The sequence below is a fragment of the Pseudophryne corroboree genome, chromosome 4 (genome assembly GCF_028390025.1).
Source record: "Pseudophryne corroboree isolate aPseCor3 chromosome 4, aPseCor3.hap2, whole genome shotgun sequence".
Lineage (NCBI taxonomy): Eukaryota > Metazoa > Chordata > Amphibia > Anura > Myobatrachidae > Pseudophryne > Pseudophryne corroboree.
The window spans coordinates 123,597,775-124,086,067 of record NC_086447.1 but is presented as its reverse complement, the minus strand read 5'-3'; the positions used below and the strand labels follow the sequence as shown (position 1 = coordinate 124,086,067).

General features: G+C 46.4%; 1 protein-coding gene across 7 annotated transcripts; it reads left to right on the top strand.

Moving 5' to 3' along the window:
* The first annotated feature begins 106,223 nt into the window (after positions 1–106,223).
* On the top strand, positions 106,224–480,902 carry LPIN1 (lipin 1). Of its 7 annotated transcripts, XM_063915394.1 has the most exons (22): positions 106,444–106,471; positions 210,812–210,872; positions 223,435–223,490; positions 348,892–349,092; positions 351,742–351,837; positions 354,275–354,600; positions 365,362–365,454; positions 382,439–382,568; positions 384,638–384,947; positions 395,729–395,822; positions 396,600–396,790; positions 412,514–412,607; positions 416,997–417,066; positions 433,913–434,005; positions 437,601–437,680; positions 441,163–441,304; positions 456,470–456,618; positions 458,634–458,720; positions 459,652–459,804; positions 470,141–470,255; positions 471,982–472,085; positions 475,852–480,902. In XM_063915394.1, exons 4-22 carry the CDS (start codon positions 348,901–348,903, stop codon positions 476,009–476,011), a joined length of 2,679 nt encoding a protein of 892 aa, XP_063771464.1. In that variant the 5' UTR covers positions 106,444–106,471; positions 210,812–210,872; positions 223,435–223,490; positions 348,892–348,900; the 3' UTR covers positions 476,012–480,902. The 7 variants fall into 7 exon arrangements, with proteins under 7 accessions (XP_063771462.1, XP_063771461.1, XP_063771464.1 ...); XM_063915395.1 differs by lacking the exons at positions 106,444–106,471; positions 210,812–210,872 and adding an exon at positions 218,869–219,049; XM_063915391.1 differs by lacking the exons at positions 210,812–210,872; positions 223,435–223,490 and having other exon boundaries at positions 106,225–106,471.
* The last annotated feature ends 7,391 nt before the right edge of the window (positions 480,903–488,293 follow it).

Below are 488,293 nucleotides of genomic sequence, written 5' to 3'. Positions count from 1 at the left end.
GAATAGTAATAATAAGTGAATACATGCATGGTATTAATGAAAAGTAATCACTCTGCCCTTCTCCACAACGATGTCTGCAGGTGCCTAAGCAACTGTATATAGCGAGAACTCCAATATACTCTACTGAGTACCTGACCCGCAGCTCCTGTATTATCAATATAAATGTATTATAAACTGGGCAATTTCAGCTAATTATTTTCCTTGAAGTGCAAATGAATCGCCATGCATAAAGACTGATGTATTTTATGTGGGAGCAATAGAATTCTCCAGCTAATTACAATACATGGATAATCAGCTTTATACTGTATGGCAGGAGAGTGGTAGAGTTATTGTGTAATGGGCATTCGGCTGAGAATTACTGCTGCAGCCCACTTCTTAGCAACGTGTGGTGACCCCTTTTTATTCCATGGGAAATTGCACATTAATAATTCATGGGTAGCTTCTTCATGCTCATTTACACCTGTATAAAAATATGAAGAATAAATAGCATTTCGTTGTTGTGGATCCTGTACGCGATGTTCGCACTAAAGTGAGTCATCTGGGAATTACAGAATACATTTGGGATTAAAGGCAATTAAATTGCCAGTGTGGACACAACCTTTCTCAGATGCTGTTTTATCCATGTCCGATCAGTTTCCATCCAATATCGGAGGTTGCAGTAATGTAACTAATGTAACAGCAACTATGGGCAGAGTCATGGAAACGTGCCCTGTTATACTGTAGTAAATGCGGCATCAGTGTTTCCCTATTAGTGCAATTCAAATAATAAAAAGATTTTTTTTTTAAAACCTGTAAAGTATCAAATTAATATATATATATATATATATATATATATATATATAAATAACATTAATATCAGTGTTAGAAGTGTACAAGGGAGGAACCTGGTCTGGTCATTGAGGTGTAAAACACAACTGGCTGCAAAGAGTTAACCAAAACACCACATCCATATAATATTGTAAATAACATTTTACATGGACCCCATCATATTGAACTGCAAGGGCTGAATGGAGCAGGAAGGAGCTCAGATTGGTCTTTCCAGGATCACAGATTGGTCACCCTGCCCCTGAGTGTAACATAAAGACAACGTCAGTAGAAGCAGTTGAGCAGATTATCTGCCTCCTCACCCACATCATCTGCAGCCCCAGCGCAGACCCCTCCTCCTCCTGGTCACCGCACCGCTCTCCTCACTCAGGGTCTCACCCCTTCCTGCTATACTGATTCCCCTTCACTCTGAGTGCTGCAGGACAGTCTTGTGGTTCCTACATCCGTTTCCTGGTTACTGCTGCTACTTACCTGGTTACTGTTTATGAGTTCTGGAATGGCAAGTTACCTGGGGTTGCAGCATAGTATATGGAGGAGCGGGTGCAGAGTATGCGGCATATGGTGGAAGCAGTATATGGAGGAGGGATGTGCCCTGTACATAGGGGGCACTATATGGAGGGGTATGAGTGTGCAGTGTGTATTATTTATTTATTTATTACCAGTTATTTATATAGCGCACACATATTCCGCAGTGCTGTACAGAGAATATTTGCCCATTCACATCAGTCCCTGCCCCAGTGGAGCTTACAATCTATATTCCCTACCACATGTACACACACACACATTCACACTAGGGTTAATTTTGTTGGGAGCCAATTAACCTACCAGTATATTTTTGGATTGTGGGAGGAAACCGGAGTACCCGGAGGAAACCCACGCAAGTACGGGGAGAATATACAAACTCCACACAGTTAGAGCCATGGTGGGAATCGAACCCATGACCTCAGTGCTGTGAGGCAGTAATGCTAACCATTACACCATCCGCACTGCCCTACATGTATATAGGGGCAGTATATGGTGAGGGGTGCAGTTTACATAGGAGGTGTGTGTGTGTCCTTGTCCCTCCAGTGGCTGCCGGCGGCACCACAGAGGTGAGGAGCAGCGTTAGATTAATGAAACCGTAAGTGGAAATCAAAGAAAGGATAGAAAATCCAGTCAATTTTGAATATGAAAGGTTGTTATAAATGGCAACTGCCACACCAAAAACCTGCCCCTACCCCCACTCTCTCCCCAGCACCCTCTCTCCATATTCAGCAAGTGTGAAACAGTCAGATCAGTGTTTTTATGTAATTATCAGCAGGCTGTAACAACTTCCTGCATGACCACTTTCATTTTCATTTGGTCTGTGTGGCGGCCTCCAGTGGAAACAGGTGGGGTGGCCTCCCACTATGTTTCTAATGTTTCCACCTGGATTCTGGGACCATTCTATGAAGGTGTGATTCCTAAGTGGTACAGAAGAGCAATTTTGGAGATCCATGTAGACATGGAGGTGGATTCATATTTAGTTGGGGGCCCCTCCCCTATTGAAAAAAAAATTATATTGTTTTCTGGTATTGCACCATTGTGCATTTAAATGGTTATGGTAGATTATGGTCCTGTTGACCAACCATTTTGGATACCTTCTAAATATAGATTCGGAAGATTGGAAAGTGTCATCAGATACACATCTTATTGAAGGACTACAATAATGTACATACTACACTATGAGCGGGATGCGGTCATTAGGTCGACACCACTTAGGTCAACAGTCATTAGGTCGACCACTATTGGTCGACATGCATTAGGTTGACAGGGTCACTAGGTCAACAGGTTCATGAGTTCGACATTTACTAGGTCGACAGGTCAAAAGGTCGACATGAGTTTTTATATTTTTTTTCACATTTTCGGACTTTTTCATACTTTACTATCCACGTGGATTACGATTGGGAATAGTAACCTGGCCTTGCCCAAAGCAGAGGGGGGACACGGGGCACTAATTGGGGTTCCCCGTCACTTTACAAAGAAAACGACACAAAAAAACCCCTCATGTCGATCTTTTGACCTGTCGACCTAGTACTTGTCGACCTAATGACCCTGTCAACCTAATGAACATGTTGACAAAATGCATGTCGACCAATAGTGGTCGACCTAATGACTGTCGACCTAAGTTGTGTCTATCCAACGACCCATACCCCTATGAGCACCCTCCCCCTCGTAATTTAGAGATTGCTAGACTTTTATAGATATATCAAAATATTAGATATAGGGCACAGAGATAGGGCATAGCCATAGCACACAGAGATAGGGCAGAAAGATAGGGCACAGAGATAGGGCACAGCCATAGCACATAGAGATAGGGCATAGAGATAGAACATAGAGATAGGACATAAAGAGAAAACACAGAGATAGAGCACAGATATAGTGAATAGAGAGATAGGAAACACAGATAGAACATAGATATAGGGCACAGAGATAGGGTATAGAGACAGGGCATAGAGATAGGGCATATATATATATATATATATATGCATAGAAATAGAGCATAGAAACAGTGCTTGGAGATGGGGCATAAAGATAGGGCACAGAGATATAGTGAATAGAGATGAGGCATAGAGATAGGGCACAGAGATATAGTGAATAGAGATTGGGCATAGAGATAGGGCACAGAGATATAGTGAATAGAGTTTGGGCATAGAGATAGGGCACAGAGATATAGTGAATAGAGATGAGGCATAGAGATAGGGCACAGAGATATAGTGAATAGAGATGGGGCATAGAGATAGGGCACAGAGATATAGTGAATAGAGATGAGGCATAGAGATAGGGCACAGAGATATAGTGAATAGAGATGGGGCATAGAGATAGGGCACAGAGATATAGTGAATAGAGATTGGGCATAGAGATAGGGCACAGAGATATAGTGAATAGAGATGGGGCATAGAGATAGGGCACAGAGATATAGTGAATAGAGATGAGGCATAGAGATAGGGCACAGAGATATAGTGAATAGAGATTGGGCATAAAGATAGGGCACAGAGATATAGTGAATAGAGATGAGGCATAGAGATAGGGCACAGAGATATAGTGAATAGAGATGGGGCATAGAGATAGGGCACAGAGATATAGTGAATAGAGATGAGGCATAGAGATAGGGCACAGAGATATAGTGAATAGAGATGGGGCATAGAGATAGGGCACAGAGATATAGTGAATAGAGATGAGGCATAGAGATAGGGCACAGAGATATAGTGAATAGAGATGGGGCATAGAGATAGGGCACAGAGATATAGTGAATAGAGATGAGGCATAGAGATAGGGCACAGAGATATAGTGAATAGAGATGGGGCATAGAGATAGGGCACAGAGATATAGTGAATAGAGATGAGGCATAGAGATAGGGCACAGAGATAAAGTGAATAGAGATTGGGCATAGAGATAGGGCACAGAGATATAGTGAATAGAGATGAGGCATAGAGATAGGGCACAGAGATATCGTGAATAGAGATGGGGCATAGAGATAGGGCACAGATATATAGTGAATAGAGATGGGGCACAGAGATAGGGCACAGAGATATAGTGAATAGAGATTGGGCATAGAGATAGGGCACAGAGATATAGTGAATAGAGATGAGGCATAGAGATAGGGCACAGAGATATAGTGAATAGAGATGGGGCATAGAGATAGGGCACAGAGATATAGTGAATAGAGATGAGGCATAGAGATAGGGCACAGAGATATAGTGAATAGAGATAGGTCATAGTGATGGGGCATAGATATAGGGCACAGAGATATAGTGAATAGAGACGGGGCATAGAGATAGGGCACAGAGATATAGTGAATAGAGATTGGGCATAGAGATAGGGCACAGAGATATAGTGAATAGAGATGGGGCATAGAGATAGGGCACAGAGATATAGTGAATAGAGATGAGGCATAGAGATAGGGCACAGAGATATAGTGAATGGAGATGAGGCATAGAGATAGGGCACAGAGATATAGTGAATAGAGATGGGGCATAGAGATAGGGCACAGAGATATAGTGAATAGAGATGAGGCATAGAGATAGGGCACAGAGATATAGTGAATAGAGATGGGGCATAGAGATAGGGCACATAGATATAGTGAATAGAGATGAGGCATAGAGATAGGGCACAGAGATATAGTGAATAGAGATTGGGCATAGAGATAGGGCACAGATATATAGTGAATAGAGATGAGGCATAGAGATAGGGCACAGAGATATAGTGAATAGAGATGGGGCATAGAGATAGGGCACAGAGATATAGTGAATAGAGATGAGGCATAGAGATAGGGCACAGAGATATAGTGAATAGAGATTGGGCATAGAGATAGGGCACAGAGATATAGTGAATAGAGATGAGGCATAGAGATAGTGAATGGAGATGAGGCATAGAGATAGGGCACAGAGATATAGTGAATAGAGATGAGGCATAGAGATAGGGCACAGAGATATAGTGAATAGAGATTGGGCATAGAGATAGGGCACAGAGATATAGTGAATAGAGATGGGGCATAGAGATAGGGCACAGAGATATAGTGAATAGAGATGGGGCATAGAGATAGGGCACAGAGATATAGTGAATAGAGATGAGGCATAGAGATAGGGCACAGAGATATAGTGAATAGAGATGAGGCATAGAGATAGGGCACAGAAATATAGTGAATAGAGATTGGGCATAGAGATAGGGCACAGAGATATAGTGAATAGAGTTTGGGCATAGAGATAGGGCACAGAGATATAGTGAATAGAGATGGGGCATAGAGATAGGGCACAGATATATAGTGAATAGAGATAGGTCATAGTGATGGGGCACAGAGATATAGTGAATAGAGATGAGGCATAGAGATAGGGCACAGAGATATAGTGAATAGAGATAGGTCATAGTGATGGGGCATAGATATAGGGCACAGAGATATAGTGAATAGAGATGGGGCATAGAGATAGGGCACAGAGATATAGTGAATAGAGATTGGGCATAGAGATAGGGCACAGAGATATAGTGAATAGAGATGGGGCATAGAGATAGGGCACAGAGATATAGTGAATAGAGATGGGGCATAGAGATAGGGCACAGAGATATAGTGAATAGAGACGGGGCATAGAGATAGGGCACAGAGATATAGTGAATAGAGATTGGGCATAGAGATAGGGCACAGAGATATAGTGAATAGAGATGGGGCATAGAGATAGGGCACAGAGATATAGTGAATAGAGATGAGGCATAGAGATAGGGCACAGAGATATAGTGAATGGAGATGAGGCATAGAGATAGGGCACAGAGATATAGTGAATAGAGATGGGGCATAGAGATAGGGCACAGAGATATAGTGAATAGAGATGAGGCATAGAGATAGGGCACAGAGATATAGTGAATAGAGATGGGGCATAGAGATAGGGCACATAGATATAGTGAATAGAGATGAGGCATAGAGATAGGGCACAGAGATATAGTGAATAGAGATTGGGCATAGAGATAGGGCACAGATATATAGTGAATAGAGATGAGGCATAGAGATAGGGCACAGAGATATAGTGAATAGAGATGGGGCATAGAGATAGGGCACAGAGATATAGTGAATAGAGATGAGGCATAGAGATAGGGCACAGAGATATAGTGAATAGAGATTGGGCATAGAGATAGGGCACAGAGATATAGTGAATAGAGATGAGGCATAGAGATAGTGAATGGAGATGAGGCATAGAGATAGGGCACAGAGATATAGTGAATAGAGATGAGGCATAGAGATAGGGCACAGAGATATAGTGAATAGAGATTGGGCATAGAGATAGGGCACAGAGATATAGTGAATAGAGATGGGGCATAGAGATAGGGCACAGAGATATAGTGAATAGAGATGGGGCATAGAGATAGGGCACAGAGATATAGTGAATAGAGATGAGGCATAGAGATAGGGCACAGAGATATAGTGAATAGAGATGAGGCATAGAGATAGGGCACAGAAATATAGTGAATAGAGATTGGGCATAGAGATAGGGCACAGAGATATAGTGAATAGAGTTTGGGCATAGAGATAGGGCACAGAGATATAGTGAATAGAGATGGGGCATAGAGATAGGGCACAGATATATAGTGAATAGAGATAGGTCATAGTGATGGGGCACAGAGATATAGTGAATAGAGATGAGGCATAGAGATAGGGCACAGAGATATAGTGAATAGAGATAGGTCATAGTGATGGGGCATAGATATAGGGCACAGAGATATAGTGAATAGAGATGGGGCATAGAGATAGGGCACAGAGATATAGTGAATAGAGATTGGGCATAGAGATAGGGCACAGAGATATAGTGAATAGAGATGGGGCATAGAGATAGGGCACAGAGATATAGTGAATAGAGATGGGGCATAGAGATAGGGCACAGAGATATAGTGAATAGAGATGGGGCATAGAGATAGGGCACAGAGATATAGTGAATAGAGATTGGGCATAGAGATAGGGCACAGAGATATAGTGAATAGAGATTGGGCATAGAGATAGGGCACAGAGATATAGTGAATAGAGTTTGGGCATAGAGATAGGGCACAGAGATATAGTGAATAGAGATGGGGCATAGAGATAGGGCACAGATATATAGTGAATAGAGATAGGTCATAGTGATGGGGCACAGAGATATAGTGAATAGAGATGAGGCATAGAGATAGGGCACAGAGATATAGTGAATAGAGATAGGTCATAGTGATGGGGCATAGATATAGGGCACAGAGATATAGTGAATAGAGATTGGGCACAGAGATATAGTGAATAGAGATGGGGCATAGAGATAGGGCACAGAGATATAGTGAATAGAGATGGGGCATAGAGATAGGGCACAGAGATATAGTGAATAGAGATGGGGCATAGAGATAGGGCACAGAGATATAGTGAATAGAGATTGGGCATAGAGATAGGGCACAGAGATATAGTGAATAGAGAAGAGGCATAGAGATAGGGCACAGAGATATAGTGAATAGAGATTGGGCATAGAGATAGGGCACAGAGATATAGTGAATAGAGTTTGGGCATAGAGATAGGGCACAGAGATATAGTGAATAGAGATGGGGCATAGAGATAGGGCACAGATATATAGTGAATAGAGATAGGTCATAGTGATGGGGCATAGATATAGGGCACAGAAATATAGTGAATAGAGATTGGGCATAGAGATAGGGCACAGAGATATAGTGAATAGAGATGAGGCATAGAGATAGGGCACAGAGATATAGTGAATAGAGATAGGTCATAGTGATGGGGCATAGATATAGGGCACAGAAATATAGTGAATAGAGATTGGGCATAGAGATAGGGCACAGAGATATAGTGAATAGAGATGGGGCATAGAGATAGGGCACAGAGATATAGTGAATAGTGATGGGGCATAGAGATAGGGCACAGAGATATAGTGAATAGAGATGAGGCATAGAGATAGGGCACAGAGATATAGTGAATAGAGATGAGGCATAGAGATAGGGCACAGATATATCGTGAATAGAGATTGGGCATAGAGATAGGGCACAGAGATATAGTGAATAGAGATGGGGCATAGAGATAGGGCACAGATATATAGTGAATAGAGATAGGTCATAGTGATGGGGCATAGATATAGGGCACATAAATATAGTGAATAGAGATAGGGTATAGAGATGGTCATAGAGATAGAACAAAGAGATAGGGCATAGAGATGGGCATAGAGATAGAACACTGAGATATAACACAGAGGTAGGGCACTTCCTTTTATCCCCAGTGAAGAATGCTGTAGCATGTAGGTTTTGTGGCCCCTTTATCACAAGTTACTTATCTCTGTGGAGGGTTACTAGTAAGCTCAAATTTTCATTGAGTATAAATATGGTTCTTAGTACATGTTTGGCCAAAAATCCGGGCTCATCTACCACATCAAGGTGAACATTTTCAGATGGGTTCCTAACATCCCTTATACTGACACATTATAGAAATGTATTCAGGACTTACATATAACAGTGACCATTCTAATATGTAGACAGCAATGCAAAGACCTGTACTGGTTATAATCATCTAAGGGCATGTGTGTGTGTGTGTGTGTGTGTGTGTGTGTGTGTGTGTGTGTGTGTGTGTGTGTGTGTGTGTGTGTGGGTGGGTGGGTGTGTGTGTGTGTGTGTGGGGGGGTTGTAGTACCAGGCTGAAGGGATCTCTACCTTCAAGTGTACTTTATATACACAAATACAGAGGAAAGGGGAGTGGGGACTAGAGTGCACATCATGTCTTTAAACATAATAAAAGGTGATACCATGCTGAGATTTGTAGTGCCATGCAGTAACAAAAAATAGAATTGCACACTCTAAGCACTAAGAATACTCATAATCAAAACAATTAAGATTAACACATAAAAATGCTTGCCCATCTACCACGTCAAGGTGAACCTAATCACGTGGGTCCCTAACATCACTAAAGCTAATGTTCTGTAATGCATGCAAAGACTGGTAAAAGTTGCCTGAAATACACACAATAAATATAGCTTATATTTCCTGTTTATGGAACTATTTTACATTGTCAAGTAGTCATTTCCTTCTAAACGTTTGCTTAGAAATTCAGTGTGTGCCTCCCGCTGTCTATACAACATGCCCAGTTATTGTATTATGTTAACCATTCATCAGAGTGTAATCACTCAGGCAACAGCGGCTACAAATAAGAACATTGATAACACGTGAAATTCATTATTTCATTAGTAGAAGATTGCATGTGTGACATTATATACTGCCCAAAGACACCTGCTACCGAATTTTTTTATGTTTTATTTTTGGCATCAGCATTTATATGTCAACAAAAAGTACAGTTCTCAATACAGTTTTTGTAACATAATATTAAGAACAGAACAAATTGTTTGCACTTTTAAGGTAGTCCATTTGTCTATAATAAGCAGCTACTGAATATTAACTATACAAAAAAACCAAAACAAATTATAATAACAACCCTGGCAGTGCTTGATATGGTTATGTTGAGGATTGGAAAGGGGTATGATGTGAGGAGGGAGCGGGGGTGTAAGCATGAAGAGCGAAGTGTGCATACTCAATTTCTAGAGGAGTTGTGCTGATGATAATGATCCAAAGTGATAGAACATTAGGCCAATATTGTGCATAAGTTCCAGACAGCAGCGGCTGCAGTTCCCCAGCCGGAACACACTGACATCACTAGGTCTCCATCTCCATCAAAAAAAGAAATCAGATGAGATATATCCATTCACATGGGATCATCAGTGCCATTTCTCTGCATTGGTTATAAGGCAATATTCCCTATGATAATGATCCCTATTGCTTGCTACATGCATTTTCAAATAATGTTTCTTGTGGCAACAACATAATACATGAACAAGACAAAAAAAAGAAAAGTATCAGTGTGTTTGTATAAACAAGTAAATATTTCTGAGCAATAGTGCAAAAATTCTCAGGCGGAACCGTATACGCCCACTCTAACACCGCGCTCATAGGGGCTGCTCTCATAATCTCCCGAAATTCTAGACAAGTGTGGTTTGTCCACATGTAATGCCAGGCAACCACCAACAATAGTTCTGCCTATTACACTGACCATAAATAAGCATCATAGTAACATAGTAACATAGTAACATAGTATCTAAGGTTGAAAAAAGACAATTTGTCCATCGAGCTCTGTGTATTGTCCCCTTATATATTTGTAGATGTTGATCATGTCTCCTCTTAGTCTCCTCTTTTCCAGTGTAAACATGCCTAGCCTTACAAGCCTTTCCTCATATTCCAGCGTCTCTATTCCCTTAATTAGTTTGGTTGCCGCCTCTGAACCTTTTCAAGCTCCAGGATATGTTTTTGTATTATGGTGCCCAAAATTGTACACAGTATTCTAGATGTGGTCTCACTAGTGATTTATATAATGGGAGTATAACACTCTCATCCCTTGCATCAATTCCCCATTTTATGCATGCTAATATCTAATTAGCCTTCTTTGCTGCAATCCTACTTTGGGTACTGCTGCTTAGTTTGCTATCTATGTGAACACCCAAGTCTTTTTCCAGTACAGTATCCCCTAATATTACTCCATTTAGTAGGTAGGTTTTGTTTTTGTTCTTGCTACCACAATGCCTTACCTTACACTTGTCGGTATTGAATCTCATTCTCCATTTAGCTGCCCATGTGCCTAGATTCACTAAGTCGTTCTGAAGAGACTCGGCATCCCCCTCCGTATTTATAACCTTACACAATTTTGTATCATCTGCAAAGATTGACACCATGCTCTCTAGACCTACTGTTAGGTCGTTAATGAAAATGTTAAACAATAGTGGTCCAAGTACAGACCCTTGTGGCACACCACTTAGCACTTCAGTCCAATTTGAAAATGATCCATTAACCACAACGCGCTACTCCCTATTATCTAACCAATTTCTGACTCAAGTGCATATTGTGCTCCCTAGCCCTATTTCTTGTAGCTTATAGATAAGTCGCATGTGCGGTACTGTGTCGAAAGCTTTGGCAAAGTCTAAAAAGATTATATCCACCTCTTTACCCTGATCAAGGTTCGCACTTACTGTTACATAAAAGCCAAGTAAGTTGGTTTGACATGATCTATCCTTGACAAATCCATGTTGGTTCCTTTTAATGACCTTATTGGCTTCAAGGAACTCCTGAATACTATCCCTTAGAATACCTTCCAATGCTTTCCCCAATATAGATGTAAGACTAACTGGTCTATAGTTACCGGTTCGGCTTTGCTTCCCTTTTTTAATACTGGCACCACCTCTGCTATATGCCAGTCCTTGGGAACCATACCTGATATAACTGAATCTTTGAAAATCAAAACTAGTGGTCTTGCTAGTTCAGAATGAAGCTCCATAAGAACCCTTGGGTGAATTCCATCGGGACCAGGTGACTTATTACTCTTTAAATGTTTTAATCGGTCACAGATAAATAAGCATTTAGCAGTGGGACATGATCTTTGTTGAGATTGTGTGTTAGACCCTGCATTTAGTCTTCTCTGGTAAATACAAATGAAAAAAACTCATTTAGTTTGTTCGCTATGTCATTATAATTTTTGATTAAGACTCCCAACTCGTCTTTTAAAGGGCCTACAGTATATTCTCCTTCTTTAATCTCTTGCTGTTGATGTATTCACATTTTTGGGGGGGATTTGCTTTGCTTTCCTTTGCTGCTAGTTTTTCAGTTTCTACCTTAGCCGCTCTAATTTATTTTTTGCATATTTTGTTACAATCCTTATAATGCTGAAATGACTCCTCATTCCCTTCAGATTTGTATTTTTTGAATGCTCGACTTTTTTGCCCATTAGTTCCTTTATCTTTTTGTTAAACCGCATTGGTTTGGGATTTTTATTCCTTTTTTTGCTGCTTGTGGGAATAAATTTGCGAGTATTTTTAACTAGCAGTGATTTTAATACATCCCATTTCTCTGTAGTATTTTTTTCTTGAAACAGAATCTCCCTTTCAATGTCCCTTAAAGCTTCCCTCATCATGGCAAAGTTGGCTTTGCTAAAGTTTAGAGTCCTAGTTGAGTCAGTATAGGGCTGCTTATGAAAACTGATATTGAATGTGACCATATTGTGGTCGCTGTTTCCTATGGGCTCCCCTACTATAATATTTGATATCAATTCCCCATTGTTTGTTAATACCAGGTCTAGGATTGCATTGTACCTATTTGGTTCCTTTTATGTGCAGCCATAAAAAATTTTTGTGCTTGGGTACTTAGGGGTGGGGTGGGCATGACCAAGAGTGTGGGTGCATGACCAAGAGTGTGGGGGCATAGCCATGCCATGCTACAGTGGCATCACAAGGCGGGTGAGGAGGTGCGGCCCGCACCCGGGTGTGACGCCTGGAAGGGGTGACACCAAAATGTAGGCTCCTCCGCAGTGACAGGAGTCAGGTGCTGCAGTGTGAAAGTCTGCTACAGCACCCGGCTCCTGTCATAGAAGAGGAGCCGACAGCGCTGGTAGACATATCCGGAGATGCTGGGCACGCCTCTGAAGTGACGATCCCGTGAGGCCACACCCCTTTATTTATGACCATGCCTCTTTTGCAGCGAGCACACCTCCGGCGCGGGTGCACACCGGGTGTCTGCCAAGCTGTGAATATGGGACCTTGCTGTGTTGCTGAAAAGTAGCAGTTTGATTGAAGTAGCAAGTGATTCAAAGCAGTTATCCTATAGGTGCACGTGCAATTCATGTTCTAGTCGCTCAGTAACAGAAGAACGTGCTTTGCGCTAGCACAATATGCTTTACAGAATGAACAAGTTTAATGATTCATTTTATATGATAATCATGTAATTTTGTATTGTGATGATTATAACACCAGGTTATTAAAAACTGTATCAAAGGCCTCTAAGCCATCCATATCAGATAATCTTCATAGCTCATGTAGCTCATAATGTAATTACTTTTATCTCTCGCTGTACAAATCTCACTGTTGGAAAAAGCTTGAATAATAAATGACATACACGCTAATAATAAAGATGGGTGTTTCATGTAGCCTATATAAATGACACATGCAGATGGTGTAATGGTTAGCATTACTGTGAGTCACAGTACTAAGGTCATATGTTCAATTTTCACCATGGTCCTACCCAGTGGCGGAACTAGCGAGCGGTGGGCCCAGGTGCGACAAAATGCTTCCCCCCCCCCCATCCCATCCAAGTCCACCCCCTTACCCCTGGAGAGGATCTGGTGAGGGGGGACCTGCTCAGGGATACCTAGCAACAGTGCCGTAACTAGACATTTTAGCACTGTGTGCAAGAAACGGCATCGGAGCCCCACCCCTGCATGCAAAACAGGGGCAGTGCGCGCCGTAGGAGCGCACAAAAATACATAGGGGCGTGGCTTCGTGGGGAAGGGGTGGGGCCACAAAATAATACCAATTCATAAAACGGTGCACAGTAGTCTCCATTATTCAAATTACGCCGCACATTAGCACCACTACACCAGGTAGAGACCCTTTTACACCTTATGGCGGACAGAGTCCCCTTTTTACACATTACAGCAGACAGCGTCCCCTTTTTACACATTACAGCAGACAGCGTCCCCCTTTTTACACATAACGGCAGACAGCGTGCCCTTTTTACACATAACGGCAGACAGCGTCCCTTTTTATACATAACGGCAGACAGCGTCCCCTCTTTACACATAACGGCAGACAGCGTGCCCTTTTTACACATAGCGGCAGACAGCGTGCACTTTTTACACATAACGGCAGACAGCGTCCCCTTTTTACACATAACGGCAGACAGCGTGCCCTTTTTATACATAACGGCAGACAGCGTCCCCTTTTTACACATAATGGCAGACAGCGTCCCCTTTTTACACATAACGGCAGACAGCGTGCCCTTTTTACACATAGCGACAGACAGCGTGCACTTTTTACACATAATGGCAGACAGCGTCCCCTTTTTACACATAACGGCAGACAGCGTCCCCTTTGTACACATAACGGCAGACAGCGTGCCCTTGTTACACATAGCGGCAGACAGCGTACACTTTTTACACATAACGGCAGACAGCGTCCCCTTTTTACACATAACGGCAGACAGCATGCCCCTTTTTACACATGACGTCAGGCAGATTCCCCCTTTTTACACATAATGGCAGACAGCATCCCCTTTTTACACATTGCGGCAGGCAGATTCCCCCTTTTTACACATTCCGTCAGGCAGATTCCCCCTTTTTTACACATTACGGCAAACAGTCCCCCTTTTTTCACATGAAGAAAGAGAAAGAAAGAAAGAAAGAAAGAAAGAAAGAAAGAAAGAAAGAAAGAATTAGACTTACCCTCTCCGCTGGCTCAAGCTCCTCGGTGCAGCTTCTCCAGAGATCCCGGGCAGGAGAGAAGGAGGAGGGAGGTGGAGGAGGATGCCGCAGCAGCGCTGTGTTATTGGTGGAGGCGCTGCTGCTGCTGTCCCTCTGCTTCACTATAGGCTGTTCTCCGCCGCTGTGAATGCTGGGATGCACTTCACAGCGGCGGAAGACAGCCTATAGTGAAGCAGAGGGACAGCAGCAGCAGTGCATCAACCAGTAACAAAGCGCTGCTGCGTCTCCCTCCTCCACCTCTTTCCTCCTCCTTCCCCCGTACCGCTGCGCTCCTCTCTCTCCGGGCGGCTGTGTGCTGTGGGCAGCGGTTGCCCGCAGCACACAGCGGCATGTAATGAGTCAGTTTGACTCATTACATGCTTTGGGCCCCTGGACAGTGTCGGACCCCAGTGCAACGCACTGGTTGAACTGGCGGTAGTTCCGCCTCTGGTCCTACCATGCTGGCATGGGTTTCCCTTGCAAAGGGCCGTAACTAGGGTGGTGCATCATGTGCCACTGCATGACAGAGGGCGCTATTCAGCAGAACCTGTCAAATGACTTTCTAATTGTGTAATTACTTCGCTCCAGTGGCGTAACAATGGGGGTGCTTGTGGGGCACTTTACCCTGGGCACCATGGCAAAGGAAGGGGAGGGAGCCAGTCCTACCCAGGTGTAGTGCGTTTGGTGCCTACGGGCCCACGCTGCACCCAGTTTTGTAATACTCTCTGAAGTTCCGCGTTGGCTGCAGCAGTGCTGCAGAAACCACTGGGAAAATGGTGCAGCGCCCATTTTCCCGGAGTTTTGGATCCCTCCCAGCACCCCACAAACCCAGAAGTCCCGGCATCGCACAGGGCAGCTCTTATCAGAAGAGCTGTCCTTTGCGATACTTATCGCATATGTTAGTACATATGCGATTAGTATTAATGCAATGTTTGGCAGAATGTAGCGGAGATAGTACATCCCGTCTCAGGTGTGACAATGGAATAAACAGATACAGGTCTGGGCAAGGCTAGGTGCAGGTTGAATATCCAAGACATAAACAAGGAGCTGGAAACTGATGGCTCTGGCAGGGTTTCCATTGAATAACAGTAGCAGGACCAGTCACTAGATGCAGAGCAAAAGCTATAACCGGCACAGAGGCTAAACCTTCCCTGCCTTTTACTATCCAATCAGATGCCTCATCAGAGACAAGCCCCCTTAATGATTACAATGTGTACCTGTGCGCCGGCCACGTTCTAGCGGGGAAGTGTCCTGGCTCCTTAGTAACAGCCGGGACCATTAGGTAGTGCGGCCAGTTTGGACTGTCATGGGGAAGGCTGAGACCATAATCCACAGCAGCTGACATGAAGCTGCGTCCCAGTCGCCTAGTAACGGTCGGTACCCACTGAAAATGTGAGCTGCTGCAGCTAATGGGGAGATTTACTAAACCTTCTTAGGAGGACAAGCTGATTGGTTACCCATAGTAACCAAGCAGATTCAAGCTATTATTCTATACAGTGTACTAGATAAATGATAGCTAGAATCTGGTTGGTTGCTATGGGCAACAATTACTCTTGTCCTCTATAGAAGGTTTGATAAAGATCCTCTTAAACACTAAGGGGTCTATTCATGAAGCAGTGAAAAGAATGGAAAAGTGAGCCTGTGGAGAAGTTGCCCATGGCAACCAATCAGCTGCTCCGTACAATTGTATAGTATGCTAGTTATAAATATTACTTCAATGCTAATTGGTTGCCATGGGCAACTTCTCCACTGGCTCACTCCTCCACTCGTATCACTGCTTCATGAATAGACCCCTGATACACTGTCCCGCCATTAGGAATGAGGCGCATGAGGTAATTCTCTAGTGGGCATTATGGTACCAGTATAATTGTGCATCGCACTGAGTAGTTCAGAGGTTGGGGCACCTAATGAACACCACTCTATGGGCTCCATCCTATTTCAATCTGGCTCTGATCCCAAACTATAGTTTAAGAAACCCTGATTTACAGTGACTGCAATCATATGTGTATCAGGCTATGCTGGTCTGCGGAGTCACTAATAGGTCCCTGTGGGCGCTGACGGATATGTATGTTTTTTCTGTAGGTCAGTATTTATTGGTCTGAAAAGTCATCCGTTTGCTTTTTTCTTGCTCATTTCATTTATTTCCCCCCAAACTCACTATTTCATAGGTCAACGAGTCACGTACCTCTGGCTTCCAGCAGTATTTTTGTTCTGTCCCAGAAGATAATAATCAATGGACCTTTCTGACACCATATTGTGTAAACCAGGGTAAGCTGTATTAGATTTGTTCCATTGTATACTTATATTGCTGTACAGAAATTATTATGCTCTATACTCAGAGGGCTTAGCTGTAGATCACACTGTGAAAGGTCAATGCATCAGTGCTGGAATTAATACACTTTACGCTCGATTCTGCCACAAATGAGTGTTTATTGCATATTACGCATTACATTGTTTTAATAAAAATATTTAGAAAAAGACTTTATGGTACTGAAGTATTTACATTGCATCAATAATATAAAAAAATACAGAATTTCACTCCTCATCTAAATGCCATTAAGTACAGTGCCAACAGGGCGTAGGCTTGCGTGCCGCAAAAAAGGTGGCGTGGTCTCAAAAAGGGGCGTGGTCATCCAAGAGTATCCCCAATTCAAATTAAGATGCACAGTAGCACAATCTTATTTACATTACACCACATAGTAATGTCCCCACAGTAGTAGCACCCCTTATACAAAGCCCACAGTAGTAGCATCCCTAATACACATAATGCCCACAGTAGTAGTACCCCTAATACACATAATGCCCAGAGAAGTAGCACCTCTTAAACACATAATGACCACAGCAGTAGCATACCTTATACAATGCCCACAATAGTAGTGCCCCTTATGTAGAGCCCATCGTATTGGTGTCCCTTATACAGTGCCCCCAATAGTAGTACCCCTTATGTCCTTAGGAGTGATGCACCTTATTAAGTGACCCCTATGCAATGCCCTCATTAGTAATGCCCCCAGTGGTAATGCCCCATGTAGTATTGCCCCCAGTAGAAATGGCCCGTAGTTATGCCCCCATAGTGATGCCCCCTGTAGTTATTCCCCCAGTACAGATGCCGCCTGTAGAGCTGCCCTCAGTACAGATGCCCCCTGTAGAGCTGCCCCACTGTCAGTACAGATGCCCCAGTTAGAGATACCCCCTAGTAGCGCCGCTTCACACACACACAAAAAAACCCAATACTCACTAGCCCCGCTCCTGCTTCCGGACCGCTGACCTCCACCTGGCCACCCACTCCTCGAATCTATGGGAAAGACGTGATGACGTCTCTCCCATAGCGCCGCACACAGCCGGAGCTGAGGAGTGAGCTCCGGCTGCCACTGAGGGGAAGGTGTCGGCGCCCACTGGAAACACAAGCTCAACGGGCGCCCGGCATCCCCATGCGGCTCACATTCTGGATTAGGTGAGCCGGAGGAGGCGGAACTGTGTTCCGTCTTCAATTGGAACTGATGGAACACAGTTCATCCCCGTTCTGGCTCGCTTTAACCTCTGATTAAATATGATGTAAGCTCTCACGAGCAGGGCCCTCTTCTCTCATATGACTTTCCTTCTCTTAATTGAACTAATTTCTACTCCATACTCCCTTCAAATCCCTTGGTTTTCTGCCACCCTAATGCTTATTCAGTGCCGTCTGCTGATGCAACTATGTTTATATGGGTTTGAATGAACGCCGGACGGGATGCTGGTGGTCAAAATACCGACACTGGCATCTCAAAGTATGAAATCCCGAGAGGGGTGAGTTTACTATGCTAACCCTGTCCCCTACCCACTAACCCTCCCTTCCTGCAGCCTAACCCTAACCTTCACCCGTAGTACCTAACCCTAACCTCCCCCTGGTGGTGCCTAACCCTAACCTCCCCCTGTCTGCAGCCTACTGTAAAAACCCAACCCCACCCCTCAACCCCCAGCACGAATTGGAGCTCAGCAGCTATACTAACAATGGTCGGGATCCCGGCTGTTCTGGCGTCAGTATCCTGACCCTGTTGGGATTCCGATGTCGAGATTTTGTCAGGTGTCGGGATTCTAGCATTGGTATTTCGTCAGCCAGGATTCCGACAGCTGGGATCTTAACTGCATCCCGTTTATATACCGTGTACTTGTCCTATATTGTGTTGAACTGTAAGTCACTGTTTTTTTGTTTTGCTTATTTCTTTATGTACTCTGTAATTGGGCGCTGCAGATCCCATGTGGCGCTATATAAATAAAGGATGATGATAATAATAATAATAATAATAATAATAATAATAATAATAATAATATAACAAGTAGAGATGAGCGGGTTCGGTTCCTCGGAATCCGAACCCCCCCGAACTTCACCCATTTTACACGGTTCCGAGGCAGACTCGGATCCTCCCGCCTTGCTCGGTTAACCCGAGCGCGCCCGAACGTCATCATCCCGCTGTCGTATTCTCACGAGATTCGTATTCTATATAAGGAGCCACGCGTTGCCGCCATTTTCACTCGTGCATTGGAGATGATAGGGAGAGGACGTGTGCAGCGTTCTCTCAGTTGTGTTCAGCGTGCTGCAAATATCTGTGCTCAGTGTGCTGCAAATATCTGTGCTCAATGTGCTGAAAATATCTACGTTCTCTGCCTGAAAAACGCTCCATGGCCCTCATTCCGAGTTGATCGGTCGCAAGGCGAATTTAGCAGAGTTACACACGCTAAGCCGCCGCCTACTGGGAGTGAATCTTAGCTTCTTAAAATTGCGACCGATGTATTCGCAATATTGCGATTACTAACTACTTAGCAGTTTCAGAGTAGCTTCAGACTTACTCTGCCTGTGCGATCATTTCAGTGCTTGTCGTTCCTGGTTGACGTCACAAACACACCCAGCGTTCGCCCAGGCACTCCCACCGTTTCTCCGGCCACTCCTGCGTTTTTTCCGGAAACGGTAGCGTTTTCAGCCACACGCCCCTGAAACGCCGTGTTTCCGCCCAGTAACACCCATTTCCTGTCAATCACATTACGATCGCCGGAGCGAAGAAAAAGCCGTGAGTAAAAATACTTTCTTCATAGTAAAGTTACTTGGCGCAGTCGCAGTGCGAACATTGCGCATGCGTACTAAGCGGATTTTCACTGCGATGCGATGAAAAATACCGAGCGAACAACTCGGAATGAGGGCCCATATCTGTGCTCAGTGTGCTGTAAATATCTGTGCTCAGTGTGCTTTATTGTGGGGACTGGGGACCACCAGTATTATATAGTAGGTGGACAGTGCAGAGTTTTGCTGACCAGTGACCACCAGTATTATACGTTCTCTGCCTGAAAAATGCTCCATATCTGTGCTGCATTGTAGTATATAGTAGGAGGACAGTGCAGAATTTTGCTGACCAGTGACCACCAGTATTATATCAGTACGGTACAGTAGTCCACTGCTCTACCTACCTCTGTGTCGTCAAGTATACTATCCATCCATACCCGTGGTGCATTTTAGTTGTTGTGTGCAGTAGTAGGAGGACAGTGCATAATTTTGCTGACCACCAGTATATAATATATAGCAGTACGGTACAGTAGTCCACTGCTCTACCTACCTCTGTGTCGTCAAGTATACTATCCATCCATACCCGTGGTGCATTTTAGTTGTTGTGCGCGGTAGTAGGAGGACAGTGCATAATTTTGCTGACCACCAGTATATAATATATAGCAGTACGGTACAGTAGTCCACTGCTCTACCCACCTTTGTGTCATCAAGTATACTATCCATCCATACCTGTGGTGCATTTTAGTTGTTGTGCGCAGTAGTTGGAGGACAGTGCATAATTTTGTGGACCACCAGTATATAATATATAGCAGTACGGTACAGTAGGCCACTGCTCTACCTACCTCTGTGTCGTCAAGTATACTATCCATCCATACCTGTGGTGCATTTTAGTTGTTGTGCGCAGTAGTAGGAGGACAGTGCATAATTTTGCTGACCACCAGTATATAATATATAGCAGTACGGTACAGTAGTCCACTGCTCTACCTACCTCTGTGTCGTCAAGTATACTATCCATCCATACCTGTGGTGCATTTTAGTTGTTGTGCGCAGTAGTAGGACAGTGCATAATTTTGCTGACCACCAGTATATAATATATAGCAGTACGGTACAGTAGTCCACTGCTCTACCTACCTCTGTGTTGTCAAGTATACTATCCATCCATACCTGTGGTGCATTTTAGTTGTTGTGTGCAGTAGTAGGAGGACAGTGCATAATTTTGCTGACCACCAGTATATAATATATAGCAGTACGGTACAGTAGGCCACTGCTCTACCTACCTCTGTGTCAGCAAGTATACTATCCATCCATACCTGTGGTGCATTTTAGTTGTTGTGCGCAGTAGTAGTAGGACAGTGCATAATTTTGCTGACCACCAGTATATAATATATAGCAGTACGGTACAGTAGTCCACTGCTCTACCTACCTCTGTGTCGTCAAGTATACTATCCATCCATTCCTGTGGTGCATTTTAGTTGTTGTGCGCAGTAGTAGGAGGACAGTGCATAATTTTGCTGACCACCAGTATATAATATATAGCAGTACGGTACAGTAGTCCACTGCTCTACCTACCTCTGTGTCGTCAAGTATACTATCCATCCATACCTGTGGTGCATTTTAGTTGTTGTGCGCAGTAGTAGGAGGACAGTGCATAATTTTGCTGACCACCAGTATATAATATATAGCAGTATTGTACAGTAGTCCACTGCTCTACCTACCTCTGTGTCGTCAAGTATACTATCCATCCATACCTGTGGTGCATTTTAGTTATTGTGCGCAGTAGTAGGAGGACAGTGCATAATTTTGCTGACCACCAGTATATAATATCTAGCAGTACGGTACAGTAGTCCACTGCTCTACCTACCTCTGTGTTGTCAAGTATACTATCCATCCATAACTGTGGTGCATTTTAGTTGTTGTGCGCAGTAGTAGGAGGACAGTGCATAATTTTGCTGACCACCAGTATATAATATATAGCAGTACGGAACAGTAGGCCACTGCTCTACCTACCTCTGTGTCAGCAAGTATACTATCCATCCATACCTGTGGTGCATTTTAGTTGTTGTGCGCAGTAGTAGGAGGACAGTGCATAATTTTGCTGACCACCAGTATATAATATATAGCAGTACGGTACAGTAGTCCACTGCTCTACCTACCTCTGTGTCGTCAAGTATACTATCCATCCATATCTGTGGTGCATTTTAGTGGTTGTGCGCAGCAGTAGGAGGATAGTGCATAATTTTGCTGACCACCAGTATATAATATATAGCAGTACGGTACAGTAATCCACTGCTCTACCTACCTCTGTGTCGTCAAGTATACTATCCATCCATAACTGTGGTGCATTTTAGTTGTTGTGCGCAGTAGTAGGAGTACAGTGCATAATTTTGCTGACCACCAGTATATAATATATAGCAGTACGGTACAGTAGGCCATTGCTATTGATATATTACTGGCATATAATTCCACACATTAAAAAATGGAGAACAAAAATGTGGAGGGTAAAATAGGGAAAGATCAAGATCCACTTCCACCTCGTGCTGAAGCTGCTGCCACTAGTCATGGCCGAGACGATAAAATGCCATCAACGTCGTCTGCCAAGGCCGATGCCCAATGTCATAGTAGAGAGCATGTAAAATCCAAAAAACAAAAGTTCAGTAAAATGACCCAAAAATCTAAATTAAAAGCGTCTGAGAAGCGTAAACTTGCCAATATGCCATTTACGACATGGAGTGGCAAGGAACGGCTGAGGCCCTCTCCTATGTTCCTCATGACTAGTGGGTCAGCTTCACATGAGGATGGAAGCACTCATCCTCCCACTAGAAAAATGAAAAGACTTAAGCTGGCAAAAGCACAGCAAAGAACTGTGCGTTCTTCTAAATCACAAATCCCCAAGGAGAGTCCAATTGTGTCGGTTGCGATGCCTGACCTTCCCAACACTGAACGGGAAGAGGTGGCACCTTCCACCATTTGCACGCCCCCTGCAAGTGCTGGAAGGAGCACCCGCAGTCCAGTTCCTGATAGTCAAATTGAAGATGTCACTGTTGAAGTACACCAGGATGAGGATATGGGTGTTGCTAGCGCTGAGGAGGAAATTGACAAGGAGGATTCTGATGGTGCGGTGGTTTGTTTAAGTCAGGCACCCGGGGAGACACCTGTTGTCCGTGGGACGAATATGGCCATTGACATGCCTGGTCAAATTACAAAAAAAATCACCTCGTCGGTGTGGAATTATTTTAACAGAAATGGGGACAACATTTGTCAAGCCGTGTGTTGCCTTTGTCAAGCTGTAATAAGTAGGGGTAAGGACGTTAACCACCTAGGAACATCCTCCCTTATACGTCACCTGGAGCGCATTCATCAGAAGTCATTGACAAGTTCAAAAACTTTGGGTGACAGCGGAAGCAGTCCACTAACATCTAAATCCCTTCCTCTTGTAACCAAGCTCCTGCAAACCACACCACCAACTCCCTCAGTGTCAATTTCCTCCTTAGACAGGAACGCCAATAGTCCTGCAGGCCATGTCACTGTCAAGTCTGATGAGTCCTCTCCTGCCTGGGATTCCTCCGATGCATCCTTGAGTGTAACGCTTACTGCTGCTGGCGCTGCTGTTGTTGCTGCTGGGAGTCGATCGTCATCCCAGAGGGGAAGTCGGAAGACCACTTGTACTACTTCCAATAAGCAATTGACTGTCCAACAGTCCTTTGCGAGGAAGATGAAATATCACAGCAGTCATCATGCTGCAAAGCGGATAACTCAGTCCTTGGCAGCCTGGGTGGTGTTAAACGTGTTTCCGGTATCCATCGTTAATTCAGAGGAAACTAGAGATTTGCTTGAGGTACTGTGTCCCCGGTACCAAATACCATCTAGGTTCCATTTCTCTAGGCAGGCGATACCGAGAATGTACACAGACCTCAGAAAAAGAGTCACCAGTGTCCTAAAAAATGCAGTTGTACCCAATGTCCACTTAACCACGGACATGTGGACAAGTGGAGCAGGGCAGACTAAGGACTTTATGACTGTGACAGCCCACTGGGTAGATGTATTGCCTCCCGCAGCAAGAACAGCAGTGGCGGCACCAGTAGCAGCATCTCGCAAACGCCAACTCATTCCTAGGCAGGCTACGCTTTGTATCACCGCTTTCCAGAAAAGGCACACAGCTGACAACCTCCTACGGAAACTGAGGAACATCATCGCAGAATGGCTTACCCCAATTGGACTCTCCTGGGGTTTTGTGACATCGGACAACGCCACCAATATTATGCGTGCATTACATGTGGGCAAATTCCAGCGCGTCCCATGTTTTGCACATACATTTGAATTATTTAAAAAACGACAGGGGCATGCAAGAGATGCTGTCGGTGGCCCGAAGAATTGCGGGCCACTTTCGGCATTCAGCCACCGCGTGCCGAAGACTGTAGCACCACTCCTGAACCTGCCCCGCCATCATCTGAAGCAAGAGGTGGTAACGAGGTGGAATTCAACCCTCTATATGCTTCAGAGGATGGAGGAGCAGCAAAAGGCCATTCAAGCCTATACAGCTACCTACGATATAGGCAAAGGAGGGGGAATGCACCTGACTCAAGCGCAGTGGAGAATGATTTCAACGTTGTGCAAGGTTCTGCAACCCTTTGAACTTGCCAATCGTGAAGTCAGTTCAGACACTGCCAGCCTGAGTCAGGTCATTCCTCTCATCAGGCTTTTGCAGAAGAAGCTGGAGAGATTGAAGGAGGAGCTAAAACAGAGCGATTCCGCTAGGCATGTGGGACTTGTGGATGGAGCCCTTAATTCGCTTAACCAGGATTCACGGGCGGTCAATCTGTTGAAATCAGAGCACTACATTTTGGCCACCGTGCTCGATCCTAGATTTAAAACCTACGTTGGATCTCTCTTTCCGGTAGACACAAGCCTGCAGAGGTTCAAAGACCTGCTGGTGAGAAAATTGTCAAGTCAAGCGGAACGGGACCCGTCAACAGCTCCTCCTTCACATTCTCCCGCAACTGGGGCTGCGAGGAAAAGGCTAAGAATTCCGAGCCCACCCGCTGGAGGTGATACAGGGCAGTCTGGAGCGAGTGCTGACATCTGGTCCGGACTGAAGGACCTGCCAACGATTACTGACATGTCGTCTACTGTCACTGCATATGATTCTGTCACCATTGAAAGAATGGTGGAGGATTATATGAGTGACCGCATTCAAGTAGGCACGTCAGACAGTCCGTACGTATGCTGGCAGGAAAAAGAGGCAATTTGGAGGCCCTTGCAGAAACTGGCTTTATTTTACCTAAGTTGCCCCCCCTCCAGTGTGTACTCCGAAAGAGTGTTTAGTGCAGCCGCTCACCTTGTCAGCAATCGGCGTACGAGGTTACTTCCAGAAAATGTGGAGAAGATGGTGTTCATCAAAATGAATTATAATCAATTCCTCCGGCGAGACATTCACCAGCAATTGCCTCCAGAAAGTACACAGGGACCCGAGATGGTGGATTCCAGTGGGGACGAATTAATAATCTGTGAGGAGGGGGATGTACACAGTGAAAGGGGTGAGGAATCGGACGATGAGGAGGAGGTAGACACCTTGCCTCTGTAGAGCCAGTTTGTGCAAGGAGAGATTGATTGCTTCTTTTTTGGTGGGGGCCCAAACCAACCAGTCATTTCAGTCACAGTCATGTGGCAGACCCTGTCGCTGAAATTATGGGTTTGTTAAAGTGTGCATGTCCTGTTTATACAACATAAGGGTGGGTGGAAGGGTCCAAGGACAATTCCATCTTGCACCTCTTTTTTTCTTTAATTTATCTTTGCATCATGTGCTGTTTGGGGACTATTTTTTAAATCTGACATCCTGTCTGACACTGCAGTGCCACTCCTAGATGGGCCATTTGTTTGTGTCGGCCACTTGGGTCGCTTAGCTTAACCATCCAGCGACCTTGGTGCACCTCTTTTTTTCTTTGCATCATTTGCTGTTTGGGGACTATTTTTTAAATCTGCCATCCTGTTTGACACTGCAGTGCCACTCCTAGATGGGCCAGGTGTTTGTGTCGGCCACTTGGGTCGCTTAGTTTAACCATCCAGCGACCTTGGTGCACCTCTTTTTTTCTTTGCATCATGTGCTGTTTGGGGACTATTTTTTAAATCTGCCATCCTGTCTGACACTGCAGTGCCACTCCTAGATGGGCCAGGTGTTTGTGTCGGCCACTTGGGTCGCTTAGCTTAGCCACACAGCTACCTCATTGCACCTCTTTTTTTCTTTGCATCATGTGCTGTTTGGGGACTATTTTTTACATCTGCCATCCTGTCTGACACTGCAGTGCCACTCCTAGATGGGCCAGGTGTTTGTGTCGGCCACTTGGGTCGCTTAGCTTAGCCACACAGCTACCTCATTGCACCTCTTTTTTTCTTTGCATCATGTGCTGTTTGGGGACTATTTTTTCAATCTGCCATCCTGTCTGACAATGCAGTGACACTCCTAGATGGGCCAGGCGTTTGTGTCGGCCACTTGGGTCACTTAGCTTAGTCACACAGCGACCTTGGTGCACCTCTTTTTTTCTTTGCATCATGTGCTGTTTGGAGACTATTTTTTGAAGTGCCATCCTGTCTAACACTGCAGTGCCACTCCTAGATGGGCCAGGTGTTTGTGTCGGCCACTTGGGTCGCTTAGCTTAGTCACACAGCGACCTTGGTGCACCTCTTTTTTTCTTTGCATCATATGCTGTTTGGGGACTATTTTTTGAAGTGCCATCCTGTCTGACACTGCAGTGCCACTCCTAGATGGGCCAGGTGTTTGTGTCGGCCACTTGGGTCGCTTAGCTTAGTCATCCAGCGACCTCGGTGCAAATTTTAGGACTAAAAATAATATTGTAAGGTGTGAGGTGTTCAGAATAGACTGGAAATGAGTGGAAATTATGGTTATTGAGGTTAATAATAGCATGGGATCAAAATGACCCCCATATTCTATGATTTAAGCTGTTTTTTAGGGTTTTTTGTAAAAAAACACCCGAATCCAAAACACACCTGAATCCGACAATAAATTTTCAGGGAGGTTTTGCCAAAACGCGTCCGAATCCAAAACATTGGCGCGGAACCGAATCCAAAACCAAAACACAAAACCCGAAAAATGTCCGGTGCACATCACTAATAACAAGCACTAGAAAATGGGTGCTTTGGTTTAAAAAAAATATATTTAAAAAACAAATGACCCAGGAATAGACTTTGTGTACAGTTTTCACAAAATACACTAAAATGTAAAACTGACAATAAAACGATAGTCTGCTTCCTTTTACAGGGAAAGACGATTTCTCTTTGTTTTCAATCCTTAGAATGTAATTCTACTTATGTGTCTGATTATGATCTGACAACAGTACACCCCCCCCCCCCCCTCCCCATCACAGAGGATTTTTCAAGTACCCTGAAAATGGGAGGTCTTCAGTTTGTCAGCTGTCGGGGTCCCGGCGCACAGTATACCCGGCCTGGGATCCCGTCAGCTGGCATACCGACACCGTTTCTCCCTCTTGGGGGTCCACGAACCCCCTGGAGGGAGAATAGATAGCGTAGCGCGCCACCGTGGCCGCAGTGTGGCGAGCGCAGCATGGTGAGCACAGCGAGCCCACAAGGGCTCACCACGCCCACCACGCTGTCGGTATGCCGGCGGTCGGGATTCCGGTGCCGGTATGCTGTGCACCGGGACCCCGACAGCCGGCATACCATACTTCACCCCCTGAAAATTACAGTGAGTATCCTGCATTTGGGTGTTAGCACCCCAGGTTGGGAGCCACTTGTCTATGGGCCTACTGTAATTCAGATCTGATCGTAGCAGCAAATTTGTTAGCAGATGGGCAAAACCATGGGGGCAATTCTGAGTTGATCGCAGCAGGAATTTTGTTAGCAGTTGGGCAGAACCATGGGGGTCATTCCGAGTTGTTCGCTCGGTAAATTTCTTCGCATCGCAGTGTTTTTCCGCTTAGTGCGCATGCGCAATGTTCGCACTGCGACTGCGCCAAGTAAATTTGCTATGCAGTTAGGAATTTTACTCACGGTTTTTTCTTTGTTCTGGTAATCGTAATGTGATTGACAGGAAGTGGGTGTTTCTGGGCGGAAACTGGCCGTTTTATGGGTGTGTGTGAAAAAACGCTACCGTTTCTGGGAAAAACGCGGGAGTGGCTGGAGAAACGGAGGAGTGTCTGGGCGAACGCTGGGTGTGTTTGTGACGTCAAACCAGGAACGACAAGCACTGAACTGATCGCAGATGCCGAGTAAGTTTCGAGTTACTCAGAAACTGCACAGAGATGTCTTATCGCAACATTGCGAATCTTTCGTTCGCAATTTTAAGAAGCTAAGATTCACTCCCAGTAGGCGGCGGCTTAGCGTGTGCAAAGCTGCTAAAAGCAGCTTGCGAGCGAACAACTCGGAATGACCCCCCATGTGCACTGCAGGGGAGGAAGATATAACATGTGCAGAGAGAGTTAGATTTGGGTGTGGTGTGTTCAATCTGCAATCTAAATTGCAGTGTAAAAATAAAGCAGCCGGTGTTTACCCTGCACAGAAACAAAATAACCCACCCAAACCTAACTCTCTCTGCACGTTATATCTGCCTCCCCTGCAGTGCACATGGTTTTGCTCAACTGCTAACAAAAATCCTGCTGCGATCAACTCAGAATTACCCCCATGTGCATTGCAGGGGGGGGGGGGGGGGGGGGCAGATGTAACATGTGCAGAGAGAGTTAGATTTGGGTGGTTTGTGTTCAAACCGAAATCTAAATTGCAGTGTAAAAATAAAGCAGCCAGTATTTACACTGCACAGAAACAATATACCCCACCCAAATCTAACTCTCTCTGCACATGTTACATCTGCTCCCCCCTGCAGTGCACATTGGCCCTCATTCCGAGTTGGTCGCTCGCTAGCTGCTTTTAGCAGCCGTGCAAACGCATAGTAGCCGCCCACGGGGGAGTGTATTTTCGCTTTGCAAGTGTGCGAACGCCTGTGCAGTCGAGCTCTGCAAAAACGTTTTGTGCAGTTTCAGAGTAGGTCTGAACTTACTCAGCCCTTGCGATCACTTCAGTCTTTTTGGTGCCGGAATTGACGTCACACACCCGCCCTCCAAATGCCCGGACACGCCTGCGTTTTCCATACCACTCCCAGAAAACGATCAGTTGACACCCATAAACGCCCTCTTTCTGTCAATTTTCTTGCGATCGGCTGTGCATATGGATTCTTCGTTAAATCCTTAGCTCAGCAACGATCCGCATTGTACCCGTACGACGCGCGTGCGCATTGCGGTGCATACGCATGTGCAGTAGAGACCTGATCGCAGCGCAGCGAAAATCAGCAGCGTGCGATCCACTCGGAATGATCCCCATTGTTTTGCCCAACTGCAAACAAATTTGCTGCTACGATCAGGTCTGAATTAGGCCCTTTATAATAAAATCTAAATACAGCAAAATGATCCAATCAACCTAATGTTGTGGGTAAAACGTACTCAGCTGGGATCAACAAGGCACAGAACACGGAAGCCGTATAATATACGCGCTAAGCTGTAGGTCAGGACTGTGGCTCCCTGATGAGTAATGTTCTGTGCAATTTACTCTGCAGTCAGATGTATGTGATTAAACCCCTGCAATGTATATCACGGCCAATGAGCAATCAGTCGCCAGCTGTACACTTTAGTCATGTTCAGGATCAATACAATCTAGTGATGAGCGAGGTTCGGTTTTACTCGGTTTTACTCGGTTTTACTCGGTTCTCAAAACGGCATCTTATTGGCTATCCAAAACACGTGACATCCGTGAGCCAATAAGATGCCGTTTTGAGAACCGAGTAAAACCGAGTAAAACCGAGTAAAACCGAATCCGCTACAATCACAATTTGTCAATTTATTCAGATTTATCACATTTTATTCAGAAGACGAAGTGGCTTCAATAGAAGGTCATCATACCATAGACGTTTTACTTTCCTTGTGATAAATCATTTTGATCCCACTGGAGTTTTATTTACTAACAGCATCAAACTTCCATATACTTGGGGAGAGTACTCCCAGGCCACCACTTCAGCAACGCTAGGTATCATTTTCTTGCTGTAGGATGGGAATGTCAGTGAGGTGATCAAAACAGTTGTAAAAAACGTAATGTTCAGATGCGTTTTTTCACTCAGTGGGGTAAATTTACTAACATTCGTAATTTTCCGTTTGAGGTCAAAGTTCAATCACGAATGACATCGAAAGTGTAAATATGCAACTTTTTGAATTTATTACGACTAATTTACTAAGCTGCCGTATTCTGCATTTTCGGTTTTTCCGATGTCGATGTCATTCGTTTTTTTAGGCAGTGTTTTACGTGAGTGACTTGTAAAACACTGCTGACTTTAATACAATGAATCTCGGCCGGATCTGAGAGATCCGTGCTGGGCTTCATTGTGCACCTTGTAAAAAAAAAAAAAAAAAAATGTTTAAACTTAAAAAAAAAATTGCGTGGGGTCCCCCCTCCTAAGCAAAACCAGCCTCGGGCTCTTTGAGCCGGTCCTGGTTGCAAAAATATGGGATAAAAATTGACAGGGGTTCCCCCATATTTAAACAACCAGCACCGGTCCTGGTTCCAAAAATACGGGGGACAAAAAGCGTAGGGGTCCCCCGTATTTTTGAAACCAGCACCGGGCTCCACTAGCTGGACAGATAATGCCACAGCCGGGGGTCACTTTTATACAGCGCCCTGCGGCCGTGGCATTAAATACCCAACTAGTCACCCCTGGCCGGGGTACCCTGGAGGAGTGGGAACCCCTTCAATCAAGGGGTCCCCCCCTCCAGCCACCCAAGGGCCAGGGGTGAAGCCCGAGGCTGTCCCCCCCATCCATGGGCTGCGGATGGGAGGCTGATAGCCTTTGTTGAAAGTGTTGAATATTGTTTTTAGTAGCAGTACTACAAGTCCCAGCAAGCCTCCCCCGCACTTTGTGGTCAGCGGTGAGGTTACTTTCGGTCACCCGCTGACCACAAAGTTCCCACCATTGGTTATAATGGAGCGCATAGGCGCTACAATGTAACACTGCCGTGTGCCGCCTGTCAGACAGTACAGGAGCACACAGCCAATCAGGAGGGTGCCACAACGTGGCGCTCCCTGATTGGCTGAAGAAACCCACTTAGACATAAGTCAGAGGGGGTTTCTGGCATTCGGGAAAAGGGGTCCCATGTGAAAACATGGGGCCCCTTTCATTTTGAGGTCGGGTGTCCGTTTTTTTATTTTGACAAGTACGTGGATTACAAATGGATTACAAGAAGAAGAGGCTTCTACACTGGAGTATGTGAGTATAATTTTTTCAACAGGTACACCATGGATTCTACATGGAGAAGAGGACCGACCCTCGTGTGAACATAAGGTAAGTATGTGTATATGGTGGTGTGGATGTATGTATTAAAGTTATACTTTCAAGGTGTGTGTCTTATGTTTTTATTGGGGTATTTTTTTAGTAGTAGTACTACAGGTACCAGCGGGCCCGGTTTTACGCCGCATGCTGGTACTTGTGGTTCTCCAAGTACCAGCTTGCGGGGGAGGCTTGCTGGGACTTGTAGTACTGCTACTAAAAACAATATTCAACACTTTCAAAAAAGGCTATCAGCCTCCCATCCGCAGCCCATGGATGGGGGGACAGCCTCGGGCTTCACCCCTGGCCCTTGGGTGGCTGGAGGGGGGGGACCCCTTGATTGAAGGGGTTCCCACTCCTCCAGGGTACCCCGGCCAGGGGTGACTAGTTGGGTATTTAATGCCACGGCCGCAGGGCTCTGTATAAAAGTGACCCCCGGCTGTGGCATTATCTGTCCAGCTAGTGGAGCCCGGTGCTGGTTTCAAAAATACGGGGGACCCCTACGCTTTTTGTCCCCCGTATTTTTGGAACCAGGACCAGGCGCAGAGCCCAGTGCTGGTTGTTTAAATATGGGGGAACCCCTGTCAATTTCCCCCCCATATTTTTGTAACCAGGACCGGCTCAAAGAGCCCGAGGCTGGTTTTGCTTAGGATGGGGGACCCCACGCAATTTTTTTTCTAAAAATGAACACTTTCCCATCCCCTTCCCACTGATAAACATGCACGGATCTCATGGATCCCTGCATGCCTATCCAAACACGGGATAAAAAAGCAGGTCTGGTTTTTTTTAGCACTTTTTTACGAATTGTATTTCTGCACGGCAGTGTTTGGCTATTGTCGGCAGTGTTTGTGATTTGCACTTTTTAGTAAATTCCCGATATCTACCAAATTGCAGGCGTATTTGACCGATGGTGTATTGATTCGTGATTTTTTCCTAGGACTTCCAAAATATTACGAATGCCCTCATCACTGCCATGATTTTTGCTTAGTAAATTACCGAGATGACACTTTGAAGAAAAAACGGCATCTCGGTCAAAATCGGGACCTTATGCACCGGAAATTTTTCGGGTTTTGTGTTTTGGTTTTGGATTCGGTTCCGCGGCCGTGTTTTGGATTCGGACGCGTTTTGCCAAAACCTCCCTAAAAATTTTTTTTGTCGGATTCAGGTGTGTTTTGGATTCGGGTGTTTTTTTACAAAAAACCCTAAAAAACAGTTTAAATCATAGAATTTGGGGGTCATTTTGATCCCATAGTATTATTAACCTCAATAACCATAATTTCCACTCATTTTCAGTCTATTCTGAACACCTCACACCTCACAATATTATTTTTAGTCCTAAAATTTGCACCGAGGTCGCTGGATGGCTAAGCTAAGCGACCCAAGTGGCCGACACAAACACCTGGCCCATCTAGGAGTGGCACTGCAGTGTCAGGCAGGATGGCACTTCAAAAAAATAGTCCCCAAACAGCACATGATGCAAAGAAAAAAAGAGGCGCACCAAGGTCGCTGTGTGACTAAGCTAAGCGACACAAGTGGCAGACACAAACACCTGGCCCATCTAGGAGTGGCACTGCAGTGTCAGGCAGGATGGCACTTCAAAAAAATAGTCCCCAAACAGCACATGATGCAAAGAAAAATGAAAGAAAAAAGAGGTGCAAGATGGAATTGTCCTTGGGCCCTCCCACCCACCCTTATGTTGTATAAACAGGACATGCACACTTTAACGAACCCATCATTTCAGCGACAGGGTCTGCCACACGACTGTGACTGAAATGACTGGTTGGTTTGGGCCCCCACCAAAAAAGAAGCAATCAATCTCTCCTTGCACAAACTGGCTCTACAGAGGCAAGATGTCCATCTCATCCTCCTCCTCCGATTCCTCACCCCTTTCACTGTGTACATCCCCCTCCTCACAGATTATTAATTCGTCCCCACTGAAATCCACCATCTCAGATCCCTGTGTACTTTCTGGAGGCAATTGCTGCTGGTGAATGTCTCCACGGAGGAATTGATTATAATTCATTTTTATGAACATCATCTTCTCCACATTTTCTGGAAGTAACCTCGTACGCCGATTGCTGACAAGGTGAGCGGCTGCACTAAACACTCTTTCGGAGTACACACTGGAGGGAGGGCAACTTAGGTAGAATAAAACCAGTTTGTGCAAGGGCCTCCAAATTGCCTCTTTTTCCTGCCAGTATACGTATGGACTGTCTGACGTGCCTACTTGGATGCGGTCACTCATATAATCCTCCACCGTTCTTTCAATGGTGAGAGTATCATATGCAGTGACAGTAGACAACATGTCAGTAATCGTTGGCAGGTCCTTCAGTCCGGACCAGATGTCAGCACTCGCTCCAGACTGCTCTGCATCACCACCAGCGGGTGGGCTCGGAATTCTTAGCCTTTTCCTCGCACCCCCAGTTGCGGGAGAATGTGAAGGAGGAGCTGTTGACGGGTCACGTTCCGCTTGACTTGACAATTTTCTCACCAGCAGGTCTTTAAACCTCTGCAGACTTGTGTCTGCTGGAAAGAGAGATACAACGTAGGTTTTAAATCTAGGATCGAGCACGGTGGCCAAAATGTAGTGCTCTGATTTCAACAGATTGACCACCCGTGAATCCTGGTTAAGCGAATTAAGGGCTCCATCCACAAGTCCCACATGCCTAGCGGAATCGCTCTGTTTTAGCTCCTCCTTCAATGTCTCCAGCTTCTTCTGCAAAAGCCTGATGAGGGGAATGACCTGACTCAGGCTGGCAGTGTCTGAACTGACTTCACGTGTGGCAAGTTCAAAGGGTTGCAGAACCTTGCACAACGTTGAAATCATTCTCCACTGCGCTTGAGTCAGGTGCATTCCCCCTCCTTTGCCTATATCATGGGCAGATGTATACGCTTGAATTGCCTTTTGCTGCTCCTCCATCCTCTGAAGCATATAGAGGGTTGAATTCCACCTCGTTACCACCTCTTGCTTCAGATGATGGCGGGGCAGGTTCAGGACTGTTTGCTGGTGCTCCAGTCTTCGGCACGCGGTGGCTGAATACCGAAAGTGGCCCGCAATTCTTCGGGCCACCGACAGCATCTCTTGCACGCCCCTGTCATTTTTTAAATAATTCTGCACCACCAAATTCAATGTATGTGCAAAACATGGGACGTGCTGGAATTTGCCCACATGTAATGCACGCACAATATTGCTGGCGTTGTCCGATGTCACAAATCCCCAGGAGAGTCCAATTGGGGTAAGCCATTCTGCGATGATGTTCCTCAGTTTCCGTAAGAGGTTGTCAGATGTGTGCCTCTTATGGAAAGCGGTGATACAAAGCGTAGCCTGCCTAGGAATGAGTTGGCGTTTGCGAGATGCTGCTACTGGTGCCGCCGCTGCTGTTCTTGCTGCGGGAGGCAATACATCTACCCAGTGGGCTGTCACAGTCATATAGTCCTGAGTCTGCCCTGCTCCACTTGTCCACATGTCCGTGGTTAAGTAGACATTGGGTACAACTGCATTTTTTAGGACACTGGTGACTCTTTTTCTGAGGTCTGTGTACATTTTCGGTATCGCCTGCCTAGAGAAATGGAACCTAGATGGTATTTGGTACCGGGGACACAGTGCCTCAATCAAGTCTCTAGTTGCCTGTGAATTAACGGTGGATACCGGACACACGTTTCTCACCACCCAGGCTGACAAGACCTGAGTTATCCGCTTTGCAGCAGGATGACTGCTGTGATATTTCATCTTCCTCGCAAAGGACTGTTCATCTTCCTCGCAAAGGACTGTTGGACAGTCAATTGCTTACTGGAAGTAGTACAAGTGGTCTTCCGACTTCCCATCTGGGATGACGATCGACTCCCAGCAGCAACAACAGCAGCGCCAGCAGCAGTAGGCGACACACTAAAGGATGCATCGGAGGAATCCCAGGCAGGAGAGGACTCGTCATACTTGCCAGTGACATGGCCTGCAGGACTATTGGCTTTCCTGTGTAAGGTGGAAATTGACACTGAGGGAGTTGGTGGTGTGGTTTGCAGGAGCTTGGTTACAAGAGAAAGGATTGAGTGGTCAGTGGACTGCTTCCGCTGTCATCCAAAGTTTTTGAACTTGTCACTGACTTCTGATGAATGCGGTCCATGTGACGTATAAGGGAGGATGTTCCTAGGTGGTTAGCGTCCTTACCCCTACTTATTACAGCTTGACAAAGGCAACACACGGCTTGACACCTGTTGTCCTCATTTGTGTTGAAATAATTCCACACCGAAGAGGTGATTTTTTTTGTATTTTGACCAGGCATGTCAATGGCCATATTCTTCCCATGGACAACAGGTGTCTCCCCGGGTGCCTGACTTAAACAAACCACCTCACCATCAGAATCCTCCTTGTCAATTTCCTCCCCAGCGCCAGCAACACCCATATCCTCATCCTGGTGTACTTCAACACTGACATCTTCAATTTGACTATCAGGAACAGGACTGCGGGTGCTCCTTCCAGCACTTGCAGGGGGCGTGCAAATGGTGGAAGGTGCAAGCTCTTCCCGTCCAGTGTTGGGAAGGTCAGGCATCGCAACCGACACAATTGGTCTCTCCTTGGGGATTTGTGATTTAGAAGAACGCACAGTTCTTTGCTGTGCTTTTGCCAGCTTAAGTCTTTTCATTTTTCTAGCGAGAGGATGAGTGCTTCCATCCTCATGTGAAGCTGAACCACTAGCCATGAATATAGACCAGGGCCTCAGCCGTTCCTTGCCACTCCGTGTCGTAAATGGCATATTGGCAAGTTTACGCTTCTCGTCAGACGCTTTTAATTTTGATTTTTGGGTCATTTTACTGAACTTTTTTGGATTTTACATGCTCTCTACTATGACATTGGGCATCGGCCTTGGCAGACGACGTTGATGGCATTTCATCATCTCGGCCATGACTAGTGGCAGCAGCTTCAGCACAAGGTGGAAGTAGATCTTGATCTTTCCCTATTTTAACCTCCACATTTTTGTTCTCCATTTTTTAATGTGTGGAATTATATGCTAGTATCAATAGCAATGGCCTACTACTATATATACTGCGCACAACTGAAATGCACCACAGGTATGGATGGATAGTATACTTGACGACACAGAGGTAGGTAGAGCAGTGGCCTTCCGTACCGTACTGCTATATATACTGGTGGTCACTGTCAGCAAACTGCAAAACTAAAATGCACCACAGGTATAGAATCTAGATGGATAGTATACTTGACGACACAGAGGTAGGTAGAGCAGTGGCCTTCCGTACCGTACTGCTATATATACTGGTGGTCACTGTCAGCAAACTGCAAAACTGAAATGCACCACAGGTATAGAATCTAGATGGATAGTATACTTGACAACACAGAGGTAGGCAGAGCAGTGGCCTTCCGTACCGTACTGCTATATATACTGGTGGTCACTGTCAGCAAACTGCAAAACTAAAATGCACCACAGGTATAGAATCTAGATGGATAGTATACTTGACGACACAGAGGTAGGTAGAGCAGTGGCCTTCCGTACCGTACTGCTATATATACTGGTGGTCACTGGTCAGCAAAACTCTGCACTGTACTCCTCCTATATAATATACTGGTGGTCCCCAGTACCCACAATAAAGCAGTGTGAGCACAGATATATGCAGCACACTGAGCACAGATATGGAGCGTTTTTCAGGCAGACAACGTATACTAGTGGTCACTGGTCAGCAAAACTCTGCACTGTACTCCTCCTATATAATACTGCTGGTCCCCAGTCCCCACAATAAAGCAGTGTGAGCACAGATATATGCAGCACACTGAGCACAGAAATGGAGCGTTTTTCAGGCAGAGAACGGATAAAACTGGTGGTCACTGATCAGCAAAACTCTGCACTGCACTCCTCCTATATAATACAGCTGCTCCCCAGTCCCCACAATTAAGCAATAAGCACAAACGGAGAGGACGCCAGCCACGTCCTCTCCCTAACATTTCCAATGCACGAGTGAAAATGGCGGCGACACGCGGCTCCTTATATAGAATCCGAATCTCGTGAGAATCAGACAGCGGGATGATGACGTTCGGGTGCGCTCGGGTTAACCGAGCCATACGGGAGATCCGAGTATGCCTCGGACCCGTGTAAAATGGGTGAAGTTCGGGGGGGTTCGGTTTCCGAGGAACCGAACCCGCTCATCACTAATAACACAGGTACTGTATGTGACAGTTGTCCGGGTACTATAGCCCCTGCCATACACCTTATAGATACACTTGTCATATAAGTAAGGCTTATATATTTATTTATATTTGTGTGATAATAAACAAAGTTACATTTATTTTGAATTGTGAGTTGCCGCCTTTGAGGTGGTACTGACCACACAGGTGTTCTGCATACGGAGACTTACAGGAAAGGTCATTTATTCATATATCTGTCATGGCCGAGCAGGTTATATGAATAGAGTTCAGTTGGTTGGGTGCCATGGATATTACTTGGATTTTACAGTTAATGTTCTGGTTTTACGCTGATAGCTAGTAGTATAATGCCTTGGGCCACTAACATACATGTAACACACCTTCAGCCTCATTCAGAGTTAGGTGCACGTCCAGCTTCTGCCTGTAGCTCACAAATACTGGGCAGCTTTATTTGTACACTGAGATCGGATGCGCTCGCTCAGAACTCTTACCGGCATATTTATCAATATTATTTTTACTAAATTCATGTATAAAGGGTGTTCTATTATAGAGACTGCAGGTACCAGGCAGTAACACTAAACCTAGGCTCCTAGGAAAAGGAGGAAGGCTTTTACATCTGTGCCTTACAGGACCTAAGCCTCTTTGTCGGTGGGACGCCCCCATCGGCCGATTGTAGGCTTAAGAGACAGGCCACTAAGAGATCCTTGGACAGACCCAGGGACAGTGGGAGGAGCAAGAAGAAGAAAGATGAGGAGCATTGCAACAGTGCAGACGAGGGATCCAGCGTGCCCATCACTACCATCACAGAGGTGTCAGGACGGAGGGGCATAAAGAGATCCCACACAGGGGAGGAAACAGGTGACAAAAAGAGGAGATCAGCAGGTGTAAGTGAGACCCCCCCAGACAGCCCCCCAGAGACATCAGCTGCCTCTTACCTGGCAAGTCTGACATTCCATAGAGTGATTGGAAACGGCAGCTCCGGGAAGGTGCTGCTCGCATCCCACTCCATCAGCAGACAGCAGCTGGCTGTAAAAGGGGACAGCTTAAATGACTCCATATGTGTAGAGAGAGAGATCCTGCAAAGAACTGGAGACGTGTGCGTTCCTCACACACGTTCCTCACACACGGCTATTCCACGGTCGAGACACCGGACCATATGTTCTTTGCTATGGAGTACATGAGTGGGGGAGACCTGGACCAATTAATACAGAGCAGAGCCCCATTTGATATTAATACTTCCAGATTTTTAGCAGACTTTGTCCCTGAGATTCTCTGGGACATGCCATACAACACCACGGTAGACTTCTTCTCATTTGGGGTAGTACTATTCTAGATGGCTACTGGATCACCTCCCTTCTATGCTGGTGACAATTCCATTGAGGTTACACTATTTGTTGCATATAATGATCCATCCTATCCGAGCAACCTCCACCCAGAGATCCGGGACGTGCTGGAGTGACTCTTACACAAAAGCCCAGAGGAGAGGCAGAAACACTGTCAGAACCTAAAAAGCCATCCGTTCTTCAGGCCCATCAACTGGGAGCAGCTAGAATCCAGCAGGACAACTCCCACATTTATCATACCTCCAACTGAAGACACAATGGGTGACTCTATAGCCCTGGAAGACCTGCTCTCACCACCAAAATCCTCAATATCATCATCATCATCATCATCATCATCAGAGGTGGAAGACAGCCTACAGTGTATACTGGATTCTCTTTTACCAGCGACCTGTGAAGAACAATGCCTTGAAAATAGAACATCATCTTCTATCAAGCTCCTCTCCTGCTCCATATACCACCTTGAATGTGGTCTTTTAACATCAGCCCTGGAGCAGCCCCAATACCATCTCGGTGACGGGGATACTAGTGGAACAGAAAGAGGAATGGGAATCCGCACTAACCTGATCCATGTATGCAGAACTGTGAAATAAATATCAGTATCCCCGAATCTCTCCAATTTGCCATTATTTATCATTCTTGTTTATATTTGTACAATATTGCTTATTGTGTCTTTCTCTGCTATCACCACACATGCCTTTGAACTATAATCATTAAATCCAGCCAGTAGATCCAGTGATTAACAGGATAAATACTGAAAGTCACTCAGCACACTGGCTGACACATCTACAGTATTCCTTGGTATACCTGTTTTGAAATGTGCAGCTTTGATTATTACTAATATACCTATTTATGTATTGTTTTTATACATAGCATGGTAGGGGGGGGGGGGAGAGGGTATGTGCTGTGGCCAACTTAGTTGCCCTGGGCTCCCAAAAGCCTTAATCTAGCTCTGTCTGAGAGGCAAAAATAACCCTAACCCATTTGTATGTGGTTTTTTTTAATGGCAAATAGAGCGGTTAAAGGGCCTACAACAATATGTTGTCTAGGGGCCAATGGATTCTTAATCTGTCTCTACATACAGTCAGCGGTGCAAGTATGCGGGTATGCTCGGGTACGGAGTAACCTTAAGAATTTGGCAGCGGGTACGCAGTACCACCTGCCACACACTTTGCCATTAGCACAATTATAATGTGCCACAAAGCAACAAGACCATGGTGCTTGGCAGCATGACAGCTCCTCCCACTTTGTCAGGGTTACTGGGAGTGCGACAGTGGCTGTATTTTCCTGTTATAATGGAGGCATTACTATATATTGTTATTAAATTGGGGGAATTACTATATATTTCTATTATACTGGAGGTATATCACTATATATTTCTATTATACTGGAGTCGTTACTATATATTTCTATTATACTGGAGGTATCACTATATATTTCTATTATACTGGAGGTATCACTATATATTTCTATTATACTGGAGGTATCACTATATATTTTTAGCCTTGCCTCCAGTTTCCCCCCCAAAAAGGGGCTGTCATGTGGCCACGCCGCTAGTGTCATGCAGCCACTCCTACTAGCAGCATGTGGTCACGCCCCCTCACAACACATGACCACGCCCATTTTTCAGCACTCAGTACCACTAAAAAATATTTCTACTTGCACCACTGCATACAGTACATACAGTATTATGGGGTGGTCTTCTGGTTGCTGAATGTCGGGATCCCGGCGCACAGTATACCGGCGCGGAATCCCAACACCCGGCATATCGACACATATTCTCCCTTGTGGAGGTCCATGACCCCCCTGGAGGGAGAACGCGCCACCGTGCCCGCAGCGTGGCGAGCGCAGCGAGGCCGCAAGTGGCTCATTTGCGCTTGCCACACTGTCGGAATGCCAGCAGTCGGCCTCCCGGTGCCGGTATGCTGATCGCCGGGAGCCCGGCCGCCGGCATACCATACTACACCCAGTATTATGAGCAGTCCAAAAAAATTTCAATGTTTATAAAACTTGTGACATTAGAGATTTTAATGGAAACCTCTACAAAGCTGGAAAATGTTGGACACTCTAAGCCATTGAAATTCACACTGAACACATGATTATGGGTTATTTGGAAGTTGATGTTTCATTAAATAATGGTTATGTTGTACTTTGGGAAATTATATTGTTTATTCTTTCTCAGTGCTGTAATAAATTATATCATACAATGTCAGCACTGCAGGATATTATTGGAATACGGATTGACACAGAAGTCCTGTTATTTGAATATACTGTATACTGCAACAAAACCATTCCAGTAAAAGAAGTAGAACTAAAAACTACAAGTGCATAAGTGTATTTAGGGAAATGGTATTTACATTATGACATTGGGGGTCATTACAACCCGATCGCAGGGTGCTTTCACTCGCACAGCTGCGGCCGGGTCACTACTGCGCATGCATGGCGGCTGTAATGCGTACGGACGTCGCCGGGCAACGACGAAAGGAACGAAGAAAGTGATCACAGCGGCGATCGCTTGAATATTGACAGGCGGTGGGCGTTCCTGGGTGGCAACACAGTGTTCGGAGCCATTTTCTGGGAGTGGTAAGAAAAACGCAGGCGTGTCCAGGGCGGGTGTTTGACGTCAGAGCCAGGACCGAACAGGCTGAAAACGTTGCAGCTGGTAAGTATGTCTAGACCTACTTAGAAACTGCACAAATATTTTTCCTATAGTAGGGCTGCACAAGCGATCGCAGCCTTGCTATGGGAAAAAACCCACCCCCATAGGCGAGTATAGTTGATTGCACGGGCTGCAAAAAGCAGCTTCGTGCGATCAACTCGTAATCACGCCCATTATTTGCAGTGATAATGAAAGCAAGGAAACTTTTTTTAATATTCAGACAATTAAATCCTTTTACTCTCCATGGAGATGTTTTGCGTATAGTTCTTAAGAAAAAAATATTTGTAGTTGTTATTTAGTCATTATTAAAAAAGTTAGTAATAATTATTTTCCCTGGTTTGAGACATTCAAAGTTGCTTCAAAATCAGTGAAATGAATGGTCCATTATCCAGTGGTATCAAATGATTTATCACAAGAAAAGTAAAACGTCTATGGTACAGTATGATGACCTTCTAGTCAATTTGATTCCACTGGATAATCAGAACAGTGCCACTAACAAAATACATACCATCCTTTGGATACTAATGGGGAAATGTACCAGTTATTCAGTTATTTGGGCAATTTAGAAACTGCCTCACATTACCAGTGATTTTAACATCCAAAATGCATAATTTAATATCAATTAATAGAATAATAGTATGACACAGATCACAAATGCAGACATGCGTTTCAATGGCATGCTTTATCAATGCAAGAAACTTTTAATGTAATGTGTAATCAGGGAGAGTAGAAAATAATTGCAATGATACAAAGACATAACCTTTGTAAATAGGCTTTCATAAATAGCTTCTATACAGTGGCGTAACTACCGAGGGTGCAGCTGCTCTGGGGCTCTGGCTGCTTCCAGGGCCCACAGCTTCTCCTGCACCCTGCCCCTGGGTACCTCTGAGGCCCGCCGCTCCCCTTTCACCCCCGGTCACAAAGAAGAACAGCCATGGGCAATGTAGCAGGGCCCACACAATGGCAAGCATCGTCCCAGCCTATACAGTCTGCTCTGCTCCATCCCCTACCTGGCCATCAGCAGGGAGTGCAGTCCGCAATTTGCGAGTATTTAGGGGATGGGCCTAATGCTGTGAAGTGACTCCCCTCCCTCTATGTGTCTCCCCCTTTCTCACGCCTGCTTACTCCCACTCCTTCTCTCTCCCCCTATCTCTCTCCTGGTCACTCCCCCTCCCTCTCCTCCCTGTTCTGCTCACACCCCTTCCCTCTCTCTCCCCTTTCTCTCTACTGCTCACTCCCCCTCCCTCTCTCCTGCTCACTCCCCCTTCCTCTCTCCTGCTCACTTCCCCTCCTCTCCTCTCACTATCCCCCCTCTCTTTCATGCTCACTCCCACTTCCTCTCTCTCTCCTGCTCACTCACACTCTCTCCTGCTCACTCCACCTCCCTCTCTCCTTTTTCTCTCATGCTCAGCCCCTGCCCTCCTTCTCTCTCTTCTGCTCACTCCCCCTCCCGCTCTCACCTGCTCATTCCACCTCCCGCTCTCCTTTGTCTTTCTCGTGTTCAGCCCCACTATTTCTCTCCCCACCTGTCACGGACCTGCCGGTCGCTTCGCCAATCTGAGAAGCACCGCCTGTGACGTGGGGGTCACTTTGGACACACGGGGTTATACAAACACATTTGCCTTCACCAGCAAAAGACTAATTTATCCCACTGCAGCCACCAAATGTCACGGACCTGCTGGTCGCTTCTCCAGATATGCCAATCTGAGAAGCACCACCTGTGACATAGGGGCACTTTGGACACTCGGGGTTATGCAAACACATTTGCCACCAGCAGCAAAAGACTAATTCAGTGCTGTGCACAAGGTACGCTTTTGCTTTTACCTGCAAACACACTGCAATACCAAAATAGGTAGATGTGGGTCACACAAGGCCTTGGGTTTAAGAAGCATAGAATCAGGAACTAGAAATTAGATTTTAATTCCAAGAATACTTCAGAGCTTTAGTTACAAAAAGTGTTACAAAGATTATTAAGAATATTTTTTAAAATACACACAGAGTACGGTATAATCTCAAACAAAAATAATAGGAGATAATTTAGAATCCTAGACTTACACACAAATCTAGGATGGCTGTGGGGATGACACTTCTAGCTACAGCTACATCCCGTGACAATGAACACATTGTACAGTGGACGAGAGAGTTATACCCTTCGGCTACACTCACTTCCCCCCACCCTTGGGATTTGTAACCAGCTCAATGCTGGATTGCTGGACACTAGCCTTAAGGCATCATACACCCTCTTCACCTAGTTGTCTTGCAAGAGTTAAGGGAGGGGTATTAGCTCACATGGACACGGAAACTCCAGGCTGTTTGCTTTATGACCTAAGTGACCAGTTTGTTTGAAGATGAGAACTGAATGATGCAGTCTTCCACTCCCAACATTTATGATAGGATGAGAGTCCAGAAACTCGAAAAAAAATGTCTTCTCTTACTTTATTACTGGGTTTTGATCTTGTCACTACTAAACACATTTATGGCCTGAGGACATAGTGGCCTGGTAAAATGCACTCAGTGATAACCACCTAGTACTGGGGATATGTCCACAATATTTATAACCTAGCAGAGGGGAATGGCAGGCAGACCTCTTAGCCCCCCTGGGGTTATGTCCACAGGCAGCTCACAGGAAATAACCTTTTATATGACACACAATAGGAGAAATATCATATTCTGGGATCCAATCATGTGATGGATTGTGACACCCTCTCTCACTCCTGCCCACTTCCTCTCTCACTCCCTCACTCTCACTTCCTCCTCTCTATGTTCTGCTCACTCCCCCTCCCTTTCTCCCCCTCTCTCTCCTGCTCACACTCTTTCTCCCTGACAACTCACCTCTCTCTACCTCTCTGTCTCTTCCTGACACTCTCTCTCTCCCGCTCACTCCCCGCCCTCTCTCTCTCTTGCTCCTCCATCACTCTATTTCCCCCGACACTGTCTCTCTGTCTCTCTCTACCTGACACTGGGCCTAATTCTAATCTGATCGTAGCAGCAAATTTGTTAGCAGATGGGCAAAACCATGTGCACTACGGGGGGTAAAAGATATAACATGTGCAGAGAGAGTTAGATTTTGGTAGGTGTGTTCAAACTGAAATCTAAATTGCAGTGTAAAAATAAAGCAGCCAGGAACTTCCGGTTCCGGGTTGATGGCGTGAGGCAGCAGATCTCGGAGCTCCGCCACAACCCGTCTACAAATACCTTCTAAAGGCCGCTGCCGGCCTCCATTTGCCCTGCACGGCACCCCCCCGCACCCGCGACCCTTATGGACTGCTTTGTGATGCCCACAGCCGCGGCTGGCGCACAGCCACAGCGCCAAGAAAAACTCCGCGTGGCGGGGACTATGGCCCCTGAGTTGGCCCGGACCCGGTTTCCCCAGCTCCAAAGAAGGTGGCTGCAGTAACGGTGCCTCTGTCGGAGCGTGCCGCCGATTCTCCGGTCTCATATGCTGACGTGGTGGACGCCATCAGGTCCACCATGACCCCCCTCCTCACTCAGGCTGTGGCTGATATCACACTGCAGCTGCAGCAGCTACAGAATCGTGTGTCCCGCACTGAAAATCAACTGGGAGCTGCCATGCATAATATGGATGAATTACAGCAGGCTGTGAAATCGCTGACTTCAGACAATTATCACATATGGAACAAACTCGATGATATCGAAAACAGATCGAGGAGAAATAATATCAGGCTTGTGGGCCTACCTGAATCAGTAAAAGGACCAGCCCTTGCCCATTTTGTCCGTACCACGCTTCCCACCCTTCTAGGAATTGAAGACGACTGTCGAGACCTGGTGATTGAGAGGGTACACCGTGTGGGCCCTGCCCCCACCACGAATAAGCCCCGTCCGAGGGTCACGTTGTTCCACTGCCTGAACTTTCTACATAAGTCTGCTTTTTGGTCTGCATCACGACGTATCAAGGACCTGCAATGGGAGGGTCACAAACTTTTTATTTTCCAGGACTACTCTGTGGAATTGACGAGGGCCCGGAAAGCATTCTCACCAATTTGCTCCCAACTCGTTGCAGAGGGCCGCAAGTTTGGCTTGCTCTATCCAGCCCGTTTACGCATCTATGAAGGCTCCTCCTATAAGGACTTCCTCTCCCCAGCAGATGCCCATGCTTTCCTAAAAGAACTCCCTCGACCCCTGGATACTGATATCAGCGATCCACCAGCTACCTCATCCACCTGAAGGTTTTTCCTAGCATGCCTGTGTGATATTGTTTCCCAATGTTATATTGTCTCATGAGCCTTCGTTATGTCTTGTTATGTTCTGTTGTGATACGGTAATCCTCCTCTGAAAGTTCATGCTGTATCTTCATACCTCATGTTTCATGTTATTATTCATCACCATTATTAACGTGTTTAGTTATGGTATGTAGCTCCCAAGCACCTGTTACTGGTGAACCTAGCATATTATGATGCGGACACTATCCAGACTACTGGAGACACTGGTTCTCTTATTATTGCGGAGCATTAGGTTAATTATGTCTTATTCTCTGCTTCCGCATAAGACAGGGCCACCACCATCACCCCCTGCTTATCATTCATGTTTTATGTTTCATTTTTGGGCAGGGCAAAGCCACCTTTTTTCTTTTACTCCTAGTGGATGTGGTTGGGCGGGCGGAACTCCTCCCTCACACTCCACTACTGGCTGTTATGTCACTATGGCTTAAATCTTTTCTTATGCTAATTTGTTTTACGGGAAGTCCTGAGTCCTCCTGGCGTGTAGATTCCTCGCTGCCCACACCACTGATTCTTTGGTCTCGCTATTTACGACTGTCATGTTGTGTTTTTCGTCTGTCTTCCCCCCTCCTTCCCTCCCCCTCTTTCCTTACATCCCCCCCCCCCCATGCATCATTAGCCCATGATCTATTGTACTATTTTGATGTTGAAAGTTGTGATAGCACTTTGGCCCCCTTCCCCGTGCCATGCCTACTTTGACGCTTGGCTCGTGGAATGTAGGCGGGTTCAACTCACCAGCAAAACGCAGGAAAATCCTAATTTATCTCAATAAACAAAATGTTGACATAGCCTTCCTGCAAGAGTCCCATCTAGTCCCCGCTGAAGTAGTAAAATTAAACACCTTAGGCTGGTCTGTTCTAGGTTCTAGTTCTTATAACTCAAAAGCTAGAGGTGTTATCATCCTAATCAAAAAGCATATTCCCTATGAAGAGTTAACAACTCGTTCTGATGCAACAGGTAGGACGGTGCTACTGAACCTTAAGATTTACGGACAACCTCTGACACTTTGCAATGTGTACGCACCATCTACCTATACCAAGAGTTTTCTCCAATCACTCAGAGTTTTCTGACCCCACGCCTTGTCTGCCCTTTTTCGTTGGGCTGCCGACTGGCTGACGGATGGTCATGCTTTCACGGACCCCGCTTTAGACGAGGCCGTGTTTTCTCCCTATTCTCCCAGTGCACTCCTTCATTCTACCCCGAAATCTATCCCTCCTCGCATTCTTGACTCCCCACTATTCCATGATATCTACTATGCATGGATTAAAATAAACAAATTGTTTCACAGGAACCACATGTTCACACGGCGGGTTCCTCTCTGGGGTAATCCTGCGTTCCCTCCATCTCTCACAAACTCTAACTTTAAACTCTGGAGGGCAAAAGGACTGTCATGTTCCTCCAAGGTCTATGACCCGGGGGGAAATTTTGTTTTATTCTCTCACCTCCAAGATAAATATGACATCCCACAATCACATTTTTATATGTACTTACAGGCTCGACACTATCTCACCTCCATTCTTCATCCCATGGGTCACTCCTCACTCCCCTCTGGTCCCCCAGATCCAATACAATCAGTGATATCCTTGTGTGAAAGGGTTCCTTTCCGCACTAGGATGCTGTACAACCTCCTCACAGACATAACCTCTCCCCCCAGATGGTCCATGTTACTGTCACAATGGCAGAAAGATATTCCCTCCCTTATTGACTCTACAGCTCTAAGCACTTTTTATTGCTCCACTATGAAAACTCTGTCTTCTGCTTACTTACAGGAAGTCCATCTCCGAACCTTACAAAGGGCCTATGTCCCTCAAATCCACCATGCCCGATACAACTCCCTGATATCAGGGGAATGCCCTAAATGCGGCTATTACTCGGCAACTTTTTTTCACAATTTCTGGGAATGTGGTCACATTAGGAAATTCTGGGGTAAAGTACTTTCTTATATCAATAATCTGCTCCACATTCGAGTCACACCTGATCCTCTAGCTTGTTTATGTGCCAATTTCTCTCACTGGGACTTGGGTACTCCAGAAAAAAGGCATATACCGTTGCTGACCATACTGGTCACAGTGTCTAAAAAGATCATTCTCACCCACTGGGTCTCCAGGTCTAAACCTTCATTATCGGAAGTACACAGGAAAATGTTACAAATATTATATTTTGACCGTAGATCTGCACTGGTAAACATAGAAACTGATGTTGTTAAATTCTATGCTAGATGGGAAAAATATATCGACTCGCTCCCTCTTTCCACGCAAGCTCACATATCTACGGTTTTTGAGTCGACTGAATGGTACCTGCTCCGACAGCTCTCGCTACAGTCTCCATCGTCATAGCTGAACATCTACACTATCTTTCCCCCCCCCCCCCTCCTTACCCCTTATGTGTGACCCATCCCCCCAGGTTTCGTTTAGCTTAATTGATACATCAGGCTTATTATTAAACAGAATTGTACTATCTGTTTTGTCAAAGGCAAATATGGCAGGCCTCACTCTCGGAGTCTTAAAATATGACTGGTTGTTTAGCTATGTTTTCTGACCTGGAGCCTGTTATGGTCACCACTACACTGTATGCCACTTTATTGCTTGTCATTACTGTTTCTGTTACTCATTTCGTTTGCAAGTCACCTGCATTTCATGCCTATTGTACCCTTTACACCTGATATCTTATTGCTTTGTTAATCTGAAAAATCTCAATAAAACAGATTTATAAAAAAAAAAAAAATAAAGCAGCCAGTATTTACCCTGCACAGAAACAAAAGAACCCACCCAAATCTAACTCTCTCTGCACGTTATATCTGCCCCCCCCCCCCCCCCCCCTGCAGTGCACATGGTTTTGCCCAACTGCTAACAAATTTGCTGCTACGATCAGGTCTGAATAAGGCTCACTATCTCTCCGTCTCTCTCTTCCTGACACTGTCTCACAACCTCTCTCTCCCTGATGCCCTGTTTCTCCCCTGTCATCCCTTTCTTTCTCTTTCTCCTGACAACCTCTATCTTGCTTCTCTCTTTCTCTCATTCTCTCTTTTCCATGAAACCTTCCTCTCTTTCTCACTCCTCTATCTCTTTCTTCCCTGGACACCCTCTTTGTCTCTCTCTGACTCCCCTTGCACTCTTTCTCTTTCTCCCCTAAGCGGCATTGTAGTAAAAATGGGAGGGGGTGGGGGCTTTCAAGATTTTGCCATGGGGCCCACACAGTTCTAGTTAGGCCTCTGCTTCTATATTAATACTTTATTGATAGAGTTTCAATGGCTATAAGTTAATCACTATCTTATAACACGGAAGTAGTCTAGCCACTAGTATCAGGAGCTATAAGTAATGGATAACATGTAGGGGTACAGGACATTACAAACAGCGAGTCTGCCTACTAAATCATAAATCATGTGTATTATTATCACATATCACTGAAGGATGCGGCAACTACAGTACATTAGGCATTAGTTATACCTCTTTCAGATTCACATAGCCGGGTCGCACTCGGGAATATGTACACGGGTGCTTCCCAGGTGCGACCCGGCTTGAGACCACTTTCAGACTTGCGGACCGACCAGCATATTGCCGGGTTGGTGACATCACCGCTGACGCTACCGGAGGCAGTGCTTGGAGATAATCATCTCCAAGCACCGCCTCCTTTCCTATGCGGAGAACGGGTGCCGGGTCGCCTTGACCCGGCTTACCCGTTCACACTGCACGCATCGCGGGTCGATTCCGGCTTCAACCCAGGCCACAACCTGGGATGAAATGCCGGGACGCTCGACCCGGGATATTCTTACAGGACCCTTTCACACTGAGCAAATTTCCGGGTTGATGTGCGTTCATGTGCAATAACCCGGGAAATATTTGTCAGTCTGAAAGGGGTATAATAGAGCGATGAGACTATAATTGAATAATTATCAAATACCGCTATAGTGAATTATTCATACCCATACACATAAATGAAACTGGAGGTGCAATAAGTCTGTTAGGATACAGAGAAGTATATTTATTATGAAAGACATTGTGCTCACTTCAATTCCTCGCGCATTGAATAGCGCCGGGAATTAGCATACGAGGATATTCAATTCTGCACGCTGTCATGTCGGGGTAGGCCGGTTCTCGAGGACTAAACAGTGTGCTTAGGTGCAAGAATGGGCATTCTCCGTATTAAGTGCGCGCCGCAATGCTGTTTTGTAAACGCACAAAACAGCATTCCGGACCTCAAGTTTTGTTGGATTTCGGCTCATACCCACGGAGGGGTGCGAGAATAGACCCTCTAGTCAGGGATGAAAGCACACTGAATTGAATAGCTCTGGGAGCTCCCTCCCAGCGCTATTCGATCTGCGCTGAATTGAATCGAGCCCATTGTTCCTCAAAATGAAGATTGCTTAACACTACAAATCACGTCAATAAGGGATCTTTCTTTGACCCTCATTCCGAGTTGATCGCTTGCTAGCTACTTTTAGCAGCCATGCAAACGCATAGTCGCCACCCACGGGGGAGTGTATTTTCACTTTGCAAGTGTGCGAACGCTCTTGCAGCCGAGTGGGACAAAAAAGTTTTTTGCAATTTCTGAGTAGCTCTGGACTTACTCAGCCCTTGCGATCACTTCAGTCTTTTTGGTCCCGGAATTGACGTCAGACACCCGCCCTGCAGACGCTTGGACACGCCTGTGTTTTTCCAAACACTCCCTGAAAATGCTCAGTTGCCACCCACAAACGTCCTCTTCCTGTCAATCTCCTTACGATCGGCTGTGCGAATGGATTCTTCGTTAAATCCATCACCCAGCAATGATCCGCTTTGTACCCGTACGACGCGCCTGCACATTGCGGTGCATACGCATGCGCAGTAGTGACCTGATCGCTGCACTGCGAAAAATGGCAGCTAATGATCAACTCAGAATGACCCCCTTTGTCTGAAGAAATGAAGTACACTTGCTCCCATCGATCAGTAAGAAGTAAAGTGATCACTTATGAGACCACTTTCCTTTTAGGTTCGGACCCTGGGGGTCATTCCAAGTTGTTCGTTCGCAAGCGGATTTTAGCAGATTTGCTCATGCTAAGCCGCCGCCTACTGGGAGTGTATCTTAGCTTCTTAAAATTGCGAACGATGTATTCGCAATATTGCGATTACTAACTACTTAGCAGTTTCTGAGTAGCTCCAGACTTACTCGGCATCTGCGATCAGTTCAGTGCTTGTCGTTCCTGGTTTGACGTCACAAACACTCCCAGCGTTCGGCCAGACACTCCCCCGTTTCTTCGGCCACTCCTGCGTTTTTTCCGGAAACGGTAGCGTTTTTTCCCACACGCCCATAAAACGGCCTGTTTCCGCCCAGTAACACCCATTTCCTGTCAATCACATTACGATCGCCAGAACGAAGAAAAAGCCGTGAGTAAAAATCCTAACTGCATAGCAAATTTACTTGGCGCAGTCGCAGTGCGGACATTGCGCATGCGCATTAAGCGGAAAATCGCTGCGATGCGAAGATTTTTACCGAGCGAACAACTCGGAATGACCCCCCCTGGCACAGCAACTGCACATGTGTGGTCAGCAGATCATGCATGAGAAAGTGGACATTACCAGGGACTGATCTTTTGGGTTCCCGTTCCAAAAGAGTTTTGAAATGCAGCCCACAGCCTACACTGGCTAACGCCATCTAAAGAGGCATTTTCTATCAGGGTTAAGTTCCATAAAGCTTATTCAGTGCTTGCTAAATTTATCTGCCCTGTAGAAAATGGGGTTTGATTTGCAAAATAAAATGGGGGGGGGGGGGGGGCTTGCTGCGGCCACCCCTTCATATATCCTGTGGATACTTCGTCATTGCCTGTATTGTATACCCCGATAATGTGTGTTTTTTAGAAAATGCCTTTGATAAATATAACCCATGGGGGTAAATTCACTAAGGTAGGAGGTTTTTTTTTAGAACTGGTGATGTTGCCCATAGCAACCAATCAGATTCTATCTATTATCTTCTAGAAGCAGCTAGATAAATGTTAAGTAGAATGTGATTGGTTGCTATGAACAACATCACCAGTTCTAAAAAAACTCCCACCTTAGTAAATTTAGTATCCGGACTCCAGATCGACAGCAAAAAGGTCGACAAACCTTAGGTCGACGCCAATTGGTCGACAAACCTTAGGTCGACATGGACAAAAGGTCGACAGGAACAAGGTCGACATGGAAAAAGGTCGACATGAGTTTTTCACGATTTTTTTCTTTTTTGGAACCTTTTCATACTTAACGATCCACGTGGACTACGATTGGAACGGTAATCTGTGCAGAGCGAAGCGGTAGCGGAGCGAAGGCACCATGCCCGAAGCATGGTGAGCGAAGCGAGCCATGCGAGGGGACAGGGTGCACTAATTGGGGTTCCCGGTCACTCTACGAAGAAAACGACACAAAAAACAAACAAAACCTCATGTCGACCTTTTTCCATGTCGACCTTGTTCCTGTCGACCTTTTGTCCATGTCGACCTAAGGTGTGTCCACCAATTGGCGTCGACCTAAGGTTTGTCGACCTTTTTGCTGTCTATCCTGAGTCCCAGACCCAGTAAATTTACCCCATAGTATTAACCAAGCTTTTCTACTCTGTTGCAGAGGCAGTTTCCAAGCGTATCATTTTATTCACTAATGAATAAACGCACTGAGGTGAAAGTAAGAGTCTGAATGACTATAAGGACAGAATGTTTTTCTGGCGGCATTAAATAATTGGCACCAAAATCACAAAGAATATCAGCTACTATGCCTCACTATGTGTACGAATATATATATTATATATACATACATATATAGTGACCAAAAATGATTAAACAACATAGGCCCTCATTCCGAGTCGTTCGCTCGGTATTTTTCATCGCATCGCAGTGAAATTCCGCTTAGTGCGCATGCGCAATATTCGCACTGCGACTGCGCCAAGTATCTTTGCTATGAAGATAGTATTTTTACTCACGGCTTTTTCATCGCTCCGGCGATTGTAATGTGATTGACAGGAAATGGGTGTTACTGGGCGGAAACAGGCCGTTTTATGGGAGTGTGGCCGAAAACGCTACCGTTTCCGGGAAAAACGCAGGAGTGGCCGGAGAAACGGGGGAGTGGTTGGGCGAACGCTGGGTGTGTTTGTGACGTCAAACCAGGAACGACAAGCACTGAACTGATCGCACAGGCAGAGTAAGTCTGGAGCTACTCTAAAACTGCTAAGTAGTTTGTGAGCGCAATATTGCGAATACATCGGTCGCAATTTTAAGATGCTAAGATACACTCCCAGCAGGCGGCGGCTTAGCGTGTGTAACTCTGCTAAATTCGCCTTGCGACCGATCAACTCGGAATGAGGGCCATAGATTTTGATAAGTATGTTCAAGAGGATCTTCAATTAATACCCCTTTTCCATCTAATTACGTGGGTCGCAGCCGGTAGCCTGACACGGGTGCTACCCGGCTGCGACCCTCGTCAGCCCCCTTTCCATCTGCCGTTTCCAACCTGGCACATTGCCGGGTTGGTGACGTTGCCGGTGATGCAGCGGGGGCGGCGCTGGGAGATCACATGATCTCCCAGCGCTGCCCTCCCTTACAGTGTGAACGGGAGCCGTGTCGCTTCCGTTTACACTGCACAGCTTACCGGGTTGAACCTGTGTTCAACTCTGCAAGCTACCCGAGTTGGAATACCAGGTCAATTGACCCAGATTATTCCAACTCAGCCCTTTTACACCAGCCGGCAACACGGGTTATGCGCGTTCATGTGATAGTGATGTGCACCGGAAATTTTTCGGCTTTAGTGTTTTGGTTTTGGATTCGGTTCCGCGGCCGTGTTTTGGATTCGGACGCGTTTTGGCAAAACCTCCCTGAAATTTTTTTGTCGGATTCGAGTGTGTTTTGGATTAGGGTGCTTTTTTACAAAGAATTTGGGGGTCATTTTGATCCCATAGTATTATTAACCCCAATAACCATAATTTCCACTCATTTCCAGTCTATTCTGAACACCTCACACCTCACAATACTATTTTTAGTCCTAATATTTGCACCGAGGTCGCTGGATGGCTAAGCTAAGCGACCCAAGTGGCCGACACAAACACCTGGCCCATCTAGGAGTGGCACTGCAGTGTCAGACAGAATGGCACTTCAAAAAAATAGTCCCCAAACAGCACATGATGCAAAGAAAAAAAGAGGTGCACCAAGGTCGCTGTGTGACTAAGCTAAGCGACCCAAGTGGCCGACACAAACACCTGGCCCATCTAGAAGTGGCACTGCAGTGTCAGACAGGATGGCACTTAAAAAATAGTCCCCAAACAGCACATGATGCAAAGAAAAAAATAGGTGCACCAAGGTCGCTGGATGGCTAAGCTAAGCGACCCAAGTGGCCGACACAAACACCTGGCTCATCTAGGAGTGGCACTGCAGTGTCAAACAGGATGGCACTTAAAAAAATAGTCCCCAAACAGCACATGATGCAAAGAAAAAAAATTCTGCACTGTCCTCCTACTATATACTACAATGCAGCACAGATATGGAGCGTTTTTCAGGCAGAGAATGCAGATATTTGCAGCACACTAAGCACAGATATTTGCAGCACACTGAGCACAGATATTTGCAGCACACTGAACACAGAAACTGAGATAACGCAGCTACGTCCTCTCGCTATCATCTCCAATGCACGAGTGAAAATGGCGGCGACGCCCGGCTCCTTATATAGAATACGAATCTTGCGAGAATCCGACAGCAGGATGATGACGTTCGGACGCGCTCGGGTTAGCCGAGCAAGGCGGGAAGATCCGAGGCTGCCTCGGAACCGTGTAAAATAGGTGAAGTTCGGGGGGTTCGTATCTGGACGAACCGAACCCGCTCACCTCTAGCAATAACCCGTGTTGTATGCTGGCTGGTGGTAAAGGGGTATTAGTAATGTCCCACATAAGAGGGTGAATAGAGAGGTTACCAAAATACAGATGTATAAAGTAAACAGCTCTGGAATGACACTCAGGTGCAAATCCACATTAGGGCATACATTTATTAAAGATCCATGTTGATCTATATAATACTGATCAACATCGAGTTTCAGGGGAAAAATACAATATTTACTGAAAAGTAGATTTTTGTTCTATTTTAAACCCAATGTTGATCTTTTTTTTTTTTTTTGTCCAAAGTAAGTCAGTTTTTTGTCAGTTCCATTCAAAATCGACTGCAAATAGACATAAAAATCTATAAAAAAGTAAAATAAAAAAAAACGGTCGAAAATCGACTACCACTATCTGCTGATTTCCTATTGGACAAAACATACCACATGCAAGAAGCTGCTATGGTTCCTCTAATTCTGGTATGTGTACATTTCCGATAGTGGGGTGCCAGTGACGGTTGTATACATCTCAAATAGTAGGGTGCCTGTGATGGTTTGCAGAACTCTCCAATGATGGGGTGCCTGTGATGGTTTGCGAACATCTCTGATGGTGGGATGCCTGTGATGGTTCGCATACATCTCCGATGGTGGATTGCCTGCGATGGTTTGCATTCATCTCAAATGGTGGGGTGCCTGTGATGGTTTGCATATATCTCCGATGGTGGGGTGTCTGTGATTGTTTGCGTACATCTCTGATGGCGGGGCGTCTGTGATGGTGTGCGTACATCTCTGATGGTGGGGTGCCTGCAATAGGTTGCATACATCTCCAGTGGTGGGGTGCTGGAGATGGTGTCTGTACATCTCTGATGGTGGGCTGCCTGAGATGGTGTCTGTACATCTCCGATGGTGGGGTGCCTGAGATGGTGTCTGTACATCTCTGATGGTAGGGTGCCTGAGATGGTGTCCATACATCTCCGATAGTGGGCTGCCTGAGATGGTGTCCGTACATCTCCGATGGTGGGCTACCTGAGATGGTGTCCATACATCTCCGATGGTGGGCTGCCTGAGATGGTGTCTGTACATGTCCGATGGTGGGCTGCCTGAGATGGTGTCCATACATCTCCGATAGTGGGCTGCCTGAGATGGTGTCCGTATATCTCCGATGGTGGGCTGCCTGAGATGGTGTCCATACATCTCCGATGGTGGGCTGCCTGAGATGGTGTCCATACATCTCCGATGGTGGGCTGCCTGAGATGGTGTCTGTACATCTCCGATGGTGGGCTGCCTGAGATGGTGTCTGTACATCTCCGATGGTGAGCTGCCTGAGATGGTGTCCGTACATCTCTCTGATGGTGGGCAGCCTGAGATGGTGTCGTATATCTCCGATGGTGGGCTGCCTGAGATGGTGTCTGTACATCTCCGATGGTGGTGCGCCTGAGATGGTGTCTGTACATCCCCGATGGTGGGCTGCCTAAGATGGAGTCTGTACATCTCCGATGGTGGGGTGCCTGAGATGGTGTCTGTGTATCTCCGATGGTGGGCTGCCTGAGATGGTGTCCGTACATCTCTCTGATGGTGGGCTGCCTGAGATGGTGTCCGTATATCTCCGATGGTGGGCTGCCTGAGATGGTGTCCGTACATCTCCGATGGTGGGCTGCCTGAGATGGAGTCTGTACATCTCCGATGGTGGGCTGCCTGAGATGGTGTCCGTACATCTCTCTGATGGTGGGCTGCCTGAGATGGTGTCTGTACATCTCCGATGGTGGGCTGCCTGAGATGGTGTCTGTACATCTCCGATGGTGGGCTGCCTGAGATGGTGTCTGTACATCTCCGATGGTGAGCTGCCTGAGATGGTGTCCGTACATCTCTCTGATGGTGGGCAGCCTGAGATGGTGTCCGTATATCTCCGATGGTGGGCTGCCTGAGATGGTGTCTGTACATCTCCGATGGTGGTGCGCCTGAGATGGTGTCTGTACATCCCCGATGGTGGGCTGCCTAAGATGGAGTCTGTACATCTCCGATGGTGGGGTGCCTGAGATGGTGTCTGTGTATCTCCGATGGTGGGCTGCCTGAGATGGTGTCCGTACATCTCTCTGATGGTGGGCTGCCTGAGATGGTGTCCGTATATCTCCGATGGTGGGCTGCCTGAGATGGTGTCCGTACATCTCCGATGGTGGGCTGCCTGAGATGGAGTCTGTACATCTCCGATGGTGGGCTGCCTGAGATGGTGTCCGTACATCTCTCTGATGGTGGGCTGCCTGAGATGGTGTCTGTACATCTCCGATGGTGGGCTGCCTGAGATGGTGTCTGTATATCTCCGATGGTGGGCTGCCTGAGATGGTGTCTGTACATCTCCGATGGTGGGCTGCCTGAGATGGTGTCTGTATATCTCCGATGGTGGGCTGCCTGAGATGGTGTCTGTACATCTCCGATGGTGGGCTGCCTGAGATGGTGTCTGTACATCTCCGATGGTGGGCTGCCTGAGATGGTGTCTGTACATCTCCGATGGTGGGGTGTCTGCACACTGGTCCTGATCTGTTTGCTTCCTTTTATGGACACTATAGCGATTACAGCTGTGATTGTGTAAGCTGAGGATGTGCGAAATAATGCAATAAACCCAGCAGCCCTGAAAAGTACAGAGACGCCCACCGGAGCCATCGCAAAGGCACAGCAGCTGCGTACACATTCCCCGTGCACACGCACATCCTTCCATAATTATCAGCTGGAGTAAATCAGTGACCATGCAGTATAGCAGCCTGAACAGAGATGCCCAAACACGGCCGCATGAGACCTTCATTCAATACCCACAAATGGTGCCTGTCATCATTCAGCGTGATGGTAAGCACTGCGTCGACATCGCTATTAGACTTTGGGGTACGCGCAGTGTGAAGCATATGCATGCATATTTATTTCTAATAATCACTCAGTTGCAAAAACATCGGCATAGTGTCTGTCATCCCTACTTTCAGAACAATCATAATAAAGGTTTAGACAATAGAATGTGTTATAGAAGAGAAAAACTTTACAACTTTTGCATTGAACCCGTCTTTAAAACATCAATGTTTTCCCAAAGTTCAATCTTGATAGGTTGGGCGTTTGTTTGTTTTTTGCGATGATTTTTACCTTTAGTAATTCTGTGATTTGGAAATTCTGCCAAAATATCGGTGGAAAATACAAATTGATAAAAATTGACCTTTAGTAAATATGCCCCTAGTAATCTGTTTAATCACCACTAGAGGGCATAAGACCTATCACAGGATGAAACTATAACAACAGCTGATGTAATACAAGATTAACCACTTAACTGATGATTTATTTTGCCAAAAAACACTCCAAAATTGTCAGGTTTTTTAATGAGTGAACTAGGTGAAGAACATGAATTTAACCCTATCCAAAATGATTTTAGTTAAAAAAAAAAAATATATATATATTATATTTTGCAAATAAATTTAAAAAATAACCCCAAACATCGAAACATCGATCGGGAACATTGTGAACATCGGTACATTGGAAACATCGTGACCATCGTGGCTTTCATTTTGAAAGCCAGGACAGCCTCCAGGTATTCAGGGGGGTGGCTTGGAAGGATTAATTTACACTTCCCAGCGGCTGCCATTGTCTACAGTCGCTGGAGGGGGGGATCCTGCCGTGCTGACCAATCAGCAGTGATCGGCAGTACGGCAATCAGTACGGGAGAGTGCAAGGAGCAGTTTCCCTGGCGCTGGTAACACTGTTTATCTGACTGGTCGCATCCTGTGCGACTAAGTCAGATAAAGCACTTGCAGGCATGGTCGCATCTGGTCTATTCAATTGTGGTCGGAATTTCCGACCAGGCGAAAAACGGGTGTTTTCGTCCGTTTTTCAGGTGAATTCGCATTCGCCATATTCAATTGAAGCCCAATTTTCCCGACTTGTCGAAATTTTCAACTTGTCAGAAAACAGGTGGATCGGTGGATTAGCCGCAGATCCACGTGTATTCTTTGGAAAATGTGCCATTTATAGGACCGAAACTTGTTAGAGAATACACTGGCTACTGCCTTTGATTGTCATGGACCATTCACCAGTCCTACAATTCACCTGGGACGCAAGATTATTGAGGGAACGGAGTCAGCTTGGTTACAGAGATTGAGCCAGGAGCTGCAGCCGGACGCCCTCACCGTGCACAGTGGTGATCTCTGTGTGCCTGATCACCAGGAGAGCTGGAGAGTGCAAATCTATCACTCTGCTAGCATACCTCCCAACATGACCCTCTCCAGGAGGGACACAATGCTCTGCTTCTGGACTTTTCTCTTAATGTATGATTGTCTGCACCTGTTTTGAACAGTTTAATGGATAAGAAAGGTGTTTCATCACATGTGATGGCAATCATAAATTAAGAGGTAAGTCCAGGAGCAGAGCATTGTGTCCCTCCTGGAGAGGGTCATGTTGGGAGGTATGTGCTAGAGCGGTAAAGTATGTGAATGCTGCAGGATTGAGGAGAACTGCTACATACTGCTGTGATAATACAAGTCCTTCTACCTGAACAGCTACATACAGAGATGAACTCAAAGCATAGAGAGAGAGAGATATATGTGCTTTTAAAAATGCATGTGTACACTGGTTCTTGTGGGAAAAAAAGCTTATTTTTTTAGCTATCATTTACTCAGCATATAAATGAAAGAAAGTGTGTGCACCAGAACTGTGCAAAATGAAACAGTCACCTGCTGGGATAACCACTTGTTCATCAACTCTATAAAGCAAATGCACCAGGACATTGTGATTTAACCAGTCATTTTCTGAAAGTTTGTCAACACAAGGACTGTGCATGATTATGTGGAAGTGTCTTATAAGAGCCAATGGGGGTCATTCCAAGTTGATCGCTCGCTAGCAACTTTTTGCAGTGCTGCGATCAGATAGTCGCCGCCTATGGGGGAGTGTATTTTAGCTTTGCAAGTGTGCGAACGCTTTTGCAGCCGACGGCACCATTTTTTTTTTAAAGTTTCTGAGTAGCTCTGGACTTACTCAGCCGCTGCGATCACTTCAGTCTTTTTGGTTGCCGGAATTGACGTCAGACACCCACCCTGCAAACGCTTGGACACGCCTAAATTTTTTCCAAACACTCCAAGAAAACGGTCAGTTGACACCCATAAGGCCCTCTTCCTGTCAATCTCCTTGCGATCGGCTGTGCGAATGGATTCTTCGTTAAATCCATCACCCAGCACGATCCTCTTTGTACCCGTACGACGCACCTGCACATTGCGGTGCATATGCATGCGCAGTTTTGCCGAGATTTAAGTTGCTAGCGAGTGATCAACTCGGAATGACCTCCAATATACAAAATCCACTTTTAGTAGGGAAGATCATTTAGGACCATGGTTCAATATTCTATATATGTGTGTTGTTGTTTTTTTAACATCTGTTTTTATAACTTGGTATTGTGAATAACGGGTTGTTCATGCAATAGTCTCATACTGAATATTCATGCCATTGAAAAATAAAAAAAGTATTTGGTATAACCTCTAGACCAGAGATTTTCAATCTTTTACAACTCGCGGCACACTGAACAAGATCTCAATATTGCCAAGGCACACTCAAACATAATGGTAATGCATGGTGCAGTTGCGTGTCCTAGGATGTTATGTCGCAGCTTCTCCATAGGTAACGCCTGAGCCACGTCTGAGAAAGCCAGAAGAGCCCAACACTGCCCGGGCCCAAAATTAGAACTGGCTCTGCAACCACTAAACCCACCAGTGTTGATTGTTCCAGGGCATCAGTAGCGGCAAAACACTGACAGGCCTGGCTGTGCTTCTATGGCAGCACAGCTGGAGACTGCTCAGGGCACACTAGTGTGCCACTGCACAGTGGTTGAAAAACACTGCTCCAGAGTGTATGGTTTATTCAGATCAGACTCCAGAGTGTTTTTTAGTAATAGCGCAAAATGCTCAAAATTCTGTTTTAGTTTGTTATATACAGGCTGAATAGCCAGTATATAAAGTATATGTTCACCAGCATATAGGAGGGTAATATTTTGCTGCTTGATCTATTGTTATATTATATTATTGGCTAATTATTGTAGCTAATAGCACCCGGGCATATCTTTTTTTTTTTTTTTTTTCCTTGGATGAGACCTTAGGGGGCAACAAAATGAGCAAAATATTTTTTCTTTTGCAGATGTGTCCATTGGGTAATAATGCCGAATAATGCAATGTTTGTGCCTATACATTATGGGCCTGATTCTGGATCACCCACAGGGTCGAATGCGGCCGCACCTAGCAAGTTTCAGCAAACTACATATATACCATAGCAAATATACACATCTTTCCGTTTTTCTGGGTGATTCTGGCTTGAACGCATCTCAGACATGTCTGAAATGGGTGTTTCTGGGTGTCGAGTGTGCAGATCAGACCCGCCATCAGGGGGGTGCTGCGTGCACAGTAGTCCCGTGCCCGGCCTCTCTAACAGAGAGGAGAGGGCCCGGGACGCTCATGCCGCCGTCCGCCCGCCGCTCTGCCTTCTTTTCGTGCATCTGACTCTCTCACAGGAGGGGTAGAGGACGCTGTAAGCATCATTTGTAAGCATCCGTCCCAAAATGGCTGCCGCCTCATAGGAAACAGTTATTAAAGATTCTAGAGGAGGCTCCTCTAGTATCTTTAATAACTGCCTCCTCTGAGGCGCCGGCCATTTTTGGAGGGGCGTTTGTAATTAAAGCTTGCAGTGTCCTCTCCCCCCCTCCTGTGATAGTGTCAGAACTCGGGTATGAAAAGGGGCAGAGCTACTGGAATGGAGGGGGCGGGGCTACATGAGACCAGGCTGGCTGCTACCAGAGGGGAATAATCTGCAACAGCTCCTGTCAGCCTGTGATAGGTAAGTTGTGGGAGAGTGTGTGTGTGTGTGTGTGTGTGTGTGTGTGTGCGCATGTGCGTGTGTGGTCATTATGTGTAAGTAGGGCTAATATTGGAGGCATGTATAAGTGGCATCGCTACAGGGGACAGTTTATGTTTAAGCTCTACCGCGCTGGGAGCCGTTTGTGTGTAAGCGGCACCACTATTGGGGGGCATTATGTGTATAAGCAGTACCATTACTGAGGGGCTTTAATATGGTGCAAGGGGCATTAATATAGTGTTGCTCCGTATGTGCACAGGATTTATTTATCAGCCCTGATGCAGATGCTTGAGAGAGAACCATATTTGCGGGCGTGTCATTGGCATGCAGCCAGAATTACCCCATATTATGAGTCGTGCGTATGGTGATGGGAGGCCTATTTCAGTCATGTCTCTTGCACCTGACAGGGGGTAAGGTGTAAGTGCCAGTGATTTTGCTGCTCTCGCGTATGGGAGAAGTGGGCTGATGTGAACGCATTAGGAAGTGTGTGTAGTTACATTAGCATTACAATCCATTCGCATTCAGTATATGCACACATTGGGAGCTGTGATTACTCAGAATCGGGTCCTGTTATAACAATACTGCTAAAGTTTACACTGATTGAAAAGAATGTGGCTGATTCCATCTATGCCACTCAAAACAGCAGACAAACACAGCAGAAGATGGAATCAGCATTGGAGGGCATGCTGGTTTCTGTAGTGCTATTTGGAGATCCCAGGTAAGAGGCATAACCACATTTTATAACATAAACCACCCCTTTGGAGGTATTCAATTGTAGTCGGAACTGCCACCTTGTCGGAAAGAAGTCAGTTTCCGACTTTTTTAGGTCACAAACATTTCCGACCTATTCAATTTGCCTGCCGTTTTTCCGACAAGTCTGACAAGTTTTGTCGGAAGTGCGGCCAAATCCGAAAGGTTTTAGCCCCGTTTCCGACAATGTCAATCCGACTTTAAAAAAACCCTTGGATCGGCATTGTCGTGAACGGCCAAAACTGTCTGATTTGTCCACTAATTCAATACTCAAATGTCGGATCCTTTCCATCAGCCACTTACAAGGCAGACCATGCCTTTTAGGTGATTGCCCCTTTAATAAAATGTCTGATTTCATCCGGCATCCCGCACTACCGCTGGACTAAGTCGGCATTACATCCCGCTGTGGGTGTAGTGGTGCTTGAAGTTTTCCTGAATTTTAGGTTTTTGGCAATTTTTAGTTGTTCCAAATCATCAAACTTGTTTTCAAAGCTTAATTTCATTTTTTAAATACTTTCTTACTAATTAAAATTTTTATTGAAGCTTTCATTTTAATATGATTGGGGATCCTTACACATGATTGAGAAATGTGAACCGTTAATGGCTAATGTGAAGGAACCACAAATTGAAATTAGGGTCTCCTGCCAATTGGACAGTAAACATGCATGTGGCCAGTGTAATTACTTACATCACTAACAGAAGGAGGACGACTCCCTGCAAAATGTAGATCAGCCTTCCCGAATACAGTACACTGCAATTATCATACCGGTATCAAGAGAATTGAACATTCAATGGCAGCATGGAGGAACACAGACTCAGCGAGGGCTAGTAACACTACTGAGTCTTTATTCCAGCTGTTCGTGTTCGGCATCCTAGCATGTGACTGACGCCGGAATCCTGACACCCCTCAAGACACCGGCACCTAAACACAAACAGCTGACATCCTGAAGTCAAGTATCGGGCACTGGTAAGGGCGGGGGGTAGGGTCTAGGCACTGGGTGGAGGGTTAGGGTTAGGCAATGGGGGCTGGGGGGGTGCGGGTTAGCCATAGCCGACACCCCCCGAGGGTTTCGGGATCATCAGCGTGACCACTGCCATCCCGACCGCCGGTATTAAATAACGAACCTATTCCAGTATGGCTCCCATGAGTACGGATTTCTCTTATTACTGGACCTGTTCCTCGACTTTTCATAACCTGCTAGGTATCTGTTTGTGTAGTGTGCATTCCTTCCTTTTATTACAGTTATATTTTTAGCACTGGCATTAATAAAAAGAAAAAACAAACACCTTATTGCCGCTGTAGGAAAACACACATGCAACATGATAGACAGACAGACAGACAGACAGACAGACAGACAGATAGATAGATAGATAGATAGATAGACAGACACAGGCTTGGACTGGTCCACAGGGGTACAGGGGAAACAACCGGTGGGCCCCACTGCCTGGGGGCCCACCTCCTGCTCTAAGGATCAAGTTCCAGACTGTGCACTTGGATTATACATTATACATATGTCACCTTATACTGGACTATGGTGTATTTTCTACAGTGCATTGCGGTTATTAATCTGGTACATTATCATGCAAGCAGCAGCTGAAATTACTGTATATATTTATGAAGGGCCACAGACGTTGCACTCTCTAATGGTTAGTCAAACCAATGAGGTGGCAGGCCACACCCCCTCTGCAGACTGGTCACACCTCTAACATGGGCCCCTACCACTGAATTTCCCCAGCGGGCCCTACATGCCCCAGTCCGACACTGGATAGATAGATAGATAGATAGATAGATAGATAGATAGATAGATAGATAGATAGATAGATAGATAGATAGATGTGACTGGTTGAGACGCTGTAATAAGAAAGCTGTTGTGTCTTTAAGCAGTCAATGGGCTTTTTAAGTCGCGAGAACTATAGACTTTCTAAACGCTTTATTTACAATAGTATAGGATAAAGCATTTTCGCTGTAATTAAATCATTTCTACAAATGACTAGGAAACCAATTATAAGAATATGTTGTGTACGTTGCAGCATACTGTTAGGGAAGGGAGAAAGCAAAGTAATTAAGGTCTTTAATCCGCACAGTTCATAGGCGCTATAATAAAGCCAATTAATGTCTATTACAATGATCTTGTAACAGGACTGAGAAGCCGAGGGCATCACACAGGGCTTAATGACCTTATAATCTGTTTAAAATGATGTTCATTATACAATAGTAAAGTGTAGGCAAATTATTCAATGGAAACGTACTATTCTGTATTCTATAAACCTCATATAGTCTGAGAATTGTCCGTAACATAAACCATAACATCTTAACACTTAATTATAATAAATAAAGACACGGAGACTTGAATTTGGCAGAAAATGTTAGCTATTTATTTAAGTGAACCATTAACTGTGAATAATTAAACTAAAGTATGGTGGCCAGAAAGAACGGCTAAACAACCCTATCCCATAAACAAACTATCTTATAAAAACTGACGTAAACCTTCCAACAAACAATAGGTATCCGCTCAACCTCCATCCTGACTACCCACCCGTGAAGGTGATGAGGCTGCCACCCGAGAAGGCGGTCTAGCAGATGTAAAACCAGTCAGCGAAGGAGAGCGCACCTAAAAATCAACCACCAAACGACCTCCAATCCACTCTTTAATACAACAAATGTTAACTTGCCGTTCTTTCCCGCCAACAGCGAAGTTCTGTTCCACAGAAACTACGCACCGCCACCATACCCCTAACCTACCGAACCAACCACCGAAAACAGATCCTCCAAAAATATAGATAGTCCCTGTCCGGTCAAGTGCACCCCATCAGGTCTAAACAAGTAGAAATACCGAAACTTGATCCGCTGGTGCCAAACCACAGCACCGCCATGGGCCACCACAAACTTAGCCACCGCGGCATTCACCTTCCGGCGAGCCACATCGATTGCCCGACAATCCACCACTCCACGCCAACACAACCGCGGCACTATACAAGACCAGATAAGCCTACAGCCTGGCCAAGCGCCCATAATCACTTGCAAATCCTGAATAATGGCCAATCAAAGATTCACCGCCTTCCTCTTACCTAGGTCGTTCCCTCCTAAGTGAATTACCAAAAGTTTGGGGATGCCAAACCGCCGAACCTGCTCCATAAGCCTCGCTTTCAGGTCATGCCAAAGCATACCCCGAACACCTATCCACCGTACGCCATCCGATCCAACAAAGCAAGGAGCCCCTTCCGTAGCCAAAAATTTGGCGGCCCAATAAACATAGGAATGGCCAATCACCCACACACCACACACATCCTCCCGCCAACCTATAAGGGGAAAAACAGATAAACAAATGTGAATATGTGAGATAAAACCAAACCCAGCCCAGAACAGGAACCAACTACCAGAACGAGGATCTGCCAAAAAAAAAAATTGAATAGAGGACTATAACTTTCCTCTTGGACAAGCTTCGGGCCAAACGAAGCAACAGAAAGAAACAATAGTAAAAACAAAATAACAAAAGGGGGGGGGGGAGTTAGAGCTGGGTGGGGGGGAGGGGGTGTAGGGACACACAGAATAACTCGGCTGGAGGTGAAACGTAAAAACCTGCTGAGGAACTTGTAATTAGATGCCAATTAGCCGAATTGAATGAATTAAGCCAAATCAGTTCGTCAGTTCAGGCAAAAAATCGCGAAGCACTCCAGACCCCCACTGCCAGCAGTGGCGAGTAGCTAGCCATCCGAGTAGGGAGGACAGGGGAGACAAACAATACAGCACAAACACACTGAACTGAAACACACAACGCAGTAAACGAACAACATGTTAGTAGAAACAAACTCGCTTACGCAACAACGGGCCGAATGTAACGCTTATAAGCCGCCGACTTCCAGCGGCCCAAAGCCTTAATTTCGTCAACAGCGCGCCATGCAGATGCTGCGGAAGTGGCGGCCCCGATTCTAAAGGAATGGGAACCAAAGTCCCTAGGCGAGAGGCCCAAACTGGACAGGCAGCGCCGCATCATCCATGTAAATTGGTACTTCGTCAATGGAGACCCATCGTAATGCAGGAGCCAAGACCCCTCAGACGAGGGCCTGACCTCCGCATACCGACCAGCCAATGCCACCGGACAACAGTCCCCACCACCCGATGGTGTCAAAGTGATCCAATGACCTCTACCCATCTGATCAGTTTTGGAGCGGCGCAACCTGCACAGCACGGACCCCCCACCCATGACAACATCCGCGCGCCGCATAATGGCCTCGGATTTCTTAGAAGCCGCAACCCGCTCAGAAACCCTAAAGGCGCCATGGAAAGCCATGGAAAAAGCCAGCTGAAACAGGAGCGTTTCAAAACGGGAGTCTGCCACCCCCGCCACCGCCCCTAAGAGGGAAGAAAGCAGGGACGCATCAATAGGGCGCCGGCCATCGGTAGGCACCGGTGCCGAGCGCGCCCAACCCCTAAGCGCCCTTGCCAGCAGGAAACCCTTTGTAAAATCCGGCATACCCTTCAATTTAGAATAAAAGGATATCCCGGCGAGGTACCGAGACACTACTGCCCTTGATCTCCCCGTTACGAAGAGTTGCCAAATGAAGTCTAGAAACAAGCTCTGACCCCTCTTACCTCTAGGCCCTTGGTCACGGGAAAAGTCTTCCCACTCCTTCCAGGCCCGACGGTATCCAGCGAGAGTGGACGGAGCCAAAGACAGCTCTGCTAGCCCTTCCAATCTGCCATGATGACCTGCCAAACATAAGAAGGGCAGGGCAAACCTGCCGAATCAGCCTCCGGGGCCAACAAACGGAACCTATCCCACTGTCCCCTGGACAATGCATCGGCGATCCCATTATTGACCCCGGGGACGTGTTGTGCCCGAAACAGAATATTGCAGCGCAGACAGGTTAGCACGAGCCGTGACAACACTCGGAGGACCCGGAGGGCCTTAGCCCTTTGGTTGTTTACCGCATGCACGACCCCTAAGTTATCGCAGCGGAAGAGAATGCTGCGATCGCGCAGTCGCTCCCCCCAAACCTCCAAGGCCACCATGATGGGAAAAAGCTCCAGCAACAACAGGTCGCCGGTCAGCCCCTCCCTCGACCAAGACTCCGGCCAAGAGGCCGCGCACCAAGCCCCGTCTAGATAACAACTAAACCCCGATGAGCCCGCCGCATCCGTAAACAACTGCAGTTCGAAACTGTCAACGAGCGGGGCCATCCAGATCAGCACACCATTGAAATCCGCCAGGAGCGAAACCCACATAGCGAGGTCCCGCCTAATCTCCGCCGAGAAACGGACAAAATGGTGCGGCCTGGACACCCCGGCCGTGCACCGTTCTAACTTCCGGCAAAAAACCCCGCCCATGGGAATCACCGGACAGGCAAAGTTCAACCGACCTAAGAGGGATTGAGCCTCCCGCAACGTCACCTTACGTCGTTCCGAGCACTGCGCAATGGACTCCCGAAGCTTCACAACCTTGTCCTGAGGCAGCCGCACCGCACCTGCGACCGTATCGATCTCGATACCTAGAAAGGACAAGCAGGAGAGGGGCTCCTCCGTCTTATCCTCGGCCACCGGGACGCCAAAATGCCCCAACAGGGCACGCAGCGAGAACAGCAGGAAACCGCAGCGAGGAGAATGCGCGGGCCCCATGCACAAAAAATCATCCAGGTAATGTGCAATCCCGCTACCTCCGCAAGAAAACTCCACACACCAATGTAAAAAGGTGCTGAACTTTTCGAAAAAGGCACACGAAACGGAACACCCCATAGGCAGACACTTGTCTACAAAGTATTCCTCCCCGACGCGGAAACCCATGAATCGAAACTACTCCGGGTGCAAAGGGAGCAAGCGAAAAGCCGATTCAACATCCAGCTTAGCCATGAGGGCCCCGGGGCCACACCCCCGGACCAAGCCCAGAGCATCCTCAAAGGACTGATACACCACCGAACAATATTCCGGCGAAATTGCATCGTTCACCGAGGACCCAGATGGATAAGACAAATGCTGAATGAGCCGAAACTTACCCGGAGCCTTTTTGGGCACAACCCCCACCGGGGAACTAATCAAATCCTCGATAGGCGGCAGCGCAAAGAGGCCCGCCATTCTCCCCAGGCGAACCTCCTGTTCCACTTTTTCTCGAAGCACGTCGGGGAAATGCAGGTTCCTGACGGCCCGAACTAAAACTTCCCCCACCACAGGCAAACGAAAACCCGACGCAAAACCCTCCCGCAAAAATCTTGCGTCGTCTGTGTTTGGGTACCATCCCAACCATTTTAGCATGGCCCCCAAACGAACCGGGGACGGCGCCCTAACTAGCGGCAATCCCCCCCCGTTGCTTTACCGGCTGGGCCCGCGGCCGCCCTGGCACCCGGTCGCCCCGCGCGGAAGCAATTGGAAGCAGGGTGGGATCCGTTACATCGTAAGCAAAGGTGTCGAAAATGACACCGTTGCCCAAGGGGGCACGTGGCATTGTTGAACGCGAAACACTTCCCCTTCGCCGGCGTCTGCTGCGGAGAACGGGCCACGTTCCAAGGGCGGCGCGGCGGAGCCTCAACCGCTGGCCGAAACTGACTTGCCGTTGCGGCCTGCGCCACCGACGCCCCCTTAGCCACCATCTTCACATCCTGCGCTCGCGTGACCTGAAGCCATACCTCCACATCTTTGCATCCGAAGTCAATGATGTGCAGGCAATCGTGCTTCTGACGGAACTGCTTGTCGTAATGCAGCCACGAATCGTCCTTAGACTGACGCTGCATGTCATGCACGAGGTGAATATACCTGATGACGTTCATGTGTTCATCAGGGCGATCCTCCAAGCAGCACGCCGCGAAAACACAGAAACCCGCCAACCAGTTGTCATACGAGCGAAAGGCCTCCGTCCCAATACCGCCCTTCGCGAGCGCTTCCTTACCTTCCCTCTTGGTGTCCTCCTTCAACGTAAAGAGGTCGACGTATTCCCCCCATCTAATCTTCCTCCTGCAACTCTCCCGCAATCCTCGCAAGACTGCCGTGTACTCGCAGCGAACCACGCCCGGCAAATTACGCCTCCTCCTTTCCCGGCGAGAACTACTACTACTCTTCCGAGACCGCTTATCCCGGTGCCGCTCCTCACGCCGCGCGTACTTGATAGCCCTCTTCCTAGCCGTTGCGGTGCTACTAACCGCAGACTGGCACGACGAAGAAGAGGAAGATCTACTCGACGTACTGCCGTACGAGGAAGAAGAGGACCCCAGCGGCATAGCAACAGTATCGGCGTCCCACTCACCGGCGGGCCCGCTTCCGGAAGGCGATACGTCGGCCACGACTGGCTCCTCGTCCCGATCGCTATCCGGATCCGCACCTGAAAAAGAAGGGACAGCCGCCCCTGGAGCCGAAGCCCCCCTGGCGGGAATGAAAGCAGACGCCCCCACGGGCGATGGGGTAGCGCTACCCAGCAACGCAGCGGCGGAGCCCAGACTGCGACACGCCTGTAGAAACTGTGCCATGGCTGGGTCAGAAGCACCCGGGAGAACGGCCGCGTCGACCGAAACGGGAACCAAGGAAACGCCACACGGGGACAAAGTCGACAATAACGGTGCAAACGCTGCCGTCATGGCCGACAGCGCCATCGCAACGGCAGAGGGATCCGGAGCCGCAGCCGTAGCTCCAGAGGTCCCCCGGGTCCAAAGCAGGGATGGGTCCAACCGCGCCGGCACGCCGCCCAGGTCGGCCCCGCCGGGGACCGGCACTAGCCGCCCCAATCACCCCCGTTCCCTCCTGCGGTGCATCTCGAGCCACAGAGCCGCTCCGGCCCCCACTGGCCCTGCCCACCGGGAGAACCCGCTGCCCTCCGCCACCAGATATCACCCCCTCCGGCCGCCCGCCGTCACCACCAGAGGCCCCCGGGAGCCCCCCCCCCCGCCAGAGCGGAGAGAGCGCCCAGGGAGTCCAGCTGCCCCACGGGCACAGAACACAGCACTCTGTCACAGCAGCAGCACTCCAAAATTCAGATGGCAGCAGCACAGCAAGAGACAAAGGGGGGAAAGCACTCACCCTCAAGACGACAAAAGCAGAAGAGGCTGACCCAGCCCCTTTCCCAGGCTTAAGAACCCATTCCACCTACCCCCAACATTCATTCCTATTGGCTAACCATAAAACTCCCATAATGCCTTACAGTCCTGCCCCCAGACTAGCTGAGGTTTAACCCACTCCTCTCCTATTCTGTCAATTCGTTCTCCTTTTGTAAATAAGGATTATTTTTTCACGTTTACATAAATGTTGATCAAACCTCGTCACACAAATAAATCTATGTTTTCATAATATTTTCATTCATTAATATGCATTAATGTGAGCTATTAATTCTGCTAAGGTATTAGGTAATAGAATATGACGGCTCCAGTAGAACAGCGCATCTACCTTGAAAGCATTTCAATTGTTTAATGAATGAAGCTAACGAAGAATGACTTTTTATCCACTACAAACCAACTAAAATACATTGCTTTACTAACAGTTTACGCCACTTGCTTTCAGTAATACTGGGGCTCAGTCAGAGTTGCACACAATTCCGAGTCTGCTTACGCAACTTTGAGAAACTATGGTCTACTCAAAGTATTATTATTATTACATTTTATTTATAAGATGCCACAAGTGTTTCGCAGCGCCGTACATACAGCAGGCATTAGAACAATACAGGGTACAAAGAACTTAACATTACAGTAACAGAAAAACTAAAGCAGAGCACAGGTAACAATTAGCAACACAATTCTCAGTACACACTACAGCTGAGATGTAAGGAAGCAAAGGAGTAATTGGCATACAACTAGGGGAGGGCAGTCATTGGAAGAGATGAACGGTCACAAGCGAGAGGAGACGGTCGCCGAGTAGGAGAGAGCTGTTATTGAAGTGTGAGAGAAGAGGGATGTGAGAACAGCAGGGAAGAGGGCCCTGCTCCAAGGAGCTCACAATCTATGTGTGGGGGAAGACAGAAAGGTGACATAAGGTGCAAGCAACCGGAAGGTGGCCTGATGGCAGGAACTAAGCGAGGCAGAGATGGCCAATGCATAAGCCAGGGTGTTGGGAGAGTTCCCTTGACATGATGAACCGGTGTATTTTCAGTGCCCATTTAAAGCTTTGCAAGGTTGGGGAGAGTCTAATAGGATGAGGGAGCTCATTCCAGTGAAGGGGGGGGGGGGGGGGGGGGGCAGCGCGTGCAAAATCTTGGATTCGCGCATGGTATGCAGTGACCAGGGTAGAGCAGAGGCCGCGGTCATTGGCTGACCGGAAATGGTGGGAGGGAGTATGTAGGGAGATGAGTTTGGAGATATAGGGAGCAGTGGAGTTAGAGATGTGAGGAGTTTGAAGAGGATTCGGTAGGGGAATGGAAGCCAGTGCAGGTTTTGTTGAAGGGGAGTGGCAGATGTGGAGCGGCTGGAGAGGAAGATAAGTCTAGCTGCGGAGTTTAAAACAGATCGGAGTGGAGCGAGATGGGAGTGTGGGAGGCCATCACTGCCATATGTTTACTTGTGGCTAAATGGGTGTAGCTTGGTGTGTACAGGGCGTTTGCACACAGGATAAGTGTTCCACGGGCATGTTGTAAGCATGAAGATGGAATTGCACCAAGGATAGAGGACCAGTGGAACTGTTCATGATAGCACCTTTCATAAGATGATGGGGATGGCGTGGCTACATACATATGGCCAGCTTTGAATACAGAGTGAGATCCACGTATTTTTATTGACCACACAAGGAGGCCACAATGTGACCCCAATGTGTACTGGTCTTCTACTGTACTTCCAAGAAACACAAATTAATAATTTAGTTTGTGAAGGTAGTGACTCCAGTTCAGGGAGGTTGCATTATTCGAGACTGAATAAGTAACAAAATCAACACTTTACCGACATTCCTATGAAGTGTACATTTTAGCCCCCAATTTATCAAACAATGCAATCACAATCTAATTTAGCAAAATTGCTTTAAGCCAAGCAATTCTCCAAATATAATATGGGATGGGTTTGTCGTGATGCCGGCGGTCATGTGACTGATGCCGGAATCCCGACACCACTCAGGAGACCGGCACCTGGACGCCGACAGCTGACATCCCGAAGATAAATATCTCTGTGGGTATTAGGGTTAGGGCCCTGTGAGGGGAAGGGGGTAGGGTTAGGGTTATGCATTAGGTGGGGGGTTAGCGTTAGGCACTAGTGGGGTGGTTAGCCGTAGCCACCATCCCCCTCCTGAAATGTAGCCCTAGCCACACCACCTATATTTAGCCCTAGACGCCACCAGAGGAGGGTTGGGGTTACAGTAGAGGTGGGGATGGATAGCCTATTTACCCCCCAAATGTGTCGGCATTCTCTCATTCAGGATGCCAGGGTTGGTCATGTGACTGCCGGCATTCCCAAATGCCGTGATACTGTATCACACCCATAGAATATAGTATTAAAAAAACCCACCAGTTGACACTTGAATTCTTTGAAAAGACCCCACTAGCGCGTTTCTCCACTAAAGGAACGTGATCACTTTAATACTTTCCCAAAGGCATAACTAATTTATCAGTTCCACTTATACTACTGCAGGAAATAAAACTCTCATTTCATTTAAAAAAAAAAATCAAGTGTATATTTAATTATTTATTACTAATACTGTCAAGACATTCTTCCCATTAGTGTTGAATACATTATATTGCGTACGAATAGGGCAATGTGATTCTCACACTTATTTGTACTCATGGAGTAAGAGCTGATCAATAATCTAACACATCTGAGATTTTGTTTAAGTACATTAGTTATATCTCTCTACATTACATTCCTTAAACAGATAGCAGGAAACAAACATATTCCTGGACCTTATACAATGCTAGTGTTACATTATAAAAATACTTTTAGAGAAGCTGTAGAAGTCAAGTGTTAAGATCAGTCTGTCATCATATCATACATTGCACACACCTGTCATTATATCTATTAGCAGCTTGATTTAAACATTCCCTCGATTATTATGGAGATGGGTTGTGGGATCGTACACTGGAAGGACAGTGGGATGCACTCTATCTATAATAGCTAAAACTATAGGGTGCATGTAAAACCACGGGGCAAGAAGAACAGAGGTGCTGTCACACATAGTAAGTAACTAGTCAGATATGGCTACGCTAGGGTGATTGGACTCTGTAGTGTATAGCACATTAGCATACCTCCCAACTGTCCTGATTTTCGCGGGACAGTCACATTTTTTTGGGACTATCCCACAAAAGTTGTGAGGCTCCTGATCACTCGCTGCTCTGCTCAGAGCAGAGCAGCGGTGAATAGACACTGTGCGCAGTGTTGGACTGGGGCATAAAGGCCCACCGGGGAAATGCAGTGGTAGGGGCCCATGTTTAGAGTCTTGGCAAACTATTAATGCATGGTCTGGACCCCTTGATAAATATTTATAGTAAATAGTGCTAGCACATGCATTATAATGTACCAGGTTAATAACAGCAATACACTGTATAAAATACACCATAGTCCTGTGCAATATAATATGCATAATGTATAATTCAAATGTACAATCCGGAACCTGGTCCTAGAGGAGGGAGTGGGGGCATAGGGCAGTGGGGCCTACCAGGGGTTTCCCCTGTGGGCCAGTCTGACATTGGCTGTGCACATGCGCACATCGTCTATTCCAGTGAGGCATAGGGACTGGGGGCACGGGCAGCAGCTCACAGAGCGCTGGTCATGCCCCGACTGTGCCAGAAATGGGAGGCGTGGCTCGCGATCGCTTCATTCACGTGAAGCCACGCCCGTTTCCCATTAGACCACGCCCCTTTGGTGCAACGCAGATTCGCCGTGCATAGGGTCCCTCTCTCAAGTCTCCAGATGTTGGGAGGTATGCATTAGTGCATTGTGTATAAGGCATCGGGCATAGTGCATCGGGCATAGTGCATCGGGCATAGTGCATCGGGCCATTTTTGGGGTTTTGGTTTTGGATCTGTATCTCCATAGTGTTTTGGATCTGTATTGGTTTTGACAGAACCACCCTTGCGGGTTTTGGTTTTGGATCTGTATTTCTTTAGAAAAAATTATCAAAACAGCTAAAACAACAGAATTTGGGTGTTGTTTATGTCCCTGCAGTATTATTATCCTCAATAGCATTCATTTCCACTCATTTCCAGTCAATTTTGACCACTTCACAGCTCACAATTTTGTTTTCATCGAGTCTAAGCCAAAAGGTTGCACAGAGGGAGCTGGATGACTAAGCTAATCACAGAAGTGTGCGGCACAAACACCTGGCACACCTAGAAGTGGCACTGCAGTAGCAGTTTTATAAACTACAGTATGCCAAACAAATGCCCCAAAGAGCACAAAATGCAAAGAAAAGAGCTGCAACATGGAATTGTCCCCTCCCACCCACCCTTATGTTATATATTAAACAAGACATGCAAAGTTTAACAAACCAATCATTTCAGCGACAGGGACTGTCACTTGTGGCTGAAATTATTGGTTTGTTTGGACCCCCACAAAACTAGCTGACAATGGGCAGTGCACAAATTGGCTTTAGTACTTTAAATAGGCACCATGTTGTCATCAACATCCGATTCCTCGCTCAGAGTGTACATCCTCTTCTTTAAAGACTATTACTTCATCCCCACTTGAATCCACCATCACAGGTCTCTCTGTACCTTGTGGAGGTAAGTGCTGGTAAAGGTCTTCCTTGTGGAATTTGTAATTCATTTTGATGAAGATCATCTTTTTCCCATTTTGGGGAAGTAACCTCCTATGCTGATCTCTGACAAGGTTCCCAACTGTGCTAAATACGCTTTCTGAGTACACACTGGAGGCTGGGAAACTTAAGTAAAACAAAGTCAGTTTGTACAAGGGCCTACAAATTACCTTTTTCCTGCCAGTATTGAAATGGACTGCCTGATATGCCTATTTGGATGCTATCACTGAAATAATCATCAACCATTCTATCAATGGTGACAGCATCATATGCAGTTACAGTGTCGCACAGATGAGTCAGAAATATAAATATTATTTTATATATCATACACTGCGGTTACAGTGTCACACAAATGAGTCAGAAATATGTATTATTTTTTATATCACACACTGGCAGTTATGGAGTCGCACAAATGAGTACGAAATATATAAATATATATATATATATATATATACATATATATATATATAATTACACACTGTGGTTGACCATCACCGTCAGCATCGCACAAATTAGTCAGAAATATGTAGAAGTATTTTTATATCACACACCGGCAGTAACGGTGTCACACAAATGAGTCAGAAATATATACAATTACACACTGTGGTTGATATTCACCGACACAATTAAGTCAGAAATATGAAGAAGTATTTTTTATAATACACACCAGCAATTACAGTGTCACACAAATGAGTCAGGAATATGTAGAAGTATGTTTTATATCACACACCGGCGGTTACGGTGTCACACAAATGAGTCAGAAATATATATAATTAAACACTGCAGTTGACCTTCACTGACAGCGTCATACAATATGTGTATGAGTGGGAAATAATATACTGCAGTTTGACCGCCAGTGTCACAGTACTTATGAAAATAAAATAAAAATTGTATAGTACACTGGGGTACAGCACAAACCAAAAAATATATATATATTTTAATTTTAGACTTTTTGTTTTTAGCTTTTATTATTTTAATTTTACACTGGGGTGGAGCCCCTGGATGGGTGGACAGATCACCCCTTTCAGATACAGCAGACAGAGAGGGCACCCCTTTTTCAAATACTGCCGACAGACTGAGCACCCCTTTTTCAGATACAGCAGACAGAGAGAGCACCCCTTTTTCAGATACAGCAGGCAGAGAGCGCACCCCTTTTGAAGATGCAGCATAAAGAGCACCCCTTTCAGATACAGCAGACAGAGCACCCCTTTCTGATACAGCAGACAGAGCAACAGCCTCATGCCACGTCAGACAACACAGTACTGGAGACGGAAACATCCGTCCAGTATACTCTCCACAGCCGTAATGAAGAAGGCGTCGATGAACAGGGACTTATATAGAATCCAAAACCCGTGAGAATCTGACAGTGGAAGATGACGTTGGGCCTCGCTTTGGGATCTGAGTAAGGCCGGAAGTCCTTAGACGGGCTCGGATCCTGCATCGGATCGCAATGTTCGGTGGGTTCGGTTCCCGGGGAACCGAAATTGCTCATCCCTAATTGTGTATCATGTTAGTACGTTGTTGCAATTGCTTTCTGTTCACATAGTGATCCTATGTTGTGTTGGCTTTGATCCTATGTTTATTATTTAAGCCTTTATTGCAAAGCCTCTGATTGGTTGTCAGCCATTAACCAACTGGACAACCTTTTTCTAACTCATTGCAGTACCGGGGCTTCTTGAAGTTAGTTGTAGTTGGGTCATCTCCTTTTTATTTATTTTTTAAAACTGGCATTTTTATTCTCAATACAAAGGATGGCAGTAATCAATATATTACAATATATGGAGGCAATTTTATTTCTATATTGTAATAAGGGGGTACATTGATATTATTTATTTTATACATTCTTTAAAGACTTTGAAAGTAGTACAGGCATGTCACAGGGTACAGTAAGTAAACCCAAACATAAAACAGCAAATGTGATGTTTGAAACTATAGCAACAAACCATGTCATGTCTTATGATCCAAAATAGAACATAAAAGAGTAAAAAACAAAGAAAATAAAGGAAAAACGAAGAATAAATGGAGGAGGGAGAGGTATGGGATGAAGGGAAGGAAGGAATGGGAAACCCAGGAAGGTGTTCCCCCACAGATTAGTCAGTTTATGTGAACAGAAAACAAGATCAGAGCAGAAGGTAGATGGTACATGATGCCTTCAATGAAACCTAGAATTTAAAACTTGGTTCAGGAGATTAGGGCCACTGGCCCGTGTACTGACCACCTCCTCCTCCCAAAAAAAGAGACCCGGGCTCCACCAATAAGCCTAGTCCCGAGTAATTAGCACCTGATCCCCCCTCCTCTTGTGGGCCTTGCAGGAGATAATTAAGGGATGAGGAGTGAGGCATATGCGCTGGAATCCTTGAAATCCAGCTAACTGAGCCAGATGGACATGAACTCAGCATGCTTATCCACAGAGCAGAGCAAGATGTCATCCATGAATATGTAGAAGTCTATCCTCTGACACCATTCACTAATGGACGAGGGAAGGCGGAAACATCAGTGAGCACCGCCTTCGCTGTGTTATCAATATGTTTAACAGAGTTGTTTTATATGAAGACTAGTTACCAGTCCGTCAAAATGACGGAACAATATAATAGTAATGTCAGCACCGGCGGCTGTGCATACCCAAATGGAGCAAAACTTGAACTGCTCCATCGGGCGCCATCTAGTGGCTGCCAGGGGTGCAAAACAATTGAATCCCCCAGAGGTGAGGAGCAGTGTTAGTCTTTTATTTTATAGGTTAGGGGAAAAAAAATGGTGGCAGCAGCATGCGACTCGTAATCAGGTCCATTAAATGTATACCTCTTGCATCATGGGAATTTCTTGAGGCAAGCCCAAATTAGTGGATGAGTACATATGCGCCCCTTGCAGATTTCGTTATGCAAGTGTGCGGGGGCATTCTGGCACAGCCTGAGTGCTGTAAGGGTGAGTTCACAAATGTGAACAGATGCTGACTGGAAAAGAAATAATATACGCCCGAGAAAGCTGTATGTGCGGATTGGCAAGGAGCAAACAGCAGATGACAGTTGATGATTATGGCAGTTGTCCTCCTCACTATCAAACCACTTGTGATTGGCTGCTTGGGAATGCTCTACCGGCTCTGATTGCTGTTTTTCTCATCGCTTGAGCATTAAGGGGGGTATTTATCGAAGCTCAGGTCGCGATAAAATTGTGAGAAAAAAAAGTACTAGCTAATCGGCTTCTACCTTACATTTTACGGGCTGTGCTTGAAAAATGACAATAAGAAGCTGATTGGTTGGTACCAATCTCATCTCAATCTTTATCTCATAATTTCATCTCTCTCCAATCTTTGATAAATAGCCCCCTTAATATGCTTCTCTCTGCTTGTCTAATTACAAAAAAACAAAAACAAAACTTTCTTTAGAAATGAAGCTGCAGATGTTTCTGATGTATGTTTTAGGTTTTGTTGTATTGATAACGTATATCAAATGTATTAGTTGCACATATAATAAATTATTCAGAACATCCTGACATAGCATCATATAGCCTCACATGCATACATATAGGGGGTCATTCCGAGTTGTTCGCTCGCAAGCTGCTTTTAGCAGCTTTGCACACGCTAAGCCGCTGCCTACTGGGAGTGAATCTTAGCTTATCAAAATTGCGAACAAAAGATTAGCAGAATTGCGAATAGACACTTCTTAGCAGTTTCTGAGTAGCTCCAGACTTACTCGGCATCTGCGATCAGTTCAGTCAGTTTCGTTCCTGGTTTGACGTCACAAACACACCCAGCATTCACCCAGACACTCCCCCGTTTCTCCAGCCACTCCCGCGTTTTTCCCAGAAACGGTAGCGTTTTTTCACACACTCCCATAAAACGGCCAGTTTCCGCCCAGAAACACCCACTTCCTGTCAATCACATTACGATTACCAGAACGAAGAAAAAACCTTGTAATGCCGTGAGTAAAATACCAAACTGCATAGCAAATTTACTTGGCGCAGTCGCACTGTGGACATTGCGCATTAGCGACTAATCGCTCCGTTGCGAGAAAAAAATAACGAGCGAACAACTCGGAATGACCCCCATAGCCTCACATGGCCTCATATAGCCTCACACACATTCATATAGCTTCACATGCATTCATATAGCCTCACATGGCCTCATATAGCCTCATGTGCCATGGTATGACCTCACATGATATCATGTAACGGCATGTTGCCCTTCCCCGGTGTCAGAGGCTCCGTCCTCTCAGCACGACATTATGCGCTTAGGGGGTGAGGCTGACCCAGGGTGCACCGGGGTTCTGCTATGGCGCTGCATGCCTCGGATGCCAATAGTAAATTGCCATTAAACAGATGGAGCCTAATTTCCAGGCAGAAGCAAAAACTGCAGGATGATTCGCTGCAAAGTGACCCATTGCTGTCATTGTACTTTTTACTTTAATGCTTCATTTACAGTAAAGCTGTTAAAAGTGACAGTTTCTGTAAATGTCTGTTTTTATATCAATGTTAGGTCATATAGTTTAAGACCATGGACAGGACAATGTTGAAAGGAAAGGGGATGAATGACAGAGGACAGCATGACATGAGAGAACGGTGAGTAGAATTGTTCTGCAGATAGCAATTTTCCCCATTAGTGATTCTTTGTTTCTGTAAAATACCTTGTATGCTTCAGCCTTGTCATTCTGCAATTCATTGTGTCTGCAGCTGCGGGTCTCTCAGAGACGTGGTGCTGTAACAGGAAGTGGCCAACTAAGACAATGCTGTACAATGCGTGAGTCAGACGCTGTCTCTGGGTATGAAACACACTGTTATTTACTACCAGTTTATAATTATATACAATATACTCAGAACAAGGTTTTAGCTGGGTTTACTTGCTTAAAGGGTAAAATATCAATCGCCTGTGTTCACACAGATCCTACTGCTGCAGGGTATATCATTCTGCCACACGCGTGCCAGTTATGCCAGATATGCTTCAGGTCCTTGTGTGCCTTATCTTCCATGGTGTAACCTCCGTAGTGCACCCAACATGGATGCCTCACCTGGTACACTCGTGGATGAGATGAAAAATACGTGGACCTGATGGTTATGGTTGGACCCCACTCCAAGCGTTAGTGTGATGCCCAGCATCTGCCCCCTTATCCCTGCTAACCGCAACTGCCGCTGTCCCCGCAGGGGTTAATAGACTGCCTGGGTTGCTAGGCGACCACAGTGGGCTGGACAGTGACCTGGAGGGCACCAGGACCCGGTGGTTAAGAGGCAGGAGACTGGGGTGATTGGCTGCCCACCGAGCGGGAGAAGACGGAGGAGGAGTCAGGGGTGCACGCCAAGGGAGGACCGGAGGGAGCCGCGAAAAGGAAGGGACGGAGCCCAGCGCCGCTGACCGCCGCAGCAGCGAGTGAGGAGAGCCACCGGCGGGCGGCAGGACCTGGTGCTGCGCACCGCCGCGCTGACAGTTGCCTGAGAAGGAGAGCCGGGCAGCGTGTAAAGGTAGCAGGCGCTGCTGCGGCTGATAGAAGGGGACAGGCCTGCGCCGGGCTGGGGAGAGCCACCAGACACAGCCGCCCAGAGAGGGGTGATCCTGCCACCAGAGACAGCGCTGCCTGTAGGAGATGGTCGCACTACTAACAGCCCCAGGAGACGCGTGAGGGACCCTGCAGCAACCAGGTACCCACTCCTTCCGCATTGTGCCCCCCTGCAGTACTGGGATCCCACCAAGGACAGCCCCAACGTGAACACCCTCAATTCATGTAGTACCTGGCAGCCAGTTTAAGGTTTATACTGCACACCACAGATACACCAGTCCAGGACACATATTGATCAAAAGGGGACAGCATCACCAACCGGCCTCCCCTGTCGTTGTAGCCACCACTGCACCTCAGCTGTGTACCGCCCTCCAGCCAATGCTTGACCCAGGTAGCGTTCGTTGTGAATTGCACTCATTTATGTTGGAACTTCTCCGGATTATGTATTGAGTCTGAGACTCTCGTTGCTGGAACCACAGCGCCACCTAGCGACTCTTTATTACACTGTTTGAACTTTTCCGAAATCAACCATTCTAGAAGTGATAGTGTAAGCATACTCTGGGAAGCATTCACGTTTATGTTGTAGAATGTGTATCTTGTAATGGCTAGGTGTTGTGAGATAATGTGCCTTACCTAAATGTGCCAGGTTATTAATCAGCAACTCAAGTTACTTGAAAGCAGTGACCACCTTGTTACAATAAATCTTGTTGTTACCGTATCCCACTGTAGTGAACCTTGTGTACCTTGGGGTGTTGTCACTACTGGGATATCTCCGTCCTTCTGCCCAAATTCCGTACAGGTGTCCTACGCAGATCCCGGCAGGTACCGCGACGAGTGAGAATTGGACGACCAGACAAGACGCACCAGGACGGACAGGAAACTTCAGGTACGCTGACATATTACATTTGGCGTCTGCGAACAGGATAAGAACAAGATGACGGATCCATGGGTTCCTGCCACTCCCACATTAGCATCTGGCAGGAGGATGCTACCAGCGTCACCTGGGCAAAGAAACACGACCACCATGGCGGCATCACCGTTGACTATGCCATACTATTTTGGAGCATCATGGTTACCGACATATGCAGGAAAACAAGTTCCAGGTTCGAGTACATTCAAAGAATTTAAAGACAAGATGTATTCCATGTTCTGCCTGTACCCACTAACCGAAGAACAGAAAATAGAGATCGTGATGGGTCAATTGATGGATTCCGCACTACGGGAAGTGAAGGCATGGGAAAACAGTGAAAAGAAGACCGTCGAATGCATCTTCAAGAAGCTGGTGACCATATACGACTGTCAGACCATAGCGAAATTAAAGAGCCGCCTTTATGCAAGGAAACAAAGACCCGACGAATCACTGCGAGACTTCGCACTGGCCCTACAAGAAGCTGCAAAGGCTATACGGGCCCTGGATGAACGAGAAGTCGAAGGGATAGACAGAACGTTAACAGACCTGTTTGTGGAAGGGGCTAGAGGAGAGACTATTCGCTCTCAAATGCGCATGGAGAGACGACAGCAACCAGAGAGCTCCTTCTCCGAATTCAAAGAGACGATGCTGCAGATCCTTGGGAAAAATCGGAGCAATAATGTTGAGAAAGATGCGTCTTCGGAGTGGAGCGAAGAGGACAGCTACAGAGAAACCGCGCCGCTCAGGAAGCCAGACAGACTATCCCAAGTAGGAACAGTCCTCCAGCAAGCGCAAGCCTCACCGGGACCAGATTCTATGGAAACACTCAATCAGAAGCTGGCGGAGGTTACAATGAATCTCTCCCGAATGAACCGAAGGATGGATGAGTTCGACAGGGACCAAGATAGGAATAGACGCAGAGAATGGCTTCAAGAACGAGGTGGACTGAGTCGTCCCCGCTGGGATATGGTAAGAGAATCTGGCAAAAGACCCACCGACCAGTTCGACTCTCAGGGGAGCCCGATATGCAGAGGGTGTCAACAGAGTGGCCATATCGAAAGGAACTGCCCTGCGGCTGCTTTAAACGAGGAACTCCTGAGGCAACGGACCGACCTTCGGGAGAGGAACCAGTACTGGGATGAAGCCGCCATTGTGTCCCCACCAACCACCTGGCTCCATCTGCTGGCCAGCAACGGGCAACCCATAACGTATCAGGGTTACTGGGAAGCGGACACAAAAATTGGAAATGCGACATTACCCCGGCAAGGGTATCTCGTCACCACTGCTCCTAGCACTCATCTAGCTCCCGTCATCCTGGGCATGAATGTCTTGAAGAACTGCCCTGATGAGCTAGTGGAAGCCCTGCGGCAGGAGATGCAGATAGCAGCCCCGGTGGAGCGGAGAGCCTTGCAACAGACTGTGCATCTGTTAGAGAGGGAGAAGAAATTCACCAACCATCGAGGAGAGGTTGGGAAGGCCAGAATCGCCGACCACCGGTCTATCCTCTTGAGGCCGAACTCTGAACACGTAATTTGGTGTAGGGCGAGAATCAGTCCAGGAGGACGAGATTATGAAGCCTTGGTGGAACCCTGTGACTCGGAGGGCCAACAACCCTTCGCGGTGGCGAGAACGCTAGCAAAGGTGGAACACGGGAGAGTGCCGGTGCACATATTGATACAGCATCCCTACGCTATCAGACTACACAAGTGCTGCCTGGTGGCGAAAATAAGCTCAGTTGACTTCCAAGACATTGTGGGCCAGGATGTGACCACAGCTGCCCAAGAGACGGCTACCGAGGGGCCATCAACAACGGGTCAAGAATCCCCATGGTGGGCTGATATTCAGGTCGGCAACGCAGACACCCCCAACGAACAGAAAGCGGGAGTATTACGAGTGGTGCGGCGGAATGCAGCAGCTTTTAGCCAATACCCTTCTGATTTCGGAAGATCCGACAAAGTGTACCATTATATTCCAACAGGGACGACCCCTCCTATCAAGGAGAGACACCGATCCCTTCCCCTAGCCTTGTACCAACCTGTGAGGAAAATGATAGCAGAGATGAAAGACGCAGGAGTTATCAAGGAAAGTCACAGCCCATGGGCAGCTCCGCTAGTGATCGTTAAGAAGAAGGACGGCAGCCTTCGCTTCTGCGTTGCTGCATTGCAAGCTCAATGCGGCTACCCATAAAGACGCCTACCCGCTTCCTCGGATCGAAGAGTCCTTGACGGCCCTGAAGACTGCCGCATACTTCTCGACCCTTGACCTCACCAATGGATACTGGCAGATCCAGATGGCCCCCGAGGACATGGAAAAAACAGCCTTCACGACGCCGATGGGTCTGTTTGAGTTCGAAAGGATGCCTTTCGGGCTTTGTAATGCGCCCGCCACATTCCAACGCGTCATGGAACACTGTCTTGGACAGCACAACTTCGAGATGGTCCTGCTATACCTCGATTACGTAATAATTTTCTCAAAGAGTTACGAGGACCACTTGCAACATCTAGAAGAAGTGTTCCAACAACTGACGAAAAGTGGTCTGAAACTTAAGCCAACGAAATGTCACCTGCTCAAACCCGAGGTCCAGTACTTAGGGCACGTCGTCAGCGCGGAAGGCATGATGCCCTACCCTAAGAAGATCCGAGTTGTTCGGGACTGGCCAGTGCCGAAGACCGTCAGAGATGTCCGAAGCTACCTCAGGTTCGTGGGCTACTACAGGCGTTTTGTGGAACACCTTGCCAAAGTGGCAGCCCCGTTGCATGAATTGCTGAGAGGTCAGTCTGGCCGCGAAAGGAGGGGATCGTCACCGGTGCAGTGGGGCGAAGAACAGCAACAGGCCTTCCACCAGTTAAAGACCTCCTTGACGGAAGCCCCGCTATTGGCTTATTCCGATTACGAGCAGCCGTTCCAAGTCTGCACAGATGCCAGCCATCGTGGATTGGGAGCTGTATTGTCCCAGGTGCAGAATGGGCGCGAGAGAGTAATCGCATATGCCAGCAGAGGATTACGCAAAACAGAACGGAACTGCGAGGATTACAGTGCTTTCAAATTGGAGCTGCTCGCCCTAGTCTGGGCCGTCACAGAAAAATTTAAACACTATCTCGCTGCTACACCATTTATCATCATGACGGACAACAATCCATTGGCGCACCTGTCCACCGCCCGGCTCGGCGCCCTTGAACAGCGATGGGTATCACGGCTCACCAATTTCCAATACACTGTGTCCTACAGGAGTGGGAAGTACAATGGCAACGCCCTGTCTCGGTTGCCCACCACCGATGTGGCGGAGGAAAGAAAAGATGTTGAGGAAGAAATAGAAGCCCCAGTCTTCAAGGCCTCGAGGAAAAGATGGACGGTCACCTCAGATCTATTTGCCGTCATAGACCGACAGCGATCAGATTTGTCTGAAGCCCCTGCTGTAGACTGGGAAGCGATCCAGCGACAGAATCCAGTGCTGAAGGAGCTCACAGCACTCCTCCGACGAAACCACCAGCTAACCCGGACACAACGTGCCGAAGCGGATCCGGAGCTGGTGAAGTTACTGCAACATCGGAGACAACTTCACCTGAAACAAGGCATCCTAGTACGTACCAGCATTGACCCCGGTACTCACCAGACAGTGGACCAAGTGGTTGTTCCCAGGAAACAAGCAAACTTTCTACTTACCGCTTACCACGACAAGTCAGGGCATTTTGGTACACAAAAAACGGAAGCCATCTTGCGTACACGGTACTTCTGGATAGGTCTGCATGATGACGTAGAGCGATGGTGTCGGGACTGTATCCCCTGCAACTTGAAGAGGCACCCAGACGCACATCAGAAGGACCATTTGCACCCCATCAAGAGTCACCGTCCGCTACAAATCGTCACTCTCGACCACGTAAAACTAGAGCCCAGCACCAGCGGACACAACTATGCCTTAACCATGACCGACCACTATAGCAAGCTCTTAGTGGCGGTCCCTGCAAAAGACTTGACTGCTAAGACTACGGCTGAACTATTCCTGAAACATTTCGCTAGGCCCTACGGGTATCCCGAATGTATACTAACTGACCAAGGGCCTGCCTTTGAGTCGCAGCTGTTCTATGAACTGTGCTCCTACTATGGCTGCCAGAAAGCGAGAATGACAGCGTACCACCCACAGGGGAATGGTTTGTGCGAGAGAGCTAACCAGACTCTCATTGGGATGCTCAGAAGCCTACCAACTGGGGACCGTGCTCGTTGGCCGACCTTGTTGCCCGAACTCGTCTACCTCTACAATAATGCGGAACATTCCTCTACCGGTTTCACACCATACTACCTTATGATTGGTCGACAAGGTAAACTGCCTCAAGACCTAGATCTTGCCCCCGCGCTAACGGTTCCTGCCACTCCACAAACCGACTGGGTCCGCGAGCATCAGCGGAGGATTGAAGCTGCCAGACAGCTGGTGTAGATGCGGATGGGAACCGTCCGACACCGCCAAGAGAAGAATTACAATGCAACCATCCGTCCTACGCCTCTATACGTGGGTGACCTTGTTTGGAGGAACTGGAATCACCGCACCAGTAAGTTGGACAACATGTGGGAAAACGCACCCTATGTCGTCGTCAGCGTCCCGGAGGGAGAACGGTTCACCTATGAGATCCGCCGAGGTCAAGATGGGCCCATCAGTGTTGTGTCCAGAGAGCAACTCAAGCCTTACACCTCCGAAGTATCACCAGAAACAGCAAACTCACCTGCGGCAGAAGGGCGGGGATCCTCGGGGGCATACCCTTACTCGACCCCATGAAGCTCTTACTCTTTATGTGCGGTCCACCCGCATTGAGCTCAGCATCTCATGACGCCCTCGCTCCCGTGATTAATGTGCCCTTAAAGGGTCAGAGTCGGCCCAATCCGGTGTCAAAGTCAAAAAATATTGTTATACATATCCATTGTACTAACCCCTCTATGCACATGCACGCTGCTCGTGCACCCGGTCCCCCGTGCGTACACATACCCGCAAGTTGCGTAAGAGACGCTCCAGTGACTCGTGCGCATGATATGTGTATTTACGGCGGAGTTTGTGAGCGTGTAGCGTGCGACTCGGACGTAGCATATTTAACCCAAATAGTGCATTTTGTAGATATAGTTCCCTTAGATCATGTCAGCGAGTAATGTTAGTTTAAACAGTTCCTGGACAGAGAGATTCGTCTTTGCATGATAGGAAGGGTCAGACAAAGGTTGGTAGGTGATGTCTGGTATCCAGCTGTAGGGTATTTTTAGGGTAACATTCCAGTGTTGGCTAGGAAAAGATCGCTTGCTCCTGCGTATAGTTATGTACAAAAGTAGATTATGAACATTAACTGTGTTTGCTGTAAATTACACATGCGGCGGGAATCCAGAGGATACCTCCCACCAGAGCAGTTGGGGAAGGACATCGCCTACCTGTTCAAATCCACCTATGACCTTTGCTGTAATGTAGAGACACATCCCTGTGTCCAATGAACAATGAGATTACAGTGACCATTGTATTGTGAATATATGTTGTGTATAAAAAGACCACTGTTGCCTGGCCAGCTCAAAGACTCTGAAGGCTTTCTACCTGATAGCTGAGGACTGGTCCAGGACGCGCTTGCGAACGATTCTCCACGTATGTATATTCTCTGTAGCCATTATTCTCTATTATTCTATTTAGATTTCCCTGTTAGCCTGTAGTGTATAACTTGTATCTGTTTACCCCTTTTTCTCTGAATAATCCACTGCGGTGTTAGAGCCCAGTGGTTTACCACAAACCGGTGTTGTGTTTTCACTTTCATGCAAAGGTCTTTCATAGCGTATTAATCGGTATAAGGTGTATAAGCATTGTTAAGGTGTAAGCACTGTGGGTACTTCATACTGCCAGCGCTACTTAAGGTTTTAAAGGTATTACATCGTTGCAGTACTAGGCTGCTAAGGTTTAAAGTATAAGCATATCCTTACATTGTTTCATTACTTAAGGTTTACTGTATATCACTCTGTGTGCGTCCGCACCGCGTGTACGTTGTACCCCCGGCACGGCGTCTGATACGCTAATAGCGTATCAATATGGTACTCAGTACGCAAATAGCGTACTTAGTACGTAGTGTGTGTAATAGTGAGTCTAGCGGTATAGCTTTATGTTTTAAGATAATATTTGACATTATCACCGGTCACTACCCATAGTGAGAACAGAGTCCCCATGGTTGAAATTAGAAGGTCGGGACGTAGCAGAAAGGGCGTCCCGCCCTCCAGGTACAGGGAATAAGCTAACACTTGATTTGTAAATACGTTGTTCAGGGATGTATATGTATGTTGGTACCCAACTTGATTATGTCCACCTGTTTACTACTGTTCGCATCTTGAAAGATTATAGCATTGACTTTTGCCATGTTGCCTAATGCATGAGGACACGCAATCTTTCAGAGGGGGAATATGTGATGCCCAGCATCTGCCCCCTTATCCCTGCTAATCGCAACTGCCGCTGTCCCTGCAGGGGTTAATAGACTGCCCGGGTAGCTAGGCGACCACAGCGGGCCGGACAGTGACCTGGAGGGCACCAGGACCCGGTGGTTAAGAGGCAGGAGACTGGGGTGATTGGCTGCCCACCGAGCGGGAGAAGATGGAGGAGGAGTCAGGGGTGCGCGCCAAGGGAGGACCGGAGGGAGCCGCGAAGAGCAAGGGACGGAGCCCAGCGCCGCTGACCGCCACAGCAGCGAGTGAGGAGAGCCGCCGGCGGGCGGCAGGACCTGATGCTGTGCACCGCCGCGCTGACAGCGGCCTGAGAAGGAGAGCCAGGCAGCGTGTAAAGGTAGCAGGCGCTGCTGCGGCTGATAGAAGGGGACAGGCCTGCGCCGCGCTGGGGAGAGCCGCCAGACACAGCCGCCCAGAGAGGGGTGATCCTGCCACCAGAGACAGCGCTGCCTGTAGGAGATGGTCGCTCTACTAACAGCCCAGGAGACGCGTGAGGGAACCCTGCAGCAACCAGGTACCCACTCCTTCCGCATTGTGCCCCCCTGCAGTACTGGGATCCCACCAAGGACAGCCCCAATGTGAACACCCTTAATTCATGTAGTACCTGGCAGCCAGTTTAAGGTTTATACTGCACACCACAGATACACCAGTCCAGGACACATATTGATCAAAAGGGGACAGCATCACCAACCGGCCTCCCCTGTCGCTGTAGCCACCACCGCACCTCAGCTGTGTACCGCCCTCCAGCCAATGCTTGACCCAGGTAGCGTTCGTTGTGAATTGCACTCATTTATGTTGGAACTTCTCCGGATTATGTATTGAGTCTGAGACTCTCGTTGCTGGAACCACAGCGCCACCTAGCGACTCTTTATTACACTGTTTGAACTTTTCCGAAATCAACCATTCTAGAAGTGATAGTGTAAGCATACTCTGGGAAGCATTCACGTTTATGTTGTAGAATGTGTATCTTGTAATGGCTAGGTGTTGTGAGATAATGTGCCTTACCTAAATGTGCCAGGTTATTAATCAGCAACTCAAGTTACTTGAAAGCAGTGACCACCTTGTTACAATAAATCTTGTTGTTACCGTATCCCACTGTAGTGAACCTTGTGTACCTTGGGGTGTTGTCACTACTGGGATATCTCCGTCCTTCTGCCCAAATTTCATACAGGTGTCCTACGCAGATCCTGGCAGGTACCGCGACGAGTGAGAATTGGACGACCAGACAAGACACACCAGGACGGACAGGAAACTTCAGGTACGCTGACATATTACATTAGGATGCTGCGACCACCCAGTTCGTGTCATCTCTTCTAGGGGGCAACAGATTCCACCCAAGGTAATCTTACGTAGTGCACCCACCATGGCTATCTCGTCTGGTACCTTTCGTGGGTGAAATATTTGACCTGTGAAAGCCATTGCCCGAAATGTCTACAACAGGGGTGGCCAGACTTTTTGAGTCGGTGATCTACTTAGAAAGCTGAAAAGCTTTTGTGATAATTGCGCGCGCCCAAAAAAAGGGCGTGGCATAACAAAAAGGGAGCGTGTTATAACAAAAAAGGGGTGCAGCCTTACTGCACAGTGCCATGTGCCACAGAGCTAGTTATGCCCCGCAGTGCCAGATATGCCCCCACAGTGCTAGATATGCCCCCACAGTGCCATGTGCCCACACTAACATTAATTTATCTTACGCTGGCTGGCTTGAGTGCGTACCCTCTGGCTGGATCCCCGCTGGCTGGCTGGATTCCCTGCTGGCTGGCTGGATTCCCTGCTGGCTGTCTCCCCGCTGGCTGGCTGGATCCCAGCTGCTGCTGTCCTGCTGCCGCAGACGCTGACTGGATCAAACCAGATCCACCAGGCGCACAGGCTCCTCACATCGCGTTTCCAACCGTGCATTGCGCGGATGTGTGGCTGTCATGATGTCACCCGCGCAATGCATCATTGGGAACGCTCCGGACTCAGAAAGGTGGCAAGTCACACTTGGATTGCGATCTACCGGCGAGAGCTCCGCAAGCTACCGGTAGATCGCGGTCAACCTTTTGGCCGCATCTGGTCTACACCAACCCTGCAATAAACTTACTCTTGTTTCTAGGTTTCGGTTGTTTTTAATTATTTCTGTGTGGTTTTCTATTTTCTGTAATACCAAATCCTTGTACAATGTAGCATGTTTCTGATGTCTGTAAGCGACTTTGAATCCTATGGGAGAAAAGTGCTATATAAATAAAAGTACTATTATTATTTATCATTACTCGCATGTTCAGTGCAATCTGCCCTTGATATTAGCACCCAAGATCTCATTTCAACATGCAATTAAATCAACTGGATGTATTAAGAAATACCCGCAGGGACACATGTTCCGAAAGTAGCCTGTCCCTGCGTGTGCTCAGTGAGCTGCCAGGGGTGCTGTGTGCGAGCTGCCGGGGGTGCTGTGCGTGCACGGTCCCGCTGACTGCAGATACACAGCGGCCATCTCTGTGGAGGGTTCTGGGGGAACCCACCGGAACTACATATGCATTGATGGTATTCAGATGCTGTTAGCTGCGGGGGTCAATCTCAGATTGATAAATCTGACAGCATTGCATCCCCCATAGAAATCTATGGAGAATGCAGCTGCCGGCAGGAATGGAGGGATCACAGCATGTATTGGAGATATCTGAGGTGATACTAAATACATTGAGGGGATACTAAATATTCTGCTGAAAATCTTTCTTGGTAAATGGACCCCTAAGTCTAAAAACGTCCCGGGTTGTTTTAGACTAGATGTTCCGAATGCAGCCTGCAGCTTAAGGTATGGTTAGAGTCCATGCTAGTGTTTCCCCCAGCAGCAAAGAGTTCAGCATCAAGTCTGAAACTACCTGGGATGTTGGGATGGCCGTAGCTGTGGGGACAATATTGGGAATGCTGTGCATTCTGGAAATGAGCAAATCTGGGAGCATCGCATCCCACATACAAAGCTATGGGGGCTGCTGTTGCCAGCAGGAATGGAGGGATCACAGCAGGTAGCATAGATATTTGCTGCTGCGGTCCCTGTCATACATTACTGAGCGGTACCTGTGATTTAACTTTAACTGTGATTGAAAAACTGGAGTTTTTGCAATTTTCCCCGATGCTTCACCTACATTTTTTTTATGAGATATCCAATAAGATCTCCTGTAAAAAAAAAAATACTTTTTTTCAGGCGAAAACACACAGGTTCAGTGAAACCTGTATATTTTCACCACAGCAGCCCCAAAAAGCCAGCGCTTATCAGGGATTTTTCTTCGCTTGTCTTAGGCAATGACTGCAGGTAATTGGATACCCCCCTTAATATTTGTGGTTAACCCTTCAGGAATTTAGCCACAAGTATGCAATGATAAATGGGCCCCTATGAGAGGAGAGCTGATGGGTCTGCACGTTCACCTGTGATTACTGAAGGCGGAGAGCACCGGTCAGGGTGGTTGCTGCAGTACCGCATACAGAGCAAAGATACCTTTATGTGAACGGTTTCCCTTTGAAAGCCGAGAGACTCTGACAAGACCGTCATGGTGCTTGCAGTATGGGCTTAACCAGAAGCTAAAGCATTGCTTAGATACATAATTAGGAGACATGAGGCTAAGGGCCTTAAGGGCCGATTCAGACCCTGACTATGAAGCGTTTTCTGCACATCTGCGCATGTGTGTATGCTGCCGGTATGTGCATGTGCAAGGTCCTAAACTGTGTTTTCTTCAGAACACAATTTAAGACCTGGAGGTGGGCAGGAACGGAGCGCTGACGCAGCGTTTTGTGGGTGTTGAGGCACCGTTTTAGGGGCTGGGTCCGGACAATGCAGATGTCTCCAGACCGTTTGCGGGGTGGGCCGTGGCAGGTGCGTGACGTCACATGCAGCCACTGCAACCCTTAACATGGCAGGTAGCCGTCTGCAGCTACCACCATCTGAATACCATCACCGCATGCAGGGCTGGCTCCAGCATGCGTGGCGGACTTGCCCTGTGCTGGGCGTCCCCTTGCATGTTAAAGAAATTGATTATAGATGTGGTTTTCTCGCACATCTACGATCAAGTCTGAATTAGGCCCTTATTTGGGTTTGTTAGCAATTTAAAAAAGCAAACTAATGGGCAAAACCATGTTGCAGTGCAGGTGGGGCAGATATAACACGTGCAGAGAGAGTTAGATTTGGGTGGGATGTGTTCAAATTTAAATCTAAATTAATTGGCAAAAATAAAGCAACCAATATTTACCTTGCACAGAAACAATATAACCCACCTAAATCTGTGCTTTTTTGGTTTGCTAACAAACCTGAATAACCCCCTAAATGTAATAGCCTCTGGACTTTTCTGCGAGTCTGCCCATTTTTTTAAAGCAGCAATCGTTTACAGTACAAAGCAAAACCAGGTTTGTTTTGCCTTGTAAATGATTGCTGCCTTAAATAAAATGACTGGGGAGCAGATTAGAAGTGGGCAGGAGATTTAGAAGGTGTTTGGCCTGGAGCTTGGACATGGGACTGCAGTAGCGCACACAGGGAGGATTTCTGGGTAACCAGAAACCCCCCTCGATGACTGAATTCCTGTTTTTCAGAGACTGAGGCACAGTTGTCTCTGTCTCAAGTAAAATGTGTAATATATATATTTTGAGATAAGTCAACATTACATTACAGGTGTCATTTCAGATGGTCTGACCTAAGCAGAACACTGAGAACTAAGTTAAAGCAGCAGCAGGAGCTGGTAAGCGGTCCAGTGGCGGGATCATCCCTTAGTCCTAGAGATTGACTCCTCAGGATAAATCTATGTTGGGGTCTATTGAAGAGCAGTTACTGGCAGGTGGGCCTCCATAGAAACCCTGCACGCTGGGAGGGTAAATATTTTTAGACATATAAAATCTGTGTCACTGATATTATACAACTAATCATTTTTCTTTTGTTTCAGATGACACTCAGACCTCTCCAGGGGGGCACTTGGAGCAGGGCTGGATTAAGGTTTGTGGGGGCCCAGGGCACCAAACTTGTAGGGGGAAACCATACCAACTAGAACATCTGCCCACCACCACCCAAGGCCTCCAGATACATTTACTGGTTGCAGGGCCAGACAAAGGTCCACATGGGTCTGATGATTAAATTTATGAAGGGTCTAATGTGTGCCGTAGGGGGTGTGCCCAGCAGTGATGGGGATGCTACTAGTGATGTGGGAGGTGAGCTATACAGAAGGAGTATATTAATAGGGTAATGTGAGAGTCTGTGAACAAAGGGAAACACCCCTTTTATTGTGATATGACTATGGGGGGGATGAGGGACTTAGCGATAGGGATGGACAGAAGGGTGGCGGGGGCAGACTGATATGACCCTCCAAAGGTACCGACCCAAGATGGGGGCCTGATGGAGCAACAGGCGGACTGAGGTGACCGCATATGACCTGACCAGAGGATTCTCCAATCCCATTACAGGAGTGGGGTCTCCTACAGAACTGAAGCACACACAGATCCATGTATATGTGCCAGGCCACCCACTATCACCGCCGGTCATTAGCACTAACATTTCTCTGTCCGTCTCTGTGTCCTCCAGCATTTATCACACAAGTCAGGTAGGGGGAACACATTCCTTCCCACTAATAAGGAGATCACAGCAATAACGAGAAGCAAGGTGTGGAGTGACCCAGCACCCCATGACACTAGTGACTGGTAATACCACACCACACATAGTCCCCCTGTGATAGGCACACTCCCAGAGGTACAGTGATCCCCCCACCCCCTCCAGGCACATTGGTCTTTTCCATAGTACTAGTAAACGTTACATGTAAATTTCCATTATTTGCTGCTGGTGGGCCTTCCACTGTGCACCATACTAACAATAATCCTTAAAAAACACAGCGCTTACTAAACCACCAAACAAACCATATAATTGTCAAATGATGACCACTATTAATTAATATCCGGTTTTTGCAGCTCCTAGTGGTGGTACTGTTCCACCAAGGTAAAACTGACAATATATACTAAACAAAACAAGGAGCGCTAAAACCAGATATATAAAAAATATTTTTGTACAGCTTTATTAAAATATAATCCACATATATGACCACATTTAAAATAAACATATAAAGTTGCTTAAATCCTGTGCCTCTGGCTCAATATAAATGTCCGTTTAGACTTTTGTGTAAATCCATCCATATATAAAGTGAAGTAAGTCTAGATCAACTTCTCATGGGGATATAATGTGCATCCAAATTTATACAGTCTCTGTAAATTCAGTTTCTTGTATAACACATATGCATGTGTAACCACGGGGGAGAGCGCTGTGATGATTAAATGTCTCCAGCGGTATGCTACGACCCCGGAATAGTACAACCGCAGTGTGAGCTGATGGATACTCACGGCCGCCGCGGCTTGTGATGGACGGGGAGCGTGCCTCTTTAGCCAGGTCACGCTTCAGCAGTATCCCCAATTAGCGGCTCGCCGGCCAATCCCCTGGACCGTTAATACTTCAATACTTCCTCCATGTTGATGAACTACATGTCTTGAGAGGCTATGTTTGAGGTTCTTCTTCATTACGTTCCTTCTATGTTCAAGGAACCTGGTGTTCAAAGTCCTTGTGGTCCTGCCCACATACTGCTTACCACATCTACAGCTCACTAGATAAATAACATAAGTTTGTTGACAGTTGATAATGGTCTTTATATCAAATGAGAGACCCAAACTACAAGATTTGAAGTATGTGCTTCTATTAATCATAAAGGGACATGTGAGACAATTCTTTCTTCCACACTTATAGCAACCACTCAAGGTTGTTAACCAATTCTTAGTTTGAGATTTAGATATTTTTCTCTTTATAATTTAACTCTATTGTAGATGATATGTTTTTTAGTCTCTTGGTCAGTTCTAGCAATGATAAAATGATTGGATTCGAACCCGGTACTCTGGGTGCTGTGTGCACTAGATGTATCCACTGAGCTATTAAAGCTATGTAACTCTCTCTATACGATGTAATCCTATTGTAGATAATATATATTTCAGTCTCCTGGTCAATTCTACTAATGATTAAATGATTAAATGATAAAACGATTAACTAAATATATTAAACTATTCATAGTGTATTAGCAACTTTAAAACCACCAAATAAACTATTGTAGACCACTTAGTATGATATATTGAAGTATTATCTAATCATTTTACAGCTGTGGGTAACACTAGGGATTTCATGTGCTGAGTAATGATAGCAGCATGCCACGTATATAGGTCTGAACAACTGTATATGATTAAGTTAATTAAGAAGTTGATTGGTCGATCCTAGTTTAAAAAGGATCTAGCAACACTGCTATGACAAACCTCTGACGAAACCGCTTGCCCTACTGGCGGAGAAACGCGTAAGGAGGGCACTCATCACTTGAATCCTGTTGTCTGACGACTCTTTACCTTTCTCTGTGGCCGCACGATCGGCCGGCGAGCCGCTAATTGGGGATACTGCTGAAGCGTGACCTGGCTAAAGAGGCACGCTCCCCGTCCATCACAAGCCGCGGCGGCCGTGAGTATCCATCAGCTCACACTGCGGTTGTACTATTCCGGGGTCGTAGCATACCGCTGGAGACATTTAATCATCACAGCGCTCTCCCCCGTGGTTACACATGCATATGTGTTATACAAGAAACTGAATTTACAGAGACTGTATAAATTTGGATGCACATTATATCCCCATGAGAAGTTGATCTAGACTTACTTCACTTTATATATGGATGGATTTACACATAAGTCTAAACGGACATTTATATTGAGCCAGAGGCACAGGATTTAAGCAACTTTATATGTTTATTTTAAATGTGGTCATATATGTGGATTATATTTTAATAAAGCTGTACAAAAATATTTTTTATATATCTGGTTTTAGCGCTCCTTGTTTTGTTTAGTATATATTGTCACTGTGCACCATGTCTGTGTGAGCCAGTGTGACTGTATCAAGTCACCAGTGTTTGAAGAACTGTTCGGCCAAGGATGGTGGTGGTAGTGCGGGGGAGTTTAGTGGCTGATACGTTGGTCGGAAACTTGAATTAGTCACCTTTGTGCTGACTCCAAGCAGCAGACATTCCCATGTAAGTGCCCTGATTGACAGCTCCGACCCCACCTCTCAACAGCAGCTGTACCCATTGTTGCCTAGTAACTGTTAAACTAGGGGAGGCTGAAGCTGGAAGTGCTGAGTGTAGTAATCCAGGGCAGGGTGCACAGAGCATATTGCTGGGTTGGGTTAGAGGAGTGTGTGCCTTTGCCGTCTACCCCATCCACTCCACCCTTAGGAGGACATTTACTAAGCAGTGATAAGAGCGGAGAAGTGAGCCAGTGGAGAAGTTGCCCGTGGCAACCAATCAGCACTGAAGTAACATCTATAATTTGCATACTATAAAATAACACAGAGCTGCTGATTGGTTGATGGGGCCACTTCTCCACTGGCTCACTTCTCCGCTCTTATCACTGCTTAGTAAATGTCCCCCTTAATCCGACACTGGTCCAGACCCAAAGGCATATCTTGCTCCATGGACAGCTTTTCCCCGCTGACCCCAGTGGCGCACCCAGGGGGGGGGGGGTTTCCGAGCACCCAGAAACCCCCCTCCACTAAAAAAAAAAAATTTTTTTTTTTTTTTTTTTTTTTTTTTTAAGCTGCATGAGTATTATTAATGGCTGTCTAGCATCCTCTGCAGCCTGCTGTCTTCCTGGTGGCACTTGTAAGTGCAATAAAAGTTTACTTTATTTTAATTATAGTACATATATATCCATGTGCATACATATATACACATGTATATACATACATACATACATATAAACACACACAAACACACATATGATAGATATATATATATATACATATATATATACACACACACATGTGTATATATATGTGTACTGTATGTGTGTGTACATATATATATATATATATATATGTATGCATGTTTAATATGCTATGCATATGTGTATATGTATGTGTGTGTGTATGTTTATATATATATATATATATATATATATATGTGTAGATAGAGATATAGATATATAGATATATATATACACATACATACATACACACACACTAGTTTTACGGACCCAGCATATACTGGGTCACCTCAGTCCCCACCCCCGTGATTGGCTCCGCCCAGTTCTGGAAACCCCCCCATGCAAATCCTGCGTTTGCCACTGGACCCCCAGGCTGTAGATACTGACCTGAGGGTGCATGGCCAGATGGGTGCCCCATTTCTCAGCCGGAGACACAGATTATGCCCTCTGAGCATCCCAGTGATGTCTGCTGTGCAGTGCTCTTCTGGGAACGGAGCCTCATGGGGGTGTTTAGGTTGCCTTCCAGGAATTCTGCCACTGCCTGACGTGGGGGAATGGAGACACGGCCAAATTCTGTGCTGGATTTGGACTTGACTTGAACCCTCCTAGAAGCTCCCAACTCTACCCAAACTCCCTCTAGACCACTAAACTAAACCTGAACTCCCTCCGGACCTCTAAACTGTACCTGAAATCCCTCTAGACCTTAGTCTAAACTGGACATGAACTCACTCTAGACTTCTAAACTGAGATCCGGACTATAGAGCTACAATGTCTATGCCGACAGTCAATAGGTTGACACTATATGGTTGACATGCATTAGGTTGACATTGACAAAAGGTCGACATGAACGAAATGTTGAGCTATGAAAGGTCGACACTGGAAAAGGTCAACATGTACAAAAGGTCGACAGGTACAAATGGATGATACGGCAATGGTCAACACATGCTTTTGGACTTTTTCAATCGTTGACTATCCATGTCACAAATCATAACCTTTAGTAACCCGAAGCGTGGTGAGCAAAAAACTAACCAAAGAATGGGGAGAAAAAAATGTGTCGACCATTTTTTTTAATCGACCTTTTGACCCTGTTGACCTTTTCCAGCGTCGACCATTTGCCCATGTCAACCTTTTGTCAATGTCGACCTAATGCATGTCGACCATATGGGGTCAACCTAATGGCTGCCGACCTAGACATTGTATATCTTCTAGAACACACCTTTCTAAGCAGGACCTGAACTACATCTTGTACTGCTTGTACTGAATCCCTCAGACAATGACAGATCATCCTCTGGCATGAAAAGTTCCCTCTGTGGGAGAACAGCTCTTCTGCAGGAAGACTGGCAGCTTTGTTGGTGAGGTTGGGTGCTTGCTCACTCTATCAAACATGTAGCTTTCTACGTGAGACTTATAGTTATCTTTAAGGGAATGAAAGCCATTGTTATCTAATATATTCCCACTGTTCTCTGTAGTTTCTCTCTTCCGTATGCCTTGGCCTTTCTCTGCATCATTTGTCCCCACTGTATTCACCCTTATGTTGAGTTCTCCCTTCGTTTGCAGAGTTGATGTGGCTGCGCTCTTCTCTAAGTTCTGCTTAGAATAGCAGCATCCTAGCAATAGGAAATTCCCCCTCCTCTCTCATCGCTGCTACTCCAACCTTACTTTTTACCACGTGGTCACTGGCGTATCTATAATGGGTGCAAGGTGTGCTGTCCAGGGGTGCCCACAACCCTGCACCCATGTAATTACACTCACGTCTCCAATGGCCCGGCGCTGGTTGCAGAGCGGCAACTATCACTCGGAAAAAGGCCACAGCGGCTATTTTCCGGTGGTTCGCGCATGCACAATAGAGATGTCCCCGGGAACGCAGTGCGGGCACCATGTTCCCGGAGACAGGCGCATGCTCAGCAGACTCAGCTACTGCACCACCAGAGAGGTGGGGGCCCAATCGGAGACTGCACACAAGCCCCTCTTCTCTTAAAGCACCTCTGCACATGATACATCACATTTTGGGTGTACTACGTTTTACCGACGCTCGGGATCCTGGCGCCCAGCATACCGGTGCCTGGATCCCAACTGTTGGGATGCCGGCAGCGGGGCGAGTGCAAAAGAGCCCCTTGCGGGCTTGCCACGCTGCGGGCAAGGTGGCTCGCTACACACGCCACGCTATTTATTCTCCCTCTAGGAGTGCCATGGACACCCCAAGAGAGAGAATAATTGTCAGTATGCCGGCTGTCAGGATCCTGGCGCCGGTACGCTGAGCATCGGGATCCCGACAGCTGGCATATCGAATGCCTCCCCACATTTTTATAGATGCATGTCATACAATGTTTTTAAAAAAAACTTTATTTTATTTTTTTTAAATACTACTATTGTTGTTTGGACAGTATTTCAGGGGTTGGGGAATTAAGTTATAAGAGCATACCTCCCAGCTTCTGATTTTTGTAAAGAGGGACACACGCGCGGCGAAGCAGTGCACGCTCCCAAAAAAGGGTGTGACCTGAGAAAAGGGGGCATGGCTTCATGGGAGGGCCCGCGATCACAAGCCACGCCCCCGGTTTCATCACTGAGCTGTGAGCTGCTGCCATGCCCCCTCTCCCTCTGACTCCAGTGAATAATTCACCGCTGCTCTGCTAAGCAGGGCAGCGAGTGAATGAGTCTCCCAACTGCCCCCCCCCCCACCGCAGGACACTGCGGCCTGCGGGTGGGACAGCCCCAAAAAAACGGGACTGTCCCGTGAAAATCGGGACAGTTGGGAGGTATGTAAGAGGAGGGTATGCATGGCACCTAGCGGCTGATTCTGAGTGAAACGCTGCTGCTTTATTACAGTGGGGACGGGGCTACGTGGCATCCTAGCCCCGCCCCCAGCTGTTCAAAGCACAATTTGCAGCATTTTACAATGGGGGAGGGGCGGCAAGGCTTGGATGACGTGATTCAGTGCGAATCATGTAATTTAACCTTCTTGCCCCCCAAGTCAGTTGGAAAGTGAATAGATCTGAACTGAATAGATCTGACAAACTGAATATATCTGAACTCACTTTTTTTTTTAAATTTTTTTATTGTAAGGCTTTCACTTTCAGTTTTAACTTTTGCAGCATGTGGAACTATTAATGCTTAGAAAAATACAGTTTTATGGGAACACTTATTAAGTACAGTACATACTGTATAAAGTTGAATGAACACACAACACTCCATGCGGTAAACTTTAAGTAATGTATTTTTTTAATACCCATGTGTATAACTATAAATCATACTTGCCTACTTTTGTGAAAGTAACAGCTATCAGCGCGGACGTGTACTGCTACATCTGAGAGGAGTGTCGTAAAAATGACTTACAGCCAAATGTAAATGAGCTCCAAAGTTAGTAAGATCTACTTGTTGAAGAAAAGACACTGATATTTTGCAGGATTTGCTTGGGTAAAGTGTTTTACAAGAGGTTCCATATACTGTAAGTGGCCACAAGAAACCTTATTTAAAACACATGTAGCCATAGGGATTATTGTGCCATTTAACCAATGCAGGGATATGGCACTGATGATCCCATTTGACTGTATGTATCTCTTGATTTCTTTTTCCCCCCAAGAATGTAATAGCTACATAATGGGGGTAAGGTGCAATCAGGGAGATTGCTGGTCTATTCAGGGAGTGAGGGAGATCGCTGCTATTTCAGGGAGTCTCCTGCAGAATGAGGGAGGGTAGGCAACTATGGTATAAATTCTACATTATAAGATTAGCTGGGATGTAGTTACAAGACCAGCATTCAGGATCGGCATTCTGGCAGTCGGGATTCCGACGTCGGTATGCTGACCGCGCTGGGATCCCGAACGTCAGTCTCGCATACCCAACGTGATTAGACCCTTGATTTATACATCCCAGCATTTTTCCCCAGTCAGGCAGTACAGTATATCTAGCGGTCTATTTATAAAGCAGAAAAAAACCCTGTTTTGTGTAAAACAGGGCTTTTCTCTGCCTAGTGCTATTCACAAAGCAAGTTACCATGGAGAATGTCCTGACTTCTCCAGCGGCATCCCTGCTCTGTGTCTGAATCGCATCACCGTACTTTTGCACATTCATGAAAGAACGGAAAGCTCTGCTTTTTTCCGTTCCACAGCTGTATAGAGATTCGCCATCTCAGTATTGCGTAATCAATACCAAAAACGTGAACCGGCAGGGAAGCTAAATGCTTTCCTGCTCTCTGCCTTGCACCCATGATGGCTCCGCCCCTGAACTCCTAGCAGCCCCTGCAGCCTCCAGGGACCTCAGCCATAGGTGCATGTGCATAAGGGACTCGCTGGCTGACTGCAAGCACCGCAATCAGGGCCAGTTCTTGCTCTTTTGGCGCCCCGGGCAGGAAATATGGGAGTGGCTTCATACAGGGGGCGTGGTCAGTTATGCCCTCTGTACAGTAGAGCAGCACCGCTGAAAAAGAAAAAAAAATGAATACTTACTATCCTCACTCCCGACCGCTGCATACCTCCGCCGGTGCCGCTCCTCTCCTCGGATCTGCCATAGACAGACACTAGAGGTCAATTATGACCCCTAGCGTCTGTCAGTCCCACAATGCTGTGCGGTGCGTGATGACGTCATCGTGCACCGCACAGCAAAGGTACTCTGCACAAAGGGAAACTAGACGCGTAGCGTCTAGTTCCCTTCACAGCGGGGAACCAGCGGGGCGGCGGGGGAAACACAGCAGGCAGTGGGAGAAACAGCAGTAGCGGATCTTGCCATGGAGCGGCGCAATCCGGATGGTGCCGGTGCCCTCCGGAAGGCGGCGCCCTGGGCAAAAGTCCTGCTTGCCCGTGGCAAGATCCACTACTGACCGCAATGGGGATTGCAAGAAAAGACTGCAACTCTAGAGCCCAGGATACCGGATCACATCGACGGAAAGGTGAGTATACATGAATTGCTACTTATAAAAGCTGAACATCGCATTGAACTGTATGTATAGTGAAAAATAACAATTCATTTTTCATTATGTACATGAATTGACCCCCATATCTAGTGCACCTCCTCTGAGAAGGCTAGACACTGTAAGTAACTCAATCTTGGTTGATGCTGAGTCCGACACAAAGCGGCTGCATGTGCTGATGTCCGTAGCAGCCCAATTTACTACCTTATGCTACTGGGATTATCAGCCATTTATGCGAGTATCCAAGTGTCTTCATGCACATGGTCACACCACCCACTATATTTTCCATCTCAGCTGCCATCGGTTGTTTGGGCACTTGCACCCACATCATGCCGGGTACAAAATGTCACATGTCCCATCTCCGTTAACACACCTCAAACAATCACAGAAGTTAATCTACAAGACCACAACTAAACAAATCTGTTCCATGCATCTACACGGTAATCAACCAGTTGCCACCTAAGCTGCCCATTTCATGCACTCAGCGAACCGACCCCTGCCATATCATCTTTTAGGGTGCATGTGCGGAGCATGCACGTCACTATTGCTTTATCTGCCACATGCGCAGTCTGCTGAAAATGTTTCCGCCTCTGGACTTGTGTCTGACCTAGGATCTGGCCCTAAATCTAGCACATTAGCCTGTTACACATAAACCCTCTCTGCGATCGCCATCACATGACCATCGCGGCTATGGTGGCCAATCCCGGGATCGGTGGGATCCCCGGGATTTAGGGCCAAAAACGGCCGGGATTCAATCCCGGGATTTGTCTAATTCGTTGATTACAGTTACCGTGCTATTGCAAGCAAATAGTCAAGATTCAAATTTCATAAAATAAGTAATTAAATTTATTGGTATACAGATCACCTTAGTTACAGAGGTCAGTCCTCTGTGATCAAGTTTGAATATCAGAATGCCCCCGATCAGGGCGTTACATGTCAATATATTCATTGTACATTTCATTATTCACGCCTACTGTAATGACACTTGTTTTCTAATAAAATGGACATATATGGACATTGGCATAATCAAACCAAAAATATGTAACTGCGTCAGAATCACAAGTTTCTTTTGGACTATACTAAAATATCCAATTCCTATTTTTCCATTGTCTACAATATGTTTGTGTGGGGGGTAATTCATTCTTGGAAATAGACTGGACTTCGGAAATGCGTACGTGCAATTAGAACTGGCAAACAATTTGTTTTTGACTTTCTGTTCTTTCTGAGTATAAAGTTCATATAAAATACAAAAGAATATGTGCTGTATCATTTAGAGAGAAACAAAATGGATTCTCTGCTGCTTATATCCTATACTAGAGAATATGGCTTTCTGGATACATTCTGACTATATGTATGCATGCATATTACAAGTACTAACCAGTAGTACTTATGGAAGGCTTTTAGGCCTTCAGCAGTTTGTCTCTGTCACAGTATTCGACAGCTTGGAGGCTCCAATCCCAGGGGATTGTGGGATCAGCGTTGAACGTTCACAGGATGCTCAGACTCTGGCCGGCTTCCTTCTTCCGGCTCCCCAGCGCAGCATGAGAGGTCACGCTGCGCCGTCACACGCCGCTGGGAGCCACCAGCAGAGAGCGGAGGATGTTCCCCACCCGTCCGCCCGCCCCCCCGGTATATGGTGAGTTATGTGTGTGGAGTGGGCGGCCACATAGTTAAAAGCCAATCCTGGGTATCCCAGGAATCCCGGGATTGGCCATTTTTCAATCCCGATACCCAGGATTGAAAATAAGGTATCCGGACTCCAGGTCGACAGCACAAAGGTCGACACACCTTAGGTCGACGTCAATTGGTCGACAAACCTTAGGTCGACATGGACAAAAGGCCGACATGGACAAAAGGTCGACAGGAACAAGGTCGACATGGAAAAGGTCGACATAAGTTTTTCACGATTTTTTTCTTTTTTTGAACCTTTTCATACTTAACGATCCACGTGGACTACGATTGGAACGGTAAAGTGTGCCGAGCGAAGCGGTAGCGGAGCGAAGGCACCATGCCCGAAGCATGGCGAGCGAAGCGAGCCATGCGAGGGGACGCGGTGCACTAATTGGGGTTCCCGGTTACTCTACGAAGAAAACGACACCAAAAAAACATAAAAAACTCATGTCGACGTTTTCTATGTCGACCTTGTTACTGTCGACCTTTTGGCCATGTCGACCTTTGGTCCATGTCGACCTAAGGTGTGTCGACCAATTGGCGTCGACCTACGGTGTGTCGACCTTTGTGCTGTCGACCCTCAGTCCCAGACCCGAAAATAATGGCTCGGTTTGTCTTCCCTAATCGCGGCCTATGCTAGAGAGTTTATTCACAAACTGATTGACACTGAGAATGCATGCGCGGACCCCTGATACTCGCTCAACTGCAATAAAATCAGATTTTGCGTACAGCTCTGAAGCAGGCCCACAATTTGCACTTGTACTTCCCTCTTAATACCACTAGAGAGTGTAATGTTTTATTAATGTAAAAATAAGATGTCAGAAGGTCATCGCAATGAAACCTGAATATAGCATGTACCCAGCAAGGTGCCAGAAGCATGACACTGGGTGATACAGTAAACTCTGGTGCACGTTTACCTCATAGGAATGGAAATACATTCTTTGGGTCAAACTAAGCATTATCATTTAGAAACACAGTACAGTACGGCCAGACATTTTTGTCATTCAGCTCCATATGCATAATTACTTCATTCTCTCGAAATCGCACAGCGGCCGATTATCAAAAGACTGCACATGCGTATGCACCACAATGCGCTCGCACGAGCCCAAACAGTGAGAGGATGGTGCGAAAATTTAGATCGCTAGGCGTACGCAAGGTGCTTTACAGGAAGAGGACGTTTGTAGGTGGTAACTGCCCGTTTTCTGGGAGTGTCAGGAAAAACGCAGGCATTTCTAAGCGTTTTCAGGGCAGATGTGTGACGTCAGCTCTGGTCCCGATTAGCCTGTTTCTTTCGCACTGTAGGAGTAAGTCCTGGGCTTATGGAATGGAAAAATCATTCGATGGTGAGTGAGCTGCAAACGGATTTGCAGATGTCTACTGTCTGGTGAAGTTTTCACATGGCGTACGCATGCATTCGCACTCTTGCAGGGGGCGGGTTTTCACTCTCTATGGGAGGAGGCTATCTGATCACAGACCTCTGCAAAAGGAGGAGCGATCAGGTCTGAATTAGGCCCTATATATCCATAAGATAATATTTGTAAAACAATTCTGTGTGGTTGTTGTAGAATGCTTACCTTTATTAGGCTGTCTCGATTCCATTTTGCTACAGTAGTTGCACCCCTCCCCAAATGTCATTACCTTGTAGCTGTGTAGGAGGCCATACAGTTGTCAGTGGATACCGTGTGCTAAATGCTGCACCTGATTGGATGGGTGGGTGTGGTATGTTAGGTAGATTAGACTTAGGTCAACAATGTCTAGGTCGACCATTATTAGTCAACATGTTTTCTATGTCGACAGGGACTCTAGGTTGACATGAGAAAGGTCGACATGAGAAAAGGTCGACATTAGTTTTTTGTAACTTTTTTGGGTGTCATTTTCTCCGTACAGTGACCGGGAACCCGAATTAATGCACCGTGTCCCCTCTTGCGAGCTTCGTGCAAGGTACATCGATTCGCTGCCACTGCCCATTTTCCTGGTGATTTTCCTACTGCGCATGCACAAAGCACAGGGAAAATGGCCGCAGTGCCATTTTCCCGGTGATTTGTGCTGCATTGCTGCCATCGATGTGGGACACCCACTGTCAGTTTCTGCAGATGCTCAGAACCACTTGGTGCATCTATAGGCAGTGGCAAACGCAGGATTTGCATGGGGGGGTTTCCAGAACTGGGCGGAGCCAATCACGGGGGTGGGGACTGAGGTGACCCAGTATATGCTGGGTCCGTAAAACTAGTGTGTCTGTCTGTGTGTGTGTGTGTGTGTATATATATATATATATATATATATCTACACATATATATGCTTGTGCCATTATGCCACAGTTTACACTGCACCACTGGCTGTTGGAGTGATGCAGGTCGTTGATTAAGTGGATGCATTAAAATCATTTATACTAAAGTCCTGGAGTGCCATGTCCTGTCTTGGACATTTGTTTGTTCTGACTCTTCTACATATATATATATATATATATATACATATATCTACACACACATATATATATATACACGGGAGGTCTTCAGTATGCCGGCGGTTGGGCTCCCGGCGACCAGCATACCGGCGCCGGGAGCCTGACCACCGGCATACCGACACTTATTCTCCCTCGTGGGGGTCAACGACCCCCCTGGAGGGAGAATAGAATAGTGTGGTGCGCGTAGCGTGGCGAGCCCGCAAGGGGCTCATTTGCGCTCGCCACACTGTTGGTAAGCCGGTGGCCGGCCTCCCGGCGCCGGTATGCTGGTCGCCGGGAGGCCGGCCGCCGGGAGATCGTAGTGAACCCATATACACATATACATAGCATATTAAACATGCATACATATATATATATATATATATATATATATACACACACATACAGTACACATATATATACACATGTATATATATATATATCATATGTGTGTGTGTGTGTTTATATATATGTATGTATGTATATACATGTGTATATATGTAGGCACATGGATATATATGTACTATAATTAAAATAAAGTAAACTTTTATTGCACTTGCAAGTGCCAACAGGAAGACAGCAGGCTGCAGAGGACGCTAGACAGTCATTAATAATACTCATGCAGCTAAAAAAAAGTGGAGGGGGTTTCTGGGTACTCGGAAACCCCCCCTGGGTGCGCCACTGATAGGGCACCACAGAGACTTGCATCAGCCCTATGGCAGCTGCAATTTCTCCATCTCAGTTTGGCCTCCCTGTCAGTGGTTGAGCATCTGTATATGTTCATGTCAGCCCCTAAGTTTCAAAGGTGTTTCTCAATAGCGGAGGGTAGGTGCCCTGGGCGGACCATCTAGGCCCTCTGTGCTAGAACTCACCGTGATGCGCTTCATTAAAGTGATGCGCGCAGCTCAACTCTACACATGTCAGACAACTCTTATCTCATTGTAGGTATTAGCAGAAGACAGTGAAACAAGTTCACTCAGCGCTATTTTGTACTTTGGAGATGAGGCTTTGTGTACGAACATGAGCTGGTTACTGAACTGAAATACTTCAGGAGTCAGTTGTAAGGAAAGAGTGTGCTTAGCTGTCTGTCTCAGATTTCCGTGTTAGCTGCCATTCCAAGAACTTGTGCAGGTAAAATTAGCAAGCAGACACGATGAGTGTAAATGCGTTTACCCGGAGTCTTCATTGTCCAAGGCAATTTCCTCAGTGCAGAATGTTGCATCCCGGCGAAAACTTGAGATTTTAGCTCACTCAGGCCACTCACTTCCCTCTCAGTAATGGATGTTAATCCTGCACAGCATCTCTCAAAAGACCATCCAGAGAAAGAAAAACAGGAGCAACTCCCTGAATACCACTTGCAAGAGAGAAAACTGACACTAGCTGGAATACCTCTGGCTCTGGAGTACAACTGGTCTTGGGTAACGTATCTTTATTTCCCATGCCATGCTGTTGCAGAGTTTTGATTAGTGCAAAGTAAATGTTCAGTTTAATTAAACAGCTTGATTGCAACTATTGGTTAATGTCAGCTATTTACAGTCACTGTGGCTGCCGGCCGAGCAAAGGCTTCTGGGAATTTGTTTATCTCTGTCTGGGAATAGTATTTCATGTTTGCAGGCGGAAAAACACTGACAAATGGCCTGATCCACAGATGTACTATATTGATGCAGATGATGCGTCATTGTAGGCAGACACTGTGCAAGAATATGCAAATGTACTGGCTGCCAGGATTTGTATTGAAAAGCCCATCGGCAGATTTTATGGAAAACCTAGCGTTAGTATTTGCTGTATTGTTTGTTATTTTATCTGAGAGGTATAAACAACCGTATCTGTTTTATAATTATGTTTGGCTATTCTGCTATCGTTTAGGGGGTTTCTAGAAGATCCTGCATATTCTTTGCATCCAAACTCTCCTGAGGTGTTTGTCTTCTCTTTCCTTTTGTCTCATGTACATTGTTGTTAGTATACTGTTTGTTTGTTTGTTTGTTTGTTTGTTTGTTTGTTTTTTGTGGGATGAGAATTCATACTGTAGGTGCCAAATCATGAAATCCCTGCTTACTGGCGCTGTTTATAGGAATTGTGCTGAGTAGTTTCCTGTTTTGTCTTTCTTTAAAAAGAAATCTAAACATTAATTGTATGTATCACTGATTGTTCAGTGTGCCGGGTTGAATTGTCAGTACCTGATGTTATGTGTATACGGAATGGATGACTGCACAGCACAACTTCACTATGCATACTGAACGGAATTCTTATTTTTGTTTATTCTCTATTGAGGAGATGTAACAAATTTGGAGAGAGATACAGCACCAACCAATCAGCTTCTGTAATACCACTTTCAGATAGAAATGTCTGAAAGTCCCGGCTTTTACCCAGCATTTCAATGCGGGGAGTTTTGCCGGTCCTTGCCTGTCCCCCCTTTCACACAGAAAAGCAAATTACTGGGTCAAGAATTTCTACCTGGTAATTTGTGGATCAACACGGGTATTTCGTCTGTTTGAAAGGATCAACCCGCATTGAAATTCTCAAGTCTCCGACCCTGATAAATTCCAGGGTTGAAGTCCTGGGAATTTCAAACCGGGTTGACCCTTTCACACAGAAAAAGGACCCGTGTTAATCAACAAATTACCGGGTAGAACTACTTCACCTGGAATTTCTCATTCTGTGTGAAAGGGATATGATTTTTTCAAATACAGCCTGTAACTTGGCAGTTAGGAGCTGATTGGTTGGTACTTTATCTCTCTCCACTTGATCTTTCTCCAAGGTTTGATACCTATTCCACTATATACTGTATGAAAATAATTGTGCAGCAACTCTTTCTTGCGTCTGCTTTGGATGAATTTCTCAGTATATGCTATTATTTAAAGTGCGGGTTTTCAGAAGTGGAGATGTTTCCCATAGCAACCAATCAGATTCTACTTATTTATCTAGCACCTGCTAGAAGATAATGGGGGTCATTCCGAGTTGATCGTAGCTGTGCTAAATTTAGCACAGCGACGATCGTAAACTCAGACATGTGGGGGGACGCCCAGCGCAGGGCATGTCAATGACGGCCCCCCCACACAAATACAAAAGCATCGCCGCCTTTGTATCTGTGGAGTAACTCCCGGCCAGCACAGCTCCTGCGGCTGGCCGGGAGTTGTGTCTCGCTGCCGCTGGCTGCAACGGCTGCGTGATACGTCGCATAGCCGCCGCGCCACGCCCCCCCAACAGTCCGGCCACGCCTGCGTTGGGCGGACCACGCCTACTAAACGGCGGCTTAATGCCGCCGTTCAGCCCCCTCCCGCCCAACGACAGCCTCTGTCTCAGAGGCGATCGCTGGGCACGGACGACTGCCATGCGCTGGCGCACTGCGGTGCCGGCGCATGCACAGTTCCGACCCGATCACTGCGTTGCGACAAACTGCAGCGAGCGATCGGGTCGGAATGACCCCCAATAGCTAGAATATGATTGGTTGCTATGGGCAACATCTTCACTTCTAAAAACCAGCGCTTTAGGAAATATATCCCTGCAACTTCTAAACTCTTGTTCTGTATGCTGTATGGCATTTCCATTGTCGGCTTCTATCTATTTAAGCAGTGTATAGAAGTGTTGAGAGAAACTGTATTTAAATGTTGGCAGATGGCACTTGAGGATGGACAGAGGACAAAACCGGGACATGAATAGGAAATGTTTCTTTAAAAATAAAATAAAAAAATCTTCTACAAACTTTCCTGTTTGTGTCAATTATAGACTGTCACTTGGTAAGCTGGTGATGGGCAGTAATTGTTGTTCTGTAATAACCTGCAAATTGCATGTATTCAGCACACTGAAGCATTTTAAATCTCATATATACTATTCCTTATTCCGGTGTTTATACTTGGGTAATTCAGCTTTAGTGCTGTCATTACAGTGGCGTCTGCTTTTAGAATGAACAGTCATTTGCTGACGATTTTTACTCATAGGCTGCAATTTAAACAGTGTCAATCACATTACATTAGATAAGAGCGGATCTAATTCTGCACGGCTGGAAATAAAGAGTAATATGCAGCACAGCGGAGAGGAGTCTGAGATTCTCAGAAACCACTTGTCTGACTTGTTCTGAGAATGTACTGTCCCACATCACACACAGTACAGTAGGCTTACACACATGTGCAGATTACAGCTGGGAATATGCCACATTTCCTTTCTAGAGAGCTCTCCGGCAAGATGGCTCAATGACGTCTTTAGTTTCAGAGGGGCAGATGTATTAAGCCTAGAGAAGGGACAAAAAAGTGATAAAGCAGTGATAAGTGCACGTCATTTTTTGTTCTATATATCGTCAATGCAGCCACTTGGCCACGCCCACCCATTGATCACCCCTCCCTCATTATCAGGGCCCAGCAAAGCTGTTGGCTCCCATGGACGGGTGGTATTCATGTGACCGGCGGTCGGGAGACCGACAGTCACATGACCTCCTCCAGCATCCCGACCCCTCACTATCCCGATGGTCGACATGCCGACCATCAGGGACTATTTCCACTCGTGGGTGTCCATGACACCCACAGAGTGGGAATAGAACCCGTGGCGACCGCAGGTCGCCACCGAGCCTGCAATGGGCTTGCTGCACTCGCCCCTCCCCGCCGGGATCCCGGCGTCGGTATGCTGCCGGGCACCCCGGCGTCGGTATGCTGACCGGCGGTCTCCTGACCACCGGTCAGCCATACTACACCCACCTGGACATATCTTCCCGCATTGTCTCTGCTTTGACGTTAAAGACATTTGATACCGTGAGCAATAACTTTGGGGTTTCGCTGTCCTTTACATTATTCTTTACATATGTAGTAACAAGTGTGAAATATGTGGAACGCAACGAGCTAGTGATGCATGGAAAGCGTGCGTCACACAGCGGTGTCAGAGTGTATTTCTACCTAGGAAAGAAGAGTCTTACACAGGGGCACTTCATCTTGTTACCAGCGGAGCAAGTATGCGGGTATGCTCGGGTACGAAGTACCCTTAAGAATTTGGCTGTGGGTACTCAGTACCACCTGCCACACACTTTGCCATTACCACAATTATAATGTGCCACAAAGCAACAAGACCATGGTGCTTGGCAGCATGATGGCTCCTCCCACTTTGTCAGGATTACTGGGAGTGCGACAGTGGCTGTATTTTCCTGTTATAATGGAGGCATTACTATATATTGTTATTAAATTGGGGGCATTACTATATATTTCTATCATACTGGAGGTATCACTATATATTTCTATTATAGTGGAGGCATTACTATATATTTTTAGCCTTGCCTCCAGATTCCCCCCAAAAAGGGGCTGTCATGTGGCCACTCCCACTAGCAGCATGTGCCCACGCCCCCTCACAATACGTGACCACGTCACTCAGTACCACTAAGAAAATATTTCTACTTGCACCACTGCTTGTTACATACTGTGTGCAGTGTGGGACTGGGGCATAAAGGGCCCATTGGGAGAATTCAGTGGTAGGGGCCCATGCTTAAGACGTGGCCAGCCTCCAGTGGGGGTGTGGTCAGCCAACACAGAGGCTTGGCTAATCATTGAGCATACATGGTCTGGGCCCTTGATAAATACAGTGCATGCATGATAATGAACCAGATTATTATCAACACTGCACTGTAGAAAATACACCACGTGTCCTTTGCAGTATAATGTTACATATGAATAATTAATGTATAATTCAAGTGCACAGTCTGGAACCTGATCCACAGAGGAGACGGTGGGCTCTCAAGAAATAGGGTCCACCGGGCGTTCCCCTGTACCCCTATGGGTCAGACCAACCCTGACTGTGTGCATTCAGACAGCCGTAACAGGGCTGATGAGGCTCCCCGCACAAGTGACATTGTGACGTCAAAGAAGTGAGTGGCCGAGAGCTCTGAACTATGCGCCAGGCAGGGCCAGCGAGTCCATTGGTCAGGCCTGGGTACTGGGGACAGGGCCACTTGAAGGGGCATGGGGTCTATGCCCAGTCCTGATGTACATTTCTGTGGTGCGTGATTGGTGGCACGCACATGGGAGGCATTGGGTACCAACTTCTCACCCCTCAGTCCCCTGGTGGCTCTCCAAGTAATGGGGAACTCTAGAAGCCTGAGGCAGGAGCCACTGGGGCAGTGATAAGGCTGCCGCTTCCACCTTGCTCTTTGGTCAGTGGCACTGGCCACTCTCCCTAGTTACTTAAAAGCCCCTTCACTCATGTGTGTTATTAATTTATCAGGATGTTTCAGCTCTTTTGAACCTCTGCTCAAATACTACCATCACCCCCAGCACCTGAGACATGTACATCACTGTATACGAGTTTCATTACCACAAACATTATTATTCAGCCCTGTTATTTGCAAACTCTGCCGGTAAAGCATACACAAGAATAAATTAGCCCAACATTTACACAGCTAAAAGTAATCCCATGATATAAAATTCCAGATTTTCTTTTATGTGTGTTATGTAATGTGTTACATTATTATTTACAGTTTGCTGTGTCATAGCATAATATAATTGAAGCCGCGCTAATCCTGCATCACTTTTATCTGTATTGCAGAGAATAAACTCTCTACCCACGATTGTGTACACATCAATTACAGAACATGTGAAAGAGAAAACATCACTTGTGATGTCTCAGTACATTGTGCAATCATCATTAGCCAGCCACCAGTAACCATGGCAATTATCCGTAGATATGTACTTTATCCAATCACCAGAGCTAGTTATTAGTTTTGTTAGCTTGTTTAATGTAAACAAATATCAACAGTATATAAAATGTATACAAGCCCCTATAATTTATTCACTTTATACAATCACCACTATCCAGACATTACAGGCTAATATTTACCCTATCATCACCATTCAGTATGTATTTATTATGACAACCTCCCTTGGTGATAAATTCCACATCGTGAAATGCAAACAAAAACAAGATCTTCTGCCATATGCAATCTCACAATTCCACAGCAACAGAATATGTGCTTAATTAGTAATTGTTCCATTCTTCTGCTTGTATATTCAGTGCCGACTCCCCAATTACACAAACAATAGGTGGTTAGAAACGGCCGAGCATAAAAAAAAATGATAAAAAGAAACAAAAAAACACCTAATATTACATGGTATTGTTGCAGTATTATTTTTTTTTTTTTAAATTAAACATAGTTGCAACCTTCACTTTTTATTCATTACAAAAAAGTATTGCACAACTGAAACACATCAAACAGATGGGGGATGTATTAATCATTCTATAACGGACAAGAGGAGAAGTTGCCATGAGAACCAGCTTCTATCATTTACAGTATCACACATTCTACACATTGCTAGCTAGAAGATGACCTCTTCTCTACCTCTTCTCTTTACAAAGTTTAATACATCTCCCCATAGCCACTGTTGTCCAATATGGTATCTGGGCTCTGGGTCAACCTTAATTAGGTCGACAGTCAATAGGTCGAACGCTAATGGTCGACATGGGAAAAGCTGACTTTGTCAAAAGGTTGACATGGACATTTGGTCGACATGTAAAAGGTAGACAGCGCAAAAGGTCATCAGGTACATAAGGTCATCAGTTTCAAATGGTCGACAGACATACGGTCGACACACCTAGAACGCGAGCGCAGCAAGCCATGCAAGGGGATGCGGTACTCTAATCGGGGTTCCCTGTACTCCTCCGAAGAAAACAACATAACCCCCCCCCCCCACCCCACCCCAAATACTGTGTGGGCCTTTTCAAGCATCGGCCCTTTGTACCTGTCGACTTTTCCCATATCGACCTAATGTTGACAGCTGCCATGCAATCGACCTAACGACTCTAGACCTAATTAGGGTTGACCCAGTGATCCATACCCATCCAATATCACCATCTTCTTCTTGTATAAATCACAAACTTCTGATTGCCAAGCTGTGCTGCTGTTTACATTTAATTAAATTGGTTTTATCGCTAGAACTTACATCTCTGTTAGTTTACTTGCCAGCGTTTGAACGCTCAGAAACCAGTACGCACCATCCACTTCCAAGTATTAGCGATGCTGCTTTGGTACATCACTTCTGAAGTGCTGCTGTTATTGATTCTGCAGTCTATTGTTTATGGAAGCATGGAGTCACATTTTGTTTATATCATATGTGGTACAGAGCAAAGAGAGGAATAAAACACCCTGGGCGTTGAACTAGAATATGAATTTTCAACTGGAGTGAACCAGGGCCCTAGGCTGATAGCTGAGGGTCCCCTTTTTCCAGGAGAACCAGATTTTGGAAAATCGGCCCTGAGGAACTATAAAAATCCGACTTCAAAGAAGTGATCCCCATCTGATCCTCTTAATTGAGAGACATGAGACCGAACAATGCAGAAGAGCTGAAGGCCGCTATTGAAGCATCCTGGTCTTCCATAAAGGGGGGTACTCACGGAGCGATCCCAGCCTAAAATCTAAGCAATCTGACTAGATTGCTTTGATTTGAAGAATGATCTCTCCGTGTGTACACCCCACAGCGATAGCGATGCGCAGCCCCGCGCATCGCTATCGCTGGTACTAGATTGGCCTGCATGCAGGCTTAATCTAGAAGGTCGCTCACTTCACCTGCTGGGTGAAATGAGCGGTTCCCCCCGTCCACCCCTGCACGCTCAGCACACATTGCGCTGTGCTGAGCGGGGGGAGAGATGTGTGCTGAGTGGTTCGCTCAGCACACTTCTCTCCCCACATCTGCCCGTGAATATGGGCCTTAACACCTCAGCAGTGACACAGGCTGATAGAATCCGGGATCCGGTCTGAAGATCGACACTGTCTAGGTCGACAATGTTTAGGTCGACCACTATAGGTCGAAAGTCACTATGTCGACAGGGTTGGAAGGTCGACAGGGTTTTTAGGCTGACATGTGCTAGGTCGACAGGTCAAAACGTCGGCATGAGTTTTTAAAAAAAAAAATTTTTTGAACTTTTTCATACTTAACAATCCACGTGGACTACGACTGGAACAGTAATCGGTGCCGAGCGAAGCGTTAGCAGAGTGAGGCACCTTGCCCGAAGCATGGCGAGCGAAGCGAGCCATGCGAGGGGACACGGTGCACTAATTGGGGTTCCTGGTCACTCTACGAAGAAAACGACACAAAAAAACCAACAAAAACCTTTTGACCTGTCGACCTAGCACATGTCGACCTAGAAACCCTGTCGACCTTCCAACCCTGTCGACCTAGTGACTGTCGACCTATAGTGGTCGACCTAAACATTGTCGACCTAGACACTGTCGATCTAATGATCCACACTCATAGAATCCATGCCACGCCGCATTGAGGCAGTAATTCATGTAAAAGGGGCCCAAACCAAGTACTGAGTACATATGCATGATTATACTTTTCAGAGGGCCGACATTTCTGTATTTAAAATCCTTTTTTTATTGATTTTATGTAATATTCTAATTTTCTGAGATTTTGGATTAAGCTGTAAACCACAGTCATCAATATTATAACAAATAAAGGCTTGAAATATCTCACTTTACATGTAATGAGTCCATATAATATATTAGTTTTACCTTTCAAGTTGAATTATTGAAATAAATGAACTTTTGCACGATATTCTAATTTTCAGCGTTTCACCTGTAGAACCGGTCCAGGTATTCTGCAAACAACCAATCAGCAAAACCTACAATGTCCGGCTGACAGTCACTGCCTTCCTTGCATATTTCTGCACATGCACTCCCTTTTCTTTAAAGGAATACGCCCACGCAGTGCCATAACTAGGCAATTTAGAGCTGTGTGCAAGAAACGACATTGCCCCCCCCCCCCCCCCCATGGAAGATAGGGGTGTGGCTTCATGGGGAAGGTGCGTGGACACAAGGACACAAAGTAATAGCAATTCATACTACGGTGCACAGTAGTCTCCATTATTCAAATTACGCTGCACAGTAGCACCACTACACCAGGTAGAGCCCCTTTTATACATTACAGCAGACAGTCCCCCTTTTTACACATAACAGCAGACAGTCCCCCTTTTTACACATTACGGCAGACAGCGTCCCCTTTTTTACACATTACGGCAGACAGCGTCCATTTTTTTTACACCTAACGGCAGACATTGTCCCCTTTTTTACACATTACGGCAGACAGCGTCCCCCTTTTTTACACATTACGGCAGACAGCGTCCCCTTTTTTACACATTACGGCAGACAGCGTCCCCTTTTTTTACACATTACGGCAGATAGCGTCCCCTTTTTTACACATTACGGCAGACAGCGTTCCCCTTTTTACACATTACGGCAGACAGCGTCCCCTTTTTACACATTACGGCAGACAGCGTCCCCATTTTTACACAGTACGGCAGACAGCGTCCCCGTTTTTACACATTACGGCAGCCAGTCCCCCGTTTTACACATTATGGCAGATGGTGTCCCCCTTTATACACATTGCAGCAGCCAGCGTCCCCCTTTTTACACATTACGGCAGACGGTGTCCCCCTTTTTACACATTGCGGCAGGCAGGCCCCCTTTTTACACATTGCGGCAGACAGGCCGCTTTTTACATATTACGGCAGACGGTGTCCCCCTTTCTACACATTGCAGCAGACGGTGTCCCCCTGAGAGAGAGAGAGATAGAGAGAGAGATACTTACCATCTCCCCGCTGACCGGCTCCTCATGCTGGCAGCTCCCTCGGTGCAGGCATGGTTGAAGCTAGATCCAATTGGGATAAGGGACCTTTTCCATCAGGGTGAGGAGTCATGACACAAGGGGGAGGAGCTAGGCCAGCGGGATAGTTCCTCTACTACTATCCCCGCCACCAACTATTATGTTTAGTAATTAGGTGGTGAGTGAAGCGAGCCCGCAAGGGTATTTTTGGGGTACCCTGTTCGGCTGTAGCTCCTCCCCCTGGTGACGTGCCTCCTCCCCTAGGTACGTCAGAAGGTCCCTTCTCCCACTCCGATATAGAACCAACCTTGCATGCATCAGACAAGGAGGAGGAGGGAGGGGGACTGGAGCCGCAGCAGTGCTATGTCATTGGTAGTAAGCGCCGCTGCAGCAGTCCCCTCTCCTTCCGTATAGGCTGCACGGCGCCGCTGTGAATGCTGGGATGGAGGCGCTTACTACCAATGACATAGCGCTGCTGCGGCTCCAGTCCCCCTCCCTTCTCCTCCTTCTCCGTTGCCCGGTGCTGCTCACTCCGCCACAGCGTGGTTAGCGGCGCACACAGTAGAGGCGGCATGTAATGAGTCAATTTGACTCATTACATGCCGCTGGCCGTGCGCCCTCAGGGCAACTGCGCAGTGTTCCAGGCACACCTGGCACACACGTAGTTACGGCCCTGCGCCCACGTGCATATTTGTGTACCTGTTTAATAGAGACACAATCATGCTTTCACCCCCTAGCTGTACTGCACATGTAAGTAACCATAAAAAGAAGATATGCTAAACACTTGATAAGGACGTATGTGTTTTCTTTGTGCGCATGCACAATACAAAAATCTGTATTTTTCGCTAAGAAACAAAAACACAACAAATTCCAAATAGAGAGAAATAAAGCATCAGCCAATCAGCTCCTAACTGCCATTTACAGGCTGTGTTTGAAAAATGGCAGTTAGGAGCTGATTGGTTGGTAGTTTAGATCTCTCCACTTTTTCACTCTTCAGGGATTAGTACATCTGCCCCTAAGGGAGGAGATAAATATTAGAGTGGATATCTAAGGGAAAAGGAAGCATTTCCACGAAAGTACAGTATGCTTGACCCAATAATGGTTCTTGACTCAGGGCACACCAGGAAGAAAAAATAAGGCAAAAATTGAACATTGTTAAATATAGAAGCTAAGTGGATACTTACTAAGCACTCGAGAAATCCTTACACATTGGTCTTCGCAAGGTCAGGAAACGCAGTGTTACTGCACGTGGTGGGAAAAAAGCTCTGTGCAGGCTGTAATGTGCTAATGTGCTACCTGGACTGTAAGACAAATCATCAGAGAGTACATGTAGTATTTGTACAGTCATTTACTAAGCTCGTATTCACTCAGTCATACGTGTACGTTACCAAATTACACATGTGGATAATTAGACAAATCTAGGCTACTCTATAATCACTTTTATATTATTATTTTGTTATGATTTCCTCTTGTTTATTATTTTGTAAGACTTCTTTTTATCACATGAAGGTGTTATAGGGGGTCATTCCGACCTAATTGCATGCTAGCTATTTTTTGCAGCGCTGCGATCAGGTCAAAACTCGGCAAAACCGCGCATGCATATGCACCGCAATTAGCAGGCGCGTCGTACGGGTACAAAGCAGATCGTTGCTGGGCGATGGATTTAACGAAGAATCCATTCGCACAGCCGATCACAAGGAGATTGACAGGAAGAGGGCGTTTGTGGGTGTCAACTGACCGTTTTCAGGGAGTGGTTGGAAAAACACAGGCGTGTCCAAGCGTTTGCAGGGCGGGTGTCTGACGTCAATTCCGGGACCGGACAGGCTGAAGTGATCGCAGCAGCTGAGTAAGTAATCTATAAACAGAATGATGAGTTGTACAATGTTCCCCTGTTCTGTTGGAGATGCTGTAGCTAGAACAATTACCAGAATGATGTGAGAACTGATTTGAAACAGTCCTCAACAAAAGCGTGTTATGTGAATAGTCACCAAAGCAGTCCTCCCGAGTGGACAATCGGGTGCATTCGTCTGGTCACTGGAATACAGTCTATCTCCTACCGGAACAGAGTGGTCCAAGGTGCAGTCGGCGCGTTTCGACCCAAAATGCTATGGGTCTCAAGGCAGTGTATGGAAACTTTCCCTTCTGAGCTTCCTTATAAACCCCCATCCTCCAATCAGGGATCTCTCCCCAAAACACTATACTCTACAACCAATCCTAGCCCTCCTCTATGTTATCCTATGCTGGCTACAGCTGTCACTCAAAAGTCCGGGATCATCTGACTCCAGAAGTCCCACCTCTTTCTCGTCCATCTATTGTAAATCAAAGTGCCATTCGTGCATAGAGGGCTCGACCTGCCGGAAGTGCGTCCACGTACTTCCGCCCCGTCTGGCCGGCTTCCTGTGTGTACAGGAGTGTGAGTAAGTTCAGACCTACTCAAAAACTGCACAAAACTTTTTTGGACCGCTCGGCTGCACATGCGATCGCACACTTGCAAAGCGAAAATACACTCCCAGCGCTGCAAAAAATAGCGAGCAATCAGGTTGGAATGACCCCCATAGTATCAAATTTAGGGTATATACACAGAAGTGCTTAAACGAGGCCCGTGGAATGTCCCATTGAAGCTGCTGTTACTATAGCTTGGGCAGCTACAGAAATAGGCACACAGCTTGAAAATTTGCAGCTGGAACTAACTTCATGTTCGTTACACTAATCCAAGATCAGTTTGTATATTCTCTGTCCCAAAGGGATTAGTACAATCCACATACAAAGTCGCAGATTCATTATAACGGAACATGGAGGGAGGAATAGCCACAGCTGCTCCAATCGTAACCCTTTGGGCCCAATTCAGGTTGGATCGCAATACGTGATCCAACTGCAAAAAATGCTAAAAGGATGCGGACGCATGTGCAGGGCCCATTCTGCCCATGCGCCCGCATTTTCTGCAAAGCACCGCAAAAAATATGATCGCCTCTGCCTGTTAATCAGGCATCAATGCTCCATTCTCAAGGCGGAGACTGAGCGTTGTGGGGGCGTGGCATCAAAACGGGGGCGTGGTGACACGAACAGTGCACGAGCGCGACATCTATTCAGAGATCACTCGGGTGATCAAAGGATCCCCCGACTGACCACACCCGCCCGCCCGCCGGACACTGCTGCCCATGGGAAAAATAGTGGGACAATGTCAGAATAGCGGGACTATCCTGCTGGAATTGGGACAGTTGGAAGGTATGGTCTATGGGGGTAATTCCAAGTTGATCGCAGCAGGATTTTTGATAGCAATTGGGCAAAACCATGTGCACTGCAGGGGGGGCAGATATAACATGTGCAGAAAGAGTTAGATTTGGGTGGGTTATTTTGTTTCTGTGCAGGGTAAATACTGGCTGCTTTATTTTTACACTGCAAATTAGATTGCAGATTTAACACACCACACCCAAATCTAACTCTCTCTGCACATGTTATATCTGCCTCCCCTGCAGTGCACATGGTTTTGCCCAATTGCTAACAAAAATCCTGCTGCGATCAACTTGGAATTACCCCCTATGTACTAAGCCTTGGAGAGAGATTAAGTGGATGGAGATAAAGGTGGTCATTCCGAGTTGTTCGCTCGTTGCCGATTTTCGCTATGCTGCGATTTGTTGCTAAATGCGCATGCATGCGCTAAGTTATTTAACTAAAAACTTAGCAGTTTTGCTGTTGTTCGTGCGGCGCTTTTCAGTCGCACTGCTGATCTGTAAATGATTGACAGGAAAGGGGCGTTTCCGGGTGGTAACTGAGCGTTTTCCGGGAGTGTGCTAAAAAACGCAGGTGTGTCAGGGGAAAACGTGGAAGTGTCTGGAGAAATGGGGGAGTGGCTGGCCGAACGCAGGGCGTGTTTGTGACGTCAAACCAGGAACTAAACGGACTGAGCTGATCGCAATCTGTGAGTAAGTCTGGAGCTACTCAGAAACTGCAAGGAATTATTTAGTAGCAGTTCTGCTAATCTTTCGTTCGCTATTCTGCTAAGCTAAGATACACTCCCAGAGGGCGGCGGCCTAGCGTTTGCAATGCTGCTAAAAGCAGCTAGCGAGCGAACAACTCGGAATGATCACCAAAGTACCAGCCAATCAGCTCCTAACTGTAATGTTACAGGCAGTGTTTGAAAAATGGCAGTTAGGAGCTGGTTGGTTGGTTGGTACTTTAGCTCCGTCCACTTTACCTCTCTCCAAGTCTTAGTAAATAGACCCCTAAATGATCCCCAGCACATGAGGAAAAATGTTTACTAAAGCATACCTCCCAACATTTTGACTTTTAAAGGAGGGACTCCTGGCATGGCAGAGCCGGGCAATGCCAAAAGGGGCGTGGTCTATTGAAAAGGGAGCGTGGTTTTGTGGGGATGACTCGTTTGCGAGCCACTCCTCCAATTTTCGTCACAGTGGGGGCACGGCCAGCGCTGTGTGAGCTGCTGGCCATGCCCCCAGTCCCTCTGCCTCACTGGAATAGACACTGTGCGCATGCTCTGAACTGGGCAGAGCAGCGAGTGATAGGGAACCTCCCAACTGCCCCCGCCCCCCACTGCGGGACACTGCGGCCCGCGGGAGGGACAGCGGGACAGACCCAAAAAACCGGGACTGCCCCGCAAAAATCTGGACAGTTGGGAGGTATGATTAAAGCAATAAAACTAGGAACAAGTGATGCAGCATTTGAATAATAAATTAAGTTCTTTTCATGCTCATTTTAGTTTCAAATTAACACAAATGTACTTGTTTATCCTGGTATTATACACTCACGTGTAATTACTGTACCGTACCTACAGAATTTTCATTTGCAACGATTGTTTAATTGTAAAGAAACAGTGACACCTTGTGGTAGACTCAAGTATCATGAAACCAGCAGGACAGATCACCTTCTGCAAAACTGCTAGCAAACACAGGGCCTAATTCAGTAAGGATTGCACATTCTGCTAATTAGCAGAATGTGCAATCCTTCTGAATTCATGATGGGATCGCAATTTGTGCTTCATCGTAGAAATTAGGGTTGCCTCCTGCCAGCTCAGCTTTGCTGTATCCGCAGGAGGACCGCTGCATTATGAGTTGGGAGAGAAGCAACAAAAGCAAGTCACTTTGCACATGAACAAGCGAGCGCAACAAAGCCTCTTGCGGGCTCGGTGGCTCGCTGCGGTCACCACAGGTTGTATTCCTGCTCTACGGGTGTACACCCACGAGTGAGAATAGCCGGCTGTCAGCATTGTCAGTGGTCGGGATCTCAACTGCCTGCAATGTAACTCCATCCCACAGCAGTCTTCCTATGCCTGCAGGGGGTGGGGGGAAATGTTGCGATCACACTAATCACTACCCCTCCCCCCCCACCCCCCCTTTTATTCAATTCTCCTTCTTTTGGATAGGTTGTTTCTGCGTCTCCTTTAACAACTCTGGCTTTTGCTATGGGTAACACTTTCTTACCTTTGATAGTTTGATCCCCTAATTTGATTTCTATGTCACTTTGCTTGTGACTTTTTTTTTATTGTGTTTCTGATAGAGCTTGCTGCATAGGCTTTACTACTTGCAGATTTCAGTACAATTTAAATGGTAGAGTATTTCTCAATCAAAATGCTTCTTGCTGAATGGTGTCTTGATGAAGAGTAAAATATCCATTTTGGCGGCTGTCTACCAAAGTTCCTTCCTTTGCATGATCTTCCACTTGGTACACTTTTCTTTTGGAACATGTGTGTAAGCCTTGCTTCTTCTAAGTCTCCTCAGACCTCTGTATTTTGTTCCACTGTTTGTAAAGAGTTTTGCCTGCCTTTGCCTTATTGGGTAGATGATAGCAGGCTGTCATAATTGCTTCACTCACTATGTCTCCGGTATATCTGCATCCTAGAGTATACTTTGTGTAGCCTTTGCATAGAGGGACCGATACAGAACTGATCGCCTGCTGTGCGATTTCCCACAGCAGGCGATCAGACACAAACTGCGCATGCATATGCACCGCAATGCGTAGGTGCATGGCACGGCTACAAAGCGGATCGCCGCTCAGCAATGGGTTTGTGCGAATGATCCATTCGCACGGGTGATCGCAAGGAGACTGACAGGAAGATGGCGTTTGTGGGTGGCAACTGACCGTTTTCAGGCAGTGTTTGGAAAAACGCAGGCGTGTCCATGCGTTTGCAGGGAGGGTGTCTGAGGAAATAACAGACAAGAAAAAATTACCACAAATTACCACACCAATTCACGGGCGCTTCCTAAGGCTTTTCAAAAGACTGACTCACGTCAAAAGGAGATATTGTCTTAAATCTTAAATAATGAGAGAAAACATATCCATAGTGTAACACTATGCAGACATATATGCAATTGTTCGGTATTATTTCCCAATATGGACTCGTACCAAATGAGATGGCCTACATATAGTAGACTTAATTCGCTATGTCAACAACAAGCCACCGACTCACGGGACGCTCATCCTCCAGTCCTAGTGTAGTCTCTCTCCCAATCGGTTCATATAAAATTCACATGTGGATAAAAAAAGGTCTCAATAGTGTAATACCATTAAAAGACTTTTTAATAAAACAATAAACGAAATACAGGAACAGGTGGACTCTCACCGATCTTACTGGTCTGCAAGTGAAAGTAGACAAATGCACGTTTTAATAAATATCAGCCAGGCGTCCCCAGGAGTAGTTACCAACGGCAGATGAGTCCTCCACGTGTCCCCAGAATACCCTTCACCAACGCGTTTCGATAACTCTTGGTTATCTTTTTCAAGGTGTATTGGTATCCTCAACACCAGGGTATTTATACCCCACTAATTAAAAAACAATCTAGTCCTATTACCAGACTATTCTAGGACTAGATTGTTTTTTAATTTCCATCATATTCATCTGTAGTCCACATGAAATAAGGAACGGACACATTATATCAGTAGCCCACTTTCTGGTGATTCTGGCTGTTGTATATTTTAATGCATTTTAACCATTTCTTCGAATCAATACTTGTATGTAATTTTTATTAAATAACCTTTTTCCCACCTTCAGTCCATTCATCTCCATGTGTTTCAATCAATTCTATTGTTTCAGTTTACTTATATTCAATTTATTGATTGTTTAGCGCTGCTAATCCATGTGGTGTATGTTGTTTTCAGCTTTATAGGACTGACTAGACCTGTTTCTTTAGCAGCTGCTCAAATTAGCACCCCAGCCCTCTTTGCGCCTGATTTTAACCTTGGTTAAACCCCCCCTTTTTTCTGGTCCTGAACAGCCTGAAGTGATCGCAGCGGCTGAGTAAGTCCTGGGCTGCGCAGAGACTGCACAAAATCAGTTTGTGCAGCTCTGCTACACATGCGATCGCACACTTGCACAGCTAAAAAACACTCCCCCCGTAGGTGGCGACTATCCGATTGCAGGGCTGCAAAAATCTGAATTACCCCCCAGAGTTCTGACTGCAACACAATTCCATTTTTTTTCAGCGTGACTTTTACCACTTGTGTATTCAGTCCCAATATTTGCACATAGTATCTTTGGGCTCACACCATACTTGCTGCTAGTTTCAGCAAGATACTCATCAAGTTTTTCTGGTACTTCATCCCAGCTGTAAAGCAGGTATTCTACTAACCATAAATGTATGTTAAAAAAATACTTTGTCCTTCTAGCGGTCAAGACATGGGCCCTCATTCCGAGTCGTTCGCTCGGTAATTTTCTTCGCATCGCAGCGTTTTTCTGCTTAGTACGCATGTGCAATGTTCGCACTGCGACTGCGCCAAGTAATTTTGCTATGAAGATAGTTTTTTTACTCACGGCTTTTTCTTCGCTCCGGCGATCGTATTGTGATTGACAGGAAGTGGGTGTTTCTGGGCGGAAACTGGACGTTTTATGGGAGTGTGTGAAAAAACGCTACCGTTTCTGGGAAAAACGCGGGAGTGGCTGGAGAAACGGAGGAGTGTCTGGGCGAACGCTGGGTGTGTTTATGACGTCAAACCAGGAACGACAAGCACTGAACTGATCGCAGATGCCGAGTAAGTCTGAAGCTACTCAGAAACTGCTAAGTAGTTTGTAATCGCAATATTGCGAATACATCGTTCGCAATTTTAAGAAGCTAAGATTCACTCCCAGTAGGCGGCGGCTTAGCGTGTGTAACTCTGCTAAAATCGCCTTGCGAGCGAACAACTCGGAATGAGGGCCATGGACATGTGTGTCAAATCAGGAGTCCTTCAACTCTGATACTCCTGTGCAAAAAACATAATGTAGTTGGCATTGTCCCTTCCAAGCAGATGGTGCCGTTCATTATCTGGCTGAACTGGTCAGCTTTGGACAGTTAGCTCACTTATTGATCGAAGTTCCTACAGTATGTCTTAGACATTGGTGCTACATGTAGATGTATTTCATATGTTGTTTCCGCTTGGTAGGGGCATAACTAGAATTTTGTGGGCCCCAAAGGAAAATCTTGAAAGGGCCCTACCGCTGTCACTACAATGCCCCTAAAGCAAGGTACACACTAGGCGATATTTTAAACCATATCACTAATCTTGGCCCTTCTGGGAGAAATTGTTTGTAATATTGTCCAGTGTGTACGGTCAGTATCGTTAACGATGTACGCTCCCGGTGTTCATTAACGAGGTCTTCTGTCATCTGTACATGCAGCTAAATGTTGACTATATCGTCAACGACTGCATGTTCAGAGCGGTAACAGGATGATGTCACTGAACGATATCATTCGGTGTGTTTGCACTATATCGTTTGTCAGGGAGTTACCAGGCAGTTCAAGGAAAATCGTTAACGATATAATTTATAGACAATATAATCTAATGTGTACCCAGCTTTAGGGGGGGGGGGGGGGGGAATGGTGAGCGGAGTGAGAGATAAAGAGGGTGTCGGAGGGAAAAGAGAGAGGAGCGAGAGGGAGAGAGGGGTGGTCAGGGAGAAAGAGAGGGCTTCATGGAAAAGAGAGAATGAGAAAGAGAGGAGTGAGAGAGAGGGTGTCAGAGAGAGAGAGGGGGAGTAGCAACAGAGAGAGGGAGGTGTGCAAGTGAGAGTGAGAGAGAGAACGCAAGGGAGGGAGAGAAAGAAAGAAAGAAAGAAGAGAAAGAAAGAAAGAAAGAAAGAAAGAAAGAAAGAAAGAAAGAAAGAAAGAGGGAAGCAAGAGAGTGAGAGAGTGTCAAGGAGATAAAGAGTAAAATACAAGGATAGACAGGGTGTCAGGGAGAGAGAGAGAGAGAGAGAGAGAGAGAGAGAGAGAGAGAGAGAGAGAGAGAGAGAAGGGATGTCAGGGAGAGACAGGGAAAGAGAGAGGGTGTCAGATACAGTGCCAGGTAGAGAAATAGTGAGAGATGAAGAAACTGTCAGAGAGAGAGAGTCAGTCAGTCAGTCAGTCAGTCAGAGAGGGGGAGAGAGACGTGTCAGTGGGAGGGATAGAGAGACCATCTCAGAGGGACAAAGAGGGAAGGAGAGATTTTCAGGGAGAGAGAGACAAAGATGGAGGGAGAGAGAAAGAGTGTCAGGGAGAGAGAAAAAGAGAGTCAGAGAGATAGAGAGAGAGTGTCAATGAGAGGGAGGGAGAGAGAGACTGTGTCAGGGGAGAGAGTGACAGGGAGAGAGAGACAGTGTCAGCGAGAGAAAGAGAGAGACTTTGTTAGGGAGAGAAAGGGCGGGAGAGACAGTGTCAGGGAGGGAGAAAGAGAGAGACAGTGTAAGGGAGAGAGAGTGTCAGAGAGAGAGAGAGCGTCATGGAGAGAGAGGGGGATTGAACGAGAGGGAGGGGAAGCGAGCTCAAGAGACACAACCTGATTAAAGCACAGAACGGGGGGGGGGGCATAGAAGGACAGACGAGGGAGGGCATGGGTGAAAGGGGGACAAGTACGGACAGACAGACAGATGGACAGGGTAACAAAGACGGACAGAACACCATATGGGGGCATAGATGGAAAGACAGATGGGGGGCGTGCATAGATGGACAGAGGGACGTATGGGGCATAGACAGATGGGGCATAGACAGGCGGGGACAGAGTACCATACGGGGGCACAGACTGACAGATGGACAGATGAGGGCATAAATGGATGGACAGAGCACCATATCAGGGCACAGACTGACATACGGACAGGGGGCAGCAAATACGGATGGACGTGAGAGGGGCATAGACCAACTGACAAACAGATGAGGGGGGTTGCTTACCGTCACCGGTTCTGTAGTTTCCAACAAGCCGCTCCATCTTCCTCTTCTCCACTGAGCGGCTCCAGGCAGCAGCAGCAGTGGCTACTCCTCCCTCCATGGAGCGGCTCTGGACGGGCAGCGGCTCCTCCTCCCACCCCTCCTTGGAGCAGCTCCGGGCAGCGGTTCCACCTCCCTCCCCTCCAAGTTCACTTCACTCACTGGCGGTTTCCGCTTTCCTCCCTCCCTCCCTTCCAAGTAGTAAACTTGCGTGCCCCTAACCACCGCAGCACAAAAATTCAAAAGGGTGCAGGGGATTGCCTGCTGGGTCATGAGGCCCCCAAGCGACCGGCCCCATAACAGTTGAATCCCCTGCACCCTCTATAGTTACGCCACTTGGTCATATTTGTAGATGTATGCTGTATGTAGATGGTTGAAGTTAAATCAGTGCCAGCCATTGTTATATGTAAAGTGTTTGTTATAAAGGAAGTGTCTCTGCAGCCATTGTTCATCAGCTTGACTGCAGCTAGTAAAGATACACTTCTGCAGTGCTCCAGAATCCTGTGGCGATTTGCACACAGACCACATTACAGTGCTGACTGTTCCTTTCAGTTTCACTACACAAACATTCGCTGTAGAACCTGGGAAGTTTCTTTGCTTTTGTCTATTGCAGGAAAACACATAACTACTATGATAGGTAACTGTGCACTTGTTGGTACCTCAGTAGACCATGGCGTTAGTCAGGATGTGCAGGATATCGTGGCACCACAGAATATTCACTGTCTCATATCATACCCTTAGCCTTCCTGATTAAATAGTTAATTCCCTGACTTATGTGCTACAGTACTTCAGGCCACTGCTAATACTTGGAGTAAAAGTCTCTGCATAGACCAATCCACATCTCAGGAAGTGGAAAGGGACTTCGGGAGTGAATGGCTGCACTTTAATCAACAATAAACATTTCCAACATTAATTTGCTGACAGAAAATGGCTATTATTAGTTACACCGTTTGGCAGAATGTCAGGAAAAACAAGCCGGCTGATAGGTCATGTGCTCTGGGACTTATGTAGCAAACAGGTCTCAGATGAATCTCCTGCCACATCACTATCAGATAATGATTAAAAGGTAAAATTAATAGTAAATTCCTCAGTAGCTATGTGTATACATCACTGCATTGTATATATTTTATGCATGTAATGGCAGCATGTATCTACAGTGTCTGTAACATGTTACTGAGACTAAAATAAAAGAGGTTTGGGGATCCGGTCTTTAGTTCGACATTAAGTAGGTCGACACTGTCTACGTCGACCACTAGTGGTCGACAGTAAGTAGGTCGATATGGTTTCTAGGTCGACATGTTCTAGGTCGACTTGACAAAAGGTCGACCTGAGTTTAAAAAAAATGTTTTTTTTATACTTTACGATCCACGTGGACTACAATTGGGAATGGTAACCTGTGCCGAGCGCAGCGGGCACCTTGCCCGAAGCGAGGGGTCACAGTATACTAATTGGGGTTCCCGGTCACTCTACGGAGAAAACAACACCAAAAAAAGTAAAAGAAAAACCTCACGTCGACCTTTTCTCATGTCAACCTAGTACATGTAGACCTAGAGTCCCTGTCGACCTAGAAACCATGTCGACCTACTTACTGTCGACCAATAGTGGTCGACCTAGGTTTGCCATGTCGAGCAGATTACAGGTCATGGTAAACACATTTGTGACCAAGCCCCCCCTCCCCACGGCATCATTGTGGGATCCCAGACTAGAGTCCTCACATTCACAGAGCTTATTGAGACCCAGGTGGCAGCCAGTGCTTATATGTACTATAGCATTACCGTGATCTGCATAGGAGAAGTTCTCATGGTGGAATCCCAGGGCAACACCGCACAGCAACATGAATGTGAAATTGTCCCATGTAGACCATATAATGGGGGCATTTATGACTGGAGTATAAAATGGAGTCACTAGAGAAGTCCTTGTTTGTGACTATGGGACTCTCAAGTCGCTGCACTTCTGTTCTCGTAGTCACATTTGATACATTTCTGATAATAGTAATAAAAACAAGAGGAGCAGAATGTATAAGGAGAGTTATGTCCACCATTTCTCTTATATAATGGCTGTCACGTTCTTCCAGAATCAGGGGAATCCCACACTACAGGCATAGCTACAAAGCTGTATGTACTGCTTACTGCTGGCATCAGTACTTTGTGCTGGACATACTGTGTTGCAGATGTTGAGATTGCAGAGTTATATAGATACACACCAGTGGATATGAGCAGCCCAGTAACTTACCCAGTGGGGTTGGTTTATTGATAGATAGCAGCAGGGTTGGACTGGCCCACATGGGTACAGGGGAAATCACCGGTGGGCCCTACTGGCTGGAGACACACCCCCTCCTATAGGGATCAGGTTCCAGACTATGTTGTTACTAATTTAGTACATTATCATGCATGCACTACAGTATTTACTGTATATATTTATCTAGGGGACCAACTCATGCAAAATGGTTAGGCAAACCAATGTGGCAGCTGGCACCACCCCCTCTAGAGACTGGCCACACCCCTAATCATGGGCCCCTACTACTGCACCTTCCCGATGGGCCCTACATGCCCCAGTCCGATACTGGATAGCAAGTACAGCCATACTCACTGTCACATGCACACTGGTTCTCACGGACCGGAGCTTCAGCGTAGCAGGGTGTCTTACTGCTTACCAGCTGATGAGTGTATGTAGGCACTGGGTAGTGGTGCAGGAACACTGAAAAACATGGTGTACTGCAGGTAATTGCAGGTCTTTCTGGAGCTAAGCAGGAGACTTGTATCTCCCACTATATCCCACTACACAGTCTCACACAGTAAAGGACAAGATGGCCCCTGCACTGTCCTGCTCAGTAGAGATCTCAGCGGCAATCTTGGGATAGGGCATGAAGCCTCCCTGGAGAACTGGAAGACTGGAGTCTGTGCAGTAGCGCATTTTTCTTTCAACACTATATGAGAAAATTCATATACAAGGTTATTATGTTACCTATTTCACGTGAATGGAATGTTATACAAGGGGTTTGCCTACAGGAGTTCTCACTGGTGATCCATAAGGTGCCTTGGATTAAATAACTGCATGCAAAAAAAAAAAAACCAACAGACTATTTGCACACTGGTCAAGAACTAAGGCGATTGGCAGTATACATCCAGTGCACGGCTCATGATGTCCAAGTCATCCTGTGTGACAGTTACACTTTCAACGGGCAGTGGGTATGCGCTATGCAGTAGTCCTATATACATTTCCTGCATAAAGTATAGGCATACAACAAGTATGTAAGGAAGAAGTAAAAGCTGTGCGCTGTTCCCTTAACAGTTGAACATGATCCCATAGAATGTTTCTCAGCTCTCTCATGAATGACGCAGAATTCCTGCAAGAATGCCAATCAGGCCAGGCAGTAAATGAGGTGCCAGATAACTCCCCGTGCTGTAGGGTTTTATGTGCCCAAAAATATTTACTGTGCTATTCAGCCCTCACATCTAGGTTGTCACTTGATAGGCGACACTGTATTAATGCAGATATACGTTTACAGAACAGTTGGTTATTCCAATACATCATGTGATTATCACCGGCATGAAAAGTCTGTTACAACATTTCCTCATGGACACACAGGGGTATATTTACTAGTAAAATAAATTAAATATAGAAAACACAGCGCTTATGCTAAACCACCAAAAAAATCTGTTAATTATTAACAATTTTAAAACACATCAAATTCCTGCTGCTCCCATTGGTGGTACTGTTCCACCAATTAATAGAAAGCACAAATGGATTTAATCAAGGGAACGCTCCCTTGATAAATCCATTTGTGCTGTATATTTACTAGACTGCTGGTTTTCAGAAGTGGAGATGTTGCCCATAGCCACCAATCAGATTCTATTATCTTTTAGAAGGTGTTAGATAAATGATAAGTAGAAACTGATTGGTTGCTATGGGCAATACCTCTACTTCTGAAAACCCGCACTTTAGTAAATATACCCCACAGCCACAGTTCTACCATTCTATATTTTATATTCATTTCATGTTCAACAGAACACAAATCTATATGATTTTTTGTTTCATTTGTACATCATTTTTATGTTTGTTATATGTTGGGTCCAACATATAATAATAATAATAATAATAATTATTATTATTATTCATACTTACCTACTCTTCTGTGGCGAGTCCCCCAGACAGCTGGAAGAGTATGCGGCCCTCTCACATATTGGGAGGGAAGCTGTGATTCATTGGTCCAGGTGGAGGGACTTGAGCCAATAAGTATGTTATTATAATTATGGTCTCACCCCCACTTCATAGACCCATTATTTGCGGCATTATGCCAGAGAGGGGGCCTGTTGATGAGTTGCTCCCCACTCTCATCAGCGATCAGCTGCATCTTCGGTGGCATGAAACCATAGACAGGAAACCATTGATGGTTTGACCCATGAATGGACACCCTTGCACTGCGACACAGTGAGTGGCGAGCCAATCAGGGAAAGAAAGAGGTGGGGCTGAGCAGCACTATAGGGTGAAGGGCTCAGGTATACTTATAAAAGTGAAAGGGTATTTTACAGATGTCCTGTAGACCTACGTTACTATTTAAAACATAAAGGAAAACTGTTTATGTAAATGTATCATACTTTCAAACAGGTTGTGTTTGTGAGACCAGGCTTTGAGGTGGCTGGCTTAAGCGCAACGAAGCCCCTTGTGGGCTCGGTGGCTCGCTGCGCTTGCCACAGGATCTATTCCCGCTCTATGGGTCTCATGGACACCCACGAGTGGGAATAGTCCCTGTTGGTCGGCATGCCGACCGTCGGGCTGTTGAGTGTGCGGGATCCTGGCGTCAGTATTGTGACTGGTGGTCTCCCGACCGCCGGTCACATAACCGCATCCATTCCAAAAATGTTAAAAATAAATAAAACATAACTAGTCTAAAATAAGTCTCACAATGATCAACCAAAACCATTCCTCGCACCTTTACCCAGTTTTGCTCAGCCATGTCCTCATTTTCACAAAGCCACATCATAGGCCATGCGAATAATTGGGGACACCCAAGAGTGGGAATAGCCGTGGTGCCACTGCCAGCATTCTGACTGCGGTATTCTGACTGCCAGTATTGTAACTACATCCCGTTGAGATATATGATGCATTGCTCTTGCCAGCGTTGGGTATACTATAGCATACATACCTCCCAACTGTCCCAATTCCATTTGGGAATAATTTATAAGGGGCATTTTTGTTTGTGGGACATAAAATGGTGTTAGTGGCATAATTGTGTGTGGCATAATATGTAATAGGCATTACAGTGTGTGATATAATATGTAAGGTATTACAGTGTTTGGCATAATGTGTAATGAGCATTACAGTGGGTGGCATAATGTGTAATGGGTGTTACGGTGTCTGGCATAATGTGTAATGGGCATTACTGTGTGTGGCATAATGTGTAATAAGCATTGTGGTGTGTGGCATAATGTTTAATAAGCATTCCGGTGTGGGGCATAATGTGTAATGGGTATTACGGTGTGTGGCATAATGTGTAATGGGCATAACGGCGTTTGGCATACTGTGTAATGAGCATTACGGTGTGTGTCATAATGTTTAATAAGCATTACAGTGTGTGGCATAATGTGTAATGGGCATTACGGTATTTGGCATAATGTGTAAGGAGCATTACTGTGTGTGGCATAATGTGGCTATGCCCCTATTGTCATGTAGCCACTCCCCTAGTGTTGTGTGACCACGCCCCCTCATGACACATGACCACACCTATTTTTACTATCAGTACCACTAAGAAAAGAATTTCTACTTGCACCACTGGACATAATATAGAATGTGGGGTGCATTTTTATACGGGTGTTTTACAGTAGAGTTTTGTGGTCTTAATTCAATTTGTTTATTTTACATGTGGTCATTTCTTAGTGTAAGGTTATTAAGAGTATATTGCATGTACACTGTATGTTGTATTGCTATATTTAGTGCAAAATATGTTTATTGAAAAACTGTAGCAGTGGCAAACGGTTAACATGTAGACAATTGCAATAATGGCTCTCATTCCGAGTTGTTCGCTCGCTAGCTGCTTTTAGCAGCATTGCACACGCTAAGCCGCCGCCCTCTGGGAGTGTATCTTAGCTTAGCAGAATTGCGAACGAAAGATTAGCAGAATTGCGAATAGAAATTTCTTAGCAGTTTCTGAGTAGCTCAAGACTTACTCCTACACTGCGATCAGTTCAGTCAGTTTCGTTCCTGGTTTGACGTCACAAACACACCCCGCGTTTTTCCCAGAAACGCCAGCGTTTTTTCGCACACGCCCAGAAAATGGCCAGTTTCCGCCCAGAAACACCCACTTCCTGTCAATCACAGTACGATCACCAGAACGATGAAAAATCCTCGTTATGCCATGAGTAAAATACCTAACTTTTGTGTAAAATAACCTTGCGCATGCGCAGTAAGCGACTAATCGCAATATAGCGAAAATCGGCAACGAGCGAACAACTCGGAATGACCCCCAAAGAGTAGTATCGTAATATAACTGCGGGCCTGTCTAGCTCCTAAAGCTAATAACAAGAGAGCATGTAAACAACGTTTTATAACAGCTCAAACACGTGGAAAATAATAATTAGATTGTCAAACATGTCTTGTTAACCCTATAAGCACAAACCAGAAACAGAAGAAAGGAGAAGAGGAAAGGAAAGATACGGAAAGAGGCAGAGGAGGAAAGGAAAGGGGAAAGGGTAAGAATAAGAGTCAGAATCAGAATCACCTGGTCCAAATCGAGAGTCTCTTACCTACCACACGACGGGAAGCAATACGTTGAGGTGGAGGAACGTCTAAGAGGACGTGGAAGAGCTGGAGGTGAGGACGGACCTAAAGGTTGGGGAATCTTTAAAAAGTAGCCATCTAACCCACGTGTCCCTGAAGGATGAATAATCCCCACCAGCAGATGTCATTATATCATCCAAATCCATATAAAGATCTACTCTATTCAATCAATCCCTAACGGTTGGAGGGGAGGAGGATCGCCAGCGGACAGGAATCACCGCTTTGGCGACATTGTTGAGATGGCATAATAAGGAATGTTTATAGCTCGAGATGGGTTTAGACGAGTAATGAAACAGCCAAAACAGGGGATCCGTTGGTACCTCTTCTCCCATAATTTCAGCAGAAAGTGAAAGTATCTCCTTCCAGTAGGGTTGGAGTAAGGGGCACGACCACCATATATGGAGCGGGTCCCCTGGGCCGGAAGAGCAGCGCCAACAGGTATTAGGGATTCCAAGACCCATCTTAGAAAGAATATCAGGACAGCTATACCACCGAGAGATTAGTTTATACTGAGTCTCCACTACTAGTGTACTAGGGGAGCACGCATGAGCTCCCGGCCAAGATTTCTATCCCACGTCTCAGTGAATGGTGGGAGAGTTGAGCTGGAGTCTGCCAACAGAAGGTTGTATATCAAGGAGATAGAATGGGGCGGAGGCAACGGGCTATCGCAAAGACGTTCGAATGGCGTGAGGGTTGGGGGTCTCCTCCCGGGATAGCCCTGAGACACCAAAAAGTGGCGAACTTGCAGATAACGCCAAAAATCTCTTGGTGGTAGATGCCATTTCTCTTGTAGGTCCGAAAAAGAGACGATCCCACCCCCACTCACCAGCTGTCCGACCCTCCATAGTCCCAGTTCATACCAAGGCTGGAAGGCCCGCGTGGTCATACCAGGGGGAAATCGCTCATTAAATAAAAAGTACAAGTAGGGGGAAGCCGGTGAGGAAACAGAGGGGGATTTTCTAATCGCCTTCCAACACGCCAAAGTGTGGCCTACAGTGGGATGGGAAATGGCAGGAAGGGTATGCAACCACGGAGCGACGGCAATAGGCGACGGGAGCACCTGGCTCTCTATCTGCACCCATTGTTTCGTTGGTTCAGTTCTGGACCACCAAAGGATCCTTTGGAGGTGGCAGGCTCGGTAATAACCTTGAATGTCTGGCAAGCGGTATTGCTATATTTAGATGTTGTAGTGTTGTAACTAAACATTAAAAGATGTTAAGATATAGCTGTAACATATTGGAATGCTCTCTATGCACCAGGACATTATCTTGTCCTGGTGGGAATTCACGGACTGAGAGTAGTTTGGGACAGAACATGTTGTCCCATCTAGGTGCTGTTTTATAGAAAACTGTGGTCTCATGGGGATAATTTCTCTTTCAAAATGTATCTACCTGGGGTGGGGTGGGGGCACACGCTCTTGTGTCAGCCTTGAGATTCAAGAACAGAATCAAGCAGTGTTCCATAATGTAAGGAGATCATACCTCTCCACATTGGGAGGGAACACAGAGTTTTCCAAAGTCTGTGAGGTTTCTCTGTAGCTCATCTGAGCAGCGCTGCAAGTAAGGCGGTACGGGGCGGTACGGCATACCGGTAAGAAATTCCCAGCCTGTACGCCGTACCACCGGGCCGTCCACCATACTTGCATCCCGCTGTCTGCTGTGTGAGGGGAGGAGAGCGCAGCGCAGTACCTCTCCTGCCCCTCAATTCTCTATGATGTCCGGTCTCCAGTGACGGTGGGGTGAATTTTAATAAGGCACCGGGTTTGCTAGCCAATCAGAGATCGCGGACTGGCAGCCACGGCTCCTGATTGGCTGCCGGTCCGTGAGTTCTGATTGGCTAACGAACCGGCACCTCATTTGAGATACCCGCTGCCGGAGACCAGACTTCATGAGCATTGAGGGTCAGGAGAGGCGCAGCGCTACGCTCTCCTCGCCTCACATAGCAGCAACAGACTTAGGCAGCGGTGGGGGGGGGGGCACTGTGGGGCAATGAATATCTGGCACTGTGGGGGCATTTGTGTATTTGGCATTGTGTGGGCATTTGTGTATCTGGCACTGTGGGGCAATGTATATCTGGCACTATGGGGGCATTTGTGTATCTGGCACTGTGGGGCAATGTATGTCTAGCACTGTGGGGGCATTTGTGTATCTGGCATTGTGGGGCAATGTGTATCTGGCACTGTGGGAGCAATGTGTGTCTGGCACTCTGGGGGCATTTGTTTATCTGGCAATGTGGGGAAATGTATATCTGGCACTGTGGGGGCATGTGTGTATCTGGCACTGTGCGCAATGTATATCGGGCACTGTGGGGGCAATGTGTATCTGGCACTCTGGGGCAATGTATATCTGGCACTGTGGGGGCATTTGTGTATCTGGCACTGTGGAGCATTGTATATCTGGCACTGTGGGGGCATTTGTGTATCTGGCACTGTGGGGCAATGTGTATCTGGCACTGTGGGGGCAATGTGTATCTGGCACTCTGGGGCAATGTATATCTGGCACTGTGGGGGCATTTGTGTATCTGGCAATGTGGGCAATGTATGTCTGGCGCTGTGGGGGCATTTGTGTATCTGGCACTGTGGGGGCATTTATGTATCTGGCAATGTGGGGCAATGTATGTCTGGCACTGTGGGGGCATTTGTGTATCTGACACTGTGTAAGCATTTGTGTATCTGGCATTGTGGGGCAATGTATGTCTGGCGCTGTGGGGGCATTTGTGTATCTGGCACTGTGGGACAATGTGTATCTGGAACTGTGGGGGTATTTGTGTATCTGGCACTGTGGGGCAATGTGTATCTGAAACTGTGGGGCAATGTGTATATGGCACTGTGGGGACATTTGAGTATCTGGCACTGTGGGGCAATGTGTATCTGGAACTGTGGGGCAATGTGTATCTGGCACTGTGGGGGCATTGTGTATCTGGCACTGTGGGGCAATGTATATCTCTCACTGTGGGGGCATTTGTGTATCTGGTACTGTGGGGCAATGTGTATCTGGCACTGTGGGGCAATGTATATCTGGCACTATTGGGGTCATATGTGTATCTGTCCCCCTCATATGTGTATCACGCCCCTTTTTTCATTGGCCACGCCCCATGTGGCATTTGGACACACTCATTTTTCGCGCGCACACACACTACCTATAAGATATTTTTTCTACTTGCACCACTGCATCTGAGCTTTATTTATTGGCAAGGTGACTGTGTGTATCTTTTTAACCACTTAACTGACGATTTATTTCGCAAAAAAATGCTCCAAAATTGTCGGGGGGTTTTTATGAGTGAATTAGGTGAAGAACATGAATTTAACCCTATCCCAAATGATTTTAGTTTAAAAAAAAGGAAAAAAAATATTTTTTTTGAATTTTTTTTAAAAATATTTTCCCCCAAACATCCAAACATCAATCGGGAACATCGCGACCATCGGGAACATCGCGACCATCGTGGCTTTCATTTTGAAAGCCGAGACAGCCTTGAGGTATGCAGGGGGGAAGGGGTCTGGGGGCAGCTAGGGAGGGTTTATTTACACTCCCCAGCGGCTGCCATTGTCTGCAGCCGCTGGAGGGGACAGATCCTGCCGTGCTGACCGATCAGCAGTGATCAGCAGTGATCGGCAGCACGGCAGAAACAGGGAGAGTGCAGGGAGGCAGAGGTAACCTTCCGGTCCCTCTGACAGCAGCAGCGGAGGGAAGTTTCTCTTCCCTGCCGATGCTAACACTCCCTATCTGACTGGTCGCATCCCGTGCGACCAGGTCAGATAGAGCACTTGCAGGCATGGTCGCATCTGATGTGACCATGTCAGGCAAGTGGTTAATACATATAATTTCCACCAACTGGCTTTTCTCAAACATTATTTTGGATAATAACTTCCTAAATATCATGATTCTTTTGTTTGCTAGACTACAAATTTTCCCATTTCTTTTCTCATTTCTTTTTGAATGTGCTCATAACTGTAGCAAAGGCTATTATAAGGAAGTAGACCTCACCGAGCCATCCTTCCTTGTGAGCTGTCAAGTATAAGATACTTGATGATATTAAATTCTTTCAGAGACAAGTAGTTTTACTTGATATCACATGGGGATTAAGTTACTGTATTTTTTTAAAAAAAAGGGCTTTACTACATTGAAACGCACTCTGAGTCTACACAGTCTAACCTAACGAAAGGGTTGGTATCTGGATCCCGCTGGCTGTCAAGATACCGACATCGTCATCCCGATGTTTAAAATACCGAAATACACTATTTAACTAAGCTAACCCTGATCCCTAAACCCCCTAGCCCTAACCCACCTTTCCTGCAGCCAAACCCTAACCCTTCCCTGTGGTGCCTAACCCAAACCTACCCTCCCGGCAGCCTAAACTTTACCCTCCCTCGCACGCAGCCTAACTCTAACCCTCTCTGGGGTATCTAACCCTAACCCTCCCCAGGGGTGCCTAACCCTAAACTTCCCTCCCTGCACCCTAAACGTAACCCTCCCCCCTCACAACCTAAATGTAACCCTCCCTTCCCCGCAGCCTAACCCTAACCCTCCTTGTGGGTGTATAACCCTAACCGCCCCCCTCCACGGGGAAAACCCTAACCTTCGGTGTTGGTATTTCGACTGCTGGGATCCAGACCGTCAGGATTGTGACCGGATCCCTAACAAAAGTATTTGAATCTACAGAGTGGGTTCTAGTGTGATAGCTTGAGTCCAATGACCTTACAGTTGGAGAATCCTACCCTGTTTTACTTCTTTGTCAAATAGGTTGTCCTCCGGTCCCTTCGCTCATTTGCTATTGTTGCTGCAGTGAAAAAGGATGTCTTAGTACGTATCTGCATTAACCCAGTGGAAGGCCATTATTAGATTGCATCACCATCTAAAAATCGTGGACCAATTAATTGCTGAGATACCCAATGCAAAAATATTCTGACCTCTGGATGCCATATGTGTATTCTGGCTGATTACTTTCAACTAGGAATCATCGATGCTCACAACGCTTATGATACCTGTGGATAAATATGCTTTCCTCAGGTTGCCCCACAGTATATACTGTACACTGGCAGTGACGAGTTCCAGTGCTCTATGGAGAATGTCTTATCCTGTGAGATAACATCGTGGATTGGGGCAGCACAAAGGAGGTGTTGAAATGATGTGTGTGCAGATGTTGCTGTTGCAGAGTTATATAGGCACACACCAGCGGATGACTCAAACTATAAACAGCCCAGTTACTTAACCAGTGTTGTTGCTATATTGATAAATAACTAGTAGCCATACTCACTGTTACACACATGCTCAGTATATATCTCAGTGGTCATCTTGGTATAGGGTATGAAGCCTCCATGGAGAACAGGAAGACTGGAGTAAGCGCAGCACTCCTCTTTAACACCCCCCCCCCCCCTCCATCGCTACAAGCATCTACATGTTACACAAACATCAAACATTTACTGTCAGCTTCTCTGTAATGACCTATGAAAAAAATGGGTTCAACACATGAAAAGGCACCAACATACAGTATCATATGACTTTAGCTTGGCCTTTTTGGAAGACACTCTAATAAAAGTTAATTTACAGAGAAAATGGGCTATGACAACACTCTCTCGACTCATGAATTTGGGACCGCTGTCACTATCACTATTCTTGATGCCTTTTCACATTTGTGGTTTTTACATTTTCTAAAAGTCTCTTTGCTGATCTTGGATTTTCATTAACACCAACCAGAACTTGTCTTTGGCATCTGGATGTCCCGTGGCCCACTGAATGCAGTGTTTGCAATTTATCATACCTCTTAGGAAGACCTTTTCTGTGGCTGAACTTCCACGCTAGTAGTCTCTGACTCAATATATCTCAGCTACTGGCATGTCCAGTGACACATACTGTACTTACTCCACGTATCAATTTTCAGTATTTCTATAACTTGCACTGTTTCATGACTTGACTAGCTTTTTGAAAAATGAATTACGTAATCTCTAGCCTTCGCTTTCATGGCAATGGAAATGCATGATGCACTTTACTGCTCTTTAATCCAGTTTGTGCTTGCTCTCCCTTGGTACATGGACATAGGCAATACTTCCAAAAACTGCTGTGGACACGGCTTTCCCCCAAAATTACTTGTCTAGACCTGCATCCTTTAGCGTGCTTTATGCTCTCCACTAGTGTATGGTTTGTTTGTTTGTTTGTTTGTTCACATACAGTTTTGCTCAGTATAGACAATGGTCATTTGATGCTCTATTCCATATTTTTTAAGAATTATTCCATCTCTCTGTTAAGATATTCCATCATTATGAGATATCAGGGACATATTTGATTTTCTATACGTCTCTTGTATTCAATATTTTCGCCACTTCATATTTCTCTCTGATGAAGTCCACATGTGTCAACCTTTTTGGGTACTTTTCCCTCCATTTTGCGTCTAAATTTAATAATAGTGTACTAAGTACTTGAGATTATTTTTTTTCTACTTGAGCCCTCTACATCCAACACCATATTACTGACCCCTCTATACCATACACTACAATAAGGACCCCCTATACCCTATACTACCGAACTCTCTATATTCTACATTACATTACTGACCCTTCTATACCCTACACTACAATAAGGACCCCCTGTACCCTATACTACTGAACTCTCTATACCCTACATTACATTACTGACCCCTCTATACCGTACACTACATTACTGACCCGTTTATACCCTACTCTACTGACCCAACTATACCCTACACTACATCACTTACCCTCTATACCCACCACTATATCACTGACCCCTCCAAACCCTACACTGCTCTACTGACCCCTCTATATCCTACACTAGAGGAATTACCCTTCTATCCCCTACACTACATCACTGCTTCGCTAAGAGCTACACTACTGAACAATCTATACCTTACACTACTGAATTCTGTATACCCTACACTACATTACTGACCCTTCTATACCCTACACTACATTTCCATCCCCTCTATTAGCTACATTACTGAACTCTCTACACTGCATACTACATCACTGACCAATCTATACCATACACTACATCACTGACCCCTCTATACCCTACACTACCATCACTGACCGCTCTATACACTTCACTACATTACTCAACCCACTGTACCCTACACTACATTACTGATCCCTCTATACCTTACACTACATTACTGACCCCTCTATGCCATACACTACATTACTGACCCCTCTATACCCTACACAACATTACTGACCCATCTATACCCTACACTACATCACTGACCACTCTATACCCTACACTACATTACTGACCCCTCTATGCCCTACACTACATTTCTGACCCTTATATACCCTACACTACATTTCCCTCCCCTCTATTAGCTACATTACTGAACTCTCTACACCGCACACTACATCACTGTCCAATCTATACCCTACACTACATCACTGACCCCTCTATACCCTACACTACATCACTGACCCCTCTATACACTTCACTACATTACTGACCCCTCTGTACCCTACACTACATTACTGATCCCTCTATACCTTACACTATATTACTGACACCTCTATGCCATACACTACATTACTAACCCCTCTATACCCTGCACTACATCACTGACCACTCTATACCCTACACTACATTACTGACCCATCTATACCCTACACAACATCACTGACCACTCTATACCCTACACTACATTACTGACCCATCTATACCCTACTCTACATCACTGACCACTCTATAACCAACACTACACTCCCTACACTACATCACTAACCACTCTATACCCTACACTACATCACTGACCACTCTATACCCTATACTATATTACTGACCCATCTATACCCTATACTGCATTACTGACCCCTCTATACCCTACACTACATTACTGACCCCTCTATACCCTACACTACATCACTGACCACTCTATACCCTATACTACATTACTGACTCATCTAAACTCTACAATACATCACTGACCACTCTATACTCTACACTACTGACCACTCTATACCCTACACTGCATCACTGACCAATCTATACCCTACACTACATTACTGACCACTCTATACCCTACACTACATTACATTACTGACCCATCTATACCCTACAATACTGAACTCTCTAGACCCTAAATTACATCACTGATCCCTCTGTACCCTAGAGTACATTAATGACCTCTATATGCCCTACACTACAACACTGCTTTGCTATAAGCTACACTACTGAACTATCTATACCCTACATTACATCACTGACTGCTCTATACCATACACTAAATGACTGACCCCTCTGTACCCTACACTACATATTACTGACCCATCTATACCCTACACTACATCACTGACCACTCTATACCCTACACTACATTACTGACCCATCTATACCCTGCACTACATCACTGACCACTCTATGCCCTACACTACATTACTGACCCATCTATACCCTACACTACATCACTGACCACTCTATACCCTACACTACATTACTGACCCATCTATATCCTACACTACATCACTGACCACTCTATACCCTACACTACATTACTGACCCATCGAAACCCTACACTACATCACTGACCACTCTATGCCCTACACTACATTACTGACCCATCTATACCCTACACTACGTCACTGACCACTCTATACCCAACACTACATCACTGCTTTGCTACAAGCTACACTACTGAACTCTCTATACCCTACACTACATCACTGACTGCTCTATGCACTACACTAAATGACTGGCCCCTCTATACCCTACACTACATCACTGACCCCTCCATACCCTACACTACATTACTGATCCCTCCATAAGCTACACTACTGATATCTACTGTGGATTCATTTGAAGGCATTTGGGGATCTTTACGTATTGTGGAAGTGGAAGTGATCCAGCCACAGGTTTATTTATACTTTACGTGCTTTATTACACTGCTACACATACAGTATACATAGCAGGGCATGACTGCTTCTATTATTCACACATTTTATGACCCCTCTCTCACCACAATAAAGCCAGCCACGTGTTATAACGTGGCTGGTTGTATCTGGTGCGGGGAGGGGTGGGGGGGGGGGGAGTCTTTTTTTTCTTTTAGGCCAAAGACCCCTATAGAATTCCACCCAATGCTGACAAGGCTAGGGCTAGTGGACATTAGGGCAGGCGGACCCTACACTGTGGTCTGCCTGCTATAGTGTTCCATTCAGCCTGCTATAGTGTTCCATTCAATATTCCATCTAATATTGGAAGCAGCTTTGTCACTGAACCCCACGCTGTCATGCCCCTCGATTTTGCCCCTACCATCCTAGCACCTGTACTGGTTATACATTTTTTTTTTAACATTCTAACAGCCACAGCAAATGTACAAGCTGTGAGATCACCAGCAGCACACATATGTGCATCAACCTCAGGGACCCACAACAGGTACTGTAAACCTACTGACAGGTACTGTATGTCACCAGGTTTCTGCAGGCCAGGCCTGCATCGGGCGGACCGCATTTGCATGCGGACCGCAAAGACATGTCTTTAAATGATCAGGCAGCATTGATTTTTTTCCCTCTTGTATATTCAAGCTATCTACTCAGCATGATAATAGTTTAAAATAACAAAGCACATTGACTGTTCTGAATAATACACTTGTGAAAGGTATGCACAACACACTGTGTTCCAAATACTTGCTGGCGGGATGTGCTATTCCCACAAGAAACCAGTGTTACACTATAGTAGAGGCTTGGCTGACCATGTGATGTTTAGTCTTGTACAGCGACTGTGGATTGGACAGCAAGGAACACAGCCACTCTGTATGCAGAACATCTTGAGGACAGCCAGCGTTTTCCAGGAAATAGTTGTGAGAAACTTTCACCCTCGTTCATAGAAACACTGAAAACATATTGTGGTATTGTAAACTAGGAAATCTATGCAGATTTACTTTCCTTATCTCTAAATTGTGACATTCTGTTTGCACAAGATATATACTGGATCACATTGTGGCTGTATATAGACATACTATGCAGTTAATTTTGTACAATGGGGGTCATTCCGAGATGATCGCTCGCTAGCAGTTTTTAGCAGCCGTGCAAACGCTATGCCGCCGCCCACTATTTTAGCTTAGCAGAAGTGCGAACGGTTGCATCGTAGAGCGCCTGCAAAAAAAATTTTGTGTAATTTCAGAGTAGCTCAAAACCTACTCAGCGCTTGCGATCACTTTAGACTATTCAGTTCCGGATTTGACGTCACACACCCGCCCATTGTTTGCCCAGCCACGCCTGCGTTTTCCCTGGCACGCCTGCGTTTTTCCAAACACCCCCTGAAAACGGTCAGTTGACACCCAGAAACGCCCACTTCATATCAATCACTCTGCGGCAACCAGTGCGACTGAAATGCATCGCTAGAGCCTGTGCGAAACTACATAATTCGTTGTGTCCGTACGTCGCGCGTGCGTATTTCCCCGCATACGCATAACTGCCATCTATCTATAAGTAGCTTTTCCTGCAGGATGAGGCTGAGGATTCTGATACTCCCATAGTTCTTGAATCAGGTGCAACATTTACTGTATATCTCATTTCAAATATTTACAAGATGCCCCCCATTCCCAATAACTTTCAATGCATGCCCCAAAAACACCCTCTGCCTAGGGCACCACAGGGTTTGGTGGTGGTAGAGAGGGACACAGGGGTTACTGTAAGGGGCACCGCTAAATTCTTGCCTAGGACACCAAACTGTGAGGTAATAATAAGTCAGCATGTGACAGACAGGGATTCTGAATGGGCCCTAAAATACTTACTGTCTCTTATTTTGAAAACTTTTGATTGGTCCTGAATCACATTCAAGCATTTGACTTTGGGATCCCACATCAGAGAATTCCTTGGGCTGATGAACTAGTCAAATTGGCCCATCATATTTAAACCAAGCCAAGTCTATGGGGGGGGATTTCATTTAGGGTAGGAAATTCAAAGAACTTTGCAGCCGCAGGATTTTGCCATTCAATTATAGGACATAAAATAAGACACTGTGATTTCTATAGAAATGACTGTGCCTTTTTTCACGCATCCCCCAGAGCAAGTCTGGTTTATCCTAAAAATTTCTATATTTAGGAAAAATTACAAGTAATTCCTGCACACTAACCCCCTGTGAATAGTTTCTGCAGGCCCGTGGCACTCCACCTATATGTGACATCACGACGTGTGATGGAGTGGAGCACCAAGGCACGGCGCTACCTATTTTGTCAGTCCCGGGCACCACAATTTCTGATGGCAGCCCTGCACATAACCATGTGTGTATGGCAGTGGTTCTCAAACTTTTTTGAATCACGGCACACTAGAGCATCACCATTTTTATCACGTCACCCCTAGGCCACAAGTTTTTTTTATTGAGAAATTTAGAAAGAAATATTAAATTAAGTCAATTGACATTAAATTGTGTTTATATGTCATCCTTATGTTTAATTGTGTAGTGAGGAACAGAATTTGCTTCTGTTTGTCCACATATTTTATGATTGACAGCCACTAGCATTGGTTTTGCTTATTACATTGACCAGAAATCATTTTAATTGGTCCTGGACCACCAACCCAGGGCACCCCCGCAAGTGTCCTGAGGTAACCCATGGTGTATGGCATACCTTGCATCTTTCTGTAGGTCTGTAGGCGGACATCTGCGTGGCGTTGCTGAAAATGTCTCCAGTCCCTCTATCCAATGATTGGATGTTGCATGCATGCAGCAGGTAAGGGGGGGCCTACCAACTCCCCCCCCCCCACACACTCCATTACCACCACGGGACAGTGTCCAAAAAGAGGGACTGACCCCACAAAAGAAGTATGAGTAAGATCCAGTGCCGTAACTAGACATTTTAGTGCTGTGTGCAAGAAACATCATTGGCGTTCCCTCTTCCCATACAAAACAGGGCCAGTGCGTGCCGTAGGCGTGCACCAAAAATATAGGGGCATGGCTTCATGGGGAAGGTGCGTGGCCACAAAATAATATCAATTCATATTACGGAGTACAGAAGTCTTCATTATTCAAATCACGCCGCACAGTAGCGCCACTTACATACATTACATCAGGTAGCGCCCCTTTTTACATTACGCCAGGTAGAGCCTTTTTGTATACATTACGCCAGGTAGAGCCCCATTTTACACATTACTCCAGGTAGAGCACCTATCACACAGTACGGCAGGGAGAGTCCCCCTATTTACAGTTTACGGCACCGGAGTCCCCTTTTTTTTACACATTATGGCAGCAGAGTCCCCCTTTTTTTACACATTAAAGCAGAAGGCAGCAGAGTCTCCCTTTTTTGCACATTACGGCAGCAGAGTCCCCCTTTTTTAAACATTACAGCAGCAGAGTTCCCCTTTTTTACACATTGCAGCAGCAGGCAGCAGAGTGCCCCTTTTTACACATTACAGCAGCAGTGTCTCCTTTTTACACATTACGACAGCAGAGTCCCCCTTGATTCCTTTATTTTGGCTGTAGTTTAAAAGCACTTAGGGGAAGATGTACCAAGCCTTGACTAGAGAGAGAGAGAGAGAGAGAGAGAGAGAGAGAGAAAGTATTACACATACCTTGACCAGCCAAAAGGCCTCTCCTCCTTCCCGACCTATGCTGCGCTCTTCGCAGCGCGGGGCATTGTGGGTGGGCTGGGAGAGACATCATCTCTCCCAGCACACGCGGGGTAGGGGGCGGAGGGGGAGCTGCAGCGCTAGCATCATTGTAGCCCCAGGGGCTGGACTATGACAACGCGATTCAGTGCGAATAGCGTCACCTGCCTTCTCAGACCTCCCACTTTCAAGGACAGGAGTCTCCTGGCCAATCCAGGTGGTAGGCAAGTAGGAAGTGACATAACCCTCCCACAATGACTGTCTATATAAGCAACAGATGCTACACAGAAAGCCATAATAATGACATTATTAATGATGGCTGCACATTAAATAAGGCAACCTTGCATTCTGTAACTTCTCTTCATGACGTTAGTACATACTGTACTTTTTCCTAACTCTGCTCTGGATAATTACCATCAGCAGCTGTTTTGGGCACTGTGATCAGTTCTGAGGCATGAAGCTGCCAAGAGCAGACACTGCAAAACCTTTACATGAGCGTAGTTGTTTCCACCACAGCAGAGGCATTATCTGCTGCACATAATAGGCAGGTTTAGACCTAGGGTTGACGCTGATGAATTTGCTGTTTTCCAGGGAAGTTTTGCTCCATGCAAGCAGAGCTTTTTCTAGAAAGTCGCTGCATGAGAGTAGATCTGTTTATTGGGCCAAATTCAGACCTGATCGCAGCAGTAAACTTTCTCTCTAGTGGGCAAAACCATGTGCAGTGCAGGTGGGGCAGATATAACATGTGCAGAGAGAGTTAGATTTGGGCGGGCTGTGTTCAAACTGAAATCTTAATTGCAGTGTAAAACTAAAGCAGTCAGTATTTGCCCTGCACAGAAACAATATAAGCCACCCAAATCTAACTCTCTCTGCACATGTTACATCTGCCCCACCTGTACTGTACATGGTTTTTGCCCATTAGAAAAAAATGTTGCTGCTGCGATCAGGTCTCTGAATTAGGCCCATTTACTTCTTCTCATCCTGCGTAAAGCATTTGTAACAGTTACACCAGCGGTTCTCAAACTGAGTGCCTCAGGATGGATACTTGCAGGGATACCCTGGACTGGTGGTCTAGGACCAATTCAAATTATTTATGGTCAATGTAATAGGCAAGACCAGTGCAATCATAATATATATATATATATATATATATATATATATATATTATATGTGTGTATATAAATTATATATATATATATATATATATATATATATATAGTAGCATCAGAACAACTGAATGTTCAGAACAAGACACGGCACTACAGGACTGTAAATAAATGCTAGTAGTTTAATGAATCATGATCTGCATCAATGCATTGTCTGGGTGAGCACAACCACAGACAGCCATAGTGCAGAATACATCTTACATGTCACAGGCATACAAGACACGATGCAGCATTTCGGGACACAGCAGGTCCCTTCCTCAGGTGATGCTAGTGACCAACGAAAAACAAACATAAAACATTACACTTACCTATTATATGTATGTGACTCATATACTCTATCACATAAACTTTCACATAGATTTTTTAGGGACCTGTCCAGAACCGGTGCTAGGGTGTTCGGCGCCCCATTTCAAACTATAAATTTGCGCCCTCCCATACTTCACGGCACTCGTCAATAAAAGGATGTCGTTTCACAAGGAAGGGACGTCGCCACACAACAGTACCCCCATTTAAAACACCCCCGGTAGTGGCGCCAGTGCCGTAACTAGACATTTAAGTGCTGTGTGCAAGAAACAGCACCGGTGCCCCCCACCCCCTATACATAAACAAGGGTCAGTGCGTTAAAAATAGGGGCTTGGCTTCATGGGGAAGTAGCGTGACCACTGAGCTCCCTTTTACACATTATGACAGGCAGAGCTCACTTTTACACGTAACGGCAGGCAGAGTCCCCCCTTTTTTTTTTTTTACACATTATTTAGTTGAACAGACAAGTTGGATGGTTGGAAGTTTGGAGTGTTGGAGAAAAGTTGGTCTGATGTATGGCTAGCTTAAGAAGGCAGAGTCCCCCTTTTTTACACATTAGGTAGGCAGTAGGGAGGCCAATCCCGGGATCGGGATTGGCGGGATCCCGGAATTTGGGCCCAAAAATGCCGGGATTAGAGTGCGCATGCGCAGTGTTTGCCGGACAGCGCTGAGCACTATAGCTCAGCGCTGCCCGGCTGTCAGTGAGGTAGTTCCACATACACACTGACCGCGCTGGCTGCATTTCAAATGTAGCGCCGTCTGCCAGCCAATCAGAGCCGGCAGACCGGCAGCCAATCAGGGACGCGGCAGCGGCCGCGGCTCCTGATTGGCTGCCGGACTGCCAGTTCTGACTGGCTGGCGGCCAGCGCTACATTTGAAATGCGGCTAGCGCGGTCAGTTTGTGTGTGTGTGTGTGTGTCCATGGCTGCTGCCCGCGGCCCGCCCAATTAGAAAGTACTATCGCTACCTACAGCCACACTCCCTCACTGCTCCAGACATCCTCCCTCTCTCTCTCTACTCCTGACATCCTCCCTGCTCGCTACACCCACCTTCCCTTCCTGCTCCTCACATGCTCCCTACACACCCACTGTCCCGCTGCTCCCTACACCCACCCTCACTTCCTGCTCCTTACATTCTCCCTACATCCACCCTCCCTCCCTCCCTCGCTGCCTTCCACCCCTCGCTGCCCTCCACATATACTCTCTCTGCTCCCTACACTGATCCCTACTGCAATCCCGGGATCCTGGGATTGAGCATTTTTCAATCCCGAATCCCGGGATTGAAAAAATGCCCCGGGATTGGCCTCCCTAGTAGGCAGAGTCCCCTTTTTTACACATTGGGAAGGCACAGTACCCTTTTTTACACATTAGGCAGGCAGAATCCCCTATTTTACACATTATGGCAATCAGTCCCCCTTTTTACACATTATGGCAGGCAGTACCCATTTTTTTTATTTAAACAACATGGCAGGCAGTCCCCCTATTTACATATTATGGCAGGTAGTCCCCATTTAAAAAAAAAAAACATTATGACAGGCGGTACCCCTTTTATGGGAGGGAGGGAGAGAGAGAGAGAGAGAGAGAGAGAGAGAGAGAGAGAGAGAGAGAGAGAGAGAGAGAGATACTCCCCTGTGACCTGTGATCCGGCATCCATCTGCTGTGTAAATTCGTCAAACATAAGGACAGGCAGGCTGAGTTTCATGGCAGACTGCAGAGAGAGGCAGGGATCCCGGAGCTGGATGGAGCGCTCCTGAGTCCCCTGCAGAAGCGGCGGGAGACAGGTGCCAGTGGGAGACCTGAGATTGCGGCACTGTGGGGGGAATGTGGTGCTCAGAGTCCCTTCAGATGGCAGGCGGCGGGAGACAGGCGGTAGCGCTGGACTCTACAGTAGTAGGTACTGGCAGTGGCTGCGGCCATGCAGGTGGGGGGGGGTGCGCCTTCAATTACAAATAACGCCCCAGTTGTAACAAAGCTTACACATAATGCCCCAGTAGTGGCTCCGCTTACACATAACGACCCCAGTAGTGGCGCCGCTTACACATAACGCCCCCAGTAGTATCGCAGCTTACACGTAATGCCCCAGTAGAAGCGCAGCTTACACATAACGCCCCAGTAGTAGCGCAGCTTACACGTAACGCCCTAGTAGTAGCGCAGCTTACACATAACACTCCAGTAGTATCGCAGCTTACACGTAATGCCCCAGTAGAAGCGCAGCTTACACATAATGCCCCAGTAGTAGCGCAGCTTACACGTGACGCCCCAGTAGTAGCGCAGCTTACACATAACACTCCAGTAGTAGCGCAGCTTACATGTAACGCCCCAGTAGTAGCGCAGCTTACACGTAACGCCCCAGTAGTAGCGCAGCTTACACATAACACTCCAGTAGTAGCGCAACTTACATGTAACGCCCCAGTAGTAGTGCCGCTTACAAATAACGCCCACAGAAGTGCAGTTTATTCACATTCCCCCCGCACACATACAGTACATAAACAAACACACACAAACACACACACACACACACACACACACACACACACACACACACACACACACACACACACACACTTTCTCACTCACTCTCCCTCCACTTACTTATCACAGTCTGGCTGGCAGGATCTGGAGCAGCATGCCATGTCCTCCTCTATGGCAATGCAGTCTGCTGGTCTCGTGTAGCTTCGTGTAGCATCGCCCCCTCCGTCTGTGTAGCTCCGCCCCATTTTCTGCCGATCAGTCAGTCACTGCCACTGCCACAGTAGTGGGAGAGGAGAGGAGGCTTTAATCTGTCAGCTCAGCTGCCTGTCATACAGTGACAGGCACAGCAGCCAGCAGCAGCAGGGAGACCAGGCGCAGTAGCGGGGATGCAGAGCAGGGAAAGCGCCTCTCCACCCTGGCGCCTACCTGCACTGCATCCCTTTGCTGAGTGGCTAGCGCCGGGCCTGGGCCTGGCTGCTGCTGTCTCATAGGGGAGAATGTGCTTACCTGGTTTAAAGCTTACCTGCCACACTTATGGCGTCTATTCACCGCTGAGCAGAGCAGTGAGTGCAGGAGCCTCCGAACTGCCCACCCCACTGCAGGACACTGCGGCCCGCAGGTGGGACAGCGGGACAGTCCCAGAAAAACGTGACTGTCCTGCGAAAATTGGGACAGTTGGGATGTATGGTATTGATGTTGTTAATCTGGCATATTATCATAAATGCATTAGCAGTATTTACTACAGTATGTATATTTATAAAGGGGACCAGACCATATACTCTCTAATGGTTAACAACAGCTATATACTGTAGAAAATGCACCATAGTCCTGTGCACTATAAAGCCTTTGTGGTAGCTAGCCACACCCCCACTGGATGCTGGCCACACCCATGTGCATGAGCCCCTACCACAGCATTCCCCCAGTGAGCCCTTCATGCCCCAGTCCGACACTGCCTGTCACTTATGTATGGTAAGGCAGCTATTTTGTAGGTGCAACCAATCAGATGAGTTCATTAGGAGTTTTTAACAATAGCAAGATGTGTGTCAATGTGTGAGGAATTCATTTGTAATTGGCTAAATGAATTACAGTAAGTCTTCTCATATTCAGAAAATGTCACTGTATTGGCTTGTACATGTCCTTATGCATCTGTCTTATAAATGCATTCCTTTATTTTTAAAGTCTGTGCTTTAAAGCCATGTATTTATATTATCAGGAAGGACTGAGCACAGCTCTCACACAAATACTTTTGAAAAATCATGTCAGGGAGATTAATGGGCCTAGTTACCAATTATTATACTTAAGGGTTCTGTTTATTATTATTTATATCCCCCCCCCCCCCCCCCCCTGTAAATGGGTGTTTACGGGGTACATAATAAGTATCACTCAAATGTATTTACGGGGGACTACTACAAATATGCAGTATCTGCTGCGATCCCCTGGTTTCATTTGCAAAAGCAGCCTCAATAGAGACCTATGGGGGGGTTGCTTTCCTGCCGAGTTTACCAAGCTCCAAAATGATGCCGTTAGCCATTGTAGCCTCAATCAAAATACTGTATATGGTTTATTAAAACTTATAACTGCGCCCTGAAATATTAAATTTTGAAGCAGCAAAAGCAGCAAACATTTACAAAGGTTGCTTTTGCCTTGTAAATGTTTGGTGCTTTAAAAAAACGTACGAGTTCGGACGGAATCTCGGAACTCGGCCGTCTCGCACTCCTTACATCCGTCCCTACATGTCATCCAGATACCCAATGATAGTTACAGGTATAGGACAGAACCCAGGTAATGGTTGGCTTATTACTATTATGTAGGCTCTAACAGCTGACAGTAATCTATATACAGTATATATAAATGTAAAAGCCCTCACTCACCGACTGACTGATCACTAATTACTTCCTGATATGTTAGGAAGCTGAAATGTAACATACAGTAGGTATTCTTCAGGTGGTAAAATAGCAAAACTACGTAATTAGAATTTTAATAAACATTCCTGAAGGGGATGAAAAGGGGGTTGACACAATGGCATCATTACCGATGCGTGGCTTGCGTTGCGTGAATGATAACGTCCAAACAATCGGATCAAAATTTGGACTGCACCTCCACTGTGTAGAATTTAATAAACTACAAAAATGGTCCTGTCACTTTGTACAGTATCTGCTGTGGGTGCTCCTCGGGTAACGTCAAGAACCATGGATTAATATTTACCTACATTTAGGCATCTCAAATGTACATCTCTATAGATTTACCAAATTTTTAACACTCATTTATATTTATAACCGTGAAAATCAGAAACTCCCGTGCAAAGAACGAGTAGAACAGCTAGTGGTAAAATAATAAATGTTCAGTGATATTAACTACAGCAAGTAAGACTTGAACTACCAACTATGCCATGACTCTGCAAGGTGGGTCTAGTTCAATAAGAACAGGAAAGATAATAGTTCCTTCGCCGTGCATAGTTAAATGTAACAATACTTCCTGTACAGTGGCGACTAATAATTACTACTAATAATGCCTTTTATATTCCTGGTACAGTGGCACCTTCTGCCATATATGCTCCCTGTACAGTGGCCACTAATAATGCATTGTATATTCCTGGTACAGTGGCACCTCCTGCCAGATATACTCCCTGTATAGTGGCCACTAATAATGCCTTGTATATTCTCGGTACAGTGGCACCTCCTGCCATATATACCCCCGGTACTGTGGCCACTGATAATGCCTTATATGTTCTCTATACAGTGGTACCTCCTGCCATATATACTTCCTGTACAGTGGCCACTAATATTGCCTTGTACGTTCCCTGTACAGTGGCACCTCATGCCATATATACTCCCTGTACAGTGGCCAATAATGCCTTGTACATTGCCTGTACAGTGGCACCTCCTGCCATATATACCCCCGGTACAGTGGCCACTGATAATGCCTTATATGTTCTCTATACAGTGGTACCTCCTGCCATATATACTTCCTGTACAGTCAGGGCCGGTTCGAATGCCCTCGGCGCCCCGGGCAGGGAATGGGGGCGTGGCTTACTACAGGGGGCGTGGTCAGTCACGCCCCCTGTACAGCAGAAGCGCCGCTTAAATGCTGAGCGGTGCGCGATGACGTCATCGCGCACCGCACAGCAAAAGGTCCTCTCCGCGAAGGGAAACTAGACGCGTAGTGTCTAGTTCCCTTCGCGGAGAGGACCTTTGCTGTGCGGTGCGTGATGACGTCATCGCGCACCGCTCAGTAATGGTCCTCTTTGCGAAGGGAAACTAGACGCTACGCGTCTAGTTCCCTTCACGGGACCAGAGCCGCAGGAGCCGGGGGGACACAGCGGGCAGCGGAGGGCACAGCAGTGGCGGATCTTGCCATGGTGCGGCGCCCTCCGGATGGCGCCAGCGCCCTCCGGAAGGCGGCGCCCCGGGCAAAAGTACTGCTTGCCCGTGGCAAGATCCGCTACTGTGTACAGTGGCCACTAATATTGCCTTGTACGTTCCCTGTACAGTGGCATCTCATGCCATATATGCTCCCTGTACAGTGGCCAATAATGCCTTGTACATTGCCTGTACAGTGGCACCTCCTGCCATATATACACCCTGTTCAGTTGCCAATAATACCTTGTACGTTCCCTGTACAGTGGCACCTCATGCCATGTATACTCACTGTACAGTGGCCCCTAATAATGCCTTGTACGTTCCCTGTACACTGGCACCTCCTGCCATATATGCCCCCTGTGCAGTGGACACTAATAATGTCTTGTACGTTTCCTGTACAGTGGCTCCTCCCACCATATGTACTCCCTGTAAATGGCCACTAATAATGCTCTGTACATTCCCTGTACAGTGGCACCTCCTGCCATATATACCCCGGTACAGTGGCCACTAATAATAGAATTTTACTTTTGATGGCAGATAAGAACCACTTGGCCCATCTAGTCTGCCTCCTTTTTTTTTTTTTTTTACCATATTTTTTATCTCAAACCTTACTTGATTCCTCATTTCTTTTTAAGGATATCCTTATGTCTATCCCATGCATGTTTAAATTGCTGTACTGTCTTAGCCTTTACCACCTCTGATGGGAGGCCATTCCACTTATCCACTACCCTTTATGTGAAGTCATTTTTCCTTAAATTTCCCCTGAACCTCCTCCCCTCCAGTCTCAGTGCATGTCTTCATGTCCTATTGCTTCTCTTCATGTTTCCCTCCTGGACTTTGTTAAAACCCTTGATATATTTGAAAGTTTCTATCATGTCCCCCCTTTCCCTTCTCTGCTCCAAACTATACATATTGAGATTTTTTAGTCTTTCTGGGTATGTTTTGTGATGTAGGCTATGCACCATTTTAGTTGCCCTTCTTTGTACAGTTTCTAATGTATTAATATCCTTTTGAAGATAAGGCCTCCAGAATTGAACACAGTATTCTAGACGAGGCCGTACCAATGACCTATACAGTGGCATTATTACTTCTTTCTTTCTGCTGCTGATTCCTCTCCCAATGCAGCCAAGCATCTGACTAGCCTTCCTCATTGCTTTGTTACATTGCTTACCTGCCTTTAAGTCACCTGAAATAGTGACACCTAGATCCTTTTCCTCCTCAGTATGTTTCCAGTATAGCATACCTCCCAACTGTCCCGATTTTTGCGGGACAGTCCCGTTTTTTGGGGACTGTCCCGCTGTCCCACCCGCGGGCCGCAGTGTCCCGCGGTGGGGGGGTTGGGGTGGGGAGTTGGGAGGCTCCTGCACTCACTGCCAGCAATGAATAGATGCTGTGCGCATGCGCACAGCGTCTATTCAGTGCAGACAGAGGGAGAGAGGGCATGCCAGCGGCTCACGGAGCGCTGGGCAAGCCCCTCAGTGACGAAATCAGGGCGTGGCTCGCGATCGCGGGTCCTCCTGTGAAGCCACGCCCCCTTTACCATAGACCACGCCCCTTTTTCGGGAGGGCGCGTGGCTTCGGACAAAGTTGGGAGGTATGGAAGTGTAACGTGGATGAATGAAGGCATACGCACCTAGGGGGTCATTCCGAGTTGTTCGTCCGTTATATTTTCCTCGCAACGGAGCGATTAGTCGCTAATGCGCATGCGCAATGTCCGCAGTGCGACTGCGCCAAGTAAATTTGCTATGCAGTTAGGAATTTTACTCACGGCATTACGAGGTTTTTTCTTCGTTCTGGTGATCGTAATGTGATTGACAGGAAGTGGGTGTTTCTGGGCGGAAACTGGCCGTTTTATGGGTGTGTGCGAAAAAACGCTACCGTTTCTGGGAAAAACGCGGGAGTGGCTGAAGAAACGGAGGAGTGTCTGGCCGAACGCTGGGAGTGTTTGTGACGTCAAACCAGGAACGAAACTGACTGAACTGATCGCAGTTGCCGAGTAAGTGTGGAGCTACTCAGAAACTGTTAAGAAGTGTCTATTCGCAATTTTGCTAATCTTTCGTTCGCAATTTTGATAAACTAAGATTCACTCCCAGTAGGCGCGGCTTAGCGTGTGCAAAGCTGCTAAAAGCAGCTTGCGAGCGACCAACTCGGAATGAGGGCCCAAGGCTACAGTATTACTACTTACTGTACACACTAAGGGGATAACAACTGGGGACAACTGAGAGAAATATCCTTATGAATACCAGATGAGAGAGAGCTGGGTAGCTCACAGTGCCAGGCAGTGGGTACAAAAGCAGAGAAACCTGTGAGATGCATGAAAACAGTGATAAATGCACGTAAACAAAGATATTGTAGTATTACACAGACCACACTTTAAACAATGGTTATAGGGCCTAATTCAGACCTGATCGCAGCAGCAAAATTTTTCTCTTATGAGCAAAACCATGTGCACTGCAGGGGAGCAGATAGAACATGTGCAGAGTTAGATTTGGGTGGGGTGTGTTCAAACTGAAATCTAAATCATACCTCCCAACTGTCCCGATTTTCGCGGGACAGTCCCGTTTTTTGGGGACTGTCCCGCTGTCCCACCCGCGGGCCGCAGTGTCCCGCTGTGTGGGGGGGCAGTTGGGAATCTCTGACTCTCGCACAGCGTCTATTCACTTGAGTCAGAGGGAGAAGGGGCATGCCAGCGGCTCACAGAGCGTTGGGCATGCCCCCTCAGTGACGAAAGCGGGGGTGTGGCTCGCGATAGCGGGTCCTCCCGTGAAGCCACGCCCCCTTTTCTTAGGCCACGTCCCTTTTCGGGAGCACGCATGTGTCCCTCTATCAGCGAAGGAAAAGTTGGGAGGTATGAGTATAGTGCCATCAATACTATATTTTCCCTTTGGATTTTTGTACATTCCCTGTACAGTGGCACCTCCTACCATATACAGTATACTCCCTGTACAGTGGTCACTAATAATGCCTTGTACGTTCCCTCTACAGTGGTACCGCCTGCCATATATACTCCCTGTACAGTGGCCACTAATAATGCCCAGTACATTCCCTGTAGAGGGGCACCTCCTGCCATATACTGTATACTAGTGCCTTGTACATTTCTGCACAATGAGAGAAAGACTCCATAGATAGCATAAATCCAGATATGGGAGCACCCTACGTTCAATCAACAGGTCAAGGAGTTTAAAGTGCTAAAAAAATGCTACAGAATGTTTGTTGCGTGGCGGTGTTTAATAAGATGTAATGGATAGTAGTAAAGCGATCACCGCTCTGGCCATAAGCCAGGAAATACTGAGATTGAGGCAATAAGGAGGTCATTGAGTTTGTTACCATGAGAACTCAGGGAAAGTGAATGATTTCTATAGAGGAGGGGGCAGGGCCGAAACTTGGATTTTCGTCACCCGGGGCAAGGCAGTAATTTTGCATGCGCCCACCCCCCACATTCCCCAGATAAAAAATAAAAAAAAGAATAAATAAAACAGACAAAAAAACAAACAAACAAACCCTGTCAGACTATAATAATCATATTATCAAAATTTCTGAAAAAAAGCGGGATACTATTGGACAATAGTCCCCTATGTGCCCCAAATGCCCTAAGCGTCACATGCTCCCCCAGCAGCGTGTTCCACTACATGCCCCCATACATTGCACTGTATCACTGCACTTAAGGGGGTCATTCCGACCTGGCCGCACGCAGGCGGATTTTTGCACTGCTGCGACCAGGTAATCGCCGCCTACAGGGGAGGGGGTAATCGCTGTGCAGGGGAGCGATCGCTTGTGCAGAGAGCTGGTCCTCTGCACAGCTCAGGACTTACTCAGCCCCTGCAACGATCCGGCCTGGAGGTGACGTCAGGATCCCTCCCTGGAAACAGCCGGGCACGCCTGCGTTCGGCCGGACACTCCCAGGAAACGGTGAGTTGACTCCCCCAGCCGGCCTCTTTTTGTCAATCTTCTTGTGTTCGCCGCTGTGAATGCTTTCTTCATTTTTCTCGTCGCTGCCAGGTGACAGCCATCGCCAGCAGTGACGCGCCTGCGCATTGTGGCCCGCACGCATGCGCTGTTGAGACCTGGTCGCACGGCTGCAAAAAACTGCAGTGTGCAATCGGGTTGGAATGACCCCCTATATCATAACACTTCATCACTGCACTACATTCCCCCATCCACTGCACTACATCACTATACTACATCCCCTACACGCTGAACTACATCACTACACTATAGTACATGCCCCTATACACTGCACTACAAACCCTAAATGCTACACTACATCCCCTTATATGCTACATCAGTGCACTACATCACTATACTACATCCCCTACACGCTGAACTACATCACTACACTACAGTGCATGCCCCTATACACTGCACTACAAACCCTAAATGCTACACTACATCCCCTTATATGCTACATCAGTGCACTACATCACTATACTACATCCCCTACACGCTGAACTACATCACTACACTACAGTGCATGCCCCTATACACTGCACTACAAACCCTAAATGCTACACTACATCCCCTTATATGCTACATCAGTGCACTACATCACTATACTACACCCCCTACACGCTGACCTACATCACTACACTACAGTACATGCCCCTATACACTGCACTACATACCCTATATGCTACACTACATCACTACACTACATCCCCTTATATGCTACATCAGTGCACTACATGCCCCTATATACTGCAATACATACCCTATATGTTACACTACATCACTACACTACTGTACATCCCCCTAAAAGCTACACCAAATCCCCCCCTTCTGGAAAGCAAAGCGGAGGTTGACACTGCCAACTGGGAGCACAGTGCCGATAATAAAGTCTGTTTTTAAACTCACCACAAAGCTGCTGTAGTGATACTCGGTGAGAGTTGGAGGTTGTGCAGGCTCTAAGTATCCACTGCCAGGTGGATAGCTAGCAAAGTGAGGCTTTTATTTCTGTAACATCGGTGACTGCACCTGTTAACAAGCAAAAGCTTGGGGCAGCATGTCCTCTCACTGGTGTGTAGCCGGCAGCTTGTTATTGGTTGGTGCTGGGAAGGCAGCCGGGATCATAGCCTGCTGAAAAAAACAGTACCTTGCTTCTATAGCTTGCACGGTGCACCGCTCTCTAGTCGCAGCACTGCATGGCAAATAGATTTTAATACAGGACCTGGCATAGGAGATATCCCAGGTACTGGAGCTCAACCGCACAGCGTCGGAGCCAGCTGTGGGCAGACAGGTGGGTCAGAGGCACTGCCCCGGGTGCTGTCTGCTGTCTCACTGGAGCAGCAGAGCACTGCCGGTAAAAAAAACCCCAGCTCCTCTATAACTCCTCAGCGCCCCATGAAATCCTACACCCGGGGCGCATGCCCCCTTAGCCGCCCCTAGTTACGGCCCTGGGAGGGGGTTCTGCATACTTGATTTAGGAACAGAGAAAACCTGCCTGTAATAAGCCTAAATCTAACACTTTGTAGTAGAATTGTTATACAGGCATATGGTTGTGTCCCAAACTTGTAACTTATTCACACAGTCTTATCTAGTGATATCAGGTGTAAACTGCAGCCACAGGTATCTTGCTCTGGTGCCTTCCACGTGGATAGAACACCCCAAGTGGATATAAGGAAGAAGGCGGCACTCAGAGACTCCAAATAAGGTTGGACAATTAGTGTTTAATGTGTCTACGTTTCGGGGTCTGGAGCCCCTTACTCAGGACAATAAACAGAACAAGTGTACAGTGAGAAATAATTATAGTTACATACAGGTCTCTCCAGTTCCCTCCCGTTGTGGACGTGTGTTGCTTGCACAGTCCACGCCGGCGGGATGTACCCACATGACATCACTTCTGGGTTAGTGTCATTGCCGCAACCAGAAGTGAGTCATAGAATGTTGGGACGCCGTGGCAGGTGCGAATTGGAAAGACCTGTAACGATGATGCACCTGATGAAGATTGAAACTTTCTGAACAAGACCGGACAAGACCGGAGAAGTGCGGCCCTTTACTGATCTTTGAGGATGCCTGCATTTTATATATATATATATATATATATATATATATATAAATTTCTGTGAACATACTCTGAGCAACACTATACTATGCACCACAAAGTAATGCCCCTAGCACAATAATAAGCCTCCGCTGTAATTCCCCTGACACCATTTTAAGTCCCCACAGCATACCTCCCAACTGTCCCGATTTTCGCGGGACAGTCCCGGTTTTTGGGGACTGTCCCGCTGTCCCACCCGCGGGCCGCAGTGTCCCGTGGTGGGGGGGCAGTTGGGAGGCCCTGTCACCCGCTGCCCTGCTTAGCAGAGCAGCGGTGAATAGACGCTGTGCGCATGCGCACAGCATCTATTCAGTGCAGACAGAGGGAGAGAGGGCATGCCAGCGGCTCACAGAGCACTGGGCATGCCCCCTCAGTGATGAAAATGGGGGCGTGGCTCGCGATCGCGGTCCTCCCGCGAAGCCACGCCCCTTTTCCATAGGCCACACACCCTTTTTCGGGAGCGCACGCGCGTGTGTCCCTCTTGTCAACGGGACAAAGTTGGGAGGTATGCCACAGTAATGCCCATATCACCATATCATGCCCCACACAGTGATGGCCCTGACACCATATTATGCCCCCACAGTAATGCTCTTATCACCATGTTATGCCCCACACAGTAATTCCCCTGACACCATATTAAGTCCCCCCCAGTGATGCCCTTATCACCATATTATGCCCCACACAGTAATGCCCCTGACAGCATATTATGCCCCCACAGTAATGCTCCTGTCACCATCTGGCAGAGCGTCCGGGCCCGCCCTTATGGCGGCCCTGACCACCACAACCATCTTTAGCTATTTTTGTTCCGCTATGTACCTGGAGCAAGACTTTGTGATGAAAGGGCGACCCCATAGACAGCATAAATCCAGATATGGGAGCACCCTAGGTTCAAGCAACAAGTCAACGAGTTTAAAGTGATAAAAAGCTGCAATGAATAGAACTCTGCTCTAAGCTACAGTATACTGGCCCTGAGCCAGAAAATATCTGAGTGTTGAGTTTCAGGGAATGAGGAGGTCAGTGAGTTTGTTTACAATGAGAAAAATGCAAGATTTCTACCACGGGTCGGGATCCAAATACTTGAATGAGGTACAAAGAAAACAGTAACTGCCATAATATGCCTATAACTGATACAGTTGTGTAGTTATGCAAAAAAAACATATTTGTATCAATTGCTTGATACAAGTTCTGGCGCTATGATTGTGCTGGTTCTCTAAGCTGCTGTTAAGGTGAGAGACAGTCAATCTCTCATATACTGCAAATACAACGTGTAGAACATAAAAACAGCGCTAATAAAGAATCTAAAAAACAGGTGTTTCCTTGAAATAAATTACATACGTTTTAATATTATTCAACATATATATAAAAGAGAAAACTCTCACAGATATGAACCATAAAAATATAGAGCCTCTATAGCCAGTCTCTGACCACCGACATTTTGATGTGAATGTGCACACCTCTTGGTATTAATAATGTCCCTGTGACCGGTCACAATATCAACAGGATCCTTAGTTTTAAATATGCAGATGTATCCAATCTTGTGGTATAGTTACCAAAATTGCAGTGGATTGGCCGGGTATCCCACCTAGCGAGGGTCCAGAGGCTGTCTCCGATCCGACGCAGATGTTTTTGGTGGTTTTCCCTCTGTTAATTTTCCACGTCCATAGATTGAAATGTCCAAGATGGTAATAACTGCAATGGTATCCTGAAGGTGGCTTTAGGGTGTCTGGGACAGGGCTGGTTCCCTTACGCGTTTCGCTGGCGTTTGGCAGCTTTATCAAAGGTGCTCTTACTGGGCTCATATGGCTCTTATATAGGAATAACAATTAGCAACCTGGAAACACCTGTTCCTATTTAATTAGGTTTATAGACACAAAATCATATTAACTATACATATATAGCAGCAGAAAGACAGACATCTTCTAATGTAGATAAATTAATAAAAAAACGAGATGTATAAATGTATTAAAAACATTGTTTTAGTTAAGTGTCAGAATGGGTCCGATCACATGACCTCTATCATGTGATGTGGGTTTGTCCTTGTCGTATATCCCTATTGGTCAGCAACATAAACTACTGGGTAACCATGGTAACCACCCCTACTATTCCCCGGTCACATGATGTACAACATGTAAACATGTAATGAATCGAACAAAAACTGTGATTATAGATAGTGATGGGAACACATCCGATATAAAAAGCTTTATTAATTGTGATACAAGCTGGGTTATTTACTTATTGCAATGTGGATGCAACCTAAGATATATAGGCAGGACAACACGTAATTTGAAGACTAGATTCATGGAACATCGTCGCAATATTATTAACAAGAAGATGGACCATAGCGTACCAAGACACTTCCTGGACTGTCACCAGGGAGATCCAAGTACGCTAAAATTACTCGGTCTTGAACATATCACACAGACTGAAAGAGGTGGGGACAGATATAGTAAGCTATGTAAACAGGAGATTTTTTGGACCTTTAAATTAAACTCACTCTATCCTCAGGGTCTGAACGAGGCTTTGGAGCTAAATTCAGTACTATGATCCAAGAATGACATGCCACGTTCTGTTTTCCTTTTCCCCAATCTTTCCCTCATTCCCTTTTCCCCTCCCTCTCCTATTCCCCAAACAACAACTCCCCCCCCCCCCCTCCCCTAGTCCCTCTCACTTTTCAAAATGATTCAGGAAATATGGGCTTATGCGGTTCTTCCTACGCATCATCCCTCTTATATTAGATGTCCATAATGGTTATTCTATTTACATTTATTTTTAATATACATCAGATATGTCCATATACATATGTGGGCACTTACTTTTGATAATTGCTCAGTTTATAAATAGCTAGGGTGGGTTTCTTTATCCCACTATGTCCTTTGAATCCCCCTATTCTAACTTTAATCCTAATTTTAATTTAATGTGTTTTATTTTATAAAAAAAGTTGAAATCCAACCTATAGAGATATCCACTGCCGCACGGATATCTGGAATGAAAAGGGATATGTAGAATTGTATAGGAGTAGAAAAAATGTGTTTATTCTATATCTCTCTCTTTTTAGAAAGAGGTCCCTGTTCTTTTAAGAAAAGGTAAACAATATTATGTCACCTAGTACTGATCACGTGTTCGCGCGGCTGCATTGTTAGGAACTCCTATACTGTGAAGTAATCCAGCGGCGATCACATGACGGAATGTTATCATGTGACTATACGTTCTGCGCCGCCGCAGTGTAGGGTACCTTCACACTGCCCAGGAAACCCGACGATCACGTGATCGGGCCTCAGGATACGTCATTATGACGGGCGGTCGAGCCACGGTCACATGACGATATGACGTGGCCGATCCGGAAGTCCTTATAAGGAAATAATACCGGACGTATGATGAGGGACCGTCCGATTGAATACAATGATTGGGTGATAAAATCATGTGACCGGCGAATAGTAGGGGTGGTTACCATGGTTACCCAGTAGTTTATGTTGCTGACCAATAGGGATATACGACAAGGACAAACCCACATCACATGATAGAGGTCATGTGATCGGACCCATTCTGACACTTAACTAAAACAATGTTTTTAATACATTTATACATCTCGTTTTTTTATTAATTTATCTACATTAGAAGATGTCTGTCTTTCTGCTGCTATATATGTATAGTTAATATGATTTTGTGTCTATAAACCTAATTAAATAGGAACAGGTGTTTCCAGGTTGCTAATTGTTATTCCTATATAAGAGCCATATGAGCCCAGTAAGAGCACCTTTGATAAAGCTGCCAAACGCCAGCGAAACGCGTAAGGGAACCAGCCCTGACCCAGACACCCTAAAGCCACCTTCAGGATACCATTGCAGTTATTACCATCTTGGACATTTCAATCTATGGACGTGGAAAATTAACAGAGGGAAAACCACCAAAAACATCTGCGTCGGATCGGAGACAGCCTCTGGACCCTCGCTAGGTGGGATACCCGGCCAATCCACTGCAATTTTGGTAACTATACCACAAGATTGGATACATCTGCATATTTAAAACTAAGGATCCTGTTGATATTGTGACCGGTCACAGGGACATTATTAATACCAAGAGGTGTGCACATTCACATCAAAATGTCGGTGGTCAGAGACTGGCTATAGAGGCTCTATATTTTTATGGTTCATATCTGTGAGAGTTTTCTCTTTTATATATATGTTGAATAATATTAAAACGTATGTAATTTATTTCAAGGAAACACCTGTTTTTTAGATTCTTTATTAGCGCTGTTTTTATGTTCTACACGTTGTATTTGCAGTATATGAGAGATTGACTGTCTCTCACCTTAACAGCAGCTTAGAGAACCAGCACAATCATAGCGCCAGAACTTGTATCAAGCAATTGATACAAATATATTTTTTTGCATAGCACATAGTCCATTGTTCAGGCGGCTGATATGAGCTGTTTCTCTAATTACGACAACAGGACCAGCAGAAGACAGACATATTTGTCTAAATGGGAGACAACAGGCAGTAATGATAGAAAGGAAGAAGATGTACAATTAAGAGATGATTTTTATAAATTAGAAGAATTATTAAGAGCAGAAACAAAAAATTGGCTAGACGGGACCAATCTACAAAAGTATCTGGACAAAAAAATGGTCCAAAGAGGCTTACGCCTAATAAAACCCTCCATTTTTGAAGAAGGGAGTGAGTATCAAAAGGAATGGGAAGCCATTTTGGAAAAATGTTCCCTACACCTTATAGAAGTTGTGGTTAAATTTAGGAATGAGAAAGTTAGGATGATAGAGAGGGAGATCGATGTATTGAAAAAGAAATTAGAGACATACAGTAATGAGCCTGAATTTAAAGAGAGGGACCTTAGGGTAACAGAAAAGGTTCTTAAGTTTGAACAATTAATTACTGAAACAAAATGTAAAAAATTCCAAAGAGATTTGGAGGACTACAGGAAGGGAGAAATATATACTTATAATAAACGGAGGTTTAACAATAGGAATCAAGGGAATGGTAGATCTAGGATTACATCAGTAAAAGATGGTAAAAAGAAATATGATAACTATTCTAGATCCCCCGTTACCACACGACGGCCGACAGGACGGGGTTATGACTCCGACCGCCTGCCGCGTACAGAGGGAGATGCTAAGGGTAATTCGAACTGGACAAATAGAGCTCCCAAATTTGCAGAAGAAGAACAGTTGGGAGCAAGGCCAAAGAATCTCAATCGATATGACGATAAAAGAGGGGAAAATAGAGAGTTTTTTTTAGATCAGAGAATAGCCAGACAGAAAGAACGAATTCCCAGCAGAGAAAGATTGCCACCAACACCAAAAAGAGGACGCAATTTAAGTGCAGAGGAAAGAGAGGGGGGAAAAAGGAGAAACGTAAGAGATTGAAAATACAAACCAAAAAGTCAAAGAACAATGTAATTTTCAACCTCTCATCCAGATCCCTATCACAAAGCGAACTGTCTCTTCTGAATAAGGGTCTGAAATTTTCTCCCAATACAGATCCAAATATTTTTGATCTCTTTGTGGAGCTTAACAGATACATTAGGGCCCTATGCAGAAAACGATACTTCGCTAAAAAAACACTAGATAGGAACAATGATCCTGCAACACCCATCCTCCTAGACTCTACCGATGACCCAGCTATACAAACCTTATTAGAATTACAAAATGAGAGTACTAATCCTTCGGAGTTAATAACTAAAAAGATATTTGATGTGGATAAATCCTCATTCAAACGTAGGTCTGAATTTTTCACAATAAAACATAAAAGTAGTTGCATTGAAAGTTTTTATAAAACTACCCTGGAGGATTTTAAAACTATTTGCAGTAAAATAAGAATTTACTTACCGATAATTCTATTTCTCATAGTCCGCAGTGGATGCTGGGGACTCCGAAAGGACCATGGGGAATAGCGGCTCCGCAGGAGACTGGGCACAAAGTAAAAGCTTTAGGACTAGCTGGTGTGCACTGGCTCCTCCCCCTATGACCCTCCTCCAAGCCTCAGTTAGGATACTGTGCCCGGACGAGCGTACACAATAAGGAAGGATTTTGAATCCCGGGTAAGACTCATACCAGCCACACCAATCACACCGTACAACTTGTGATCTGAACCCAGTTAACAGCATGATAACAGAAGGAGCCTCTGAAAAGATGACTCACAACAACAATAATCCGATTTTTGTAACAATAACTATGTACAAGTAATGCAGACAATCCGCACTTGGGATGGGCACCCAGCATCCACTACGGACTATGAGAAATAGAATTATCGGTAAGTAAATTCTTATTTTCTCTAACGTCCTAGTGGATGCTGGGGACTCCGAAAGGACCATGGGGATTATACCAAAGCTCCCAAACGGGCGGGAGAGTGCGGATTACTCTGCAGCACCGAATGAGAGAACTCCAGGTCCTCCTCAGCCAGGGTATCAAATTTGTAGAATTTAGCAAACGTGTTTGCCCCTGACCAAGTAGCTGCTCGGCAAAGTTGTAAAGCCGAGACCCCTCGGGCAGCCGCCCAAGATGAGCCCACTTTCCGTGTGGAATGGGCTTTTACAGATTTTGGCTGTGGCAGGCCTGCCACAGAATGTGCAAGCTGAATTGTACTACAAATCCAACGAGCAATCGTCTGCTTAGAAGCAGGAGCACCCAGCTTGTTGGGTGCATACAGGATAAACAGCGAGTCAGATTTTCTGACTCCAGCCGTCCTGGAAACATATATTTTCAGGGCCCTGACTACGTCCAGCAACTTGGAATCCTCCAAGTCCCTAGTAGCCGCAGGCACCACAATAGGTTGGTTTAAGTGAAATGCTGAAACCACCTTAGGGAGAAATTGAGGACGAGTCCTCAATTCTGCCCTGTCCGTATGAAAAATTAGGTAAGGGCTTTTATAGGATAAAGCCGCCTATAGTCTTTACTCCTCTCCTTCTTATGATTCTCAGTACTTTTGGTATGAGAGGAAGAGGAGGGAACACATACACTGACCGGTACACCCACGGTGTTACCAGAGCGTCCACAGCTATTGCCTGAGGGTCCCTTGACCTGGAGCAATATCTGTACAGTTTTTTGTTGAGGCGAGACGCCATCATGTCCACCTTTGGTTTTTCCCAACGGTTTACAATCATGTGGAAGACTTCTGGGTGAAGTCCCCACTCCCCCGGGTGAAGATCGTGTCTGCTGAGGAAGTCTGCTTCCCAGTTGTCCACTCCCGGAATGAACACTGCTGACAGTGCTATCACATGATTTTCCGCCCAGCGAAGAATCCTTGCCACTTCCGTCATTGGCCTCCTGCTTCTTGTGCCGCCCTGTCTGTTTACGTGGGCGACTGCCGTGATGTTGTCCGACTGGATCAATACTGGCTGACCCTGAAGCAGAGGCCTTGCCTGACTTAGGGCATTGTAAATGGCCCTTAGTTCCAGGATATTTATGTGAAGTGACGTTTCCATGCTTGACCACAAGCCCTGGAAATTTTTTCCCTGTGTGACTGCTCCCCAGCCTCTCAGGCTGGCATCCGTGGTCACCAGGACCCAATCCTGAATGCCGAATCTGCGGCCCTCTAGGAGATGAGCACTCTGTAACCACCACAGGAGAGACACCCTTGTCCTTGGAGACAGGGTTATCCGCTGATGCATTTGAAGATGCGATTCGGACCATTTGTCTAGCAGATCCAACTGAAAAGTTCTTGCGTGGAATCTGCCGAATGGAATCGCTTCGTAAGAAGCCACCATCTTTCCCAGGACCCTTGTGCACTGATACCTGGCCTGGTCTTAGGAGTTTCCTGACTAGGTCGGATAACTCCCTGGCTTTCTCTTCCGGGAGAAACACCTTTTTCTGTACTGTGTCCAGAATCATCCCTAGGAACAGCAGACGTGTCGTCGGAATCAGCTGCGATTTTGGAATATTTAGAATCCATCCGTGCTGTCGTAGTACTATTTGAGATAGTGCTACTCCGACCTCTAACTGTTCTCTGGACCGTGCCCTTATCAGGAGATCGTCCAAGTAAGGGATAATTAAGACGCCTTTTCTTCGAAGAAGAATCATCATTTCGGCCATTACCTTGGTAAAGACCCGGGGTGCCGTGGACAATCCAAACGGCAGCGTCTGAAACTGATAGTGACAGTTCTGTACCACAAACCTGAGGTACCCTTGGTGAGAAGGGCAAATTGGGACATGGAGGTAAGCATCCTTGATGTCCAGAGACACCATGTAGTCCCCTTCTTCCAGGTTCGCTATCACTGCTCTGAGTGACTCCATCTTGAACTTGAACCTTTTTATGTAAGTGTTCAAGGCTTTCAGATTTAAAATGGGTCTCACCGAGCCGTCCGGCTTCGGTACCACAAACAGCGTGGAGTAATACCCCTTTCCCTGTTGTAGGAGGGGTACCTTGATTATCACTTGCTGGGAATACAGCTTGTGAATGGCTTCCAATACCGCCTCCCTGTCGGGGGTAGACGTTGGTAAAGCAGACTTCAGGAACCGGCGAGGGGGAGACGTCTCGAATTCCAATTTGTACCCCTGAGATACTACCTGCAGGATCCAGGGGTCCACTTGCGAGTGAGCCCACTGCGCGCTGAAAATCTTGAGACGGGCCCCCACCGTGCCTGAGTTCGCTTGTAAGGCCCCAGCGTCATGCTGAGGACTTGGCAGAAGCGGGGGAGGGCTTCTGTTCGTGGGAAGAAGCTGTCTGTTGCAGTCTTTTTCCCCTTCCTCTGCCCCGGGGCAGATGAGTGGCCTTTTGCCCGCTTGCCCTTATGGGGACGAAAGGACTGAGCCTGAAAAGACGGTATCTTTTTCTGCTGCGAGGTGACTTGGGGTAAAAAGGTGGATTTCCCAGCCGTTGCCGTGGCCACCAGGTCCGATAGACCGCCCCCAAATAACTCCTCCCCTTTATACGGCAATACTTCCATATGCCGTTTGGAATCCGCATCCCCTGACCACTGTCGCGTCCATAATCCTCTTCTGGCAGAAATGGACATCGTACTTACTCTTGATGCCAGAGTGCAAATGTCTCTCTGTGCATCTCGCATATATAGGAATGCATCCTTTAAATGCTCTATAGTCAATAATATATTGTCCCTGTCCAGGGTATCAATATTTTCAGTCAGGGAATCCGACCAAGCCACCCCAGCACTGCACATCCAGGCTGAGGCGATTGCTGGTCGCAGTATAACACCAGTATGTGTGTATATACTTTTAAGGATATTTTCCAGCCTCCTATCTGCTGGCTCCTTAAGGGCGGCCGTTTCTGGAGACGGTAACGCCACTTGTTTTGATAAGCGTGTGAGCGCCTTATCTACCCTAGGGGGTGTTTCCCAACGAGCCCTAACCTCTGGTGGGAAGGGATATAGTGCCAATAATTTTTTAGAAATTAGCAGTTTTTTGTCGGGGGTAACCCACGCTTCATCACACACTTCATTCAATTCATCTGATTCAGGAAAAACTACGGGTAGTTTTTTCACACCCCACATAATACCCCTTTTCGTGGTACTTGCAGTATCAGAGATGTGCAAAACCTCCTTCATTGCCGTGATCATGTAACGTGTGGCCCTACTGGAAAATACGTTTGTTTCTTCACCGTCGACACTGGAGTCAGTGTCTGTGTCTGGGTCCGTGTCGACCCACTGAGGTAACGGGCGTTTTATAGCCCCTGACGGTGTTTGAGACGCCTGGACAGGCACTAACTGAGCTGCCGGCTGTCTCATGTCGTCAACAGTTTTCTGTAACGTGCCGACACTGTCACGTAATTCCTTAATTACGGCCATCCATTCAGGTGTCGACTCCCTAGGGGGTGACATCACCATTATAGGCAATTGCTCCGCCTCCACATCATTTTCCTCCTCATACATGTCGACACACACGTACCGACACCCAGCACACACACAGGGAATGCTCTGATAGAGGACAGGACCCCACTTAGCCCCTTGGGGAGACAGAGGGAGAGTTTGCCAGCACACACCAGAGCGCTATATATGTATAGGGACAACCTTACAATAAGTGTCTATCCCTTATAGCTGCTTATATCTGTTATTTTGCCAAATAAGTGCCCCCCTCTCTTTTTTTACCCTGTTTCTGTAGTGCAGGATGCAGGGGAGATTCTGGGAGCCTTCCTACCAGCGGAGCTGTGTGGGAAAAATGGCGCTGTGTGCTGAGGAGATAGGCCCCGCCCCCTTCACGGCGGGCTCTTCTCCCGCTTTTTTTCTGGAAAACTGGCAGGGGTTAAATACATCCATATAGCCCAGGAGCTATATGTGATGTATTTTTTGCCAAATAAGGTAAATTCATTGCTTCCCAGGGCGCCCCCCCCCAGCGCCCTGCACCCTCAGTGACCGAAGTGTGAAGTGTGCTGAGAGCAATGGCGCACAGCTGCAGTGCTGTGCGCTACCTTATGAAGACAGGAAAGTCTTCTGCCGCCGATTTATGGACCTCTTCTTGCTTCAGCATCTGTAAGGGGGCCGGCGGCGCGGCTCAGGGACCCATCCATGGCTGGGCCTGTGATCGTCCCTCTGGAGCTAATGTCCAGTAGCCAAGAAGCCCAATCCACTCTGCACGCAGGTGAGTTCGCTTCTTCTCCCCTTAGTCCCACGCTGCAGTGAGCCTGTTGCCAGCAGGACTCACTGAAAATAAAAAAACCTAAGTATACTTTTACTTCTAAGCAGCTCAGGAGAGCCACCTAGATTGCACCCTTCTCGGCCGGGCACAAAGATCTAACTGAGGCTTGGAGGAGGGTCATAGGGGGAGGAGCCAGTGCACACCAGCTAGTCCTAAAGCTTTTACTTTGTGCCCAGTCTCCTGCGGAGCCGCTATTCCCCATGGTCCTTTCGGAGTCCCCAGCATCCACTAGGACGTTAGAGAAAAAAGAGAAAGAGGCAAAGAAGAATCAAAATCTTAATAAATGGGAGAAAAAGGCCCTAAACAGTTTATTAAAGGATACATCCCTTGTAATAAAACAAGCCGACAAAGGCGGTAGCCTAGTCATACAAGACAGGGATGATTATATAAAAGAAGCTTTACGTCAACTAGAAGATAAAAAATTCTATGAAAAGTTATCTAGGGATCCCACGAATAGATTCAAATCAGAGCTACAATCATTACTAGAAAGGGCACAACTAGAAGATATCATCTCTAAGGAGGAATTTTTGTTTTTATTTTCTCACCACCCGATCACACCTGTTTATTATCACTTACCAAAAATCCACAAATCCCTCACAGCACCCCCAGGTCGTCCCATAATTTCAGGTATAGATTCCCTCACATCCAATTTATCTTTTTATGTTGACAGTCACTTACAACCACGTGTGCCTCTGTTGAGGTCCCATATCAGGGATACAACTCATTTTTTGAAACTCATTCAGTCAATAGTTTGGAAACCAACATTTGCATTTCTCACTTTGGACGTCCAGAGTTTATACACTAATATCCCACATACATTGGGAATAGAGGAAATTCGCCAACAATTAACAACAGATGGGGACCTAACAGAGGCGCACAGGAATTTCATATTAGATTCCATCACTTTCATTCTTAAGCACAATTATTTTTTGTTTCTGGATAATTATTATTTGCAGGTGATGGGAACGGCCATGGGGACCAGGTTCGCGCCGAGTTATGCCAACCTCTATATGGGCCAGGTCGAGGACCAGCTCATCTGGGGGGGGGACCTCGGCGCGCACCTGGTCTTCTATGGCCGTTATATTGACGATTTATTCTTTATTTGGGATGGGGATTTTCACACTGCCTCACAATTCGTCACTTCACTGAACACAAACACTTTTAATTTATCCTTCACTCATACTTTTGATAGGTTTAAAATTAATTACCTGGATCTCACATTGGAGATTGTTGACAATAAGATTCAAACTACGAATTATATAAAAGAAACAAGCAGTAATGCATATCTGCACTTTAGTAGTGCACATCATGTTCCCTGGAAGGAGAATATCCCTAGGGGACAGTTGTTGCGTATCAAACGCAACTGCTCTAAGGAAGAATTGTTTTTTGATCAAGCACAATCTATGATCGAATCATTTCATTCCCGAGGTTACCCTAAGAAATTATTATCGAAAGCTTTTGATGAAGTCATAAGGGTAGATAGAGATTCTCTAATTAATGGGAGGGAAAAGAAGCCCACTACGTTTCCGAGTGATTTGGCATTCATCTCTAAGTTTAATAACAAATCAGGAGAAATCAAACGGGCATTTAACCATAATTATACCATTCTTAAACAAGACCCTCTGTTAAAAAATGAACTTCCCGCTCAACCAAGAGTCATTTTTAAAAAGAATAGATCTCTTAAAACAATATTAGCACCTAGTATGCTGAAAAGTAAACGAAAATTGGCAGAGAAAACGTTAGAAGGAGACTGTCCACAAAGCCTAATGGATTTTATAAATGTGGCAAATCTCGATGTACAACATGTAAACATGTAATGAATCGAACAAAAACTGTGATTATAGATAGTGATGGGAACACATCCGATATAAAAAGCTTTATTAATTGTGATACAAGCTGGGTTATTTACTTTATGCAATGTGGATGCAACCTAAGATATATATAGGCAGGACAACACGTAATTTGAAGACTAGATTCATGGAACATCGTCGCAATATTATTAACAAGAAGATGGACCATAGCGTACCAAGACACTTCCTGGACTGTCACCAGGGAGATCCAAGTACGCTAAAATTACTCGGTCTTGAACATATCACACAGACTGAAAGAGGTGGGGACAGATATAGTAAGCTATGTAAACAGGAGATTTTTTGGACCTTTAAATTAAACTCACTCCATCCTCAGGGTCTGAACGAGGCTTTGGAGCTAAATTCAGTACTATGATCCAAGAATGACATGCCACGTTCTGTTTTCCTTTTCCCCAATCTCTCCCTCATTCCCTTTTCCCCTCCCTCTCCTATTCCCCAAACAACAACTCCCCCCCCCCCCTCCCCTAGTCCCTCTCACTTTTCAAAATGATTCAGGAAATATGGGCTTATGCGGTTCTTCCTACGCATCATCCCTCTTATATTAGATGTCCATAATGGTTATTCTATTTACATTTATTTTTAATATACATCAGATATGTCCATATACATATGTGGGCACTTACTTTTGATAATTGCTCAGTTTATAAATAGCTAGGGTGGGTTTCTTTATCCCACTATGTCCTTTGAATCCCCCTATTCTAACTTTAATCCTAATTTTAATTTAATGTGTTTTATTTTATAAAAAAAGTTGAAATCCAACCTATAGAGATATCCACTGCCGCACGGATATCTGGAATGAAAAGGGATATGTAGAATTGTATAGGAGTAGAGAAAATGTGTTTATTCTATATCTCTCTCTTTTTAGAAAGAGGTCCCTGTTCTTTTAAGAAAAGGTAAACAATATTATGTCACCTAGTACTGATCACGTGTTCGCGCGGCTGCATTGTTAGGAACTCCTATACTGTGAAGTAATCCAGCGGCGATCACATGACGGAATGTTATCATGTGACTATACGTTCTGCGCCGCCGCAGTGTAGGGTACCTTCACACTGCCCAGGAAACCCGACGATCACGTGATCGGGCCTCAGGATACGTCATTATGACGGGCGGTCGAGCCACGGTCACATGACGATATGACGTGGCCGATCCGGAAGTCCTTATAAGGAAATACCGGACGTATGATGAGGGACCGTCCGATTGAATACAATGATTGGGTGATAAAATCATGTGACCGGGGAATAGTAGGGGTGGTTACCATGGTTACCCAGTAGTTTATGTTGCTGACCAATAGGGATATACGACAAGGACAAACCCACATCACATGATAGAGGTCATGTGATCGGACCCATTCTGACACTTAACTAAAACAATGTTTTTAATACATTTATACATCTCGTTTTTTTATTAATTTATCTACATTAGAAGATGTCTGTCTTTCTGCTGCTATATATGTATAGTTAATATGATTTTGTGTCTATAAACCTAATTAAATAGGAACAGGTGTTTCCAGGTTGCTAATTGTTATTCCTATATAAGAGCCATATGAGCCCAGTAAGAGCACCTTTGATAAAGCTGCCAAACGCCAGCGAAACGCGTAAGGGAACCAGCCCTGACCCAGACACCCTAAAGCCACCTTCAGGATACCATTGCAGTTATTACCATCTTGGACATTTCAATCTATGGACGTGGAAAATTAACAGAGGGAAAACCACCAAAAACATCTGCGTCGGATCGGAGACAGCCTCTGGACCCTCGCTAGGTGGGATACCCGGCCAATCCACTGCAATTTTGGTAACTATACCACAAGATTGGATACATCTGCATATTTAAAACTAAGGATCCTGTTGATATTGTGACCGGTCACAGGGACATTATTAATACCAAGAGGTGTGCACATTCACATCAAAATGTCGGTGGTCAGAGACTGGCTATAGAGGCTCTATATTTTTATGGTTCATATCTGTGAGAGTTTTCTCTTTTATATATATGTTGAATAATATTAAAACGTATGTAATTTATTTCAAGGAAACACCTGTTTTTTAGATTCTTTATTAGCGCTGTTTTTATGTTCTACAGTTGTGTAGTTAAATTGTTTCATATACAGATTATAAAATAACATGTTACCTGCAGTGAAGTTAGTTGCATCCACCACACAGTGGGCAGGATGCATGACGCATCGCATTGTAAATGCAATACATCCACCAGTCATTGCATGAATATCAGTATATGCTAACAGCGTATGCATGAAGATTTTTGCAAAGGTCCCCACAACTTAGCGGTGTGGGAAAATCTGGGTTTATGTCACAGCAGAAAAGACAACTTCAAGAAAATAAAAAATAGAGATAAACCCACCGATCCTAGCACGCATGCAGAGTAGAGCGATGAGGTGAAGTGAAGCCGCTTCGGATATCGGAACATTACAGAGTCAGAATATTCTCCTGACTCGCTTCTTTGAAAATGTGCTGCACCACTTCTCTGGAATTCCCTACCTCTCCCCCTCAGGCTCTCCACCTCTCTACAAAACTTCAAACGGGCTCTCAAGACCCACTTCTTCACCAAACCCAGCCATATCTCATCCTAACCCTCTGTTCCACATTCTCTATGTACCCCATCTGTGTCACCCCTGTCTGTCTACCCCTCCCCTTTAGATTGTAAACTCTCATGAGCAGGGCCCTCTTCCCTCATGTGCTTATCCTTTATCTTACTTTAATAATCTTCAACTGTACCACATCCAGCAGTCTTCTGCCACCTGATACTTATTCTAGTGTCATCTGCTGATGTAACTGTTTATTTACCCATGGCCGGATTAACAATGGGGCGGATGGAGCTGCAGCTCCAAGCCCCCCATTGAAAATAGGCCCACAGACCTCCCTGCAGTGCAGGCAGTAGCCAGTGCTGCCAGGAAAAAAAACATTTCCTGTCAGCACATACATCAGCTCACTCACCTCTGGCTGCCCATTCACCGGCCCCACCCCAAACTGGTCAGCCTGTGTCCTGACCGCTTTGTGTTGCAAGGGACGGGGCTTCGGACGGGCAATGGGGCGGGACTTCGGACGGGCAAGGGGGCGGAGCCACGTAAATAGTTACGAGACAGCAGCCTCCTGTATTGATTTATGGAATCATATTTATGAATATTAATATTTAATATATCATATATGGTATTTAATATATGGATATATTTCAATTAATATGCATTTATCATATATATCTGCAAATATATTATGTCAGGCTTACAAACTAATTGGCTGATACATATATGCAGTCCTTATACATATGACTTATGAAGTTATTAAGTTAAGATTCCTTAAAGAGAGTTCAAGCTTGAATATTACCGCTCTTTTTATATGATTCTTTATTTACAGGCAGATCAAATCGTACAGAATAAGATATACACAGTAGTGATATATATACTAATTATAATTATATATGCTTCCTTCGTTACATAACATAAAACAACATGACATAAGTTTCACAAACAGTTTCAATTGCTAACATAAAATGTATACTTGCAAGTTAAAGATTGCCATCCCAAGAATCATTCCTTCTGCATGTTCTCCATGACTTCTCCTCCTGACTGACTTCCTTCCTTCTCCTTCTTCTTCTCCCTCTCCCTCTTCCTTCTAACTCCTAACTACAAGTCTGGTCCTTTTATCTCATATTTTACCAATTCAAACTATCATATTCTCATAGTTTCCAATGGAATAGGTAATTATAGGTTTGTCAGATTCCAAGGTGTAATAAAACAAACATTGAACTGGGCTGTCGTGTCCTGTTCACGGAGGCATGGTGTCATAAAAGTGTGGTGTCCACACTGCCTTAAGCAAGTATAGTATTGTAAAATCTGGAATGTCTTTTCATCCAAAGTTCTGTTGTATTGACAAGTTTTCCTGGGGTCGGTTACACAATGTTTTATCAATGGATGTGATCTCTTTTCATAGTAGTTAATTTATACTCCCTAGCTTTTAACCTTCACTGGACAATAGACAAACCAGTAGATTCTGATCTACTGTAAGCACACCTGTGAATTCCAATGACCAACAGAGCTCTGTCACATACCTATTATCATTTATGGCCTAATACCTTTTCTCTACAATGACTCTTGATCTTACTGTAACCTCTCTGGCCTTATTTATGACTAGAGCAGAATAAACCTGTTCCCTACACTATTTTTTACCATCTTGCTGTAAAACACAAATATACAGTATATCTATATAAACACATACACAAACCTAATCTCTTAAATCAGCTAAACATTACCTCATACATTCAAACTTATTTCATATCTATTCCTTACTATATATATCCAGTATACTGTCCACTATGGTAACATCGCCTATTTATAATGAATTATATTTTGATTCAGACAATATCCATTGCCCTAATATTATACTAAGTGCAGACAATTACCTATAAGGCAACAGTCGCCCCCTTGTGGCCATGAGAAATTCTTTTGATTGGCCACACATTAAACTAGCGTAATTGCTTCCAAATACATTTCAAAATATTCCTTCAAACATAACTTTCGTTGTAACCATAATATATACCATAAGTGTAATAATAATAACCATTATGATTTTAAAAATCTCTAAAAATTCTTAGCTTACCTAACCTTATTCTACTTTTTAACTAAAGCAGACAAAACTGAGGTTTTTATTCAGTATTCATGAGGAAAACTAATTTCTACAGACATTTGGAATACCATAGCCCAATTGTAGACCTTTTTTCTGTATCTGGATCAGTACGTTTGGACATTTTTGCTGTTCTTGTATGTAGCAATTTACTGGGATAAGACTGTCATCTGCGTGGTTTGCTTGCAATTGGAGATGCCTTGCGTTTGCATTATGGCCTTGCGTTTGCAACATTTGCACCATTACTAGAAGTAGAATTCTTCGTAGCAGCTGCTCCTTTGCTTGCCATTTCGCTGTTTGAGGCAGAGGGCTGTGTACGTCGAGTGCTGTGTCTTGAACATTCAGTACTTGTGACGACCCTCAGTAATAGTAATAGTCTTTATACAGTCTTTAGCAGTTCTGTTTCCTTTGCGTTTATCCAATGCCGCAGTTGTGACCAGTGTCCATATTGCTTTTGCACAAACAGGTTGTGATTTTGAATAGAACAGGCATATATGAAACAGTCTTTTTTTTTTTTTTCTTTCTTTCTTTCTTTCCTTGCTTGTTAATAGTAGGTCTTAATTGTCTTCGGGCAATAGTACCACAAATGGCTGTGAGTAGTACACCTACTCTGTTCTGTATTTCCTCACTGAATAAATTACCATGCAGTCTTAAATCTCCTTATTCTACCTTGTACCTATTTATACATCTCAATCTTACATAAACTTATACCAGTTTAACCCATATAAAGGCGTTTTCTATCCTACCTATATTTTGACTAATAATTATTTAAAATGCTTTTGATGTGTATATAGTAACATCCTATCAATACAATAAATGAATATAATTTTGCTTCAAACAGATATTAAATATCATTTAGGAATGGCTTTAAATATATCTAATTCCATCCAATATTATTTTATATGCAGCCATGTGCATATACAGTGACCCTGTTATGCTACAAATAATTATCTTAGACTTGTGACAGTCTTTATTAAGAGAATTATTCATCCCACTTAATAATCTCGGCCCAATTTGTTATAACGTGGTATACCATCCTGTATTAGATATTTAATTACTTTTGAAGCTTTTACGAAGGAAGCATAGGTAGTATCTATTGTGTAATATATAAAAAAAACATAAAATATTTACAAGGTATATATGCAATGATATAAAATATATCTCAGACAAATGTTTACATATATGTGATTAAGGTATATGAAGGGATGAGACAGTTCTGTATAATCACAGTGATGAGATGTGCTGTACACTGTTGTGGGAGTGTACATGTAGTTTGAAAGACAAGTAATGATTACTTGTGATGAAAGGGTTAATGAAAACCTTCCCCTTTCTTGTGAAACTGGAAAACTCCTTGAGGATTTGTCCATATATCAGTCTTTAGGGATGCTATGTAGATTTTGCTGGATAGCAGCGATGAAAGGGTTAATGAAGACCTTTTCCCTTGTAAATTGGAGTCTTTTTGGAGTCTTGCACCATTCTGTATACAGGTTGCCAGGATTACTATGAATCAAACAAAAATACATACAATGACTATCACAGATATTTATACAGTGATTTAACATAGCTTGCTATGCATTCTGTCCTATCTGCTGCATGTTATCAGGTACAGAATTTACAAATGTGTCTTTAAAGATTGAAGAACAAACAAACAATTGTTTCTGGCCTGTGCCAATCTTTCCTGTCACATTGTGTGTCAATGACAGCACAATTGTCGCTGCAGATATGATGCTGGTTTAATTTGGAAACTGTGGCTGTTTGAACATCAAAGCAAACAATGGCTACATTGGATCTAACAAGTAAAGGAATGATACTACCGTATTCACTTGTGACCATACTCCCTTGTGACGTAGCCTGGGCCCAGACTGTCTTCAACCATAGCGTTTGCTGCTTGGCATGGCTCCTTAGTCTGGAAGAATCTTGGAGCTTCTGAAAAAACCTACTTTTGTGGGGAGAGAAACTTGTTAGACTTTGCCAAATATGTATTGCAGGTCCCAGGGCTTTCTGTCTTTCCACACCTGTAATAAAATGGTTATGGCACCAGGGCATAAAAACATTTTCATCCTGGTGATCCTTTTTGTCATTGTTAATTGGTGTGTGGTTTGCAGAATGACACTCTGCATGTGGTCTCTCTGAGAGCATGCAAACATTTGCACCATCACTAGATGTTTCTGAGTGTTGTGTGGGGGTTACAAAAGTTTGGGAACCTTGTTTGTAAACATGCATTCCTGAATTAATTTTATGGATTTCCCCTTTAAACATGTTTCCAGGTGAATACATTTCAAGGTTTGCAACTCTGGTTGCCATGGGAGTTTTCACCATGGGGAACTTCTTCACCCCTGTGTGCACTGTACTGCTGCTATCAGTGTTTAAATCTGCTGACAATTCACCTTTGCCTAAGGGCATAACAAATTCTTCATTTACATTGGGAACTCTGAGAGTGTATTCAGCAGAATACTCATAATCTGAATTACAATGATCTTCCCCCTTACTAGACACAGTATAGGGGACATCTCCTATTGCTGCTACCTCCTTTACATTAATGTGCTGTCTGATGATAGACACATCCGGCACATTGCTACTTTCTTCCTTTACCACAGAGGCTGTTCTGCTGGTGGTCTGTGTGACCATAGCAGACTCCATGCGCTGCACATTGATGCAGTCCTGCAACATGTAACTTTCCTTAATTTTAGGATCTTGACTGATTAAGTCATTTCTGACTCCTGTAGACTCTGTGTACAGAGTTTCACATACCTCAACACTATTCCTGTTTGGTGTTTCTATCTCAGCTTGCTTGCTGGATGTTATCTCTTCATCAGAGATCTTGACAATTTGATTACAAACTGTCAGGCTTTTCGCTTCTGCCCCAAACTTTTTCTGTTTATTTTTCTGTTTAAGGGACTTAAATAACGAATGCATTTTTGCATTAATGGTCAGGCACGCCTTACGAAGACGTGAACCTGATTCTTCTTTACATTTCTGTTTGGCTTCTAGAGCCGCAGTTCTGCGCATTTTTCTAAATGCTACAGAAAACTTTTGCATTTTTAACATTTCAATGCTAAATTTATATATTCTTTGTTTTTAGTACTGAAGGTATCCTCTCCTTAAGATTGACCGGTGTCTTAAGGTTAAACTCTAATACCTGGTACATTTATACATTTATTTGGAAATACTCTTTTCCACTGTGCACATTTTCTATTCTAGGCCTTTAAATTCTTTATTCTCATTTGTAACCTATTCCACTGTGATCTTGTATTTTGCCAGCAGGCTTATAGCCTTTGGTGCTGCTTCCTAATAGATATTATGTTAGTTAAAATAACGTATATTGCACTAACACATTTATCCTAGGTTATACAGAATACAAAATTGACATTACACAATGGTAATAAATTTTCATAGATACATCCCCACCGTGATTCTGCAGATTTGGTAGCCAGCTTATAGCATTTGCTACTCCTCATAAATATTATAAATCAGATAATCAGATTCAGTAATAACAAGTCCCTTCGTGGTCGCCAATATTGATTTATGGAATCATATTTATGAATATTAATATTTAATATATCATATATGGTATTTAATATATGGATATATTTCAATTAATATGCATTTATCATATATATCTGCAAATATATTATGTCAGGCTTACAAACTAATTGGCTGATACATATATGCAGTCCTTATACATATGACTTATGAAGTTATTAAGTTAAGATTCCTTAAAGAGAGTTCAAGCTTGAATATTACCGCTCTTTTTATATGATTCTTTATTTACAGGCAGATCAAATCGTACAGAATAAGATATACACAGTAGTGATATATATACTAATTATAATTATATATGCTTCCTTCGTTACATAACATAAAACAACATGACATAAGTTTCACAAACAGTTTCAATTGCTAACATAAAATGTATACTTGCAAGTTAAAGATTGCCATCCCAAGAATCATTCCTTCTGCATGTTCTCCATGACTTCTCCTCCTGACTGACTTCCTTCCTTCTCCTTCTTCTTCTCCCTCTCCCTCTTCCTTCTAACTCCTAACTACAAGTCTGGTCCTTTTATCTCATATTTTACCAATTCAAACTATCATATTCTCATAGTTTCCAATGGAATAGGTAATTATAGGTTTGTCAGATTCCAAGGTGTAATAAAACAAACATTGAACTGGGCTGTCGTGTCCTGTTCACGGAGGCATGGTGTCATAAAAGTGTGGTGTCCACACTGCCTTAAGCAAGTATAGTATTGTAAAATCTGGAATGTCTTTTCATCCAAAGTTCTGTTGTATTGACAAGTTTTCCTGGGGTCGGTTACACAATGTTTTATCAATGGATGTGATCTCTTTTCATAGTAGTTAATTTATACTCCCTAGCTTTTAACCTTCACTGGACAATAGACAAACCAGTAGATTCTGATCTACTGTAAGCACACCTGTGAATTCCAATGACCAACAGAGCTCTGTCACATACCTATTATCATTTATGGCCTAATACCTTTTCTCTACAATGACTCTTGATCTTACTGTAACCTCTCTGGCCTTATTTATGACTAGAGCAGAATAAACCTGTTCCCTACACTATTTTTTACCATCTTGCTGTAAAACACAAATATACAGTATATCTATATAAACACATACACAAACCTAATCTCTTAAATCAGCTAAACATTACCTCATACATTCAAACTTATTTCATATCTATTCCTTACTATATATATCCAGTATACTGTCCACTATGGTAACATCGCCTATTTATAATGAATTATATTTTGATTCAGACAATATCCATTGCCCTAATATTATACTAAGTGCAGACAATTACCTATAAGGCAACACCTGTCAAGACCCTGCCCCTCTTTCTCTGACGTCCTAAGTGGATGCTGGGGACTCCGTCAGGACCATGGGGATTAGCGGCTCCGCAGGAGACAGGGCACAAAACTAAAGCTTTAGGATCAGGTGCTGTGTACTGGCTCCTCCCCCTATGACCCTCCTCCAAGCCTCAGTTAGGTTTTTGTGCCCGTCCGAGCAGGGTGCAATCTAGGTGGCTCTCTTAAGGAGCTGCTTAGAAAAAGTTTTTAGGTTTCTTATTTTCAGTGAGTCCTGCTGGCAACAGGCTCACTGCATCGAGGGACTTAGGGGAGAGAAGTTCAACTCACCTGCGTGCAGGATGGATTGGCTTCTTAGGCTACTGGACACCATTAGCTCCAGAGGGAGTCGGAACACAGGTCTCACCCTGGGGTTCGTCCCGGAGCCGCGCCGCCGACCCCCCTTGCAGATGCTGAAGATTGAAGGTCCAGAAACCGGCGGCAGAAGGCTTTTCAGTCTTCATGAAGGTAGCGCACAGCACTGCAGCTGTGCGCCATTGTTGTCACACACTTCACACCAACGGTCACGGAGGGTGCAGGGCGTTGCTGGGGGCGCCCTGGGCAGCAATGTATAATACCTTATTCTGGCTAAAAATACATCACATATAGCCCCTGGAGGCTATATGGATGTATTTAACCCCTGCCAGGTCTCAGAAAAACGGGAGAAGAAGCCCGCCGAAAAGGGGGCGGGGCCTATTCTCCTCAGCACACAGCGCCATTTTCCCTCACAGAAAGGCTGGTGGGAAGGCTCCCAGGCTCTCCCCTGCACTGCACTACAGAAACAGGGTTAAAACAGAGAGGGGGGGCACTTATTTGGCGATATGTATATATATATTAAAATGCTATAAGGGAAAAACACTTATATAAAGGTTGTCCCTGTATAATATAGCGTTTTTGGTGTGTGCTGGCAAACTCTCCCTCTGTCTCCCCAAAGGGCTAGTGGGGTCCTGTCCTCTATCAGAGCATTCCCTGTGTGTGTGCTGTGTGTCGGTACTTGTGTGTCGACATGTATGAGGACGATGTTGGTGAGGAGGCGGAGCAATTGCCGGTAATGGTGATGTCACTCTCTAGGGAGTCGACACCGGAATGGATGGCTTATTTAAGGAATTACGTGATAATGTCAACACGCTGCAAGGTCGGTTGACGACATGAGACGGCCGGCAAACCAATTAGTACCTGTCCAGGCGTCTAAAACACCGTCAGGGGCGTTAAAACTAGAGATGAGCGGGTTCGGTTTCTCTGAATCCGAACCCGCCAGAACTTCATGGTTTTTTTCACGGGTCCGAGCAGACTCGGATCTTCCCGCCTTGCTCGGTTAACCCGAGCGCGCCCGAACGTCATCATGACGCTGTCGGATTCTCGCGAGGCTCGGATTCTATCGCGAGACTCGGATTCTATATAAGGAGCCGCGCGTCGCCGCCATTTTCACACGTGCATTGAGATTGATAGGGAGAGGACGTGGCTGGCGTCCTCTCCATTTAGATTATAAGAGACTGAGAGAGATTTACTGGAGCTGACTAGGAGGAGTACTGTTACTGTAGAAGTGTAGAGACTGAGTGGAGAGAGTTTACTAGTGAGGACAGTGCAGTTTACTTTATAATCCGTTCTCTGCCTGAAAAAAGCGATACACAGCACACAGTGACTCAGTCACATACCATATCTGTGTGCACTGCTCAGGCTCAGGCCAGTGTGCTGCATCATCTATTATCTATATATAATATTATATATATCTGTCTGACTGCTCAGCTCACACAGCTTATAATTGTGGGGGAGACTGGGGAGCACTACTGCAGTGCCAGTTATAGGTTATAGCAGGAGCCAGGAGTACATAATATATTATATAGTGAGTGACCACCAGACACACAGTGCAGTTTATTTAATATATCCGTTCTCTGCCTGAAAAAAGCGATACACACAGTGACTCAGTCAGTCACATACCATATCTGTGTGCACTGCTCAGGCTCGTGTGCTGCATCATCTATTATCTATATATAATATTATATATATCTGTCTGACTGCTCAGCTCACACAGCTTATAATTGTGGGGGAGACTGGGGAGCACTACTGCAGTGCCAGTTATAGGTTATAGCAGGAGCCAGGAGTACATAATATATTATATAGTGAGTGACCACCAGACACACAGTGCAGTTTATTTAATATATCCGTTCTCTGCCTGAAAAAAGCGATACACACAGTGACTCAGTCAGTCACATACCATATCTGTGTGCACTGCTCAGGCTCAGGCCAGTGTGCTGCATCATCTATATATATTATATATCTGTCTGACTGCTCAGCTCACACAGCTTATAATTGTGGGGGAGACTGGGGAGCACTACTGCAGTGCCAGTTATAGGTTATAGCAGGAGCCAGGAGTACATATTATATTAAAATTAAACAGTGCACACTTTTGCTGCAGGAGTGCCACTGCCAGTGTGACTGACCAGTGACCTGACCACACTGACCACCAGTATAGTTAGTAGTATACTTATATTGTGATTGCCTGAAAAAGTTAAACACTCGTCGTGTGACTTCACTTGTGTGTTTTTTTTTTTTTTATTCTATAAAAATAAAACTCATTCTGCTGACAGACAGTGTCCAGCAGGTCCGTCATTATATAATATATAATATATACCTGTCCGGCTGCAGTAGTGATATATATATATTTTTTATATCATTTATCATCCAGTCGCAGCAGACACAGTACGGTAGTTCACGGCTGTGGCTACCTCTGTGTCTCTGCACTCGGCAGGCAGTCCGTCCATAATTGTAATACCACCTAACCGTGGATTTTTTTCATTCTTCTTTATACATACATAGTTACATAGACATCTTCTCTTTATCAACCAGTCTATATTAGCTGCAGACACAGTACAGTACGGTAGTTCACGGCTGTGGCTACCTCTGTGTCTGCACTCGGCAGGCAGTCCGTCCATAATTGTATACCACCTAACCGTGGTTTTTTTTCATTCTTCTTTATACATACATAGTTACATAGACATCTTCTCTTTATCAACCAGTCTATATTAGCTGCAGACACAGTACAGTACGGTAGTTCACGGCTGTGGCTACCTCTGTGTCTGCACTCGGCAGGCAGTCCGTCCATAATTGTATACCACCTAACCGTGGATTTTTTTCAGTCTTCTTTATACATACATAGTTACATAGACATCTTCTCTTTATCAACCAGTCTATATTAGCTGCAGACACAGTACAGTACGGTAGTTCACGGCTGTGGCTACCTCTGTGTCTGCAGTCGGCAGGCAGTCCATAATTGTATACTAGTATCCATCTCCATTGTTTACCTGAGGTGCCTTTTAGTTGTGCCTATTAAAATATGGAGAACAAAAATGTTGAGGTTCCAAAATTAGGGAAAGATCAAGATCCACTTCCACCTCGTGCTGAAGCTGCTGCCACTAGTCATGGCCGAGACGATGAAATGCCAGCAACGTCGTCTGCCAAGGCCGATGCCCAATGTCATAGTACAGAGCATGTCAAATCCAAAACACCAAATATCAGAAAAAAAAGGACTCCAAAACCTAAAATAAAATTGTCGGAGGAGAAGCGTAAACTTGCCAATATGCCATTTACCACACGGAGTGGCAAGGAACGGCTGAGGCCCTGGCCTATGTTCATGGCTAGTGGTTCAGCTTCACATGAGGATGGAAGCACTCAGCCTCTCGCTAGAAAAATGAAAAGACTCAAGCTGGCAAAAGCAGCACAGCAAAGAACTGTGCATTCTTCGAAATCCCAAATCCACAAGGAGAGTCCAATTGTGTCGGTTGCGATGCCTGACCTTCCCAACACTGGACGTGAAGAGCATGCGCCTTCCACCATTTGCACGCCCCCTGCAAGTGCTGGAAGGAGCACCCGCAGTCCAGTTCCTGATAGTCAGATTGAAGATGTCAGTGTTGAAGTACACCAGGATGAGGAGGATATGGGTGTTGCTGGCGCTGGGGAGGAAATTGACCAGGAGGATTCTGATGGTGAGGTGGTTTGTTTAAGTCAGGCACCCGGGGAGACACCTGTTGTCCGTGGGAGGAATATGGCCGTTGACATGCCAGGTGAAAATACCAAAAAAATCAGCTCTTCGGTGTGGAGGTATTTCACCAGAAATGCGGACAACAGGTGTCAAGCCGTGTGTTCCCTTTGTCAAGCTGTAATAAGTAGGGGTAAGGACGTTAACCACCTCGGAACATCCTCCCTTATACGTCACCTGCAGCGCATTCATAATAAGTCAGTGACAAGTTCAAAAACTTTGGGTGACAGCGGAAGCAGTCCACTGACCAGTAAATCCCTTCCTCTTGTAACCAAGCTCACGCAAACCACCCCACCAACTCCCTCAGTGTCAATTTCCTCCTTCCCCAGGAATGCCAATAGTCCTGCAGGCCATGTCACTGGCAATTCAGACGAGTCCTCTCCTGCCTGGGATTCCTCCGATGCATCCTTGCGTGTAACGCCTACTGCTGCTGGCGCTGCTGTTGTTGCCGCTGGGAGTCGATGGTCATCCCAGAGGGGAAGTCGTAAGCCCACTTGTACTATTTCCAGTAAGCAATTGACTGTTCAACAGTCCTTTGCGAGGAAGATGAAATATCACAGCAGTCATCCTACTGCAAAGCGGATAACTGAGGCCTTGACAACTATGTTGGTGTTAGACGTGCGTCCGGTATCCGCCGTTAGTTCACAGGGAACTAGACAATTTATTGAGGCAGTGTGCCCCCGTTACCAAATACCATCTAGGTTCCACTTCTCTAGGCAGGCGATACCGAGAATGTACACGGACGTCAGAAAAAGACTCACCAGTGTCCTAAAAAATGCAGTTGTACCCAATGTCCACTTAACCACGGACATGTGGACAAGTGGAGCAGGGCAGGGTCAGGACTATATGACTGTGACAGCCCACTGGGTAGATGTATGGACTCCCGCCGCAAGAACAGCAGCGGCGGCACCAGTAGCAGCATCTCGCAAACGCCAACTCTTTCCTAGGCAGGCTACGCTTTGTATCACCGCTTTCCAGAATACGCACACAGCTGAAAACCTCTTACGGCAACTGAGGAAGATCATCGCGGAATGGCTTACCCCAATTGGACTCTCCTGTGGATTTGTGGCATCGGACAACGCCAGCAATATTGTGTGTGCATTAAATATGGGCAAATTCCAGCACGTCCCATGTTTTGCACATACCTTGAATTTGGTGGTGCAGAATTTTTTAAAAAACGACAGGGGCGTGCAAGAGATGCTGTCGGTGGCCAGAAGAATTGCGGGACACTTTCGGCGTACAGGCACCACGTACAGAAGACTGGAGCACCACCAAAAACTACTGAACCTGCCCTGCCATCATCTGAAGCAAGAAGTGGTAACGAGGTGGAATTCAACCCTCTATATGCTTCAGAGGTTGGAGGAGCAGCAAAAGGCCATTCAAGCCTATACAATTGAGCACGATATAGGAGGTGGAATGCACCTGTCTCAAGTGCAGTGGAGAATGATTTCAACGTTGTGCAAGGTTCTGATGCCCTTTGAACTTGCCACACGTGAAGTCAGTTCAGACACTGCCAGCCTGAGTCAGGTCATTCCCCTCATCAGGCTTTTGCAGAAGAAGCTGGAGGCATTGAAGAAGGAGCTAAAAGGGAGCGATTCCGCTAGGCATGTGGGACTTGTGGATGCAGCCCTTAATTCGCTTAACAAGGATTCACGGGTGGTCAATCTGTTGAAATCAGAGCACTACATTTTGGCCACCGTGCTCGATCCTAGATTTAAAGCCTACCTTGGATCTCTCTTTCCGGCAGACACAAGTCTGCTGGGGTTGAAAGACCTGCTGGTGACAAAATTGTCAAGTCAAGCGGAACGCGACCTGTCAACATCTCCTCCTTCACATTCTCCCGCAACTGGGGGTGCGAGGAAAAGGCTCAGAATTCCGAGCCCACCCGCTGGCGGTGATGCAGGGCAGTCTGGAGCGACTGCTGATGCTGACATCTGGTCCGGACTGAAGGACCTGACAACGATTACGGACATGTCGTCTACTGTCACTGCATATGATTCTCTCAACATTGATAGAATGGTGGAGGATTATATGAGTGACCGCATCCAAGTAGGCACGTCACACAGTCCGTACTTATACTGGCAGGAAAAAGAGGCAATTTGGAGGCCCTTGCACAAACTGGCTTTATTCTACCTAAGTTGCCCTCCCACAAGTGTGTACTCCGAAAGAGTGTTTAGTGCCGCCGCTCACCTTGTCAGCAATCGGCGTACGAGGTTACATCCAGAAAATGTGGAGAAGATGATGTTCATTAAAATGAATTATAATCAATTCCTCCGCGGAGACATTGACCAGCAGCAATTGCCTCCACAAAGTACACAGGGAGCTGAGATGGTGGATTCCAGTGGGGACGAATTGATAATCTGTGAGGAGGGGGATGTACACGGTGATATATCGGAGGGTGAAGATGAGGTGGACATCTTGCCTCTGTAGAGCCAGTTTGTGCAAGGAGAGATTAATTGCTTCTTTTTTGGGGGGGGTCCAAACCAACCCGTCATATCAGTCACAGTCGTGTGGCAGACCCTGTCACTGAAATGATGGGTTGGTTAAAGTGTGCATGTCCTGTTTTGTTTATACAACATAAGGGTGGGTGGGAGGGCCCAAGGACAATTCCATCTTGCACCTCTTTTTTCTTTTCTTTTTCTTTGCATCATGTGCTGATTGGGGAGGGTTTTTTGGAAGGGCCATCCTGCGTGACACTGCAGTGCCACTCCTAGATGGGCCCGGTGTTTGTGTCGGCCACTAGGGTCGCTAATCTTACTCACACAGCTACCTCATTGCGCCTCTTTTTTTCTTTGCGTCATGTGCTGTTTGGGGAGGGTTTTTTGGAAGGGACATCCTGCGTGACACTGCAGTGCCACTCCTAGATGGGCCCGGTGTTTGTGTCGGCCACTAGGGTCGCTTATCTTACTCACACAGCGACCTCGGTGCAAATTTTAGGACTAAAAATAATATTGTGAGGTGTGAGGTATTCAGAATAGACTGAAAATGAGTGTAAATTATGGTTTTTGAGGTTAATAATACTTTGGGATCAAAATGACCCCCAAATTCTATGATTTAAGCTGTTTTTTAGTGTTTTTTTGAAAAAAACACCCGAATCCAAAACACACCCGAATCCGACAAAAAAAATTCGGTGAGGTTTTGCCAAAACGCGTTCGAACCCAAAACACGGCCGCGGAACCGAACCCAAAACCAAAACACAAAACCCGAAAAATTTCAGGCGCTCATCTCTAGTTAAAACGTCCTTTTACCTCAGTCGGTCGACACAGACACAGACACGGACACTGACTCCAGTGTCGACGGTGAAGAAACAAACGTATTTTCCTTTAGGGCCACACGTTACTTGTTAAGGGCAATGATGGAGATGTTACATATTTCTGATACTACAAGTACCACAAAAAAGGGTATTATGTGGAGTGTGAAAAAACTACATGTGGTTTTTCCTGAATCAGATAAATTAAATGAAGTGTGTGATGATGCGTGGGTTCCCCCGATAGAAAATTATTGGCGGTATACCTTTTCCCGCCAGAAGTTATGGCGCGTTGGGAAACACACCTTAGGGTGGATAAGGCGCTCACACGCTTATAAAAACAAGTGGCGTTACCGTCTCCAGATACGGACGCCCTCAAGGAGCCAACTGATAGGAGGTTGGAAAATATCCTAAAAAGTATATACACACATACTGGTGTTATACTGCGACCAGTGATCGCCTCAGCCTGGATGGGCAGCGCTGGGGTGGCTTGGTCGGATTCCCTGACTGGAAATATTGATACCCTTGACAGGGACAGTATTTTATTGACTATAGAGCATTTAAAAGATGCATTTCTATATATGCGAAACTCTGGCATCAAGAGTAAGTGCGATGTCCATATCTGCCAGACGATGTTTCTGGACACGACAGTGGTCAGGTGATGCAGATTCCAAACGGCACATGGAAGTATTGCCGTATAAAGGGGAGGAGTTATTTGGGGTCGGTCCATCGGACCTGGTGGCCACGGCAACAGCTAGAAAATCCACCTTTTTTACCCCAAGTCACATCTCAGCAGAAAAAGACATAGTCTTTTCAGCCTCAGTCCTTTCGTCCCCATAATATCTGCCCAGGGATAGAGGTAAGGGAAGAAGACTGCAGCAGGCAGCCCATTCCCAGGAACAGAAGCCTTCCACCGCTTCTGCCAAGTCCTCAGCATGACGCTGGGGCCGTACAAACAGGTGCGGTGGGGGGTCGTCTCAAGAGTTTCAGCACGCAGTGGGCTCACTCGCAAGTGGACCCCTGGATCCTACAAGTAGTATCCCAGGGGTGCAGATTGGAAATTCGAGACGTCTCCCCCTCGCAGGTTCCTGAAGTTTGCTTTACCAACGTCTACCTCCGACAGGGAGGCAGTATTGGAAACAATTCACAAGCTGTATTCCCAGCAGGTGATAATCAAAGTACCCCTCCTACAACAAGTAAAGGGGTATTATTCCACACTATATTGTGGTACTGAAGCCAGACGGCTCAGTGAGACCTATTCTAAATGGAGTCACTCAGAGCAGTGATAGCGAACCAGGAAGAAGGGGACTATATGGTGTCCCTGGACATCAAGGATGCTTACCTCCATGTCCAAATTTGCCCTTCTCACAAAGGGTACCTCAGGTTCGTGGTACAAAACTGTCACTATCAGTTTCAGACGCTGCCGTTTGGATTGTCCACGGCACCCCGGGTCTTTACCAAGGTAATGGCCGAAATGATGATTCTTCTTCAAAGAAAAGGCGTCTTAATTATCCCTTACTTGGACGATCTCCTGATAAGGGCAAGGTCCAGAGAACAGTTGGAGGTCGGAGTAGCACTATCTCAAGTAGTTCTACGACAGCACGGGTGGATTCTAAATATTCCAAAATCGCAGCTGTCTCCGACGACATGTCTGCTGTCCCTAGGGATGATTCTGGACACAGTCCAGAAAAAGGTGTTTCTCCCGGAGGAGAAAGCCAGGGAGTTATCCGAGCTAGTCAGGAACCTCCAAAAACCAGGAAAAGTGTCAGTGCATCATTGCACAAGGGTCCTGGGAAAAATGGTGGCTTTTTACGAAGCGATTCCATTCGGCAGATTTCACGCAAGAACTTTTCAGTGGGATCTGCTGGACAAATGGTCCGGATCGCATCTTCAGATGCATCAGCGGATAACCCTGTCTCCAAGGACAAGGGTGTCTCTTCTGTGGTGGCTGCAGAGTGCTCATCTACTAAAGTGCCACAGTTATGCATTCAGGACTGGGTCCTGGTGACCACGGATTCCAGCTTGAAAGGCTGGGGAGCAGTCACACAGGGAAAAAATTTCCAGGGAGTGTGATCAAGTCTGGGGACTTCTCTCCGCATAAATATACTGGAGCTAAGAGCAATTTACAATGCTCTAAGCTTAGCAAGACCTCTGCTTCAAGGTCAGCCGGTATTGATCCAGTGGGACAACATCACGGCAGTCGCCCACGTAAACAGACAGGGCGGCACAAGAAGCAGGAGGACAATGGCAGAAACTGCAAGGATTCTTCGCTGGGCGGAAAATCATGTGATAGCACTGTCAGCAGTTTTCATTCCGGGAGTGGACAACTGGGAAGCAGACTTCCTCAGCACGACCTCCACCCGGGAGAGTGGGGACTTCATCGAGAAGTTGTTTCCACATGATTGTGCACCGTTGGGAAAGACCAAAGGTGGACATGATGGCGTCCCGCCTGAACAAAAAACTGGACAGGTATTGCGCCAGGTCAAGAGACCCTCAGGAAATAGCTGTGGACGTTCTGGTAACACCATGGGTGTACCAGTCGGTGTATGTGTTCCCTCCTCTGCTTCTCATACCAAAGGTACTGAGAATTATAAGACGTAGAGGAGTAAGAACTATACTCGTGGCTCCGGATGGGCCAAGAAGGACTTGGTACCCGGAACTTCATGAGATGCTCACAGAGGACTCAGGGCCTCTGCCGATAAGAAGGGACTTGCTTCAGCAAGTACCATGTCTGTTCCAAGACTTACCGCGGGTGCGTTTGACGGCATGGCGGTTGAACGCCGGATCCTAAGGGAAAAAAGGCATTCCGGAAGAGGTCATTCCTACCCTGGTCAAAGCCAGGAAGGAGGTGACCGCACAACATTATCACCACATGTGGCGAAAATATGTTGCGTGGTGTGAGGCCAGGAAGGCCCCACGAAGAAATTTCAACTCGGTCGATTCCTGCATTTCCTGCAAACAGGAGTGTCTATGGGCCTCAAATTGGGGTCCATTAAGGTTAAAATTTCGGCCCTGTCGATTTTCTTCCAGAAAGAATTGGCTTCAGTTCCTGAAGTCCAGAAATTTGACAAGGGAGTACTGCATATACAACCCCCTTTTGTGCCTCCAGTGGCACTGTGGGATCTCAACGTAGTCCTGGGATTCCTCAAATCACGTTGGTTTAAACCGCTCAAATCTGTGGATTTGAAATATCTCACATGGAAAGTGACCATGATGTTGGCCCTGGCCTCGGCCAGGCGAGTGTCAGAATTGGCGGCTTTGTCTCACAAAAGCCCATATCTGATTGTCCATTCGGACAGGGCAGAGCTGCGGACTCGTCCCCAGTTTCTCCCTAAGGTGGTGTCAGCGTTTCATCTGAACCAGCTTATTGTGGTACCTGCGGCTACTAGAGACTTGGAGGACTCCAAGTTGCTAGATGTTGTCAGGGCCCTGAAAATATAGATTTCCAGGACGGCTGGAGTCAGGAAAACTGACTTGCTGTTATCCTGTATGCACCCAAAAAACTGGGTGCTCTTGCTTCTAAGCAGACGATTGCTAGTTGAATGTGTAGTACAATTCAGCTTGCACATTCTGTGGCAGGACTGCCACAGCCAAAATATATAAATGCCCATTCCACAAGGAAGGTGGGCTCATCTTGGGCGACTGCCCGAGGGGTCTCGGCTTTACAACTTTGCCGAGCTGCTACTTGGTCAGGGGCACACCCTGGCTGAGGAGGACCTGGAGTTCTCTCACTCGGTGCTGCAGAGTCATCCGCACTCTCCCGCCCGTTTGGGAGCTTTGGTATAATCCCCATGGTCCTGACGGAGTCCCCAGCATCCACTTAGGACGTCAGAGAAAATAAGATTTTACTTACCGATAAATCTATTTCTCGTAGTCCGTAGTGGATGCTGGGCGCCCATCCCAAGTGCGGATTGTCTGCAATACTTGTACATAGTTATTGTTACAAAAAAATCGGGTTGTTATTGTTGTGAGCCGTCTGTTCAGAGGCTCCTACGTTTGTCATACTGTTAACTGGGTTTAGATCACAAGTTATACGGTGTGATTGGTGTGGCTGGTATGAGTCTTACCCGGGATTCAATATCCTTCCTTATTGTGTACGCTCGTCCGGGCACAGTATCCTAACTGAGGCTTGGAGGAGGGTCATAGGGGGAGGAGCCAGTACACAGCACCTGATCCTAAAGCTTTAGTTTTGTGCCCTGTCTCCTGCGGAGCCGCTAATCCCCATGGTCCTGACGGAGTCCCCAGCATCCACTACGGACTACGAGAAATAGATTTATCGGTAAGTAAAATCTTATTTTCATGAGGCATGTTATTGTTGGAAAGCTGCAGCAGGAAAGGTATGCCGCAGCAAAAGCAATTATGTTTTGATGGGCGAGGCTTCGGACAGGCAAGGGGGCGGGGCTTCGGATGGGCAAGGGGGCAGAGCCACGTAAATAGTTACGGGACAGCAGCCTCCTGTCAAGACCCTGCCCCTCTTTCATGAGGCATGTTATTGTTGGAAAGCTGCAGCAGGAAAGGTATGCTGCAGCAAAAGCAATTATGTTTTGATGGGCGAGGGGGCGGGGCTTCGGATGGGCATGGGGGCGGAGCCTCGGAGATATCTCCGAGGCTCTGCCCCCGAACCCATCAGAAGCCGCGGCCCCTTGTCCATCAAAACCTAAATGTTTTTGCTGCAGCATACCTTTCCTGCTGCAGCTTCCCAACAATAACATTGAAAGAGGGGAAGGGTCTTGACAGGAGGCTGCTGTCTTTTAGGAGAGCTGGGTCCCTGGATGTCAGAGCAGTCTGGATCCCGGCGCCGGTATGCTGGCCGCCGGGGACCCGGCCGCCGGCAACTCATACTACACCCCGGTGAGTAACTCTAATGGTCGGGACCCCTCCCCACAAGTACAATGAGGCGGCACTACCAAGTTTTGCCGGTGCAGTAAGATTTATTGATCCAGAATCTTACTAAATTAATCTTACTGCACCAGCAAGACTCGGGAGTGGTGCCTCATTGTACTCTGTCCACAGCTTGAAAAACCGAAGGAGGGCACTGGAGCAAATATTCACATCATAACAGGATGATTGCTGGGTACACATCTTATATATAATATTTTTTATTCTATAACAAGTGTCACATCCTGCTGTCCTTGTCTCTGTAGTCCGCAGGGACAGGGGGTGTCTGTGCCATGGATTCACATAATATATAACCACTTCACCTAGTGTCACATGGTTACATCCCTTAATGACATGGGACCACGCCCACGGCACGCAGGTACAGTACCACTAAGAAAAAAATGCTGTGTGCACCACAGGTGTCAGTAAGAAGTGTCTGTCAGTAAGTAGTGTTTGTGTCAGTACATTTTGCATGGTGTCTGTGTCAGTAAGTTTTGTGTGTGTCAGTAAGTAGTGTTTGTCAGTAGGTTTTGTAGTGTGTGTGTGTGTGTGTGTGTGTGTGTGTCAGTAAGTAGTGTCTGTCAGTAAGTGGTGGGTGTCTGTGTCTGTAATACCCCTTTCACACCGCAAAAATAACCTGGTATAGACTGGGTATATTGCTGGGTCGACACGTTCCGATGTGTGTTGTGAAAGGGGTCATGGGCGAATTCTGGATTGCCTGACCCAGTAGTTCAACCCGGGAATAAAGAAGGGCTATTCTCGGGTTAAATACCAGGTCCGGTGCAGTGTGAACGGGTCACCCAGGCCGATGCAACCCGGGACCCGTTCACTGCATAGGGATGATCTCATCTCCCAGCACCGCCTCTGCACCTGATGCCGACTCCATCTCCGCCCACAGATGGCAACCTGAACCGGCAAATTGCCGGGTCGGGTTGGCGGTGTGTAGGGTCAAATGCCGGGTCCCACCCAGGAATGGACCCATTTCCAATTCCCAGGTGGGACCCGGCATTGTGATGTGAGAGCGGTAGAAGTATTGTGTTGTGTGTGTGTCAGTAAGTAATGTCTGTGTCAGTAAGTTTATCTGTGTTGTGCGTGTGTGTCAGTCAGTAATATCTATCAGTAAGTGTCTGTGTCGGTAAGTTTTGTGTTGTGAGTGTGTGTGTTAGTAAATAGTGTCTGTCAGTAAGTGGTGATTGTGTCAGTAAGCTTTGTGTTGTTTGTGTGTGTGTGTGTCAGTAAGTGGTGACTGTGTCACTCACATGGCATAGGCCACACACCCTATTTAGACCACACCCACACCACACTGGTCACACCCCCACATCACTAGTCACACCACCGCAGCGCTTGTCACACCTCCTGCCGAGGCACACAATAGGCCCTTCCTAAATTTCAGCTCCAGGCCCATATGGACCTTAATCTGGCACTGTATTTACCCTGTACTTGTCCTATACTGTCATCAACTGTAAGTCGATGTTTTCCTGTTTGATTATATGTACTCTATAATTGGGTGCTGCAGAACCCTTGTGGTGCCATATAAATAAAGGATAATAATAAATAATAATAAATATAGAGTTAGTATATGGTGAGTGGTGCAGTGTACATAGGGTGTGTGTGTGTGTCCTTAATGGGCGCCCTATAGAGGGTTGAGGAGCAGCGGCACTCACGACAGCCCACCTGGATAGATAGATAGATAGATAGAATACTATAATATAAAAATCTGCAACTCTCTCGCCCCTCCATCCCTATCTGCCCCACCCCCCTCTCTACCCAGTCCCTATTTGCCCCAACCCTCTCGCCCTCTCTCTTTCCTCCCCCAGTCCCTATCTGCTCCTACCCCCACTCTCTCCCCAGCCCCCTCTCTCCGTTTGCAGCAAGTGTAAAAAAGTCAGATTAGTATTGATAATATTAGCAGCAGCAGGTTAGGAGGCTGTAACATCTCCCTGCAGCATCACTTTCATTTTCGGTTGTGAGTCTTTTGATCCATGTGGTGGCTTCTATTGGTCACCAGTGCACAAAACAGAAGTGAGGAGCAGCCTTAGCCTTTTATTATATAGGATAGGAGGCATTATCGGCCCAGGTTACAGTTACTCCATACTTGCCTACCTGACCCTCTCCATGAGGGAGAAAATGCTCTGTTCCTGGACTTTCCTGGTAATGTATGATTGCCATCACCTGTGGTGAAACACCTTTCTTATCAATTAACTAGCTCACCACAGGTGTTGGCAATCATACATTACCAGGAAAGTCCATTAACAGAGCATTTTCTCCCTCATGGAGAGGGTCAGGTAGGCAAGTATGGGTTACTTTGCACTTGCACCAGGTAAATCTGTGATGATGTGGTAGAGAGACCTCTCCCAGTATTGCGCTAAATCGTGACAATGCCAACATTCCTATGGAAGCACTGACTGTAGTGCTACTGCTGCTCCTGAGTCTGGTGGTGGATCTTTCTGGTGGTGGATCTTCCTGTCAGTCTATGCTGGGCGATGTGGGCACAGGCCTCCGTGTCTCTTGGATCCCCCCTGGCAGGGACGGATTGGCCTATGAGGTTACCGGGAAGGATCCCGGGAGGCCGCCCGTGCTGCGGGGCCGATTGCCGCACGTGGCTCCGCCCCCCGCATAGCGCGTCCCTCAGCACTATATCTGGCAGCCGCCAGAACCTATCAGAGGCCGCAGCTTGGAGGAGCTTTGTCAGTGGATAGTCTGTCATCTCACGTGACAGAGCTCCTCCAGTCACCAATAACAGTTCCCGGCAGCCTCACAGCAGTGCACACAGGGTGAGTCTGTCTCCTCTCCTGCTACACTCCTCACCCCTTCTCACACACACTCCACCCCCATCTGTTCCCTCCCCCACCCGCGGCACCCCCATCCCCCACTCGCAGCACCCCCCATCTCCCACCCGCGGCACTCCTCCCCCACTCGTGGCACCCCCCTCCCCCACCCTCGGCACCTCCCACTCGCGGCACCCCCTCCTGCAGTATAATATGAGTAACGTATGTCGATATGCACTGTAATGTGTCGCCGCTATGTGCTGTAATGTGAGTAACGGTTGTCGCTGTGCGCTGTAACGTGATGCTGCTGTGCACTGTAATGTGACCCCACTGTGCGCTGTAATGTGAGCCCACTGTGCGCTGTAATGTGAGCCCACTGTGCGCTGTAATGTGACCCCACTGTGCGCTGTAATGTGAGTAACGGTTGTCGCTGTGCGCTGTAACGTGACGCTGCTGTGCGTTGTAATGTGACCCCACTGTGCGCTGTAATGTGACCCCACTGTGCGCTGTAATGTGACCCCACTGTGCGCTGTAATGTGCCGCCACTGTGCGCTGTAATGTGAGTAACGGTTGTCGTTGTGCGCTGTAACGTGACGCCACTGTGCGCTGTAATGTGACGCCACTGTGCGCTGTAATGTGAGTAACGGTTGTCGCTGTGCGCTGTAACGTGACGCTGCTGTGCGCTGTAATATGACACCGCTGTGTGCTGTAATGTGACGCCACTGTGCGCTGTAATGTGAGTAACGGATGTCGCTGTGCGCTGTAATGTGACGCCACTGTGCGCTGTAATATGACACCGCTGTGTGCTGTAATGTGATGCAGCTGTGCGCTGTAATGTGAGTAATGGTTGTCGCACTGTAATGTGATGCCGCTGTGCGCTGTAATGTGACGCCACTGTGCGCTGTAATGTGAGTAACGGTTGTTGCTGTGCACTGTAATGTGAAGCCTGCTGTGCGCTGTAATGTGAGTAACGTTTGTCGCTGTGCGCTTTAATGTGACGCCCGCTGTGCGCTGTTATGTGAGTAACGGTTGTCGCTGTGCGCTTTAATGTGATGCACTGTGTTCTGTAATGTGAACAACAGACATCGCTGTGTGCTGTAATGTGACGCCCGCTGTGCGCTGTAATGTGAGTAACGGTTGTCGCTGTGCGCTTTAATGTGATGCACTGTGTTCTGTAATGTCAACAACAGTCATCGCTGTGTGCTGTAATGTGACGCCCGCTGTGCGCTGTAATGTGAGTAACGTTTGTCGCTGTGCGCTTTAATGTGATGCGCTATGCGCTTTAATGTGACGCCCGCTGTGCGCTGTAATGTGAGTAACAGTTGTCGCTGTGCGCTTTAATGTGATGCACTGTGTTCTGTAATGTGAACAACAGACATCGCTGTGTGCTGTAATGTGATGCCACTGTGCGCTGTAATGTGAGTAACAGACGTCGCTGGGTGTTGTAATGTGATGCCGCTGTGTGCTGTAATGTGATGCCGCTGTGTGCTGTAATGTGATGCCGCTGTGCGCTGTAATGTGAGTAACAGACGTCGCTGGGTGTTGTAATGTGATGCCGCTGTGTGCTGTAATGTGATGCCGCTGTGCGCTGTAATGTGAGTAATGGACGACGCAGTGTGCTGTAATGTGACGCTACTGTGCGCTGTAATGTGACACCGCTGTGCGCTATAATGTGCTGCCACTGTGCACTGTAATGTGACGCCACTGTGCACTGTAATATGAGTAATGGACGTCGCTGGGCGTTTTAATGTGAGTAACGGATGCTGCTGGGCGGTGTAATGTGATGCCGCTGTACGCTGTAATGTGAATAACAGAAGCTGCTGTGCGGTGTATTGTGAATTGGAACTATTCTATGGCCACAACCCCATATTTTTTGCCACACACCTTTGGTGCGCCCTGTCAATATTTTGGTTATGTGGTGGTTACCCTGAGGCTGCAACATATGCGTTACTGGATAGAATATCCTATTCATTACAGCACAGTGAATTACAGGTCATCGGTGCAGAGGAATGCTGGCCATACACTAGGTACGAATACACAATATTGACGCGTGGATCGACCCATTGCATGTTTTGGGTGCGATTACGATGCGATGCAATGCGTGTCCCCGTGGGTCACACGTCGCATCAACTGATCATGTATGCTGCACTTATGATCAGTCGATCTGGGTTGGGGCATACTTGCCTACCTGACCCTCTCCATGAGGGAGAAAATGCTCTGTTCCTGGACTTTCCTGGTAATGTATGATTGCCATCACCTGTGGTTAAACACCTTTCGATCAATGAACTAGTTCACCACAGGTGATGGCAATCATACATTACCAGGAAAGTCCAGGAACAGAGCATTTTCTCCCTCATGGAGAGGGTCAGGTAGGCAAGTATGGGTTGGGGTCAATTGCGGATCATACGATAGATCGTAAGGTGCATAAACAACTTACGATCTATCGTACGTCAGGGAGCTTGGCGGGGGAGGTTGTCGGACAACACACATCTAATGCGAGTCGTACTAATATATGGCCAGCAGAAGAGTATTTTAGTATAAACTTAATGGGATTCACAAATGAGTACACAATTTGAATTTCCTGCATAGGATCTTAGATTTTATAATACATACACTTACAGGTATAATACATACACTTACAGGTATAATACATACACTTACAGGTGCAGGTCTGGAGGCACATGAAAAAAAAAGTTTAAATTCTAAGGCACAGTAGCAGTGCTGCCCCCAGTGCCCTTTCGTGATGGCACTGCTCGCAACCCATATTTATGGTCCTGTGTACTGATCCCGCCTACTTTAGTGTTGGTTCCACCTACCATTGATTTGGTGTCGCCCACATGGGGCCACTTCTATACATTTTTCGAGGGCCACTTTTAGTTCCCAATCCGCCCCTACCCCCTGGAGTAGTAGTGTCCTCTACACTTGTTTATATAGACTACTGTATGCCCAGTATCCGGTCTCTAGGTCGACCACACTAAGGTTGACAATGTCTAGGTCGACAACTATTGGTCGACAGTATGTATGTTGACAGGGTTTCTAGGTCGACATGGTCTGTAGGTCGACATGACAGAAGTTTGACATGAGTTTTTCACTTTTTTTTATTTTTTGAACTTTTTCATGCTTCACGATCCACGTGGACTACAATTGGGAATGGTAACCTGTGCCGAACGCAGCGGTAGCGGAGCGAGGCACCTTGCCCGAAGCATGGCGAGCGAAGTGAACCATGCAAGGGGATACGGTGCACTAATTGGTATTCCTCGTCATTCTATGGAGAAAACGACACACACAAAAACCTCATGCCGACCTTTTGTCCTGTCGACCTTGTACATGTCACCCTACAGACCATGTTGACCTAGAAACCCTGTCAACCTACTTACTGTCGACCAATAGTTGTCGACCTAAACACTGTCGACCTAAGTGTGGTCGACCCTATGCACCCAGGAGATATTCACCAGTGTCTATGCCACGGCCGAAACTAACATTTTTGTTACCTGGGGTAAGGCAGTATATGGAATGCGGTAACGTGGCCGGCGCGCGGAATCCCGGCGGTCACCATACCGATGCAGGAATCCCAAAGACTGACAATGCCGCCAGCCAGAATACCAGCTAACAGGGGCTATTCCCACACATGGGTGTCCACAACACCCATAGAGTGGGAATAGAACCTCTGGTGAGTGCAGCAAGACACTGAGCTCACAAGGGACTTTACTGCGCTCATCCCCCACTTGTAACTGTGTGTGTGTGTATGTGTATATATATATATATATATATATATATATATATATATATATATATATATATAGCCCCAACACACACACACACACACACACACATTTATATATATATATCAAATCACAGAAAATACTGCGCCACAAATGAAAATAAAGACTGCAACCCCACATATATGGCTATTTCTGTTTTGACACTCCCGATATATAGGGCGTCTGCTGATCCCCAAATAATACTGGGATGGTAAATCCCTGAATTAATTGAATTTAAGAAAGAAAGGGATGGGGGGTAGCGACCACTGGTGTCTAAAAATGAATTAAACAATACTTAAAGCAATTAAAACACTTATTAAGAATTCACAAAGCTTTTTCTAAAAATGGGATAAAAGGTAATTACACATGCATATAAAAAAGGACATAAAGTGCAAAAAAGTCAAAGTGCTTATGTGAGTCAGAGGTCAAATGATGTCCAACGCGTTTTGTCACACAGACTTCATCAAGACCCCTATATATATATATATATATATATACTTCATAAGAGCAAAGGGCTGGTAGATGCTGTAAAGCTTCTTATCTAGACATTTAGCTGGACTTAGCTAGACATTTGTTCTACAGATAAAGTGAAAAAGAAAATAATGCTCCATCCATTAATACACACATAAAATCACACACCTATACACATACATACTGTCACACATCTACACACACGCATATATTCACTCACACACATTCATAGTCACACATATATACATACAGTCACTGGCGTATCTATAATGGGTGCAGTGTGTGCGGTGCAGAGGGGGCCCACACCGCACACACTGTACCCATTTCTCCTATACTTACCTGTCCGGCGTCCATCGGTGACTGTGTGTGGCCCCCTCCTCTCCCATAGCCGTCACCGCCGCTACTAGCGCACTGAGCGCTAGAGACTCTGGCACAGTGCCAGAGTCTACAGCGCATGCGCAGGACTCCGAAAAAAATGGCGCGGTAGCACTAACAGCGGCGGTGACTGCTACAGGAGAGGAGGGGGCCCACACGCGGAGTCTGCACACAGGTCCCCTCCTCTCTAGAAACGCTACTGCATACAGTGATACCCAAGCACACATACACATATGTAGTCTCACACCTATTCACATACAGTCACACACATGCTGCACATATTCATACACACATATTCACTGTACCACACTCACTTTTTAGGCTGTGCCTCTTCTCCCCTCCCCTCTCCGATGCTGCTGGCTGGCCTGGCACTGTGTACAGTACAGTGCCGTGTAGTTTTGCCCCCATTTTAGGTCCTCCGGCTGCCGCTTCCTTTCCAGCTCAGCAGCGCGCTGTGGTGATTAAAGACAGCAGGGGGGAGGCTGGGGCATACTTACCGCATTTTTGGCTGCTCTCTCCGGGAGAGAGCAGCCAGGTCGGCTCAGCAGGGGGCGGGGAAGGGTAGTGACAAGCAGAGGGGGCTGTGTAATGCCACAGGGGGCATGGCTATGATGATGCGATTCAACAAGAATAGCGCCATTGACTGCCCGGACCGCCCACTTTACTCACAAAGTGGGCGGCCGGGCAGGGGGGAACACAGTAATCGGGAGACTTGCCTGCTTTTCCGGGGGCCGGGAGGGTCACCCAATTTTCAGGAGCCTCCCTGCCATTCCAGGAGAGTAGGCAAGTATGAGCTGGAGTAACTTGTTCCGTGTGCCCCCTCTTAGGACACAACACATGAGCACATAGAAGAAACTGAGGGCCTAATTCAGACCTGATCGCAGCAGCAAATTTGTTCTCTAATGGGCAAAACCATGGGGCTAACTCTGCAGAGATCGCATTCCTGCGTGGGTGCACTGCGCGTGCACACCCCGGGTGCCCAGTGAGATGCTAAAAGCATCTCTGGGCTGCGATCGCCTTATTGACAGGCAGAGGCGGTCGCGGTGTAGAAAGGGGCGTGCCAACATCGTTAGAACTCCATTGGTGGGGCACGATCCGGAGAACGTAGGCGTGTCCAGACTGCTGCGGGGCGGGCCGCGGCAACTGCATGACGTCACATGCAGCCGCTGCGACCCGCAACGCGTGGGTAGCCCCCTGTGCGTCCCCCTCATGTCTCAGTAAATGATCGTAGATGTGCTAAATTTAGCACATCTATGATCAGATCTGAATTAGGCCCAATGTGCACTGCAGGGGAGGCAGATGTTACATGTGCAGAGAGAGTTAGATTTGGGTGGGTTATATTGTTCCTGTGCAGGGTAAATACTGGCTGCTTTATTTTTACACTGCAATTTAGATTTCCGTTTGAACACATCACCCAAATATAACTCTCTCTGCACATGTTATATCTGCGCCCCCTGCACTGCACATGGTTTTGCCCATTAGAGAACAAATTTGCTGCTGCAATCAGGTCTGAATTAGGTCTTGAAAGTAAACTACAGGTCCTGCAGCAAGGGCTTCTGGGTGCTGTAGTTTATTTTCAGTTTCATCACAGCAATGCAGTACGTCCGGCTCATTAGACGGCAGCTAGTAGAGCCTGGACTCGCTTTTGCTCCGACGGCTCTAAGGGACAACTGCGCATAGGGAGAGGGTGTTAGGTGTAATAAAGTGACCGTTACGGTGCCCCCACCAATTCGATGCCCAGGTCACATGCCCCCTAGCCCCCCCCCAGTTGCAACCATGCCTATGCGGTGCTCACACAGTAGGCAGCAAAGACTCTGGTACCGACACACATGGGTCCACTATCTCTTTAAACACTCCAGCTTGGGGGAAGTAGATTATGCTGGATCTTAAATAAAATATGTGAAAAACCATGAGCCAAATACTTTAGTGGAAAAGTTCTCCAAGTGACAAATGGGCATATAGTTGAAAAGCCCTATTGTCATTTTTGCATTTTCTTCAGCTCACAAAACTTATAAAACAGTCTTGCCTGCTTTCTGTGTTTTTTTTATTTTTATTTTATTTTATGGGGAACTCTTTATATCAAGTATTGTGGCTATACTTGTATCACAGCGATGCCTGTTATTTTATCACTATCCTGAGTAAAAAAGTTATATTAGAGAATACATTTTTTTTTACACTTTCTTAAAAGAAATTTGATCTTCTTTTAAACTTTATTTTACAAAATGGAACCAAAAGCTCAAATCCTGAAAGCTGGTCCACCACAAGTGGTGATACTAGTCTGGCCCTGCGAGAAGCTGACTCTGGCTGGCCTGGAGTGTGTCAGGATTCGGATGGACGGGATGCCGGCGGTCAGAATACCAACAGCGGCATCCGGAGTCCAATATCATATGGAGTCCCTCCACTGAAGGTGGAGATATCCTCTTAGAAGGGTGAGAAAAATAAAAATAAAAAGTGAATAAAAAACACAATGAAAAGGGTATCTGAAAAACATAATAATTAGATCAATAAAGCTTCAAATCTTTACAGATTTTTAAATAAAGAAATAAGTAAGACAAATAGACTCAACAACTTAAGCACGTAGCATTTTCATGTACTGTTTGTAGAACTTGTTCTCGGCCTGGTACACAGATTTGCTGAGGACAGACTGTTTGCATTGGCAGAGAATTCGCAATGCACTCATTGACCTGCAGCTGAGTGTTGCAGATTCCCATACATTTATAGATCGTCTCGTGGCCTTTACCTGTAATAAATGAAGTGATAATGATGTATTTATGGAACCAGACACAGAAAGCAAGATGCAATATCAATCATTACAAATAACTTGATTGATCCCTTTCCACATTCTTGTCCTGTTTTCCAAACAAGTTTTTCAGTTGGAAAATGCTTTAAATAAATAATATATATATTTAAGGTTTAATAGCTGCTGACGAGCTCATAGTGTTATCGTCCATAGACCCAAATTCAGATTAGCATTAGAAACATGCAGTTCACATTGAATTCGCATTTACCATCCGCAGTTCACGTTTGCATTTGAGATTTGCTTTCAACATTTTCAGTTTTTTTTTTATTTAAAAAAAAGTATTTAATGATCAGTTCTAATTAATAAAAAAAAAATACTTTTTTTTCTTCAGTCAAACTTTGAACACTACTATGTTCAAAGATCATCTATCGCATACATTATAACTACTGAACCTTGTGTGAATGTAATTGATCCAGAATGGTTGAACATGTTTGACTTTCTAGAATTCAGCTCAATTTTTATGAGAATGTTTGAACTTGAGAATTGCTTGGTGAAATACATGGTCGAGTCACATTATGGCCACCTCCTACATTTGATGTCGGCAGGGCGTAACCCATGAAGTAGGTCATGTGTCGTGCGCCGGCTTGGTGGGTATATAAGGTGTGCGATAGGCCGCAGTGACGTGTGGTGGGGAGAGGCAGGTGAGGCAGAGCATTTCCTGTCATACTATTGTTTGAACCAGAGTTTTGACTGTATAAAGTATATGAAAAATATATATAATATGTTAGATATGTCTTCTTTGTATTACTCTAATCATTTTTATAGTAAAAACTCCGGAGTAAAAAGTCTATGGTAGGTGAGGCAGTGCCTCACCTGCTTATCTTTTCCGCACATCTCTGATCAAAACCCACCAAATTTTCAGGAGTTTATACTGCTGTACCTGTGTATAATGCCCACATGAATCATTTGTCTCATATATTGTTTGTAAATCTGGCTCTGGTATTAACCAGTGCCTCCTGAGAAATTTACCTCACCGCACGTCCCTGATAGGCCGTCTGCACATATATCACTTGTTGCTGTCATGGGGAAAAGGGATGATTTATCCGAGTTGCAAAAAGGGATGATTATCGGTTTTCGGACCAAGGGTGGCAGTATTTCTAAAACAGCGCAGTTTGCGAACTGTCCGTGTGCTGCTGTGGTGAAAGTGTATCGTGACTGGACAAATGGTACCGTTGCGAATAACAGGCGTGGAAACTGCGGAGCACCACTTGCTATTGATGTGAGAGGTGAACGTCGGCTTTAAATCTGCCAGAGTCATGCTGCTGCTGAAACCTCTATTACATACCCGTTTCACTGTATTATAACTTGTCCTAAACACAAAACTGAACTTTTAAATCTCCAGAGGTGCGCTGTTTAACAATGTTAATGTCACATCACAGTCCACCCACCTGCCCCTCATTAAATGACACATTTCCATATTTCTCCTGATACTTCATAGTATAGACTCCTGCATGCATTAAATTTATCCCAAAGGCCCTCATGCATCAGTCATGGTTTGGAGCAATGGCTCGTTCCTCCCGACTGTCGCGTCGGGGTAACTGGATTTTTAAACGTGTTAAAATCCAGATTCCCCGATCCCAATCAGAAACAGTCGTGACAGGGAGATTGGCTATTTTTAACAAGGCTCTTTTCCCTGATTCCCCCACGGATCACCAATCATTGATGGCCACTGATCGGCGTATCCTGTCAGCGGATTGGTTTTACCGGCAGGGTCGGGGAATCTGGGAATCGCCTCATAGATGAATGGAGGCCAAAAGAGTGAGGGGACATTGTATCGGTCTGTATTACCTGCACCCATTTTCTGTGTAAAGTTTCTATGTCTAGAAATGTCTGCACAATTTAATGGAAATAGCCGCCATGTTGCTCTTACACCATACTACTGTGCTCATGCTACACTCAGCTCCTCCGCAGGTTCTGTGCAGACTATCCGCCGTCTCCATAATACCACAAGCTCTGGCAACAATCTGGGCGCACTTGTGCAGATCGACCAAGGGCCTAATTCAGCGTTCGCATGCTGAAGCCCTGTGAAGTGTGCGCACGCACAGTAGCAGCATTGTGCGTGCGGACACAGTGAGATGCGATGGCATCTCACTCGTGTGATTGCCTCTCCCTGATTGACATTCAGAACCGCTCGCAGGGCAGGAGGGGGTGTCAACTCAGCGTCTTGGGGCTTCGTAGGGGCAGTGTGTTACGATCCTGATGCTCAGGACAGGGGAGATCTTATGTAGTGAGTCCTGAGCACCAAGACGGAATGCTGGGATTGGGAAATGGGAAGAAAATAGCCCCTAGCACCCTACCTCCGTTGTCTTACCCGTGTTATCAATTCACGCCTGAACGACTATGGTTTCTTGGGCCCATGGCAGCCGCGTTTGAAGGGCGGATTAGGTCTGCCCAACTCCGATGCCCCCTCAGGTCTTAAAGAGAGACAAGGCGTGAACTGAGACAGGGTAATAACAAGGGGACCTCTAACTGAAACAACCACGCTAGGGGCTATAAACTACCTAAAAACTAAACGTATGTGCGGCATGCCGCCAAAGGAAAAAGAACTACAAAGAAACCACTGTCCACTCCCCTACACGGCACCGCCGAGTTCCGGGGAGGACAGTGAAAGCGGAAACCTCCGCAAATGCACCAATTCACAGTAAAGTAAACACTAAGCGGCAACCCCAGATGACAAACAGGTTCGCAAGTACTAGAAGGATTCCCAGGACCGGCTTCGGACCTCCAAAGTACCAAAGGGCAGGGAGCAAGATCCACCAAACACGGCTGACAGGAATAGAGTTCTGCAAGGCAGGAACAGCATACAAGAAGCTATCACCGGCGGGGCTGCAGTGTGCTGGCTCACATAAAAAGGCCCTGCTGGCCAATAACAGGAGGGCCAGCAGGACCAGCCCCCAGACCCTAATTACTAGTTGCCGTGCAGCTGCCCTGCTGCACGAGCAACCTAATTAACTATTCTTAGCAACGGGGAACGCAGTCCACCTGTGGCGTCCCCGTTGCTATGCACCCGGCGGCCCTGCACGCATGGCGTCCTGCGTTGCCAGGGACCCGGCGGCTATCGTGCGCACGACGTCCTGGCGTTGCTAGGCACCGTGCGGGGGACAGGGAAGGAGAGAGGCGCGGCGGCCGTGACCGCTGCTCGGTCAGGGCACGGCCGAAGACCGCCGCGCCTAACACAGTGGAGGTGCGGTCCGGACAACGCAGACTTATCCGTACAATTTGCGAGGCTGCAGCTGCTTGATGTCACACACAGCTGCTGTGAGCCAAAAAATGGCGGGTGCAGAGGGCTACCCTAAACATGCAAAAGCATCTCCATTGTGCAATGCTTTCTCATGTGTGCGGGGTTTTTGCGCGGGGGAGGGGGGGGGCAGAGCAGGGCAGGGCCCGGCATGTGAGGCGGACTTGTCTTGTGCTGGGCGTCCCCCCGCAAGTCAGTGTACTGGATCGTAGATGTGTGATTTTTCGCACATCTATGATCCATGCTGAATTAGGCCCCAAAGCTGATATTGCCTTGTACTGCACATCAGACATTTTCTGGTGTTTTCAGGTTTAGTAGCTACTGTATTAATATAACAATAGGCTCCAATTTTCATGTTGGATAATGCTGCTTGTAATAAGTAATACATGCTACATGTCCAATACAGATTATCTGAATCCCACATGACACCATTTTCTATGTTTATTGTATTAAGGGGCCGATTCAGAGGTAAATGCTGAAATACAGATATCGTCATTTGGCGAATTCCGCACTTCTGCGCTTTCGTGATTACTATGTTGCCAAGCGGTAAACCCGCATCTGATTCAGATGCATTCCTTTCCCCAAAGTTAGGCTGAGGAAACAAGCAAATGGATAGAGGCCCTCATTCCGAGTTGATCGCACCAAGCAAGTTTTTGCTGCTAGTGCGATCAACTAATCTCTGCCTATGGGGAAGTGTATTTTAGCATAGCAGGGCTGCGATCGCTTGTGCAGCCTTGCTATGCTAAAAAAGTTTCACACAAAACAAGACCAGCCCTGGACATACTTACCCTGTGCGACGGGTTCAGCGATGATGGTCACGGCTTTGACGTCAGACATCCGCCCTCCTTTCGCCTGGACACGCCTGCGTTCTTCTTACCACTCCCCGAAAACGGTCAGTTGACGCCCCCCGGAACGCCTTCTTGCTGTCAATCTTCTTGCGGTCGACCGCTTTCTTCGCTGTCAGTGTCGTTGCCAGGCGCATTCCAGACCCGATCGCACTGCTGCGAAGAAGTGCAGCGTGCGATCGGGTCGGAATGCGGGCCAGAGTCCACATGGTTACATAGATCTACACTTGAATCCATGCATGTAATGACAGTTTAATTACGTCTGATTGTGTTCAACTCTGTATCAAATCTATTATGTTTATAAACATGTTGAAACAGGGATAACATAATTACATTTATTTGTTCCATATAGATAGGATGCCATGTAATATTCGGACAATGAGGGTTGCTACAGTCAGGGGCAGTGATGCTGAGAGGGGGAGGCAGGTAGCCACGCCCCCACACATCTAACCCCACCCCCAGGAATATGTAACTATGCCCTTTAATGGCGCACTCATGGGCCAGTATTTACTAAAAATCCGAGTTTTGCCGATTTGTGTTTTTTTTTCTAAGTCCCAATCCGGGAATTCACTAAGCAGAAAACTCTGCAGTGTCTGGTCTATTTGTAATGGTTTGATTGGCAAAGTTCTGAAATACGAATGAATAGACCATCGGTCAAACGCGGCTGTTATTTCATACAATACGGGTATTCACTATTCATTCGTATTTGGGTGTTAGTCTCTGAGTGCTCAAGTGCGGGTCTATTTTTTTTCGATTCGTTAAAAAAAGCAGGAAAAAAATAGACCTGCTTTTTCCAGTCGAGTTTGGATAACCATGCACGGATCAGTGAGATCTGTGCATGGTTATCTATGGGAAAGGGTGTGTTTAGTGTCAAAAGTGAAAAAAAAATTGCGTGGGGTCCCCCCTCCTAAGCACAACCAGCCTCAGGCTCTTTGAGCCGGTCCTGGTTGACAAAATATGGGGGAAAAAATGACAGGGGTTCCCCCATATTTCATCAACCAGCACCGGGCTCTGCACCTGGTCCTGGTTCCAGAAATACGGGGGACAAAAAGCGTAGGGGTCCCCCGTATTTTTAAAACCAGCACCGGGCTCCACTAGCCAGGTACATAATGCCACATAATGCCAGTGTAGATTCTGTCCTTTGTATAATCCACGTACTTGGCTAAACAAAAAAACGGAAACCAGACCACGCACTGAAAGGGGTCCCATATTTACACATGGGACCCCTTTCCCCGACTGCCAGGACCCCACCTGATTCCTGTCAAAGAGGGTCCCTTCAGCCAATCAGGGAGCGCCACGTCGTGGCACTCTTCTGATTGGCTGTGTGCTCCTGTAGTGTCTGTGAGGCAGCACACGGCAGAGATACAATGTAGCGCCTGTTCGCTCCATTGTATCCAATGGTGGGAACTTTGCGGTCAGCGGTGAGGTTACTCTCGGTCAACCGCTGACCGCAAAGTTCCCACCATTGGATACAATGGAGCGCATAGGCAGTCGGGGAAAGGGGTCCCATGTGTAAACATGGGACCCCTTTCAGTGCGTGGTCGGGTTTCCGTTTTTTTGTTTTGCCATGTACGTGGATTATACAAAGGACAGAATCTACACTGGATTATGTGAGTATAATTTTTTTCACAGGTCCCCCAAGGATTCTACATGGAGAAGAGGACCGAGCCTCGTGGGAACATAGGTAAGTATGTATGTATGTATGGAGGTGTGCATGTATGTAATAAACCTATACTTTCACGGTGTGTGTGTGTCCTGTTTTTTTGGGGGTATTTTTTTAGTAGTAGTACTACAGGTACCAGCGGCCCAGGTTTTCCACCGCATGCTGGTACTTGTGGTTCTCCAAGTACCAGCTTGCGGGGGAGGCTTGCTGGGACTTGTAGTACTGCTACTTAAAACAATATTCACATTTTTTACACTTGGCTATCAGCCCCCCATCCGCCGCCCTTGGATGGGGGGACAGCCTCGGGCTTCACCCCTGGCCCTTGGGTGGCTGGACGGGGGGACCCCTTGATTTAAGGGGTTCCCACTCCTCCAGGGTACCCCGGCCAAGGGTGACTAGTTGGGTATGTAATGCCAGGGCCGCAGGGACCACTATAAAAGTGTCCCCCGGCTGTGGCATTATGTACCTGGCTAGTGGAGCCCGGTGCTGGTTTTAAAAATACGGGGGACCCCTACGCTTTTTGTCCCCCGTATTTTTGGAACCAGGACCAGGCGCAGAGCCCGGTGCTGGTTGATGAACTATGGGGGAACCCCTGTCATTTCCCCCCCCATATTTTGTCAACCAGGACCGGCTCAAAGAGCCCGAGGCTGGTTGTGCTTAGGAGGGGGGACCCCACGCATTTTTTTTCAGAATTTTAAAGACTTTAAACACCTTTTTAAGGTACACAATGAAGCCCTGCACGGATCTCACAGATCCGGCCGGGATTCCTTGTGTTTTGTCAGGCAGTGTTTTACTCATCACTCCCGTAAAACACTGCCTGACATTACGAATCACATGGACATCGGAAAATACGAATTGTGAAAAGTCGGCAGCTTAGTGAATGACCGTATCAGGATTCAAAAAGTTGCAGTAAAATGCACCCGATACCATTCGAGATCAAACACCCTTCAAAACGGCAAAAACACAAATCTTTGTAAATATACCCCAGGGAGAACAAAAAATCTGGTTGAAGTACACAAACATTCCATGGTTGCTGTTTAGTGAGTTTAATTATTTTACTGGCCCACACATACTTCTCCACAGTCCAGATTTTGATGGGACACTCCCAATTTTTGGCCCTTGTCAAGCTCACAAGAAGTTCGGAGTTATGTTACCGCTAAACATGATGAGCAGGAGACTTTGGTGTGTGCAACAATTCAAACAGGTTTTTACTTTTTAGAGGAGGGGAATGTGCTCCCTAGTAGCGTTGACTCCCTAATGTGACATGTTTTCACCTCTCACATAGGAGATTGAGATTGCATAATTGCTGTTGTTCCTGTCGCAGAGATCTCAGAACTCTTATAGGACATAGTAATACTCACAAGCTGAATAGTGGTGGGTTAAATTCTGCAGTGATGGGCTCCGGCGTCCCAGCGGTATCCGGACTCCAGGTCGACAACAAAAAGGTCGACACACCTTAGGTCGATGCCAATTGGTCGACACACCTAAGGTCGACAGGAACAAGGTCGACATGGAAAAAGGTCGACATGAGTTTTTCACAATTTTTTTCTTTTTTGGAACCTACTTACTTAACGATCCACGTGGACTACGATTGGAACGGTAATCTGTGCCCAGCGAAGCGGAGCGAAGGCACCATGCCCGAAGCATGGCAAGCGAAGCGAGCCATGCAAGGGGACGCGGTGGAGCGAAGGCACCATGCCCGAAGCATGGCAAGCGAAGCGAGCCATGCAAGGGGACGCGGTGCACTAATTGGGGTTCCCGGTGACTCTACGAAGAAAACGACACCAAAAAAACATTAACTCATGTCGACCTTTATCCATGTCGACCTTTTGTCCATGTCGACCTAAGGTGTGTCAACCAATTGGCGTCGACCTAAGGTGTGTCGACCTTTTTGTTGTCGATCTGGAGTCCCAGACCCGTCCCAGCGATAGATGTTATTACTGATTGCTGCAGCTTAGCAAGCAGACGGTACTGGGCCAAAGCAGAACAGTAACCGAGCTCTGCAATAACACACTGTGTCCCGGCTAATTGTGCTGACATTTCATTTTACAAGCTGTAAGGAGGTGTTTTCTGTAATACAGTAGCCTTTCCATGCAGTTTTGTAACAGAACGCTTTAATGTGCTTTTGAAAAATTGGAAACAGTGTAGTTTTTGCTGGCGTTAATTCACTAGAGATTCAATTCTAGGAATCCTGAATGTGTACTATTTGCATAACATTACAATCCTTTGGGTGATCTATATTATTGTACTCTGCATTCACATATCTTGCCACCTCCGTCACAGTTACGTTTCACAACTCTTTTTTTTCTCTTCTATTTATGATAATATAGCACGAGATCTTGTGTACTCAGATCACTGGAACACTTCCCAGAACTACATGTGACTGTAAAGGTAATTTTGTTAGCTCGGGACATTGCATACAGGAACAATGAACGATTCAAAACATGATAAGAACTATAACTGAAAACCTTGCCTATGGTTTTGTTTGTATTGTTTCTTTGTTAGGCCAGATCTGCGTCCCGTTTATCCTTTAGATTAACACTAACCATTGATATGCCATTGCCACCCAAGCTGAAGTCCTGGTGGCATCTAAGTACTGATTAGAGTAACTGGATTCAGTATGACTTCCCGATTGTCGGGATCCCGGTGGTTTGGAGACCAATGCTGGAATCCTGACAGTCGAAATCCCGACTTCGGGAGGGGACACACTGCGCTCGCCATGCTTCCGGCTCGGTAGCGAGCTTCCACACTATTCTATTCCCCCTCGGGTGGTGGCATGGACCATCACCCTAGAGGGAATACTGGCCATTTGTCGGGATTTCTACCATTGGCATTGTTTGCGCTGTCGGGATTCCGGCATCGGGATCCCGACAGTTGGGATATTAATTGCATACCAAATAACTGGCTTCATTGTTAGAACTCTGGGCCTGATTCAGAGATGTATGGTACGCAGTGCTATTTTCCTAGAAAAATAGATTCAGGACTCCTGGGGTGGGCAGAGGTGGGCGGAGCTGTGAGTAATGTGGGAGGAGCTTTAGTGGGGGTGGTGTATTAAAAAATGGTCAATGTTTGGCTGTGTGGGTAGGTGTTATTATAATATATTACACTATAGAAATAGAAAAACATAGGAGAGAAAATTTCTGAAATTTCATTCACACATCCACAGAAAACTAGAATCCATAATAAAATAAGATTTTACTTACCGATAAATCTATTTCTCGGAGTCCGTAGTGGATGCTGGGGTTCCTGAAAGGACCATGGGGAATAGCGGCTCCGCAGGAGACAGGGCACAAAAAGTAAAGCTTTTCCAGATCAGGTGGTGTGCACTGGCTCCTCCCCCTATGACCCTCCTCCAGACTCCAGTTAGGTACTGTGCCCGGACGAGCGTACACAATAAGGGAGGATTTTGAATCCCGGGTAAGACTCATACCAGCCACACCAATCACACCGTACAACTTGTGATCTAAACCCAGTTAACAGTATGATAACAGCGGAGCCTCTGAAAGATGGCTTCCTTCAACAATAACCCGAATTAGTTAACAATAACTATGTACAATTATTGCAGATAATCCGCACTTGGGATGGGCGCCCAGCATCCACTACGGACTCCGAGAAATAGATTTATCGGTAAGTAAAATCTTATTTTCTCTATCGTCCTAGTGGATGCTGGGGTTCCTGAAAGGACCATGGGGATTATACCAAAGCTCCCAAACGGGCGGGAGAGTGCGGATGACTCTGCAGCACCGAATGAGAGAACTCCAGGTCCTCCTTAGCCAGAGTATCAAATTTGTAAAATTTTACAAACGTGTTCTCCCCTGACCACGTAGCTGCTCGGCAAAGTTGTAATGCCGAGACCCCTCGGGCAGCCGCCCAAGATGAGCCCACCTTCCTTGTGGAGTGGGCATTTACAGATTTAGGCTGTGGCAGGCCTGCCACAGAATGTGCAAGTTGGATTGTGCTACAGATCCAACGAGCAATCGTCTGCTTAGACGCAGGAGCACCCATCTTGTTGGGTGCATACAATATAAACAACGAGTCAGATTTTCTGACTCCAGCTGTCCTTGCAATATATATTTTTAATGCTCTGACAACGTCCAGTAACTTGGAGTCCTCCAAGTCACTTGTAGCCGCAGGCACTACAATAGGCTGGTTCAGATGAAATGCTGACACCACCTTAGGGAGAAAATGCGGACGAGTCCGCAGTTCTGCCCTGTCCGAATGGAAAATCAGATATGGGCTTTTGTAAGATAAAGCTGCCAGTTCTGACACTCTCCTGGCCGAAGCCAGGGCTAGAAGCATGGTCACTTTCCATGTGAGATATTTCAAATCCACCTTCTTTAGTGGTTCAAACCAATGAGATTTTAGAAAGTCCAAAACCACATTGAGATCCCACGGTGCCACTGGAGGCACCACAGGAGGCTGTATATGTAGCACTCCCTTAACAAAGGTCTGGACTTCAGGGACTGAAGCCAATTCTTTTTGAAAGAAAATCGACAGGGCCGAAATTTGAACCTTAATAGATCCCAATTTGAGACCCATAGACAATCCTGATTGCAGGAAATGTAGGAATCGACCCAGTTGAAATTCCTCCGTCGGAGCACTCCGATCTTCGCACCACGCAACATATTTTCGCCAAATTCGGTGATAATGTTGCACGGTTACTTCCTTCCTTGCTTTAATCAAAGTAGGAATGACTTCTTCCGGCATGCCTTTTTCCTTTAGGATCCGGCGTTCAACCGCCATGCCGTCAAACGCAGCCGCGGTAAGTCTTGAAACAGACAGGGACCCTGCTGAAGCAAGTCCCTCCTTAGAGGTAGAGGCCACGGATCTTCCGTGATCATCTCTTGAAGTTCCGGGTACCAAGTCCTTCTTGGCCAATCCGGAACCACTAGTATCGTCCTTACGCCTCTTTGCCGTATAATTCTCAATACTTTTGGTATGAGAGGCAGAGGAGGAAACACATACACCGACTGGTACACCCAAGGCGTTACCAGCGCGTCCACAGCTATTGCCTGCGGATCTCTTGACCTGGCGCAATACCTGTCCAGTTTTTTGTTGAGGCGAGACGCCATCATGTCCACCATTGGTCTTTCCCAACGGGTTACCAGCAAGTGGAAGACTTCTGGATGAAGTCCCCACTCTCCCGGGTGAAGATCGTGTCTGCTGAGGAAGTCTGCTTCCCAGTTGTCCACTCCCAGGATGAACACTGCTGACAGTGCTATCACATGATTCTCTGCCCAGCGAAGAATCCTTGCAGCTTCTGCCATTGCACTCCTGCTTCTTGTGCCGCCCTGTCTGTTCACATGGGCGACTGCCGTGATGTTGTCCGACTGGATCAACACCGGTTTTCCCTGAAGCAGAGGTTCTGCCTGGCTTAGAGCATTGTATATTGCTCTTAGTTCCAGAATGTTTATGTGAAGAGACGTTTCCAGGCTCGTCCATACTCCCTGGAAGTTTCTTCCTTGTGTGACTGCTCCCCAGCCTCTCAGGCTGGCGTCCGTGGTCACCAGGATCCAATCCTGTATGCCGAATCTGCGGCCCTCCAATAGATGAGCACTCTGCAACCACCACAGAAGAGACACCCTTGTCCTTGGAGACAGGGTTATCCGCAGGTGCATCTGAAGATGCGACCCTGACCATTTGTCCAACAGATCCCTTTGGAAAATTCTTGCGTGGAATCTGCCGAATGGAATTGCTTCGTAAGAAGCCACCATTTTTCCCAGGACTCTTGTGCATTGATGTACAGACACTTTTCCTGGTTTTAGGAGGTTCCTGACAAGCTCGGATAACTCCTTGGCTTTTTCCTCCGGGAGAAAAACCTTTTTCTGAACCGTGTCCAGAATCATCCCTAGGAACAGCAGACGAGTTGTCGGCATTAACTGGGATTTTGGAATATTCAGAATCCACCCGCGCTGTTTTAGCACTTCTTGAGACAGTGCTAATCCCATCTCTAGCTGTTCTCTGGACCTTGCCCTTATTAGGAGATCGTCCAAGTATGGGATAATTAATATGCCTTTTCTTCGAAGCAGAATCATCATCTCGGCCATTACCTTTGTAAAGACCCGAGGTGCCGTGGACAATCCGAACGGCAGCGTCTGAAACTGATAGTGACAGTTTTGTACAACGAACCTGAGGTACCCCTGGTGTGAGGGGTAAATTGGAACGTGGAGATACGCATCCTTGATGTCCAAGGATACCATAAAGTCCCCCTCTTCCAGGTTCGCTATCACTGCTCTGAGTGACTCCATCTTGAACTTGAACATCTTTATGTACAGGTTCAAGGACTTCAGATTTAGAATAGGCCTTACTGAGCCATCCGGCTTCGGTACCACAAAAAGAGTGGAATAATACCCCTTCCCTTGTTGTAGAAGAGGTACCTTGACTATCACCTGCTGAGAGTACAGCTTGTGAATGGCTTCCAAAACCGTCTCCCTTTCGGAGGGGGACGTTGGTAAAGCAGACTTCAGGAAACGGCGAGGTGGATCTGTCTCTAATTCCAACCTGTACCCCTGAGATATTATCTGCAGGATCCAGGGATCTACCTGCGAGTGAGCCCACTGCGCGCTGTAATTTTTGAGACGACCACCCACCGTCCCCGAGTCCGCTTGAGAAGCCCCAGCGTCATGCTGAGGCTTTTGTAGAAGCCGGGGAAGGCTTCTGTTCCTGGGAAGGAGCTGCCTGTTGCTGTCTCTTCCCTCGACCTCTGCCTCGTGGCAGATATGAATAGCCCTTTGCTCTCTTATTTTTAAAGGAACGAAAGGGCTGCGGTTGAAAAGTCGGTGCCTTTTTCTGTTGGGGAGTGACTTGAGGTAGAAAGGTGGATTTCCCGGCTGTAGCCGTGGCCACCAAATCTGATAGACCGACTCCAAATAACTCCTCCCCTTTATACGGCAAAACTTCCATATGTCGTTTTGAATCCGCATCGCCTGTCCACTGTCGCGTCCATAAAGCTCTTCTGGCCGAAATGGACATAGCACTTACCCGTGATGCCAGTGTGCAGATATCCCTCTGTGCATCACGCATATAAAGAAATGCATCCTTTATTTGTTCTAACGACAGTAAAATATTGTCCCTGTCCAGGGTATCAATATTTTCAATCAGGGACTCTGACCAAACTACCCCAGCACTGCACATCCAGGCAGTCGCTATAGCTGGTCGTAGTATAACACCTGCATGTGTGTATATACTTTTTTGGATATTTTCCATCCTCCTATCTGATGGATCTTTAAGTGCGGCCGTCTCAGGAGAGGGTAACGCCACTTGTTTAGATAAGCGTGTTAGCGCCTTGTCCACCCTAGGAGGTGTTTCCCAGCTCTCCCTAACCTCTGGCGGGAAAGGGTATAATGCCAATAATTTCTTTGAAATTATCAGCTTTTTATCAGGGGCAACCCACGCTTCATTACACACGTCATTTAATTCTTCTGATTCAGGAAAAACTATAGGTAGTTTTTTCACTCCCCACATAATACCCTGTTTAGTGGTACCTGTAGTATCAGCTAAATGTAACGCCTCCTTCATTGCCAAAATCATATAACGTGTGGCCCTACTGGAAAATACGGTTGATTCGTCACCGTCACCACTGGAGTCAGTGCCTGTGTCTGGGTCTGTGTCGACCGACTGAGGCAAAGGGCGTTTCACAGCCCCTGACGGTGTTTGAGTCGCCTGGACAGGCACTAATTGATTGTCCGGCCGTCTCATGTCGTCAAACGACTGCTTTAGCGTGTTGACACTATCCCGTAGTTCCATAAATAAAGGCATCCATTCTGGTGTCGACTCCCTAGGGGGTGACATCCTCATATTTGGCAATTGCTCCGCCTCCACACCAATATCGTCCTCATACATGTCGACACACACGTACCGACACACAGCAGACACACAGGGAATGCTCCTAACGAAGACAGGACCCACTAGCCCTTTGGGGAGACAGAGGGAGAGTTTGCCAGCACACACCAAAAGCGCTATATATAACAGGGATAGCCTTATAATAAGTGCTCCCTTATAGCTGCTTTATATATATCAAAATATCGCCATAAATTTGCCCCCCCTCTCTGTTTTACCCTGTTTCTGTAGTGCAGTGCAGGGGAGAGACCTGGGAGCCGTCCTGACCAGCGGAGCTGTGAGAGGAAATGGCGCCGTGTGCTGAGGAGATAGGCCCCGCCCCTTTTCCGGCGGGCTCGTCTCCCGCTATTTAGTGAATCCAGGCAGGGGTTAAATATCTCCATATAGCCTCTGGGGGCTATGTGTGAGGTATTTTTAGCCTTTATATAGGTTACATTTGCCTCCCAGGGCGCCCCCCCCAGCGCCCTGCACCCTCAGTGACTGCGTGTGAAGTGTGCTGAGAGGAAAATGGCGCACAGCTGCAGTGCTGTGCGCTACCTTTAGAAGACTGCAGGAGTCTTCAGCCGCCGATTCTGGACCTCTTCTGACTTCAGCATCTGCAAGGGGGCCGGCGGCGCGGCTCCGGTGACCATCCAGGCTGTACCTGTGATCGTCCCTCTGGAGCTGATGTCCAGTAGCCAAGAAGCCAATCCATCCTGCACGCAGGTGAGTTCACTTCTTCTCCCCTCAGTCCCTCGTTGCAGTGATCCTGTTGCCAGCAGGACTCACTGTAAAATAAAAAACCTAAGCTAAACTTTTTCTAAGCAGCTCTTTAGGAGAGCCACCTAGATTGCACCCTTCTCGGCCGGGCACAAAAATCTAACTGGAGTCTGGAGGAGGGTCATAGGGGGAGGAGCCAGTGCACACCACCTGATCTGGAAAAGCTTTACTTTTTGTGCCCTGTCTCCTGCGGAGCCGCTATTCCCCATGGTCCTTTCAGGAACCCCAGCATCCACTAGGACGATAGAGAAATATAAATACATTGAAAAATCCAGATCCACATACAATGCAATGAAAAAAATCCAGATCCACATACAATGCAATGAAAAAAATCCAGATCCACATACAATGCAATGAAAAAAAGCCAGATCCACATACAATGCAATGAAAAAAAGCCAGATCCACATACAATGCAATGAAAAAAAGCCAGATCCACATACAATGCAATGAAAAAAAGCCAGATCCACATACAATGCAATGAAAAAAAGCCAGATCCACATACAATGCACCAAACAAAAGCCGGATCCACATATAATGCACCAAACAAAAGCCGGATCCACATATAATGCACCAAACAAAAGCCGGATCCACATATAATGCACCAAACAAAAGCCGGATCCACATATAATGCACCAAACAAAAGCCGGATCCACATATAATGCACCAAACAAAAGCCAGATCCACATACAATGCACTGAAAAAAAGCCAGATCCACATACAATGCACGTATAAAAGCCATATCTACATACAATGCATGGATAAAAGCCATATCTACATACAATGCATGGATAAAAGCCATATCTACATACAATGCATGGATAAAAGCAGATCCACATACAATTTACTGAAAAAAAGCCAGATCCACATACAATTCAATGAAAAAACTCCAGATCCACATACAATGCACGGATAAAAGCCATATCTACATACAATGCTTGGATAAAAGCCATATCTTTCTACATACAATGCATGGATAAAAGCCATATCTACATACAATGCATGGATAAAAGCAGATCCACATACAATTTACTGAAAAAAAGCCAGATCCACATACAATGCACTGAAGAAGAAAAAAGCCAGATCCACATACAATGCATTTAAAAAGCCATATGATACAAACAAAGACTGGGGCAATGGGGGACATGGAGACATACACACTGGTGATTAGGGGGAGGGTGACTTGGAAATATATACAGTGGTGACTGGAGGGGAGAGCGGCAGGCGGCAGCAGGGACATAGAGACAGAGAGAGAAAGCAGAGACATAGAGATGGAGAGAGGCAGCAGGGACAGAGAGACTGAAAGAGGCAGCAGGGACAGAGATAGGCAGCAGGGGCAGAGAGACAGAGAGAAGCAGCAGGGGCAGAGAGACAGAGAAGCAGCAGGGACAGAGAGACTGAGAGAGAAAAAAGCAGGGATCTGCAGTCAGGGGAGGCAGGGTAGGCAGTGCCTCCCCTGTCATTAATGATTAAAATAATACAAAGAAGATACTTATGACACATAAGTATCTTCTTTATATTATGTTAATCTTTTTAATACTTTCAATTATTTTGGGAGGCACCGATAGCAGTGCCTACCGTTAATGGGAACGGGATAAAGCATGGGGCGGGGCCAAGCACTTGGGATGTAAAAGCCCATTATAAAAAGTGGTGAAAGCGGCACTTATACAAGTACCTCACCAACAGGGACACCACTGTCCTGTTAGCGCGGCAGATGTGATTGGACAGCGGATCCAGTGCTGGATCCGCTGTCCAATCACCCATACGCGGTTGCCGGAAGTGGCAGTAGGACCTGGTGGTTACTGATGTTGGAGCTGTCCTGACTACAGCAGCGGTGGCCTTGGAGGTGGTGAGAAGCCCAGAGCTGTAATGCTTACAGAGGCCAGCGTTCTTCCCTCTCCCTTCTCCTCCTCCGTCCTTCCAGCCAGCAGCAGTGGCACAATCACAGGCCTTGTCTGCCCACGACCACCCAGGTGAGAGAGGGGGCAGCTGGATGGGTTATTGCATTGAAAGTAGGGACATAAGGGCATGTTCATCATGGAAAAATTGAGAATTTTTAGTTTTCAATTCTCGTATTCACCCACAGTTTTGTCACTATTCATTGTGCCCCGATGAAAAAATTATTACCCCGCACACCCCCCGATGGCATGTGTGTTGTTGGCTTCCCCTGCACTGTGAGGAGGAGCCAACAGTGAGGAAGAAAGGGCCATGCGCTGTGTGCTGTGGCCATACAGCCTTTGCTGCTGCATGGCCCAATCACCGGGAAGTATCCCAGGCCTGTGCTTCCACTGCCGCTTGTCCTTTTGACATAATAATGGCGGTATCTATGCTGAAAACATGCGTGACAATATGGAGCATAGCAAGACCTGTGTGGTGGGATACACCGGGAGATCATTAAGCAGCAGAGGCAGGCCATCGCCATCTTCCTGCCAATCCACAGTGTCACCGCTCCGCATTGCTCCACTCACTGGGAGCCACCAGCCATTGCAGATGCAGCAGTCCAGCGGGGTCGCTACAGCAGCAAGCTGGAGAGAGAACTGCAGTGTGAGCACTGTCAGTCAGGCCGGGAGAAGGTGATGGTCAAATGACTCTAGTGTCTCAGGCAGAGTATCCGCACACCCCAAAAAATCCCCTCCGCCGGAACCCGCAGTTGGAGGCAAATAATTACTAATAAAGAAAACCTTTGAGGGCACCGGTGGCACGCTCACAGAAGGTCCTGGAATGCTGTTCCTGATTACGTAAATTTTCAAAAGACCTTCAGAGCGGCATTTCATTGCTTTCCGGCACAAAATAGTCCTAACTGTATGTAAATACGATGTTTACATATGTGTCCGACGTTTGTGGCAAGTGCAGAAGAAGTCCTGAAAGATTGCAAGCAGTGCTCTAAGCTGCAGCATGATTGCCATGCTGCAGTCATTTGGGGACAGGGAATGGTGTCTGCCATGTTTTCCGGGAGAGATGAGGACAGTGTCTGCATCTTCCCATGCAGATTTACTTGCCTTGCAAGTGGTCAGGAGGTGGCCATTATAAGTAAGCTTTGGCTTTGGACTCAGCAATAGGATATGCAATGCTGGCATCTTTTTCCTTCAGACCTAAGCAAATTTATGCACAGCAGCTGTGTCCGAAGACGCAGATGCTGTGTAAAACCATACATACCTGAATCAGGCCCTCTGTACTGATATGATTCCCTGCAGTATGTTTCCCTGCCACCAGGATTCGCCAGACCTCTTGTTTTATGAGCTGCAGTTCTGAAAGTTGCAAGAGGTGCTGCTCTTCTGAGCTAATTCTCCAGTCAGGTGCCAGATAATGGCTTAATCCAGAGGTTCTCAAGCGCGTTCCTCAAGGTACCCCAATGGTCCGGGTTTTAAGTTTATCCATGCTAGGCCACAGGTGACTTAATTTAGGCTGACCATATTATCCCTTTAACCTGGGACACTCATAAATTACACAGGTTCTGTGGATGGCTGACTACAAGCCTGCATTTCACCTGGTTTTAAGCAGCCACAGAACCTGTATAATTCATGAGTGTCCCAGGTTAAAGGGATAATATGGTCAGCCTACTTAATTAGCACCTCAGTCTAATTGATTTACCCATTTGTACTGAGCCATGGGTATACCTAAAACCTGGACCATTGTGATGCCTTGAGAACCGCGTTTGACAACCTCTGGTCTAATCATCACTAGAATTAATTTCACCTTTCACTTGGCTATTTAAGTCTGCCTGGTCCCAGCATTAATTTTTGTGTCATCAATGTTTCTGAATTTATATTCTCGAGAGCTGTTGTGTTTTGTGCCTGCCAAGCTAAGGAACTTCTGCTATTCAGCAGGTTATACCCCTTTTACACTCGCAGCCTCGGGTCATTCCTGGGAATGTGTCCCGGTATATTTACCGGGACACATTCCCAGGAATGACCCTTTTAGTGCTGAAACACACTACCCGGCTTTTGCCGGCCGGGAAAAAGTCGGACGGCTTTTTCCCGTGCCGGCATTGTAGTTAACAGTGTGAGGGCTAGGGTCCCTTCACACTGCACGGCCCCGGCCCGGCTGCCGGGTTGCAGCCGGGTCTCACCACTGGAAGGTCCGGCGGCCGGGCGGCCACCGGGCCGTCTTTGGAGCCAGTATACCATGTGTGTGAAGGGGAGCTTTCACACACAACGGTTTTTTGTGAAGCTGTGTCTGATGCTGCGCATGCGCACAGCATCACCCACGGCTCAAAGCCGTCCTGTGTGAGCGACTCTGACGGTTTCTCCCGGATGGCAAAAAGCCGGACAAAGTTTGTCCGGCTTTTTGCCATCCGGGAAAAACCGGAGTGTGTGTTACAGCCCTTACATTAGCTGCCCGATCCGGCATATTGCCGGGTCGGTGACGTCACCGCTGACTCTAGCGGAGGCGGTGCTTGGAGATAATCTTCTCCAAAGCACCGCCTCCTCCTATGCAGAGAACGGGTGCCGGGTCGCCTTGACCCGATATACCCGTTCACACTGCACAGCTTCCCGGGACGGTCCCGGATTCAACCTAGGTCGAACCCTGGGTTGAAATCCCGGGATGCTCATCCCAGGAAATTGTCCCTGTACCCATTCACACTGACAAAAATCCCGGGATGATGCGTGTTCACGTGCAAAATCCCAGGATAAAATTGTCAGTGTAAAAGGGGTATTACTTTCCATCTGTTTATGTTCAGTTAGAAAGGACTTTGGGGGACATTTACTAAGCAGTGATAAGAGCGGAGAAGTGAGCCAATGGAGAAGTTGCCCATGGCAACCAATCAGCACTGAAGTAACATCTATAATTTGCATACTATAAAAAGATACAGAGCTGCTGATTGGTTTATGGGGCCACTTCTCCACTGGCTCACTTCTCCGCTCTTTTCACTGCTTAGTAAATGTCCCCCAAAATTTGTTTCTGCCTTATACCCTCTCTGATCTCTGATCTGCATCACCAAATATATCTGAATTCTTAGGTATTTCTGTATTACCAAGTCTTTCTGCATTTCCTAAGCGAACTACACGATTTCTGCAGTATATAAGAATATATATCATCTTGCACACTTATAACAAAACTGTGACTTCTTGTTCAACTGCACTCAGAGGGTTTGTGACATTCATATTATAAAGATGAGTATAGGCTTGCGGCATTCATAACCAAGCCAAATATGGCAAAATGTGCATCAGATGCACACAGGGTGCCGGTCTGTGCATGTAGCAATCTACATGCTATTGTTAGATATTATATAGACAGACAGACGCAATAGCATGCTGCACTGTTATTCCCCTTCTGATTAGAATTAGATACCATTTAGCAACAGTATCGCTGTGACTCAAAACATAACCATTTATTTTAGTTTTTGGTCGTTTTCTTCTTTACCTTTCTCACTTATTTATATCAGGAGGACTCACATTGTGATAAGGAGTAATCAAGCCTTGCACTGGGATTCCCTAACAGGGCTCTTTTCTTCGACCATATCCAACACTCAGTACCACTCTCTTTCCTTATTAAGAATCAGGGATCGATTCCCTTGTGCTCTCATCCCCTGTTCACTGCTACATATCACACAGAGAGGCAGTAGAAACAACTGTGTGTCCACCTGATCTTTATTCCATCTGTCTCTTTTTTTTCCTTTTTAGGAAGACCGATATTATGTTATTTCTCATCGCTAACAAATACTGTTTCAACAATTAGTGATTCTATACAAGCTTCTATTCTTTATTTGATGCTGCAAATGCTAATAAAAATTGAGTCTGGGTTGTGCTATGTTGCTGCTAATTGAGCCCCCCGGAGATATTCAATTGTCGGGGATTTTGTTTCGTAAAAGCAAAATCCCCAAAACAGCTCTATCAGCCCTGTTTTTGGGAATTGATCCCTTAACTCATATATGTTTTGTTTGTCAATTATTCCTTGGGCGCGCAGCAGAGGCATCACTAGGGGGGATGCGGAAAGTGGGTTCCAAAATATAGATAGTGTCTAGATAGACAGTCAGTAAGTTGACACCATATGGTCGACAGTCAAAAGTTCGACAGAGTCAAAAGATTGACAGGGTCAAAAATTAGACAGTCAAAAGTTAGACAGTATTAAAAGGTCATCAGGGTCAAAAGGTCTACAGGGTCAAAGGTTTGACATAAAAAAGAACGACACATATGGTTGACACATGTTTTTTTAGGGTTATTTCAACTTTTGGTGCATCTACTGGGTATGGATTGTTAGAGCTACCCTAAAAAGGTCTACAGTCAATAGGTTTACCATAAGTGATAGACCATTGACCGTAGACCTTTTTAGTGGAGACCTATAGTCCGAATACCGCATTTACTATCCATGTCACAAACTATTCCCTTTAGTAACACTCCGTTATCTCCCCAACCAGCCTCTTCCTGTCAATCACTCTGCGACTGATTCCTCACCGCAAGCAGCATAGCAAAGGTACCTTGGCGAATGGGCACTGTGACCACAACGCATGCGCAGTCTGCTGATAATCACGCAGTTGCGACACCATTGAAGTTGTGACCGCATCTGAATGAAGCCTATAGAGCAGTAATTATGTACCCATCATTGTCATGTTCGTTAACCTGTACTATACAGTATTTACCGCATTCACCACTGTGTTTATCATATTCACCTATTCACCTTTTCATACTGTACCTTGTTGTTGTTTATAAAACCTGCTTTTCCTGAAATGTCCCATCCACTGTCAGCGTGTCACTGGGTCACACCACTGTTCGCATGATAATGCAAGACGTAATTATCACCTTTACTACATTACAATAGATGTGTGTTATTCTTTTATGACTTTACAATACTCACCTTGTAATGATCACCGTGCCTTGTGTCACCTTGCATTTAAAATTGTCTGTTGTAACACCCATAGCTGCTAAAAAGTCAAGCGATGTAAACAAACTCATTAAGGGTCATTTGTAACCTGCAAATGTACAAACTTCAGCTGAAATGCGCTTTTGTGTTTTGTGCCAACTTATGGTAAATTGCGCCCAGTTTGCAGGAGACTTTGCCTGAAAATAAAACTGTTAAAGTATTGTAGCTGGAAGCAACGGAATCTGACTCCAATACGGTGGTTTCCATGGAAGTGACAAAATGTGTAACAGGATGGACGACTTTTGTACAAACCTGCAAAAACTAGATTTAATTTTTCTGGACAAGATAACTTCAAATAAGATAAAGCAGCAGAGAAGTTACAATTGCAGTGTTATCTCCTACAGCAGGACTTTACAGCAATAAAACACATGGCTCAATTTAACATCTGTGAGCCAATACGTCTCTCGTGTAGTTGCTAGGCAACGACGGCCGTCGGCTGACTGGCATACGCCGGCGCACTGCGGTGCATGCGCAATTCTGACCCGATCGCACCGCTGCAAAAAATTGCAGCGTGCAATTGGGTCTGAATGACCCCCTAAACACGGATCCCCAAAACAGCCCTATCAGCCCTGTTTTCGGGAATTGATCCCTTAACTCATATATGTTTTGTTTGTCAATTATTCTTTGGGTGTGCAGCAGAGGCATCACTAGGGGGGATGCGGAAAGTGGGTTCCAATATATAGATAGACAGTGTCTAGATAGACAGTCAGTAAGTCAAAAGTGTGTATAAATATACCACTAAAGCATATTGATAAATATACCACTAAAGCAAAGCCAAGGAGGTCTCAGAAATCTAATATATGGCTATTTTATACCTGTGCTGCCTCCAGGAGAGCTGGAGCTAAATCAGCAAGTTGTTTATGCTAAGACTGAGCACAAATGTATATCAGTCAAACTAAACAACCAATGTTCATCGGGATGTAATTACATACAGTAGTTGACAGTATTGTTGATGGCAGGACAGCAGTTTCGGGTGTGGTATAGCTCATAAACAGTTAAAAGATAGACAGTCATTAGTTAGACCAGAGGTTCCCAAACTGTGTGCCGTGGCTCCCTGGGGTGCCTCGGGACACTTGCAGGGGGTGCCCTGGGTTGGTGGTCCAGGACCAATTCAAATTATTCATGGTCAATATAATAGGCAAAACCAATGCTGGTGGCTGCCAGTCATAAAATATGTGGCCAAACAGAAGCAAATCTTGTCCCTCACCACACAACTGACCCTAAGGATGACATATAAGCGAGATCTACTTAATGTAATTTTTCTTTCTAAATTTCTCAATAAGAAATTTTTGGCCTAGGGGTGCCGTGAAAAAAATTCTGATATTCTAGGGTGCCGTGATTCAAAAAAGTTTGGAAATCACTGAGTTAGACACTATATGGTCGACAGTCAAAAGTCAGACAGGGTCAAATGTCAGACAGTCAAAAGTCAGACAGGGTCATAAGTTAGACTAAAAAAAATGTAGTTTCTCTAACGTCCTAAGTGGATGCTGGGGACTCCGTAAGGACCATGGGGAATAGCGGCTCCGCAGGAGACTGGGCACATCTAAAGAAAGCTTTAGGACTAACTGGTGTGCACTGGCTCCTCCCCCTATGACCCTCCTCCAAGCCTCAGTTAGTTAGATTTCTGTGCCCGACGAGAAGGGTGCACACTAGGGGCTCTCCTGAGCTTCTTAGTGAAAGTTTTAGTTTAGGTTTTTTATTTTCAGTGAGACCTGCTGGCAACAGGCTCACTGCATCGAGGGACTAAGGGGAGAAGAAGCGAACTCACCTGACTGCAGAGTGGATTGGGCTTCTTGGCTACTGGACATTAGCTCCAGAGGGACGATCACAGGTTTAGCCTGGATGGGTCCCGGAGCCGCGCCGCCGGCCCCCTTACAGAGCCAGAAGAGCGAAGAGGTCCGGAAAAAGCGGCGGCAGAAGACGTTCCTGTCTTCAATAAGGTAGCGCACAGCACTGCAGCTGTGCGCCATTGCTCTCAGCACACTTCATACTCCGGTCACTGAGGGTGCAGGGCGCTGGGGGGGGCGCCCTGAGACGCAATAAAACACGATTAAAAAAAAAAAATACATCACATATAGCTCCTGGGCTATATGGATGCATTTAACCCCTGCCAGAATGTACAAAAAACCGGGAGATAAGGCCGCCGAAAAGGGGGCGGAGCCTATCTCCTCAGCACACTGGCGCCATTTTCCCTCACAGCTCAGTTGGAGGGAAGCTCCCCTGGCTCTCCCCTGCAGTCACTACACTACAGAAAGGGTTAAAAAAGAGAGGGGGGCACTAATTAGGCGCAGTATTAACAATACAGCAGCTATAAGGGGAAAAACACTTATATAAGGTTATCCCTGTATATATATAGCGCTCTGGTGTGTGCTGGCAAACTCTCCCTCTGTCTCCCCAAAGGGCTAGTGGGGTCCTGTCCTCTATCAGAGCATTCCCTGTGTGTGTGCTGTGTGTCGGTACGTTTGTGTCGACATGTATGAGGAGAAAAATGATGTGGAGACGGAACAGAGTGTCTGTAACAGTGATGTCACCCCCTAGGGGGTCGACACCTGAGTGGATGTACTGTTGAAAATTACGTGACAGTGTCAGCTCTGTATAAAAAAACAGTGGTTGACATGAGACAGCCGGCTACTCAGCTTGTGCCTGTCCAGACGTCTCATAGGCCGTCAGGGGCTCTAAAGCGCCCGTTACCTCAGATGGCAGATACAGACGCCGACACGGATACTGACTCCTGTGTCGACGGTGAAGAGACAACCGTGATTTCCAGTAGGGCCACACGTTACATGATTGTGACAATGGAAAATGTGTTATACATTTCTGATAATACGAGTACCACCAAAAAGGGGTATTATGTTCGGTGAGGGAAAAACTACCTGTAGTTTTCCTGAATCTGAGAAATAAAATGAGGTGTGTGATGATGCGTGGGTTTCCCCCCGATAACAATTGATAATTTCTTAAAAAGTATTGGCTGTATTCCCTTTCCCGCCAGAGGTTAGGGTGTGTTGGGAAACACCCCCTAGGGGGGATAAGGCGCTCACACGCTTGTAAGAACAAGGGCTCTACCCTCTCATGAGATGGCCGCCCTTAAGGATCCTGCTGATAGAAAGCAGGAGGGTATCCAAAAATGTATTTCCACACATACTGGTGTTATACTGCGACCAGCAATCGCCTCAGCCTGGAGGTGCAGTGCTGGGTTGGCATGGTCGGATTCCCTGACTGGAAATATTGATATCCTAGATAAGGATAGTATATTATTGCCGATAGAGCATTTAAAAGATGCATTTCTATATAGGCATGATGCACAGCGGAATATTTGCCGACTGGCATCAAGTATAAGTGCGTTGTCCAATTCTACCAGTAAAATGGTCAGGTGATGCGGATTCCAAACGGCATTTGGAAGTATTGCCTTTAAAAGGGGACATTTGGGGTCGGTCTTTTAGACCTGGTGGCCACGGCAACAACTGGGAAATCCACGTTTGTACCCCAGGTCGCCTCTCAAAATAAGACGCCGTATTATCAGGCGCAGTCCTTTGTTGGCAAGCGGACAAAAGGTTCCTCTTTTCTGCTCGTGACAGAGGGAGAGGAAAAAGGCTGCAGAGATTAGCCAGTTCCCAGGAACAGAAATCCTTTCCCGCCTCTGCCAAGCCCTCAGTATGACGCTAGGGCTTTACAAGCTCAGGCACGGTGGGGACCCGTTCTCAATGAATTTCAGTGCGCAGTGGGCTCACTCGCAAGTAGACCCCTGGATCCTTCAGGTAATATCTCAGGGGTACATATTGGGATTCGAGACGTCTCCCCCTCGCCGTTTCCAAAAGTCGGCTTTACCGACGTCTCCCTCTGACAGGGAGGCAGTTTTGGAAGCCATTCACAAGCTGTATTCCCAGCAGGTGATAATCAAGGTACCCCTCCTGCAACAGGGAACGGGGTATTATTCCACACTATTGTGGTACCGAAGCCAGACGGATCGGTGAGACCGATTCTAAATCTAAAATCTAAAATCTTTGAACACTTACATACAGAGGTTCAAATTCAAGATTGAGTCACTCAGAGCAGTGATTGCGAACCTGGAAGAAGGGGACTACATGATGTCTCGGGACATCAAGGATGCTTACCTTCATGTCAAAATTTACCCTTCTCACCAAGGGTACCTCAGGTTATGGTACAGAACTGTCACTATCAGTTCAGACGCTGCCGTAGGGATGGTCCACGGCAACCCCGGTCTTTACCAAGGTAATGGCCGAAATGATATCCCTTCGAAGGAAGGGAATTTTAGTTATCTCTTACTTGGACGATTCCCTGATAAGGGTAAGATCCAGGGAACAGTTGAAAGTCGTTGTAGCACTATCTCAGGTAGTGTTGCGGCAGCACGATTGGATTCTCAATATTCCAAAATCGCAGCTGGTTCCGACGACTTGTCTTCTTTTTCCTAGGGATGATCCTGGACACAGTCCAGAAAAAAGGTGTTTCTCCCGGAAGAGAGAGCCTGGGAGTTATCCGAGCTAGTCAGGAACCTCCTAAAACCGAACCAAGTCTCAGTGCATCAATGCACAAGGGTTCTGGGTAAAAATGGTGGCTTCCTACGAAGCAATCCCATTCGTTAGATTCCACGCAAGAACTTTCCAGTGGAACCTACTGGACAAATGGTCTGGGTCGCATTTTCAGATGCATCAGCGGAAAATCCTGTCACCAAGGACAAGGGTATCCATCCTGTGGTGGTTGCAGAGTGCTCATCTTCTAGAGGGCCGCAGATTCGGCATTCAGGACTGGGTCCTGGTGACCACGGATGCCAGCCTGCGAGGCTGGGGAGCAGTCACACAGGGAAGGAATATCCAGGGCTTAGGGTCAAGCCTGGATACATCACTTCACATAAATATCCTGAAGCTAAGGGCCATTTACAATGCTCTAAGCTTAGCAAGACCTCTGCTTCAAGGTCAGCCGGTGTTGATCCAGTCGGACAACATCATGGCAGTCACCCACGTAAACAGACAGGGTGGCACAAGAAGCAGGAGGGCAATGGCAGAAGCTGCAAGGATTCTTCGCTGGGCGGAAAATCATGTGATAGCACTGTCAACAGTATTCATTCCGGGAGTGGACAACTGGGAAGCAGACTTCCTCAGCACGACCTCCACCCAGGAGAGTGGGGACTTCACCCAGAAGTCGTCCACATGATTAAAAAACTCGACAGGTATTGCGCCAGGTCAAGAGACCCTCAGGCAATAGTTGTAGACGCTCTGGTAACACCGTGGGTGTACCGGTCAGTGTATGTGTTCCCTCCTCTGCCTCTCATACCCAAGGTACTGAGATTGATAAGATGGAGAGGAGAAAGCACTATATTCGTGGCTCCGGATTGGCCAAGAAGGACTTGGTAACCGGAACTTCAAGAGATGCTCACGGAGGATCCGTGGCCTCTACCTCTAAGAAGGGACCTGCTCCAGCAAGGACCCTGTCTGTTCCAAGAGTAACCGCAACAACATTATCACCGCAATTGGCGAAAATATGTTGCGTAGTGCGAGGCCAGTAAGGCCCGACGGAGGAAATTCAACTGGGTCGATTCCTACATTTCCTGAAAACAGGAGTGTCTATGGGCCTGAAATTGGGGTCCATTAAGGTTCAGATTTCGGCCCTGTCAATTTTCTTCCAAAAAAGAACTAGCTTCAGTCCCTGAAGTTTAGACATTTGTAAAAGGGGTACTGCATATACAGCCTCCTTTTGTGCCTCCAGTGGCAATTTGGGATCTCAATGTAGTTTGGGTTCAAAACGTCACTTTGGTCTGAACCACTTAAATCTGTGGAGTTAAAATATCTCACATGGAAAGTGGTCATGCTGTTGGCCCTGGCCTGGGCCAGGCGCGTGTCAGAATTGGCGGCTTTATCCTGTAAAAGCCCTTATCTGATTTTCCATTCGGACAGGGCGGGATTGAGGACTCGTCCTCAGTTTCTCCCTAAGGTGGTTCCAGCGTTTTCACCTGAACCAACTTATTGTGGTGCCTGCGGCTACTAGGGACTTGGAGGAATCCAAGTTGCTGGATGTTGTCAGGGCCCTGAAAATATGTTCCAGGACGGCTGGAGTCAGGAAATCTGACTCGCTGTTTATCCTGTATGCACCCAACAAGCTGGGTGCTCCTGCTTCTAAGCAGACTATTGCTCGTTGGATTTGTAGTACAATTCAGCTTGCACATTCTGTGGCAGGCCTGCCACAGCTAAAATCTGTAAAAGCCCGTTCCACAAGGAAAGGGGCTCATCTTGGGCGGCTGCCCGAGGGGTCTCGGCTTTACAACTTTGCCGAGCAGCTACTTGGTCAGGGGCAAACACGTTTGCTAAATTCTACAAATTTGATACCCTGGCTGAGGAGGACCTGGAGTTCTCTCATTCGGTGCTGCAGAGTCATCCGCACTCTCCCGCCCGTTTGGGAGCTTTGGTATAATCCCCATGGTCCTTACGGAGTCCCCAGCATCCACTTAGGACGTTAGAGAAAATAAGAATTTACTTACCGATAATTCTATTTCTCATAGTCCGTAGTGGATGCTGGGCGCCCATCCCAAGTGCGGATTGTCTGCAATACTTGTACGTAGTTATTGTTACAAAAATCGGGTTATTATTGTTGGGAGCCATCTTTTCAGAGGCTCCTCTGTTATCATACTGTTAACTGGGTTCAGATCACAAGTTATACGGTGTGATTGGTGTGGCTGGTATGAGTCTTACCCGGGATTCAAAATCCTTCCTTATTATGTACGCTCGTCCGGGCACAGTATCTTAACTGAGGCTTGGAGGAGGGTCATAGGGGGAGGAGCCAGTGCACACCAGTTAGTCCTAAAGCTTTCTTTAGATGTGCCCAGTCTCCTGCGGAGCCGCTATTCCCCATGGTCCTTACGGAGTCCCCAGCATCCACTACGGACTATGAGAAATAGAATTATCGGTAAGTAAATTCTTATTTTTTTTTTTTGTGTGTTTTGAAACATTTTTAATCCAAATTTGGTGAAATTCGTCCCGGCGCAGGCTCGCTACACTTGCCACGCTTCGTGCTCAGTGTCTCGCTCTGCTTTGCTTGTCACAACTTTACTAAAGGGTAATAGTCTGTGACATGGATAGTAAATGAGGCAAAAGTTGTAAAAAACACAGAAAAAATAATAATCATTTGTGTATGACTTTTGACTGTCTGACTTTAGACCCTGTCTCACTTTTGACTGTCGACCATATAGTATCTAACTAATGACTGTCTATCTTTTAACTGTCTGTCATGGTGGTCTTCAGTGTGCCGGCGGCCGGGCTCCCGACGACCAGCATACCGGCGCCGGCATACCGACCGCCGGCATATCGACCGCCGGCATATCGACAGCTTTTCTCCCTCTTGGGGGTCCACGACCCCCCTGGAGGGAGAATAGATAGTGTGGCGCACGTAGCGCGCCATTGTGCCCGAAAGGGGCTAATTTGCACTCGCCCAGCTGTCAGTATGCTGTCAGTATGCCGCCGGTCGGGATTCCGGCGCCGGTATGCTGGCCGCCGGGAGCCCGACCACCGGCATAACATACTACACCCGTCTGTCTATAGACAGAAACCCCAGCAGTTTCACATTGGAACTCTTGAATTCAAAACAAGGCTGCAGTTCCCTGGGAACTGGCTGAGATGTGCGGAGGAGACAGTACCACCCAGGTAAGTAGTCTTTGTTCACAGAACCACAGAAGGGGGTGGTGGTTTGGTAGTCCATGTCTCAAGGGAGGGGGGGGGGGGGTGCTAGGCAGTAGAATAGGTCCCAAAGGGTGGGGTTGGGTGTCAGTCTAAGGGGGCAGATGTACTGTACTAAGCAGTAAAAAGAGTGGAGAAATGAGCCGGTGGAGAGGTTGCCCATGGCAACCAATCAGCTGCTCTGTAAGAATTGAAAGTATGCAAATTATAAATGTTACTTCAATGCTGATTGGTTGCCAGCTTCACTGGCTCACTTCTCCACTCTTTTCACTGCTTAGTACATCTCCCCCTAAGTCCCGCTGGGGGTGGTAGTCTGTATCCCAGGGAGAACGTGTTACACAGTCCCAGACCTCTTGCACAATACCTTACTTCTCAGCACAGAGATCATAATTCACTGGTAGGATAATTGATTTTCTGCCAATAAAAATTACTGTGTCAGCATCCGGAGTCTTACCTCCGGTTCTGGTCCCTGCGGCCTTCCTGTTAGCTGGCTCGTGTGGCGGATAGGAGCTGCGGCAGCGAGGTCCTCCGGTGCGGCTGCCGGGTGTCTGGAGGCCGGGGTCCTGGTCCTGTTTCCAAGTGTTCTGTTGCTGGAGTGCGGTGTCTGGGAGGCAGAGGCCTGAGGTAGTGGGTGTGTTCTGGTTCCACATGTGTCCTCTGTGCAGGGAGCCACCATGTTGGAGACCAAGCCAAGCCAATAGGTATCCCAGTTCGCGTCCAGCCAATCCGGTGCAGTCTTTCCTTATAAAAAGCGGTTGATGCTTAGTCATGGTGCCAGTGCTTAAAGTTACTTGCTGCTGTAAGGTGCTCAAGCTCTGTGCTCCCAGGTTAACCCCTGGTATCTTGGTTCTGTTGTGGCCACCTGCTGGTCATTTCTGTTATTGCAGTCCTTTACTCCCAGTCCACCTGCTCTTGCGGTTTAACCGCTGGATCCTCTATCTGGTAGAGGGCCTTCGTTTGCTGACGGTGCTCACAGCGTTCCTATCTTCAACATCGTTCTTCAAGTCGTCTCTTCATTCAGTGTTCTTCAGCATCGTTTACAAATCACAAGTCAACTCTTCATTCAGTGTTCTTCAGCATCGTTTACAAATCACAAGTCAACTCTTCATTCAGTGTTCTTCAGCACCGTTTACAAATCACAAGTCAACTCTTCATTCAGTGTTCTTCAGCATCGTTTACAAATCACAAGTCATCTCTTCATTCAGTGTTCTTCAGCATCATTTACAAATCACAAGTCATCTCTTCATTCAGTGTTCTTCAGCATCGTTTACAAATCACAAGTCATCTCTTCATTCAGTGTTCTTCAGCATCATTTACAAATCACAAGTCATCTCTTCATTCAGTGTTCTTCAGCATCATTTACAAATCACAAGTCATCTCTTCATTCAGTGTTCTTCAGCATCATTTACAAATCACAAGTCATCTCTTCATTCAGTGTTCTTCAGCATCGTTTACAAATCACAAGTCATCTCTTCATTCAGTATTCTTCAGCATCATTTACAAGTCCCGAACATTTCGCCTTTCAGAATTCACTCAGACTTATCTTCTAGTCTGTGTATGATTGAGGTCTCAGTAAAGCTGAATTAATCTTTCTTCAGTGTATTGTTCTCATTCATTGTCCTCATTGCCTACCCCTCTACATCTTCGGGCCTAAGTCTTCAATCCATGAGTAAGAACTACATTCAGCCACCTCGTTTCCTTCCTTTGCCGATAGCTGCTCCCTCCATCAATTATCAGTCGTTAGATCCCCAACTCATGCCAAGCGTGACATACCGTAGTGTGTGTATATATGTTCCCATGTGGTAGGGAACATAGATTGTAAATGTCACTGGTGCAGGAACTGATGTGAATGACTAACATTTTTCTGTATAGTGCTGCAGAATATGTGTGTATTCATAGGTGTTGGAACGGGTGGTGGGGGGGTTGGCACTCACCTACCCATACAATTTAGAGGCGACAGTCAATGTACTGGGTTGTAGATAGATACCCCTTCCTGCTGCTCCACCTCCCCACCTGTCAGACCAGTCCTGCGCACTTCTCACCCCCCCTTGATATGTTCCTTCCTCCCCTCTTCCCCCTCAGCTCCCCCTTCATCCCTTCTCTTCCCACCTTAACGTACATACACACTAGACGACGTGATCTATGGGGTGTATTCAATTTATGTCGGATCCTTTCCGTCTGAAAGGATCCGACATGAGTGTATTTAATGGCCGGCCAAACCCGACAAGTTTGGCCCGTTCCCGACAATGGCAATCCGGCTTTTTTTAAAGTCGGATTGACATTGTTGGAAACTGGGCTAAAACCTGTCAGTTTTGGCTGTGCTTCCAACAATACACATGGATCGGCGGCCTAAGCAGCCGATCCGCCTGCATTCTGGCAGGCTTCCGACAAGTCCGACTTGTCAGAAAAAAGGGGTCACATTGAATAGGTCGGAACCCCTTTCCGACCTAAACCTGTCAGAAACTGCCGTCTTTCTGACAAGACGGCAATTTCTGACAATAACTGAATACACCCCTATGAGCGACATTGTCTATTGTTTCCCCCTCCCGGGCCGGGTGGTTGGCGGCAGTGCATACACACTGAACGATATGACGACCATATCGCTCAGTGACGTCATGCTGCGGCCGGGCCATGCAGACAGCTCTTGGACGACTGTCCAGATTGAGCAAGGGTCGTCGCCGGCATACACACTTGCCGAGAAAGTGAGCAACGTCGCTCAGGAATGGTGAAAACAAGCAATGTCATTAATTTTATTGGCAAGTGTGTATGCACCTTTAGACCCAACCCACCCTCTCACAACACCTACTGACCGCCCAACCAACCAACCAACCCCTTCCCCCCCATTTCTCCCCAGGTTCAGCAGAAAATGTACCCTGTAAGACTGAAGAGCCAAGTCTCATTGGTTGAAAAATGTCAGGAGCTGGTTGGCTGTTACTTTATCTCTCTCATGGGCTTAGTACATAGACCCCTCAATCTCCGTCCACTTTATCTTTCTCCAAGGCCCCAAATTCTCTAATATTTCCCACAGATCTGTAGTTTCTGGAATTTATGTATTATAGACAGGGCTGGTTCTAGACCTTGTGGTGCCCTGGGTAAACGTTTCTTTTGACACCCCCACATTCAAAACAGGGACAGTGCACGCCAAAGGCTCACAGCAAAAATATAGGGGCATGGCTTCATGGGGAAGGGGCGGGGACACAGAATAGTATCAATGCACATTACACCGCACAGTAGTTTCCATCAGTCACATTATATCACACAGTAGTTCTCTTATGCACATGATTCCATGTTAAAGCCTCTTACACGCATTGCACCACAGAAGAGCAGAGACCCTTATACACGTTACGCCAGGTAGAGCACCTTATACACATTACATGAGGTAGAGCCCCTTATACACGTTACGCCAGGTAAAGCCCCTTTTAATCACGTAATGCCAGGTAGAGCCCCTTTTATACACATTATGCCAGGTAGAGCCCCTTTATACACATTATGCCAGGTAGGGCCCCTTTTTGTACACATTATGCCAGGCAGAGCCTCTTTTATATACATTATATACATTAGCCCCTTACACACATTATGCCAGATAGAGCCCCTTACATTATGTCAGGTAGAGCCCCTTACACACATTTTGCCAGTTAGAGCATAATATACATGTTATGGCAGGTAGAGCCTCTTATACATGTTGTGCCAGGTAGAGCCTCTTACACACGTTACGCAAAGTAGAGCCCCTTACACACGTTAAGCCAGGTAGAGCCCCTTACAAACATTACATCATCTAGAGCCCATTACACACGTTACGTCTGGTTTAGCCCTTTAAACGTGTTACACCAGGTAGAGCCCCTTATACACGTTATGCTAGGTAGAGCCCCTTACACACGTTACGCTAAGTAGAGCCACTTGTACACATTGCACCAGATCGAGCCCTTTACACACATTGTCCAGGTAGAGATCCTTACACACGTTACACCACGTAGAGCCCCTTACACACATTACACCAGGTAGAGCCCCTTACACACGTTATGCCAGGTAGAGCTCCTTATACACATTATGCCAGGTAGAGCACCACTATATAGAGAGAGTGTGAGTGTGTCTGTGCATCTGCCCCAGCTCTCTGGATCCGGCTGCCGCAGTTGGTCCCCCGACTCCCGACCATCTTCTACTTCTAGCTGCGAGCAGTTCATACCTCACTTCCGCCCAGCGTGAGTAGTGGGAAGTGACAAGGGGGGGGGGGGGGGGGGCGGGCAGTGGGAGGCAGGCAATGGACAGGCACTCGCAAATCAGATGGCGGTGTTGGGATGACTGTATCTGCCGCAGCTTCTCGGGCTCCCTGCTAGCCCGCACCTGAAAAAAAATTCTAACCACGGTGTTTATATACTGAGTGCATAAGTAAGCAGTAGTGTGGTATGTAAAAGGGTTAAAGCTATGAGTGCTTAAAGGGTGGAGGCACAGAGTGCAAATGATTAATATTCATAGTACAAACTACATTCCTTGTGCTGTGCTTGTGCCAGTATGTAATATTACTACCTCCCATATAAAACAATAATCCCCAAGCTGATGTTTGTGTAGCATTATCCGCAGCAAGAGACATCACTCACTGACTGGAGTACATACCGTAGAGCTACGCCTTGTTTGTTTCAACTCTAACCTAACAGGATGTAGCTGTGTAATGTAATGAATTGGTTGTAGCAATGTGCCTGAGCTTGTCATCCCTGCTGCTGAGGGTGGGCAGTAACTGGACGCAACAGTGTCCAGTCACATGACCACTGCATGCAAAGAAAGCACAGCCGTCTTCTTTCTCAGGGCCTAATTCAGAGTTGATCGCAGCAGCAAATTTGTTAGGCAGTTGGGCAAAACCATGGCCCTCATTCCGAGTTGTTCGCTCGTTGCCGTTTTTCTCTATTTTGCGATTAGTCGCTTACTGCGCATGCGCAATGTTCGCAGAGCGCATGTGCTTAGTTATTTTACTCAACAGTTAGGTATTTTACTCACGGCATTACAAGGATTTTTCTTCGTTCTGGTGATCGGAGTGTGATTGACAGGAAGTGGGTGTTTCTGGGCGGAAACTGCCCGTTTTATGGGTGTGTGTGAAAAAACACTGGAGTGGCTGGAGAAACGGGGGAGTGTCTGGGCAAACGCTGGGTGTGTTTGTGACGTCAAACCAGGAACGAAACTGACTGAACTGATCGCAGTGGCAGAGTAAGTGTCGAGCTACTCAGAAACTGCTAAGAAATTTCTATTCGCAATTTTGCGAATCTTTCGTTCGCAATTCTGCTAAGCTAAGATACACTCCCAGTAGGCGGCGGCTTAGCGTGTGCAATGCTGCTAAAAGCAGCTAGCGAGCGAACAACTCGGAATGAGGGCCCATGTGTAGTGTAGGGGGGGGGGGGGGGGCAGATATAACATGTGCAGATAGAGTATATTTGGGTGTGGTGTGTTCAAACTGAAATCTAAATTGCAGTGTAAAAATAAAGCAGCCAGTATATTTACCCTGCACAGAAACAAAATAACCCACCCAAATCTAACTCTCTCTGCAAATGTTATATCTGCCCCCCCCTACAGTGCACATGGGGGGTCATTCTGACCCGATCACACGCTGCAGTATGTCGCAGTGGTGCGATCGGGTCAGAACTGCGCATGCGCCGGCGCCGCAGTGCGCCGGCGCATGCCAGACGGCCGAAGGCCGTCGGGCCGCTACGATCGCCTCTGCCTGATTGACAGACGGTTGCTGGGTGGGGAGGGGGGGCGGAACGGCGGTGTTTGGCCGCCGTTTCGTGGTCGCGGTCTGGCCAACGCAGGGCGAGGCTTGGACCGAATGGGGGGGGGGGGGGGGGGGGCGGGCCGCAGCGGTTACGTGACGTCACACGCAGCTGCTGTGGGCCGGGGAGTGATGAGTAGCTCCCGGCCAGCACACTAAAGCTGCACTGGTCGGGAGCTACTCTTGAAGTGCAGAGGCATCGCCGCTGAGCAATGCCTTTGCACTTCTGTGGGGGGGGCGGCACTGACATGTGGGGCGTACTATGACATGTGGGGCAGCCCCCCGCATGTCAGTGTGAATCATCTCGGAATGACCCCCATGGTTTTGCCATAGTGCTAACAAATTTGCTGCTGCGATCAACTTTGACTTAGCCCCTCAGTGAGGAACTCCATAGAAGTTGCCTGAAAAGCAAAATAAATGTATATATGGTTTCATGAAGATAACATTCTGAGATACAGCAGGTGGGAAGGGTGATTTCAGGACAGTTGGGGTGCGGTACCACTGCTTGAGGACTTTTATTTCTTGATTCCTGGGTTTTGATGAATTGCCTCATGATTGACAGGCGACCGGCATGCGGGGGCAGTGACGTGGCATTGAGGGGGAGGGGGGGGGGGGGCACCAAGGTTTATTAGCACAAGCCTTTCATCTATTGTTCTCAGCTGCAATACAATACAGAGAGAACAATACAGCAGGGGATTAAGGGGGGTCATTCCGACCCGATCGCATGCTCCCCTGCACAAGCGATCGCACACTTGCTGTGCTAAAATACACTCCCCCATAGGCGGCGACTATCTGATCGCATGGCTGCAAAAAACTGCTGCCGTGCGATCAACTCGGAATGACCCCCTAAGTCATTACAGCAGGAGATTAAGGTGGTCATTCCGAGTTGATCGCTAGCTGCTTTCGTTCGCAGCACACCGACCTGGCAAAAAAGCGGCACTTCTGCGCATGCGTATGGTGCGCACTGCGCACGCGCGACGTACTTTCACAAAAGCTGATGCAGTTTCACACAAGGACTAGCGACGTTTTTCAGTCGCTCTGCTGGGCCGCAGAGTGATTGACAGGAAGTGGGTGTTTCTGGGTGGTAACTGAGCGTTTTCGGGGAGGGTGTGAAAAAACGCAGGCGTGTCAGATACAAACGCAGGCGTGCCTGGGGAAACACAGGCGTGGCTGGCCGAACGCAGGCGTGTTCGTGACGTCAAAACAGGAACTAAATAGACTGAAGTGATCGCTAACTAGGAGTAGATCTGGAGCTACTCTGAAACTGCACAAAATTACTTTGTAGCCACTGTGCGATCTTTTCGTTCGCACGTCTGCTAAGCTAAGATACACTCCCAGAGGGCGGCGGCTTAGCGTTTGCACGGCTGCTAAAAGCAGCTAGCGAGCGATCAACTCGGAATGAGGGGCCTAAGTCTGACAGCACTGGCTCAGTTAATCCTATTAAAGGGATAGATGAGCAGGGCTCCATCTGTATCTCAAGTAATCAAGATGTGCACTTCATTTCTCTTCTTTCAAGACACCGTCACAACCTGTTCAAAAATAAAAATGTCATATCAAAATCCTACCATTTAATTTTCCCATTTATTATCCTAAAATACAGCTACTTTTAGCCTAATGTATGGCTTAATCAGGAAAATCAAGAGGACATTGGGGGTAATTCCGAGTTGTTCGCTCGCTAGCAGATTTTAGCAGCATTGCACACGCTAGGCCGCCGCCTCTGGGAGTGTATCTTAGCTTAGCAGAATAGCGAACGAAAGATTAGCAGAATTGCGAATAGAAATTTCTTAGCAGTTTCTGGGTAGCTCCAGATTTACTCACAGATTGCGATCAGCTCAGGCCGTTTCGTTCCTGATTTGACGTCACACACACGCCCAGCGTTCGCCCAGACACTCCCCCGTTTCTCCAGACACTCCAGCGTTTTTTCCTGACACGCTTGCGTTGTTTTTGCACACTCCCAGAAAACGGCCAGTTTCCCGCCCAGAAACACCCACTTCCTATCAATCACACTCCGATCACTTCAACGATGAAAAATCTTCGTTCGGACGTGAGTAAATCTACTTTTGTGCTAAAATACTAACCGCATGCGCACTGCGTACCATGCACATGCAGATTTTTGCCTTAATCGCTCCGTTGCGAAAATCGGGCAACGAGCGAACAACTCGGAATGACCCCCAATGTACACTGCAGGGGGGGCAGATATAACATTTGCAGAGAGAGTTAGATTTGGGTGGGTTATTTTGTTTCTGTGCAGGGTAAATACTGGCTGCTTTATTTTTTACACTGCAACTTACATTTCAGTTTGAACACACCCCACCCAAATCTAACTCTCTCTGCACATGTTATATCCGCCCCCAGTGGCGGATCCAGGGGTGGGGGTGTGGGGGGGGGGGGGGGGGCACCCAGGCACGTGCCCCCCCTGTCATTTTGTCATTTAGGATCATTCACTATAGCTGCAACGGCTGTGGGGCTGCAGGTTGCATGTACGTAACCCGGCCCCCCTGCCACACCCCCACAGATCGTATCGGAATAGAGATCCGATCTGCGATGCTGCGCTCCCCGGCTCCCGTCCCCCACTACTGCTCAGGGAGCCGGCTAGCCCGGTCCCCCCTGTGTGCGGCACACTCGGGCAGCAGCGGGTCCGTCCTCCTCTCCTCCCCTTCCCCCCCCCCCCCCCCCCCCACCCCCCCCCTGCCGCCGCACCGGAAGCCGTGATCAAACCAGGACTCCCAGCTGCAGCAGATCCCAGCGTGCAGCTCCCACCGCTGCCCTGCTGCCAGCGCTTCCCCCTCTCCCTATCCTCCTCACACATGGCAGCCAGAGCCCCGCAGCACTCTCTCCAGCAGCCGCACCTCGTCTCCTCATCTCGGCGGCACAACTAGTGAAGGCCCCCTCCCCCTGCTACGGCATCTGTGAGTAGATTGCTTTCGGGCCATCAGTGCTGCGGCCCCCCTGCCTGACATACTGTCACAGCGTTGGTGGTTCTATGGAGACTACATAACCAGTATAATATGGGGGCATTGAAGTTATTTCCCCCTGGCTCCCCTCTCATAGGACCCTTTACTTTAGAGACTGCTGATGGGGATCAGTACTAAATCCCGCTGGACGGGATCCCGACGGTCGAAATACCGACGCCGGAATCCCGACCACACAATCCCGACAGGGGTGGCGAGCGGAATGCAGCCCCTTGCTGGCTCGCTTCGCTCGGCACACTATTATATTCTCCCTCTATGAGTGTCGTGGACACCCACGGAGGGAGAATATGTCAGGATTGTGCCGGTCGGGATTCCGGCGTCGGTATTTCGACCGCCGGATTCCGTCCGGCGGGATCTTGACCGCATCCCCTGCTGATGCACTCCTTCAACTTACATGTGTCCCCACCCAACTCTCCTCCATTATTTTCCTCCTCCCATGCTTGTACAGTATTAGAGGCACACAGAAGCTTCACTAGTGTGCTTCTTACCCCCTCCCATAGTTGTCCTCTAACCCCCCTGTGCTGCTGACCTACCTACCTATGTGTGCCACTGAACTGCTCCCCATTTGTGCCTCGGCACCCACCTGTCCATGTGTGCCACTAACTGTCTCCCCTATGTGCATATCTGAACCCACCTCCACTTGTGCTCGCAGACACCTCATCCCATGTGTGCTTCAGCGTCACCTAACCCGGTGTGCTTCTGACCACCCTATGTGCCTTTGAGCCACCCACCCCATCTATTTCTGTGTAATCACCGCCATCCCCAATTCATTTCCCTTGTTTTAATACTACGCCGCAGCACCAGCCGTGAGCCCGGACTCCCAGCTGCAGCAGATCCCAGCGTGCAGCTCCCACTGCTTCCTCCTCTCTGCCCTGCTGCCAGAACTTCCCACTCGGTTCGATCCCCGTCCTCCTCACGCATGGCAGCCAGAGCCCCACAGCACTCTCTCCCACAGCGGCACAACTAGTGAAGGCCCCCTCCCTGCTCCGGCCTCTGCTGACACTTTCAACTAGGTATAAAGTGCAGATATATATCTCATATAAAAGTGCCCCATTGCCACATCTGGCATGCCACGTGTCACTAACCCCTGACAATGAGCATGAAACCTATGGCAACGAGCATGAAACCACTGGCAATGAGCATGGAACCAAGGGCATGAAACCCTTGGCAACGAACATGAGACCCCTGGCAACGAGCATGAAACCGTTGGCAATGAGCATGAGACCCCTGGTAACGAGCAGGTAATTTAAAAATAATTAGAGGCCTTACTGTGGGCATAATTTGTAAGAGACATTATTGTGTGTGGTGCATAAAATGGTGTCAGGGTATACTGTATGTGGCATAATGTGTAATGGGCATTACAGCGTATGGCATAATGTGTGGCATAGTGTGGAATGGGCATTACGGTGTGTAGAATAATGTGGAAAGGGCATTACTATAAGGAACAAACATGACAAATAATGCAAAGGGCATGAATCAGTTTTTTCCCCCTGTGTTTTTATATTTCCTGTGTTGTATAGGGGGCTCTACCTGGAATAATGTGTACAAGGTGTACTACTGTGTGGTGTAATGTGACTGACAAACACTACTGTGTGGTGTAATGTGACTGACAAACCCTACTGTGCGGTGTAATGTGAAGTGGTACTATTCTGTGGTCATGCCCCTTCCCCATGAAGCCACGTCCCTATTTTTGGCAGCACACCTTCGGCGCGCACTAACCCTTTCCTTTTTCCATACCCCCACTTCAGAAATTCCACTTCGACCACTGTATATATATATATATATATATATATATACCTTCTCTTTACTAGGGGGCCCCACTGTCTTAAATGCCCCGGTCCCCCCATGGTCTTAATCCAGCTCTGCCGGCACAGTGACAGAGAGAAGCCCTCGTCTCTAGCGGCTCCAGCGTTCCCTGTCATGCAGGCCGGGCAGCTAAACTCACCCGACTCCTCCTGCTATTAGGGGCGTGAAACTACACCTTACTCCATGCCACGGGCGTTTGCTCTCCCCTGCTGGAGACCCCGGTTGACCAGGGAACCAGAACAGGCATCTTCTCCTCGGTCTCCCCTGTTCGGCCGCTGTCAGTGTGAGTGGTGTCCCCGGCAACCAGCAGTGCAGAGGGGTGAGAAGGCGTGAGGGAGGATGAGAGGGCACCCACAAAGCTGCAGTGGATATTTGGTAATATGGGGAGAAATGTCACAGGGGGAGGGGGGTCTTCTGTGCTTGGGGAAGATGCTCTATCTGGGGGTGGGGGGGGGGGGGGGGGGATATTCTGTCCTTTGAGGTATATAATGGTGTTGGAGAAGCTGTGATGTGATGAAGTGCATTGAAGTGGAGGAGTGCTGTGAGGTAGGCATTGAAGGGCTGGTAGGGGTGCTCTGCCCAGTCCTGGTTACAGACTCTCTCACCCACAACATCTGCCCCACAGACACTCACCCCGTCCCCCACCACACCTGTTCCTGTCCCCCCACCAGACCTGTCCCTGTCCCCCCACCACACCTGTCCCTGTCCCCCACCACACCTGTCATTGCACACTCACCCTGTCACCCACCAGACCTGTACTCTACGCCCCCAGCGTGATGAAACAAGGTTGTGGCTGGTGAGTACGGAATTCCCTGTGAGGCCACACCCACCATCCCAGGAGTTCGCACAAAGACCAACCCCCCCCCCCGCCTTTCCCTATCGTGGTGCCCGCCCTGTCATTTTGTTCTGAATCCGCCCCTGGGTGGGGGGGGGGGGGGGGGGGCGGACAGGGGCGGGATTCAGGACAGGTGTGGTGGGGGACAGGGACAGGTCTGGTGGGGGACAGGAACAGGTGTGGTGGGGGACGGGGGTGAGTGTCTGTGGGGCAGATGTTGTGGGCGAGAGAGTCTGTAACCAGGACTGGGCAGAGCACCCCTACCAGCCCTTCAATGCCTACCCTCACAGCACTCCCCCACTTCAATGCACTTCATCACATCACAGCTTCTCCAACACCATTATATACCTCAAAGGACAGAAGACCCCCCTCCCCCTGTGACATTTCTCCCCCATATTACCAAATATCCACTGCAGCTTTGTGGATGCCCTCTCATCCTCCCTCACGCCTTCTCACCCCTCTGCACTGCTGGTTGCCGGGGACACCACTCACACTGACAGCGGCCGGAACAGGGGAGACCGAGTAGAAGATGCCTGTTCTGGTTCCCTGGTCAACCGGGGTCTCCAGCAGGGAGAGCAAACGCCGTGGCATGGAGTAAGGTGTAGTTTCACGCCCCTAATAGCAGGAGGAGTCGGGTGAGTTTAAGCTGCCCGGCCTGCATGACAGGGAACGCTGGAGCCGCTAGAGACGAGGGCTTCTCTCTGTCACTGTGCCGGCAGAGCTGGATTAAGACCATGGTGGGCCCGGGGCACTTAAGACAGTGGGGCCCCTAGTAAAGAGAAGATATATATATATATATATATATATATATATATATATATACTATGTGATTCATCGCGCCCTACGGGCGCTCTTCACACCGTCGTAAGGGGCTACGCCCCGTTAACCCTTGCACACCCTTGTGGCATGCAATATTTTTATTATATGGAGTATTACCTCCAATCATAATTGTGTGAGTGGTTAAATATTGCACGGACAAAGGGCGTGCAATGGTTAAGGGGTGGAAGCCCCTTGCAAAGGCGTGAACAGCGCACGCAGGGCCTGGTGAATCACCTAGTAGGTACCTTGGTTGGGGGAGTAGGGGGTGCGGGGAAGAGGCGGATGGGATCCTGGGGTGCCACGAGAGGGGCGGTTGCGGTGGTGCCGCAGGTGGGGGAGGGTGCATGGGTGCCGCGGGTGGTGGTCCGGAGGCGCTGCGGGTGGGGGAGGAGCAGTTGCGGGGTTGCCCCGGGTGGGAGAGGGGTGGATGTGGTGGGAGGTGCGGGGTCGCTGAGGGTGTGGGAGGGGGTCCGGAGCTATCGCGGGCGATGGAGGGGGTGTGTGGGGGTGCCGCGGATGGGACCCGGAGGTACTGCGAGTGGGGGAGAGGCGGGTAATGCTTATCCTGCTTCTCCTCCTGTCAGCATCTAAGCTGCTGTCCTCCTTTTGGCAGCGGCTCTCCCAGAGACTCGCACAGCAGCCAGTCACTATTGTTCGTGCCGGTGTCCCAATGTGCCGCATTACAGGGAAGAAGATGTACGCAATAAACTACAGCTCCCAACAGCCCTAAGGGGCGGAATGCTTCGGCGCTAAGAGCTGCTGGGAGCTGTAGTTTATGTAGTGCGTCTACTTCCCTGTAATGCGGCGCGTTGGGACACCGGCACTAACAATAGTGACTGGCTGGCAGAACTTTGTGACTGGCTGAATCACTGTAAAAGGTGAGAGTGCTGTGCAGTGTCAGTGACACTACACACATGCAGCGGCGCCAGAAGCACAAAACCTTTTCTCCCCCTCGGCGCCGACAGCACAAAGCCTCCTCTCCCCCTCGGTGCCGGCAGCACAAAACCTCCTCTCCCCCCTCCCCTCCCCTGTGTGACATTCAGTGGCCGGGAGGGGGGAGAGTGGGCGGAGCTAGATGGGAGTAAGGGGCAGAGCTACACGGAACCATGCTGCAGCAGGAGGATGATCTGCTACAGCTTCGGCCAGCCAGACTTCATTAGATAAGTGTCTGGAAAGAGAGTGAGTGTCTGTGTATACTGTATATATGTGTGACTGTGTATGTGTGTAAACGGTACTGGGAGAGGGGGCATTACGTGTGTAAGCGTCACTGGTATAGGGGGTGTTACGTGTGTAAGCGTCACTGGTACAGGGGGCGTTACGTGTATAAGCGTCACTGGTACAGGGGGCGTTACGTGTGTAAGCATCACTGGTACAGGGGGCGTTATGTGTGTAAGCGGCACTGGTACAGAGGGCGTTACGTGTGTAATCGTCACTGCTACAGGGGGTGTTACTTGTGTAAGCGTCACTGGTACAGGGGGGGCGTGACATGTGTAAGCGTCACTGGTTCAGGGGGCATTACATGTGTAAGCGTCTCAGGTACAGGGGGCATTACATGTGTAAGTGTCTCTACTTCAGGGGTCATTATGTGCGCTGTGCGTTTGTAAAGTATGCAAGGGTGCAAATTTATAGTTTGCAGGGGGGCGCCGAACACTCTAGCACCGGCCCAGACTGCACACCCACTGCACTGCACAGCACTGTCACCTTTTACATTGATTCAGCGTCCATACATTACCCTCCATTATATCACCCTCTCTATCCGCTACATTAACCATCTCGGGGCTTCCAGGCCGGCAGGCCAGGTGCTGTGTTGCGGAGTCAGGGCTTCAGGGGATCTGGGAGCGGCTGTGGTGGGGAGGCACTTCTGTGACATCACACGCAGAGCAGGCTCCGGGGCTCAGAGAGTATGCGGCGCAGGGAGGGCTATGAAAGTCTTCCGCTGCGCCGCTTTCATACACATCTATGCCGGTGGCCGCAGCAGCTTTTGTTCCACCTGCGGCGCGGCTAGGGAGTGGGGATTGTTGATGCCGGAGGGGGCAGGTGGACTGGCAGCAAGACATTGGTGGTCATTCCGAGTTGATTGCTCGCTAGCAGTTTTTAGCAGCCGTGCAAACGCTATGCCGCCGCCCAGTGGGAGTGTATTTTAGCTTAGCAGAAGTGCGAACAAAGGGATCGGAGAGCGGGTACAAAAATTTTTTGTGCAGTTTCAGAGCAGCTTCAGACCTACTCGGCGCTTGCGATCACTTCAGACCATTCAGTTCCTGATTTGACGTCATGAACACGCCCTGTGTTCGGCCAGCCACGCCTGCGTTTTTACGAACACTCCCTGAAAACGGTCAGTTGACACCCAGAAACGCCCTCTTCCTGTCAATCACTCTGCGGCTGCCTATGCGACTGAAAAGCATCGCTAGACCCTGTGTAAAACTACATCGTTCGTTGTAATAGTAAGCTGCACGTGCGCATTGCGCTGCATACGCATGCGCAGAAGTGGCGAGTTTTTGTCTGATCGCTGCACAGCGAACGAATGCAGTTAGCGATCAACTTGGAATGACCCCCATAGGACGCTGCAGTAAAAGGATTGTTTTTCCCCCTATCTACAGCGCAGAGACTTGCTGCAGATGCAGTGGCATACCCTCCAGCTGCACCTTTTTGGCAGGTACAGTCCCTTTTTTTTATGGTCTGTACTGATTTTTGACTCTCCAAGCTTCCATTGAAAGTATAGGAAAAGGGGCGTGGCCACGCCGGCGTACTCGTGGCCACGCCCCCTGTTCATATTTGCATCAATGTTTATGTGTAAATTGTTGGAGGGTATGTTGCTGCAGATGCAGTGGGACTATTTTGGGGTGTGGGGCTGGAGCAGCAGCTCCATCAGTCCCATTGCTAATCCTGCTCTGTGAAAACACAGCAGGCAAAGGGCAGAGCCTCCCATTGGATGTAACCTGTGTGGGAGGGCGTTTCTCGCCCAATCAGCTGTGGGCTGGCTGTAATAGACCTGCCACTAACCCAATGAGAGCTCCTAGCCACGCCCAGCGTTAGAAACCCAGGCACAGAGTCACAGGGCTATTATATAGGAGATATATATATATATATATATATATATATATATATATATATATACAGTGGTCGAAGTGGAATTTCTGAAGTGGGGGTATGGAAAAAGGAAAGGGTTAGTGCGCGCCGAAGGTGTGCTGCCAAAAATAGGGGCGTGGCTTCATGGGGAAGGGGCATGACCACAGAATAGTACCACTTCACATTACACCGCACAGTAGGGTTTGTCAGTCACATTACATCGCACAGTAGTGTTTGTCAGTCACATTACACCACACAGTAGTACACCTTGTACACATTACGCCAGGTAGAGCCCCCTATACAACACAGGAAATATAAAAACACAGGGGGAAAAAACTGATTCATGCCCTTTGCATTATTTGTCATGTTTGTTCCTTATAGCAATGGCCTTTCCACATTATTCTACACACCGTAATGCCAATTCCACACTATGCCACACATTATGCCATACGCTGTAATGCCCATTACACGTTATGCCACATACAGTATACCCCTGACACCATTTAATGCTCCACACACAATAATGTCTCTTACAAATTATGCCCACAGTAAGGCCTCTAATTATTTTTAAATTACCTGCTCGTTACCAGGCGTCTCATGCTCATTGCCAACGGTTTCATGCTCGTTGCCAGGGGTCTCATGTTCGTTGCCAAGGGTTTCATGCCATTGGTTCCATGCTCATTGCCAGTGGTTTCATGCTCGTTGCCATAGGTTTCATGCTCATTGTCAGGGGTTAGTGACACGTGGCATGCCAGATGTGGCAATGGGGCACTTTTATATGAGATATATATCTGCACTTTATACCTAGTTGAAAGTGTCAGCAGAGGCCGGAGCAGGGGAGGGGGCCTTCACTAGTTGTGTCACTGTGGGAGAGAGTGCTGTGGGGCTCTGGCTGCCATGCGTGAGGAGGACGGGGATCGAGTGGGAAGTTCTGGCAGCAGGGCAGAGAGGAGGAAGCAGTGGGAGCTGCACGCTGGGATCTGCTGCAGCTGGGAGTCCGGGCTCACGGCTGGTGCTGCGGCGTAGTATTAAAACAAGGGAAATGAATTGGGGATGGCGGTGATTACACAGAAATAGATGGGGTGGGTGGCTCAAAGGCACATAGGGTGGTCAGAAGCACACCGGGTTAGGTGACGCTGAAGCACACATGGGATGAGGTGTCTGCGAGCACAAGGGGAGGTGGGTTCAGATATGCACATAGGGGAGACAGTTAGTGGCACACATGGACAGGTGGGTGCCGAGGCACAAATGGGGAGCAGTTCAGTGGCACACATAGGTAGGTAGGTCAGCAGCACAGGGGGGTTAGAGGACAACTATGGGAGGGGGTAAGAAGCACACTAGTGAAGCTTCTGTGTGCCTCTAATACTGTACAAGCATGGGAGGAGGAAAATAATGGAGGAGAGTTGGGTGGGGACACATGTAAGTTGAAGGAGTGCATCAGCAGGGGATGCGGTCAAGATCCGGACGGACGGAATCCCGGCGGTCGAAATACCGACGCCGGAATCCCGACCGGCACAATCCTGACATATTCTCCCTCCGTGGGTGTCCACGACACTCATAGAGGGAGAATATAATAGTGTGGCGAGCGAAGCGAGCCCGCAAGGGGCTGCATTCCGCTCGCCACCCCTGTCGGGATTGTGTGGTCGGGATTCCGGCATCGGTATTTCGACCGTCGGGATCCCGTCCAGCGGGATTTAGTACTGATCCCCATCAGCAGTCTCTAAAGTAAAGGGTCCTATGAGAGGGGAGCCAGGGGGGAAATAACTTCAATGCCCCCATATTATACTGGTTATGTAGTCTCCATAGAACACCAACGCTGTGACAGTATGTCAGGCAGGGGGGCCGCAGCACTGATGGCCCGAAAGCAATCTACTCACAGATGCCGTAGCAGGGGAGGGGGCCTTCACTAGTTGTGCCGCCGAGATGAGGAGACGAGGTGCGGCTGCTGGAGAGAGTGCTGCGGGGCTCTGGCTGCCATGTGTGAGGAGGATAGGGAGAGGGGGAAGCGCTGGCAGCAGGGCAGCGGTGGGAGCTGCACGCTGGGATCTGCTGCAGCTGGGAGTCCTGGTTTGATCACGGCTTCCGGTGCGGCGGCGGGGGGGGGGGGGGGAAGGGGAGAGGAGGACGGACCCGCTGCTGCCCGAGTGTGCCGCACACAGGGGGACCGGGCTAGCCGGCTCCCTGAGCAGTAGTGGGGACGGGAGCCGGGGAGCGCAGCATCGCAGATCGGATCTCTATTCCGATCCGATCTGTGGTGCGGCAGGGGGGCCGGGTTACGTACATGCAACCTGCAGCCCCACAGCCCTTGCAGCTATAATGAATGATCCTAAATGACAGGGGGGGCACGTGCCTGGGTGCCCCCCCCCCCCCTGGATCCGCCACTGCCCCCACCCCCCCTGCAGTGCACATGGTTTTGCCCAACTGCTAACTAATTTGCTGCAACGATCAACTCGGAATGACCCCCATAGAGACTCGAGGTGATATTTTTTGTGAGTGTGATATTCTTATACATCATTTATAGAGCACCTAAAATTGAAGGACCAGAATACACGCCATGCACTTATTGGATGAAACATAAGCAGCTCTGAACTGGTGCAAAAGACCGTTTGGGCAGTGAAAATAGAACATGTACAAAGGAATACCCTAAAAATGTGCCCCCCCCTTCCCCCCAGCTCCGCACAAAACAAAAAGACATTGCGCTGTAAATAGTCTAATCGCTGTGTACTGTCTTTGGGATTAGGAGTGGTTTGAGTCTAGCCGAGGAACCCAATAGATGAAGAGGCTGAGAGTGTGAATAGGATTGCACAAGGAAACCAGCCTTGGACCTTCAGCATGAGAGTTGTCTCTTAAGGCTTAAGTCAATGACAATGGTCTAGTCCTGGTTACTGTTCTTACTGTTCTAGTAATTGGAAATTTATTCTCTCAACTTTTTCTCTCTCCAAGGTTTAACACATCTGTCCCTGTGGTTGAAGTGCTAAGAGGTAGACATTCCACCCATCAGGAATACTCACCTCTTGCATGTAAGAGGCAATGTATCATCATTCTGTAGAAAACATGTTAGAAAAATCAAACTATTTAGGGACGGTTATTTTGAGTAGAATGGGAAGTCTAAATCCAGTTCATCTAAAGAACAGCAATGACGGTATCACACAAAGGCCTACAGTATGGGGGTAATTCCAAGTTGATCACAGCAGGATTTTTGTTAGCAATTGGGCAAAACCATGTGCACTGCAGGGGAGGCAGATATAACATGTGCAGAGAGAGTTAGATTTGGGTGGGGTGTGTTCAATCTGCAATCTAATTTGCAGTGTAAAAATAAAGCAGCCAGTATTTACCCTGCACAGAAACAAAATAACCCACCCAAATCTAACTCTCTCTGCACATGTTATATCTGCCTCCCCTGCAGTGCACATGGTTTTGCCCAATTGCTATCAAAAATCCTGCTGCGATCAACTTGGAATTACCACCTATGTGCAGTGAGGCTGAGGCTCAACAGTCAGTACTCCACCATAGACTGACTATGAGCTACAAGAGATGGGTTAAGCTGCACGGAACAAGTCAGAAGGACCATTCTTATAGGATGTCAGTGCCCCAAGAGTAACTGGACATTTTACTACAGTATATACTGTACAGTACTTATATTCCAAATGGGGAAAAAACTCAGGAACGTATATGCCACACAATCAGTCCATCCAACTGTTCCCCAAGTAAGGCATGGTTCTATCAGTGATGTGCGGTGAGGTCAGTGGCTGGGGAGGCGCTGGCTGATAAATACTCCCCCCCGCCCCCCTTCATGTACATATATATATATATATATATATATATCTCTATAAAATAAAAATAAAAAGTGTAGGGTCCTCCTTACTTAACTAAAACCAGCATCAAACCGACCAGCCAGGAGGGGCAATGTCATAGCAGGGAGAATACTCAGTGTGGGGTCGCCCTGTAATCACATTAACCACTCCCATACCAGTCAGCCCAGGGCTGGTATTTTGCTTGGAAAGTGGGGACCCCAAAAAAATAAAAATGGCGTCCCCCCTCCCTAGCAACAATCAGTACTCGACTTAAAGCCCAGTGCTATGCCCCGCACCCCTGGTGGTGGTGGGTGCGGGGTACATGCTATGAAAAGATTGTTCTTTACATGCGGCGTACAGGTCCCAGCAATCCTGCCACAGCATGCCGGCACTTGGAGAACCACAAGTGCCTGCATGCCCGGACATTAAGGGCCCGCTGCCACCTGTAGTCCTCCTGTAAAAAAAAAATTAAATAAAAACAAGACCCATTTAAAAAAATAAAATTATTGTACAGGATCTTCACGTGGGGGCGGCGGCCTTTCAGGTCTTTTTCATGACCGCCACCTTCCCAGGGCTTCCGGCGTCTTCTTCCAGCATTTTCACCTGGGGGGGGGGGGGGGGGCGACGGCCTTTCAGCTCTTTTTCATGGCCGTCACCTCCCCAGGGCTTCTGGTGTCTTCAACTGGTGGGCGGCGGCCGTTAAGCTCTTTTTCATGGCCGCCGCCCATTCAGGACTTCCACGGCGTCTTCTGTCTTCAGGAGGTCTTCTCTGCTCCTCCTCCACCATTGAAGAAGAATTTTTTGTTTTAGGGATGCGCTACACCACTAGCAAAGAAATAAAAATTCTCATAAACATGTATATATAATACTCTGTATTCGTGTATAAAGAAAGGGTTTAATACTCCTCACACAATTCCATAAAATAAAAATTTATAATTTATTTTTAAAGAATTTCATATATAAAAAAAAAACTTATAAAAACATATATTGCTGGGCATAAGTTTAAAGTAAACTTTTTTCTTTTAGAAGATACACGTGTGGAGATTAGTTGTATAGCTGATATAGCTTTGTTTTTGAAAAGGACAGTCCTCAGGATTTGAAACAGTGTTAATCTGTGTAAATGTCCTATTGTAGCGATCTTTGCTACAACTTAGCTTTGTTTAATGGACCAAGTTCACTGAGTCACTGCTGTGCACAGCTTTTGATGTTTATTGTTAAGCATGCATTATAGATTAATATACCACTCGACCTTGTATCCACGTTATTTTCCCCTCAATTAGGTTGCCGTGTTTAAATTCTGCCGGGATTCAGGTATTGCTGCTGGTTCCGATTTCTTTGGGGTCCGTGGCTGTCACCGTGGTGATGATAAGTGGGCTCCTTTGAACATGTAACGCGTTTCTCCGCCTTGTTCCGTCAATCTCAGCGGCTTCCTCAGACATAGCAATACCTGAATCCCGGCAGAATTTAAACACGGCAACCTAATTGAGGTACTTTAAGTCTGGAGGGATCAAGCTGTTACATTTGGAACCAGGGGAAAATAACGTGGATACAAGGTCGAGTGGTATATTAATCTATAATGCATGCTTAACAATAAACATCAAAAGCTGTGCACAGCAGTGACTCAGTGAACTTGGTCCATTAAACAAAGCTAAGTTGTAGCAAAGATCGCTACAATAGGACATTTACACAGATTAACACTGTTTCAAATCCTGAGGACTGTCCTTTTCAAAAACAAAGCTATATCAGCTATACAACTAATCTCCACACGTGTATCTTCTAAAAGAAAAAAGTTTACTTTAAACTTATGCCCAGCAATATATGTTTTTATAAGTTTTTTTTTTTATATATGAAATTCTTTAAAAATAAATTATAAATTTTTATTTTATGGAATTGTGTGAGGAGTATTAAACCCTTTCTTTATACACGAATACAGAGTATTATATATACATGTTTATGAGAATTTTTATTTCTTTGCTAGTGGTGTAGCGCATCCCTAAAACAAAAAATTCTTCTTCAGTTTACTATATTGAGGTTGGCAATTGCCTCATTAGGGGGAAGCAGCAGCACACACTGACAAATTTATGAAAAACTAATTAAACCTGAACTCCACCCAAGTCAGCGCACCTGTTTTTGTTTGTGTTTTGTTTTCCTCCACCATTGGACTGACAGCCGCTCCCTCGCGCTGACTTATAAGTCAGCTAGAGGAGGCAGGATGATGACGCGGCGAGCCGTGATTGATTCGCGGTGGCCATCTTGAATTTAAAAAATGACGCTGAGGATCCAGACCTGCCGCTGATGCCCGTACCTCCACGCATCTCCGCTGCCGCAAACGCCCGCAACACCGCTGCTATGCCCGTACCGTCGCAAATGCCCGCACCCACCCAGTGATAGCAGCGGATCCAGTGATGGATCCGCTGGCCAATCACATCCTCCTCACTGACAGGGGCGTGCTTTCATGGGTGAAAGCATGTCCCTGTGTCACAGCAGAACTTCTAATGCTGCCGCTTCTTCATTTATTTTCAGTGGGCTTTTACAGCCCGCGGCATGGCCCCGCCCCCCCGCTTTGACGCGTGTCTCATTGAGAACGGGAGGCACCACTATCGGTGCCTCCCAAAGCCAATTTAAATGTCAAAATGATTAAAATAATATGAAGCAGATACTTATGACACAGAATATGTGTCATAAGTATCTTCTTTGTATTATTTTAATCATTAATGGCAAGGGAGGCACTGCCTCCCCTGCCTCCCCTGACTGCAGATCCCTGGGTTCTATACACCAATCATTGGTCTGTCCCCCTATGGAAATCATGACTTGAAAAAGTTGATTGGAACGTGTAGTAGCCAGAGAATTTGTAGCCACGTGAAATGGGCAGATTTTTACAGCAGCTCGGAGGTGGCAGCTCCATCTTAGTGCATTGGTGTCATCACATCCGTAAACCAATGTACGTATATACTAAGGCCCAGAGTGATAAATTGCACGGTGATAAAGTACCAACCAACCAGCTCCTAACTGTCATGTTACAGGCTGTGTTTGAAAAATGACAGTGAGGAGCTGATTCCAAGTCTTGATAAATCAGGGCCTAAAAATGTAACGTTGCTCAGTAGGGGCGGCTCCATCATTCCTTATTGTCATAGCTGTTTAATCCAGAGGGGGAGATTTATCAAAACTTGGAAAGAGATAAAGTAGAGAGAGATAAAGTACCAACCAATCAGCTCCTAACACTTATTTTATAGGTTATGTATGAAAAATGATAGGAGCTGATTGGTTGATACTTTATCTCTCTCCACTATATATCTTTCCAAGCTCTGATAAATCTCCCCCAGAATTACTTGAGCAGGACTATAGAAGGCAAAAGGAAAGGTTCACATTAATGTAAGGGGCTGATCCATGTGTGACACTAAATTGACTAGATTGCTCAGAAGTTAAGCACGGATCTCTCCGTGTGTATCCCCTATAGCGATAGCGATGCGCAGCCCCGCGCGTTGCTATTGCCGGTACTAGATTGGCCTGCATGCAGTCCACAATCTAGCAGGTCGCTCATTTCACCGCTGGGTGAAATAAGCGGCCCCCGTCCCTCCCCTCGCTCAGCACACAACGCGCTGTGCTGAGCGCATGGGGGGGGGGGGGAGATGTGTTCTAAGTGGTCTGTGATAGATCGCTGAGCACACATCTCTCCTCGTGTGTACGGGGCTTAAGTAGTGCTTTGTTGGGGTGACATGTTTACATGACTCCAGCCGAATATCTTTCAGTGACTAGCCTAAAGGGGGGTACACACGCGGAGATGAGTGCTGAGCGATCTATCACAGACCGCTCAGCACACATCTCTCCCCCCAGCTCAGCCTCTCAGTGTGATGTGTGCTGAGCGGAGGGGGGGGGGGGGGGGGCGGAAGCGGTGGGCCGCTCATTTCACACAGCGGTGAAGTGAGTGACCTGACTAGATTGTGTCTGAATGCATGCACAATCTAGAACCGGCTATAGCGTTGAGATGCATGCTTAATTTCTAAGCAATCGAGTCAGATTGCTTAGAAATGAAGGGGGTCATTCCGACCTGATCGTAGCTGTGCTAAATTTAGCACAGCTACGATCACTGACACAGACATGTGGGGGGACGCCCAGCACAGGGCCAGTCCGCCCCGCATGTCAGGCACGGCCCCACCGCACAAGTACAACAGCATCGCCCAGCGGCGATGCTTTTGTACTTGTAGAGTAACTCCCAGCCAGCACAGCTCCTGCGGCTGGCCGGGAGTTAATGGTCGCTGCCAGGGTCGAAGCGGCTGCATGTGGCGTCACGCAGCTGCTGCAGCCCGCCCGCACCTGCACGGTCCGGCCACGCCACGAAAATGTGCTGCCCCCTCCCGCCCAGCGATCGCCTCTGCCTATAAATCAGGCTGATGCGATCGCTAGGCAACGACGGCCGTCGGACGTCTGGCATGCACCGGTGCATGCGCAGTTCTGACCCGATCGCACCGCTGCAAAAAACTGCAGCGTGCAATCGGGTCGGAATGACCCCCTAAGCATGGATCTCTCCGTGTGTACCCCCACAACACTAGCAAAGGTGTCTTGTAAAGTGACTGCTGAGTATGGCATGATCATGGTATGATAGATTTCTATTCTGCTGCAAGTCTACACCGTTATTATTTAGCAATGTAAGAAACAGTTATTTTAGTTACTAGTAAAAAAGCTGAATGACTCCATAGATCAGGCTGCCGTGTGTTGCTATTCTCCGACTGTAGCTCTCAGCTCCCTTGTCTGTTGTGCCCTAGGCAATGAATGAGTTCACAGCATCATTAACAAGCTGCACACATCTACTAGAACGTGCTGCTGGATGACAAAGAGCGCTCTATTCTGCCCGGCTCAGCCACTGGCTGCTGTAGTTTAATAGGTACGCCATTCTATAGCTGTATGGAGGTGCTGCATGGGATACACTGGGAAGCTGGCAGCTTTCTGGAGCTCTCTATAAATTCACTGAACTTGCCATATCTGATTCTGCACCTGCAAGGACTGCAACATGGGGAGGGTGAAACAAATCCAACACTCCTTGAAGTACAACAGCTTTTTGTCTGAATCAGAAGTTAAAAAGACAACGGTTTGTAACGTATTCCCTTAGCTGATACCAGTGATCCCTAGAAGCATGTCTAAATTTCCACATGAATAAAGACAAGTTGAATCACTTGAGGCTTGCTGTTACATGCATACTATAATTACATTCTGCATGAATATAGAAATGTACAGATGTGATTGATTTACAGCGGTTCAGGCAGTGGATTCTAGCCCTGTTACAGATAGATGATAATGACTTGTATAGTAATATAAGATATGGATAGTTTAAGAAATCTCAGGAAAATGTTACATTATCCCAACCTCCTGGATAAGGGCGCGTTTCATATAAACCCTGATGTTTTCATAAGTGTTTATTGAGTGCAATGACAAGCCTATAAATAGTATCATTTATCTGTCACTGATTCACATGTCTAATACTAATACCTGACTCTCTGAATTAATATTATTAGTTGTCACTTAAATATGTTGGATCATTCGAAAATGATGCATATAGGGGCCTATTTATCAAAACATGGAGTGTGATAAAGTGGAGAGAGATAAAGCGCTAGCCAATCAGCTCCTAACTGTAATTTTTCAAACACAGCATGTCAAATGAGAGTTAGAAGCTGATTGGTTAGTGCTTTATCTGTCTCCACTTTATCTCTCTCCATGCCTTAATAAATATCACCCAAAATGTTAAGATTATATTGTTTTTACTTTATAATAAGTAGTTCATTGAGGTAGTATATTGATTATTTACTGTATGACATATTATTTTGTAGCATATTGGCTATTTATGATATTATTTAGTTAAAATAGTGTTTTTTATTAAGATAACAGGACATACACAATACTAAATGAGGGCAGATAATTAATGAATGAAGGATTGCAGCTGAGGTCACCTCGACAGAAGATACCTCTGTTCTTCTCTTGTTGCTCGTTGTAAGTAAGTCAGCAAAGCTTGATGCTTTTAGCAGATTCCATTCCGACAGCAATGCATGTCAGTTGGCTCCATGACCTGGATATTTTCTTAAGATAACACTGATCTAATCAGAATACAGGGTTCATCCTTGTGGCAACGCGTTTCTTATCCCTCCGAGTCTGTCAGGAGCAAGGTACTACAGCAAGGTAAATGGTGCAGAGAGCAACTGCAGAGTCTTACTGACAGCCAAAACTCGCTTTTACTTAGGTTTCTTTAAATAAGTATTTCTTCATAAAACACAAATTATGTCAATCTGTGTAAAAACATCTGTAAAAATGTGTATAACAATAATAACAATAATAATAATAATAATAATAATAATAATAATAATATTATTTATATAGCACTCTTTCTCCTGTAGGACTCAAGGCACTTAACAGATAGAATGACCATAATACAGGGCCTAATTCAGAGTTGATTTTGTTAGCGGTTGGGCAAAACCATGTGCACTGCAGGAGGGGCAGATGTAACATGTGCAGAGAGAGTTAGATTTGGATGGGGTGTGTTCAAACTGAAATCTAAATTGCTGTGTAAAAATAAAGCAACCAGTATGTACCCTGCACAGAAACAAAATAACCCACCCAAATCTAACTCTCTCTGCACATGTTATATCTGCCCCACCTGCAATGCACATGGTTTTGCCCAACTGCTAACAACTTTGCTGCTAGGATCAGGTCTGAATTACCTCCACAGTACAGTAACAATGAAGCGCAGAAAAGCTTTTCATAAAATACAGAGAGCATGGAGATACTAAAGGAAATTATGGACATGCTTGAGTAAATAGGTCTTAAATCTGTTTTTGAAGGATTCTAGAGTGGGGGCTTCTCGAACTGTGCGGAGAAGTGAGTTCTGTAGAGTTAGAGCCACATGGCTAGAAGCTCGACCCCAGATGAATTAATGAAGATTCTAAGTACTGCTAAAAGTCCTTCATCTATAGATCGCAGTAATCAAGTGGGACAGTATGGAATCAGAAGCTGCCTCAGGTACCTTGGGCCCTGGTCATGTAGGGTTTTGAAAGCCAGTTAGCCAATCTTGTAGATGATTCACCATCTTACAGGCAGCCAGTGAAGGGAGTAGAGAATGGGTATTATGTGGCTAGAACAGGGCTGGTTGGTTAACAGCTTGACAATTCTTGTGCTGGGTGGCCAAGTGTTATGTCATGGTTCCCTGTGAACTCAGCTGATGGTTTTCCAGAGGGGATTACTGGGTTGGAATGCCACAATAAACGAGGAGGGCGAATGTAGGATCTCCTCATATACTTGCTAATACCGGAAATTGATGAGATCTAACCACAGGCTCGAAGTCTAACCCACCACTGACCCTCCCAATGGGAATTTGGGTTTCGAGGCCCCCGATGAACATGTTGCGGCCCCCCAAACAGGTACCTGATAAGACCTGCGGAGTGGAGAGTAGATAACTAGAGGTAGTGTGTGATATATGATAAGTCTCTAGTAAAAACAGTCAGAACAAGGAATAACTGATGACACTTGAAGCTCTGAAGTACTAGAAGTAACTTGAAGAAACAAACAATGGTAGTCAATGGCACACAGTACTTGAGACACTGGTGAACTAGAAGATACTTGAAGTAGCAATCGATGGTGACTGATGGCACTTGGTATCTGAAGAAGCAATCGATGGTGACTGATGGCACTCGGTACTTGAGACACTAGAGAACTAGAAGATACTTGAAGAAGCAATTGTTGGTGACCGATGACACTTGGTATCTAAAGAAGCAATTGACGGTGACCGATGGTACTCGGTACTTGATATTCTGGAAAACTAGAAGATACTTGAAGAAGCAATCGATGGTGACCGATGACACTCGGTATCTGAAGAAGCAATCGATGGTGACCAATGGCACTTGGTACTTGAGAGACTAGAGAATTAGAAGATACTTGAAGAAGCAATTGATGGTGACCAATAGCACTCGGTACTTGAGACACGTAGGGCTACCCTATGGTAATCGGCACTGGAGAACACGTAGAGATATCTGATGGTAATCAGCACTGGAGAACACGTAGAGATATCTGAAGGTAATCGGCACTGGAGAACACGTAGAGATATCTGATGGCAGTCGGCACTAAACACTGGAGAATACTGTAAAGCATTGGAGAATACTGTGAAGCACTGGAGAATTATGTGAAGCACGGGAGATCCTAGTGATGACACGGTACTGAGCCTGAGACCAGCAAACAGGAGCTTGCATTCACTAGAGGAAACAGTTGTTCAGGCAACTTCCTGTTCCCAGAATCCTATTTACAGTATATACCCTCAGGTAGCTTGTTTTTGGTGAAAAGAATCAGCTGATACACACCAGGAATCTCATTGGAAGACGGTCCGGCCAGCTGACAAATCCAAGATCCCAGGTTCGATTTTGGAGGGAACTCTGGACTAGGCTCAAACACCAGGAAGCCGACATTATGGAGGACAATGGGAGACAGAGGCAGCTGCTGGGAACTTCATGTGGACAAAATGAACAGAGAGACCAGAAGCGGCACACAGGATCCTGCTGATTACTCACTCAGAGGAATTCCTACACAGGTGGTTTAATCAGGTGTGAGTAACACAGGCTGCAGTTTGAACACAAACACACGCTGCAGCTTGGAAGCTGAAGTCTGAATGGAGCTTGCAAGACTGAGAGAAATCCTAAAACCCATACAAAACAGTAGGTAAGGTACAAGGTACACTTAGTACAGTATATGCATGAAATAGTCCAGGATCTTGACACCAAGGTAGAGGGCATTGCAGTAGTCTAATCGAGATGATGCAAATGCATGTATGATTTTTGGCAGATTTTTAGAGGGAATTAAGTGTTTAATTCTGGCTATGTTCCTCAGATGAAAGAATGAGCATTTGCTTGTGGCTGATATCTAATGTTTAAGTGTCGAGCCACCATCCAGGACAAAGCCAAGATTCCGCACATAATCAGCGTTTTGTAATTCTGTAACCCCAAGTGTCAGCCCAGTTGGTTGGTAATGCTGTGGTCTTGTCCTTTGATGTTGAGATCCTATCAAAAGGACATCTGTTTTATAAGGATTCAGTTGCAACCAACTGGCACTCATCCACCCCTGGAGCTCAGCTAGACAGCCACTTAGGGTTGTTATTGGGTTCTCCGTGCCCGGAGCAAAGGACAGGTACAGTTGTGTATCATCTGCACAGAAGTGGTAGACCAGGCCATGGCGCCTAATTATTTCACCCAGTGGTAGCAAAAAGCATTGGGGATAGTGTAGAACCTTGTGGGACACCACATGGAAGTGGCACAGATGGTGATGAGTATACTCCAGATGAAACTTTCTGTGACCTGCCAAAGAGAAATGATATGAACCAGCTTAGGACTGTGCCATCCAGTCCACAGAAATTTTGTAAGCGCTCAATCATAAGCCCATGGTCCATGGTATCAAATGCTGCAGGGAGATCCAGAAGGATTAAGGGCCCGATTCAGACTTGATCGTAGATGTGCATAAAAAAGCACATCTACGATCAAAAACTCTGACATGTGGGGGGACGCCCAGCGCAGGGCTAGTCCGCCCCACATGCCAGGCCTTCCCCTACCCGCACATGTGCGAAAGCATTGCACGGCGGTGATGCTTTCGCACCCGGCGAGTAGCTCCCTGCCCATGCAGCCTAGCTACTCGCCATGTTTTGGGTCACAGCATCTGCGTGTGACGTCACACAGCCGCTGCGGTCCGCCCCAGCAACGTTCCGGACTCTCATGCGTTGTCCGGAACGTGCCCTCCCCCAATGATGCTCAAACACAGCTGGCATGCCCCTCCCGCCCCACGTCCGCCTCTGCCTGTCAATCAGGCAGAGGCGATCACACCAGTGAGATGCTTTCGAAACTCACCGTGTGCGCACGAGCAGTGCGGCAGCTGTGCATGCGCACACCACATAGGGCTTCAGGGTGCGATAGCTGCCATTGCAGCGATCGGCTTTGAATTAGGCCCTAAGATTGAACAGTCTCCTCTGTCTCTTGCCATCAGGAGATACATGCTATTTGCCCATACTGTATGCTGAATTGCAGGTATTTATAGTTTGCTTCTAGTCATCATCATCATCATCATCATCAGTGCACACTTTCAACAGCCTATATGGGTGCAAATGATATGTCTGGAAACATGCATATCTATGCGTAAATGTAACTCCCCCTATTCCACAGTCCTGCCCACATGCCCTCATTCAGGATAACACCCATTATAGCCCAGTCCTGACTCTTCAGACATAGATGTAACTGAAATGCGTATAACTCTTTAGGAAAGGCTGCACCCACAGATGTACCTTCAGCTGTGCCAGGTTAGGGTATTAGGTATTGAGTTAGGGTATTTGGTATAGGGTATTAGGTCCTGGAAATTTTTCCTGTAGGACTCAAGAGTGATAAAGTATCGTTGTTGGAGGGCCCTTACGACTTCATCATAATCTTCACAGTCCTCAGTGGCCACTCCTCGTTAGGCCTCCAGTACCTCTCCATTGTTATGAGCCGCCGGCTTGTCCCCCTGTGTGCTCCGTGCTAGGCGACCATAACGCCGGAGAACTTCTGCCCAGCCGCTTCCTGCTGTTGCTAGGCGACTGGGAACGCCGGGCGCACACTGAGGCGGACGGGCGAATGTGCAGCGCTCTGGCTGCATGAAATTAATCATTAACGGGGGGGGGGGGGGGGCAGGGTAAAGAGCTTGTTGTTGGGCTTCTGTCTGCTTTACCTCCGAGTAAGCCCTGCCAGGCACCGCCAGTTATAGTTCTCAGTAGCAGCGGGAGCCCTTGTCCCTCTGCTAGGTACTCTGCTTTCTCCCTGTGTAACCAGCTCCAGGATATCCTGTGCTCCTGTCCTGTCCGGTTCGCAGCAGTGTGCATACGGTTCAGCAATAGCCGCTTCCACTACCGAGTGTCTGTTATCCTGTCCAGTTTTTTTCCAGCCTGCAATCTGCACGGCAGAGCAGTATCTGCTACGTCATTCTGGAAAATCTGTCCTGTTGACACTAGTTTGCATTCAGTTTGGCCACTATTATTCTAACTACAGTGAGCCAACATTCCTGGCCTATCCTCTACTGCTAGCAGCCGGCACGGCGTAGTCATACCATTCATATATCAGAAATACCGTCCGTTAACTCCAACCTACATTCTGTGAGGACGGTCGCCTTATTACCGTGTACTGGCAAGTCTGCTCCATGTATTCTTTACCCTTAGCTGTCTTGAATCTTTATTCATTCGTGTTAGGCTTGTTCTTGTTACCTATTCTTTCCACTGGTAGCTGTTTTTGACATCTTTCATAAGCCTGTACCACGGCCTGTAGCGTAAGACCTGAGGGTATCTGAGTACCAGTAAGCGTGTCCTGCTTTACGGGAAAGGCGGCTGTCATAAGGCGAGAAGACCTACTTGTCAGTTCTACAGGTCTTATCTTTTGACGTTCAGTGGTAACTACCAAGAAGATCTCCAAGCAGCATAGCATCCATGCACTGTTTGCAAATCCTTTCAATAACTTGTAAATGTCCATTAATGTCACTAGCACTGTCTGCTAATTTGCAAACTGTATGGGTCCTGCTCAGGGTACAGAAGTCCAATCTGGAGATTATCAGTGAGTGGATGAGGGTCTTAGTAGCATCTAGGGTGAGATAGGGTCTGATCCTGGAGATATTTTTGAGATGAAAATGGCAGGACAGTGACAGGTACTGAATGTGTGGTTTGAAGGAGAGAGAGGAGTTAAGGATAACTCCTATACATCTCGCCCTCAGTGAGAATATATATTCCTAGTATAAGATGTTTGATGTAATTTTTACTCCCGAACTTGGTCAACAGCAGTATTAAGTTACAAGTACTTAGAAGCAGTTCCTAACTCTTCTGAGGGAGGAAGGGCCAATGGATGTCTACACACATGCCTCTCCAGGCTCAAAACACCCCTGGGCAGAACCAGTTAACTGTAAGTTCAAGAGGCATGGCCACGGGCACTTTTTTTTTTTTTTTTTACAAGGGTCCCCACTGCTTGCTGTCCATGTGTGCTCATGGTTCTACCTATCTGTGACTCACATTATCACATACATGACAAACGGTGTATAACAAATTTGTGTTATTGAGATTCACAATATATGATTTTCTTTACATCACAAAAATGTAACTTCACCAAAAAGTGTCATGTCCATGTCCTCCACATCCAACTCTTGGCCATCACATTGAAGTAAAACCAACTGTGATCTAAGGTATACATCAAGGTTTTGATATGATTCTAGAACTTGTCTTTGACAAAACTTGGTCAATGTTTTCATGGTTGCAGAAGTACCTTCTGATTCACGTACTTCTCTACAGTATATTAGACCCATACTGCTTTCAGATTGCAAACACAGGTCAACCCGGCTTTTGAACCCAGGTCCGAGCAGGCAACAACCCGGCAATAACCCGGGTTATTTTGGCGACGTGAAAGGGGTATAACAGCTATTTCTCTCAGCATCACCTGATCTACAGATATGACCCTTATAATAAGTCTTAAGCATGAGAGCCTTCATCACTTTCTTTCCTGCATTATGACTTGGGCAGGACACTGCAGAACTTTAAGCATAACTATGACCTGCAGGATAGAAAAAAATTATGTGGAACACAATACTCCATATGCAGTTACCTATGTGAAATTCCATTCCATCACCGATCATGACCCAGAGTAGGGCAGAAATCTACAATAAACCATGGTTCATTTTATTTTAAGACTGGACCAATTCCTTCCTTACTCCTCACGGTCATCCAGACAGCAGCCTGTATCAGAATTACTGCCTTTTTGGTTTATAATTTGCAATAGATGTATATTTTCTGTTATGCTTGGAACTTGTCTTGTTCTTACTATGTTGTCCTCTCTGTAAATTCTAGTTCTTTTGATAAGGCGACATCTCTTTTCTTCTAACTGTAATGCTGGGTACACACTAATAGATATATCTGCCCGATTAATTGAGCTGCAGATATATCTAAAGCCAGATCGGGATGTGTGCTGTGCATACACTCTGCCCGATCTGTCTGGGACTGACGTCATGAACTGGACGGGCATTTACACACGCCCGCCTAGTTCAACTGTCAGTCACCGCCGGCTGCTGCAGCTTGTGCCAGTACACACACATCTATGTGCCAATATATCGTTAGATATATTTGCCGTCAGCTGTACTGCAGGGCCGACAAGATATGTCTGTGAACGATGGAGTTCACACACATATCGCTCGTACACACTGGCCAACGGACCCGCGATATATCAGCCTTTCAAGAGAACAGCCGATATATCGGCCAGTGTGAACGCACCATAAGAGGTGACCCTGTTCCTTCGGAAGACACCCGATACCTGGACAGGTTGCCAGAGACCTTGTTTTGTTTGCATAGGGCAAAATATATATTTATACACAGTTGCAACATCCACCAAGTGGCATGCGACCGACATATTTGTAACATCCCACATACTCCGCTTCCTGCACATATAAGACAAATGAGAATTTGTGAAGGCAGAAGGGGATTATAATAGTGGTGCCAAGTGTCATTACACCCAGGCGAAGGTTGTTTAGAAGATCTACTGAACATGATCTCAGGTCAGCTGCTGGACCCAGTGAGTTTATCTGTCAATTCTGTTCCTCCTTTGCTTGACGTCTGAGGCCTCCTTAGTGTCACCAGCTGCCACCAAACATGGAGAACAACTGTCCCAACTCTATTTCTAGCAGCCAGCAAGATACTGATGAAGAACAAAGAGCCACGTTAAGATACTCCAAGCAGACACATAAGCACATATGACCTTGCTGCACAAAACCTCCTCTAGAACCAGCTGAGGAAGGACACTCCGGAAAAATGATGAAGGACAGTTATGGTCAACAGCAGCTGACAATTTTAGGATTTCTACAGTCCCTCAGTTCTTATTTTGTATCTCACCTGGTTCCAATCATACCAGACCACTGCTAACTGCACACAATAATAGTAGTCACCAATGGCTGTTTTATTATTGGTGGCTGATAATGCTTCTGTCTCACAATAGCCACAAACACTTTCCCTATCAGTATCTACAATTGTTATTCCCCTACTTTATGTATTGAATATACCCTACACTTATTAAGCCCAGTGCGGACAGGGCCATCTTTCACTTCTGTTTCATGTTATTTACTTGTCAGTGCGCCTAATTCAGAGTTGATCGCAGCAGCAAATTTGTTAGCAGTTGGGCAAAACCATGTGCACTGCAGGGGGGCAGATATAACATGTGCAGAGAGAGTTAGATTTGGGTGGGGTGTGTTCAATCTGAAATCTAAATTGCAGTGTAAAAATAAAGCAGCCAGTATTTACCCTGTACAGAAACAAAATACATACCTATTGAAGGGAAGGTATGCCTTTTTGCAGATGATACAAAGATATGCAACAGGGTAGACACACCGGGAGTGGTAAAACAAATGATTGATGACCTAGGTAGGCTTGAGAAATGGTCAAGAACGTGGCAACTACAGTTTAATGCTAAAAAATGCAAAATCATGCACTTGGGTCTCAAAAACCCAAAGGCTAAATATAGTATCAAGGGTACTATAATGGAAACTACTGAGGAGGAAAGGGATTTAGGAGTCACTATTTCAAGTGACTTGAAGGCAGGAAAGCAATGCAACAAAGCAATGAGAAAGGCAAGTCAGATGCTTGGTTGCATAGGGAGAGGAATCAGTAGTAGGAAAAAAGAAGTGATAATGCCACTGTATAGGTCATTGGTGCGGCCCCATCTGGAATACTGTGTCCAGTTCTGGAGACTATATCTCCAGAAAGATATAAATACATTAGAGAGTGTACAAAGAAGGGCAACTAAAATGGTGCATGGCCTACATCACAAAACGTACCCGGAAAGGCTAAAAGATCTTAACATGTATAGTTTGGAGGAGAGAAGGGAAAGGGGGGACATGATAGAAACTTTCAAATATATCAAGGGTCTTAACAAAGTTCAGGAGGGAAACATTCTTCAAAGGAAGAGAAATATTAGAACTCAAGGACATACACTGAAACTGGAGGGGGGGGAGGTTCAGGGGAAATTTAAGGAAAAATTACTTTACAGAAAGGGTAGTGGATAAGTGGAATAGTCTCCCATCAGAGGTGGTAGAGGCTAAGACTGTAGAGCAATTTAAACATGCTTGGGATAGGCATATGAATATCCTTACAAAGAATTAAGGTTCAAAAAGGGTTGAGATTACCTAAAGGATAAAAAAAAGGGGCAGACTAGATGGGCCAAGTGGTTCTTATCTGCCGTCAAATTCTATGTTTCTATGTTTCTATGTAACCCACCCAAATCTTACTCTCTCTGTACATGTTATATCTGCCCCACCTGCAGTACACATGGTTTTGCCTATTAGCTAACAAATTTACTGCTGCGATCAGGTCTGAATTAGGCCCTGTGTTCCTACAGTGCTTTATAAATAATAATGATAATATTCACCTTAATCTTGATCAGTGTAAATAAATAAAAAGTACATAGGCCCTCATTCCGAGTTGTTCGCTCGCTAGCTGCTTTTAGCAGCATTGCACACGCTAAGCCGCCGCCCTCTGGGCGTGTATCTTAGTTTAGCAGAATTGCGTACGAAAGATTAGCAGAATTGCGAATAGAAATTTCTTAGCAGTTTCTGAGTAGCTCGAGACTTACTCCTACACTGCGATCAGCTCAGTCAATTTCGTTCCTGGTTTGACGTCACAAACACACCCAGCGTTCGCCCAAACACTCCCCCGTTTCTTCAGACACTCCCGCGTTTTTCCCAGCACACGCCCAGAAAATGGCAAGTTTCCGCCCAGAAACACCCACTTCCTGTCAATCACAGTACGATCACCAGAACGATGAAAAAACCTTGTTATGCCGTGAGTAAAATACCTAACTTTTGTGTAAAATAACTAAGCGCATGCGCTCTGCGAACCTTGCACATGCGCAGTAAGCGACTAATTGCAATATAACGAAAATCGGCAACGATCGAACAACTCGGAATGACCCCCATTGTTTCCTCAGAATGGATATCATCCAAATCGCTTATTACAATTCTTAGACCAGCACAAAATCATAAACATTAATAGTGGTGCTAATAATACCCTTTTCCACTGACACAATAACCCAGGTTATTGCAGGGTCTACCCGGGCTGTGGCTTGATGTAAAAGGGTCCTCTAAAAATAATCTGGGTCGAGTGACCCGGGAAACTGACCCTGGTAGCTACCAGCGTTGAACCCAGGAAGGACTCGTGAAGCCTGTTGTGTAAATGGGTGACCCAGGTCATGCTAAAAGCCAATAGAGAGACGGATCACCAGCACTTGGAGATGATGTCATCTCAGAGCGCCTGCAGAGGGAAGAGCCGCCACTAACTCTGCTCCAGCCTGCGGTGTGAGCGGGGTTTTAAGCCGCTGTGCCATGGCTTGAAACTGTGTACAATTATCCGGGTTGGACCCTGGTTTATGGTGGAAAAGGGTATAAGATATCCTGATAGAGCAGACAATATAAAATCAAAACTATAAATAACACCAAAAGATGAATAAAATGAAATTTAAAATATTAAACATTAAAGGTCTCCTAACAGTAATCAAACATAAGACCAGTTTAAAACTTGAAAGAGTAAAAAATGTACAAGAGTGTAAGTTTCTCACAGAGAATAAAATGTAGAAATTATGAGCTCAGAAGTGATGTAATGCCAATGCCAGGCTAAAAAAAGTAATGTAAATGTGTAATAAACTATGGGCCGTTTTCATAGTAATGCAAAAATGCAAGTAACTTTGAATCTGGAATAAACCATGTTGACATGCAAGCATATGCATTTATATTTTTTCTGGGCAGGGTAAATACTGGCTGCTTTTGCATGTAGCCCACAAATGTTAGATTTATTTTTAAACTGCAATTTAGATTTCAGTTTGGACACACCCCACCCAAATCTAACTCTCTCTGCACATGTTACATCTGCCCCACCTGCAGTGCAACATGGTTTTGCCCAGTTGCAGATTTGATTCTGCATGTTAAAAATCTCTTTTTGATATCATGTTGAGGATTGAGGAATTGGCGCAATCCACGCTGATGTATGAAGCCTATTAGTTCTTGAAGTTGATGTACTGTATTGGAAGAAGAAAAATGGGCAAATGTAAGGATCTGAGCGACTTTCACAAAGAGCCAAATTGTGGTGGCGAGACGACTGGGTCAAAGCATCTCCAAAACAGCAGGTCTTGTGGGGTGTTGTTAACGGTATGCAGTGGTTAGTACCTACCAAGGGAGGACATCTGGTGAACTAGGGACAGGGCCATTGGCGTTTCTATAATGGGTGCAGTGTGTGCACACACTGCACCCATTTGCTTAATACTTACCTCTCTGGAGTCCCCCATCGAAGCCATCCCTTTTCGGCAGCGCAATAGAGTTTGAACACTAGGGGGAACAAACTCTATTGCGCCTGCTAAAAACTCCGGAAAGATGGCACGGCAGCCATTTTTCCGGAGTTTCGCACATGCGCATTAGCAAATTCTTCGGGAAAATGGCCACCGCGCCGTGTTCCCGGAGGTTTGCGCATGCGCAATAGAGTCTGTTCTCAGACTCTATTGCCGCTGCCGCGGAGAAGGATGGCACCGCCGGGGGACTCCGGAGAGGTAAGTATTAAATGCTGTGCATCAGTCAGAGAGGAGGGGGCCCCTGAAGCAGAAGGCTGCACACCGGCCTCCTCCTCTCTTAAAACGCCCCTGGACAGGGCCTTGGGCACCCAGTGCTAGATTACCAAATAGGCAGAGCAGGCACTGGCCTATGGCACTTGCACCTTTTGGGGGGAGGGGGGGGGCGCCCGAAACAATGGAGCAAATTAATATTGACTTGATCTTGAAAGAAAACTACAATCAAGCTTTCTTAAACTGTTTCCAAAAGATAGAAAAAAAGGAATCAATTCAAAGAAACAAAAACTTTACATTAAAGACTCTAAAGAGAAAATACTGTATTAATGTAGTGTACCCATTAACAACTTACCCATAGACATCAGATTCACATTACAGTTTCCAGATTGTAGACTGTTGGTTGGTAAAATTAAAAACGTATTTGGAGATAATTTGCGAAGGGCGGCCTCTGAGATTTTGACTGCCCAGGGGCCTCCACAGAGTTTAATCTGGCACTGTGGGTGCCCATGGCTCACTGATGCACGTGGGAAGCGAAAGCCCATCTAAGGCCTAATTCAGACCTGATTGCAGCAGCAAATTTGTTAGCAGTTGGGCAAAACCATGTGCAAAGCAAGGTGGGGGGGGGGGGGGGGGGGGGCAGATGTAACATGCAGAGAGAGTTAGATTTGGGTGGGGTGTGTCCAAACTGAAATCTAAATTGCAGTGTAAAAATAAAGCAGCCAGTATATACCCTGCACAGAAACAAAATAACCCACCCAAATCTAACTCTCTCTGCAAATGTTATATCTGCCGCACCTGCAGTGCACATGGGCCCTCATTCCGAGTTGATCGCTCGTTATTTTTCATCGCATCGCAGTGAAATTTCGCTTAGTGCGCATGCGCAATAGTCGCACTGCGACTGCGCCAAGTAACTTTGCTATGAAGATAGGATTTTTACTCACGGCTTTTTCTTCGCTCCGGCGATCGTAGTGTGATTGACAGGAAATGGGTGTTACTGGGCGGAAACACGGCGTTTTAGGGGCGTGTGGATGAAAACGCTACCGTTTCCGGAAAAAACGCAGGAGTGGCCGGAGAAACGGGGGAGTGTCTGAGCGAACGCTGGGTGTGTTTGTGACGTCAATCCAGGAACGACAAGCACTGAACTGATCGCACAGGCAGAGTAAGTGTGGAGCTACTCTAAAACTGCTTAGTTTTTGATCGCAATAATGCGAATACATCGGTCGCAATTTTAGGATGCTAAGATACACTCCCAGTAGGCGTAGGCTTAGCGTGTGTAACTCTGCTAAATTCGCCTTGCGACCGATCAACTCGGAATGAGGGCCATGGTTTTGCCCATTAGCTAACAAATTTGCTGCTGTGATCAGGTCTGAATTAGGCCCCTAGTCCGATCTCACAGAAGAGCTATTGTAGCACAAATTGCTGACTACGACAGAAAGTTGTCAGAACACACAGTGCATCGCAGCTTGCTGCATATGGGGACCAGTCAGAATGCCCATGCTGACCCCTGCCCACTGCAGAAAGCCCCTACAAAGGGCACATAAGCATCAGCACTGGAAGAAGGTGGTCTGGGCTGCAAAATCACATTTTCTTTTACATGATGTGGATGGCTGGGTGCGTGTGCGTCGTTGACCTGGAAATGAGATGCACCAATATGTGCTCAGCTGGACAAGGAAGAGATGTAGTAAACCTTCTGAAGAGTTTGTTGCCCATAGCAACCAATGAGCTTCTAGCTATCATTTATCAAATATATTCTGTAAAATGATAGCTAGAACCTGGTTGGTTGCTATGGGCATTGTATGGGGGTCACTGGGATGCTCCTTGTATTGAATATATCTCACTGGAATGGTATACAGAGGCATTGTGAATTTGTGATTTATTTTTTCTTTCTCTAACGTCCTAAGTGGATGCTGGGAACTCCGTAAGGACCATGGGGAATTGCGGCTCCGCAGGAGACTGGGCACAACTAAAGAAAGCTTTAGGACTCCTCCCTCTATGACCCCCCTCCAGACCTCAGTTACAATTTTGTGCCCGGCCGAGCTGGATGCACACTAGGGGCTCTCCTGAGCTCTTAGAAAAGAAAGTTATATCTAGTTTTTTTATTTTCAGTGAGATCTGCTGGCAACAGACTCACTGCTACGAGGGACTAAGGGGAGAGAAGCGAACCTACCTGCTTGCAGCTAGCTTGGGCTTCTTAGGCTACTGGACACCATTAGCTCCAGAGGGATCGAACACAGGCCCAGCCTCGGTCGTCCGGTCCCGGAGCCGCGCCGCCGTCCCCCTTGCAGAGCCAGAAGCAAGAAGATGTTCCTGAAAATCGGCGGCAGAAGACTTCGGTCTTCACTAAGGTAGCGCACAGCACTGCAGCTGTGCGCCATTGCTCCCCATGCACACCACACACTCCGGTCACTGATGGGTGCAGGGCGCTGGGGGGGGCGCCCTGGGGCTGCAATAAGAGTACCTTACTGGCAAATTAACACATAATATAGTCCTTAAGACTATATATGTGTAAAATCCCCTGCCATATATTCCATAAAAAAGCGGGAGAAGCCCGCCGAGAAGGGGGCGGGGCTATCTCCCTCAGCACACTGGCGCCATTTCCTCTCACAGCTCCGCTGGAAGGACGCTCCCAAGACTCTCCCCTGCAGTTTCCAGACTTCTTAGGGTAAAAAAGAGAGGGGGGGCACTAATTTTAGGCGCAGTATCTGTATATTAATAGCAGCTATAAGGGAAAGATCACTGTGTATATAGTGTGAATCCCTACATTATATAGCACTCTGGTGTGTGCTGGCATACTCTCTCTCTGTCTCCCCAAAGGGCTTTGTGGGGTCCTGTCCTCAGTCAGAGCATTCCCTGTGTGTGTGCGGTGTGTCGGTACGGCTGTGTCGACATGTTTGATGAGGAGGCTTATGTGGAGGCGGAGCAGGTGCCGATAAATGTGATGTCACCCCCTGCGGTGTCGACACCTGAGTGGATGGATATGTGGAAGGAATTACGCGAGTGTGTCAACTCCTTACATAAAAGGTTTGACGACATAGCAGATGTGGGACAGCCGGTTTCTCAGCTCGTGCCTGCCCAAACGTCTCAAAAGCCATCAGGGGCTCTAAAACGCCCGCTACCTCAGATGGCAGACACAGATGTCGACACGGATACTGACTCCAGTGTCGACGATGATGAGACTAGTGTACATTCCAATAGAGCCACCCGTTACATGATTACGGCAATGAAAAATGTATTGCACATTTCTGATATTACCCCAGGTACCACAAATAAGGGTATTATGTTTGGGGAGAAAAAACTACCTGTGGTTTTTCCCCCTTCTGATGAATTAAATGAAGTGTGTAAAGAAGCGTGGGCTTCCCCCGATAAGAAACTGGTAATTTCTAAAAAGTTAATAATGGCGTACCCTTTCCCGCCAGAGGATAAGTCACGTTGGGAGACATCCCCTAGGGTGGATAAAGCGCTCACACGCCTGTCAAAGAAGGTGGCACTACCGTCTCCGGATACGGCCGCCCTAAAGGAGCCTGCTGATAGGAAGCAGGAGGCTATCCTGAAGTCTGTTTATACACACTCCGGTATTATACTGAGACCAGCTATTGCTTCAGCATGGATGTGCAGTGCTGCAGCTGCGTGGTCAGATTCCCTGTCAGAAAATATTGATACCTTAGACAGGGACACTATATTGCTAACCATAGAGCATATTAAAGACGCACAGAGGGATATTTGCCGGCTGGCATCTAAAATAAGTGCAATGTCCATTTCTGCCAGGAGGGGTTTATGGACTCGGCAGTGGACAGGGGATGCAGATTCTAAAAGGCACATGGAAGTTTTGCCTTACAAGGGTGAGGAGTTGTTTGGGGATGGTCTCTCGGACCTCGTTTCCACAGCGACAGCTTGGAAGTCAGCATTTTTATCCCATGTTCCCTCACAGCCAAAGAAAGCACCGTATTATCAGGTACAGTCCTTTCGGCCCCAGAAAGGCAAGCGGGTTAAAGGCGCGTCCTTTCTGCCCAGAGGCAGAGGTAGGGGGAAAAAGCTGCAGCATACAGCCAGTTCCCAGGAACAAAAGCCCTCCCCCGCTTCCTCTAAGTCCACCGCATGACGCTGGGGCTCCACAGGCGGAGCCAGGTACGGTGGGGGCCCGTCTCAAGAACTTCAGCGATCAGTGGGCTCACTCACGGTTGGATCCCTGGATTCTACAAGTCTCAGGGGTACAAGCTGGAATTCGAGACGTCTCCTCCTCGCCGTTTCCTCAAATCTGCCTTGCCAACAGTTCTCCCGGACAGGGAGGCAGTGCTGGAGGCAATTCACAAGCTGTATTCGCAGCAGGTGATAGTCAAGGTGCCCCTCCTTCAACAAGGAAGGGGTTACTATTCCACAATGTTTGTGGTACTGAAACCGGACGGTTCGGTGAGACCCATTTTAAATTTGAAATCCTTGAACACCTATATAAAAAGGTTCAAGTTCAAGATGGAATCGCTCAGGGCGGTTATTTCAAGCCTGGAGGAAGGGGATTACATGGTATCACTGGACATCAAGGATGCTTACCTACATGTCCCCATTTACCCTCCTCACCAGGAGTACCTCAGATTTGTGGTACAGGACTGTCATTACCAATTCCAGACGTTGCCGTTTGGTCTGTCCACGGCACCGAGGGTATTTACCAAGGTAATGGCCGAAATGATGATACTCCTTCGAAAAAAGGGAGTTTTAATTATCCCGTACTTGGACGATCTCCTTATAAAGGCGAGGTCCAGGGAGCAGTTGTTGGTCCGGGTAGCACTATCTCGGGAGGTGCTACAACAGCACGGTTGGATTCTGAATATTCCAAAGTCACAGCTGGTTCCCACGACACGTCTACTGTTCCTGGGGATGGTTCTGGACACAGACCAGAAAAAGGTGTTTCTCCCGGAGGAGAAAGCCAAGGAGTTGTCAATTCTAGTCAGAGATCTCCTGAAACCAAAACAGGTGTCGGTGCATCACTGCACGCGAGTCCTGGGAAAAATGGTAGCTTCCTACGAAGCAATTCCATTCGGCAGGTTCCATGTAAAAAATTTTCAGTGGGATCTGTTGGACAAGTGGTCCGGATCGCATCTTCAGATGCATCGGCTGATAACCCTGTCTCCAAGGACCAGGGTTTCTCTGCTGTGGTGGCTGCAGAGTGCTCATCTTCTAGAGGGCCGCAGATTCGGCATACAGGACTGGGTTCTGGTGACCACGGATGCCAGCCTTCGAGGCTGGGGGGCAGTCACACAGGGAAAAACCTTCCAAGGACTATGGTCAAGCCAGGAGATTTCCCTACACATAAATATTCTGGAACTAAGGGCCATCTACAATGCCCTAAGTCAGGCAAGACCCCTGCTTCAGAACCAGCCGGTACTGATCCAGTCAGACAACATCACGGCGGTCGCCCATGTAAACCGACAGGGCGGCACAAGAAGCAGGATGGCGATGGCAGAAGCCACAAGGATTCTCCGATGGGCGGAAAATCACGTGTTAGCACTGTCAGCAGTGTTCATTCCGGGAGTGGACATCTGGGAAGCAGACTTCCTCAGCAGGCACGACCTCCACCCGGGAGAGTGGCGACTTTATCCAGAAGTCTTTCAGCTGATTGTAAACCGTTGGGAACGGCCACAGGTGGACATGATGGCGTCCCGCCTCAACAAAAAGCTAAAAAGATATTGCGCCAGGTCGAGAGACCCTCAGGCAATAGCAGTGGACGCTCTAGTGACACCGTGGGTGTACCAGTCGGTTTATGTGTTCCCTCCTCTTCCTCTCATACCCAAGGTATTGAGGATAATAAGAAAAAGAGGAGTAAGAACTATACTCATTGTTCCGGATTGGCCAAGAAGAGCTTGGTACCCAGAACTTCAAGAGATGATCTCAGAGGACCCTTGGCCTCTGCCGCTCAGACAGGACCTGCTGCAGCAGGGGCCCTGTCTGTTCCAAGACTTACCGCGGCTGCGTTTGACGGCATGGCGGTTGAACGCCGGATCCTGAAGGAAAAGGGAATTCCGGAGGAAGTTATCCCTACGCTAATTAAAGCTAGGAAAGAAGTAACCGCAAACCATTATCACCGCATATGGCGGAAATATGTTGCGTGGTGTGAGGCCAGGAAGGCCCCAACGGAGGAATTTCAGCTAGGTCGATTTCTGCACTTCCTACAGTCAGGGGTGACTATGGGCCTAAAATTGGGTTCCATTAAGGTCCAGATTTCGGCCCTATCGATTTTCTTCCAGAAAGAACTGGCTTCACTACCTGAAGTTCAGACATTTGTTAAGGGAGTGCTGCATATTCAGCCCCCTTTTGTGCCCCCAGTGGCACCTTGGGATCTCAACGTGGTGTTGGATTTCCTAAAGTCACATTGGTTTAAACCACTTAAAACCGTGGAACTAAAATATCTCACGCGGAAGGTGGTCATGCTGTTGGCCTTGGCTTCGGCCAGGCGTGTGTCAGAATTGGCGGCTTTGTCATGTAAAAGCCCTTATCTGATTTTCCATATGGATAGGGCGGAATTGAGGACTCGTCCCCAATTTCTCCCAAAGGTGGTTTCAGCTTTTCATTTGAACCAGCCTATTGTGGTGCCTGCGGCTACTCGTGACTTGGAGGATTCCAAGTTGCTGGACGTAGTCCGGGCCCTAAAAATCTATGTTTCCAGGACAGCTGGAGTCAGAAAGACTGACTCGCTATTTATCCTGCATGCACCCAACAAGTTGGGTGCGCCTGCTTCTAAGCAGACTATTGCTCGCTGGATTTGTAGCACGATTCAACTTGCACATTCTGCGGCTGGACTGCCGCATCCTAAATCTGTAAAAGCCCATTCCACGAGGAAGGTGGGCTCTTCTTGGGCGGCTGCCCGAGGGGTCTCGGCTTTGCAACTTTGCCGAGCAGCTACTTGGTCGGGGTCAAACACATTTGCTAAATTCTACAAGTTTGATACCCTGGCTGAGGAGGACCTAGAGTTCGCTCATTCGGTGCTGCAGAGTCATCCGCACTCTCCCGCCCATTTGGGAGCTTTGGTATAATCCCCATGGTCCTTACGGAGTTCCCAGCATCCATTTAGGACGTTAGAGAAAATAAGATTTTACTCACCGGTAAATCTATTTCTCGTAGTCCGTAGTGGATGCTGGGCGCCCGTCCCAAGTGCGGATTGTCTGCAATACTTGTATATAGTTATTGGTTAACTAAAGGGTTATTGTTGAGCCATCTGTTGAGAGGCTCAGTTATATTTCATACTGTTAACTAGGTATAGTATCACGAGTTATACGGTGTGATTGGTGTGGCTGGTATGAGTCTTACCCGGGATTCCAAATACTTTCCTTATTGTGTCAGCTCTTCCGGGCACAGTATCCTAACTGAGGTCTGGAGGAGGGTCATAGAGGGAGGAGCCAGTGCACACCAGGTAGTCCTAAAGCTTTCTTTAGTTGTGCCCAGTCTCCTGCGGAGCCGCAATTCCCCATGGTCCTTATGGAGTTCCCAGCATCCACTACGGACTACGAGAAATAGATTTACCGGTGAGTAAAATCTTATTTTTACACTGCAAGGAAAAATGTGTTTAGCAATGGATGAGATGGTGACCCCAGTAAGTATGAATGATCTATTTTATAATGACCTTTTACCAAGTCATTGCTAATCTTTGGAATTCCCTGCTGTTGGATTAAGTAGTAGTAGTAGTAGTAGTAGTAGTAGTAGTAGTAGTAGTAGTAGTAGTAGTAGTAGTAGTAGTAGTAGTAGTAATCATTTAATGGGGCAGATGTACTAAGCCTGGAGAAGTGATAAAGCAGAGATAAGTGGCAGGTGATAACGCACCAGCCAATCAGCTCCAATATGTAAATTTACAGTTAGGAGCTGATTGGCTGGTGCATTATCACCTTGCACTTATCACTGCTTTATCACTTCTCCTGGCGTAATACATCTGCCCCAATGTGTGTACTTGTCATGCTGTTGTGCTGACTCTTCCTACCAGTGCAATACCTCACCTACTGGTGTGATCTCCACCTCCTGCGACAGGATACTTCTGCAGGCGCTGTGACTGCCTACCATGCTGCATTGGCCTTGCTTACTACCATTGTGGCTAATGATAACAATTTGCTAACCCCCAATTTGTGTTGGGCCCCGCTTATAGCTGACTTACTCCAACCTACATGAGGCCACTTTTCATATACAGTATTTCCAGGGCCACGTTAAGTTCCCAATCCTCCCCTGTCTGGCATGGAACCAACATGAATGATAAATCAAAGTAAATGTACCAGGAGAGTATTGACAAGCCTTTAGAAAGTTATTGGAAGATGGAAACCCTTTTTAACATCTTATACAGTGAATTTCTTACCCTGTTTCCAAGACAAAGATATTTTCAATTATTAATTTAACTTGTTAATTAAGTGAAAGGGAGACATGATATTTTTCGGGAGATGTATCAAGCTGCGGAGAGAGATAAAGTTGGATATTTGCCCAACGCAAATGATGCTTCTAACTACAGGTATCATTTCATGTACTGTGCTGGATAAGTGACAGAAGATGATTGGGTGCTTTGGACATCTCCACTTTATCTCTCTCCAAGGCTTGATACACCTCCCCAAGAGTGCTGTATATGTCTCGCTGCTATACAGCAGGCCAGTAGCACCAGCAGGACAGTAGAGTAACAGTCATATCAGTAATAATTTGCTGACCCTGTGAAATTAGCATGCAATAAAGAACAGAGACTCAGTCTATGAATACATAAAACATTTCTTATGCTAAAATATTAAAAGTTTATTATGAAGAATATTTAACATCTCCGAAAACAGTCGGTTTTGGAGGCTGCCCACAAATATTAAACAGGCCCTGAATGTATAGGCCAGTACTCACTGGCAGATGTGGGGAGAGATGTGTGCTGAGCGAACCGCTCCGCACACATCTCTCCCCCCACTCAGCACAGTGCGATGTGTGCTGAGCGTGCGGGGGGTGGCAGCTCCTTTCACCCAGCGGGTGAAGTGAGCGACCCGCTAGATTGGCCTGCATGCAGGCCAATCTAGCACCAGCGATAGCGATGCGCGGGGCTGCGCATCGCTATCGCTGTAGGGGGTACACACGGAGAGATCACTGCTTAAAATCTAAGCAATCTAGTCAGATTGCTTAGATTTTAAGCAGCGATCGCTCCGTGAGTACCCCCCTTATGTATTATTGATATTGGAGATATCTGTTGCATTCCTCCTATTGTGATCAGCCACCAAAAGTTTCTACGGCAGATGGTAAACTGCAAAACTCACCAAGCTCCAGAATGCAAAGCATTTCTGAGCTTGGCTTGGCAGCTAGTGCCATTTCTAAATGGCGTTTTGTAGGTCGTGGGCTACTTTATGCAATTCTTCCCAGGAGAAGGATCCTTGGGATCCCTCTGCAGTACTGTCTGCTCTCACATACAAAGTCTGACGAATACACATGTGAAATAACGCAGCCAGGGTCTAAACCCAGAAGTAAAGTGATTGCATTAGTGATTAATTTACTTCTTATACATTGCAGGGACGCGCATGAGATTGATTATGGCATTAAAGCAACACCTCTGGACTCACAAAGAGTCATCCTTCAGCACTCGTGAGACGAAAAACCCCCTTGGGGGGAAACCTCTGGGGAACCATGGCCTCAGGATCGCCCTTCCCTCTGGGCATTAAGAGGTGTGCTAATAGGGGGATCAGTATGATATCCAAGTGTACGGGATCCTGGTGGTTGTAATACAGATGCTGGCGCAAAAAAGAACAACAGGGGTAAGAAAGGGGTGTTTTCCCCTCTCCCCACCCCCTTAACCCTCTCTGTCCGCTGCCTAACACTAACCTCCCCCCTCTGTGCCTAACTCTAACCCTCTGGCGGAGGTGCCTAATCCTAACCTCCGTCCCCGCTGTCTAAACATAACCCTCCCTCCCCTGCAGCCTAACCACCCCCGGGGGTGCCTAACCCTAACCTATCCTACCCGCGGCATAACCCTAACCTCTCCCCACCCGCAGTCTAAATCTAACCCCCCTGGGAGCTATAGGTAATGGGAGGGGTACAATACTTACCTATACCTGCCTATGCTTGCCAAAGGTCAACTGTTGCATAGACTAAGAGGAAAAGATGAAAAAAACGTTGTTAGTGGATGAACAAGCCGAGAGACAAACTGCAAACAGTGGTGTGGTTGTGTAGAGAGAAAAATCTCTCTATGTAAATATGTTACTGTAACTATTAAGGACATGGAAAATGCCTAACATAAGGACAGTTACCCCAAAGGGCCTATTGTTTTTATACAATATACACATTGGGGGGATTTGTTCTTTCTTATAGTAATAATAAGAATTTACTTACCGATAATTCTATTTCTTGTAGTCCGTAGTGGATGCTGGGAACTCCGTAAGGACCATGGGGAATAGCGGCTCCGCAGGAGACTGGGCACAAAAGTAAAGCTTTAGGACTACCTGGTGTGCACTGGCTCCTCCCCCTATGACCCTCCTCCAAGCCTCAGTTAGGATACTGTGCCCGGACGAGCGTACACAATAAGGAAGGATTTATGAATCCCGGGTAAGACTCATACCAGCCACACCAATCACACCGTACAACCTGTGATCTGAACCCAGTTAACAGCATGACAACAGAGGAGCCTCTGGAAAGATGGCTCACAACAACAATAACCCGATTTAGTTAACAATAACTATGTACAAGTATTGCAGACAATCCGCACTTGGGATGGGCGCCCAGCATCCACTACGGACTACAAGAAATAGAATTATCGGTAAGTAAATTCTTATTTTCTCTGACGTCCTAGTGGATGCTGGGAACTCCGTAAAGACCATGGGGATTATACCAAAGCTCCCAAACGGGCGGGAGAGTGCGGATGACTCTGCAGCACCGAATGAGAGAACTCCAGGTCCTCCTCAGCCAGGGTATCAAATTTGTAGAATTTAGCAAACGTGTTTGCCCCTGACCAAGTAGCTGCTCGGCAAAGTTGTAAAGCCGAGACCCCTCGGGCAGCCGCCCAAGATGAGCCCACCTTCCTCGTGGAATGGGCTTTTACAGATTTTGGCTGTGGCAGGCCTGCCACAGAATGTGCAAGCTGAATTATACTACAAATCCAACGAGCAATAGTCTGCTTAGAAGCAGGAGCACCCAGCTTGTTGGGTGCATACAGGATAAACAGCGAGTCAGATTTTCTGACTCCAGCCGTCCTGGAAACATATATTTTCAGGGCCCTGACTACGTCCAGCAACTTGGAGTCCTCCAAGTCCCTAGTAGCCGCAGGTACCACAATAGGCTGGTTCAGGTGAAACGCTGAAACCACCTTAGGGAGAAATTGAGGACGAGTCCTCAATTCTGCCCTGACCGTATGAAAAATCAGGTAAGGGCTTTTACAGGATAAAGCCGCCAATTTGACACGCGCCTGGCCGAAGCCAAGGCCAACAGCATGACCACTTTCCATGTGAGATATTTCAAATCCACAGATTTAAGCGGTTCAAACCAATGTGATTTTAGGAACCCCAAAACTACATTGAGATCCCAAGGTGCCACTGGAGGCACAAAAGGAGGCTGTATATGCAGCACCCCCTTGACAAACGTCTGAACTTCAGGAACTGAAGCCAGTTCTTTCTGGAAGAAAATCGCCAGGGTCGAAATCTGAACCTTAATGGATCCTAATTTTAGGCCCATAGACACTCCTGTGTGCAGGAAATGCAGGAATCGACCCAGTTGAAATTCCTCTGTAGGGGCCTTCCTGGCCTCGCACCACGCAACATATTTACGCCAAATGCGGTGATAATGTTTTGCGGTTACATCCTTCCTGGCTTTGATCAGGGTAGGGATGACTTCATCCGGAATGCCTTTCCATTCAGGATCCGGCATTCAACCGCCATGCCGTCAAACGCAGCCGCGGTAAGTTTTGGAACAGACAGGGTCCTTGCTGGAGCAGGTCCCTTCTTAGAGGTAGAGGCCACGGGTCCTCTGTGAGCATCTCTTGAAGTTCCGGGTACCAAGTCCTTCTTGGCCAATCCGGAGCCACGAGTATAGTTCTTACTCCTCTCCGTCTTATAATTCTCAGTACCTTGGGTATGAGAGGCAGAGGAGGGAACACATACACTGACTGGTACACCCACGGTGTTACCAGAGCGTCCACAGCTATTGCCTGAGGGTCCCTTGACCTGGCGCAATACCTGTCCAGTTTTTTGTTGAGGCGGGACGCCATCATGTCCACCTTTGGTTTTTCCCAACGGTTCACAATCATGTGGAAGACTTCTGGGTGAAGTCCCCACTCTCCCGGGTGGAGGTCGTTCCTTCTGAGGAAGTCTGCTTCCCAGTTGTCCACTCCCGGAATGAACACTGCTGACAGTGCTTATCACATGATTTTCCGCCCAGCGAAGAATCCTTGCAGCTTCTGCCATTGCCCTCCTGCTTCTTGTGCCGCCCTGTCTGTTTACATGGGCGACTGCCGTGATGTTGTCTGACTGGATCAGCACCGGCTGACCTTGAAGCAGAGGTTTTTGCTAGGCTTAGAGCATTGTAAATGGCCCTTAGCTCCAGGATATTTATGTGAAGTGATGTCTCCAGGCTTGACCACAAGCCCTGGAAATTCCTTCCCTGTGTGACTGCTCCCCAGCCTCGCAGGCTGGCATCCGTGGTCACCAGGACCCAGTCCTGAATGCCGAATCTGCGGCCCTCTAGAAGATGAGCACTCTGCAACCACCACAGGAGAGACACCCTTGTCTTTGGTGACAGGGTTATCCGCTGATGCATCTGAAGATGCGATCCGGACCATTTGTCTAGCAGGTCCCACTGGAAAGTTCTTGCGTGGAATCTGCCGAATGGAATTGCTTCGTAGGAAGCCACCATTTTTTCCCAGGATCCTTGTGCATAGATGCACTGACACATGGCCTGGTTTTAGGAGGTTTCTGACTAGTTCGGATAACTCCCTGGCTTTCTCCTCCGGGAGAAACACCTTTTTCTGGACTGTGTCCAGGATCATTCCTAGGAATAGAAGACGTGTCGTCGGGATCAGCTGCGACTTTGGAATATTGAGAATCCAACCGTGCTGCCGCAACACTATTTGAGATAGTGCTACCCCGACTACCAACTGTTCCCTGGATCTTGCCCTTATCAGGAGATCGTCCAAGTAAGGGATAAATAAAACTCCCTTCCTTCGAAGGAGTATCATCATTTCGGCCATTACTTTGGTAAAGACCCGGGGTGCCGTGGACAAACCAAACGGCAGCGTCTGAAACTGATAGTGACAGTTCTGTACCACAAACCTTAGGTACCCTTGGTGAGAAGGGTAAATTGGGACATGGAGGTGTAAGCATCCTTGATGTCCAAAGACACCATATAATCCCCTTCTTCCAGGTTCGCAATCACCACTCTGAGTGACTCCATCTTGAATTTGAACCTTTGTATGTAAGTGTTCAAGGATTTCAGATTTAAAATAGGTCTCACCGAGCCGTCCCGCTTCGGTACCACAAACAGCGTGGAATAATACCCCTTTCCCTGTTGCAGGAGGGGTACCGTGATTATCACCTGCTGGGAATACAGCTTGTGAATGGCTTCCAATACCGCCTCCCTGTCGGAGGGAGACGTCGGTAAAGCAGACTTTAGGAAACGGCGAGGGGGAGACGTCTCGAATTCCAATTTGTACCCCTGAGATACCACCTGAAGGATCCAGGGGTCCACCTGTGAGTGAGCCCACTGCACGCTGAAATTCTTGAGACGGGCCCCCACCGTGCCTGAGTTCGCTAGTGAAGCCCCAGCGTCATGCTGAGGACTTGGCAGAAACGGAAGAGGGCTTCTGTTCCTGGGAACTGGCTGTTTGCTGCAGCCTTTTTCCTCTCCCTCTGCCACGGGGCAGAAATGAGGAGCCTTTTTCCCGCTTGCCCTTATGGGGCCGAAGGGACTGCGCCTGATAATACGGCGTCTTCTTATGTTGAGAGGCTACCTGGGGTAAAAATGTGGATTTCCCAGCAGTTGCCGTGGCCACCAGGTCTGATAGACCTACCCCAAATAACTCCTCCCCTTTATAAGGCAATACTTCCATATGCCTTTTGGAGTCAGCATCACCTGACCACTGCCTCGTCCATAACCCTCTTCTGGCAGAAATGGACAGCGCACTTACTCTTGATGCCAGTCGGCAAATATCCCTCTGTGCATCACGCATATATAGAAATGCATCTTTTAAATGCTCTATAGTCAGTAATATACTGTCCCTATCTAGGGTATCAATATTTTCAGTCAGGGAATCCGACCACGCCACCCCAGCACTGCACATCCAGGCTGAGGCGATTGCTGGTCGCAGTATAACACCCGTGTGAGTGTATATACATTTTAGGATATTCTCCTGCTTTCTGTCAGCAGGTTCCTTCTTGCTTCTGGCTCTGTAAGGGGGCCGGCGGCGCGGCTCTGGGACCGGACTCCGAGGCTGGGCCTGTGTTCGGTCCCTCTGGAGCTAATGGTGTCCAGTAGCCTAAGAAGCCCAAGCTGGCTGCAAGCAGGCAGGTTCGCTTCTTCTCCCCTTAGTCCCTCGATGCAGTGAGCCTGTTGCCAGCAGGTCTCACTGAAAATAAAAAACCTAAAACTAAACTTTTTCTAAGAAACTCAGGAGAGCCTCCTAGAATGCACCCTTCTCGGCCGGGCACAAAAATCTAACTGAGGCTTGGAGGAGGGTCATAGGGGGAGGAGCCAGTGCACACCAGGTAGTCCTAAAGCTTTACTTTTGTGCCCAGTCTCCTGCGGAGCCGCTATTCCCCATGGTCCTTACGGAGTTCCCAGCATCCACTAGGACGTCAGAGAAAAGTGGGTACCTTCAGAAAAGAAATTTGACCAGTAAATAATAAAACTATAAATTGCCAACATTTAGGGGTCAATCCAATTAGGTATCAGTTGCCGTTGCTGCGACACTGGCAACAGCACCAAAACTCGCACCCTTTGTTGCCAGATAGGGCTGCGGGCACTTCTGAGCAAGTTTGGGCTGCCAGAAAGTGCGGCTCTTGTAAGACAAACTCACACCTAATTAAATTGACACCTTGTTAAATTGCAATAAAATAGTAAAATATACTGGTGTAATTGTGGGCCCGATTCAGTTGTGGTTGTTAAGGCGATCGTTGCCGCTATCTTTTGCTATTCGCAATTGCATCGCAGTCCACCCTGAGTCTGAGCAGTCGTAGGCTGAGCAAGTCTCCTAGACACAGAGGGCTCTCCCGCAGCAACACAGGTCGCAATGGGTAATTTATGCACGTGCACGGAAAGGTGTTTGAACAGAACTGACACACCTGTGTAAAGTAAGCATACCTCCCAACTGTCCCAATTTTCGCTGGACAGTCCCCTTTTTTTTGCACTGTCCCGCTGTCCCACTCACAGGCCGCAGTGTCCCGTGGGGGGGGGGGGGGGGGGGAGGGGGCAGTTGGGAGGCTCCTGTCACTGCTGCTCTGATTAGCAGAGCAGCGGTGAATAGACGCTGTGGAGACAGAAGGAGAGGGAGCATGCCAGCAGCTCACAGAGCGCTGGGCATGCCCCCTCAGTGACTAAAACGGGGGTTGGCTCGTGGGCCCTCCAATGAAGCCACACCCCTTTTCCATAGGCCACACCTCCTTTTCGGGCGGCCGCGTGCAGATGTCCCTTCTTGCAGATGTCAGAAGTTGGGAGATATGCAGTTAGCCACCCCCGTTACCACCCCAAATGCCGACTTCCTGTCAATCACTTTGCAAAGGGATCCTCTATGTGAGATTGATCGCATCTGGGGCCTAATTCAGTGTGCGATCCAACCGCAAATTTTGAGAAAAAGATGCGGACCCATGCACAGCGCCCGTCCTGCGCATGCTCCCGCGTTTCCTGCGGGGGGGGGGGGGCGCAGAAAATGCGATCACCTCTGCCTGTCAATTAGGCAGAGGTGGTGGCGGAGGTGGGGGTGGCGGTCAATGCTCCGTTTCCACTGAGGAGATGGAGCGGTGCGGCCGAACGGGAAGGGGGGGGGGGTGGCGGTGTCGGGGGCATGATCAAGGCAGCTGCGTGATGTCTCATGCAGCCGCTGCCATCAAGAACATGGCAGCAGGACTCCTGTGGGCGCAGCTAAGCTGCATCGGCAGGAGCCATCCTTAGTTTCTTCTAACAAGCAGAAATTGCAATGCAACTGGGAGAGGTGGTGGTCAGCATGCTGGGCGGCCTTGCCCAGTGATTGGTGGCCCCCAGCATGCGGTCCAAAGGAATGCAAATTCTGCTAATTAGCAGAATTTGCAATCCTTACTGAATTAGGCCCTTTGTGCGCAGTGCAGCTAACACGTATGCGCAGTGAAAAAGCATTGAGCCACTTGCGTGCAACAGCAGCTTTGCGTCCGCATCTGATTCAGGACCCCTGTGCGGAAAGGAAAGGGACTCTAGGAAAAGGGCTATGTCACCTTTATTATATGCAAAGATAGGGAAACAGTCACTTGTTACAGCTCTATTTCTATTACGTCCTAGAGGATGCTGGGGTCCACATTAGTACCATGGGGTATAGACGGTTCACCAGGAACCATTGGCACTTTAAGAGTCTGAGAGTGTGGGCTGGCTCCTCCCTCTATGCCCCTCCTACCAGACTCAGTTTAGAAAATGTGCCCGGAGGAGCCGGTCGCAGCTAGGGGAGCTCTCCTGAGTTTCCTTAGTAAAAGTTGTTTTTTAGAGTTTATTGTTTTACAGGGAGACTGCTGGCAGCACCCTCCCTCCTGCAGCGAGGGACTTAGGGGGGGAGCCGTGTCCACCCTGCGGGGTCTGAACCACTGTCTCCGCTGACTGGACACTGAGCTCCAGAGGGGATAGATCACTCACCCCAGCAGCATGCTGCTACCCCCTTGCAGAGCTAAAGATTGTGGCGAGTGAGACACCGACCCCCCTAGCAAGCGGGGGGCCGGTGTGAAGATGGCGGCACCAGGGTAGGAGCGCAGTATTAACTGCGCTCCAGGAGGCTCAGCGGTACACTGTGCGGCGCTGTGAGGGGCGCCCTGAGCCAGTGCCTACACCCTACACTGGTCACACAGCCTGTCGGGGTCCCAGGATCTCAGCCAGCATTAAACCTCAGGCCAGTATAATCTTATGAAGAGTGGGAATACAGCGCCATTATGGGGGTGGAGCTTCTCCTCAGAGCAGACCCAGCAGCGTTCAGCGCCATTTTCTTGCCTGCACAGTGCTGTCCAGGAAGAAGCAAGTCTCTCCACAACAACTCCAGCTATCTCTCACACTACCAGGGAGTTGTAGAAGAAGGGGTGCTGCAAAACGACTGTGTAACCTATTAAGGTGCACAGTCAGCGCTGATAAGGGGTCTCCCTTTGTGTTAAAAGCGCTGTGTGGGGGTTGGCTCCAATCTCTGTGTCTCTCTTGCCATTCTTGGGGGGGGAACACTGTCTGCCCTCCCCTGTGTGTGTGTGTGGAGTGTCTGTGGTCTCCATTAAGCAATGTCCAGGGTCTCTGTGTCATATGCTGCAGAGGATATGTCCTCTCGGGATGATTCCATTCCATGTAATCAGGATAGCACTGGTTTAGCACAGATACCAGCAAGGGAACCTGAGTGTTTTTCCTCAGACTTCTAATAGAGCTGCACAACCTGAATTTGCACCTCAGGCTTTACAGGACTCTACGGCAGTCTGGCCTAGTTCTCTCGCTTCAGGGCCCTCCTCTGTATGTTCCCAAACACAGATTAGGCAGGTTGGCACGGGTACCGTTTCTGACACTGCGGACGTTGATGGGGATATGTTTGGGGGGACTGCATATCTTACACAAGTGCAGTTAATGATAGAGGCCTTTAGAGAGATGTTTAATATTTCTGATACAACGCCTGAGCAGGTTGAGGAGGCTCCCTTCACTGATAAGGGAACCTCGCTGATCTTCACTGCGTCAAAGGCTTTATATGCTATGTTTGAAAAAGCATGGGTTAATCCTGCGGGAAATTCCAGATCCCTAAGAGGATCCAGATGGTTTTTCCTTTCCCTGTGGAGGATAGAACTGAGTGGGAAACCCGACCGGCAGTGCAGCCGGCTGACCGTAAGATTAATAATACGCTCAGATTAGTGTGCACGGCTTCAGGGCCAATGTCAAGTCCCACTATTGCCAGTACATGCATTGCCAAGTCCTTAGTAAAGTGGTCAGGCACGTTACTTGAGATTTGGATAAAATGGACAAAAATGATGTTAAATTGTTTTTGCGTAACATTTAGGGTTCAGCAGGTTTTCTGGCTGAATCCATGAAGGACCTGGGTTCCATGTCTACAGGAATTTCTTTCATGTCTGTCTCAGCTCGGCGTGGACTGTGGCTACGTCAGTGGTCTGCCAACGCAGAATCCAGGAGAAGTGTGGAGACCTACCCTACACAGGTCAGGCTCTCTTTGGGGAAGCGCTAGATGCGTGGATCTCCACAGCTACAGCGGGTAAGTCACATTTTCTTCCCTCAGCTCACCTCAGAGAAGCCAGGCCATCTAATGCCTCCTTTCGGGGAGGTAGACACAAGTCCAGAAAACCTGCTGCTGCAGGTTCCCAGGAACACAAGCCTGCTTCAGGCGCACTAAAGTCCTCCGCATGACGGAGGACTGCACGCCCCGGTGGTGGGGCCGGTGGGAGCGCAGCTCAGACGTTTGTCATGTCTGGGTGTCGTCTGGCCTGGATCCCTGGGTGTAATATACGGTGTCCCAGGGATACAGGCAGCCAGGCCATTTAATGCCTCCTTTCGGGGAGGTAGACCCAAGTCCAGAAAAACTGCTGCTGCAGGTTCCCAGGAACACAAGCCTGCTTCAGGCGCACTAAAGTCCTCCGCATGACGGTGGACTGCACGCCTCGGTGGTGGGGCCGGTGGGAGCGCAGCTCAGACGTTTCAGTCATGTCTGGGTGTCGTCTGGCCTGGATCCCTGGGTGTAATATACGGTGTCCCAGGGATACAGGCTGGTATTTCTTTTCTCTCCTCACCGATTTTCAATTCAGGCCTGCCAGCTCTGCTGGCAGACAGGACTGTCCGGCAGTTCGTCCTCCAGACGTTGGTGGAGGCACAGGTTCTTGTGCCAGTACCACCTCATATGCAAAACAAAGGTTTCTATTTGAACCTTTTCATATACCGAAACTGGATGGTACGGTCAGACCCATTCTAAACTTTAAAAAAACCTTTTCTGAGGGAGTGCAAGTTCAAAATGGAGTCTCTAAGGGCGGTAATATTGGGAGAAGGGGTTTCCCTGGATATCAAGGATGCATAACCCTGTTATGAGCCACGGCTGTGGCTCATTCCTGTTTTGCATTTTGGTTATGTATTTTATGTTATACTTCTGTTTATGTTCCCCGTGGGTGTCATGGGGTGTTCGGAGCTCACCCTTAAGGAGAGGGTACTGTTATGAACCACAGGTAGTGGTTCATTCCTATTTTATGTTTATAGTTGTCTTGCAGGCCAGGATTTCCCGTTGCTCTGGTTTAAGAGGACTCTTGTTTGCTGCCGGTGGTGAGTCTGTGTAATTGCAGCTTGTTCCCATGTGTTCAGCCTCACCTGTCTGTTAATTGCACCTCTCAGTTGTGCAGCAGGGCAGCTGCACGACATAATTAATTAGGACTCTGTTATATTCTGGCTCAGTGCAATACACAGACGCTGGTGATAGTTCCAGAGTTCTTGAGTTCTGAGCTAGTTCCTGCCAGTTCCTGAGCTCCTGTCTAGCAGTGTCTGTCTAGCTGCTTCCAGTGTCGGTTCCAGTGTCTGGTCCCGTGTCCTGCCGTGGGGCATTCCTGTCCAGAGGTCCTGTGGCTTTGTCTGTGCCTGGTCGAGTGTCTGGCTTCTTGGTGTCCACCGGTCTGTCGTTTGGGATTCTGCCTGTCCTCCGGTTCTGAGAGTCTGTGTCTGCTACATTGGGGGTTCCTGTCCGTTTGCCAGTATTTGTACCGGTTCCGTGAGTAGCGGCTTTGCCGCGTCCGTCGGCCTAGGCCGCAGTATTCTTTGGTTATATTTGTTACTGGTGTTTTGCAGAGGGTTCTGCTTATGCTGTCACCGCCGGTACACAACAGTATTGTGTCGGCGTGTGGACAGCATTTCCTTTGTTGTTCTTTTCCTTTGGCGGCGTGCCGCACATATATTTTTAGTTTTAGGGTTGTTAGTAGCCCCTAGCCTTCTGTTTGCTTTAGTTAGAGGTCCCCTTGTTATTATCCTGTCTCGGTTCACGCCTTGTCTCACTCTAAGACCTGGGGGCATCGGAGTTGGGCAGACCTAATCCGCCCTTCAAACGCGGCTGCCGAGGGCCCAAGAAACCATAGTCACTCAGGCGTGAACTGACCACACGGGTGAAACAATGGAGGTAGGGTGCTAGGGGCTATTTCCACACCACACCTTATTTCAGCGTCACGTTCTGGTGTTCTGGACTCACTACGCAACATCTCCCTTGTTCTGAGCACCAGGAACCTAACAAACCCCACATTCCGTTTTGCCGCCGCGTCAAGCAATTCTCTGATTCGCTCTGTTGAAATGTCATTTACAGTTCCAGGACCTGCCATTCGGCCTCTCCACAGCTCCAGGGGTATTCACCAAGGTGATGGCAAGGATGATGGTTCTCCTCCGCACACAATGAGTGAACATGATTCTATATCTGGACGTTCTGCTGATAAAGGCATCATCCAAGGAGAAGCTGTTGCGTCCATGGCTCTCACGACCTATCTACTCAGAGTCCACGTTTGGATTCTGAACATTCCAAAATCACTTTGGAACCATCCAGGAGGTTGTCCTTTCTGGGATTGATCCCCGACATGGAAGTGTTGAGGGTGTTTCTTCCACGAGAAACAGCGTTGGTGACGCAAACATCAGCCCGGGATGTCCTGAAGACTGCCCGGGTATCGGTTCGTCACTGCAATTGCCTTCTGGGGAAGATGGTGGCCTCTTACGAGGCCCTCCAGTACGGAAGGTTTCATGCTAGGTTTTTCCTGCTGGATCTCCTGGACAAGTGGTCAGGATCTCATCTCCACATTCACCAGAGAATTCGTCTGTCGCCGAAGGCCAGGATTTCGCTCCTCTGGTGGTTATAATTACCTCACCTTCTGGAGGGCCGCAGGTTCAGGATTCAGGAATGGGTCTTTCTAACCACGGATGTGAGCCTTCGGGGCTGGGTAGCAGTCACTCAAAGAGTAACTTTCCAAAGACGGTGGTCAAGCCTGGAAGCCGGTCTGCCCATCAACATCCTGGAACTAAGAGCCATCTACAACGGTCTTCTTCAGGCGCCCTCTTCTAAGAAATCTAACCATTCAAGTGCAGTCGGACAACGTAACAACAGTGACTTACATAAACCGACAGGGCAGAATGAAGAGCAGAGCGGCAATATCAGAGGTGACAAGATTACTCCTCTGGAAAGAAAAACACACACTGGCACTGTCAGCCATCTTCATTCCGGGAGTAGACAACTGGGAAGCAGACTTCCTCAGCAGACACGATCTCCATCCAGGGGAGTGGGGTCTCCATCCGGAAGTGTTCAAGGAAATAACAGACCTTTGGGGATTACCCCAAATAGACATGATGGCCTCTGGTCTCAACAAGAAGCTTCGGCGTTATTGTTCCAGGTCGAGGGTCCCACAAGCAGAGGCGATGGACGCCCTGGTGTCTCCGTGGGTGTTCCAGTCAATGTACGTGTTTCCACCACTCCCACTCATCCCAAGAATCCTAAAGCTCATAAGGAGAACAAGGGTTCAAGTGATCCTCATTGCTCCAGACTGGCCGAGAAGGGCTTGGTACGTGGACCTTCTGAATCTACTGCAAGAAGAACTGAGGCCTCTTCCTCTTCGGGAGGACTTGCTGCAGCAGGGGCCGTTCGCCTATCAAGACTTACCGCGGCTACGTTTGATGGCATGGTAGTTGAGCGCCTGATACTTGCTCGGAAGGTCATTCCTGCCCTGATACAAGCTAGGAAAGGGGTAACGTCTAAACATTACCATCGTATTTGGAAGAAATATGTCTCTTGGAGTGAATCCAAGAAGTTTCCTATGGTGGAGTTTCAACTCGGACGTTTTCTCCTCTTCCTGCAAGCAGGTGTGGATATGGGCCTGAGGTTGGGATCTGTGAAGGTCCAGATTTCGTCCCTATCCATTTTCTTCCAGAAACAATTGGCTTCCCTCCCCAAGGTTCAGACATTTTTGAAGGGAGTTCTGCACATCCAACCTCCCTTTGTACCGCCTACGGCGCCTTGGGACCTTAACGTGGTGTTGCAGTTCCTCCAGTCGGATTGGTTTGAGCCTCTACAGGAGGTTGAGGACAAATTTCTTACATGGAAGGCGGTCACGTTGTTGGCCTTAGCTTCTGCTAGACGCGTGTCCGAATTGGGGGCTTTATCCTGTAAAAGCCCTTACTTGATCTTCCACGAAGATAGAGCTGAGCTCCGGACACGTCAGCAGTTTCTTCATAAGGTTGTGTCGGCATTTCATATCAACCAACCTATTGTGCTGCCAGTGGCTACTGACTCCTCAATTACATCAAAGTCCTTGGATGTTGTAATGGCTCTGAAGATGTATGTGATGAGGACTACTCGTCACAGAATGTAGGATGCTCTGTTTGTCCTGTATGATCCCTAGAAAATTGGGTGTCCTGCTTCTAAGCAGATGATCTCTCGCTGGATCAGGTTCACTATCCAGCGGGCTTATTCTATGGCTGGATTGCCGTGTCCAAAATCTATTAAGGCCCACTCTACTCGTAAGGTGGGTTCTTCCAGGGTGTCTCGGCGTTACAACTTTGCCGAACGGCAACTTGGTCTGGGTCGAACACGTTTACTAAGTTCTACAAGTTCGATACTTTGGCCTCTGATGATCTGAAGTTCAGTCAATCAGTTCTGCAGGAACCTCCGCGCTCTCCCTCCCATTCTGGGAGCTTTGTTACATCCCCATGGTACTAATGTGGACCTCAGCATCCTCTAGACGTAAGAGAAAATAGGATTTTGGTTACCTACCGGTAAATCCTTTTCTCGTAGTCCGTAGTCCGTAGAGGATGCTGGGCGCCCGCCCATCGCTTCGTTTTCCTGCAACCGTTATCTGGTTCAGTACAACTTTGTTTAGTTATGTACTGCATTGTTACTTGGTTTGTTGCTGAGTTTTTCAAGCTGGTTAGCTTGATGTGCCTTGTATGTGTGAGCTGGTATGAATCTCGCCACTATCTGTGTTAAATCCTTCTCTCAAAAATGTCCGTCTCCTCGGGCATAGTTTCTAGACTGAGTCTGGTCTGAGCGGCATAGAGGGATGAGCCAGCCCACACTCTCAAACTCTTGAAGTGCCAATGGCTCCTGGTGGACCCGTCTATACCCCATGGTACTAATGTGGACCCCAGCATCTTCTACGGACTACGAGAAAAGGATTTACCGGTAGGTAACCAAAATCCTATTTTTACATAATTTATACCATTTTGTTCCATTTTATCATTTGGTTTTTCTATGGGGGAGATGTATTAAACCCTGCAGAGTGATAAAGTGGAGAGAGATAAAGTACCAGCCAATCAGCTCCTAACTGCCATGTTACAGGCTGGGTTTGAAAAATGACAGATAGTAACTGATTGGTTGTTAGTTATTCTTTATCCACTTTATCACTCTTCCAGGCTTAGTATATCTGCCCCCAGTTCATTGATAAAATGGTCAGCCATTCCACTATCTCCAGAGGAGCGTATTATCCAGTTTTGACATTAGGGGAAACGACCAGAGAAAAGTAGGCTTCTCACTACTACTGTGGGCATCATGTGTATAAGGGACATTACTACTGTTGTATGCATATAAGGGGCACTACTGTGGGAATGTGTATAAGCAGCACTACTACTGAAAACATTATTTTTAAGGGGCATTGCTACCGTAAGCATTATGTGTATAATGGGCACTACTGTGTAGTGTAACATTACTAGGGGGCGCTACTGTGTGACGTAATGTGAAAAAGGGACACTATCTGGCATACTATGAATCAGGTGCACTACATGTGGTGTAATGTGAATAAGATTGTGCTATTGTGTGACGTCATTTGAATTGGGAGTACTATTGTGTGGCCATGCCCCTTCTTTGTGAGATCACACCCCATTTTCAGACAGCTCGCTGTCACTTTACAAAGTATGGGAGTGTTCAAATTTATAGTTTGCAAGGGGCGCTGAACACCCTAGCACCGCCCCTGCCCCCACACCATATGTATGTCCTATACTGAGCTGCCCCCTTCTGCATGTTTTGTATTGTCCACTGTCCCCACCATAGTCTCTGTTTTGTACTGTGCTCTCAATTCCCCCCACCACACACACACAATTACACAAGTATAGTAACTTACATCCTGCATGTTATCCTCCAGTCCTTACTGCCTCTGCGACCGCTCCCATTGTCTTCAACTGACACTTTGCAGATCTCTATGCTGGTTACCCGACACTCTGCAGATCTCTTTGCCAGAACTTTGTCAGATGATGATCTAAACAACCAGATTTTCGTGGTCAGACATACTATGTGCATAATTGTACTACTACATTTTGTTACATACTTCCAATTTTATTAATTTGCAATTGATCTATTTTATTGATTGTTTCATCCAAAACCAAGATCCTGCCTCATAGAGACCAAAGTTATCTGCTCCAGGTCTTATCTTCCCTAGTGATAGGACCATGTTAGTATCATACAATACCCACAGTGTGCAGATTACAGTCATAATGATAGAGCTACTGTAACTATCTTTTATATTAGAAATGACATTATGTGTATAAGGAGCACTACTACTGTGGGCTTTATGTGTATAAGGGGCACTACTGCTCTGGGCTTATGTGTAAGGGGCACTACTACAGTGGGCATTATGTGTATAAGGGGCACTACTACTGTGGCCATTATGTGTAAGGGACACTACTACTGTGGGCATTATGTGTAAGGGGCACTACTGTGGATAATATGCATAAGGGACACTACTATGGGCATTGTGTATAAAGCATTATATATAAAGGGCACTGCTGTGTGGCATTGGGTGTGTACAAGGGCCACTACTGCTGTGGACATTATGTGTATTGGGGCACTACTACTATGGGCATTATGTATATAAGGGACACTACTACTGTGGACATTATGCGTATAAGCGGCACTACTACTGTGGGCATTATGTGTATACGTGGCACTACTACTGTGTGCACCATGTGTATAAGGGGCATTACTACTGTTGATATTATGCATATAAGGAGCACTACTGTGTGCCCCTTATATGCACTACAGCGGGTGATCGGATCCGAACTGCTCATGCGTATGCACCACAATGTGCAGGCGCGACGGATGGCTGCAATGGGGATCAGTGTCCTGTAAAGGGATTGTGCAAAAGATCCATTCTCACAGGCGTTCGCAAGGAGATCGACAGGAAGAGGGCGTTTGTGGGTGGCAACTGACCATTTTCAGGGAGTATCCAGAAAAATGCAGGCGGGTGTCTGACGTCAAATCCGATCCCGATCAGCCTGATGTGATCGCAGCGGCTGAGTGAGTCCTGGGCTACGCAGAGACTGCGTAAAATCAGTTTGTGCAGCTCTGCTACACATACGATCACACACTTGCCCAGCGAAAACCCATTCCCCCTGTAGGCAGTGACTATCTGATTGCAGAACTGCAAAAATCGCTCCCTAGCGATCAGATCTGAATGACCCCCTATGTATATAACACATATCCTTAAGCGTGGTACTGGTTTAAGTACAGTAAAATGTCCATGAGTCAACCACTTTTCCAATTGTCCTTAAACCAAACGTACTTTAAAATGTATAAATTTTGCAATTTATCTATTTTATTTACTTTTCAGCCCAAAACAAGATCCTGCCTCAGAGACTTATCTGCATCCCCTGTATGTGTGCTTATCCTCCATACTGCCCTCTTTATTTCTGTAACACTACATTTTTATTCCTAAATATGGCATTCCTTCCTGAGCTTCTCCTAATGTGTCCTTGTACCTATATTCCCTGTTCTATCTTGTCTTGCCTTTCAGCTGTCTATACTGCACTCTGTCTTCCTTACCCCCTCCATCATACCCTGCTATGTAGGACTCACCTCCTCCTACCTGTCTTCCTGCATGGTAACTGGAAACGTCAGCAGCTGTAGATAGAATGTTACAGGATGAAGTATTGTGATGTCACAGGCTAGTGATGTCACAGGCTAGGTGTGTGATGTCATAGTAACCAGCAGCAAAGCTGCCAAGTTACAGCTATATTACATATACATTTTAGACATTTTATATATCAATTATAACTGGATTTACATGAATTTCTAGTCTTAAAAAAATGAGACTAGTGTAGAAAATTAAGTATAAGGCAATGTTGTACAGAGTGCCTCAATATATAGGTAAAGGGAAAATATAAGTAAAAGGAATTCCTGGACTAAATCACCACTTACTGTATATTATATAAGGATATAAAGCTCTTTATCTAACAGGCTGAATTAATCATTTTCCATTATATATATGTGTGTGTGTGTGTGTGTGTGTGTGTGTATGTATGTATGTATGTATGTATATATATACACACACACACACACACACACACACACACACACACACACACACACACACACACACACACACACACACACACACACACACACACACACACACATATACCTCCTAACTGTCCCGATTTTTGTGGGGCAGTTTCAGCAGGAAACATTTTGTGCGGAAAATAAAATCCAATTTTAATATTTATGATTTTTGGCTGAGAATGTGGCCAGCTGGGCTGGTGGTCATCATTATGTTGTCATGATGATGGGCCTATTTTTATATGTAGGCCTGGAGCTGTAGTCTCTTCTGTCCCATTGGTAATTTGGCCTAGGCTGCTACTATAACCCAGTCACTGTTACTATAATCCAGCCGCTGTTACCCTCTGGCTATAATCCAGTAACTGTAAAGAGGGCCACGCACCTACAGCCACGGGTGAATGACCGTTAGATTGTACAGGTGTGTAGGCTGTCCCAACTCATGTGCTATGATCGATAAACGGGTAAAAACGCTCTGCAACGCTCAGCCTCAGTCGGTCGAATCTTATGTGCCGTTTAATATTCATCCGACTGGACGGGCCCATATCGGAACAAAACTGCAGTGTGTACGCACGTTCGATCGATATGCTTGCCGTTATTGCAATAATACACCTTCAGCAGGGCCGCCCATATGGGTGTTTACTAGCTGCGTGCTCTCTCCTACAGCATTGCATGTAAACACTATGGGGGGCATTCTGACCCGATTGCTCGCTGCAGTTTTGCGCAGCGTTTGGATCGGAATTGCGCATGCGCCGGCGCCGCGGCAGAGGCGGTCACTGGGTGGGAGGGGCCTGGACGGCGGCGTTTATGGGGTGTTTAGGGGGCGCGGTCCGGCCAACGCAGGCATGGCCGGACCGTTGGGGGGCGGTCCGCGGCGGCTGCGTGACATCACACGCAGCCGCTGCAGGCCGGGGAGCGACGAGTAGCTCCCGGCCAGCACGCTAAAGCTGCGCTGGTCGGGAGCTACTCTTGAAGTGCAAAGGCATCGCCGCTGTGCGATGCCTTTGTACCCAGCGCATGCTCTGCCCAGCTCAGTAATTTATGTTCTGTACCCAGCGCATGCTCTGCGCAGGTCAGTAATATATGTTCTGTACCCAGCGCATGCTCTGCGCAGGTCAGTAATTTATGTTCTGTACCCAGTGCATGCTCTGCGCAGGTCAGTAATTTATGTTATGTACCCAGTGCATGCTCTGCGCAGGTCAGTAATTTATGTTCTGTACCCAGCGCATGCTCTGCGCAGGTCAGTAATTTATGTTCTGTACCCAGCGCATGCTCTGCGCAGGTCAGTAATTTATGGGGGTCATTCCGAGATGATTGTAGCTGTGCTAAATGTAGCACAGCTACGATCATTCACACTGACATGCGGGGGGATGCCCAGCACAGGGCTATCCCGCCCCACATGTCAGTGCCGTCCCCCGCAGATGTGCAACAGCATCGCACAGCGGCGATGCTTTTGCACTTCAAGAGTAGCTCCCGACCAGCGCAGCTTTAGCTTGCTGGCCGGGAGCTACTCGTCGCTCCCCGGCCCACAGCGGCTGCGTGTGACATCACGCAGCCGCTGAGGCCCGTCCCCTCTTCGGTCTGGCCATGCCTGCGTTGGCCGGACTGCGCCCACGAAACGGCGGCCAAACGCCGCCTCCCCCCGCCTGTTAATCAGGCAGAGGCGATCGTAGCGGCCTCATGCGCCGGCGCATGTGTAGTTCTGACCTGATCGCACCACTGTGATAAACGGCAGCGTGCGATCGGGTCAGAGTGACCCCCTATGTTCTGTACCCAGCGCATGCTCTGCGCAGGTCAGTAATTTATGTATCCTTTCTTGTCAGTAAATTTGCTGGTATCAAGTATAGCACTAGGAAGTGTAACTTAGCAGAATGATACAACTGGTTTATAGATAATGATTGCAGAAGATGACGCAATAATACATAGATATCAGCAATGTCCTGCTGGTGTGACAGCTATGAGGTATGAGCACATGTATGATTACAGCACTTTCTTAAAGTGAGTCTGAGAAGCAGCTGATGCATTGGGCTGAGTGTATGCAGCTCTGTGATTGGCTGCCTGGATCACCTCAGCCTCCTCCCTACTGCTGCTAAGTCACTAATAATCATTTCCAGCAGCAGCATGGGAGCAGGCAGCCACCTTCCCTGTGCATTGCCTTACACTGAGGGGGCCCACAGGGGCGCACACGCCCCATTCTCCACCTCTGCACCGGGACAGTCACCTATTATCAGGCACTAGGCTGCTGGATGGCATTCCTGGCTGGACGTGTACAGATTGCACCTTCTAAAGCGGCCGAGATGTGACGTGGGCCATAGCAGCGACTGCTGGATGTTGGAATACTCCCTAGTGCCCCCACACTAGTGTCTGTAGCTGGCCTGTGCCTTCTCGCTGCTGCAGCCTGGGAATATCAACCAGGGGGTTGCAGGGTGTCTTCCTAATTGGATCATTCATTGCAGCCCTGACAGCAGGACATCACCAGTGAGTATATATGCATGTGTAGCCATTGATGCGCTGTCAGTGTGCTGTATTGGTGTACTCATTGCCACATGTAATAATAAATAACTGCACACAATGAATGTATGGGTCCTGTAGTGCTGATAGTCAGCTGTGTATGTGCAGACTGGAGCTCCTGAGAGGTGAACAGGGCTTTGCATTGATGAGCTGTGCAATGCATGCATAGGCTGTGCTGCTACTGACACTGCCTGAGTGTTATTAATGTATCCTGGGTCTGTTACTGTGTATAGAGGTACCAGTGACATTGTGACCGCTCTCTGCTTACAATTCCTCCAGGATCCTCCTGTATATTGAGATCTCTAGGACCCTGCTGTCATTGCTAGTTCCTGGGGGTGGAGGGATACAGAAGGAGGCTGGTTGGGTTTCTTTGTTATAAGCTTGTTTTCCTTTAAACTGAGATTTCTTGCTGTGGCTGGGATCTCATTGGATGTGTGCAGTGACAGGTTGTAAGTGGCGGGCAGGTGTCTGTATTACCTGCCCCCCCCCCCCCCCCCCCCCTGGTTTATGGCGGTTGCAGCTGTCTGACAGAAGCTGTATAGGTGACAGGCATCCTGCATAGCTGTACTTCTCTTCTATACTCCCACTCACTGCTATGTAAGTTCAATAACAAGCCTTGATTTGTATATGCTGTTGTGATTGCATGGCGCGTATGGATGTAAACTATATTTAGAGTGATGTAAAGTTTTCATTTAGTAACATTTCTGTGCTTTGATGCCTTCTTATTACCAGTAGTCAGTGTTTTTATTTTGAATCTGTTTCTGTTTTTTGTTTGTTTGTTTGTTTGTTTGTTTGTTTGGTCTGTGGTGACGATTTGCAGCCTATATCTACCTGCATTTATCCTTCAATATGGAGATTAAGTTGCATTGTAAAATCCACGCAAGTCCTATGAATGCTAATTATAATTTATAATAGTCTTAGGACACTGAGAGTGTATTTATAGAATTATGGTTCTGACAATGCTAAATTCCTTGTCGTATAAACAACCCTTTATGAAGCTAAGAACACTGTACGCTGTTTGCTCAAGAAGTACCGTAATGGTACGCTATTTGCGTAACGATCGCTCAGCGGTAAGCGAGACGCTCAAGCGTCACGTTCGCTCACGGCCTAGTGATCACAGGACACGTTATTGGTTATGTCTAGGGGAAAGATTCGCTGTAACGTAGCATACGCTAGAGACCACGAGGAGGTCACCAGCGGTGCAGACGCTCACAACACTATACCTTGATATTAAACCTTATACCGATGAAACACACAGAATACCTTAATGTGAGTACAGGGTGTAAATGCAACCTTGTGTAACCTGACTATCTACAAAGCTGTTTGAGCGTCACCGACGCTCAAGTGAACACTTAACACTATAGTAAATACACTGATACTGGTTTAGGGTTCCAAAGCCTATTATCTGTATTATATCTAGTATACTTGTAAAAGAGTAACACAGTACAAATGATACACTACAATATAACAAAGACTTCCTAACCAAACACCTAACTAAGGGATAAACTACAATGCTATCCTGGTCTAACACAATACAATACAATAATACTACGAAGTATTTAAGAGAAAAAGAGGAGAGAGAGAGATAGAGAGAGAAAGAGAGATATTGGCTCACAGAAAGACAATGATTACGGAGAGAACTTACGCACAAAGGGTATGATCGCCTGCGCCTCGATATCCAGCTCCCGATTATCAGCAGATAACCGTTGATGAGAGAGTGAGAGCTGGATGTGGTCGGTCTGCCTATTTATGCCCCACACACAATGCAATCTCCTAGTCCCTACAATCCTACAGTTTATTGGACACAGGAATTCGGCCCTGTACTGTAACCAAAGGTCATAGGTTGATTCATACAGGTGGGCTGTGCTGATTTCCAACAGCTCAGGTGGGTGGGGAACTGGGTTTCCCGCCGCATACCTGAGTATGTGCAAATCATAGAAATGGACATAAACTTCTTATGTCCATAACTATTCGCACGAGCGATTAATACGCTCCAAACCAACACCGGAATATTGCTAATTAAATACTCTTCCGATGGGTACCAAACACTGCTGTATGACTCCTGTTAGACCCTTCGTGCAATACAAAGAGGGATTCCTCCGCTCAGGGACATTCTATCTAAACCAAACTTACAGAAACTATTGAGGGGAACATGATCTATAAACTACATTAATTGTGAACTTTTGTAACGAATGAGTCGCACGCTACGATCACATAAACTCTACCGTAAATGCGCATACTGCGCGTGCGAGTGCACGCTATTGCGGGTATGCGCTTCCACGGGAGAGCGTACGCATGCGCAGCACGGACCAGTGTGCGGTGCAAATATGGCAGTGTGCACTAAGACATTTTTCTGACTTTGACAGTCCACCCTTTGGCAGTCAATAATAACTGCCACAAAATATTTAAGGAGAAAAATGTAAGTCAGGGGTTAATTGATTTCCATGGTGGGGTAAGGAAGAAGAGAGGAGTAGGTGTGAAAAGGGTATGACCTAGTGAGAGAGTAGGAGCATGTGTGTATGAGTCCATGTTTGGAGGGTCATGTATCATCATGCCGTACGTGTGGTAAATCAAGCTTCGAGGTATTGCGAAGTATACATTTGAATTCCTTCTTATCCTGTGGTACAGGTCTGTGGATGGGCTGTCAAACTCTACCGAGCTCATTTCGGCTGTGGTTGTAACACAATGGGGATGCACATTTTAGTTGATGATACATGAATTGGGGGGGGGTATGTGGTTGCTGCTATCTGTGCCTGTATTCCCTATCGACTATGTGTGTTATTGCCTGAGGGTTGCAGAGATGAAGATAAAGAACACTTACGAAAAATGCAATGATATTCTATGTCAGGGTAATGTACGTTCGTCGATTGAGGTCTTGATTGGTGTCGGTTGATTGGAGTCTTCTTCTTTGTGCTTTTGCTCATAAATCGTGAGTAAAGCATACAACGTCCATGGATTTACAAAAAATGTTGGGCTAGCGTGGTTTTAAAGTTCCTAGGGAAACTGGGGTACCCATGGCATTGTCCATCAAAATCTTGTTTATCAGGTCGTCTGCTCTTCTTCTTTCCATCTTTCCGTTGTCGGCCCCTTGGCTCATCAAATCCTTCGTCTACGTGGGTCTTTGTACCTCGGAGGAAAACATAGAAATGGGTGAAAGACGGACCGTATACTCATTACATCATTACGTCGTGGTTTCTAGCATTGGGTCATAAATCAAATCCAGGTTAATTACAGCTTCCTCACTCCTCAAGCTCATCACTTTCGTACTTTGCTTGCACCTCATCAAAGCCTGCCCGCATCTAAATATCAATCCAATAGATATAACGACACCCAAAATACATAGGAGAAACTTTCCAACATCCATTATGACTCCTTGAACCCAGTCTCCTAAACCGGAGAACCAATTTCGCGGGTTCAACCATGACACCCAACTAGTCAGCTCATTACCTACAGCAGCAAGGGTGAGATTGTGTTTTCGACGAAATTCCCACTTTAATTGCAGAATATCGTCCATCTTTTGGTCTATGACCTCTACCGGATCCTCGGTGCTATTTGTGATATACGTGCAACACTTTATGCCGTACTGTGTTGCCAATGTAACACAATATCCGCCTGTTACTGCTGTAAGATAATTAAGAACCATCCTATGCTGAACTAGTTCTGTTTTGTAAGCTTGAAGTTCTCTTCCAGTGTATCTAAACGTGTCATCATACATTTCAGTGATATTATCTAACAAATTGGCGAGTGCGGAAATGTATCTATAATTCATCACACCTCGAGCGGTGCGAGTGAAATCTAACGCTACCAGAACCTGAATCCCGGTGGATTCATGGATAAGATCAGAGGCCGGATGCTCTAACCTTTCTGACAGTTGTCTTTTAACAAGGTGCTCGTAGTGAGTGTGAGTATAAGGAGTTTGGGCACCACGGTGTATGTCCTTCATTTTGTCATGTGTAACAGTCATTACTTCAGGCAATACTTTTCCAATATAACACAATCCTTCAGAGTTTGGGGCTAGCCACTTGTACGCCTTTCTCCCGCATATGAAATATGCGTCATCGGGGAGAACATAAGGGACGGAGAAGGACATGACCATGTTACAAACCTTCCAGGTGAAATCTCCTGACCCTAATTCTTCCAACTGCTTAATGCACGTATCGGTTTGTACGATATGAGCACAGTATCCTGGTGATACCTCTCCAACTCTAGCAATCCTATTTCCTAAGGTATATCGATACCGAAAAGATTCTCCTCTACTGGCTATGTGGCGTACCAGCTCTGTATCTGTAGGCATTCTATCTGCTCTGTGTGAAAAGGTCATGGTAAGGTTGCTCCATGACACTTCCCAATTTCCCGGTTTTCTGGGATTGGAGATGTTAAAACATATGAGGGACCTATCCACATGGTATTGGTGGAGCTTCAAACTAGGAGGGCTGGAGATGTTAAACCTCCGGTCCACCGGTCTCCCACCACTTAGCTCAAGTACCTCCCCTAACGTTAAAGGAAATGGTACTAGCCCTGATTTGCTGTGTCCCTGAGGTACTTGAGAGCATACCCAACAATCGGTCTTATTTAACACATTACCCACTAAGGAGTGATAGTCACTCAATGGATGCCGGTCCATATGGATATTAAAACTGGATTGGCATTTCTTTGTTACAGAGCCTACAGATACAACTTTCTTTTTGAACTAACATTCCTTCACAGTTGTTTACAAATAACATGGTTGTTAGATCGTGCCCGGTACTCGCCTTTGCTTGGTGATTGGGTTGCTATTGGAAATTTACACCTCCGTCTCAGTCATCAGGACCTTTCTGGATCCTTTCTCGACCTCACTGGTACTCTCACCGAAACAGACTGCTCTGGTCAACATCATGGTTAACGGGAAAAATCCATATCACAGTCTCTTGGGGCAAGTCCATCTTACAGGAGGAGAAAAGAAGAAATTTGTAAATGGGGTATAAGAAAATCAGTTTGAGGGGGAGAGAACTCGTTACGATAATAAGTTCTCTCGTCTTGTTGTTCTTCTTGTTCTGCTGTCCTCTCAAAGGTGTTGTCTCTCAGTCTTCAAAAACGATCATTCTGGTGATGCAATATTCCTTCCTAACCGACGATCTTTCTGTAAGGAGCAAAAATCTGGCATTACCATTGGTCCAACTGAGGGGTGACATACCATCTTTAAATCATGGAAACATGAGTGAGAAGAGAGAGAAAATAAAAACAAAAGAGATAGAGAACAATTCATGTGCATATATACATTACATAACTCGACAATAACCATCAATAAGAAAAGAGAAACAAAGCATTTTTTAAACATTGTAAGAAAACATTGTTAGCATTAGAAAAACATTGTCAGACTTATTAGGCTGTCATATCTATGTATCTACTGGTCTCCTTGAGCAGTCCCTCCCCACCAGCACTTGCATTATTCCACTGTCTGTATCTGGCCAGAATACATTGTGGTGGATAGGTCATGCTGGGGTTTGGTAGACTTCTGCAAGGACCAAGCGAATATGCAATGTTTGAATTCTTACCAATAATCGTCAGAGATGGGGATAGAGAGAGAAAGAAAAAAAACATTTTTCACAAATACATTTACAACGTTTAACCTGGTCATTCCTGTGTCTTCAGTGAATGACCTCCCAATTTACTAACCGTTACCTCAGGCTTACCATCAGTTCTAATGATCACCTTTCCTGACTATATATTATGGGTGTGGCCCAAAATTCTTCCTATATGATCCCTGCTTGTAATTTGGTGTGTCATATTCATGCTCATTTTCATGTCTAGGGGGTCTAACTTTATGTGGGTTATTACAGTTACTGGCATAATGCCCTTCTCTTCTACAATGATAACAAACCCTGGGCTTCCTCCAAGTGTCAGTGAAATGGGGTCTTGGCTGATTTGATGCCTCCTCAAACGTTTGGATGCTCATCATCATCAATCGTTTCCCCTGTGCTTCCCTGGTTCCTTGGTTTTTATGATTATGGTGTGGTCTTTCTCGTGATCTACAATCTCTTGCAATGTGTCCCTTTCTATGACAATGGTAACAGACTACCATATCTGGATTTCTCGCAGGGGTGTGGGGCTTTTGTTGGGGTGGTCTTGTGGTTTGGGCCTGTATTTTTGCTGCCATTAACTTATCTCTTTGTGACTCTCTGTATCTGGTGATATTCTGATCCTGATTGATGACGGCCTCTCTTAGTGCAGTCACCGAGATATCTCTCCAGTTTGGGTTGGTGGTCTGTACCCTTGTTTTTAATTCATCTTTTAAACCATTCATTAATACCTTAACCGCTATTCTTCTATGTTGTGCATTTGTCTTGATGTCCGTGATCCCAGTGTTTCCAGCCATTATTTGCAGTGCTCGATTGAAATAATTAGAAACATTTTCCCTTCCGTTTTGTCTTATGGAGAAAATTTCATTCCACTTGACAGCAGCTGGGAAATATATTCCTAACTGTCGGTTAATCTGCCTAATACATTCCTGATTGTGTTCCTCCGTACAAGGTACCTCTGTGTTTAATTTACAATCAGCAATGAACTTTTCAGGGTCAACCCTGGAGGGCAAACATGCCCTCAGCACTGTCCGCCACTCTTTGTTGGTGGGTTCTGTGGCGTTTCCTAGTTCTTTTATAAACCTTTGACATTTGGCTAGATTTTTCCTAGGATCAGGAAATTCAGACACAATTGATCTCAATTCGGTCCGGGACAAGAGACAGCGCATTGCACTGTCCTTGACGGGAATGATTCCCTGATCGTCAGTCTTCCCATTGGGGACTGAGATCACCCTGGCCAGATTGAGCTCAGTTCCATCATCTTGTGTTGGCCTTACAATATGGGGTACATCTGTTTGTGCGTGATATGAAACATTGTACGTACCTGTGGACACGACCTCACCTGACCCTCCGTTAGGGGGTTCGATTATTGCCTTTACCCATTTGGTCGTGTCCACCTGGATGGCTTCTGTGATGGTTGTTGGAAGAGGTGCTGACATCGTTCTGGGCTCACTGTCTTGTTTGTATTCCTGAGGGAGGTTTGACATGGGGTGCAACTGGCACAGGTTAATAGTTGTACATTCAACAGTATTACAATAATCATTGTTACATTTATTACACTTATTCTTATAATCTATATTACAGTTGCTAAGAGCGTTTTTATTGTTCCACCCTTGTGCTTTTCTCTCCGCAATCAACTCCTCTCCCGATGCCATGTCTCTCCTCTCAAGATAAGAGTCAGAAAAGTCAATAGACTCTCTTTGTAATTCACTTTCCTGTTGCCATAACTGTAAATATTCATAATGTTTATTTTGTCTCTTCGTTAGTTCAACGAGACTTATCCTCCTCCTTAAATTTTGTAACACCTCTGGACTGAAGCTACCTATTCTTGGGAACTTGTCCCTGTCTTGTACAGTCATTCTCTCCCATTCATCACAAAAAACTTCAGCGTGATTTCCATATTTCTTACACATCACATATCGTGCCGACCCGATGGATCGGTTCTCTGAATCAACCTGAACCTGGGTTGATCGCCCCCTACCTGAACAAATGGCCCCCATAATCTGCAGGCGTTGCTTATTCCTCCTTGAATATCAAGGCTTTCAGCGCACCCTTACAAACAAACCAAGATGTCCTTGGGCAGGCCGGCGGTGGTGGTTTATCAAGTACCCCACTTACTTCTCGCCCACGTTGGCCTATGCCGCAATCACTGTAAACCAGAGCTGTGGTACCCAACCCAGGGCCCCTGTGAACCTTTAGTTTACTGGAACATATGAGGGTTACCCGCAGGACACTTACTCTTTCCAGTAAAGTTGGGGTTGTTAGATAGTTCCTGAGTGACCAGCGAACTTCCCTTCCAAAAATAAAAAATTACACAAATCACGTCAGAATGTACAGATAGCGTTTGTGACCACTTTACTCTAATGGTATTAGGTCAGATTACTAACTACTGCACACAATAACGTGCGGTCCAATCGTTCAGTATACGAGCACTACTTGTCATGTACTGAAAGATCAATGGAATCGATGTTTTCGGCTGCGATTCCTTCAACCAGAGCTTGTATGGCCTATATGGGTTCTGCACCAACACCCCAGGCGTTGTGCCACTGGACTTTTATAGCGGACCTTTTTACCTTATGACCTCCTTATGACCTCCTGGTCTGTTACCCTTACCTTATGGTCCGCTATACTCTAATGCTCAAATATTATTTAACCAGAGATGCCTCCCTGGCCACCGTATATGTCACTTACACGTATGTTCCTTAACGAGTACCCGACTTTCCTTTTGGTTCCACCTTAAAGTTATATAAACTTTTGTATACAAAACACACTCACTCAACACATGTACACTTTGTTTCTATATCTATTTCTGCGCAGAAATTGTCTTCAGGCCAAGAGTGTTACCAATTAGGAGCAGGATCTGTTAAACTAAATTTTCAGATTTTCCAAAAAATAGATTTGCGTTATTTACCGCGTCGCGTTATCTACCGCTGTGCGTTACTTATCGCTTTTGCGCTAATTATCGCTTTGCGCTAATTCAACTTTTCGTGACTTGGGCTACGTGGGCGTAACCAGACGCTACGTTGCGTAATGAACGCTGCGTGCGTCTGCCTTTTGGATTGCGTACGCTAGTCTTTGTTAGCGACACGTGTACGCAATGCAAAGGATCCACCGTAACACAATATATTTATTTATCAATGTAGATGATCCCTGATCATCTACCGCAATCCACACTGACTGCCTTGTATCTCAGACAAACCGTGTGTTTGTTCTATACTTTAACTATTACCTCTACTTTTAAATAACAGCAAATCTCTTTTTAGCACTTTCTATCAACTATAAAAAAATTGGCAAACAGGAATAGTGATATACGAAATTTGAAAAAGAAATGCAGATAAATGTATGCGTACGCAAGACAAAAGAAAAATAAACAGTTTTAAAAGACACAAGCGTTTTGTTCTTACTTCCGGTTACCGGATTCCTTCAGCACTCTTTACCTAAGCGAAGCAGACGCTTATCCCGTCAGCAACTGCGAGACAACCTCCCACCCTTTTGCTGGGGGATAACGTCTGCTGATCTACCTAGTGCAGATGTGAAAAGGACCGGACGAGCCCGCAATTGACAATGCTAAATTCCTTGTCGTATAAACAACCCTTTATGAAGCTAAGAACACTGTACGCTGTTTGCTCAAGAAGTACCGTAATGGTACGCTATTTGCGTAACGATCGCTCAGCGGTAAGCGAGACGCTCAAGCGTCACGTTCGCTCACGGCCTAGTGATCACAGGACACGTTATTGGTTATGTCTAGGGGAAAGATTCGCTGTAACGTAGCATACGCTAGAGACCACGAGGAGGTCACCAGCGGTGCAGACGCTCACAACACTATACCTTGATATTAAACCTTATACCGATGAAACACACAGAATACCTTAATGTGAGTACAGGGTGTAAATGCAACCTTGTGTAACCTGACTATCTACAAAGCTGTTTGAGCGTCACCGACGCTCAAGTGAACACTTAACACTATAGTAAATACACTGATACTGGTTTAGGGTTCCAAAGCCTATTATCTGTATTATATCTAGTATACTTGTAAAAGAGTAACACAGTACAAATGATACACTACAATATAACAAAGACTTCCTAACCAAACACCTAACTAAGGGATAAACTACAATGCTATCCTGGTCTAACACAATACAATACAATAATACTACGAAGTATTTAAGAGAAAAAGAGGAGAGAGAGAGATAGAGAGAGAAAGAGAGATATTGGCTCACAGAAAGACAATGATTACGGAGAGAACTTACGCACAAAGGGTATGATCGCCTGCGCCTCGATATCCAGCTCCCGATTATCAGCAGATAACCGTTGATGAGAGAGTGAGAGCTGGATGTGGTCGGTCTGCCTATTTATGCCCCACACACAATGCAATCTCCTAGTCCCTACAATCCTACAGTTTATTGGACACAGGAATTCGGCCCTGTACTGTAACCAAAGGTCATAGGTTGATTCATACAGGTGGGCTGTGCTGATTTCCAACAGCTCAGGTGGGTGGGGAACTGGGTTTCCCGCCGCATACCTGAGTATGTGCAAATCATAGAAATGGACATAAACTTCTTATGTCCATAACTATTCGCACGAGCGATTAATACGCTCCAAACCAACACCGGAATATTGCTAATTAAATACTCTTCCGATGGGTACCAAACACTGCTGTATGACTCCTGTTAGACCCTTCGTGCAATACAAAGAGGGATTCCTCCGCTCAGGGACATTCTATCTAAACCAAACTTACAGAAACTATTGAGGGGAACATGATCTATAAACTACATTAATTGTGAACTTTTGTAACGAATGAGTCGCACGCTACGATCACATAAACTCTACCGTAAATGCGCATACTGCGCGTGCGAGTGCACGCTATTGCGGGTATGCGCTTCCACGGGAGAGCGTACGCATGCGCAGCACGGACCAGTGTGCGGTGCAAATATGGCAGTGTGCACTAAGACATTTTTCTGACTTTGACAGTTCAGGTCCCCATAACTGCACGCTAGGGATATATTATTTGGCAGTGTGGTAAAAGGTGTCACGCGTCCATTGTTTAACAAACGGAGTATTGGGTAATGACATCTGTGACGAGTGGTTCTGTATATGATTGTGCGGAGGTGAGCAGGTTTGGCTGGTGGGGTATGTTGTCAGCTGGAGAACGAAGTGGACCCTGTTGCCATCTATCCAATTTGTGCCTACATTTGTTGTGTTAGAATAGTCTGATGTACCCGTTTGTAGGGGATGTAGTTATGTGACAGGCGGTCAGGAGATTCACATTACTGACCCCCACATCCAGCCCGCTGTAGTAGGATGGGGCTAATTAATCCGCACTACTTCTGTTTTGTTGATTATTCAGTTCCATGTTAGGATCTTGTACCGACAGAAATTAAACTTCCATTTACGTAAAATATTTGTTTTGACAATTTTAGTTCACCACATTTTTATTTGATTCTGCTTGATATGGTCACTTAAAAAAAATAATTCATGATATAATTTGGTATATCGTTGTACAGCGCTGGGGTCATGGGTTCCGACGTCTGTATATTCCTCTTCTGTTCACAAGGGTGTCACCTGTGGGCTCCTGTTTCGTCTCATATGGGGCCCATTTATCAAACGGTATTTGTGGCTATTTCCACCCGATTTCAGTTTCCGGGGCTATTTGCAAATACTATGTATCCCCTGAATGCATGAAGGAGGTATCGCAGCAAGTATCTCCCATTGGTTTCTATGGGGGATGCGATGCTGCCCGATGTGTTAATATAGAGAATGTGAAACATTCCCGATATTGACCCCCGCAGCCTATGGGTTACACATTGCAGGATGTAGTTCTGGCAGGGTTCCTCAGGAACCCTCCGCCGGAAATGGCCCCTTTGGACGACGTTGAGGCTATCGTGCATCGGCACATCGCAGAGACGGGCTCCTGCATGTGCTGGATGATGCATGCTGCTGATAAAATCGCATATTGCAATGCGACCCTGGGCGGTAAGCTCCCACCCAGATCGCATGCAATATGCGATCTATGAGAAATGCTCCCGTAGTCTTAAAACTTTCTTCTAGGTTGATTGACTGATAAAATTGGTCCCCGTGTGTGTTTAAGTGGAAGGGGAATTTAGATTGTAAGCTCATCTGACACAGGAAGTGATGTAACCGTATTTGATATCCTCGCACCATATTTCATTATGCATGTCAGTTTTCATTTCTATATCTGGGACATTGATCTCCCCACATTTTGGGGGAATGTTATAGCTAACAACTTACCCTGTGGTGTTCCTATCTGTAGTATGTAACGTGCCATGTATAATGGGCCCTACACACTGCGCAACCCACCGCCGAGCTGCACGACCGCCGATATGGCAGATGGGCGACCCGGCGGCCGTGGGGGTGGTGACGGGGGGAGTGAAGTTTCTTCACTCGCCCCGTCACCTGGCTCCATAGCAGTGCATGCAAATATGGACGAGATCGTCCATATTGGCCTGCATGCACAAGCAACGGGGCACCAACAATGAATGAGCGCGGAGCTGCGCATCGTTCATCGCTGGTGCCCCCACACTGAGAGATATGAACGGGATCTCGTTCACTAATGAACGAGTTTGTTCATATCTTTCAGTAATATCGCCCAGTGTGTAGGGCCCATAAGTCTTTACTTAATAACTGGGGTATAATAAAAGTTAATGCTTCTTTTATTTTTTTTTAAAGAGGTTGCAGCTCTCACTGAACTGCCCAATATTAGTCCTGCTGTGCAGCGAAGTGTCCAGTTTAAGGACACAGTCAGTGTGGGCCTCCCTTGACCGTTAGGCAACCTGCGTGTGTTTCCCCTTTGACAGAATGGTTGCCTCTCAACAGAATGGCTCCTTCATAGCCAGCTCCTGGTGCCAGGCAGACTTTTTTTTTATCAGCAGCTACACCCATACCAAAAATATACTCACCTGTGGTTCGATAGGACCACAGACATCTTGCATGCGTCAGGCAACCTTTCTGCTGGCAGCTTCTACTAACCTTGTGGATTGTCAGGCAGGTACTGTAATGTACTGTAACTCTGCCAGTGAGAGCGGTCCTGGGCCAGTAGCAGAGTGAGGTGCAAGACATTGGGGGACCCACTGAAACTTGCGAGCACCAGACCTCCCAGCTAAGTAAGGTTTTGGGATGGGGTATAATTTCTGATGCTCAATTTTAAAACTGTGTATTAAGTTTTTGGAGTTTTTGGAGGTGATCCCAAATGTTAGTATGTTGTAACTGCGGCATGGGTCTAAGAGCGAATAGAGTGTCTGCCTTGCCATGTAACTGGAACACCATCCTGCCATTTATCTAGCCTCTGTTCATGATTCCAATTTGCCTGTAATTTGTCACATTCATTGTATATCAACTGGTGATATCAAGTTTGGTAGCAGAGAACGTAGGTATTTTCCTTTTAATAAAGTCTATGCTAAGAAGAGGCATACAGAATATAAATGTACCCTCCTGCATGCTCAGTACCAGGGGAGATGTATCAAAACATGGAGAGCTAAAGTACCAATCAATCAGCTCCTAGGTGTCATTTTAGGGCTGTGTTTGAAAAATGACAGAAGCTGATTGGTTGGTACTTTATCTCTCTCCAAACTTTGATACACATCGCACCCAATTTGATGCTACTGTACAAGGGAGAAAATCAGAACCCACCCCCCACTGAGTATGTGTAGAGGGTGTTCTGGTGCTGTGTTCAAAGCATCCTTTTTGGTTGCTACTCCGGCATAGCATCATGGGTCCATGTGAGCTGAGGGTGACGTCAGAAACAGCAGGAGGCTTGTTTCCAGGATGGAAAGTAAATCCTAATGTATTGTATGTGGGACAGAAGTTCTAGTGAACAACAAATAATTTCATTAAGTAAAGTTGTGTAGTGGGTGTTGTACAGTATCATCTGCCCAGCCTGATAAAGGGGCTTTCATGGACAGGAAAGGATGATGTTACCCAAGATGGGTGGAAGTTTGAAGGGAATTCTGCCAAGATCCTGTTTACATGGGAGCTGCTGTTGTGTCTTGAGCTGTCTCTGTAGCTGTATACAGACTCCCAGCAAATGACATTGCAGGCATGCTGGCTATTGTTCGGCAAGCCCTGGAGAGAGTTGGCGGTGGAGTGTGGATGGAATTTGTTTCTCTGGGAAACAGAACATGGCAACACAATATGTCCATCCACCATTCCGTGTAGATTGCCAGCTCTTTACTTCACTGTTTGCTCTGATTGAAATGCTTGGCCATGTTTCACTGCATTATAAAGTGCATTATGATGTGGGGTTAAGCATATAATTGTATGATGGCCATGCCAAAGACATATTCCCAGTCCTGCCTGCAGGATTTTGCTTTTGCTGACCCCTACCACTGGAATACACTGGGCTCCCTATCCACTTCTCTCCGAAGCTTCAAACCAGCTCTCAAAACCCCTATCAGCTCTGCTCCTAAACCTCCTCTGTGTCCCTTCACGCTGACCCATTCTCTGTGTCATCCAAGTCTGTTCATTATAGATTGTAATCTCTTATGACCAAGGTCCTCTTCCCTCATATACTCTTCCATTCCTTATGCCAGTGGTTCTCAAACTGTGTGCCGTGGCACCCTGGGTTGCCTCAGGACACTTGCAGGGGTGCCTTTGTTTGGTGGTCCAGGACCAATTCAAATTATGTATTGTCAACATAATCGGCAAAACCAGCGCTGGTGACTGTCAATCATAAAATATGTGGCCAACCGGAAAAATTCCTTTCCCTCATCACACAATTGAACCTGAGGATGACCTATAAAAACAATTTACTTAATTTAATATTTCTTTCTAAAGTTCTCTATAAGAAACCTTTGGCCTAGGGGAGCTGTGAAAAACATTCTGATACTCTTAAGGTGCTGTGATTCAACAAAGTTTTGGAACCGCTGCCTTATGCAGTTATCCCCCCCCCCCCCTTTCAACCCATGCACCCATCAACTAGGGTGAAGTTCAGCCATCTGATTAAGTAGTTATATGGGGTATTCAATTGTTTTTATGTAAGTAGTGATCACCTGACTGGCGCCCAATACTTCTCTTGCTGTCATGCGTAAAAGCACAGGGTTTGGTTGTGTACTGTGGCTAAACCCATGCAAAATGTTGGGTGTGTTGTTGAAACGGCAGGTTGGGTGCACTAAATCCCGATTTTGGGGGTAATTCCAAGTTGATCGCAGCAGGAAATTTTTTAGCAGTTGGGCAAAACCATGTGCACTGCAGGGGGGGCAGATATAACATTTGCAGAGAGAGTTAGATTTGGGTGGGTTATTTTGTTTCTGTGCAGGGTAAATACTGGCTGCTTTATTTTTACATTGCAATTTAGATTGCAGATTGAACACACCACACCCAAATCTATCTCTCTCTGCACATGTTATATCTGCCCTCCCTGCAGTGCACATGGTTTTGCCCAACTGCTAAAAAATTTCCTGCTGCGATCAACTTGGAATTACTCCCATTGTGCAGATTCCTGCTCGCCACCTCAGGAGGGTGCGATAAACAAATGAGCATCACAGAATTCACACCCTTTGGCACAAACTATTACATAGCTCCCGTCACTTTAGGCTGTAGCTGCGGGCACCTTAAAACAATTGAATTCCCCCATGGTGTCTTAATTTTCATAAATGTGTAGCTATTGGATGCCATGGCTGTATTGGTTAAGGGCGGTACACACGGAGAGATCCGTGCTTAATTTCTAAGAAATCTGACTAGACTTCTTAGAAATTAAGCATGGATCTCTCCATGTGTATGCCCCATAGCCAGGGGCAAATTTAGCCACTAGGCACACCAGTAATCGATCCCCCCCCCAAACCAATAATGCAAATCTAGTTAGATCGCTCATTTCACCGCTGGGTGAAGTGAGCATCGCTCAGCGCACATCTCCGTACACATCGGTAGGTGTGTACGGCCCTTTAGTATCCTGCTAAATTGTGCTTTGTCGCTACTGTAGCTTTTTATGTCCTGTGCCTTTTTTTTGTCCTGTTTGTTTGTTCTTTATCTGAATTTGTACTTTGTGGCTATAAATAAAGGATAATGCTAAAGCACTTGGTATATTAATTATATTAACTTAATATTCATTTTGTTTTAAATGCAATATATTAAATATAAGAATTCAATACAGAATGAAAAATGTACTTGCAAATCCTACTCCTGTAACTGGCCAGCCCTGCTGTCCTCTGATGTCAGAAACTACGGTGTCACTGATGACCCCATTCCCCCACTGTGAATTTTCCTCTTATGTGAATGGAAAACATTGGGGCATACTATGAATTTGGGGGAATAGTGCACCATGTCTGTTCATCTGTGTATTCTAGCTTAATATAGGGCACTGTACTCCCAGACAATTTTTTTCACAGTGTTTCCCTTTTAAATTGTACTTTTTGTTTGTGTTTGAAAAATCTGACATCAATGGTACATACTGACTAAAGGCTAATTGCAATTTAAAGTTAATAACACGCATAGCGTTCTTGATTGAATCAGCCTTTCATCCGAGTCCCTCCCCTGTCTGCCTTCTACGTCCTGCAATTATGCCATTTGCATCATTTAAATTGGCCGTCGGAGTGGGCTGAGGATCTTGTGACACCAATGTCCTGTTTCTCATAGAAAGTTTCTCAGCCGTACAGCGGGCGTCCCCCTAACACTACACAGTAAGTTACCTGTCTTGTTACTACTGATAATTTATACGCCAGCATGCAAATAGGGGAATAAAGAGGAAAATATACTGTACTGTAAATATTCTGTACATGGTATTTATACATTATGTGCTCAGAGTTCTCTGGACACTTTAAGGTGGTTGTAGAAAAGTTGTAGAACTCTAACAAGGAGCTAGAGGAAGTGATACAGCCTTAAAATATGTTTTAGTTCAGTGTATTTCAGCGGGATCAGGTCTGAAGATCGACAGTGTCTAGGTCGACAATGTTTAGATCGACAGTCACTAGGTCGACATGGATGGAAGGTCGACAGGGTTTCTAGGTCGACATGTGCTAGGTCGACAGGTCTAAAGGTCGACATGAGTTTTTCAAAAATGTTTTTATTTTTTTGAATTTTTTCATACTTAACGATCCACGTGGACTACGATTGGAACGGTAAAGTGTGCCGAGCGAAGCGAAGGCACCATGCCCGAAGCATGGCGAGCGGACGCGGTGCACTAATTTGGGATCCCGGTCACCCTACGAAGAAAACGACACCAAATTTTTTTTAAATCCTCATGTCGACCTTTAGACCTGCCGACCTAGCACATGTCGACCTAGAAACCCTGTCGACCTTCCATCCATGTCGACATAGTGACTGTCGACCTATAGTGGTCGACCTAAACATTGTCGACCTAGACACTGTCGATTTGATGAACCACACCCATTTCAGCAGCCGCCCTGTCTAATCTCTATATACTTTTGTACCTTACCTTTATAACGGGATCAGTATGAAATGCCGGCGGACAGGATCCCGGCTGTCATGATCCCGACAGCGGTATCCCGTCCGCCGTAATCCCGGCAGCGGGATGAGCGCTAGAAAGTCCCTTGCAGGATCACTGTGCTCGCCACGCTGCAGGCACGGTGGCTCTTTGCTTTCGCCACAGGTTCTATTCTCCCTCTATGGGTATCGTGGAAACCGAGGGAGAGTAGCCGGTATTCAGACGGCGGCATTTCACCGCTAGCCGGGATCCCAGCATCGGCATTGTGACGACCTGGATTCCAACCAGGGGTATTTTAACCGCTTCCCTTTATGTAACTCTTCCGTCATACTCAACCATGTGTCAAAAAGCAATATCAATCAATATATAATTATAAGTGTCCAAATGGGCCCTTCGCCTACCTAGGTCCCATAGCCAACTGCTAAGCCTGATTTTGATCAAATGCAGTAAAAGAAGTGTGGTACCGTTGACTTATTAATATTACTGCGCATGACCATAATTAGAACTCATCAAGGATACTTACTGAGATCCTACATCTTTGAAACATTACCTACGATGGAAAATCAAATTCATACGTAAATATAGTGGATGTAGGATGTTATTTTCATATGGTCAGATGGCAAGCAGCAAAGTCCAATTTGGCCATATACATTTAAGACCAAATTGCACTGCATCTGTCCATTCATCACTCTTGGTAAACTACTAGATCATACGTGGCTTTACTGGGCCAAAAAGTGGTATCCTCAAAAGATTGCACATGCAGGCTGATAATTGTCAATTCCAGAACTCCTTCACCGACGTGACAATAAATTTGAAAAAACACCTGTAAACTCACAAGAAAAAAACATGAAACAAGCATATAGCAAGTTCCATTGTCTTTCTTCAGATTTGAGATGTTTTCAGAAACCTAATTTTCTCATAGTGTAATTCTGGATTAATAACATCTTCTGTAGGTTTCAAATTTATAAGAGGCAGCACGGTCTTGACCTCCGTATAGTTAAAGTGAAAATTTGGTCTTAGATAGGAATCGCTTCCCTATAGCCCTACAGATTCACATGGTTTATCCCATAAACGCCATCTTTGGTCTGGCTTGAGCTGAGCGGACCAAATTGGGTAGACCATTGGCAAGAACGGGTAAGCATTCAGAAGTGTTTATAGACTGGCTTCATTTGGCTCCATGAGGTTTAACGGACTGAATTATTCACGCCAAGGTTTAATGAGTAGAGTTTGTTGCTGTTTGCAATCAATTGCACCCGTATGTTCATAGAGAGTCTGATTAATTTTTGTCACAGTAGGTCAGGTATTTTAACATTTATTGAGCTTCTTACTGTTTTGAAGTAAGGATGACGCTTCCAGGAAACACCAGCCCACATAAAATAAGTTTGTTTTGTTTGTCAAGCCAACATCGAGCAGGTAAAAATGGTTAAGTGCTAAAGCTACTTCAGATTTGCACCACTGAAATATGTTCGTTAATTGCCATTAATCATTTGATCAGTTGAGTGTACAGTAGAGGCAGGTGTAGCAGGTGACATTAGTGTACTTCAAGATTTCTATACAGCGCCTACCTGTGTAGATGTAACTTTTTATTTATTGTTTTTGGTAAGTGATCTCCCATATCTTTAAATAGCTAAAAGCAGCCAAGGTTTCTTATTAATGTTCAGGAGTAGAACAGCATCGTGTTTAATGTATTTGCTGTGGCTTAATATTTCCTGCAAAGACTGCTAATGAATATACAACACTGTAGCTACACTATTCAGGAACGTACAGAGCGTTCCGATCCTCTCCATCAGCCTGCCAGTGAACCTCCACAGCCTTCATTAATCTGCATTATTCTTTTAAACCTCTCTATAAGGCCATTGCCCTGTAGTCTTGCATTAGCATAAAAATAAATACAAGTGTGCATCTATTTTGTGTTTGATATTTGGTTGCTATGTGATAAAAAAGCAAGTGGTATGCCCTGCATTTGCAATTGTTTAAAGAACATCAGGGGTATGGGGCTTTTCCCATTGAATTCAATAGGACATTAATTTCAATGGGGGTTTCTAGTGTGTACAATGCATGTAGAATCCCCACTGAAATAAATGGGTATTTAAATGGAATGGGAGAAGCTTCATTGTTTAAATAAATAAATATATAAATAAATAACATGTTTCCTTGTGCCCTTATTCCTCAACCAAACTCTACGCCAGACAGCAGGGATAGCTCCAGCACAGGGGAATCCTTGTCTTTGTGAAATTAGCCTGGATGGTAAGCATGGTGATTGGGCTGTCCTTTTTTTAAACACAGCCAATCACAAGCAGCTTGGCTGGTGGAAAGAGGAATTCAGGACTCAATGACTTGATCACACGAGGAGATTAATCAAATCTCTTTTTGTTGTTGTTGGGGAGTTAACAATGCATGGGACATGTGTCTGTGGTCCATCCATTTCAATTATATTTCTAAGTTAAGGGGAGCTTCCAAATGTAGCACAGAACTCAATTGAAATTAAATAAATTGACCACTGGAATATGAGGCTAATCACATTGTAGCACAGTGATGATGTAAGTGCTTGTGTTAACTCCTCATGTACATAAGGCGCTCCCAATACAAATTTTCAGGTGCAATGGCAAAATTACACTTGTAGTGCACAGCAAAATCTAATTGCTGATATTTACCGGAATGGAGAGACATACGTGTCCATATGCTTGGCTTCATAGCTATCATCATTATCCGTACACACTCGCACCAGCCCTATCTCTGATCCAAAAATCTGTATGGAAACAGGCTTAATGTGTATGCCCACAGCCACCAGTTCTATGTACTGGCCTTGGATACACCATTGGTAAGCTTGCCCACGTACGGGCATATAGTTACCACACAGTTTGCCTATTAAGTGTAGATGTGAATTTCTTATGACTCCATATCACCTGTTGTGGAGTGCTCTGGAGTATGTGCAATGCAAAAACACACAAGATCCATCCTCCAATCAGACTTGCGTACAACTCTTAAGCTAGCTACACACTATACAATTTTTGCTTTGATTTGGCAATAATTGAGTGATCTACCTGTTTTTTGGTGTGGTGTATAGGCATGACCACTTTGGCCAAACGGTGATAAAATGGCCACAAATGCTCTCCTTTGGTTATCGAATTGATAACACTTGCCAGAAGAAATTGACCATATGGTCCCAACATCGTAAAGTGTGTGGGCATTCTTGATAATTTGCCCATATTACCTATGGTTATTCCTATTAACTCCTCTTCCTTGTGGGTGGACATATGCATGATATTCAGTGTGGTGTGGTAGGAAATCAGTAGCTTAGTGTGTAGCGCCAATATCAGACCTTCACTGGCATAGTGTGTAGGTAACATGAGCCATCCTTCCATAGTTGGAAATAACAGGTTAATTTTTGCTTGGCAGATGTATAAGACAGCTCTGTTAGACGTCAGAATAACAAAAAATGTTTTCTCTGACGTCCTAAGTGGATGCTGGGGACTCCGTCAGGACCATGGGGAATAGCGGCTCCGCAGGAGACAGGGCACAAAACTAAAGCTTTAGGATCAGGTGGTGTGTACTGGCTCCTCCCCCTATGACCCTCCTCCAAGCCTCAGTTAGGTTTTTGTGCCCGTCCGAGCAGGGTGCAATCTAGGTGGCTCTCTTAAGGAGCTGCTTAGAAAAAGTTTTTAGGTTTTTTATTTTCAGTGAGTCCTGCTGGCAACAGGCTCACTGCATCGAGGGACTTAGGGGAGAGAAGTTCAACTCACCTGCGTGCAGGATGGATTGGCTTCTTAGGCTACTGGACACCATTAGCTCCAGAGGGAGTCGGAACACAGGTCTCACCCTGGGGTTCGTCCCGGAGCCGCGCCGCCGACCCCCCTTGCAGATGCTGAAGATTGAAGGTCCAGAAACCGGCGGCAGAAGGCTCTTCAGTCTTCTTGAAGGTAGCACACAGCACTGCAGCTGTGCGCCATTGTTTGTCACACACTTCTCACCAACGGTCACGGAGGGTGCAGGGCGCTGCTGGGGGCGCCCTGGGCAGCAATGTAAATACCTTTTATGGCTAAAAAATACATCACATATAGCCCTTGAGGCTATATGGATGTATTTAACCCCTGCCAGATATTACAAACTACGGGAGAAAAGCCCGCCGGAATAGGGGGCGGGGCTTATTCTCCTCAGCACACAGCGCCATTTTCCTGCTCAGCTCCGCTGTGAGGAAGGCTCCCAGGACTCTCCCCTGCACTGCACTACAGAAACAGGGTAAAACAGAGAGAGGGGGCACTTTTTTGGCGATATTTTATATCTTTAAGCTGCTATAAGGATACAACACTTATATAAGGTTGTTCCCATATATATTATAGCGCTTGGGTGTGTGCTGGCAAACTCTCCCTCTGTCTCCCCAAAGGGCTAGTGGGGTCCTGTCTTCGATAAGAGCATTCCCTGTGTGTCTGCTGTGTGTCGGTACGTGTGTGTCGACATGTATGAGGACGATGTTGGTGTGGAGGCAGAGCAATTGCCGGTAATGGTGATGTCACCCCCCAGGGAGTCGACACCGGAATGGATGGCTTGTTTATGGAATTACGTGATAATGTCAGCACATTACAAAAATCAGTTGACGACATGAGACGGCCGGAAAACCAGTTGGTACCTGCCCAGGTGTCTCAGACACCGTCAGGGGCTGTAAAACGCCCTTTACCTCAGTCGGTCGACACAGACCCAGACACGGACACTGAATCTAGTGTCGACGGTGAAGAAACAAACGTATTTTCAAGTAGAGCCACACGTTATATGATCACGGCAATGAAGGAGGCTTTGCATATCTCTGATACTGCAAGTACCACAAAAAGGGGTATTATGTGGGGGGTGAAAAAACTACCTGTAGTTTTTCCTGAATCAGAGGAATTGAATGATGTATGTGATGAAGCGTGGGTTAACCCAGATAGAAAAGTGCTAATTTCAAAAAAGTTATTGGCATTATACCCTTTCCCGCCAGAGGTTAGGGCGCGCTGGGAAACACCCCCTAGGGTGGATAAGGCGCTCACACGCTTATCAAAACAAGTGGCGTTACCGTCTCCTGATACGGCCGCCCTCAAGGATCCAGCTGATAGGAGGCTGGAAACTACCCTAAAGAGTATATACACACATTCTGGTGTTATACTGCGACCAGCCATCGCCTCAGCCTGGATGTGCAGTGCTGGGGTGGTCTGGTCGGATTCCCTGACTGAAAATATTGATACCCTGGATAGGGACAGTATTTTATTGACTATAGAGCAATTAAAGGATGCTTTTCTTTATATGCGAGATGCTCAGAGGGATATTTGCACTCTGGCATCGAGAGTAAGTGCGATGTCCATATCTGCCAGAAGAAGTTTATGGACGCGACAGTGGTCAGGTGATGCGGATTCCAAACGACATATGGAAGTATTGCCGTATAAAGGGGAGGAATTATTTGGCGTAGGTCTATCGGATCTGGTGGCCACGGCAACTGCCGGAAAATCCACCTTTTTACCTCAGACCCCCTCCCAACAGAAAAAGACACCGTCTTTTCAGCCGCAGTCCTTTCGGTCCTATAAGAACAAGAGGGCAAAAGGACAGTCATATCTGCCCCGGGGCAGAGGAAGGGGTAAGAGAGGGCAGCAAGCAGCCCCTGCCCAGGAACAGAAGCCCTCCCAGGGTTCTGCAAAGCCCTCAACATGACGCTGGGGCTGTACAAGCGGACTCAGGAGCGGTGGGGGGTCGACTCAGGAATTTCAGCGCACAGTGGGCTTGCTCACAGGTGGACCCTTGGATCCTGCAGGTAGTATCTCAGGGTTACAGGTTGGAATTCGAGAAGTCTCCCCCTCGCCGGTTCCTAAAGTCTGCTTTGCCAACGTCTCCCTCAGACAGGGCGACGGTATTGGAAGCCATTCACAAGCTGTTTTCTCAGCAGGTGATAGTCAAGGTACCCCTCCTACAACAGGGAAAGGGGTATTACTCCACGCTATTTGTGGTACCGAAGCCGGACGGCTCGGTAAGACCTATTCTAAATCTGAAATCTTTGAACCTGTACATACAAAAATTCAAGTTCAAGATGGAATCACTCAGAGCAGTGATAGCGAATCTGGAAGAAGGGGACTTTATGGTGTCCCTGGACATAAAGGATGCTTACCTGCATGTCCCAATTTGCCCTTCACATCAAGGGTACCTCAGGTTCGTGGTGCAAAACTGTCATTATCAGTTTCAGACGCTGCCGTTTGGATTGTCCACGGCACCTCGGGTCTTTACCAAGGTAATGGCCGAAATGATGATTCTTCTGCGAAGAAGAGGCGTATAAATTATCCCTTACTTGGACGATCTCCTGATAAGGGCAAGGTCCAGAGAACAGCTGGAGGACGGAGTAGCACTAACCCAAGTAGTGCTGCAACAACACGGGTGGATTCTGAATTTTCCAAAATCTCAGTTGACCCCGACAACACGTCTGCTGTTCCTGGGAATGATTCTGGACACGGTTCAGAAAAAGGTGTTTCTTCCGGAGGAGAAAGCCAAGGAGTTATCCGAACTTGTCAGGAACCTCCTAAAACCAGGAAAAGTGTCAGTGCATCAATGCACAAGAGTCCTGGGAAAGATGGTGGCTTCTTACGAAGCAATTCCATTCGGCAGATTCCACGCACAAACTTTTCAGTGGGATCTGCTGGACAAATGGTCCGGATCGCATCTGCAGATGCATCAGCGGATAACCTTATCGCCACGGACAAGGGTGTCTCTTCTGTGGTGGTTGCAGAGTGCTCATCTGTTAGAGGGCCGCAGATTCGGCATACAGGACTGGGTCCTGGTGACCACGGATGCCAGTCTGAGAGGCTGGGGAGCGGTCACACAGGGAAGAAACTTCCAGGGAGTATGGTCAAGCCTGGAGATGTCTCTTCATATAAATATACTGGAGCTAAGAGCAATTTACAATGCTCTAAGCCTGGCAAAACCCCTGCTTCAGGGTCAGCCGGTGTTGATCCAGTCGGACAACATCACGGCAGTCGCCCACGTAAACAGACAGGGCGGCACAAGAAGCAGGAGAGCAATGGCAGAAGCTGCAAGGATTCTTCGCTGGGCGGAAGATCATGTGATAGCACTGTCAGCAGTGTTCATTCCGGGAGTAGACAACTGGGAAGCAGACTTCCTCAGCAGACACGATCTACACCCGGGAGAGTGGGGACTTCATCCAGAAGTCTTCCACATGATTGTGAACCGTTGGGAAAAACCAAAGGTGGATATGATGGCATCTCGCCTCAACAAAAAACTGGACAGGTATTGCGCCAGGTCAAGAGACCCTCAGGCAATAGCTGTGGACGCTCTGGTAACACCGTGGGTGTACCAGTCAGTGTATGTGTTTCCTCCTCTGCCTCTCATACCCAAAGTACTGAGAATTATACGGCAAAGGGGAGTAAGAACGATACTCGTGGCTCCGGATTGGCCAAGAAGAACTTGGTACCCGGAACTTCAGGAGATGCTCACGGAAAATCCGTGGCCTCTACCTCTAAGACGGGACCTGATTCAGCAGGGACCGTGTCTATTCCAAGACTTACCGCGGCTGCGTTTGACGGCATGGCGGTTGAACGCCGAATTCTAAAGGAAAAAGGCATTCCAGAAGAGGTCATTCCTACACTGGTTAAAGCCAGGAAGGAGGTGACTGCACAACATTATCACCGCATTTGGAGAAAATATGTTGCGTGGTGTGAGGCCAGGAAGGCTCCCACGGAGGAATTTCAACTGGGTCGATTCCTACATTTCCTGCAAACAGGATTGTCTATGGGCCTCAAATTGGGGTCCATTAAGGTTCAAATTTCGGCCCTGTCGATTTTCTTCCAGAAAGAATTGGCTTCAGTTCCTGAAGTCCAGACTTTTGTAAAAGGAGTACTACATATACAGCCCCCGGTTGTGCCCCCAGTGGCTCCGTGGGACCTGAATGTAGTTTTGGATTTTCTCAAATCCCATTGGTTTGAGCCACTCAAATCGGTGGATTTGAAATATCTTACATGGAAAGTAACCATGCTACTGGCCCTGGCTTCAGCCAGGAGAGTATCAGAATTGGCGGCTTTATCGTATAAGAGCCCATATCTGATTTTCCATTCGGACAGGGCAGAACTGCGGACGCGTCCTCAGTTTCTGCCTAAGGTGGTGTCAGCGTTTCACCTGAACCAGCCTATTGTGGTGCCTGCGGCTACTAGCGATTTGGAAGATTCCAAGTTGCTGGACGTTGTCAGGGCATTGAAAATATACATTTCAAGGACGTCTGGAGTCAGAAAATCTGACTCGCTGTTTATACTGTATGCACCCAACAAGCTGGGTGCTCCTGCTTCTAAGCAGACGATTGCTCGTTGGATTTGTAGCACAATTCAACTTGCACATTCTGTGGCAGGCCTGCCACAGCCTAAATCTGTCAAGGCCCATTCCACAAGGAAGGTGGGCTCATCCTGGGCGGCTGCCCGAGGGGTCTCGGCATTACAACTCTGCCGAGCAGCTACGTGGTCGGGGGAGAACACGTTTGTAAAATTCTACAAATTTGATACCCTGGCTAAAGAGGACCTGGAGTTCTCTCATTCGGTGCTGCAGAGTCATCCGCACTCTCCCGCCCGTTTGGGAGCTTTGGTATAATCCCCATGGTCCTGACGGAGTCCCCAGCATCCACTTAGGACGTCAGAGAAAATAAGATTTTACTTACCGATAAATCTATTTCTCGTAGTCCGTAGTGGATGCTGGGCGCCCATCCCAAGTGCGGATTGTCTGCAATACTTGTACATAGTTATTGTTACAAAAAAATCGGGTTGTTATTTGTTGTGAGCCGTCTGTTCAGAGGCTCCTACGTTTGTCATACTGTTAACTGGGTTTAGATCACAAGTTATACGGTGTGATTGGTGTGGCTGGTATGAGTCTTACCCGGGATTCAATATCCTTCCTTATTGTGTACGCTCGTCCGGGCACAGTATCCTAACTGAGGCTTGGAGGAGGGTCATAGGGGGAGGAGCCAGTACACACCACCTGATCCTAAAGCTTTAGTTTTGTGCCCTGTCTCCTGCGGAGCCGCTATTCCCCATGGTCCTGACGGAGTCCCCAGCATCCACTACGGACTACGAGAAATAGATTTATCGGTAAGTAAAATCTTATTTCTCTATCGTCCTAGTGGATGCTGGGGTTCCTGAAAGGACCATGGGGAATAGCGGCTCCGCAGGAGACAGGGCACAAAAAGTAAAGCTTTTTCCGATCAGGTGGTGTGCACTGGCTCCTCCCCCTATGACCCTCCTCCAGACTCCAGTTAGATTTTTGTGCCCGGCCGAGAAGGGTGCAATCTAGGTGGCTCTCCTAAAGAGCTGCTTAGAAAAAGTTTAGCTAGGTTTTTTATTTTACAGTGATTCCTGCTGGCAACAGGATCACTGCAGCGAGGGACTGAGGGGAGAAGGAGTCAACTCACCTGCGTGCAGGATGGATTGGCTTCTTGGCTACTGGACATCAAGCTCCAGAGGGACGATCACAGGTACAGCCTGGATGGTCACCGGAGCCGCGCCGCCGGCCCCCTTGCAGATGCTGAAGTCAGAAGAGGTCCAGAATCGGCGGCTGAAGACTCCTGCAGTCTTCTAAAGGTAGCGCACAGCACTGCAGCTGTGCGCCATTTTCCTCTCAGCACACTTCACACGGCAGTCACTGAGGGTGCAGGGCGCTGGGAGGGGGGCGCCCTGGGAGGCAAATGAGTACCTATAAAGGCTAAAAATACCTCACATATAGCCCTAGAGGCTATATGGAGATATTTAACCCCTGCCTAATTTTTCTAAATAGCGGGAGACGAGCCCGCCGGAAAAGGGGCGGGGCCTATCTCCTCAGCACACGGCGCCATTTCCTCTCACAGCTCCGCTGGTCAGGACGGCTCCCAAGTCTCTCCCCTGCACTGCACTACAGAAACAGGGTAAAACAGAGAGGGGGGGGGGCACATTTATGGCGATATTTTGATATAACAAAGCAGCTATAAGGGAGCACTTATTATAAGGCTATCCCTGATATATATATAGCGCTTTTGGTGTGTGCTGGCAAACTCTCCCTCTGTCTCCCCAAAGGGCTAGTGGGTCCTGTCTTCATTAGGAGCATTCCCTGTGTGTCTGCTGTGTGTCGGTACGTGTGTGTCGACATGTATGAGGACGATATTGGTGTGGAGGCGGAGCAATTGCCAAATATGAGGATGTCACCCCCTAGGGAGTCGACACCAGAATGGATGCCTTTATTTATGGAACTACGGGATAGTGTCAACACGCTAAAGCAGTCGTTTGACGACATGAGACGGCCGGACAATCAATTAGTGCCTGTCCAGGCGACTCAAACACCGTCAGGGGCTGTGAAACGCCCTTTGCCTCAGTCGGTCGACACAGACCCAGACACAGGCGATGACTCCAGTGGTGACGGTGACGAATCAACCGTATTTTCCAGTAGGGCCACACGTTATATGATTTTGGCAATGAAGGAGGCGTTACATTTAGCTGATACTACAGGTACCACTAAACAGGGTATTATGTGGGGTATGAAAAAACTACCTATAGTTTTTCCTGAATCAGAAGAACTAAATGACGTGTGTAATGAAGCGTGGGTTGCCCCTGATAAAAAGCTGATAATTTCAAAGAAATTATTGGCATTATACCCTTTCCCGCCAGAGGTTAGGGAGCGCTGGGAAACACCTCCTAGGGTGGACAAGGCGCTAACACGCTTATCTAAACAAGTGGCGTTACCCTCTCCTGAGACGGCCGCACTTAAAGATCCATCAGATAGGAGGATGGAAAATATCCAAAAAAGTATATACACACATGCAGGTGTTATACTACGACCAGCTGTAGCGACTGCCTGGATGGGCAGTGCGGGGGTAGTTTGGTCAGAGTCCCTGATTGAAAATATTGATACCCTGGACAGGGACAATATTTTACTGTCGTTAGAACAAATAAAGGATGCATTTCTTTATATGCGTGATGCACAGAGGGATATATGCACACTGGCATCACGGGTAAGTGCTATGTCCATTTCGGCCAGAAGAGCTTTATGGACGCGACAGTGGACAGGCGATGCGGATTCAAAACGGCATATGGAAGTTTTGCCGTATAAAGGGGAGGAGTTATTTGGAGTCGGTCTATCAGATTTGGTGGCCACGGCTACAGCCGGGAAATCCACCTTTCTACCTCAAGTCACTCCCCAACAGAAAAAGGCACCGACTTTTCAACCGCAGCCCTTTCGTTCCTTTAAAAATAAGAGAGCAAAGGGCTATTCATATCTGCCACGAGGCAAAGGTCGAGGGAAGAGACAGCAACACGCAGCTCCTTCCCAGGATCAGAAGCCCTCCCCGGCTTCTACAAAAGCCTCAGCATGACGCTGGGGCTTCTCAAGCGGACTCGGGGACGGTGGGGGGTCGTCTCAAAAATTACAGCGCGCAGTGGGCTCACTCGCAAGTAGATCCCTGGATCCTGCAGATAATATCTCAGGGATACAGGTTGGAATTAGAGACAGATCCACCTCGCCGTTTCCTGAAGTCTGCTTTACCAACGTCCCCCTCCGAAAGGGAGACGGTGTTGGAAGCCATTCACAAGCTGTACTCTCAGCAGGTGATAGTCAAGGTACCTCTTCTGCAACAAGGGAAGGGGTATTATTCCACTCTTTTTGTGGTACCGAAGCCGGATGGCTCGGTAAGGCCTATTCTAAATCTGAAGTCCTTGAACCTGTACATAAAGAAGTTCAAGTTCAAAATGGAGTCACTCAGAGCAGTGATAGCGAACCTGGAAGAGGGGGACTTTATGGTATCCTTGGACATCAAGGATGCGTATCTCCACGTTCCAATTTACCCCTCACACCAGGGGTACCTCAGGTTCGTTGTACAAAACTGTCACTATCAGTTTCAGACGCTGCCGTTCGGATTGTCCACGGCACCTCGGATCTTTACAAAGGTAATGGCCGAGATGATGATTCTTCTTCGAAGAAAAGGCGTATTAATTATCCCATACTTGGACGATCTCCTAATAAGGGCGAGGTCCAGAGAACAGCTAGAGATGGGATTAGCACTGTCTCAAGAAGTGCTAAAACAGCACGGGTGGATTCTGAATATTCCAAAATCCCAGTTAATGCCGACAACTCGTCTGCTGTTTCTAGGGATGATTCTGGACACGGTTCAGAAAAAGGTTTTTCTCCCGGAGGAAAAAGCCAAGGAGTTATCCGAGCTTGTCAGGAACCTCCTAAAACCAGGAAAGGTGTCTGTACATCAATGCACAAGAGTCCTGGGAAAAATGGTGGCTTCTTACGAAGCAATTCCATTCGGCAGATTCCACGCAAGAATTTTCCAAAGGGATCTGTTGGACAAATGGTCAGGGTCGCATCTTCAGATGCACCTGCGGATAACCCTGTCTCCAAGGACAAGGGTGTCTCTTCTGTGGTGGTTGCAGAGTGCTCATCTATTGGAGGGCCGCAGATTCGGCATACAGGATTGGATCCTGGTGACCACGGACGCCAGCCTGAGAGGCTGGGGAGCAGTCACACAAGGAAGAAACTTCCAGGGAGTATGGACGAGCCTGGAAACGTCTCTTCACATAAACATTCTGGAACTAAGAGCAATATACAATGCTCTAAGCCAGGCAGAACCTCTGCTTCAGGGAAAACCGGTGTTGATCCAGTCGGACAACATCACGGCAGTCGCCCATGTGAACAGACAGGGCGGCACAAGAAGCAGGAGTGCAATGGCAGAAGCTGCAAGGATTCTTCGCTGGGCAGAGAATCATGTGATAGCACTGTCAGCAGTGTTCATCCCGGGAGTGGACAACTGGGAAGCAGACTTCCTCAGCAGACACGATCTTCACCCGGGAGAGTGGGGACTTCATCCAGAAGTCTTCCACATGCTGGTAACCCGTTGGGAAAGACCAATGGTGGACATGATGGCGTCTCGCCTCAACAAAAAACTGGACAGGTATTGCGCCAGGTCAAGAGATCCGCAGGCAATAGCTGTGGACGCGCTGGTAACGCCTTGGGTGTACCAGTCGGTGTATGTGTTTCCTCCTCTGCCTCTCATACCAAAAGTATTGAGAATTATACGGCAAAGAGGCGTAAGAACGATACTAGTGGTTCCGGATTGGCCAAGAAGGACTTGGTACCCGGAACTTCAAGAGATGATCACGGAAGATCCGTGGCCTCTACCTCTAAGGAGGGACTTGCTTCAGCAGGGTCCCTGTCTGTTTCAAGACTTACCGCGGCTGCGTTTGACGGCATGGCGGTTGAACGCCGGATCCTAAAGGAAAAAGGCATGCCGGAAGAAGTCATTCCTACTTTGATTAAAGCAAGGAAGGAAGTAACCGTGCAACATTATCACCGAATTTGGCGAAAATATGTTGCGTGGTGCGAAGATCGGAGTGCTCCGACGGAGGAATTTCAACTGGGTCGATTCCTACATTTCCTGCAATCAGGATTGTCAATGGGTCTCAAATTGGGATCTATTAAGGTTCAAATTTCGGCCCTGTCGATTTTCTTTCAAAAAGAATTGGCTTCAGTCCCTGAAGTCCAGACCTTTGTTAAGGGAGTGCTGCATATACAGCCTCCTGTGGTGCCTCCAGTGGCACCGTGGGATCTCAATGTGGTTTTGGACTTCCTAAAATCTCATTGGTTTGAACCACTAAAAAAGGTGGATTTGAAATATCTCACATGGAAAGTGACCATGCTTCTAGCCCTGGCTTCTGCCAGGAGAGTGTCAGAATTGGCAGCTTTATCTTACAAAAGCCCATATCTGATTTTCCATTCGGACAGGGCAGAACTGCGGACTCGTCCGCATTTTCTCCCTAAGGTGGTGTCAGCATTTCATCTGAACCAGCCTATTGTAGTGCCTGCGGCTACAAGTGACTTGGAGGACTCCAAGTTACTGGACGTTGTCAGAGCATTAAAAATATATATTGCAAGGACAGCTGGAGTCAGAAAATCTGACTCGTTGTTTATATTGTATGCACCCAACAAGATGGGTGCTCCTGCGTCTAAGCAGACGATTGCTCGTTGGATCTGTAGCACAATCCAACTTGCACATTCTGTGGCAGGCCTGCCACAGCCTAAATCTGTAAAGGCCCACTCCACAAGGAAGGTGGGCTCATCTTGGGCGGCTGCCCGAGGGGTCTCGGCATTGCAACTTTGCCGAGCAGCTACGTGGTCAGGGGAGAACACGTTTGTAAAATTTTACAAATTTGATACTCTGGCTAAGGAGGACCTGGAGTTCTCTCATTCGGTGCTGCAGAGTCATCCGCACTCTCCCGCCCGTTTGGGAGCTTTGGTATAATCCCCATGGTCCTTTCAGGAACCCCAGCATCCACTAGGACGATAGAGAAAATAAGATTTTACTTACCGATAAATCTATTTCTCGGAGTCCGTAGTGGATGCTGGGCGCCCATCCCAAGTGCGGATTATCTGCATAAATTGTACATAGTTATTGTTAACTAATTCGGGTTATTGTTGAAGGAAGCCATCTTTCAGAGGCTCCGCTGTTATCATACGGTTAACTGGGTTTAGATCACAAGTTGTACGGTGTGATTGGTGTGGCTGGTATGAGTCTTACCCGGGATTCAAAATCCTCCCTTATTGTGTACGCTCGTCCGGGCACAGTACCTAACTGGAGTCTGGAGGAGGGTCATAGGGGGAGGAGCCAGTGCACACCACCTGATCGGAAAAAGCTTTACTTTTTGTGCCCTGTCTCCTGCGGAGCCGCTATTCCCCATGGTCCTTTCAGGAACCCCAGCATCCACTACGGACTCCGAGAAATAGATTTATCGGTAAGTAAAATCTTATTTTTTACAAACCACCTAATTTTTCTGTAAATATAATAGAGAAAATTAACATATCGGGGTCACATTTGTTGGCAGCGTTACCACTTATGTATAATGTATGTGTACATGCTGTAATCCCTGTGTAATAAATGGTAGTATATATAATTGTGGTTGCCGTGGTTACCTGCTTGAATAAACCACTGCCAGTTACCCAATGTACTTGTAACATGGGTGTAATTCAGCAGACATGTTACAGCACATGAGAACTGCTTTCGGCGCTTAATTGTTGAATATTCTAGGACAAATGATTTTTGTTCCTGTCATTTGTAGAGTATGCCGGGATCCTAAAGGACTAGGTAACAAAAGGCAAATCTGTTGCCAAAAGTACATTCGCACTTGTTTACGTAAGAGTCTGAGCTGTCATACCCTCAAGGTAGGCGATTAATGAATTAGGTTCCTATGCTCTGTCGTGTTAGGACTAGAATATGTTGATTTAAATGCAGGTTCATCTGGTTAAAAATCACTTTTATGTCGACGGTTCTTCTCTTATTTCTTTTTTTCTTCTTTTGCTGGGATCTCAGATGTGAGTGTGACTATGGGGTTGATTTATCAAGTAGAGAGAGAAGAAGTGGGAAAGTTTCCCAATGCAACCAATAGGCTTTGAGGTAGCATTTATCAAGTATATTCTATAACACCATAGGTATATTGGTTACTATGGGCAACTGTCCACTTCTTCACTCTTGATAAATCAACCCCATTGTCCTAAAACAGTAGATGCATTTGCCAATGGAATGTATTGTGATAAGGGGATCATACCTTATACCCCTGTAGGGCTTCATAGTGTACAATCCCATTGCAACTTGATATTTGGCTCGTGCTGTACGATTCACCCCATACATCCATTTAGGTCCTGAATAATGGCTGTACGATTCACCCCATACATCCTTTTAGGTCCTGAATAATGTCAAACCACTACAGAAACCTTTTCCAACTTGTCTTGTACACTTGGGTTCATCAGGTGATTATTTTGGAGATAAGTATCATATGTTTGAAAAAGGGACTGTCTTCAAAAGGCTGTTCACTCATGGGACCCGAGATACACACCTCACCTGGCAAGTAACAGATACAGTACACACCTCTATATTGTCTGCATTTTGGAGCTATAGGGAAGATTTATCAAAGTTAGTAAACCGACACGGAGAGTCGGTTTACAACATGGAGAGTGAAAAATACCAACCAATCAGCTCTTGTCACTTTACAGGCACTGAAAAATGACAGCAGCTGATTGGTTGGTACTTTATCTCACTACACTTTCTCTCTCGCCAATCCAATTAGATGCAAGTTGTTTCATGAAACTCGCAGACATTCGCATGAATGTGTGTTCCGAGAATCTCCGATCCAATTTAAAATGCCTATTCACCACGCTCTCAGTAGGAGTTTGCAAATTGTCAGCCATGTGCAATGTGAGAGAAGTGCATGCAAATGTGGGGGGGAGGGGGCCTTTCTGGACCCCAGAAAAGTGACTATTTCATTAGCAGAATCATACAGAAGGATGTTAGTGGGAAAAAGGAATTCACTAGATGCTAAATGGCTGATTTGTGCATTTAATAGAAAAATGATAAAAAAAACCTTTTAGTTTACTTTTTTATACGAAAACTAAAAAAGAAAGTAGGGAAAATATGCTTTTGAGGTGACTTTAAAAAATGTTTAAAATAAAAATGTAAAGCAATTATTTTTCAAAAACTAAATACTCAAGTTAAATTTGGAGTGCATAAAGCAATGAAAAGTTGAGGCCAGTTCTTTTTAAATCCCAAAAATGACCTGTAATATTATTGGACTAATTAAGATAATTGGAAGCTTCCAATTATCTAATTAGTCATTGTGGGTGTTTCCAAAGTGTTATGTGTTCTGCATGTTGTCCTGACATTTTAAGTTTATAATTAGGATTTTCCCTACCATCTCTCACCCTCAGTAAGGTACGAATGTAAAAATGCAGTTCAATGTGAGTTCTAATTGGATTGCAAAATGTGAATTTGCAGAGAAAACGGCAACTTGCACCTAATAGTATTGACCCCTAAGGTTTGATACATTTCCCCCCTATCTCTTATGTCCTAGAGGATGCTGGGCTCCACATTAGCACCATAGGGTATAGACGGGTCAACTAGGAGCCACAGGCACTTTAAGAGTTTGAGAGTGTGGGCTGGCTCCTCCCTCTATGCCCCTCCTACCAGACTCAGTTTGGAAAATGTGCCCAGAGGAGCCGGTCACAGCTAGGGGAGCTCCTAGAGCTTCTTTAGTTTTATTATTTTTCTAAGAGTTAAGTTAGGCACAGGGAGGCTGCTGGCAACAGCCTCCCTGCTTCGTGGGACTTAGGGGGGGAGTAGTGTCCGCCCTGAGGGGTTTTGAGCCACTATCTCCGCTGACAGGGCATTAGCTCCTGAGGGTGATGATCGTTAGCCGCATGCCGCCCACCCCTAACAGAGCCAGAAGATTCCGGTGGCGAGTGAGTCACCAGCCCCCTCAGCAAGCGGGGAGCCGGTGTGAAGATGGCGGCAACAGGGTGGGAGCGCAGTATTAACTGCGCTCCAGAGGATCAGTGGTACATAGTGCGGTGCTGTGAGGGACGCCCTAAACCAGCGCCGATACCCTATACTGGTCAGCAAGCCTGTCAGGGACCTCGGTTACACTGCCAGCAGAAATCCTCAGGCCAGTATAAAGAATGGAAGAGCGTGAAGCAGCGCCATGTTCAGGGGGCAGAGCTTCTCCTCAGAGCGGACCCAGCAGTGTTCAGCGCCATTTTCCTGCCTGCAGATCCTATACAGAGACGCTGACAGGGAGAGCTGTCCTTCCAAGCAACTGCAGCTATCCTGTGTGGTACTAGAGGGTTGTAGAAGGGGGAAGGGGGGGAGGCTGTGTAAATACTGTGTAGTCTATTAATGTACACAGTAAACGCTAGGTAGTTGTATTGTATCTACCTCAGTAAGCGCTGTGTGTGGGTTGGCTCCAATCTTTGTGTCTCTCTGTGGCATACTTAGGGGGAAACTGTGTCTGACATTTCCGTGTGTGTGTGTGTGTGTGTTTGTTGTCTCACATAGCCATGTCTAGGGCCTCTGTGTCATATGCTGCCGAGGATGTTTCATCTCAGGAAGAATCCATTCCATGTACACAGGAATGTAATGTTTTGTCTCAAATTCCAATTAATGAGCCTGAGTGGTTGTCCTCTATTAAGGGCATGATCTCTCAGATCTCTACCAGGGTAGCTCATACTGAGACTGAAACTCAGGTGTTAAAGAAATCTATGGCAGTTTGGTCAGGTTCTGTACCTATTCCTGCAAAATCCCCTAGCATGTTCCCACAGAAACTTGCACTTGCCCAGATTATGCAAGATGACACGGATACCGACTTTGATACAGCAGATGGTGATGGGGACGTGCTGAGGGGTGCGGCATCCCTTGCAAAGGGGGTGCAGCTTATGATTGAGGCCATTAGAGATGTGTTAAACATTAATGACACGCCACCTGAGCAGGTTGAGGAGGCTTACTTCACTGACAATAAGAAAGCCTCGCTAACCTTCCCTGCGTCAAAAGAATTAAACACTATATTCGAAAAATCGTGGGAAAACCCGGAGAAAAATTCCAGATCCCGAAAAGGGTTCTGGTTGCTTTTCCCTTCCCTGAGGAGGATAGGAAAAAAATGGGAAAACCCACCCGTAGTTGACGCATCTGTCTCCACAGTGTCTAAAAAGGTAGTTTTACCTGTCCCTGGATCTACCGCGTTAAAAGAACCGGCTGATCGTAAGATTGACACTAGGCTCAAATCCATGTACACTGCTTCAGGAGTGGCGTTAAGGCCCACTATTGCCTGTGCATGGATTTCTAAAGCTATAGTAAAGTGGTCAGACACTTTACTAGAGGATTTGGATACAATGGATAGAAGTGACATTGAATTGTTTCTGTGTAACATACAGGATTCTGCGGGGTTCATGGTGGAATCCATGAAGGACCTGGGTACGCTGACTGCACGGATATCTTCCATGTCTGTCTCAGCTTGCAGGGGACTCTGGCTACGCCAATGGTCTGCAGACGCGGAATCCAGGAGTGTGGAGAACCTACCCTACACAGGTCAGGCTCTTTTTGGGGAAGTTTTGGATGCGTGGATTTCCACGGCAACCGCGGGTAAGTCACCTTTCCTTCCCTCTGCTACACCTTCTACGAAGAAACCATTTTCTTCAGCTGTGTCGCAGTCCTTTCGGACCGCTAAGGCCAAAAAGTCCAAGCCTCCTACCACTTTCTTTAGAGGTGGTTGTGCAAAATCCAAAAAGCCTGCACCCGCAGTCTCCCAGGACCAGAGACCTGCTTCTGCTTCCTCAAAATCCTCGGCATGACGGTGGACCGCACAGCCTGGATGATGGGCTGGTGGGTGCGAGACTCAGACGTTTCAGACACGTCTGGGTGTTGTCCGGCCTGGATCCCTGGGTACAGGATATTGTGTCCCAGGGGTACAGACTGGAGTTTCAAAAACTCCCTCCTCACCGATTCTTCAAATCAGGCTTGCCAGCTTTGCTGACAGACAGGGCTATCCTACGGGAAGCCATCCTAAAATTGGAAAAGTCACAGGTCATTGTCCCAGTTCCACCTCATATGCAAAACAAGGGTTATTATTCAAACCTTTTTGTGGTACCGAAACCGGATGGTTCGGTCAGACCAATTTTGAACTTGAAATCGTTGAACCCTTACCTGAGGGTGTTCAAATTCAAAATGGAGTCTCTCAGAGCAGTGATTTCAGGTCTAGAGGAGGGAGAATTCCTGGTATCCCTGGATATCAAGGATGCGTACCTCCACATTCAGATTTGGCCACCACACCAGGCTTATCTCAGATTTTCACTGTTAGACAGTCACTATCAATTTCAGGCACTGCCATTCGGCCTCTCCACAGCACCGAGGTTGTTCACCAAGGTGATAGCAGAGATGATGGTTCTCCTCCGCAGATAGGGTGTGAACATAATCCCATATCTGGACGATCTGCTGATAATCCCCTTTAGAATGTAAGCTCTCACGAGCAGGGCCCTCTTCCCTCATGTGCTTCTCCTTTCTTACTTTAATAATCTTCAACTGCACCAAATCCATCAGTCTTCTGCCACCTGATACTTATTCCAGTGTCATCTGCTGATGTAACTATGTTTATTTACCCTGTACTTGTCCTATACTGTCATCAACTGTAAATTGCTGTTTTCCTGTTTGATTATTTGTTTATGTACTCTGTAATTGGGCCCTGCGGAACCCTTGTGGCGCCATATAAATAAAGGATAATAATAATAATAATAAAAAGGCATCGTCCCGAGAGACGTTGTTGCAGTCCATTGTTCTCACGACTTGTCTGCTCATGGAACACGGTTGGATCCTCAACCTTCCAAAGTCACATGTGGAACTGACAAGGAGATTGTCTTTTCTGGGGATGATCCTCGACACGGAAGTGCAGAGGGTGTTTCTGCCGAAGGAGAAAGCGTTGGTGATTCAAACAATGGTCCAGGATGTCTGAAGCCAACCCAAGTATCGGTTCATCAGTGCATTCGCCTTCTGGGGAAGATGGTTTCCTCCTATGAGGCTCTACAGTACAGAAGGTTTCATGCTCGGTCCTTCCAACTAGATCTCCTAGACAAATGGTCAGGTTCTCACCTTTACATGGACCAGAGGATACGTCTGTCGCCGAAAGCCAGGATTTCACTCCTCTGGTGGCTGCAAATGCCTCACCTTCTGGAGGGCAGCAGGTTCGGGATTCAGGACTGGGTCCTTCTTATCGCGGATGCAAGTCTCCGGAGCTGGGGCGCAGTCACTCAGGGGGAATCCTTCCAAGGAAGGTGGTCAAGCCTGGAATCCAGTCTTCAGATAAATGTTCTGGAACTAAGAGCCGTCTACAACGGGCTTCTCAAAGCGGCTCATCTTCTGCGAAATCGAGCCATTCAAGTGCAGTCGGACAATGTAATGACGGTGGCCTACATAAACCGACAGGGTGGAACGAAGAGCAGAGCTGCAGTGTCAGAGGTAACCAGAATCATCCTCTGGGCAGAAAAGCACGCTGTGGCGCTGTCTTCACTCTTCATTCTGAGAGTAGACAACTGGGAAGCGGACTTCCTCAGCAGACACGATCGCCATCCAGGAGAGTGGGGACTCCATCTGGAGGTGTTCACGGAGGTAACAGATCTTTGGGGTATACCTCAAATAGACATGATGGCCTCTCGTCTCAACAAGAAGCTTCGGTAGTATTGTTCCAGGTCGAGGTACCCACAAGCCGTGGCGGCTGACGCCCTAGTGACTCCGTGGGTGTTCCAGTCGGTGTACGTGTTTCCTCCACTCCCCCTCATTCCAAGAGTTCTGAAACTCTTAAGGAGAACAAGAGTTCAGGCAGTCCTCATTGCCCCAGACTGGCCAAGAAGGGCTTGGTACACGGATCTTCTGGATCTACTGCTGGAAGATCCGAGGCCTCTTCCTCTTCGGGAGGACCTGCTGCAGCAGGGGCCGTTCGCTTATCAAGACTTACCGCGGCTGTGTTTGACGGCATGGAGATTGAACGCCAGATATTAGCTCGGAAGGGCATTCCGAACAAAGTTATTCCTACCCTGTTACAGGCTAGGAAAGGAGTAATGTCTAAACATTACCATCATATTTGAAAAAAATATGTATCTTGGTGTAAGTCAAAGAAGTTTCCTACGGTGGAGTTTCAACTGGGACGGTTTCTCTACTTCCTGCAAACAGGTGTGGATATGGGCCTGAGGTTGGGATCCGTAAAGGTCCAGATTTCGGCTCTATCCATTTTCTTGCAGAAACAATTGGCTTCCCTCCCTGAGGTCAGACTTTCTTTAAAGGGGTTCTGCACATCCAGCCTCCCTTTGTGCTGCCTACGGTGCCCTGGGATCTTAACGTGGTGTTACAGTTCCTCCAATCAGATTGGTTCGAACCTCTACCGGAGGTTGAGGTCAAGTTTCTCACGTGGAAGGCTGTCACTTTGTTGGCCTTAGCTTCTGCTTGACGTGTGTCGAAGTTGGGGGCTTTGTCTTGTAAGAGCCCCTACATTGATCTTCCATGAAGATGGAACTGAGTTTCGGACGCGTCCGCAGTTCCTTCCGAAGGCATTTCATATCAACCAACCTATTGTGGTGCCGGTTGCTTCTGGCTCCTCAATTTCATCAAGGGCTCTGAAAATCTCGCTGGATCAGGTTCACTATCCAGCATGCGTATTCTACGGCAGGCTTGCCGTGTCCTACGTCTGTTAAGGCCCACTCTACTCGTATGGTGTGTTCTTCCTGGGCGGCTGCCCGGGGTGTCTCGGCTTTACAGCTTTGCTGAGCGGCTACTTGGTCTGGGTTGAACACGTTTGCAAAGTTCTACAAGTTCGATACTTTGGCCTCTGAGGAGCTGAAGTTTGGTCAATCGGTTCTGCAGGAGCCTCCGCGCTCTCCCTCCCGTTCTGGGAGCTTTGGTACATCCCCATGGTACTAATGTGGACCCCAGCATCCTCTAGGAAGTAAGAGTAAATAGGATTTTAATTACCTACTGGTAAATCCTTTTCTCGTAGCCCGTAGAGGATGCTGGGCGCCTGCCCAGCGCTTCGTGATCCTGCAGTGGTTACTTAGTTCAGTACTGCTTGGTTCTTGGTTGAGTACTGTTTTGTCACTTGGTTAAGTAATGTTGTTCAGCCTTTGCTGATTTTTTTTAAGCTGGTTAGCTTGGTTTGCCTTGTATGTTTGAGCTGGTGTGAATCTCGCCACTATCTGTGTAATATCCTTCTCTCGAAGATGTCCGTCTCCTCGGGCACAGTTTCTAGACTGAGTCTGGTAGGAGGAGCATAGAGGGAGGAGCCAGCCCACACTCTCAAACTCTTAAAGTGCCAGTGGCTCCTAGTAGACCCGTGTATACCCCATGGTACTAATGTGGACCCCAGCATCCTCTACGGACTACGAGAAAAGGATTTATCGGTAGGTAATTAAAATCCTATTTCTCTAACGTCCTAGAGGATGCTGGGACTCCGTAAGGACCATGGGATAGATGGGCTCCGCAGGAGACATGGGCACTTTAAGAAAGACTTTGGATCTGGGTGTGCACTGGCTCCTCCCTCTATGCCCCTCCTCCAGACCTCAGTTTGATACTGTGCCCAGTGGAGACTGGGTGCTTTCAGGGAGCTCTCCTGAGTTTCCTGTAAAAAAAAAGTATTTTAGTTAGGTTTTTTATTTTCAGGGAGCCTGCTGGCAACAGACTCCCTGCATCGAGGGACTGAGGAGAGAGAAACAGACCCACTTCTCTGAGTTTCAGGGCTCTTTTTCTTAGGCTACTGGACACCATTAGCTCCAGAGGGATCGGTACGCAGGTCTCACCCTCTCCGTCCGTTCCAGAGCCGCACCGTCCTCCTCGCAGAGCCGGAAGAAAGAAGCCGGGTGAGTATGTGAGGAAAAGACTTCAGAGGTGGCAGAACACACCTTGATCTTCATAGAGGTAACGCACAGCAGTGAAGCGGTGCGCCATTGCTCCCATTCACCTCACACATTTACACACATTCTGGTACGTTACTTAGGCCGACAATTGCGTCGGCCTGGGTTTGTAGTGCTGTAGCAGCATGGACAGATTCTTTATCAGCGGATATTGAGACCCTGGATAAGGATACCATTTTAATGACCCTTGGGCATATAAAAGATGCTGTCTTATATATGAGGGATGCTCAAAGAGACATTAGTTTACTGGGTTCCAGAATAAACGCTATGTCTATTTCTGCTAGGCGAGTCTTATGGTCTGTGGCTGGCTGACTTCAAGCCTGTGTTTCACCTGGTTTTAATCAGTCATAGAACCTGTGTAATCCATGAGTGTCCCTGTTTAAAGGGAGGGTATGGTAAACCCAATTTTAGGGGTTAAATGTGCATAATAGAAAGGTAACTCCTAACCAATTATTTGCTGGATTCTCTCTGTATTAGAGCGTCTCTTGCACGGGATCCGGTCTGAAGGTCGACAATGTTTAGGTCAACAGTCACTAGGTCGACAGGGTTGGAAGGTCGACAGGGTTTCTAGGTCGACTTGTCCTAGATCGATAGGTCAAAAGGTCGACATGAGTTTTTCACTTTTTTCTTTTTTTGAACTTTTTCATACTTAACGATCCACGTGGACTACGATTGGAACGGTAATCCGAAGCATGGCGAGCGGACACGGTGCACTAATTGGGGTTCCCGGTCACTCTATGAAGAAAACGATGCCAAACCCCCCCCAAAAATTCATGTCGACCTTTTGACCTGTCGACCTAGCACGTGTCGACATAGAAACCCTGTCGACCTTCCAACCCTGTTGACCTAGTGACTGTCGACCTATAGTGGTCGACCTAAACATTGTCGACCTAGACACTGTCGATCTAATGATCCACACCCCTCTTGAACATATCTAGACTGCAGTGTTGCCAGCCTCTAGGGACCAGAAGTAAACAGTCCTCTTGTCCATGGCTCGTCCTCATGGTCCATGTCACAAATCAGATCATCTGGATTGAACAGAATAGCATGAATCACTATAGGATAGCATGAATCGCTTTCTGTGTTCAATCCACTGACCGTTAATGATATAGCGGTGGGGGACAACCCTGAATGGAAGAATTCATAAATCTGGCCCTGATGAAGATGGTGAGACTACAGAAGAGTTGAGTGCTAGATACTCTATTACTAAGTGTATCTAGAAATGGTTGTTTATAGAATAGGTGTTATAGTTGTATAATAGGCCCTTTTGGTTTTCTTTACAGATATAGGTAAGTTTGCCAAATTGTGCTTTTCCTGTAACATATTAATAGCATAGCAACTGTAAAGAGAATATTTCACCTAGAAGGTCTTGGCAGCTCTTGTGGGCTCAACCAATAACCAGTGACGTTGCCGAGGTTTGAGGTTACATTATTATGGAGGCACACCATGCCTCTAAAAAATGATGTATTTTCTGCATGGCTAGAGCCGTTATTGTCATCAATACTGTACATCAGTAACTTGTGAATGAGACCTCTGTCGACTATATAGAACCAACATTTTACAATGTAGCAAACTCTGTTGTTTTTAACCTAAATAGCTTGCATTATATAAGACGCTGCATGGAGCTGTTCATTATATCTTGAATTGAGGGATCAAATGATTTTAATTGGAGAAATGTGGGAAACAGCCAAATAGATGAATCAGTAGCTCTCCGGCTCCCCACGCTGCCTGTAAAGCCCAGCGCTCATGTGTTCCCTGCGAGGGGAACAAGTTGTTTATTTACAGTAATGCAGAGCACGTGAGGCGGGTTGTCAATGGCTGCTTTTCATCGGATTAAATAACAAGGACAAGCCCTAAGGATCGGGAGGCGAATGTCAACAAGTTCTGTTGTATTGTCATGCAAGTCACATTGCACTGCTGCTGTAAGTGTACCCACGAGCTCCATATTGCTGCGCTTTGTGTCGTACACATCTGCAGTGTATTTCCATTGTGAAGTTTTGTTGTGGCTGCTGTTTAGCTTAGTTGGGTGTTTACACCTCTGTATATCACTGTGATGTAAATGATGTGTTATGCTGCAGTTTAGCCAAGCAATATCTGCCTACATGTTTCTGGGTGTAAGCATTGCTGAGGGAGAGGTGCCAACTGTCAGAAAGGTCACTTACTAAGCCGCCTGTAGCACTGCTGCCAGCAAGTTTTACACCAGGCTTGGTGACTATGTAAAGGTGTACAAATCTACCTAGGCTGCGCATCCAGGGGGCATGCTGCACTGATGTGTTCGCCCCATTACTAGCCTGATTTTGAGCTGCCATACCCCTTACCTGCCCCTCTAGGGGCGCAAGAGCAAGTTATGGTAAACTAAATTTCTCTAACGTCCTAGTGGATGCTGGGGACTCCGTCAGGACCATGGGGAATAGCGGCTCCGCAGGAGACAGGGCACAAAAGCAAGCTTTTAGGATCACATGGTGTGTACTGGCTCCTCCCCCTATGACCCTCCTCCAAGCCTCAGTTAGGTTTTTGTGCCCGGCCGAGAAGGGTGCAATCTAGGTGGCTCTCTTAAAGAGTTACTTAGAAAAAGTTTTTAGGTTCTTTATTTTCAGTGAGTCCTGCTGGCAACAGGCTCACTGCATCGAGGGACTTAGGGGAGAGATTTTCAACTCACCTGCGTGCAGGATGGATTGGATTCTTAGGCTACTGGACATAGCTCCAGAGGGAGTCGGAACACAGGGCTCGCCCTGGGGTTCGTCCCGGAGCCGCGCCGCCGACCCCCCTTGCAGACGCTGAAGATGAAGAGGTCCGGAACCAGGCGGCAGAAGACTCTCAGTCTTCATCAGGTAGCGCACAGCACTGCAGCTGTGCGCCATTGTTGTCAGCACACTTCACACAGCGGTCACGGAGGGTGCAGGGCGCTGGAGGGGGGCGCCCTGGGCAGCAATGTATAATACCTGTATGGCGAAAAATACATCACATATAGCCCTTGAGGCTATATGGATGTATTTAACCCCTGCCAGATATCTAAAACTCCGGAGAAGAAGCCCGCCGAAAAGGGGGCGGGGCCTATTCTCCTCAGCACACAGCGCCATTTTCCCTCACAGAAAGGCTGGTGGGAAGGCTCCCATGCTCTCCCCTGCACTGCACTACAGAAACAGGGTTAAAACAGAGAGGGGGGGCACTGATTTGGCGATATGTATATATATTAAAATGCTATAAGGGAGGAACACTTATATAAAGGTTGTCCCTGGATAATTATAGCGTTTTGGTGTGTGCTGGCAAACTCTCCCTCTGTCTCCCCAAAGGGCTAGTGGGTCCTGTCCTCTATCAGAGCATTCCCTATGTGTGTGCTGTATGTCGGTACGTGTGTGTCGACATGTATGAGGAAAATATTGGTGAGGAGGCGGAGCAAATTGCCTGTAATGGTGATGTCACTCTCTAGGGAGTCGACACCGGAATGGATGGCTTATTTATGGAAATTACATGACAATGTCAACACGCTGCAAGCCGGTTGACGACATGAGAGGGCCGGCGAACAAATTAGTATCTGTCCAGGCGTCTCAAACACCGTCAGGGGCTGTAAAATGCCCATTTACCTCAGTCGGTCGACACAGACCCAGACACGGACACTGATTTCAGTGTCGACGGTGAAGAAACAAACGTATTTTCTTTTAGGGCCACACGTTAAGGGCAATGAAGGAGGTGTTACATATTTCTGATACTCCAAGTACCACAAAAAAGGGTATTATGTGTGAGGTGAAAAAACTACCTGTAATTTTTCCTGAATCAGATAAATTAAATGAAGTGTGTGATGATGCGTGGGTTTCCCCCGATAGAAAATTATTGGCGGTATACCCTTTCCCGCCAGAAGTTAAGGCGCGGTGGGAAACACCCCTCAGGGTGGATAAGGCGCTCACACGCTTATCAGAACAAGTAGCGGTACCATCTACGGATAGGGCCGTACTTAAGGAGCCAGCTGATAGGAGGCTGAAAAATATCCTAAAAAGTATACACACACATGCTGGTGTTATACTGCGACCAGCGATCGCCTCAGCCTGGATGTGCAGAGCTGAGGTGGCTTGGTCGGATTCCCTGACTAAAAATATTGATACCTTTGACAGGGACAGTATTTTATTGACTATAGAGCATTTAAAGGATGCATTTCTATATATGCGAGATGCGCAGAGGGATATTTGCACTCTGGCATCAAGAGTAAATGCGATGTCCATATCTGCAAGAAGATGTTTATGGACACGACAGTGGTCAGGTGATGCAGATTCCAAACGGCACAAAGATGTATTGCCGTATAAAGGGGAGGAGTTATTTGGGGTCGGTCCATGGGACCTGGTGGCCAGGGCAACTGCTGGAAAATCCACCGTTTTTTACCCTAAGTCACATCTCTGCAGAAAAAGACACCGTCTTTTCAGCCTCAGTCCTTTCGTCCCTATAAGAGTCATATCTGCCCAGGGATAGAGGAAAGGGAAGAAGACTGCAGCAGGCAGCCCATTCCCAGGAACAGAAGCCCTCCACCGCTTCTACCAAGTTCTCAGCATGACGCTGGGACCGTACAGGACCCCTGGATCCTACAAGTAGTATCCAAGGGGTACAGATTGGAATGTCGAGAGGTTTCCCCCCTCGCAGGTTCCTGTAGTCTGCTGTACCAATGTCTCCCTCCGACAGGGAGGCAGTATTGAAAACAATTCACAAGCTGTATTCCCAGCAGGTGATAATAAAATTACCCCTCCGACAACAAGGAAAGGGGTATTACTCCACACTATATGGTGGTACTGAAGGCTAGGTGAGACCTATTCTAAATCTGAAAAATTTGAACACTTACAAGGGTTCAAATCCAGATGGAGTCACTCAGAGCAGTGATAGCAAAGAACAAGGGGACTATATGGTGTCCCGGGACATCAGGGATGCTTACCTCCATGTCCCAAAATTTGCCTTTTCTCACCAAGGGTACCTCAGGTTCGTGGTACAGAACTGTCACTATCAGTTTCAAGACGATGCCGTTGGATTGTCCAAGGCACCCCGGGTCCTTACCAAGGTAATGACCGAAAGGAGGATTCGTCTTCAAAGAAAATGGACGACCTCCTGATAAGAACAAGGTCCAGAGAACAGTTGGAGGTCGGAGTAGCACTATCTCAAGTAGTTCTACGACAGCACGGGTGGATTCTAAATATTCCAAAACCGCAGTTGTTCCGACGACACGTCTGCTGGTCCTAGGGATGATTCTGGACACAGTCCAGGAAAAGGTGTTTCTCCCAGAGGAGAAAGCCAGGGAGTTATCCGAGCTAATCGGGATCCTCCTAAAACCAGGAAAAGTGTCAGTGCATCATTGCACAAGAGTCCTGGTAAAAATGGTGGCTTATTACGAAGCGCTTCCATTCGGCAGATTTCACGCAAGAACTCTTCAGTGGGATCTGCTGGACAAATGGTCCGGATCGCATCTTCAGATGCATCAGCGGATAACCCTATATCCAAGGACAAGGGTGTCTCTCCTGTGGTGATTACAGAGTGCTCATTTTCTAGAGGGCCGCAGATTCGGCATTCAGGATTGGATGCTCGTGACCACGGAGGCCAGCCTGAGAGGCTGGGGAGCAGTCACACAAGGAGTGTGATCAAGTCTGGAGAATTCTCTCCACATAAATATACTGGAGCTAAGAGCAAATTTATAATGCTCTAAGCTTAGCAAGACCTCTGCTTCAAGGTCAGCCGGTATTGATCCAGTGGGATAACATCACGGCAGTCGCCCACGTAAACAGAAAGGGCGGCACAAGAAGCAGGAGGGCAGTGGCAAAACTGCAAGGATTTTTCGCTAGGCGGAAAATCATGTGATAGCACTGTCAGCAGTGTTCATTCCGGGAGTGGACGACTGGGAAGCAGACTTCCTCAGCAGGCACGACCTCCACCCGGGAGAGTGGGAACTTCATCGGGAAGTTTTCCGCATGATTGTGAACCGTTGGGAAAGACCAAAGGTGGACATGATGGCGTCCCGCCCGAACAAAAAATGGGACAGGTATTGCGCCAGGTCACGAGACCTTCAGGCGATAGCTGTGGACGTCCTGGTAACACCGTGGGTGTAACAGTCGGTGTATGTGTTCCCTCCTCTGCTTCTCATAACCAAGGTATTGAGAATTATAAGACATAGAGGAGTAAGAACTATACTCGTGGCTCCGGATTGGCCAAGAGGGACTTGGTAACCGGAACTTCAAGAGATGCTCACAGAGGACTAATGGCCTCGGGAGCTAAGAAGGGATTTGCTTTCAGCAAGTACCATGTCTGTTCCAAGAGGAACCGTGGCATCGGCCTTTAAGAAAGGACCTGCTCCAGCAGGGACCTTGTCTGTTCCAAGACTTACCACGACTGCGTTTGACGGCATGGCGGTTTGAACGCCGGATCCTAAGGGAAAAGGCATTCCGGAAGAGGTCATACCTACCCTGGTCAAAGCCAGGAAGGAGGTGACCGCACAACGTTATCACCACATGTGGTAAAAATATGTTGCGTGGGTGAGGCCAGGAAGGCCCCACGAAAAAATTTCAACTAGGTCGATTTCTGCACTTCCTGCAAACAGGAGTGTCTATGAGCCTCAAATTGGGGTCCATTAAGGTTCAAGTTTCGGCCCTATAGATTTTCTTCCAGAAAGAATTGGCTTCAGTTCCTGAAGTCCAGACGTTTGTCAAGGGAGTATTGCATATACAGCCCTTGTGTGCCTCCAGTGGCACCGTGGGATCTCAACGTAGTGTTGGGATTCCTCAAATCATATTGGTTTGAACCACTCAAATCTGTGGATTTGAAATATCTCACATGGAAAGTGACCATGCTGTTGGCCCTGGCCTCGGCCAGGCGATTGTCAAAATTGGCGGCTTTGTCTTACAAAAGCCCATATTTGATTTTCCATTCGGACAGGGCAGAACTGCGGACTCGTCCCCAGTTTCTTCCTAAGGTGGTGTCAGCGTTTCACCTGAAACAACCTATTGTGGTGCCTGCGGCTACTAAGGACTTGGAGGACTCCAAGTTGCTAGACGTTGTCAGGGCCCTGAAAATATATATATATATATATAATTCCAGGACGGCTGGAGTCAGAAAGTCTGACTTGCTGTTTATATTGTAGGCACCCAAAAAGCTGGGTGCTCCTGCTTCTAAGCAGACTATTGCTCGTTGGATTTGTAGTACAATTCAGCTTGCACATTCTGTGGCAGGCCTGCCACAGCCAAAATCTGTAAATGCCCATTCCACAAGGAAGGTGGGCTCATCTTGGGCGGCTGCCCGAGGGGTCTCGGCTTTACAACTTTGCCGAGCAGCTACTTGGTCAGGGGCAAACACGTTTGCTAAATTCTACAAATTTGATACCCTGGCTGAGGAGGACCTGGAGTTCTCTCATTCGGTGCTGCAGAGTCATCCGCACTCTCCCGCCCGTTTGGGAGCTTTGGTATAATCCCCATGGTCCTGACGGAGTCCCCAGCATCCACTAGGACGTTAGAGAAAATAAGATTTTACTTACCGATAAATCTATTTCTCATAGTCCGTAGTGGATGCTGGGCGCCCATCCCAAGTGCGGATTGTCTGCATTACTTGTACATAGTTATTGTTACAAAAAAATCGGGTTATTATTGTTGTGAGCCATCTTTTTTAGAGGCTACTTCATTGTTATCATACTGTTAACTGGGTTCAAATCACAAGTTGTACGGTGTGATTGGTGTGGCTGGTATGAGTCTTACCCGGGATTCAAGATCCTTCCTTATTGTGTACGCTCGTCCGGGCACAGTACCTAACTGAGGCTTGGAGGAGGGTCATAGGGGGAGGAGCCAGTACACACCATGTGATCCTAAAAGCTTGCTTTTGTGCCCTGTCTCCTGCGGAGCCGCTATTCCCCATGGTCCTGACGGAGTCCCCAGCATCCACTACGGACTATGAGAAATAGATTTATCGGTAAGTAAAATCTTATTTTCTTTTTTTGGAGCACAGCGCGAAAAATCAAAGTTTTCATTTTTTTGCATTCCGCAAGTAGTGGCCTTTTTTTAATTAGACGATTTAACCCATTTTTGTTTCATATTTTATTAAACAATAGTCTAGTAAATGTCTGTTTCCATTATTTATAGGGCCCGATTCTGACCTGATCGCTACTGTGTGTTTTTTCACAGGGGGCGATTTATAGATAGACTGCGCATGCATATGCATCGCAATGCGCACGTGCGTCACCAAACAACAACGGGCATCGCCGAACAGTGACAGGCTGGTGTGAAAATTTCAGTCGCACAGCCATTCGCATGCTGATTGACAGGAAGAGGGCGTTTGTGGGTGGTAACTGACCCTTTTCTGGGAGTGTCATGGAAAATGCAGGTGTTCCCAAGCGTTTTCAGGGAGGGTGTGTGATGTCGGCTCCGGACCCGATCAGCCTGTTCTCATCACACTGTAGGAGTTAGTTCCTGGGCTGCGCGCAGACTGCACGCAGTGGTAAAAACATTCAATGGTGAGTGAGGTGAGAACAGATTTGCAGCTGTCCGCTGACTGAGGGATATTTGTAGCACACCCTACACATGTGATCGCACACTTGCACGGCGAATATATACTCCCCTTGGGCAGCAACTATCTGAACGCAGGACAGCAAACTTATTATCCCAGAGATCAGGTCTGAATCACCCCCTTAGTCGCTTAAACACTGTATCTAATAAGAGGTAATTGGGGGTCATTCCAAGTTGATCGCTCGCTGACGATTTTCGCAGCGATCAGGTGAAAAAACGGCATTTATGCATATGCCCCGCAATGCGCACGTGCGGCGTACGGGTACAAAGCCCTTTGTGGTTTTCTGGGTGTCAACTGACTTTTTTCAGGGAGTGTTTGCAAAAACGCAGGCGTGTCTGAAAAAACGCAGGCGTGGCTGGGCATTTCCTGGGTGGGTGTATGACGTCAAATCCGGACACGAATAGGCTGAAGTGATCGCAAGCGCTGAGTAGGTTCAGAGCTATTCAGAAACTGCACAAACTGTATTTGCAGAGCTCAGCTGCACATGCGTTCGCACTTCTGCTAAGCTAAAATACACTCCCCAGTGGGCGGCGGCATAGCGTTTGCACGGCTGCTAAAACTAGCTAGCGAGCGATCAACTCGGAATGACCCCCCCTTGTTGCGTTACAAATGGATTTTCTTGCTGTCATTTTTTTATTGGAATATATGATCCATATAAATGTGATTATTCAACTTTTAAGGACCTTTATTTGAATGGAAGAGTAGATGGCTTTTTATGTTCATTATAAAGTGACCGTTCCTGCTTGGGCTTTGTCCTTACAGCCAGGGAATGTGTATTCTGTAATATGATGTATCTGAATCCAGCACTTCTGCTTTCTGTCAGTTTATGGCCCAGACTGGCGTCTGTAGCAGAAGTGGTGGGGTGCCGCAAGTGACCACTTCTATGTAATACTTATGGTTCTGTTTTTGCCTGTTTCCTCTATTTTACATAGTTCTTAGAGATAATGTCACACTGTGTGTCTTAAGAGAGAGGATGTAGTGTGTGTGTGTGTGTGTGTGTGTATGTATGTGTGTAAGGGGGGACGACGATGGGACATATGAATCATAGAATTTGACGGCAGGTAAGGACCACTTGGCCCGTCTAGTCTGCCCTTAATGAGGAATGAGTGAGGTAAGATTAGCATCAGTCAGACAATCTGTAAATCATTTTTACTTTTAAGTCTCCAAATAAATAACTCTAGTGCCGGTGTTATCTACCTGTAACTGAAAGGATTCTTGCACCAAAAATGATGAATTCATCACATTGTCCGAATTTGCCCATTGGTACCATGTAATGTTTGCTATGTTGGACAGCAGAAATAGTGCAGGCCAGTAGAATGACCAGTGATACTCTGTGGTAGATTACACCCTGCGATGGAGTCCAGGTGGATGTGAGGGGAAATCGTGCAGTCACGTCTGATCGGCAAACAATTGCCCATTACTTACTTGTCCGAGATAGTGGGAGGGAGCATGTCTTAGCCCAACTATAAATAACAGTGTAGAGAAGATGTACAGTATGATATATACCAGAGCCGACAGGCAGTATTTTCACTGCGTACACCCTTCCACCCCCCCCCCCCCCTCAATAATAAAACAAATAGATGCATGTGCACACCTTGCTTTCATTTAATTGTTCTCGCCACCTCAGGAAGTTGCGGGCAGAAATGTGTCCCACCAGCCGCCAGGGGAAATAATTGAATTTCCCCCTAAATGCAAATTTTATGCTGGGCATGCATTGTCAGATAAATGTCTCTCAGACCAACAGACATTTTATCTGACAGCCTGACATCATCCGATATCGTGGCCATACACTGTGAGATATGTCACACGATATCTGCATTGCTCCCCTGTGGATGAGAGATTTCTCTGATCCTTCCCTGTGAAGGTACAGGGGAAATGTCAGGCAGTCGGCTGCTGCAGCGTATATGCACTGCCAGATGCGTTGATCAATCAGGAATGATGGAAGATATTAAGGGGGCCCATTTTATCAACAAGTGCTAAAACTCATTGTGAGTGATAAAACTATTGCATGTGATAAATGGTGCTCCAGTCAGTCAGCTCCCAACTGTCATTTTTCAAACCCATGACAGGAGTTGAACACATGACGGTTAGGAGCTGAATGGATGGAGTACCATTTAGCATACGCAACAAGTTTTATCATATCGTTAAGAGCTGATTGGCTGGTATTTTATCTCCGTCCCAAGGCTTAGTAAACAGACCCCATGGTCTTTGAAAAAACAAAACGCTGTTCGTTCATTTCTGCCCAGTTGACCGCAGTTTTACTATGTCCTGTACTTTATGACTCTCCTTCCTATTGTCACTGTTCATAAATAAATAAAACTAATTCCATTATTTACTCTCAGATGCTGTATTAGTGTTCATTCTAGCACCCTGCGCCTTTCAAATCCTGTGCACTTCCTCTTTCTTGCCTGGGGTGTCACTCTCTGCTCTGATGCTTCTCAGCTCTGTATCACAGCACTGAGTAACAGATCAGAGTGTGCTGAGTAGCACCACAGCACAGAGCGACACCCCAGGCAGAAAAGAGGAACTGCACGGATTTTGAAAGGTGCAGGGTGCTAGAATGAACACTACTGTATAGATCATTTCTAAGCTTTGCATTAGAAGTTTAATTTTCAGCTTCCTCATGAAGGCTGCTGTTTTCCCTTGCTTGCTGAAAGTCTTACATTTTTATTTTCCTGTGTGCGTTGCACGGTATACACGATACATAAAGGACATTATTCATCCTGCAGCAATGGGATGATATTCACCCAACAAAAATAACAGGAATGGGGGGATTTTATGTGTGAGGGAATATTAAGGTTCTTTGAATACAGTATGAATAGAACCCCCCTGTGAAACACGCTTTTCTTCTCACAGTGTGGATTTATCTTGGGAGGATTACTTCTCCATCAATAATGGTCACACACTGAAACTCTTTTCTGTGTAATTTATATATACTTTCTCTTTGCTTCACTCCCCAGGCTCAGACAATGAACTACGTAGGGCAGCTTGCTGGACAAGTCTTCGTTACTGTGAAGGAGCTATACAGGGGCCTGAATCCGGCCACTCTGTCCGGCTGCATAGACGTCATTGTGGTGCGTCAGCCCAATGGCAACCTGCAGTGTTCCCCGTTTCACGTGCGATTCGGGAAGATGGGAGTTCTGCGCTCAAGGGAGAAAGTGGTGAGGAGTCTTTATCTGTTTGGCTGAATGTACAGAATTCTTTATGTACACATAGCAGTAAAACTTTGTGCTCCCAGTAGTATTATCTGTTATACTCCGTTCATTAGTTCGGAGATATAGGGCCAGATGCATCATCGCTTGGAGAGTGCTAAAATGAAGAGTGAAAAAGTACCAGCCAATCAGATCCTAACTGCCATTTTTCAAACAGCGCCTGTGACATGACAGTTAGGAGCTGATTGGCTTACTACTTTTTCACTCTCCATTTTATCACTCTCCAAGCGATGATGCGTCTAGCACATAATATGGTCTTCATTTAAATCCAGAAAGACTCTCTGATCGGAAACAGATAACACAGAATTAAGTACTTTTTCATGTGGTCATTGAACAAACTGGTCGGACAGTCTGTCATTTTTTAGGATGTAATAGAGAAATAATAACTAGAATCTGATTGGTATTTTTTTTAGAGTGAGACTGTTTGTTGAACGTCAGGAATACTTTGCAGGCAACACGAATCTTTAACTTTGAATTATTAGGTTAAAGGTCCTATATCTGAAACCACAAACCGTGCGCCAGGCAGAGCTTCTCGTTGTGCTTCCTATGCAAACACTCGTTTCATGTTTGTGGAAACTTTATTATTTCTTACTGAGTGAGCTCTTATTCATTGTATAGTAGGATGGAACCACAAAATTATTCTGAAACCTGCCGCTTAATCTGTGTTATCTTGCGTTTCATTTGGTAATAGAGCAGCTGTGTTACGTAGACAATCCAAAAGTTGTTCCCTGACTGCTACCATATCTCTGCTTACAGTCAGCTTTAATTGGTACCATAAATTGTCCTACGGGGTGTGATATGGGTGACCGGCGCTTGGGATGCTGGCGGTCAAAAGATTGACACCCCATGTACCCCCCTAACCCGCTTATCCTTAACCCTTCCCGGTGGTGCCTAACCCCAATATCCCCCCTCTCCGCAGCCTAACCCTTCCCCCTCCCCCGCACAGCCTACCCCTAACCCTTCACGGTGGTGCTTAAACCCAATAACCCCCTCTCCGCAGCCTAACCCTACCCCCACCTCCGCAGCCTAACCCCCCCCCCCCCCCCTTCTTCACCGCTGCCTAACCCCCCCTCCCACAGACTAACCTTCCTGGTGGTGCAAGAAACTAACCACTCCTCCCCCTGCAGTCTAAACCTACAAGCGCCCAGAGTACTTATGGTTGGAATGTCTGCTGTCGGGATTCCATCATCGACATTCCGAGTGATGTCGGGATTCCGCTGTCGGCATTCTGCTGCATGTTGGGATTTTGACCGCCGGCATCCCGTCCACCAGCATCCTGACCGCATCCCGTCCTATGAGCAGTGGTATGTTACAGCAGACTTCCTCATTGTCAGGCTACTGATCGTGATAATCTCACAGATCTTAGAATTTGTTCTTATGATAATCAGCCCATTGATCACATTGGGGAATCTCATCATGGCAGCCTCTTCAGTCAACAAAGTCTGAGATTGTAGAGTTTATTATGCTATTATATATTGCAGATTTCTAAATTTATATACAGTATATCTATCTAACTAGATGCCATGAACATATAGGGGGTCATTCCGAGTTGATCGCTCGCTAGCTAGTTTTAGCAGCCGTGCAAACGCTATGCCGCCGCCCACTGGGGAGTGTATTTTAGCTTAGCAGAAGTGCAAACGCATGTGCAGCCGAGCTCTACAAAAACAGTTTGTGCAGTTTCTGAGTAGCTCTGAACCTACTTAGCGCTTGCAATCACTTCAGCCTATTCGTGTCCGGATTTGACGTCATACACCTGCCCAGTGAATGCCCAGCCACGCCTGCGTTTTTGCAAACACTCCCTGAAAACGGTCAGTTGACACCCAGAAACGCCCCCTTCCTGTCAATCTTCTTGCGGCCGCCAGTGCGAAGGAGAACTGCACTAGAACCTGAGCACAGCCACAAAGAGCTTTGTACCCGTACGTCGCGCGTGCGCATTGCGGGACATAAGCATGTGCACAAATGCGGATTTTTCACCTGATCGCTGCGCTGCGAAAATCGGCAGCGAGCGATCAACTCGGAATGACCCCCCCATATTTTTAAAATAAGTGTTTACATTTTTATTTTTATTTTTTTAGACGAGAGTGTGAGCATCTTATGACAGGCATTCTTCAGTTTTATAGTGGCAGGAACAGAAGAATCTATGGGGGATATTTATAAAAGTGGAGAGAGATAAAGTACCAGCCAATCAGCTCCTAACTGCCATGTGCAGGCTGTGTTTGAAAAACGACAGTAAGGATCTGATTGGTTTGTACGTTTTATCTCTCAGCGTTATCTCTCCAAGCTTTGATAAGTCTCCCCTATATGTGGTCAGATCATCAGAATGTTGGCAGCAACACATGGTGTTACATTGGGCAGTGACCGGTCTACCGATATAATGATATTACTGAGGGTAGAGCAGCATGCTGGGTCCCCAACAGCGCCGAGTAGGGATGAAAGGCTCTTCTATACGGAAATGTGTTGTTTTATGTTCAATAGATCTTTTGACTTTTTAAAATATTTGAAACTTTGTTCTTACAGACTTGGGCCTGTTTTATATATATTCCTCATTATGCCGCCTCAATCCAACATCCCTAATCATGGGCTTGTGTTTTCTTCTAGGTTGACATTGAAATCAATGGAGAAAGTGTGGACCTACACATGAAACTTGGAGACAATGGAGAAGCTTTTTTCGTTGAGGAAACGGAGGGTAATGAGGTAGGTTGTGTACCAGGGTAGCAACGAGCGAGTTATCTACGTGAATAAATCGGCCAATTAAAGTGTCTTTAATTCATATTGAAAATTGAGCAACAGATTCATTCTTTAATCTGAGCACAAACGAGGATAACCCAATTAGGGGGATCCTTAAATGATCTCTCCTGGTGTCATTGTGGCCTGTTACAGTGAGGAGAGGTATCCGGTCTTTAGGTCAACCTCACTTAGGTCAACAGTCATTAGGTAGACCACTATTGGTCGACATGCATTAGGTCAGCATGGTCTTTAGGTCGACATGATCAGCTGGTCAAGGTCGACACATGAAAAGGGCGACATGAGTGTTTTAAAAAAAAAACTTTTTCTTACTTTACGATCCATGTGGACTACGATTGGGAATAGTATCCTTGCCCGAAGCATGGCGAGCAAAGCGATGGGACACTGTGCACTAATTGAGGTTCCTGGTCAAGTCAAGAAGAAAACGACACAAAAAAACCCTGTGACGACATTTTCCGTGTCGACCCCATGACCATGTCGACCTATTTCAGGTGTTGACCTACTTACTGTCGACCAATAGTGGTCGACCTAATGACGGTCGACCTAGTTAGGGTTGACCCAATGAACCACACCCCACAGTCTGATAGTGGTCGTAGTTCAACCGCATGTTCTGTAATGCCTGATAATTATTCTAATTGTTTGGCTGGATCATTGTCTGGCATTGCAGTGGTTTGGTGGGTCACACATACTGCACAATGTTATCACCTGCTTGCGTGTCCAGGTAAATAGTCAGGGGACAGTGGCTCTATTATTGATTAGATAGAGGAGGACCAGTGACCCCTATATAAGTGTTGTTGCAGGTCTTTGGTTAAACACGGCCCCCCAAATATTTAATCTCTGAGATGGTCTGCTGTCAAAAAAGTGAATTTCTATTTTCTTGCATTGGTAATTTGACGTATTGCCTGGGAACCGACCTCTTACTAAGCTCATCACCATAATGGACAGATGATCACCGTGACAAGTGCTCTTCTAGTCCATGGATCAGAGAATGGGGTAAATTTACTAAGATGGGAGTTCTATTTAAGATGGGATGTTGCCCATAGCAACTAATCAGATTCCAGGTATTATCTTCTAGAAGGTGCTAGATAAATGAGAAGTAGAAGCTGATTGGTTGCTATTGGCAACATCCCATCTTAAATAGAACTCCCATCTTAGTAAATTTACCCCAATGTTTCCTAACGCTGTGACTATACAGACATGTTGTGTCATAGTAACCTTCCCTCCCAACAAGCAGACATGTGAGGGCTGATTGCAAAACCCCCTCACCGGCTTTTCCTGCTAGTGCAAGGAATTGGCTCCTTTTTGGCTCCTGCAGTCCCATGTTGCACTGGGCTCACACCTCAGTTTTTGGGATGAAGGGCTTACAGATGGGTTGAAGGACTTACTGCTAAATGATGAGGTCCCGGCCAGGCATGTGACGTGGAATCCAACCACTGCTTAATTTCTGGACTTCTGCTTTAATTATATTTATAGGAGCCTGATTAATACAGCCTGGATTCTAGATCACAAGCAGAGAAAGTGCTGGGCACTGTGTTCTGTGTGAAGGTGACATAACAGTAGTCACAGGCTATTTGTATTCTGTCCCTGCCCTCTGACATTACGCAGTACACAAGCTGGCTGCATTCATGTAATACCAGTGTCAGCATGCTGTATGGACAGACACGGTTTTGTGTTCTCTTGGCTAGGTTCATGTGCTGGGGGAAGATTGCTTGGCAGAATCTATGAAGAGCTGACCTATAAGCAGATAGTTCTTGTGGTACTGCTATACCAGCAAGATAAATGGTCTATTCCACCCTATATTGTGCAATGTACATCCCCTAATCACTTCTATAATCGTTTAGGGTCTGCTGAATGGGTTTCTGAGTTTGACAGTGACCTTATGCTAGCTGCATAGCATTCACGTAATCGTGGGAAGAACATACATACTTAGTTCCAATTTGGTCCGTGACCAACCTTGTCCTACATTTCACACTCACCTGGCTGTAGTACACCGGTGCTCTCTGTCAGCTGCTGAGACTGTGATCCAGCATAAGAGCAGCTCCTCCCAGGTCCTGCAGTCCTCCCTCCAGCATCTGGGTAATGGCTACATAGAGGGCCCTCCTCTACTTGGTGCTGCTGTACGCAGCTGTACATAGAGGGCCCTCCTCTACTTGGTGCTGTACGCAGATGTGTACCCAGAGTGTATATGGGGCAGGAGATCTGCATTATAATATTGCTATTTATAGTTAACAAAAAACAAAAAACATTTTCCCATTAATATAGGTGTAGGGTTAATTGTCAATTTCAAAATTTTTTTTTCTAATAGGAAATTTAGATGGACTATGATAGAGGCATTACAAGTGATTACATTGACATGATTTAAATATTGTCCCATCTGTTATCCCAGGAACCCATCCCTTCCCACCTGGCAACCTCCCCTATATTATTGGACGGCGCTTCCCTCATGGAGGCTCAGCTGAAGAGGAACTCGGCAGAATGGCCGAGAAGTCTGGACCCTTCCAGCTCGGCTCAGACTTCCGGCATCATGTACTTGGCTCAGCCCGGCACGGATAATGCCACCAGTGGCTCTGTCAAGAAGAGACGAAAACGAAGGAGGAAATCCAAGCTGGATAACTTAAAGAGAGAGGACAATGGGGACACCACAGAAGAGGAGGATATGTTCACCATAGACATGAGCTCTGAAGAGGAGGCCGAGCCTCTGGAAACTGCCAGGTTTGCATAATTGTTTTTCAGAATCTCCCCAGTGTTGTTATCTTCTATCCTATTTAGTGGAATATATTATTTTCTTCTGCAATATTATTTCAGCCATTATAGGTTTGTTTGGGTCGGCTCACTGTACCTATTGCACCCATTTTTCCTTTCCTACACAATTGTGCGTAATCCGTTTTGATATGGGCTGTGATAGAACAACCTGTAACAGGTCATCTGTATCCTAACAGCGGCACAGAGCATTACAGGAGAGGAGTGTGCCCGCCCTGTGAGAAGAAGTGACCAGTCCCGCTTGTGTGACGATATTAGTGAGAGCGGGGCTGCATGTAACTGGTACAATGTCCTACATTGTGCATAACCCGTTTTAATATGGGCTGTGATAGAACAACCTGTAACAGGTCATCTGTATGCTTACAGCAGCACAGAGCATTACAGGAGAGGAGTGTGCCCGCCTCGTAATATCGTCACAGAGTCCCGCTTGTGTGACGATATTAGTGAGGGTGGGACTGCATGTGACGGGAACAATGTCCAGGTATGGGAAGATTAGAGGCAAGTGAGTTACTGTATGTAGTAGAAGGAGCAGGGTCTCCTCACAGCTGCTGTGAAAAATGTTGTTGTGTGAACCCAAGTTAAACTTTTACGTTCATTTCTAGAAGCAATCTCCGGTTTTAAACATGTTGTCCCTATTTTTCAATACTGACCTAAGAGTACAGGCCCAAAATGTTATAGTGCAATTCAGTATGCATGACATAGTGGTTGTAATGCATGAAGATCCTTGGACTAGACTGACATGCTTTCTTACACTGGTTCAGCTGGTAAATGTTCCCAAAGCTATTTAGCAATATTGCCACCTGTGACTGTCCTGTTGTACCTTCTAATACTGCCATACATGGGCTGATCCAATCACTGGAGTGAATGTGTCAGTAAACAATTTGACAAGAGTCCCAGGAGACGAACCACCATTAGAATAATACTGTGGAAACCGTTTGGAAGGTGGAAGAAGTCTTTTTCACTCCCTTTTTCTATTAAATGGAGAACGCAGGCTCACAGTTATCTGTGTAATGCAGTCTGTATGAAGTGTACGCCACCTACAGGTGAGGGTAGAAGTGCAGTTACTAGACCAAGTATTGTTGTCTCCTATCACCTGCTAACAAGAATGTTTCCCTAAAAAAGCAAATAAATATATCTATTAATAAAGTCATGCGATACTGAAGTGGAGCTTTACAAAACCAACAAAAAATGTTCCATATGTCAGAATCACAAGTTCTCACATCCTGAATACACAATTTATGGAGACAGGAGAATAGATTTAGTGAACTAGTCAAAACTGGCAGATTACGCAATGTGATCTATGACAGTAATTTGTGTACATTAAGATACTTTCATATCCATGCCTGGACTGTTATATAACAAATACAGGTTGAGTATCCCATGTCCAAAATGCTTGGGACCAGAGGTATTTTGGATATTGGATTTTTCCGTATTTTGGAATAATTGCATACCATAATGAGATATCATGGTGATGGGACCCAAGTCTGAGCATAGAATGCATTTATGTTTCATATACACCTTATACACACATCCTGAAGGTAATTTTAGACAATATTTTTAATAATTCTGTGTATTAAACAAAGTTTATGTACATTGAGACATCAAAAAACAAAAGTTTCACTATCTCACTCAAAAAAGTCCGTATTTCAGAATATTCCATATTATTTGGATATGGGAGACTCAACCTGTATATAGTTATTAGTCCCTGAAACAGATCCGTTTCATGGGGGTAATTCCAAGTTGATCGCAGCAGGAATTTTGTTAGCAGTTGGGCAAAACCATGTGCACTGCAGGGGAGGCAGATATAACGTGTAGAGAGAGTCAGATTTGGGTGGGTTATTTTGTTTCTGTGCAGGGTAAATACTGGCTGCTTTATTTTTACACTGCAAGTTAGATTGCAGATTGAACACACCACACCTAATCTAACTCTCTCTGCACATGTTAAATCTAGTTCCCCTGCAGTGCACATGGTTTTGCCCAACTGCTAACAAAATTCCTGCTGCGATCAACTTGGAATTACCCCCCATATCATTTGTAAGTGATGGTACTGCAGTTCTAATATGGATATTTTGTGACCTCTAGTGGTAAAAGTGTATAGTGCGCATTTAGTGAAAAATCTAAAACTTTCCTCAAGTGGGTTTGAGTTAATGATTTATTACAGATGTGTCCCTGTATACCTATTATTTTTGCACCAAGTGGTGTTAAACAACTGGTGTGACCTACAGGTTGCAGTTCCCATGCTGCATACTTTTTTCTCAAATTTGCATCTTAGTATACATACAGTATATTTAGTGGTTGTTTAGGCTTCTTTACTTTGATGCAAAGGAATTAGTATAAGGTCACAGATAAACTATAGCGATGCGTGGCACAGGAGACTTGTCGGCCCTGTCTTTTGCCTATTTACACAGAGTGTATACGCTTTCCGCAATTTTGCATCTTGCGTTGCTTGTAGTGTACTACATAGTTAGAATTAGTATTTCTCTTACGTCCTAGAGGATGCTGGGGACTCTGTAAGGACCATGGGGTATAGACGGTCTCTGCAGGAGACATGAGCACTCTAAGACTTTAGAATGGGTGTGCACTGGCTCCTCCCTCTATGCCTCTCCTCCAGACCTCAGTTAGATCCTGTGTCCAGAGGAGACTGGGTGCACTGCAGGTGAGCTCTCCTGAGTGTCTCTGAAAAATACTTTTGTTAGGTTTTTTATTTTCAGGGAGCACTGCTGGCAACAGGCTCCCCGCATCCTGGGACTGAGGGGAGAGAAGCAGACCTACTTAAATGATAGGCTCTGCTTCTTAGGCTACTGGACACCATTAGCTCCAGAGGGTCGGAACGCAGGTCTCGCCCTCGCCGTTCGTCCCGGAGCCGCGCCGCCGTCGTCCTCACAGAGCCGGAAGATTGAAGCCGGGTGAGTATTAAGAAGAAAGAAGACTTCAAAGGCGGCAGAAGACTTCAGATCTTCACTGAGGTAACGCGCAGCGGTAACGCTGCGCGCCATTGCTCCCACACATACACACACAGCGGGCACTATAAGGGTGCAGGGCGCAGGGGGGGGCGCCCTGGGCAGCAATATTAACCTCAAGGGACACTGGCATAGAGATTATATACAGCGGAGGCGGTATATTAAAACCCCCCCCACCAGTATAAATAATTTGAGCGGGACCGAAGCGCAGTGAGTGTAATTATATATGTTTATATAAAAGCGCTGTACTACTGGGATTTTATTCCAGTGTCCGGTGGCGCTGGGTGTGTGCTGGCATACTCTCTCTCTGTCTCTCCAAAGGGCCTTATTGGGGGACTGTCTCCATATAGATATATCCCTGAGTGTGTGGGGGTGTCGGTACGTGTGTGTCGGCATGTCTGAAACGGAAGGCTCATCTAAGGAGGAGGTGGAGCAGATGATTGTGGTGTCTCCGTCGGCAACGCCGACACCTGATTAGTTGGATATGTGAAATGTTTTAAATGCAAATGTGTCTTTATTACATAAGAGATTGGACAAAGCAGAGTCCAGGGATAGAACAGGGAGTCAATCCATGGCTTTGACTGTGTCACAGGGCCCTGCAGGGTCTCAGAAACGTCCACTGTCCCAAGTAGCAGACACTGATACCGACACGGATTCTGACTCCAGTGTCGACTACGATGAGGCGAGGTTACACCCAAGGGTGGCCAAAAGTATTCATTATATGATTATTGCAATAAAATATGTTTTGCATATCACAGATGACCCTTCTGTCCCTGACACGAGGGTATGCATGTTTAAGGAAAAGAAACCTGAGGTAACCTTTCCCCCATCTCATGAGCTGAATGAGTTATTTGAAAAAGCTTGGGAAACTCCAGACGAGAAACTGCAGATTCCCAAGAGAATTCTTATGGCGTATCCCTTCCCTGCGCAGGACAGGTTACGGTGGGAATCCTTGCCCAGGGTGGACAAGGCTTTAACGCGCTTGTCCAAAAAGGTGGGGCTACCGTCTCCAGACACGGCAGCCCTCAAGGATCCTGCTGATCGCAGACAGGAAACTACCCTAAAATCAATCTATACGCATACGGGTGCCTTGCTCAGACCGACAATAGCGTCGGCTTGGGTTTGTAGCGCTGTAGCAGCGTGAACAGATACCTTATCAGCTGACATTGATACCCTAGATAGGGAGACCATTTTATTGACCTTAGGTCACATTAAAGACGCAGTCCTATATATGAGAGACGCTCAGAGGGACGTTGGGCTGCTAGGTTCGAGAGCCAACGCCATGGCGATTTCTGCTAGGCGAGCTCTGTGGACCCGCCAATGGACGGGTGATGCCGACTCAAAGAGACATATGGAAGTTTTGCCTTACAAGGGTGAGGTTTTATTTAGGGATGGTCTCGCGGACCTGGTTTCCACAGCTACCGCGGGTAAATCTACTTTTTACCTTATGTTCCCCCACAGCAAAAGAAAACACCACAATATCAGATGCAGTCCTTTCGGTCGCATAAGTCCAGAAGAGGTCGGGGCTCTTCCTTCCTCGCCAGAGGTAAGGGTAGAGGGAAAAGAATGCCTGCTACGGCTAGTTCCCAGGAGCAGAAGTCCTCCCCGGCTTCTACTAAATCCACCGCATGACGCTGGGGCTCCACTGAGGGAGTCCGCGCCGGTGGGGGCACGTCTTCGACTCTTCAGCCACATCTGGGTTCACTCAGATGTGGATCCTTGGGCGATGGAAATTGTATCCCAGGGTTACAAGCTGGAATTCGAAGAGGTGCCTCCGCGCCGATTTTTCAAATTGGCTTTACCAGCTTCTCCCCCAGAGAGGGAGGTAGTTTTAGCTGCAATTCAAAAGCTGTATCAACAGCAAGTGATTGATTGTCAAGGTTCCCCTAGTTCAACAGGGGAAGGGGTACTATTCAACCCTGTTTGTGGTTCCGAAACCGGATGGCTCAGTCAGGCCCATTCTAAATCTAAAATCCCTAAACCTGTACTTGAAAAAGTTCAAATTCAAGATGGAATCGCTCTGGGCGGTTATCTCCAGCCTGGAAGGGGGGGATTTTAGGGTGTCACTAGACATAAAGGATGCATACCTTCATGTCCCCATATATCCCCCTCATCAGGCGTACCTGAGATTCGCTGTACAGGACTGTCATTACCAGTTTCAGACGTTGCCGTTTGGGCTTTCCATGGCCCCGAGGATTTTCACCAAGGTAATGGCGGAAATGATGGTGCTCCTGCGCAGGCAGGGAGTCACAATTATCCCGTACTTGGACGATCTCCTGATAAAAGCGAGATCGAGAGATCAGTTGCTGAAAAGCGTGTCGCTCTCCCTGAGAGTGCTGCAGCAACATGGCTGGATTCTAAATTTACCAAAGTCACAGTTGGTTCCAACGACTCGGGTAGCTTTCTTAGGCATGATTCTGGACACGGTCCGGGTCCCATCTTCAAATTCATCAGAAAATAAGCCTGTCCCCCAGGGCCAGGGTGTCTCTCCTGTGGTGGCTGCAGAGTGCTCACCTTCTAGAGGGTCGCAGGTTCGGCATTCAAGACTGGGTTCTGGTGACCACAGACGCGAGCCTCCGAGGATGGGGAGCAGTCACACAAGGAAGAAATTTTCAGGGAACATGGTCAAGCCAGGAGGCTTGTCTACACATCAACATACTGGAATTAAGGGCCATATACAACGGCCTACGACAAGCGGAGAATCTTCTTCGCGAATTACCGGTTCTGATTCAATCAGACAACGTCACAGCCGTGGCTCATGTTAACTGCCAAGGCGGGACAAAGAGCAGAGTGGCAATGGCGGAAGCCACACGGATTCTGCGCTGGGCGGAAAATCACGTAAGCGCTCTGTCAGCAGTCTTCATTCCGGGAGTGGACAACTGGGAAGCAGACTTCCTCAGCAGACACGATCTCCATCCAGGAGAATGGGGACTTCATCAATAAGTTTTTGCAGAGATAACAAGTCTTTGGGGACTTCCTCAAATAGACATGATGGCGTCACGCCTCAACAAGAAGCTTCGGAGGTATTGTGCCAGGTCAAGGGACCCTCAGGCAGTAGCGGTAGACGCCCTGGTGACACCATGGGTGTTTCAGTCGATCTATGTATTCCCTCCTCTTCCTCTTATCTCCAAAATATTGAGAATCGTAAGAAGAAAAAGAGTGCAGACAATACTCATTGTTCCAGATTGTCCTCGAAGGGCCTGGTATTCAGATCTTCAGGAGATGCTCAGAGAATATCCATGGCCTCTTCCTCTCAGGGAGGACCTGTTGCAGCAGGGGCCCTGCGTGTTCCAAGACTTACCGCGGTTACGTTTGACGGCATGGCGGTTGAACACCGAATCCTAGCTGGGAAAGGTATTCCGGTTTAAGTCATCCCTACTCTGATAAGGGCTAGGAAGGAGGTGACGGCGAAACATTATCACCGTATCTGGAGGAAGCATGTTTCTTGGTGTGAAGCTAAGAATGCTCCAACGGAAGATTTCCACCTGGGCCGTTTTCTCCACTTTTTAGACAGGAGTGGATATGGGCCTGAAGTTAGGCTCCATTAAGGTAAAGATTTCGTCCCTATCTATATTCTTTTAGAAGGAATTGGCTTCTCTCCCAGAAGTCCAGACTTTTGTAAAGGGAGTTCTGCACATCCAGCCTCCTTTTGTGCCCCCAGTGGCACCATGGGACCTTAACGTGGTGTTACAGTTCCTTAAGTCACACTGGTTTGTACCTCTTCAAACAGTTGAGTTGAAATTTCTCACTTGGAAAGTAGTCATGTTGTTGGCCTTGGCATCTGCGAGGCGGGTGTCCGAATTGGCGGCTTTGTCTCACAAAAGCCCCTATCTGATTTTCCATGTGGATAGAGCAGAGTTGAGGACTCGTCCTCAATTTCTGCCTAAGGTGGTTTCATCGTTTCATATGAACCAACCTATTGTGGTGCCTGTGGCTACGGGGGACTTGGAGGATTCCAAGTCTCTTGATGTAGTCAGGGCCTTAAACATGTATGTAGCCAGGACGGCTCGGATTAGGAAAACAGAAGCACTGTTTGTCCTGTATGCAGCCAACAAGGTTGGCACACCTGCTTCTAAGCAGACTATTGCCCGCTGGATCTGTAACACGATTCAGCAGGCTCATTCTACTGCTGGATTGCCGGGTCCAAATTCGGTAAAGGCCCATTCCACTAGGATGGTGGGTTCTTCTTGGGCGGCTGTCCGAGGTGTCTCGGCATTACAACTTTGCCGAGCAGCTACTTGGTCGGGTTCAAACACTTTTGCTAAATTCTGCAAGTTTGATACCTTGGCTGAGGGGGACCTCATGTTTGCTCAATCGGTGTTGCAGAGTCATCCGCACTCTCCCGCCCGGTCTGGAGCTTTGGTATAATCCCCATGGTCCTTACGGAGTCCCCAGCATCCTCTAGGACGTAAGAGAAAATAAGATTTTAAACCTACCGGTAAAACTTTTTCTCCTAGTCCGTAGAGGATGCTGGGCGCCCGTCCCAGTGCGGACTAAATTCTGCAAGACTTGCATATAGTTTTTGCTTACATAAGGGTTATGTTACAGTTTTGATCAGTCTCGGGCTGATACTGTTTTGTTTCATACTGTTAACTGGTTCGTATATTCCATGTTATACGGTGTGGATGGTGTGGGCTGGTATGAATCTTGCCCTTAGATTAATTAAAATCCTTTCCTCGTTCTGTCCGTCTCCTCTGGGCACAGTTTCTCTAACTGAGGTCTGGAGGAGGGGCATAGAGGGAGGAGCCAGTGCACACCCATTCTAAAGTCTTTAGAGTGCCCATGTCTCCTGCGGAGCCCGTCTATACCCTATGGTCCTTACGGAGTCCCCAGCATCCTCTACGGACTAGGAGAAAAAGATTTACCGGTAGGTTTAAAATCTTATTTTTGGTAACAAAAGAATTGATGTAAAGTCTCAGATTAAGCATAGCAATACATGGTTGGGGTCACTTGTATCGGACCTGTCTTTGCCTTTTTTACCCAAGTTTGCATACTTTTTCCTCAATTCTGTTACTTTTTCCTACATTTTACATCTTTGTTTGTTTATAGTGTATTGCATTCAGACCTGTACGAAAACCCGATGTGCAAGCTCGCACGAGTGCCCCCAAACCGAAGCATCGTTGACATGGTACAGCCATTTGGCTGCGGCACAGGGCAGTGTTTTTCAAAACTGGCATGTCACCCATGTTTTTTGTAGGCTTGGCTGTCGCCTGGCCAGGGTCTATGTCTTATGAGGCTTACGCATATAGCTGATGGTCACGCAGCACTCGGATCTGCAATGCTGTGAGGAGGTGTCTCTTGTCCTCAGACCCCTCCTGCAGAATTAGTAGATTTTCTAGAAGTGTTCTTCTCTGAATCAAGCCCTAGGTGCTTAGTATTAGTGTTTTTTTGGTGTGGCTAAATCTCAAAGCTAAAGAAATGTTGCTCCAAGTGTTTTATCCATGTAATATTGTTCTGGCGCATGTTAGTTCAAAGGCAACACAAAAAGGTTATTATGACACAGTTAGTGAACAGGGTTACTTATGCTTGCCTATGTAACCACACTACTCTTGACAGACTCTAAAGGACTTCATCTATAAAAGTCGCTATTCCTGGGTGAAGTAAGTTCATTCAGTACTTAACCAGGACTTAACAGGGGGACAAGGAGCAGTATGCACACTAGGCTGAAGTGGGAACAAGGAGCTGGAAACTGACGAGCAGGTTCTTGCAGGGTTTCCACTGGCTCAGAGTAGCAGAGCTAGTTTCTAGATACAGAGTAAAAAGCTGTAACCGGCAGGGAGGCTAAGCCCTTAACCAATTATGCAAGTGCATGTGCTGTGCATGTACACATTTACCATTGTCCCTAGTGCACAGAGGGGAGTGGTCACTCTGCTGTGCCTGAGACCACATGGACCGGTAACCACACCCCAGGTGCTGGCAAGTCAGGAGGAGGGAGGGATGGTGACCTCCAAGAATTTACTACCAGGTTGCTGCTGGAGGACCTTATCTCTTTCTCTGGCCGAGTTAGAGCTGTAGAGACAGGCAGACAAAATCTGCAGGCAGCAGTCTCCTGGCCACCAAGTGTGATCTCTTTGGAGCTCCAAGAAGACCATTATCTGACTGTGCTGGCCGTCTCTCCCTGTATCTCTTCATACCATTCTGATGCAGGAGACTGCCAGTGAGGACATTCCGTTACCCTGGAAGGAGGACTGAGGAAACCAGCAGCTAACGAAGGGTTTCAGGTTGCCCACCCTAGACCAACAGGGAAGTGGTAATCTTATCTTAAATACATTTACATATGTTAGAAACATTGTATGACATATCTACTCTTTGCCTAGTAGTGCTCAGCACTAGACTTTACATACCAAGGCTGCTTTACAGCCAAAAATATTATAATACAGTTTTATTTAATATTTATACAGTAATACACTAGACCCAGTTCCAGTGCTGACAGCTCCCACTCCTGCAGCCTGAGAAATGTTGCAGACCATGGACTCATTCCCGGCTACAGTGGCTCTTTAACCCCTGCATCACGGGAGCTAGTCTTGGACTTGTGATGCATCCAAGTGATTAAATTACATTTGTACATGTCCTGCCAACTCGTTGACTTTGGGGCTGTGACACACAAGTTCAGTACATGGCTCCAGGCATCTGTACCATATATGAAGAGGGCCCCAAGTGCTAATTCTCATTTGAAATTGTTGGCTTATGCCACAGAATGAGGGCTATCCCCTTCAGTGCCATGGCTGCCATGTCAGTCTCCGGCCACATGCTCATTTTTCTTAACGGTTTCTGTTATAAAGCCGTATATTCTGTTGTACTTTACAATTGGAAACAACAATGATAAAACAAAACTGGGTAATAACAGTCAGCCATAGAGGTAGGAAGGCCCGAGCAAGGTTACAATCTGTAGGGAAATAGCACTTATCCTTGTGTATCGATCCCTATCTATTGCATAATGGTCCAACCAGATTGCCTAGAACCCATTCCTCTGGCTAGGTGTGTAAGCTAGATAAGTCTGTTCTTCACAAGCTGCAAAAAAGAAATCCCATCGACCACCATTCGTGATTAAACCGGTGGTGAATGGGTCAAAAGGCTAAAATGGCAAAGTAGAGCACACTGGCTCATTTGGTTTTACTTTTAGACTTCTCACCTGTGTTTGTGTGTCTCCTTTTGAAACTATAGGTATATGTATTTCTTCCCTCATTTCCTTATGATAGAGAAGCTTTATACATAATGTGCATGTACATTACATAGAGGAGTATTACATTTACTCAGGACTGTGTGGGAAACGTAATATTCATAGGTATCAACAATCATAAATGAGAATGAAATTGTAAATAGAATTGAAATATCATCTGCTGGAGAATTACATTTCACATGCACACCTGATGTCTGGCACTCTACTTATAGTACATCTGTCATCTGCTCCTGGTGGCAGCCATTTTATTGGCTGAGCCAACAGTGCAACTTACAAGGTCCCTAGAAACCAGTGACGTCACTGAGGAATGAGGCATGTTTTTATTTATAGTGAATTGACTGGATTTGTATTGACCAAATTCTCAAAATGTACGCCTCCAATGTTTGCTGTCACTGGTTACAATTTAAGAAACCACATGACAAATGTATTTAACTAGTGTATGTAACATTTCAAATATCTCTAATACTGTCATATTTCTGGAATGTTTTCTTATATAAGGTATTTGTAAATGGTTCAGGATGTTCTTACATGTATTTGACAATAACTTACTATCTTCCGTTTAACCTTCTATAGATCTTCTGTCCAGAACAAGCAGTTGCAGGCCAGTCACTTCTCCAAACTCAACACCTATCCCCATTCAGATGGAGAGTGGTCGGCTAGGCATAGGTGTGTATCTATGGCACTTATGTCATGCGACCAGTGATTTATCTCTAAACATTATAATGTTGTTAAATACAGTGCTAAAATTCTCACTCATCTGTGACTTTCACTTTACAGCGGCTTCTACGAAATTATATCTTTTACCTCACAATAATTTACAAGGTGGCTTCTTGTACAGTATATCACACAAGTCCTGTAGCACCAAGCTGACATTTTGCTGTTAAACAGAGTAAACCTGAAACATATTGTTCAAAAGCAGCTCAAATCTTGGCGGGGTATTTATCAAAGCTTGTAGAGAGTTAAAATTGTGAGAGAGAAGTACCAACCAATCAGCTCCTGTCATTTTTCAAACACAGGGGCAGATGTAGTAAGCCTGGAGAAGTGATAAAGCAGTCATAAGTTGAAGGTGATAAAGCAACAGCCAATCAGCTCATAACTGTCAATGTACATATTGGAGCTGATTGGCTGGTGCGTTATCACCTTGCACTTATCACTGCTTTATCACTTCTCCAGAATTAATACATCTGCCCCACAGCCTAATGTTTGAAACCCTCCCCCCAAAAAAAACAACAACAACAACAACAACAACTATTTGTATAGGTGACAAAGCCAGTTAATAAGTATGTCTTTTCCTCCTAAGGTTTACCCACTGTATATTACTAGTATATTACATACTAACTGCATCCTCATACGGGAGAGCTGACGATGCAATGCAGATGAAGAGCAAAGCAAATTAATTATAGAATTATACAATTCTAATAAAATATAAACATACACAGGAGAAGAACATGATGATAAAATCCTTAAATCTAGCAATCATAGAAAAGGGACAAAGTAAATATAAGTAGATCTGATTGGGGGAGTGGGGGTTCTATGAGGGAGATCCAATTAATTGGCATTGTCGAGGTTTGCTGGCATTACAATCTTTCCTTGCAGAATACGTGCGATGTTGGCACTGCCGTCACCGGCCGATATACAGCAATGCTTGGCAGCACATGGAATTGAATCAGCCCTCGCACCTTTTTGGAGTGTGAGGGAAACTTGCGATGCCAGTGGACGTTATATGCCGTTTTGGAACAGCACATCACATTGTCGCCTATCAATTTACTCCCCACCAGGGGAGTCGTGTAAGAAACCTCTTGCTAAGATCACCGCTATGTGTTGTGCTAGTATTGACCCTTTCAGTGCCAAGAAAGTAGAACTCAGAAGGATCAGTATTTTGATACAAGGTTATATGTGGATGTAGTCATCATTCCAATGGTCACAATAATGGTGGCAGGGTCACGAGAGGTGAAAATGCCGGTAACTTCAAATTGTAGGTTTGAGGGTTAGCGTTAGGCTGTGGAAGGGAGTGCTTTTTTTTTTTATGAGTGAAGAACATGAATTTAACCCTATCCCAAATGATTTTAGTAAAAAAAATAAAAAAAAATAAAATAAAATATATATATATTTTAAATAATATCCCCAAACATCGAAACATCGATAGGGAACATAGCGACCATCGGAACATCGCGACCATTGCGGCTTTCATTTTGAAAGCCGGGACAGCCTCCAGGTATACAGGGGGGGAGTTTGGGGGTGGCTTGGGAGGGTTAATTTACACTCCCCAGCGGCTGCCATTGTCTGCAGCCACTGGAGGGGAGGCTCCTGCCATGCTCAACGATCAGCAGTGATCGGCAGCACGGCAGACACAGGGGGAGAGTACAGGGAGGCAGAGGGACCTTCCAGTCCCTCTGACAGCAGCAGCGGAGGGAAGTTCTGCTGCTAACACTCTGTCTGACTGGTCGCATCCTGTGTGACCAGGTCAGATAGAGTACTTGCAGGCATGAGCGCATCTGATGTGACCATGCCAGCAAGTGGTTAAAGGGGACAGTTAGGGTTATTCTGGGTGGGGGTGGGGAGTGCTGGAGGTTGGGGCAATGGTTAGGGTTAGGCTGCGGGAGGGTGGGTTTTGGTTAGCCATAGAATACTTGCCAAAGATTGCCGGCATTTTCACTATCTGGATCCTGTTGCCAGCAGTCTGACATTTGGGATTCTATACCCAACCCGTTGTATGGCCTGTAATGGTTGCCATATTTTGATCCTAGAGAGCTGACATTTACGAGTTTATCTCTCTCCGAGGCTTGATAAATCTGGGGCACAGTGTATTAGAGCATACGTGTTCACATTAGAAGTCAGATCTGCAAGCTATCATGGAGATGCCTTGTTACAGCGTTTTCTTGCTCTTGAATTACAATATAACCATGAGCGTTTTTACTGTGACGCATGACTGGCTTTCCCTGTATGCTGTCAGCATCACGCCTGTGAAATACTGTAACACCTGTCTAGTTATCCCGAGAACATCTGTGTATTCCGCTGTGAGTGTATAGAGCAGAATAAACACACATTGCAGAGAGTACTATACATCCTATAAGATACAGCCATGACTTGTTTTGTCCTCCATTTGGAAGTTAGTGCATTTGTCCTGGTGACGTGCGCCAGAAGCCTGATTCACGCTGCATTCATGGCACATTCCGCTGGATAAATCTCTATAGTAATGGGTCACAACATCTATTAAACCCACTACCCATGGCTCACGTGGCAGATTTACTCTACACTTATACAGAGATAAATATCCCATATCCCCCACATATATCAGTAGCCATGTCCCATTCCACTTACTGAGACAGCAATCACAGGGACTGGAGCACTGGAGCAAAGCTGGACGTCAGTCTGATTAATGACACTCCCACTGAGAGCTGTACGGGCCTGTCAGCAGCCTGCTGTAAAACAGAGACAGTGTCTTACACTTTGGGGGTAATTCCAAGTTGATCGCAGCAGGAAATTTTTTAGCAGTTGGGCAAAACCATGTGCAGTGCAGGGGGGCAGATATAACATTTGCAGAGAGAATTAGATTTGGGTGGGTTATTTTGTTTCTGTGCAGGGTAAATACTGGCTGCTTTATTTTAACACTGCAATTTATATTGCAGATTGAACTCACCACACCCAAATCTATCTCTCTCTGCACATGTTATATCTGCCTCCCCTGCAGTGCACATGGTTTTGCCCAACTGCTAACAAAGTTCCTGCTGCGATCAACTCAGAATTACCCCCTTTGTGAGAAAGATGTTGGATATATAAAAAATTTCCGCAGGTGTGGTAAGAATGCTTTCAAAAATAGAAGTGTTAATAGTTTATTTTTATCAAATAACAAAATGCAAAGTGAATGAACAGAGGAGAAATCTAAATCAAATCAATAATTGGTGTGACGACCCTTTGCCTTCAAAGCAGCATTAATTCTTCTAGGTACACTTGCACAAAGTCAGGAATTTTGTAGGATTATAGTCCGGTGTATGACTAACCAATCATACCAAACAGGTGATAATGATCATCATTTTCGGTATACATATGATATCCCAGCAGATGGGATGCCAGCTGTCACTATACAGACAGCGGCATTCCGGCAGCGAGTCTCACTTCGCTTGCCGCAGGTTCTGTTTTCACTTGGATGGTGGCTGGACCCACCAACCGAGTGGGAATACTGAGCATTTACAGAGATTTTGAACATCGGTATTTCACGGGATGCCGGCATCCCGACAGCTGGTATATTGACTGCATCCGACAGCCGGTATATTGACTGGATCCCTCATTTTCAGATGTAGGTTAAAACACAAGTGAAACAGAAACAGCTGTATAGGAGGCTTAAAACTGGGAGAGGAACAGCCAAACTAAAGATGAGGTTGTGGAAAACCATTTCATGTAACAGGTCATACACCATGGTAAGACTGAGCACAGCAACAGCAAACAGGGTAGGTACACTGCATCAGCATGGTCTCTCCCAGGCAAAGATTTCAAACCAGCCTGGGGTTTCAAGATTTATTTATTAATTAGCAGTTTCTTATAAAGCGCAGCATATTCCATTGCGCTTTACAATTAGAACAACAGGTATAGAACAGAACTGGGCAAAAACAGACCGATATGGAGGTAGGAAGGTCCTGCTCGCAAGCTTACAAGTTAGATACTTGTTTAAGTGAAGAAGTAGTCCGGGAGAGACTAAGCAGAATTAAGATTAATAAATCACCTGGCCCTAATGGACTTCACCCGAGGGTTCTTATGGAGCTTAGGTCACAACTAGCAAGACCCCTATACTTGATTTTCAATAGTTCAATTAGATCAGGCATGGTACTGAAGGATTGGCGTATAGCTGATGTAGTTCCATTATTTAAAAAGGGATCCAAAAATCATCTGGGTAACTACAGACCAGTTAGTTTGACATCTATAGCGGGGAAAATATTGGAAGGAATTCTAAGGGATAGCATACAGGAGTATCTGCAGACCGCTAAGATTATTAGCAAGAACCAGCATGGGTTTGTGAGAGACAGATCATGTCAAACTAACTTAGTTAGCTTCTGTGAGGAAGTGAGCGACAATCTTGACCAGGAAAAAGCAGTGGATGTGGTCTACTTAGATTTTGCAAAAGCCTTCGATACAGTGCCGCACAGGAGACTGATCATCAAATTAAAGGAGCTTGGCCTAGGAAAAACTGTTTGTACATGGATAAGTAACTGGCTGGATAACAGGTTACAGCGAGTAGTGGTCAACGGGAAGTCCTCAAGCTGGACACCAGTAGTCAGCGGAATACCACAAGGGTACGTACTCGGGCCACTACTGTTCAACATATTTATCAATGACCTAGAAATAGGCCTGGAAATCACAGTGTCAATCTTTGCAGATGATACTAAACTGTGTATGGTAATAAATTCGGAAATAGATGTGGAGTCTTTGCAGAATTACTTATCTAAACTTGAAATCTGGGCGTATAAATGGAGAATGAGGTTCAATATAGAAAAATGCAAGGTTATGCATTTCGGGACTAAAAACAAACTTGCATCCTACATATTAAATGAAGAAAGTCTAGGGGTAACAGTATTGGAAAAAGATTTTGGGGTACTCATTGATAATAAGCTTAATAACTGTATACAATGTCAAAGCGCAGTAAAGAAGGCAAGTAAGGTGCTAACGTGCATAAAACGGGGAATTGAGACAAGGGATGAGAGTGTAATCATGCCGCTGTACAAATCATTGGTACGTCCGCACCTGGAATATTGTGTTCAATTTTGGGCTCCACTGTATAAAAAAGATATCGGTGAACTCGAAAGGGTTCAAAGGCGAGCTACTAAATTGATTTAAAGGGCTAGAGGGACTGGATTACGAGGAAAGGCTTACTAGGTTGAATATATATACACTGGAAAAGAGGCGTCTAAGAGGAGACATTATTAATATCTTCAAATATATAAAGGGACATTACAAAGAGTTATCAGAGGAATTATTTATTAAAAGAACTCTGTATAGGACGAGTGGGCACTCACCGAGGCTAGAGGAGAGAAAATTCCGTACGCAACGTAGGAAAGGGTTCTTCACTGTTAGGGCAATAAGGACTTAGAATTCCCTGACAGGGAAGGTGGTAAGGGCGGACTCTGTAAATGCATTTAAAAACAGATTGAATAATTTCTTACTGAAAATGATATCCAAGGTTATAACACTTAAAATAGTGACGTTGATAATCCGGGTGGAACATGATTTATAGTTGTTAACTAGTCAAAAAACATTACTTCAGCAGGTACATTATAATCAGCTCAACTTAATACGGAATACAGGTTGAACACGATGGGCATTTTGCCTCTATTCAACCTCATTTACTATGTTACTATAGGGAAATAGGCATTGATACACAAGGATAGATGCTACCTGTTGCATAATGGTCCACCAGATTGCTAGGTTCTTAATGGGTTGTATGATATGATCACCCAGCAATGTTAGAAGACAAAATATGTGAGGTTATGTGGACTATAAAGAGATGATGTAATTAGATAGGGAAGCATTGAAGGTTATGTGGGTCTGGAATTTAATAGGCTTGTCTGAAGAGGTGAGTTTTCAGGGAACGTTTAAAGGTTTGGAGACTAGAGGTGAGTCTTATTGTGCGTGGGAGGGCATTCCATACAGCAGGGGAAGTCCGGATAAAGTTCTGTAATTTTGAGTGTGAACAAGTAATACATGTGTATGAGAGACACATATCTTGTGCAGAGCGGAGAGGTCTGTTAGGGAGATATTTTGAGATGAGTGAAGAGATGTATGATGGTGCAGTTTGGTTAATAGCCTTGTATGTAAGTAAAAGTATTTTATATTTAATACGGTAGAATACCGGTAACCAGTGGAGGGACTGGCAGAGCGGATCTGCAGACGATGAACGTCTAGCAAGGAATATTAGCCTCACAGCTGCATTTAAAATGGATTGTAGTGGTGAGAGCCTATGTTTGGGAAGACTAGTAAGGAGACTATTACAATAATCAATGCGGGAGATGATGAGTGCATGGATTAGAATTTTTGCAGTGTCTTGTGTAAGATAAGGACGTATTTTGGATATGTTTTTTAGGTGCATGTAACATGATTTAGAGACAGATTGAATGTGTGGAACAAAGGACAGTTCAGAGTCAAGGATGACACCTAGGCAGCGAGCTTGTGGGGTAGGGTGGATAGTCGCATTGTCAACAGTTATGGAGATAGCAGGTTGGTAACTATTCTTGGCTGGTGGGAAAATAATTCTGTTTTGGAAATTGTTGAGTTTGAGGTGGCGAGATGTCATCCAAGATGAAATGGCAGACAGGCATTCAGTGACACGAACCAATACAGATGGTGATACATCTGGGGAGGATAGCTAGATTTGAGTATCATCAGCACACAAATGATACTGAAATCCGAAGGAGCTGATTAGTTTACCAAGAAATGAGGTATAGATTGAGAAAAGCAGAGGACCTAGACTGAGCCTTCCAACTGATAGAGGTAGAGAAGAGGAGGTAGAATCAGAGAAGTGAACACTAAAAGAGCGATTAGATAGGTAGGATGAGAACCAAGTAAGGGCTGTGTCCTGAAGACCTAGGGATTGTAGTGTTTGTATGAGAAGAGAGTGGTCAGCAGTGTTAAAAGCAGCAGAGAGATCTAGAAGAATAAGAAGTGTGTAATAGCCTATCGATCTAGCAGTGACCAGATCATTCACTACTTTGGTCAGTGCCATCTCCGTGGAGTGTTGGGCACGAAAGCCTGACTGAAGTGGGTCCAGTAAGTTGTGGGAGTTGAGAAAGTGTGTAAGGCGAGTGTAGGCAAGTCTCTAAAATAGCTTGGAGAGACATGGGAGCTGAGAAATGGGACGGTAGTTATAGAGTGCTTGGGTCAGAATTGTGTGTTTTCAGAATGGGAGAAATCACTGCATGCTTAAACAGAGAAGGAAAGATACCAGGAGACAGAGAGATTACAGATTTCAGTTAAGGTTGGGATAAGCACAGGAGACAAAGTTTTACTGATTAGTGAGGGTATAGGATCAAGAGGAGAGGTAGTGGAGTAGGAGGATGAAAAGAGTGTTGATACTTCATCTTCACTTGTGGGATCAAATGAAGAGAAAGTTCCAGAGGGTTCAGGTAGGAAATTGAGCAGGTCACTGGCTGAGTTGGAGCATACGATTTCATCTCGGATTTTACCAATCTTTTCCTAGAAGTAGGAAGCAAGTTCTTGTGCACGGATAGTAGCTAGTGGGGGAGGTGATGGAGGGTAAAGAAGTGATTCCGACAGCCATTGACCGACGGTCAAAATCCCGACAAGGTCAAAATAACGACATTTAATATACCGTCAAGGTCATAATACCGATATTTAAAATGTCAACAGGTCAAAAGTCGACATGGGTTTTCCATGCTTTTTTTATTGAAACCGACTTGTTCATACTTTACCATCCCAGTGGACCTGGAGGGGGAATGTAATAGTGTGCCGAGCGTAGCAAGGCACCGTGCCCAAACGCGAGCCGTGCAAGTGGACGTGGTACACTTATACGGTGTCCATGTCAACCTATTTCGACATAAACACACACAAAAAATGAAAAACTTGTGTGGGCTTTTTGACCCGTCGACATTTTAAATGACGGTATTTTGACCTTATCTGTATTTTAAATGTTGGTATTTTGACCTTGTCAGGATTTTGACCATCAGTCAACTGCTGTCGAGATTTTGACCGATGAGATTTTGATTGTAGGTTTTTCATACTGATCCCGATGAAAGACGCATCATGCTTACTTCCCTTCGAAATTAGAAGATGTTCAGCAGTGCCATCAGCTCAGAACTGGCCAGAAGTGGTCTTCATGGAAGAATTATGACCAAAAAGCCATACCTTTGACGTGGAAACAAGGCTGACTGGTCTATTTACTAAGCCTTGGATGGATATAAAGTCACTAGAGATAAAGTACCAGCCAATCAGCTCCTAACTGACATGTTACAGGCTGGGTTTGAAAAATGACAGGTAGGAGCTGATTGGCTGGTACTTTATCTCCATCCAAGGCTTAGTAAATAGACCCCCAAGCGATTTAACTATGCATGAAAACATAGGAACTGGGGTGCAGAAAAATGGCAGCAGGTGCTCTGGACTGATGAATCAAAATGTGAAATATTTGTCTGTAACAGAAGACAGTTTGTTCGCCTAAGGGCTGGAGAGCGGTACAATAAGGAGTGTCTGTGGGCAACAGTGAAGCATGGAGAAGGTTCCTTGCAAGGTTGGGGCTGCATTTCAGCAAATGGAGTTGGGTATTTGGTCAGGATTAATGGTGTCCTCAATGCTGAGAAATAAAGGCAGGTACTTATCCATCATGCAATACCATTAGGGAGGCTCCAAATGTATTGTGCAGCAGGACAATGACCCCAAACAAACAACCAATGTCACTAAGAACTATCTTCGACGTAAAGAAGAACAAGGAGTACTGGAATTTGTGATATGGCCCCCACAGAGCCCTGATGTCAACATCGAGTCTGTCTGGGATTGCTTGAAGAGATGGAAGGATTTAAGCAAGCCTACATCCACAGAAGATCTGTGCTTAGTTCTCCAACAACCTCCCTGCTGAGTTTCTTTAAAAAACTGTGCAAGTGTACTTAGAAGAATTGATGCTATTTTGAATGCAAAGGGTGGTCACACCAAATATTGATGTGATTTACTGTAGATTTCTCTTCTGTTAATTAATACTTCTATTTTCTCTGACGTCCTAAGTGGATGCTGGGGACTCCGTCAGGACCATGGGGATTAGCGGCTCCGCAGGAGACAGGGCACAAAAGTAAAAGCTTTAGGATCAGGTGGTGTGCACTGGCTCCTCCCCCTATGACCCTCCTCCAAGCCTCAGTTAGATTTTTGTGCCCGGCCGAGAAGGGTGCAATCTAGGTGGCTCTCCTAAAGAGCTGCTTAGAGTAAAAGTTTTGTTAGGTTTTTTATTTTCAGTGAGTCCTGCTGGCAACAGGCTCACTGCTACGAGGGACTTAGGGGAGAAGAAGTGAACTCACCTGCGTGCAGGATGGATTGGCTTCTTAGGCTACTGGACACCATTAGCTCCAGAGGGATCGAACACAGGCCCAGCCATGGAGTCCGGTCCCAGAGCCGCGCCGCCGACCCCCTTGCAGATGCCGAAGAGTGAAGAGGTCCAGAAACCGGCGGCAGAAGACTTTTCAGTCTTCATGAGGTAGCGCACAGCACTGCAGCTGTGCGCCATTGTTGTCAGCACACTTCACACCAGCGGTCACTGAGGGTGCAGGGCGCTGGGGGGGGGCGCCCTGGGCAGCAATGAAATACCTATACTGGCTAAAAGATACATCACATATAGCCCCTGGGGCTATATGGATGTATTTAACCCCTGCCAGGTCTCAGAAAAACGGGAGAAGAAGCCCGCCGAAAAGGGGGCGGGGCCTATTCTCCTCAGCACACAGCGCCATTTTCCCTTACAGAAATGCTGGTGGGAAGGCTCCCAGGCTCTCCCCTGCACTGCACTACAGAAACAGGGTTAAAACAGAGAGGGGGGGCACTTATTTGGCGATATGATTATATATATTAAGATGCTATAAGGGAAAAACACTTATATAAAGGTTGTCCCTGTATAATTATAGCGTTTTGGTGTGTGCTGGCAAACTCTCCCTCTGTCTCCCCAAAGGGATAGTGGGGTCCTGTCCTCTATCAGAGCATTCCCTGTGTGTGTGCTGTGTGTCGGTACGTGTGTGTCGACATGTATGAGGACGATGTTGGTGAGGAGGCGGAGCAATTGCCTGTAATGGTGATGTCACTCTCTAGGGAGTCGACACCGGAATGGATGGCTTATTTAGGGAATTACGTGATAATGTCAACACGCTGCAAGGTCGGTTGACGACATGAGACGGCCGGCAAACCAATTAGTACCTGTCCAGGCGTCTCAAACACCGTCAGGGGCTTTAAAACGCCCATTTACCTCAGTCGGTCGACACAGACACGGACACTGACTCCAGTGTCGACGGTGAAGAAACAAACGTATTTTCCATTTGGGCCACACGTTACATGTTAAGGGCAATGAAGGAGGTGTTACATATTTCTGATACTACAAGTACCACAAAAGAGGGTATTATGTGGGGTGTGAAAAAACTACCTGTAGTTTTTCCTGAATCAGATAAATTAAATGAAGTGTGTGATGATGCGTGGGTTTTCCCCGATAGAAAATTATTGGCGTTATACCCTTTCCCGCCAGAAGTTAGGGCGCGTTGGGAAACACCCCTTAGGGTGGATAAGGCGCTCACACGCTTATCAAAACAAGTGGCGTTACCGTCTCCAGATACGGCCGCCCTCAAGGAGCCAGCTTATAGGAGGCTGGAAAATATCCTAAAAAGTATATACACACATACTGGTGTTATACTGCGACCAGCGATCGCCTCAGCCTGGATGTGCAGCGCTGGGGTGGCTTGGTCGGATTCCCTGACTGAAAATATTGATACCCTTGACAGGGACAGTATTTTATTGACTATAGAGCATTTAAAGGATGCATTTCTATATATGCGAGATGCACAGAGGGATATTTGCACTCTGGCATCAAGAGTAAGTGCGATGTCCATATCTGCCAGAAGATGTTTATGGACACGACAGTGGTCAGGTGATGCAGATTCCAAACGGCACATGGAAGTATTGCCGTATAAAGGGGAGGAGTTATTTGGGGTCGGTCCATTGGACCTGGTGGCCACGGCAACAGCTGGAAAATCCACCTTTTTTACCCCAAGTCACATCTCAGCAGAAAAAGACACCGTCTTTTCAGCCTCAGTCCTTTCGTCCCCATAAGGGCAAGCAGGCAAAAGGCCAGTCATATCTGCCCAGGGATAGAGGAAAGGGAAGAAGACTGCAGCAGGCAGCCCATTCCCAGGAACAGAAGCCCTCCACCGCTTTTGCCAAGTCCTCAGCATGACGCTGGGGCCGTACAAGCGGACTCAGCTGCGGTGGGGGGTTCGTCTCAAGAGTTTCAGCGCGCAGTGGGCTCACTCGCAAGTGGACCCCTGGATCCTACAAGTAGTATCCCAGGGGTACAGATTGGAAGTTCGAGACGTCTCCCCCTCGCAGGTTCCTGAAGTCTGCTTTACCAACGTCTCCCTCCGACAGGGAGGCAGTATTGGAAACAATTCACAAGCTGTATTCCCAGCAGGTGATAATCAAAGTACCCCTCCTACAACAAGGAAAGGGGTATTATTCCACACTATATTGTGGTACTGAAGCCAGACGGCTCGGTGAGACCTATTCTAAATCTGAAATATTTGAACACTTACATACAAAGGTTCAAATCAAGATGGAGTCACTCAGAGCAGTGATAGCGAACCAGGAAGAAGGGGACTATATGGTGTCCCTGGACATCAAGGATGCTTACCTCCATGTCCCAATTTGCCCTTCTCACCAAGGGTACCTCAGGTTCGTGGTACAAAACTGTCACTATCAGTTTCAGACGCTGCCGTTTGGATTGTCCACGGCACCCCGGGTCTTTACCAAGGTAATGGCCGAAATGATGATTCTTCTTCAAAGAAAAGGCGTCTTAATTATCCCTTACTTGGACGATCTCCTGATAAGGGCAAGGTCCAGAGAACAGTTGGAGGTCGGAGTAGCACTATCTCAAGTAGTTCTACGACAGCACGGGTGGATTCTAAATATTCCAAAATCGCAGCTGTCTCCGACGACACGTCTGCTGTTCCTAGGGATGATTCTGGACACAGTCCAGAAAAAGGTGTTTCTCCCGGAGGAGAAAGCCAGGGAGTTATCCGAGCTAGTCAGGAACCTCCTAAAACCAGGAAAAGTGTCAGTGCATCATTGCACAAGGGTCCTGGGAAAAATGGTGGCTTCTTACGAAGCGATTCCATTCGGCAGATTTCACGCAAGAACTTTTCAGTGGGATCTGCTGGAAAAATGGTCCGGATCGCATCTTCAGATGCATCAGCGGATAACCCTGTCTCCAAGGACAAGGGTGTCTCTTCTGTGGTGGCTGCAGAGTGCTCATCTACTAAAGGGCCACAGATTCGGCATTCAGGACTGGGTCCTGGTGACCACTGATGCCAGCCTGAACGGCTGGGGAGCAGTCACACAAGGAAAACATTTCCAGGGAGTGTGATCAAGTCTGGAGACTTCTCTCCACATAAATATACTGGAGCTAAGAGCAATTTACAATGCTCTAAGCTTAGCAAGACCTCTGCTTCAAGGTCAGCCGGTATTGATCCAGTGGGACAACATCACGGCAGTCGCCCACGTAAACAGACTAGGCGGCACAAGAAGCAGGAGGGCAATGGCAGAAACTGCAAGGATTCTTCGCTGGGCGGAAAATCATGTGTTAGCACTGTCAGCAGTGTTCATTCCGAGAGTGGACAACTGGGAAGCAGACTTCCTCAGCACGACCTCCACCCGGGAGAGTGGGGACTTCATCGGGAAGTCTTCCACATGATTGTGAACCGTTGGGAAAGACCAAAGGTGGACATGATGGCGTCCCGCCTGAACAAAAAACTGGACAGGTATTGCGCCAGGTCAAGAGACCCTCAGGCAATAGCTGTGGACGTTCTGGTAACACCGTGGGTGTACCAGTCGGGGTATGTGTTCCCTCCTCTGCTTCTCATACCTAAGGTACTGAGAATTATAAGACGTAGAGGAGTAAGAACTATACTCGTGGCTCCGGATTGGCCAAGAAGGACTTGGTACCCGGAACTTCAAGAGATGCTCACAGAGGACTCATGGCCTCTGCCGCTAAGAAGGGACTTGCTTCAGCAAGTACCATGTCTGTTCCAAGACTTACCGCGGCTGCGTTTGACGGCATGGCGGTTGAACGCCGGATCCTAAGGGAAAAAGGCATTCCGGAAGAGGTCATTCCTACCCTGGTCAAAGCCAGGAAGGAGGTGACCGCACAACATTATCACCACATGTGGCAAAAATATGTTGCGTGGTGTGAGGCCAGGAAGGCCCCACGAAGAAATTTCAACTCGGTCGATTCCTGCATTTCCTGCAAACAGGAGTGTCTATGGGCCTCAAATTGGGGTCCATTAAGGTTCAAATTTCGGCCCTGTCGATTTTCTTCCAGAAAGAATTGGCTTCAGTTCATGAAGTCCAGAAGTTTGTCAAGGGAGTACTGCATATACAACCCCCTTTTGTGCCTCCAGTGGCACTGTGGGATCTCAACGTAGTTCTGGGATTCCTCAAATCACATTGGTTTAAACCGCTCAAATCTGTGGATTTGAAATATTTCACATGGAAAGTGACCATGATGTTGGCCCTGGCCTCGGCCAGGCGAGTGTCAGAATTGGCGGCTTTGTCTCACAAAAGCCCATATCTGATTGTCCATTCGGACAGGGCAGAGCTGCGGACTCGTCCCCAGTTTCTCCATAAGGTGGTGTCAGCGTTTCACCTGAACCAGCTTATTGTGGTACCTGCGGCTACTAGGGACTTGGAGGACTCCAAGTTGCTAGATGTTGTCAGGGCCCTGAAAATATAGGTTTCCAGGACGGCTGGAGTCAGGAAAACTGACTTGCTGTTATCCTGTATGCACCCAACAAACTGGGTGCTCTTGCTTCTAAGCAGACGATTGCTAGTTGGATGTGTAGTACAATTCAGCTTGCACATTCTGTGGCAGGCCTGCCACAGCCAAAATATGTAAATGCCCATTCCACAAGGAAGGTGGGCTCATCTTGGGCGGCTGCCCGAGGGGTCTCGGCTTTACAACTTTGCCGAGCTGCTACTTGGTCAGGGGCACACCCTGGCTGAGGAGGACCTGGAGTTCTCTCACTCGGTGCTGCAGAGTCATCCGCACTCTCCCGCCCGTTTGGGAGCTTTGGTATAATCCCCATGGTCCTGACGGAGTCCCCAGCATCCACTTAGGACGTCAGAGAAAATAAGAATTTACTTACCGATAATTCTATTTCTCGTAGTCCGTAGTGGATGCTGGGCGCCCATCCCAAGTGCGGATTGTCTGCAATACTTGTACATAGTTATTGTTACAAAAATCGGGTTATTATTGTTGTGAGCCATCTTTTCAGAGGCTCCGCTGTTATCATGCTGTTAACTGGGTTCAGATCACAGGTTGTACAGTGTGATTGGTGTGGCTGGTATGAGTCTTACCCGGGATTCAAAATCCTTCCTTATTGTGTACGCTCGTCCGGGCACAGTATCCTAACTGAGGCTTGGAGGAGGGTCATAGGGGGAGGAGCCAGTGCACACCACCTGATCCTAAAGCTTTTACTTTTGTGCCCTGTCTCCTGCGGAGCCGCTAATCCCCATGGTCCTGACGGAGTCCCCAGCATCCACTTAGGACGTCAGAGAAAATAGAAGTATTAATTAACAGAAGAGAAATCTACAGTAAATCACATCAATATTTGGTGTGACCACCCTTTGCATTCAAAATAGCATCAATTCTTCTAAGTACACTTGCACAGTTTTTTAAAGAAACTCAGCAGGGAGGTTGTTGGAGAACTAAGCACAGATCTTCTGTGGATGTAGGCTTGCTTAAATCCTTCCATCTCTTCAAGCAATCCCAGACAGACTCGATGTTGACATCAGGGCTCTGTGGGGGCCATATCACAAATTCCAGTACTCCTTGTTCTTCTTTACGTCGAAGATAGTTCTTAGTGACATTGGTTGTTTGTTTGGGGTCATTGTCCTGCTGCACAATACATTTGGAGCCTCCCTAATGGTATTGCATGATGGATAAGTACCTGCCTTTATTTCTCAGCATTGAGGACACCATTAATCCTGACCAAATACCCAACTCCATTTGCTGAAATGCAGCCCCAACCTTGCAAGGAACCTTCTCCATGCTTCACTGTTGCCCACAGACACTCCTTATTGTACCGCTCTCCAGCCCTTAGGCGAACAAACTGTCTTCTGTTACAGACAAATATTTCACATTTTGATTCATCAGTCCAGAGCACCTGCTGCCATTTTTCTGCACCCCAGTTCCTATGTTTTCATGCATAGTTAAATCGCTTGGGGGTCTATTTACTAAGCCTTGGATGGAGATAAAGTACCAGCCAATCAGCTCCTACCTGTCATTTTTCAAACCCAGCCTGTAACATGTCAGTTAGGAGCTGATTGGCTGGTACTTTATCTCTAGTGACTTTATATCCATCCAAGGCTTAGTAAATAGACCAGTCAGCCTTGTTTCCACGTCAAAGGTATGGCTTTTTGGTCATAATTCTTCCATGAAGACCACTTCTGGCCAGTTCTGAGCTGATGGCACTGCTGAACATCTTCTAATTTCGAAGGGAAGTAAGCATGATGCGTCTTTCATCGGGATCAGTATGAAAAACCTACAATCAAAATCTCATCGGTCAAAATCTCGACAGCAGTTGACTGATGGTCAAAATCCTGACAAGGTCAAAATACCAACATTTAAAATACAGATAAGGTCAAAATACCGTCATTTAAATTGTACAGTGTGATTGGTGTGGCTGGTATGAGTCTTACCCGGGATTCAAAATCCTTCCTTATTGTGTACGCTCGTCCGGGCACAGTATCCTAACTGAGGCTTGGAGGAGGGTCATAGGGGGAGGAGCCAGTGCACACCACCTGATCCTAAAGCTTTTACTTTTGTGCCCTGTCTCCTGCGGAGCCGCTAATCCCCATGGTCCTGACGGAGTCCCCAGCATCCACTACGGACTACGAGAAATAGAATTATCGGTAAGTAAATTCTTATTTTTGAAAGCATTCTCACTTGGCAACATTTTTTCCACACCTGCCTAAAATGTTTGCACAGTACTGTAGGTTAGGCATATGCAACTAGATATGTCATATGTTGTAACAGTTGGCCAAAAAGCCCCTTTTGCAAGCCTGGTCCGATGAGACTCCACTAGTGCTGGGTGTTTTTTTTTCACATCTACGTACCAGAGACGCGCGTTAATCGCTGTGCGATGAGACTGTGACACACCAGGAGGCTGTGCTGATTAATTTAATATGCGACACTTGTATATACAGTATGTAGTAGCCACAGATTTTTCCATGCCAAGTTCCATGCTCCGTATACAGACTCTGTCAGACACAATATACAAGTGTCACATATCAAATGAATCGGCACAGTCTCCTGGTGCGTCCTAGTTTGCATTGCGACTAAGGTGCATTTTCGGCAAAGAGACGCCTGACACAAGCAGAGTTGCACAAGATCTCCTGGCATGCATCTCGCGCTGCATGGCTCACTGAGCCTAGATATATGAGGACACATCTGTATACTGTTTGTGTATATAATGTACTGTATTTTTGTGTGTATTTTATTTCCGTTGCAATTAGTTCTACAGGGAGAGTCATAATATTGGCTTAGGCAGGTTGAATGATTTTGATAAATAGGAAATATATAGCTTCAATTTTAGAGCCACATGGTGTTATTTACTAAGCAAGCAGGCACTTCTGTGTGTTTTAAGTCCAAAATTTAAACGGGCAATGCTTGTAGTCCAAAACTACCTGTATTTTGTTAATAAAAGCATTGCCCTTTTAAATGTAAACACGCCAAGATGCTGTGGAGTTTGCAAGACGCCACATAGAAAATTAACCTTATGGTTTCGGAGCGTGTGACCATATTGCAGAAATAGTGTTTTACAAAGATGCAGTAAGCGTTTGAAAAACAGAGAGGAAGAAGATATGGTGGCAGAATTGATAGAGCTCAGATTTATGTTCTTACATTTTGGTTTCTCAGTCCCCCAGGTTCCCGTCCTGCTACACCGAAAAGTGACTCTGAGTTGGTCAGCAAACCAATGGAGAGAGGAATGGCCCCCAGTGAGCTCCCAATGCACTGGGCCTGGGGAGAACTACCTCAGGCTACCAAGGTACGTCACAGTTATGGACCTGTATCCTTTGTGTGACACAAGCGGCTCACACAATAGACAAAATGTCTTCCCTTGCTGAATGACATAAACACTCTGCGTTACAGGCAGACAGGCTATTCACGTCAACGTTGAAAGAGTTGAAGATGTGAAATGAAAAAAGTGGGCATATAAATAGATAAATGCATTTAAACATTATCTAAGGTACACCTCAATCTGAAATAATCTATATATACAGTCTAAATAATGTATCAATTAACTGTCAATATAATGGTTAATTCACATATCTCATAAGTAGTTTTAGGAATTCTAAAGCCAGAACTTACCTTTCGTACTATATTAATCAGATAAATATGATGTCCCAAATAGAATATTCTACGACTTGTGTACACCAGCATGATTTTGGCGATAGAGCAGGTAGATTTAAAGCAGCAGTTACTTAAAAGTCAAATCCAACCTGGTTTAAAACCAATTGCCGCTTTAAATTTTGCTGCTATGTCACTGAAATTGTGCGTAGAAGTGTTTTATACTGTAAATGTGACAAAGTGAAATAACAGCAGGCTGTTGGTATTCTGCTTGAGTATATTCCAAGGGGACTGTCAAGTTCTTTGTTACATGTGTTATCCATTCACAAGGGATACTTTAAATCTGTGTACTCAAGGTGCTATTTGCAGTGAAACCCACACCCATGTGGGCGATACATCTTATCACTGTGCCTAATGGTTGTGTAATTGCTCCTCTGGTCTGTGAGTGACACTGGCAGGAAGTGGGTATGGTCTGTGAGTGAGACTGGCAGGAAGTGGGTCTGGTCTGTGAGTGACACCGGCAGGAAGAGGGTCTGGTCTGTGAGTGACACTGGCAGGAAGAAGGTCTGGTCTGTGAGTGACACTGGCAGTAAATGGGTCTGGTCTGTGAGTGACACTGGCAGGAAGTTGGTCTGGTCTGTGAGTGACACTGGCAGCAGCAGATCTGGTCTGTGAGTGACACTGGCAGTAAATGGGTCTGGTCTGTGAGTGAAACTGGCAGGAGCGGGTCTGGTCTGTGGGTGACACTGGCAGGAAGTGGGTCTGGTCTGTGAGTGACACTGGCAGTAAATGGATCTGGCCTGTGAGTGACACTGGCAGTAAATGGGTCTGGTCTGTGAGTGAAACTGGCAGGAGCGGGTCTGGTCTGTGGGTGACACTGGCAGGAAGTTGGTCTGGTCTGTGAGTGACACTGGCAGTAAATGGGTCTGGTCTGTGAGTGACACTGGCAGTAAATGGGTCTGGTCTGTGAGTGACACTGGCAGGAAGTGGGTATGGTCTGTGAGTGACACTGGCAGGAAGTGGGTCTGGTCTGTGAGTGACACCGCCAGGAAGAGGGTCTGGTCTGTGAGTGACACTGGCAGGAAGAAGGTCTGGTCTGTGAGTGACACTGGCAGTAAATGGGTCTGGTCTGTGAGTGACACTGGCAGGAAGTTGGTCTGGTCTGTGAGTGACACTGGCAGCAGCAGGTCTGGTCTGTGAGTGACACTGGCAGTAAATGGGTCTGGTCTGTGAGTGAAACTGGCAGTAAATGGGTCTGGTCTGTGAGTGAAACTGGCAGGAGCGGGTCTGGTCTGTGAGTGACACTGGCAGGAAGTGGGTCTGGTCTGTGAGTGACACTGGCAGGAGTGGGTCTGGTCTGTGAGTGACACTGGCAGTAAATGGGTCTGGTCTGTGAGTGACACTGGCAGGAAGTTGGTCTGGTCTGTGACTGACACTGGCAGTAAATGGGTCTGGTCTGTGAGTGACACTGGCAGGAAGTGGGTCTGGTCTGTTAGTGACACTGGCAGGAAGTGGGTCTGGTCTGTTAGTGACACTGGCAGGAAGTGGGTCTGGTCTGTTAGTGACACTGGCAGGAAGTGGGTCTGGTCTGTTAGTGACACTGGCAGGCAGTGGGTCTGGTCTGTGAGTGACACGGGGAGGAAGTGGGTCTGGTCTGTGAGTGATACCAGCAGGAAGTGGGATGTGTTTATTTTCGTGTAGTTATTTAATTTCTGCTTTGCACCCTGGATATAAAACAGTCCTGAAATGTTGATGTTTTATTCCCAGTCTTCCCCACATAAAGTGAAGGACACCAGTGTTGTGAACATAAATCCTTCAGAGACCACACATTTCAGGATCATACCAAGTCCCTCCGACGAAGGACAAGCCCCTTCATCAGAACCAGCAGGGGAACAGCCCACCCCATTAATTGTAGAGGAAATTGGCCCTGAATATGATCCGCATAGTACGTGCGAAGCCGATGATGAATGTCAGGGAGTTTCTGCCCCGAGTCTCCATCCTTACGAAGAGCCTGTACCACCCTCTGCCAGTATAAGTCTGCCATCGAGCAAGACGGACTCCCCTTCCAAGAAAAAAGGTAATAAGGCCAATGTGGCAGAGAACACACTGTAACTATAGAACTCTCTTACTCTGGTGCAAACTCCCCCCAGAAAGTGAAGCTGATAGATGTAAGCATGACTCATTAACACATTACTGTCTCATATCAGTTCTAGAATGTCAGCTCATGCTGAATGAGAGCAGTGATGACTTCTCAGAGTGGACAGTACAGTGCTGAATACACTGAGAGAAAAGGAAATTGTATGTTAATGAAAATAAGTAAGCATACAGGACTAAAGGTCAGGCACTAAGCTGAATTATTCTTTACATACAAGTACTTTGTGGAAACTAACCAAACAGCCAATAAACTACTGTATACTACTCAGTAGTGCCTGATCGGTGATCCAGTACTTATTAAATACTGTAGGTAGCAGCATAATGAAACTATAATAAAACATAAAATCAATATACAGTACATGTTTATAACCGTACTGCTGATTAATAAATATACTGTAGTACAGGGATCATCTGCTCCGATTTCCAGAATAATGGAGCAGTTCAACGGATCTTAATTTAGATTCAGATGAACCTATAAAGTAAATTATAGAAATGATTGTTTATGATTGACATCTGCAACTGGAGAATATGTTTTAATCGGCTGCAAAGTCTATATAAATGTATATTGATTTATTTTTAATAGTTTAATTATGCTGCTACTGATTTAATAAATACTGCGTTATTTATCAGACACCTCTTGGAGTAGTATAGTCTATTGGCTGCAGCACGCGCTGTTGCTTGGTTAGGATCAATTTAGAATTATATATATACATTGCAGACAGCGGCGGCACTCGGAGACTTCAATTAAAGTGCATAAAGTGTTTATTCTCAAACATCTACGTTTCGGGGTACGCAGCCCCTTCGTCAGGATAACCAGCATAAATCAAATAAAGTGTTTAAATACCTTCACCCACGAGGACGCCCCGCTCAGCCTCCCTCCGCGTCGCCCGGGTTCCGGATCTGTCTCACAGGAAGTGACGACATCCCGGCCCGACCAGCCAGCGCGTAGGAGCTGTAAACAGAGTAACCATGGTTACCGTGTGAACAAAACATTACACCGCATAACTTGTTTGCTTATATCGTAACATACATACACATAAATCATACTTATAACCCAACTAATTAAAATCATTAAAATCTTTTACACCAGTTATTCCGCCATTAGCCAATACCAGGGTGCCCTGTCTATGTGTAATTCATAGCTCCCCCTATTGCTCGACCATACTGAGTATACATGAATTTGCTCACATACCTACGTTATATCCCACTCTCATAGATAGTGAAAACTTGGGATGGAACGTTACCTAATACCCATTTCCCAATTTACACAAGACAACCTTCTATAGAAAACATTTGTAATTATTCATTTCATTGAGCCCTTTGGGAAAAATGGTATTTAATTTGTAGATCCACATCGCTTCCACTTGTAGCAATCTTTTGGATCTGTCACCTCCTCTTATAGAACGTGGGACGTGGTCTATTAATTTATATCTTAATGTGGATATATTGTGCCTAGCCTGTGCAAAATGTCTTGCTACAGGCTGTTCACTTTGTCCAGATTTGATGGCCTCCCTTATTGCATACCTATGTTGGGCCATACGAATTCTGAACTCACAATCAGTTTTTCCCACATATACCAACCCACATGGGCAGGTGAGTGTATACACGACAAACTTGGATTTACACGAAAGGGGAAACCGAATGGTATATTTCTTTCCGGTGTGTGGATGTTGAAAATATTCACCCGGACTAAGAAAACTGCATGTGGTACATCCACTACACCGGAAACAGCCTTTTCTAGGTTTCAGAAAATGTGTCGGTTCAGAATTAAATTTTGACAGGTCTGTTTTTACTACCATGTCTCTGATACTTTTATTTCTCGAGTAACTACATAATAATTTACTGCCCATAGTTTTTCCTAGCTCTCTATCTGTGGCTACCACTGGCCACAGTTTTTTTACTTGTTTCGCCAGGTGTGGGCTGCTGGAATTATATTGTGTTACCCATGGAAATCTATTTCCTAATTCTTTCTTCTTAGTGGGTGCCAAAAGTTTCTCGCGGGATATTAGTAGCGCTTTCTTTTTGGCTTTCTCTAGGTCTACTACCGAGTACCCTCTCTGTAAAAATTTCTGAACCATTGTTTCCAATTGTCTATCCCTCTCAACGTTGTCACTATTGATACGGCATACCCGTAAAAATTGGGAATATGGTAAACCTTGTGTTGTAGATCTCGGGTGGAAGCTGTCCGCCCTCAATAAATTATTCCTATCAGTAGGTTTACTAAAGAGGCATGTCATTATATTCCCTTCCTTCAAGGTGATGCAGACATCAAGAAAATTAATCTGTCTTTTATCCATATTAGCTGTGAATTTAACCGGACTGTCCGTTTTATTGTGGTCTTCCACAATCTTGGTCAAACTCTCCTCATCACTGTTCCAAAAGATGATCACATCATCTATGTACCTAAAGTACATTGTCAGTTGAGATGAGATCCTGGGATCCATCAAAAATAGATCTCTCTCTAACTCCCACATATATGCGTTTGCGAACGCCGGCGCCACCGCCGACCCCATCGCACAGCCTGTACATTGGATAAAAAATGTCTTTTCATACAGAAAGAAATTTTTTGTAAGTGTGAATTCTAACAATGAAAGAAAAAATCCAATGTCTGGCCCGATGTATCTAGGGTTGTTAGAGATTAAATGTTTCACCGCTGCCAATCCCGCTGCATGCGGAATACAGGTATACAGACTTGTAACGTCTAGTGACGCCAGAAGTGTGTTGACAGGAATTTTCCCCAATTCGACCAACCTTCGTAACAGGGACGAAGTATCTTTTAGGTATGTGGGGGTGTGTTGAATACATGGCTGTAAAAAACTGTCGCAGTATACTGCCAAAGGTTCATTTAACGACCCCCTGGCCGAAATTATTGGCCTACCTGGGGGTTTCACGGGATCTTTGTGTAATTTGGGGATTATATAAAACACTGGGGTGACTGGGAATTCTACTGTTAGTGCCTTGCTAACCGAAGGCAGTATGATGTTTTCCTCTACTGCCTGCGTTAGCATTGCATCCAGCTCATCCTTGAATTTGAGGGTAGGGTCTGACTTCAGGGGTCTATATGTGTTAACATCAGAGAGCAATCGCTTACATTCCTGTTTGTAATCTAATGTGTCCAAGATTACAATTGCTCCCCCTTTATCTGCCCCCCGAATTATTATGTCCTCCCTTTTACTTAGCCCCCTTAATGCATCAGATTCTTTTTTAGACATGTTTGGATGTACACAATCAATGCAATCATTTGGTAAATACTCTAACATTCTACTAAACGTTTTAATGGATGCATTAGCAGAGTAGGGTTCAAAAGTTGATTTAGAGAACCTTCTCACCTGTTGCGGGAGAACTTCCCTTTGCTTCTCCAAATCAACTGTTGCCACCTTGGAAAAATGTTCCTTTAATTTCAAAGACCTTGATAATTTGTAAGAGTCTATCTTCCACTGGAAAGGGTCTAGCGACCGTGTCGGCACGAAAGACAATCCTTTTCCCAGCACCATACTCTCAGCAGGAGATAGTTCCTTAGATGACAAATTATAAATTAATTGTTCTTGGCTCGTGGAGGTCGCGTATTTCCTTTTGCTCCTCTCCTGCCGTCTCTTCTGCCCCCCTCGCCTCGTCGGGGCACTTCTCTGCCGGCAATAATGGCCCTTGTGCGTACCCCTAAAGGGATTTCTCGACGATTTTGTTGTCTCCCTGGGGTATGGTCATCTGCTTCACTAGCTGATGTACTGGATTCATACTGCCGTGGTCCTCTTTTCCAATATTGTGGCTTCCGACCTGGTTGTCCTCTATTGGTTTGATTGCTTAGCCAGGCATATACTCTGTGTTGTTCATAATCTTGTTGGACTTTCGTCCGTTTTTGTTTTTTAAACTTAATAAGATTATTTTTGTAAGTTTCCACTTCTACTGACATATTTTTCAACCAGTCAGGTAGAGGTTCTTCCCCGATGCCATGTTCCTGTTTCACCTGATTAATTTTCTCCTTAGTAATCAGTCGTTCCTTTGTTGCCTCCTCGATCACCAAGAGCATCAGGTCTAAGGAGCATTTATTGAGGATCATGATCCATTTTCTGCAAAACGTGGCATCGTACCGTCCTATTGTTGGCATATTGTGGACTCTGAATCCTCTTGGGATCTGTTTAGCACGATGATAGTCAGAGAGAGTGATTGCATGATACAGAAAATCTGTTTCCCTTTTATAGAGTTTCAATAACTCTCTATAGATATCCTCATTTGTTGTGCCAGTCTCCGTGTCAAATAGAGGTTCCTTCACCAGGATTTTTTCAGCCTCTATATCACTGAAGCTGAGGGTATCATGTGTGTCACATTGTAAAAAGAATGTAGCTTCCTCAGCCGTAGCATCCTTGGTATTAGCCATCGCGGTGTCACTTGTGCAAAAATGCAGTGCAAAAATTAAAGTGCTTTGTGCCTCACCAGTGTTGGCTTCTTAAAGTGCTGAAGCGTGAACAAATGATCCTGCGGGTGAACGCCTGGGTATTCAGGGTGCCTTGATCTAACACTTGGTGCACCACTGCGGGTTTAACAAGTGTATACAATGTCCAAAGTGATCCGGCACTCCCTCCGTCCCCACGGATTCCACAATCTTGCTCCTGTGCCCTCCTCCTTGAGAGACAGCGCGTCCCTCACACATACATTGCAGACAGCGGCGGCACTCGGAGACTTCAATTAAAGTGCATAAAGTGTTTATTCTCAAACATCTACGTTTCGGGGTACGCAGCCCCTTCGTCAGGATAACCAGCATAAATCAAATAAAGTGTTTAAATACCTTCACCCACGAGGACGCCCCGCTCAGCCTCCCTCCGCGTCGCCCGGGTTCCGGATCTGTCTCACAGGAAGTGACGACATCCCGGCCCGACCAGCCAGCGCGTAGGAGCTGTAAACAGAGTAACCATGGTTACCGTGTGAACAAAACATTACACCGCATAACTTGTTTGCTTATATCGTAACATACATACACATAAATCATACTTATAACCCAACTAATTAAAATCATTAAAATCTTTTACACCAGTTATTCCGCCATTAGCCAATACCAGGGTGCCCTGTCTATGTGTAATTCATAGCTCCCCCTATTGCTCGACCATACTGAGTATACATGAATTTGCTCACATACCTACGTTATATCCCACTCTCATAGATAGTGAAAACTTGGGATGGAACGTTACCTAATACCCATTTCCCAATTTACACAAGACAACCTTCTATAGAAAACATTTGTAATTATTCATTTCATTGAGCCCTTTGGGAAAAATGGTATTTAATTTGTAGATCCACATCGCTTCCACTTGTAGCAATCTTTTGGATCTGTCACCTCCTCTTATAGAACGTGGGACGTGGTCTATTAATTTATATCTTAATGTGGATATATTGTGCCTAGCCTGTGCAAAATGTCTTGCTACAGGCTGTTCACTTTGTCCAGATTTGATGGCCTCCCTTATTGCATACCTATGTTGGGCCATACGAATTCTGAACTCACAATCAGTTTTTCCCACATATACCAACCCACATGGGCAGGTGAGTGTATACACGACAAACTTGGATTTACACGAAAGGGGAAACCGAATGGTATATTTCTTTCCGGTGTGTGGATGTTGAAAATATTCACCCGGACTAAGAAAACTGCATGTGGTACATCCACTACACCGGAAACAGCCTTTTCTAGGTTTCAGAAAATGTGTCGGTTCAGAATTAAATTTTGACAGGTCTGTTTTTACTACCATGTCTCTGATACTTTTATTTCTCGAGTAACTACATAATAATTTACTGCCCATAGTTTTTCCTAGCTCTCTATCTGTGGCTACCACTGGCCACAGTTTTTTTACTTGTTTCGCCAGGTGTGGGCTGCTGGAATTATATTGTGTTACCCATGGAAATCTATTTCCTAATTCTTTCTTCTTAGTGGGTGCCAAAAGTTTCTCGCGGGATATTAGTAGCGCTTTCTTTTTGGCTTTCTCTAGGTCTACTACCGAGTACCCTCTCTGTAAAAATTTCTGAACCATTGTTTCCAATTGTCTATCCCTCTCAACGTTGTCACTATTGATACGGCATACCCGTAAAAATTGGGAATATGGTAAACCTTGTGTTGTAGATCTCGGGTGGAAGCTGTCCGCCCTCAATAAATTATTCCTATCAGTAGGTTTACTAAAGAGGCATGTCATTATATTCCCTTCCTTCAAGGTGATGCAGACATCAAGAAAATTAATCTGTCTTTTATCCATATTAGCTGTGAATTTAACCGGACTGTCCGTTTTATTGTGGTCTTCCACAATCTTGGTCAAATATATATATATATATATATATTTGTGTGTGTATGTATATATATTTTGTTAATTCAACTTCTATTAACTTTTTATTGTTGATGACTATACTATGCCAGGGGTAATTGATTATTTGGTGAGATACAGATAAGACAGAATTGTGTTTGCGGGTGACAATCTGGAATGTTATTATTTATACTGACGTGTGATCCACCTTTCGTATATTTATATAGCATTAACACGTCACTTTTTTCAATTCTTTTTGTTATGGAAATGTATAAACTACGTCTTTGAGTCTTCGTTGCTGGTTACCAGTGGTAGAAAACGCCCATCTCTGGAATCACAGCTGCCTCATTGCAGCTTTGATGATGGGTATGAGGCACACATGAAGCTATCCTATAGGGTTTCCTGGCTGAGGCCATGTTTGGGGGACTTTGGACCTGGGCTGGGTAGGTATAGGCTGTGGCAGTAAGTCTTCCTGTGTTTTTCTTACTGTGTGTATTGGACATCTGGTTCTAGCCTGGAGGCCGAAGGTGTTAAATGGCTGGGTGGGCACAGTGTATGTACTGTATATTTACTACCCTCCGAGTAATCGTATGTGCAGTATAATGCAGAAGTACAGTAGTGCCAACTAGAACAGAACTGTTTTTTTGTTTTGTTACATTGTATCACAGTGAATGGACTGATTCTCATTGTGTTTTTAGGTAAGCGGCATGTTTAGATATGGCTCCCAGCATCCGTTAATAGCATGGTATGTGCTATATACGGAAAGGGCTAGAGACAGAGAGAGGTGGTGTCCAAAAGCGTCCAATCAATATATTTGGTACATAGGGGGGTGATGCAGACATGATCGCTGCTGTGCGTTTTCGCACAACGGGCGATCAGATTTGAACTGCGTATGCACCTAAATACGCCTGCGCGTCGGGCGACTGCAACGCACATCAGTGCCTAGCGACTGGCTGGTGCGAGAAAAGCAATTGCGCGGGCGATCGCATGGTGATTGACAGGAACAGGCCGTTTGTGAGTGGCAACTGACCATTTTCCGGGAGTTTCCGGAAAAACGAAGGCGGGATCTGGCGTTTTCAGGTAGGGTGCCTGATTTCAGCTCCGGCCCCGATCACCAGTATCACTTCGCAGCGGCTGAGTAAGTCCTGGGCTGAGCAGAGACTGCAAAAACTGATGTTTGTGCAGCTCTGCTCATGAAGCAAACGCACACTTGCACATAATTGTCCCCTCCCCCTATAGGCGGCGACTATCTGATCGCAGGGCAGCAAAAAACGCAGCCCTGCGATCAGCTCTGAATTACCCCCATAGGCGTCTGATCTCCTACAATAACAAAGGCCAACATTTTTGTAGGCCAAACAAAATCCAGGAGACTACAGCTTTAACAACGTGTTACTGGCTCCTCTGAATTCATTGGCTGCATTTTCTTGAACATTTGCTCTTACCACAAAATGACAAGTGGGAAGTGTTGCCAATAGCAACCAATCAGATGTTAGCTATCATTTTATAGATCGCACTAAGTAAATTTTAGGTGGAATCTGGTTTGCTATTGGCAACACCCTCCATTTGTCCTCTGTAGAAGGTTTGCATAATCTCTCTCTATATGTTTGTGATGTACATAGTGTCTGTGCCATTTCCTGCTGGGTTATCTTTATTCAGCTACCGAAAAACAAACCGTATGTAAATCTCAGTTACTGAAACAATATAATGATTTTCTAGAGGCAGCAATGCAAATGACAGAACAAGTAAACACTTACAATGCGCCAAATAATGGAATGTATTCATGCATTGCTAATGCGGGCGGCTGGAGTCTCTCCTTGTTATTACTGAACAACGCCGCTGTTTGCATATATCACGGCTGAGCCATTTATTTCTATGCAGCTATTTTCCAGTTGTCTTTGTTGCTGGCTGTATCTGCACACTGCGGTCTGCAGTCCTGTGAGGTAACGCCAATCTTATCTCTGATAGCCTCCAGACCCAGGCCATAGCTCAGGGATCCCGTAGCAGAGAGTCCATGCAGTAACCATCTGGGTAACGTTAGAAAACAGTGTGATTAAATATAAAAATGTTTAGCCCATATATGAAATGACTCCACTGCAAACAACTGCAAAAACGATATTCAATTATAAAGTCGAGGTGTGTGTGTGAGGGCACCTTGTGTAACGCACTGAGGGTGGATATGGGATCCCGGTGTTGGTATGCTGACCGCCAGGATCATAACTACATTCCGTATGGACATGAGTGATAACTGTGCCGCCCAGCGATCCCTGCCAGTGCCCACAGCCCATCAGCCTGATGCGCTGTTTCTCTCCCAACGGCCCACTCCACTGGGCATACGCGATATCTCGCTACTATCGCAATGACACCTGCAGCTGTCGAAATCGATAGCTGCAGGTATCAGAACAGTCAGTGCAACTAACATATATTGCCCCGCACATTGGGTCTAATTCAGATCTGATCGCAGCAGCAAATTTGTTAGCTTGTGGGCAAAACCATGTGCACTGCAGGGGGGGGGGGGGGGGGGGGGCAGATGTAACATGTGCAGAGAGAGTTAGATTTGGGTGATGTTTCAAACTGAAATCTAAATTGCAGTGTAACAATAAAGCAGCCAGTATTTACCCTGCACAGAAACAAAATATCCCACCCAAATCTAACTCTCTGCACATGTTACATCTGTCCTACCTGCAGTGCACATGGTTTTGCCCATTAGCAAACAAATTTGCTACTGCGATCAGTTATGAATTACCCTTATTGTCACACTATCTTACAGATAGCAGTGCCAATAATGACGGGGGCGCATAGCTCTTCTGTCATATAGCACACAATGGCGCAGTAATACATGGGGGGGTAGTGGTATCAGTGCACAGAACGTGCGCTGATACCACTTCTTCCCCATACCAAGTAAGTGTACATCTACCCCAAAGTACCAACCAATCTGCTTCTAAACTGGTACACACTAGGCAATATATATGGGCCGTTCAAGTGAACGGGGGATATATCGCGAGCGGTGACTACACCTGATGTCTGTGAACATTATTGTTCTCAGACATATCACGTCGGTTTTGCAGCACATCCGATGACTGATATATCTTATGATATATCGGGCACATCTGCCGGTGTGTATGGGGAGTCCACCGTCATCTCGTACTCTTGCTGCATTGGTTGTCGTCCTGGGCAGGCAATTTCAAATGGCCGCCCAGCTGGGTTTCCTGACTGACACATCGAGTGGCTGATTGGTAAGTGTGTATACTTACCTGACTTGGCCGCTCTGTCGATGTGATGGCGGGTCCACTGACATGTCTGTCTGGTGTGTACCCAGCCTAACTATCATGTTACAGGCTGTGCTTGAAAAATTACAGTTCGTTGATACTTTATCTCTCTCTCTCTCTCCAGCTGCTCTCTCTTCAAGGTTTGATACATCTAAACCCTCTGTGTTTCCCCATCCTCGGGGAAACTGTTTCTCAACATTCCTTTTGTCCGCACTTGCGTGTACCATTGTTTATTACGTGTTATAATGTACTGCTTGCTATGATGGTGTGAGGTAACTAATACCGCTTTCACATCGCTAAAGCGGGTCACACCCGGGACTTGTACACGGGCCCTTCCTGCGTGCGACCCCTTTAAGACTGGCGGCAGCAACCCGGCAAATTGATAAATTATATATATTTCTCACTCTCTGCAATGAAGTATGTTCCAAGCTGGACACCGTAGTGACCGATATTGTTATCTATGAAAGGTTGTATACAGTATGCGTGTCACTGGCGTATTTATAATGGGTGCAGTGTGTGCGGTGGACACGGGCCCCTGGGGTCCAGCGGGGGCCCACACCGCACACCCTGCACCCATTCTTTGTAATACTTACACTCCGGAGTCCTGCGGCGCAGCAGCAGCACTGCTGAAATCACTGGGAAAATGGTGCGGAACCATTTTCCTGTTGTTTCGCTTATGCACAGTAGGAAAATCACTGGGAAAATGTCCGTCGTGCCATTTTCCCGGAGATCTGCGCATGCGCTCTAGACTCTGGGACAGCGCTAGGGTGCCCTAAGGACCCTAGTGACAGGAGTCACACCGCTGCCGCCGGCTAGAGAGGAGGGGGCCCTGACGGAGCCTGCACACGGGCCTCCTCTCTAAATACGCCCCGGAGGAGTGTGATGGCTGGAAGGATGTCTGTTATAGAATGTTTACAGTCCTGTATTATAATGCACTTTCTGTCTCTGTCTTCCTACGCTGCTAAATGCGGCGAGTCGTATCTTATCATGTCTTTGCTAAGAGGAGTAAAATCACCACCTCCAGTTACATTGTTTCATTGATTCCATTATGGCCAGCTGGTTATGTCTTATATACTGTATATAAATATACCTGTGCTCTACAGAATAGTGCATAGCCTCCGTTTACCTCTCTGATTTCTGCATTTTGCTTATTTCAGACAAGCGAAGCCGTCACCTTGGAACTGATGGAGTGTACTTGGAGGAGATAACCTGCATGGATCCTGAAATCGCAGCATTATATTTCCCAAAAAGGTTCATATATTTTTTTGTTTCAGTACTGTATACAATGTTCATGTTTTCCCGCTGCTGTTTTACATACGTATGGGCTCTTTCCTGTCTGTGCATTACCAAGCAGCAATTACTAATGTACCCCCTTCTGGTTATCCGATCTTTCTGGGCAACGGGTCACCTGGTACCGCTCCAATCTCTGCACATACAGGGAAAGCAACAGCAACATTCTAATAATTTTTATATAGTAAAATGGAGATTCCCAACCTTTTTCCTATCATGAATATAAAAGATTATGAAACCAAGTGTGATTGTAGCTGAAATACTGTAGCAAAGAACCCTGTACTACAGGGCTGTATAATATGCTTCTAATTAGGAGGACGAAAACAGTCATAACACTCACAAAGTTCAATTAAAAGCCATTTTATTAGTGGCCATAGTTCTAAGTACACTGGGCACTAGTACTCAAACCCCCATGGTCAATATACTGGTTCTCTCAGCATGGGTTTTACTGTGGCTGTTAATAAACTAGGACTGGTAATTGGAATCTGGTGAGTACTAGGACGGCCTTTCCCCACTCCCTATTAGGATTTATGGACTGATTCTGATTGGACCATTAAGCACAAGGTCAGGACATGTTGGGATGCGCTGTCAGTTTATGACCTCCACCTAATCCATTTTTGTTTTGTTTGATCCTGCATGTATTTGTCTCTATTTTATATATAGATAGTATGCTTGTATATGTGTTTTATATTGGACAAACAACACCAGTATCTTACTTGAGCCACTATGTCCTTCCAGTGGGGACTCGGCCACAGCTGGGAAGAGCCCAGGAGATAATGGGTCACGTTCCGCCAACCAGTCGCCGCAGTCTGTGGGAAGCTCTGGGGTGGACAGTGGAGTGGAAAGCATCTCTGATGGGTTACGAGATCTGCCGTCCATTGCTATATCGCTTTGTGGAGGCCTCAATGACAATAAAGAATTGACAAAAGGTATAATCCTGCCCATAATCAGTGAATGTTTAGTTACTTTATCAGTGGTTGTAGTTAGAGGATGAAGAAGTCCCAAAACTAAATTTCTCTATCGTCCTAAGTGGATGCTGGGGTTCCTGAAAGGACCATGGGGAATAGCGGCTCCGCAGGAGACAGGGCACAAAAAAGTAAAGCTTTACTAGGTCAGGTGGTGTGCACTGGCTCCTCCCCCTATGACCCTCCTCCAGACTCCAGTTAGATTTTGTGCCCGAACGAGAAGGGTGCAATCTAGGTGGCTCTCCTAAAGAGCTGCTTAGAGAAAGTTTAGTTTAGGTTTTTTTCTTTACAGTGAGTCCTGCTGGCAACAGGATCACTGCAACGTGGGACTTAGGGGGAAAGTAGTAAACTCACCTGCATGCAGAGTGGATTTGCTGCTTGGCTACTGGACACCATTAGCTCCAGAGGGATCGAACACAGGCCCAGCCGTGGAGTCCGGTCCCGGAGCCGCGCCGCCGACCCCCTTGCAGATGCTGAAGCGTGAAGAGGTCCGGAAACCGGCGGCTGAAGACTCCTCAGTCTTCATAAGGTAGCGCACAGCACTGCAGCTGTGCGCCATTTTCCTCTCAGCACACTTCACTGGGCAGTCACTGAGGGTGCAGAGCGCTGGGGGGGGGCGCTCTGAGAGGCAAATATAAACCTTATACAAGGCTAAAAATACCTCACATATAGCCCATAGGGGCTATATGGAGATATTTAACCCCTGCCTGACTGGAAAAATAGCGGGAGAAGAACCCGCCGAAAAAGGGGCGGGGCCTATCTCCTCAGCACACGGCGCCATTTTCTGTCACAGCTCCGCTGGTCAGAACGGCTCCCAGGTCTCTCCCCTGCACTGCACTACAGAAACAGGGTAAAACAGAGAGGGGGGGCACATTAATGGCTATATATATATATATTAAAGCAGCTATAAGGGAGCACTTAATATAAGGATATCCCTTGTATATATAGCGCTTTGTGGTGTGTGCTGGCAGACTCTCCCTCTGTCTCCCCAAAAGGGCTAGTGGGTCCTGTCTTCATTAGAGCATTCCCTGTGAGTTTGCGGTGTGTGTCGGTACGTGGTGTCGACATGTATGAGGACGATATTGGTGTGGAGGCGGAGCAATTGCCAAATATGCAGATGTCACCCCCCAGGGGGTCGACACCAGAATGGATGCCTTTATTTGTGGAATTACGTGATGGTTTATCTTCCCTTAAACAGTCAGTTGAGGACATGAGGCGGCCGGACAATCAATTAATGCCTGTCCAGGCGCCTCAAACACCGTCAGGGGCTGTAAAACGCCCTTTGCCTCAGTCGGTCGACACAGACCCAGACACGGGCACTGATTCCAGTGACGACGGTAGAAATTCAAACGTATTTTCCAGTAGGGCCACACGTTATATGATTTTGGCAATGAAGGAGACGTTACATTTAGCTGATACTACAGATACCGTAAAACAGGGTATTATGTATGGTGTGAAAAAACTACAAACAGTTTTTCCTGAATCAGAAGAATTAAATGACGTGTGTGATGAAGCGTGGGTTGCTCCTGATAAAAAGTTGATAATTTCAAAAAAGTTATTGGCATTATACCCTTTCCCGCCAGAGGTTAGGGCGCGCTGGGAAACACCCCCTAAGGTGGACAAGGCGCTCACACGCTTATCCAAACAAGTGGCGTTACCCTCTCCTGAGACGGCCGCACTTAAGGATCCATCAGATAGAAAGATGGAAGTTATTCAAAAGAATATATACACACATGCAGGTGTTATACTACGACCAGCTATAGCAACTGCCTGGATGTGCAGTGCTGGAGTAGTTTGGTCAGAATCCCTGATTGAAAATATTGATACCCTAGATAGGGACAATGTTTTACTGTCGTTAGAACAAATAAAGGATGCATTTATCTATATGCGTGATGCACAGAGGGATATTTGCACACTGGCATCTCGGGTGAGTGCTATGTCCATTTCAGCCAGAAGAGCCTTATGGACACGACAGTGGACAGGCGATGCGGATTCAAAACGTCACATGGAGGTTTTGCCGTATAAAGGGGAGGAGTTATTTGGAGTTGGTCTATCAGACTTGGTGGCCACGGCTACTGCCGGGAAATCCACTTTTTTACCTCAAGTCACTCCCCAACAGAGAAAGGCACCGACCTTTCAACCGCAGCCTTTTCGCTCCTACAAAAATAAGAGAGCAAAGGGCTTGTCGTACCTGCCACGAGGCAGAGGAAGAGGGAAGAGACACCAACAGGCAGCTCCTTCCCAGGAACAGAAGCCCTCCCCGGCTCCTGCAAAAACCTCAGCATGACGCTGGGGCCTCTCAAGCGGACTCGGGGACAGTGGGGGGCCGTCTCAAAAATTACAGCGCGCAGTGGGCTCACTCGCAGGTAGACCCCTGGATCCTGCAGATAATATCTCAGGGGTACAGGTTGGAATTAGAGACGGATCCTCCTCATCGTTTCCTGAAGTCTGCCTTACCAACCGTCTCTTCCGAAAGGGAGAGGGTGTTGGAAGCCATTCACAAGCTGTACGCTCAGCAGGGGATAGTCAAAGTACCCCTATTACAACAAGGAAAGGGGTATTATTCCACTCTATTTGTGGTACCGAAGCCGGATGGCTCGGTAAGGCCTATTCTAAATCTGAAGTCCTTGAACCTCTACATAAAAAAGTTCAAGTTCAAGATGGAGTCACTCAGAGCAGTGATAGCGAACCTGGAAGAAGGGGACTTTATGGTATCCTTGGACATCAAGGATGCGTATCTACACGTTCCGATTTACCCCGCACACCAGGGGTACCTCAGGTTCATTGTTCAAAACTGTCACTATCAGTTTCAGACGCTGCCGTTCGGATTGTCCACGGCGCCTCGGGTCTTTACCAAGGTAATGGCCGAGATGATGATTCTTCTTCGAAGAAAAGGCGTATTAGTTATCCCATACTTGGACGATCTCCTAATAAGGGCAAGGTCCAGAGAACAGCTGGAGACAGCTTTAGCACTATCTCAAGAGGTGCTAAGACAACACGGGTGGATTCTGAATATTCCAAAATCCCATTTAATCCCGACAACTCGTCTGCTGTTCCTAGGAATGATTCTGGACACGGTTCAGAAAAAGGTTTTCCTTCCAGAGGAAAAAGCCAAGGAGTTATCCGATCTGGTCAGGAACCTCCTAAAACCAGGAAAAGTGTCAGTACATCAATGCACAAGAGTCCTGGGAAAAATGGTGGCTTCTTACGAAGCAATTCCATTCGGCAGATTCCATGCAAGAATATTCCAAAGGGATCTGTTGGACAAATGGTCAGGGTCGCATCTGCAGATGCACCTGCGAATAACCCTGTCACCAAAGACAAGGGTGTCACTTCTGTGGTGGTTGCAGAAGGCTCACCTATTAGAAGGCCGCAGATTCGGCATTCAGGATTGGATCCTGGTGACCACGGACGCCAGCCTGAGAGGCTGGGGAGCAGTCACACAAGGAAGAAACTTCCAGGGAGTATGGACGAGTCTGGAAAAGTCTCTTCACATAAACATTCTGGAACTAAGAGCAATCTACAATGCTCTAAGCCAGGCGGAACTTCTCCTGCAAGGAAAGCCGGTGTTGATTCAGTCGGACAACATCACGGCGGTCGCCCATGTAAACAGGCAGGGCGGCACAAGAAGCAGGAGTGCAATGGCAGAAGCTGCCAAGATTCTTCGCTGGGCGGAGAATCACGTGATAGCACTGTCAGCAGTGTTCATCCCGGGCGTGGACAACTGGGAAGCAGACTTCCTCAGCAGACACGATCTTCATCCGGGAGAGTGGGGTCTACATCCAGAAGTCTTCAACATGTTAATAGACCGTTGGGAAAGACCAATTGTAGACATGATGGCGTCTCGCCTCAACAAGAAACTGGACAAATATTGCGCCAGGTCAAGAGATCCACAGGCAATAGCTGTGGACGCACTGGTAACTCCTTGGGTGTACCAGTCAGTGTATGTGTTTCCTCCTCTGCCGCTCATACCAAAGGTATTGAAGATCATACGGCAAAGAAGAGTAAGAACAATACTAGTGGTTCCGGATTGGCCGAGAAGGACTTGGTATCCGGAACTTCAAGAGATGCTCACGGACGAACCGTGGCCTCTACCTCTGAGAAGGGACCTGCTACAGCAGGGTCCCTGTCTTTTTCAAGACTTACCGCGGCTGCGTTTGACGGCATGGCGGTTGAACGCCAGATCCTAAAAGGGAAAGGCATTCCAGAAGAAGTCATTCCTACCTTGATTAAGGCACGGAAGGAAGTCACCGTGAAACATTATCACCGCATTTGGCGAAAATATGTAGCGTGGTGCGAGGATCGGAGGGTTCCGACGGAGGAATTCCAACTGGGTCGTTTCCTACATTTCCTGCAATCAGGATTATCTATGGGTCTCAAATTGGGATCCATTAAGGTTCAAATTTCGGCCCTGTCAATATTCTTCCAAAAAGAATTGGCCTCTGTCCCTGAGGTCCAGACTTTTGTCAAGGGAGTACTGCATATACAGCCTCCTGTGGTGCCTCCGGTGGCACCGTGGGATCTAAATGTAGTTTTAGATTTCCTCAAATCCCATTGGTTTGAACCATTGAAAAAGGTGGATTTGAAATATCTCACATTGAAAGTGACTATGTTACTAGCCCTGGCCTCTGCCAGGAGAGTATCTGAATTGGCGGCTTTATCTTATAAAAGTCCTTATCTAATCTTCCATTCGGATAGGGCAGAACTGCGGACTCGTCCGCATTTTCTCCCTAAAGTGGTATCAGCATTTCATCTGAACCAACCTATTGTGGTGCCTGCGGCCGCTAGCGACTTGGAGGACTCCAAGTTGTTGGACGTTGTCAGAGCCTTAAAAATATACATTGCAAGGACGGCTGGAGTCAGAAAATCTGACTCGCTGTTTATATTGTATGCACCCAACAAGTTGGGCGCACCTGCTTCTAAGCAGTCGATTGCTCGTTGGATTTGTAACACAATTCAACTTGCACATTCTGTGGCAGGCCTGCCACAGCCTAAAACTGTAAAAGCCCACTCCACAAGGAAGGTGGGCTCATCTTGGGCGGCTGCCCGAGGGGTCTCGGCATTACAACTCTGCCGAGCAGCTACGTGGTCGGGGGAGAACACGTTTGTAAAATTTTACAAATTTGATACCCTGGCAAAGGAGGACCTGGAGTTCTCTCATTCGGTGCTGCAGAGTCATCCGCACTCTCCCGCCCGTTTGGGAGCTTTGGTATAATCCCCATGGTCCTTTCAGGAACCCCAGCATCCACTTAGGACGATAGAGAAAATAAGAATTTACTTACCGATAATTCTATTTCTCGGAGTCCGTAGTGGATGCTGGGCGCCCATCCCAAGTGCGGATTATCTGCAATACTTGTACATAGTTATTGTTAACTAATTCGGGATATTGTTAAGGAGCCATCTTTAAGAGGCCCTTTCTGTTGTCATACTGTTAACTGGGTTTAGATCACAAGTTGTACGGTGTGATTGGTGTGGCTGGTATGAGTCTTACCCGGGATTCAAAATGCCTCCCTTATTGTGTATGCTCGTCCGGGCACAGTACCTAACTGGAGTCTGGAGGAGGGTCATAGGGGGAGGAGCCAGTGCACACCACCTGACCTAGTAAAGCTTTACTTTTTTGTGCCCTGTCTCCTGCGGAGCCGCTATTCCCCATGGTCCTTTCAGGAACCCCAGCATCCACTACGGACTCCGAGAAATAGAATTATCGGTAAGTAAATTCTTATTATTTACATATAAGTCGGCTTGCCATAATAATGCTTTAATCCGGGACACCTATGATTTACACAGGTTCTGTTGAAATGCAGGCCTGAATCAGTAGACATTACTGTATATGAATGAACATAACACAAAGGGGAACTTGTTGTAATGAGCTGCATTTTGTCAAATTCACAAATTTTCTCAGACCTTATGACACCGGGTGTAAAGCAGCATTTTCCTATTTTTATTTAATTTGTATCAAAACACACAAATGATATATATATACATATATATATACATACACACACACACACACACACATACATACATACATACATACATACATACATACATACATACACATATCTATCTATCTATCTATCTATCTATCTATCTATCTATCTATCTATCTATCTATCTATCTATCTATCTGAGTACCCCTTATCCAAAATTCTAAATCCCACATTTTTGGGTCCCCTACTGAGTTAATGACATATATATATATATATATATATATATATACATATATATTATATTATGTATATATATAGATATATGGATACTGTATATAATATATATGTATAATTATCTCAGTTGGGGAACCAAAAATGAGTGATTTTGGATAAGGGATACTCAACCTGTGTGTTTGTGTATATGTGTGTATGTATGTATGTATGTGTGTGTGTGTGTGTGTGTGTGTGTGTGTGTGTGTGTATATATATATACATATATATATATATATATATATATATATATATATATATATATATATATATAATCTCCTATATATTAGCCCAGATCTGTGACTTTGTGACTCATTTGCTAACGCTGGGCGGAGTCACATTGCTGGGCGGAGTCAAGTCACAGATCTGCCCTAATATATAGGAGAGATATAGGAGAATACATATGCGAATAGGCTATATAGATAGAGTTACTGATGATAAAAGTACCGCAGGATGTAATTATTGAGACCAGTACAGACCGCTGGATTGTGTGCGGAGACATCAGCAGCTGCACCAGGTTAAGGCTCCGTCCACGTCCCGCCCTCAGACGCCAGCCATTGGACAGATGGCGGAAGCCCGCGCTGTCATTGGCCGCTGCAGCTAGCTGCTAGCAGTGCTAGGCTTCACTCCTGCTGGCTCTCACGCATGGCGCCGCTGCCGGACCCTGGGATGCCACGCCGTCCCCTCATACTGCGCCCCTCCCGCTACCCGGACTCATCCCCCGTCCCCGCTGTATGGAGGGAGCTGGGGATGCTCTGGAGCACGCACACCAAACTGCTCCTCTGCCCCTGCATGCTCCAGAGCGGTATCAGGCACAACCTCTGCCTACTCGCCCTGACCTACAGCAGCAAATACATACCCAGCCACTACGTGTGGACACCGGAGCGGGGCCAGCAGCAGTAGCAGGCGGATGGAGCCTGAGGACAAGGGGGACACCCAGCGCATAGATCCAGAGGCTGGAGTGGCTGCAGAGCTGCATAACCCGTCACATTCTGGGTAACCCACCTCCCCACTATCTCAAACTGTATATGCACTACTGTATTCTGCCTATGTATAACAAATATACTATACCTACCTCCATCCCACCCACAGCACACCCACACCCACCCCTACATCACCCGCAGTGCCTCTGAAACCCATCCACCATCCACCGCACCCCCGCCCCTCTCCCACCCACGTAACCCCAGCCCCTCACCGGCCTGCCATCCCACAGGACCCCCAACACCACCCGCAGCACACCCGCCCCTACCACACCCGCAACACCTCTCCGTAGCTTCTCCCTAACACACTGCATCGCACGGGTGCAAAGCAGATCTCTGCCATGGGTTTGAACCAAGAATACATTTGCACGATACTCAGGTTACAGGTGCGCAGCCCCTTCCGACGGTGTGAAGAGCGCCCGTAGGGCGCGATGAATCACCTAGTATATATATATTTGTATATGTATATATCTCTTTGCTATTTTGCTCAATTTGGCACAACATGCAAGACACGGCTAAGCTGTTTTTCACAAGTAGCGAGTGGATGGATTTTAAAATGTTTGTTTGCCATAATAGAATATGTATAAAGTAACATTAAAGAGGCAAATTAAGAAAAATCACAAGGCATGGCTAAATCTCTGAGTCTATGGCATGCAAAACCATGCCATACATGGCGGGATATAGCAAAGATGTATGTGGATACATACATACATACACATTTATCTAGGTCTGCTTTAAGTTCTGTGGCAAAAATGTCTTAAAATGATCAGCAATTTGTTGCTACATTACCCGCTATGGGGGGTAATTCCAAGTTGATCGCAGCAGGAAATTTTTTAGCAGTTGGGCAAAACCATGTGCACTGCAGGGGGGACAGATATAACATGTGCAGAGAGAGTTAGATTTGGGTGGGTTATTTTGTTTCTGTGCAGGGTAAATACTGTCTGCTTTATTTTTACACTGCAATTTAGATTGCAGATTTAACTCACCACACCCAAATCTCTCTCTCTCTGCACATGTTATATCTGCCCCCCCTGCAGTGCACATGGTTTTGACCAACTGCTAAAAAATGTCCTGCTGCTATCAACTTGGAATTACCCCCATGGGGGACTTCAATCACTACCGAAAAAAGAGCTTTTACTGCAATGTTTTTTTTCAGGCAATTCAATTGTAGCCTGCTTTTTTCTTCTGAAAATGACCCTTTTTCAGGCAAACATATATAGGATCCAGGATAAATTCCCGGACCTTTGTGTTTTTTTGTGCTCGTAATCGCAAAAACAGGGCACTTATTGGGTTTTTTTCTGCACTTCATCGGGTCTTGAAAAAAGTGCGGCCTTCTGGGCTAATTGGATAGCCTTGGGGGATTAATTAGCCCGACATAAATTTACCACGGACAATTGAATTCTCCTACTAGGTTATAAAACAAAAAAAAACAACAAATATACCCGTGCTGTGTTTTACACATATTTTACATGGTACCAGCTCCACAGCAATATTAATGTTCTATGTAAACACAGAAAGAATATTCTCCTGATCTCTACCACCACTTAGCTTTCTAATGTGAAATAGTGCCTAAAATTGCTCTTGAATGGCCATTGAACTGGACATTATATTGAAAGACCGCTTTATACAACACTGGAGAATATCTGAAGGATAACTAACGTGTTATTCCGTTATATAATGTTGCCTCACGGTGACCATTCTTCAGCATTTCCCTGAAACCCCTCTATGTACAGTCGTTACTGATTGTAATAACTTGTCTAAGAGAGGATATCTCATCCTTCTATAATGCGTCTGAGCATATACATAATTGCTAACATTTTGGAACTGCATTTTTGGATTCTGGAGGGGAGGTGCAAGGGGCATAGCAGTGCGATTCACATCATCATGTGGTGCAGCAAGGAGCAGGGACCATCATGATGTGATATAATACGAAACGCGTCACAAAGCCTCACCCCCACCTAATTCACTAGGGAAGTGGGCAGGATCTGTGAAGATAGCCTGCTTGTCCGGGGAGGACTCCCTGTAATTCAGGAGTCTTCTGGACATTCCGGTAGAGTAAGGCAAATTTGTGTTTATTCTGCTGTACTGATCCATAAAGTCTCTGTATCTTACAACATTTATCCCAACATGATCCACCCCGTTACCTAGGTCCTGCATGTTGCACCATAATGCATTTTCCCCAGTCTATTCCCAAGACTGAACCTTTTTGTTAGCCTTGTTCTGCCGCTGACGGGTGAAGCGCGGCTCCCATTATTTGTTATAGCCTGGAAGAGTCGCACGTAAAACACTTCTCTCCCTGGCAGCGTGCCAGCTGCTTTTTTAGTATTTTACTTTAGATTGCACAAACATAAAATGGTCCATTGCCTACAGTGGGATTTGTCAACCTGACCTAGAGGAAAACAGGCTTTCAGAGAACAAAGGGAACATAGCGCCAGAGACATGAGCAGCCTTCCTTATCAGGGAAATAGAACAAAGCATTAAGGTAGAAATCCACATTTTCTGTTATTTAAAGGCGCCCTGCCAGCGTACTTACTATGAGCCATATTTGCTACAAAACTAATTATTGTGTAGGTGTAAGGCAATCGTTTTATTCTTATATTCTAAATTTGCCCGGATACAGGCCCTGATTTGTCAAGCCTTGGAGAGTGATAAATTGCATGGTGATAAAGTCCCAGACAGTCGGCTCCTAACTGCCATGTTACAGGCTGTATTTGGAAATGACACTTAGGGGCTGATTGGTTGGTACTTTGTCACTGTGCAATTTATCACTCTCCAAGGCTTGATAAATCTGGGCCACAGTCTGGTACTGTTTGCAGGACCAGCAGATACTGTATTCATTTGGAATGCAAATCATGCCTTTTTTACGGCTAGCTGTTGCCATAGCAAACTTGTTGGGTCTGTAAGCTTCCTCTTTAGAGACGTGAAAAAGAAAGTAGGGAAAAAATGTGCGCAATTAAAACCAGAGGTGCAGCCTAAATATGCGTGATACAGTGTACATCCAAAAAGACACTTAAAACAATATATAGAAGTGGAGAAACACGCATACACAAGGCGCTCAGAGGTTAAAATAGTACACCACAATAGGAGCTTTAAAATATATAATCACCCCACTATTTCCAGAGAGGGCAGGCTTGCAATCTAGACTCAAATTTTCTTAATCCACCTTTCTTAATAGGAATCTAGAAAGACACAACGTGACTACCTCCACATAACATGTGTTTGAGGTAGAGCACAAAGAATGCAAAATATAGTGTAGTAGTCCTTTTACAAAGGGTAATCTTCTGAATAAATCAATGCACTTACAAACATATGTTAGTAAACAGCGTATTTCATGATCCCACACGGCAAACTGCTTGTCATCCAGCTGAGAATATCTGGGCAGGGATCTAGACCGATGTATAGATCTAAAAAATAAATGCGACTACCTCCACATAATATGTGTTTTGAGGTTTAAGGCACATAAAGAAGAGATAGTGCAATAATCCTTTTAACATGTAAAGAATTTAATACATCAATGCACTTACAGACAAACGTAGTAAAAACAGCATTTAAAACCAAGTTTCCACAAGGTATCCAGCTTGGCAGATATTAGCAGCCACCCTCCGATCCCAGTCTAAGATGGAAAGCTAGACAGGTGAGTGATCCCTCAGTCCGGATAAGAAGGTCCACACAGAGAGTAGCTACCACATACAGCCGTCGGGTCCTTGTAGATCGAGTGTATGGAAGAGGAACACTTAACGCGTTTCTGACCTTGTAGTCCTTCGTCAGAAGTGTAAGTTCCTCTCCCATTAGAGCCTTACTTATACCTCCCCATACAACGAACACCTGTGTTTCATTGAGACGCCATCCGTCATTCGCGCCATCTCGCGCATGCGCCGTTAGATCCGGAAATTGCCCATGCATTCCACATCAAAACGGATGTCCATGTTGCGTTCCACCTCGGGCGGAAATACATCACTTGCGTTCCATTTGCCCGGAAGTGTGCTCCGTAGATCGTAAGCGGAAAAAAATGAAAGAATAAATCCATTTGGATGGCATTTCTCATATAGGTGTCCATAATTATAAAGTCCCAAGATGAAGTCCATAACATAAAAGTAAAAACACAATAATACCAGTAGTTAAAAACATATAATGGCATTCAATATTGCATAATAAAGTGACTCTTCAAAAAAGTGCCATAAAGTGCAAAGAGGAGAAAGAAGTGTATGAATATACGCATATTAAGTTAAAAAACATTTAAGTTCAAAATCCCCGTTGAGGCCCTTTGGTATAAGGGTCCTCAAACGGTGGATCCACCTCATTTCTGCCCTAGAAAGCCTATCCTCTAGACCTCTATTTCTCCATGATGGTAGTATTTGTTGTATTCCTATAAAATTCTTCAGATGACACTCATTTGAACTATGACAATTTTTAAAATGAGCCGAAACTGTATGGGTTTCAAGACCCTTACGTATATTGTATACGTGTTCGGCCATTCTCACTTTAAGGCACCTTGTGGTCTTCCCTACATAAAATAGACCACAGGCACACTCCAAACAATAGATGACATTTTTGGAGTGGCAAGTAATAAATTCACTGATTGGAAAGACCTGGTTGTTTACAGTAAAGTTAACCTGTTTACGTTGTTTGTCCTTCACAGTTTTACACATTAGACAGTCTCCACATTTGTGGAAACCTTTAGTTCTAATGCTTTGTCGGATTTCTGGTTCTATACTGCTTTTTACAAGGTGATCCTTCAAAGCTGGTGCCTTTCTATATATGAAGGACGGTTTGTCCGGTATGTGTTGGCCCAGGACCGTATCCAACTTCAAGATTTTCCAGTTCTTTTTGATGATTCGTTCAATGTCCCTATGGCATGAATTATATTGTGTGATGAAAGCCCACTGAGAGCTTCCTCTTTAGGCAAGGTTTAAAAGTAAAAGAGAAAAATGTTAATTGTGCAATTGTATTTGTAACATTGTTGTTATAGGAGAATAACTTAATCTTTCACGGAAATATGTATATTTATTATTATTATTATTATTACCCATTTCAATATAGTGGGCATCCCAATGGCGCAATAGTTACATGTTTGATCAGAGGCTACTAATGTAATACAATGCTCGCATAACCGGAGTGCATCCTATCCCCACGACGACTGAAGAGCCTTTGTTGAGGTTGCACATTTTGCATGTATTTGGGGAGAGAACCTGGGCAGTACGGATGGTGTAATTGCTAGCATTACTGCCTCACAGCACTGAGGTCACGGGTTCAATTCCCACTATGGCCCGAACTGTGTGGAGTTTGTATATTCTCCCCGTACTTGCGTGGGTTTCCTCCGGGTACTCCGGTTTCCTCCCACAATCCAAAAATATACTGGTAGGTTAATTGGATCCCAACAAAATTAACCGCAGCGTGAATGTGTGTACATGTGTGGTAGGGAATATAGATTGTTAGCTCCACTGGGGTAGGGACTGATGTGAATGGGCAAATATTCTCTGTAAAGCGCTGCGGAATATGTGTGCGCTATATAAATAACTGGTAATAATAAAATAATAATAAGAGAAGTCGGAGGTCCGGTAGACACACATGGAAAGGGGGAGAGACACAGTGTAGGGAGCATAACGAGAAGAAATGGCTTTATTAGGACGCGTTGGGTTTGGGATCCCGGCGGTCAGCATACTGACACTGGATAACAGCGGTACTCACCGGGTTCAAGTTCCGGGATGTATTTCATTCTGGAGCTTGGTACATATAAGAAATGCAGTCCAATGGATTTTTGCCGCATTTTACTTTTTAGTATATCCCGCCCTGTGTACTAAAATCGTTCATTGGTTAACAAATTTCCCATCTTAATGTTCCCTACATTTTGCAAATGAGAGAAAATTGAATTTAGATGAGCAACATGGTTTTCTCTTATATACTGTACACACTTTGGGCCTAATTCAAGGTTGATTGCAAAACAACATTTTCCTCTAATGGGCGAAACCATGTGCACTGCAGGTGGGGCAGATCTAACTCTCTCTCTACACATGTTATATCTGCCCCACCTACAGTGCACATGGGTTTGCCCATTAGAGGAAAATGTTGTTTTGCAATCAACCTTGAATTAGGTCCTTTGGCACTTGTGCATCAGGTCCCCTAATACAACACTTAGGACAAGGAATACAAATCAGTATTTCTGTGACAGAAATCTTTCAGTATAAATTGTTTCAGTCTTCAAAGCAATTTTTTATGAGTACATTTTCCATACTATATAAAGGCGTCTTCTCATTTTCGGTGGGATGTATCAACCTGTTCAAACTGCTGAAAACTTCAGTTTTCGGAGGGTTGCCACATTTTCCAGATGCATAAACATGATTTCATGTGGACCACCGGCACTGCAGTCCCCATAGAATGCTATCGGCTGCAATGTGACTGTATGCACCAACCTCCAACAAGCGAAACTCTCCAGAGCTTGCACCTGAAAGGCAGTAAGTCTACGGGCTTCTTTACGTGATGCGTCCTCTCTGTTCCTCCCCTTGCACATTTGCAGGCTGATGGCCACACATGCCCGATAGGACTCCCGGGTCATAAACCTGGAAGTCCTGACACCGCAAAGACAGATCTTATTTGAAGCGCCGTCCATTGTGTAAACCCGCATGCATGTGGCGCTGCTAAACGCCGCTATGAATGCGGTGTCGCATACAAAATGCAATGCTGAGTATCTCCCGTCCTGTGACAATAAATGCTATGAGACATAGTTTGGGCAGGTTCTGCTTCTTGAGTATACGGAAACGGAGACCCATTTGCACGCCTAATATTTTATTTATAGAGCTTTTGTTCTATGCTCTTTTTTGTTTTGTTTTGTATTTCAGAAATGTACGACTGAAATATTTATAATAATTTGTTCTAGTATCTTACAGTATACTTTGCAAATTTCATTAAAACATCCTCATTAAAAATAAAGCAAACAGTTCCCGCAGCCAGCGGCTCATGAGCCATCTGTTTGTGTTCAGCATGTCTGTTGTAATAACACAGACTTGGCGCTGTAATAGGGAGATACTGTCTCTGTGGTCTGTGTTCTAGGTGGCTGCTGCAAGAGCGCTATACAGCTGTGTCCAGCCGTAATATTGTTGGAAACCAGGAATCTTTTCTGAGCAAAAGTGAGAAAAGGAAATAGACCTTTGTAAAAGGGGAAAGTTTATCCTATTGCTATAGAGGGCGGACAATATTCTTAATGTCATTGCCTGTGAATGTATACGGTATCCACCTTATAAGCTACCCCTTTACACCTGCGTGTTAATGCAAATATCCAGTCAGACAATCATGTGTCGGATACTCGCTGCATAAAAGCATGCAGACATGATCAAGAGGATCACTTGTTGTGCAGACTAAACAACAGATTTAAGGGATTTCTGGTGCCAGATAGGCTGGTTTGAGCAACTGAGAAATTGATGCTCTTCTGGAATTTACATAAACAAGTTCACAGAGTCTGGTGTACAAAAAAATTATTTAATGCCAGTTCTGTTGCTGAAATCACTTTGTTAATGAGAGAGGTCCGAGGAGAATAGTGGGACTGGCTCAGGCTGATGAGAAGATGACCGTAACTATGAACTAGAGCAGTGGTTTGGAGAAGATCTTCTTTGAACGCACAGCATGTTGATCTGAAGTTGATGGGCTACAGCAGTAGAAGACCACACTGGGTTCCACTCCTGTCAGCTAAGCTATGCCCCTTCCCACTAATTGGGCATTATTTAAATAACACAGCCTTCCTTAGTATAATTGCTGACCAAGGTATACATACCCATACCCATCTTTTAATGGCTGCTTCCAACAGTGTAACACGCGTTTCGCAAAGTACATGTCATCTCAAGCTGGTTCCATGAACCTATGAGTTCTGTGTATTTCAATGGACTCAACAGCCACCAGATCTCAGTCCAACAGAGCACCTATGATTTGTGATAGAACAGGAGATTTGTAACATAAATGTGCAGCCAATTAATCTGTAGCAACGGAGTCATGTCATCATGGGCCAGAATTTCTAAGGAATGTTTCCTACACTTTATTGAATCCATGCCATGGAGAATTCACATTATTTTGTGAGCATCTCCTTTCCTCGTAATCCACAGATCTATGTGTCTCCTTCATCATTTCTCCTATACTGTCCCCGTGTATCCTCATCCTACCTGTCCTGGCTCCCTCACCATCCTTCTCCAAATTGTCTGTTATTCATAGTATAGGATTATCTTCAACACTTTATTATTTAATATGAGTTCTTAGAATATCCTACTTCTAGTATTTGGGGCTGTACAACAAACCACTGACTGCTCACAGGCCACAATGTGTCTGATGAAATGGGCATTTTTACCAAGTGTTCATTTTATTTATTAATATTTATTTATATAATGCCTATATATTCTGTTGGGAACAACACTGTTATAAAACAAGACTGGGTATTAACCATCAAACACTGAGATAAGGGACTTTCTGAACTTCCTGTATTAATCTTTGCTCTGTTTTCTGTTTACTTTCTTGCATCTCTACAGATCAGTTTATAAAGCAGGTAGTGACGTACCAGCAATTTGTGGACAATCCTTCCATCATCGATGATCCGAACCTTGTTGTGAAAATTGGAAACAAGTATGTGCCAGTTTTGTCCTACGTTTACTTTATTATATCTGAGTTGGTTGAACATATTTTCCCTTCATATTAATCTGTAATTTTTAATGGAAAATTGAGGGTTGTCATTTTATTCTAGAACAGTGGTACCCAAACTCTGTCCTCAAGGACATGCTCATTTTCCAAGTCACCCGGCAGGTGCGCTGTGTACCATCCACTGTCTCATTTTAAAAATCCACAGGTGACCTGGAAAATGTGAACTGTGTTGGGGTCCTGAGGACCGAGTTTGAGAATCTGTGATCTAGAGCCGTGGTTCTCAAACTGTGCGCCGTGGCACCATGTGGTGCCATGGATTGGTGGTCCAGGACCAATTCAAGTTATTTATGTTTAGTGTAATAAGCAAAACCAGTGCTGGTGGCTGCCAATCATAATTTATGTGGACAAATAGTAGCAAATCTTGTCCCTCACCACATAACTGATCCTAAGGATGACATATAAACACAATTTACTTAATTTAGTATTTCTTTTTAAATTTCTCAATAAGAAACTTTTGGCCTAGGGGTTGCGTGAAAATAATTCTGGGCTCCGTTATTCAAAAATATTGGGAACCACTGGTCTAGAGTAATGTTTTAAACCTATATGTCTTGTCTACATTCACCAATGCCCTTCTGCTCACCAGCACTTACATTCACCAATGCCCTTCTGCTCACCAGTGCCTACATTCACTAACGCCCTTCTGCTCACCATCGCCTACATTCACTAACGCCCTTCTGCTCACCATCGCCTACATTCACTAATGCCCTTCTGCTCACCAGCGCCTACATTCACTAATGCCCTTCTGCTCACCAGTGCCTACATTCACTAATGCCCTTCTGCTCACCATCGCCTACATTCACTAATGCCCTTCTGCTCACCAGCGCCTACATTCAACAATGCCCTTCTGCTCACCAGTGCCTACATTCACCAATGCCCTTCTGCTCACCAGTGCCTACATTCACTAATGCCCTTCTGCTCACCAGTGCCTACATTCACAAATGCCCTTCTGCTCACCAGTGCCTACATTCACAAATGCCCTTCTGCTCACCAGTGCCTACATTCACTAATGCCCTTCTGCTCACCAGCGCTTACATTCACCAATTCCCTTCAGCTCACCATTGGCTACATTCACCAATGCCCTTCTGCTCACTAGCACCTACATTCACCAATGCCCTTCTGCTCACCAGTGCCTACATTCACCAATGCCCTTCTGCTCACAAGCACCTACATTCACCAATGCTCTTCTGCTCACCAGCCCCTACATTCACTACTGCACTTCTGTTCACCAGTGCCTACATTCACCAATGCCCTTCTGCTCATCAGTGCTCCTATCTCTGCCACTTATTTGTGATACTTTATTAGCAAAAGCATAGCCCATAGATTTATTGCCACCTGCAGAAAGATAATGAGCTGGAAAAAAGGACATATAGTATATTGGGCCGAAATTCAGTCTCTGCGCATACTAAAGGTGCATACACACGGATATGCACTAACTTTCCTTACGATTTTGATTATATAGTGCATATCGCACAGCGTGTACACAGCTTGCGATGCTGATGTGCGGTCTCGCGGGGTCGACATCGCAAGAAAAGAATAGACTGTGCAGGCAGCCCAACATTGACTATGTCGGTGGCGCCGGGCTCCGGCCACATCATATAGTCAATGTCGGACGTTGAGTGCATCGCACCATGTGTATGCACCATTAGACGTACCATCGTTGCAGCCTGAAGATAGCACTAGTCCTATGGCAGGTGCAATTTCACCTGTGTACTTGCAGATGTGTCTTTAGATGCTGCCACAGTCAGTGACACGCCCACGTCTGGCTAGCAACTCCCCTCTTAGGGTGTGTACACACGGTGAGATCCTTGCTATGCCCGATTTTTACTTGCGATTTCCCTTGAACTCCACGGAGCCCAGATAGCACAGATTTTGACTAACTTTTCTTGAGATATGGACTATGTGTGCTTACGATTTTGGCTTATGTACGATTTTGGCTTATACCCCCAAGGAAGCCCCATGAAAATCACTCTCTCTGTGTGCAGATTCTATCTGTGTCTTAGATCGGTAACCATCGAGATGCGGACACATGCGCAGACTGATAACCGCTTGCATCTGACACCTCCACTGTATGCTTCTCTGAATCAGGCACTTATTAATTTACACTGGAGGCCATGCTCTGACGGAGACCTGTACCTAGTGGGGGGGCTGCTGCAAGTTTCAGTGATGCTTCTAAATGCACGCGGAGTGGTCGTCTCGGTTGCTGCATATTCAGGGAAGGGCATTTACTGCCAATAGCAAAAGACGCTAAAGTGGTCACAGCAGCCCATTATCTCCTATCCGGGTTTTAAGTTTAAAGAACTTCAAAATAAATATTAAATAAATAAATATTAATCATTCCGTGTAATTTGGGTCTGCACAGAGAACCCTTACTTTTTGTAGCATATATTATTTAGCTTTGTAGACTTGTTAAGTTGCTAGCACCAATATGCTGTAGCCCATTGCTACCCATAATTATGGTGTAACCCATAGCAGCCCACCACTCTGCTGCAACCCATAGCAACCCACCAATCTGCTTAAACCCACAACAACACACCAATCTGCTGTAACCCTCTGCACCCCACCAATCTGCTGTAACCCACTGCACCCCACCAATCTGCTGTGCCCCACTGCTCCCCACCAATCTGCTGTAACCCACTGCACCCCACCAATCTGCTGTAACCCACTGCACCCCACCAATCTGCTGTAACCCACTGCACCCCACCAATCTGCTGTAACCCACTGCACCCCACCAGTCTGCTGTAACCCTCTGCACCCCACCAATCTTCTGTAATCCACTACATCCCACCAATCTGCTGTAACCCTCTGCACCCCACCAATCTGTTGTTAACCCTCTGTACCCCACCAGTCTGCTGTAACCCACTGCACCCCACCTGTCTGCTGTAACCCACTGCACCCCACCAGTCTGCTGTAACCCTCTGCACCCCACCAATCTGCTGTAACCCCCTGCACCCCACCAATCTGCTGTAACCCCCTGCACCCCACCAATCTGCTGTAACCCCCTGCACCCCACCAATCTGCTGTAACCCACTGCACCCCACCAATCTGCTGTAACCCACTGCACCCCACCAATCTGCTGTAACCCATTGCACCCCACCAATTTGTTGTAATCCACTGCACCCCACCAATCTGCTGTAACCCTCTGCACCGCACCAATCTGCTGTAACCCCCTGCACCCCACCAATCTGCTGTAATCCTCCTGCACCCCACCAATCTGCTGTAACCCACTGCACCCCACCAATCTGCTTTAACCCCCTGCACCGCACCAATCTGCTGTAACCCCCTGCACCCCGGTATCTGTTCAGATGGTCGACCATGTTATGGTCGACAGTCATTAGGTCGACCACTATTGGTCGACATTGACATGGTCGACATGGACACATGGTCGACACATGAAAAGGTCGACATGAGTTTTTTTACTTTTTTTTCTTTTGGGGAACTTTTCCATACTTTACGATCCACGTGGACTACGATTGGAACGGTAATCTGTGCCAAGCGAAGGCACCATGCCCGAAGCATGGCGAGCGAACGCGGTGCACTAATTGGGGTTCCCAGTCACATTACGCAAAAAACGACACCAAAAAAAGTTAAACTCATGTCGACCTTTTCATGTGTCGACCATTTTCATGTGTCGACCATGTGTCCATGTCAATGTCGACCAATAGTGGTCGACCTAATGACTGTCGACCATAACATGGTCGACCATTCATACCGGAACCCGGCACCCCACCAATCTGCTGCACCACACCAGTAGGATTTTAGCACAGTTTAGAAACTGGAAGCAAATGTCTCTGGTTACCTTAGGAACAGATCACTGTAGGTTTCATAGATTTCCGCCATTGTGCCTCAGAGAGAGGTGTAGCTAATTAGCAGAATTATACCTTTATATAAGAACACTGTGACATACAGTTGTACAAAGAGTAATCTGAGGCTTGCAGAAGAGAGCGGCTAGATATTTATTCTTTGCTAGATTATAGATATTAGCAGACATTAGTGCCCACAGCTACAGTGGGAGAATGCTGAGCAAGTGGTCCAGAACTGTACAGATGTGATGCGTGCTTTGTTCTTTTCCTATATGTAACCTAGCTCTTCCCACACTGAGCAGCGCATTATTATTGCCTTGTACTCTATTGCGGAAAGTAAAACTAGTTTACTCGATCCTTGCAGTTTTTTAATGGAATCCATTTCCCGTTATGCATGTTTTTTTTTTCTTTTCTTTTTGCCTTGCAAATTCCGTTGTTTGACTATTGCACTATTCATATTGCATTGTTGTTCTCCATTGTATGTGTTTTATGACTCCTATTTTTCCCTCCTCAGATATTACAATTGGCCAACAGCTGCCCCCGTTCTCCTGGCCATGCAGGCTTTTCAGAAACCATTACCTAAGGTAGGCATAAGTGTTGTAAGAAGATGGGAATGATTTACAGCAAGGTTTTGGTAAACTGTATTTTCCAGGATGCCTTGCCAACTAGTAACTCCCAGAGCATGCTGGGAAATATAATTTAACAAAGTTCAGTTTGGTTTTGTTAATCTGTTAAAGGAGCTGCACAGTGTGTTTGGAGTAAATCCACCACCTACCCTATAGTATTACTGTGGTTGGGCTACCGCCACCATTTGATGTCTTTGCACTCACATATGAGCAGTCTTTGGTGTTGATGTTACTGGTTTCTCTCCGCCCAGCCTCTAAATGAAGGACAGATTCTGATTGGAGATTATGGGGTCTATCTACTAAGCCTTGGATGGAGATAAAGTAGCTGGAGATAAAGTACCAGCCAATCAGCTCCTAACTGTCATTTTTCAAACACAGCCTGTGGCATAGCAGTTAGGAGCTGATTGGCTGATACTTTATCTCCAGCGACTTCATCTCCATTCAAGGCTTAGTAAATAGACCCCTATAAGTAGTCCGCTCCCTGAGGGAGATTTGTCAAAGAGAGAGAATAAGTATGAGATGTATAAAAGTTTTGGAGAGAGATAAAGTACTAATCAATCTGCCCCTAACTGCCATGTTACAGGCTGCGTTTGATAACCGTCGGGAACTAATTTGCTGGCACTATGGCCCTCATTCCGAGTTGTTCGCTCGCTAGCTGCTTTTAGCAGCTTTGCACATGCTAAGCCGCCGCCTACTGGGAGTGAATCTTAGCTTATCAAAATTGCGAACGAAAGATTAGCAGAATTGCGAATAGACACTTCTTTGCAGTTTCTGAGTAGCTCCACACTTACTCGGCATCTGCGATCAGTTCAGTCAGTTTCGTTCCTGGTTTGACGTCACAAACACACCCAGCGTTCGCCCAGACACTCCCCCGTTTCTTCAGACACTCCCGCGTTTTTCTCAGAAACGGTAGCGTTTTTTCACACACACCCATAAAACGGCCAGTTTCCGCCCAGAAACACCCACTTCCTGTCAATCACATTACGATCACCAGAACGAAGAAAAAACCTCGTAATGCCGTGAGTAAAATTCCTAACTGCATAGCAAATTTACTTGGCGCAGTCGCACTGCGGACATTGCGCATGCGCATTAGTGACTAATCGCTCCATTGCGGAAAAAAAATAACGAGCGAACAACTCGGAATGACCACCTATATCTCTCTCCACTTTACCGTATCTCTCTCCAAGCTTTGATACATATCCCCAAAGTACAAACCAATTAGCTCCTTACTGTCCTTTTTCAAACACAACCTGTAAAATCACAGGAGCTGATTGGTTGATGCTTTATTTCTCCAAGCTTTGATACATCTCCTCCCCTAACAGGTCTGTCTATTGCAGAGAGCGACAACTATCCCCATAGGTAGATGTCAGAGGTCCCATATACAGATATATCCTTGTATATCTTTGCTGCAGTCACGCCAAACAGTCCCTCTTGGCACGCCAGGTCGTGTGAAAATCTTCTAGTGTCGGGAATGTTTTTTTGTGCTGAAAATGTTTTTTTCTATTACAACGCGATGCAACTAGGTTATACGATTAATCTGATATATGACACATGTATATCTATGTGTGACTGATGGGAACATTTACTAAGCAGTGATAAAAGTGGAGAAGTGAGCCAGTGGAGAAGTTGCCCATGGCACCCAATCAGCTGCACTATATATGTTTATAGTATGCAAATTATAAATGTTAAGTCAATGCTGATTGGTTGCCATGGGCAACTTCTCCACTGGCTCGCTTCTCCACTTTTATCACTGCTTAGTAAATGTCCCCTGAGTCTCTGAGTCTGTATACAAAGTGCTACAATGTAGCAGCCGCAGCTTTTTTCCAATACAAGTTCTGTTCTGCTCCGTATACAGACTCCGTCACACACAATATACAAGTGTCATATATCCCATTAATCAGCACAGTCTCCTCATGTGTCCTAGCTGCACTGCGTTGCCATTAAGACGCATTTTCATCCAAAAGACGCCCGGCGTTTGCAGAATTTGTCTGGACCCGGCGGCTCGCTCACGCCAGGCATCTCGTGCTGAATGGTATACTGAGGCTAGATGTATGAGGAAATATCTGTACATGTGAGTGCTGGGGGCCTGGTAAGTACATAAGGATCTTGTATATCTGTAAATAATATTATAGAAAAGGGTGCGGATTTACTAGAAGATTATGTATAATAGGAATTCCATGTTTGGTTGAAGCATACGTATAATGCATGCCTTATGCTCTGTTGCTGCTGTTTGTGACAAACCTGCTGCTTGCAGTACATACTGCATTCCTGCCTCCTACCGGGGCCTGGTTAGAGTTAGATGCAAATTGTGACTTGTGAGCAGAATGAACATGTTGCACTGTGAGGGCTGCAAATGCAGCTACTGCATGCTCTTACATACCATGTACTGGCCAGCACAAGGTTTACACTGCATCCTGTGGTTAGGCCGCGGCCTGCTCTTAACTCTAAGCCTGCTCTTAACTCTAAATCAGGTTGGTGCGCTTTTTACAGCCCCACGCAGTGCAGAGTGTTTTCTTCAGCTGCACATTATTGTACACAGTGGCTGTATTTGCCTCTAACTCTAAAGCTGCGCCATCGTGTTCCTTTATTGCAGTATACAATATGTTCTGTTGTGGTCACGTTTCAGTGTTTGTACACTAATGTGTGTATTTGCGTAATCATTCATTCTTCATGCCTATATCAATGTCTACTAAAGCACTAACATTTCACAATGTAGGAGGATTACACAAAATGACTTGGCACCAAGGTCTGCAACTTGTCATAGTTAGTAGCTGTGGGGCTATCTTTTACATTATTCTTAGCTGAACAATAGGCTATGTAATGGGAAGCTTGATGGTCTCAGGGCCTCCAGCTGTGTCTATGCACTCTACATCCAGCAGAGGGCACTGGCGTCATGGGGAAAGGTCAGTTTGTGCTGCCTTAAACTGACAATACCCCACCTCTATCATAGATAATACAGACAGACAGAGATTAACAGTGAGTGTCCGAGAACACCAGTTTCATATGAGTGTTAAATATAGACAGACATATATACAGGCAGACAGATCTGTTATTAAACTTACATCTTGCTCCTGATCACAAAGCCCTGGAGGGTGGAAGCTGCGGATCCTCCTGAGATGCACTTACACCAATGGGCCAAGCATGTGCACTACTCTGATTGGTGCCCTGGATTTGTTGTTCCAAGGGGCCTTTCTATTGGCCATTCTGAAATATGTCATCGCACTGCTTCCCAGTAGCTGGCCCCTCCTCTGGGACCAGACAAAATTATCAATGGGGGTAATTAAGAGTTGGTCGTAGATGTGATAAATTTAGTCCGACATGCGGGGGGACTCCCAGCGCAGGGCAAGTCCACCCCGCATGTCGGGCCCTACCCCCCCCTCCAGACAGGTACAAAAGCATCGCACGGCGACAATGCTTTTGCACCCAGCAAGTAGCTCCCTGCCTGCACAGTTCCTGCACGCCTCTGTTGTCCGGACTGCGCCCTGCCAACAGCGTTCTAATGCCTTTGGCACGCTCCGCGACCGCCTCTGCCTGTCAATCAGGCAGAGGCGATAGCACCAGTGAGATGCTGATAGCATCTCACTGGGCTCCTGGGGTGCGCGTGCGCACTCCACAAGGTAATTCAGACTGCGATCGCTGCTGCTGCAGCAATTCAGTCTGAATTACCCCCTATGCTCCTGTGAAAGCCCTTTTTCCTCCCCTTTTTGCCCCCGTCCTGCTCTATCTCCACCCACTCATCCTCTCATCTCTACAGTAGTGCTTGCAGCAGCAGAGCCCTGGATCCTCCTAGTGCTCAGCAGCCGGCAGTAATTAGAGGTGCAGTTGGGGTGGCTGTAAAACTGCACCCACCAGACTGCAGTGCTCCGGCAGCCCACCCCTTAAACTACAAGGGTGCGCGCGGGTGGGGGTGTTTCGACTGGGAGGGCCAGGCCTCGGGGGGTCACTAGCTGGCTTTTGTATCAGGATTTTTTTCTTGTCTACAGCAGTATAGAGTTGCTGTGGGCCTATTTTGCTGGTGGGCCTGGAGCCGCAGCTCCATCAGTCCCAATGTTAATCATGTACTGTATATTCAGTGGCATCTAAACTGATTGTTAAATAAATAGGATTATCTTAAAGGGGCTGCTCCCTTTTCTATGAGTACCATTCAGAAGTTTAGGGGGTAATTCAGAGTTGATCGCAGCAGGAATTTTGTTAGCAGTTGGGCAAAACCATGTGCACTGCAGGGGAGGCAGATATAACATGTGCAGAGAGAGTTAGATTTGGGTGGGTTATTTTGTTTCTGTGCATGGTGAATACTGGCTGCTTTATTTTTACACTGCAATTTAGATTGCAGATTGAACACACCACACCCAAATCTAACTCTCTCTGCACATGTTACATCTGCCCCCCCCTGCAGTGCACATGGTTTTGCCCAACTGCTAATAAAGTTCCTGCTGCGATCAATTCAGAATTACCCCCTTAGTACAGTCACTTTTGGCAGGAGCTGTATGGGTGCAGCCAGTTTATGCACTTTGCACCATGTAATTAGTGGCATACCTGGGAGAGAATAGACTGCAGGTTGCTGGGTTTCTAACCAAACATTCCTCTCAATATACTGATACAGTACATTGGGGCAGATGTAGTAAGCCTGGAGACAGCATAAGGAAGTGATAAACCAGTGATAAGTACAAGGTGATAAACGCACCAGCCAATCAGCTCCTAAATGTTAATTTACATATTGGGGCTGATTGGCTGGTTCGTTATTACCTTGCACTATCACTGGTTTATCACTTCCTTATGCCTTCTCCAGGTTAATACATCTGCCCCAATTATTCTTTATACATTTATTTACAATAGTAACTTCTTTCTGGCAGCTACAAAATATATTAATGCCTCCTGAATTACTTTATTATATACTTTAATGGCACTTTTAGTAAGTCTTAAAATATACAGTATGTCTAATTCCATGTAAATAAAAGAGAGAAGCTGAAGAACTCGCATGCCACACAGCCCGGGCACAATGCCATAGGGTAACTATATGTTTCCCAAACTCTGGGGCAGATGTATTAAACCTGGAGAAGTGATAAAGCAGTGAATAAGTGCAAGGTGATATTGCAATACGTAAATTGATAGTTATGAGCTGATTGGCTGGTGCATTATCACCTTCCACTTATCACCGCTTTCTCACTTCTTTATGCCTTCTCCAGGCTTAATCTGCCCCTCTGTCCTCAAGACACCCCAACAGTCCAGGCTTTAAGGATATCCTTGATTAGGCACAGGTGACTTAATTAGTACCTCAGTCAGTTTGACTATACCATCTGTGCACGTGCAGGGATATACCTAAAACCTGGACTGTTGGGTTGCCTTGAGGACTGAGTTTGGGAACCACTGGGGTCACTGACCATTCTGACCTCACACCTAACTGTATACATTGTACCACTTGATTTTTTTTTTTGGGTGATATTCTGATGTTTTCCCGCGTGTCACTTTATGACCCATTTATGCTTCACAAGTTGGAGAGGCGCAGTGCACAACATATTTGGGGGCACTGTGCGCACCTCGATTTTGGCAGGTGCACACATTTGGTGGAACATGGTATCATGTGTATCTGGCACTGTGGTGACTAATAGGGCCTACACATTAGGCGATTGGCCACCGAGGTGCCCGACGGCCAATACGGCCGACGGGCGACCCGGCGGCGGGGGGGGGGGGCAGTGATGGGGGGAGTGAAGTTTCTTCACTCCCCGCGTCACCCGGCTCCGTAGACGTGCAGGCAAATATGGACGATCTCGTCCATATTGGCCTGCATGTACAGCCGACGGGGGACCAGCGATGAACGAGCGCGGGGCCGCGCATCGTTCATCGCTGGAGCCTCCACACTACACGATATGAACGGTATCTCGTTCATTTATGAACGAGATCGTTCATATCGTGTAGTCATATCGGCCAGTGTGTAGGACCCATAAAGGTGCATATACACTTGCCGAGAAAGTGAACAACGTCGCTCAGGAAGGGTGAAAATGAGCGACGTTGTTCACTTTCTCTGTAAGTGTGTATGCTGGCAACAACGACTGATGCGCGGCACCGAGGATCGTTAACGACCCTCGGTGTTTATGATGAACTGCCTGCGCGGCCAGGCCGCTGCGTAACTTCACTGAGCGATGTGAACGGTCATATCGCTCAGTGTATACGTCCAACCACCTGGCCCGGGAGGGGAAACACTAGACGAGGTCGCTCATAAAGTGACGTCGTCTAGTGTATATGCACCTTAAGGCATTACAGGACTGCTGCGCTTAGATTCGCGCAACAGTACAAAAGCGAGATTGCAAAGCCAGATACAGGTTGAGTATCCCATATCCAAATATTCCAAAATACGGAATATTCTGAAATACAGAATTTTTTGAGTGAGATAGTGAAACCTTTGTTTCTCTTACGTCCTAGAGGATGCTGGGGTCCATATTAGTACCATGGGGTATAGACGGGTCCACCAGGAGCCATTGGCACTTTAAGAGTTTAATAGTGTGGGCTGGCTCCTCCCTCTATGCCCCTCCTACCAGACTCAGTTTAGAAAATGTGCTTGGAGGAGGCGGTCACAGCTAGGGGAGCTCTACAGGGCTTCTCTAGTAAAAGTTTTTTTAGGGTTTGTTATTTTGCAGGGAGGCTGCTAGCATCAGCCTCCCTGCATCGAGGGACTGAGGGGGGGAGCAGTGTCCGCCCTGCGGGGTCTTGAGCCACTGCCTCCGCTGACTGGACATTGAGCTCCAGAGGGAACAGATGGCGCCCCGTCACAGGGGAACGCTCACCCCGGCAGCCAGCCGCCACCCCCTCATAGTGCGGAAGCGTGGCGAGTTAGTCACTGGCCCCTCTTACAAGCGGGGGGTCAGTGTGAAGAGGGCAGCTTAAGGGTGGGAGCGCGGTATTAACCGCGCTCCCGGAAGTCTCAGCGGTACTGCGGTGCGGTGCGGCGCTGTGAGGGGCGCCCTGAGCCAGCACAGAACATTGCACTGACCATTTCCAGCCTGTCGGGGTCCGCAGATCTCAGCCAGCACGAATTTCCTTAGGCCAGTATAATCTTCAAGAGTGGAAAGACAGCGCCATTGAAGGGGTGGAGCTTCTCCTCAGAGCGGACCCAGCAGCGTTCAGCGTCAATTTTCCTGCCTGCAATCACTGCCAGTGGATGTCCAGGTCCCTCCAGGGCAACTCCAGCTATCTGTACGGTACCAAGGGGTTGTAGAAGGGAGGGGAGGCTGTATTTAGGCTGTGTCACCTATTAAGGGACACAGTCAGCGCTGGCTGGGGTCTCCCTATACCTCTAATAGCGCTGTGTGTGGGTTGGCTCCAATCTCTGTGTCTCTCTGCCATTCTTGGGGGGAAACTCTGTCTAAGTAAATACCCTGTGTGTTTGTGGGGTGTTTTGTGTGTGTGACAACATGTCTAGGGACACTGTTTCATATGCTGCAGAGGATTTGACTTCCCAGGAAGACTCCATACCATATAATCAGGATTGCACTGTTGTAGCGCAGATCCCGGCTAGAGAGCCAGAATGGTTAGTCTCTCCGAGGGGGACTATTTCTCAGATTTCTGATAGGGTTGCTAGGACTGAGCATGCCACTCAGGTCCTACAATCCTCTATGGTTGTATGGTCTGATACTGCTTCCTCGGGGTCCCCTGCGGTACATTCTCAGAAACGTGCACTTGCAATGCTTATGCAGGATGACACGGACACCGACTCTGACACTGCAGACGGTGACGAGGATGTGTCGAGGGGGACAGCATCAATTGCTAAGGGGGTGCAGTTGATGATTGAAGCTGTAAGGGTTGTTTTACATACAGTATTTCTGACACAGCTCCAGAGCAGGTGGAGGAGGCCTTTTTTACAGATACTAAGAAGCTCCCCCTTACTTTCCCGGCATCCAAAGAATTAAACGCTATCTTTGAAAAAGCCTGGGAAACTCCGGAAAAGAAATTTCAGATCCCTAAGAGGGTCTTGGTTGCTTTTCCCTTCCCAGAGGAAGATAGAAAGAAATGGGAGTCCCCACCGATAGTCGACGCCTCTGTCTCCTGGCTGTCTAAACAGGTGGTGTTGCCAGTCCCGGAATCTACCGCGTTGAAGGACCTGGCAGATCGCAATGTGGATGCTACGCTAAAATCCATTTACACGGCTTCCGGGGCTATATTATGGCCTACTATAGCCTGTGCTTGGATTGCAAAAGCTATTGCCAGGTGGTCAATCACTCTGCAGGAGGAGTCGGCTTCGCTGGATAGAGGTGACGTTGATTTGTTTTTACGCCATATTCAGGATTCTGCAGGGTTCCTGGTAGATTCCATGAAGGACCTGGGTTCCATGGCTGCGGGGATCTCCTCCATGTCCGTCTCGGCTCGCAGGGGTCTCTGGCTGCGCCAATGGTCTGCGGACGCGGAATCCAGGAAGAGTGTGGAGGGCCTACCCTATACAGGTCAGGCTCTCTTTGGGGAGGCGCTGGATGCGTGGATTGCCACGGCTACCGCAGGTAAGTCTCCTTTTCTCCCCTCAGCTGCACCGGCTACGAAGAAGCCTTTTACACCAGCCACGTCACAGTCCTTTCGACCCACGAGGTCTAGAAAGAACAAGCTTTCGAACACCTTCTTCAGAGGTGGTCGTGGCAAAGGAAAGAAACCTGCTCCCACAGGTTCCCAAACCCAGAAGCCCGCTTCTGATACCCCGAAGTCCTCCGCATGACGGTGGACAGCTAGGCCTGAAGGTAGGTCAGGTGGGGGCAAGACTCCGGCAGTTCAGCCACGTCTGGGTGTTGTCTGGCCTGGACCCCTGGGTCCTGGATATAGTGTTTAGGGGGTACAGACTGGAGTTTCAAGATCCCCCACCTCACCGTTTCTTGAAGTCAGGCTTGCCAGCTCTGCTGGCAGACGGAAAAATTCTTCTGGAGGCCATCAGAAAATTGGTGGTGTCAGAGGGCATTGTTCCAGTTCCACCTCAGCAGTGGAACAAGGGTTATTATTCGAACCTTTTTGTGGTACCAAAACTGGATGGTTCGGTACGGCCTATTCTAAACTTAGTCTTTGAACCCTTATCTCAAGGAGTTCAAATTCAAGATGGAATCTCTGAGAGCTGTCATCTCAGGACTGACGGAGGGGGAGTTCCTGGTGTTGCTGGACATCAAGGATGCGTACCTCCACATTCCCATTTGGTCGTTGCATCAGGCATATCTCAGGTTTGCACTGTTGGAAGATCACTATCGGTTCCAGGCGCTGCCGTTTGGTCTCTCCACAGCACCAAGATCTTCACCAAGGTGATGGCGGAGATGATGGTTCTCCTCCGCAAACAGGGGGTGAACATAATTCCATGTCTGGACGATCTCCTGATCAAGGCATCATCCAGGGAGAGGTTGTTGCGATCCATCGCGCTCACGACACAGCTGCTCAGGAAGCACGGTTGGATCCTGAACCTTCCAAAGTCTCATCTGGAGCCAACAAGGAGGCTGTCTTTCCTGGGAATGATCCTCGACACGGAAGTGCAGAGGGTTTTTCTCCCGGTGGAGAAAGCATTGGTGATTCAAACAATGGTTTGGGATGTCTTAAGGCCTACCCGGGTATCGGTTCATCAATGCATCCGCCTTCTGGGGAAGATGATTGCCGTCTACGAGGGTCTGCAGTACGGCAGGTTTCATGCTCGACCTTTTCAGCTGGACCTATTGGACCAGTGGTCGGGCTCTCACCTACACATGGACAAGAGGATACGCCTGTCTCCGAAAGCCAGGATTTCGCTCCTCTGGTGGCTACAACTTCCGCACCTTCTGGAAGGCCGAAGGTTCAGAATTCAGGACTGGATCCTTTTAACCACAGATGCAAGTCTAAGAGGTTGGGGAGCAGTCGCTCTGGGGGAAACCTTTCAGGGAAGGTGGTTGAATCAAAAATCCCTTCTCCCAATAAACATCCTGGAGCTAAGGGCCGTGTACAACACCCTTCTGCAAGCAGCACGCCTTCTACAGGATCGAGCTGTTCAGGTGCAGTCAGACAACGTGACCACTGTAGCCTACATAAACCGACAAGGCGGAACGAAGAGCAGGGCTACTATGTCAGAGGTGTCAAGAATCCTTCTCTGGGCGGAAAGGCACGCTGTAGCGGTGTCAGCAGTCTTCATTCCGGGAGTAGACAACTGCGAAGCAGAGTTCCTCAGCAGACACGATCTCCATCCAGGGGAGTGGGGCCTCCATCCGGAGGTGTTCGAGGAGGTAACCGGTTTGTGGGGGGTTCCTCACATAGACATGATGGCCTCCCGCCTCAACAAGAAGCTGGGGAGGTACTGTTCAAGGTCAAGAGACCCTCAGGCAGTGGCGGTGGACGCACTGGTAATTCCGTGGGTGTTCCCGTCAGTGTATGTGTTCCGTCCACTTCCTCCGATACTAAAGGTTCTTCAGCTGGTAAGAAGAACAAAGGTTCTGGCAATCCTCATTGCTCCGGACTGGCCAAGGAGGGCTTGATATGCAGATCTACTGGATCTTCTGCTGGAAGATCCAAAGCCCTTACCTCTTCGGGAGGATCTGCTACTGCAGGGGCCGTTCGCCTATCAAGACTTACCATGGCTACGTTTGACGGCATGGCGGTTGAGCGCCAGATCTTAGCTCGGAATGGTATCCCGAGTGAAGTCATTCCTACCCTGATTCAGGCTAGGAAGGGGGTAACGTCTAAACATTACCACCGTATTTGGAAGAAATATGTTTCTTGGTGTGAATCAAGAAAATTTCCTGCAGTGGAGTTTCAACTTGGACGTTTTCTCCTTTTCCTGCAGGCGGGAGTGGATGTGGGCCTGAGATTAGGATCCATCAAGGTCCAGATCTCTGCTTTGTCCATCTTTTTCAGCCCGACGCGTGTCGGAATTCGGGGCTTTATCTTGTAAAAGCCCTTATCTGATCTTCTATGAAGACAGGGCGGAACTTAGGACTCGTCCACAGTTCCTGCCTAAGGTTGTATCGGCTTTCCATATCAACCAACCTATTGTGGTGCCAGTGGCTACTGACTCCTCAATTGCTTCAAAGGCTTTGGATGTTGTCAGGGCCTTGAAGACCTATGTGAAGAGGACAGCTAGTCATAGAAAGACTGACTCTCTTTGTCCTCTACGATCCCAAGAAAATTGGGTGTCCTGCTTCTAAGCAGTCGATTTCGCGCTGGATCAGGTTCACTATCCGGTATGCGTATTCTACGGCAGGATTGCCGTGTCCGAAGTTGGTTAAGACCCACTCTACTCGTAAAGTGGGTTCTTCCTGGGCGGCTGCCCGGGGTGTCTCGGCTTTACAGCTTTGCAGATCTGCTACTTGGTCTGGTTCGAACACGTTTGCTAAGTTTTACCAGTTCGATACTTTGACCTCTGATGACCTCAAGGTTGGTCAAGCAGGGTTGCAGGAGCCTCCGCGCTCTCCCTCCCGTACTGGGAGCTTTGGTACGTCTCCATGGTACTAATATGGACCCCAGCATCCTCTAGGACGTGAGAGAAAATAGGATTTTAATTGCCTACCGGTAAATCCTTTTCTCGTAGTCCGTAGAGGAAGCTGGGCGCCCGCCCAGCGGTTAGTTTTCCTGCATTGGTTTTATAGTTCAGTACTGCCAAGTTCCTAGGTAAGCTCTGCGTTATTTACTGTTTCAGTACTGTTTCAGTTGTTGCTGAGTTTTCCGGCATGTTAGCCGGATTTGTATGTTGTGTGAGCTGGTATGATTCTCGCCACTATCTGTGTAATTCCTTCTCTCGAAGTATGGCCCTCATTCCGAGTTGTTCGCTCGCTAGCTGCTTTTAGCAGCATTGCACACGCTAAGCCGCCGCCCTCTGGGAGTGTATCTTAGCATAGCAGAATTGCGAACGAAAGATTAGCAGAATTGCGAATAGAAATTTCTTAGCAGTTTCTGAGTAGCTCCAGACTTACTCCTACACTGCGATCAGTTCAGTCAGTTTCGTTCCTGGTTTGACGTCACAAACACACCCAGCGTTCGCCCAGACACTCCCCCGTTTCTCCAGCCACTCCCGCGTTTTTCCCAGAAACGTCAGCGTTTTTCCGCACACTCCCATAAAACGGTCAGTTTCCGCCCAGAAACACCCTTTTCCTGTCAATCACACTACGATCACCAGAACGACTAAAAATCTTCGTTAGGCCGTGAGTAAAATACCAAACTTTTGTGCTAATTTACTTGGCGCAGGCGCACTGCGAACATTGCGCATGCGCAGTTTGCGACTAATCGCTCCGTAGCGAAAAAAACTAACGAGCGAACAACTCGGAATGACCCCCTATGTCGTCTCTTCGGGCACAGTTTCTAGACTGAGTCTGGTAGGAGGGGCATAGAGGGAGGAGCCAGCCCACACTATTAAACTCTTAAAGTGCCAATGGCTCCTGGTGGACCCATCTATACCCCATGGTACTAATATGGACCCCAGCATCCTCTACGGACTACAAGAAAAGGATTTACCGGTAGATAATTAATATCCTATTTTTCTGATGGCTCAATGTACACAAACTTTGTTTAATACACAAAGGTATTAAAAATATTGTATTAAATGACCTTCAGGCTGTGTGTATAAGGTGTATATGGAACATAAATGAATTGTGAGAATATAACCATAGAATTTGACGGCAGATAAGAACCGCTTGGCCCATCTAGTCTGCCTCCTTTTTTTTTTTTTTTTTTTTTATCCTTTAGGTAATCTCAACCCTTTTTGAACCTTAATTCTTTGTAAGGATATTCATATGCCTATCCCAAGCATTTTTACATTGCTCTACTGTCTTAGCCTCTACCACCTCTGATGGCAGGCTATTCCACTTATCCACTACCTTTTCTGTGAAGTCATTTTTCCTTAAATTTCCCACACTTTGTTTAATGCACAAAGTTATTAAAAATATTGGCTAAAATGACCTTCAGGCTGTATGTATATGATGTATATGACACATAAATGCATTCTGTGCTTAGACTTGGGTCCCATCGCCATGATATCTCATTATGGTATGCAATTATTCCAAATTACGTAAAAATCCGATATCCAAAATACTTCTGCTCCCAAGCATTTTGGATAAGGGATACTCAACCTGTAACTAGTATGAAGAATGGACTGAGCGGGAGAATTGTTAGAATATGTATTTCCATAGGGTAAAAGGACTTACACCAGATCACATGTAACGGAGATCGGATCTTTTCCTGTACTTTTAATTTTGCCCTTTCCGGTTTCACATCAAACACATGAAAAATGCGCACAACTCCACATATGGGCGAAAATGATAGTAATAATATTTGCAGGTTTTTCCGTGCACAAAATACAGGTGCAAATACGGGTGACTCTCTGTGCATGGACCCCCTAGTATGCTATTGGAATAATGTAGCCTATTTGGAAGTTTTGACTCTGTTCCAACAGTAAGTTTTCACTTCCCTACAAATAAAGAGCCACTTATTGTGGATTACCTCAATTCCTACTGTACCGTGCCACACGTCTACCACTCCGGGCAGGAGAACTTGGGACATGAGGTTGAGAACAAAATAATATTGGCGGAAAGGAAAGCTTTTTGCTGCGTTCTAATAGTTGGTTGCTAGGGGCGACTCATTATTCCTATATAAACATAATTGAGCCGTCCTATTGTCAGATGCTTTTTCATAAGAACAGATTGGTCGCACAGCAACATTTTCCATTAGAACTTGTTTTGTTTATCCCGAGAATAATAAGACATGAATCATGTAATTACCCATTATAGCCGCGTGCTATTCTATTGAGGCAGATAGGAATAGAATTATTTGTTTGCGGCAGTTTCATTTTTCCCCCAGCACAATGGCTGATTATATAATCTTGAGGCTATATGGCTATTCAAACAAGTTTAGCATTTTATTCAGAGCTGTTTACCATAGCTGGATATATCCCATAGAGCCTTTTCTCCCACAGTTATTGACCGCGTGTTTTTCATTACAATTTATATAGTATCTAAGTCACAATATTGCATTAAATCTAGAAAAGAAGAAATAAATGTGTGAAATCCGGTGCACTGAAAGCGGTAACCCATTGCAGCCACTGACGTTTTACACCTAATATTCAGAGGGATTATTTTGTATTATTATTATCCTTTATATGGCGCCACAAGGGTTCTGCAGCGCCTAACAAAGTACATAAACAAGCATAACAAGAAAACAGCAACTTACTGTACAAGACAACGCAGGACAGGTACATGGTATGTAAACATGTCTACATCAGTGGACAATACATTGAAATAAGCATCAGGGTGACCTTGTAGGGAGTATTTAGTAGATGATAGTCTACAGATGGAGCCTTGCTCATCTAGGCTTTTCTGCTGCGCCTAGGTGCACCAAGGTTTATTAGCATAAGACTTTCATCTATTGTTCTCAGCTGCAATACAATACAGAGAGAACAATACAGCAGGGGATTAAGTCATTACAGCAGGGGATTAAGTCTGACTGACAAGGCTCAGTTAATCCTATTAAAGGGATAGATGAGCAGGGCTCCATCTGTACGTAAGAGAAGGAAAAGCACATGACGGGAGAGGGCCTCGTGAGAGCTTACATTCTAAAGGGGAGGGGCAGACAGACAGGGGTGACACAGATGGGGTAGACAGTGAGTATGTCACAGAGGGTTAGGATGAGAGACTGCTGGGTTTGATGAAGAAGTGGATCTTGAGGGGATCCGGTCCGGATTCTGGTAGTCAGAGTGCCAGACGCCGGCATCCCACATAGGTTCACTATCCAGGAAATCCTGACAGCCAAGGTGCCAAACGAACATCCACCGGGACGCAGGGGGCATTGGGAGGGAGATTAGGTTTAAGATGCAGGGAGAGGGTTAGGTTTAGGCTGGGAGGAGGAGCGAGTTAGGCACCACTGCCGAGGTTTAGGGTTAGCCTGCTTTAGGTTTATGCTGCGTGTAGGGTGGAAGTTAGGGGGCATGGGGGAAGGTACACGGGATTTCGATCATCGGAATGCCGCGGTCGGTATTCTGACTGCCGACATCACAAACGCCGACAATTCAATCCCAACCCATCTTGAGAGCTGTTTTGTAGAGAGGTGGAGAGTCTGAGCGGCAATGGTGGAGAATTCCAGAGATAGGGAGCAGCATGGGGAAAACTCTTGCAGGTGGTAATGTGTCATCAGTTGCTAGGAGAGGCAGCGTGCATTTGTGGAGAGAAGAGGGCGGGCAGGAGTGTAAAGGGAGATCAGGTCAAAGATGTAAATGGGAGAGGAATATGTAAATGGCATAGTTATAAAATGCATGATTATAGATTATAGCAACAGTAACCTGTGCACCGATGTATTAAACTTTTTCCCATAAGATGCTTTTTTGATCAAATAATTTGCAAGGCTGTTGGTGTGAAATGTGTTATGTAACAGCTCTGGGAAAATAGGACCTCCTTTTTATCACTGTTAATTGGTCACGTTATATCATGAAGAAAAATAAAATGCTATATGGCTTACTGTAGTAGTTGCAATTGTTTTCTGTGTAACTTTGGTCAGAGATACTATTATTGTATTTAGTGTCATCTTGTAGCATTTCACAATGATCTTTTTGGGATGATACACCCATGTGCGGTCCTACATCTTGTAACATAACATACAGTCTGATTATATGCACTTTTTCAATATGCATCATTATCATTCGGGCACCATAGCCACTCTCTCACAGTAGTGGGGAAAATAGGCTTGTGTTTGATGGTGACAATTTTAATCATCATCGGGATTGGTCAATAATTATGATTTTTTTAAATATGGCTACTGACTTGGGAACTTCTGATCTATTTGCCTTCTTGTGGATGGCATAGTAAATCTTATTTAGTAAACTGTAAGTACGCAGTGTGAGATGTAGTTATGTGACCGTCACAATACTGGCAGCTACATCCCGTCCCCCTCTAAATCCAGACAGTCGGCATGCCGACTAGCAGGCAATATTCCCACTCATCGGTGTCCACGACACCCATAGAGTGGGAATAAAACCTGATGACACCGAGTCCGCAGCGTGGTGAGCGCAGCAAGCCCGCAAGGGGCTTCATTGCGCTCCCCCCCCCCCCCCCCCCCCCACAGCCGGCATTCTGCTGCCGGGATCCCGTGAAATGAAGTCCTTTGGGCCAATGGTGTGGAATAAAGCTAAAAATGAAATCTCGTTTCTGAACTGCTGTGCACTAATACACAGAATTTCCTCATTCCGCTCCCATTTTCTCTAGCTTGCTCCACAAACTCAAGGGCTTTGGCCAAAATCGAGGTGCATTTGCCCAGGTCAAACAGTCTTGATATAAGCCTTGTAAATGAGTCCCAGTGGAAGCAACCATTATGTCCTCTGAGCCAATGCTCTGATGTCTCGTGCCTCAGTTGTGTGCTTTGTTCCTGTTGCCTTCACGTGAAATTTGTAAGAACTCCATAATACACACAGTCTTGGGCATGTCACTGGTCCTAGAGATTTGTTAGGCTTTACTCTTCTGTCCACATTCACTCTTCATTCAGCCCACAAAATGGCCGCCCAAACTGTATGAAGGAAGCCAGTGCATGTAAAATTCTGACAATCGGCAGTCTGTCTAGTGTGTATATCTGTGGTCATAACTCCAAATACTAACAGACTTTTGTGTTTTCTTTTTCTTGTTTTCTTTCAAGTACTCTTGCTTTGATTACGTCTGTGCAGTGGTAGATTCCATTAAATTTTATTTTTCTAATCTCTGTGGCCAGCAGACAGTATGTATGTTTCTCATACCCGTGCTTGCTTGCATTGTTTCATTGCTTTCTACATGTTTTCTTTTTTTTAACCTTATTATTTCATTCATTTAGTTGTTTTGCTTTTTTTCTGTTATTGGCGTCACCGTGCGTTTCACAGGTAACTGTGGATACTCTGATGAGAGACAAGATGCCCAAAAAGGGTGGGAGATGGTGGTTTTCCTGGCGTGGGAGGAACAGCAGCATTACAGTGGTAAGAAAAGCAGGTCATTTTTGCCTAGTAAACGATTGCTGCTTTAAAAATATGGGCACACTCACACAAAGGGGTACATTTATTACAGTGGGAGTTTTTTTTTAGAAGTGGAGATGTTGCTCATAGCAACCAATCAGATTCTACTTATTCATCTAGCACCGTGTAGAAGATAATAGCTAGAATATGATTGGTTGCTATGGGCAACAGTTCCACTTATAAAAAATGTACACTTTAGTAAATATACCCCAAAGTCTCGCAGTTTGCAGGGTATTACATTTAGCCCTTTGTGTGTGACTAAGAAATGGCCCTTTAGCACACAATCCTGGCCCATGTGGGTCCAAAATGACTAGTTATGAACGTTACTTGGTGGATGACTAGATTTGCCTTAGTTTGCGCAGATTTAGATTTCCCTATTGTATATTATTGTGCAAATCTTTTGCAGTAACTACATTCTACATTTGACATTTGTGTAAATTACAAAACAATAATGTACGATCTTTCACAACATCGAGGAAACGTGCTTGAATTTTTATTTTTATGTAAGTGTTCCTGATGATTGATGTAAAACAACATGAGGACTGCAGCTGAGGAACTCATGATTGTTGGGAGTACTGTGTGTGTGCTCTGTAAGGTACTGACTTTTATCCGTCATTCCTTGTTCTGTTTTCTTAATGGGGAAGATGTATGAAACCTTTGAGAGATACTGTGGAGGAGTAGATCATAGCAACAATTCAGCTCCTAGCTGTCATTCTGTAGACTGTGCTTAGATATATGATTGGTTGCTATGGACAACTACTCCCACTTTTTCATTCTCAAAGGTTTTGATACATCTCCCCTTATCTTTTCCGTTGCTACCAGTGGCGGCTGCTGCCCCGACCAAAGACTGCAGAGTTTTGCTGGTTAGGATGTGTCCCGTGCGTCAACATACAAAGTTGACGCACGGGACACAGTGCTCAGCCTATCTTCAATAAGCCCCTGACTCCTGTGAAACCAGCCAATGGGAGTATGGGGGAGGGCTTATTAAAGATTGACAGGCTGAGGACTGTGTGCCTGTGTCACCTGTTGTGGCGGGAGCTGATCCCAGGTAAGGCAGCCAGCACATATATTACATACAACATTACATGTATGTTTTTATGTACTGACCGGCTCCCCCTGCAGTCATTGCTCAGTGCTGCAGCCCAGGGTGAGGAGCCGCTGCTAGTTGCTACAGTTATTATATGAGACAGGAACAACTAAAACATTTTTTTTTTCTCAGATAGAAGAAGACAGCGCTTTAAATCTGTACATTGCTCTTGCAGTGACACTGTAGACATGGGCAGTGGCCGATCCAGGGGGTAACTCTTCTCCCCTGTCCTCCCCAGTGACACATTGGTCAGGGAGAGAACAGAGACTGCTGTCTTCCTCCTCAGTCCAGCGCACACTGGTGTATACTGGGCTGCAGAGGGCATCGGGGAGACTCGGCAGCAATCTCCTTTCTCTTCCCAATGTGCCGCTGTGCTGATATACAGCTGCACCAGTGGTAATGGGAATGAGAAGTGATATGGGGAGGGGGGCATTGCACTGATCGCCCACTCCCCCGGATCCATCCCTGGGCGTGGGGAAATGCTTTTATCCTGTCAAATGAGTGAACATGCTCTAAACATGGTCCATGCAGCCTTCTATCTTTGGCATGTAACACAAGCTTATGTATGAATCTCCTCCATTAATGCTACCAGTAAAACCTAAAATAAGTGTCCTTAATAGCAGAAAGACCGAGTAGAGTAGGTTAAAATACTGCTAGACGGGATCCCCGCAGTCACAATGCCGCCGCCGGAATCCCGACTAGCCGTGAATTGCCGCCGCATGAATCCCGGCACCGCAGTCTATTCTCCCTCTGTGGGTGTCCACGACATCCATAGAGGGAGAATAGAACCCACAAGGGGCTTTCTAGCGCTCGCCCCGCTGCCGGCATTACGGTGGACAGGATCCCGCTGTTGGGATTATGACAGCCGGGATCCCGTCCGCCGGCATTTCATACTGATTTTGTTTACACTATGGGGCTGTGCAGTGTGACCCTCATGTATACAGTAATGGGCTGTGCAGTGTAACCCTCATGTATACAGTAATGGGCTGTGCAGTGTAACCCTGTAGTGTGCAGTTAGGAGCAGAGCAGTATACTCGTGTATAGGTTAATGGGCTGCACAATGCGACCCTGGTGAACAGTAAGGGGTGGCACAGTATGACCCTGAAGTGTGCAGTAAGGGGCTATGCAGTGTGACCCTGATGAACAGTAAGGGGCTGCGCAGTGTGACCCTAGTGAACAGTAAGGGGCTGCACAGTGTGACCCTGGTGAACAGTAAAGGGCTGCGCAGTGTGACCCTGGTGAACAATTCAGTGCTGCACAGTGTGACCATGGTGAACAGTATGAGGCTGCACAGTGTGACCCTGAAGTGTGCAGTAAGGAGCAGAGCAGTATACTCGTGTATAGGGTAATAGGCTGCACAATGTGACCCTGGTGAACAGTAAGGGGTGGCACAGTATGACCCTGAAGTGTGCAGTAAGGGGCTATGCAGTGTGACCCTGATGTGTGCAGTAAGGGGCTATGCAGTGTGACCCTGATGAACAGTAAAGAGCTATGCAGTGTGACCCTAGTGAACAGTAAGGGGCTGCACAGTGTGACCCTGGTGAACAATAAGGGGCTGCGCAGTGTGACCCTGGTGAACAGTAAGGGGCTGCGCAGTGTGACTTTGGTGAACAGTAAGAGGCAGCGCAGTGTGACTTTGGTGAACAATAAGGGGCTGCGCAGTGTGACTTTGGTGAACAGTAAGGGGCTGCGCAGTGTGACCCTGGTGAACAGTAAGGGGCTGCGCAGTGTGACCCTGGTGAACAGTTAGGGGCTGCGCAGTGTGACTTTGGTGAACAGTAAGAGGCAGCGCAGTGTGACTTTGGTGAACAGTAAGGGGCTGCGCAGTGTGACCCTGGTGAACAGTTAGGGGCTGCGCAGTGTGACTTTGGTGAACAGTAAGGGGCTGCGCAGTGTGACTTTGGTGAACAGTAAGAGGCAGCGCAGTGTGACTTTGGTGAACAGTAAGGGGCTGCGCAGTGTGACTTTGGTGAACAGTAAGAGGCAGCGCAGTGTGACTTTGGTGAACAGTAAGGGGCAGCGCAGTGTGACCCTGGTGAACAGTAAGGGGCTACGCAGTGTGATCATGAAGTGTGCAACGCATGGTGACGAGAGAGACGGTTAAAATAAATAATACAATAAATCTCACATGCTTGACCATTATATTGAACATGTATTTGTAAATGATCAGGAAATATTTGAATTATATCTGAATTATTTTTTCATCTGCCAGAGAACATGAAAACAGCCTGGACCTGTAGTTTCTAGAATACTTTCTCCATAAAATACATTTGTGTAGCGAACCAGCCTTAACCACAGGATGGTCTGTAATTTCCTCTGTAAATGTACTGTGCATTATGAATTATACCTTTTTAAAGACCTGCCTTGAGCAGTAAAGTCTTTGACATCTGGATTTGACATAATGTAGTGTATGTTCCATTATACAATGACTTGCAACCATGTAATAATTGTCCTAACAACTCCTTTTATTAGGAATCCAAGGTAGAGCAAGGACTGAGCGGAAAAGGACCTTATATTACTGAGCAACCTGCAGGCTCCAACATTGAACAGAGGTAGGAAATGAAAACCTGAACTTCATATACAGAGGACCAGCTGTAATATTATTGTACCAGCTCAGGAACTACTAATATAGATTCCTTTATGGTTGCCTCAGATGTAGATAAAATTGTTATTAGGAGGTTAAAACCACTTTCTAGGGACAAAAGTACAAGTAAGCCATAGCCAGCAGGGAATGTATCCTATATTGATGAGCTGTAATAAGGGTGGATTAGTCTGTCTGTGGGTGGGATTCTTTCTCAGAACCCATTTCTGTCATGCTCGGAATGTCAAGTGGGTAAAACATTGATCGAAACGGCTATTATGTAAATACCCAGAAGTACTGTAGAATGGAGGTGGCAGCATGTGGGACTCCAGCTGCTGCAGAAATACACAACCCAGCATGTCATGCCACAGGTTTGATGTTAGAGTATGATGAAATTGTGCCAGGGCATGCTGGGATGTGTAGTTCCACAGCAGCTAGTGTGCCATACGTTGCCTATCCCATTGCCTTAAAAATCTATTTAGAAGTTGTAAAATCTGAACACATCTAGCCTCAGTGTGCCACACAGCGTGAGATGCCGGATACGAGTGAGTCGCAGGCGTCTTTTTTTTGTGTCTTCGTCGCAATGCGATGCAACTAGGATGCGCAAATGTGTGACTGAGCCTGTTTACAGAGCACAACGGAACTTGTATTGGAAATAAGCTGCGGCTGCTACATTGTAGCACTTTGTGTACAGACTCAGCCGCACACAGATATACAAGTGTTGCATAATAGATTAGTTAACACAGTCGCTAGGTGCGTTCCAATTGCATTGCTACTAGGATGCATTTTCGGTAAAAAAAAACTACTCCCAGCGCTAGCAGAGTCTCACGGGACCTGGCGCGTCGAGAGGGGCTGTTTGACGTGAGTGCAGCAATGATGTATGAGGACACATCTGGAAGAACCACTTATCATTACATTGCAGCCAAATGTCAAGGATCCTCGTCTTGCGTTCTACATGTTGTTGCAGTTACTGTTATCATTAAGCACATTATTGTATATCTGGCATACAGTAGCCTCGAACAGGAAGTGAATCCAGAAATGTAGGTTTTTGTAACAGCCTGTCTTCTGCTCCCAGTAAGAGAACGCCATGACTCCAGATAACGCTGTCCCATTGTCTGAAGTTCAGTGTATACTGGGCCCTTGCCGGGCCTCCCTGTGCAACTAGGGGTTCAGTATGATTTACCCATGGACACTATACCGACAGCCAATGACCTACAGTCAAAATACCAACATTCATTATGCCGACATGTTCAAAATACAGACATGAGTTTTTCTGTTTTTTTTTGTGTGTCAGTGTCGACATAGGTTGACATGGACACCGTCTGAGTGTACCGCGTCCCCTCGGGTTTAAAAAACGCTCAATCTTGGCATTCCCGGGATTGCAGTAGGGATCCGTGTAGGGAGCAGGGATAGTGGAAGTGGAGGGCAGTGATAAAGGGTGTAGGGAACAGGAAGGGAGGGTGGATGTAGGGAGCAGCGCAGGAGGGTGGGTGTAGGGAGCAGAGAGGATGTAGGGAGCAGCGCAGGAGGGAGTATGTAGGGAGCAGCGCGGGAGGGAGAATGTAGGGAGCAGCGCGGGAGGGAGAATGTAGGGAGCAGTGAACGAGGGTGGGCGGGCAGCCATGGACACACAATGACCATGGCAGTGGCATTTAAAATGTAGTGCTGGCCGCCAGCCAGACAGAATGGGCGATCCGGCAGCCAATTTGGTTCCGCTGCTGCAACGGATTTCCTGATTGGCTGCCAGACCGCCAGCTCCGATTTGCTGGTGGCCGGCGCTACATTTGAAATGCCGCTGCCATGGTCAGTGTGTGTTCATGGCTGCCCGCCTAAGCTTTAAACACCCCACTGCCACCCGGGGCCGTACAGCGATGCCTGGCAAAAGTGCGCATGCGATCCCGTGAATTCCAGCATTGGAGGTTTCAATCCCGTCATTTTTGGGCCAGGATCCCGGGATTGGCCTCCCTATGTGCAACTGACTGAACAGCAGCATCAGTGTACAGATGTGTCTCCTCCGTTGTTGCAGAATACGCAGTGCTTCCTCTGCTGTTCACTCTGCATTGCAGACCCACGGCTGCGAGCAGTCCGAACATACAAAAGAGCAGACACATCTGTAACTAGCGTAGATCCCCCGTGTTTGTCTTTTCCAGAGGAAACGGTTTTATCATCTTGGAACTGATTGGGGTCATTGTCCTGCTCCCTGTTGCATTTCTGGCCATAATCTGTACCTGACTTAGAAATACGTACAATCTAATTTAACCATGCACTTACATCTATAGAAATTGATAATAGCAGGATACGTATCAGCCGAATAGGACAAGTAATGCCAGGCACAGTAGCCTGATAATGAGTCGTATGTGCAGTAAGTCTGACAATTTTTTTCACATGCAGTATGAGACTGTCGAAATATTCATGATGTCAGATTGCCGACACTTGTAATGTCAACATTTGTTGACATGTTGACTATCTGTTTTTAGTGTAATTCTGGGGCAGATTTATTAATCTCTGTGAAGTGATAAATTGGAAGGAGATAAAGGACCAGCCAGTCAGCTCCTAACTGTCATTTTTCAAACCCAGCCTGTGACATGGCAGTACGAAGCTGATTGGCTGGTCATTTATCACCTTCCACTTTATCACTTCACCGGACTTAATAAATCTGCCCCTCTATCCCTAGTCCTAATGGAAATGTCAATTTTTCCTTGTTAACAGTCTGGCAATGTCAACATTTTGTGCATATTGACATTAACCATGTCGGCATTTTAGTCATGCCAGCGTCATCAATCTCAGCCTGCTGTCAACATTATGATAGGCAACTTTCTGACTGCATACCAGCCAGAAGGTCCTGGAGAGGCTTCATTGTCTGCGCTTTGCATCTTATTGGATGTCTGTTGTATTTGAAAGGCATCACGTTTAGGACCATGTTAGGGTGATATCATCTGGGGGGTCCTAAGTAAGCAAACCTCATTATTTCCCCGGTTAGTAATAATTAAGTTCATTCACACACACACACACACACACACACACACACACACACACACACACACACACACACACACACACACACACACACACACACACACAACGATTGTTCTCCTTAAAGCGTGATGTGACACACTGCCCTTAGATGTATGTAATGTGATTATGGCAAGGGAAAGTCTATTTTTACTCACTACTTATGATTCATAGCCCCAGCTTCCTACACATCCATCAGCTGAGTGCTGGGTATTCTTGGAAATAATATTCTCAATGGAAGGACTCTGCTATGAATGAAGTATTAAGCACAGCTAAACCATTGATAGTTTAACATGCAGGTTTTCAGTGTCCTCCCTGGAGATGTGGCTTTCAATAGACAATCAATTAATGCACTGAGTGATTCAGAGAAAATGTGTTTTTCGAGCCTACGGCCAAATGCACTTTCCGGTTTATCACATAATCTTCCTGTGTTTGTTCTAGAATAAAAGATGAATCTTCCTCCAGCGATGAGGACCCCAGGGCAGCCAAGCTGAACGTAGGCTCTCTGCAATCAAACCAGAGCCACATTTCATCAACTGGCATTACTTATAAGAAGACGCTTCGGCTGACCTCTGACCAGCTTGTAAGTCTCAGAAACATATGTCTCTCTTTACAGTGGAACATTAGCATGTCATTGGAAAAAGATAACAATGGGATGAGTTTGCTGGCTCAGCTTGGATGCAGGTTTAGGCTTATTTAATGAAGACGGATTACCATACGTGCATTACCTGTCTTGATGCAGAACCTGTTCTTGGAATTAATTAATTGCCATTCATGTATGTTACATTTAAAAAAAAAATATTCTACACTTTTAGAAAGGATATAAAATTTAAAACTGTAACTGCAGCAGCTTTTATGCATGCATCTGGTTCTTGGATATCCTTCTACAAACCATTATCTTGTTTTCAATTCCTCTCTGGAGGGTAAACATAAATGTGTCTTCCACAGACTCCCAGGTCTCAGCATGTCATGTGTTGGCGGAGGGGGAGGATTTCACAGTGAAAACAGAACTCAGAGGGGATCCTCTTTGCACACTTCTACAGGTGCCACGTGACTGTGGTTGCCGTGGTAGTTACATACAATGTGCAGAATTATACATTATATATCATTAATAGCAAGACTGAAGAGACACACCAAGGAAAAATAGTTATTACTGACCGCAGTGATTTTATATATAGTAAAAAGAAAAACCACAAACCTCATTTTTTTCATGTGATTACTACTTCAAATGGTTTCACATCAAATGTGTATTTTATTGATTAAACGCACTTCTAGACTAGTTTAATAGGAGGGACTACTCATGTATTCCTTATAACAGTAGTGTAGTGGTGGCTTTGCTGTATCCTGTCATACTTACAACGTTTATGTAGCAGATGAGTTTCTTCTTACCTGCCACCTAGGCTGCTTACTGTGTGCTGTTAATTATTTATACAGGTTGAGTATCCCTTATCCAAAATGCTTGGGACCAGAGGTATTTTGGATATCGGATTTTTCCGTATTTTGGAATAATTGCATACCATAATGACATATCATGGTGATGGGACCTAAATCTAAGCACAGAACGCATTTATGTTACATATACACCTTATACACACAGCCTGAAGGTAATTATAGCCAATATTTTTTATAACTTTGTGCATTAAACAAAGTGTGTGTACATTCACACAATTCATTTATGTTTCATATACACCTTATATACACAGCCTGAAGGTCATTTAATACAATATTTTGAATAACTGTGTATTAAACAAAGTTTGTGTACATTGAGCCATCAAAAAACAAAGGTTTCACTATCTCACTCAAAAAAGTCCGTATTTCGGAATATTCCGTATTTCGGAATATTTGGATATGGGATACTCAACCTGTATTAGAACATGTAATTACAGGATTGCACTTTATAATAAATTAGAGGTTGTAGAGGGAAGCCACAACCTGTACATTTATTATATAAGTAAATCATCTTGCAGGCAGAGCACGACAGCAGTAAGCTGTGACAGTCTATTCAGGTGCTACGAGACCTGGTGGTGATTGGTATTCCGGTGATGGGTGTTCATCTTCTCCACTGCATTTGCCTTTGTGAGTGCGCAGGGGGCTGCCTCATGAGCCGTGACTTCCCATTTAGGTTTTTAGTTACAGAACTGAAAGCACATACGGTGCTCTACTACAATGCACCAGAGTCTGCACATGCACCCAAACACTTGTGCATCGTCCCACGCACGCACCAGGCCTCATGCCTTGCACATTAGAACAGAATGGAGCATTGAACAATTAGTACTGCTCTCCTGTGCAAATAAAAACGTTGCTGTTTGGTCCTGCGACTGCTAGTTACACCCCTGGAAGCAGTGCATTGCTAGCAGCGGTAGGAATCTAGGCCATTCCACTATTATTAGGCAACTATGATAATGTATCCTATCCATATTCGTTACTTCTGAAGGGTTATCAGTTGGGCACAGAATAAATAAAATGAAATGAGAGCTCCTTTACTCAGTCATTCCTTATTCTTCCTGCTTTTGATGTTCCAGAAGAAGACATACATTTTAATTTCTAATTAGGCCTCAGAAAAAGGAATGATATAATTTATGCATTACAAAACACCAAGCATCAGCATTAGTATAATTGTAGTACCCAGAGCCGGCCCTAGGTATAGGCAAACTAGGCAATTGCCTAGGGCATCTGGTATGCCTAGGGGCACAAGCAGCTTCTGCTGATTAAAATGATATGCAGCATGCCTATATTCTGTGTGTAGCATTTCGTATGCAGATACAGCCACAGTCGAACACAGTATATAGGCATGCCACATATCATTTTAATCAGCAGAAGCTGCTTGTGCATCCTAGCCACATAGCAATGCAAATAAGATGCATTTTCATAAAAAAATAGGCACCCGACATTAGCAGAGCTTCCAGTTGACTCACGCCAGGAAATATATGTGCCATTATTTGTAGAAGGGCACTAATGATGTGCGGCATATGTGTAAGGGACATTATGTGTGTCATTATGTGTATAAGGGCATTAACAATGTGCAGCATAGGGGGTGTGGCCTGGCTGTGGATGCAGGAGGTTGTGCTGCACTCAAGCTCCTGCCACAGTAGCAGTTTTAACTGCTCTTTTGCCCTACAATCGTACCTGACACCTTTCATATACCCTACTCGTACCCCCACAGCAATAAGCAGGGCGGTTGCGGAGCCGGCGGGTGCCCCCTGGACCCGTGCGGCCTACCCCGCCAGCTGGAGCCGGGACCTCGCGTCTGGAGCTACCCCGGACCGGAAGTGCGGCGCCCCGCGGCTGAGAGACGGGCCGGAGCTGTCCCCAACACCCCCAGAGCCCCCGCACCACTTACCACCCGTCAACTCATCCTGGTGAGTCAATGCCCTGACGATCCGCTCTGTGCGGCGGGTTCCCGTGCGTCCGGCGGCTGGCTCCGTTTTGAGAGGGAGTGCGGCGCCGGTCACGTGGTGCCGCTCCCGGGAACAGACGCGGCCACTGACTTAATCAAAGCCCACGGCGTGCCCCAGGAGGCCCCGACTGGGCTCGGGGGAAGCCAGCCACTGCCACCACTGAAGCTATCCTGCAGACAGGGGATACTTGGGGCCCGTTGCAGGCACCTGGAGGCGGCAGCCTGGCGGCGCCATCTTGGATCCTGGCAGACACCACTGGCAATAGGAGCCGCCGACGCCATTTTTAAATCTGGAAAGGCGCCCATACTAAGAGTGCTGTATAGCCCTGCTGCCAAATAGGGTGTAGGTGACAGGGGCTGTTGACACAGGATCCCAACCACCCCACTAATTAAAGGGGACAAGCTGCACATTCTTTGCCTGACATAGGGAACTGAAGCTCCCCCTGGTGGACCCCTGCTACATCTCACCTCCCCTACTGCTACACTTGCTTGTATTATAACAAAATAACTTGCCTACAACTAACCACCGCTGTGTGACCACCATGTCCCCACCCAAAAGGAAACAGACGCCTCCTCCTGCAGCCATGTAGGGCCGTCTCGAGGGATGAGGGCTGACGCCTCCTGACACGTTCTACTACCAAAATGACCACAGATCTGTTCTGCTGATTCTGCAATATCTTGCCAGACCCGACACGATAACGCATCCACCCTGACATGTCTTTAACGGCGCGATTCACCGAACGCACCCACCACTGCACCTGACACTCTCTTCTGTACGGTGGCGACTTAGGGATCAGTGAATATCAGCCCCAAGCTCTGGGATATGGGACCGAGGGAGTGCTCAAAGTGTGACCTGCGATACTGAATTGCCCATCACATCTGCCCCAACGCCTGTCGCACAGGTTTCGACGCCCACATCCCCTTCTTATTACCCATGAGTCGCAGGAGACGTAGGGGAGTGAAAACCTCTATCGGTCAGTCTGAAGTTACCCCCCGCTCAGACCTAAGGCGGTTTCTCAATCTCCGGAAAGATACAGTTATGTCGACTCCACCGACGCCTTCCTCTCCGGCACATTCCGAGAGAACAGAGAAGCAAGGCGAAAACAGGGTGACTACACCGGATAGGAATTCCACTGAACAGCAGGACATGCGGAAGGTCCTCACACTCCTGCAGACCTTGCCCACTAAGGCGGACTTCACATCTTTGGAGAGTAAACTCCGAGATGTGGTCCACTCTGAGGTGTCCTCACTTCGGTCTGAACTGACTCACCTGGGTTCTCGAATTGAAACATTGGAGACCAGGGGAGAAGAATCCAACGCTTTCCAACACGCACTGGTGGATACTATCAGACTTCAAGCAGAAGAGATTCAGAACCTGCACGACCATCTTGATGATATAGACAACAGGGGACGTAGGAATAACCTGCGAGTGAGGGGCATTCCAGAAGACATACCACAGCAAAGCATCTCAGATGTCCTCAACAAGATCTTTGGTGCAGTCCTGGAAACCGACCCGAACGACCCCATTGTTTTCGACAGGGCACACAGAGCACTGCGTCCCAGAGGCTTGCAGTCCGACCGACCAAGAGACATTATTTGCCGCCTACACTACTACAGCCAAAAAGAAGAGATAATCAGGAAACTCCGGAACGCCGGAGACCTAGACTTCAACGGCGCACCTATCCAGGTCTTTCAGGACCTTTCTCGTCACACCCTACAGTCAAGACGTCAAATAAAACCCCTAACAGACGCCCTCCGTAAAAACAACATCAAATACAGGTGGGGTTTTCCGTTCAGCATCACAGCGACCAATGACGGCAGGTCTGCAACGATTCGGACCCCCGAGGATGTCGCCCCCTTCTGCTCCACCCTATCTATTGACCCAGTACAGGTCCCTGAGTGGCAATCCGTAGGCTCGAGAATACGCCCCCCCCAGCCTCCCCGGGCTGACATACCTTTCCAAACAAGGGGATCTCCTTCAGCAGCACAGAAGAGGAATCGCTCCCTTTCGTCCCCTCTGTCTCCATCTTCTCCCTCGACTGCGAAGACCTGATCGCACCACCTTTAAAATGGCAACCTTTCCTCGCTACGCAGGACTGACGGGCACGGAGAGGACTACTCCAATATGTCAAGTCCCCATGAGAGGATCCATGGCTTTTATATGAAGACTGCCTCCCTCGAGACAACATGCAGTTGAGGGGCGCGTTGCCTCTCAGTCTCTTGCCTCTATATTTAATAGTCCCGTCATGCCCGAGGGACCTAGACATTTTAACTTCCCGAATAGAGTGAGATTTAAGCAACTCTGCCACGGTATTTACTGTACTATCGTAGCTCGGGTAATGTACTGTACCTAGTGTGATGGCATGCAATGTTCACATTATTGTGGTTATTCATTATGTTCCATTGATATAGTTCGTGTGGGAGGGCGGATCCGTTCCCCCCCCTCGTTACCCCATTTGCACCGCAATGTTTGGTCCTGGAATGATCGATGGGGACACTGTCCCCGTTGTTCGTATCACCAGGAGCGGTGCTACGTTTTCACATGTTCAACTGTTCTATATTGCTATGTTTTTCTGTTCTGTTGCTCTTCCCCTATCCCTTTCTCTCTCCCCTCCTCTTCTTCAGGTTCTCTCTTCCCTTCCAAAATTACCTAGACTCACCAATGCCCAAATTTTACTCTATGCTGCTGGGATCTCGGTAAGACCAGATTTACTATTTCTTATTGGAACAGATAAATGGCGCTACTAAAAGTGGTTTCTATTAATGCCCGGGGACTCAACATTCCTGAGAGGAGGTCAAGGGCCTTACGAGAATTGAAAGCCGAAAAAGCAGATATTGCCTTTGTGCAAGAAACCCACTTTAAAGAGGGAGTGGCCCCCTCTCTCAGGAATCGAGACTTCCCCACAGGGTATTTCTCAAATAACGTTGATGGTAAGACATTGGGGGTAGCGATTCTGATCGCCAAGCATGTTGCCCTCGCTGATGTTGTTTGTCACCAACTTGTACCCGGCAGGGCTTTACTTATAAACTGCGCCATCGCTAATAGAGCTCTTACATTTCTTAATGTTTATGCCCCCAATAAGGCTCAGCCAGGCTTTTTGGAAAGAGTCCTCACGCTAGCCCAACCTCATGTTAATGGGATTCTGCTTTTTGGCGGGGATTTAAACTGGTCTTTGGAGCCTCGGTTAGACTCCTCCAACCCCTCCCCAAGGTATTCAGATAAATTACATCGTAGGGTCCGGAAGATTCTACATAACTTCCAACTTATGGATGTCTGGAGATTACAACAGCCCTCCACTAGGGACTTTAGCTTCTATTCACACCCTCACAACACTTACACTAGGATTGACTACTTATTTATCTCGCATAGATTTTTGCATCTGGCTGAGGTATCTGCTGTGGGCAACATGTCCTGGACAGACCATGCTCCCGTCTCTCTGGGGGTTCGCCTGTCCCCAGCCCGCCCGAACTCCTACACATGGAGACTAAACGAGACGATCATCCAGGACCCCGGCTGCCAGCAGCAGATTAGAGAGGCGATAGCCGATTATATTGAGGTCAACGACACAGAGGAGATCTCTAAAGTGGTAGTTTGGGAGGCACACAAATGTGTAATAAGAGGAAAACTCATCCAACTGGGTGCCCATAGGAAAAGACAACATATGGCGGCACGGGAGGCCTTGTTACAAAGAATTCAAGCCTTAGAACTTCTCCATAAATCCACCATGTCAGATGAAAACCTTCAATCATTACTAATAGCTCGGAAGGAATTAGACTCGCTTATGTCCCACAGATTGAAGTTAGAGGCTAGAAAATGTCGTAGTCGCTATTTCCTATGGGGGAACAAACCTGGGAAGCTGCTAGCGCGGGCTCTCCAGGCTCAACGCGCGGCATCTTTTATATCTAAAGTAAAATCTCATACGGGAACAACACAACACACCACGACAGAGATAGCAGCAGCCTTCCGACATTATTATACCCAATTATACAACCTAAGAGGCTCCACGGAGGCAGAATCTGATCTCTCCCGAAAGGCCTCCATTGCAGAGTTTTTAAGGGAAATTAAATTCCCCACTCTTACACCTGAAGAAGTCGAGTCACTTGAGAACCCCTACACTCTGGCTGAACTCGAAGACGCTGTTAAGACCACCCCAAATGGCAGGAGCCCGGGCCCTGACGGCTTCTCTTTAGCCTACTATAAGACATTTGGAGATGTCTTGCTACCTATGATGCTCAGAGCTTTTAATCAGGTTTCAGACCAGTCCTCCTTCTCCCCCCAGTCTATGCTCGCACATATCACAGTGATCCATAAGGAAGGCAAAGACCCGTCACAATGTTCCAGCTATAGACCAATTTCCCTACTAAACGTAGACTTGAAGCTCTTCGCAAAATTAATGGCGAATCGCTTAAAACTCTTCCTTCCAAAACTGATACACTCGGACCAGGTGGGTTTCGTTCCGGGCCACGAGGCCAGGGACAACACCACGAAGGTTCTCGATTTGATTCATTACGCATCAACTTGTAAATCCCCCTCCATCCTCCTCTCAACAGACGCAGAAAAAGCGTTCGACAGGGTGGACTGGGATTTCCTATTGGGGGTACTGGAACACATGGGCATGGGCATGGTGGGCCTCCAGAGAATTAGGGCCCTGTATTCTGACCCCGCTGCTCGCGTACGTATCAATGGTGAACTATCAGACCCGTTCCAGATACGGAATGGGACTCGTCAGGGGTGTCCTCTGTCACCACTTATTTTTGTGCTATGCATGGAGACCCTGGCGAGGGCCATTCGCCAGAATGTTAACATCACAGGGCTGCAGGTGGGGAGGACGGAGTACAAGCTCGCCCTATTTGCAGATGACCTCCTTGCAGTGATTTCCAATCCTTTGACCTCTATACCCAATCTCCTTAAAGAGTTCAAGCGGTTTGGTACTCTCTCCAATTTTAAAATTAATTTATCAAAATCTACAGCAATGAATTTAACACTAGACCAGACCAGCCTCCAAGTACTACAATCTATCTCGCCCTTTGCATGGCATCCAACACAGTTAAAATATTTAGGAGTAACCCTTCACAAGGATCTTGCCCAAATTTACCAACTGAATTTCCCTCCACTCCTTTCAAAACTCCAATCTGATCTCTCCAAATGGGGCGGGAAAAAATTTTCATGGATAGGGAGAATAGCAGTAATCAAAATGAATATTTTACCCAGAATTCTCTACCTACTACAAACTCTACCTGTTACTATTCCTCGTTCATGGTTCCTCTTACTACAACGAAAGATCAAAGACTACATTTGGGCGGGGCGAAAACCCCGATTTAAGCATGAGATCCTCTTTAGACGGAAACATCAAGGAGGTCTCCAACTTCCTCACTTTTTATCCTATTACCATGCAGTACTCCTTACGAGAGCCATGGAATGGAGTAGTGAACTCCACAGGAAACAATGGGTAGACATTGAACTGGCCTCTCTTCCCTCTCTTAGCTTAAACTCCCTCTGGCTTTCTAAAGTCCCCCAAGTAATGCACCCACTGGCTGGTCCCATCTTTTCGTGTTGGCGTCTCCTACGCTCTATCCCACATATTTCAGCACATCCCTCCCCACTCTCACCACTGTTTGGGAATCCTGAGTTTCCCCCTGGATGCCACTCCTTGTCGTTTCATGCATGGCAAGAAAAGGGCATCCGGAGAACTAATCAAATGCTAGATTCATCTGGTATAATGCCCTTTCCCGAACTGCAAACTAAATGGAACCTACCCAATAAAGAAATCTGGAGATATCTCCAACTTAAACATTACCTACAGACTTTTTGCTCTTCTGGAAAGGGTATACGAGCACTGACTCTATTTGAACAGATGTGCCTCTCCCACACATACCCTAGACACACTCTTTCCACGTTTTACAAGTGGATCTTGAATCATAGATTCTCTTCCCAACCGAAATTTGTCAGGGATTGGGAATTAGACCTAGGGGGTTTGGTGACCACAGACGATTGGGAGGGTATTTATAAAAATACCTTCTCATTAACTACCAATGTGCTAGTCTTGGAGACTCACTACAAAATACTTACAAGATGGTATAGATGCCCAAATATCCTGGCGAAAATTTATCCTGGAGTACCCAACACGTGCTGGAGATGCGAGACAGCAGTAGGCACCCCACTACATATATGGTGGGAATGCTCTCTCTTGCAACCGTTCTGGCGCAAGGTGGTGGAGACAGCTAGCATTATCCTCGGTGAGGACTTACCCTTTTGCCCTAGCTTTTGGTTATTAAATCTCACGCGTACACCTAGTTATCATCTCAAGAAATCACTACTTCGCCATATTCTAAGTGCCTCTAAGGCAGTGATCCCAGTTCACTGGAAATCAACAGTGCCCCCCACTATGAAAGAATGGTCCGCCCGATTAGACCACTATATGGCAATGGAAGATCTCATTTTGTCTCTAGAAATGAAAAACATCTCCTTTATAGCTACTTGGAGCCCATGGCTGGAATACAAAGAGTCAACCCACTACAAATCTTCTCTTTAAGAGAAACCCCTCCCCTTTATCTCCAGTTGCCATATGTAACTAATCATGCTTTAAACCCCTTAGGACAGGAAGAGAAACCCCCCCCCCCCCCCCCCTTCCTAAACCTTATCTCTCTAAGCTACCTTTCTTTCTCCCCCTCTACACTGAGAGTAATACTACCCCCTACCCTTCTATTTTTCTCTTTGTATCTCGTTACTCCTCTATCCTCTCCTACTTCTACTCTCTCCCTTTTGCATCAAGAAGTTGTAATTCATGAAACGTTTATGGTTCTTACTCCTTTATGCTCTATATATTTTTCTTTATCTGGAAGTATGATACGTTAGTGGAAAGAGGACATCCACCTATACAGTTATTTTTCTTTTCTTTTATTATACACGGTGTTAAGTCTCTCCAGATGATGTACCTCTGACAATCTGAGAAGCTATTCAAATGTTTCTGCAACTTCCTGTTTTCGTTCAATTGAAATTTCAATAAAATCTATTTGCAAAAAACAATGTGCAGCATATGTGTAAGGGAAATTATGTGTATAAGGGCATTAATAAAGGTTAGCATAATGTGTAAGGTGCATTATGTTTATAAGGACATTAATAATGGGTGTCATGTGTAAGGGGCATTACTGTGTGGTATTGTGTATAAATGCATTACCAATTTGTGGCATTATGTGTATAAGGTGATCTACTGTGGCGTAACGTATAGAAAGGGCACTACTGTGTAGTCTAATGTGAATAATAATAGCAATATGGTGTGGTGTAATGTGAATAAAGAGCAATATGGTGTGGTGTAATGAGAATAAAGAGCAACATGGTGTGGTGTAATGTGAATAAGGAGCAGTTTAGTATTATGTTATGTGAATGAGGGGCACTACAGTGAGGAGTAACGTATATAAGGTGAAGTGGTACTACTGTGTGATGTAATGTGAATAAGGGACACTATCGCATGATAAATTGTGAATAAAGTTGCACTACTGTGTGGTGTAATTTGAATTGGGGAACTATTGTGTGGCCATGCCCCTTGCCAGCAAAAACACATACCTTTATGTGCTGTGCGCCAAATGTGCACACTGTTCTTATTTAAATTACAGGGGGTAGGAAAACAAAAAAAGGACTACTACGGGTGGGGGTGATGGCACTGGGAAAGGGGTGTAGGGTCAGAGGCGGAACTAGCGGTGGTGCTAGGGGGCACCAGCCAAAAACTTGCCTAGGGCATCATATTGGTTAGGGCCGGCTCTGGTAGTACCCACTTATATATGATGTTTGATTAAAAGATATATACACTGTATCATCAATACATCTATCCAAATGTAACTGTGACTCTGGACATATTATATACACTGCTCAAAAAAATAAAGGGAACCCTAAAATAACACATCCTAGATCTGAATGAATGAAATATTCTTATTAAATACTTTGTTCTTTACATAGTTGAATGTGCTGACAACAAAATCACACAAAAATTATCAATGGAAATCAAATTTATTAACCCATGGAGGTCTGGATTTGGAGTCACACTCAAAATTAAAGTGGAAAAACACACTACAAGCTGATCCAACTTTGATGTAATGTCCTTAAAACAAGTCAAAATGAGGCTCAGTAGTGTGTGTGGCCTCCACGTGCCTGTATGACCTCCCTACAATGCCTGGGCACGCTCCTGATGAGGTGGCGGATGGTCTCCTGAGGGATCTCCTCCCAGACCTGGACTAAAGCATCTGCCAACTCCTGGACAGTCTGTGGTGCAGTCTGTTGGTGGATGGAGCGAGACATGATGTCCCAGATGTGCTCAATTGGATTCAGGTCTGGGGAACGGGCGGGCCAGTCCATAGCATCAATGCCTTCGTCTTGCAGGTCTAGCATTGTCTTGCATTAGGAGGAACCCAGGGCCAACCGCACCAGCATATGGTCTCACAAGGGGTCTGAGGATCTCATCTCGGTACCTCTGGCGAGCACATGGAGGGCTGTGCGGCCCCCCAAAGAAATGCCACCCCACACCATTACTGACTCACTGCCAAACCGGTCATGCTGGAGGATGTTGCAGGCAGCAGAATGTTCTCCTTGGCGTCTCCAGACTCTCACGTCTGTCACATGTGCTCAGTGAGAACCTGCTTTCATCTGTGAAGAGCACAGGGCGCCAGTGGCGAATTTGCCAATCTTGGTGTTCTCTGGCAAATGCCAAACGTCCTGCACGGTGTTGGGCTGTAAGCACAACCCCCACCTGTGGATGTCAGGCCCTCATACCACCCTCATGGAGTCTGTTTCTGATCGTTTGAGTAGACACATGCACATTTGTGGCTTGCTGGAGGTCATTTTGCAGGGCTCTGGCAGTGCTCCTCCTGTTCCTCCTTGCACAAAGGCGGAGGTAGCGGTCCTGCTGCTGGGTTGTTGCCCTCCTACGGCCTCCTCCACGTCTCCTGATGTACTGGCCTGTCTCCTGGTAGCGCCTCCATGCTCTGGACACTATGCTGACAGACACAGCAAACCTTCTTGCCACAGCTCGCATTGATGTGCCATCCTGGATGTGCTGCACTACCTGAGCCACTTGTGTGGGTTGTAGACTCCGTCTCATGCTACCACTAGAGTGAAAGCACCGCCAGCTTTCAAAAATGACCAAAACATCAGCCAGAAAGCATAGGAGCTGAGAAGTGGTCTGTGGTCACCACCTGCAGAACAACTCCTCCTTTATTGGGGGTGTCTTGCTAATTGCCTATAATTCCCACCTGTTGTCTATTCCATTTGCACAACAGCATGTGAAATTGATTGTCAATCAGTGTTGCTTCCTAAGTGGACAGTTTGATTTCACAGAAGTGTGATTGACTTGGAGTTACATTGTGTTATTTAAGTGTTCCCTTTATTTTTTGAGCAGTGTATGTGGATGGGCCTCACCATAGATCTTACACACCTATGGTGAGAAATGTCTTTACAAAAGTGAAAAGCACCACTTTTCTAACCCAGAGATTCCCCACCTCCGACTTCCAGGCACACTAAAAGTCCAGGTTTTAAGGATATCCATGCTTGAGTAGAGGATCCGGTCAGGATTCCGGCAGTCGAAATACAGACGCCGGGATTTCGACATGACTCGGAATGCCGACTGCGCCATCCCAAATAGGGTCACTAGACTAGTGCCAGAATCCCGTCCTCTGGTATCCCGAACGAGCGTCTCCAAGCCCAACTGACAGGTAAGCCACCGGGGGGGAGTTAGGCTTAGGCTGCTAGAAGGGAGGTTAGGTGGCCATTGGGGGAGGGTGAGTATACTGACCTTCACCGTCTGTATTCTGAACATCCGGGTGCTGTGATCAGTATTCTGACTTCCAGCATCCTGCATGCTGTCATTTCAATCCCAACCCCTTGAGCACAGATGGTCAAATCAGAATAATTAAATCACCTGTTCTCAAGCATGGCTATTCTTAAATCCTGGCCTGTATTGAGGACCGTGGATTGCAAACACTGTTCTAGCCTGAGCTTTTGTCCCTTGCAAACTCTGTTAATAAAATTGTTTTCAAATAGTATTGCCCATGTTTATTATATATAATATATTCTCAGCACAAATGGATCTTTTCTAGAATAAACATTGTTGGGCCAAAGTGTGATTCATACTAAAAACCCTCATTCATTTAACATTCACCATGAGGTTATATTGCCAGCAGTGTAACCTGTCTGTCCATACTGTACGGACTCACGGAACAGCCCCCCCACCTTCCCACATACAGCGTCATTTTAAAGCGCCTTGGGTCCTATTGGAGAAAGAGCGCTATATAAATAAAATTATTATTATTATTATTTCCTAGAGTTTCCTAGTGAAACACATGTTATTTCTAAGGCAAGCCACCTACTGCATAGCTCTGCCGGAATACAATCACAGCAACAGGATAAGGTACATTGGGTGATTGCTCCTGACACAGTTTGTACTCATTAACTGAGGGAGACAGGAGTCACACTTTTTCCAGTAGCTTGCAGTATCTAAATATAATTGGTCTGATGTCAGATGGAAGTGCATTAGGGATATCCATTAGATGTGTCTCTTTGCAACAGAAAAATCAAATTGGTGTGTCTGGTGAAATGGTGCCTCGGCCGGTAATGAGTCACAATCAGATGAAGTATATCTGGAGTAAAGAGATTTAGAAGAAATGTTTGAAGTGAAAGGTGGAAAAACTAAACTAATGGATTAGAGGGGGAGTAGCTGGCAGATCTGAATGATGAAAAATGTATGAACACCACACACCCATTAGCTTTTTTTAAGCTTGGTTTATCATATTTGTTGATTATTATGGCTTGTAGGATTATTGTGGCAGAATATTTGCTCCCAGTGACTCCGTGCTGACCTTGTTTCAGGAATGTTGGCTGCAGCTTCACAAAATGGCTGCCTCCATTGTGTAGGAGAGTGACAGGAAACCTAGTGCACTTGAGGGGGCATGTGGGTGGCTATTTAACATTCAAAATCGTTGCATATTGCTCTTAATTTCATTTTTAAGATAAAAATATACATTCAATCAGATGCGTCATTCTCTAATAACATATCAGCAGACATTTTTAAAGAAAAGTGTTAACGAGCCATAACAGTCATATTTAACAATAATGTAGTAAGGCACCTTGGACTACAAGAGAAGGCCCGGGTGTGCTGCGTGCCTATTAGGGAACTTTTGTAGGGTGTAGTATGGTATGCCGGCTATCGGGCTCCCGGCGCACAGAATACCGGTGCCGGAATCCCGACTGCCGGCATACCGACAGCGTGGCGAGCGCAAATGAGCCCCTTGCGGGCACGGTCACGCTATCCATTCTCCCTCCTGGGGGGTCGTGGACCCCCAAGAGGGAAAAACGGAGTCTGTATGCCGGCTATCGGGATTCCGGCGCCGGTATACTGTGCGACGGGACCCCAACAGCTGGCAAACTGAAGACCACCCCTTTTGAAGTCCAAGTTCAGGAAAACTGTTGATATAGATAATAAGTGAAAACAGATATACTAAGGAGTCTATTTACTAAGCCATGGACGGAGATAAAGTACCAACCAACACAGCCTGTAACATGGCAGTTAGGAGCTGATTTTCTGGTACTTTTATCTTCGTCCACTTTATCTCTTAAGCCCCATACACCCTAGGCGATATTGTGAACACTCCTTATCGTTAACTATGCATGCTCCCGTGCGTCGTTAACGGCCCCTTCCCTCGTCTGAACATGTACAGACGAGGGAGGTCCTCGTTAACGACAGCCACGCTGTAGATGCAGCATCGGTGTTGTTCTCCCTGCCAGCCCCCTCCGTCGCGCCCTTCCCCGCTGACGTTGGCAAGTGTGTATACCGATGCCGGCACCCCGCCGAGTCCCCGCCGCCGCCAATATCGGCTAGTGTGTATGGGGCTTTAGGCTTAGTACATAGTCTTTGAAAAACAAATTGACAAAAATGTAAAAATTTGGTTTTTTGCTAAAGCCAAACCTCCTTCACCAATGGCTAATTGCACTTTAGTGTCAGAAGGAGACACCAAGGGCTATTTACTAACATTACTTCAAGGGTTGATTCTGCATTAAATCCAGAGTGAACAACCATATAGATATGTGATGTCATTGTCTACCTTCAGCTATACATATAATGGCTGTTTGATTGTTAAGGTGATCTTTGAGCGCTTTTCCTTCTGACCTTGAACAAGTCATTTAGTTTCCTTTTATCAGAGGAACCAAAATTGATTTGTAAGCAACAATGGCCGAGAAATGGTACCCTGTTGTGTAACATTATGTCCTATACAAAAAGTAAGGATTGCTATTACAGCTATTATCCGAATAGATTGTGTAATGTGTCTGGGACTGCATCCGCTGAAAGTAATTATTTTTCCTTCCAGAAAAGTCTGAAGCTAAAAAATGGCTCCAACGATGTAGTATTCAGTGTTACCACTCAGTACCAGGGAACCTGTCGCTGCGAGGGCACCATTTACCTGTGGAACTGGGATGATAAAATCATCATTTCTGATATTGACGGCACAATTACCAGGCAAGTTCTTTGTGGAGTGTGACAATAGTTACTTTCAGGGACACACAGTGAGCAGAATGTGACTCTTTTACTTCTGTTCTTAAATTGGCTCTTAGGAAGGGTGGTGTTCCAATCTTCTATTGCTCCCTAGATCGCTGGAAATTTTAGTTTTTACACACACACACAGATAACTTGGTGCATTGTTCACCCAAAGACTTTTTGAGCAACCTGTTTATATGCAAGGGTTGGTTATCTTGCTGAGCGGCTTGTAGTCCAACAGCTGCTGAACTGCCATGTTGCTGCAGCTGTCAGGGCATGGTCTGGGGCGGTCACAGAAATCACAAACTGTTTTATTTTCAGCAACATTTACCATAGGGCTATAGCCATATAAGAAATAAGGAGAACTCCTCTCACAGTAAAAAAACAAAACAATACATTGGGGCAGATGTATTAATCCTGGAGAAGTGATAAAGCAGTGATAAAAAAGTGATACGTGGAAGGTGATAATGCACCAGCCAATCTGCTCCTGTCATTTTTCAAACCTGTAATGATTGGCTGGTGCATTATCACCTTCCACTTCTCGCTGCTTTATCACTTCTCTAGGCTTAATACATCTGCCCCAGTTTTGGGTGATGTTAAGGTGGCCATACACTAAGCCGAGGTATCGCATGCAGCCTCGCATGCGATACCTCGGCAGCTCCCCACAGGCGACTATACCACATACAATACATCGTATGCGGTCATTTTGCATATGATGTTTCACATGCAATCCCATTCACTGCTGCGGGATACGATTTATCCTTGGTGCAGCAGTGACAATCTCCGGATCCGATCCGATGCGCACGGGACCACGCATCGGAAGTAAAGGACACACAGTTTGACACTTTTCACACATGATTTATCGGTCCGATGGGTCGAAATTGTGTAGAAAAGGGCCAAATCGTACAAGTGTACTCTTATCAGACATTATAGTGCATCAATCCAAAATTACCTTCACCTTCGACAACTTGAAGCAAATTAGAGGTTAATTAGGAATCGATAACGGCTTAGTGCTAAAGTACAGTTTAATATATTAAATATCAGGAGATAAGACCCTGCCATCTCATCTTACTGGATTACCTTCTGACACAAGAAATAAGGACGGGTTGGGTAGGAAATCCCGACAATCCAAATTTTGGCAGATCCTGGATAGTATTTTAACCCTTACCCACCCCTCCTACAATCTAACCCACCCCTCCTGCAACCTTACCCTAACCTCCCCCACCCCCGTAGCCTATCCCTAACCCTCTCCCTAACCCTCTCCCTCATGCCTAACCCTAACTAGCAGGATCTGTTGGGAGTTTGCTCTTGTGATTCCGACTCCCGGGATCCTGACCGTATCCAAATGGGAGTTATTCCTTAAATCAGCGGTTGAAGACTCTGACATGTCTGCTGTTATCATTTGGTAACATGATCTGATACTACTTACTTTAACAATATCTGTAATTAAGTTTTTTGTCTGGTTTGTTTTTTAAACACTGCACAAAAATGTTGTTTTGTTGAAAAAGTAATGGGCACTACACATTAGGCGAGTTCACTGAACAATATGAACTCGTTCATTAATTTACGAGAACTCATTCATATCGTTCAGTGTGTAGGCACAAACGAAGAATGATGCGCGGCCCCGCGCTCGTTCATTGTTGGTGCCGGGTCGCTTATGCATGCAGGCCAAATGGACAATCTTGTCCATATTAGCATGCATTGCTATGGGTACATGTGACAGGGGAAATGAAGAAACTTCACTCCCCCCTGCCACCGGGTCGCCCGTCGGGCACCTCGGTGGCATATCGCCTAATATGTAGGGCCCATAAGACTTATGAAAGCATAAAATAGCCAGAGTGAAAAAACATCATAAATACAGTAGCGATAGTAACAGCGCTATTTGGCGGTTGTGATCTCACAATGAACCGTGTTATTTTATATGTTACTGGAAATACATTTCTGACAAATATGTTTTCTCTCTAAACTATCTAGCAAACTGTGGTCTTGTCTTTCAGATCGGACACATTAGGTCACATTTTGCCAACACTCGGAAAAGATTGGACTCATCAGGGTATCGCAAAACTGTATCACAAAGTTAGCCAGTGAGTGTTCCCTGGTTACTTTCCTGTAGTTATCCTGCTTGTGTCGTTTATTTACTAAGCCTTGGATGGAGATAAAATACCAGCCAATCATCTCTGGTCATTTTTCAAACCCAGCCTATGACATTGCAGTTAGGAGCTGATTGGCTGGTACTTTATCTCCATCCAAGGCTTAGTAAATAGACCCCTAAATGTACTGTGAGCTAATTGATACATGCAAGTTACATTTGCTAGTGCCCCCAACCATCTGCCATGTATCTGACATCCCACCAGGCTTACAAAGCGCGTCTGACCTCCCACCGGCCACCTGGTGTCTATTGGACATACCACCAGATTGACATACCTAAGTAGTCTTTAGCTACAGTACATACATGATGCCTCACCAGTGTCCTAGGCTATTACTGATTCTCATCACATGTTCTGGTGGACACCAGGGGGAAAATTACTAAAGGTCTATTTTAATCGATTGAAATCAATCAAAATCGATGTTGTACTTCAGGGCCAAAACACACATTAAGTAATACTTAACAAAGAATATTAAAAAAATCACCTGTTAGCAAATGTGTGTTTCAGCCCCTGAAACCCAAAATCGATTGATATCGATTTTAAGCAGTTTTCAGTTGATTTAAATCGGCCCAAATCAACCTTTAATAAATCCCCCCCAGGAGTTTATCTGAGATCTCAGAGGATCTCTGATGTCACCATGGATGGAAAATGACTTGGATTTGCTTTGTTTTCCAGGCTATAGTCTTTACACGCTGGCATTGTATATCTCAAATTGTGTTTTACTGTTCATATACCTGCTTTATATAAATTTCCTATTCACACATTATTGACACACTGGTAACACTAGTATGTGTAGCACAACTGACGCGTTTCGTTGATGCTAGTACATGGAATAGCTCCGTAATTGTTTCATTTTTGTTATTAACAGAAATGGTTATAAATTCCTCTACTGCTCAGCACGTGCCATAGGAATGGCAGACATGACAAGAGGATATCTACACTGGGTTAATGAGCATGGGATGGTATTACCTCAAGGACCTGTCCTCCTGAGTCCCAGCAGTTTGTTCTCTGCACTGCACAGGTATTATCGTCGTAGTCGTCATCATCATATAAATTACAGTACATAGGCCCTCATTCCGAGTTGTTCGCTCGCTAGCTGCTTTTAGCATCATTGCACACGCTAAGCCGCCGCCCTCTGGGAGTGTATCTTAGCTTAGCAGAATTGCGAATAGAAATTTCTTAGCAGTTTCTGAGTAGCTCCAGACTTTCTCCTACACTGCGATCAGTTCAGTCAGTTTCGTTCCTGGTTTGACGTCACAAACACACCCAGCGTTCGCCCAGACACTCCCCCGTTTCTTCAGACACTCCCGCGTTTTTCCCAGAAACGCCAGCGTTTTTTCGTACACGCACAGAAAACTGCAAGTTTCTGCCCAGAAACACCCACTTCCTGTCAATCACAGTACGATCACCAGAACGATGAAAAAACCTTGTTATGCCGTGAGTAAAATACCTAACTTTTGTGTAAAATAACTAAGCGCATGAGCTCTGCGAACCTTGCGCATGCGCAGTAAGCGACTAATCGCAATATAGCGAAAATCGGCAACGAGCGAACAACTCGGAATGACCCCCATAGCTAGGCTGCGGATGCTGGTGGTCGACCGCCATTGTTCTCATAGGAGCGGGTGCATGTGACGTCACGCAGCCGCCCTGAAAATGCCGCCCATCTGCCCCCATTTTCCCCGCGCCGCCCCCGCAATGCTCCATCGCCTGCCTGCCTCACAGAGGCATTCACACTAATTGCGTGCCGATCGCATTTGGCCGGCCACGCACGTACAGGACTGTGCCTGGGCTTGCGCCATGGCACCACCGACAGGGTTATTGCGGTCGCATCGCTTAGGGATGGACTTGAACCTCCCCCCCATAGAACAGTATTTGTTCATTGTAAACAATTACAACAACTGTGTAATGGTTTTGATGTCCTGAATTGTGCTCCAAAACCGAAAGATTGATTTATTGTACTAATGAAGCAGGTCTTTAAAAACAAATGGATGCAATAGTCACAATAAAAAAAAAAAAAAAGTACCCCCTTTTCTTGCCAAAATACCAATTGTAATGGAATTGTATAAAAAAGTTTTTGGTTTATAAGTCAGATACAGTATTATAATCCTGTAATTTTACAGTGAAATTGGAGGCTTCCGGGCTGTATGTTCAATGTCCACCCCTCAGTTCTGAATTTATTAATTATTTCTCTAATGTCCTAGTGGATGCTGGGGACTCCGTAAGGACCATGGGGAATAGACGGGCTCCGCAGGAGATAGGGCACTTTAAGAAAGCTTTGTATTCTGGGTGTGCACTGGCTCCTCCCTCTATGTCCCTCCTCTAGACCTCAGTTAGATCCTGTGCCCAGAGGATGAAGGGTGTGCTGCAGGGAGCTCTCTTGAGTTCTTTGCTACAGAAAGCATTTTTGTTTTGGATTTTTACTTTTTTACAGGGAGCACTGCTGGCAACAGGCTCCCTGCATCGAGGGACTGAGGAATGAGGGGCAGACCTACTTAACTGATAGGATCTTCTGCCTCGGCTACTGAACACCATTAGCTTCAGAGGGGGTGAACACAGGTTCGTCCTGGGCGTCCACCCCCGGAGCCGCGCCGCCGTTCTCCTCACAGAGCCAGAAGAGCAGAAGCAAGAAGACGTCTCAGGCGGCAGAAGCCTTCAGCTTCACAGAGGTAACGCACAGCACTGCAGATGTGCGTCATTGCTTCACATCACCTCACACACTCCGGTCACTGTATGGGTGCAGGGCGCAGGGGGAGGGCGCCCTGGGCAGCAATAGTAACACCTCTTGGATGGCAAATAGGTATATACATGTACAGCTGGGCACTGTACATGTATATAATTGAGCCCCCGCCATTTTTTCACGATTTTGAGCGGGATAGAAGCCCGCCGCCGAGGGGGCGGGGCTTCTCCCTCAGCACTCACCAGCGCCATTTCTCTCTCCACAGAACGCTGAGAGGAAGCTCCCCGGACTCTCCCCTGCTTACACACTGTGAAGGGGGTTTAAAAAGAGAGGGGGGGCACATAATTGGCGGATACAATATAATACAGCGCTGCTGGGGAAAAACATTCTGTGTTGGTCTCCAGGTTGTTTGCGGTGGGGTGTGTGCTGGCATACTCTCTCTCTGTCTCTCCAAAGGGCCTTTCAGGGGATACTGTCTTCAGAAAAAGTTTCCCTGGGTGTGTGCAGTGTGTCGGTACGGGTGTGTCGACATGTTTGATGAGGAGGGCTCGCTAAATGTGGAGGGGGAGTGCTTGAATGTCAGGTCGCCGTCGGCAACGCCGACACCGGACTGGGTGGATATGCTAAATGTCTTGAATGCAAATGTAAATCTTCTGCATAAAAGATTAGACAAGGCTGAAGCTAGGGATCAGTCAGGTAGCCAGCCCGTGCCTGTCCCTGTGGAGCCAGGACCTTCAGGGTCTCAAAAGCGCCCCATATCCCAGGTTGCTGACACAGATACCGACACAGATACTGACTCTAGTGTCGACTATGAGGATGCAAAATTACAGCCGAAGGTGGCAAAAGGTATTAGGTACATGATTATTGCCATAAAGGAGGTTTTGCATATCACGGAAGAACCCCCTGTCCCTGACACGAGGGTTCACATGTATAAAGGGAAAAGGCCTGAGGTCACGTTTCCGTCCTCATTTGAGCTAAGCGAATTATGCGAAAAGGCTTGGGAATCTCCAGATCGGAGACTACAGCTTCCCAAAAGGATTCTCATGGCGTATCCCTTTCCACAGAAGGATCGGATACAATGGGAATCTGCGCCTAAAGTAGACAAGGCGCTGACTAGCTTATCCACGAAGGTGGCACTGCCTTCTCCGGATACAGCTTCCCTCAAGGATCCTGCTGATCGCAAGCAGGAAATCACCCTGAAGCACATTTACACACATTCAGGAACTATAGTTAGGCCGGCCATGGCGTCGGCCTGGGTTTGTAGTGCTGTCGTGGCATGGGCAGACTCCTTATCTACGGAGCTTGACACCTTAGATAGGGATACCATCCAAATAACCATGGAGCATATCAGAGATGCTGCCTTGTATATGAGGGATGCTCAGAGAGACATTTGTTTACTAATCTCTAGAATAAATGCTATGTCTATTTCTGCTAGGCGGCTCTTGTGGACCCGACAGTGGACGGGAGACGCCGACTCGAAGCGGCATATGGAGTCATTGCCGTACAAGGGGGAGGAATTGTTTGGAGAAGGCCTCTCGGACCTAGTCTCTACTGCTACGGCCGGTAAATCGAATTTTTTACCTTATGTTCCCCCGCAGCATTCTAAGAAGGTACCGCATTATCAAATGCAGTCCTTTCGTTCCAATAAAAGCAAGAAGGTACGAGGATCGTCCTTCGTTGCCAGAGGAAAAGGTAAGGGAAAACGGCTGCACTCAGCTAGTTTCCAGGAGCAGAAGTCCTCCCCTGCTTCCGCAAAGTCCACAGCATGACGCTGGGGCTTTCCGGGGGGAGTCAGATCAAGTGGGGGCACGTCTTCGTCTTTTCAGCCATGTCTGGGTTCAATCACAGGTGGATCCCTGGGCAATAGAGATTGTTTCCCAGGGATACAGACTGGAATTCGAAGACATGCCCCCTCGACGGTTTTTCAAATCGGCTCTGCCAGCTTCCCCGTCAGAGAGGGAGCTAGTGTTAGCGGCAATTCACAAATTGTACATTCAACAGGTGATAATCAAGGTTCCTCATCTCCAGCAAGGAGAGGGTTATTATTCATCCCTGTTTGTGGTACCGAAACCAGACGGTTTGGTCAGACCCATTCTAAATCTAAAATCCCTGAACCTGTACTTGAAGAGGTTCAAGTTCAAGATGGAATCGCTCAGAATGGTCATCGCCAGCCTGGAGGGAGGGGATTGGATGGAGTCCCTGGACATAAAGGATGCGTACCTTCATGTTCCGATTTTCCCCCCTTCACCAGGCGTTTCTGAGATTTGCAGTACAGGATTGTCACTACCAATTTCAGACGTTGCCGTTTGGTCTTTCCACGGCCCCGAGAATTTTCACCAAGGTAATGGCGGAAATGATGGTGCTCTTGCGCAAGCAGGGGGTCACAATTATCCCGTACTTGGACGATTTCCTTATAAAGGCGAGATCTCGGGAGAAGTTGCTGGACAGCGTGTCTCTGTCCGTAAAGACGTTGCAGAGGCACGGTTGGATTCTCAATTTACCGAAGTCCCAGCTAGTGCCTGCAACGCGTCTGACCTTTTTGGGCCTGATTCTAGACACAGACCAAAAAAGAGTTTTTCTTCCGATGGAGAAGGCTCAGGAGCTCATAGCCCTGGTCAGGAACTTTTTAAAGCCAAAAAAGGTTTCTGTGCATCATTGCACAAAGGTTCTGGGGAAGATGGTGGCTTCATACGAGGCCATCCCCTTCAGCAGGTTCCATGCGAGGACCTTCCAATGGTCCGGGTCCCATCTACATTTGCAGAAACGGATCACCCTGTCTCCCAGGGCCAGGGTATCTCTCCTGTGGTGGCTGCACAGTGCTCACCTCCTAGAGGGTCGCAGGTTCGGCATTCAGGACTGGATCCTGGTGACCACGGACGCGAGCCTCCGAGGTTGGGGAGCTGTCGCACTGGGAAGAAATTTCCAAGGTATCTGGTTAAGCCTAGAGACTTGTCTCCACATCAATGTCCTGGAGTTAAGGGCCATTTACAACGCCCTACGCCAGGCGGAGAAATGGCTTCAGAACAAACCGGTTCTGATTCAGTCGGACAATGTCACGGCAGTGGCTCATGTAAACCGCCAGGGCGGCACAAGGAGCAGAGTGGCCATGGCAGAGGTGTCCAGGATTCTGCGCTGGGCGGAAGGCCATGTAAGCGCGCTATCAGCAGTGTTCATCCCGGGGGTGGACAACTGGGAGGCGGACTTCCTCAGCAGGCACGACCTGCATCCGGGAGAGTGGGGACTTCATCAAGAAGTCTTCACACAGATCGTGGATCGGTGGGAACTGCCTCAAATAGACATGATGGCGTCCCGTCTCAACAAAAAGCTAAAGAGGTATTGCGCCAGGTCAAGAGACCCTCAGGCGGTAGCGGTAGACGCTCTGGTGACACCATGGGTGTTCAGATCGGTCTATGTGTTTCCTCCTCTGCCTCTCATACCCAAGGTGTTGAGATTAATAAGACTAAGAAGGGTCAGAGCAATTCTCATTGTTCCAGATTGGCCAAGGAGGTCTTGGTATCCGGATCTGCAAGAGTTGCTCACAGAAGATCCGTGGCCTCTTCCTCTAAGGCAGGACCTGCTGCAGCAGGGGCCCTGTCTGTTCCAAGACTTACCGCGGCTGCGTTTGACGGCATGGCGGTTGAACGCCGGATCCTAGCGGAAAAAGGGATTCCGGAGGAGGTCATTCCTACCCTGATCAAGGCTAGGAAGGATGTGACATCGAAACATTATCACCGTATATGGCGGAAATATGTTTCTTGGTGTGAGGCCAGAGCTGCTCCTACGGAGGAGTTCCATTTGGGCCGTTTGCTTCACTTCCTTCAAACGGGAGTGAATTTGGGCCTAAAATTAGGGTCCATAAAGGTCCAAATTTCGGCCTTATCCATTTTCTTTCAAAGAGAATTGGCTTCTCTTCCTGAAGTACAGACTTTTGTGAAGGGCGTGCTGCATATTCAGCCTCCCTTTGTGCCTCCGGTGGCGCCTTGGGATCTTAACGTGGTATTAAGTTTCCTCAAGTCACCTTGGTTTGAACCACTCAAAACAGTGGAGTTGAAATACCTCACTTGGAAAGTGGTCATGTTGTTGGCCTTAGCTTCTGCAAGGCGTGTTTCGGAATTAGCGGCTTTATCATACAAAAGCCCATACCTGATTTTTCACGTGGATAGGGCAGAGTTGAGGACTCTGCCTCAATTTCTGCCCAAGGTGGTCTCATCTTTTTATATGAACCAACCTATTGTCGTGCCTGTGGCTACACGGGACTTGGAGGATTCTGAGTCCCTGGATGTGGTCAGGGCTTTGAAGATTTATGTGACCAGAACAGCTAGGATCCAGATGACGGAAGCTCTGTTTGTTCTGTATGCAGACTATTGCTCGCTGGATTTGTAACACGATTCAGCAGGCGCATTCTACGGCAGGATTGCCATTACCTAAATCAGTTAAGGCCCATTCCACTAGGAAGGTGGGCTCTTCTTGGGCGGCTGCCCGAGGGGTCTCGGCATTACAGCTTTGCCGAGCGGCTACTTGGTCAGGTTCCAACACTTTTGCGAAGTTCTATAAGTTTGATACCCTGGCTGAGGAGGACCTTGTGTTTGCTCAATCGGTGCTGCAGAGTCATCCGCACTCTCCCGCCCGTTTGGGAGCTTTGGTATAATCCCCATGGTCCTTACGGAGTCCCCAGCATCCACTATGACGTTAGATAAAATAAGATTTTACTTACCGGTAAATCTATTTCTCGTAGTCCGTAGTGGATGCTGGGCGCCCGTCCCAAGTGCGGACTTCTTCTGCAAGACTTGTATATAGTTATTGCTTCAAAAAGGGTTATATTATAGTTGGTCGGTCTTGAACCGAGGCTATGTTAATTGTTCATACTGTTAACTGGGTAGTTTATCACAAGTTATACGGTGTGATTGGTGTGGCTGGTATGAATCTCGCCCTTAGATTACAAAAATCCTTTCCTCGTACTGTTCATATCCTCTGGGCACAGTTTCTCTAACTGAGGTCTAGAGGAGGGACATAGAGGGAGGAGCCAGTGCACACCCAGAATCCAAAGCTTTCTTAAAGTGCCCTATCTCCTGCGGAGCCCGTCTATTCCCCATGGTCCTTACGGAGTCCCCAGCATCCACTACGGACTACGAGAAATAGATTTACCGGTAAGTAAAATCTTATTTATTTTTTATTGATATGGCGCCACAAGGACTCCACAGCGCCATACATAAGGGTATAACATACAGCAAAGTTCACAAGTAAAAAATGGTACAGGTAAGAACATAACTACACATGTACCTAATTACAGTGCTGTGATTATATAATTACACAGAGCACACAGAGGGGAGAAGGCCCTACTCCTGAGCTATCTATGTGGCTATGGGTGGACACAGAGAGGGTGAGGCGTGCGGAGGCTGGAGATTAGGGGGATGGGTAGAGAACATCTCTGAGCAATGCCTCCTCCTGTACAGCGTAATGGTTAATGTAACATCCAATTTTGTGCACATTCCTCCTAATTTGTACATCCTATTAGACAGACTTTTCCCTGCCTGATCAGTTGATTGTTACTGAACCTAGAACAACAAAGCACTTAGCTTTGATCAGTCTATTACAAGCTAGACTAATGAAGCAAGCGTCTAAGTAGTTTTCTCTGCCTAGGAGCATATTTCTGCTATTTTAAAAATGTTCGTAAACAAGTCTTAAAGGGGAAAAATCTTAAAGATGATTTTTGATGAAAAAAGCTCCGCTACAGATGAGCCCTTCCTCCCCTGTTCTGCCTGCTGCGTCAGTTGCAAATGGATTGCCGTGACTGGCTTGCGTGAGGGGGTCACGCACCTGCAATCCGTAAGATCGCATAGGTGCGTACGCTCCCGCGAACGGGTCGCAGGTGGGTGCAGTATGCAATTGCAACCCGTTCGCGGGTCAAATGAGGGAGAACATATCTGTACCTATAGTTTTATACACAGTAGTAGTAGTAGTAGTACTTTTATTTATATAGCGCTCTTTCTCCAATAGGACTCAAGGCGCTTAACAGATACATGGCATAATATAGTACAGAAAATAATGAAGTACATTTTCATAAAATACAGAAGCATGAAGATACTAAAAGGGACATTATGGAAATGCTTGAGTAAACAGGAAAGTCTTGAGTCTACTTTTGAAGGATTCTATAGTTGGGGCCTCTCACACTGTGCGTGGAAGTGAGTTCCATAGAGTCGGAGCCGCATGACTAAAAGCTCGACCCCCAGATGAATTACAGGAGATTCTAGGTCAGGGGTGGGCAATTATTTCAGCTGAGGGGCCACTTGACATTTCCTGTCAGTATCCGAGGGCCACATACAAAATAGCAGCTCGCCCCACTTGCCAAAAATATAGGGACGTGGCTTCATGTGGAAGGGGTGTGGGCAAAAAATAATACAGATTCATATTAGGCTGCACAATAGTCTCCATTATTCAAATTGCGCCACACAGCGCCACTTACACACATTACACCAGGTAGAGCCCCTTTTACACACATTACGGCAGGTAGAGCCCCTTTTACACACATTACGGCAGGTAGAGAGCCTTTTTACACATTAACATTTTATTTAGGATAATTATTGTGCAGCAAGCAAATTATCCAGTGTCTTATGGCCCCTGGGGAAAGGGGTGACACGGTGACAGAACACGGTGGGGGTGACAGAACACGGTGGGGGTGACAGTGACAGAACACGGGGGTGTGACACAGTGACAGAACACGGGGGGGGGGGGTGACACGGTGACAGAACATGGGGGGATGACACGGTGACAGAACACGGGGAGTGGGGTGACAGTGAGAACACGGGTGTGTGACACAGTGACAGAAAACGGTGGGGGTGACACAGTGACAGAACACGGGGAGGGGGGGGTGACAGTGACAGAACACGGATGTGTGACACGGTGACAGAACACGGGGGGTGTGACACAGTGAAAGAAAACGGGGGGTGTGACACAGTGAAAGAAAACGGGGGGTGTGACACAGTGAAAGAACACGGGGGGTGTGACAGTGAAAGAACATGGTGGGGGTGACACGGTGACAGAGCACGGGGGGGGGGGGGTGACAGTAACAGAACACGGGGGGGGGTGACAGTGACAGAACATGGGGGGGTGACAGTGACAGAACACGGGGGGGTGACAGTGACAGAACACGGGGGGGGTGACAGTGACAGAACACGGGGGGGGGTGACAGTGACAGAACACGGGGGGGGGGGGGGGTGACAGTGACAGAACACGGGGGGGGGGTGACAGTGACAGAACACGGGGGGTGGGGTGACATAGTTGACATAGTGACTGAACATGGGGGTGACATGGTGACAGAACACGGGGGGTGACATAGTGACAGAACATGGGGGTGACATGGTGACAATACACGGGGGGTGTGACATAGTGACAGAACACGGGGGGTGGTGACAGTAACAGAACATGGGGGAGGTGACATGGTGACAGAACACGGGACGGGTTGGTACAGCGAGAGCTAAAGATCTCTCCCCCCAAACCTAAAAACAGTCTGACGCCACTGCCCGCACACACAAATATACGCACACTAACACACACACACAAACACACACACACACACACACACACACACACACACTTTAACTTTTTCCATTAACTCACTGATCTGGCTGGCAGTGCAGGAAGGATTGATCTGTAGCAGTCTGGCTCTTGTCCCGTGTAGCTCCGCCCCCTGAGGTCCCGTGTAGCCCCGCCCCCATCGGCACGTAGCCCCGCCCCCTTTTCGGCTGAACACAGCCGTTGTCACTGGGGACTCTGGAGGAGGCTGCTACAACGCAGCAGCAGGGGAGAGAGGCGCCGCTGGCAGCTTGGAGGTACTGCAGTGCAGAGCAATGACAAGCAGCTCAGCCGGTCGGGCCGCTTGTCATTGCTCGCTGGTGGGAGGCAGTGGGCCGGGCAGGATCGGTTTGCGGGCCGCATCCGGCCCGCGGGCCGTATTTTGCCCACCCCTATTCTAGGTACTGCTAAAAGTCCTTCATCTACAGGTCGCAGTAATAGAGTGGGGCAGTATGGGGTAAGAAGCTGTTTCAGGTACCTTGGGCCTTGGTCATGTAATGCTTTGAAACTCAGTAAGCCAATCTTGAAGATGATTCGCCATCTTACAGGCAGCCAGTGAAGGGAGTAGAGGATGGGTGTTATGCGGCTAGAACGGGGCTGGTTGGTTAACAGCCTAGCAGCTGTGTTTTGCACCAGCTGTAAACGGTGCAATTCTTTTGCTGGTAGTAGTCGTGGTCGTCTCTGCTCTTATTCTGGAAATATATATAGCAGAATCCCATCAGGAAAAGACTCTGACCCCCTATTCTTTAATAGTACTGTAGAATAGTCACTATATAGGTCGTTTTTTTTCTGTGTCTAAGCAACAGAGTTTGTGAGGCTGGAGAAATGAGCTGTGGGATGCACTTTCAGAGGAATATAGCAGTGTACTGTTGTTGCTTTCTGCACACTGTCATACTCCTGGGAAAGTACATCACACAGCGCTAGTTACTGACTTACATCAATAAATGTAGTAGCCAAGCTCTCTTAGTAGCTCCTTTTAAAGTCCGTATACGGCACAACACTTTTAAAAGAGGTCATCATGGTGGCAGCTGCAAACATTGGCAGATGTCTGTAAATGGCCATATGTAAAAAAAAAAAATGTTTTTATTGATACATTTTTTAATTACAGGGAAGTAATAGAAAAGAAGCCTGAAAAATTCAAGATTCAGTGTTTGACAGATATTAAAAACCTCTTTCTCCCAAACGTGGAGCCCTTCTATGCTGCTTTTGGGAACCGGCCTACAGTAAGTACAGCTGCAGAAAATGAAAAAGTAGTTTTATAACCGAGCTTCATAGATGGTGAAGATCCTACTTCTGTAGGTGATGCCCTTACGGTCGCCTGATCTCCATTCCAGCCCTTGTAGCTAATGTAAATATCTGCTATGCAATAAGAAATCTTATTTTGCAGCACAATTGCAATTGGAGCATTATTTATGTGGAACAGTATCCACCCCACATGCAGAGCAAAGTATTCCCCATTGCAAAGTCATATACATCGATGTAAAACCAAACATGAAAGGCATTGTGTGATCAAGACCAGGCCTACTAGTCGTAAGTGCTCACCAGTGTGAGATACAGATGGCACACTGTATGTACTAATATGGGCTGGTACATGGCTGTAGATCTACTTCAGTAAAAATGTCATTCACACTGGACTCTACACATGGGTAATCTCCATAAAGGCCACTGGCTATACTGTAATTCAATTAAAGGGGAATTTATGTTCTATAATTAAAGCAATTAGAAATCACAAATATATTTCTAAAGATATTTGCGTTATATCTGCGCTTCCATCAAATGTACTCTCCTATGGGGTGGTGAGGATCGTGTGCCACGCAGTGTAAATATATGTTGTGGAGCCCCTCTGTTATAGATTGCGTGTGGTATACGTTGTTCATGAGCCTAGAGACTGCATTAGGGGTTTTTACACATAAAAACAGATACAAATTAGGAAAGGGGTGTGGCCATGGGTTAAGTGTGTGTGGCCATGCCCCCTTTACAATACTTTCAATGGAAATTTGGAGAGTCAAAAATCGGTACAAAGCCCTTGTTGGGAGTGACAGATTATATAAAAAAAAAAGGTACTGTACCTGCCAAAAAGGTACAGTTGGAGGGTATGCAAGACAATACGTTAAAGTCACCTGGAGGTGGAGTTTTCTTTCTTTTTTTTTAACTACCATAAAGTAGACAAATATGTCAGAATTCGTTTTATTCAAGATAACACATTGGGTGAGATGTAATTGAGTCCGGGTTCAGCGGCCGAGGAGAATGCTGGCCGAACTCGGATGTTTTTTTAAAGGGGCAATCTTTTACAAGGCATGGTTTAGCCTTGTAAATGATTGCCCCTTTAAAAATAAATGTCTGAGACCGGCCAGGATCCCGCATGACTACATTACATCCTGGCCATGGTGTATTTTGATCTGGTGATTTTCTCCTTTTTTAAAGGGATGAATAAAATGAACACATGATTTGAAATTTTTATTCAGTGTTACATATGATGTTTAGACCTTGATAGTGTGCATCACCTTGTACATAAGACAGTATTTGCTATGTGACGGCACAAGCCAATGAGACCATTAGTATCTGCTATCTCTGTACCTAGTATAAGACGCGGTCACATACACACAGCCTATCACTCCCTGTGGTAACCAGATCTGGGCACTGACCGCATTAGATGCACTGCATGGGATCGAGATTAAAGCATTTGTATAAATCCGATAAAGCTGGCCTGTGAGTTTATGGCAGATAAAATGCAAGCACTTGCACATAGAGAATATTTATGGAGTAATACACGGAACCTTTTTATTGGGCTTCCCTCATTCCTTCTTTTTATCTGGTTACATGGAGGACTCGGCTTTATGGCCTCGTAAATCTGTGGGAATTGCTCTGAACTTGCTGGAGTTGATGCTATTACTGCTCAGTAAAACTGTCAGTAACGTAAACTAATGTGTGCCTTTATGATTTACACAGGATGTTTATTCATATAAGCAAGTGGGAGTTTCTTTAAACAGAATATTTACAGTCAACCCCAAAGGAGAGCTCATCCAGGAGCATGCGAAGACCAACATCTCCTCGTGAGTATCTGTTTTATCATAAGGCTGGAGAATAAAAAGATTGTCCTTTTAAATCACAGCTCAGTTTGCAAAGATAATTCACAGACTCTGGAACTTTCTATTTCATTTTTAAACAACAGCGGTTTTTTCAAAAGTGTGTCTGTTGACTAAGTGGAGGTAGCCATCTTGCTGGCTCTGAACCAACATGTATTAGAATACAGCCAATCAAAATACTACAGACCAGTTACATCACTGAAACTAACTTTGATTAGTTTAAGTTCAACTTCAGATCTCAAAATGGCTGCCTCCACTGGTGCTACCAAAATGGCTGCCTCCATAGGGTGTTTGCTACAGGTAAACCAGATAGGCACAGCGTCATAGACTCTCTTATTGATATGGACCTGATCCAGTAGGTCGCTATTAACGTAGCTAATCCATTATGGGGAGGCTGTGCATACATCGCAGCCGCACTGGGTACATGCCATGGTACTCTTGCAATACTGCTGACAGTGAGGATTTATTCTTAGAGTAATTGACAGTCCGAGACCGTTTGGGGGCGGTAACGGGAAATGGCAGCAAAAACACAGGTGTGACTGTTATCATAGCGTGTCTTCTTACATCTGTGATTGCGCACGCATAAAACATGGCGCCAGAGTCACAGCTCTTGCAGCCATTCTGCAAGACTATGGACTCACTCCGGGGAGTCGATGTTCCTTGGATTTGCCCCGATACTGCAAATGTGTATGCATTTGCTGAGATTTTGTAATGGCTTCGGGCGTCTCTAGTCATTTATGGGCAGCAGCCTCACCTGTGATGTACTCTCAAGTCTGTATCCTGTAACATCTCAGCTGCGTAGGCTTTTGCGTACAACTCAGAAACAGGACCATTGTCTGTATGCTTTCCAAGTGCTTGCAAGTACATTTGCAGAGAGTCCTCACCTGGTTCCAATCAGTTACTACTTTCCTCTACTCATTGCCCTAAAATAGGGGCTTTGCAACCTTTAAGACAAAGGGTGTGGCCACTGTGAAATGTAGGTGGGGCGGGATGTACTAAAGGGAAAATGTGGTAAAACCTCTGCTTTCGGGGTTTAACCGCATTTTCATATGTACTAAGACACCTATGTCTATGGGCTTCTTTCCGCAACCCTCCGCACACGCCGACCCTCCTCTTAAGGTTGGTTCTATATCGGAGGGGCTGAAGGGACCTTGTGACGTATTGAGGGGAGGAGCTACGTCACCAGGAGGAGGAGCTACGGGCGAACAGGGTACCCGAAAAGTACCCTCGCGGGCTCGCTTCGCTCGCCACGCTTCGGGCACGGTGGCTCGCTCCGCTCCGCTTCGCTCACCACCTAATTACTAAAGGTAATAGTTGGTGGCGTGGATAGTAGAGGAACTATCCCGCTGGCCTAGCTCCTCCCCCTTGCGTCGTAACTCCTCCCCCTTACGGAAAAGGTCCCTTAGCCCACTTGATTCTAGCATCTACCCTCCTCTTAACTGTGTCCTGGCAGCTGATCCAGGATCCCCCTCCTCCTCCGCATCACACCCTTGTCTTCTTCCGGCTACAGGGAGGAGGAGGAGCCATGGGACTACCAGCACATGTCACCTCCCGCTGCTGTGAGGTGATGGAGGCCGCCGCAAGCCCTCTCCTCTGCACTATCTGTGATCGCAGGGCACCCCTGGCATCGCATTGCGATACTAACCGCATATGTTAGTACATATGCAATTAACATTGTTGTGATGGCCCGTGATCTTGATAGTACATCCCATCCCATGTAATTGTGTGTGCAGCAATGAACAGAAGGTACCTTCCAAGTTTCTGACACACATGACAAAGATTTTATGAGTGGAAGGCAGGAAAGGGGCCTGATATATGGACCATTCTGCCTGAATCAGAGCTTAGTTGGCCTAAAGCATGGGTCTTCAACCTGCGGCCCTCCAGCTGTTGTGGAACTACACATTCCAGCATGCCCTGCCTTAGTTTTGCTATTAAGGCATGCTAAAACTGAGGCAGGGCATTCTGGGATGTATAGTTGCACAGCAGCCGGAGCGCCGCAGGTTGAAGACCCATAGCCTAAAGGATAGAAAAGCTTGTCATGCGCTTAGATCCCATACAGTAATTTACTAGTAAACCCACGTTCCCCTTAGATGTCAGTACAGCAGGGGTCCTCTGCCCATAAATCATTCCAGTCAGTAAGTTTCTTATATTTATGTGGCCCTTTCTAGAGCCACATGTGGCCCCTGAGCTGCCCATTAACCCTATTGAGTCTGTTTGCTCTCACCACATTTATACATTCTCTGTATAATCCTCATGATATACTGTCTAACCAGACATTTCCAAAGTCCCGTTGTGTAATGTAATATTGTGGAAAGAGAACCGCCAGCATCGCAGGGCACTCTGGCTGTTTATAGAAGAAACCAATCTTAACATTTCTTCACACTGAGGAAAGTCCTGGAAGTTGGTGGGGTCAGTTCTGTAATCACCTGTCAGGCAGTAAGATGTGGTTCATCAGTCAGATCAGTGCAGGCATAGCACAAATGTCATTAGCCCATGTGTGAGTAATTAGTTCCAGGCTTTATAAAGTATCTCTTTTCAGTAATCATCCCCCCCTGTGTTATTAAGCTCCATACAATGGTGCTGATAATAACGCTCACTGCCTCTGGTAATTATACAGTAGCATGCCTTAATATATTCATCTGTAAAATATGCAGAATTTACAATTATAATTAGAACAAACATTTTCTGTGCTAAATGTTGGTAACATATACTTATTATTGCATCATTTATACCTTATTAACCTCTTGCTACATTTACTTAGACCTCTTGTCTTTTCAGCAGCTGTCATCTGTGCACTGAGGAATATATTCACAAAATTATAAGTGTTCGAATTAGATTATATTAATGGTATTTTATTTTACTTTTTTGCACTACAGTGGACCCTTCTCCGAATGCACATGGGAGGCTGCCATGTTGTGTTTTGGATCAGTATTGTGACTTTCAGTTCACTAACAACTAGTGACTATCACTGAGACACGAGATGTACCAATATTCAGTTCCTGGGGAGCTACTAAGCTAAGGGGTCTATGTACTAAAGCCAGTTCTCAAACTCGGTCCTCAGGACCCCTCACAGTTCAATGTTTCCAGGTCACCCGGCAGGTGCGCTGTAAGAAAACCAACTGTCACATTTAAAAAATCCACAGGTGACCTGGAAAACATGAACTGTGTAGGGTCCTGAGGACAGAGTTTGAGATCCTGTGATATAAGCCTTGGAGAGAGATAAAGTGGACAGAGCTAAAGTACCAGACAATCAGTTCCTAACCGCCATGTTACAGGTCGTGTTTAAAAAAAATTACAGAAGCTGGTTGGTTTGTACTTTATCTCCGTCCACTTTATCTCCATCCTAGGCTTTGGGGAAGATGTACTAAGCAGTGATAAAAGTGGAGAAGTGAGCCAGTGGAGAAGTTGCCCATGGCACCCAATCAGCATTGATGTAACATTTATAATTTGCGTACTGTAAAAGTATACAGAACAGCTGATTGGTTGCCATGGGCAACTTCTCCACTTTACTCACTTCTCCACTTTTATCACTGCTTAGTACATCTCCCCCATAGTACATAGACCCCCTATATCTCTGTCTAAATATATTGTGCCCTGTATTTCCTGATGCACTTCTGCATTGTGCTTTGCATTGAGCCCATGTATAGCTCCTGCCATTGTGCTGCTAGAACCGTTCTGATTTGGCAAAGTGCACTCTGGAACTAACAGCACATCTGGATCTCTCTTGTTTCAGCTACGTCCGGCTCTGTGAGGTGGTGGATCACGTCTTCCCCTTGCTGAAGAGAAGCCATTCCTCAGATTTCCCTTGCTCTGACACCTACAGTCAGTTCACATACTGGAGAGAACCTTTACTGCCTTTCGAAAACCAAGATATTCACCCTACGGCTTCATAAAGACAAACTCCATATGTCTTTTTATTGTACCTGCTACATTTCAGCGCTCTCCGGCCTTTCAGCCCCACTCGGAGAAAGGAGACTACAATAACTATCTGGACTTGATCTCATCCATGTGGGATTATTTCTGCTGTTTTCTTGGAAGTTTCTATAGAATGGAGTTCTTCAGAGAAATGTATTGATTGACATGAGTAATTTGTGCTCTCTAGTACACGGCTGGAGGGCTGTGTGGAGTCCTGTAATACAACACTCTGCACCTCAGCCTCACTCACCAGGCTGCCACGGTCTCAGTTTCCACCAGAGAAAGGAGTCAAGGCTATGAAATCCTACAGTGTGAAGAAGGATGCAATTAAAACCATTCGTCCATTGTTTTCCCAAGTTATTGGCGTATTTCTTTAGGTGGAAGACAGGGCTTATTTATTATTTACAGGCTCCATTAGACTAACTTCCTTTTGCAGATATATAAGGCACATTTTAAAGTGCTCGCTGTATTGAAGGACTTTGGGTTGCAACAGTCATAGTGAATTTTGAATAGTTTAGAAAAAAAATTACATATCCATTAGACTTGATTTACTAAAACTGCATTGTCCCCCGGAGTGTGGAACATCATAATGCCTGTAACCCCTGCCTTAAAGGGGATCTCCACCTTCAGAGGCTTTGGTTGTCCGGCCATTTTTATTTATTATGTATTTGCCTTTGGATACCGCAACAGATAAACTCTGGTGTGTACATTGGATACAGTTTTATCTACAAAGCAGATCTGTGGCGTCTAATTGTCAAAAATATACCTGGACAATAGAGTTCCTAAAGGTGGAGTTCCCGTTTAAAAAAAAAATAATATATATATATATATATATATATATATATATATATAATCAGAACCCTAGATTGCAGGTTTGCAGCAGTTTGTTTTTGTTAAGGAACTTTATTGACCCTTCAAGGAAGCTGCTTGTACATGCCACTTTGTCAGGTCAACAGATGTGTCTAGGACTTTGCTCACTAACATCAGGTAGGTTTTCATGTACATGAGTGAACTATTTAATATACCACCCCACATTGCACTATAGTACTGTAAATGTAGCACTTATTGTATTATAGGTCCACAGATTGTTACATGCTGTTGTATCTATTACAAATCAACCTATTTGCAGACTTAGTCACTTACCATGGATACAGTAAAATTGTAAAGACGTACCAATGTCCCAAAGAGCAAGAGTCGGATTGGCCAGTTCCATTTTGGTATGAACACTTCTTACCAGTTTGCAGTAAGAGATGCGGCATTTGTTACAATGGGGTGCAGCAATGAGAATTGTCAGCATTAGGGCACACGATCCACCTAGTCTTGGCCAGAACTGGAATAAGGTTTGGTGACCCGTGAAAAAGCTATTAGTCTTTAGTTGGCTTCCATTTTTATTCATTATACATTGGTTCTGGTATAGTCTAAACTAACACTTCAACTAAGGCTATACGATGACTTCTGGGTTGTGTCCCATTGTGAATCACAGCAAAAGGATTTGATATCTGACATCAGCCAAAAACACCAGACATAGAAGATGGTCAGTGTCTAAATGAGTGTGCAGTGCAAAACTCTGGCCTGCAGGTGGCGATATGCTGTAAGGGACAGTTTGCATACTTGTCCCTTGGCCGGTTATACCCCGCGCCATGTAAAAGCTCACCCCCCCCCCCTCTTCCATTGTCTCGCTGTGTAAGACATCCTGTCAAGAGTTTATCCTTAGGCTTTGATTTTGCTGTGCAAAAATATGCCCCCATACATCGGATTGCAGTTCTCCTATATTACCTATATGTATATGCAGAATTCCATATCACAGAAATGGAATATTGTGTGGACTTTATATTCTTTCTAAGAAAGAAAAGCCTTGGGCCGGTTACACAAGTAATGCTGGTTTCTGTTTAAAAAAAAAAAAAGGGAAAAAAAAAAAGAAAAAAATGTTTTTACTCACCTATATACTGTACGCCTATATTTTTTTATTGTGTATCTGATGCGAGGATGTGTTGAGCAGTGTTGTTTTGTAATGTTTGCATTGTTATTGAGTATATAGAATTGGGACTGATCCCTGGGTTTAAAATGACGATATTGTTACTGGAATGTTGGACGCATTTGTGTTTTAATATGCACTGTATATATTACCAAGTGATCACATGTTTATCTCATATGGATATCTTAAGGGTAGGCTGAAATCAGAAGAAAAATATGTTCTCCGGAGCTCTTCAGCTTTTTATATATAGATATTTTTAGAGTTAATAGAAAAAAAGCATTAACGGTGCATATTCTATTCAGTAAAGTTATTTATTGTAGATGTGAAAGTGACACAGTGTGCCTATAACATATATTGTACGATCCCTAGTCTGTAATTACCTACAGCCTGCGGGTGTGTGACCAGGGTTAGCCCACTGGGAAAAACTCAGCACTGGCATCTTAACAAAGGAATAGACTCTCGTATACACAATGTGAGAAATATAGATTCATAAATCAGTTTTGGGATTCAGCTAAATCTTAAGGATTTTTTACCAATGTTTGGGTTCAATCTAATCCGATCTTAACTTTGCTCTCTACAGTACTCCGATTTATCACTCGCCAGAGCCAAGCTTAATATTTAGGCGTCTACTGCTTAATATTAAGATATCATTTTAACTATATGGTTGCTTAGTTTTAGTTACTTTTTTCAGCATCAGTGCTCTACAGACTTTCTGGGACAAAAATATTAGGTTCGAATTTGGTGAAAGATTTTTCAGTGATGATTTCTTTTTATAAAAATAAAAATATCGGTGCGTTAAATCCCATTGAAGAAAAAGCGACACAATCGCCAAACAAGAACCGATTACATTTGCCCACCTGGATCTGATTCAGAGTTGGACGGAGATACAGTAGCAAGTTGCAGCCGCTAATGTGAATTTTTGTTAATGCTGCAGCAGATGGGCTTCCTACCGAGACGGCCACCGGCTACAGCTCTACTCCGTTGCGTTGAAAGTCGCTCCATAGAGCAGACAATGTACGCCACCATCGGACATAAGAGCAATCCTTGGGTTGTTGCTCAGAATATCTGATGGTACATGGCGACGGGTGCTAGTGGAACGCTTCTTTTGACGAGTCCCTGACACCAGCACGCTCGCCAATCAAAGTCACCGCCCATCATTGTCTATCGAAATTGCATGGATCTCCATGCACTTCCAATATGCGCTCGCCATTGGCAACCATCTTAAAGTATGGGCAGTGTGTCTCAGATGAATGCGCATATTAAAACATTGTGCGCTTGCGCCAGATGTTCTAACTTTACCCACTTCTGATTCAGGCCCTCTGTCTTTAAATCTATTAAAAGGTAGCTTATGCCTTTTATTGTCATCAGTAACCGAACACAATAGCTTTCATTCAGCCACACAGCCAAAATAGATTCTGTGTAAAGTATTTTGGGGTAGATTTGCTAAAACCTCTAAAGAGGAAAAGTGGGGGTGTTGTCTGTATAAACCAATCAGAATTCACCTATCATCTAGAATACCGTAAAACATGATAGCTAGAATCTGATTGGTAACATCCCCAACTTTTCCCTTTTTAAAATGTTTGCTACAGTATATCCCTTAGTGTTTTGTCGAGGAGTGAGAGCTGCTTTTAATTTAGTTTTCTTATAAAAGTTAAAGCCAGCAAGGCTTTCTTACCATATATGCAAAAATAAAGTGTTATTTATTTTTTCAGCTACTTACTATAGCGATTAAACTGTTGTATGAGCCAAGTTTGATTTCAGTTTTAATTACTTGATTTTTTTGCTTCAATCCTGAAAGACTTTATTTTGATTGAACATGTGTTATTAAAATGTGATGTGAATTTGATGGGAGTTACATTTTAATGCATTTTATGTTTGAGCCAATGTTGCTATTTTATGTTTGAGCCAATGTTGCTATTTTATGTTTGAGCCAATGTTGCTATTTTGTTTGAGCCAATGTTGCTTGCTGTACATTAGCCACTTTGATACTGCACACGTGGACTGATGTTGCCATGTTTGTGCTCCTAATTTAGTGCCATTTCCAGAAATTATCCTATCAAAACATAAGTAGGAAAATACTTTCAAAAGATGACCGCTATCTTCCTGTGTGTACGCTCATCTGACCGCACCAGCAGACCTCTGGAAAGTCATAAGTAATCCGGATGCTTGATCAAAATGCTTAGCAACTGGATCACATGTCATTTGTTCAGACGTTTGGGTGGGTTTAGTATGATTTACCGACAATGGCAATATACCAACAACGACATCCCGCCATCAGTATGCCGGCAGCGGGGAGAGCGCAAAGAGTCCCCTTGCGGACTCGGTAGCTCAATGCGCTTGCCACAGGTTATATTCCCACTCTGTGTGTGTGTCGTGGAAACCCACGAGTGGGAATAGCCCCAATGAGCCAGGATTCCGGCTGTCAGTATTGTCAGCAGTCGGGATTCCAGCGTCTGTATCCTGACCGCCGGCAAATTAACTGCATCTCTTTTCAGGCTAAGCAGCGGGGCTGACCCATGTATACTGCACTTAAGACCAGATTGGTTCCAATAAATTGTTAAAATGTAACTCCCCTGCCAAGGAATTGTATCAGGTTTATTGCAGATTGCCATCTGATTTTCAGTAAATAACTAATAAACTATTTATACATTATATACCGTGATATTAAAGAGCAGAGAGATCCTCCTGGATCTAAGTAAGACTGGAGAGTACATATAATCTGTAATCAGTCTCTTAGACCCAAGTGTACAGAGATCTATGCCACAAGCTAACACATGCGTACTGTTGTAACTGTGTGTATGTAGAGTAATGATTGAAGCTAAAGTTTTGATGATGTGTAGGTTGTTTAAGATTAATAATATACTGTAATAAATGGACATTGGTTTAAAGAAAAAGTGTCTTATTTGTTTATACAGGTAATCGAAATGTGTGCTGTACAGGATTGGACTTTTCAGATTAACAATTCATTATGCGTTTATTAAATGATTTGTAAAATCCAGCCTCTTTGGTCTCCACGACGAGGATAAAATGTATATAATACAATAGTGGTGACAGCGTGGCCCCCCCCTGCTAGAGCAGGAACCAGCCCTGATCTAGACAACCTGGGTTCCATTACTGATAGCAGCGTGGATCCCCACCAGCATAACAGGAACAAGCACTGGCTGGATAGAGCAGAGCTGGAGCTGTAAGGAAGTGGGGTGTGTAGAGACATACCGGGGTAACTTTGCCACCTCTGTTGTCCCATTTTAAAGGCGAGGGGTCCTTGAGACTTCATTCCATTCCACTATACAAAAACAGCAAAGACATTAGATAACAAAAACCTCCCCATATTCTCATCAATTGTCTGCTTTGATTATAGATACAGATTAACAGAATGTCAATGGTCCATTCTTTATAATTGCCCTATTCATTTCAATGGAGTTTTCACATGTTGCCCACAACTTTGTTGAAATTAATAAATTACAGTATTGCAAAGAGTGGGCCATTCACATGAAAAGGCAAAATGCACTACAATGTTTGTTAAACTCTTAGCATGTATATATGTACACAGTGGGCCTGATGCATGTTGGCAAAGAATTGCACAGCTGCAGGGAAGCGAGTGTACATTTCTGTATCATTAAAATTCTAATGGAGTAGGAGGCGTCTGTAGGAGATAGACACCTCCTGTTTGCCTTTGCGAGGATCTGAGTTCTGCATCTGAGGCTGCAGATCACCAACGCGACCACCGTTCACGCTTCGTGATGGTTTTAGGCACTGGCCAGCCTGCGTAAGCTGAAGTCTACTCAGGTTGGCCATCAAATCTAGACACCCGTGTTCAGGAAGTGTAGTCACATGGGCTGTTAGGTCAGCGAAGGTCTGATGCCACGCACCCAGAACAGACTCTTACCAGATTTTCTGGCTGTCACTGCTGACATATTTCTAGTGATGTCTTTAGAAATATGGAGATGTAACAGAAGGTAGCAAAGAGTCTGACACTGTATCTTTCATGCCATGTTTCAGAAGACATCTCCGGAAATATGGCACAGCTAGGCGGACAACCTCAGACAGGTGACACTTGAACATTGGCCAGCTTACTTGCTAAAATGCCCTGGAGTACAAGCTGTTGGTTTTAAATATAGATCTGTAACTGTCCCATTGGTGGACAGAGTGACAAAAAAAAGAAAATTGACTATATATCAGAAGTCCTTTAAGGGGTTGCCCACCTTTTAGAGGTTCTTGAGTACCATAGCGCTGTATGTAGTGGAAGGTACATGCAGCTTACATGGGTGATCAGACATTGCCGTTAGACAAGTTACCAAGTCTATATTTGTACAGTAGTTATAATCCACAATTATATAATTGCATGGAGATCACATTGGGAGGGTGGGACCTTGCACACAAGAGCTTACATTCTAGAGCATAGGTTCTCAAACTCGGTCCTCAGCACCCCAAACAGTTACTGTACATAGTAACATAGTTGTTGAGGTTGAAAACAAAGGTTGTATACTTGGATTTCTTTTTCTGCTAAAATTTGTCTAATCCTTTCTTAAACTTATCAATTGAGTCAGCTAGTACAACCTTCTCCGGCAGTGAATTCCATATCTTTACCGCCCTCACTGTGAAGAAACCCTTCCTTCGCTGGGTATGAAAAGTCCTCTCCTCTAACCTTAGGGGGTGGCCATGCGTCTTGTGTACACGTCTCTTGATAAACAATCTGCCTGATAATTCCCACTATTGCCCCTTAATATATTTGTAAATATTAATCATATATCTCCTCTTAGTCGCCTCTTTTGTAATGTAAACATATCTAATCTGGTTAGCCTTTCATTATAGTCCAATGACTCAATGCCCGCAATCAATTTTGTAGCTCTTCTCTGAACTATTTCAAGTTCCAGTATGTCTTTTTTATAGTATGGTGCCTAGAACTGTACTCAGTATTCCAAATGTGGCCATACCAATGATTTATATAGTGGCAAGATTACACTTTCTTTCCTTGTCTCCATCCACCGTTTTATGCTAATACCTTATTAGCCTTTGCTACTGCACACTCACACACTGTTCACTGCTACTAGGTCTATTGTCAATGAACACACCCAGGGCTGGCTCCAGGCCTACTAGCACCCTGAGCGAGAAATTTTGAAGCGTCCCCTCCCAATGTGCATGCCTTTGGTGCGCATGCTCCTGGGAAAGTGGGCGTGGCCTTGAAACGTTATATTATCAAACTGTAAATATGTATATTTTCACACACCTCTCTACACACATAATTAGCAGCCTTACACATAAAGCCCACTGTAGTGTTCCTTACACATAATGTCGCCAGTATAGTGTCAGATACACATAACGTTCCAATATAGTGCCAGATACACATAATGACACCAGTAGAGTGCCAGATACACATATGCCCCCAGTAGTGCAGTGCCAGATACATGTATGCCCCCAGTAGTACAGTGCCAGACACACATAATGTGCCCCCACAGTGCCAGATACACAAATGCCCCACTAGTGCTGCTTACCACTGCCGCCGGCCTCTGCTGCTGCTATTCCATGATCCCATTGCCTGGTTCCGCTGCCGCTTCTGCTGTGTGTGTATCAGAGAGAAGGAAAGCGCAGTGCGCGCCTCTTCTTCCCCTCAGTCCAATCTCCGGTGGTGGCGGTGGTATGTGAAATCGGGCGCCGGCTTGTGAGCCAATCAAAGCTTGCAGTCCGGCAGCCAATCAGGAGCCGCCACTGCCAGTCCGCAATCTCTGATTGGCTGACGAACCGGTGGCTGATTTAAAATTGCGGCAGGCTGATGGCCGCTCTTAGAAGTCGGCACCCAGCGCAGCCACTCCTAAAGAATGTGTCTGGAGCCGGCAAATTTCTCATACGTCCTAGAGGATGCTGGGGACGCTTCAAGAACCATGGGGTATAGATAGGATCCGCAGGAGACATGGGCACTTTAAGACTTTGAATGGGTGTGAACTGGCTCCTCCCTCTATGCCCCTCCTCCAGACTCCAGTTTAGATTTTGTGCCCAGTGAGACTGGTCACACACAGGGGAGCTCTACTGAGTTTCTCTGAAAAGACTTTGTTAGGTTTATTATTTTCAGGGAGACCTGCTGTCAACAGGCTCCCTGCATCGTGGGACTGAGGGGAGAGAAGCAGACCTACTTCTGTGAGTTTCAAGGCTCTGCTTCTTTGGCTACTGGACACCATTAGCTCCAGAGGGTATGATCGCTAGGTACGCCTAGATGCTCGTTCCCAGAGCCCGCCATCACCCCCCTTGCAGAGCCAGAAGTCAGAAGACGCGTGAGTAGAAGATCAGAAGACTTCAGTGACGGCTTTGAGGTACCGCACAGCGGCCGCGCTGTGCGCCATGCTCCCACACACACACACACACACACACACACAGACACTGTAGGGGGGGGGGGGGGCCTCTGGGCAGCATGTAAATCCTCAACAGAGACTGGCAAACGAATATATAAGTGCCCAGGTACTAGATTTAACCCCCGCCAGTATAAATATATGGTAAGAAATAGTGGGGCTAAAGCGCGCCATTAAGCGCTATTTTCTCCTCAGAGACGCTGGTCCTTCCAAAACACTGCTGTACAGATCACAGTGAAAAACGAGGGGAGGGGGGAGGGGGGGGGGGGGGGCACAGTTCTTGGTGAATTATAAGTTAAAGATAAAAAAGCACATTATATAATGAGCGATGTGGAAATGAGCTGGTAAACTCCTTCTGTGTTTCCCTGACAGAATGTACTGGGGTCTATCCCTTATAGCCAGTGTAATGTGTTTGGTACACGTGTGTCGGCATATCTGAAGCTGAGTGCTCTGCCACAAACGGCTGTGGGAATGACTGTCGGCACCGCCGACTCCTAATGGTACTTGGTACATGTGAATAAGTGGCAACATGTCAGTAGATGTATGTTCTTCCCAAGAGAAAACTATATGGGAGACACAGACGTGTGGTGGTGCCCCTGTCGGCACCAACAATATCTGACTGGGTAAAAATTGACATGATAATGTGATGCATATCAGAAAGGGCTATACCTATATGTATATGTATGTATAGTAAGGTTGCATAGGTCTGTGGCACGAACACAGACGTAGTAATATTTATGGAGGGTGTCATATTCATAGAATAGATTTCCCTCAGACCCCTCGGGATCGCATAAATATTATTTCTCTAACGTCCTAGTGGATGCTGGGGACTCCGTAAGGACCATGGGGAATAGACGGGCTCCGCAGGAGACTGGGCACTCTATAAGAAAGATTTGGTACTATCTGGTGTGCACTGGCTCCTCCCTCTATGCCCCTCCTCCAGACCTCAGTTAGATTTCTGTGCCCGGCCCGAGCTGGTTGCACACTAGGAGCTCTCCTGAGCTGCTAGAAAGAAAGTTTAAATTAGGTTTTTTATTTTACAGTGAGACCTGCTGGCAACAGGCTCACTGCAACGAGGGACTAACGGGAGAAGAAGCGAACCTACCTGCTTGCAGCTAGCTTGGGCTTCTTAGGCTACTGGACACCATTAGCTCCAGAGGGATCGACCGCAGGACTCGTCCTTGGTGTTCGTTCCCGGAGCCGCGCCGCCGTCCCCCTTACAGAGCCAGAAGCATGAAGATGGTCCGGAAAATCGGCGGCAGAAGACTTCAGTCTTCACCAAGGTAGCGCACAGCACTGCAGCTGTGCGCCATTGCTCCTCATACACACTTCACACTCCGGTCACTGAGGGTGCAGGGCGCTGAGGGGGGGGGGCGCCCTGAGCAGCAATAATATCACCTTGGCTGGCAAAATAACCACAATATATAGCCCCAGAGGCTATATATGTGGTAATTACCCCTGCCAGAATACAGAAAAAAGCGGGAGAAAAGGCCGCCGAAAAAGGGGCGGAGCCTTCTCCCTCAGCACACTGGCGCCATTATTCCCTCACAGTTCCGCTGGAAGGAAGCTCCCTGACTCTCCCCTGCAGTCAACACTACAGAAAGGGTAAAAAAGAGAGGGGGGCACTAAATTTGGGCGCAGTTTAATATAATAAGCAGCTATAAATGGTCATAATTCAGTTAGTCCCTGTATTATTATAGCGCTCTGGTGTGTGCTGGCATACTCTCTCTCTGTCTCCCCAAAGGGCTTTTGTGGGGTCCTGTCTCCTTTTAAGAGCATTCCCTGTGTGTGTGTGCGGTGTGTCGGTACGGCTGTGTCGACATGTTTGATGAGGAGACTTATGTGGAGGCGGAGCAGATGCCTATTAATGTGATGTCACCCCCTGCGGGGCAGACACCTGAGTGGATGGATTTATGGAAGGAATTACGTGCAAGTGTCGACTCCTTACATAAAAAATTTGACGACATGCCAAATGCGGGACAGCCGGCTTTTCAGCTCGTGCCTGCCCAGACGATTCAAAGGCCGTCAGGGGCCCTGAAACGACCACTACCTCAGATGGCAGACACAGATGTCGACACGGATACTGATGCAAGTGTCGACGACGATGAGTCAAATTTAATGTCCACTAGGGCCATTTGTGGCATGATTGAGGCAATGAAAGAGGTATTACACCTTACTGATATAAACCCAGGTACCTCAAAAAAGGGTATTATGTTTGGGGAGAAAAAACTACCTATAGTTTTTCCCCCATCTGAGGAATTGAATGAGGTGTGTGAAGAAGCGTGGGCTTTCCCCGATAAAAAATTGGTGATTTCAAAAAAATTACTAATGGCGTTCCCTTTCTCGCCAGAGGATAGGTCACGTTGGGAATCTCCCCCTAGGGTGGATAAAGCGCTCACACGTTTGTCTAAAAAGGTGGCACTACCGTCTCCGGATACGGCCGCCCTAAAGGAACCTGCTGATAGAAAGCAGGAGGCTATCCTAAAATCTATTTACACACACACTGGTGTTATACTGAGACCAGCTATTGCTTCAGCCTGGATGTGCAGTGCTGCTGCTGCTTGGTCAGATTCCCTGTCGGAAAATATTGACACCCTAGACAGAGACACTATATTGCTAACCATAGAGCATATAAAAGACTCGGTCTTATACATGAGAGATGCACAGAGGGAGATCTGCCGGCTGGCATCTAGAATAAGTGCTTTGTCCATTTCTGCTAGGAGAGGCTTATGGACTCGGCAGTGGACAGGAGATGCAGATTCTAAAAGGCACATGGAAGTTTTGCCTTATAAGGGTGAGGAGTTATTCGGGGACGGTCTCTCAGACCTTGTTTCCACAGCAACGGCTGGGAAGTCTGCATTTTTGCCCCATGTCCCCTCACAGCCTAAGAAAGCACCGTATTACCAAGTACAGTCCTTTCGACCCCAGAAAAACAGGCGGGGAAAAGGCGGGTCCTTTCTGTCTAGAGGCAGAGGAAGGGGGAAAAAGCTGCAACACACAGCAGGTTCCCAGGACCAAAAGTCCTCCCCCGCTTCTTCCAAATCCGCCGCATGACGGTGGGGCTCCACAGGCGGAGCCAGGTACGGTGGGGGGCCGCCTCAAGAATTTCAGCGATCAGTGGGCTCGCTCACGGGTGGATCCCTGGATCCTTCAAGTAGTATCTCAGGGGTACAAGCTGGAATTCGAGGCGCCTCCCCCCCGCCGTTTCCTCAAATCAGCCTTACCGACGACTCCATCGGGCAGGGAGGCTGTGCTTGAGGCCATTCACAAGCTGTATTCCCAGCAGGTGATAGTCAAGGTACCCCTACTTCAACAAGGCCGGGGCTACTATTCCACACTGTTTGTGGTACCGAAACCAGACTGTTCGGTGAGACCCATTTTAAATTTGAAATCCTTGAACACTTACATAACAAAATTCAAGTTCAAGATGGAATCGCTCAGGGCGGTTATTGCAAGCCTGGACGAGGGGGATTACATGGTATCCCTGGACATCAAGGATGCTTACCTGCATGTCCCTATTTACCTTCCTCACCAGGAGTACCTCAGATTTGTGGTACAGGATTGCCATTACCAATTCCAGACACTACCGTTTGGACTGTCCACGGCACTGAGGGTGTTTACCAAGGTAATGGCAGAAATGATGATACTCCTTCGAAAAAAGGGAGTTTTAATTATCCCGTACTTGGACGATCTCCTTATAAAGGCGAGGTCCAGGGAGCAGTTACTGGTCGGAGTAGCACTATCTCAGGAAGTGCTACAACAGCATGGCTGGATTCTGAACATTCCAAAGTCACAGCTGGTTCCTTCCACTCGCTTACTGTTCCTGGGGATGATTTTGGACACAGAACTGAAAAAAGTGTTTCTCCCGCAGGAGAAAGCCAAGGAGCTGTCATCTCTAGTCAGAGACCTCCTAAAACCAAAACGGGTATCGGTGCATCACTGCA

Bases quoted from the DNA above. Each gene is read 5' to 3' on its own strand.
- LPIN1 (XM_063915391.1), top strand. From the start codon at position 106,331: ATGGATGTTAATCCTGCACAGCATCTCTCAAAAGACCATCCAGAGAAA. The intron at 396,791-412,513 runs GTATAATCCTGC...GCATCTCTACAG, and splicing joins CAATAAAGAATTGACAAAAG to ATCAGTTTATAAAGCAGGTA. The intron at 459,805-470,140 runs GTATTATCGTCG...TTTTAATTACAG, and splicing joins TTGTTCTCTGCACTGCACAG to GGAAGTAATAGAAAAGAAGC.